At 47.9% G+C, this 556,979-nt stretch overlaps 5 protein-coding genes and 1 long non-coding RNA gene across 10 annotated transcripts; 2 read left to right on the top strand and 4 right to left on the bottom strand.

The window, feature by feature from the left end:
- Positions 1–2,945: 2,945 nt before the first annotated feature.
- Positions 2,946–3,997, bottom strand: LOC144168737 (uncharacterized). The gene has a single exon (XM_077697687.1). The coding sequence runs from the start codon at positions 3,973–3,975 to the stop codon at positions 3,067–3,069; it is 909 nt and encodes a 302-aa protein (XP_077553813.1). The 5' UTR covers positions 3,976–3,997; the 3' UTR covers positions 2,946–3,066.
- A 9,975-nt stretch (positions 3,998–13,972) lies between these two features.
- On the bottom strand, positions 13,973–16,082 carry LOC144166980 (uncharacterized). 2 transcript variants are annotated; one of them, XR_013321804.1, is made up of 5 exons: positions 15,911–16,082; positions 14,840–14,966; positions 14,682–14,761; positions 14,546–14,626; positions 13,973–14,476 (listed from the first exon to the last, which is right to left on the bottom strand). It is a non-coding gene; the product is annotated as an uncharacterized LOC144166980 (long non-coding RNA). The 2 variants fall into 2 exon arrangements; XR_013321803.1 differs by having other exon boundaries at positions 13,975–14,476; positions 14,546–14,761.
- Positions 16,083–53,365: 37,283 nt separating this feature from the next.
- LOC144168738 (putative elongation factor 1-beta) lies at positions 53,366–58,637 on the bottom strand. Its single transcript, XM_077697688.1, has 2 exons — positions 58,185–58,637; positions 53,366–53,693 (listed from the first exon to the last, which is right to left on the bottom strand). Exons 1-2 carry the CDS (start codon positions 58,521–58,523, stop codon positions 53,388–53,390), a joined length of 645 nt encoding a protein of 214 aa, XP_077553814.1. The 5' UTR covers positions 58,524–58,637; the 3' UTR covers positions 53,366–53,387.
- Positions 58,638–58,880: 243 nt separating this feature from the next.
- Positions 58,881–76,176, top strand: LOC144168739 (SRA stem-loop-interacting RNA-binding protein, mitochondrial-like). Its single transcript, XM_077697689.1, has 4 exons — positions 58,881–59,049; positions 60,736–60,794; positions 62,185–62,292; positions 75,552–76,176. Exons 1-4 carry the CDS (start codon positions 58,989–58,991, stop codon positions 75,579–75,581), a joined length of 258 nt encoding a protein of 85 aa, XP_077553815.1. The 5' UTR covers positions 58,881–58,988; the 3' UTR covers positions 75,582–76,176.
- A 22,865-nt stretch (positions 76,177–99,041) lies between these two features.
- Positions 99,042–507,362, bottom strand: LOC144168734 (dual oxidase maturation factor 1-like). The gene is made up of 9 exons (XM_077697681.1): positions 506,857–507,362; positions 217,857–217,914; positions 167,812–167,946; positions 162,556–162,618; positions 156,537–156,690; positions 150,787–150,998; positions 123,249–123,418; positions 110,264–110,463; positions 99,042–101,705 (listed from the first exon to the last, which is right to left on the bottom strand). The coding sequence occupies exons 1-9, from the start codon at positions 507,022–507,024 to the stop codon at positions 101,636–101,638; spliced, it is 1,230 nt and encodes a 409-aa protein (XP_077553807.1). The 5' UTR covers positions 507,025–507,362; the 3' UTR covers positions 99,042–101,635.
- LOC144168735 (uncharacterized) lies at positions 393,531–402,324 on the top strand. Of its 4 annotated transcripts, none has more exons than XM_077697685.1 (4): positions 393,531–394,009; positions 394,114–394,187; positions 395,003–395,262; positions 402,194–402,324. In XM_077697685.1, the coding sequence occupies exons 1-4, from the start codon at positions 393,917–393,919 to the stop codon at positions 402,298–402,300; spliced, it is 534 nt and encodes a 177-aa protein (XP_077553811.1). In that variant the 5' UTR covers positions 393,531–393,916; the 3' UTR covers positions 402,301–402,324. The 4 variants fall into 4 exon arrangements, 2 of the variants coding, with proteins under 2 accessions (XP_077553811.1, XP_077553808.1); XM_077697682.1 differs by having other exon boundaries at positions 394,988–395,262; XR_013322216.1 differs by lacking the exon at positions 394,114–394,187.
- Positions 507,363–556,979: the final 49,617 nt, after the last annotated feature.

Genomic DNA, 556,979 nt, shown 5'->3' with positions numbered 1-556,979 from the left:
GTACCACAGTAGTATTGTGTCAAGGTCACTTTGTAATTGTACACTGTCATTTAAAGTACTGATTTCTTGGTAAAGTCAACACTCATCGCCATACAATCTAAAAAGGCTTAATACTTTGCCTATATCATTGATAAATATTAAGAAACAAAATGGCCCGAGAACAGATCCTTGCAGAACACCTGTGGAGACTGTTTTATGTGATGAGGTTGTTTTCATTCAGTAAGTAAACAACATAAAAGAGCAGTCCAACATAACATAAAAGAGCAGTAGGAATATTAAGTGCAGACAGTTTTACCAGTACAGTAAAACCTCATTACAAGAGACACTTGGTTACAAGAGACATTTGAATGAAGCCGGTTTGGTTGGCTTTTCTATGTTCGCCTTTTTCGCGAACATTGCATAGGTGAGACTTTGGCTACAAGAGACACATTTTCCGGGTCCCTTGAGTGACTCTTGTGATGAAGTTTTACGGTATAATAGATTGTGCTCTACAGAGTCTTGGTAAAGTCTTTGGAAGTCTAAAAAGATGCAGTGAACCTGTTTGCCACTATCATTAATCGACAGAGGGAAAACTCAACCAATTGAGTGTCGCATGAAAGTCCTCTCCTAAAGCCATGGTGTGCTGTGGTGAAAAAATTGTTTTCTTGGAGATGAGCCATTAGGTTAGAGCAAGTGATATGCTTTAGTGCCTTGCATGAAACACTAGTGAGTGAAATAGATCTGTAATTTGAAGTCTGGTTGTTATTGCCACTTTTGAATAGAGGAACTACATTTGCATTTTTCCAGTCGCTTGGTAAAGCACTGGAATCAAATGACTTTTGAAAGAGAATCGCTAGGATAGGGGCAAGCGATGTAGCACACTTCTTTAGTACATAAATTTGAAATGTGATCCGGGCCTGGGGCTGACTTCACATTCACTTTTTGTAGTAGCGTTATTATTCCCTGTTTTCAAAAGGATATATCGCTCATTTGGGGAAAATTCAAAACAGTTTTAAAGTTTTCATGCCACTGGCCTGGGCAATCGACTGTACAAATATAGATTCGAAATAGCTGTTGAACTGTTCAGCCTCTGCTTTGAGGTCACCGGCATAATTATTCTCATCTACAAATTTTTCACCCAGTGCACTTCCTGCCTTGCACATTTCGTTTGCTCTATTTTTGCCGAATTCCTTCATCTTGCTGAAGAGATCAGGATTCGGCGATATGCAGTACCAGTGATACAGGCGGTGTCGTCTATTTAACAATGCGCGAAGATTTCTGCTCATCCATGGTTTATCTGCTTGACGCTTAGGTGTGATTACTCGAACGGAACGAATGACCTCGTGAGCGATAAAAGTTTGGTTTTCAACAGATTCCATGCAGATTCTATGTCAAGAGCAGAAATGCGTTTGTTTGAAATCGGGCAGGAATTCGTCAAGTTCCTGTGATAGTGAGGCATAATCGGCTCTATCATATTGGAACACCTGTCTCGAAGGAGGAACATGGCAACGCGCTAAAACGCAAGGTAGGTGTGCAACAGCAATTTTATGGTCACTTATATTAGGTCACTTATAATCAACAGGACTAATGAGAGTGCGATCAGAACAAAACAACAAATCTAGCACATTTGCGCTACTCGAGGCTATTCTTGTGGGAGTGTACACAAATTGGAACCGGGAATGTGCATTAATCATTTCACAAAATGCAAAGTAAATATGTGACGACAATGTGGTGACTTTCGCTGATGATGACAGAGCCAGTTAATGTTGGGTAAGTTGAAATCTCCTCCGAGAGCAGTATACGTTGCATCTAAGGGGAGTAGTATATTATTTAACTCGAATATAAATTCAGGAGTATTGTAACCGGGGCGTCTGTAAAATGACCCAAATGCTATGGAAGCGCCATTAGCTAGGATGACCCTGCATCAGACTGTTTCACATGATGCCCTTTCAGCCTCAGTACATCTACTATTCAGACTACTGTGAACCATGATGAAAACACCACTGCCGCGTAAGTTACGGTCCTTGCGGTACACTGTGTAGGTAATTTGATGGGAGTATCTCATTGTTACTTGTAGTGCTGTCCAACCAAGATTCAGTACTAATCACTTCTTTAAGGGTGATCAAGTCTAAGATCAAATTGTTCTTTTTTTTGTTTTTAACACTCCAACAATTGATCACAATAACCTTCAAGTCAATAACTTAATGCAATCGCTTTTCGGGAGCATTTTGTAATGGCTGTTGGCCCGCCCGGATTACTTACTGTCATAGATAAACACTTCATGTCCCATAGTTAGCTTATTGAAGTTCAATTGAAGAGGGCCACCGCGGTCACGGGCAAAATTAGCCAAATTCTTGCGAGCAATCCTGACAATTTTTGAATAATCTTGGCTAATGAAAAAATCCATCTCGCTCAGCTTTGAAGCAGCTGCAAGCACTCGTTGTTTGTCTTTGAATGACAAGAATGTGACAATCAGTGGCTGTGTTGATTCCGCTTGGTACTTCACCAATCAGTGCGCTCTTTCAATGGACGTTGGGCTGACTGAGATGCCTGGTTTATCAGAAAAAAAAAAACATCTCTTTCTTCGGATTCTGCCCAAGATTCGTTTACTGTGTCCAGAAGGCCATAGATTATCATGTTGTTGCGACGTGATTGGTTATCTAAATCATCTTGGCTATCGTGCAGTGTCGCTAGTGATGAAATGGTTGTTTCAACACATGAGGAAATCTTTTCATCTGCCGCTTTTAAGGGCGACACAGACGAGGCACAAGTTTCTGCACGTCCCACCGTGGCGGCCAGTTCAGTTACTTTTGATTCAATTGCCTGCTGGTCGGACCGAAGTGAGCGAATTTTGTTAAGAATGTGCCTGTATTTGAACCAATGACGGTATCTGCATGATAGCCTCAAACAATTTCTGTTCCTGCTAAGCAGAGAGGTCCAGGGTTTTCCTCGATATCAGCACATCAAAGTAAACATGCTTTGATATTGACAACAATGCATTCACAATAATACCAGATACAACTTATTAGGTCAAGAGCAAACATACGCATACGTAGAGTGGGATCTGACACTAGTTTTTTTAATGCTTTACGGTACCCCATACAGTATACTGAATAACCAACCTGTATAAATACAGCATGTAAGCTTCTGGCATCCAATTGTGGCGCCAGATCCCGAATTGGCTGGCAGGAGGAGCAGCTTAACTAGTTTTCCGTCTTCCGATGGGCGTGGTTGCCAACAAGCAAAGTCTTCGACAGCTGGAAGTGCTGGTAAGTCCAGGAGCGCTTGGGGAAACCTGGCATCGATGGAGGCTGGGCACGTGCCATCTCCATGGCTGACGTCATTGACAAGAAAACACGTTGCGTTGTAGGTCCGATGAAAGGCAGTCACCACCTGCAGACGCTGTAGAAATACAGCGCGTAAGCTTCTGGCGCACATTGTGGCGCCAGATCCCAAATTGGCTGGCAGGAGGAGCAGCTTAACTAGTTTTCCGTCTTCCGATGGGCGTGGTTGCCAACAAGCAAAGTCTTCGACAGCTGGAAGTGCTGGTAAGTCCAGGAGCGCTTGGGGAAACCTGGCATCGATGGAGGCTGGGCACGTGCCATCTCCATGGCTGACGTCATTGACAAGAAAACACGTTGCGTTGTAGGTCCGGTGAAAGGCAGTCACCACCTGCAGACGCTGTAGAAATACAGCGCGTAAGCTTCTGGCGCACATTGTGGCGCCAGATCCCGAATTGGCTGGCAGGAGGAGCAGCTTAACTAGTTTTCCGTCTTCCGATGGGCGTGGTTGCCAACAAGCAAAGTCTTCGACAGCTGGAAGTGCTGGTAAGTCCAGGAGCGCTTGGGGAAACCTGGCATCGATGGAGGCTGGGCACGTGCCATCTCCATGGCTGACGTCATTGACAAGAAAACACGTTGCGTTGTAGGTCCGATGAAAGGCAGTCACCACCTGCAGACGCTGTAGAAATACAGCGCGTAAGCTTCTGGCGCACATTGTGGCGCCAGATCCCAAATTGGCTGGCAGGAGGAGCAGCTTAACTAGTTTTCCGTCTTCCGATTGGCGTGGTTGCGAACAAGCAAAGTCGTCGACAGCTGGCAGTGCTGGTAAGTCCAGGGGCGCTTGTCGAAATCTACGCCCCATCGTGTGGTGTGAAATGGGGTAACAAAAGTCACTATAACGGGCACACCATGCGACAGCCGCTACCTCACTTAGAGTTGTGTGCCTGTAGATGAATGAAACTACTAAAACTGCAGCGAGAACATTTTTAACACTTTTTGTACTGTAACTGTTCACGTAATTCACGGACAGCGGTAACTCTTCATGTACTTAACGCTGTCCCGATACGCTTTGAGTAACTCTCGTCAACTTTGTGCATCATAGGATATTTAGGCGTTTCTATGAGTAGAATTTATGTTTTCCCTCTTTCTAAGTTACCTACCCGCTTCATAGCTCGCGCTCCTTTCAACAACTAATTCAAACGCAAATATTGCATTATAAATAAAACGAGATATAAATTTTTTGGCTGGCAAACATAAACTTACTGTGACATGGTGTAAATATTAGGAAGCGATTATTTAAATATTAAAAGAGTCACCACGCAAAGATAAATTAGGGGTCAGGGGAAGAAAATGACTTACCCTCTTTTCTGTGTTGCATGGCACTTCGAGTGTGAGCTTCCCAAAGCCAGGGCGCTTCGGCCCTTGCACCGTTCTGTCATGTCGGCGTTGTTGTGGCTCCAGCCCCTGAATATACACTGCTCTGGGCAGCTGCCGCCCAGGCAAAAAGCGGCCGTGGACGCAATGGAGGGGCTTTAGTTGTGACCGAGGTCGAAGATGGCCATCGGGTATTTGTTACTGTCGCGAGCACCGTCTGCCTATGGCAGGGCTGGTGACCGTCCAGCCTTCACGTGTAGGATAAAGTCTGGAACTCGCTCGGCAAGCCGCTCGGCAAGCCGCTTCAACTCCCTATTCCCCAGTTTCGTTGGTTAGCAAAAAATTCCGCCGAGGGAATCTGCCTAATCGCGGAGGAGAAAATTACTGTCTGCAACATCGCTTTTTGAAGGCGACACGCAGTGCGTGCAAGTTGAGCCCATTCAATTATCCCACGCCAACACCCTTTGGGCTCCACAGAAATGCAAAAAAGAATGAAAGGGTGACGCGCAGAAGAGGAGCATACTTTGCTATGCGCCTCATCCACAAAGGCCCTCTGCCCAACCACGACATTCATCCAGCTAAAGTACACGTTTCACCCAATACGCAGGCCCATCGCTTTCTTCAGTTAACTTGAAGGACTGTCTGCCACCGCCGCTTGCACGTGGTTCTGTTTACACATACAAAGATCGCCTTTCGGCCCTTTATCGTACCAGTCTTCACCCATCAATGGCGGGCGGTCTCTCTTTTTAGATGCGACGCTGAGAGGAGCATCTCTTGCCGGCGGCCCTGTCCTGCGTGCGTCCGTCGTCTGCGTCCGCACAGCTGAGTCTCTCCTCCACTCGCCTCCTCTCCTCTCTCCGATAGCGAACGCTCTCTCCCAACATCTGCGGTCGCGCCGCTGCGCACTGTGCGCATGTGCAGTACTCTCTCTCTCCGCGGTCTCCTCTCCTTCGGGCGCGCTGCATGTAGAAGCGGAGTGCCGCGCTCCGGCCGGTCTCTCAGTCGACGGTCGTCTGCGCTTGCGCTTGCTCTCTTGCCGTACCCGACGATTGCTTGATGCGACGCCAATGGAACCCCCTTCAGCGTCGCATCACACCAGGGTTCCCGCGAGGGGAGGCGGGCGTAATTTTTTCCGCTGCGAGTCAGTGCGGACCACTCCTGGCTTCCCCAGTTACAGGCACCAGTCACTGCTCGGAGGGCGCGGCGATGATGATGATGATGCTGGCTTCCCCTTTGTAACGGGGTGGCGTTGCACAGCGGCCTTGGTCGCAACGCTACTGTACACTCACCTCGCCAAAAAATAAAAACAAAATAAATAAAAAATAATGTCAAAATAAAAAGCAAATACTCTCACGAAATTTTTGTGCTAGTCTGACTTCTTTGTTCACATGTCTTCCCAGATTGTTCTCTGCTCTTTTCCCACCAACATTCTAAACTTCTTTTACTAACCTCTACTGCTGTCCAGTTCCCTTTTCCGCTAACCTTAAAGCCAAGGGCTTCCGGAAGCTGGATGGCTCCATCACTGAGGACTCGAAGGATACTTTTGCACTCCGTTACAATATGTCTCATGGTTTCCGGCTCATTTCCGCAGCCTGCGCATAGTTCTTCCTGTACCGGCTCGCAGATAAGCGTTTTTGTCCGCAAGCAACCCGCTCGGGCTTCAAAAAGCAATGCACTCCCTTTGGTATTATCGAATAATTTTTCCCTTGTGATCTCCTGCTTCCCGATCCTGTAGATACGTATCTAAGGACTTCTCCGCATCCATCCTCTTTTTTCAGGTCGTGGTTTCTTTTTCTTTCACTTCATTTGTTATTGCCTTGGTCGTTTCCCCTGCACTTCCAGGTTTCATATAATTTGTCTTGAGCCTTCTGGTTCTTTTCCTCCATTGTGTGTCCACGCTTTTCATGTAAAGATACCGTAACACTTTGGCCACCCATCTCTGATCATCCATATTTCAAAACATATTTTGCTCCGTGCTTCTCTCACTTCGAAGGATGCCCATCCCATGTTTCCCTGCACTGCCTCATTTGTTGTTTTACTGTGTGCTCCTAATGCCAATCGGCCTACGGCCCTCTGATTTACTTCTAGCCCTGATTGAATCTCTGATTTGACACAAACTACTGCGTTTGTCCCAAGGTTATTGATCATTACTTCAGTTTTCTGCATATTAATTTTCAGGCCCACGGTTCTACTCTGTTCGCCCAGTGCGGAAAGCATGCTTTGCAATTCGTCCCCCGAGTTACTTAGCAAGGCAACGTCATCAGCAAATCTGAGGTTACTGAGGTATTCTCCATTAACCCTTACTCCCACCTGTTCCCAATCCAACGTTCTGAATACTTCTTGTAAGCATGCTGTGAATAACATTGGAGAGATTGTGTCTCCTTGTCTGACACCCTTCCTTATAGGTATTTTACTGCTCTCCCTATGGAGGATAATGGTAGCTGTAGACCCATTGTAGATATCATCTAGTATTCTTACATAATGCTCATCTACCCCCTGGTTCCGTAATGCCTGAATGACTGCTAGGGTTTCGACCGAGTCAAATGCTTTCTCATAATGTATGAAGGCTATATATAGGGGTTCATTATACTCGGCGCACTTATCTATCACCTGATTGATCGTGTGAATATGGTCCATTGTTGAATAACCTTTACGGAACCCTGCTTGTTCTTTAGGTTGACTGAAATCTAGGGTTGCAGAGATTCGGTTAACCTCGGGACAGCACAGCAGTTTGAGATAGGTGGCGAGGCAGTAGAAGTGGTAAGCGAATATATCTACTTAGACCAAGTTGTGACCCCAGATCCCAACCATGAGGCAGAGATAATTAGAAGGATCAGAATGGGGTGGGGTGCATATGGCAGACATTCTCAGATAATGAATAGCAGCCTACCATTGTCGCTGAAGAAAAAAGTGTATGACAGCTGCATCTTACCGGTACTCACCTACGAAGCAGAAACTTGGAGGCTCACTAAGAGGGTTCAACTTAAATTGAGAACGACTCAGCGGGCAATGGAGCGGAAAATGATAGGTGTAACATTAAGGGACAAGAAGAGAGCGGAGTGGGTCAGGGAGCAAACTGGTGTTAAAGACATATTAGTAGAAATTAAGAAGAAGAAATGGACGTGGGCAGGGCATGTAATGTGAAGGCAAGATAACCGCTGGTCATTAAGGGTAACAGAGTGGATCCCTAGAGAAGGCAAGCGTTGCAGGGGGGCGGCAGAAAGTTAGATGGGCAGATGAGATCAAGAAGTTTGCAGGGATAAATTGGTCACAGTTGGCACAGGACCGAGGTAATTGGAGAATAATGGGAGAGGCCTTTGCCCTGCAGTGGGCGTAGATAGGCTGGTGGTGATGATGATGACTGCGTTTGAAAAGGTGAGTGCTGGTACCATTACTCCCTTCCAGATTCCTCTCACTACTTCATATCTGTTATATCCCCACAGTGCTCTGTGCTTCATGATAGAGGTGTTTCTTCTGCCTTTCATTCTTAAATGCTCTTCATGAGTTTTTAGATACGCCTGACCTAATTCGTTTAACCCAGATATTTGTATTCCATTACCCACTGTATTGCTGCTTTTGGAACGAATACTGATTCGTTGCGGGCGTTGTCTTTGAAAACTAGAACTCCCGACTTTGCTGTGCTAAACTCTAAGCCCAGTTCAGTGGCTTCTTCTCCGCAGATATCTGTGAGCTGTTGCAGACACTGTTTGCTATCTGCTAGTAGTGCTATGTCATCTGCATATATCAGTCCCGGGATATGTTGTTCCACTTCCTGTCCTTTGCGGCTATAACATAGATTGAAACCTATTTTACTGCCTTCAAGCTTTCTAGACTAGCCATGTACAGCATGAACAGCAATGGTGATGATGATTAGTGGCTTTCCCTTCGAATCGGGGCGTCGGTTGTCAGCAACCGACTTGCCAGTTTTATTACGCCTACTCGCCCTACTCCTAGCTAGCCTAATAGATTTACATCCTCCCTCCCATCTCCCTCTCTTCCCTGTTTAAAAGCCCATCCCCCCCGCCCCCGTTTTTTTGTCCCCTCGCTCGTCCGTATTCTCGTCCGTATGATTACTCCGCCTGCGTACTCATCCCTTCCCTACTTTTCCTCCACCACCACTCCAGTCGCCTCTTCGTCACCTCTATCCATGGCCTTGAAGTTGAGGTTCACCCTCGCCCCAAATCCCGAAGCGTCCACCAGCGTCGTTTCCCCCTCACCCCGCGGTGGTCGTATCTCTGTGCAGTTCCTGACAATATGGTCTATAGTTTCCCGATCACTGCCGCAGCACGCACATGTTTCGCTGCCTGTGTCCGGGTTCTCGGGCACCCTGCCCGTGCCTCGAAGAGCAAAGTACTGCCTCTCGTATTGTCATAGAATCCCTCCTTCTTAATTTCCCGTTTCTCTGCCCTATAAGTCTCCATGGTTTTTTTCGCTTCCATGTTCTGTGCCCACTTCGTCGTCTCTGCTGCCTTTACCTGCTTAATACTTTATAAGCGACCCTGAATTCCGGCGATCGCCGTCCGTCCACATAGCAACAGCTGCGGGTGCGCGCGCTCCTCGTCTTCCTTGGCAACGGGGGGAGATGGGCGCGCGCTGCCTGGCCGCTGACATGGCACATACCCACGTGGGGGATTGGCCTGGAATCGGGCGTGAGAAGGGCTAATGCACCCGCTTAAAGGAGTACTGACACGAAATTTCAAAGCTGAGATCGGCTCTAGCAATCAAGTACAACGACAACACTAATAGGTGTCTGTGAATAAATGCATCTTTCTTTCTTTGTAGTTGTGTGTGTGTGTGTGATCTCTCTTTCGCGAACATTACCGAACCGCGCAAATTCAACTCGTGCATTCGCACTTTCACATTCTTCCCCTCGGGGAAATGCGGGGAAATTTTTTAACTGTTGTGTAACCACCACTTTCCGCTACCGAATTTCCGTACCGCTTGGTCAGCTGTCTGGTCCTCCATCTCCACCGCGTGTCCACGCTCCTCATATAAAGGTACTTAAACACCCTCGCGGCCCATTTTTCGTCCTCCATGACACGAAGTCGCTCCTCAAACTTTATCTTGCTCTGCGCCTCCCTCGCTTCGAAAGACGACCAGCCCATATCCCCCTGTACCGCTTCATTTGTAGTTTTGCTGTGGGCCCCTAGGGCCAATCTGCCTACCGCCCTCTGAATAAGTACGCCCAGCGCCGCCCCGCGGAAGCGCGAGCAAGCTTTGGGTCGGTGAGAGGCAGACGGCGGCCGCGCGTTCGCATGTTCGACACTTTTTGGTAGTTGTTTTTGCGATTCTGCGATTGTTTTGGAAGGTGTCCCGTGCTCGAAAACTGTTCTGGCAAATGGTTTCCCCCTGTATCAAGTGCTTCTGTGCGATTACCGGACAATTACGGGGTTTACTGTCGGCCTTGCGTGTGCGAGAAGGGTCAGAGATTGTACGTTGCCGGGCGCATGTACGCCGCGAAAGAAATTGACGGGACAGACATCGCTGCGAAGTCCCATTCTCAGCAATGGAAAAGCTTATCTACAGGGCTTCTCTTCAGGTCAAAAACATTTTTTTCGAGTATCACAGCCCAATAAAGTGACTCTAGCGTATAAAGACGCTCCATGGCAGGAGGGGCGTGTTGGTGTTCTTTTCTCTGTTTGCGCAACAGTTACTATTTCGGTTGCCCTTCTTCGGATCTGTTGGTGTTGCCACTAATTTTCAACTCATTCCAAATGTTATTAGCTGATGACAAAGTAAACCCAGTTCCACCCAGTGGGAAATCTGTTGATACAGCGGAGCTGCGGGTTGTACGAAGATTGTTTAGTTCCGGCTTCTTTCTTGTGAGTAATGTTGAGTCGTCTTAGCGGCTAATTGTACTTATACGAAGATTCTGTTTAGTTTTGGCTTCTTTCTTGTGAGTAATGTTAGAGTCGTCTTAGCGGCTAATTGTGATACAATTTGTTCTGGCAGTTCAGAATTCCCCACAAAAGTATTTCCTCCTCCTTCACCCCCTCTGCTTAAAAAATAATGTCACCTTTCTGAGTGCGCAAAACGCATCGAAGGAGTCAACGCGATTGAATGCCACCTTTCCTTTGATACCTTGCCACGCTCTCGCTTGGAATGCGTGGCCGAACTCTGTACACTTCGGGGAACAATGTAGGGCAGGAGGCGGGATGCGTCTCCACCGTCTTAACATTGGTTTTGGCACCACCGGCGAAGTGCTGTACGAACATGTTCTTGTGCCGCCTTTTGACGTCCATTCGCTGCCGTGAATGTCGCTAAAAAAAGGTACTGCTGATAAAAACAAGGCAGCGGCTAATCTCACGGCAACCGTGAGAATCACTTTCACAAATTTCTCACGGCAGTCGCCTTCCATTGGCTGTCCAGACCACGTGATAACCTGCCGGTAAATTGCTTTTGAGCCCATTCTCACGGCAACCGTGAGAACCACTTTCACAAATTGCTCACGGCAGTCGCCTCCCATTGGCTGCTTGTGGTCTGAAACCACGCGATAACCTGCCGGTAATTTGATTTTTAGCCCCGTCTCACGGCAGCCATGAGAATCGCCTTAAAAAATTCTCACGGCAGTCATGTTTCATTTTAGCAGTCTCAAGCTGTGTTAACCAGCCGTAACTTGCTTTTGAGTCAGGGAGGAAACTAAAGACGTGACAACCTGTCGATAAAATGCTTTTGAGCCCAGTCACACGAGCCGTGAGAATCGGAATGAAGAAGTACTGCTGAGAATTTCTCACGTCAGTCACCAAATGGCTAACTCGTTAAAAGGCTGCCCAGCCTATTTTCCTGGCGGCTGCAGAAATTGCTCTTCAAAATTCAGCTAGGCTTTTCCCTCACTGCAGGCACCCACGAGTGTCACCTTAACTTTGTATCGCTGGAATTACTTCATTTTAATCATTTTTTTTCGTGGAATGGTGGCATCTTTGTTTTTATCTTCATGCTCCAGCTTTATAGACACTGGGGCTCTTTGATTTGCAGTCTCAAACTCGCTGCGGATAGTCCGCATTCCCCGAAGCCATAGGGATATATGGGAAAATCGAATGCCCTACTGCTTCTCGAGGAGTCCGTGGCAATTCCGGGACTGTAAATTGCAGAGCCCCAGTGTCTTTTTTATCTTTTAGCCATTCAGTACCACATTCATGGCAGAGTTCTAAAATTAAATAATTTAATCAGCAATGACAACAAAAAAAATGCCCATTCTTAATAAACAGACAGCTACATATTGCATGCCTTAAACTGCACATGATTTTTAACATCGTTTGTTTCCAACGTATTACTATATATTGATGGGTCCCCAGACACAATAATTTTTTTTTTCACTGTTACGCTGCATCCCTCAAAATGTTTCTGCAATTTCTGCTCTTTCAGCATGATTCGAACAGATTATATCCTGCATGGTGTCACTCATGCAAAATGGAAAAAACAAAACCTGAAACAAACACGTTCATCTGACATTTTCAGCCTTATTATAGGCGATTTGCACTGCGGTGCTTAAATAAGTTGCACCAGCGTTGACTCAACCCTCCCCAGTTTTATTCCTCAGATAGGCCATAATTTTATTGTGCTAAGCTCCAAAGATCAATCTGTTGGTCCATTAACATTATTATGTCCCTTAAAGGGGTTCTCAAAGCTGGAGGAACAATTCATTTCTAGTGTGGCATGCATATATATATATATATATATATATATATATATATATATATATATATATATATATATATATATATATACAAAGATAGGTCAGCAGTCTACAACGCCAAAGGAGGCATAGGGGTGTGGTTAAACACGCGCCCAGAGTGGGGACCGAACCCACGCCTTTCGAAAGGCGTGGGTTCGGTCCCCACTCTGGGCGCGTGTTTTTCTTTCTTTCTTCTGTATATTTAAAAAAAATGTTTACTTAATAAACCGTAGTGAAAAAGAAAACAGCCTAACCACACCCCTATGCCTCCTTTGGCGTTGTAGACTGCTGACCTATCTTTGTGTATTTCCTCAACGAGCCCCTCATTTCCTTACTATATATATATATATATATATATATATATATATATATATATATATATATATATATATATATATATATATTCTAAGGGGATGTATTGCTCAACGCAAGGTAGCCGATGGAAGGTCTTTAATGGCCGATACCGAAGATGGAGCGGGTTCACAGACGCGCGCCTGTCGTCTTCGTCGTCGGTGGTTTTCGTTAGTTGTCACTGTCAATGCTGCTTTCGCGGTTGCGGAGTCTGGCGCAGTGTCGTTTTTCGTTCACTAGTGCCTGTACCAGTCATCTCCTTTGGTGGCATCTTTGTTTTTATCTTCATGCTCCAGCTTTATAGACACTGGGGCTCTTTGATTTGCAGTCTCAAACTCGCTGCGGATAGTCCGCATTCCCCGAAGCCATAGGGATATATGGGAAAATCGAATGCCCTACTGCTTCTCGGGGAGTCCGTGGCAATTCCGGGACTGTGAATTGCAGAGCCCCAGTGTCTCTATATATATACTTTTGCCATGTTCACAGCAGTGCCACACCATCCAGGCTCCATTGGCACGCCACAAGTGGTTTTACACACAATTCACAACTCAGTACTATAGAGTTCGCAAAACATTTGACAGCCATCACAATAAAACCAACCCTAGTAGCACAGAATGTTGCCCGAACATTTCCACAACGTTTCCCCTTAACGTTGCCAAAACGTGGCTAATGTCCGCTTTTTTTAACGTTAGTGCAATGTTTCCCAGAAACATTGCGTCAACATGATATTAGCATTGCTCCAACATGGGGGCAACGTTTTAAGGGTGTTGTTTTAATGTTTGGATAACGTTGTTTCTGACGTTCGTCAACGTTGCTACACTCTTGGAGCAACCTTCCAGCCACGTGCGGGACACATTTGAACAACGTTATGAGACGTTTTCTGATGACATTGCAGCAACTTTTCAGCTACATTTTCGCAACGTGCATACCACATTTAAGCATATCCCTGTACCATTCGGACGTTGTGATAACATTGCTACAATCTTGCAGCAACTTTAGATCCAGTGTCACTTTTAACATGAAGTTAGCATACAAAGAACGTTGCTGCAACGTTCAAGCAATGTTTTTATGAAGTTGCAATAACATTCCTACAATTTTGCGGTAACTTTCCAGCTATATTTTTCCAACGTGCGGGTAACATTTAGAAAACGTCGCTATCATGTTCAAGCGATGCTTCCTACAACGTTACCGCGACTTTACAGATACGTTTTTTCCCCACGTGGGCCACATCCGCTCACTGTTGATATGACGTTCAAGCAATGTATCTCTTACGAAGCGATGATACTGCAGCAATGTACAGGTAACTTACAGTTACATGTATCTAATATACATGCAACAATAACTAGATGAAAATATTATAAGTTAACTTTTTCCTAGACAGACGATTGTTGACTGCATGATAAGCGAGCACTTCAAACCTCGTCCTCATAAACTCCTGAAAGGTATAAACTGGCATTTTAGACTGCATGTTCATACATTTGATCCCTACACTGACCAACACACACAATTAAGGCAGTCCGGCAAAATAACAAACTAAGAAATGGCGGAATTTTAAAGCAAAGAACATGCCAGCTAGCGTAAATAACAACACTGACACTCTTTAAGATGAAAGAACATGTGCGTTTTATTTTACCATTAACAATCGATCCGAATACGTATTGTGTTAGAGCAATTGAATTTCGCAAGTACGCTGTTTCAGCCGTTGTCTTCGTTTTTCTCCTCCTGGGCTTGCTTGTTCTTCTGCCTTGACAAGTCAGTTTGATGACATACTTGACGGCCATGAACCCAGTAACATGGGGCTGTTACTGCCACGCTTCTGCGAAATGAAAAAAAGCTGTAGTTTAGGAGAAGTTGCAAAGTTGTTACAGCATAGACAATGTCTCACCTCTCAGAACACCAGGACTTTTGGCATACAATATGGCCTCATCAATTTTCTTGTACTTCAAATGAGGTTTGACTGCCATTCCTGGAAAACAAACAAAATGGCATTGCTCTAACACACAGGGTGCTCAGAAGCTCACCTGCAGTTTGGATGACGCTTGCTGCCAGATGAGCTTATTCGTGTGTCAATGTTGTGGTGCTGGTAAATCATAAGGTATTTCTGAAACAAAACAGAGTGTATAGAAGTGGTTCAGAAAACTGAAGTGAAGAAAATTTTAGCTAATAGAGAAAACCTTACCTTTAGGAAGGAATATTATAGCAAAACAGGCCTCTTCACTTTTCACTTTGTCTTGCTTGTTTAACTTTTTCTAATGCCCGTGCCAACTTTATGACGCCCATCGCTTGAGTTGGTTTCTCAAGCATCCCTGGAAAACAGAAAAGGACAAAATACTGAATTATATAAAATACCTTACAGCTTTGCCATTGAGTAATTAAGTGAAAAGTCTTCGATCAGACAGCTTGCCAGAGAATTTTCAATTAACAAGATTGCCGACGTGGTACGTCGGCAATCATTGAAAGAGGACGATAATTACCTCAATGGCCATAAACATAAAAACGCAACGAACAAAAATTAGTAAACAGGCAAATGTAAAGAAGGGAAACATTACATGCACAACTAGATGAAATTACAACCGTGTATTTTCTTGGTTACCTAATTTTACCTTTTGCTCTCGAAAAATGCGCTAAAAACTGGCTTGCGCTAAAAACTGGCTTGAGCTGTTTTATTTTCTTATTTTTATTTATTTTTGATCATTTTATTTATTTATTTTTATTTGTCATTTATTTTCTTTATAGTTATAAGCATCCGACGTAGACCAGCCTTTCACATGGAAAATATGTGAATACTACAAAGACGTCAGGCGTTGTTTTACATCGTAAGATGGTTCGCATAAGCAGCTGATAACATATGGCTTAACTGCGACGCTAAATTGTGTTCCGTTACAGCATGCCGCCGAAACTCACGTGAAATTAAACATAACAAAGTTATATTTATTAGTTGTATTTTTCGCGTTCGTGAGCAGCTGCGGCGAGAAGTAAATTAAAAGCCAATCGTACATATCAAGGTTCTTGCAGAACATATATACACTCGATTTCAGCATCATAACAAAAAATCTACTACTGAGCGCCCACCTGATTTCTCATTATACTCTTTCCATAAAATTTAAGTGAATACGTGTTCCCCGTACGCATTCACAAAAGCAAGGATATGCTTAGAAGCTAGAAACGGGAGGGCAATCTTGTTCCCGCTCTTTTACGAAGTAAACTGCATTCGAAAGAACGAGGCGAGCTGAGAAAATCGAGCGCTTACCTTCACTGGTCGGTTGCTATGAACTTGCCGGCCCACAAATATTCGCCGTAACATGCGGCCACACAACAATATTTCGTATGACATGGTTCCTTCTCCATTCCGTTTGATTGTCACTATGGCTGCTCCTTTCTGAAAAAAGCGCGCGCATTTCGTCTACTCTTCCCAACCCACCGCCGGCTGCCAGTAGTGGCAAAGGAGCATGAGGGGAGGACCCCTCTGCGAGGGGCGCGCACGTGTGCGCGTATGAGAGGAGGGTAGGACGCTGGCCAAGGACGAAAGCCTTTTCTTTCGGTCTTTTTTTTTTTTTTTTCGGCCATCCCCCACTTCGCGCTCGGCTGCTGAAACTTCCTTCGCGACACACAGAAGGGACGGGACGGGACGGAGCGTCGACGAAAACAAAAAATAAGGCATGCAGGAAGAAAGGAATGCGCGAAACAGCGTGCCTGATTCCCAGCTGAAGTCTCGGAAAAAGGCGGGGTTCCGAGAACGCCTGGCGCCCTGCTGTATTTCGTTTCGCGCCAAGCAGAACGCGACAAGTGTTCGATGCATTGCAACCTCTTACGAATAAAAATTACACCAGGAAAAATCTGAAGATAGTGTGTTTAATGCTATTGGAAGGGAACAAGAGCAAAAAGTTTCAGGTTACTTGGAAGGTTCGTTTGTATAATGAGAAAAGATCCTTGAAATAGGCCAATGAGCTTTCGTACGGGCAGTATCTCCTGGAAAATGGGTGTCACACCAGGGTTAGGTCTTTGTTTTGTTTTATTGTTTCATATATGTTACAATATCATGGTACTCTGACTTTGGCGCTCGAGGTAGGTGAAATGTCTATGGGGAAGTTGAAATATAAAACAGCCCACTTCATTGTCTATTTCAAACAAAGGTGCAAGGTGTGGACTAGTTGGAACGTTCGCTGATCAGAGGGGCTATAACAGTGACTAAATGTCACAAGAAGGGGGCACTTTAAAGTACATGAACTTTGGGCTTTAATCTATTTCATAAATCAACCGTAATTACTGCGGCAGTGTATATATGAAGGGAAAACACACGATTGTAATTAGCTGGCGACATGTATACGGCTCGCACACCCATATGATGCACAGAAATTTATATAGCTTGCATATAAAATTTCTCCAGTAAATTAATTTTTTCGAGCAATTATGAGGATCCAGCAACAAGGCAATGTTTGAGCCTTCTATCTAGATTATTTTTGTTTAAGGATATACAGGCGGCAACATAAAACAACCCGGCCATGCATGCTTTAAAGGGGCCATAAATAGGCTTCCGAAGGTCGCCATTGTAATCGCGCAATCGCTAGAATACCCATTCACGGCAACATTTACCAAATATTACACCTATTACACCTAACGAATAAAAACATGAAGCAAAAATTTGGTGTCAGTACTCCTTTAAGAGAGAAAGTTAACAGTGCGAGTCGCTTGTGAAAACTTAGCAAAATGGAACTGGAAATTTTCCTAGTCGATGCACGATTACCTTTTTATAATGCAACCGTTTACTACCAAAGGAAGGCGCGCAATGTTTTAACAATAGGAAAGGAAAGTTGGGAAGTCATTTCTGGATGCTGTTTTCAGGCAGTTATAAAAGAAATGTGCGCGAACTTCTTAAAGATACGGCCAACACGTCGAATGAAAAACACGGCGTATACCCGATCACTTTGTCTTTCCATATGGTGCACGCTTCCCAAAAGAACACATCTCCATTGTAAAGAGGCCGCGTTAAATTTCGGTATGATGTCATGGTGAAGTGAGCGGCTATGGAACGTAAAGGAAGCCAAGTCGGAGTAGATACCATTTGACGATGGCATAAAAAGCTATTTTCTTGTTGAAATTCCAGTTTGTTTATTTATTCAGCAAATAATGATTGCAAAATAACACACGGCAATGAAACCCAAGTTCTCATTCGTGCCTCACGACGTCGAAATGCTGCGCCGTCCGTTTCACGCGCGCGTTGGGTTAATTAGCAGGCGCTGTGCATTTGGTCAGTTTCCTGGATATATGCGGCATGCACATGGACAAAAACGCACCCGAGTGGCATTTGTAAAAGACTCACGAAAACAGCCCGATAGTTGGCCATACGTGACAACGCACAGTTGAGGGTGAAAGCTGCGCGGCTTTATCGGTGCTCAGCAGCTGTGTTTTGCTCTTTAAGTTTAATGATGTGTTAAAATCGCCCTAAAATATCTGATTTGACTGATTATGAGGTTTCATGCGCCGACGCTACACAGGCGATGAGGCGCACCGTAGTAGAGGCTACGGATTAATTTTGACTACCTGGGGATCTAATTAACGTGCACCGAAATCCCGAACACACGGGCATTTCCGCTTCTCGCCTCCACACACACACACACACAAAAAGCGGCTGCCGCGGCCTGCAATCGAGCCCGCGTCCTCGGGCTCAATCCTTGGACTCAGCGCTAAGCACAACAGCCACCGTGGTGGGTTTCTAGAATAACTAAATCACACTATAAGATGAGACAATCGGTATACTAATTGCATGAGCGACACGGCCTGCAGGGGCTGGTGCGAACCGTTGAGCGCACGGATGTTCCAATAAGAGCGCATTCGCAAAATGGAAAAGTTGGTTTCGTACATCAGTGAAATTCTGCTTAAAACACGTCATTATTTGGGTGTCATTTACACGGATCTGAGTTGATTTACACTGCAGGTATTGATTTTTCAGAGCGTGACTGTCGTGCCCATATAATTTGATTGGCTTTTTACTAGGTGTGGCACAGCGACGCTTCATTGCACACGTTCACAAATTTCGCGGGGACTGGACTTCACGGAAACGCGTCCATAGCCAACAAAAGCGGCCGCTTACAGTTATTGTAAGTCCAATCTGTCCTCAAGACACTCATGTGTCAGATGCACGCCGCCAAGAAATTTTTGCGTGTATACGTTGTATGCGTATATACCTTTAGGAAAAGTGAATGAAAAAAAAAAACGGGTATAGAAATAAGGTGCTTCGTTGTTGAGTCATATCTTCAAATTATTGTGGGCACCTCACCGTAAAAAAGTAAAAATTTGTTCATCAACTCCATAAGAAAAGTGCGACTAGCACGACGAGTATAGAAAAGTCATGATTGCTTTTGAAAGTGACTGTTTTTGAGCAATATTACGAAGGCTGAAGTTCAAATGGGACATATAAATGGAGCAGGGATAAGCAACAAGTAGGGGGCGAGGGGGAACACAAACTTCTTGTTATTGCATGTTTACTGGTGAAAACAAATAACGCGCTGCAAAGATTGGCTTAAACTGAGCTTGCTATTCCGTAAAACTAAGAGGAAACATGTAGAATACAGATACAGTAATCCCTCGTTATAGCGAAGTCAGCAAGACGGCGAAAAATTTCGTTATAAGCGGTATATTGATATAAGCAACCACTCGAGAAAAGCTAAACCAGTTTAGCTTTTCTTTACTTTTCTTTAGCTTTAGTATACGCCACAGCTGCGAGGAATCAAACCATAATGTATTCACTGAAGCAAAACCTTATTCAGAGTAAGCTGTGGTGGCTGTTTCATGTTCTTGCCGGGCGAGAGCAACCCCTGCTACAATTTGACCATTTGACCAAGCAATGCAGGAGGCTATGGTCGCCGCCCACAAAAATTGGCAGCGGCAGTGCCCCTTTTATAGGGGGGCGTGCGGGCGTCACGAAACGCTATACGAGAGTTTTGCGCTGAAAAGCGCCGCAGATGCCGTGGCTCGAGACGGAGGTTGTTTGTTGAGCTCAAAAAATAAATAAATAGTAATAATAAAAAGATTAACCGCTCATTGGGCGTACAAAGCACAATCATGAAAACTGATCGGTTTCGCATTAGGGGCATTGCATGATCACTGGGAATTGTTTTCCCGAGTTGTGCAGCCGTGAAGTTTGCAACACAAGAGTTCTTCGGCGCCTCGTTGTCGGCGACACTGCCAATTCTACGGTTCGATTGCCAGTGTTCGCGCAATGTCGTGTCCACGCCCTTGACCAATGTGTTGCGACGAAGTTCAATGACCCTACCACGCATTTGGACCGTTTGCCCAAAATGGGGATCACCCGAATCGAGCATGACCGGCTCGAGAAAACCGCCGGCGAAGTACCAGCTTGTGTTGACCTGCCATGTTGACAGCCTGACTCGCCACTGGGTCACCGCAGCACGGCGACGCCTCCGCTCGCCACTTAATTCGCTCTAAGCGGGTCAAGCTCTTCTGGCGCTTCGAGTAATGCGGCCTAAAATGCATCCGTTTGGGTTGGGACCAGAATAAATTTCGAATGAAGCGATATTTCGAATAAAGCGATTTCGTTATAACGAGTGACTACTGTATTTATATTTATTGGACGTAGTTTTTCGATGATTATAATAATTACGCCTGCGTGACTAATAATAGAAGTTCGATTTATTACACGTGGAGGAAATCGCCGCGGGCCCATGTGCAACACAAAGAAATGCCACTGCCAACACGATCATTGCGGGGGAATTTGCGGATGACGCGAGCTCACGCACGTACGACACTGATAACTTAGTGAGGCTAGAAAGTATTGGCTATGATCGGGAATCTGCCTGCCTGACCTGTTAAAATTCTGTTGTCCAACGTAAACGAAGCCTGTTAGTGTATTTTTTAGCTTTACAAAATGATACAGCAATAAATGAGTGTTTTTGTAAGTTTTTCCTGAACAAAAAAATATTTTGTTCGCGCTCAACCTTCAATCGAAGGTGCCATATTTGTGGTATATTTTCATTAACACCAAGAACGGCGATGAGATTTACCCGCTTACTAAAAAAAAATGAAATAAAAACGAATTTCATTCATGGAACAGCCGGCGGCCATCTTGAAAAAAATGACCGTCTTAGAACGGTGCAGCACCTGGCTTGTAACGCACGATGCGCGGAATGGCGGTATTATTTTATTCGAGGCTGCATCCACTCTAAGATAATATTGTGTGATCATCCAACAAATGAGGGACTAAAATAAACGGATCTGCCGCCGAGTTTGGCTACGCCATCCGTCGGACCGGCACCACGCGTTTCTTTCGTTTTGAGAAACGTTCAAACGTTCACGGTTCCTTTAAGATTTCATGGGGGAATCTATACGCTCAGCGTGACACTTCTCCACATGCATTTCTGCAGTTTTTCGAGAGCTGTGTTTCTAAATGATCACACATCGATGTAGGGTTTTTGCGGTCTGCCTCTGAACCCAGCAAACCACGAAAGTCCATAGGATATCCACAAATGGTCACAATATCCAATGTCATTTCAGGACATTCATGTGATGTCCATACAATATGTTTCACCCAAGATCATCTGCTTGTGGACATCCATGCGATATCACTGCAAGTGTGTTATAACATCATTACGCGATATCACTAGGACGTCCACAAATTTACATTTTTCCTTACACTGAGAATTCGCATTCATAGCGTGGTGTACATATAGGGGCCCCAGCCACACAAAGTGTGTCTTAGTTCAAATCTCCCCTCATCCCCGTCTTTCCAGCTCCAAAATATTTTCTGGCCTGTTTGTAACTCATATTTTAAATGAAGAGCGGGTAGTTATTTGATTTGGAATTTGAGCGAAATCTGGTTTGCCTTATGTTTGATTTGCGAATTGGATTCTATATTTTAGGCTGCTTGATTTATGTGGATGAAGAACAAGTGGGACTGTTGATTTTCTCATTCAGTTGTAGGTGAGCACTGGTACGGAGGCTGCAGTACGGAGCCAGTTACGGAGCCTGCTGAGTAGGCAGGATTCTTGTCACCCAAATTTGATGCTTGGGATGCGAGCGGGTGCATTGCATGATGCAACCCACGCGTATGGGTATTGCTTGTTTGGTTCTTGCGCGATGGAGTGGCGGGCCTCGTCCAGTCTTGTAACGTCGGGGGAGATGAGGGTGACGGCCGAGTAAGCGGTCGAAGGCTTTGCGAATGTTCAAAAGGACGACAAAGGCCACGGTTTTTGGTAGCCTTCGCGTTTTCTAGTGCAGAGACAAGGTCGGCAATTGAATCCAATGGCACCGCGCTGGCGAGGAAAACCCGTCTGCGGCCCAGGGTTCAAGTTGCAGATTCGTGCATACTTGTAATTCGAGGCGTGCGAGCGCCATGGATTCGAGAATTTTGGAGGCAACGCTCGTGAGTGAAATAGGACGAAAAGAGGAGAAAAGTTTGGGAGATTTGTTCTTTTTTAGGATGGGAGGGACAAGTTGGAGGCCAAATTGAGCAGGGAGGGTGCCGGAAGACAAGTGGAAGTTGCAAAGTCAAGAAGGCGCGAGTGCTGCCTCTCGGCTACGGGCGCACTTTTCCTTTTTGCATTTTGAATGACCCGCACGAGCTCGTCCGCCATGAAAGGAGCTTCAAAAGCCGTGCTCAGGGCGAAGGAGGGAGCCGGCACGGGGGCGTCAGATTCTTCGTTTTGGGCTGCGGCAGGGTTTGCGCGAGAAGAGAAAGCTCGGCCACGTTTTTTCCCCTTGCGATGGAGCGGGCGAGGAGGGAGGGGGGGGGGAGGTTGTATGTCGGGGCAGGTCGGGGTCGCGGAGATGGCGCGAAGCAAGTGCCGTGCAAGGAGGAAAGAATACTTTTCTTTCCTGCATGGGTGAGGCCCTCGTCCTGCAGTAGACAGGCTGACGATGGGGATTTCATTTATGTGCGTGCGTGTGCGTGTAAGTGCCGTATTATATGCAGCTAAAGTACAGTAATTAAAGTACACGATGCGATGGTACAGTGAACCAACATTTTCTAAACCAACCTAATCTAAAAACGTTGCAGTGAACTGTGGCTAAGACGTCCATTGGGCATAACCATTTGAACTTTTATAGGCGACGTAATTTCTCCAAAACATGGGTTAGTGTGGTGTTTCACATAATAAATAAATGGAAAGCTGCTATACATTCAACATTCCTCAATATTGCGGCAACCTAGATAAACATGTACACAGACAATGTTAATTTGAAGGTTTTTCGTGAGCATTGCTAAATATGTAGAAACTGTACGTACGCGTTGATCACTTTTAACCACACTCCCGAAATTAACGTATCCTGTAACTATATCGCAAACATTCAAGTGTGCTGTATGGGATCATTTGAATTGTTAGGCAGCTTATGTAACTCCACGTGAAATCGTTTATCATCATAAATATGACATTTGCCAACATTCGGCAACATTGCTGCAACGCGAAAAAAGCGTGTAAATGGCAGTTTCTCATGCGTTGTTTTTAAACGTTACATGAATGTATCCAACGTTGGCCCATATTTGGCAACATTGCTGCAACGCAAGAAAATGTGCATGTGGGCAACATTGCTGTCGGGCGCTTCGACGCACCAACTGGAGCGGGCCGGGGGACGGAAATGGAAAGCACGTGTTGCGCGGCGCTTTCCGTCTGCTCGCACCGGATGTCCTAACCGCCACCACATGGGACGGCCACCGACGAAGAGCAATGGAAATGAAGACGGGGAGACGCGGTCCGAGCGCAGGAGAGCTCGGTCCGTCGTCTTCGAGCTCCGCGCGAGTCCTGTTTTTTGATCGCCCGCCGGGCTGTAAATAAATGTACAGTTTTGTATCGGAGGCTGAGTTTGTCGGTTGAAGATACCCGGGGTGAGATCCTCAGCGCTGCTGCGGCATGGAGGAGAAGCCCCGGGGAAAAGAACATCACGAAGATAACTATTGCCTATGCGTTAAACGTTGCGTGAATGTTGTTGGATGCGTCCAACAGTGATTTTACGTTGGCCCACATTTGGCAACATTGCTGGAACGTGAAAAAACGTGCATACGGGCAACGTTGCCCATCCGTTGTTTGTAAACGTTGCATGAATGTTTTTGAATGGGTCCAACGTTGGCCCACATTTGGCAACATTGCTGAAACGTGAAAAAATGTGCATACGGGCAACGTTGCGCATCCGTTGTTTGTAAACGTTGCGTGCATGTTGTTGAATGTCTCCAAAGTTGGCCCACATTTGGCAACATTGCTGTAACGTGAAAAAACGTGCATACGGGCAACATTGCCTATACGTTGTTTGTAAACGTTGCGTGCATGTTGTTGAATGTCTCCAACGTTGGCCCACATTTGGCAACATTGCTGCAACGTGAAAAATGTGCATACGGGCAACGTTGCCTATACGTTGTTTGTAAACGTTGCGGGAATGTTGCTGAATGTGTCCAATGTTGGCCCACATTCGGCAACATTGTCACCACGTTGTGTAACGTTGCCTAACGTTACACAACATTGGCAACACGGCAGAAACGTTGCGGCAACAATTTGTGCTACTAGGGAAGTAATACATTCGTTGCAGCTGAACTCATGGCCAATCTATTATTTGCAAATAGTGAACAGTGCAAACAAAGGTAGATATGGTTGCCTTTTATTAATGCTCCGTTGATTACAAAATAGTTTCACTTGCAAAATTCCCTTCTTTGCTTAGGGGTAGCATAGCAGCACTCTACTATTTATGAAAACTTCACGCTAGTAAATCAAATTTTATTAAACAGTATTGAAGATCATGACACAACTTATGCAAGTCTATCAAAACTTGAAAAATTAAAATATACACAAAGCTTGTTCACATACAAGGACAAACTGCTTTGCACACTCAATAACCAGCAAGCAAGGAAGCATTTGTTCACACTTCACAGGCAATAAGTTATGTATATGCTACTCTTACTTGGACATTTCAGAGTCACATGTCTGGCAAAGCAGTATAAAATCAAGACAAAACATTTTAACCAACACACGAACCACTGTTTCGCACACTTAAAAGGAGATCACTGTGAACCAGCAACCAAGAAAACATTTTCTTTGAAGCGTCACATTTACACAGTCAAGACAATGTGTATGTGCCTCATTTACATGAGCATTTCAGTCACAAGTCTGGCAAAAAAAGAAACAAATAAAACATTGCACATACAAGGATGTAATTGTTTCAGACACTTAAGAGGAGATCAGAGTGAACTAGCCAGAAAAAATCCACGCTAGGTATTCGCACTTTAACAGGCCAAGTCACTGGCACATTCACTACATTTCCACAGTTTTGCCTTGGGCTGTTGCTTCAGGCCAACGCACTGGAGATGGTTCCATGACAAGCACCAGTCGCACAGCACAGAATCAGAATCGTCCAACTTTGATTTGCACAGGTTGCACTGCCACTCTTGCACTTTCTTTACGTCAACAACCATGCACACAGCTTGCCATGCCTCATTGGTGAAAAAACGCCGCACAAGTTTGACATCTACAATTTCATCCCGAATGCCATCAGGAATTTTCTCTTCCTCATTGAGTAGCTTTCCTCTTATACGCCTCGAGCTTCGCGATCGCTGCGCCGCCTGCCGCCACTTCTCCGCGGCGTTGACGGGATTTGCGCTGCGTGACTGATAGGGGCTCGTGTAGTGTTTTGGTTCTATTTCGCTTCTTTTCGCCTTTCCGCGCCTAAAAAAACTTGTTATGGTGACAACTATAGGCAAAGAGAACGTTTAGGTCACTTAAAAAACAGCTGTGTCTTCGTAGAGTACGCGATCGCCTGCAAGAGCTACCCGGGGACGCGGTTCTGCGCGCTTCGTCGCCGCTCTTTCGGGCGTCGGCGACGGCAGCAGCATATCACCCATGTCACCTCCAAAACATCAGGCACAAATGAATTTTACTGACGCCTCGTTTAGACCTGATACTGGCAGAATGAGAGGTTGGCTTCATTTTGCAGCGTGGACAACGAATGCGGCTTCGTTTCGCATATATACGCCACAGAAAAATATGTTTCGGGGATGTGATTACCAAATCCCCGACAATAACTTATGCCTTTTATAAGAATATAAACCATGCGAAAATCTAAAGTATATTCCAAGCCTATGCGTCGCTAAATATGTGCCCACACACCCGATATAGCAAGAACCAAGGAAATGAAACCACAGAAAAATAAATGCTGTGCCAATGCGGAATTTAGAAACACAATAGCTCTAACGGAAATAAAAAAAACAGTGCTGCTTCTGGCATGCTAAAGACGTTCGTCTAAACTTAAGCCAGGTAGGTTTCACTAGACCAACTATACGCGAAATGCACTGCTATTTCGCGAGAAATCGGTGGGGGGGGGGGGGGGGGGGGGGGGGGGCAGGGAGGGGGACGCCGTGTACAAATGCGGAGCGGAATCAAGCAATGAACGTTTTATAAACCACACATAAATCTCGCGTTCACTTTCCTTTTGTTTTTCTACTTCAACGAAGCGCTGATCGTACGGCGGACGCATTTTTGGAAGTATACAGGGTAGGCTGTTCAACAAGCGATGAAATGTGTAGTTGGAAGAGTGTGGTACAGTCGAACCCGTTTATAGCGTACTGCAATATGCACCGCGATTTGTTCGATATATCCAATAGTTCGATATAGCCGAACCCGCCTATAACGAGCTTATTGTTACGAGTTCGCCCCCCCCCCCCCCACCTGCTCAACTCCACCATCCCCGCATAGAGAAACGAACACAGTAAAGTAGCCATTAACCATACCCAAAATAATCCATTTATTGCAATTAATAAAGCTTCTTTCCGCCCTAACTGCCTACTTTGCAAAAAAAAAAGCGGTGATTTTTGTTTTCACTTTGGCTTTGGCGGCTACAACTAGCATAGCCTTCTCTACACGAAACATTATTTGCAGCAGTACGAGTCTGCGTTCTCCAAAATCGAAGAAGCATTGGCGGAGCACATCGACTACCGCAAGCGCTTTGCTCTAAGCATCGGACGGCTTTCACTCGCGACAGCATCGGCAACGTTGGCGAACTCTTCCCACAGTTCACCGATGCTGCTGTCTTAGTCTGGACTCGCTGACTGGGCGGGTTCCGTCGTAAGTCCCACGCGTCGGAAATAGTTACGGAAAGTGTCGGCTGTCACGTCGGTCCGGGCAAGGCGCAACGTCCCAGTCCCGGCTCTTGCTCCGTGGTCGCGGCCAATCCACATCTCAATCGCCGCTCCGAGACCATGCATTTCGGCGGCCATTCTAGGCGCGCGGAGTTCGATATATCGGATGTGAACTTCGTTATAAGGAATCAGTTTCCCATGTATATCCGTAACTGAATTATTTTTGTTCGATATATAGCATAATTCGCTCTATCCGGGTTCGTTATAGCCGGGTTTGACTGTATGCGATAAGGCCCTCTGCTTTCAGTTTCTGGTTTATTCTGCGGGCTCCCTGTGCCATATGACGATATTTCGAAGAAGCATTTAGTCGCGGACGCGGATTATATATTGTAAGCCCGTCTCCGCGCTGCTCGCAGAGGATATATGTAGCAGATGAAAGTCTGCGGGCGCGCACCTCACGACAAGACGACTCTGTCGTGTGCTGATCCCCGAGTATAATTATGTATTGTCCATCGTACTTTTGTTGAATATTCCCGAAATTAACACAGACTGGCTTGTAAATGGTGGTGAACAATAATATTGGCAAACGTAACTGGCGTGCTGTCAGGTATCAGTGCTCCGCTGATTATGTAAGCGCACAAAACCGATTTAAAACGTAGTGTATAGCCGTAGCATGAACATCTGAGTAACCGGTGGGTACGGAGACACGGCTAGTAAATTCAGGTCAGTGTAACTACAATCGGCTCCATCATACGCCGGTTCCGCGACGCTGGCCTGTGACACACACCTGGCGCTTATACAGACCGAATATACCACACTAAGATCGCGTCAGAAACATTTACACTCTCGTAAACACACTCCATTTGCGAACAGAGTGACTGCTCCACATGAACATGGATTTCAAACGCCCGCAAACGGTAAATCTCAGTCGTGAACGTGCCGCAGAAGCAGCGGCGGCACTGGGGAGCGGGGCGCGGACTCCCGCGGCTGCTTTCGAAACGGGCCGCTAGGGGGATTTCAGTGGCGCCCCTACAGGCCGCGCTCGAGGCGTATAGCTTCAGCTGCTTTCTCTGCCCCAACCAGCCATGTGAGCAGCACAAGATTTTTCTCTTTTACTGTGACCTCTGCATAGGGCCGCTGACTTGTCGTTCTTTTGCGCTTTTTAGGCAGCCCAACAACAGTAAGCATGTGCCCCTTTGGGCGACCACATTTCTTCATGGCTACCGGGACTTTTATCCTCTCAAGAAGGTCAGATGCACTGGCAGTGCAATCTTGATTGAAAGAATTTTCTGCGCTGCTGTCTTGACTTTGCTCTTTAAATGTGTTGCAGTCTTTGCCAGTGGAACTCGCACTGGGGCTGCCTTGCGTGTTTCTGCTGCTTGCACTTCCTGGGCATGCACTGTCACTGTTGTCTGGCAGCCCACGGCCACAAAAAAGACGTTCAGAGCCTGGATGAGGTGCAGGCAAAACGGCAACCCCAGTCTGAGGCGCTTCAGTAAGCGGCTGCACATCCCCAGCTGGACAACGGGTGCTCGCTACTTTTTCTACATCACAAGGGCTATGTAACTGCTGTGAAGGCCTTACTACAGTTACATTGACTTCACAGCCGTTTTTTCAGTGCTTAACGATGGTTTCAAGGACTTCCAGTTTTTTTCGAAATGTAGGCATTGAGCATTCTGCTGCAACTTCTGCCAGCTTTGATGCTACTGTGGCTCCTTTTCTGAATTTTTGGTGTGACGAGAGGACTCTCATCCTTGCGCATGCTCACTTCAACTTCCTCGTAGCCATCGCATGCATCATTCTGCGTCAGTTGACAGCTTCCCGTGTAAGCCTCTAACGACCAACGCTGCGCACACAGGTCCTTGTCAAATTTTGGCATGTTTGATGCCTCCCGCAGAAAAAAAAATGTGGCGGCAAGGCAGCAGCATTGCTTGCTTGAAAGCACAGGAGCAGTCTTCAGTTGTTGCAAAAATTTTGCCACTATCGAACTGCAGCTACCACTGATGCATTCAACTCCACTTGGACACGATTGAAGGCATACGGTGTCAGCAGCCTGGCATACAGCTTGCTTGCCATATCACCACCTACAATCACAGTACGCTTCTGCTGCAGCACTGCTGCCCTGTGCGTTTTCTCCTTACGTTGAGTGGTAACTAGAGCAAAAAACCGCTCAACAAACATTTCAAGAGAGCTGAAGCGTTCTACCAATTGCTTAAGCTTGGAGTTCATGCTCTCACAACGGTTGTTTGTCGAATTGAAAAAATTTCCGCACGACCATTTTGACCCCATGATCCATTCAGTGTAGATGGAGTGCCAATTTGTAGTGAAGTAATCAACTACTTACTGCCTTTACTGCTGATTTCTGCAGCAACGCGTACAACTCTTTGTACTCATCCTCATCTTTTGCGTACACCATGCGTTGCATTATGTCTAGGGCTGTTTCCTGCTCTCCTTTGGTGATTTTTAATTTTTGCACACTGACTTCTCTTCGGAACGCCTGTAGCACATGAAATGCACACACATGCAGTGCAGCGGATGGCAATAGCTCCTTTACGACTGACCTTTCTTTCATGTCTTTGTCGGCCATGACAACTCTCACATCTTGCCATGCTGGGTTTAGTGTTTTGAAGATTTCAAAAAACCAACGGTGCGTGTCTGCATCTTCTGCAGCGAAAAGCCCGACTGCCACAATTTCACTCTCATCGTTCGAGTTTTCTACAATTGCTATACTCGGATACAAGTCAAGAAAAAAGGGGCGTCGCCTAATCCCCCACTTCCACCACCCCCTTCCAGCCAATAGTGTCCCTCTATCAAGGTGACGTCGTGGCCGACCGCATTTCACCTGCAGGCAGCGCTCGGAGCCACGCTTTTCTTAATGCGTCCGTGCCGAAAAGTAGTTCGTAAGGGCGCCTTCACTTTGAGCGGAGATAAAAACCTTAGCTAAAATTCTTTATGTGCCCGTTTTAATGCAATGCGTGAAAGAATTTATCGTCAGCTGCAGTAGCGAGTTTCAATTATATTCCTGATGGTGAATTTCTGCTCTTCCGGGTTTTCCCTCAGCCGCTTGCTTCTGGCAGCTTCTGGTTTTAAGCATTGCCGGCCCCATTTCCCGCCATGGATCCCGAAGAAGTCGCATCTGAATGTGCTTCATCGTTCTCGACTGAGAATTGTGGTGCGTTGCCATCTACGCCACGCCGATGGTACAAGAAAAACAAAAGCGGCCGTGTCATCTGCAGCTGCGTACGGGAGATGATCCGGAACGCGCACGTTCGTTTGCGGCATCTTCACCCAGAGCGCAGCGTTGAAGAAACGGCCGCGACCGTGAGCGATCTTGGAGTCAGCGTGAGCTTGGTGATGGACGTGAAGAAGGAGATGAAAAATAACGACGGAAATGTTGCGACGCCCTCCCGAAAGCGCCCGCGAAGCGCCGGAAAGAGACGACGCACAGAAGTGTTTGCGGTCGTCCGTGCATCGTTTTTTTCGCAGCAATGAGATTCCGACAGTGAAGGCAATTGCTGCGGATTTCAACGCTAGCGGCGATGTTACTCCTCTCAAGCCATGGACTGTGCGCCGCCTGCTGAATGACATCGGGTTCAGGTATGAGAAGAGGGGCCGGAACTCGCTGCTGATCGAGCGGGACGACATTGTCGCGTGGCAGCAGAAGTACCTCTACGACGTCGCCAGGTACAGGATGGAAGGTCGAAAAATCTTCTACCTTGATGAAACCTGGGTGAATGCGGGACACACGCTATCGACTGTTTGGACGGACACGACGGTTGCTTCCCACCACGACGCCTTCATGCGTGGTCTGACGACAGGTTTGAAGCAGCCGTCAGGGAACGGACAGCGCCTGATTGTAACGCACATCGGCAGCGAGGACGGCTTCGTCAGTGGTTGCCTGCATATCTTTCGGGGTACGAAGACCGGCGACTACCACGAGGAGATGGACGGCACCCGCTTTGAAAGGTGGTTTGGCGCCGTTTTGCCGCAACTGCCACAAGGTAGTGTAATTGTCATGGACAATGCCTCGTACCACTCGCGGCTGGAAGAAGCAGTGCCTACGACGTCTTCGCGCAAACAGGTCGTTCAGGACTGGCTGACGTCCAAAGGACTTGCTTGGGATGAAAAAATGCTTAAAAAGGAGCTCCTCAGCCTTGTGGCCTCTGTAAAGACACGGTACATCAAATATCGTATTGACGGTGCAGCTGAAAGGGCAGGATGTATTGTGCTTAGGCTCCCACCCTACCATTGTGAGCTCAATCCCATTGAGCTCATATGGGCGCAGATGAAACGAGGTGTCGCAGCCAGAAATGCCACATTTAAGCTGGCAGATGTAGAGGTGCTCCTGAGGGAAGAAGCTGCCAAGGTAACAGCTCAACAGTGGGCAAACGCAGTTCAGCATGTGATCAGCATTGAAACAAAGTTCAGGGGAGACGGTGGAGCAAGTGCGCATGTTCAACCTATTATAATCCATCTGGATGAAGATGACACGGACTCCGACAGTGACCTATTTGGTATCGAGTCCTTTGAAGATGTGTAAGGCGGCCAGCTATTCGCCAGTGCCGCCTTTGCCCCTTTCAGTTAGTGTGGAGTGCGCAATTTAGCTTAAGTAGGTGTGTTTCCATAGCTGCAGGAGCAAGAAACTCCATCAGACAGCAGAGAAGACCAGACATGCTGTTTGTGTGCGTTATAAAGACTTATTTCTGGAGTTTACTGAGCAGCCTGTGTGTGCAGCCTAACTTGTTCATGGTTGATTGCTTTGATATGTAGCTATGAGAATCAGAAGATGCAATTGCAGTGTTTGGTTTTTATTTCATTTGCCATTACTGAATGTTGTATGTTGTGTTGTACAGTCGACAGGGATTTTCCAGTATGACAGTGAGGGTGACAAGTTATTTCAACAATCGATGCATGATATCATTTGCTGTAGTGAACCGAGCGGTGTATTGTGTGGTGCTGGCTCAGGACTGGTTGCCTTGATATGTAGCTATGAGAATCAGAAAAGGCTGTTGCAGTGCTTGGTTTCTGATTTCATTTGTTGCAAGTGTGGTGCAGGAATTAGGCCGAATGAATGCAGTCCTGACAAGACACTGCGTGGCAGACGTATCCATAAAAGAAAATTGTACATCTCGAACTAGAGGAAACCCACACTGTTCCAAAGTATTTTCTGGAAGCAGGGCCACGCTTGCACTATGCGATAGTTTTCGCTGCACAGGGAGGATGGCTATTCGCATGTGTAGCATGAGGTGTGTGCAAGCAGAGTCAAGCGAGTTCGCAAACTCCAAGCAGAATCATCTGCAGTGTGTGGCTCTACGGCTCCTTGTGCGACACTATATAAATGGCTATAAAGGCAAGTTTCACCTACAGGAAAAGACGCTAGCTCGAGTTTTAACCCCACGTTTTTTACATTGTTTGGACACTTATGCGTGTATTGGATGCAGAAACCAAGTTGCAAATTAAATGCCTACGTGAAAGCATGTAACTAAACATTGTGTGTCCGTGTGGCTGGCTGAGCCAAGTTGTCTTCTTGTAGAACATTGAGAACAAATAAATCTGTTTAAGTGTCTCATTGCTCGTTTCATTTGCTATGCATAATTCAGCAGTGCGTCTGTTTAGCTGTCTGAGCCAAATCTGACAGGATACAACAGTGAGGACAAGAAAAGTTGCTTCGGTGTTTTATTTCTAATTTGATTCTATTTAGCTATCTGCTGTCTTACGCAGGACTTAGGATAAATAGGTTTTATCTGTTGCCTACTCCACTGGATAAAATGCAGAATCACAATGTTAAAAACAATCCCCAAAGCTTTGGGAAGGGGAAACAAGATTGGTTTCAATCGATCCTCCCATGTATGGGAATCATTTCATGTAGTGCATATTTGGCGAGATTATAAATTTCCTCCTGAACATATGATCCGATTTTGCCTTTGCGTAGCAAGAAAAGTATGATATGCATTGACCAGTTTCAGTGCAGCGATGTGTACCATATGTGTGGTTCCATGCATCAACTCAACCGACATGTCATCAATCAGTGCAGATCACTACGTAACCCTTCAAACAGACTTCATTGCCTGTGTTATGAAGTGGGCATCAATTCATGTTCTGTCATTGTGATTTACACTCCTAATATATGTGTAGACATTGCACGAGTTGAGTTGCGAACAGTGCTGTGGCAAGCAGCAGCTTGCTATTTGACTTGGAGCAGCGAGCTTCTCGCTCCAGCGGCCACTTGTGACGCAACAGTGAGAATGGATGAAATGCTGAGCTGTTTTCCACCCTGAATGCTCTATTTTGAATTTAGAGCACGTGCATGCAGATGACCATTGCAGCAGCAGCTTCTTACTTAAGAGACAAACACAAGGCGGGCAGTGTCTATATAGCTTCAACAATGCACATCTCATGCAAGAATTTGATTTGGTGAACAATATGCATGCGCATGTGTAGAAAAAGCTGAAAGGTGGTTTATTTGATTTCAGTGCTGCGTTTCATGTCTTCACATGCATTGTTGCAGCTGGTCATACCGGTGAAATCTAGCCAATGCAATGTCACTATCGCGAACCACAGCTCATTCACAAAGCATAAACGGGACAATGAAATTGAACTTACAGTGGTAACACTCCTGTGGAATCTTAATTATCATAGACAATGCAAACTCAAAGCAGATGCCTATTCGTGTTTAATTCACAAAGGTTTTTGTCCGAAACAACAACTTAAGGCACTCCAACAAAAAACAGGCGACAAAAACATACTTGTTGCAATTAACACATTTAATACCTGTGACACACGGCAACGCTAGATCTCCTTTAAACTAAACCCCTTTTGCCACGCCAAAAGACATTTTGTGGAAAGGAGTGGCGCTCCTGACACACAGCAACCCCCGAGCTCCTTCACGTAGTTGCTGTAACTGACACACCAATAAAGTGGCGCTAGCAGTTCTGTGGAAAAAGCATGCACGATAACAAAAATAAAGTGCGGCTAATAGACCTTCTTTATTATTTTAGATAGGAACTGTGCGTTTTATTGTTGTTTAGAAAGAATAAATGGGTAATTTCACATATTTGTATTAAACAGCAGCGATGGAGTGCTTTTTTTAGCCTTTTTAGCCTATGTTCCGTGCATAATCTGGCAACAGTGGGCAGATGTTTACAGAAATACATTACGATTGGGCTTGTTTGGTGCAGTTTATTTCATTACAGCTTTAACAATTTATGAAAGTATTATAAAATCGCATTTGGTCTCACTAATTTCTGGGAAGCTTATGATTTGCAAGCGCCTGCTTACGAGGCTGCGCCGCTATACTCGGATACAACTCAAGAAAAGTGCGGCTTTTCCTCATCAAAGGACCCCCTTCCAGCCAATGGTGTCGCCGTATCAACGTGACGTCGAGGTAGACCGCCTCCACGCCGCGCTCACGGAAGAAATCACAAAACATGTTCTTCCGCGCTTCCGGACTTCTACCAAAATGGCCGCCTCCGCTGTTCGCGTCAAACCGTCGGCGTCGTCGGGCTCTCTGAGGACGATTTTTAGTGCCGTTCAGTCGTATTCCTTGTTTGCGTGTTGTGTGCAGTGTTCTTAACATGCTCGGTAATGACAATCGCTACGGTGTTTTTCCTTCTGCTTTGTGAGCGCTCGCGTTGCCGGTAAGCAGCCGCCGCTGCAGTTACTGCAGTACGCTGTATGATACGAAGCTGTCGTCGTCATCCTGTGCGGGCGTTTGGCCTTGAGCGTGAAGTACCGTTCTACCGTTTAGTCCCTCCTGTGTTTGTGCTACCCACGTTATCGCACCAGTGTCTGCGACAGGGGGCGATAACTCCTTGTTTATTTCTCGTAGATTACGCCAGCAAGTTATTAACGCCATGGACAGTATGCACGGGGCGAAACGCAAGCCACGCGACGGCGCGCGCTGCATTTCGTTAAAGCATATATGTCGAGCCGTGTGTCCCAAGTCCATGTCGGGCGCAAGCGTATTCGCCCAAATTGTGATCAAGTTGCCAAATACAAGAAGCAGAATTTTCGCACTTTTTGACCGTGAATGCGTACGAGCTGTAGCTTAGCTACGTGATGGGATTTAATATGCCACCTTTTCTATTTTGTTTCTCGGTTACGCTGAGATACCATTGTTATACCCCTGACACACGGGCGCCTAAAAGGCCTTTGCAGAGAAGGACTGCTACCGAAACGGCGTTCGCCTCGGTGACACACGACAAAGGAGAATCTCCTTCACCGAAACGGGCATTTCCCGTAAGGGGTGTTCGCCTATCTCCTTTCCCGCACGAAAAGGAGCAGCTAGCGGCGCAGCCTCGTAAGCAGGCGCTTGCAAATCATAAGCTTCCCAGAAATTAGTGAGACCAAATGCGATTTTATAATACTTTCATAAATTGTTAAAGCTGTAATGAAATAAACTGCACCAAACAAGCCCAATCGTAATGTATTTCTGTAAACATCTGCCCACTGTTGCCAGATTATGCACGGAACATAGGCTAAAAAGGCTAAAAAAAGCACTCCATCGCTGCTGTTTAATACAAATATGTGAAATTACCCATTTATTCTTTCTAAACAACAATAAAACGCACAGTTCCTATCTAAAATAATAAAGAAGGTCTATTAGCCGCACTTTATTTTTGTTATCGTGCATGCTTTTTCCACAGAACTGCTAGCGCCACTTTATTGGTGTGTCAGTTACAGCAACTACGTGAAGGAGCTCGGGGGTTGCTGTGTGTCAGGAGCGCCACTCCTTTCCACAAAATGTCTTTTGGCGTGGCAAAAGGGGTTTAGTTTAAAGGAGATCTAGCGTTGCCGTGTGTCACAGGTATTAAATGTGTTAATTGCAACAAGTATGTTTTTGTCGCCTGTTTTTTGTTGGAGTGCCTTAAGTTGTTGTTTCGGACAAAAACCTTTGTGAATTAAACACGAATAGGCATCTGCTTTGAGTTTGCATTGTCTATGATAATTAAGATTCCACAGGAGTGTTACCACTGTAAGTTCAATTTCATTGTCCCGTTTATGCTTTGTGAATGAGCTGTGGTTCGCGATAGTGACATTGCATTGGCTAGATTTCACCGGTATGACCAGCTGCAACAATGCATGTGAAGACATGAAACGCAGCACTGAAATCAAATAAACCACCTTTCAGCTTTTTCTACACATGCGCATGCATATTGTTCACCAAATCAAATTCTTGCATGAGATGTGCATTGTTGAAGCTATATAGACACTGCCCGCCTTGTGTTTGTCTCTTAAGTAAGAAGCTGCTGCTGCAATGGTCATCTGCATGCACGTGCTCTAAATTCAAAATAGAGCATTCAGGGTGGAAAACAGCTCAGCATTTCATCCATTCTCACTGTTGCGTCACAAGTGGCCGCTGGAGCGAGAAGCTCGCTGCTCCAAGTCAAATAGCAAGCTGCTGCTTGCCACAGCACTGTTCGCAACTCAACTCGTGCAATGTCTACACATATATTAGGAGTGTAAATCACAATGACAGAACATGAATTGATGCCCACTTCATAACACAGGCAATGAAGTCTGTTTGAAGGGTTACGTAGTGATCTGCACTGATTGATGACATGTCGGTTGAGTTGATGCATGGAACCACACATATGGTACACATCGCTGCACTGAAACTGGTCAATGCATATCATACTTTTCTTGCTACGCAAAGGCAAAATCGGATCATATGTTCAGGAGGAAATTTATAATCTCGCCAAATATGCACTACATGAAATGATTCCCATACATGGGAGGATCGATTGAAACCAATCTTGTTTCCCCTTCCCAAAGCTTTGGGGATTGTTTTTAACATTGTGATTCTGCATTTTATCCAGTGGAGTAGGCAACAGATAAAACCTATTTATCCTAAGTCCTGCGTAAGACAGCAGATAGCTAAATAGAATCAAATTAGAAATAAAACACCGAAGCAACTTTTCTTGTCCTCACTGTTGTATCCTGTCAGATTTGGCTCAGACAGCTGAACAGACGCACTGCTGAATTATGCATAGCAAATGAAACGAGCAATGAGACACTTAAACAGATTTATTTGTTCTCAATGTTCTACAAGAAGACAACTTGGCTCAGCCAGCCACACGGACACACAATGTTTAGTTACATGCTTTCACGTAGGCATTTAATTTGCAACTTGGTTTCTGCATCCAATACACGCATAAGTGTCCAAACAATGTAAAAAACGTGGGGTTAAAACTCGAGCTAGCGTCTTTTCCTGTAGGTGAAACTTGCCTTTATAGCCATTTATATAGTGTCGCACAAGGAGCCGTAGAGCCACACACTGCAGATGATTCTGCTTGGAGTTTGCGAACTCGCTTGACTCTGCTTGCACACACCTCATGCTACACATGCGAATAGCCATCCTCCCTGTGCAGCGAAAACTATCGCATAGTGCAAGCGTGGCCCTGCTTCCAGAAAATACTTTGGAACAGTGTGGGTTTCCTCTAGTTCGAGATGTACAATTTTCTTTTATGGATACGTCTGCCACGCAGTGTCTTGTCAGGACTGCATTCATTCGGCCTAATTCCTGCACCACACTTGCAACAAATGAAATCAGAAACCAAGCACTGCAACAGCCTTTTCTGATTCTCATAGCTACATATCAAGGCAACCAGTCCTGAGCCAGCACCACACAATACACCGCTCGGTTCACTACAGCAAATGATATCATGCATCGATTGTTGAAATAACTTGTCACCCTCACTGTCATACTGGAAAATCCCTGTCGACTGTACAACACAACATACAACATTCAGTAATGGCAAATGAAATAAAAACCAAACACTGCAATTGCATCTTCTGATTCTCATAGCTACATATCAAAGCAATCAACCATGAACAAGTTAGGCTGCACACACAGGCTGCTCAGTAAACTCCAGAAATAAGTCTTTATAACGCACACAAACAGCATGTCTGGTCTTCTCTGCTGTCTGATGGAGTTTCTTGCTCCTGCAGCTATGGAAACACACCTACTTAAGCTAAATTGCGCACTCCACACTAACTGAAAGGGGCAAAGGCGGCACTGGCGAATAGCTGGCCGCCTTACACATCTTCAAAGGACTCGATACCAAATAGGTCACTGTCGGAGTCCGTGTCATCTTCATCCAGATGGATTATAATAGGTTGAACATGCGCACTTGCTCCACCGTCTCCCCTGAACTTTGTTTCAATGCTGATCACATGCTGAACTGCGTTTGCCCACTGTTGAGCTGTTACCTTGGCAGCTTCTTCCCTCAGGAGCACCTCTACATCTGCCAGCTTAAATGTGGCATTTCTGGCTGCGACACCTCGTTTCATCTGCGCCCATATGAGCTCAATGGGATTGAGCTCACAATGGTAGGGTGGGAGCCTAAGCACAATACATCCTGCCCTTTCAGCTGCACCGTCAATACGATATTTGATGTACCGTGTCTTTACAGAGGCCACAAGGCTGAGGAGCTCCTTTTTAAGCATTTTTTCATCCCAAGCAAGTCCTTTGGACGTCAGCCAGTCCTGAACGACCTGTTTGCGCGAAGACGTCGTAGGCACTGCTTCTTCCAGCCGCGAGTGGTACGAGGCATTGTCCATGACAATTACACTACCTTGTGGCAGTTGCGGCAAAACGGCGCCAAACCACCTTTCAAAGCGGGTGCCGTCCATCTCCTCGTGGTAGTCGCCGGTCTTCGTACCCCGAAAGATATGCAGGCAACCACTGACGAAGCCGTCCTCGCTGCCGATGTGCGTTACAATCAGGCGCTGTCCGTTCCCTGACGGCTGCTTCAAACCTGTCGTCAGACCACGCATGAAGGCGTCGTGGTGGGAAGCAACCGTCGTGTCCGTCCAAACAGTCGATAGCGTGTGTCCCGCATTCACCCAGGTTTCATCAAGGTAGAAGATTTTTCGACCTTCCATCCTGTACCTGGCGACGTCGTAGAGGTACTTCTGCTGCCACGCGACAATGTCGTCCCGCTCGATCAGCAGCGAGTTCCGGCCCCTCTTCTCATACCTGAACCCGATGTCATTCAGCAGGCGGCGCACAGTCCATGGCTTGAGAGGAGTAACATCGCCGCTAGCGTTGAAATCCGCAGCAATTGCCTTCACTGTCGGAATCTCATTGCTGCGAAAAAAACGATGCACGGACGACCGCAAACACTTCTGTGCGTCGTCTCTTTCCGGCGCTTCGCGGGCGCTTTCGGGAGGGCGTCGCAACATTTCCGTCGTTATTTTTCATCTCCTTCTTCACGTCCATCACCAAGCTCACGCTGACTCCAAGATCGCTCACGGTCGCGGCCGTTTCTTCAACGCTGCGCTCTGGGTGAAGATGCCGCAAACGAACGTGCGCGTTCCGGATCATCTCCCGTACGCAGCTGCAGATGACACGGCCGCTTTTGTTTTTCTTGTACCATCGGCGTGGCGTAGATGGCAACGCACCACAATTCTCAGTCGAGAACGATGAAGCACATTCAGATGCGACTTCTTCGGGATCCATGGCGGGAAATGGGGCCGGCAATGCTTAAAACCAGAAGCTGCCAGAAGCAAGCGGCTGAGGGAAAACCCGGAAGAGCAGAAATTCACCATCAGGAATATAATTGAAACTCGCTACTGCAGCTGACGATAAATTCTTTCACGCATTGCATTAAAACGGGCACATAAAGAATTTTAGCTAAGGTTTTTATCTCCGCTCAAAGTGAAGGCGCCCTTACGAACTACTTTTCGGCACGGACGCATTAAGAAAAGCGTGGCTCCGAGCGCTGCCTGCAGGTGAAATGCGGTCGGCCACGACGTCACCTTGATAGAGGGACACTATTGGCTGGAAGGGGGTGGTGGAAGTGGGGGATTAGGCGACGCCCCTTTTTTCTTGACTTGTATCCGAGTATAGCTGCTCCTTTTCGTGCGGGAAAGGAGATAGGCGAACACCCCTTACGGGAAATGCCCGTTTCGGTGAAGGAGATTCTCCTTTGTCGTGTGTCACCGAGGCGAACGCCGTTTCGGTAGCAGTCCTTCTCTGCAAAGGCCTTTTAGGCGCCCGTGTGTCAGGGGTATAACAATGGTATCTCAGCGTAACCGAGAAACAAAATAGAAAAGGTGGCATATTAAATCCCATCACGTAGCTAAGCTACAGCTCGTACGCATTCACGGTCAAAAAGTGCGAAAATTCTGCTTCTTGTATTTGGCAACTTGATCACAATTTGGGCGAATACGCTTGCGCCCGACATGGACTTGGGACACACGGCTCGACATATATGCTTTAACGAAATGCAGCGCGCGCCGTCGCGTGGCTTGCGTTTCGCCCCGTGCATACTGTCCATGGCGTTAATAACTTGCTGGCGTAATCTACGAGAAATAAACAAGGAGTTATCGCCCCCTGTCGCAGACACTGGTGCGATAACGTGGGTAGCACAAACACAGGAGGGACTAAACGGTAGAACGGTACTTCACGCTCAAGGCCAAACGCCCGCACAGGATGACGACGACAGCTTCGTATCATACAGCGTACTGCAGTAACTGCAGCGGCGGCTGCTTACCGGCAACGCGAGCGCTCACAAAGCAGAAGGAAAAACACCGTAGCGATTGTCATTACCGAGCATGTTAAGAACACTGCACACAACACGCAAACAAGGAATACGACTGAACGGCACTAAAAATCGTCCTCAGAGAGCCCGACGACGCCGACGGTTTGACGCGAACAGCGGAGGCGGCCATTTTGGTAGAAGTCCGGAAGCGCGGAAGAACATGTTTTGTGATTTCTTCCGTGAGCGCGGCGTGGAGGCGGTCTACCTCGACGTCACGTTGATACGGCGACACCATTGGCTGGAAGGGGGTCCTTTGATGAGGAAAAGCCGCACTTTTCTTGAGTTGTATCCGAGTATAGAAAACACGCCATCCTTGTTTCGAGCAATTTGTATGTTGCGTCAATGAACAGTATCTCAGGACAATCTTGAAATGACTTTTTCATTCCTGCATCTTGAAAATAGATTGCCTGTAGATCCTCGTTCTCGTCTGTCAGCAGACGCACCATTGCTTTGTGCTTTTCTTGGAGCACGCGCACAACCTCAGGCAAGTTGTTTCTCGTTTTGAGGGCTTTTTCCTTCGCCGCAATGTTCGACAGGTCCTTCATGAGAACAGCATTTCCACTGTCCCTTTCCAATTCCTCCCTCACTAGCACTTTCTGGGCTCGCAGCTCCAGCAAACCACGGGCCTTGGCTTGCAAATGTGGGTCTAGCCTCCTCTGTTGCGGCAAGTGCTTAAACAGCTCGGGTTGGATGGGATGGTTGTGCTCCACATTGATTGAACGCACTTCCAGGTACTGGCCGTCCTTGGCTGCTGCAAGGTACACGCTAAAGCCGCAGTCCTGCTTGAATGTCCTAAAATACAAGCAAAAAAATTCAGGGTTATATTCTGTATTGATGGGAAAGATAGGAATAGACAATGCAATCGCAGATGCATTCATAAACATGCAAACACCCTGCACATGCCCTCATTTATCACAATCGCAGTCTGACGACCACTGCACTGTACTTTACAATCAATTTATGGTTAAGACCAATACTCTTGCCATGCTACTATTATTCAAAATATTCTGATATTTTCAATGCTACTATTGAAAATGCTACTACTTTCAATATATTCAAGTTCGTTGTATTTCGCTTTTTAAAATTTCGCCACTTTGCTTTAAAAAAGTTTGTTTTTACAACTGTGCGACCACTCTTCTGCCAGCCATTTTATTTTGTACGGGATATTAAAAGGCACCACATGGTTTCTTTTTTTTTTTTCATAAGCGCAGCAGTACACATAGTTGTGCCATGCTCTATGCACAAAACATTTTTAAATGCGAATGCATTTCTTAGTCGGGGGTTGTCGTGCATTGGCCGGCGTGCGCCTAGCAACAGCTGTGGCGCGCCTAGCAACCGGAGCATGTCGTAGCTCGGGCGGGAGTAGCGGAGGGCAAGGGGAGAGGAGGAGCGCGCTCGGCGTGTGAGGGCGCTCGCATCGCGGAGCTCGGGCGGAGTAGCGGAGAGTGAGTGGAGAGGAGGAGCGCGCTCGGGCGTGTGAGGGCGCTCGCATCGCGGAGCTCGGCGGAGAGAGCTCGCGCGCGGGGCGGGCGTGTTGCGCGGGTCTCTCTCTCCTCTCCGAGTACCCTCTCTCCGCTCGCTGCGCTCGGAAAAATATATATAAATGCAGTGGAGCGCGCGCCTCTCTCCGTGACTGCTTGCCGCAACGCACTCATCGGTGCACCCAATGCATTCGCATTTCCGCACGATCCCCTTCGGGGAGGTGGGGGGAGTTTTTTTGATGGAGCCAGGCATTAATCGCATTCTAGCTGTGATCATAGTGAGCTCGGTGAGCCAAACAACAAAGTTCACAATGAATCTATCAAGACTCGAGCTTAAGAGATTAAGCATTATACGGATAAAAGAAAAAAAAAAGCAGGTAAAGCTCTACGACGAAAAAGATTTGAAGAAGGGACTTACGATGATTTACGTGCGCCTTTGTTGCAGCTCACGAACTTCATGCCTCCGTGGATGCAGCAATACCGTATCTGGTAATACTTTAGGGCCTCTGGCATCTGGCTGGCGATCTTTCCAACGCGCTTTTTCGCCCCCGCAATAGTTCTGGCATCTCTCTTCCACAGTTGCACGTGGTTTGCAGCGCTGTATGCAGACATTTTTGCCTCCACCTCATCAAATGTAGCAAACCGTAAACCGACGGAAAGTTCCTCCCGGCGGGGTTTGTAGTTCATTTTTTGCGGCGTTGGGATGGAGCAAGTTCCCTGGTAGCACAGAATGTTGCCCGAACATTTCCCCAACGTTTCCCCTTAACATTGCCAAAACGTGGCTAATGTCCGCTTTTGTGACGTTAGTGCAATGTTTCCCAGAAACATTGCGTCAACATGATATTAACATTGTTCCAACATGGGGGCAACGTTTGAAGGGTGTTGTTCTAATGTTTGGATAACGTTGTTTCTGACGTTCGCCAACGTTGCTCCACTCTTGAAGCAACCTTCCAGCCACGTGCGGGACACATTTGAACAACGTTTATATGTACGTTTTCTTATGACGTTTTAGCAACTTTCAACCTACATTTTCGCAACGTTCATACCACATTTAAGCATGTCCCTGCACCATTCAGATGTTGTGATAACATTGCTACAATCTTGCAGCAACTTTAGACATACACTTTTAACATGCAGTTAGCATACAAAGAACGTCGCTTCAACGTTGAAGCAATTTTTTTATGAAGTTTCAATAACATTGCTACAATTTTGTGGTACCTTTCCAGCTATATTTTTACAACGTGTGGGTAACATTTAGAAAACGTCGTTTTAATGTTCAAGCGATGCTTCCGACAACGTTACCACGGCTTTACAGATACGTTTTTTCACCACGAGGGCCGCATCCACGCACTGTTGATATGACGTTCAAGCAATTTTTCTCTTACAAAGCAACAATATTTCAGCAATGTACAGGTAACTTACAGTTACATGTATCTAATATACATGCAACAATAACTAGATGAAAATAATAAAAGTTAACTTTTTCCTAGAGAGACGATTGTTGACTGCATGATACGCGAGCAGTTCAAACCTCGTCCGCATAAACTCCCGAAAAGTATAATCCGGCATTTTATAGACCTGTATATTCATACATTTGATCCCTACACTGACCAACACACACAATTAAGGCAGTCCGGCAAAATAACAAACTAAGAAATGGCAGAATTTTAAAGCAAGGAACATGCAGCTAGCGTAAATAACAACACTGAGACTCTTTAAAATGAAAGGACATCTGCTTTTTATTTTACCATTAACAATCGAGGCGAATACGCATTCTGTTAAAGCCTTGAATTTCGCAAGTACGCTGTTTCAGACGATGTCTTCGTTTTCCTCCTCCGGGGCTCGCTTGTTCTTCTGCGCCTTGACGAGTCAATTTGATGACATACTTGACAGCCATGAACCCAGTAGCACGTAGGGTTGTTACTGCGACGCTTAATTCTGTGAAATGAACAAAAGCTGTAGTTTAGGAGAAGTTGCAAAGTTGTTACAGCATAGACAACGTCTCACCTCTCAGAACACCAGGACTTTTGGAATACAATATGGCCTCATTGATTTTTTTGTACTGATGTCTTATTTGATTGATTATGAGGTTTCACACGCCGGCGCTACACAGGCGATGAGGCGCGCCGTAGTAGAGGGCTCCGGATTCATTCGTAGTAGAGGGCTCCGGATTAATTCTGACCACCGGGGGGATCTATTTAACGCGCGCCGAAATTTCGAACACACAGGCATTTTCGCTTCTCGCCTCCACACACACACAAAAAAGCGACTGCCGCGGCCTGCCGCGGTCTGGAATCGAACCCGCGTCCTTGGGCTCAGAAGCACAACAGCCACCGTGGTGGGTTCCTAAAATAACTAAATCACACCATAAGATGAGACAATCGGTATACCAATTGTATGAGCGACACGGCCTGCACGGGCTGGTAGGAACCGTTGACAGATTTTTAAAAGCGCATTCGCAAAATGGTGAAGCTGGTTTCGTACATCAGTGAAATTGTGCTTAAAACACGCTATTATTCGGGTGACATTTACACGGATCTAGCGGATGTCACTTGCACGGATCTGATTTACACCGGATGTAGCGATTTGTCAGAGCGTGACTGTCGCGCCTATGGCACAGCGACGCTTCATCGCACACGTTCATAAATTTCACGGGCGCACACGTTCATAAATTTCACGGGGACTGGGTTGCACGGAAACGCGTAGATATCCAACAAAAGCGACCGCTTACAGTTATTTAAGTCCAGTCTGTCCTCAAGAAATTCATATGTGTCAGATGCACACCGCCAAGAAATTTTTGCGTGTACACGTCGACGCGTTACCAAATTTAGGAAAAGTGAATGAAAAAAAGAAAAAAGCGGAAGAGTATAGAAATAAGGTGCCTCGATCGGTGTTGAGTCATATCTTGAAATCATTGTGGGCAGCTCACGGTAAAAAAGTACACGTTGGTTCAGCAACTCCATAAGAAAAGTGCGACTAGCACGACGAGTAGATAATTCATGATTGCTTTTGAAAGTGACTGTTTTTGAGCGACATTACTAAGCCTGAAGTGCAAATGGGACATATAAATGGAGCAGGGGTAAGTAACAAGTAGGGCGCGAAGGGGAATTCAAACTTCTCATCATTGTTTATTGCTAAAAACAAATAAAATGCAAGGATTGGCTTAAACTGAGCAATTGCTATTCCGTAAAAATAAGAGGAAACAGGTAGAATACGGACATTTATATTTAAAGGACGTAATTTATACGATGATTATAATAATTACGCCTGCGTGACTAACAGAGGTTCGATTTCTTCCACGTGGACGAAATCTCCGCGGGCCCGACACAAAGAAATGCCGCGCCAACACGGTCATTGCGGATGACGCGAGCTCATGCACGACACCGATTACGAGGCTATAGAAAGAGTATTGGCTATGATCGGGAATCGGCCTGCCTGACCTGTTAAAATTCTGTTCGTCAACATAAACGAAACCTGTTTGTGTATCTTTTTAGTTATACAGAATGATACAGCAATAAATGAGCGTTTTTGCAAGTTTTTCCTGAAAAAAAAACAATCTTTTGTTCGCGCTCAATCTTCAATCGAAGGTCCCGTATTTGTGGTATATTTTGATTAACACCAAGAACGGCGATGAGATTTACACTCTTATTAAAAACATGAAATAGAAACGAATTTCTATTATGGGACAGCCGGCGGCCGTCTTGAAAAAATGACCGTCTTAGAACGGCGCAGCATCTGGCTTTAACGAAACGCACGATGCGCGAAATGGCGGTATTATTTTATTCTAGGCTTTCTCCACTCTAAAGTAATATTGTGCGATCATCCAACAAATGAGGGACTAAAATAAAAGGATCTGCCGCCGAGTTTGCCTGCGCCATCCACGCGTTTCTTTCGTTTGAGAAACGTTCAAACGTTCGCGGTTTCTTTTAGATTTCATGGGGGAATCTACACGCTCAGTGTGACACTCCTCCACATGCATTTCTGCAGTTTTTCGAGAGAGAGAGAGAGAGAGAGAGAGAGAGAGAGAGAGAGTCCACTTTATTTGGAACTGTGGTTTTAGGGTGGTGGGGGGGGGGGGGCATAGGGCCACCGCGATGTTGAGGGTCCGTTCGGTGACCAGTTTTTCGAGAGCTCTGTCTCTGAATAACTTCAAATCTGGTACATATTCTCCGTTATATTCTCCGGTGTGGGGTGCTGCCTTGTCCTGTGGTATATCATCAGCGGATATCAGAGAGGCTACGCCAAATAGGCGATGCCTAGAAGATGGCATCCGTTCATGAGAACAAGATATTGGCCCCTTTGGTGTAGCATGCGGCGAAAACCTCCCGTATCGGGAGAGACCCTCGTCCTGCAGTGGACAGGCTGACGATGGGGATTTCATTTATGTGCGTTCGTCGTGCGTGCGTCATGCGTGTATATGCATGTAAGCGCCGTATGATACGCAGCTACAGTACAGGAGGCGATGGTACAGTGAACTGTGGCTAAGGCGTCCGTTGTGCATAACCTTTTGAACTTTTGTAGGTGACGTAATCCCTCCGAAACATAGGTTAGTGTGGTGTTTCACATAATAAATAAATGAAAGCTGCTATACATTCAACATTCCTCAATATTGCGCCAACCTAGATAAACATGTACACAGTCTTTGTTATGTGGTGTTTTTCGTGAACATTGCTAAATATGTAAAACCACCCTCCCGAAATTAACGTATCCTGACGTACATGTACTACATCGCCAACAAATTTAGGTTTGCTGTATGGGATCATTTGAATTTTTAGGCAGCTTATGTAACTCCCCATACGATCGTTTAACATATGACATTTGCCAACATTTGGCAACATTGTTGCAACGCGAAAAAAGCGTCCAAAGGGCAACGTTGCCCATGCATTGTTTTTAAACATTGCATGAATGTATCCTACGTTGGCCCACATTTGGCAACATTGGTGCAACGCAAGAAAACGTGCATGTGGGCAACATTGCCTATGCGTTGTTTGTAAACGTTGCGTGAATGTTGTTGAATGTGTCCAACGTTGGCCCACATTTGGCAACATTGCTGCAACGTGAAAAAACGTGCATACAGGCAACGTTGCCTATACATTGCTTGTAAACGTTGAGTCAATGTTGCTGAATGTGAATGACCCACATTCTGCAACATTGTCACCACGTTGTGTAACGTTGCCTAACGTTACGTAACATTGGCAACACGGCAGAAACGTTGCGGCAACAATTTGTGCTACTAGGGTTGGTGCTGATACCGTTCCTTGCGCTTGCGGCCTCAGCAGAGCAAGTTGGTTGTAGCGTCGGTTCTTGCGGCGTTGCGACGGAGCAAGTTGCCGTTCCTTGCGGCGATACGGTAGAGCAAGTTGGCTGTGGCATCGGTTCTTCCGGCGTTGCGGCGGAGCAAGTTGGTGCTGATATCGTTCCTTGCGCTTGCGGCCTCACGGCAGAGCAAGTTGGTTGTGGCGTCGGTTCTTGCGGCGTTGCGGCGGAGCAAGTTGCCGTTCCTTGCAGCGATACGGTAGAGCAAGTTGGCTGTGGCATCGGTTCTTCCGGCGTTGCGACGGAGCAAGTTGGTGCTGATAACGTTCCTTGCGGCCTCACGGCAGAGCAAGTTGGCGGTGACATCGCTTCTTGAGGGGGTGGGACATGGCTGGCTGGTTCCGCCATTCCAGCTGCCTGCTGCAAAACACTTGCGTGCACCACGGCACAACGATCGTACTCAACTATAGTCACGGTAAAGTTGGTTTTATAATTCTGAGCGCGCGCTGCAATAACTTCGGAAGCTACTTGCCCTTATAACTATGTTTCTTAAAAAAACGTCCGCCACACAACGTCGAGCCACACGCAGCGCGCGTTTTCACGTGCGCTGAATGGCCGGTCGCGACTATAGTCGCGACATCCGCCGACCCAAAGTTGCTAAGAGGCTGTGAGAGGCGGCGCAGCAGTCGCGGGCAAACTAAGGTCCCTAAAATTACTAAGGTAGCGCCATCTTTAGATCTCGCCGCCTTTCGCCCTCGCCCGCGCTCCTCTCTTACTTCGTTTTTTGCCATTTTCTTTTTCGCCGGCGAACGCCGCGCGCCATTGGCCAAGGGAAAAGTCACGTGGTTTTGTTTTTTTTTATCCGCCGCCGGGTCGCCTGCCGATGCCTCGCCGGCTGGGACATTGCGCAACGCCGTCGCTGCGACGCCATTGCTGGCTTCCGAGCCACCGTCGCCACCGTGCTTCAGTACCGGCTTTATCGTAGGCGCCAGCTAATAGCAAAGTAAGAATTAGCTGCTCGTTTCGAAAAAAATGTCGCACCGGTGTCGTTTTAGGTTGCTTCTCGGTGTCGATGTGTTGTGCCTTAGGCAGCGCGAATATCGTCAGGCAGGGCACAAGACTTCGTTATTCCGTCCCGGAAACGCGACGCAGAAAGGAGAAAAGTTTGGTTGCATAGATTTGAACGGGCATACTTCAGGCCGACGCTACCATCACTCTTTTGCGAGGTAAGTTTCTGAATGCTTGTTCTTGCTCTGTTAAATTCTGCGCGAGCTTGAGCGGTCACTTACGAAGAAATGCGTATTCCCTTCGCGACCGTCGTCCACGCTTTGTTCTGAGTAGGCATTGCGCGCAGCGCCGAGTTCGTCCCGTCGTAAGCTTTGGTTTGTATAAGAGGCCGTGTATTTGTCATGTGCGCGCTTAACTTCCAGCATCAATATCAGCGGCGTAGCATGTTCAGTCAGTTGTCGTAAGGTTTTCGTGACGCGAGAATTGTTCACCTGAATTCATGCTTGTTTTGGCCGACGGCAGCTTGCGTCTGACCATGTATCGTGTGCGTTCCGAGTGCGTGTACGCTCTTTTTGGCGTGAAGTCATGTTTTGTGTGTTAGCTACCCGGGTGGTATTATAATCCCGTTGTTATGACATCGGAGTGATGTGCTGCGTAATATGGGCTTGGTCGGTGCGGCGCAAATTGAGGCTGTTGCGAGAAAAAAAAATTGCGGCTAGGTAAAACAATTTAAGGTCAGCTAATATAGTGACCGCGCCGTTGACGTACGTCTGATGCGCAATTTCTGTTATCGCTTTATTAAATTCGCGCACGTTTGAATAAGCACTTCAAATGCATATTCGCACCGTAACGGCTGTACGCCCTTCCGTGTATGCACAGAGGAACGTTAATTACGACTTACGTTTGCATTACACGCGATGCCGTACATTTGCAGTGTGCGCGCTTACTTCATCTTAGTAGTCAATGGCGCAGCGTATCCAGTCATTGCGATTTGAACCAAAACACACTGGGCGACTATATTATTTTCAGCAGACGTATTTTTGTCCAACAAAGCGCTTGCTAAACGGGTTTAGTGTAGCGAGTTGAGCGGACGCGGCACTGAGCAGATGCGCGAACACGAATTTGACCATGCTACGGTAGAACAGTCACTAACTCCCTTCTGCAATGCATTATTGCCTATATTTGCGGAGTGTTTGTGGCGCATCTCAAACTCGGCGGCGACATTTTTTTTCCCTTCTCAATAGGATTATTTCACGGATCAATTTGAGCAACGGATATTGGAGAAGCTTGGCGTTAAAAAAACTAAACCCAAATGCCACTCCCAACATTTTTTCTCACGGGAAGCCACGTCAGCAGCACAAGCCACCTGCACGACGTCATTACGGACGTTTGTTCCAATAAAATATCTATTTGCTGGCACCAATTCATTTTTGTGATTTATTGTTTTCTCTTGATAATCATCGTGACATTGGTCCTCTTTCGAATTTCTTTCGGGTGTATCCCTGTGTTAGTGCAATGTACAAATCTGCCAGAATATATCCCAGCACAAAACAATTCTGTCCAGGCGCCTCCATTAATAACGGCTGTAAACGACCGCGCCCGGTGAAAAAAAGTATTGCATGATTAATTAACTCTAGACGGGGCTCTAGAAATCATATCCTCTAGAAATCCTATCCTCTAGAAATCCTCTAGAAATTGACGGGGCTCTAGAAATCCTATAAATGCTACCAAAGAGCGATTTCGGCGCGAAAACAAGAGCAAACTGCAGCGAGCGCCCTGAAGCGTAGCGAGGGCGTCTGCTCTCAAGTGGCCAACAAATATGGCGGCCCCGCCGCGGAGTTAAAGGGACGGCGGCGCCGCGGGTGAGGGGAGAGAAAAAAGAGGAGGGCAGCGGAGAAGGAGGGAGCAGTTGGCGCTACCTTAGTTCTTTCAGGGACCTTAGGGCAAACTTCAGTGCCCGGTGCGAGTCAATCTCCTCTGCTGAGAACGACTCAGCCGGCCAATTATTCTGTATGGCCACATTGCACACACAAAGGGACACAACGCATGCCTTTGGCATCCTGTGCACTGAGCGTACCAGAGGGCTGCCATCGCTTTTGGAGCTGCAGCCCTTCAACCCAATTATATATCCTGACCCGGGCGCCTCGTTTTGTGTAAGCACCAATGAGGACAGGCATTGGGTCGTGAATGTTTTTAATAGTGGCGCATCCGAAGGATATGCGCCTTTGTTCACAGGCGACGTACCGGGCATAGCAGCTCGGCACCAGCAGGAAAAAATTCGGGGAGGGGGGGGAGCTGAAGCCCGGTCAGCCACCCCCCCGGCTGAACTTGCGACGGACGGATAGAGGAACCCGCGTGAGGGAGGCAAACTAGACGAACCGGGAGATCACAACAGCTACTAGAAGCCAAACCTTGATCGAGATCTTACTGAAAGTCGCAAAAAAATCACCATCATTCATAATTTTCTCTTGCTACTACGAGCCTAGGAAGTTCGCCAATTTCGTGAAAAGGAGGCACTATGCGTGGCGCTGTGGGCAGAATATGTTCCTGAAAAACTACGGAGTGAGGAGGGGGGTCCTTGATCCCCATCAGGAAACAGCGCCAACTACACAGTTAGACGCCTTAATCCGTGAAAACGCCCAGTTGAAAGCGCAAATAGTTGACAATGAACGTCAAATAACCTTACTTCAAGAACAAATATCAGAGTTGCGAACACTACAAGGAGCCATGAAGAGAAAATACAACTTCGTTTAATTTGAAAGAACTAGGATTCAGTATCTCACTCAGTTCCATTAGAGCCACAAAAAATGTTTTTTAATTAAAAAAAAGCAAGAAGTATTTAAAAACTTTCAAATTTTGCGCCACAGTGACGTGTTATGAGCAAGGATGACGTCATACGGGCCAACAACAAAACATAATTTTCAGTGCGTTAACTCCACGTTAGCATTCAAGTGATGCGGTCAAATGGAACTAGAGGCCCCATTACAGACGTCCAGTCATGTGTCGTCGCGACAGGTCAGTTAGGCGGCTGCCAATCGCACAAACAAGGTTCCGTGACGTCATAGAAAAGTTGCGGGAAATTGGCTAAGGGGTCGCGACTGCCTCAGACGTTTTGTTTAATATCTCCGTTATTTCTTCGAAGATTGCGATGATATTGGTATCATTGTTATCGGGACTGAGCAGTCTTTCTAATAAACCCAACTTGTATTTTGTCTTCATGGCTCCTTTAACACAAGTACCCAGCATACACAGCAGTCCCCCCCACCAGCCGACCCCCTTCCCTCTACCTCACCTTTGGCAGCCCTTACTTCTTCCATTGCCGACCTTAAACTACTGTTCCAGTCAGAATTCACTGCTCTTGTAGTCAGAATTCAGGCCTTGAAAGATAAAGCAACTGACACCACCAAACGGAAGAAGCAACGCAAACCGGGCCCTGCTCTCACCCCTGCCTCGTTCGCCGACGCCATTATGGACGACGCGCCTACCCAACCCCTCACAATATGGCACTGGAACTGTCGATCATTCCGTAAAAAGAAAGCCTCCCTCCAACCATATACATCGCAACACCTCCCAGCTGTCATCACCCTTCAAGAAGCTGACGCACAGCACCCGACCCTTCGAGACTACAATACCTTCTAAAACGACTCATCCATACGCACAGCTACACTCGTCCACAACAGATATACTGCCCAGCACCATGACTTCACATTCACCATCGATTGTATCCTCGTGGAGATACTACCAACTCGAAAGGGTGACCGCAGTATTTTTGTGCTAAACGTCTATAGTCCCCCTCAGCTCACTCTGGCCGACTTCCCCTCCCTTTTAAAACAAGTACTTTCCCTCGCTGAACACCAACAGCTTCTGATCACTGGAGATTTTAATGCTCCACATATGGCCTGGGGCTACCCCCGTAATGCCCGCAAAGGCACCATCGTATGGGACACTATGAATCAACACCGGCTTACGCTCTGCAACCTCCCGAACACTTCCACCAGGATAGGCAACAGTGTATCAAGAGATACCACGCCAGACCTCACTTTTGTTCGCAACGTGACGGTATACACATGGCAATGCCTCCCTGACATTTTTGGTAGCAACCACCACATCATATCCATAACTATCCAAGGTATTGCCCCTTCTCGCATAGGCACAGCCCGACTCATGGACTGGAAAGCCCTTCGCGAACATTTACCCGCGGAAGAAATTAATGACCTCAATAGATGGACAGCCGCTCTTTCGGATGTACTGAAAGCCCACTCAAAAGAATTCCCTCTCGCCACCGACTATCCAGCCGTCGACCAACACCTCAACAACTTGTGGACTGCGAGAAACAGCCTCATCAAGCGTTGGAAGCGCAACAAAACAAATCGGAAGTTGAAATTACACATTGCGCACCTGACACGGCAAGCTGAAGAATATGCACAATCCTTGAGCCAACACAACTGGATGCAATTCTGCGATCTCTTGCAGGGCACTTTGGGCACCCGTAAAATATGGCACCTAATACGCTCCCTAACGGGAACGAAAGAGACAAAATCAGCCACTGAACAGCGCATACACCGCCTTATACACAACCACCCAGGCACCGAGCAAGAATTGACACCTTACAAAAGAAATTCGCACGTGACCTGTCAAAACCTTCTCAATATCCGGTGTACTCGGGCTGCCACAATGCCGCACTTGACACACCCTTCACCATGCAAGAACTCGAAGCCGAACTGAATAAACTCATCCGCAACACCACGCCGGGACACGACCATATCCCCAATAAGCTCCTCCGCAATCTGGACGACTTGGCTCTTGAGAATCTCCTCCAATACATCAATGACCACTGGGCCCGCGGCACGCTCCCACCACAGTGGCGCCATGCCGACATCACCCTTTATTCCAAAACCTCAGAAATCCGTCTCCCTTTCAAACCTATGTCCTATTTCTCTTACCTCGTGCATCTGTAAGCTCATGGAACAATCCTCACGAGAAAACTTCACATTCCACAGTCACCATTACACCGAGGGGTGCACAATTCTTTTTCTACGGACTATTTACTGAAGCACGCTTGACAATTTGCAATTTTATTTTTCTTACTGTAAATCAGAAAACGTTGAATTTGAAAATATTCGCCAGTACTGGCAAATCATTATTCGCAATCATCACACACCCCTAGCATTCTGGCATTCCTCTAGATTACCATCAGCATGACTGATACTAGCACGAAGCAGTGTACTTTGCCTTGATTGTCCCTTTAAACAAAGGACATCATTTTAGCTTGAGAAAGACTGGAGACTCCATGCCTTTGCAGCAGGAGCCTCGCACGGGCTGCAGGGCAGCCAACACTGGGAGAAGTGGTGCGGGGGGGCTTTATTAGATCTTCTGGAAGGCAGCGATGTCGACGGACTGGACGTGGTCCTTGAAGTTCTCGATCTCCTCGATGAGCCAGTCGATGGAGACCTTGTCGTCCTCGACGACGCACACGATCTGCAGCTTGTGGATGCCGTAGGCCAGGGGCACCAGCTTCGAGGCGCCCCACGTGTGGCCCTCGCAGCTGACCGTGCGCACCAGCCGCTCCAGCTCCTTCATGTCCGTCTCGTCGTCCCACGGCTTCACGTCCAGCACCACGCTCGACTTGGCCACCACGCCGGGCTTCTTGGACTTCTTTTCCGCATACGCCTGCACGGAGATGAGCAAGGGCCGCTCCCAACAGTTCCACCCATTTTCTCCACACTTTTCCCGAAGGACAACAAAGCCACCGAGCGCATCATTGCAGTTTCTAAATGATTATTTACTTAGAGAAGTAACAGTGCACTGCGTAAGTGAAAGCCTACATTTCGGAGCAACCAAAGGGACACTCATGATTTAGAAAAGGCTACTCGTGGGCCACATTCATGCCATCAAACTCTCCACACTGGTTTATACGACAAAACTTTGGGATTTCTGAGGACTTTAACGGGTGCCCCCTGCAGGAACTTTTAAGGACAGTACCGTGGGAAATCCAAACAAGACTTTAAGGGGTCACTGCAAGCTTATTTTTCAGGAAACCATGTCAGTGAGGTGCAAACATTCTTGTTGAGCTCACAGAGTACTATGTACAGGTATCTGATAAAAGCTGCACTCTCATTGACTTCCCACAGACTAAAAATGAAACCAACCTCATATTGCTGCACGTCTCAAGAAGCTGCTGGAGGTTAATGAGCAACAAGTGCATCAAGTGAGAGAAGTGCTTTCTGAAGTGCCTGTTCGGCTACGCAGTGCATCCAGAACCAATCAAACAACAAACCTGCCAGGCTGAGCCATGAGAAGTGCTCGCACCCACATCTGCCGCTGCAGTCTCATTTCCCGAAAGGGTACAATTACTAGAGGGAAACTTGACGCTGTCCACAATAATGAAGCGGCATTGAATGGGGAAGCCGGTCTTACTGGGCAGGCAATGAATGCCACTTGCGCCAAGGCTAACCAAGCCAAAAAGAAAACGAGGTGGGACAAGAGTGGGACCTCAACACGGAGTGGAGGCCAAACGTGGGCCTCGTAGCGACACAGGAACACACCGGCAACTAGGCGCCAAGATGGGACAGCAAAAACTCAACTGACTGCACAGGAAAAATCTTGGGGGCCTATCCGCAGTCCACAGTGACTGACTACAATGTCCAGAGAGTGTGTCGGCACTGAAAGACCACAGCATTTGGCACGCGAGAACTTCGAGTTGGGCCACAGCCACGCTTGGTGCCCGTTGACGCTGCAGTTCCCTGTCGCGTGTGCCGGTGAACTCGTGAACATTCCCAAACTTTTTCAGGTGCTCAAGACAAAATTGAAATTGACAAAGAGGAGACCTTCACTGTTTTCGATGGCTATAATGCACCAAACAGAAGGTTTTGTGGATACTGGGTCATTGTTTTACACAAACCTTGTGCAGGAGTCATTTTTTTTTTTTGATAAAGCTAAAAATGGAGGAGATTTGAACAACCCTCTCTTAGGAAAAGGCTGGGGTGAAGTGGAATGAGTGTTGTACAACAGCCTAAAATGTTTTTCCCTGGACCTCGAATTTCGCACAAGGTTTACTGTAAGCTCTTGGTCACATTCTTCACATTTAGGTTTATCTTGCTTCATAAGAAGAACGTTATGACAGATGTTCATGTGCAATGCGGAGGAGACATAAAATAACTTCTATTTGGCGTTATCGTGCCTGCTTGATTCCCACTCTACTATAGTGAGTTTAACCATGTGAAGTTTGTTGTTGGTTTCCTTAACCCATGAGGACTGCTTTTTTTGTGCCAGTTTACTCCGTGTAAATTTCACACAGTCACTGTGAGGAATCTGCACTTGTTTTATTCATCTCTTGTTTTATATTCTTGTATTTGTTTTATACATGCATCCGTTCTCTCATTTTCCATTAATTCTGCTAGGAATTAATGGCTAGGAACCCAGCACAACTTAATGCCCTGTCCTTGTGTTTAGGCTGATGGAATTGTGTATTATGTCCCCTAATAAAAATTGAGCTGCATTTTTATAGTGCACTGCTGTGATTACACTGATAGTCTACTCTGACTTTCTGGCATTTTTCTTCAAAGCAAAGGAGCAATGGTCTGTGGTTTGTTATTAAACAGTGTCCTAGACAGGCATTTTGTAATTATGGAATGACACATTTTGGCAGCGACCGGATCTTAATGATGCATGAGCATGTCAGCATCGTTCTATCAGTGAGTGGCAAGTCATTTGTTTTGACGTAATGGCGGATGATGTCCTATACGTCCTGGCAAGAGACAAACCAAAATCGTGCACTGGGTCCAATCGTTTCAAGATGCCTGGCTGAGCCATACAGAATGCAGCCATAGTGCAAGCAGGAGCGTACAACAGAGCGATAAATTTGTGAAAGGCAAGCCTGAACTCCAGTGTTTGCGTGACAGGACTTCATGCATGTTTAGAGCTCGGGATGCCTTCTTTTCCAGCATGCTGATGCGAGGTAGGAAAGTCAGTTTTTTGTCAAACATTACACCAAGAAATTTGGGTTCATTTTATATGGGTAAGTCGATATGCTTGAGGTGTAGGGTGGGATTGGTCTGTAAGCCTCATTTGAGTGAGAAAAGAATAGCCACTGTTTTGTGTGGTGAAAACTGGAAACCATTTTTGTCTGTCTATGTCTGCCATACTTGTGTCTCGTATGTTGCTACGTTGAAGGATGTGCAAGCTATTTGAAGATCAACACAGGCAAAATACATAAATTTCGGAATTATTTTGGATATGGAGTTAATTTTTACGACAAACAGTGTTGTGCTTAGAATACACTCCCGAGGGACCCTGTTCTCCTGTACAAAGTTTCTTCATAGGGTTGAGCTCAGGCGCACTTCAAAGGGCATTCAGGCACTTCAGCATTCTTCCACAGATAAGTTTGCTTTTTTAGCAGTTCTAGAAGTAGAGGGCCTAGAACCTGCCTCAGTTGCATCCATTGTCCCTTCAGGCAGGTTCTAGGGCCTCTACTGACTGCATGAGGCGGGAGAAGCCGCTCTGTCGTCTGCCACAGCGCTTCGCCCGGCCACCCACATCCTTCCAGTGCGAAATCCCTCAGCAAGCTGAGCGGCGCAGCGGAGCACCGTAGCAGACGACAGAGCAGCTTCTCCCGCCTCATGCAGTCAGTGCGCATGTGCCGGCTGTCTCTGATTCTCGCCACTTCTCAGCGCTGGTGCTCCGCGGAGCGCAGTGGCCACACGCTCGCCGTTTCCCTTCAACAGTGGATCCCACTGTACACCACGACTACAACCAAATTGGCTGAATTCAGGGTCATTCGCTACACAAGGTTAACCCTGGCCGCCAGAAAAAAGGGAAACTGAGAAGGAATGAGACGACAGGAAAGTTGTTAGAAAAAATACAGGAAAGAGAAAGATGAAGGCAGGGGGGACAGGAAAAGGCGACTGCCAATGGCCCCCGGATGGGTAAGACCGGAGGTGCTATCTACGAGAAGCAGAGGCCAAACTGGTGTTGCTTTCGCCAAAAGGCCTTAAAGGTACAAGCACCCAGCATCGGCTCAACCACCAGGATCCTCGTTTCCCTGGACACGGCACTGCGTCCGTGGTGTCGCACAGGACACTGCTCTAACAGATGCCCCCTGCGGGGGGAAGCAGTGGGCCAAATCAAATTCTCGCACGCCAAACGATTGGCTTTCAATACCAAAGTAGAACACAAGCGAATTCTCGCAAGCTATTCCTACAGTGCATACGCGGCCAGTCGCCAGCATGCGGAGCGAAGTATTTTGTTGCTCGTACACGAATAGATCTTGACAGTAATAACAGTGCCAACACCCCTTTAAATAAAAATACACATTGAATCGGTTTTTGTGAAAGGAAATGAAAGAACCACGCGGTAAAAACAAAAAACAGTGTCGAAGAGAGGGAATTTCTCCTGGTCGTGACTGGCTAAGCATGCTTGGCATCCTTGGGACATCCGCGAAAACCAATATTGGTTGCTGCTCCCGTGGCAGCGTGTTATTCGGCCCATTCCGAAATGGGAATCTCGAGCAGGGCAATAGGCTACTTCTGGCCCTCACTTTTGTCACAGCTTGAGATGGGGCGTGAGAATAACAAAACGCTTATTGCCAAGGGATATTATAAGCCAATAAAAGACGAGTGCGGGCACAATTTTTGGTAGTTATTGCTCCCGGCAAAAGAGAGACGGTCAAAAACAATACGCACGCTGTCACATCGGATGAGGCGACCAGTACAAACGCGGGAAAATTGAATAAACTTCCATTAAACCACTAACCATCGAATAAACAGCGCAAGGGGTTGGGAGGGGAAGACAGGAGCGCCAATCACGTGGCAGGGTCCGAAAGACTTGTAGCGACACTTGCAGCGAAGGAAGCCCCGACATGCGGCCAAGCATTTTTAACTTAATTTTAGCCTCTGAGGCCGCCCTAGCCCTCATCGGCCCGCGGTTCCCACTCCTAGTAGCGCCCGTGGCTCTTGGCAGTAATCTAGCGAGGAGCATGCAGGACACCGGCTTGGATTAGATAACTGAAACTATTGCCCGAAAGTACCGAAGGCTCGCTAAATCGACTGTTTGTGCAGCCGACAACCTTTCGAGCCTCGAGTGGACCGGAGCTGAGCGTGCGGGTTAAGGTGGCAAGGCGCCACACAGCAGCGAAGCAACATCCAGAGCTGCGGACGCACGCACCTGGAGCCTCTCCTGGCGAGCCTTCTCGGCCTCCTCGTCAACCTCGTCGTCTGACCCGAAAAGGTCCACGTCGTCGTCGTCGTCAGCCGCCTTGGGGGCTGCCGCGGCGGCGCCCTTCTGCCCGGGGAAGGCGGATCGCTCGGACGGCGAGAAGGAGCCAATGTGCCGGTACCAGCGGGCCGCGTGCGGGAACTTGTCCGACGAGGGGGCCCCGCTCAGCGCGCCGTACGAGGCGACGTCCGCCTGCGACGGCTGGTAGCCCTCGATGTAGCTCCGCTGCGCCAGGTGCTCGTTCAGCTTGCTCACGCCGCCCTCGCTCTTAAGGTCGCCGAACGCCATGCTTAGTCAATCTGCTGACTACCGGATCACTGTAACTGTATGCACACAACACCGCTCACTCCGGCCGCGCCTGAGGAAAGAGAGCACTTCGCTCGAAAAGACCACGTGTAAGGCGCGGACAATCGGCGAACAAAGAATGAAAGTTGAGTTGTTGCAGTGGCGCTGCCTTCCTTACACAAGGACCATTTAATTGACTTTAAACATGCTATTGCACCCAACCGCGAAGTGGAAATTTTTGTTTAAGAAATTTTTATTTTATTTAGCCGCTAAAAACCACGTGTGGTGCCCTGGTGTGTCGTCTTGTTCATTTGTGCCGTGCACTGGCCATTGTAATCCTAGCCGAACACAGCCAACTTGCCAAGCCAAGCCGCCATGCCATGTCCTTCCGGGCGCAGCGCGCAGCTGTGAGCCGTGCGTGGTCTTGTGCCGGTTTGCGGTCCGTACTGTGAAAGTCCGTGTGCAACGATGACTTCACGTAGCGCACTGCGCGTATTTGTGGCCAACTTACCGTGGACAGTTGGCAAACGTGAGTACCTGAAGAATACATGCTATGTGCAAAAGGCTGGCCGTTGTCGCTCGCGGCGGCACGTCGCGTGCAAGCACTGATCCAACCACGTGAAACTTCTACGTAGTGCAGCAGCAAAACTAGGCCACAAATGTTCAAAACTCCGATTGTTGCAAATGCAAGTGCGGCAAAATAGACGCAGCGTCCATTTCTATACCATGGGGCTATTAAAAGCGCTAATGCGCTGAATTAAGACCCGGCACTGAAAATTCCCGCCGGCCTAAATTTTTGAATAGAAGGTCGCATTTCAAGGTTCGTTTCCAGCTTTTGTTAAAACCAGTTGCAAGGTGAACTGGCCTCGCCGTTTTGTTTTTGTACTAGCTCCATAATCTTTCTACTACAGAGTTCGTTGGGCCAGGAAAGTATAATTTTATTCAATAAATGCTCATTACTGTGGAGAATTTCGCTTTAGGCGTTATGTTGCCTGGCCTATTTTTTTCGTTTAATTGCTCCTTGGTTTCATTTGTTTGCAACTGCTGCTGTTTCGATAGGGGAGATAGTGGGTGGATCAAACGAAAAAATGCATTTAAAGTAAACACAAAACATAATTGGCCAATTATTTCTCGAACTGTTCATTTGGTTTTTGCAGCAGCGAACCACCTAAACTGTTCCAAATATCAAGAATGGTGGGGCAAAAAAAAAAAAAGAATCGACACAATTTAAAAATGGCTGAAAGGAAGCAGTAGTAAACAGATCGGTGCATGGCATGCATGGAGTCGTTGAAGGAAATTGGTGTTCGACTGCCTGTGTACAATCTTGTGTAGTAAATTATATGCTTAACCATGCATCGATGGGCACTGAAGGCTGAATAACTTTTTGTTTGAACAGAAAGTCATGCATTTTGTAGCGCTGTCAGGTTTTGTTTGAAGATCAAGTATGCTTTCTGGGTACGTGGTACTAGCACTCTAGGGTGGCCCACAGAAAGAAAACACGTAACGAAGGGTAGACTTCAACTCACTTTTTACTAGATACACATGGGGGACGAACGGTACGAAGTGTTAGTTTTTGTGGTGTGTGCAGCGTGACCACAATGCGGAGGGCGCAGATTGCGGCAGCGTCACGAGGAGCCGAAAGAAACGACGAGTGGCCGTCAAGCTGCCATCTTCTTTATTGAAACGTAATACGCGTGAGCGCATGGCGTGCGGGAGTAAGACAATACGCCTGTACAAACGAAAAACAAAAGCCCCAAAAGTGCAGGGCGGTGCATGCTCTGCGGTGAGTCACGGAGTCTCTTGTGCAGGCATACGCACTGCAGTGCACTTGGCATACCATGTCGGGACACGCGCCAAGAGGAAGAGAACCACAACAACAAAAGCAAAGAAAACCTCATTCATTTTTCTTGTTAATCGGTGATTCAGGAGCTGCAGGGTGGTTCCTGAATTGCAGATCTGGTTTGCAGGCCAGACACATGTGCACCTTAATATGCTAGGCTAGGGTGTGTAGGAGCAGGAAAGAGGGAGGCAGGAGACGGAGGAGGCTAGGGAGTTGCCACATGAAAAACTGCAGAGTGTGGTTTGCATATTGGAGATGTCTTGGTTTGTTCATTTAAACCTTGTGGCTTCATTAGTGCGTTGTTTCGGGCTGAGCTTGTTGGTGTTTGTAGGCAGGGGGGGCTCATGGCGTGCTCTCCCTCTTGGTGTCTTGCAGGGGAGCTGCGGGAGCACTTCTCGCAGTTCGGCTACGTCACTGCGTCCAACGTTGTCTTTGTGAGTACCCTCTTCTTGGTGGCTGGTGGGCAGGCAGTCGTGGGACGAGCATCGTAGGCATTGGTTTGACCTTGGCATGGCTGAGTGGGACGAGAGTAAGCCACAGGAGCCGTTCTGTCTGGCTTGTGGAACTTGGCACGAGGTGGCAGGGTTGCTTGACTAGAGGGAAGGCCACCCGATGAGCACGCATAACGGGCACTGAAAGCCGACCAGCCTCGGTAAGCAAGTTGTTGGTCATGCTGCGAATGGGCTGGTGGGTGCTGCACATGTATCTGTTTTTTTTTCCGGGGGCGAGGCTGGACTGCTCCTCCCGGACTCCTCCATTTGGTGCTGTAACGTACATACACAGCTTTCGTTGTTTTTTGTTCTAGTGTAGAGATCCTAAATAAAGCGACAAAAAAGATACCTGCAGGGATTTAGTATTTACAGGCCGGCCTATTTCGCACTGTGATTGCTGACATAATGTGGAAGTTTGTGGGACTAATTATTTTTCTCAACATTATGGGGCATTTCTGCATCGAAATTTATTGGCCTTAAATACCTTTTTCTGCAGTGATCCTGTGCACTAGAATTAGAGAGGTTGAGGAATGACTCTGCTTACTGGGTCTGTGCGTATGGGAAGCGAGAGAATGTGTCCTGAAGTCTGGCTTTGTTGACTGTTGTCCTACAGGCTTGGGAGTGCCCAGTCTGGAAACCGTACTCTTGCAGTGTCCCCGTGTGGCTGTTTTTTGAACGGCTGCAAACATGGGTGTTGGAATCTCGTTGGGCACCGTTCTGTGTGTGAAGGCTACTGGAGTGTACGTGCTAGAGTGGCCACGAAAACAAAGGAGGGCTCCTGCAGCTGGCCCTTGTCTGCAAGGGGACTGAGGCACTTCGCAAGCACTTCAGCCACCTGGAGATTGCTTGTGGGGCAGGAAAGTCATTGGCTCCTTTGGATGAACTTCCATTGCCCTGTTCTGTGGGCATTCTCAGCTAAATGAGTTGGAGTGTAGAAGACATGTGGGCTGCATTGTGGGTTTTTCGCATCAGGGGAACATGTGTCTGCCTGTGGTTGCTGAACTTGGCTGCAACAGAATGTTGGAGAGGCGAGGCAAGGGGCAGTCTGGCCTGATCACAGCCATTGATTGATTGATTGTAGGGTTTAACATGCCGACACAACGCAGGCGATGAGGCGCGCCGTAGTGGAGGGCTCCGGATTAATTTTGACCACCTGGGGATCTTTAACGTGTGCCAAAAACTCGTGCACACGGGCGTTTTTGCTTTTCGCCTCCATCAGAAAAGCGGCCACCACGGCCGGGAATCGAACCTGCGACCTCTGATCACAGCCATGTGTGTGTGTGGGACCCGCAACATTGTGGGGGCCTACGGTGGCCCCTGGTTCTTTTTGCAGGACAAGAAAACAGGCATGTCCAAGGGCTTTGGCTTTGTGACCTTTGGCAACCGGGACGGCTTTGTCAGCGCCACCAAGCAGCAGCAGCACATCCTGGAGGGGTCCACGGTGAGCCCGCCTGAACTGGCACGGTGGACGTGTCCTGCCAAGCACTTGTACTGAGTGTGTGCACGGGGCTGAAGGCAGCACAGCCATGCAGAGACCTGGCAATTGTGGCTATGCATGGGAAAACCCTGTGGAGCGTTTGCCTCCATATAAAGGCCACGCGCTCTGTTGGCCCTTCCTTCGATGGTGAAATGCGAGCCTCGACTGGAATTAGATGGCTCGAGGGCACCTGAATTCTTCTTTTCCTTGGAGGAAGAGATGGGCAGCTGGAGTGCTCCCTGATTTCCACTGTTGTTGGCCCATTTAATGATTAGTGCAAGGGCCACATCCTCAGTGCTTCGTTGCGGGTTCTCGTATAATTAACTCTGCACTTCGATTATACTTGGTGGTTAACTCTTTCGCTACCGCGCCTATCAAAATCGATCAATTTGATCGATACTTTTGGGAGTGCCTTTTCATAGCGTTCCAGGCGTTTCTCGAACAAGTAAAGCTGTTCGGAGTTAGATCAGAAAATGGCCTTTCAAAATCAGTTTTGTTTTCATTTTTGCAACGGAAACGTGATTTTTGACACGCTTTTGAATCACCTGGGTGTGGAAAAGGGGCGTGGTCATCGCGCGTCAAGGCTACCAACGAAGAATGCGTGCAACTCGTAATTACTCTGCACCAGCGCTTGTTCTTTGCTATCAGGGCGTGAATGGGGAACTAGCTAACGATTTTCAATCGTCAGGTTCACACTCTGACAGTAATAATCCCAGAAATCGGCTGAAAATGTCAAGCAGTGCCTGGTTGCAAAGCTACTTTATGATTTTAGGCAGTTTTATTGCCTTTGCGCAAGTTGTTCTAAGTACTGTGGTAGTTCTACTTACCCCAGGACCATTCGCAAACAGTTTACAACAGTTTCGGTTTCGTTTCTGCATCGCGAAATTCATATTTAGCGCTACTACGCAGTTACCGAACTTCAAGGCTAACTGCCATGGCGCCTGAAGCGTCCGCGACTGATCCTCGAACAAAGCACGCCGCTCCTCATTTCCCCCCACCCTAACCCGATTTCTGCGATAAGAACTTCAGATGCAAGTCAAAAGGTCACACCCAGTCGCCAGATATCTGTTCCGCCGAGGCCAGCGCTTCAAACCGGCCTTACACTGCCAGCTGTTCGCCTTCCAGTTTCGTTTTCATGCGAGGGTATATCCGGGTGTCGAATGTTGCTGCTTAGTTGAACTGTCTATTCGGACGGATTCTCTGATAAGTTTTTGTACTGTTTCATTCGAAAAATGTTAGGTGGCGCTGCAACAGAGGAGGCTCGTTGTGCTGATCTTTTTCAGCGCGCGACTGCTACTCGGCCAAAGATCGCAGGGGACGATTCTAGCTCATCGTACCTCATTTTTGCGAGCAAGGCTACAATTGCGAGTAAGAAGATGATAATAAAGCTCAGCTTTGTGTTTTGAGAGATAACTGACCGTGAACGACAACAAACATCAGCCACGGCGTTCCGTTTTCAACTTCATGCATGTTTTTTTCCGCATCGCATGCTTGTCCCAAATATTGTGCTCGTTGTAAATGCAAAGTCAGCCATTGACAAGATGTTTTTACGTTATGTGGGGGCAAATTGGTGCCTCTGATAACGTCAAACCGCCAGATTTATTCCAGGGAACCACCCGAAATTGCACATTTTGAATTAGAGGTTGGGCTTCACCGCATGACACGAGCACCGTGCGTGCTAACATTTTTTTTTTATATCTGAAAAACTGTTCCGCGCAAGTCGACATTTTTTTAGGGTGTGTTTTTGAAATGTTTCCCTACAAAATGTATATTCTAATTTTTTTCTACTACCGGTGGTTTGATATACACAACTCCTTTTTTATCATTTTTTTCGACAACTTGACAAAAATTTTGATTTTGATTTTTTTTTTCACAACTATGATATATGAAAACCTTTAGAAAACTGGTGTTATTGGAAAGGCCGTTAAATAATCTGCATTTTGTGCTCCTGCAATTTGTGCCTAAATAATTTTTTAGCGGGAAAAAAAATGTTTTCTTGGACCCCCCAAAATTGGTCAATTTTCTGCGGTAGCGAAAGAGTTAACTGGGTCTATGAAATCTTAGGTAGGGACAGCGAGTACAAGCGGCTACATGGCTGAAGGATAGGAGAGAAAGTGAAGTGGTGGCCAGGGCACGGACGAAATCCGATGCGTCTGCTGAAATTTCACCGCGGCCCGCCAAGGGAGATGGAGCGGAAACTCGTGGGGCTGTTCCTGCCAGTAGCCTGGTTGGGGCTCTGGCACTGCGGGTTGGGGCCTGCTGTCTTCCCACTTGGCTTGGCTATGTGGCACTATGTGCTAGTTCCTCATGTGACATCTTTCCTTCATTGGAAACCTGTCCACATTACCCGATGACGAAGTCGTTAAACCTGTTTGGGATCATCGTGGTTCTTTGTGGTGGTGCATGCAGGCAGGCGTACCCAAGCCGAGCTCTGTCGCCTCCGACATGCGTGTGGTAGCGTGGTTTGAAGCGAGCGGCCAGCCAATGTTGCTGCCTTGAAGAAGCCGAAGGCAAAACATAACTTGTTTACTTCATGGCGAGAGATGAGCTGAAGCCAAAGAACAATGCCCCGACAGGTGACGTTACAGTACAGTACTCGAGCAGAGTGACAGCGTTGATTCACTGCTCAAACAGGGGCGCTTAGGGGGGTCTTATTTATTATACCCAAAGCGCCAACGGTCAAAACAAGCGTTCCCTCTAGTTTCTGCACACGACACGAGCGGCACAGACACACACAACGCTCTTTCCAGAGTTCGTGAGCAGTCGGTTGTAGCGGCGCACGCTGAGTCTGAGAGAGGGGAGAGAGGAGGTCTCCACAGCGGCTTCCGCGTCCTTTGGCAAGTTGAAGCCTGCCTCTTCTCCAACGCCGGTTTGAATTGCGCCGATAGCGAGGCGCCTGTGATCCAGACCAGACGTGTAGCGACGCGTTTGAATTGTAGGCTGCAAGCGTGAGTCACCAACAGAGGGGGCCTGCTTGAAAGGCGCACGTAGTGGAGGCTTCGCCGCACAGCCGAGGAGTATTGAACGAAGCCCAGCGGTGGGCTGATTCGTAACAGTGGTCAGACCAGAGTGCCACCCTCGTCAGATGGTCGTTCCTTTGAGCTATCGGATCCGCTGACATGTGCAGATGACACTGGCTGTCCGTTCTGGTCAGTCCTGTCTTCCTTGTGTCCCATTGAATCCCTCGTGGTTTGCTCAAGTTGTAGAGCGCAAGTACTGGGCCTCTGTCACTGCATCCTTGGCACTTCGAGGAACTCATTCTTGTGGTTTTCCCCAGGTTCATCTTTGATCGTGAGCCTTCACAGTGGTTCCATCAGTCATTAGATTCTTGGCAGAAATCTGGCAAAGTAGTAGACCATTCCCAGTAATCGCTGTACTCCTTGTATGTGTGTTGGTCGGGGCAAATTGCTTAGACCTTTTAAGGGTCAACTTTCAGGCCTTCTTTCACTAAGGGTGTCCCAGGAACACCATTGCTGATGTTTTCAGCCGTGTTTTCTTTTCGTTGAGGCGTGTTCGCTGCTGAAGATAATGATAATAAAAGAAGTGACTCGCAAGGCACGGGCATAGCTCGTGCCTCGTGCTTAAGGCTGTTGCTCGTGATCAGCCCAGCAAACGGGTGACCGACTGTGCGGCTATGTTTTTACGTCGCTTTCTGCGATAGTCTCTTGACTCTGAACTTGAAATCGATTGCATGCTTCTGGATTTTGCTAATGCCTTCGACACGGTTAACCACCAACTTCTAATGTTTCACCCAGTTGGTGAAACATCGATTCTCAAAATTTGCAATGGATTGCGTAAACCCTGGATAAATCAGGACTGATGAAAAAACTCAATAAACTTTATAAAAAATTTTTGAAAACTAGGAATGCTGACATCTTTAAAGCTTTTAAAACTCTCCGCAATTACGTCACTACAGAGCTTTGCGTTACGAAAAAGCACTACCATTTTAATCTTTTTAGTTCGTGTAACGGACACCCTCAAGACATTTGGAAAAAATTAAAATACGATGCTTGGAAATCCCACGGAGTCCCTAAAAAAACTTATAAAGAATGGTGCAATGCTTTCAATGATTTTTTTTTCCATTCCAACCGTTTGAATGAATACTGAAAGTTTAAGATACCTAAATTGCTCTATGGACGACACTATTTTTCTTGATCCTATTGCTGACAATGAAGTCATCGCTGCATTTATGTCTCTAAGCAACAGTAATTCCTCCCACGTGAACGGTTTCCAGATAAAGCCCGTAAAGTTTGTCATTGATTTATTAACGGAATGTCTAACACACTTTTTTAACGTATGCTTCTCAACTGGAGTTTTTCTGTGCAGTATCCAGTTCGCTAAAGTTGTAGTATTATTTAAAAAGGGCGATCATAATAATTTCTCAAACTACCGGCCTATTTCCATTTTACCTGTTTTTTCTAAAGACATAGAAAAAATTCTTCTGAAGCGCTTATCGTCATTTTGTGATTGCTATAAATCATTTCCCCCCTCAATATGGATTTAGAAAAAAATAAATCGAGTTGGCGCTGCTCGATCAAAAAGAGTTTATTCTGGACAATTTTGAAAACGACAATGTTGTTCAAGGTATTTTCCTTGACTTCACAAAAGCATTTGATTATGTCAGTCACGAGTTCTTCTTCATAAGCTACATCTATGCGGATTTCGCGGGAAAGCTCATTTTATAATATCATCTTATCTGTGCCATCGATCGCAGCTCATTGAATTTGAAGAATACATTTCAACAACAAAACCAGTTAAGTATGGCGTGCCGCAGAGTAGCGTTTTAGGTCCGTTCCTTTTCATTTTGTACACCGAGATTGTGAATATCGATGAAACAGTTCAATACATAATATACAGGGGTGAGACAGCCGCGCATATTGCGCAGTTTTGATAAAAATCTGTTTTCCTGCGCCAGGCTGCTCCAAAAGCTTGAAAATTGCAAAAATTGCGCCAAACTGCTCCAGTCTGGGAGCTAAGTATTTTAATGCTCTGTCAGTTTCAGTAGGGAAAAATGCCTACTGACAGCATAATTTACTAGCATACCAAAGGTGATGCTGTTTGTAAAGGTTTAATTGATTGATCATTGAATAAAAAACCCACATTAAATTGTCCCCGAGGTAGTTTTTTCGAGAGTCACACTATCGGGTGGTACATGTTAATTCTGTGAGTTTTTAAAGTTTTCCCATAGAAAACCATTCCAAAGTCCTGTAGAAAAAATACTTGTGTACTGAGGAGACCAACTACTTGTGCAAGTTGATGAAAAAAACGGCAATTTTCGAAGCGCCGTGTCTCCGGAACGACATCACTGGGTACCGCCATCTTGGTGTAGTGAAGATGGGAAAACATGGCCGCCGGGCAAAGCAGTTACTCGTGGTTGAGGCAGAGTGCACTTCGCCCATTTCTACAGAGGTTTGGGTTATGAGGGGGGCTGGGTTTACCTTTAGTCATTTGTTTCGTTTGTTCTGTTGCGGGAAGTTGCACGACTCGAAAGATCGGGGTTCATCAAAACGAACTTGGTGCCCACGAATTCGCCATGTTTCAGCCTTGAGTGTGAGGTGCAGTGCGTGCTTGTAGTGAAATTTCGAACCCATTTGTGGTGTTATAAATAAAACGCTGAGTATTCCTGCCTTTGGCAGTGAGCTTGCGAGCGTCGGGAATGGGACGATCGACACTGCAGGCTACATCACCGCAAAATGTTCAAGCAGTGTTCGATAGCTGGACGGGTTAATATTGCACGCTAGTAATAATGGTTCATCTATCCGAAAGGAAATTTAATGCCACGGGGACGGTGTCTAAACATACCAACGTTACTCGAATTACGATCGTAGTGAACGCGCACTTTGGGGATTGAAATGGAAGGGCTGGTGGGGTGCGATGAGCTGTCACTTGCTTTGCGCAACTTTTGCCGGGGCTCTACACTTGTGCGTAAAACCCAGTCTGGGATTACAACAATAATAATTTCGGCGTTCATATGATAGTAAAAATGCTTTACAATTGCCTAGTTTTTCAATTCGTTATTCTCAACGGCGCTGCACGTTATCTATGCATATAGCCTAACAATTTACAAATGGTTCGTAAAAAAGGTAGTGCAGTTCGTACCTGGTAATACTGTGGTAAAAAAAAACTTTATTGAAAGGCTGTTTCAGTGTTGTGTAAGTTCAAAACCGATTAAAAATTGCACTGTTCCACCTGAGAGGTGCCAAAAATGTGATAGTTTAGGCTCCTAAGGTGGCATGGTAGATGTTGTTCTGCTCCAAATCAGGGTTCTTCTGCTCTAAAATCGAGATTTCGCTGCTCCAAAAACTGCTCCCAAATCTGATTCGCCTGTCTCACCCGTGAATGAATGTTGACGACACAAGTTTATTTTAAGTGCGAATGCACTTCTTAAGCGAGCCTGAATCATCCGCCGCCGTAGTCCGCATAGCAACAGCTGCGGGTGCGCGCGCTCCTCGTCTTCCCTAGCAACGGGGGGAGATGGGCGCGCGCTGTCTGGCCAGGAGTGGGGGATTGGCCAGGAATCGGTCGTGAGAAGGGCTAATGCACCCGCTTAAAGGAGTACTGACACGAAATTTCAAAGCTGAGATCCGCTCTAGCAATCAAGTACAACGACAACACAAATAGGTGTCTGTGAATAAATGCATCTTTCTTTCTTTGTAGTTGTGTGTGTGTGTGTGATCTCTCTTTCGCGAACATTACCGAGCCGCGCAAATTCAACTCGTGCATTCGCACTTTCACATTCTTACCCTCGGGGAAATGCGGGGAATTTTTTCTCCGGTAGCTGAGGTATTGATTTCGTAAATGGCGCAAATAAGATTCGCAGCTGGGCATTCAACAATATTTTAAAACTGAATGCTAGCAAAACCAAAGCAGCAGTACTTTTTCATCCACGTCATAGAAATCAGCGCAGTTGCACCTGTTGTAGGCAATCAGACTCCAGTCGAATTTGTTAAATGTTTCAAAACACTAGGTGTATATTTTGAAGAAACTATGTCATCGAATAAACACACTGACTATTTAATCCAGAAATTATCCCAGGCCACAGATCTTATGTGCCGTTGATGTGCCGTTGTTCTTTTCCAATATCAATTAACTTTCTACTTTACAACTCCATTTTGCATACCTGCCAGGTTTCCCGAATTGTCCGGGAGACTCCCGAATTTTGATGGTTTTGTACGATTGTACAGCCGAAACGAAAATCTCCCGAATACACACCCGTGTCAGGCCAAACCTTTCTCCCAGTTTGGACACATTGTGCCGGAGCTACCCGACAGTCTAATACAATCCTACAGCGATTGACATCGTGATAAGTGAGGAGGTTAAAAAGCGTAGTCGGCCATGCGTGCAAGTTAAGCTGCTTAGTATAACACAGAAACGCAAAATGTGAGAGGCAGTTCAGTATGGTAAAGAAAAATTGCACCCAGTTTCGAGCACCATCCTACCGGCGAGCGGCCGTAACACGTTCCACTCTGCGCAATGAACGTTTTTTCATCATCATCATGTCTAACACAACCCTCAGCCACGTTCTTTTGGCGAGGAGTCACAGGTACGAACATTGTTACGCTCTGCAGTATTACCAGGACTTCCTGAAAAAGGTGGCGTCAGCCCCGCCAAAGATTTACCTAGCATCTGAGCAGTGGTGCATACCTCCTTAGTTGTTTGGACGAAGCAGTGTAAATAACTGCACTCTGCTGCTACTAATTTTTCGATCCCTTAGCCTCCCCCCCCTTCCCCTGTCAGAGCTCCCTAATGCCATCTCGGAGAACCTGGCAGGTATGATATTGACAGCGGACTAGTCTGGGCTACCACAAAGGGGGAAATATAGGAAAAACAAGTTTTACAAAAATGAGCTATTCGCCTAGTAAGCAAGGTTCCGTATCTTTCTCCTACACGAGAACTATTTAAAAAGTAAAAGGTACGATGTTATTTGCATGGATTCTATTTATAGTTATAAACTTTGCCGGTGTTACAAACAAGCAGTAGTAAATAACGGCTCACTAATTAATCTAGCTGGTCTAGAAAAGCTCTCTTCGATATATTCTGCTCGCAATCCTGAAACCTGGAAGTTAAAAAAATGAAGAACAAATTATGGAGAACAAATGTTGTGATACAGATTGCTGTGTTTACTAAATAATTTTCAAGAAATTTCTACCATTCCTTTTAACCATATACGCAGCATCTTATACCTAACTTATGATGTTGTTAAAAGGATAAATATTTTCATTTCTTGGTACTGTATTTGCAAGTTTCTATTTTTCCAAACCCTGTTTAGTATGAATTTTGAGTACTGTTTATAGTCACTGCATATATTGTATATATGCTGTGTTTTTGTTTGTGTTGATTTTTGTTAATGCTGCCCAATGCCGCTTGCCGCCTGTCGCACCGGGGGGGACTGGGGCTAGTCAAGGTGTTTTGCGGCTTTTTTCCGGCCTCCCTTTGCGCGAACGTGTTTGTGGTTTTTCGCGCAAGAATTCAATTTGAAACAAAGACAACAAAAACAATCTTTATTCACAAACTGATTTGCTAAGTGCATAATGGGCGCAGTTGGCGGACATCTCTATGCAAACAATAATGAACGGAGTTTGCTGAAGTTAAACATGAGAATGGCCTGTTGCTGTTTTTGTTTAGTACCATGCTACACTCCCAGCCCACCAAGGAAGCGGGTTACAGCTGAAGGCGAAATAGCCAAGCGCACCATGTCCTGACACGGGGTGGCTTAGCTTCCTTTGGCAGTGAGGGAATCGTACAGTGAATGCAAAGAACATGATGAGGCTGCCCAAGTGCCCTTCATTGCTATCATTGCCCAGCCTGTTGTCTCATTGTCCTCTCGGCATTCTTCTTTTTCCGCCTCCTTTTTTTTTCTCTTTCACCGCATCACTAGGACACCTGCGTTCACGTCACCATGCAGAGAGGACGTTCAGTGGAAGCGTACTTTGCCGCTCGTTTCATTCCCTCTTCTGCGTTAGCATGCCCAGAAATCAGGTTCCCAGGCTGAAGGCCACCGTGCTGCAGGCACCGGCGTTGCCCGTGCAAAGCTAACGTCAGCAAGCTGTGGTGGTTCTGGGGAAGCGTTCCCACCTCGCATTCTGTTCCCGCCCCTACAAAAACTTCCCCAGTTTTCTGCTCAGCTCACTTCGCTTTGCCTGCAAGGGCTTCCCTGAGAAATGTGGAGTCAATCTTGGCATCTGTTTTTTATTCTCTGAGCACATTGGATGGTGTGGCTGGGCCCATGAAAATGCCTCGCAACGTCGGCCCTTGCCTAGACAATCGTCACAGGACCCCTGGATGTGCAAATCCGTCCGGTTGCTTCTCTCAGCTAAAGGGCCCGTGGATTGAAGCGTAGGCGACGTTTCTAATTTGGCTTCTGTTCACGCCCACCTCTGGACGGCCAAATTCAATGCAGTGACCTTGGAGAAACATCCTTCAACTGAACGGCGCTTGATGAAATGGTGTTTAATGAAACGGCTTTTGTGAAATGACTATGTAACGGCATTTGATGAACTGTATCCAACCCATTAGAGCCACATAAGCTTGGTGAAGTGAGAGTCCTATTTGATTCAGGGAGATTCAATGTCGTCATTGTTCATTACCCGAAAAAAAAAATGTTCTGCTCTGTGGTTTCCGCTAACACTGGTGCGATTCATGGATGGTTATACACCGAAATGAGTTATCTCTGCTGCCTCGACATCAGAAACATTCCAAAAAACCAAGAAGCAGGCATTGGCTTTTCTTGGTTATACTTTGTTTAGAATGCAAAACATGGCTGGGTCTCAGTTGCTGAGTATTTTTGGGCGTTTGTATCTTTGTTAGCTTGTCAGTAATGTTGCCGCTTCTGAAATAGTGATAGTAGAGCGTCTGCTATTTTCAGCTTTTTGTAAGCCCCTTGACCTAGCTATGTCCACTGAGCAAAGAGCTTGTTGTCTCGAATAGGTGGAATCAAGTTCTCTCAGCGTCAGTGTTGTCATTTGCTCCCTGTGGGGTGCAGGTGGTGGCGGCCGCCTACACTGCAAGACAGCACACTTATTCTAAAGAGTGTGCTGTCTTGCAGTGCAGGTGGCCGCCACCACCTGCACCCCACAGGGAGCAAATGGCAACACTGACGCTGAGAGAACAGGCGAATTTGTTGATAGAACAGGAACAGCGGCATGGTGCATTGAGGAGTAGGGGGCAGAACACTTGGAGCAGGGCCACTTCACTTGCCAGTGGAATACGGTACGCACCCAGAGAGCAGGTGGGAGAGGGGAAAACAACGAGCGAGGAGGCCTTTCAGCGATCTCACCACGCTCGGAAGCTGAACAACCTGGTCTGAATAGGTTGACACCGTCCTTCTAACATATGCCTCCACCTTCAGCCTTTGTTTCGGCATCGAAAACAGGCGGTGAAATGCTTCTGTGTACACTTCGTCGTCATCCTCGCTGCTGCTGCTTGTACCTGACTCTGTCATTGAGCTCCAGCAGCTATCGCTGCAGTCGTCCTCTAGTTCGTCAAGCACTTAAGGCGACGACACCTTGCTGCCTCCCTCCCCAGTGCCTGTAACGATCAACAGGCAAGGTTAGCGGGGACTGCTAAAACCTACCACAACGATGTCAAAATCGTTGGAGCCTGAGCACCAAACACGCTTGGCTGCCTCCATTGCCTCTGTACCACAGCGCTTGCTGGGCTGCGACAACTGGCGGGAGCAAAAAAACACATGAAAAGGGGAGGATATGACCTTAAAAGTCATGTGACTTCCTTCGCTTTTCAAACGGGAACAATTCGGACTGCTCCCGGCTGCTCACGGCGCAGCGAAAGTGATCTTGCTCTACCACAGGTCCACTGGATGACAGTGCTCCTGCTCCTGTTCGACCACTGAAACATGCTGGCTCAGAAGAGGGCACTTTCGGAGTGCTTTTTAGTGCTCTCCCAACGGAATTCGCAGTTAGTAACACATACACTGACAGCAAGAACGTCCGCACCCTTCTGACACAAGGCTTCATTCCGAAATGGGCTTTAAAGAACTTGAACTCCTTAAAGGCATGATGAGGGTACACTGGATACCAGGAGACATGTTTGGCAGGAAACAAAAAAAACAAACCTGCTCGCCCGCGAAGTGCTTCTTTGAGCACCTGGCAACAGTGGAGAAACCTAGAAGGCCGTGATCCCGTCAAAAATCAACTTGAGGAGTATGCAGGGAGCAGACGCAGATTCACTCCTCTGCTTTTAAAATTTCCGGGGCAAAAACAAACCACCATAAGGCTGGCGCAAACACAACCCATACTCACACCTGACAAAGTAAACCTGTTCAAGGGGTATATAAATATTCCTCCACCAATGTGTTAGGTAAGTCAAATATGTATCAATCAAAAGCACAAGTAATGGCTATGCCCCAAAGTAGACGGAAGCAATATCGGCAGGGAGTGGTTGACTGAACCTTGAAAAAACAAACTGCGTGCAAATTAACGCGGACAAGAACCCATGAAGACGGCACTGCGCTTGTGCCGTCTTCATGTGTTCTTGTCCCCGTTAATTTGCGCGCAGTTTGTTTTTTCGAGATGCATCATTACCAACTCGCCCAACTCTCAGCCCTTTTACAGTGACCGAACCTGCCACGCTACGGCAGTAGCTATCGATGGCAGGCTTTGCCCAGAAAGCGATAGGCACCCAACCAGCCTGGCAAGACGCACCAGTGAGGAAATCCCTGGAATGAGGAGCCTGAGCCAAAAGGGCAGATAAATTTTCTCTCTCTCACTCCCAAAGGCAATCTAAGAGCTGAGCATGGAGAGAGCCTGTGGGTGAGAAAAGATGTCTGGCCTGACTGCCATTGTTGCCCCTGAGAGTTTCAGTGGAGGGACACCTGCAAGCTTGGCCCACTTGGGCCCCCAGGGCGATTTATACCCCCGAGGGTGGTGCTTTGCCGCCTGAAAGTACATAACATTGCTGTGTCGGTTTTACATGGGCAGCTGACGTGCACAGTCTATTGACGAGTGTGAGGGGCACTATTGTGCACGGCATTTTGGTGTTGGGGCAGTAGGGACAGGGCAGAGCCATCGCCCGCATCGACCCAGTTGTGTGTAACTGGAACAGACAAACAAGACAGACACACGGAATTAGTCTTAGCTAGGCTGCAGATAGGCCACACGTATGTGACGCACTCACACCTGCTCACTGGGTCGTCAAGACCCCTTTGTAGCAGGTGGGGAGAGGGCCTGTCCGTAGATCACATATTAATTACATGCAGTGCACTCAACACAACACGACACAGGCACTTCCCAGAAATCCCAAAAATCCATCATTCTTTTTATCGGACGAGCCTGTGTTCTTGGTCAAATGGGTTTTAAAGTATCTGTCAGGGCCAAAGTTTCTACAGCTGGTCCTCAATCGTCCATATTCTTAGCCTGGCCCTATACATCAGCCATGTTACTTTCCTTTATTCCACTTCACCTTTCGATTTCTCTTTTACAGCTGATTTTAATGACTCTGATTAATCCCGCTACTCTTCATAATAGCATTGTTTTGGCACTCTTTGCCCGTTGCTTGCGCCAATAAACAAACAACTAACTAAAACGATTCTGATGGCGACCATGCAGTTTCGTCTTCCTCACGAAAGGAGCTCAGAACTTGGACTGTTGAGGCAGCCTACATGACTGGATGAAATGTTCTGAGTGCGGGATGGACATTGACTAAAGCTCAATGTGCGTTCTTGTTCTGGAAAACACCTTGCGGCTGAGGAAACTTTATCGCAAATGTTAAGCAGAAAACTGCTGTAACTTTATGCGTCTTCCTGGGAACTGATTGTCATCGATGCTCAAGAAAAATAATATTTTCTGATACCTTTCACCTCTGCACGCTAAAAGCTTTGTTGGTCATCCACCTTCTCAGAGTGGAATGGCTAATGATTTTTTTTTTTCTTTTTTGCGTGTGACTGTATTTCCAGGTAACGTGACAGTGGGGGAGGTCACGTACATTGTCAGATATGGCAGTGAAAAGTCATTCATAAGTTATTAAAAAACATTAAGCTCCGCTTCTGTTACCCAACAGGCAAAGTGCTAACGGGAATTTTGTAAATGCTAGAATCTGAAAGCTGGCATGATGGTTAGCGCATGGGCGTGGGCATAGTCATGAGCTACTCTACATTTGACAAGTGTCCAGACTAGTCTTCATTTGTCACTGCTTTGCCTTTTCTGCATTGCCTTTTGTTTTTTGTGCACACTCATTGTCATGTGTTTCCTTTGTTGTTCCGCTTTCAGCTGACAGTGAACCCGGCCACGAATTCCTAGTGGCTGCAGCGTTGTCCAAGGGCCTTCCTGGTAGATCGCCATGTCCTGCTGCTGTCCTTCCTTTCACCGCCAACATTATGCACATGCCACCAGTTGCAGAAGGGAACTGCGGCCAGGGTGAATTGTAGCTGCTTACTACGAGTGTGTGATGGTGATCTGTTTCGACGCTTGTCCACGTTGCTGTGGCCCTGACCCTTTTTTTTTTTTTTTGTAGGAGCTGTCAGTGGCCTTAAGAAGGGGTGCGGCTTATATAGAGTACGCTGTGCACAATTGTGTATGTAGAGAACGACTTAGTTTTAAACAGCTTGCCAAGTTAATTTGCCCAATTTCATCATTGTAGGTGACAAATTGTACAGCTAGTTCACATTTTTCTGGCTGCTTCAAAAATGAATGGGAAGCTAGAGTTTGTAACAGCTCTCTGGCTGGTGCAGCACAGGTTTTAGTTCCTGGACGGGTAATTTGTGCACTGTGGGAGCGGTGTACTGCTGATGCAGCCATTGCTATGTTTGCTGTCGCTGCGCTGTGTTCATGATCAAGAGCTGGCAAAGCTAATCTCGAGGTGCATTTTTGGCAATAAAAGTGCAGTGATGACAAATGCAGTCCAGTTCAATTCTTTTTGTCCCACAAGTTTCGCTGAGAGCTTGCTGGGCTAAATGCTGTTGTGCACAACTCGATGGGGCCCAGGAGGCCACTGCAAGACAGCAGTGGCACAGCAGGACGAAGAACAAAAGGTGGAAGACCAGAGAGAAATGCCAAGTTTACGCAGCTTCTCAGCTTGACAGAATTAACTTCGCTACAGGATTAGATTCACACCCGTGGTAAGGGAAACTTAGTGAAAAGCGCATAATATCACCAACAGTAATCAATGCTAGCGGTTAAGAACTCCGGGCAGGGCAAATTTAAGACTTTTTTTCTTTGCAATTAGGAAGGTCCATTTCCTTATGCATATTTTTCATAATCACACTTTTCTCAGAAAGTTGTGTTTCTGGCTCAAAAACAGTTTTTCCGTAGGCGAGTCGCAAGTGGCCATGTCCCCTTTTAGAATGTGCTCCTTCTTTGTTCTATTTTTTTCCATCAAGAAACTTCCAATTCCAGATCAAAACTAAAAAACTGCTTGGCAACCATTCCGTAGCTGATTTGTCAGTCAAGGCAATCCAAAGATGCTGTTCACGTTTTGTCCACATTGGTGATTTGGAGCCGCACATGAAAAAATGTCTGTTCGGCTTCACACTCGAGATTGCAACATTAGATGCTGTTTTTTTTTATTCAATGATGGTAGCATTCAGATTGAACCGTGGCCGCAACACCACCATCAAGTGCCTGAAAGATGTTGACCACAAGTGAAGTTATATTGCAAACAGAGCTGCATGACAGTGCACAAAACAGGCAAGGCAGGACAGACGACCGGCTGAAAAGCAAAAGAAAATGACTTCAACGATGTTTACGAAGCTGGTGCTTACTAAATAAATGACTCAAGGGGTGTTTTTGGCAAAAAATATTTATTACTTTAAACTCAATTATCTCCAAACAATCTGTTTTATTACATAGGCACCATTAATTCCTATATCTTCCTGGATAACCACCCGATTTTTTCTCCTGTCACCTACATAAGTTGTCACCTCTACTCTGCCAGAATTGAGGATATGCACGCAGCGTTTTTCATTTTGTTACACAATTTTCAATATGCAAAGCAAGCCGAAATTTTGGTACTGGCAGAAAAAAAAAATAAAAGAACTGAATTTTAGTCTGATTTTAATGATTTCGGTACAGTCAAGTGAGCCTAAAATTTGAAAGAAAATGATGCATGCATTGTGGATACCATTAGTAGATGCCAAGAAAAAGGCATGTCAAAATGGCCAAAAATGCATGGGAAGTGTGGGGCTTACCCTGTGCCCTTAATAAAGACAAAAAAACATCACAACCAACACGTATCAATTACATGAAAACACATTATGCAAGCAACATCAGTTTATATGTGCTTGTGAACTACTCTAGCATTTCATTAATTGAATATTGAGAGAGAGAGAAATCACTTTATTTTGGAGTGTGTGGTGGCTGCCAGCCGAAGGCTGACAGCGACGGTGGCAGCTCGGTCAACCAGAAGTAGCTCCACCACCGGTTTAGAGCTGCCCAGCGCGTCCTCCCACTGCTTGATGCTAGAGAGGGGGGGGGGGGGGGAATGGACAGGCCCACATGGTGTGGGTTGTGGGTTAGTGTCCAGGGAGTCACAGAGGGGACAGTGAAGTGAAGGGAACTCAGCGGGATAGATCTTGTGGAGGAGGGAACGACTGGCGAGGGAGTTTGTCTGAAGGAGTCGCCATAGGCGCTCCTTATCATTGGTGAGGGATGTGTGGGCTAGGGGATAGCGGCGGCGGAAGAGGCGGTAATGCTCCGTGACTTCTTGGTACGAGAGCAGTCGATTGCGGGCCGACCGAGCACCGTGGTAGGGAGCAGGAGCGAGCCCAGCACGGCTGGTGAGTTCTTGTGCTGCTTTGCGGGCCACCTCGTTGCCTCCCACCCGAGTGTGGGCCGGGGTCCAGACAATGTCGACTGATTGAGTAGGGGGATTTTGGAGGATAATTTTGAGTGCCGTCGCCAAAATGGTACCACGAATGAAGTTTTGAACGGACGTCTTCTAATCAGTGATTATAATGAGTGGTTGCGGCCTAGTGATGAGGGCCAGGGCTATTGCCGCCTCTTCCGCCGTTGCGGGGTAAGATGTCCGTACGGTGAGGCAAGTGACTGGGGGAGAGTTGGGGTGAGTGACCACTGCGAGAGCAAATCCTTCCGCGTGTCGGTACTCCGCGGCGTCTTCACACATGGTGGTGGTGGTGGTGGGGAAGGGCACGGATGCGCTGGCACCTGGCACTTGCACGGGAGTGGATGTATGCGGAGGCAGTCTCGGATGTCTCGAGGCAACGAAGCTTCGTTCTCTACCGTTGCCGGGATGCCAATTCGTAAACGGTGAAGAATGTGCCGCCCTGCCTGTGTAAGTGGTACAGAGGCGGCGTAACTTATTAATACGGTGGGCCTCTAGTAGCTCGTGGGCAGTATTGTATACTCCCAATGAGGTGAGTCTGGCAGTGGACGAGTGGAGGGGGATTTGTAATGCTGCGTTGTATGCCTTTCGGGTCAGACAGTCAATTTTGTCTGTCGGAGGTGGTAAGCTTAAGGTAGTGGAGAGAGCACGTGATCCGACTGATGATAAAAGCCTGAACTAGACGGGTTCGTTCTCTCTCCTTGAGCCCGTGGTGACGGCTAGCAATTCGTCGAAGAAGGCCAATTTTTTTATTGACTTGAGAGTTAAGTAGAGAGAGGAATTTAGCGTTACCTCGATTGCGCTATATAATTAGGCCTAGCACCTTAAGGGTTTGCACCTCTGGGATGATTCGGTTGCCGGGTGAAACCTGTATGTTCGGCGAATCACGACAAGACCGGGCAGGGAGAATGAGCAGGGCAGATTTTTCTGGAGAACAGGATAACCCAGCGAGTTGCACCTCTGTCTCCATGATATGGGCACCATGTTAAAGGGTGGTTTCTATCTGAGCATCGCTACCTCCAGGTACCCACATCGTAATGTCGTCAACATATAGGTTGTATTGGAGGCCAGGTACCAAATCTAATTTTTTGGGGATGTTCAGGATTGCCAAATCGAACAAAAGAGGGGGCAGTACTGAACCCTGGGGTACACCTATGGAAGGAAGTCGGATGCGTTCAGAACGGAGCTCGCCTACCTGGAGTGCGGCGGTGCGTGCCGTGAGAAAATCGTGTACGTAATTGTAAGTGCGCTGTCCTGGGTGGATAGACTCTAGGCCTCTGAGGATTGCACTATGGGAGACTGTCGAATCGAGCACAAGGATCGCCGCTGCGTCGCGTTAAGGTGGTTGGGAAATTATCTCTTGGTGTAGCTGCACCCTGGGTGGACAGTTTAGGTCTAAACTTTAGAACTGTGGGGGGAAAGGCCTCCGTGCTTGTGATGTGAGCGGTTAGTCTGTTAAAGGGACACTGAAGTGGATTTGTCAAGCTCCCGCTTTTGCTTGCACTGCGTAGACTGGCTCAAATTAGCACACTTTTCATCGTTTATCCAGTTGGCAATTCGGTAATTATTTTAAAAAGCGCGAAAGAACAAAAACTACCATGCGCGGTTTGCGGCGGCCGCACCAACTGAAGGCTGTGACGACGGGGCGTGTTTCCGTCTCCAAAACACTAGTTAAAAAACTTCCGTTGACGTCACACAAAAATAAAAAAAACAAAGAATAAATACACAGAAGCCGTTTATGCATTAAGTAGTAATAAGGATGATCATAAAAAGTAAAAATATTTCTCCGGGTGTAGGCATTTGCATCGAAGCGTTTCACGCATTAACGAAAGTGGGGCGTATGCGCCACAAGCGCCTTCTAGTGGTAGCAGCAGTTATCAAAAATAAATAAATAAACAGCGGGCGATCGCGATCGTACAGGAGGCGATGGCGCGATGGCGTGCTGCTTGTGTTTACATTCTCGAGTGACAATGGTTGTGATCGCATTGTTTTTCAGCAGTATGCCAAGCTTTTCACATGGACCATTTCAGTGCGCATGCTTGTCCCGAGGCACGTCGCTGAAGCTGTAATTATCGATGTAATTATTAATGGTATTTACTAATTAACAGTGAGCGGTAGCGGTTGGGTAAAAATGCACAGACTGCCCTAACTGGGAGTTGTGAGCCGGGCACTCTGTTTGGCGTTCCGTCTGGACGGAACGCTAAGCAAGGGCTTTCTTGAAATCCCTGTCACCTTTTCTACGCGTGATAAATAGTGCATCCTGCACCTGTAGTTACTATTTTTAGTCAATCCACATTTAGTTTTTAGTCACGTTTACGAACAAAAACACAGCCTCCGAAAAAAATGTAGTTCTGGGTATTGTATTTCTGAAATGTAAAGGCGGAAAGTACATTGCACGATTTATTTCTCAGCCAGCTGCCAAACAGTGATATAATCGCAGGAATAATATTGGAATAATACTGCAGCATCTGATGTTGGGACCATTTTTGCAGGGGCCGTGCTCGCATTTCTCGAAGTTTTTATTTCCCCAGAACGCGTATGTATCAAAATTGGAAGGTGAGCAGCAAAAGTAGATAAAGAGAGCGTTAAACTTAAACTGCACCTGTTGAATGTCATTTGCGAACGGTTTTGTTTATTGTCCGTACCAGTTAACAGTGGTTCAGAGACCAGAGTCACGTCACTTTGTTGGTACAGTGTAGGGTATGGGGCATCTCATAGCACCATTCACTAGTAGGCTGCATTGCAGGTGCTAAAAATATAAATTATAGCCTACATCTGAGAATGTAAGTCCCAAAACCTGTCACCGAAATCATGCAGATGCCATTGACAAAACTTTTTTCACTTATTCTCTACAACTGCAATGCCGCTATCTACCACCAGCTCAGCTCCAATTTCTAAAATTTCAGTAATTGCATGTGACAGTGCCAGTGTTTCAGTAAAGTATTGCCGCTTTCCAGTTTTCGCTACAATTTGCGTAGACTTTTTGTCCCATTAATTGCAATTTTTGAAGTAAAGATGTGTGCTAGCAGTCCCCTTTTCTTATATTGATTTGATCAATCGTGTGGGGGCACAAACCAAAAAAAATTGCACTTTGCAGCCACCTTATTCCACAGAGGATTTCCTGTACAAGCTGGGTGAACTTTTCAAGCGTTGTAGTCACACGCCAGGAGCATCTTCTAGTGGTAATAAGGGCCGAGCTGGTTTGTACCTATTTTCTCAATAGGTGCCCGGCACCACCAAGGCACACGAATGCACATGGTGACTTCCACAGCAACGCTGCACACTCTACTCAGTAACCGCCTGTGGTAGGACATGCCGCCAGACTCTTCCTCCCTTCGGCAATGCGGTGTTGTAGAAGGCCGGGGCCCCACCAGATTGACAAAGGTCGGAAGCCCCTCGCAAGGGTAAAGGCAGCTTTCCAGGCGTGAGTTATCCTTTCAAAGGTCTGCACTCGACCAGGCCCTGACACCTGCGGAATTCCCACCTGAACGTCTTCCAGGCCCACCAGAACCACATTTTCGGTAACCCTGACATGGGCCGCTTTAAATAAAGTTTGATCTCTCTCTCGACCAGGGACACCTGTACCCATTAAAAGAAACCAGTGGGTGTCCGGCGGTGCGCGGATTCGAACCCAGTACTTCGCCCATATTAGGCGAGTGCAGTACCTCTGAGCCATCGCTGATGAGGCATATCCACATCACGTTTCTGCAGTGCGCTGCTGAAAAGTTGTGTCCGTGTAATCCAGGAACATACTGACGGCCAGGCTCATAGGTTAACTGCAGAGGGTTTTCTGACACCAGTGCTTAAGGCGGTTGCAGACTGCCTCCGTATCAAGTTTAAAAGGCAAAACCGAAGTGCAGAGGCCTGATGAAAACAAGGTTAAAGTGATGCTGAATCTTCATAAGCCGTCGCACAACATAAAGAAAATTGTTTCATGACACGGTGTTCAAGTAGTGTTTTCCGCGCCATGGAAGCTGTCCAGGCTGTGCACGCACATCGAAAGTGCCAATACTGGGAGAGCTGGCAAAGGTGATGGTGGAGGTGTGGGTCGTATACAAAAATTACGCTGGTGTGTACATGAGAAGCACCAACTTCACAGTCTCAAGGCCTGGCATGAATACATTGTACTACATTACATAAGCATCTTCAACTCTCACTGCGGCTTCATGGCTGTAAACAAGAGGTGTGCTTGAGAAGCAGCGGCTTTACAGCCTGAGGGCCTCACATGAATCCATTCCAGCATACTACATAAGTCTGCAATTGTTGCCGTAGCCTTCTAGTCAGAAGCAACAGCCCACCTCAGCAAAGAGCACCTCGAAGGACTGACATCAAACCATTGCAACCTGCTGGGCAACTGGTTCCTATTCTTACTGCAGCTGTAGAGCCAGAATATTCTTGAAAATATTCTTGAAAAGGTCCTGAGCCATTCTGATATGCCGCATCATTTTCTATTCTTACTGCAGCTGCATAATCAGATGAAACTGTGCATGCTTGAAAATCAGTGACACAGCACTCTGAAGCCCCTCCAACTCGTCATAGTTGCTAGAACAATAATAACTTCCAAGTGTGTGGAAGAGGTGTTGAATCTAAACAAACTAAAGATTTATGGGAAGCCTCTGAAACAATTGTCCCACTTGGTAGAATAACGGCTCTATCATTGCAAGCGGACGCTGGACACCTGACTGTTTGTAAACTCCTTTGGAAAAATTTATACTCTACTGTTAAACTGCGCAAGCACCAAAATGTAATCGTGAAACTTCAGCCATCACTATGAAGCACAATTTCAAAAGCACATTTTTATTGCTCACGAAGGCCATTCTACAAAATCTGAAGAAAAATAAAGGAAAGATAAATTGCTGGGTTCATTCCTCAGAAATGCACTGCACAATTCCAAAATAACTTTAATAGCTGACAACACTTCAGACAGAATCCAACACTGCCAACAAAATAACGGCAATTTGAGATCAGTACAACCTTAATTGAAGTTGATGTTGTTGAAGTTTAAAAGTTTATTGCGACAACATGTACAGGAATGACCATCCAGTTGTCGAGGGGGACGGTCAAAAAGGCTACAGAAAAAAAAAGCCTGACAAGGTGACGTCCTCCTCCCCTCCTCCCGTTTTGGCAGAGTCGGCCCCTCTGAGGCCACCTTCATTAGCAATGGGAACAACGAACCAGCAGCATAGCAGGCATAATAAAACACTGCCCTTACGTGGATTTTTAAAATCAATTTATCAAAAACACTGAAGTAATGCCGCGGGGCCACATACTTTCAGCTCTCTGCAATGACAGGGTCCAAATCAAGCAATGTCTTTGGTACCTTTCTCATAACTTGTAAAGAATACTACTGTATAGTGTCCCATGTAGTGGCGCTATGTAGCAGCTCTGTGTAGAATTCCTATATATAGCTATATACAGGAACTCTAGCTCTATGGCGCCAGCTCCCATCTGACTACACTGGAACATTCCCGCCCGATGACGACGACCTCAGGACTGCCCAACGGACTGCGTAGTGCAGCACTGGTGTAGTCTGTGGTGAATAGCTATGAACATTGGGGCCCACGCTGGGCCCGCAGGCCTATTGGTATGGGCACACTGCCTTCTGCGGCCCTTTCAGGCTTGGGCCTCCCAGAATATATGTATGCTAATAAAGTATTAAATTACCGCTGCCGTCCCGTACTCCGGAAACACAGCCGCGTGTGGAAATTGCGGCGCACAAAACTGCCAACTGTCTGCCCGTGTAGCCCGCCGTTGAACCTGCTTCACGTGTGGCCGCCTCGAGGTCACTTTCAACAGTACTGCCTAAGTTTGCGTCGCGGTCGTTGAAGACGCCTGGGCCAAGTCGCCGGAATTGTTCCAGAGGAAGACGCTGAGAGTGTCATGAACATTCTTCTGTTCACACTGACAATTAAGCGTACGGGTGTCTACTTTGATGTCGGGGTTCAACCTGTTTCTCTGGCATCACCCCCGCGCATCATAGCATTTTTAGTGGACATTGGCTCGGCTGTATCGATAATGGGAGAACAAAGCTTTTAAAACTCGTTCAGAGACCAAGTTGGGCTGACAAAATCACAACTAACAGTGCTGGATTTTTCACGTCGAAAAATTCCTGTGTGTGGACAGTTCCCTGCCCTCACTGTGCACAAGTCGGAAACAGCTGTAGTGACCTTCCACATTGCCCAAGGTGGAATATCACTTCGGGGTATTGATGCTGTACAAGCTTTTGGTCCCCAGATTGTGGGCACAGAATTATGCTGCCTTACTATGGCCAAACATTGACACAACGCCCCAAAATGCTACGCCCTGAAATGCATCCACAGCACTCAAACAAGTTGCCACCGCCCACCACGAAACCACCCGAGTGGGAAGAAATAGTGTCTCTCGTGATGTCTGTACATTAAGATGAACCGAGATGGGTGACAGTGGAGGATAACACTCTCCGAGATGTTTCCCGTTGCGTGCAGACATCGTAACTGCCCCGCAAGAATAGGGCACCTAAGCTGACTCCATACTATGAAGTCCGAAAGGAATTGACAGTTGTTGATGGTATGCTCTTCTGTACTAAGCACATCGTAGTTCCTGATACGCGCACAGCGACTTTTGTCCAGCTGGCTCACAAATCCCACCCTCGTATCGTGAAAACCTTATATTAACCTGTAAAAAAAAAAAGAATGTACACGCGGGGATTCGAACTCGTGACTAACAAAACACCTCTACTGACATCCCGACGCTCCAGACCACTCGGCCATGGGCTTTTTTTTTTCTCTTTATTGCCCATTTCGGACAGCAACACCAGGTACCAGGTACAATGACAAAGAAAAAAATCACAGTAATGCAGCCATGCCCCCCAGGGCCGGTGTTGTCATTTAAAATTCCCTAAGCGTAGTCAGGGGTTCAATTTTAGACAACCACTCTGGTGGAGAGTTCTTCGCTCTCTGAACTTCAACAAACTGTGACACACTTACCCTAAAATACTGTCTCGTTGGTTGCGCGTGGACATCGCAATGCAGCCAAGCCATGCGAGAACGCCAAATGCTGTGCAGACCTAACAACATGACACTGTCAAATGGTACGCCGTCCTCTTTATCAATGCACAAAAAAGGAATACCGTGTGGGTCAAGTGGAAAATCTTTCTGGAGTGACCGTTGGAGGACATCCCCAAAGGAACACTGCGGCCCAACAATGAAGAAAAACATATTCCACAGTTTCGGGTTGTTTGCAAATGGGGCCGTCGGTTCCCCATGGAACCGAGAGCCCCCTATCATTCATCCAAGTAGCGACTGAAATAAACCCGTGTGCAATTTAAAAAAGAAAGTCTTTGCCCCAGGTGACACTTCCATTCGCTTGACTCTTTTTAACACATCTTGTCCTGGACCATTGCTGTACAGAGCTATATACAGTGGCACTGGGAAAACTACGTCACATACATCCTCATATAATTTTGTCCTATTTATATTGGCCAGATATTGCATCGAAAAACGCGTTGATAAAAATCGGAATGACAAAACAATTTCTTTAAAATATCCATGGACACCACCTGGCATGCAACTTGAAGAAACCACAAATTCTGGCAAAGCACGCATTAACCGAACTTGCATAAAGTGCGTAGAAAAGGGTCCTGTACATCGCGTAGAAACAAAAATCGATTTACGAGTTGCCGTACAAATAAATGAGTCAGTCCTAATCTGCCGTCACGGATTCGCCGAAACAAATTCGTCCTACTGCTCCTTTCCCACGTGGACCCCCACACAAAAACAGCAAATACGCGATGAAGCTTCTGGACATTCAAACGCGAACAATGCCGCACTTGCATAGCGAACCAAAGCTTTGCCACGAAGAAAAGATTACAAGTCGTGGCTCTCGCGAACACTGACAGCCCAGTTGCTTTCATTTTTTCCGCTTTCTCTTTCAGTGATTGCACCTGCCCCGCCAGGGCTCACTGTCGCGATAGTATTCCAGAGGGGTTCCCAAGTACTTTACTGGGGTGGTTACCCAAGCTACATTAGCAAAGATCGCTGGCGTTGACATCCATTCACCGTGCGAAAACCCCAGGCATTTTCCCCAATTTACCAGACTCCCCGTGACCTCCCCAAAATGCTTCACTGTTTCCACGGCGAACGTCACGCTTTCTTTGTTCGAGCAAACAACGGCAATGTCGTTAGCATAGGCGAGAAGTTTGACCTCTGTCTCCTGTAATTTAAATCCGCTTATTTTACCATTATGAATGATGCTCAGGCACAGCGCTTCTATGCATACACAAAACAATAAAGGACTTAGGGGGCAACCCTGGCACACCGAACGCTGCACCTCGATGACCGCTCCCAATTCCTTATTCACTATCAACCGTGTAGTGCAGTTCCGGTATGCCATCGCCACTCCCCGTACAATGACAGAACCAAGATTGATGTGCTCCAAAACATAAAACAGGATCTTGTGGGAGACGCAGTCAAAGGCTTTCTCCAGGTCGAGCTGGAGAATCGCCACGCCCGAGCCCATTGCATCACAACATTCCAGTACGCACGTCGCCTTGTGGATATTCGTAAATATGTTACGACCCCTGATGCCACACGTCTGATGTGGACCTACAATTTTCTGGATTACCATTTGTAACCTTTTCCCCAGAACCTGCATAAAAAATTTGTAATCAACGTTTGTCAGCGAGATTGGTCGGTATGCTTTAACATCCCGTAATTTTTGCCTGTCGTCTGTTTTCGGAATTAGTATTGTATGGGAGGTAGAAAAAGATGGAGGAAGCGCTTCAATTTCGTAGCCTTGATTGTACATGTCGGCAAGAACAGGAGATATCAAAGATTTTAGATGTTTATAGAACGCCGCACTAAGCCCGTCAGGACCCGGTGACTTGCCCGGATTCAGGTTTTCGATGGCACACTTAACTTCCTCGGCCGAGAAGGGTTGTTCGAGCCATTCCTTTGTTTCGTCATCCAAGCGTGGCAACGCACCGATAAAATCTCGCTTGTATTTTTCTAAGTCGGTTTCTCTGAAAGCGGTGCCTTATAGTAATCGAAAAATGCGCGCTCCACTTCCTCTTTTTCTGAAGTTACATAACCGTTGGTTTCTATTTCTTTAATCATATTCCACCGGGCTTGCGTCTTTTCTATTCCTGACGCCCGTTTTGTGGGTGCCTCCCCGAACGTCCAATGTTCCGCCCTCGCGCGTACTAGCGCTCCGCGATCGCGGTATTGGTCAATGACTTCGAGTTTGTGCTTAATCTGCCCTATGTCGCCTTTGAACATTCCTGGATTTTTGTTCTCCTACGCAATCAACTTTTGTAGGTTCGCTCGCAAAAGGTTTTCTTTTCTTTTTTCCTCATATTCTATACAGCTAGACCTTTCTATGGCTTTTATTTTAACGTCTTGCTTATACATCTCCCACTTCTCCCCGATTTTACCGTTGTGGCCTTCAGCTATTTCCGTAATTTTTTATACTACAAAACCCATGAACATTTCGTCGTGTAACAGCTTTTCATTCAGTTTCCACAGATCCCACGAGAAACGGGTGTTCTGTTTTTTCCTACCCAGTCTGCATTTAACCAAACAGTGGTCCGAGAAAGAAATCGGCTGTACATCATAGCCATGGCATTGTTGGATTAAATTTAGCGAAAAATAAAACCTATCTAGCCGTGCGTGGCTGCGCCCCTGAAAATGTGTGAATCTCTCGTCTCTCGTACCCTCAAGGCATTCCCCGACATCAATCAAACCGAATTCATCTACTATCTCAGCTAGCAGACTAGTGCTAGCGTCTTTGTAGGTGGTTTCGCTTGCTTTATCACGGCTCGACAGTACACAGTTAAAATCCCCCAATAACATAAGCCGCCTTTCGGTGTTTAAGTGTTGCTTGAGGCTATCAAAAAAATCCAACCTGGCTACCAATGCATTTGGCGCGTACACACAAATAATTCTGTACTCGACAGAGTTGCACTGGCAATCGCACACAACAAGGCGGCCAGAAAGACATGCTGTGACCGCTTGCATTTCCAGGCCCGGCAACTTCTTTACGAGCAACACACAACCCGCCGGCGTCCCCACAGCGTGACTTACAGAAGCGTAGTAACTCGACGTGAAACGGCGCACCATGCCCTCGGTCTCTTCCTCTCCGTCCACCTTCGTCTCCTGAACTGCTAGCACGTCGATGTCCTGATCTATTAAAAGGCGATATACCTGGTTTTAAATGCAGAGCATTTCAGTATCTCACGATGTCACCCGCGTTGTCCCGTCGTAGTCCGCACCGTCGTTGTCCGCACCCCTCCCCCTACACTATATAAAAGAAAATACTATCCGGCGCCAGGTTTCGATCCCTCGACCCTGCGGGCGGAACGCAATGTACATGGTGCTCTACCCACTGCGCCACAGAGCCGACACAGAATGGGACGCTGTGAACGCGCCTTACATCGTGGACTCATTCAAATTACTGCTGACGAGCGCTCTCTCGTCAGCAGTTGCCACAAGTGCAACAACATTAACGTAACGCAAACTACTTAACGTCGTGCGCCCCCGGAAATGCTCTGCATTTGATCGTGCCCCTCGCGAGGGAGATGTTTGACGCTACCTCTTGCAAGGCCGAGTGCAACCGCCGAGAACAAGGTCCCACGAGCGGCGCGCGCGCCGTGGACTGGTGGCGCCATCTGTCAGCTGCGACCAGGGGCGGATCCAGGATTTTTCTAAGGGGGGAGTCAGCTTTTACCAGTGATGATGATGATGATGATAAAAAGGAGGATGAGGATAGTAGTCTTTTTTTTTATTCACTGAAATATTTCACCCCCAAATACAAGAAATAGAAAAAAATATTCAACTAGACTTTTTCTACGACCTGAGGGGTCATCTCCTAGGGGGTACAAATTTCCAAATTGAGGGGGGGTCAGGACATCCGGACCCCCCCTCTGGATCCGCCAATGGCTGCGACGCGAACTACCAGCAAGGCAGTCAGAAAACCGAACGCGCGAAATACAAACTGGGCTTTAACAAAAGAACGCTGTTTGATTTTATGACTGCAAAATTTCCTTCTTTCTTTCTTCCTTCCTTCGTTCCTTCCTTCCTTCATTCCTTCCTTCATTTACTTCTTTCTCTCTTTCTTTCTTTCTTTCTTTCTTTTTTTCTTTCTTTCTTTCTTTCTTTCCTTTCTTCCTTCCTTTTTCTCTTTCTTTACTTCTTTCTCTCTTTCTTTCTCTCTCTCTCTTTTTTTCCTGCTGTCTACTCGCCCGCGGTTAGTGGCAACCAGGCAACGTTTCGCGAGCATGTAGTTACTGCATTCGAGAGAACTTTCCAAGCGGCCTATGGAGTTGATAATAAAAATATCAAAGGCTGAACAATGCATATGATGGCAGATTACACAGCGAAGCTGTCTCGGTTTCCCTGGAATGCACACATGGCCGAAATAAAAAAAATGACCCCGTATCAGCTCCTCTCGTTGCAAATGTCGACGACAGGTGATCGCCGATTGGCGCCCCTACGAAGTAAATGCCTTTTCTCTTTCCCGCTCACCTCTCATGCTGTTACTCTCCCGTATTGCTTCAAGATAAACATGCTAGAGGTTTTAACATGCTATATCCAATTTAAATTTACCGCGTTCCACTGCTCAGAGGCCCGGTGCCTCGATGCCAGCACTGCCGTACGGCGGAGACACGCGTGAATAGAGGGACCGTATTCCAACGTTTATAAACCACGTTGCACTACTCCACGTGCGTTCCAAGCAGAACGTGTAACCTATCTAGTGGAATATTTCGTTACTGTTGCCGTTTGATTTCTTTAAAGTGCCGTCAGGAGCTATATCAGCGCGGGCAACAGCAGGCGACGGAGTTAATTTTTTTTTGTAGTCTTTCATTTGCTATCGCAAAAACCAAGCATCCATGAATTTTTTAATAAAAGAACACTGCAAATATCACTTATTTATTGATTTCATCTCTTATGTTTGCGTAATGTCTCGTACTTGTTCAACAATGTTGACAAGTATGAACATTTCCACAGGACTTAGACAAACGTCTAAGTCCTGTGGAAATGTTTTCTATATTGTTTTCTCTTTGAAGCCAGACCCGGACGTTTAATGTTGCTACATTCAGGGACCCTTCAATTTCACCTCCCTTTAAATATTAGAGACCGCCAGCATGCTGCTCGCCCTTTCGCGTCCGCGTTTCGCTAGACACTGCCCTCCTCCGCCCTGGAGACTGGGGGTGGCTGCTGCGTCGACGGCGTTGCTGGTGCCGGTTGCTGCGTTGCCGGCGTTCCTGGGCGTCCACGTCTCTTCACGACGCTGGGACGCGGTTTCACAGAGGAAGAGCGTCGCCCCGGGTTAGTTTTCAGCGGCGGCTCTTCGCTGGTGGCCATGGCTCCATCTTCCTCTCCCTCTCCCTCGTCCGTCTTGTCAAGGCCGCGCTTGCCGTTGTTCCCAGCGCTTGCTTGCCCGCCCGCCTCCATCGTCTCATCCTCACTTAATTCGGGCTAGACTTCAGTGGGCTGTCGGTTTTCTAAACCGTCCACTGGAATCGCAGTAACACACGCTGCCGCCTCCTCCTGGTTCTTTGGCTCCGTGTCTTGGGACGGACTTGCAGGGGTCACCTACACCTTTTCCAGGTTTCCCGTGCCTTGTGCTGCTGCTTCCGCCTCGGCCACGTCCATCAAGTGCTCTGAAAACTCTTCTCTACCCGCAGGCCCCGTCACGTTGGCGTAAGTGCGGACGCAATCCGCGTCTGCATGGCCGAACCGACGGCATTTCGAGCAGCGATCGATCGAGCACCTTGCAGTCACGGCGAACGTGACCAGTCCCTTGGCGGCGCAAACATTGCATGGGCCTGCCTGGCACCACCAAGAGGGCCAACTCGCCTGCGACCCTGATTTGATGCGGCAAATCTTCCACCGTCAACCCGGCCTTGAGCTTCAGAGTTACCGCCCGCGTCGTGGACCCCTTGTCCTGCACTCCATGCACGCGCCATCTTTCCTTGGTGACTTCAACGACCTTGCCATAAGAAGCAAGGGCGGTACGCACGTCCTCGTCTTCAACGCCGTGCAGCAGCCAGTGAAGCTTAAGCCTCACTGCTGGTCCTGCGGATCCACGACGAGGCACCGGCGTCCCTTCACTTCCTGCTCGCCGGCCGCCAGCATCTTCTTCGTCGCCTCGGCACTTTTGAAGGTCACCGCCCACACGTGGTTGATCTGGTACGCCCCCAACGCTATCACGTCGGAGAGCATACCAACACGTGCGAGCATGTCTCTGAAGTCCTCGACTCGGAACGGTCTGGCTTTCACGCCCCCGTAAAGAAACACCGTATTCAACAAGATACGTCCTGTCGGCAGTTGAGGCAAAATAACTTGGTACTCGTCATCGCCGTTCACTTCAATCCTGTTACCGCGGCCAGACTGAGCCGCAAACGCCGCTCCAAGGGAGCTCATGATTCCGCGTCCGCACGCTTCGGCGGCTGGAAGAGGAATGACTCGGCCATGGGCGAACGCTGCTGACATTGGAAATATAACGTATATAATGTACAACTAGTTCACACTTTTATTTAGTTTTAGCATTTCAAGCAGCTTAGGTGACTATTTGTCGTATTGCATGCGCTCGTGCAGTAAGCGTCCCCCAAGTTTCCACTATATTTCACGTCTAGCAATTCCATTTCTTAGACGGAAAAGCGTTCGCAGATGCGTAGTTGTGCTGCTGACCGCTGTGCTTGTTCGCCCAGCGCAAGAAAGTGCTTCCCGCAAGCTAGCTTTGCGCTGTACGGTAAAAGTATTTGTTGATTTTATTTCCTTAGTACCTATATTGACTTCGCTGACTCTTCTCCCGCCTGCAAGATGCCTTATATTTTCCTACTGGCGTACCAGTCAGCGAAGCGCCGCATGTGCGCTTGTGCAGCGCTTGTGTGAAGCTACCTTGACTTGGAGATACAGTGTACAAACTAACGAAGTAAATAAAGGCACATTCTTCCATTCACAAACGTGTCCTGGCTTCGTTTCAACTGAGCGAACGAATTGCGACGACCCGTCGGCGGCCGGCGGACGAAACGCTGGGCCGACTGACTCTGTCTGAAGGCCGGGGAGCCGTGCAGTCGGTGAAGTAGCGCAGCCAAATTGCCAGCTCATCTCCTCCCGACGTCACACGAAAGCGCCACAGAAAATGGGCGAGGGTGCAGAGAGGAGGACAGTATTTTCGAATTGATTTTTCTACTAAATAAATTCGCGTAAACGCGCTCAGAGTGGTCGAAACAGGGCCTAGGGACTCCGGACTACAATTCGCGCTCGTAATCACGTAATGTTTACAAATCACTTCAGTGTCCCTCTAAGGATTACATGTTCTAGTACCTTGCCCATTAACGAAGTGAGAGATATGAGGCGAAGGTGTTCGATGGTAAGAGGTTTGCCTGGCTTAGGAATTAAGGTTGAAGGCATGTTTCCATGCTGGGGAAGGGGGCCTTGAGTCCAGTAATAATTAAAGTAAGCAGTTAGAGCTGTAATAGAAGGGTCGTCTAGGTTGCGAAGAAGTTTGTTGGTCACGCAATCTGCACCGGGTGCGGATCCTGGCCGAATCAGTAGGAGGGCGCTTCTCACTTCTGCTTCCGCAGGTGCGTCCAGTGTTTCGTTAGGCGAGCCCGCGGTATGGTTATAGTGCCTATAGTGCCTGGCGCGAGTGGAATCGACGGACCGGTGGGCATGTAATGCGTGCTGAATGTGCGCAGGAGTTGTTCGCTATCCCCCGAGAATTTCTGTAATACAAGTGTGAGGCGGTTCCGTTGTTCCGTCTTAGAGCCCATCGGATCTAGAAGGTGCCTTAAGAGGGAGCAGGTGCGTTTCATGCTTAGGGTGCCTTTAATGCTGTCACAGATCTCAAACCATCGGTTACGGGTAACCTCAGCCGAGTATCTGAGCTTCGAGACGAGCTACCCTAGCCCAAGTTTCCTATTATGTTTTTGCTTCCGCCATCGGCGCTGTATGCCGCAGTACACTGCCCAAAGATAAATTCTATTTCAAATAAATGAAAGATTGTGGTGGGCGCTGGAGCATCCAGAATTGCTCATTTATTTTACTCATTTCATAATACCCCTAAAAGCCCTCAAGGACTCTGAAGGACACAACTGACAGCAGTACTAGAAAACCAATAAAAAAAACACTTCATATGCAATAAAATATGCTGCAAATGGAAAGCGTTTCTATAAAAATAAACTAACACAAAATGACGTGCATGTGTCGAATAGCACTTACCAAAAGCAGGAAAATAATTGGTCTTAAAACAAGGTAAGCACCATTCCTCTGTGCTTCGCATGTCTTCACATTCGCTATTGTGTGTCAGAGGCAGCTGAAGCCAGAAAACATTTCTGTGTGGCAAATGATTATATATTTTGCGAGGTAACTTTTTGATGTTTTTGTTAGCAGTAGTCATCCAAACTCAGCTGCAGTAAACAAGATGCAAAGTACACAAGGCAAAATAAACAATTTTCGTGTGTACTGGAAGTAAAGATTGGCAATGTGTAAGAGCACCGGCAGCTGCAGATAGCCTAGAATAAAGTTGATCAATGGGACTAAATAAGAGAGAAAATTTAACACCAGCAATTTTGTGTTCATTTACAACTACTTCTTTTGACCAGCATGTTTAAAATTTTTATGCAGTTGAACACCCTTCTTCATTGAGTGGAAAATTATACTTCTAGTTTTTGAAGGATTTATTCAAACAGTTTGATTGCAACAGCAGGTGTAGTTCGTTAAGGACAGTGTTTCAGCCTTTGATTTACGTCATCAGTGTTCCTTCCACAAAACGGCAACATACTATTATCAGCATATGTAATGTACTTTACTATTATCAGCATATGTAATGTACTTTGCTGACATGGCAATATTAGCAATGTCACCAACATATTGAAAGTTCAATAAAATTGGCCCTGGTACATTTCCATGAGGTGTGCCACATTGTAGCGGTAGAAATGATGAACACTGGCTGGATGATAGCAAGGCCAGAGGCAAGCCACGAAGTCCATAATGAGTAAGCCTATACGTTGGCATACAATGTAGGCACTTAAAGGCTTTGCTATAGTCGATAAATTGGTATTGGCATTGACTCATGCTGCTTTTCTTCAAAACTGCACAAAACCTGTTCTTCTAGTGTTAGCATTGCCAACTCCGTAGACAGTCCAGCACGAAATTCAAATTGTGCATCACTTGGAATCTGGTTTTTTTAAAAGAATTTTAACAGCCAGGACCGAGTAATTTTTTTGTTTTCAATTCTTTTCGAAAAAATAGAAATCGCCGAGATTTGTCGGTAGCTTGACTAAATTCTTGTCACTACCTTCAAAAAATGTAGACAGAGGATTTTTCAAACATCAAATTTTGAAGGTGAGTATTGAAGCAATCGAATAATGTATAATATTCTTTATTGGCTTTATCTGTAAATTGTCAACATCAGGTGTCTTGCGGTCATTTAGGCCTTAAAAAGTTGAGATAGTTCTGAATTTATCGGTGGGGTGAAAAACAGACTGTCGTCATGCCCAGCAAATGACAATTCTACTTCAGATAAACTACTGTCAACCGTTGCAGCGTTGACAGAACGCAAATTCAGATGATGTGCCAGCAACCTTCCAGTCAGTACGTACGTTGTTAAATGTTATATTTTCAGGGCTGATATTTTCGCCTCTGCGCCTGTGGTGACGAAGCAGCAAGGTTTATTTACAATAGTGACCACGACACACCAGGAGAAGCAACGGCCGCTCAGCGTTCACTCCTCCAGCGTTCACTCCTCCTTCCAGACGATCCCTATCCTGCTGAATCTAACTGATCATCGGCATTCAGGCAAGTGTGTACGTGGGTGTAACAATATATATATAAAGGGTATTTACAACTTTCTAGGCTTCTTGTGGGCAGGGAAGAGTTTAGCAATGTTGGAAAGCAGTTCGGGCATTCAACTTATTCTGCAGAATCTTAAATTCCTTTAATGTTTCAGGCAAACGTGCACATGTCTTAAGTGAACGTGTAATCCATGGCCTCTTGGCCTGTTTGCATGGCTCGAGTCAAATCAGGTCCAATTGAGTCCGGCTATCAAGTTTCTGCTCTTTCATTCGTTAGAATATGGTTCTTTGAGTGAACAATATATGGTTTCTTGGATTTTCTGGAATAAATAAGGTGGCTGCACTCGGCCACCACGTAGGGACACAGCTTCTGACTCCACCTTGGTCTCAGTCTCTCGAGGCGAGATGTGCGGTTATTCTGAGGCCTGTCAATATTTTGAGGCGAGGTCAGAAGTATCTGGCCTTCCAGTGAAAAACCACGCCTTTGGGGCTTATGTGTAACTCATCATCATCCTACTCAGGTCTACTGCAGGACGAAGGCCTCTCCCATTGACCTCTTGACCTCTAACCGCTCCTGCCCTGCGCTGCTCGAGGCCACAGTTTACCTATGAATTTCTTTGTTTCGCCCTTCCATCGGGTTAATGGCCTTCCACTTCTAGACCCATTTCTTGGTATCCCCTCTGTTACCCTAATCGCCTACTGCCTCCATCAACTATCGTCGTCGTGTCTTCAGTGCCGCAACCATCAGGCACCAACGCAGACCATCGGAAGTCTTCTACGCGCCACAACATCGGCTTATCGAAGCAAGAAACAACGAACCAAACCTTTAATGGGGATATTTAACGTGCGCCGAAATCTCGTACACATGGGTGTTTTAGATGCGAAGCATATCATGGTCGGGGTTATGTCCCTCCCTTGTCGTTGCCGTTGTTGCGCCGTCCACACCCTCACTGCGCATGCTCGGCTTGCTGAACGCCCGGTGGTGTCTTACCCTTCTATGGCTCCTGGAGCGATAGTGTTGCAGGTGTCTTCCTGGGCCGGCACGAGACGAACACGTTTACCCTTTAAGGGATCCTGGAGCGACAGTGTTGCCGGTGTCTTCCTGGGCCGGCACGAGACGAGCACGCTTCACGCGCCTTCGACGTTTCATCGTCGTCGGCAGCGGCGTGCGTCGGCGAGTCTCAGCGGGCCGTGATTACAAGCAGCCCACAACCATCCGGGGAACGCGCATCGACCCCATTTTCAGCAACTCTAGGGTTCATCCACTACAACAGCCCTTGACTTTACATTTCCCAGACCATAAGGCTATCATAATCAAAGCGGAACGCCAAATACAGCTCGATGATAATGCTTAAATAAAGACAAACTCATACCACGTACAACGTCTCTCTCTCCCTCTCTTTCATGCCTCTCCACTCTAACACACCCCACCCCCCTCCAATGAAATTACACCATCTTCCCATAGGGGAACCCTGAGTAGTATGCGAAACAGCCACGGGGTCAACGCAATTTCCCATTTCGTAGTTCCGGTAACTGAAAAGTGGGGTAGTTACCATTGAAACCAAACGGTAAATATAACCGTAGCTACGTACCTCAACCTCACGGAAACGACGAACTGAAAACTAATGGGCACTTGAATCGACCACATGCTTGCTTCGCGTACTACTCAGGGTTCCCCTACGGGAAGACGGTGTAATTTTTCTTGCTTTTCGCCTCCATTAGAGAAGCAGACGCCGCGGCCGGGAATTTTCGCTTTTCGCCTTCTTCAGAAAGTCGCCCGCCACGGCCTGGAATCGAACCCGCGTCCTTCGGCTCAGGAGCATGAAACATGGAAAACTCACTGCTCAATGCGGCCTGTCAGCTGTTCTCTGTGGTCGATCGTTTTTGGTTTGTGTCGGTGTCTTACAGTGTCAGTAAGATGCCAACCACGTCATTGAAGGAAACGAACAAGTTTGACTTTTAGAATAAAGCTCGAATTCTTCCAGGTTTTTAAGTCGCTATGGGACGGACGCGGGTTATTTGCTGAAAGGAAGAAGAACGGAAATTGAAGGAGCGTCGCACCGCACAGAAGCGCGAATAGTCGCGACAACAAAAAGCCGCTGCCGCCGCCGTTGCCGTCGCAAATTCCACCTCGTCAAGTAGCTGCAAATCCTTCCAGGATGGACAAAAAACTTGTCCGCTTGAATCTGCGACGTGAGCCAATATTTATTGTTTAGCTTGAATAGCTTTATGAGCGACACTTTGGTCAGTATCCTTCACTTTAGGCGTGCGCACATCATCGGTTCCCGTGGTGCGTCCACTGATGGAAAGTGAAAAGGGGATGTGTGTGCATGCGCAGCTATAGGCGTTAGGTCCACTGATGACATCACTATTGTTCTGACGGGAGGTTTAAACTTGAACTTCAAGCGACCCATATGGCCTCCTTGGTCGAGCGGCGTGGTTTGGTGTATTCCACAGACAGTAAGATTCCTAGGATGCGAGTTGGAAACAGAAGCCCTACGTTTGCGCGCTGGAGTAAAGCTCTAGTCCTTCCAAGTTTCAGCTAGTTTGCTACAAAGTACTCTCAATGGCAAATTACAAAGAAACATGTTTTGTTTCGTGCACTCCATGGACTGCGTCCTGCTTCACAGGTATTCCTTCTTCACAGAGTGGAAGGGCACTAATTTTTTGCGGGCGCTAATTTGTCAGCTCACGTGAAGATCACGGCACCTGTGGATGCATAGCTCCCACACAATACACTCTAAGAGCTGAGTAACACGTAGACATGCTGCAGAGCAATTTTAAATGATTAACGTCGTATTATCGAAAAAGAGAAAAAAAGAAACAGTGTAGGACGAGTTTAGAGGATGGGTTAAATTCGCTCTCGCTGCCGCTTGATTCCTCAAAACTCTTTTTAAGCACTGGCCAACGCGGTTGGAATTTTGTGGAAAACAATGAGAAACAAGTGTGTAAAATAATTGAATCTGTGCAATTTTATGAGCAGCAACAGGGATACAAATATGGGTATTTTCGCCAATAAATCTTGTGTGCTTGTTTAGGGCAGTGGCCTTAATAAATCTTGTTTCAGGCAGTGGCCTCAGAACGTAGAAATTTCTGCGTTATCTCATTTAGTAGAATACGCAAACAAAGCGTCCCGAGAGAACATGCAGCTACAAGAGGTCATATTTCGTACTGGTTAATTTTTGTTTTTTTTTTACTTCGACTCTGTCCAACGCAGTTGTGAGGGAAAGTGACTATCCAACTTTTTCCAAGGAAGGCACTTTGCCCTCGGCTGGTGCATAAAAGACATCCACAAATTCCTTGTCGAAATATGAAATGCTCACTGGATGTGCTTGTCAAATGATCAAACCACCCAGCCAGCTGTCATTCCACCGAAAAATTTGTCTAAAAACATCTCCAGGTGTTAGCCAGTATTCAGGGCCGTGGGGCATATATGGCGCCATATTTATGTTCACAGACTATTACTCTGTCCTTATGGCGTGAAGAAAACAAAAGGCGTATGGAAACAGAGGAATAAAATAAAGCCTCCTAAATACGTGTTCTTTGGACTGAGAACAAGGGATACATGAGCAATTTAAAGTATCTTCACTTGGTTCCGCTGAGAAGGTCACGGCGGCACTTTAAGAAACAAATGTCTGCTGCATTGGAAAACATCGTAAATACAAAAATTTTGAATTTGCTTTGCCTACATTTTTTTATTAGCAACATGGTGTTTATGAGCACCTGCGAGAAGGAACGAGGTGCCGTGGGCTCTGATATGGTTGCGCTTCTTGTGTGTAACAAGAAACAAGCGACATTTCTATTTTAACAGTGCCACGGGCCACTCCAACCCACAAGTGAAACGAGCGCACCTCCTCTAACCATCGCCGCAATCGCTCTGAGCACTTGGCTCGGGAAGTTTCTACGTACATAGCTAAAAGATGGCGTATTCCCGGTGAAACGTTTGTTTAAAAAAGACCTTTCAGCTTCCATGCGTAAGCCCTGTTCAGGAGATTTCGTATGGAAGCCAAAACGCCTTTTTAATAAGGCTTTGGTTGGCGATCCAACGTTTTTAAATTATGAATCTTCTGCACGACCGGAGGAGACTTCGTCAAACCTTACATTCAGTGTTACACGTACCGCAGCGACTGGCTTTCTTAAAGGCTACGGGGCATACCGTTGAAAGAATTCACCCCAAAAGCTGCTTCAGTTTCCTTTGACAATTCTTCTCTGTCATGTGCACGCAGCGCTTTTGATGTGGTCAGGGAGCCTGCTTTCACGAGTGGTCATGGACGTGGGCGTCCACCCTTGGTGTGGAAGACTCACGGGCATTCACGGGCTCGAATGGCCTGGCCCTCAGGAGTGGGTTGGACACAACACTTGAGGTGTTGCTTATGGGATGCCTGGAGAATGTAGCTAGCCAAAAATGACACATTAATCTACTTATACACAGTCTGATTCAAAAGTCTCAACTTCAGCAAGAAGTTTGGCTTTTATTACACGTTTATCACAAAACCTTTCGAGACATGCAAATGAGAGGCATAGCCGAAAGCACATCGCTTGCAGTAGTCTCCACAGAACACAATGCTTGTGTGACGTTGCTTGTGCGTGACACAGTTGTGCAAAAGCAAAAGTGTCTTCCCTACATCTGATGGACCAGCCTCAGAGATTAGCGGCGGCGAATGCACTGTCGGAGAGCAGGCCAGCTCTCCTGCACACACACACATACACTCCCGGAGTTGCCGGGACCCGGCCCGACTAGAGTATCACATCTTGAGTCACATTTACTAGTTCAAGGCATCAGCGGCGGCAGTAGAGCATTGGGTCATAACACTGTCGCTTCGTCAGAGGACGCTGGAATTGGCTTTCAGGAATCAGGTTGTTGGAAGCCCCAGCACAACTGAAAATATGTGCCAGGCGTCACCTGAGAATCGCTGAAAAGGCCAATGAAAATACCACAATCATCACAAACTTTCAAAGAGTGGTAGCAGAGAAAACCCGTGCCGATGCACCTTGAGCTATGTATTTTGCCAGAGTTACGGGCCACTCGTTCTTTCTATAGTAGGTGGAGAAATACGTGTGTAACGAGCAAGAACTGACAGGAAGTATCCGTCTTCTGAACAACAGCGCGAAAAAGACGGGGACGAAGGAAGCAGACAAGACGAGGGCTGGCTTTAGCCGCTAGTAGTGTGCGATGCTAGACGACAGTTCTGAGTGATTGGTAGGATAAACAGTATTCTATCGCTTGTATTATGTTCACTCGAAATGGTATGACAGTCCGCAGAAGAAAAATCTCTTCTCAAGCGAACTGCCGTCGACGAACCACAGGCAATTTCTGCATGGCACGGGAAAGATTTTGCCGCGGTTGCAGTAGTGGCGTCTCTCCACATCATCAGTGCTAACGTCTGTCGTTAGTAGCTAGAAGCATTCGGGAAATGGGACTGCAGGACGTAGGGGCAACAAGCCTCGACGAAGCGTATGGAGACGCGAGAAAGAGTTTTTCTACCTCAGCCCAAACCAAAATGGCAGTGCTAGCGCGGACCACGCCCCGCCAATTGAAGTGATAGCCCATCGTTTTGTATTCCGATATAGAATAGCGAGGCTTACTTGAATAAGCAACCCTCAACGGCACAGTAATTGTTTTGGGATCACGTTTGCAATCATCGCGTATTGGCGACAAATTTGAGATTTTTTAGCGGTTGTTCTGAAGAAGCCAGGTGCTTCGCCTCAACACTATATCAATCTGTTCTGTGCAAAACTTGCTTTTTGTACCCAAATGAGTGCTAAGTTTTTGAACATACAATTTTCAAGTCTTCCGTCCCGGATGCCACGCGTTTTAAAAGTATGATGTCTGTGGTCCAGGCGCTTGAAAGTTGCATTCTTGCGGACAACTTGCAAGAGCTCTGAATGTAACAGAAAACTCAAGTGTGGTTACGTCGAGCTTTAAGCGCCGGAACTGAAACAATGGCAGAAGCCCCTGCGAGTAACAGAAAACGCGTTTGCACGATGACTGAGCCTGCGCTGGTTAGCTAAGTTCCCAACAATGCCTTTCGCGGACCACAACACCGTGCAGGCTTGTTGACTATCAACATTAGCGCCCACTGCCTAAACAGATGCTACCAAACAATAGGTTCTCTCGTTTCGCGTGACTAGTGTGCCATTAAGTGGTATACCCGAAGAGACCGGCAGATTTGTAGTTGCAGTTGCGATTAGTTTAGGTAGCGTGCCTAATTCAAACATTCGCAGTATTGCGCTTTCCAGCCAGTGAGGCATTTTAACTACACGTTTTTCGAACGTCTTATTGGCACAGAATGGCAAACACTTAAAAAGGAACACCTGGCAACCTTACAAACCAAATTCTAAGGAGCTGGAGACTTGAACAAATTTCTTCTCTTTTACAGTGCGTCTCCTCAGTCATCATTACCACGAGTGAATTGCGCACACACAGAGGGCCGGCACACACACACACGCACACACAGAGGGCCGGCAATCATACATCAAGATTTGAAACATCTTTGAAGTGAGAGAAGTCTTTTTGTGCTGTGACACTCCTCGCTGTAGAAAAACGATGCTGAAGCTTCCACAAGAAGTTTCAATGTCTGTGTTGGCGTCAGAAGGGGCGAAAGCAGTTCGGATTCGAGCACGTCCACTTCTATCAGCACTCGATTTGAGCATAAAAAGCACACTGGTGGCACGTGGAGGGCGCCCTAGAAGCGAGCTGTTTGGCTGACAGGCGTATGAGCCCGTCAGGTCGCCTGGTCACCACATGGCCGCTGACTGCAGGTCAATGTTCACGTCCTTCGACGTTGCCATTGTAAAGCTGGACCGTCTGAAGATAGAAGACAAGCAACAATTATTTTCTCGCACGTGGGAATGAACCGAAACGTATCGAGTATTCCTGAAACGCGAAGAGCTGAGGCTACACCTGTTCGAGAGATAGAAGAAACAAGCACCAACATCAGTTCCTAATAATTGGGACAAACGCAGTTAAACGTAGGAAAATAAACGAAGCAGATTTCTTTCTATAGCTCGTAGCACACAGAAGCGCTTTTAAGGAGCAATGACGCCTTTAAAGGAGCAAAATTAGGATATGGGACGCTGGATGAAGTACACGGTGTGCAGTGCTAATAATCATTAGGTCAGTTTAAACAAACTAAAAATGTATGAAAAAATTAAAAAAGCGATAACAGTGGCCAAGGCTAATGGACATTGGATTCGCCCACAAATTATTGAGTGGTAAAGTCCCTATTGCTGATTCCCTTCTTACTTGAGCGCAAGTTTGTCTTGTGGCGCCGTCCGAGCGGCGATGGCGCTGGGGCTGAGTGGCAACCAATGAGTACAGGCCACGCGGCGCCGGTGTGCAAGCAGCCAAGAACGCCACGAGCGTGTAATAAAATGGGGCCCCAGTTTTTTGGGTGCGCGTCATAGCGTTCGTGCGTGTCTGGTGTCTCGGCTCATCTCTCTGTCGCGTTCACGGCATTGGTGACCCGGAAGCTCCAGCGGAGTCAAGGAGCCAGAATGGACTGTCCTCGCGACATCGGTGGCAATTCTGCGTTCTCCGCTGCCTCTTAAGATGGCATCTCCGCCGTCGCCTGCCGTTTGCCCCCCTTCAGCGCTCAGCACCCCAACGTGTGGTTCCTTCAAGCCGAGGCAAGTTTCCGAGTGAGCCAATCACGTCGCAAAAAACCGGCTTCAACCATCTCCAACAGTCACTACCCTTTGAGATCATGGTCGATGTTCGCGACATCCTCGCAAACCCACCTACCACGTACCCTTACGATACATTAGAGGCTGCGATCTTGAGCCGCCTGAGGCCTTCGGGAGGGCAGCGTTTGCAGCGGTTGCTTTCTGGGGAGGAGTTGGATGATCGTCGACCTTCGCAGCTTCTTTGCGAGCTGAAAATCCCCCTCGGCGACACAACCTCTGCCACAAACTCCCGCTTGCTGAAGGAACTTTTCCTGCAAGGGCTTCCCCCCTCTGTGCAGATGATCCTCGCGACGGCTTCTGACCTTCCCTTGCCACAATTGGCCGCGTACGCCTACAAGATAATGGAAGTCGCAACATTACATTCGTCTCCAACCACGGCGGCATCCGCTCGATCTTGCGAACATACCACCGTGGGGGCTCCTACCGCCTTGCCCTCACCGGTATCCAACGACGTCACCGCTCTACAAGAGCGCATGCAAAAGCTGGAGGAGCTTGTCATGTGTCCTGGCTACCGCTCGTCGCACTCGTCGGTTTCGTCGTTCTGCCCGTCCCTCGTCGCCGCAAGTTTACCGTCAGGAATACACAACGCACCAGCAGCCTCGCCACACTGATTCCTTGTGCTGGTACTATCGCCGCTTCGGTGCAGCGGCGCAACGTTGCACCCGTCCTTGTGGCTGGTCGGAATACGCGGCAAGGGATCGTTAGTGGCGACGACCGATTCCCCAGCCAGCGACAGTCGCCTTGTTCATGGATGAAACAAGTGGACAACGTTTTCTAGTTGACAGTGGTGCTGAAGTGAGTATGCTCCCCGCTAATTCCTATGACCACACTCAACCACCACTGTGCCATCTTCAAGCTCCATCTCCATCTCCACGCCTTTCTAGGAGCCGATTTCCTTTCGCAATTCGGCCTCCTTGTTCACATGGCCAAAAAAAAAAAATCCTGGATGCGCATCCGGCCTTTCTGTCACAGGCCGATCGTCTACCGTCTACCCGTTCGCCTTTACGCTTCTTTGCGACCTACCTTCTCTGTAACGGGAGTTGCTGAATGAGTTTCCTTCCTTGACTGCACCTCCTGACTGGACAAAGCCAGTGAAGCGTGACATAGTTCATCAGATCATTACAACCGGTCCCCCTACGCATGCCGTGGCGCGTCGCCTGGCTCCGGAGAAACATAAAATTATGGAGCAGCAATTTCATCACATGGTCAAGTTAGGCATTGTTCGCCGGTCCTCGAGCAACTGTTCCTCGTCATTACACATGGTCCAGAAGAAATCAGATGACTGGAGACCCTGCGGTGATTATCGCTCCTTGAACGTCGCCACTGTACCCGACAGGTACCGCCTACCTAATATACAGGACTTCACCAAAAACCTCAGCGGGTGTACCATATTTTCAAAGCTTGACCTCCAAAAAGCCTACCACCAAATCCCTGTAGCCCCGGATGACATAAAAAAAAACTGCCATCATTACACCTTTTGGCCTTTTAGAATTCATCCGGTTGCCTTTCGGGTAGCTTAACGTAGCCCTGACTTGTCAACGCTTCATAGATGTCGTCCTCCGTGCTTACCTTTTGTTTTCGCCTACATAGATGACGTTGTCGCCAGTTCATCGTCATCTGAGCTTCTGCACCATCTACGGATAGTTTTAGAACGCCTAGCAGAGCATGGCCTCATCCTTAACGGTGAAAAGTGCGCATTCGCGTTGCCGTCACTGGATTTTCTCAGTCACCTAATTGACCGCAATGGAATGCGCCCTCTACCGGAAAAAGTGAGGGCCATAATCGACTTCCCTCGGCCTGAGCCCTTACGCCAACTGCGCAGTTTCTAGGACTGGTAAATTATTACCCGCGATTCATCCCAAACTGCGCGGCCATTGTGCAGCCTCTCGAAATTTCCCTTCAAGCTTCCAATTCTCCCGAGTGCGGGCTTGAATGGCCTGAAACTGCCCTCCGCGCATTCACTACCATCAAGGAGCACCTGGCTTCTGCTACTCTCCTTGTACACCTGCGCCACAACGCTCCCACGAGCCTGATGGCAGACGCTTCCCACTGTGCGGTTGGAGGGGTACTTCAGCAGCACATCCGCGGCACCTGGTGCCCGCTCGGTTTCTTTTCGAAGAAGCTTTCTCCAACTGAGCAACGCTACAGCACTTTCGGGCGGGAGCTCCTGGGGGCATACTTCGCTGTTACCCATTTCCGTTTTTTCCTTGACGGCCGCAGCTTCGTGATCTTCACCGATCACAAGCCTCTTCAAGTCATCCAAGACTATATATTCTCCCCGAGAGACGCAACACGTGGCGTATCTTGCAGAGTTCACGACGGACTTTCAGCATGTCAAGGGAGCTAACAACATCCCAGCTGACGCCCTTAGCCGTGTTTCTGTCATACAACGCTCCGGTCATACAACACTCAGGAGTTGGCACAAGCCCAACGATATGACCAGGAGTTCCGCACTCTGCGTTCTTCAAACTGTTCCTCTCTGCAATTCCAGGTGCATCCATTCCATCTGCCCTGATTCGGGAATCAGCATCATTTGCGACGTTGACCCGGTTTCAGGCCGCAGACGACCGTACCTTCCTGCTTCTCTCAGGCGCATTGCTTTCAACTCTATTCACCGTCTCTCTCATCCTGGAGTTCGCGCCTCAGGGCGTTTGGTTGACGAGAAATACGTCTGGCATGGCATGAATACTGACGTACGCGCATGGGCCCGTTCCTGCCTCGCCTGCCAGCATTGCAAGGTCTCCCGGCATACCACATCACCTCTGGCCCTTTTCTCTTGCCGGACTCCAGGTTCGCCACAATTCACGTCGACCTCGTTGGCCCGCTACCACCATCTAAGGGCTACCGTTATGTCTTGACAGTGATCGACCGTTTTACTCGCTGGCCGGAGGCGGTTCCAGTAGACGATATTACGGCTGAGGCTATTGCTTCCACACTTATGTCCACGTGGATCACCCGTTTTGGGGTGCCTTCGCAGATTATCACAGACCGTGGTCGCCAATTTGAGTCCACGCTCTTTCACTGTTTGACATGCCTACTTGGTGTAACTCACCTGAAAACGACGGCCAACCATTCTCAAGCCAACGGCATGGTCGAGAGGTTTCATCGGCAGCTAAAGGCCTCACTGATGGCTCACGAGTCACCTGAACCGTGGACAGTTCACCTTCCTCTTGTGCTGCTAAGATTACGCACTGTCATCAAAGACGATCTTGGTTGTGTCGCCTCTCAAATGTTCTATGGCAAATCTTTGCGCTTACCGGCAGACTTCTGGGTCCCTCGGGAGCCGCAAGACAACTTTTCCTCTCCTGGCCTGTCCTAAGTAAACGATTTACCCCGGTTTTTCAGCTATATCTGTCCCCAGCAACCACAGTAGTGTTCCACTAAGCACACTTTTATTCATCCAAGCCTTGCTGACAGCCAATACTTTTTCATCCGTGTCGACAGTACCCGCCGGCCACTTCAACCGGCATACACCGGCCCTCATCTCGTCAGTTCCCGCTCTGATAAGACGTTTACATTTCATGTCAGCGGCCGCGACACCGTCGTTTCCATCGATTGCCTCAAGCCCGCTTTCACCGAAGCTGCCTTGCCTGCGATCCACTCCACCATCCACCATTCCACCATGAGCACCACCACTCTTCCTTCCGTTCGCACCACCTCCCGTGAACCTCTCAATGCAAAGACTGCTCTGCCGCTTTCTACAAGGACTCCTCCTCCAGACTCTGTCTCCAAGGTGGCGGAGCGCCAGCGGCGCCACCTATGTGGCGGCGCCCCAGCGGCGATGGCGCTGGGGCTGAGTGACAACCAATGAGTACAGGCCATGCGGCGCCGGTGCGCGAGCAGCTATGAACGCCACGAGCATAGAATAAAACGGGCCCTCAGTTCTTTTGGTGCGTCTGCTCAACGTTAGGCAAAGTGCGCAAACTGTCGAAGCTTTGGAGAATCTACAGAGGCGTGGCAGGAAAGGGCAAACAACGTCTTCCCCTCTTCTCGACGCTCACGCTCAACAACACCCCGGAGATAGTCGAGCGGGAGATTATAGCACCGCTTTCTCCTTCAACAAGTATGCAACCCTACACGTACCTACCTAATATAGAATTAGACTCGGACAATTCAGCTTTAGACACCCCTTTTACGATGGCAGAACTTCACACAGCCATCCGACAAAGCAAGTTGAAATCGTCCCCAGGACATGAAGGAGTCCCGTGGCAACACATCCGTAACCTCGACCACCCTCAGCTAGAACTTCTTGACCTGATAAATCATTCCTGGAACACAGCGAAAATTCCTGACACCCTGAAGCTTTCCCTGGTTAAACTCATTCCAAAGCCTGGAAAAGAGCTGTCTGTCATCTCCAACCTTAGACCCATTTCTCTTACGCCCATGTTATGTAAACTGATCGAACGCCTGATTAACAACCAGCTACAGTACCATTTGGAATATGTGAACCCATGGTTTCACCCGTCCCAAACTGGCTTTCGTCCGTACCTAGGAACACAGGATTGCCTCTGGCTCTGACGGCGGGTAATCAACAGATCCCCGTACGACCGCGGACTTCCGACTACGTCTTTGCTGTAGACCTCCGGAAAGCATTCGACAGAGTAGATCAAACGATGATTTTGAGTGAACTGGCGCAAGCCTTCCTTAAAAAAAAAGCACAAGTTTGGGTTCGTAACTTTCTCCACAACCAACCCATTCAACTCAGCAGCACGCTCCATAGATGGACGCCCAATACCTACTACAACGACAAAGGTGTTCCACAGGGATCTATACTCGGACCAGTACTCTTCAACATCGTCATGGAAAGGTTAGCCAAAACTCTAGAACAAGGAACTCAGCCCCTTTCTCAATCTATGCTGACGATATTACCATATGGGCGGAAGGTAGAGACTACTCGTCAACATCTTACATGCTGGTTGAGCTGCAGGCGGCGGGGAACAGCCTCGAAGCATGCATACCGAAACTTGGCCTAGAACTCGCCCCAGAAAAGACAGAACTTCTAATGGTATCAAGTGATACCAAAACGCAGCCTGTGGACCCTGCTCTGCTGTACATTGGAGACACAACTATCCAAGCGACACGTGGCCACGAATGCCTCCTCGGTCTCCCGCTTGGCAGTAACAATAGTGCTAAAATATGGTTAAATCAACGACGACAGAAATGGAAAACCATGCTCAAATTAATATCGAGACTGTCTAACAAATATGGTGGCGCAAGTCAAAAGGCATGCCTCTCCATGGCCCGGACAGTTGCAATCGGCACTCTCGCATTTGGAGCTCCAGTATACAACCTCAACAAAACGAACACAGAACACCTTCGGATGCTCCATAGAGCCACATTGCGTACCATCACAGGCCTCCCAAAACATAGAAAAAGGGAAGCTCTTGAGCGAGCAGTTGCGCTTCTCCCTAAAACATAACCATGAAAGAAACTCGTGAACAGGCAGACACCAAACGCGGGCTTACCCGACAAGGGCTCCTTCTGACAGCATGGGACGAGCCGAAGCCTACCCCGTTCTTCGACCTTCCCATCCCTTTAACACCCCGGACAATCTCAGAAAACATCACCAGCAATCTCACCAAACCTATCCCCCGCTCTAGAATGGCAACAAGATCTAAACATAGACTTCACTTCAAGAAGTCCAAACTTCCCAATGAGATCGACATCTATACCGACGCCAGTGTGGCTTCTTCGCATATTGACGTAGCATCGACCTGCCCTGAAAACCTATCCCTGGGAGGTCAACTCTCCCTCAGGCACGATGGTGCAACCGCACTGGAAGCCGAACTGCATGCCATAAATGGTGCCCTCATATTTACTACGCCCTCAATACCCGACCACCAGCCAAAATACGGGTTCTAACGGACTCCTTCGAAGCAATTCAAGAACTTCGCAAGCAACTCTCCCTGAACCAGCGCGGCAACTCCATAATCTTACACAAAGAACTCCTCAAAAGCCACAACGTGCACATCAGAATTGACTGGATACCAGGCCACGAGGAGACCGGCCCAGGGAACCAGCCCGCCCACGAGGCGGCACAGGAGTGTTTGAACTTTTCACCTCCACTGGTTCCTCTTTCCGCCTCCACACCCACTCCTCCAGCCCTCCTAGTTCTCCGACTAGAGAAACGTAAAACACAACGTTACCAATAGGTTACACCCCCTGGATATCTAGCCAACATTGTCTCCTGCAGCAGATCCGAGGAAGTATTCATCAACAAGCTATGCGCAGATGCCGCCTACACTCCTCACATTACCCAGAAATGGACAAGATGCCCCAACACACCCCGACAATGCCCCTACTGTAACATTGACGTCAAATCAGATCTCCACCACCTAGTGTGGACGTTCCCACATTTTGCCAAACATCGCGCAGAGAGTTTAACAAACATTAATCCCGACACCCTACAACATGAAGCACATGCTGGATTAGACGCACCTTTATTACCAACAATTGCCGCTTTCGCAGTTAAGAGTGGTCTGGCGCAAGTACTCTAACTGGGGCCGACCCCGGTGAAGTCTTTCAAGCCCCCATAACACGAATCCCCTCTTTGAATAGACGCCTTGATTAGTAATTTTCTTCCTTCCATCCCTCTCCCCACTGTGCGGCAAACGCCCTCCTTGCTCCAATAAAAGACTCAATCAATCAATCAATCAATCAATCAATCAATCAATCAATCAAATGGGTGCACGTCACAGCGTTCGGACGTGTCTCAGCTCATCTCTCTGTCGCGTTCGCGACAGTCTAAGCAAACAAGGGCTTCGCATACGGTCTCGTGAAGGCACTTTTCTGCAGGTCTAGGCTAAAAGGAACAAGATAATTTCCTCTGAAAACACAAAATGACACCGAAAATGCGATACGATATTTTCCCTGCGCCATTTCGAGTATTTTATATCTCACAGCGGGAACTGCCGGCTGCATACGGGAATGAGTGCACCGAAAGCCGTCCTCGCCGGTAACTATCTCTGGCACACCTCTGGCACCAATACTCAATATAAGAATTTATACTTCAACATTCTCGGAGTTCTACAGGGAACGAATCACGATAATTCAACACAAGCGACAAGAAACACGACCGGTCGCACTTGGCAGATAGAAAGCAGTTAAAATAAACTAACGATCAATTGAACTAGCGAATCAACACCCGGTCACAAACCTTCCAATAATTTCAATTCCATTCCGTTTGTTTATTGCCTCTCCAAAGAGCAGCGGCCATCGAAAATAAACGCTCTGGATAGCTTGATAAGGTGTCCCAGCCCTAGAGAAATTTGAGATCATATTTTATGATCGCAAATTGGTGGTCATGAAATATGACCACCAATTTGCACTAATCTTTCTAATCGCCCGCAGAATTACTTTTCACATGGGAAAGGTGAGTTTCAACAGGGATTTATTGTTACGCTGCTTTCTATTTCCAAAGCATCGTGTTTTTTATTGAACACAGACGGAGCTTTTGTTTGAAGAATTGAAGGCAGCTTTATTCCTACAGTGACTACCGCGAAAAAGTGAGTGAGCAAATGGTATACTTGATCCCCTCTAGAACTGTTAGATTTAGGAACTGGCTCCTTCGGTGACGCCAGACGGGCGGTCGTATACTCCATAACCAGGAGGACGAAGCCAGTAACTGCGTAATGCGTTTGATGAGAAACTTGAACCATTGAAGGGCAATTGTATACCCACTTGCTTGACGGCTGGAAGCTGCGTCGCCTTTCCCCTTTGGATGCATATTTGCCGAAATCCTGCAGGGTCACCGCCCGCTTTCCGTCGATGATGACGCTCCCGTCATCGCTGTCCTCGTAGGCAGCATTGACGATCCCTGGTGCTGAAGGTGCGTCTGGTTCTTCCGCCGTAGACTCCTGGTCTGGCCCGATGACGTTCATCTGCAAAGTTTTAGAGAAAGCGTCTCCTCTTTATGCCTCTGTGTGGCATTTACAGAAGCTGTGAAGTGCCTGACCTCTTGTAGTGTTTCATGCTGAAATTGGTGGTACATATCGAAAAAAATTAAACGGAAAATTGGTGGTACAAGGCCTGCTAACCAGGAACAGGAAAAGTGCGTTTGTAAGAACCTTTCCAGATTCAGAGTCGGAAAGGCCCCGCCAACACCCATCGGAACACCCCGAAAGAGACAAAGCCACAAAAATGCAGGTACTTTCTCGTTAATTTCACTGTTATGCCTTTCAAATCAAAGCGACTTCTTCTTAGTCAACTTTGCAGCAACAAAAACAAAACAACTGCTTTACAACAAAATCTATTTTCTCCCGAACGTTTTCACCTACCATTGCAACAGTGCAGAAATATTTTGCAAAACATTCCGAACATTTACAGGCGCTATTGCGAATATACCGTACGGCCGGTAAACGCTTCTTTATTTGGGACCTCACTGCCCGCGTTCCCCGGCACCCAGGCGCAGTACGGAGTGACGCCTGAGTGGCGGTGTAAAAATGTGCCAGTCCCTTTGTTTTACCCGCGAAGCAGATGTCGACCATATCCCCATGGTTTATAGCACTGTGCGTTGTTAAGCTTACATTGCGAAATTACAGTTGCTTCGCAGTGTATTATACATTCCTTGAAAGAAATTCGGCCGCATTTGGCACCGAAACAGCTCTATAACAAGTCCAACCTTCACAAGTTCCCTATTATGTCACGATGTGAGATTGCTTGGGCTGTGAAGGCATACACACTGCTGACCAAAGTGCATGAGCTCGCATTGTCGTCTTAGCTCGCTATCGGTCGAGCTAGGGCAACAAGAGTCGGCGAGCAACAGGCGGCGCAGCGAGATAACGGACCAAACTAGAGCCTTCTGTAGGGCGTCAGGGACTCACACTGACGCTTCCAAAAACGACGCGGTTTAAATAGTCATAACCGTTCGAACCTCGTGAACCGCTGGCGCTTCTCTTGCATCTCCCTGTTGTTTAGCGCAAAGAAAACTTCAGGTATAATTCAGGCAAAATCTCTGTATATAACCGGCAGCCCCCGGGTTCATTTAGTAAGGAACGCTTGTTGAGTTGGTTTTAACGATAGTAGCAAAAAAAAGCGGCCGCGAAAGAAAAAAAATGACGCGTTCGGATTAACGCAGAAAAGCTCCAGCCCTGCAAGAAAAAAAATTAAGCGTTCGAATTCTCGCAAAACAGCTCCAGCATACGAAATGAAAGCAAGCACAAAACGAACAAACTCCCGCTTGCGCAGTTTCAGGCAGGGGGTGTGAGCACTGTGAAGGCGGGAATTATGAACCGCATTGGAAGGCAGCAGTGAGCTGATAACGGTGCTGCAGCCCGGTATGGCGAATCAGTGCTCTGCACTTGTGACAGCTTTCATATTGAGTGGAACGGCTTAATTTTTTTATGTATCAATGTATTGATATTTGTAGTGTATCCTGCCCTCCTGATTGAACCCAACAATTATGCGCAACATGTCATGAGTAAATAAATAAACAAAACTAACATGATAGTCTTACTTGAGATACTTAAACGTGAAAATTGTGGTTGTCTCTCTGTATGTCTCTCCTTCCATGGAAATATTCTTAAAGGGGTGCATTTTGTGGGCGTCAATCGGAGCAATATTGCAGCGCCCGCTCCAAAGACGCATGAAAGTGCAGTGGTGCGAATCGTCTTCCACTTCATCTGCTTCCCATGGCCACTCCATCACCACGCCATACCTCATCGCTTTCTCCTGACCATCCACATGGTCATTCCCAGTGCTAGAGTTCTGCGCTGCCGCTTGGAATAAGCGCCGCTGAAAAATTGCCATCGCCCTAGCAGCCCCTACAAAGAGCAAATACGTCACAGTCATCACGTACTTCCTAGTCGCATGCCGCAAGTAACAGCTCGATTGCATATCACCCTTCGCCCTCAATATCCTTAACACAATCCCGACATCGTGTCCGTCGAGGGACGGCCCACACCACTGCCCCTTTACACATCCTCCGGGCCATCTTCGAAGAGAGTCAAGACGAGGAGGAGAAGACCCCTGGCCTTCTTGGATGGACGATACTGATTATGTCTGCATGACGAGGTGGCTTCGCAAACTTTCGTGGTCACATGAGCGTGATAATCTTCCCTATTTATATGTTTTCGTGTTGTTAATAAAATTCAGTTGTAAGTTAGCGCTCGTCCATGTCCCCTGCGTCCGTTGTCTTGCCTACTGCGCTCTACGGTGTTTAGATGAACAGATGTAGTCCCGGTCCTGACCAAATATCATCTAAATTGCTAAAATTGACGGTAACCCAATCGTACTCTTTTCTTTGTAACTTATTTTAGCAATCCATCGACGAAAACCTACTACCTGGCGATTGGAAGCTCGCTTTCATTGTTCCCAGTTTTAAAGCAGGGGACTTTTTCTAATTTAGGCCCATATCTCTGACCTGTATACCTTGCAAAATCTTGGAACACATCTTGTACACGGAAAATATGCAACACCTATCTTCTAATAATCTACTTTTCCCGAATCAGCACGGTTTTCAACGCGGGAAATCCTGCGAATCTCAATTGTTTGAATTTATACCGACCTACACACCAGTATACACTCAGGTGAACGAACCCATGCAGTATTCGTTGATTTTTCCAAGGCTTTTGATTTAGTTCCTCACCAGCGCCTAGTATCATAACTACGCCGGTTTTACCGTAACGACAACACGATCATGTGGATACAAAATTTCTTATCGAATAGATCACAGTGCGTCGCAATTCATGATATCGTCTCTTCACCTGTTCCCGTCACGTCTGGAGTGCCGCAGCGTTCCGTTTTGGGTCCGCTTTTGTTTCTGATGTACGTAAATGATATTCCCAATTTCATTTCATCCAACATCCGTTTCTCTTCTGATGACTGTGTATTAACGACGGCAAGGATTCCCTACTACTTCAAAACGACCTAAACTCTGTATGCTCATGGTGCTCCAAGTGGCTTATGCGTGTAAACACTGAAAAAAAAAAACTAAGGTGATGACGTTTACCAGTGTTCGCTCTCCTCTCTCCTGCGATTATTACATTTTTGATTCCCACATTGGACGAAGAAACCACTACAAATACCTAGGGGTAATTCTCACATCAAATCTATCATGGAACACCTATATTGATCACAACACAAACAAAGCAAGTAAGACTTTGGGACTTCTACGTAAATCACTTTTCATGGCAATGGGGCAGACAAAACTCATGGCTTACAATACATTTGTGCCTCCATAGCTTGAATACACGGCTATCATCTGGAACCCTCACCAGATGTGCCTTAGAAAATTTCTCGAAGCAGTAAAAAATCGCGCTATCCGCTTCACTATACGTAATTACACACGTCACAGCATTACGCTACTCCGAAACAACTTAAAATTACCCACTTTAGAACAGCGTCACGAAAAATTTCTGCTGTAGCGTTTTTTCAAGTTATACCATGGCGCATGAACATTTCGTTATTTGCTTATCAAACCGGTAACCCACATCTCCCCCCGTACCGTTCCGCACGTACCAACATGTATTCACCACTTGCATTGGCAATAAAGTTGTGGAATGGCCTGCCTTGTAACACTGCTGTAATAAGTGACAACGACGTGTTTTGCAAAGCCTTACCAGAGCTGTAAACATCCTTCTCTCAGTGCTGTCAGTAATCAGTAGTATTGTTTTTATGCTGTCTGTTCCTTTTTCCTTTTGTATTACCTGACCCCTTCAGTCTTATTTCAATTTGTGAACTTCACCTCCATGTGCAAATATTCTTACCGTTTTGCACTACGTATTCTCCATGTTTGCTTTGTTGGTCGAGATCTGTATCTCCCCTTATGTAATACACCTGTTCGGGGCCTTTAAGGGCACTCTCAATAAAAAAAAAACATCAGAAAATCTTCTTCTACCTTAGAATAGAAAATATATCTTGCCAGCTTACACGAATACACTGAAATGCCCAGGCGCTCCAAAAAGAAATACTTCCACAATGACCTCTTAGATATCCTACGCACAAAAGCGAAGAAGTTTTAGAGATTAGCGCGAAAAGCACTCACTCCAGCAGCGAACCCTTCGTTGACTCGGACGGCTCGCCAACCCCACTGTATCAGTGTCCTAATGTCCTTAATTCCTATTTCTCATCTGCATTCATTTGTGAACCTAGCCACCATGCTTCTACTTTACGGCGCTTGGTCTATAGCGAGATGCTCCCAATTGAAGTAACTACAGAGAGTATCATAAAACCCATCAACAACCTGCAGTTCTCTAGTGCCCCCGGTCCAGACAATATTCCAACAAAGATATTAAAGGCTACCAACAGAGTATCGAGCCGCTTTCCCCAAATTATTTTCACCCAGTCTGTTTCTGAACGTACCATTCCGAATTATTAGAAACTCATCAAAGTTGCACCAGTCTTCAAATCTGGCCATAAATCTCACCCATGCAAATATCGCCCCATCGCACTAACCTGAATCGTGAGCAAGCTACTAGAGCACATAATTTATTCGCGTACCGATGCACACCTGGATAATAACAATTTCGTCTTTCACAACCAGCACGGGTTCCGCCAGGGTTTTATATGCAAATCCCAGTTTTTCCAACCCACTACAGACCTTAACCTTAATCTAGATTTTTCAAACGCATGGAATCTTATTGACTTTTCCCAAGAATTCGACCGAGTCCATCACAAAAGACTCATTAGTAAACTGCACCCGCTGATGTTATCGTGGATTAGACGCTTTTAACAGATCGCTCCCAGTTCGCCACCGTCACCGGACTTCAGTCACGCACAATCCCGGTAACGTCCGATGTACCGCAAGGCTCAGTTCTCGGACCTCTTTTGTTTTTAATCTATATTAATGATTTGACGCCAGGCATCGAGAAAGAAGTCGGTTCGGCTTGCTGGTTGCTCTAGCTGCTCTGCAATTTCTTCACTTTTCGTGCTTCTCCGTGTTCAGCACCTGTTCTCCACCACGCTGCCCCCTCCTCATCGCTCGGCGACGCCCCGGCGGCGAAAACCCCGGGTGAAACGCCTTGCTGAGACCAGCGAGCGCATCCTGCTGCTCGGCAGGGTGCCGCGGTTGCCTGCGCTCTATGCCGCCGTGATGGACTCTCTAGGGCAGATCATGGTCGCTCCCTCCGGACCGAACGAGCCACCTTCAGCCGTGTCGTGCGACGCACCTGCTTCAGCAACAACCCCACAGAGCCCACCAGCCTCCAAAAAGCGTGCGATCGACCCCACTCCAGATGATGCTGATGCTCCTGATGCCAACGTGGAGGAAATGGATCAGGCGTTCACTCTTGTATCGTATAAGAAGAAGCGACCCACTGGAATTCCGGTCGTGTTCCAACCGGCAGAAGCAGGATGGAGTCTCTGGAGAGCCAACCCTAACGTCGTCGCAGCGGAGGTTGTGGCCGCGGCACAGGAAAAAGTTCTGACTCATCGGTTGAACAAGGATGGCAGCCTTGTTGTCAACGTGCCTTCTCTCTCTGCGGCCAATCGTCTCCTCCAGGTGTCAACCCTTGCTGGAATTGCGGTTGACGCTCGGGTTCCCCAATCCTACATGGCTACCTACGAAAGGATTCGAGCGGTCCCGCTAGAATACACGGATGAGGAACTTGGGAACTACCTACGTGACCAATGTGTCCTTTCTGCTCGCAGGCAAGTCTCTTACTCGCGTAACGAGGACAGTGTCGTTGCTGGAACCCGCCGGCGATCCGTCATCCTAGAATTCAAGGCGGGCACCCCACTTCCTGCACGAGTATTTCTTGGCTTCTGTAGCTTTCCCGTTGCAGAATACATAGGTGAAGCCACGCAGTACTTCAAATGCCAGAGGCATGGCCATATCGGTAAAAATTGCAGAGGGCGAATACGATGTAAAGTTTGCTCTGAGTCTCACTCCTACAAAGACTGCACCTCACGGGCCCAACCACGATGCGCCAACTGTGGCGGCCCACATCCTGCGTCATTTGGAGCTTGCCCAAAGAAAAAGGCCGCAACTCTTGCTCGCAATGTGGAGCAAAGTCAGGGCAAAGTTACTAGTCGACGCGAGCCATCGCCAAACCCAGACCTTGTCTTTACAACTGTGTTGCAATCGTCGCATGATCCACCAGCTCAGAGTAGCGCGCCTCCGAACAAGTCTTATGCAGGAGTCGTCCGAGAACAGTAATCGACCAAAAATTCAAAAGTCCCTTCTGATGCTCGTTCTAAGGACGCATCCTCCCCCTCAAAACGGCGCTCTCATAAGGACCAACAAATCAGACCGGCCAGACAGACATTGTGAATATGCTTATTCGGATGCTATTTGCTGCTATCAAGGCACTGCTACGTGCCAACTCCTCCTCTCAGCGCTTCCTCGAAGTGGAGGCTGTTCTAGCTTTAGAGCCCCTCATAGCATCTACCTTCACTGCGCAACGACATGCCGGCCGATCACAACAATGCCGACTCAACCACTATTGAGTTCTCCGAAAGTGTATCTAAACGCCCATCTAAGAGACTGTACCATTTTTCAATGGAACGCCCGTGGCTTGCGTTCGAAACTTGCAAACTTCCGTGAGCTTGTACATTTATATCAGTTCGCATTCATAGTGATATCTGAATCACGTGTTGGGGATCTCTTTGGTTTAAAAAACTATCACATATATCATTTGGAACGTTTAAACGGCGTACGCCGGCTGTTTATAGGTTTCCGCAACGACGTCTCGGCTGCAATAGTGGCCGTGCCACCTCATCACACTCAAGAATACATCTGCGCTAAGATTCTTATTAGAACACAACCATTTACACTCATTGGTGCTTATCTGGAGCCAGGGACTGCTTTTGATGCTTCCAGACTCGAAAGTATCATCGTCAGCACGCCAGCGCCTCACATAATCTGCGGCGATTTTAACGCGCATAACGAACTTTGGGGGAGTGCTTCTACGAATTCTCGCGGGGCAAGACTCGCCGAGCTGATGGTGAAACATTCTATTGAACCGCTTAATGACGGCAGTGTGACGTTTCTAAAAAACCCCAAAATCACCGCTGCATTGATGTTTCGTTCGTGGCAACCCATATCATCCGAAAGTTTGCTTGGTGCACAGACTTCGAAACAAGAGGGAGTGATCACTACCCCATTCTTATATTCTCTCCCAGTGCAGGTATGTTTCGGCGTGAAATGAGGGTCAAATGTACAAACTGGGAAGGCTACAGGGCGTCTGCAGACATACGAAACACAGCAGCCACTCCGGACGAAGACCTTATACCAACTTTAACCAACTGCCTTCAGGAATCCTCCCGAACCAAGACCACACGCCTCAATGTGAAGACCGACCAAGACTACGAAAGATTAACAGCCATTCGCCGACGGGCTGAACGAAAGGCACGACGCACTAAGGCATTAGAAGACGTACGAGAGGCGCGAAGACCACAGAGGCAGGTGAGACGTCACTTGGAAAAGTTGAGGAGGCAGCGGTGGCGGAATTTCTGCTCAAACCTAGACATCCGCAAACCTCTGTCGCGCATTTGGCGCGTTGTTAAGGGAATGCGCAACAATGTTCAGCAACTATACCCATTCAGAGCGCTATCATTTCACGCCGGAATTTCCCTCAAAGAGGCACCTGAAGAGTACTGTAGGCTCCTGTCCACAAGGTCAGTCCCTCCAGCATGCCCTACAAGTGGCTCCTCCGAAGTACCACCAGCTGCTTGCACCGCCATGGACCTCCCCTTTTCCGTGCAAGAACTCAACGCAGCCATTTCCCGCGCCAACAAACGTCTGCTAGAATACTACAATTCAGTTTGGCTAACTGCAACCGTACCTTCTGAATGAAAACTAGCAAAGCTCGTGGCCATCCTGAAGCCTGGAAAATCACTCACGAGGTATGATTCATTTCGACCGATAGCTTTGCTAAGCTGTGTCGGTAAAATTATGAAAAAAAAAATGATAATCAGGAGAATGACCTGGGGCGGTATGCTGGTAACTGTCCCTTTTGAAATCGTCCCTTTTGAGTCCCTTTCATCGTGACGTACTTCCGGTTAAGCAGTGGGCGTTGGCAGTAGGTTTGTCACGCTTGCGTTCGTCACTTCCGGTTGTTTGCTTTTAGCCAATCAGGGCTCGCCAAAGGGACACTTTTCAAAGGGATGCAAAAGGGACAAAACTCGAGAATACCGCCCCTGGTACCTTGAAAACAAGAAACTTTATTCACCACAGATGAACGGTTTTCGCGAGAATAGAGCAGCCATCGACAACGTAATTTTGCTGGTTTCATCTCTAGAAGACGAATTGCATAACGGAAACATCCCTACTGCAATATTCTTGGATATCAAATCGGCATTCGATTCAGTTTTCCATGATGCAATCCTAGCATCCCTTGCTGCTGTTGGTGTCGGGGGAAATTTTTACGCGTGGATATCAAGCTACCTACAGGGGCGAGAACTGTTCATGTGCACTCCGGAAGGCCCAACGTCCTACTACGCTATACAAAAAGGGGTGCCTCAGGGGGCTGTCTTGAGCCCACTCCTGTTCAACCTGACACTCATCCACGTAAAGCGAGTCCTCCCGCATGGCGTACATTTCACACCCTATGCGGACGACATCTGCATTTGGAGTGCAGCGAGGTCACGTCGCACCACACAACAGACTGCAGAAAGCCATCGCGAACATATCAGCCTACCTTTCACCCATAGGACTGCATCTATCCCCTGAGAAATGTGTTTCGATGGCTTTTACTCGCAAGAACATGAAACACTATCCATTAGTCCTCGGAGGCCGTACCCTACGGTATGTACGTACTCAGAGATACCTCGGAATCTTAATAGACCGAAATCTTTCTTGGGGTCCGGAGGTTAAAAGGCTCTGTACGCGAGTGTCGGGGATGTCAAAGATCCTGGGGTATCTTGCCGGTAGTCGCTGGGGCAGTGACTGTCGCTCCATGATACTGCTCAGTAAAGCCTATATCGACGGCGTACTGCGCTACAGTCTCCCTGTCCTCCAAAATCTTTCACTCACAAGCAGAAAACAGCTAGATGCAGCAAGAAACAATTGTCTTCGCATCTGTCTCGGACTTCCCAGAGAGTCGTCGTGCTTGGGTACTGTCGCGGAAGCTAGCTGTCTGCCCTTGGACGTGATTAGGCGCCAAGAAACCGTACGGATACATCTGCGACATCGGATGCATGCCAAAACCGATACAACAGCGCGCATGACAAAAAATGGCAACTCAAGCTTTGGTCGAACATTGAAGACATTGCATCACTCCATTCCCTCCCAGGCACCAAATGCAATGCCGTCTTATTTCCCTGGACCCTTTCGCCATTACAAATTAGATGCACCATCCAAGAAATTGGTTCTAAAAAGAATATGCTTCAAAGCGGCTTGTTGCAGTTGACAATCGGCCACATTAGCCGGCCTTACTCAGGCACAAACCAAATTTTTACAGACGGCTCATGTACGCTTGATCGCAGTTCCTCTGGGATCTTTATCTCGTCCACTGGACAGATGTTCTCTCGTAGTCTTGAGCGGGCAACGTCATCAACGTCAGCCGAGCTTCACGCCATCAAGGAAGCCAGCCGGTACATTCTCCGCCAACCGCCGGGGCAATGGACCATCTTCACCGATTCCAAGGCAGCCCTCTAAAGTCTACTGCGCAACGACTGCTTCAGCATTCACGAACACACCTCTCGTAAAATAACCTATTCGCACCACCTAGCCATAGACATTGGGCACCAAGTGACATTTCAGTGGATTCCAGGCCTCTGTGGGGTTCCAGGGAACGAGAAGGCAGATGAAGCAGCTCGCAGGGGCCTTGAAATGCATAACAAGAGGAAGGCCTTCTTCACCAAGCATGATGCCTCAGCTGTGACGAAGACACTTGTCTTAATGGAGCGGGACCGTCTCTGGTCTCTTCGAGAGCACCATTATGCCTTCTTGCACTACGTAGACCCCGAACTCAGGATAAAGCTGCCAGAGCGACTTCCGCGCCGTCAAGAAACTTTATACAACCGATTACGCCTCAATGCAGCGCTCACGAAAACATACAGGTGTTTCGACTCGGTGCAATCTCGAATCCGTACTGTGATAACTGCGGATCGCCGGAAACTGTAGAGCACCTACTGTTAGAATGCCCCGCTTACATAGTCGCAAGGTGCCGTTTGGAGCAGGAAATCGAGCACCTACGCCCAGAACCGATCAGCTTAAAAGTACTCCTCGGTCCATGCCCCCCCCCCCCCCCCCTTTCGGCTCAACTCAAAGCACTAGTGGCGTTATTTGAATACCTAGACGAGATCGGTGTCACTGAACTGATTTGGCATACTACGCAGATTGTGACGTTCATCAAACTGTTCCCACAAACTCCACGATGTGTGCTTTTTTCTTACTTCTTTTCTCCTCGTTCTTCCGCCCTGTTATCTATAGGGCATTTTATACCATCCCCTACCCATTCTCCCGCCGAGTAGCATGTCAGTGTAGCGATTCTGGCAAACCTCTCGACTTTCTTCTTTAATAAAGAGCTTTCTCTCTCTCTCTCTCTTTCCTCCTCCATTCGGCTTTTCGCAGACGGCTGTGTTCTCTACAGAAAAATTTATAGTGAAAATGATCAGCTCCTTCTCCAAAATGACCTTACTTACTGAGAAAATTGGTGCTCGCTATGGATGATGAAGCTAAACGTTTCGAAATGTAAATTTATGTACGTCACCCGGAAACACTCTCCCGTTAACTTTACATACTTGGTTACCTCAACCGACTTATCACGGGTGGAGACCTAGCGGTACCTCGGTGTCCTTATAAACAGCAAACCAACCTGGCCTAACCACATCCAAAAACTTGCAACCGATGCGTCTGGAATCCTACGGTACATCGGAATATCACTATCATGCTCACTTGCGAGAGTCCGCAAATTGGCATACACAACCTTTGTACGGGCTAAGCTTGACTACGCGTAAGCAATTTGGAGGCCCCATAAAACTTATTTGATAAATTCTTTTGAGTCTACCCAAATTAGCGCGACAAATTTCTGCGACATACGGCTTTCCTACGAGCATCTCAGCTATAGAGCGCGGTCCCTCGATCTCCCCACACTTGTTTCTAGGAGAGAAATTGCGAGGCTATGTCTTTTCCATCAACTATATTATTAATTTGCCGACATACACACATCCTTATTGCTACCTCCATTGCGCACCTGACGCCGACTACATAACTCAATGAGCGAGCAGCGCCTGCATGGCCCGGCAGATGCAGTCAACAAATTTTTTCTTCCAATTGCCATAGATAAGTGTAATGACCAGCCTGAATCTATAGCATCTGAACGCGACCCTAACAAATTCAACATGTCACTAACCGTACACGCGTACAACTAGACCCCATGACCTAACAGGCTGTAGTACAACCAAACCCAGATGTTATTATAGTTTCCACGTATCTTACCTCTTGTTTTCCTTGCTCTTTTTATTCGGTGTTACCCCAGGCCCTAACCTGATTCTTATTTACACGTCCTCCTACTATTGGCGCTCCATGTGATGTTAAGTCCAGATTTTCTCTCGTTATTACACGTGCTCAAACTGTTGCAGGGACCACTACAACCCTGTTGTGCGACAACATTGCTTGTGTACCCTCCATATTGCTGGCTCACCTTTTTATCATCACCAGCCTATCTACGCCCACTGCAGGGCAAAGGGCTCTTCCATTATTCTCCAATTACCCCGGTCCTGTGCTAACTGAGACCAATTTATCCCCGCAAACTTCTTGATCTCATCTGCCCATCTAACTTTCTGCCGCTACCTGCAGCGCTTGCCTTCTCTAGGGATCCACTCTGTTGCCCTGAATGACAAACGGTTATCTTGCCTTTTTATGGATGATGTTAAATATGTTGTTGTATTTTCTCCTTCCGTTTTTTAAGCCCTTGTTACCCCATGCAGTCAAACGGGTGCTGGGATGAGTCGTTTCTTGTTGCTCCCCAAAAAACATCTATACCTGCTTTACATGTTGGCTGAATTTTTTCTCTTTGGTGTTCCTTTTGCTTTTCTTCTTGTCTTGTTTTTATTTTGCTTCTATGAACATGTATACGGTGTCATACGTTTCGCTTTCCCCCATTTTTGCAATATTGGAATTGTTGCCCTTATCATAGCAACAGCGCTAACAGATTGCTGGCGCAGTAAGTCTCACCCTGTTAATCTTTGTTTAGTTTCCAAACTGCTCTTAGGATTATCGAAAGGAATTATGTTTCGTGTTGATTGTACATCTTGCCCCGTAAGTAGATTAACGTGTAAAGAAATGTCAAGTCAGTATGATACGACGCTCACACCCTCTCAAATGTTCACGTGTTTAGTGTTTCCTTCTTTTTCCTTTTTGTTGTTTTTGCCCATGTGTGTATAAAAACCACTGGCATAAGCAATGAAACTCCGTTGTTAACAGCGGTGTGTTTTTGTCCTCTTCTCTTTGCCTCGTGTTGTTAGCGCTGTTACTATGAATATGTACCAACTTGCCCAATTTTCCATTTTTGCCCTTATGAGTATGTTTGTTGCGGTACTTACATTAGTAAGAGAAGTGAAGAACCTGATTTGAGCGAAAATTGAGTGATAAATTTCGAGCCGTGCATATTTTGGTTGGTGTGTCTCTGTTTCAATCCTTTTCATTTTGTTGCTATCACGCTAATATTTTCCTTTCCTCTTGAATTCTGTCCTATTTTGCACTCTTGCCCTGCTTAGGGCATTTTTATTCTTATTGATTCTAATTTCCTTTCGCGGTTTCCTTGCGCTCTATCTTTCTTACCTTGGCACTGATCGGGGCACTGACTGTGCTTGGTTTGCGATCTACGACGTCCTGGCCGACGAAGTATCTGTAGGGCGTGTCGTAGTCGACTTCGAAGATCGTGGAAAACCTGTTCGGGTAGAAGACGTCGATCGCGACAACCGAAAGTCCGCACAAAACGGCCACCGACCCTGCACAAAAGAGAAACAATATAAAAACAACGATGATTTCACTCAATATCACTGCAGCATTTTGAGGCGTAATCAATTTCCCGTTTCTCAGCACAGGGCATAGAAGCCATAGAAGTAGTGTAGGGTGGTAGCGAAAGGTCATTGACAGGACTCTTTTTATTGCCAGTCTCGTACGGACATTCTTGGCTCAACAGACGTAATAGTAAGTTGAAAATGACAATTGGCACGTTAGCTAAACATGCAAATGTAAGTGCGCCGATGAAGCTTATAAAAATGCAAAACTTCGGTTTCTTGCAGTTTTCCCGAGCTGTAGCAGGATGCTTACTGCTGCAGCCGACGCCGTTTATGAAATCCGTGTCGCCGGATAACTATGGCATCCTAAAGCTTACTTGTCATTTTGTCACTATCATTTTCTCCTACGTAGTAGCCTCAACGCCATTGCGCCTTTACGAAAAGTTTGCTAATTCCGACTCTCTTATTGAATTGGAAAGGTACCTTAAAAGCTACATGACGAGGAGAAAACAGTACTGCCGGTTTCAACCCACAAAATAAAAATGGGGAGTTATGAAGTATGAAGGACGATAAATTTCCATTCTTGGTCATTAGTTCTTTCTCACTCATATTAACTATGTCGCGCGCAACCCTTTCACTCCAGATATCCTTTATGCTGATCACAATGTCATCTTTCTGGACCCAATCTCCAATTCCTACAACGAAATGCGAATTACTGGCTTTGCGAATTGAACGATTGCCACATCCAAATAAAATTAACCGAATTATCAAAATGTCAAAAACTAGGATTACCCTCCCCCCTTTAGAATAAGACTAGCATTCAAGACCTCAAGTTGAAAATCAAAAGTTGCAGGTGACGTTTACGTCAAGGCGCGATAGCGTTACTTTGACACCCAGGGAGCGTTTTAGGACGCAGTTGTTTTGTTTATGATATATGCTTCACGAGAAGTGAAGGTCAGCGAAGAGAGAAAGACTAGCAGCGACGGTTTTTAATCGCCATGGTCCAGGAGAGACAAAGGCATTCTCGGGTTCTGTGGCTTAGATGTGAGCGTTAATAATGGTTGCGGATGCGGGTCAGTTTGAGCGAGGCGCCAGTGTCTCAAGGTGTTTATTCAATGATGTCTGAGCCCGACTGAACATTTTTGTTTAAAAATAAAATTGCGCTTAAAGTACAGCACGAACAGAAGGAGACACACAACACAGCGCAGACTAACAGACCTAGTTGATTTCCACGTTCATATATATACTATTTTGAAGTAGACACATGGAAACACGAAAAGATTAAAATAGAAAACTAAAAAACAAAAAAAAAACAGCCACATTCACTATGACACACAGGCCGTCTCCGGCCGATTAGGCCCCATCCAGAAACAGAATTTCTTTGCCAAGCAACGATAGTCAAGCGACACTAAGGCATACATCACCAGCGCACACAATTTCACAAGCCTCTATTATCTCCCGCGTGAGCGAGTAAAACTATAGAACACTTACAATCACGGCGACGAATCCTAAGAAGCCCGTTTATCGAGTTACTATTATTATTCTTGTAGTCACGAAGTCTATCGTTTATACATCTCCGGTTTAACGGATGCATACTTTTTGCAGGGCAACGGAATCATGTAAAAAGAAGTCTTTAGAAGCAACATGTTTATATGCGGGCGCCATGTAATCTTGTCATGATATTTAATTTTTGGAACCTGAGGGAGAGGTTGTTGTCCGTTCTATAGGCATAATGATACGCGAATAGTAACAGGAAATACTATAACGGCACATTTTCTAATATTAAGTGATAAATGAAGTCTGCTTATGACTTCATTTTATGACTCCAGGCATCCGGTACGAATCTAAATTCCACGCCACGCGCCATATTCCCCGTAGAGTATAGGAACGCTCACACGTCCCTCCTACATCGAGGAACATGCATCCCGAAGGCAACGAATAGTGAAGACGAGAAGGGCGATCAGGTAGCTTTGTAATTGCTTACACATATCATAAATCTTTCTGCCCGATGAGGAGAAAACACTATCATCAGCGAAAACATGTTCACGACGATTACTACCTTCGTAGTCATCGTCGTCATCGTCTTCGCGCGGAGAACCCTTGGCGCGCCTGTCACTATACGACGGCGACTACGAAAGAGAGAAACAACATTTGTTTCTCCAACATGGTCTCGAAGTACAGGAGGGGGAGCCTCTTCACCCCCCCTCATGCGGCAGACAAAAGCCCTGGGATTCCGGCGGCGTCTTCAGCTACTTGGACAGTCCGGACGTCCGTGGTGGAGCTGTGCCATCCGGTCTTCCCTTGTGCCTAACGAAGCACCTAACAAAGTCTTCTTCTAATGAAATTTCCCAAATAATATGGCGTACGTCTGCCCGGTTAGTACATAGCTTACATTCGCTCGTGCAGGGCCCGGGGCAACGGTGACTGCACATGACCGGATGGGGGAATGTATTTGTCCGTAAGAGGCGCCATGCTACCGACAGCCACTTGTTGAGAGTACAGTCAGCGGGAAGATATTTAACCCGCTCCAACATGCAATGATTAATTATGTCCCTGTACGAGACCATGCTGTCCCTCACGATCCCAGCGTATCAGAAGTGCTCAGATGTCTCCTCGACGTGATTGGTTCGGTTGGCCAGACCTTGAGCCACGTCGTAAGCATTCTCGTCACGGGGAAGAGAAGAGTTCGGACCTTTCTCCGGTCTTTGAAAGCAACCAAAATTCTCAGTGCTTTGGACGAGAACCTTCCCTTTGCAAAATTCCGAATTGCAGTTTTTGAGTCATTGACAATAAATTTAGCTTTCGTAGAAGCCGCTTCTTCTGATGCTTCCAGCGTCAACATGAGTACCGTGCACGCCAGTTACGTAATCAGCGTTCGTTCAATAGCTACCACGGTCATGGCATCGTGGGCCGCGTATTCGGCAGCGTCCACGTAGACCACGTTTTCCGGTGTTCTGGCATTTCTATTTTAAGGTTTTAGCTTTTTCTCGTCTTCACTATTTGTTGTCTTCGGGATGCATGTTCCTCGGTGTAGGAGGGACGTGTGAGCGTTCCTATACTCTACGGGGAATATGGCGCGTGACGTGGAATTTAGATTCGTACCGGGTGCCTAGAGTCATAAAATATGGCCGCCAGTCAAGCTGTTTCTGAGCCTCTGAAGCTGGGCCACTCCTTGCGACTCTATCAGTTCCTCCATGGTATTATGAATTCGTAACGCCTCGAAACATTCGTTGGATGTGGTAACTGGTATCGCGAGAGCTTGTTTATATGTTTTCCTGATCACGGAATGAATTTTGGCCCTTTCGCCCGCCCTTAGTCTCAAGAAAGGTGCTACGTACGCTATGCGACTCGGGACGAACGCTTGTACTAGCATGACAAAATCGTTCTCCTTCATTCCGTGATCTCGTTGCTACCATGGAAATCAGTCTGGCACTTTTATGGACGCTTGTTTCTAAATCTTTAACGGTTTCAGTATTTTGTCCATTGGCCTCAATTCTCAATCCGAAAATTCTGATACTCGTCACATCTGGAATGAGATTACCATAAGCGAAAAGTTCCATTTTAGGGACATCCAAGCTGCGGTTGCACCCTCTCATTGTGGATTGGTAAATTAGCAATCTCACCCCAGCTAAAAGAATAGATATAACGGAGCTTTCGAAGTTAATCAATAGGCGCAAGACAGCTGACATACGGAAGTATAATACGGGGACGGTTGAGCATGCTGCAGAAACGGAGGCAGCCTGAAAGCAGTGAAGAGGCGTCTAGGCGTGGGGAAAAGTCAGATGTATGAACTTAAAGACAATAAAGGCAATGCCATCAAAAATAGGGATAAAACAGTTATATAGTAGCCGAGGAGTTCTCTAGAGATCTGTACAGTAGCGGCGACATCCAGGATAATACAGACCGAGGAAGCAGTTCATAGGAGATCAGTACCGAACAGAAGAAGTAAGGAAGGCTTCGCAAGAAATGCAAGGGGCAAAGCACCTCGTGAGGTAGCATTTCGGCTGGCGTACCCGCAAATTTTGCCGCCATTTTTTCGGGGGGCTACCATGATTGCCAGACCAGGACTGCCCTCTGTTGATTAGCTCGGATCATCCGTAAAGGCCTCGAAGGATGGCGGGCAAATTGTACCAGTAAAGCTGGCAAAACTGTACACGCAATGCCTAATGAACGCGAGTGCACCGGAATCTTGAAAGAACGCGAACATCATCCTAATCCCCAGAAAGGTGACATGAAGGTCATTAAAAATTACACTGTCAGTCGTATAAAGGATGCTTACAAAGGTTATCGCTAACAAAATTTCTGCCACTTTATATTTCAGTATAACCTAATGAAAAAGTAGGGTATCGCAAAGGCTATTCAACAATGACCCACATTCACGTGATCAATGAGATGATAGAGAAATTCTCGGAGTATACAAAAAAAAAACGTATATATAGCCATCATAGAAAAGGAGAATGCAGTCACTCGGGCATTGAGGAATCAGGATGTAGACGAGCGTTACGTAAGAATACTAGAGGATATCTAAGACTGGTCCACAGCTACCATCGTACTCCATAAGGAGAGCAGTAAAATACCAATAAGGAAGGGCGTCAGACAAGGAAACACAATATCTCTAATGTTGTTTAGAGCATTTTTAAAACAACTATTCAGAACTGTGGATTTGGGACAGGTGGGTGTAAGGCTTAATGGAGAATACCTAAGTAACCCCAGATTTGCTTGGACGTTGCCTTGTAAGGTAACTGCGGGGACGAATTGCAAATGATGCTTGCCGCACTGGACAAGCAGAGTAGAACCATGGGCCTGAAAAATAATACGTGGAACACTACAGTAATGCGCATGAACCTCGGGAGAGGGCAGTGGTTTGAGGTAGGTGGCAATGCAGTGGAAGCGGTTAGCGAACTTATCTACCTAGGCCAAGTTTTGACCCGGGATTGCAACCATGAGGCAGAGATAATTACAAGGCTAAGAATTGGGTGGAATATATTCGGCAGGCATTCTCAGATAATGAATGGAAGACTACCGTTGTTCCTGAACAAAAAAGTGTATGACAGCGGCATCTTACCGCTACTCACCTACGGGGCAAAAACTTGGAAGCTCACTAAAAGAGTTCAACTTAAACTGAGGACGGCTCAGCGAGGAATATAACAGAAGGTGATGGGTGTAACATTAGGCGACAGGAAGAGAGTGGACTGGGTCATGGAATAAATGCGTGCAAGGACATATTAGTAGAAGTAAAGAAAAAGAAATGGGCGTTGGCAGGGCATGTAATACGAAGGCAAGTTGACCGTTGGTCATTAAGGGTAATAGAGTGCATACCTACAGATGGAAAGCGTGGCAGGGGCGGCAGAAAGTTAGGTGGGCAGATGAGATGAAGTTTGCGGGGATAAGTTGGTCACGGTTAGCACTGGACCGGGAGAATTGGAGATCTGTGGGAGAGGCCTTTGCTCTGCAGTGGGCGTAGATAGGCTGCTGCTGCTGCTGATGGTGGTGATGATGGTGTAATTGAGTCCGCTGATATACGATGGCGTCGATCGCTGTCAGGAGAATGTCTTGAATTCGACCATCACTGCCTCTGCTGACCCAGAGGGCGGTGTCATCGACGTAGAGCACACGCGCAAGACTACACGATTCCTGGCGGTCGCCGCGAGGCACCCGCTCACGTGAGCTTGGTTTTTTGGTAAAATCACTGCGCGAGCTCCGGGGACGCCACGCGGTATCCACGAGGCACGCGCTCTCGTGCGCTCGAGGTTTTCTGTGGCTGCCGGACGGATTTGTGTCGGCCTAAACAGCTCTTCTGTTAAAGCAAGAACGCATGGATATAATCTTAAACACTTAAATGCTGTAGGTTCTTGGCTAGTGCACCTACCCTACTGCTACTGAGGCAATTGACAAAGGACTAGCCGAAACTGCCGCGGTGGCTCAGTGGCTGAGGCGTGGGGCTGCTGAGCACGACGTCGCGGGTTCCATTCCCGGCTTCGGCGGACGCTTTTCTGATGGAGGCGAAAAGCAAAACGCCCGTGTGTACGAGATTTCGGCGCACGTTTAAAATCCCCAGGTGGTCAAAATTAATCCGGAGCCCTCTACTACGGCGCGCTTCATCGCCTGCGTTGCGTCGGTGCGTTAAACCCTACAATCAATCAAAGGAGTAGCCCAGCAATTTGTTACTCAAATCGAAAGATTCGTTGAAAGATTCGTACACGAAAGATTTGTTGAATTCCGATCGAACCGCATACTGCGTAGAATCTGCTTTCCGTCGTGTCATTTCTTCTTTGTGAACACGGCCTTTGCATTAATAACGGCAGAGGGTCAGTCCTATGAAAATGTCAGCAAGATGTCTGGGAAACACAGGGCCTTCCAGCTCACATAAAGGGTAAGAACCCTTTGGCTGTTTATGTACCCAGCTGTGCTCGCTCCCTAAACTGATTTGGAACATGGTACGCGGATTACTGAAGTAAAGCAGTGAAGTTCTTCAGCCTAATGCAGAAGTTACATATTTTCTGTTCTGCATCGCCAAAGCGCTGGAGCTTCTTCCTAAATAGCCTCGGACGAGAGCGACAGCCTCTGCTCTGAAAAGCCTGTCGAACTCTACGTGGTCCAGGCATGCAGATTGTTCCAAACAAGTTGTAGCCAATTTCCGATTTATTGAGACTCGTCTGCGTGCACTCGCGCAGGGGCTTGCGACTTGCACGGGCAGGGGCACGGACTTGAGACAGTCGCATTTAAAGGGGTCCTGAAATACCTTCCGCCGATGCATGGATGTACATGTAACCAAATAAAGCAATGTATTAGCAATATCCTCCCGCAAGAATTTTGTTAAAGTGATGAGTATTTGCTGAGACATCGTAAATCGAAAACCGCGCATTATTATCGCGCCGCGTTTCCTCCTTTCAACTTATTCTTCGCTCTTGACGGCGCGAGAGCCTTCCCTCCCATGATGCTGCGCTCCTCAGCGATGACGTACTTCCGCTATTGCGCTCCTTAGACTGCCGTCTGCTACGGGAAGCTTTGTTGACACCATGAATCCTGCACTCCGCTCAAGGCTGGAAAAGCGAACGAAAAATCTGGCCGCAAGTGTGCGGTGGCCTGGCCTTGCCCTTTCGCGGTGTACGTTGCTGCAGTTGCTATCGGCGGGACGTGACTTTTTATCGGCGGCGAACTCACAGCCACACCGGGAGGGTCGTGCACTCGTTCCCTTTGATGCACCGCTCACTGTTTATCGAAAACGCGCCTTATCAGATTTGGCCCCGCTGCTGCCGGGTCTTATTTTGCGGCGGTGGTAATTCCTGCCGGCGGCATGTAAAAAAGACATTTTAGACCGATACAGAACCCGTGCACAAAACGCTTCAATCATGTGACCAGTTCAGCTTGGGGCGACGCGTGGTGGAGAGCGGCGACGTTGGCAAAACATGCTCCGCCGCGGCTCTGATCTTTGTAGCGCTGGAGCGAGCGCCATTTCTTTGACAATCTCAATAACCGGTTGCCTTGGCAACAAGGTACAAACCGCTCCAGAAATCAGTTACGGTTGCGTGATCCCGGTTCAGCTCGGGGCCCCACCTCGCGACATGTGGGCACTGCAGGCATACCACTCACTCCCATTGGGAAGTGCGAGATGCGTTTGGCATTATACGAGGCGATGGTGTGTGTGTGTTGTGGACGCCTTTGTTTCGCAATGAAATGCGACGTTGTGCTTCTGCGGGTGGATAGTGCTTCCCATGGTCTGGATTATCTTTCTCGAGCGACGTACGAATCAACCTCGCAAGGGGTATGTGTAGTGTGCGTGGCTAAAAGCCATCTCGGCTTGTGCGCCAGAGTTAAGTGACTTGCTATTCATCCCCACAAACCGTGCGCGATGTGAGTGCCGAATTTACGACGGGCAGGAGGAGGCAACCCATCGTCTGTCAATCGCGGTTCAGACTCGCAACGCATGTTGTGACGTTGTGCTCGTTCGAAACGCATCTCTGGATTGTTTTGAAGTTGAATAAAATGTATGCGTCAAACCCGGGCATTCGGCTCAGGGCGTTCTCTGCGATTGCACGAAAGAAGTGCCACGGGGCTTCAACGCTTTTTTATAGAGCGTACTCAGGTAAGAGAATATCCATGTCGTGTTATGGCCGTGTTCCATTCAATACAAACGGTTAAGCGTTTGTTTACAGTTGTTTTGTTTTAGGAGCGCCGACAAGTGGGCAAGTTGGTATGAAGACATACTAAATAAAAGCGCAGAAAAACGCGGGACAAAGAGAAGAACTACACAAAACGAGCGCTTACTAACAACTGAGATTAATGAAACCAAAAACGACAAATCTCGACACAGCGCACCCTTGTGGCGCATCATACATACAAACTGACGTAATTCAACAGCAGTCGGGAAGATATAGCAAATCCATACGCCGCAACAAAATGCCCGATGATCCGCGCGAAAGTTAACAGATCGATAACATCAGCACCGAACATTGCGAATCCAAGAAATTTACTGCCTTTTCACTGGACGCTATCTTCAGGATAGGCGATTTCCTCATTAAGGAGGGCGACGGACGGTGCGCTTACACAAGTTCCATTCTTATTGCACAGAAAGATAAAGTAAGCCTCTGCCACCTCGCGTGTACGTTGCTCGGGGTGCCTAAACAGGACTTCTGTTTTTTCCAACAGAGGCACACACCCATGCCTCCTACAATGGTCAGATAGATGGGAACATGGGGTCCCCTTCAAGGAAGACGAGTGTTCTCGAAGACGAATGTTCAGGCACCTGCCCGTCTGGCGTACGTAGGATCCAGCGCAATCAAACGGGATTCGGTAAACAACGCCTTCCGCGCATTTTATGAATTGTTTTCCATGCCTGACCCCGCACCCGTCTGCTCGAGTTTTTTTCTTTTGGTTGACTGTTCTTGCAATAGCCCCACACAAAGAGGACAATTTGTTTGGTGGAGAGAACACTACCTTGACGTCAAACTTCCCCGCGACCTTCTTTAATCGGTGAGCCACGCGATGGGTGTAAGGTACAGCCACCTTCTTATCCCGACGGGCCACTTCACCCTCATCCTCAATGAGTACACGCGGGCTCTTGATGTCTTTTACAACGCGTTGCGCTGCCGAAACCAACACTTCTTCAAGAAACCCTGTCTGCTTCAGGCGAGCCACCTCACATGAAAAGCTGGACTGCAGTCAGTGCTGGCACAACGTTTTCAAGGAAGACCTGAGGCAGTTCACGGCTAAACCGTTCTTGACTGTCTTCGAGTGACAAGAGGAAAAATTCAAAAGGGGTTTTGCACTCCTCGGACTGAACTCCCAGCAGTAAGCGCTCGTCCTGTGTTAGTAAGCGCTCGTCCTGTGTAGTTCTTCTCTTTGTCCCGCGTTTTTCTGCGCTTTTATTTAGTATGCCTTGTTTTGTTTGTCGGAAAATGTCCAAGCACTCCGGCACTCCGCTGGCAGATCAGCCGGCGAGCCGACGCTGAGCAGACGACTCATCTCTTTGCCGGAAGTGCGTGAAAAAGCCGCCCAATAGCAGGATGTCTAGCTCATGACGAACATCTGGGAATCGATGATGTAGACATGTGAAAATGGCGGCGTCCAAAAACACGAAGGTAAAGGTAAGAAAAAAGCGACAAACTTTGCAACAAAAGTGTGAGCTTTCCGCTTCTCATAAAAGAGTAATACTTGACACAGATGACGTGGACGACCCAATCTAACGATTGCGCTAGTTCATTTAGTGTGCTCAAAACGCCTTTCAGGGCCCCTTTAAAACAGTCCCTTCTAGAGAAGCTGTTCAAGTTGGAAGTAGCGTTCATGGAAACATTGTGGCTTCAAATGTTGGAGCGGTTCGACCTGGCAAATGTTGCACTTCAGAAACCTGGTCTAAACCTGTCAGCAGCTGCAAACTTGATGAACTCTGTAGGCCAGTTAGTGAGGTCTCTGTGATCCCAATTTCAAGTTTTTGAAGAAAGGGCAAAAGCACTGAGCGTAGATAAGATTTATCAGTGTGAACGAACTGGATCCATTTCAGTGGGAGGCAATGGGTTACGTGGCAGCAGAAAGGTCGAAATAGAGGTTTCCAATGTAATTATTCACTACCGAAGCACAGCGTCCCGGCCTCAAAAATATGTGTACACCATCCGCTGCGATAGATTCTAGTGTTTAGTGTTTCTCAATCAAGCTCATAGCGATTACGACCTAATCTACCACACAAGAGGATTACTGGAAGATTAATTTGCAGGGTCATGTAGACTGGACTTTTCGCTGACGTAGTACGATTCTTTTCCGACCTGGAAAGTTAGTTTTATTGACAGAGCGCGATTGTTCTGCTTAAAATGTTAGACGAAAAAGATATTGTATGCGTTTTTCCGAATGTCTACATTGTTTATAGGTTATACCCAACCATTCCTGAAACCAACTGCAAGGCTGAGCGCTCCTCTTAAATAGAAACTGCTTCCGTTCCACCCTCGGCGAGTGGAAACTGAATTCCTTAGTGATCACGTCCATAGAGGGGGGCCTTATTTGTTTTGATAAAGGCAATAATGAATTTTGAGTTTGAAAATCCCAATGATGTCGTTTTAACGTTGTGTTTGTTCATGCTTTACATTATGTATATTTTTCTCACTTGCTTTATTTAAGATGCCGTTTTTAATGTTATATTTGCGCATGCTTTACATTTTTTCTAGTTTCTCGTACTTGGGTATCCTTGATCAATGTGCAGCGGGAAGGATGTCGTTCTGTTCCCATTTTTTACGAGTGATGAAGTGAAGACGAAGAAGGTGACTGTACATCCACAAGTCATTCCTTGTCCGGAGCTCGCAGGACAGTGGACATAGCCATCTCTGCGCCTTCAGTCAGTGTTCTCTAAACTTCGGAACTGTAGTCTACCAGACTCCTTTCTCATGAAGTGGTGATAGCATTGGGTACGGAAAAAGTTTGGGGTTCAATTTGCGCTGCCAGAGAGTATGCTGAATGCTCGGTTAGTCCCTGCATTTCGGACACCTGGGGGTTCCCTGTAATCGCTGGAATCAGTGCGTGAAGTGCTCGGTGGCTAGGGGGTTTGCTTGAATTTCCCTAGTACAGGGGCTTCTGGGTGAGGGTATTTTGAACGGGTTCAGCGTCTAAAGGTCTAACGATACGAAAGATCCAACGAGACGAAAGGTCCAACGGTGGATATTCCGTCTCTTTGGATCCTTCTTCTCGTTGGACATTCAGAGTCGGTGGATCTTTCGTCTCCTTTGACATTCAGGCGCAATTGGACCTTTCGTATTGTTGGATCTTCCGTCTCGTTGGACATTCAGGCTCGATAGGACCTTCCGCTTCGGTGGATCTTTCGTCTCGTTGGACATTCGGGCTCTCACTATTAAATTAATGTCCGGAGCACTCTAACTTTACCTTGAATTACCTCTACCGCAATATGGTTGTGGGGCCTTCTGCATTTTCGCATGCAATAACTTTTACACGATAATTTGAAGTGAAGTGTACGCCTGGCACACCTGATTTCTGTCATAAAATTTGAGTCTGCTTGCAACGCTATTGACGAAAGCAAGCATGGCCGCGAGTACGTTGCTGAGAGTGCCCAAACGGGTCTTCAGTTTTTTTCATTCGGTCCTATTTTGTCATTCGTGCGAACTGTAATGTGTTTTTCTTGTTTTCTTTGGTGTGAGAGAATTTCACCGATAAAATAAAGTTCCCAAGCTTCATGCGATGGTAGGCACGTGAGCGCTCAGCAAACAAGCAAACAGTCACGTGCCGTTCCATTCAAAAGAGGACGGTGCTACGACAGTCGCCTGAGCCCTCATTCGCACAGCGGTCCCCTTCACCATCAGGGCACCGTCAGGTCAAAAAACCGCGATAGAGACGTAAACGGAGTAGCGTTCGTACTGGAGCTCACCGTCAGAGTACAGCGTCGTCTGCCTAGCGATCAGTTTAGCCTTGAATTGAGCGGGCTTAATCTGAAAAGTAAAGAAAATGGCTTAGATTTTTACGTGTGCTCCCTTCTTGCGAAATTTAGTCGTAAAATTTTTTTTTGATTGGCTGGTTTACCACAGGCGTGGCACCGTCGTGTTGACGAACGGAAACTTAGAGCTCGGCTTCTCGTCACAGTCGCACCATTTTCGGCGAAAAATCTCCAGAGAAAGCGTGGCCCATGACGGAAGACGGTGACGTGACGGGGTGAAAAACGGCTATGTAATGAGGGCTGACACGCACCGCGTACGCGCGCGAGTGTCCGTCAACTGCTCGCCGGCCGTAAGAAGCGGTCGATGCGGGTGAGGATTCTATATTCTCAGTTCGGTCTCATCAAGGCGCCAACTTTATGTGTCATTTGTCATCCACGATTTCACATATCAATCAGGTATTGAGATAAAGCATCCAACTTTAATGTCTTCCATTCTGGAAATTCGTTTAATTTCTCGTCCACTTATACAAACGATGTTATTGTGCTTCACGCTGTCACAAGAGCAAGCCAAATACCAACTTCAAGCCTTGGAATGATCATAGTATTCATTTTCAAATCTGGAAACTTTTCAAAAGCCGTCTTCTTTTCATCGATTTCTTTTGCTCATCCGTCCGCAACACTATAAATTTGGCTAGTCCTCTGTCCGATGCCCTCAGCACCATAGACTCAGCACCAGGACATACAGTGTTGTAGTATCCGGGATTTTCGCATCTCGGCGTTTCGGTGGCTCTACCACCGCCGCGAGTATATGTGACGTCTACGCCGCGGGTATATATGTGACGTCTCTCTGAATGAATGATCTCTTTGGCTTGACTCTTCGACTCGAGCGTTTGTCTCCTGCTTCGCCCTTCGGGGCCGTCGCCGACGCGACACCACAATGGCGCAGCCGACTCAAGAACCGTCCGAAATGTAAGCGCTCGACATTCCTTTAATAGTGCGTAAGCCGCGGAACAGGCCCTAAGTTTTATTTTCAAGTAGTGAGGGCCGAAAGAGTCAGCCGGGAGCGATAGAGAGTTAGGCCTACGCGGACGACCGCACCGGCGAGGAAAGGGCGGCTAGCAACATAGTGCCGAAATCGACGTCCATCGAGCGACACGCAGCAAATACGTCCAGCGACATGTAACCTTCAGGTAATACTGCCAGGCATCGTCAACTGGCACGAGGTATTTCTTGCACCAGGATATTATAAACTTCAGAAAGCAAAGTAACACGGCACCACTTCGTTCATTATCCTGGGAAGATGGCTGACATTGCCGCGAAGCCACCTCCATTTTTGGCGGGCCCGGGGAGGCCGGCCATTTCATGGCGCAAGTGGCACCGCTCGTTCGAAACGTACCTAATCGCAGCAGGCTGTGAAAAATGCGCTCCGCGACGCAAAGCGGCCCTCTTGAAGACCTTTTTGGGAGTGGCAAATTGCGCACATGATCGAGGCAGCCAGACCGGCGGGCGCAAGCACCGGCACCGACTATGAATTTCTCGCTCAGGGGCTCACTTCGACGTCACGACATCACAGCGGGCGAACCGCATACAGTTCCGAAGTTTATGTCAAGCAGAAGCGGAATAGGCGATCGAATTTGTGCGCCGTGTGCAATACGTGGGTCGACAGTGCAACTACGGCTCCGACGAAGCCGCGTCACTCGTGGAACAACTCATCGTGGGACTTGCCCCCGCCCGCCCCACGGAACGTCTGCTCACAGAAGGTCCGGCACTGACGTTTGACAAAGCCATCCAAGTCATCCAAAACGAAACTGAAGTCCAGGATCTGCTGCAACGATATCGAGCAGCCAGAGATGAAATAGTTCAAGCGATCGACGGGACTCAACGAACTCGACCGCTTCAATTTACACGTCGTCGGTTCCGGTCCACTGCGTTCGGGGCCGGCAGCCGGGGTTCGCCGCCGACGGCTTGTGGCCGTTATGATAGGACATGGCATCCACTTCAACAGCGACCCACCCGTTTTCCACGTCGGAAGTTCCGCCCTACAATCTCAAGAAGAAACCGAAGTGCATCACCGTCACATCCGGGGCTTAGGTTAGCCCGGACCAGTGCTCGGCGTTCTCCTCGAGTGTGCGGCCGCTGTGGTATGATGTGGCACCCTTTTCAACAGTGTCCCTGTAATGATGCCAGCGCCGATGCACCTCGTCAGGGCGGTGACCCTCCTCCCTTCTTGTGGCTTAGTTGCGTCCCCCCCATCCGGTGGCGGAATGGCGGGGCGGCCTCCGCCGACGCCAGCGAGTTGCAACCCTTTGTTGGGTCTCTCCGGCGGCTTTTTACGCAGCGTCGGTGGGGGCTTTCCTATCCTCCTGACCTTCGGGGACGGACAGGCGGGGAGCGGAGGACAAAACCCCAATTGGAATGTGCGCTGCTGTGAGGAGGCGGCTTTGCGTGCGCCCTGCTCGCGCATGCTTCAACGAGTTTGTTCGGAGCTGCGGCCCAGAGTGGTCGCACCAAGACTTGCTCCCGTGGCGGTTTCTGGGCGCCAGAGCCCCACGAGTTTCTCGCCAACCGTGCGGCGGTTTGGCACCTTTTTGGCCTCCGGGCCCCCTCCAGGGATCGCGCCGCGATACCCCCTTTTGCGCGCTGCGGCGCCTTTTTTTTGATCCAGTTTTCCTTGTCTTGTGTTATGCTTCATCGTCTGCTCTGTAAATAAGTGTAAATAGACTTCTTCATCATCTACCTCCTGCGTCAGCGTCACCGGCTACTTTCACCCATCCACGGCGACACCAATCACCTTGAGCAACGAACCAAACTTTACTGTCCCGCTCTAGGGAAAACGTGTTTCCGGTGTGGTAAAATCGGCCACTTCAGGAATGCCCGCTGTACGCCGCGTTCTGCAACCACGCATCCGTCGTCACCTCGTGTGAAACGATACACCCGGCCACCATTGCGAAACATCGAGACCCCACCCGAGGACGATAAAGCCATAGTCGTCAACCAGCTGGGCCAACACGCAAATTCATCACGACAGAGATTCTACGCCGATGTCAAGGTGAATGGCACTTTACTCTCCCTTCTGGTAGACACAGGATGAACTATCTCAAGTCTATCCGAAGAAATTTTTCAACGTCACTGTGCTACGCAAATAGCAGTTGAAGCTCCACTCTGAATTCTTAAAGATTACTCGGGAGGTGTCAGGATGTCTCACAGCGACTGCTCAGTTCAAAAATATTCAGGAACCTCTCTCATTTTATGTGGTGCCAAAAGGCAGACCTCTTTTGGAAAATGCTATTTCTGCTCTCCAATTAACTCTCACAGAAGACCACTTCCGATGCTGGGAAACAACTACAGAGAGCCAGTCTGGGCGAAGTGGTTGAACAACTCCGCCTTGAACTGCAGGGTCATGTATCACAGCTAGCACAAAGCAGAAGGAGAGAAGCGAAATTGGCGGAAGAAATGTGCTTGCTGAAGCCTCAACTAGCAGACCTTCGAGAACAATTTCGAGCGAACTCGTCTGAGCTTGAGGAGGGCACCAGTGAGGCTCAAGGGGGTCAAGAGAAAGAAGCAGACAAGCCCGAGGGAGAGGCCGAGAAGGCCAACGAAGAGGATAAGCCCATGATCGAGGACGTCGAGTATGACGACGAGTCCGCCTATAAGGACAAGAAAAAGAAGAAAAACAAAATGGGGAGACGAAGGTGACAGGGGGTTCGCCAGAAACGCCAGGTTCGTCAGTTTATGGCCTTCCATCCCGTAATATTCAGGAATTCTTGTAGTTTCTTACCGCTTCCTTTGAATATGCAGTACAATTCAATCTTCAGATTATTCTTGTCGGTGACATTAACAATGGCATGCCTGCCTATACCTTGCAGGGCCAAAATTTTCAAGATATCACAGAATCATTTTTTGGCCGTAATTTATTTGTTTCACCAACGAGAATCACTTTGGAAAGTAGGAAGGTTATTGATTTGTGCGTCACCAGTTTTTACCCAAGTACTGTTCATGCAGGTATATTGTCGGTCAACATAAGCGACCATTTACCAATTTTTTGTTTCTTTTAAAAAATAAGAAAATTGTACGGGATAACCCTGTATTCACTCGTATATTCACTGAGTCAGCCTTGCTTGCTTTTCATGTCATGCTGGAAAACACACACTGGAATGATGTGTATAATGCGAGCAATCCTGATCTGTCTTACGACCTTTTTATTAGCAAAGTAAACAATCCTATGATAATGCATTCCCACTGCAACCGATTAAAATATACTGGAAGTCCAGAAAACCATGGGTATCGCGTGAATTTTGCAAAAGAATTAAAGCAAGAGATGAGCTCTTCGATAAGTTCATTCGCGAAAAAGGTGCCCAAATATTTTACCAATACAAGCGTTTAAGGAACAGGCTCAATTCTGACCTTCGAAAAGGAATAAATTAAATTTCTCGTCTATCGCAACAGAACCCGAAAAACTTTGGAAACTAGCGAGGACTATCATCGGCAACCCTTCTACTTCAATCCCATCTACGCTCACGTTTAATGACAGAGAATATAGTAGCGAATTTCTTGCTGAAAAATTTAATCAACATTTTGTTACGTCATGTGTATCCGAAGCAGTATATGACTCAAACGCCGATATTGATCACACAAATTTGTCTGTTTCCAATAACACTATTTTTCTCTCCCCATGCACGGAAGTCGAAATATATTCTTTTCTGCAATCTTTATCTAATTACACGCCGGCCGGATACGACGACATTAAGGCAGAGATGCCTTAGCCGCGGTCGAGCAAAACCTTACGAAAACTGATGTTGACTTGCTTGCAAGGGAAAAGGTAGCTGCTCTCTGTTGACCACGCCTGTTAAAGCTGTCGCGAATTTTTTGTGCATGCCTTTGCTTCATATTTGTAATCAAGCGTTCACTACTGCCATCTTTCCGAATGCAATGAAAATTGCCCGAGTAGCCGTATTGCATAAAGGTGGTCCAATGGACAATATCAACAACTATAGACCCATTTCAGTCCTTCCAATTTTCTCGAAGTTACTAGAATACTTAATAAAGAAAAGGTTAACCATATTTCTCGATTCGACTGGTGCGATTGTGGATCAACAATTTGGCTTTCGTAAACACCGTTCTTCCGAAATGGCATTGGTAAATATTAAGGAAAGGATCCTAAATCTATTTGAAAATAAAGAATATACCATTGGACTTTTTCTAGCTTTCAGAAAGGCATTTGACGCCATTAAGCACGACATATTGTTTGATAAGCTTCCCTTTTATGGGATCAGAGGTGTCGCCTTGAATTGTCTCCGTAGTTACTTATCCGAACGCTTACAGTTTACTAGCTTCAATGGCTCCCGATCGTCGTCAAAAGTTATTTCCTGTGGAGTCCCTCAAGGTTCCATTTTGGGCCCACTGCTGTTTATTTTATACATGAATGACATTGTACATATTCCTTCCACTCCTGTTATTACGCTCTATGCCGATGATACTAGTGTTTTTTTCTGGTATGTATTTGCGTGACCTAGAAACATCTATTAATAACTGGCTCATTGAACTATCAAAGTGGTTGACTCTAAAGAAATTGAATTAAGGGAAAAACAAAATATGTTATTTTTAAACCCAGAAACAAGCTCGATGAGTATGACCCTTTGGTAGAATTTCGGAACACTTCTATCGAACGGGTGCCCGTTTTTAAATTTCTAGGAATTCTTTTTGATGAAAACCTCTGTTCGACTCTTCATATTAGTAAGGTACACACCGTTGTGTCACGGTCTGTTGGTTTGCTTTATAAAATTAGATGTCTGGTCCCGACCTGGCTCATGCGCCAAATGTACTTCACGCTAGTGCAGTCTCATCTTCATTACTGTCTTTTAGTGTGGGGAAGCACGACGGCAACTAATTTAAACAGACTTCTAGTACAACAAAAAAGAGCTCTTCACTGCATTATGAATGTACCTAGTACGCACCACTCTCCCTCGTTATTTTTGCAGCACGGTATTCTTACAATACATCAGTTGTTTGACCTTAAGCTTAGTCTTTACATTCGTAGAGAAATATCAAAGAACCTATTATCTTTAGAACAATAAATACCGGTGAATGTGCATTACGATCTTCGGCCCAGGTTTTTAGGACGCCAATGATCCGAACAAACTATGGTTGCAAAAATTAGATCACCGAATTCCCACCTATCTAAATAAGCACCCAGCTGTTGTAGAATTACTGCAACACACTACGTCTTGCCTCGCACTAAAGAAAAAAATTAAACATTACTTTATGTCGGGAATTCTCTAGCGCTACACCGTGTAGTTTGTATGGCGCTACTCTGTGTGGTTTGTGATAATTTTTCCTGTGCGCCTGTTGTGCTTGCTGCTATATGACTTTTGATAAATGTACAATTTTGGCTTTTCCTGTATTTTATTGGCATTAAGGGTGGAATTGTGTAGCGTTACGCTGTGTAGTTTGTACTTATTTGTGTTGTGCGCTTATTGTAATTTCTACTATATTATTTCAAAAAATGTATAAACTTGTTTTTTCTACATAACCTTTGTATAGCTAGTTGTCACGTTTTGTTTCTACCGTTGCTGTGCAAAGTTGCAATGTTACATATCCGGGGTTGAAGGCCGCCGTCAGGCAGAGTTAATCTGCCTTTGCCTCTTCTCCCGAGACATGGTTTGTTTAAATAAATGAAATGAAATAAAAAATGAAACAAACAGTGGTGTGTGTGTGCCATGAAAGTGCAGTGAAGTTGTGTGCATAGAGTGCAAATGAAATATGAAAAAACAAGTGTTTCCTAGGGACTTACCAGCTTTGCAACGGGTAGCCAATCGTGCCCGAAGAAAAAGTAGACAGAGCGGAGACGACATTTTGAGTAGTTGAGCTTGTTTCGCTATTTTGGGTTATTTCGTTTCCTGTATGTAGCATTTCATTCCAAGGGGGAGTTTGTTTTAAGGGGGGAAGTATGTAGTATCCGGGGTTTTCGCATCTCGGCGTTTCGGTGGCTCTACCACCAGGGGGCTACGCCGCGGGTATATATGCGACGCCAGTCTGAATAAATGATCTTTTTGGCTTGACTCTTTGACTTGAGCGTTAGGCTGCGTTCCAATTCGCAGACAGCTTCGTAGACAGCCTACGAAGCAGTCTAACTAGACGTCTAAAGAAATAAAATTGGAACGGCGCCGCGGTCGCAAGCGCAACGCCAGCGCAGACGACAGCGTCGTAGCAGACATGTTGAGTTGCGCAAACCGCAAGTTTCGTAACTAATGTTACTGTGGTTATTACAAACGTTAAGTAATTTCAAAATTAAACAAGGTCATCAGCATCACTAGTAACTTATACCACATATTTAAATACAGGAACAAGTGCTTTTATTTCAACATTAATACGCAAGAAGGTGGCGCTGGCGTCACTTATTAGTTTAGACAGGAAGGTAGCCTGCATCGTTGCTGACTTCGATGCTGTCTCCTCAAAGCAGTCTTCGTTGACTGCTTCGTTCGAATTGGAACGGGGCTTAACATGGCGTACTGTCCGCGAAGACGGCAACGAAGCTGTCTAAACGGTAAATTGGAACGCACCCTTAGTCTCCTGCTTCGCCCTTCGGGGCCGTCGCCGACGAGACACCACAAGGGTGTTACATCGATAAATGAAACACTTTTAAAAAAATTTCCGGAGCGTGTCGCTGCTCCGTTCCTGCTCAAACTTTGCACGAAGGTCGCATTTTGTGGTCTATTTTGTCTGGCACTGGGAACAACGACACCTTATATCACCTTGCATCCAATGAGCTACGTGTGCTGGAGTCTGACAAGGAGTCTCAGGAGTCTGGAAGATTCCTGGCTCAAGATCCTGGAGCTGGAGTCTCACTTCGTAGTCATGCGGCAGAGATGCCTTAGCCGCGGTCGAGCAAAACCTTACGAAAACTGATGTTGACTTGCTTGCAAGGGAAAAGGTAGCTGCTCTCTGTTGATTGATATGAATTTGAACAAATTGGCTCAGGCAGTCAAGAGGGCTAACAAGCTTCAGCTTGACTGCTAAAACGCACGAGCCTAGCATTCCTTTTCGTGTCATTATTACAGAGCGAGAAAGGTGGAACTATTGTGTTTGTGGTTTTCTTCAGAAGTGTGTATCCGCTTTGCACGTGGAGAATCCTTTTCTTTTCCCCAATTCACTCGCGGTAGCGGAATATCTCAATACGCATACCCTTTCAGATACCACTGCCATTAGCATTGATGTATACGATTTGTTTTACTCGCTTTCTTTCGCCCGCTGCTAAAGAGTGTATTACTGAAGTTGTAGTACTGCATGGGAGCCTGATCCGTCCTATGGCATGGTGACTCCGAGTAGGCCCAAAGCCAACTGGACTGAAAATTTCAACCTCCTGAAAAAGTTATTTCCAAATAGTCGGCCTAAAAAGACTGCATGCATGGTTAGGCAAAAGGACTAAAATTTCGTCTTCAGGGGGACTACTCGACTTTGCCCCAATCATTACACAGGGACTAAATGTGAGTGGACGAACGGTTAGTACGCCATCCGGTTGGTGAGTTCCGATACTCCCCAAAGGACGAAATGGTAAAAGGAAGCCGGAAAGTCAAAAATAAAGAAATGAACCTAGCACCAGCAGGGATCGGAACTCCGACTGCAGTAGCCAAGGAGCAGAATACGCTACCACGCCGTGACAGAATTGTCAGCAGCAAATGTGTATTGAAGTCTACGTCGTGCAGTACTGCGCACAACGGCACAGATTTATTGCAAGCTGGTCTAGTTTAAAGAGCAAGGTTCAAGTTCTCCTCATTAAAATCCTTTTTTCAGTTCTGGTGAACAGCAGTTGCGTAGTGGCAATATGTTATATTGAACGGTTACTGCTGAAGCTTGGTGGGACACATCTCCATATACAAAGGAAGCCTTTCACATAGTTATCTCAGCTGTGAAATTTCGTGTCAGTTCGCAAGTTTTGCACGTAACACAAATAAGCCTGACTTGCAGTTCTTTTCTGGTTATTATAAAAAGAATATCACGTACAAAAATGTAATAATGTCTCAAGACTCTTCTCACCAGAGTATTTCTCAACTGGAATTCTAAACTTCTGGCTACGCGGATGCGCAATATATTGGATGTGTTGCGCGCCGCCGCGGAAGCGACAGGGGTTCCGGCCTAGGGACTCCTACTAGAGTTTGTACAGGGTCGGCCCTTAAGGCCGCCCCTACCTCTCACTTGTACAGAGACCTAATAAATGTTTTTCACCACCACCACCACGACTAGTCTCCTAAGTCGGGTAAAGACCACAGGTGCAGTCTTGTTACCGAACGGCATGAATCTGAACTGATAAACACCAGAAGAAGCTTGAAACTCAGTTAAAGGTTTCGATGCGTCTTGCATGGACACCTGCCAGTACCCTTTCGTAAAGTCAAGCTTGGAGAATTAGCGGCTTTGGTTCGGCTTGGCAAACATCATATGATGCCCACTCGAGGTATCGGTTCGTTGTCCGTGACTACGACTCGAATTAGCTGCCTGAAGTCAATACTGAGCCGAATGTTCCCGTCTTTGTTCTTCCCCACGACGATTGGTGCTTGGTACGGTGAATCCGAAGGTTCAGTTATTCCTTGCGCTAACATGTCCTGAACATCCTCCTCTACAGTTTTTTCGATCGCAAATAGTATGGGGTGCGGACGTACCTTTACCGGCGTTTCAGTGGTTAGGCACAACTTGCACTCCACAATGTTTGTTTTACCTGGTACATCCGAAAACACGTCGGAAAACTCTTCCAGCAGTTTATTAATGTCGTCTTTCTGCTGGTTGCTCAAGGTCGTTGCTACTGGTACATTTCGATTGGTTTCCAGTTGATGTAGAGCAGCAAAGGGTATGTTTTGTTCATCAGCAATGTCCGTCTGAACCCTAACGGTGGCGTTTTGGGGTACTGCAGACTCGGACTCTCTTTCCTCGTACTTATTTAGAAGGTTATAAATAGGCTCCTCCGGGCTCCAAGGTCTATCAGGTAGTCATATTCGCTGTGTTTGTCAACTATCATGAAGGGTCTATTCCATAAGCTTGTTGTTATCTGCTGGTAGAAGAAGCAGCATTACCTTGTCCCCTGGTGCTAGCTGTGGAACTCTTGTTCTTCTGCCGTAATACTTATTTTGCGTCATTTTCGCCTTCTGGAGTACTTACTGCACCACCTTGCAGGCGTTCTGCAGTGGCTCCTTAAGCTATACGACATATCAGTATGGTGCCTTCGTATCGCAATCAATGTTGGCCCCTGCCCACAGTTCCTTAAGAATTGACTTTAGGCCCCGTACGAAGCAACCACAGAGGAGATCGAATGGAAAAACATCCCAGACTTCCTTGTGGAACTTCATGGTATGAGAAGAGCAATGGAGCTAAGTATCTAACCCATTGTTTCCGCCTTTCCGGTCACATGCGGCGAACAATTTGCTTTAGAGTTCCATTAAACGTTTACATCTGTCCGTTGGCCGTGGGGTGATGGGGAAGCGTGGGTAGTTGCCGAAACGAAAGCAGTCGCCCGAGTTCCTGAATAAGGTTCGAGCTAAACGCTTTCCACGGTCTCTCACTAGTTCTCGCGGAACTCCGACACGGGAAAACATTTCTACAAGCGCTTCCGCTACCCACTCAATCTCAGTACTTGGTAGTGCTACCGCGCCCGGGTAACGCGTAGCCAAGTCTACCATCGTTAATATTTATGGGTTTCCCTTAGATGAAGTTGGGGACCGGGGGCCGATAATGTCAATTGCGACCCGTTGAAATGCGGTGTCGATGATGGGCATACTTCGCAAAGGAACTCTAGCGACGAGGTGTTATAGTACTGTCCTTTGACAGTTCTCGCATGACTTTACAGAACCTATAACATCGGCCTGTACACCGGCCGATAAAATTCTTCAAGGGCCTGGTCTGCAGTCCTTCGTTGCGCCTGGTGACCAGACAGATCTTCATGAGCTATCTTCATCACGCTGTTCCGGAAATTCTTGGGGACTACAAGGTGCTGCAAATCTCGCCGTTCTGCCGTGTGGTGGTGTTGAAAAAGAACGTCACGTATCAGGGCAACCTCAGTGAGTGCCGAATTTGTGAACGTGATTTTCCTTCCCACAGCCGTGAAACAAGTTTCCAGCGACGGGTCAGCGCGCTGCAATTTCTGTAACTCTTCCGGGGGTTGATTCTAAGGGGTTGGTTGATCTGTGGCACAAGCAATTCCCTTGGCTTTTTTCCTTCTTTCCCTGCAGCTGCTGACACGTCCTCTTGCCGTTGTCTATTCAAAGCTGTTGTGTCTTTAGGTTCCTCTTTACGGACAACATGCTCGTGGTCAGTCTGAGAGAGACTCGGTCATTGTCCCGGCTTTGCGATATGGTGTGGGTCTGCGCCTACACCCGGAACGTTTTTCAGAACTACATACAACGGGTTCTCTATACAAACAGCAATCACCTGTCCCTTAAAGAGCAACAAATTGCACGTACACCCTATCCTCTGGTAGGGTCTTTGCAGACCGGTCTAGTAAGAGGACGGTACAGGTGCTACCAGTCAGTTTGCAGTCTGGAACCAGGGGCCGTTTCACTACTACTGTATTACATCCAGTATCCCGTAATACAGTAACAAGTTTTCCTTCCAGATAGCCCTGTAATGTCGGTAACGGCTCCTAACCTCCATTGCAAGTTGCATTGTTTTCGATACCATCGCACATGTCCTGACTATGATTGACCTGTTGCTTGTCATCCCCAGGTTCCATCGTTTTTTCATGCTGAGCTTTCTGGGGTCCTAAGACAGAGCATGATTCTTCCCCACATTTTCGAGAATTTGCTGGACGATTCTCTGCTCTGCGCCCTGTCCTCTTACACTTCCAGACCGGTGGCGACATCTGTGCTCTTGATTTTGTCCGGCAATCCGAACCTCGGTGAGCCATGCTTCTTGCACAGAAAGCAAAGCGGCTTTCCTTTGCTTTCGTTTGCGGTGCCACGTTTGGCCGCAACCATCGGTTTCCCCGTTTCTTTCTTCCCTCGAGCGAGATTCACAATTCCTTGGGCTTCAAAGTACTGATCTGCCGTTGTCGCTAACATGTCCAAGTAAATACTCCCTCGGTCCTTCAGGAAGATCGCCAACCTAAGGTCGCACCACCTAAGAAATTGCTTGGAGATCATCTTGTCTCGTAGTGCGTCCTAAGTCTTCGCAGTTTTCGCCAGCTCTTGCCAATGGGAGAAGTACCCAGAGAGACGTCCTGCGAACTGTCGACGAGTTACAGCAATCTTGGGCCACGCATCCCTAATCTTCAAGCGGTAACCATCGTCCGTGTATCGGAACCATTGGAGCAGCGTTTGCTTGAGCTTTGTGTAGTCCGTGCTGTCTTCAGCAGACATCCGCCCGACCACGGTCAAGGTTTCTCTCGTCAGGCATAAGCTCACTTGTCGGTTGGCCACCCTTGGCTCTTGGCAACCCTTTAAAATATCCGAATTTGCGCATCCAGTTCTTTTGGACTAATAGGTGGTGTGCACGTAACTCGTGAAAACAACATAAAAAATAGATTGAAAGTGAAAGCACTTCTTTGACCTCTCTTAGGATCAGCCCTGTGAAAGATAATCATAAAAGTTGATCGAGTAGAAAATTTCTTTGCAAGAAAAATGGGCACATACTGGACATACTGTTTGTGTGAATGTGCGAGTGTTCTGTGGAGTACCAAAACGCTTCGTAAAGGCATTCGCGCCGGTTCTATATACAACAAAACTGGTCAAGCGGCTGTTTTAAAAATAGTTTGTGCAATTTAACCCGCTAAAGTATGCGCCTTCGCCCTTCCCCCACCCCCCATCCTTCCTTGTTTATTACAGGTAATCCGCCCCACAGAAGATATCAGGACCTGGACAACACATCTATTCCAGCTGTGCAAAGAATTTAATATTTTCTGTATTCGACAGTAAAAGAGGCACCGCAATTAAAGGAACGACCATTTGTGAGCACTGTTTAATAAATTAATTTTGGTGTCAACTGACGCTGATAATTAAGCAAGGCTTCGCTGAACGCTGGACGGCTGGTGGTTGCGCGCGGGCTCACTTTGATGTGGGTGCAGTGGACCCAAAATGCTGAATTTGTGCTGCTGCACAGCGTGACTGAGTCATCTGCTGGCTCTCTCCATGCAGTGGTCGTCCACCGGCCTCAGTACATTTACATACTGTGGCTGAACTACAATGCCCGTACCACGGCCAAATTTCCGGCAGCTTTAGTCTGGCTGGAGTCTGACGACCACACCTCGGCTGTCCTCCGGTGGCCGTACTTCGGCCGCACACGGGTGGGATGGCCGGAGCCCTACGGCTAGAATCTGGCCGTATGAACGTAAGCCGGTCGACTGGCCGATGGTCACTGGCCGTTGGACAGCGATAGGAGTACGGCCGTATACGGCCAAAAGGCCCACATTTGGACACGGGCTGAACATGGTTGCCGGAAAAAGGCCGAACAGAAAATCACCGGCCTAAGTACACCGGCTTGCGTTAGGCCGAACAGTCCTGTGCTGCCTGGGAATCTCTCACTCTCACACAACCCATGCCGGCGGTTGGCAGTCCTTTTTATGAGACCAATTGTTTGGACAACATGCTTAGTTAACTGGGTGATATATTGTGTATTGGTTCCATTCCCGAGAACTTTTATTGTGTGACCTTCCGGGACTGAATGACCACTAATAGAGATGGAGATATCTGACGTTGTGCGGGCTGTTCTTTTAAGGGGTAAAACGAGCAGCTCGGACCTGCTAGGTCAACGTGTAAGACCGGCTAACTCTGTTTGTTTAACTACGATATTTGCACCATTTTGCAGGGTCTCTTCAATGTACGCATCACTGCACCTGTCACCCAGAGAGTGATGTCATCGGCGTACACACTGAAGCGCAGACGGGGAACTTTCTGTAATTCTTTGGTGCCGCTCTACTGGTCGTTCATCCTGTACTACGCAACATGCACCATGTGTATCATGCGGGTCACAGAATGCAACGGGCGCAGGCTCTTCAGCGACGCCTGCCTGTAAGACCGGATATGTTATACATAGACGCGGCAGAATACCGTTACCACGATGGTTATGCTCCGGCCATCGTGAATAGGCCGGACGACCCCCCGTTATGCTCCCTTACTGTTCGCACCCCTTGCCATGCCCCGGCGGAGGAGGCGGCAATTGCGCTCGCTCTGTCACAAAGGCCGATCCCAACGAGGGTAATCTCTGATTAAAGACGGTCATCTCAAATTTTGCCCGTGGTCTAATTTCGCCACTGGCACTCAACATTATCGCTCAAAATTCTCCAACTCCAAATCCTCCAACGGGGGGAACGAGGCCGCCCATGACGCGGCTCGAGGAGTCACAATCCGAGCGGAAGGCAGCGTACTTCCTTACCACGGGGCGCGATCAGCCAGAGACCGCCTAATTTTGTATCATGACGCATTACCGCCTCGGTTGTCGAAAATACCCCACGGCGCATCCACAGCTCAGCCATGAGCAAGCGCGTACCTGGCGACTTCTGCAGGCTCATTCCTTTCCCTGCAGACCCGTGCTCCATCACATCCACCCTTCCCTCTACGCCTCACCTCATTGCCCCGCATGTGGCCAGTGCGCCACAATTCCCCACTCTATGTGGGCCTGTCCATCCAATCCCGTCCCTTTAATCACCCATGACGAGCAATGGGAGGGTGCGCTGGGTAGCTCCGACCCGGCGTTGAGATCACCTTGGTGGAACGAGCTGCCATCGTCGCCGCCGACCTCCAACCGTGGCCACCACGCTTCCCTAAAACCAGTGGCTCAATAAAAGTTTTCTCTCGCGCACCTGCAAACGAGAATGTGGCTCAGCTTTTTACACAGGCATGTTTGGAATTCGTGCGCTACCATAAATTTAAACCATCAGCAGCAGTCGTCGCCTAAACACACTTTTTAGCGGCACGCCTCACACGATGGGGAACTTTTGTATACCGGAAATTAGTCCTCAGTCACGTCCTTAGATGTGTTGGCAGAAACGGTCTAGGACGTCAAAACGACACCTCTTGGCCCAACAAAAGAAGACCCTCACAAGTATTTCGGTGGGCTCCGTAAGCGGAAAAAATTGGGCCCATCTCCCCGCGAGGGGGACTCGAGTAAATGCGTCGCATAGGGGGTGGGTGTATTGCGTTAACGTTCAGTGTTTGGGGAGTTGGGGGTAGTGAATGCGTTGTATCAGCAGCTTCTTGACGTAGTTTGAATGAGTCAAGGATATAAGGCGCGTTCGTAGCCCCCCATTCTGTGTCGGCTTTGTGGCGCAGTGGGTAGAGCACCATGTACATTGCGTTCCGCCCGCAGGGTCGAGGGATCGAAACCAGGCGCCGGATAGTATTTTTTTTTTTTTTTAGTGTAGGGGGAGGGGTGCGGACCACGACTACGGACGTCAACGCGGGTGACATCGTGAGTTACTGAAATGCTCTGCATTTAAAAACCAAACAGACGCTTCAAACTGAACTGCAACAGCTAAGAAGCAGCAGCAGCAGCCGCCGGACGACTGACTCACCGGCTCCGAGCACCGCCCAGAAGCACCAGCCGAAGGAGAAGCGCAGCAGGCCGCCCTCGAAGGGAATGACCAGCGGCCTGGCCGGCATGAGCGCCGCGTAGAGCGCGTCGCTCAGCAGCATCGCCGTGCCCGTCAGCTGCATGGCGTATGCGCCGTACCGAGGAACGGCGCACAGAAGCACGTTCATCAGCAGCCACAGCGCCATCGACGTCCTGCGAGCAGAGGACACGAAACCCTGCTGAAGCGCAATGCGCAAGGACAACTGAGGCTGAGCTCGATCCAACGCACGTTATTAGCAGAGCTCTGCGCATATTTGTTCCTATTTCAATAACCGACGTTGGTTTGGTTTCTAAATTTGAATCTCTCTTATTCTTCTGTTGCTTTTTTCGAAATTTAAATTTAATTTAGACATTTAATGTTGCTGAACTTTTTCTTTTTTCTTTCCCGTTATTGTAATTTGTTTTTGTCTCTTTTTATTCCTAACATATTTAGAGTTTTCTTTTGCGGGTACGCTAACGAGCATGTGCCCGCATAACCGCCTGCTCTTCGGCCGAACGAATCACTCGTGGCCTATACATGTACCTCCGAACGTGTATTCAGGTCATCATCATCACCGGAGCTGTTTAAGGTGAGCTATACTGTATGGAATTTAGCACACGCACATCGCACGGCCAAGTCAGTCCTATCAAACTTCGCTTCAAAATTGCCCACCTCTCTGCTTGCTTGGTTGCAAGTGTCGTCAGGAGCCGATAGTTGTCCTTCACGTCTGCTACGGAACTTCGTTTCCTATCTTTCGCCGTTACCCCTCACTCTCCTCTTCTCACTTCTCGCATGACGAATACAATGAAGGTTTGAGCCACTCAGCTGGCGCCGTCAGCAGCGACCTGGCATTTCTGTCGTTTTCGGAACGGCTCGTGACACCTTTGTTTTGGCTTGCTTTGATCTCGCCTTTCGCCGCTACCGTTTCTGAAGTTTTGTTTTTTGCTTTGCTACCATAAAACAGCTCCAACTTGTATTCATAGGTGGGAAATGCTCGTGCGCCCGGTTATGGGCCTAAATTGTGCTTAATTACGACTGAGGTCTCCTCCCGCTGAGAACTGTGCACACGCAAGAGCCCTGAGAGCAATACTAGTACTATGTAACGGCCGTCACTATATATTTTCGCGTTCACGCGTTATTTCAACTTTTCAAGGTGAAAGTCTTATATCTTTATGTTCCAAGCACGTGCATTGTGAGATTCCGAAAATAGGGGTCAAAAACAAACTGCGCGAGCCGGATAGTGCAAGCTCATGAGTTTGCGCCAGGAAAGAAAAACAACATTGCAGGGGAGGGTGTAGAAGGGCTCTCAAAAAGGGAAAGGGGAACAGCCTCGTCAGAAAGGAGAGGCCGGCAGAATGCCACAGGAGATGGCTAATCGGGTGGAACGAAACTCCGAGGGTGCAGTCTAGGTCAAGCGGCGACGGCGCGGAGGTAAAATTGTACAGGACCTACCACAGCAGATGAGCCCGGGCTGGTCGTGATGGCGAGAGAGTGGAAACCAAAACTGGGTCGCTTGCGCTCCACTAAAACCACCGTAATAAGGGGTACGTTGAAGCCAAGTGCGAGGCACAAAAAATTCAACGGCCTTCCACGCTGTGAAGAAACGACCAGCGTGTGCACGAGAGAAAAACGGTTGTTTGGGATTTGCGATTTAGCAGACTTCCCGTCCAATTTGCTGAATAAAACTTGGAAGGACTCGAGCTTTATTCTAGCAGACAAACATGGGGCTGTCCGCTTCCATCCTGCGTCGTACGCGCGGAGCAAGACGAACAGGAGCGCCGACCTGCCTACTTTGGGCGGCCCCCCAACGTCCATAATTCGTGGAGCACAGTGCAGATCGCACTACCAATTGGCATAGTGGGAGGGGATAACATAAAATAGGCCTGTATACACCTACAATGGTTGGAAAAAAGGATGTCCTTTCTCCCCACTGTTGTTCATGATCTACATGAGGGGTTTAGAAAGGGAGCTACACTGCAGTAGTCTGGGATTCGATTTATCATACATTAGGAACGGACAGGACGTCGAACAGCAAATACCAAGATTAATGTATGTAGACGACATATTGTTCATGGTGGATGACCGGAAAGGTATGCAGGGCCTGTTGGATATATTCGGAGAGGCAGCACCTCACCTTGGGCTCTCCTTCAGCAGAGAGAAATCAGGGATCATAGTCTTCAACGACGACACGGAGCCCAAATCGGTATCAGTTCAACACGTAGAAATACCGCGGTAAGAAGTATAAATACTTAGGAGTATGGCTTAATGAAGGCACAGATTACACGCATCCGCCTGAGGCCCACCTCAAAGCAAAAGGAAGCGGAACACGGCTATAATGAAACATGGAGCAGTGTGGGGCTGCAACAAATACGAGGTGGGAAGGGGAGTCTCAGAAGAGGTCAAGGTACCAGGATTGACTTTCGGAAATGCGGTTACATGCTTGAAGTCACAGACCCAAGAGGGCTTGGAGGTAAATCCGAGGGCGGTAGGCAGGCTGGCCCATAGCAAAACTACGAATGAAGAGGTACAGGGGGATATGGGCTGGTCTTCCTTAGAGGCAAGGGAGATGCAGAGCAAGATAAAATTTGAGGAAAGGCTACAGGACATGTAGGAGGAAGAATGGGCCGTGAGAGTGTTTAGGTACCTTTGTATGAGGAGGATGGACACGCGGTGGATACGGAGGAACAGACAGCCAACCAATCAGTACGTAAATTCGGTAGGGGAATGTGGGGTATACACAACAGTTAGAAAGCAGGTAAAAGAAGCAGAGACTACAAACTGGGTACAGAGAATGGAAGGGGAAAAACCCTGGAGACTTATAGAACAGCGAAACCAGAAATCAGGAAGGAAGGTTTCGCTGTTCAGGAAGGAAGGAAGGAAGGAAGGCGAGGCAGTGCATTGCTCTTTGAAGCACGGGCGGGGTGTCTGAGAACATGGGAATACACGTCTAACTACAGGCAACACGACGAAACTTGCGTATGCGGCGGCAGGGATCGTGAGACCGTACAGCATTGACTGCACAGCATTGACGTACAGCATTGACTACGGCATTAACTGCAGAGATACGACCGCGGCGGAACGGTGGGTAAACTACGTTGACCGAGGCTTTGGGATTTGGTGTGACGGGCAGCCTCAACTTTAGGGCCATAGAGGTGACGAAGAGGCGTCTGGAGTGGTGGTGGAAGCAACGTAGGGAAGAGAGTGGGACGTAGGAAGAGTAATATACCAAATTAGAATTATAACAGAAAAGGCGGGGGGGGGGGGGGGGGGTAAACAGGTGTGCAAGGGCAGGAAGGGGGTAAGCGATGGGAGTTTAAAACCGGGGGAGGAAGGCTAACCCGTTAGGTTAGATAGGGTAGGGCCAATAAGAGGAATAACACAGGTAAGTCAGTTGTACCAACCGGCAACGTCTCGATACCAAGGGAGGGCCTCTAATCATCATCATCATAGTCGTCGTCATCGTCTCATCATCATCATCATCATCACCTTAGTACAACATGGTGCCTCGATGTCAGCGGCGGGCGTGAATTGAGGCACCCTATGCACTATCGCCCAGCGTTTCCCACGCACCGGCGTTTTTTCTCACGGCTGGCAGGGCGGAGAGGCTCATTCGGGGTAAATTAGTCGTTTGCTTTACGCGGTTGATTTAGGCACGTTTTGGCGCAGCTTCGCGTCCGTTGCGGGCTTGCTACACATGGCTTTGTGTGCTTGTTCGACAGCTCCTACTGGGTAACCGTCACCTGACGAAATAAAATTGTCATGCGGCAAAGATACCTCAAGGATTGGGTTTCAGGGCGGTAACACAAAATGTAGAGACCTCATACAGACCTGTGGCCGCTGGAGAAACGCTTTTTGGGCGCTGCATGCCACCAATGCACTACGTTCCGTACACTTGTGCATACGAATTGGGTTGTGTTTTACAGGTATTACAAAAGCCCACACAAGCCAACTAGTTTTACAAAATGCTGCGATGCAAAACGTTTCCGCTATTTTCTCGCCATTTGTAAAGAATTCTTACTGGCTCAAAATCTGTATGAATGCTAACCAGTCAGCTGACATGCCGTTTTTTTCAGTATTTGTGCTCGTGTCGCACTGAAGTGTAGCCCCGAGCTGCTTTTCTTCTCTTTTGAAACTGCATACGACATTCCCCATTGCATTACGAGTACGGCATATGACATACCGCAGTGCGCCGTAGAGCACTGAGGTCCACAGAACTACACTCAAACAGTCGAAAGCAGCTTAATTGCTCCTTGCTGTAGAACGCAGAGGGCTAATTGGAAAATGATTATTGAGCCTATGTTCTCTTGAAGGCAACACTAAGTTTCGAATCGCCTTCACTATTTCAGTTGCATGAACAGCCGCTGCTGTCATCAATTCACACCAGTTGTGAGTATGCCGAAACAACAACGGCAGGGGCACGAGTGGTGACGCTTCGGGAAATCTTTCCGTAACACGGCTCCACATGGTACCTATATGTTCCACGCTTTTTCCACAAATCACTTGCCCCATCCCCTTCCCTCTCCGACTTCTGAATACTTGCGACGCCTCAACTGGTTGTCCAGCTGTTAATTACGCCACACAGATGCGACGTGGAGGGGCAGATTTCCGTCAATGCCACCATTAATAAGATAGCGACAGGTGCGTATTGCAGCACCAAGTTTAGATTCAATTTCATTGAACTTTATTCAAAATGAATAAAAAAAAAATAAAACTTAAAACAAAATAATTTTTAAAAATAGTTAAAGCGCCGTTCACTGTGCGAGAACGGTCTACCTGCTAAGCTAAACGCTTTCCATGGAGTGCACGGAAGAAAACACGTTTGTTTGTAATTATGACTGATCATATTTGTTAGCCAATTACCTGAATGAAATTTACAAAGGCTCGAGCTTTATCCCAGAGGGTAAACGTAGGGCTGTGTCCTTCGCTACTGCGTCGTAGGCATCTTACTGTTTGTGTAAAGCGCCAATTACATGCACTCTACCACTGAGGACACCAGACGCGTCTCATTGGGCTGTTTGACGGCTGAGTTTAAACGTTACGCCAACGCAACGGGCATGTCATCAGTAAAGGCATAACACCTTTAGCGGCAGTTTCTCGCCCCAACCTTCCTCCACTACCAACCCGTGCACGCATAAACCGGGAGGCTGTAGCGTGCACCAGTTTTCATGCTGGCGTAGTTCTTTAAGAAATGAAAGAGAAGAAATCGAATGGCGTAATCTATTGGCCCCAGACCCGCCGCGGTGGCTCAGCGGCTATGGCGTTGTGCTGATGAGCCGAAGGATGCTGATTCCATTCCCGGCCGCGGCGACCGCTTTTCTGACGGATGCGAAAAGCAGAAACGTCCGTGTGCACGAGATTTCGGGGCACGTCAAAGATCCCTAATTGGTCAAAACTGATCCTGGGCCCTCCACTACAGCTTGCTTCATCGCCTCCGTTGCGTCGGCGCGTTAAACCCTGCAATCGATCAATATTTTAGCAGCATAGAAAATTAAACATCGTAGGCAACATTGGCAACATTAAATAATTGGACAGCGTGAAAGTGTACACTTCAAGCCTGGCATTTGCACGTGAACTAGCGTGCTCAAGATTACTTGGCGTACAGTCATAGCTTAGAACGGTGCCTTATTTTGTTGCTTCATTTTGCAGCTCCAGCAGGAGGCGGCCCCGCGGGATGCTCTCCCGCACAAGCGGGGCAGTGTTTCCCCACGCACCACAGAAGGACGAAGGAGTAGTATCCTGCTTGGCGGTAGCGGCGTCCCCAGCAGAAGCCCCCGAGGTCTTGGCTCAGGTACTCGGCGATGGTCAAGATCGGGAAAGGGAGGCCCTTGACCAGAGCTTCCCTGTAGTCCTCCTTGATCTGCGTCGCTGGAGGGAAGGAGTACATGATAAACAACGGCATGATTTGGTGACAATTTTTACTAATGCGTATACGTTTGTGGAAATATAGGAGCGCTGACTTGTGCCAACGTCGCACTACTGCTGGTTAATTGCGAGCGCCTTTCTTGTCTTGAAAAAAAAAAAAACAAAAAAAACAAGCTACTTACATTACAATCAATAAAGGCACAAAACACACACGTCGAAAAAACAAAGTTGAAGAACCTGCGTGTAAGAGTTGCACGTTTTCGACAGGTTTTGTACATTATGTTTTGAACAAACTACCCCGATATACTTTAGAAAACGTAGTTTACAAGGCAGTTGACTATAGGCATGTTTTATGGCTTTTTCAAACGACGGAACCAAAAGCATTTTGTACGTACAGTGCAAGGAAAGAACTGAGAAAACGCGCAATAGGTGCCCTTCGCAAAACTTTCCCGCCGCAGCAGTATTCTCATGAGGCCCCTGCGATTAACATGCCAGTTGACATCCGGGCAAAAATTGCAGAGTATGTCAGCTGCTTACGGGAACTACTTCTTGGCCTTCCATCATTTGTTGCGTCTAAAACATTAGTAAATTTTTTTGTTTGTAGTTCTAGACCAGTTTCAAATTTCGGCTGTACAGTGAGTAGCGAAAGAACAGCTGGCTTTGGAGCAACAGCAATTTGAAACCTATAAATATGACGTCTTTTGAAATTCTATACGTTCCTGACTTGCGAGTATTCCAGCAAAACATGCCACTGCTTGTCTCGAACAAAGACGAAAAACGGTCGCTGAATGACCCTTCCAAACGAAGCTGGCGAAACTTTGAGGCCAAACGTTATCTGTTTGAAAGCGATCTCTCGGGGCCATCCCAAACACTATGCCTGGCTTGCTAGTGTCGTTCAGAAATTGGCACGCGGTGGGCATTTGCGACAAGTTGCAGGAATTTACGCTCAGGTTCATTATAGTTTAGCTATTCACAATTGCATAATATCTCTTCGATTGAGTTACTTGGCTTTCTCGATTGGCTTTCTAGGACGGAGCTTTTCTTGGAAGCCCCCCGGAATTACGCCCGACGAGGCGTTGGCACGCTTGTTCTAAAAAAGTACCATGAACTTCAGGTATAACCAATGTTTCTTGATATTATCGACGGTGTCGTGTTATGGTCGACCCTTGCAGCACAAAAAACGATTTACTTCGCTACAATGCCGCATTGAGACAATCGAAATATTTCGTACAGTAGGAGTTATGCAAGGATGATCATGTAAATTATTGGTCAATTCACTTTTAACGACAGTATCAGGCGTCATAATAGAACTAATAGTAGTTTTATTATGACGCTTAACACTGTCGGTGTGTTCAGGGCTGTGCGAATACTAGATATTTATTAATTCCTACGCGAATAACACGGTATTCAATTCGTCGTGGAAACGAGTAGAGAAATTCGAGTGAATGTCTCAGGCGCTTCCAAAACACAAACAAGCAGCTGTTTCAATAAACTCGGGTATATAAAACTGCGCCTCGCCGGAAAATGAACATGCCTAGATAAAACAATGCACCTCGCAACGTATGGATACCCGTTGGGCCACGGGTGTGGCGCCCTCAGGCAGCTGATGTAGGTATTGCGCTGAGTCCGGCGTCGCGCTTCCTTTTACTCGTGCCGGTAACGTGGTCGCGGACAAGCTACCCTTTTTAGGTAAGAAAGCCCCGCTGTGTACTGACATCGGCCGCCCTTACGTGGCTGCGAGAGACGCAGCGAACCCAGTTTCTGTCGCGTCGAAGCCGCGCACGCTGCGTCTTCAGCGCGCCAGTAGGGCTGGATCGAGCTGCGGCTTCGCCTTCGGAGCACCGCGCAAAGGGCGCGAGTTCCTGTGCAACGGCAGGCTTTCCACAGGTGTCACCAGTGGCCGCTGATGACGGGGGCGGAGGCGGTTCCGGGTGGCTGGCGTTCGGCGGCCGCCGCAAAATCTCTCAGTCATCGGACGGCCAATCACCGACATTGCGAAACGACTGCTTGGTGGGCATGGAGCTGAAAAAGCGAAGCGCGTGTGCATGTCCATGGAACTAACCACCGTGGTCGAACGAGCCACCAATTTCGCTTATCCTGCGGCGATGGTACAGGACGGGCGATACGGTCGGGAAAAAAAAAAAAAAAAAAGCTGGCGCACCTCGAAGCAGCGTTGCGTCGAGTAACTTCCCGCTGCGACGGATAGATCGCCACTGTCGTGGAGGCTTACATCCGCTTCGATTGGCCATGAAGACAAAATACAACTTTTTTTCAGTTAAGAAACAGCCTTTGCCAAATCCCTCACTCCATTCCAGCTGCAAAGGCCGTCAGTAGAACGGGAAGTTCAGCTAGTTGGACGTGATTCATAGTTAAGGGGCAAAAGCGCAAATTTCGCGCCACAATGGCGTAATACGGGCAGGAGAGACGTATTATTGGCCAACGCTAACACATTTTTGTTAGTGTTTTAACAGCCCTTTCGCACTCAAGTGATACGACGGAAAGGAACTAGAGGCTCCACTACAATCGTCTGGTCAACTTTCTTTGCGGTGGCTTGAGTCGGCGGCCGATACCCAGTGATGTCATAGAAAAAGCCGGAGAGTTGGTGAACGATTATGCTTCGATGTTTACAATAAAATCGGCGGGATTGTTTTCGGGACAAAGAAGTCTTGTTAACGATTTTGTCTTAAAGCGAAATGCGTCCCCATGACCGCTGCGCTCTGTCGAATCGCTGTGGTTATGTCGCAGCCGTACAAGAGAGGCCATAGGCCGCGTTTACAAGGCTGGGACACAAGCGCATCACAGTGAGCTCAGCGGCGCGATAACCCGTCAAGTCTGCTAACGCTGCGACTTCTGCACGCATGACTCCGAAGTGACTGAAACTGAGTTCGCTGCTCTCGCCGCCATGTGGACGCTTCCGAAGTCTCCGGTTTTCCGGTTTTGGAATCAAACAATGCCCAAAGCCCACATTTTTTTACCTGCAATGTTCCTATTGTTTGCACTATTAAGGCAAAGGCAAAGAAGTAATCTTGTCTAGTTCTGGTTTCCCACGAGGGTAAAGCTTTTTAACAGCGACACTGTTGGGCCAATCGTTTGTGTATGGTGTCTGCAGTTTTGTTGTTGTTGTTGTTGTTGATCCTTTTCTAGGGGCACATACCCACGTGGGGGATTGGCCAAGAAACGGAGTGGCTTTTTGGGGCTAAAACGCCCACCTCATGGCCTTATATAATCAGCCTGTAGGAATTGGGGAGACGGTTACCGAATTATATAATAAGTCTGAGGAATGAATCAGTGAATGATGTACTTTTGGAAGAAAAGGCTAAAATATTTTGACCGAGTTAGCAGGACATGCGTCTGGTCTCTGATATGTACGCGTGAATGGCCGCAATAATCCCTCTATGACAAAACCCCAGGGATGTGGCCCCGAACGAAAGAAGCACCGGCATCGACAGAGGAAGGCCAATACGTTGAATTGTAACCGAGCGCTCGTGCACGCGTGCCTCGAGCGCATGTTCGTCAAGCCCAAGCATACCCACTAAGGAAGATTGGCCAACATTGACCACACAAAAACTCCAGCGTTCGCCGCATCGCGGCAACAATGTCTCGGAACGAGAAAGACAGGTCATACCATACGCCTCTCATTCGTTCGTCCTCGTGTCGTCGTGCGCATGCGCTCTGTACCGTAAACAGCCGCGACTTGAATGTCGACGCTGCTGTATACGGGATCATTGCCTCCAAATGGCCCGGCCGCGAATAGTTCGCGCAGTCGAGGAAAAGTCCGCGCTTCGAGAGGCTCGTACAAAGCATCCGCTAGAGACGACAGGTCACGCTTGCAGAGTGGCGTACGAAAACCGCGACCAAAACGACGAGCTCACTCTGGCCTTGCTCAACACAAGGTCATTGAAATGCCATGCCGCCGACGTCAACCACGACAACGCAGCGATACTAAAACTCAGCCAATGATCACAACAGCTTCGCCATGCGAGTCTTGCGCGTGAGTACAAGCTTCCCTCAATTTCATTAAAGGCGTTTACACTGAGCTAAGTTTTTGACCGCGCACATTTATTATATTCTCAAATTTCCTTGAATTTTCGTTTCAACTACTGTCATACATTTTTACCAGGCCTGAAATACCCTTCGCGAAACCCATACCAGAGTCCTTCAATGCCTTTCTGGTCATGAAACTTCGCAATCACGCTATAGGAGAGCTTCGTACACTGCCGCGCCGCGGTGCTGCTGTTGGTCGGAGGGCAGCCGGGGGCGTGGTCAGAGCGCGTTTGGCAGGGAGCGGACCACGGAGTAAGATAAAAGAGACGCTCGCCGTCTTATCAGCAGTGCGCTTTCGCTTCACCTGTCGTGGGCCGCTCAAATGGACTTATCCTTTTGTCAGTGGCGAAAAAATTTGGTGCGAACGGGCATGCTGCTACTGCATTCCTGCCTGCCGGTCTGTCTACAGAGCAGCGGCGGCCGCCCGATGCCCTCCGATCTGCGGTTGCGCCCCTCGCGGCAGTCTTTGTCCCAGTACGAAATTTGGCCGGGAGTTTCATGACTAAAGAAGCATTGAATGACTCTGCCCATAATTTAGATTCTAGTGCGTGCTACGCAACCGGGTTTTTAGAAACGATATTGATGCTTCAGACAGCAACGCGCGCAGAGGATGGTAAACCGCGAATGATACTGTCACGCCAGGAGGGTACGCCTGAGAGGTTTTAGAAATCAGGCTGATTTTTAATTCTTTACGTTACCCCATACGCCAGTTTTTTTTTTTACGAGAGCAGGTATGAAAGTTACAGAATCGCTATTTACATTTCTTTTTCTCATCAGGAAGTTTTGTTATTCATATTGCTCTTCAGAATATAAAGGCATGCCCTCATTACATGAATACACAGAAGCACATGTGGTTGAGGTCACCATATATCATAGTCGCTTCATGTGAAATTTGATACCACCGAAAAGCTAAAAGCAACAGGATGGCTCCTTTGTGTTTGTTTTCGACATCGTATTTTTCGCACATCAGTTTATTAAATGGGTCTTTCATTTTCTTTTTGGCTAGTTACTAAAGTAAGCTTGAGTAACTTTAGTTTTGCTAATTATAAATTGCTATATATCCGCTTCGACTTTAACATACTGGCATCGATTCGCAGCTATTTGAACAAAAACATTAAACTTCGCACCCGCTTCGAAAGCAGAATTCCCTATTCGCACTCCCCTACCATAGTGCCACTTGTGAATTTGTCTCGGTGCTTGGTTATATCGTTTGTTTGCCTTGTTCTGCTTTATACGCATATTATCAGGGTACCGGTAAACTTGAACAAACTGCTGAGTTAGCGGCTACCTAATGCTCCGCACCAAGTCCTGCAGCGGGCGCAGTTAAGTGTAAGTGCTTTCGTGCATACTAAGTGCTAAACTAGTTTTTGAAAAAGAGGCATTTGTCAGAATGTGAGTGTATTCAAAAATTGAACCGACAAATCGTCGGAGGACTGCAGCCTTTACTCAAACCGCTAAGCTTTTTTACAAGACTCGTTCTGTATGCGTAGCAAAATAAAAAGGGAGTGGTTGCTCGGTAAACGTTGAAACAGTGTGTCTACCGACAACGGCGACGGAACTGCAGCAGGCAGTAAATATGGTCATTTCACTAATCCCGGTATACAGTCGTTCTCACTCCCATGTTACCGAGTTAATTTGTTTGCTGCGCGACAACAGGCCACTGTCAGTAATGTTCGGGTCGAGCACCCACAAGAAATGCCATCCTCTGTACGTGACACCTATAGAACCGCTTGCCAGCCGCCTTATTGCCTTGCCCTCGTTTTCAAGCGAAAAAAACTTGTCATCTACAGGAAGGGAAAGTCGACTCTGCGCTTGCTGACTTACGTCCAAACCACGTGAACCTTTCGTTGAAGTTGATCTCTTCACTCTTGCTGTACCGCGGCATCGCTGAAAAAGAGAACACAACAAAATGGGTAAATGCATAAGCACGGAAGAGTAGCCTAAATAAATAAATAAACACAATAAAAAGAAAGACGGAACCGCCCTGCCCGGTCTTTTAAATCTCAGAACTTGAAGCGTTACATTGGATTTAGAGCGCATATTTTTCGCCTTGAACGATACATCACCGAGCAGCCAGAGAATTGTCACCACCAAAGGGAGAGAAAAAAGGGGTTTAAACTCGCTTTAGATTCCATGATAAAAGAACAATATTGGGTAGCACTAAGCTGTGAAAAGTACATATACCGAAGTAACAATGCAGCCAAAACTAAAATCACAAATCACCTTTAGTTGCATATCTGCGGATTAGTGATCGTGGCAAAACATGAACAGGGTATGTACACAAGCCTATTATTCAATCAACAAACCCTCGCCAGCCCACTCCCCTAAGACGGAAGATTTTTTTTCTTTCTGTCTTAGGAAAACGAAACCACAGAGACCTATGTTTGCGCCTGAGACTGTGGTATGCCTTATTCTGATAATACGGTTTTACAGAAAAGTACCCAAACAGTTCTAGCCCCTGAATCATGTCAGGTAGTCAGAAAGCACGCACTCGTACTGAAAAACTGGCCGCGTATCCGCTTACTTCGCTGGCAATGTCGACAGAAGACGATGGCCTTTGCCGCACATGTCACGTGAATGCCTCTGTTTTCTCGCACGCCCACCTGTGACGTTTTTCCATCCCGTCTAGCTCCTCCGACGATACACACGGTGCAGCTCAATGAAATTCGAGTCAATTTACTTTCACCGCGTTCCACTGCTCGTGCGCCGTGAACTGGAACCTTTCGTTACTGTGGCACTTCCCGGAATGCCGCCAAGACGGCTAGTGTCGCGCGCGAGCGGTTTTTGTATGTTGGGGTGGAAACATTTTTATTAAAGGCGTTTTGGTTTATTTGCTGTCGCCAAACTCAAGCTGCCACGCATTCTTATTTACAAGAACGATGTAAATATTACTTATCTAGTAATGTTTGCCTTAAAAATGCCTTAAAAACGCCTAAAATGCCAATGTTTTCTTGTTGCTTAACAATGTCGACAAGTATGAACATTGCCACCAGATTCAGTCATTTGAAAGTTTTTTTTCCTATGCAACATGTTCTATATGCAGCCGGCAAGGGAGAAAATACTCGAAAACCAGGTATCTCAACGGCCAGCGCGCCTTCCGCTTCCGGCGGACCAGCGTTGCCTGTGCGCGGTGGGCTGTTAACATCGCTCGGCGCGGTGTGCTACGCTGCGTTGTACAAGCGTCTTTGTCAGCGTGTGCTTAGTTTTTGCAGAGCTTTCAACTGTTTTAGTCTACGCTGCGATGTCGTTCAAGGCGCTGGTCAGCACCGGGTGGTGGGTTAGGGAACAACCAGAGAAAGCGAGAAAAGGCCGCCGACAGCAGATGTGCACGACACGGCGTGGGTAAAATGGAGTGCGGTTGCGACGTGTCTTTGCTGCATCGCTTCCCAGTGGGCACCGAGTTGAAACATCGATGTACGCCGTTCACAAACCGAAAAGACTTTGTATCCACGACCGACTCTCATGTCTCCTCGGTGCACATCTTGGATGGCAAGTAGACGGATCAAAATGGGACAGCTTTGGAAGTTAGAAAGAACATTATCCTTTACAATATAGCATACATACTTCTGGTTCCTTGTAATCAATCTAAATTAACGAACCCAGTTCAGTCATTACCAATCTAAATTTAAAATTCAGGGCGTTTTGTTTCCTTCCTTTTCCATGCGAACGCATTACGAAAAGATACCTTTCTTCATCGTTCACTGCTGATCGATAGTAGGATAAGTAGGCAGCACAATGAGGTAGTGCAGCTCAAGATATGCGAACGTTTTAGTTGCAAAATGCCTCAACCCTATTAAAACGCGGTTAAAAGGAAACTTTCTCATCTATTGCGTTGTCACAGATCTAAAGTGCCACAATTACGATGCAGTCATTGATGATTCGTAAAGCATTTGTAGTGAAGCAGATGGTGGAAGCAGTGGAAGCAGATGGAAGCAGAAGACTATGATAATAAGGACAAGGTGACGGATAGATGCCATTCCTCCCTCAAAGAAGACTACACGGCGCGACTTACGACAGAAAGGGCAAACACGGGCCATACTTGAAACACAGGATAAGAAACCCGAGCGTGAGCCCGTGCTGGTAACAAGACTTAAAGATTTGCATAAGTTCAGATAATTGTGTTGTAAATGCGCTGCATTCTTAGGGTGCTTGTCCTCCTCAGGATATTTTAACCCCGATATGGCTGATAGGCCCCATACGGTCGGTTATCCTATTATTAAATAATTAATGAATTAATTTTTATTTATTTATTTATTTATTATTTGTTTATTTATTTATTTGTTTATTTATTTATTTACAAATACTGCTGGCCAGAGGCCAAAGCAGGAGGGGCAAGATAATACAGTTATCATACCGTCATGTCATACCAACAGGCCCAAAGCAGCGCCCTCGTGAATTAGTCAAGCTAAGCCTACCCAGTTACGGTGATTGGGCAATATTGGCCACAAAAACACTCCACCGTTTGCCGTATCGTGGCAAAACCTGCTGAAAACGAGGAAGACGCGTCATAGCGTACGCCTTTCGTTCGTTCGTCCTCGTGTCGTCGTGCGCATGCGCACTGTAACGCAGAAGAGCCCCGACTTGAATATCGAAGCTGCTGCAGGTGATGCTTGACTCCACATGGCCCGGCCGCGGATAGTTCACACGGCCGAACAAGCGGCTGCTCTTCGAGAAGCTCGGCGTGCAAAGCATCCGCTAGATACGATAAATCGGGCGTGCAGAGTGGCGCATGAACACGTCTACCGAAACGGACGAGCTCACTCTGGCCTTGCTCAACACAAGGTCATTAACAATGGCATGCCGCCGACGTCATTCACCACCCCACAACGATACTAAGATTCAACTTTGTGTCCGTCAGTGATCACTTACAACAGCTTCGCCATTCAAGTCTTTCGCGTCAGTGTAAGCTTGCCTAAATTTTTTTTTGTTTGGAAATGCAGGGTGTTACACTGTAGGCACGTGTTGAGGATATTTTCTTTGTGTTTCCTGCTCCCTTTTGAAAGATTTTATATTTGTTTCGGGAGGCGGGGTATGAAATGCGTATTTTTGTCTGCTTAGTTCCCGTTTAGATTAAGTGTGTTTTTAACTGTTCTTCTAGAACTTTTCAAGCAATTATCTCCACTTACGCTAGTATAACGATTAAATATAATGTCCTCGGTTATGGGGAACGGCCATTCAGCTTATTTTTGACTTTCTTAGTTTCCTTCCGGAACCCCACCCTTTACTAGCCAAGGAAGAAGCATTCATATTGCATCGTTTTCAAACACGTCATACCCCACACCCATCAGCTACTCTATCTCACCTGCCCAATACCCTCTCAACTACCACTCTGGCCATCTCTTAATTTTATTTTATATTCAAGCACCCTGAAGATCCTTCCAGGCATTACATAGGGGGGAGTTAGAAAATAGTTCAAACATTTCAACACAGTTGCTCAAAATGAACGGCAAGCGTAACTTTGAACATGGACTAAGGGTTAGCAAACACTAACGGAAAGAACACGAGACGAAAGAACACGACACAAAGCATATTGTGCATCTTGTCAAAAGCATAACAATCCTACTTTCCTAAACAAGCACGTTTAAACTGCACTTCAGATGGTTCGCAAACGATTCGTGATCTTTAGTAGATGCAATTTGTGGTGGCATCTTATTCCACTAATACGTACCATATAGACTCAGCTTGCACACACACCCAATCTCTCACCCTTAGCCACCACCCTTGCCCCTAGAAGTGGGAGGGCCTTCTAACTAGCTCTCACCACGCTGACCGCATCTCCGCGGTCACCCGGGCCAGGGTTGCAGCCAAGGCCCAAGGGTACCTGGATTGATGCTGATCGACCGCACGGAGTGATGGCTCCGCCACCGCCATTTCCAAGAGTAAACGGTTATTCCCTGCATCTCTCCCTCCCTCCCTCCCTCCCTCCCTCCCTCCCTCCCTCCCTCCCTCCCTCCCTCCTCCCCCCCCTCTCTCTCGCTCTCTTGCTGAATTTTTTACAATTATTCTAATTTTTATATTTTGTGTATTTCGTATGATTTTCACTACGTTAAACCAATGAGCCCCATTTTTGTATATTACCGGTTTGTATAATTTGTATGTTAACACCAATTATGCATATTTTTAAAATGCGAGGCGTTAATGGTTGATCCGTTTTGGCGATATTTCTTGTGTGTTTCCGTGGTCTTTTTTTAACCTTTTTATTTTATATCAACATAAGCATTACATATATTCATCTTTGCTGTGTTGGGGGCCGTGTATCACATGCATATTTTATTCCTTTAGTTGGGGTTTAGGTTCCTATCATTTTTTTTCTTTTCAAAACTCTGTTTCAAAAATCATCTCAATTTTTCGCTATAAATAATTCATGTTAGATTTAACAATTATTAATTTTTGCGCTGATGTGAGACCTCAGAGGCTTGGTTGGGATTTTTTGTATTCGTGCTTCCGTCACTTAGTCCCAAGTATTTTTTTTAATGCGTAGCGTTCTTTGCCTGGTACAAGAAAGCGTAATTGGCGGAAATAACACGTTTATTTGTTATAGCAGCGCGAATTGAGATAATTGCTCGAAATAAATTTGGAAAAATCCAGGAAACAAAAGTGGAGGAGCAAATATCCAGGGGGCCTGCGCGTAATCCAGGGCTCGCTGCAACAGGGCTTCTTGAACTTCCCGCGCCGAGCTGGTTAGCGCAGACTCCCACTTACGTTCTTATGCGAGTTTTCCCTGCGAAAGCAGCAGCTACCGCAACGACACATTCAAAGTTGTCTGATTGGGGCCCTGATCGCTAGCTATAAAGACACAAACGCTTTCAGAAGAGTTCCTAACAATATGTGTTACCAAGAGTCAAATTCTTCAAAGCGCCGACCGTCATGTAGAAATCACCCGCTTTTTCGAGATAACGGTCGTCGTCTAGCAGAATTTGGCCCGAAGTTTCTCTTTACTTTTCGGCCCCTTTGCCGTGATCTCAAGGGGGCACCGAAGCGCAAATACTTCCCAGCCTTGTTGTCGGCCTTTCGATCCCTCCCTTCGTTCCCCGAGAAGCGCGCAACCGGCGGCTCGAGAGGCCAGCCATTCGGGCTCACCGCGCAGCGTTATGTTGACGCTGTTGAGGCCGATGTGGACGCCCAGCCTGGCGGAGATGCGGTCGCTGGAGAAGGCGCGGTATGGACTAGAGACCACGGCGCTGGCAACGTGCCAGTCGCTCCCGTAAATGCAGACTGGAAAAGAACATCGAGAAAGAAGCACGAATCAATACGGGAAGGACCACTTACCGTGAAATATAGCTTCCCCAGGGAAACTGAGGTTGTGCGAAGAGCGCGCACATATTCCTGCCTCCAAATTCAAGCATGCAATGCGAAACAACTTTTGCGGCATTCAGCTAGGCAGGCTCAAGCAAATTAAGTGATCCCCGGGCACTATTAACTACTTCCGAAATTCCCTGTTAAATCCCTCTTTCAAAACGATGATGCCTAAAGATAGGCAACGTATGAACCATAGTGGTTTGAGAAAATGGCTTTTACTTCGACTTTCACAAAGAACCCTGGGAATGTTATGTTGCCCACATAAAATATATTAAAGGATATATACAAAAAAAAGTAATTCAGTATAACGAAGCTTTATTACCCCAATAGCTACGTGATAGACGTGTCGGTCAACCAGGGGGCTAACCACGCGGGACCTTTCATAACAATAACAATATGAAATGTGTGAGCCTCTCACCACACATTACTTATTTGAAAAAAGCAAAATACGCGAGAATCTCTGAGCAATCTGTAACAAAAACAACCAGAACACAAAACGTTTTTATTACCTTCAGGTTCACTAAAGCCTAGCAATAAATCAGCACGAGATGAAAATCTGTTTTTGTTTTGCCAAGCAAAGTTAGGGTTAGAATTGCATTATACCCCGAAATATAAAGGGATGTTTGAGTGGCTGACCCTTAGACAACGCTACCTTAGTTCAATCGCGAACCTATGAGGCCGGTAAAAACATGTAAAAGAAGTTGTTTGTGAGCACCAAAAAAATGTGCGTGAGAACCTTCAGGATAGCCATTGTTTTTAAGCATTTATGTTTTATTTGTGTTATGTGTGGGATGAATGTGAGCTTTTCGTCAAAGATTATACCTAAAAACTTGTGTTCCTTTTTGAAACGAATCGAGACACCATTGAGTTGAATACCTGCATCCGGCCGGATGCCACGCCTTTTGGAAAACAAAACACAATTGCACTTTCCTGGATTAAATTTAAAACCGTTTCTATCTGCTATCAGTCTCTATTGCAGCTTCAAGAGACTGGTTTTGTTTCGCTTTCAGCCAATTTTGTTTACGGAGCGCTGAAATCTGAATGTGGAATACAGTGCACGCGGTGTCTTAGGAGGCTACGTTACCTACCGAATAATAAAAATCAGTCGTAGGTCAGCGTTTGTCGTTATCAGTTTCACCGTCGTGTGTATCATCCGTTTTTAGCCGTTCCTCACTTTTCTAATAATGCAACAACTCACCCCAACCTCAATAACAGCAACCTTCAATATATGTTTATTTTGAAGTATTGTAGTTCGAGATTGGAATACATCACGGTTGACTTTCCTTGTTCGCACCCCTTTGTGTCTGCTGCACATATCTTCTACCTAAGTGTTATGCGCTTTGAAACTACGCGAAACAATACTGATGTATTGTTGAGTTGTATGCTGTATTTTAACTCATGTATTTCGTTATGTTCACTGCAAGCCCACGAAAGGCCTACAGCATCAGTACAAAAACGCCAATTAGATAAAAAAAGACAGAAGCAGCTGAAAAAATCTGCAAGTGACTCGTTGAAAAAGTTCAAAAAACGAAGCCCAAATGCGCTTATAGTAAACGGAACTGGCAACACTGCAATAAGCCCACAGGGGCGATTGGAGGAGCTGCGCACATCATGCATCATGGTGACGATTGCGTTACCGCGCCAGACCTGAACAAGAACGGGGATCAATGCACCACTGCGTGTGTTCTCCACTTGTTCTTGTGTGTGCTTGTCTGCGCGTAGTTGTGATCCGGTTGAACGAGTTAGCTAAAACTTCAACAGCTACCGATAAGCCTCGGCCGCGTAGTAATTGCAACTTGTATCATAGCAAGCGAGTTGTGATAAGACTTCAGTGGCGGGCGCAAATTCTTATAGTTTCCCCGTGACATCGTTTCTTCCTGATAATTTCTGTCCTTGCACTCTAAACATTCTTTTTCTTTAGAGAAAAGAGGCTCCAGATTGGCAGTTAATGTTGGTGTGTATACCCTGTTTTCTTGTTTGGTGTGGCTTGAATTAGTGTTTTAAAATATGATTTTTCGCTTCAGTGAAAGTATCAGCGCACGGCCATGGAAGACAGTTCGAGGTTCGCCTGTTTGTTTTGCGTGTTGTGCCTTAGCAATACATGCATCCCGACGAAATACCCGATCGTCCACTTTGCTTCCGCATTTCCAACGTGTGACGCACGTTTCAGTGCTGCCTGCGAACGAGGCACTACCCGTGTGACGCAAGGCACCCGGCAGTGGCGCCCCATTTCGCAACGAATAGAAACGCGCGGCAGACACGTCTTGGTTGAAGCCCAAAGGAAGAAAGCAGCCTTCCAACAATGTCAAGGTCCATCGAGGCCCGGAGGCGGCAATTAGCGGTGCCCCAAGGACAGGCAGGCGTCGGATAACGGGCCGCGCCCAGCGGACCCCACGCTCTGTGTCATCTTCCCGTCGGGGACGAGACGAGTGCCGACAGGCGAGCCAAAAAAGACGCCCCTAAGGACACCCATCGATGAAGCCGCTTAATCGAAGAGGCGGACGGCCCTGTACGCGCACGTTGCGGACGATTGCGAATGCTCATAGAGCGAGACGAACGCCTCAGTGCGTTGAGGCCGACTCTAGGCTCTGCAACAGGCATTGGTCGTTCACTCCACGTTGGCTGTGACACTGTGTTGTCTTTTAAATGCAGAGCATTTCAGTAACTCACGATGTCACCCGCGTTGGCGTCCGTAGTCCGCACGCTCACTGCGCATGCGCGTCGAGTCGAGGCGATAGCGAACACTCACGCGAGGGGCATTGGATTGGATTCGAACACTCTCTCGCAAGGGGCATTGGATTGGATTCGATTGGATTGGCATGGATTGGATTGGCTTGGCTTGGCTTGGCTTGACTTGGATTGGATTGGATTCGGATTGGATTGGATTGGATTGGATTAAAGTGGATTGTGTTGGATTGTTTTGCGTCATAGCCGCGGCACGTTGCGTCATAGCCGCGGCAGACGCGCTGGGGCTGGCGCATGTGCAGTACTCTCTCTTCCGCGGTTTCCTCTCCTTCGGGCGCGCTGCGCATATAACCGGTGTGCCGTTCTCCGGCGAAGCAACATCCGCTCTTGGCTCAAACACCTAGAGTCCACGCCGCTTTACAAGTACGCCGACGTCGTCGACTGGGACCGGCTTACGCAGTCCCCTCAACGTATATAAGCGGCGGAGCACGCGTTCGGAATTCAGTCAAGGGCGTCTTTGCTTGGCTTTCGCTTGACGTGACGCTTTGCTTGACTCGAGTAGATGCGACGCATTTACTCGAGTTCCCCCTGTGGGAAGATGCGGGCGGCTTTTAGATTCTATTGCGGGAACCAAGTTTTAAAAAGCGCATCATATCTTTTTTTTCGAGATAACGCAGTCCGAAACATACAAGAACGTCCCCGCCCCACCACCACCAATTTCATTGGGCTTCGGAAGAGCGGCGGAGGAATTTGAAAGATACCCATTTCAGTTTCCTCGGTAAAGGAACGCAGGCATACTTGAAAATACGCACAGCCTCCTGCGAATTGCAAACGCTTTTTTCGCGTTGTTTACAGTTTTATTGAAGAGCATTTATATTATTTTATTGTAATAGGAATATTTATTATTATTATTACTAGAAAGAGATTGATAAACCATTTCACCGTTCTTTCGAAGGACAATTCACCTTCACACTAGCTACTGGGAGTGTATACATAATTCAAATGGCTATAACTCTAAAGCAATGAGGCCACAACAAATCAATTTAAGTGCTTTTCGGTAGCAAAGGGACGTTCCCAGCCTAGTCAGCAAGACACTAGAGTTAGAACCCCTTCTTTTTCAATACAGCCCGTAGTAACCTAGACGTGGCTACAATCGGAGATAAGGAATTCCGTGATAATATCCCCAACGTACTCCCTCATTCGCAAGGATAAGAACACCCAGGGCGAGGGCGTCGCCATTATCACTAGAAGGGTATTGATATGGTGAAACTTAAGAGCAGCTCCGAAACCTGGAACATATGATGTAAGGCAATATTGGGTGGCGCATCGTATATTCTCGGAGCTGTTCACGAACCACCAAGCGATCCCATAGAGTTCCTGGAACTGGATGTGATGCGACACTTCAATTCAATTTCAATTCAATTCATTTATTCATCATTCTTAACATTTTCTTAAGAAATTTCGGGGCCCAGAAATTTAAGAAATTTAATCATTCTTAAGAAATTTCGGGGCCCGGGGCTATCCGCGTCCTTGGGGACCTAATGACGACAAAGATGATGAGGACATCCAGTTGAGAACGCTTTATTTCTATAGGCCTACATACTACGCCAGCTGCCCAGTAATAAAATATACATAATTTGTAATGCCTCGGGAAATAAATTAATTTCCTTCTTTTTAACATTTAACAATTTTGCAGTTATTATCGGGCGTCGAGGTTGTTTTTTTATTGGTTCAGTTCATCACAAATTCCAAGTGCTGCATCGGCACGCTGGTCAGGCTGAGGAACGGGTGACCATTTTCTTCAAGCAAGAAAAATTTAATGAAGCAGTCTAGCGTCAAGTGACAAACAGAACAATTATAAAGACGTGTGCACATTCGCCACCTTTGAGCACCTAGCTAACCATAGAAATCATATACAAAAATTTCACGCTTAAATCCATGTTTTTTTTCAAACCAGCAATGACGTCGGTGGAAAAGGATAAAAGTGTAGCAGACCAACCGCGGCTGCCGAGGAACCTGGCGCCACAGGAGCAGTGCACCGCATTACTCAAGTTGCAGCCTCATCCCGCAAGCCACGAGGTACGAGTGACGCGGTGATACTTGGGTTGCACAGCCGAGCTAGCGAGACCACTCTCGCACTCTGCCACGCAGTAACCACCAGCAGTGCCATGGGTCGCACTTCTCCGCCCCAGTTCGCCTTGTGTTCATCGCTCGGCTCTCCTCAATAAATGAAGGTGGCACGTCTTCTCCCATTTTCTTCAAACGACTTTGTAGGGCAGTCAGCCCTGGGCCGAGTCCTTGTTCAAGGACACCTTGAGACTATCCGGCTTCTGAGGGTCCGAACTGGACAGTGCTCTATCGGGTTGAAACAGTGTGAATGTTGACAAAATAGGAAGAAAAACCAACTGCCCCTCCCCTGTGCATTAATCGAAAACAAGCTGATGAGAGAAACTACCTAAACGTAAACCACGAACAACTTTACATGTAAAATGGCGTCTTGCGGCTGTTCATACTCGCAAATTCACACATTGCTTCGTCAAAGTAAATATATCAGCAGGTTTGTTTTTACCTGCTGACAATTCTTCCGCGCTGTCGGAAAAAATACCGGCTGAGGTATTTTTACGACAGTGGACCACAAACACATTTTAACTAAAGACACTTCTCGAAAGGAGGGAAGCCTATCTTGCCCCTAACAGCAGCCAACTTGAGACCAACTGCAGCCAAGATGGGACCAGTAGCAGCCCAACTGGGACCAGCAGAAGCCCGCAGAGACCAGCTAAAACCAGTTCGAAAATTTTCTCCCGCATTTCATTCCAAAAATAGGTACGCACGAATACAATAGATACATTCGGAAAAACGCATACAATGCCTTTCTGGCTGTTGCTCTAACATTTTGAGCAGACCGCTCGGGCTTTTATCTTGGAAACGGCAACTCTTCGCGTTACGAATGAACCAAAAGACGTGAGCGCAAAACGTCCAGTCGAGATCATTCTCATGCATTCTCACCAATACAGCTTGATCGAATAGGTGGTCACTGCAATTAACTTGCTTGAGAAGCGCTATACACTTAAATTGCGGCCAGAGACTGGGGTGCGCAGATTGATGAGATCCTAACGCTGTTCTTGAGTTGTCAACGACTGCTACATCGAACGTCCCTGAATCGGACTACCTGCTGCCACATGTCATCTTGTCTCACTGTCCTGCTAGGAGCAGCAAATGCGTTCACATTCAGCTGTAGCTCTGTGAATTGGACCTCGCTCAAAAAACGTGGACGCGGGGTAGCAGGAATCTGGTGAGCTCTGAAAGACAGCAAGTATGGAGCCCTTGAGTGCTCTACACCAGGTGTCTGGAGTGCAACAATCGCCTTATCGAACCGCTCCAAAAAGGTCAGGACACATCGCTGCCACGAATGATGTTAGCAGCTTGGGCATCTTCTTTCGAATAGGCATTGTTTCCAGGAGAGTGTCGCAAGTGTCTGCTTCTTTGGGCTCCAATGAACGGCGACAAGTCTCGATGTCTCAGAAGTTGGCAACAATTGTTTTGCAAGAATCTGCACGCAGAGAACACTAGTTCGACAGGGTTTTCAGAACACAAATATTTTTTTCAATTGGTAGACGCAGTTGAAGAAGCCTTTAGCATTTTGGTGGTGTGCAAAAAAAAAAACATACAATTACGGTGTTAGGATGAAAAACTTTACTGCCTCAACAACACAATCCACACTTTATGCTCCAAGTTAAGGCAGTGGAGAACAAGACATGGGTTGACAAAGGTATCTTATCCAATATGGGAGCTTGAAGGCCCTTTGTATTTACCTGACAAGCTACTTGCAGTGTAATAGGACTGAAATTGAAATATCGTTACCCTGAGAAAGATATACGGTGTAAACCTGATATTGTGGTATTCAATAGGAGCAATTCCAACGAACCTCTCATGCACATCTTCCTGGAAACAGTAGCGAAACACAATAAAAATACCCTGTGGAGAAAAGGCTGGAGCTGAATTCAGGGCTTCCGTCGCAATCAATGCAGTCAACCATAACGGTCAAGGATGCCCAACCGTCCCCTGCAATGACAGGTTTGCTCCTGTATACAGAAGTTGAGGCTGAGGCCACATCCGTCGGTTTTTGATGCAATCGTAGGCAGCAAGCACGTTCCCCAAATTTTTATCGGGTAGTTGATCGGGGCTCCTGAAAGGGGGGCCCAGGGCTGTAGCCCCCAAAGCCCCCTCCTTAATCCGGCCCAGCACCTTGATACAAAGGTTCCCCATGTTCCATAATAAAAGAGACAGCAGACAAAAACATACAATATTTCATATCTTGAATATCGTTTGCAACAATCAAAATATATAGCCGAAACACCCCTATCATAGATCAAGATATGTGAGCACAATATTATTCAAAAGAGTGTTTCTATTCTCAACGTCATCATTTTCATAGCTCTGAGAAATATTTACGGACTTCTTTGTATGTGAATTTGGCTATATTATGATGCTTATTCCAAACAGGTGGAAGATTATGGGCCAGCATTTGTAATTTATAATTGGTACGAAAATAACGTATATTCCAGACCTCATGCCTACGTGTTTGTATATTTGCACTGTGATATTGTAGATCGGCAAGGGAGGTTAAGAAATGTCTGATGCTAGCTGAAGAAAAACAATACAAATTCGTCTTTATTTTCCAGAAAAAAAGATTGTCTGGATGGTCGCCAGGGCTAAAAGCTGAAAACGAACAGCTTGACTGGGCCCAGGAGACCGTTTCGAGGCCGCGGCACAACAGAAACAAAACATGATAATACACAAAGTGAGTGCTGCATCAAAAATAGCATAATTACAAAAAATATCTGTATAACACTATTATACAGTAATACAGAAAGCTACTTACGCACGCTTTACAATGCAACTTACAAAAATTGCAGGGATCAAAACAACAGATACAACGAGAGATTACCCTACAACAACTTACAACAGATCTAAAGAGTTTCGTTTTTAGATTAAAACAAAGATGGCTGCGTAACAAAAGCAGACAAATACAATTGACCATAGGTATTAACACCAGTTTCCGTCATACACACCTGCAAAGGCAAATCGACACAAATGCTAGTATAAAGTAATACCAGGTAACCGCACATCAATTGTATCTGTACTAACACATATATTTAACTTGGCTCTGGAATCTGGTACTTTCCCTAGTGCAATGAAACGGTCCAGGGTGTCCGTGATTTACAAAGGGGGAAACCGAAATCTGCCTACAAACTACCGCCCAATATCGATTTTGCCAGTCTTCTCGAAAGGACTCGAAAAAGTAATTTTCACTCGTATTACAAAATTCTTTGACAAACAAGGAATCATAACTGACTCTCAATTTGGATTTAGGAAAGGTAGATCAACTGAAACTGCTCTGCTTACCTTAAAAGAATATCTATTACAGAACATTGAGAAAAATCTTTTCTCTGTTGCGATTTTTGCCGATCTTAGCAAAGCTTTCGACTCCATTAATCACAGTATTTTAATTGATAAGCTAAACTGCTACGGGATTCGCGGAAAAGGTTTAGACCTCATTAGGTCGTATTTAAAAAACAGGACGCAATATGTTCACATCCAGAACTTTAAATCGGCCTTTCTGCCTATTAGACATGGTGTACCACAAGGGAGTATATTGGGGCCTCTTTTATTTAACTCGTACATTAATGATATTGTTGATATCGATTCAGATGTTAAATACATTATCTATGTTGACGATAGCACGCTGCTTATTTCGGGCCATGACATTAGTGATACAATAGAGAGATGTAATGACGTTTTATCAAAGCTATCCACGTGGGCGAAAATGAATAGGCTTAAAATTAATCCTTCAAAAACTAAAGCGGTTATCTTTACAGCTAGAAATAAAAATATCATGTTAACTAGAACCCTCCGCCTAGATTCAAACGAAGTTGAGGTTGTTTCCGAATTCAAAATTCTTGGTGTATATTTTTCCTCACACTTAAGTTGGGACGCTCATATAAATTACCTGTCTAAGAAACTATCCTCAATTACGGGTGTTTTATCCCGCTGTCGTTTCTGTTTTTCGCAGAAATTAAAAATTAACATATAGCGCCCTATTTAGCTCACATTTAAACTACTGTTCATTGGTCTGGTCGACAACTACACATACAAACCTCAATAAGCTTTTAGTTTTGCAAAAAAGGATTATTCGACATATAGGAAATATGGAACCTCAGGCCAGTACTTCAAGTTTATTTCAACTATACCGCATTATTAATGTTAATAATATGTATCAATATCGCCTATTGAAGCTGCTATTTTTTTCCTCTGATTTGGTGATCAACCGGATAACAGGCTTGGCTTCACTACAACATAGAAATATTCTCGTCAATACCAGAAGTAATGACACTTGGGCCATCCCGCAGTTTCGCACGTTTTACAAATATCAAGCGCTAGTGTATAACATTCCTTACTACCTCAACAAATTCCCTCAGCTTTTAGGCTTAAACCGCAAGGAATTGGAGTCGTATTTCATACAGCTTTAAAATTAGTCTACCTCTGTATGTCTGGTTTCTGCCGATATCGCTGCGCGATAAATGAAACAGGCGACTTGGGCGACGGGTAGTTCTATGTAAAAGAAAGGTAAAATTGTGTTGTGACTCGTTCGCCTTTAAGATTATCTTATTAACGTGTTGTTTCTTTGTTGTCGTTTTTTTTTTTGGAAAAGAAACGCATCATCTAGACTCCAACGTATTTTATGATATGGTCACTGTTTTTTATCTGCACGCTGTAAATGGAATCTTATTGTGCGGTTGACCCGATATACATGACCTGTATACGTCTGTATAAGGTGAAATTCATAAATGTGTTCTATTTTTATTATGTTACGTATTTTAAATGCATCCTGTGTTGTATGGAGACGTTCAATAAATCAATCAGTTGAAGCATTTTCTTCTGGAGGCTATGTTATGTTAGTCTTTGTTCTCGTGGTGTATACTAAGCCGCAGTAATTTAGTTTGGAATAAAGTAACACATAATAGATCTGAAGTTTAACCTTCAATGAAAGTAACAAACGGGATCTAGAAAAAGCACCACAAACAGCCGAGAGTTTTCTACAGAGATAGTCGACATGGTTTTCCCAGCTCAGATAGGAAGTAAAATAAACACCAAGAATTTTGTGTGCTTTAACAATTTCTACAGGTTGGTCGTCGATGTATACGGTTTGATGAGAGTTAACGTTTTTATTCTTAGCACAGAAAATTACAGCTTTGGTTTTGACAGGGTTAATTATATTTTTATTTAACTTCGACCAAGTTGTTAATTCCGTTAATGCTAAATTGCAACTATGGATTAGGTCATGTATATCGGGTCCAGTAAAGAGCAAAGTACTGTAGTCCGCATATATCACATATTTTACCCCTTCACCAATATTAACCGTGTCGTTTATATACGTGATAAATAGCAATGGACCCAAAACACTTCCCTGGGGTACGCCGGAATTTATCGGTAAAAAAGTTGATTTGTGGTTATTTATACAAACAGATTGGCTTCGGTTGCTTAAATATGATTCGAGTATTGATAATGGTATACCACAAATTCCATACGAGGAGAGCTTGTTTAGCAAAAGTTTGTGATTTAGGCAGTCAAAAGCTTTACTGAAATCAATAAAAACATCCTATCCACCGATCCTATCCAACAGCGTCCTAGCTAACACGCGTTTACTTATTGCGATTTTATTCTTTCCAATATACAATGGCATGACCGCAAAACAGGCCATGTTTTGCGGTCATTGCGGTCACCAGACATTGCGATGTATTAGAAGATATTTAGAGGGGCACCGTAGTGGAGGGCTCCGGTTTAATTTTGACAACCTGGTGATCTTTATCGCCCGCTGAAATCTCGTGCACACGGGCGCTTTTGCTTTTCTCTTCATCAGCAAAGCGGCCGCCGCGGCCGGGAATCGAACCCGCGACCTCGTGCTCCCAACTAGATGCTAAATGCCCTGTTATTTCACAAGACGTGGGGGGCACTTAACTACATTGTTGTGTAAAAATGCGGAGCCAAATCAAGCAACGAGCGTCTTAGTAAAAACACACAGAAGCTGCGCTTTACTTTCCTTGTGTTTTTCGACTTTTAGATACAGCAAACAGCTGATCCCTCGGCGGACTCATTTTCTGAAGTATGCAGTAAGTGTTCACAAGCGATGAAAGGAGTCGTTGGAAGAGTTGTGGTATCTGATAAGGCCCTCTGATTTCTGTTTGTGCTAGATTCTGGAGACTCCCTGTGTCGTATGAAGATGTATCTGATAAGCAATTAGTCGCGGAGGAGTATTACCATACAAGCCCATCTCCGCGCTGCTGGCGAAAGATACATCTAGCAAATGATCAATTGCGACCGCTCACCTCACGACAAGGCGACCCAGCATTAATTTTTTTTGTCGTGCGCTGACGCCCGCGTAGAATTTTGCACTACCCATCACACTTATTTTGCAGAATGTTCGTAAAATTTATGCCCCACTGACTTGTCAAGGGTAGCGATCACTGCCCGAGGTTTGAACCGTAACTGGCGTCATCAGGTATGAGTGCTCTGCTAGATTATGTCAGCACACAAAACCGAGTTACATCGAAGTGTATAGCCATATCATGACCATCTGAAGAAACACTGCTTACGGAGATACTGTTAGTAAATTTCCGGGCAGTGGAATTACAATCAGTTTCATTCATATGCCGGTTTCGGGACGCCGACCTGTGACACACGCCTGGCGCTTATACGCACCGAATGTACCGCACTAAGATTGCATCAGAAACATCTACACACTCTTGAATACACCACATTTTCGAACAGAGTGACTGCGCCAAAAAATATGTATCTACAACGCATAATAACGGTAAATCTCAGTCGTGAACGTGTAGCAAAAGCAGTGGCAACAGTGGTGAGCACGCTGGAGACTCCCGCGGCTACTTTTGTAACGGGCCGCTAGGGTGATTTCAGTGGCGCCCCTACAGGCAGCGCTAAAGGGGTATAGCGTAGCTCTACCATTCACTCCTAACAGTTCCGATTATCTCCGTGTTGTACTAATTGCAAAAAGCACGGTGGAACATACGTCGAAAAAATTTAGGGCAACTTGCACTCACGCGCAAGACTCGAATGGCGCACAAAAGCTGCCACAACAGGCACAGATCGCCCCCTAGCTTTCAGCAATTAAATCCTACCTGGAGCTCTAATCGGCGGCATGCATGTATGGTTAGCGCAGTTAAGTCATTAAGCCCGGTATAAATGAAACTTGCTTTAGCAAATCTGACACAAATTACTACACAGAGATATAATAAAAAATATTAACTAAAACGCGACCAAAATTGTCATCATCATTATCATTTATTTACCCTTAAGGGCTCCTGGCGGGGAGAACATGAGAAGGGGGTTCAAACGAATCTACAACAGGTCACTTGCCGACCAAGAACACAAAGCAAAATAGAATGGGAAAAGTGTGGTTACAGTGAGACAATGATAGTATAACTGGTTACACAACTACTAATAGCTGAAAACTGATTGCACAAGATTGATTGATTGTAGGGTTTAACGCGCCAACGCAACGCAGGCGATGAGGTGCGCCGTAGTGGAGGGCTCCGGATTAATTTTGACCACGTGGGGATCTTTAACGTGCGCCGAAATCTCGTACACACGGGCGTTTTTGCTTTTCGCCTCCATCAGAAAAGCGGCCGCCGCGGCCGGGAATCGAGCCCGTGACCTCGTGCTCAGCAGCGCAACACCTTACCCACTGAGCCACCGTGGCGGGTTGATTGCACAACTAATACAGATACATTACGACGGTACGGTTTTGAAGTCTTTAGAGTAAGCCCTACACTTTAGGGGATGATGTTCATTGACTATCAGATTTGGAAGCCGATTGCAATAATCAATCGTCAATGGAAGGAATAATTTGTTAAAAAGCGTTTACCGAACCTCTTAAATTCTGAGCACTCAAGGAATTGAAAAGACGGCGTGAAGTTCGAATTGGTGGAGGAAGCTGGGAGCCATGTAAAGAAGACAAATTTAAATACAGTTTGTGAAACAGGCAGAGGCGCACTATCTTTCGTCAATAATCCAAGGAGTTAAGACACAGCTAAAACTTTAATACTAATACTTGTGCGTAAATCCTACTGGAAAGTTATGAAGCGAACCGCACGATTCTGAATGGCTTCAATGGCGTCGATTAGGCAGGATTGGTGCGGGTTCCAAAATGAAGCGGCGTACTCGAGCTTACTACGTACGTAAGTGCCGTAGACAAGTTTACGGACTGAGGACGTGGAGCAGAAAAGGGGCCTTCTGATAAGACCTAGTGTTTTGGAAACATCGGCCGTAAGCTGCGTGATATGATCAGTTCATTGCAACTTTCTATTGATGAGGACACCCAGGTAAAAGTAGGATTCTACTAATGTGAGATTGTTAGTTTGTAGGGAATAAGCATAATACATGTTGAGATGCTTACGGAAAACCTGGAAAAAAATTTACACATAGAAATATTCAGTTGCATCATCCATGTAGAACACCAATTTTCGATTAAGTTTAAATCATTTTGTAGGGTCAATTTCCAGGAAGAAACCTAAAACTTTTTTGGCAGCAAACGACACAATCGTCTGCGAAGAGACCTATGGAATTATGTAATACCTGAGAGAGCGGCGTTTAATGAAAATAAAAATAAGAGAGGGCCAAAAAGAGAACCTTGAGGCACGCCAGAAATGACGCTAGTATCGAAGAATGGTGACCTCCGAAGCTTGTGTATTGGGCTCGGTTATTCAGAAAACAATGTATCTATGAAAGTATGAGTGGGTCGAGATTAAAACCGGAGAGTTTAAAGAGAAGTCGTTGATGAGAACCGCGATCAAAAGCCTTCAAAAAATCGAGAAACATTACATCGGTTTAAAGTCGAGGTTTAAAGGCAGGTCCGCAGTGATCTCGAAGAGTTGTGGTCCACAGGAGCGACCGGGGTGAAAGCCATGTTGTTTTCTTTAAAAGAATTAGTTTTTTTTCAATATAGGTTGGCACGATCGAATAGATTGTGTGCTCAAGGAGCTTACAAGTAATACAAGTTAAAGAAATTGGGCGATAATTGGAAGGGTCAGGCAGATTACCCGCTTTAAATATTGGTGATATGCTGCTTAGCAGTCAGGCGGAAATGTACTGTCTGTTATTGTATGCGTAAATATTATCTCAAATATTTTGCTGGAAAGAGTAAGCGTACCTTTAAGTATTTTAGCTGTGATTTTATCTGGTCCCGGAGCACATGAGCACAAGTCCCGGAGCACGTCCCCTACGTCCCCAAATAAATTTTTAAACTCGTAATACAAAAGACACAAATAAATTTTCACGTCTGTACTCGGTTACGACTTAAGAACGGCACCGGAAGTTGCCCTTGCGCCTCATCACCCCAACCAGCTGTTCCTCCGCTCGGCGCAAAGAGTGCGTTACTGCGAATATTTTTGGAAGCAGAAAATCACAAAAGCACAAAAGCACGAATATTTTTGGAAGCACACAAGAATACCCCAAAACAAAACAAGTAAACTTAATGCTCTTGCGATTTTAAAATTTCAATGTGAGATACATTACCACAACTAACGCGTATCAAAATATCGTAAATATGATATGCGTAAAATATCATTAAAAAATTGTCCTTCCCAGTTAAAACCCGGCGCAAAAATGACAAAACAGAACCTTATTAAGAAAAAATAACGAAGTTCAGTTTACTTTTTATGGCTTACGTGTTGTATTTTACCCACGTATGCTTTTTCACTAGGTTTGAAATTACAAAGTATTAGCGTATAGTGACCTTTTTGCTTCGCGCATTGTATTTTTGTCCCCACATTTTCCACCAACTCATTCTCCAACATGGACGTCTCGTACGAGGTCGATTTTCTGGCGGAGCATGACTACGCAGTGCCACCTGCAGCCGCATTTGTTACTGTTTCTTCGACTCCAGATTCTTCGTCGCGTTTGCGGTCTGGGGCGAGTTCACCTCCCCCGAAGAGCCCATCAACGCCGAAGCATCTGTACAGGAAGAACTGCAGCGGCATTGTTCTTTGTCGCCACGTTCAGCCTACAGTTTTAAACGTCTACATGCAGCTGCGAGAGGAGCACCCGCACGTTGGCGTGAAAGACACTTGCCGCACGACAAGTGAGTACACCGGTGTCAGTTACCGGAAGATTTTGGACATCAAATCAAAAGCGAAGGCGACGGGCGGGAAGCTGACAACACCTTCGCGGAAAAGGCCCGGAAGTGAGAACCGCAGACGTCGCAGTGCGATGTATGACGGCTTCACTTTGTGCGCGCTGAGAAACATTGTGCACGATCTCTTCCTTCCGGCGCAACGAGCTTCCTACTGCACAGAGGATTGCGGAACAACATCGGAGGAGTGAACATCTCCCCAGACTTCGAACGTGGACCATTCACCGCCTCCCGAGTGACATCGGCTTCGTCTTCGAGAAACGCGAACGAAACTCGATGATGATCGACGTGCTGATTTGGCGGCAGAGGTGCCTGCGTCAGATCGTCGAGTACATGCAGCAGCACCGCAAGGTGTTCTACACAGAAGAAACTTGGGTAAACGCTGGCCACACCATAACGAGGGCTTGGAGGGACGAGACAGTGAAAATGCCTCAGGACGTTTTCCAGCGTGGTTTGACAACTGGACTCAAACAGCCATCCGGAAAAGGAACGCGGCTGATAAGGGCAGCCGATAAGGGCAGCCATGGCCCCGGTCTAGATTGGGTCGTTCTTCCGTAATATTTTCTGGTGCCGTTAAACCTGGGGGGATGACCGCACGCGACGACGAAGGAGACCACCTGCGTCCCCTCCGGCTCGAGGTTCCTGGAACCCCGCGATTTCGACTGTTGTTCCACTGATCAGCCCCGCCCTCAGCCGGAGGTCAGCATGGCTGGCCCTGATTTCGTACTCCCGATCGACCGTATGCGTGCGATGGATAAGTTGTGCCGAAAGCGAAGTATCCTTCGCTACGCAATTACCAGACTGCTCAAGGCAGCAAACGATCTTCTTGAAGCCGTCTCAGCGACTCTTCACGACCTTCAAGAGGCCATTGACCTTCTCCAAAGTAAGGACAGCGCACTTTATGAGGTGGAGCAGGGAATCGTGCGCCTCTTAATCACCATCATCGTGTAAACCGTGTCAGTAAAGTTATCGTCCCCGCATTAAGTTTACCGGAAAGGGAACTTCACCCTGTCCACACGACTCCTCCCACGTCAGCTCGCACACGTCGACTTCGCCAGTTGTCCTGCCGATGCTTCAGATTTCGACTTCCCACGGTGAGCCACGTAGCTGCAATGGGTTTCGGTACAGTGTCGAGGCAACGGATCACAGCCACCCGAACTTTCCCGATATTGACAAAGTGGGAGCCAGCTGCGAGGTTGCGTCGCGCGTCTCAGCGAAAGACAAGCGTGAAGAGCACGCGGCTACGTCTGCCACAGAGAAGGACGACTCAGCGGTTCCTGTCTAAGTAGACGACGCAACACGTCAAATGAATGACGTGAAAGAAAGCACAGAGCCACCACCGTACATGTTCGAGTATATCTTCGTTCCAGACTTCATGAATGAGGAAGCCTTACCGGAGCTTCCTAAACTCCGGCTATCACCATCACCAATCATCAAGTTGGAGCGGGACGCTGCACCCAGGTTCGAGTCTGATTCGTTCTGCGTTCCTGAGGTGAGGAAGTCTGAACCGCTATTGCTGACCGTTTCGGGTCAATGTGACGAAACACCGAAGCCTTGTAAAGAAACATCAACAACGCATATTGAGCTGACACCTCGCACAAAGGCAAGTTCGCCAGAATCGAAAACCGCCAAATGAAAACCCGAGGCAGGGACAAGACGAATCTTAATATACCGGCCAATTCGCTGCATGAGAACTGCAGGTACCATGAACCATTGAGACTTTCCCGACATCCGCTTCACCAAAATAAGTTCAAAACCGAAGGAGAGGAAACGCGAGCTTGGAACATAGTTTGGTTGTCGACACCTTCACCTTGGCGGCGCTTGGCTGGTGGGAAAGCTGCGAGACGCCGGATGCACCGCTGGAAGCGAAAGAGGCGACAGCAATTCAGCGTAGCTTTCCAAGGAATGACCTTCTCGAAAGAAAAACAGTACACTATGATTCCGGACGAATTGTGAAATCCCACAACAATTTCTCGCGGGTGGGAGTGGGGAATAAGACGAGCCGCTTCGACCGGACGAAATTCAGCGTTCCGTGGAGCAACAGAGCCATAGCCACGCGTTCGTACGCACCGACAGAAGAAGCATTCGTTGTTCCCAGCTGCTGAGACGCCACAGAAGAAGGCGTCGCCAAACACAATGAGGGTCAGGGCAAGCTCCGAGATAAGCTGAAGGGCAGACAGTCACCTACCTCACCACCGTTTGGTTTCGGTTGACATACGAGGCAGCAGAAGCGTAGCGCGGCAGTGCAAGCCCTGCAGTTTGTTAACGCACCAAAGAAGAAAAGCTATCCTTACTTGGCGGCGGCGTGTGTCGAATACGCACGTTTAACTTGTGCCGCAGCTCAGAGGTGTACCAGACATGGCAAAGCGGCCCCTCCGTGCATACTGCTACGAGCAGCCCGCGTGCTGTTCAAGATTTTGGATGGACTGCGGGACTCATTGCGCGAGAATCGTCCCGAGGCGAACGCACTGAAGCAGCGCTACAAGAAACTGCATCGCAGGAACGTGTTCGAGACACAGCGCCAGCTGCTGAAGCTGTTGAACAGCTAGAAGGTTCGGTGTGTGGGACCGCGTTTGTTTAAGGCCAGATACGAACGTTGTGCGCGCGGGAGGATGCTGAATCTCCCGATGCGTATGCGCCTCTTAATCACCATCATCGCGTGGACCGTGTCAGTAAAGTTGTCGTCCCCGCTAAAGGCAGCCATTGCCCCGGTCTCGATTGTGTCGTTCTTCCGTTAACAGCTATCACAAGAAATTCCTTTGGGCAGGGATGGGATGGGGGGAGGGGTAAGCAGAACATCTAATAGGCGTGTCGGAATAAATTACGGAATATTCATTTCCGGGTGTATTTTTTCTATCCACGCCAACGGGTTCGGCAGGAGAGCTCCGTTAGGAAGGAATAGTAGCGCTTTTATTACAGTGAACACCTTTGCAACAAAAGTCAAGGGAGAAAAATTTAGTTCCCTGAGTACACTACTCACTGGTCCAGAGTGACCGCAGTCACAATGGATGGGATAAATAAAGTTTGTCCTCCTGCGGCTCTTCCCCGAACGCGAAAATTGTTTCCTGTGTACATATTGTGGGCATCTCCTATCGTATTAGTATGGAGGAATATAATAGAACATAATAGAATAACGCGCCGTCGTTATTCTCACTGCTCTCGCGCAGCACCGAACTGCCCTGCCGAGAGCCTCTGCCCACAACGGGTTCGAGAGCGAGCCACGGCTCTCGCCGCGAGTGTACGTTGTCAGTCACTTCACGTGGAAGCGATACATTTCATAGTACAGGGGTTTATTACGCGGACAACCCCGATACAAACACTACACTGCACTACGCACCTAGCCCCTGAGGCATACACCCGCCAGCGTGTGCCCAGCACGCAGTCGGGCAGCAGTTAGCGTCCGCCGGCGTTGGCCGGCCGCAACGCTCGCTGACGTAGGGGAAGGGGGCTCTCTGTGGCCGCTACACATTTCAAGCCACGCCACTGGACACGACTGGGCGGCATCAGCGCTCGTCCGCTGACCTTAGACGGCGCAAGCCGTCACATCGCGGACGCGGGGGCAACCCACCAAGGAATATGCCCGCGGAGACTCGCCGGGCATCCTACGCACTGACGCAAATCGAGGCATGCGCTAATCGACACGGTGGGTGCCGTGACCCACGGAAGTGGGAAACAACGGCCAATGCAAGAAGCGGCCAGAAGTGGCCGAGGGCATTTACGTACCGTGCGATGGCTGCGCGTCCCAAGGGCGGTCTCTCCCGGGAGTCTCCTGCGCGCATCCCCCGTCGCCTCGTAGGGAGAGGAGGGAAGCGCGCGAGGATCGCCCTCGCCCCACCAAGGAGGAGGACGTCGCCAGCGCCTCCTCGCCCCGATTTGAGGGGCTTGGCCCCCACAATATTGTTCCAACTTTTATTGCGGCACGTCTTAGCTCTATTTTTCTTTCCTTTTTAGTGGCTTAGACAACAATTTTATTGTTTCTTTTTCAAGAAGAAGCCGTGATTTTATGCCTTCTAAAAGCTCGCGAAACATTTGGGAACGTTAACGCCTACAAGTGTTCGCGCCCCATATGTGGTTATATGTATTTATTACAGTGGTATAAGCACGTGGAATATTATATGAAGCAGTGTAGAACCGCTGGGTGATAAAACTACAATGCTATAACTGTGCTTGGAGGCCCTCTTTGTTACCAAATTTAAAGCGTACTTATGTGTATTGACCGCCTGCTAACCAGCCTACTAACAAGCTGATCGTACACCACGACAGTATGTAATCCGCTCGCTTAATGTGGGCCTTCCAAGATTCGGTAACCATGCTTGGTATCTGAGAAAAAAAAACACAGAGAAGACGAATCTTAAGTGGATTTTTGAGTAGAACCACTGAGCTCTTTGGACCGGAAAAACTACACGCAAGAATCAAAGCTAACAGGGCAGGCGCCTGGTTTCGGAAACGTATGCATGAATGGCTGCAGCAATCCCTCGGTGACAATATCCCAGTGATGCGGCCCTAAACGAAAGTAGTACGGGCATGGAAATAGGCAGGCAATGGCGTGGCAATGGCGTGGCAAGTGACGTTGCCTCATCATTGAAAAACCGCGGCAATGCAATAGGAAGTGCTCTAAAGTCTCCTGATCACCGCAGACAGCACATGGGGAGGAGGAGGCTGGACCAGGCCGGTGCATATAAAAGTTGAGTTGGGGGACTCGACATCTGAAGGTAGTTAATGTGACCTCGCATTGTCGAGATTCACAAAAACGGATATTCCAATTATGTTTTAAATGGACATTAAAATTAGTGATGATCCCTTCCTGCACTCTCGCTAGGCGTTGGTATGTGCGAAACGTTGCTCCTGCGACAATGAAGGGAATAGGGCATAGGTCAACTGGAGGGCCGTCTAACGACGATCGCGCCAAGGAATAAGCCTGTTCATTAAGCTGTAACTCTTTGTGACCTGGAACCCAAATGAGGCAGATGTCCCGCAAATGGGAAGGCACAAGAAAGTTGAGTGTACGAATAAGAGCGGAATTTTCGGATGAAGACAGAGCAGAACAAACCGATGAGGAATCAGTAATTATTGCCACGTTAAAGCGCTGCGGAGGTACGTCTTTTAAGGCCAGAACTATCGCTAAGAATTCGGCTTGAAATATCGGTGTTAAATGAGGTAAACGCAGCGAGAATGACCAGTTAAGGTGTGCACTAAAAATTCCCACACCTGCTCGCTCCTCACGCTGGGATGCATAGCGTCGTCCAGGCTAGCGCATGGGCTTACACTTTCGTCATTGTAATGGTGTTGCGACCTGCGCGCCGCGGGTCCGCCGCACCAGAAACAGTGACGACGAATCTGTCAAGCCATCTCTTCACATTTGACTCGCGGAAAGGGCCACCAGACCAGCTGACGAAGTGGAGGTCTACTGAAGCAAGGGTGGGCTACGAGAGCAGTAGCCCTACGCAGATGTGTCTTCGAAAGACGCCGCCGAAAGGGATGGCGACGATTGCTACTGAATAAAACACTGCACATACTTCAGTGGTATTTGCTTCGCAGTGCCGCCTGAAACTGCTTCGCCCTGCTGGAGTCCGGCTGCTCCCTATCTGCTGGAATCCGTTGTCAGTGTGGGGAGAAGCTAGGCCGACCCCCCACCCGCCGCCAACCCCCTCCGCTCTGCTGTTCCTCCAGCCGTACACCACTAGCGCAAGCTGCGCCAGTTTTTTTTAATGCAGATAACGTTTATTACTCGTCCACGTCGACCCTACCACGCAGATGTAAAGGCACGACACCACGTACCTGGGAGAAGGCATTTTATTTGAAGCACGCAACTGTGGCAGCAAAAAATTTCTTGTGCTTCGTAAGGTTCCTTATTCCGTTCCTGCTGGTATTCAAACTAGAATGGAGGGCATTGGAAGCGACTGCTGTTTCAAGTGCTGTGGGCTTCATCATTTCAGACGAAATGGACGGTTGGTTTATTAGTTGCTGCTTTATGAATTCCGCCACGGAGTCTTGAATATCGGCGTCACGCACCAACGTACCAAACCGTCCTTAGCTAACCATTAACATCTCTGCGACGTCCCAAAAAGATCCGAACGTCTATATCCCAGCAGTATCTCTATTAGACATCCGTACAACGTGCAATGCTTTTATGAAAATTTTTGGATGTTGAGATAACGTTGCTGATATCTTAATGTCAGACGTTCTTTCAACTTTGCTAAAGACGTACTCTCTATGTTGCTGCTGCTTCATTTGTGGACAGTATTTAGACGTATTTTGCTGACGTTGTTCAGATGTTGCTGGTATGTCCGTTTTTTACTTCATACATGTCTATCACAGTTACATTAATTTTAGCTATATCTGCTATACTTTATTTTCAATCTTTCCGTTGGCGTACTGTTTTCAAGTTCCCAAGGGGTTTTATATGTGTTTTTTATGGGTTTTGTACCGAGGGGTTTTGGGCAAGCTTTGTAATCCATCAATATTGCTTTTACGGAAATATAAATGTGGAGGACATAATAAATAAATTAGACTCAACATATGCCTGAACAAAATTTGATGCTCATAGCAGTTTTTATTCAGTAAAACTACGTGCGCCATTTTACTTGGCCATTCTACCTTCGTAATGAAAATACAAACGCTGACCTGACAAATCGCTGGCGACACTGTTCAGCCACATATGTTAACAAATAAATTTCCCAGCTTGTACCAATGGTGAAAGGCTGGAGGAACAGGCGAGCTCGCAGGCTCTCCCCCGGTCACTTTGCTCACCGTACGGACATCTTACCCCGCAATGGCGGAAGAGGCGGTAATAGCCCTGGCCCGCATCACCAGGCTGCCACCACACATTATAATCACTTATTCGAAGACGGCCATTCAAATCTTCATTCGTTGTAGCGTTTCGGCTATATTCCGAAATCCCGGCCCATACTCAACCATTCGACATCGTCTCGACCCCGGCCCCCACGGGGTGGGAGGCAACAAGGCGGCCCACAAAGCATCACGAGAACTAAACAGCCGTGCTGGGCTCGCTCCTGCTGTCTAACATAGTGCTCGGTCGGCACGCGAACGTCTGCTCTCGTATCAAGAAGCCACTAAGCATTATCGCCTCTCCCGCCGCCGTTTTCCCACTGCCCACACATCCCTCACCAACGCTCAGAAGCGCCTATGTCGTCTCCTTCGGACCAACTCTCCCGCCCGTCGATCCCTCCTCCTCAAGACCTACTCCTCTGAGTTCCCTGCGCCCAACTGCCCCATCTGTGACTCCCTGGACGCACTAAGCCACTGCACGTGGGCCTGTCCTCTTAGCCCATTCCATCCCATCTTCAGCGTCGAGCAGTGGGAGGACGCGCCGGCTGCACGCAACCGGGGGCGCAGCTACAGAGGCTGCCAACGAATATTGTCGAGTGATTCATTTTGCTCGTATTTGACAAATTTCGGCATTGATAACGCTTGTTTCTTCCGCACCGGTCTTGGAGGCGAGGCCAATTTTGCTAATACTGCAAGTGATGTAACCAAAGCTCCCTTATTTAAGCCAAGAAAAGCTATCGTGCTTCAGGCTTCAGCGTTCCCCCCATGCAAGCTACGGTAGCCGCGAATGAAATTGAATGCGCCGCTAGATTTCTGGCGTTGATAAACTGTGTTCGTTACGCACCGATCTTGCAGACAAGCCCGTCATGCTAACACTACAAGAGATGTAGGCAGACCTCCCGTATTTACCCCACAAAAGGCTATCCCAAACCCCCGATCTCCCCGATGAACGCCAAGCTAGCCACAAAGGAATGCGCTCTTTCGAACAGAAATAGCTTGTAATTTTCCTCAAGGCACCCGATTACCGCACGTTAAAAAGAAATTGGTGATTGTTTTCTGCGAAAGCAATGACCCCAAACCAGGAGATCGAAATGGAATCCGGACGATGTCGCCTGTTTTCGGATGCTTTCTGGCGCTGCGTCGACGCTGATATCTGGCGAGCATAGACATCGGCGTAGCCCCCGCGTCAGCTCACGTCGCCGTGCGTTTTGCCGACGCCGTCAACGCGAGGCGATGTCGGCGCGCGAAAGCGCGGAAAATACGCTGCAAGTGGTTGCGGCCTCAGAACAAACCGTAAAATTACGTCGCTCGCAGCCCCACGCCAGCTGTATTTCCACCGTAGACCCTGAAATTGCCTTAAATGGCGTTATATAGATTGTCGGCAGAAATACTTTTTCTTTAAAAAAACTACGCTCAAGCTTTTCTTATATATAACTAGGAATCGGTATTTACCAATAACTTGGGCAACTACTTCGCGACGCGTTTTTATCAAGGTGGGTGTCTTTCAGGAACTATTTTTTCCCTAGAACGAACATGAGACAGGAACGCCGCTGCGCGACCGACCGTCCGACAGTTGTATTAACTGCACTCCGTATCGATGCGCGTACTACTGGCCGGGGATGACACGGGTGCGCACGCCTTCAACTTTCGTTATTTCGGTGATTTGTCTACCATAGATTTATCTACCGGACGAAGAAATGCTGCCAAGTAGTGAAGGTAAGTGAGTACTAGTGAGCCTTGTTTTCTTGTCATATGTATTTAACGTAGCAGAGTTGCTCTCGAACTTCGGTCCGCGTAAGCGGTTAGCCCTAACGTTTTGAGTGACTCGCTTTGTGCGCTGCGCAGATTTGTCAGTAGACCTTTGTACTTGGCTGCTGCGTGTGTAAACAGAACCAATTCTCGCGCAATGTCTAGCCCTGTGTTTGGTGAAGTGTTTGTGTCCTGACCTGTTTTGCTAGCCGAATGTTCTGATATGAAATGAAAAAAGGGAAGCTGGAGAGTGCGAATATAAGTGCGTGTGCGAATATAAGTGCGTGTATGCGTTACACGCACATCGTGTAGTTTTAGCGTGATATTATCCACTCTTGGTTTTTGTTTTGTTTCTGCAGATGCCGTTTTTTTTGTAATAATAGTTTTCGGTTATAAACGGGCACGAGAAATTAAATGATGGCCGTGCGTGTAGCATTAGAATAAAATAATAAATCGAGTGATTTCCGAGCGCACAGCATTAGATTAAAATGCCATCTGGATGCTTTTTTCGCGTTTCGATTGAGCGTTCTTTCGAACGGTCACTTTGGTCGTGAAATGTTGGAATGAACAACCTGTATGCAACCCGAATTTATTTGTAACGTCAGAACTACACGCATGTCGTAACTGGTACAGTAGTATGAGCAACGCTTGTTGCGCTTCGTACTCTTACTGCAGCATCGCAAACGTAAATTAGCCATTCAGAACGTAGTAAATATATTAAAAAATGGCTGTGAAATTTCTGTCACCTATGGAATTTCCAGCTTAATGAATTTAGTGTGTGACACACCTTGGTGGTCAGAGTAACACAGCATTTGGGATTTCGCAGGTTTAAGGCAGAGTATGACTCTGGTGTCTGGCCTGTCGTTTGCTAATAACTTACATGTTGCAGGCTGCTAGCTGGTGCAGCTTCTGAACTGTTTGAATGTGATTGAGCAGTAAAAATTTCTTGCACTACTTCCATGCTTCCTGCTGTACAACGTATACACGTTAACTAAAAATGTAGGCGTTACAGGACAAGCGAACAGGACAACAGGACGAGTTTTTCAGTGATGTGCTTTTTGAAGGTTTAGTTATGCATATATACCAACTAGCCCACCTCGCTATCCTGCTGCAGGAAGTATATGTCCACGGCAGTGACGCTGTCCGGGTTTGTGCATGTTTCCTTTTGCCACATTTTGTGGACATGGCTTCATCCGTGTATATATTGTCACTTCAATCCACCAAGCGGTTAGGATAGACACAGAAAAATATTTTGCAAGTTCAGATGGGACCCGTAGCTGGGCTAAAATGTCCTCAGAGTCCCCATTCACGAAATATAGTTCTTATAAATAGTGGTACCTCACATTAGCAGTCATAGTTAATTTTAAGGTTGCCTTAGTAATGCAAATGCTGACATTAAATTATATCCACTCCGCTCTCTTCCTGTCCCTTAAAGTTACACCAATCATCTAGCGTTCTGTTGCCTGCTAAGTCGTCCTTAATTTAAGTTAGACCCTTTTAGTGAGCCTGGAAGTTTCTGACCAGTAGGTGACTACCGGTAGGATGCACCTGCCATACTGTATTTTTCAGGGACAATGGTAGGCGGCCATTCTGTATAATACCAGTCTTAAAAAGCTGCATCAACAACGCAAATTTTCCTGCACCCATGAAGATTGAAGAACTGGCTTGCAAGGGAGGTGCTACTGGAACAGTCTCCACAAGGCGCCTGCTCAAGCTACTGTTGACGGTCAACTTGGCGCAGGAGGTCTCCTGGTTTGGGAAAAGAGAAGCACGCTTTTTTCCACCTGCGAGTGGCATCCTGCATTGTGTGTAACTAGGTATCTTCGTGTTGTTACAGGCATCCAATTCTTTCACCAGACAATGTATAGGGCCCAGATTTTTTTTCTGAATCACATCCTGCGCAAATACCAGCTTTGCCGACAACCTGCGGCTTCTTAGTTTTTATTGCTAGAATAGGTATTAAATTTCTTTCAGCCTTTGGATCATGAAATTTTTACTCACTTTCCAACCAATCCGGTCTGCAACTATGTGGGCAGTTTCTGGCACCACAACGAAGAATGCAAACTGTTCAAGAATCCCTACCATAACTGATGATGGAGGCATGCATCATTGAACCACCATTCAATCATTTCCGTGCTTCCATGCGTTTTTATTTTGTGTTATTGTTTTTTGAGCGTATCACTTGGTGTCAATCACGTAGTCATGTAAATCCGTCTTGTAACTAATATTCTATCATTTCCGTGTTCCCCGTTTTTTCGTTTGTTCCCAAATCATATCACTTTGTATGAAATATTGAAATAGTGTAACTTTGTATTGTTTTCCTAACCAGTATTCAATAAGGTGTTTCTAAAGTTTTTTTTGTTGTTTTATTGTTGTCCTGCCATTTAACTGAGTGTGAATAATTTCATCACGTAAATTCCTACTGCTCTTGTAACTGCGGTACAGTCATTTCTGTATACACACTTTTTCTATAGCTCATAACCATTTCCCTAGATGTTGGTTTGTTTGCAGTAGCTTAAATTTGTATGGCATTTACAACCACCACTCAACACCACTTCTGTGTTTCCGAGGTGCTCTTGTTTTATTGTTCCCCAAACTTTTCACTAAATGTGAACTGTTTAGTTTCGTAAATTTGCTTTGTTTTTGTAACCGCCTTTCAATCATTTTTTTGTTTTCACACTTTTCTTGCGTTGTTTTTCACCCATTTCACTTAATGTGAGATATTTCAAGTTGCATAACTATCTTGTACCCTGGGTTTACATGTTTGCTTTTTTTCCCCATTTTTTGTAAACCTTTCTGCTGTGTGTGACTTATTTATAATCATGAATATTTGTACTATTCTTGTAATTACACAATGCGTACCCTGTGGGCCAGGGCAGATATGAATCAAAATTAAAGTGGTTGTGTTGCGAAAGCATATTGCATAATTTGGAAGTCAATATAACCTGTTTCACCTGAACTCTTTTGTGTTTTATGTGTACTTTGAAAGCTTTCTTACTACCCAGCTGTACTTAAAGCTACATTGACGAGACTGTCATTTTAATTAGTTTAATTTTTGAATTGTTTCTGTGATAGTTTATTTGAAGAAGGCCTGTACAGCCGTGCTGTGTGGTACAATTCGATGACGCTCCTGTGGTTGCCTAGTGTCAAGGGCACTTGCGCTGATCAGGACTGGTTTGCTGTTACTTACTGCCACTTGTTATCGATGGGACATTTCTTGTTTAGAGCTGTGGTTCGTGTGCTTCTGCGAGAGTTTGAGACTTCATGCAGTATGCAGCACTTCAAAAATGGAAACACGTTAATCTAAAAACCAGGTGCCGAGTACCAGAAAACTGCTGAATAGCTAGCAAGACATGTATTTGAGGTACAAATGCCCGCAACACGTAGGCAACCTTGGAAAGGGGGCTGGCCAAACTCCAAATTAATCTATAAAGAATGTAAATTTCAAGCATAAAGGTTCATCTCAACAATATCATACTAACGTACACTAGTCACGAATATAACAAACTAATGCTTGTGCCAAATACAGAAAAACAATGTACAACATTGTTGCATTGTTGCATATACGTTTTGCATTCGTACCACTACAATATCCATAAGATGTACCACAAAGGTAACGTCCCGTAAACAGCATATAAAAGTACCATGAGAGGTCTATTCTACGTTATCCTTCGTGTGATTTGGGTGGGTTTTTTGCGGTTGTAGCAACGTTGAATATATGTAATTTCGACCCCAATGGTACGTCTCCTGGACATCTGCAATGTCGATTGCTGACGCCTCCAGGATGTCTGCATGATGTAACGTAGTTTGCTGGGTCCGTTACAGCTTGAAGTTCTCAAAAACATCCATTCTCAGTAACAGTGAACCCTTGTGGGAAAAAAATTAGCCCCATCTTCCCGAAGGGAACGCTGAGTAGATGCGGAGCATCTCGGGGTTCCATTGTATTTCCGTTGTGTTCGTAGAACTTCATCGAAAGAACGGAGTGAAGTGAAGTCAACCGCAGCAAGCGCTGAACTGAACGCGCGCAGCGCGCTACCCGATTTACATTCAAGGTTTAAGTAGATGAGACGAGAGGAGGAGAGATGCGCAAGCGCCGATCATTCGCGCCGACGAAGCTCAGGGTCCGCCGCTCGCTTCAAGCGTTTGCGCTCAGCGTCGCGTGCCCTCCGCTGCGCAGCTTTGTCTTCAGTGGACGTAGCGTTGCTGTTAGTTTGTGGGGTTGTGCTGACGCTTGCTTGCGCCAACCCACTAACTGACGGGACTGTTGCTTCCATCACACTTCATCGGAAGAACGGAGTGAAGTGGAGTCAACCGCAGCAAGCGCTGAACTGAACGCGCGCAGCGCGCTACCCGATTTACATTCAAGGTTGAAGGAGAGGAGACGAGAGGAGGAGAGATGCGCAAGCGCCGAGCATGCGCCGCGAAAGCAGAAGCGAGAACGCGGGAGGAGCGAAAGCGAAGTGCACGCAGCTGGTGGGGGTGGCGGGAGTATCGCGCAGCTGTGGGAGAGAGGGAAGGAGGAGAGTTGCGCATGCGCAGTGTGAGTGCGGACGCCGACGCGTGACATGCCCAGACTATAAGATGCTCCGCATCTAAAATACCATTCCGGTTACTTACTCTACAATGTGAAATTCTGCGCAGCGCGAACTGCAGTCTTCGCGATCACGGCGCATAGCTGTTGCGTCTCAATGTGAACGCGTGATCAGCGAACACACGGCAGCGCGCGCTACTCTGCCGTTATCTCGCAGCGCTCCGCTGCTGCCGAGCATGTTGTTTGATATCGTGTTTGAACCTCCCAAGCAAATGTCACGTGGATCGGATGACCCACAAAGCGAGGAGGAGCGCCTAACGCAATAGTGAGAGGGAGGGCGCTCATGGGCAGCGACGCATGACGAAAATGTGGGGGGGGGGGTGGCAGTGAGAGATACTGAGCCGTGACCACGCGCTGGGAGATGACGCCTGAGCTGCACGTGCCGCCCTCCCCCTTTTTCAGCCTCGTGTGCCTCATTCGCTCGCTCGGTTGTGCGGACACCGCCGTCTTCGCCCCTCTGCCGGGCGCTGCTCCCTCGAATGGAAAAATATGGGCGTGCTTTTGACGCCATATGGACGCCAGATTGGACTCCAGAATTGGACGCCATTTGGACGCCAGCTGCTTTGGACGAATGGGAAAATATGGACAGCAATCGCGCTCTCACGCCACCAGGACGGCCAGCATGCCGGACATTGCTAGGCCACGTACGCCCGCTGTACGCAAGCACAATCACCTTGCGCTTAAAGGACGCTTTGCGGTGCTACTTGTTCAGAGTCATAACAACTGAAACGAGGTGCTAACTGCCGAAGCTGCAATATGTGCAAGAGCTACCTGTGGCGTTCGTTTATCAAGCAATGGCTGGTCCAAAATTGATGGATTGTTTTGGATTGAATTGAGTTGGATTTCTTCAAGACTTGATGTCAACGGCGATGCTGCTAGCCGCTTTCAAGCTGATTTCGGTTTTTAGCCTGACGGTAACGCACATACAGATTTGAAGGCTAGTTTTAGCGAAAAAAGGCGCCATCTTTGTTCAAAATTAGGCACGTTTATAAGATGACGCACGCGTCGAGTGGGACGGCCGGGCCAACCGCGTGGCGTGCGGGCAGCCGGTCGCGCAAGTCATGATGTGTGCTGCGGTTGACACCATACGCGTCTATTTTTGTCGCAAAGAATTTCGTGGCGTCATTGAGGCGAAATTAATGTGGATAAATCTTGTCAAATGTCGGTACTATTTGTTTCCACAATGCGTGCGACAGTGCATTGAATAACACAACCGTGAGAAGTCGGTATTTTACTCCGCCCGAAAAGTCTTGTTTTGAAGCATATTACTGTACGTGCCGGTGTCTGCGAAAATGCGCGAGAAGCAAAAGTCACTTTCCTTTCTCCTTGTGGACTTTTACATGTATATAGGTCAATGGTTTTGTATACCTGAGGTAGAATTATTTAGAAACACTACCACCAGCAGTTTAAAGAGGAATGACTAAAAATGTCTTCCTCGCAATCGCCGTCTCACTCCTTCCTTACAATACTCATCCCGTGAAGGTTTGGGCAGCAGATGCAGTGGCGGTTCCCCAACCACTTTCTAGTAGCGTTTCTATGATGTTCCACGATATTGTTTGTGCAATTCATGGCCGCCGACCAAAGACCTTACAGGAACATGACTGGGCGATGGTAGTGCGGCCTTTATAGCAGAGTTTTTCGAATCACCCGAATTCAGTCAACACAGTAATGACCGTATTTTTGTGCTGGCCTGCTTTGCGTGACTCCGGCCGATGTTGCGTCCTCGCCAAATCTGGAAGTTCTTCCATACGTCCTCGTTCTTACCCGTCTTTCGGAGATGCAGAGGATCTGAGTGAGTTACCGAAGGCTAGTACTTTCAAATTAAACGAAGGTGCGTGTTCTATTCATGGCTTCTTTAAATTAAAAACACTACTACTCGCCAGTTTGTGGTCAGGTAGAAAACTTGGAAAACATGTTGTCTTGAAGTGAAACATGAAAGGGCAATAACTGGTTACACGCTTCAATATTCACCAATTGTCGCATTCGGGCTCTACCGATGTGGCGTCGTTCGCGATAGTTCGGATTTCAAAAACATAAAAGGCCCTTTTTATCTGGCCAGAAAGCTGGTTGAAATTCGAATGCTCTCTCCCATGCAGGCTGAGTGAGAGCCCCAGAATCCAAACTGCGCCGACCGTGTCGGAATGGCGCATTCGGGTGACGTCGGCTTCATGGCGCGAGGGAGCCTGGTTCGACTCCAACAGCGCTAAACACTTTGTTCTTTTGAGGCGCTTCATGTGCTTTTGTAAAAACCCATTATCATCATCATCGTTTTCTCAAATCAAGCGTGTAAAGAAGGTTTTTCCACAGTGCGTTTCGGTGACGGCACGGTCCATCAGTGCGGCATAGAAAGCTTCGCTTTAAACGCACCACCAGCGGGGAGCCCGTACGGAGACCCCGCCGCCACCCTTATGAAGGGCAGATATTTTTGGACTAGATTGATGTTTATGAAACCTGGTGAGTTTAAGTTACAAGCAACCAAGTCTGCACCGTTTCATCGATTACACGACGGCTTGCATGCAAATATAATTATTCACTCTCCCCGGAAAATCCATGTCGCTCCCCGGAAACCCAATGTCGCAACTGCTTCAGAACTGAGCGATAAGCAGTCCGCCTTGATTTTTATTGAACCTCCCGAACCTCTACCACGCATTCATTTACCTAAGCCACATTTATGTATTATTACAATTACCATACGATTCCGTGCTTTGGGTCTCGCGCAGACGAAGTGCATGCAGGTTACATTCATAATAATGGGAAATTACTAGTAAATCTGTCAATCAGTGGGCGGTCGCCGTTGAATACTATGCACAAAATTCAAGACAGGGTGTTCTTACAGTGAGTTGTGAAGTTGTAGTGGGAGATTTTCCCATGCTTACGAAGCCCGAGCTGGTTACTTTATGGTGAATGCATTCAGCTAAAACCACAGCTCCCCACATTTTTGCACAAGTTTTGACACATCGCAAAAAAGCGCACCGTAGCAATGATGTGACACGGCGCCAAATGCCCAGACGTCCATTTTCTGTGCTTCTCAGGTCGGCCCAGCTGGGCCCCTATTGAGACAGCGAAGAGACCGACACCCGCGTTACCAGACCGAACACCTCCTGGTTCACCTCTTTCTTTTTTGCGTGCTCACGCGCATACCCCGCTGCGCGCCCTCTTCATCCTCTTCTCTAGTTTTGGCTGCGAGGCGCATGGCGCTTCCCGCAACTGCTTCCCTTCGAGAAATTCAATATCCTCCCAGGCCCGCGGAGTGGTCGTCCGCCTCCAAGGGGTATAACCGCTAAGCAGCCCACCGTACTTGTTGGCCATACGGGAAAGTGACTGTAAAGTATCTGTCGATGCCGTCCCCACCAGTAAACGCCTCAACCACTCTTCCAAGCTTCCTTTGCAGCGGCGGCACGTTGTCGTCCCTGACAATGACCAAGTCGCCAACACGGAGTCGGGATGATGACGAAGGCGGGCAGTGATGAGCGGAGCGTAGAAGAAGCAAATATTCTTCCTTCCAACGCTTCCATAGTCAGCGCAGAAGCTCATCTCTGTACTTCACCCTTCGTCGCAAGTCATGCGCAGTGGAGCTAGGCAAACAGTCGGCAGTTCGTGGTGGTAGTCCCACAGTGCGCTTGCCGGTTAAAAAGTGCGATGGCGTCAGCGCAACTGCATCATCGCAATCCTCGCAGAGTTGTGTTAGAGGGCGGCAGTTGACAATCGCTTCTACCTCGGCCAGTACAGTGATCAGCTCTTCGTAACTCAGGCTGCTTCGTCCAAGGCAGCGCTTCAACGCATCCTTGACTGTCCGGATGATGCGCTCCCAGAAGCCACCCCACCACGGAGCTCGTTCAGTGATGAATTTCCAGTTGATGCGGTGAGCACTTGCATGGGCCTGGACGGTGTCCGAGAGCAGCGAGCGCAACTGTTCCGAACAGCTGCGGAATGCCTTGGCGTTATCAGAATATACTGTAGAGGGGATGCCTCGTCTGGACGTAAAACGAGGAAAGGCGAGGATGAATGCTTGTGCCGTCGTGTCTGAAGTTATTTATAAATGAAGTTCTCGCGTCACTGCACGGCAATATACAATATACAGCAATATACAGCTTCACAGACTGTTGCGTAGAGCGGCAGTAAAGGGGTCCGCGGTGACGTCTCTGCTATGCGGTCTTTCGGTAATGGTGCCACCGGGACAGACGCGGGAAGTAAACGTCGACGGCGACACGGCAAGCACGACAGAAGAACCTTACTGAAGGTTCGCCTTCCCTTTAAGATCAAAAACCGTGATCAAAGGTCCAGAAGCATAACTTGAACTCCGGCGTGCAGAAGACGGACATGTGTCGCGGCTACCAAGAGTTGCGCAAACACGTGGAGACTTGGCAAAAGGATTGGATGCTTAAAGGAGCCATGAAGAGAAAATGCAAGTTGGTTTTATTCGAAAGATTTCGTGTTTTATAGTGCCCCCAGCGCTTGTCCGGATACAAACGGTGCTTTATTCACTGAGAAATTAAACAATTTAGGTTAAAATTTTGATTTTCCCGCTCAATCGTGCGTTTTCGTGGTCCCAAGTGACATCACGGGAACCGACCGCTCTGCCATAGAGTTTCTCATTAAACTCTATGCGCTCTGCAGCCTAGAGTGCCTTCATTCACGCATCCGCCGTATAGGGTAGAGACACGTAACGCTGGCGCCGCCATGTTCGGTTGCTCGCTCGCCGCCGAAGCAAGTCATTGTGTCAAAACCGCGCTAAAATTATCGCCGCAACGCGGTTTACTGAAGAAGTTTGAATCATATTGTCTGTTTCGCGTTGCTAGGTCTCGTGGGAAACGAAAAGAATAACGCGTTGAGCCCGTTGGCCCAATTGCGGCGGCACGGGACCGTTCAAAGGTTGTCTCCACCCTGTAGCGGTGTTGGTTTGTTCCCGCGTTTCTTTACGTTCCGTAACCTAGATGGCGCCACCATACCGTGGCAAGCGTTTGGTTTGTTTTTGCCCGCATTTAAACCTGGCTTGTTTTTGTTCTGGGAGAAAATATTCGTTCCCTGAAACAGTGCTCGCTCGACAAATGGGGTCACGTAAGACACCGTTGCTTGCGTCAATCGGCCAGTGTCGTCTGAGACAACCCCAAGCCCCATAGTGCTGTGCAGCTAAACCAAAGCATGCTGTGCGCAGTACGAACAGCATAACGCATCAGTACTTCTATGTTTACATGTGCTTTCGTAACTTCCACTGTTTGTCCCATCATTCCTATTGCTTTGTAAAGAATGTGCCCTAAATTTAAGCGCAAATCGCTCGTTCGTCTAGTTTGTAAGCTCTACCTAATTTGCGTCTGCTTCTGCCAGCCTCCGCCAATCGCAGAGCTTAGCCCATGTGACATCACAGGTTCTGTTGCGGGAAATGAGCTAGTGGGTCGCATGACCATTCCCGTTTTTCCTAATTATGTAGCTTATTTGAGCGAAGTTTACGTTAAAAGTGGTGTCAGTATGATTCTAACGAGACAATAGGCAGTTTTAGCATATCGTTACCGTGTTTCCGTTACCGTTTACCGTGTTACCGGAAGCGCTGGCGACGGTGAAGCCTGTGCCGGTAAGTTACCGTTCGCGGTAACTCTCGCGCTGCGAAGCCTACTCCCGCAAATACGGTAAACGGTAACGTAAACACGGTAACGATATGCTAAAACTGCCTAATCTTTTGAATGAACCAAACTTGTGTTTTCTCTTCATGGCTCCTTTAACTTCCTCTGACCCATCAAGTTCCTGTAAGCGGCCTCCAACTCTAAGTAAGCCATCCAGGCCAACATCTGGCCATAGGATGAGAACGCTGGAGCATGATGGCAAAGGCTGGCCAGCTTTACGTGCGGCGATCCCGGATGGGAAGGCGGTTTTCTGAACCAGCTGGAGCCAATGCCGCTCCGCCTGATCTAGTTCAAGTGACGTCAGTGGCCCAGAAAAGGTTGGTTGCCTTCGGGAGCATTGCAAACAAACCTCAAAATCCAGGCGGTTACTCTCAGGAGTCTGGAGAGTGAGCCGTAGTTCTTGATGTCCAGCAGTGGAGTGGGTGGACGTGCAGATTGCTGCGAGATTGCGGTTGGGCACACGGACGCAAGTTCGGTGGTCAGCTCACTCACTGATATCGCAGAGCAATAGGTCGAAGGCCAGTTGCGTTCTGGTTCCGCCAACCACAGAGGTCCAGTCCACCACGTCGGTTTTCGTGTTAGAACTACTGCTGGTACTCCGCGCGTCAAAAGGTCCTCCGGGTTGTCCGCACTTGAACAGTGCCGCCAGGTGATACCTTGGGTCAACTGCTGAATTTCACGAACACGGTTCCTCACAAACGTCTTCCAGCGGTTTTCGTCCCCAGCAATCCAACGCAATGCAATGGTTGAGTCAGTCCAAAAAAAGGCGACACAGGATGAGAACTCTGGCATTTTACGAATGTAGTTCCATAACCTCGCCGCTAGAAGGCATGCGAGAAGTTCTAAACGCGGTAGAGAAATCGTCTTCAGTGGTGCAATGCGAGTCTTGCTCATAAGTAGCCGAACGGTAAAGCTGCCATCGGCGACTGGCTGACGTACGAACACTGCGATGCCGTATGCATGAGGGCTGGCATCAGCGAACAAATGTATCGTCGCAGTATCATGACCTTGCGATGCCAGTAACAAACAACGTGGAATGCACAGGGCGGATAGGACCGGGAGTTCTGATACCCATTCCGTCCACACGTCCTCGATGTCTGGTGGGAGAGACTCGTCCCAAGCGATTCCCTGTCGCCAGAGCCGTTGGAACAGCAGTCTAGCTCTCACGTGAAACGGAGCGATGAAGCCCAACGGATCGAAGAGCCTGGCGAATGCTTGCAAAACGGTTCGCTTCATCGATGGTTGGGTGGAAAGGTACCACAGAACGCCTTGCGTGGTGATGACGATCTCATCTGATGAGTGGTCCCATAGTAAACCAAGTACCTTGGATTTGGAGCTCGTCTCAGTAACGTTCTCAAGTGAGAGCCCGTCGTTCAAGAATTGGGTGCAGAGCAAGGGTGAATTCGAGCACCATTTTCTAAGCTCCATTCCTGCATTGGTAATAATGGCATTTGCTTCCCGGTAAATCTCCAATGCCTCCTCTTCGGTAGACGCGCCTATGACTAAGTCGTCTACGTAGAATGACCGTTGTAGGGGAGCTGCAATGTCCGGGTGTGTTGTCTTCCACGTTTCCAGGTGGTGCTGCAGAGTGGCTGACAGCAAGAACGGGCTAGACGACGCTCCGAAAGAAACCCTGGTCATGCGCCATTCGACGTTTGTCAGAATGGTATGGTCACAGGTCGGTAATCGGTCAATCCACAGGAAACGGAGAGCGTCTCTGTCTTCCGGTTGAATGCTTATCTGGAGAAAGGACTTTCGGATATCCGCGGTAAGAACGATGGGGCTGCACCTAAACTGTAGAAGAAGCTGTAGGAGATCAGGACCAAGCTTGATGCCCTTATCAAGCATTTCGTTTAAGAAGGTTTTCCGTATTCATGCGAATAGGCATCAAACACGACGCGGACTTCGGTAGCCACGGCTTCGCGTCGGACTACCGCATCATGAGGTAGGTGGTAGACAGTCTGTCCGGTGGATTCAGACGGTACTACTCTCTCAGCATGGCCTTTCTTGAAGTACTCGCTGATGGTGGCGTCGTACTCCTGCAGCAGTTCTGGCTGATGTTCAAACCGCTGAAGCTGCCTTTTCAGCCTGCATTCGGCTACAATTAGGTTCGTGGATGACGTGAGCCCAGGTGTCTTAATCATGAGAGGTACTACGTAGTGACCTTTGCTCTTGTGTACTGCGCTTCTAAACTGTAGGAGCTCCGGGTGTTTGTTGACGTCGTGCTCCTCACCTGCATCGTTTATACCGATGGCGTCCAACCGCCACATCTCTGACGGGTCTCCCGGTCGGAACTCCATGCGCCAATCGTCAGTACAAGCCAGGAATAATGCAGTTGCACTGGTGGTACGTGGTGTCAGACGATGGCAGACGTCAGTGTAGGTTCCTTGAACGACCCAACCGAATATTGTCACCACGGCGCACAGGGTGTCGGTGAGGCGCTCGACACGTCCGGTTAGAATCCTCCAGTAAATGTCAGAGCGGATCAACACGCTTATCACGGAGTCCTGAGGTTTATCGTCTTGGGGATCGTCGGCTAAGGGTAAATTCCGGTCACGCAGTATTGCAATAACGGTGCTCTCTACGGCCGGGCCCCTCACTGTCCAGACCTCTGGCACTTCGAGAGCTTGGAGGGTCAGCTCATTTGATTCAAAGCGGCCACAAAGAGTAATGTTCACCCTCCGGCATTTGTACTGGCGTGGGCGGTTGCACTTGTCGAATGTGAACACTGTCAAATCCCCAATTCCAGTGCTGGGTAGAGACATTTTCTGCGACACGTCTTGACGGACGAAGGACCGTTGGCTTCCGGTATCAAGCAGTATCCGTACCGGCACGTGGTTGCGGGTTCCGGACGGCACACCGTGGGGGTTTGGAGCAATGCGGGTGACGAGGACGTGCTGCTTGCAGGAGCTGTTGTCACCTGCCTTCCTGGTTGTGGTTCCACCTCTCAGTTTTCAGTTCCGATAGGAGTAGGTGGTCGTGGAGTGCCCGTTGCTGCTCGTCCCCAAATGTCGCACAGTGTAGAAGTATGGCGCCCTGAGCAGTGGTCGCAGCTGAGCCCTGCTGCGGCTCGGCAATTACGGGCAGTGTGGCCCCTTTTCCCACGCTTGAAACAGCAATGCTTCCTGGACAGCCGTCGGCGCGTTTCCTCCGCCGACAGTGTGGCCTGGCACCTACGTGTCGCGTGTCCTGGAACGTCGCAGAGGGAGCACTTAGTCTGCGAAGCCATGGACGGATCGGCACCTGGCGATGCGGTCCGTGCTGCCAGTGCTAGGCCGGATGGTATTCGAGGCGGTGTCACGTTGCGGTTAGCTGGCAACCTCCTTGAAGTGCGTTTCTCGCGTGACACTCGACTCTCCTCTCTGCTTTCAACCTCCACTTGCAGGAACTTCAGGATGGCCTTCACTTGCTGGTCTCGTGATTCCGCTGCAGCGTCCACTCCGGCCGTGTCGGTCTTCGTGCGCTTGCGGTACAGGATCGCCAGATCCTCTGGCAATGAGCGCATCAGCACCCGGTGCAGAACAACCGCGTACTCTGCAGACGGCATGCCAAGGCTATCCAAACAGCCGGTCCGGAATTGTATCTGCTCATAGAGGTCTCGCAGACGTGAAACTTGAGACGATGACTCGATTGGCTCGATGGAAAGCAGGCTGTCTATGTGGTCATCGATGAGGACATCCTTTCGGCCATAGCGTTCAGTGAGCACCTTGACGGCAATCATATAATTTGCGTCAGTCACGCCTATACCTTCGATTGCCCGCTTTTCAAGGCCGGCCAGGTAAGTCTTCAAATACTTGAACTTTTCAATGTCGGTGAGATCGGGGTGAGCGTGTATGGTGGCCTCATAGTGCTTCCAAAAGCCCTGCCATTCACGGGTCTCACCGGCAAAGACGGGTATTTGAAGCTTTGGCAAATTTACGCGCAGACCCGGTGCTCGTTGCCTACCGTGAGCGGCGGCATTTTTGCTGATGAGCTCTGTGTGAGCAGCTCCGATGGCGTTGCTGGACTTGTAGTCGTTGCTAGTCCCCGCAAGCCTCTGTAGCTGGCCTTCACTGACAGGATCACCAGCCGTAGCGCGCGCGTTCATGGCGAACCGAAGCCTGCTCATCGCGTTGACGATCTTCTCACGGTAATTTATGGCACCCGGGACTTCATCAAACGCCTCACCGTCAAGGGAGCCGGCGATCTGGCTGTCCATCTCAGCGAGCGCGGACTGTTTAGAGCGAAGCCCGTCGATAATTTCCTGGAGGTTGAGTGTACTCCCGCAGGATATCGCTGGCCACGGTCGGAAGTCGGGTGGTATAACCACGAAAGATGCCTCGCTGCCTGCGCAGCTTCTCCGTGCTCGGTAACGTATCGGTGCGATGGATGCCGGCCGTCTCCCGGCTTTTACGGCACCAGAAATATTGAGACAGCGAAGATACCGACACCCGCGTTACCAGATCTAACACCTCCTGGTTCACCTCTTTCATTTTTGCGTGCTCACGCGCTTACCCCGCTGCCCGCCCTCTTCGTCCTCTTCTCTAGTTTTGGCTGCGAGGCGCATAGCGCTTCCTGCAACTGCTTTCCTGCGGGAAATTCAACACCCCTGGAGTGGCGAAGATAGCCGAACGAGTTGGTGAGGGGGCATGGTGAAACGAAGCGCGAAAAACAATGACAACCGGGAGAACAAATACAACGGTACGGAGCGCTCCGTCCCGTTGTATTTGTTCCTCCTGGTTTTCGTTGCTTTTTCGCGCTTTGTTTCACCATGGTTCCCTGGCTTGCGCACGCTAACAGTCGCATCTGCGGTCGTTCCCTAGCTTTGCTGAAATGCTCTTATAGCGTACACGTCAGCGCCTATAGTGAAGACGCTCTTGCTACGTACCCTCGGTGGGAAAGGCAGCGCAAACCGAGACAGCATGCCGACAAAACAAAATTGGGCACTTTCGTTTCATGGAGGCAAGAGGCTGCATTCCCCGATTTTGAAATGGCGATCGCTTTCTGTTGCCGCTCTTTTTCCCACACAGCGGTTGCAGCTTGTTTGCATTGGCAAATGAGTTCACTGTAATTTCGTTAATACCAGCTGGTGACATCGAGGAAAACCAGTGGCCACTCACTGCTGAAATGGTGCTTAAATTCCAGAAGAGTCAATGTACAAGCTTGAAAAAACGAATGACACCGAAAAAAGAAACCAAGGTTAGAAAGCACAAGTAATAACTTAGGTACCAGAATCCTGCCCTTAGTATCTGGACTGGACGGATTCGGGAAGACTGAGTTAACCGAAGCAGGGACCCGAAAGCAGACGAGAACGCGAGTTAAACATTTGGTAACAGTGGCTAATAGGTGGACGATGTAGAGTAAAGGAGCCGAATACTGGATCATGTCTTTTAGGGCCTAAAGGATAATGACCCACAGCAAAGCTGGAATCTTGCGAAGAGGCAGTGAAATCCTTTGGCCAGAAATAATTACAGGCGAGTGTTGGGGCCATACAAAGAGCGCACCGAATAGGAAAACATGACCCAGACCTAAACCGTCCTGCATTGGGTGCTGTGGATCCTTTGAGGACGCTGAAAAAATAATGAGCAGCTGCAATAAACTGAAGAGCACTGATTTTGGTCTTTAAAGAGACTATCTCACCGCATAAGGGAAATTCGGCAAAAACTGCGGGATATTGGCAAAGCCCGCTAATCAAACAGAGAGAACAAAGCTTTTCTTCTGCACGACAAGCTCACAATAAACAGCCAGGCGTACGTATGGAACAGGGATACAGAAACCATGGTTAAGCTAAAGAAGAAACGACGCCCACCAGTGGTAAAAAATTCAGCTAGGACTTCTGTTCGCCTGCCAAAGCAATAATAACTAAACGGACTCCTTCAACGGGATCCCCCTGTCAATAATACTGATATCGCTTTCGCAAAATCTGGTTAGATAGTTCAGTGAAAAGCGAGTTTTTTTTTTCTCTCCTCGTTCCCATGTTCTAAGGAAACAGAAAGTCTCGTGGAGGAGGTTTGGTCGTACTAGTGAGCGAATCCTTACAATGTTCAGAAATCTGGATTGACACCAGTGGCATGGCAACCGTTCGGTGAAACATGGTTACGTAGCGCGCTAAATACGGGACAAAAGTAGAGACCACACAGGACTAGCGCTAGACATCAACCTAAATTTTTACTACACAGATATGCAGGAATGGTGCATGCGTGAACATGCTGAAAGCACAAAGAAAAATGACAAGGTCAAGTGGTGCATTTTGTTACGCACGTGGCAAGTTAGCATCCAGGTAATCTATTTCTTTATTTGACAAACTAATAGATGCCGTGCTTACACACTTTTCATTGGCTTTCATGATGCGCCACGCTTCAAACAATTCACGACTGGCTTGGTCCTTATAACAGCGCAATATTAGCGTCTTCTCGTAAAGTGGAACACAGTGTGGAACGCACCGGCAGCGGCGGGAATCGTCAGCTAAATGTCCCCCCGCAGCGAGCGCTTGAAAATCTGTACGGTGCTCCTGGAGCCTGTCATTAATGCACCTACCAGTCTTCCCAATATAGCGTTTACCACAAGATAGAGCCACTTCATATACAATACCTTGTTTGAAGCCAACGAACTGCGTGGCATGCCCCTTAGCACAGCGGTTGCCCTTTTTCTCGCCATTCACAGCCGAGCACATTCGTGTTAGTTTTTCTTGGGCGGAGAACACAACGTCGGCACCACATTTTCCACCACCTTTTTAAGGCGGTGGGAGAAATTGTGCACGTTGGGGACGACGCCAGGCCTCCTTTCTTTGCGAGGTTCATCTCACCTTTGACGTCGTGCCCCTGACGTGACGTCATGCAATGGGCTTTCAACCACTGGTGCTACTACTTCCCGATGGAACCCGGCATCTTTTAAACGTGCAACTTGGTGCTGAACACTATCGGCGACTTGGTGCTGACGAGACTTCTCGAGGGCACCGAGAAGACAGCTAACGCCAATACCCCTTTTCACTATCTTCGAATGCGCTGAACGATAATCCAAAATTGCTTTTTTTGACCGCGGCCTATACGCCCAACACACGTGTGTTCCACTGAAATTAAAACACACATCAAGGAACTGCAAGGACCCATCATTTGGTAGTTCATGAGTGAATTTCAAGCCGTCCGAACACTCCATAAATGTTTTCTTAACCGTCTCAACTAAAAGGTTCACAATAGGAAGATATGTTGACATTTTTTCACTCTCCTGAAAAAATGTCAAAATATCTTCCGAGTTACGGACACAATATACAGTTGTTCACTTTAAGACTACTGAGATGTTTCTGCAAAAACCTAGAAAAGACTCCTTGGCACGAACCTTTTTTCAGTCACAATCGCTCAAAGGGAATGGCTTCCTTGTGGGTCTTAGCTGAGAAGAAGATAGACAGGCTATCTTTCTTTGCAGCGGAAACATTCTTTCGAACGCCATTAATATTACGCCGCTCACACTGGTTCCGGTCAGAGAGGCAATTGAAGAGTTTGGGCCTTCCAGAACCAGGCGGGGATAACTGTAGGGAACGTTTTAGAATTGCTGTCATGTTATCTTTCTGCAACATTTGTCACGTTTAATAATAAATCTTTTATCCAGAAACAAAGCGTCTGCATCGGGTCGTGTATTGCACCAGTTTTAAGTAATTTGTTTTTAGCAAAGTGTGAAAGGAGCATTGAGACGCATATTGACACGGCTAAGAGAGCAAAGATATTTAGATATGTCGCTGATTACATGGTTATTACTAGGTCGGTGAAGCCAGAAGAAGTAAACCTTTTAGTCGAGATGGTTAAGAAAACATTTATGGAGTGTTCGGACGGCTTGAAATTCACTCGTGAATTACCAAATGATGGGCCCTTGCAGTTCCTTGATGTGTGTTTTAATTTCAGTGGAACACACGTGTGTTGGGCGTATAGGCGGCGGTCAAAAAAGCAATTTTGGATTATCGTTCAGCGCATTGGAAGATAGTGAAAAGGGGTATTGGCGTTAGCTGTCTTCTCGGTGCCCTCGAGAAGTCTTGTCAGCACCAAGTCGCCGATAGTGTTCAGCACCAAGTTGCACGTTTGAAAGATGCCAGGTTCCCTCGGGAAGTATTAGTATGAGTGGTTGAAAGCCTATTGCGTGACTTCCAGTCAGGGGCACGACGTCAAGGGCGAGATGAACCTCGCAGAGAAAGGAGGCCTGTGGTCGTTCCTACGTGCACAATTTCTCCCACCGCCTTAAAAAGGTGGCGGGTAAATGTGGTGCCGACGTTGTGTTCTCCGCCCCAGAAAAACTAGCACGAATGTGCTCTGCTGTGAAGAAGGGCGAGAAAAAGGGCAACCGCTGTGCTAAGAGGCATGCCACGCAGTTTGTTGGCTGCAAACAAGGTGTTGTATACGAAGTGCCTCTATCTTGTGGAAAATGCTATATTGGGCAGACTGGTAGGTGCACTAATACAGTCTCTGGGAGCACCGTACAGCTGTTCAAGCGCTCGCTGCGGTTCCACTTAGCTGACCATTGCCGCCGCTGTCGCTGCCGGTGCGTTCCACATTGTGTTCCAATTTACGAGAAGACACTAATATTGGGCTGTTTTAAGGACGAGGCCAGCCGTGAATTGCTCGAAGCGTGGCGCATCATGAAAACCGGTGAAAAGTGTGTAAGCACGGCATCTATTAGTTTGTCAAATAAAGAAATAGATTACCTGGATGCTAACTTACCACGTGCGTAACAAAATGCATCACTTGACCTTGTCATTTTTCTTTGTGCTTTCAGCATGTTCACGCATGCGCCCTTCCTGTATATGTTTTGATGTGTGTAGTAAAAATTTCAGTTGATGTCTAGCGCTAGACCTGTGTGGTCTCTACTTTTGTCCTGTCTTTACCGCGCTACGTAACCATGTTTCACAGTTCGACCAACTTGTCCACATTTACGCGTTTGGAACCATTTGGTGTAGATAGCAAACTCCTGCCAGGGGAACTCTTCAAATATAGCCCTCACCATAGCATCAGCAACATCAAAGGATCCCTTGGAATCCCCGCACTGATACTCCGCCGCAAGATCGCTCGACTTTGCCTCTTCCATTCGCTTTTCCTTATTTTCCCAGACCCCCCAACCCCCACCCCCCCCATCCCGTTCGTCACGGCGCCTTTTTAACTGCCACAGCCTTCAGCGCTTACATGGCACCACTAATTCATGTAACAAATCTTTCTTACCATAAAGGGTTAACAGCGCAATTCTTACCAGCTGCAATTGAGGCTTGGAATGGCCTACCCGATGCAATTGTAAATTAGCGCGATTCACAGAACTCCCGGCAGCAATTAACCAATTTTTCCGCACTTAACCAGACTTATTCTCTTTTCTTCTTTGTGCAATCGCCTAAAGAAACAACAATATGTACCTAATTCACTGCAATGCTTATCGTCAAACTTTCTTTGCATAGCAATTACCGCTTAACAAGTGGAAATATGCCCTTTGTAGGTTTATGTGTCAGTACTGCCTAAAATGTAAAAATGTGCTTTTTGTCCTTCTATGTGTCAATCATCTGTGTTTTATAACCATGTTTTATGAACTTCCTTGCTGGTGTTGCCCCCTCCCCCCTTATGTAATACCCCGAAAGGTACTTTAAGGGAAAAATAAATGATGGTGGTGATGATGATAATGATAGGTTCATTTTATCGCCCCGTGGAGCCAGCACGGAAAATATCAGAGTTTTAGGTTCTGTCTAGTCTTCCCTCCCTGATGACGGCATCATCCCTGCTAGTAGAACCTAAAATGGGTCGAAAACGGAGCCAAAAAAGCTGAGAACACATTTGGCGGCATAAGAGGCAGATATGGCCTTCAGCAGTATGTTTCCACGGCTGGACGAGGTGATAATGTACTAGATTTGATATTTTGGAATGACCCAGCTAGTGTTCTCGAAGTATGCACTTTACCACAGTGACCACAAGGTATTTCTGGCTAACTTTTCACTGACAAGGGTAGCTCCACCTAATCCGATGCAAATAAAGTACGCCCGTACAACCATGCTTTAAAATTTTAGTGAAATAATAAACCAACTGGAGCTCCAGTATGACACTTACTGTGACAATCAGCTAATGCTGAATCCCTTTGGGAAAGCTTCAAAAAGGGCGCTCACTGAACTAAAAATTCCCATCCAGCATGTAGTGGATAAAATGGAACCTGGAAAGCCCCGGGTGTCACCCCATGTCAAGAAATTAATCAAATAAAAAGGCCTCTTTTATATTGAAAATACAAAAAAGCCCCACTGAAAGCACCGAGGATCAACTGCGCAGCATGAATTCATTACACCATGTCGAAGTAACCAAAGCCAAATAAAACAATTTTTCCAGGCCGACCAACGCTATACCCTCCAACCCAAAAGCTTTCCGGAGCTACCTCTGAAAACCCGAAAGGAAACAATCGGTATCCCGAACGTCGTAAGTAACTGTACGGATATAACAAAACACTCCTCCAAAGAAAACCACTTCAACAACTGTTTCAAAAACAATCTCTGTGAAGCAACGCCGGCACTACGTGCTCCCCGTATACCTGGATAGCTTAGAAAGTACAATGCTTCCCATTAGAATATCCGTGAAAAAGAACACGAAAAAAGCTTAAAGCCTAAACGAATCTAAGGCCACTGGTACGTATTTACTATTCCCGAAAGTGCTAAAAACCTGCTCATCCTTTGCGTCATCTTTATATCGTATTCCGCAAGTACCTTGAATCCGGACGGCTCCCGCAGGACTGGAAAATTACATATGTCGTGCCAGTTCCTAAAATGGACCAAAATAAAATGTGGAGAACAACATGCCGATCTTGCTCTACTGTATCTGTTGCGAAATATTTGAAGACATCCTTTTCAGCAACTGTAAGGTTTCCAGGTGCTAGCGACACTGAACTTGTCGGGCGCGCGGAGAGTGCGGTCCCGCAACTGGGCGTTAATGACTTTATTGCAGTCAGCTTGTAAGTGCTGGTGCGAGTGTGAGAAAACGTCAGTCCGGCGGCTGGCGCGGCTCTTCGGGAACGCGGTGGCAGTTGCCTCCGCGGCCACCTGCGTGGGTGTTTAGCGGAATGGGCGGTTGTAAACCATTCGGTGCGCCGCGCTGCCGGAGACGAGGAAGCTTGGAGGGTTCAACTGTGGATGGACAGTGGCCGCTTTATGGCGATAGTTATCCCTATCTTGTCCTGCCATCGCGCGGAGTGAGGGCGTGCGAGGGTGTTTGTTTCGCGGCCCGGGCTGGATGCGGATGATACGCCGGCGGGGGCCGCCGTATCCTGTGTTCCCTACGCGTTGCTTCTGGCGCATGGTCCAATTAATGGGGCATCGCCTGTCAGCGGCGGACTATCTTCGATGCCCGCCGCCTCTCGTTAAGATGGACGGCTATGGGTCCCAGCTGGCTTGAAGGGGCTGTCCGGTATTGGACGAGAAGCGTGGGAACAGGCGACGCGGGCCGCGTTGGTAGAAGCTTGTCCATGGCGCTTGCACGTGTTCCCTCGTTGGCCTGTGTATCAGGAGTGGAGGCTAATGGACCCATTAAAACCACGAGACATGAGGTCTTGAGGTCGCATCCTCGAGGTTTATTGTGCTACGCACGGCCGGCGTATTGCCGGGCTAGCCAGGTTCGGCTAGGGAGGGTCTCATTACCTGGGTAGTCTTAGGCCAGGGTTCGTCGCTGATTGGGGTGTCGCGGCAACAAAGTTGTAGCTCAGACTCTCACTTTATTTTTTACTTCATAACTCTATCTTTCAGTCTGCAAATATTCTGTATATGTCTTCTGCTTAAATATACAGTTGTAAAAACCCTCACCAACGGTCGTCGTCGTGTCAACAGTGCCGCACCATCAAGCACCAGCAGATCAACGTGGAAGCATCAGAAACATCGAGCCAAACCTTTACTGCAACATTACAAAGAACCTAAAAAGTTGATTTTATATCCTAATCTATATTAATTTCGCCAGGGGCTCTTCTGTGGAACCGACATAATGGAATTATTACGCATCATTTTTACTGCAGCTATCTTTATTCATTCCCCTAAGGAATTTGACAGCTGTTCACACACAATACTGACGCAAAAATTTAGAGCCTTAGATATTGATAATAATGTTTGAATTTGAGTTGAGTAGACTCGGAATAGAAAACAATGTGTTGTCGTAGGAGGCGAAATATGGGGAACTGAAGACGTGACGTCCGGAGTACCGCAAGCATCGGTTCTGAGGCCACTATCATTCTTGGTTGATATTAATCACATTTCAACTACATTTGCCTCCTGCATCAGGCTTTTCGCAGGAAGTTGCGTCATCTACCGCACAGTGAGCGAGTAAAATGATGTGTCCACCCTGCAAGGGGATTTTAACATCATGAACTCTTGGTGCCACACCTGGCAACTGGGATGGAAAACAACGAAGTGTTACTGCGTCTTCTTTAGTAGAATATAAAAAATTGTCGATTTTTCCTACCATCCTGGACGTAAAGCTCTAAAAGAAGTATCTGATTTGAAATATCTATCGTGGCGTCACACTCAATGTGCACCTGATTTTCAACTAGCACATTGACAATACCGCAAATAAAGCAGTAAACGTATTTAATTTATTCAATTGGACCCTACATACTGCTCCTTCACCTGGGATAAAAGGCCGCGTATTTTTACCGGTTAGACCCATTCTAGAATATGTTTAGCATGTGTAGCATGGTGCTCTAATCAGGAATATTTAACAGACAAAATTAAAGCAATACCGAATCATGATTGATGATTGATGTTCAAGGATTATACTGGGGGGTAAACATCGCACAAATAAAAGCATCAATGGGCGTGCAACCTTTTAGAGAACTGTTTAGGAAGCATAGATGGCAACTTCTACATTGTATACCTAAAAACTTTACAGGAATTACAAAAGACAAAATATTTGCGCCCACCCTATTACGTATCGTAAAGACGGACTCATAGTAACCAAATACGAAAGATAAAGTACAGGGCCAACTGCACAAAGTTTTCTTTTTTCCCATTTACCACACCTCGGTGGAACTGCAGGGACATAACACCTCGCCCATCACAGTAGCCCCGACACCTTGAAATCCGTGCAGTAGCGGCTTTCCTAGAAGCGGCTGCCAGACTGAGGCATGGCAATGGCCGACAAGAAAAGTAGAGAACTTCACTCTGATCAAGCTTGTTTCGCGCAGGTCGTTGAAATTTTTATTATCGTGTAGCTCCCCAGCGAATTTGTTTCTTAGAACAGGGAGCAAGTGGGCCGGTTGGCGCATGTTAAAAATTTGTCTTCTACTCTACGTCCTGTCTTTTGCGCGCTGTTTGTCGCATTTTTAAGAATTTGTGACCAGCAACGGGTCACTGGCGTATCAGCGAGCAAGGACGCTCTTTGTTCGGTAGGAACGAGGTACCGACAGAGGGAGTACAAACAAGCACTTTGCGTTCCTTTCGTTTATTTATTGGCGGTGGTTTCAATATTGACATGAATGCGAAGTCGCCGCGAAGTTCTCGGTTGTGAATGTCGTACAGATACCTACCCGCATAACCCCTACTAGCGCAACAATTCTGGATTTACTGATAACCAATAGTTCAGCTCATTCCCTGTCTGGTGGCGTTATAAGCAGTGTGCTCAGTGACCACCTACCTGTGTTTTTAAGGTGCACCCCCAATCATGAATATAAACATTTCAACAAAGAGAAGACGTTTAAGAATCGATGTATCACTTCACAGACTAGATCTATTCCGAACCAAGGTTACGAACTTCAACTGGAAGTCAATTTATTCACTTACTACATGTCAATTTATTCACTATAAGTCAATTTATTCACTTACTTCACTTACTTACTACTACAGGCATTTGATACTTTTATGAATATCTTTGTGTGCCTTTCCAAAGATTCTTTTCCGTATCAAAAAGTAAAGCGGCCTAAGCAAGCACGGAAGCCATGGGTTACCTCCCGCATACTTAAAATGACCTCAATGAAAAACAGGCATTATCAAACATTCTTACGGGATCGGGACCCTACAACCTTCTCTGTTTTCAAATCTTTTCGAAAAAGTTGAACTCTTGTTTAATGAAGGCGAAAAAGAACCACTATTTTAATATATTTGAAGGTACAACTGACTCAAGCAAAGTCTGGCGTCAACTAAATGAACTCTTACACCGTCAAAATCCAATAGTCTGGACACCCTACTGATTGACGGAAATACATATTCCGGAAATGATCTTGCAGATAAATTTAATAATTATTTTTCAACGCTTATTGATAGTACCCATGATTCTAGTGCGTTGCAATATTTGAATGAACATTTAAGTAACAGTATATTTTTATCACCCTCTGATTAGGCCGAAGTACTGTCAGTATATAGAGATTTAAAAAAATAGCAACAGTGATGACGCTTTCAACCTTAAGATCAAACCCATTAAGTATGTATTAGATATAATATGTCCCATCTTAACTCATATTTAAAAATTATCCTTGGCTTCTGGTGTCTTTTCGAGGGAAATAGAAAAGGCGAAAGTCATTGTTCTTCGCAAAGGCGGTGCTAATGATGTTATAAATAATTATAGGCCTCTGTCTATTCTTCCGTTGTTTTCTAAAGGTCTCGAAAAATTATTATTCCGGTGCCTTTCCAATTTCTTTGATAAATACAATGTAATAGCGTCTAAGCAATTTGGTTTCAGGCCTAGAGCCTCCACAGAGTTGGCATTAATTCTTCAAAAGGAAATAATTATCAGTAATAAACAACGTAAAAATATTACGTTTGGCATATTTGTTGACTTCTCGAAAGCTTTTGAAAGGATTAATAATTCCACTCTCCTTCAGAAACTGTCTGTATATGGTATTAGGAATGAACCCCTTGAAATGTTTAGCAGCTATTTAAATAATCGCCTCCAGTATCATCGATCAGGTTATTCTACTATAAAACACGGGGTTCCTCAGGGAACCCCGTGTGTTGCTTTTTATATATATATATATATATATATATATATATATATATATATATATATATATATATATATATATATATATATATATATATATATATATATATATAAATGATTTAGTTCAAATAGATAACGAAGTTCAGTATGTCATATGACACCAGCTCATTTCTTTCGGGTACTGATGCTAACCTTTTAGTAAATTACACGGCAATATTTTTTTAGAGCTAAACACGTAAAGTACAACATGGTTGATCACGTCAAACTTGGGAACCATGTAATTGAAATAGCTAACGTTGTTAAAAGCTTAGGGGTACGGTTCAACAAATTTATGCTCTGGGACAGCCATTTTGCGCAAATCCAGAGACGACTTCCGCGTGTAGTAGGTATTCTTCGTAAGGTGCAATGAATGCTGCCAACAGAAGCTAAACTTTTTATTTACCATGCACTATTTCAGTCCCATCTCAACTACTGTGATTTAGTTTGTGGGAACACAACTGCCAGAAATATGCACAAACTTTTAGTATTACAAAAGCGGGAAATTCCTCATGTTCCGCCTTTATCATCTTCCAGTCCCTTGTTTTCTAAATACCACGTTATTAACGTCAATAATCTTTACGACTTTCGCCTTCTCCAACTATACAAAACTCAGATGCAAAGCAATGTTACTTTACTGTCTGACAGCGCTAGCTTTCACGAGAACTTAATTTCCCATTACGCACGACACCATGAACACTGGCACATAAAACCTGCGCGCACTAATTACGGTCTCCAGACTCTACCGTACACTTTGCCTTTAGCGCTAAACAAATATGATTTTGACGATTTATCCATTCGCTCTACGTCTTACGGTACCCTCCGGAAAATGTTTGTATGTTTTTACAATACAGCATGAATACCCCCACTTGACGTAATTGGTTTAAACAAATATTTTATTGCGCTTGCATTTTCTTTTCTTTTTTGTTGTAGTTTGCTTGCTTCTTGTTTGCTTGCATTTTGTATTTTGTATTTTTTCCCCGCCTCTTCTCTGCTGATTGTGTCGTGGGGGGTGGGCGCTTCGTCAAGCCGCGAGTACAGCGGCTTTTTTCCCCGCCTTCTCAGCCATTGTACTTGACTGGAATAAAGAACGTCCACTTCAACTTCAACTTCTATCTCGCCCTCGTTCCTTGTACACTTCCTAACTATGCAACATGTACCAACTGGCCCAGCTTTCGCTGTAGCTTCGCTGTTTGTTCGTCCTGAGCCTACCGCTATTAGGTTTATAAAGAATAGCAGGTTTGTGTACTCACTTAGTATGACTGCCCCAACGAGAAGGCTTATAGTGACGCTGATGAACGTTGATAGCCGCTGCAAGAGAAGAAAACACGATAATGAGACCAAAATACCGTTCAGCAGAAACAAGACAGCAAAGCGTTTGCGGAATAAAAGAAACAATTTGTTTCTACCATTTTGCCGACCTCATGTTTGACACAGTTATCTGTGAGGCATAATCGAATTATTTGACCGTTTAACGGTTTCTCTTGAAAAAAAAAAAAAAAAAACTTAAAACTATCGCAGAAATTTAAACACTCCATATGACTGGGAAGCCTTCAGCGCCATTTTGCTGAACTTGTCTGCTCAATATGATCTCCCCTTTCGCTTTGCTTCTTTGTGTGCTTGTTCCCGCTAATAGCCGCGTTCGCATCCCCAAGCAAAGGAGTTGTTTATTCGAAACGTGCCTTATACTACCCTGACTGCTACTTCTCCCACTATTATGTTCCAGTTACTCGTGCATGCCTACGTGTTTATTATTAGTTTATTAGTTTCTCTCGTCCACCCAGCTAGACACCGAGTGGTTGTGGTGTCTTGGTCCTACGCTTGTCCGCCACTCGGAAGCCGAAGGTGCAATCGCCAGAACGAAATGCACTGAATTTTATTCGTACCGGAATAACTTTAATTGGCTAATGGGTGGTGTCCAGAAATATCCCGCTTCACTGCAAGCATTCTTGAATTTGTTTTTCGCTCTTTAAACCGTCTTCCATAATGTGTGAGACATTTTGTGGGCGATCTCTTGGCCACGAGAGCGCATTTTTGTCCGTACGAGTAAAACATTCTTCCGCATCAATAATCACTGTGGGAAGAGCGACAGATGTACTACGCATGGTTGCTCGGATGACGGAGTTGTGCCTCGCCCCGAACACTTTGACATTTTCTGCAACCTTCTGCGAATGAAGATTGTTCCTCCAAGAAATGTGTCAAACTGCGCGCACGCGAATCTCTAGCGCTACGGAACGACTCGTTCTTCGAAGAGAAACCAATGCACACACACACCGGGGCCTCACGCTTTTGCATCAAATTCTGGAGGCGAGCTCCCTCGCTTCCCTCGTGTAGTGGTAACGTGGTGAACGAGCGGCGAGCAGGAGTGCTACATGACATGTGTTCCGGACGACAAAGAGCCGAGAGCACAATTTAACTGTTTAATACTTGGTGATACGAGAGTAGTGGTAGTACATGAGTAGCAACGCGCAGGCGAGCTCACAAGACTTGGGCTCAGCAACGCTCGTCACGGGAGCCCGAATGGTTCTTTTCTGCGTTGCTGAAATGGCAAAATTTATAGCCGCAGTCACAACCACCAAAATCCCTTTGCGCATGGCGCTACCAAAGTATTCGCTCCTAAGAACACCTTCACAGATGTTGTGATAGCCGGTGAGGGAGACAACGGGTCTTCCAAGCGTCGTCCCCAGGGTCTTCCCTGGGGCTCTCCGAAGGCACGAACACAAAACATCCTCTCATCTCCACCCCATCCTCTCCTTATTTTATTCCTATTTTTATTAATTTATCCAAATTCCGAGTCTTCTCGAGTCCCAAGAATGGGTAGATGCAAAACGCAAAAAAAAAAAAAACGCGCTCACCGAGAAACCATGTTCCCCCTGAGCATATAGAACACCTCAAACAAACATGAATAAAAAATATAATGACAACCCTGTCGATGTCGGCAGTAATTCGTTTCCACTTGATAATAATACCTAACCAATTAATCTCAACAGGCGAAAAACAATGGCCGCTTATCTGGTCACTTTGCTACAAATGTCGAGGAAAGACGATAGTGCTGTTGCTGCCCCAGTCACATTACTGCCTCTCTTCACTTACCCGCCCACCTCACGAGCTCTTCCCCTCCAGTTTCACTCCAGCCATGATAAATTCAGTACAGGTTTGCTCACCTCAGTTCGATTTTTCTGCGTCCTACTGCTGGCGCCATCTACTGGAAGCATTTGTCACTGTGGAACTTGGAACGCTGCCACAAGGGGCGCGGTGAGCGCTTTTTCTAATTTGAGGTCAAGACATTTATTTAAAGGCGTATGTTTTATTTGCTATCGCAGAAATGAAGCATCCATGCATTTTAAATCAAAGGAGTAATGCTAATGTCAGTTATGTATGGATGTCTTGTCTCAAGTATGCTTAATGTTTTCTTTTTGCTCAGCAATGTCCGAAAGTACGATAGCTGGTACCAAATTTAGCCGTTTGAAAGTGTTTCGCCTATATAAACATCTCGTTCCAGAATCATTTCAAGTTTTTGTCGTGCGCATGAATTATGACACAGACAGTCTGACGGACAGACATACAGACAGACCAAAATATTTGCCTTGAAGTAGGTAAAGAAAGGCTATCGTCTTTAACATCGTCCCAGCCCAACATAATTCCAAGCTTTCTTCCAAGAGAACGCGGCAGTGGCATGCGCAGGCGAGGGTGTACGGGGGCGCCGTGGGTTTGCGGGAACGTTGGGGACGAGGGGAACAGACGAGGCCCCGAATACTTGTCGTCGTCGTGACTTCGCTGGTGCGAATGTCCTCGTCGAATTGTGGACTGATGCGACCCGTTCGAAATGAAGAAATTCCACTGCGTGCACTTGTAATCGGAGTATACCGCAATAGTAGTGCGTCCAGGAGGTGGGCTGTATTACCAGGAAATTAGTGAGCTGTCTTGCTCGTGCTGCGCCCAGACTCCGCCTTATTGATTCTATGGTTTAACACGCCGACGCGACGCGCCGTAGTGGAGGGCCCCGAATTAACTTTGACCACATGGGGATCTTCAACGTGCCCCGAAATCTCCAACACACGGGTGTTTTTGCTTTTTCGCCTTCATCAGAAAAGCGGCCGCCGCGGCCTGGAATCGAACTCACGTCCTTGTGCTCGCAGCACAACGTCATAACCACCGATCCACCGAGGCGGGTCAGACTCAGCCTTAGAGCTATTAATATTTATCAGGTAGCCCAGGAGTCGCCGCATTTTGGACCCGTTAAATGTGGGAGAAATGGAGAGTCACTTATTTCTAGAAAGGCCGGTCGCAACGGCGGCTGCCACAGCCGTGAAGCGTGCGATGCCAAACAAGAACTGCCGATAAATATTTTACTGCCGATAGCGCGATGTACGGAGCTTAGTCTATTTTGACATCTGCTAGAAGTTATTGTTTTAATAGGGTTATATGTGAATTTTTAAAGTTCTTTTTTCCTTCATGTACTGCCTCTCCTTTTCCGCGAGGGACGAGGTGCCCTCTTGTTTGCAACGAAATGAGATGTGGCGTACGTCACTACAGTGTGAGCGGCCATCGTATTTACGCGTGTTGGTGATAGAACTCCATAGTTTGACGGGAATTGTTACTGGAAGCTTGCTCACCAAATTATCACGAATACAAGTTCGGTGGGGGCGTTCTTGGAAAAATTCGATACTCTTCCGCTTTGTGAAGAAGGATGCCCAGAGAAGCGGGACGCAGCCAACAGAACACGTTAGTCTTTAATTGGCGTTTGAGCGTACTTTCTAGCCCATTATCTGAATGAGACTTAGAAGCGCTAAAGTTGTATTCTGGCGTACATGGGATCCGCTTCCATCCCGTAGAAGAACACATGTTGACAGAAGGCAGAAATTCAACATGATTCACAACTTCACTGTGATCGACCTAAATGTAAAATTCAAATTAAACTCACCGTTATGCTAGAGTCGTCTTACCGGATCATTGTCATATTATTTGTTTCGCCATAGCGTCGATAAAACAAGATTTAGAGCCATTTTCTGTAACCATCCTTCCTCCGTAGACGTCTATGTATGGACAGTACATGGTAATTCTGACACGTTTACAGCTTCGCTGTCAACTAACTGATAAATCAAACCAGGAATCGTCATGGAGTCGTGCTAGCGGTCAATTTGAGTACTTTTTTAAAGAGACACCTGCACTAAACTGAGGTACAGAGCATTCAGCAGAAAACTAGGTTTTTCCGCATGATACCAAACTCTCTGCTGACGCAAGCCTGTCAGAGGACGCAAAAATGTTTAAAAAACTAGCCACAGATTGCTTTGCTGCATAAAAGTGTTATATTTTTATATACAGAAAAATAAGTGTTAATTCCAGTTAAAACGACATGGGACGAACAAGGAATATTATTAAAGGCTACAGTTCTATTTATGCCACGTGTATATTACAGAGCAAAGGCCCTATTCTCGACTTCATAAATTCGCAGTGAATTCGACATGTTTTTTTGCGCAAACGAAATGTAAGCAATCGGTATCGTGTGCACGTATAGCTATGATGACATGCAGTGCAATTTTACTCATAGTTTATAAAGCTCAAAACGAAGCTACAAAATATTGGCCATAAGAAATATAAAACCACTTGGCATGTCTTATAAAAATTCAGATGACAGCTGAGGATGGCAAAAACCATTTTAAGGTTAAAATTCGCAGGAACACCACAAAGAGTTCGAGCAACGTTCATCCGAAAGCGAACGACAGGCGCGTGTCAAGCTAAATAACACCACGTAATCACTTTTGCCGTGTCTGTTTATGTCAATCGCTTCAGCAACATAGAGTAGTTGAGCTCCGCGCTTCAATGCAAGTTTTGTAGCGTTATCACCTTCCCGGCCGTCACCATCGCCCGGCTACCGTTTGCTGCTTTGCTTAAAAAAAAGGGTCCATCTCCCCGCGAGGGGGACTCGAGTAAATGCGTCGCATAGGGGGTGGGTGAATTGCGTTAACGTTTAGTGTTTGGGGAGTTGGTGGTAGTGAATGCGTTGTATCAGCAGCTTCTTGACGTAGTTTGAATGAGTCAAGGATATAAGGTCGTTCGTAGCCTTCCATTCTGTGTCGGCTTTGTGGCGCAGTGGGTAGAGCACCATGTACCTTGCGTTCCGCCCGCAGGGTCGTGGGATCGAAACCAGGCGCCGGTAAGTATATTATTTTTTTATATAGTGTAGGGGTAGGGGTGCGGACCTGTTGTTGAGAGCGAGGAGGGTAGCGTGATGCGGGAGAGGAGGAGTGGGAGAGAGGGCGCACCTGGAACGGCTGTTGCGGACGCCGAGGCACGCCGACAACGCCGGGTGACATCGTGAGTTAAAGAAATGCTCTGCATTTAAAAGACGGCCGTGACCATCGGTTGTATGACACGGTAAGGACAGCGAAACGTTAGGGCTGATAACGGAAGAGCGTACTGATGCCGCCGATTTTATCATTCGTCGAGCTCGAACTCAATCAACGCAATAGCGAATAAAACAGTCAATCGTCTTTGTTATTTTTCTCCTGAATTCGACCATGTGACCCACCAGTTTACTAGGGGGACTTTGGGCAAATGCTATGCCTTGGGTTCTTTGTAATAGAGAAGCAAGTACTTCCCTCTTAAGTTGCTGCTTGTGCTACGCCAAACAAGTAATCGTTTTTTTATTGCCACACATAAAAAGAATACACGGGACGTTATTTTTATGCTCCCTTATCGCTAACTTGAAAAAAGTAAAACGATTGTTTCTTTCGCCAAAAAACAAATTTAAACTGCGCGTCGCGCGACACTGTGCCTGCTGCAAATTCACGGGTTTGCACAGCGCAGAAGGTCGGTGAAAGTTTTTGCCGCATTCCACGGTGACAGCAGCCGCAATTTGCAAGCTGTTACGTAATATCACGTCACTTTACGCAAGGTGAAGTTGCCAATGTGTGACGTAAACGCTCCCGCCAACTGTTTATATTACGTCACGCCGTCTCAACCAATCACAGAGAGGGCGTGACTTACAAGTTATATTGTTTTTGAATAGCAATGACAGGCCTTCATTGTCATGTCTGCTGCATTTCGTCTAGTTTTTTTATTGACAGCTATGACTTATGACTTCATTAGAGAAGCTACAACTGGAGCCAGTAAACGTCATGAAACGTCAAAATGACTATAGCGCACACAGCAACTTCGTCAGCCGGAAGCACGTCATCAAAACTGAAGGCCACACATTTCAAAGTTCACGGTGAACGTAGGATGTCGACAATGGGTCCCTAATTAATAAAACCGTGAAAGACGAAGACAAAGTCAAGAGAATGACATGAAGAACGAAACTGCGAATTTTATTTTACTTCTGCCTCTGTTGGACTGCAGTTTACTCCTGAGATTCCTCAAAGCAACCGTCTACAGTACTTCATTCAAATCTCAGCGTCACAGATAGTCACAACTGCTAGAAATAAGAGGCAAGAATGAAACAACGACTTTTGCAATACGACAAGGCACATTGCTTGGTAAAAAGGCGCATCGTTACGAATCGCTCTGTACAGTTTAGGTCGGCGTAAACAGGCCGAAAGCAGGTTACCCTTCGTTCTTTATCAGTAGTTATGCGAATCACTTCTGCAGAAACCCAAGCGAGCATCTGACAAAAAGGAGCGGTACTGAAGGTAAAATTAGGATTCCGCTCGTCATGCGGCACATACACAGGGTCTCGCACAACATTACAAACGTAAAAATCTAAAAAGCCGGTGCAACGTTAGGGTGTTTTTCGCAGTGCCGTGTAAGATATCAACAGGATACTCATTCGAGAGTTTTATCTGACCGTTTTTGAGGGTCCGCTCCGCTCCGAAAGCAAGCGCAAGCACCACTGCGCAGGCGTGGCGTGCTTGGCCGCGAATGACATTGACTCTGGTATCGCCGAGCGGGCTCCCGATACCATAACGAACAGTCGAAAACGGTCAGCTAAACCTCTCTATTAACGTCTGGACGAAAAAAGAATGCGTGTAAAAAAACGACACCAAAAACCGTACACGAAGCGCGCTTCAGGCGTGGTTTACAAGATTCCTTCGAGCTGTGGAAAGGTGTATGCACATTGACAAAACCGGCATATGATTCAGCGGACCGGGCTAGCATACACTTTCTGTCAAAAACAAATTCGGAGGGCATCTGGCTATGTATTGCGAAACCGGCGTCTGTGTTCGGAAACTTGCAGATTCTTGGCGCGTTCTAAAGATCAATCAGAGGGAGAAATAATCGAAGCCTACAAGTTTAAAGACAATACGATTGCGTCAGCCCGCTTTCCATCAGCCTGCTACCCACATAAATAACATTTTATAGAGTCATATATTAAAAGGGCGTCGTAAGAATTTCCTTCTTCATCGGCGTGTATAGCTTTTAATTGTTGAAGTTTTGTAAACCTACACTCCGTTTTGTTCAGCGTGCTAATTTTTTCACCCTTGCTATGGCTGTAGTAGTTTATCTGATGTCCTGCTGACTCTGTTAGTCTTAGAAATGACGCGTGTTGATTTTAAGTGCTTTGTTTAGTCTCTAGGCTGAATGTGAAATCTGGTGCTTTCCGTTTTGTTAGCCGCGCTTTATCGATTTGATTCCTGTATTTGTTTGACATGTAATTTTGGTTCCGCTGAAACGGGGGGGTGCGGCTATTGACAGGCTTGCGAGTGGAACCGGTGGGAAGTATAAATCTTTTTTGTTGTCGTTTCATGCAAAGGTAATGTTGAAGCTGCGCTCTTCCTTTCCCCCTCTCGTCTTCAGCCTCTTTTTTTCGTGCGGTTTTATTCCTTACACTGTCATGGACCAACTAGCCAGCAGACAAGTCCTATGAAATCTATATAATAAGCGAGTGTGCTTACACGTATTTAAAATTCCGACCTTCCACACGTATATGCTGAAGCACGCGTACTTGCACTCTCACCCCCTCTTCACACCTGAATCTTGCTTTTACTGTCCTCAGCTGGGATGTTCGAGCGGACTTCTAACACAATCCCACTTCTGGTGGCAGCTTTTAGAAAACAAAAATATAAAGCTTGAAAAGCGGCGTAAAGCCCCGGAGAAATATTCGCTCTAAAACGCGAACATTACAGGTGAAGAATTTTTTCTCACTTTTCACTTCGTATTAAAAGGGTTACCAGCTCACGCAGACGAGGGCACAAATGCAAGAAACGATAGGACAAAGCACTTACTTTTACTTCAACTGCGCTTCAATTGCGGCGATTACATTTAGGCTTATCTGAATGCCGGGACAAATACGTAGTTACGGATTAATATCCGTGAGGGCACATTTTCGCTTTTTTGCACATCGGAAAAGTAACTGCAGCAAGATTTGTTGACGGGCTAGTTTGTCTGATACTTGGAACGCCATGATCATAGGATTGCGCGAAACGACGACACAAAGAGGAGACAACAGGATGAGCACAAATAAGTTGCTAGTTGCGCTCGTCCTGTTGTCTCCTCTTTGTGTCGTCGTTCCGCGCAATCCTCACGGCATTTTAAGAAAAGTAAGTGCCCTGATTTTTGACCTCTATCCAACCTCACTTCCCGCCCCGGCCTCACTCAGCTCATCGGCTGGGGTTCATGTGAAAAGCATCGACATCATTCACTCAGCTCGTTAACTTCACCTCAATCTGCCTTCGCGTGGTGGGGACCTCACGAAATGCAAACCTCTCGACTGTTAACCACTTCTGCACGCGACGGATGTGCGTTCGCAGCAGATGACCTGCGAGAAGAAGCCGTGGCATAGCAGACAAACCGACTGCACCATCCTGGTTGCAGGGCCCCTTGAGGCATCGTTTGCAAGTGTGGGAAAATTCATGGCTGGTGCCCTCTACGCCACGCTGCGTGCCTCGTTGTAACCGTCACTGGTTGCCCGGGTGGGCGGATAAGCAAGCAGGATAGGAGCTAGCGCGATGTCTGTCCACAGCCTGGCCCCAAAAGCCAAACAAGCGCCTCCGGTGCGATGCGGACGCTTTTGTGAAGAACCACCGGGAGACTGAAGGGCGAGGCGCCGGACGCACTGGAGTTAAAGACCACAGGCCTTTCTCGCTGCTGTGCATGGGATGAGAAAGGGCGGAAAGGGAGTCCTCGACCTGGCACGTGGCCGCGAATAGATCTGGCCGGAACAGGTTAGGCGAAATCACTGCTCGCTCTCGCGCGCTTGTCGTGTGAGAGACGGGGCGGCACCTCGTTTACTTCGCTTCTCTTCTTTCTTCGCTTCCGGGCATTCCACGGACTCCTCCGCCTCATACAGTAGGGAAATGTTCGCAGGAAATCTGCATCTCAGCGGTGCTGCGTGGCACAATGGTAGCAAGCTTGATTAGAGTCCTCTCCACGGGGCATGTGCTGAAGCAGCCTTCGCGGATCCTGTGAAAAGGCGCCGTTGGACCCTTCACGTGCAAGGTCAATGCGCTTGTAACTTTTTTGAAAGATTTTGTCTCGCTGTGTCGTAAAAATACCTCTAACAAACTGACGTGTGTTTAAAAACTATCTACAGACACATTCATGCACTCACAAATGAACTTTGCGGACCCCACGGTACGACTACATGGTCATTAATGTCAGGAGTTAAAGTTGGCATACGAGTCATGTAAAGCTGGGTTGAGACGAAATGAAATGTGGCATTTCTGCTTCACTCGCAGCTTGTGAGAATAATAGAACTCATGCTCGCCGTGTTTCTTTGTCGCTTCTTGGCCCCAGCATTCTCAGCATACATTCGCGGCCTGCGCCAAGTTCCGCTGTTAGCGAACACGTTCCTGTTCTTCGTGACACTTGTTTGGAGCCTCGATGTCCTGTTCAGCTGCTCGTGGGGCGGGGAAGGAGCGACGTTCTCCGACACCAGCGCGCCCTCCGCTGTCCGGTAAGGAAGCCAACTGCTCCTCTCTGATAGCGTCCTCGATAAACACGCACAGGTGTTGCCCCCAAAACCGGTGCGATGTACAGTGCCCTACGACGGTGCGTACCGGCACAGGGCGTTGATCGAGGACAAACGGGGCGGTTCTACCCAAGCGCCAACTCTTAATCTAGGAAATCAACTCATAAAAACCCGAAAAAAATACCGGTTCTGGTTCAGGCTCAATCATTTCATTCCGGTTCAGTTCCGGTTCGACAAAATCACATACCCAACCAGTTCGCAAACCGCTTCGGGAGCTTGAGCCGGTTCGCGAACCGGTTCGATGAGTTGAATTATCAATGAAATTAGAAAAAAACATTTAGTAGTTTAAAACGACAGTCAAATCAAAATACAAAAAAAATCAAAATTCTGCTGTTCCCCAAGGGCAGTGGCGCAATTGCAAAGCAAACTTTAAACAATTACGAGATATTAGAAAAACAGATGAAGTGGCGACGATTTACCACTTACTTTCTCGCCCAGACTTTATGTTGTCCTACCGGCTATTCATAATGCCACCGCAACGACGGTGGGATGTATTTTCTGCCCTTTCCGTTTTTGTTGAAATCGCAATCGTCGCTATGGAATCACCTATCACGATAAACCTGAAGGCTTAAATTTAGTCCTGCGTACTGGCGCGTTCAAATACCAGCGCCTAATACCAATGGCGCAGTATTTTATATTTGTAACAAAACAGAAAAATCGTTCAACGGGCACATAAATACTACCAATGAATTAGATTATTTGGTCACCCTGAATAATTTGTTAGCTGTCACCTTATAGAATGTGTTTGCCACGCTTTTGTTAAAAAGTAGGCTTTAGTTAACGCTCAGTCACTGGATTATAGCTCCGACCCCTGCAATTCCTTTTGCGATAGCTATACCGGATGTGTGCATTACAATCAGTACGTCATCGTACCGCCTGACCCCCAGCCATCGTTCTGTGTGCTACATTGCGGAATCTTCGAATAGATTATGCTGTTACAAAATGAAAGTGAAATTTGACGCGCGGAGCATGCGATGGGACTTTTTGGGGTCGACGCTCTTAAATTCGTCCACAGCAGTAGTCCCCTCGGGAAGGAATAGCAGTAGAAGTAATGTAGTGAGTTGGGAAGTCAGTCAGTACAAGTGCACCTTCAAAAAAAAGTGAAAAACTGCAGAAGAAGAAACGATGATTGCTTGGCGAATGGGAGAGTGCGAGGTACCGGCTTGCCTCTCTGCACGTGTCATCTGCTTTATTACTGTTTCTGCTTCCAAGACAAGGTCGAGGGCTGCAGTTTTTTTGCCAAGGGATTACGTGCGCCCCTTAACAGTTTTCCCTGATATATCTGTTGTCATAAAGGGTTAACAGAGCACAAACACGACGACACACAAGAAAGAGAAGACAGGACGAGCGCTGATTCCTTTAAGTTAACCCTTTATGATGCTACACTAACTAGCCCACCAAGCCATCCTCGTGAATATCTGTTGTTATTTGTATCTGTACAAAACGGAACTAGTCTACTGTACTGTCCTCCAAAACTGACAACTCTACTGTCCTCAAAAAATGACAACTGTACTGTCCTCAAAAACTTACCACTGAACTTCCTTCGTATTGATGGCACGTTTGGTTGTGAAAAGCAAGCAAAGAAAAGTATGGCAATATCCACGTTTTGGAGCCATTTTTACTTATACGGGTTTTCTTGCTTTTTGCGTAGGATTTTAAAACAACGTAATTAGCTTTTCCTTTTTTTGTTGTTTTCCGTCTAAACAAAGATTTAAAAAAAAAAACCTGGCGCATTTGATGCCGCGTGGCTGAGTTCCGGCTGAGTTCCGGGGCGCAGCTTATGTGTCAGGCCGGCAGACTTATTTTAACCAGCTGGTGATCAAACGTGGATCAAAATGTCGATACACGGACGTTCCCGATTTCCCTCTACTTCAGAAAAATGGCCGTGGGGAAGGGAGATCGAGGCCACTTGTGGTCAGCAGCAAACGGCTTAGCCACTGAGCAGCTCCTGCGGTCACAGTTGTCAAGTATTAACAGTTTGCAGGTGTCGGACCTTTTAAACAAATTATGAAACGCAAAAAGTTTGCACACATTGGGTGTGGGCTTTTGCTGTGGCACAGTGGAGCACTCCTGTAGCCTGATTGCTTCAATAAAGTCGCAGCTAGGGAAGTGCATAGTCGTTTTATATCCCCTGCAATTCCGAGAATGACATTTTGTTTGGTCAGCTTGTACTACCCTCCCGCTTCAAGCAGGAACAGAGCATTAATAGATTGGTGCTCATTCATCTCCCCTGTTGTTACATAGATCATGATAGCGTTCAATTGTCTGGAGGTGAAAGTGCGCGAGTGGGTACGAAGTTGATGGTACGTGAACGAAAAAAAGGACTGAATTGCATTGACTGTGCAATATCAACAACAGAGGGTCGAGCCGTTTCGGCATGAACCGGTAACCGTTATTTGCTTCTTCTGTTCAGTTCCGGTTTGGGTTCAGCGTGCTCAAAAAATAACGGTTTGGGTTAGGGTTCAGTTCCGGCAAAAATACCGGTTGAGTTCCGGTTTCCTGTTCGGTTCGGTTTCGGTTCGACACCCTGATAAAAACGTTCAGAAGTGGCAATACAGCACTGTAAAGACACGCCGTGCTATTAGAAACTGATATTTATTGAAGGCCAATGATTATATGTACGCACAACTTAAATCCGTCAAGCATGCGGAACAACGTACCGCCAACGCTTCCACTGAACAGCTACTTACAAGCTGCTTCTCATCTTCGTTTGAGCCGTAATGCGAGTGCCTGTTTTGGTCTGCCCTTCCGTTACAGCAAAACAAGCAGGTCTTCATATAGTCTAGACACTCCAGTGACAGTTCATGATAATTCTATCGAACGAAACGAATTCCAATCCCCAACTGGCTGACGAAGTTCGCGTCCTTATTTATAATCTCTGGCCGTTGTTACCGCCCGTACGGAGCATGTCGCATCGTTGCCCGATGAATTCGCAAGTAAGTCATCCTTTCCAGCAACAATATACAGCTCCTTCCGCCTCGACACGCGTGCGTCGATGCGCCGTCGCTGCAGCAGACGGCGGAGGAAGCCGCTTCGCTGCCGTCGTCCGCGATGCATCTCGGGATTCAACCCCGGCGCACCATCGACTCTCTCGGTGCACGGCGGTGCAACCAATAATTGCCCCGCGACGGTGCGCCCCCGTTTATCGAGGACGGACGGTGCACACCGGTGCGGTTTATCGAGGATGAAAAGGCGCACCGGTGTGCCCCAGTGTGCACCGGTGCGGTTTATCGAGGATGCTATGAGACTGATGTTTGCGCTTTGAGGGGAAGAATGAGGCTCTCCCAGCGCAGGGGAAAGGTGCAGTGGAGATTGGAAGGATAGAGCAAATGGATAAGGAAACAGAATGTACGGGCTACAGCCGCTGAGTGAGGCCGGTCGTCTGCAAGTGGAACTGCAGCACGCCCCAGGTTGAGTGGCTCCTTCGGAAACAAAGGATGCCTGCGCAGGGAAGGCCTCGACGCTGGGGCTCTGCTCTTGGCGCCGCGTGGTGGGGGAAGATGCTCCAGCGTATCTGGCGGCAAACAGTGCGCACATGCAGCGGAGTTCCTGCGCCCGTGACGGTGCACCGCCGCGTTGCAACAGTCGAGCCGCACGCGGAGCAGCGGGCGTCCCTGCTGATGCGTGCAGGCAGCGGTCGCAGCGGCAGGCCACTCAAAACCAGGGGGTCTCGGTGCATCGTCTGCACCATGCGGGCGAGGACGTTGCATGCCCCATTGAAGACGGTGGCGTCCTCGTTGCCCCGGGTGCCGCAGTAGCGGCGGGTGGGCAGGAGCCGGCGGGCACGAGTGGCGCATTCGGTCATGGGAAAACCAGCTGCAGCATCCACGCAAAATGAATGAATGAATGAATGAATGAATGAATGAATGAATGAATTTATTGCGTTCCTCGCAGGCCGTGCAGCCTACGGAGAGGTGCTGGACACCCCGGTGAGGCCACCACTTCCGCTCCACGCACCGCGAGGAGCTTCCTGACCAACCGGGTCCGGATCGCTCACCGCCGCCGCCTACTGGGAGGGTGTGGGGGCATACCGACACTGAAGTACAGATCAATACAAAGATGCGTCCGTAGCCATCCTCATTGCACTCTACGGCTACCAAAGTAGACGAGTACATATTCGAGCCCAGGTCGGTCAGTGCCGACACAAAGTTCGTTGTATCCAAACCGCCGGTATTGGAGGCTTGCTGTCCGGCCGCGGATGATGTCGGTATGTAGTAGATGCCGGTACGTAGTATGCAGACGTCGGTCTGTAGTATGACATGCAACTCGAAGGAAAGCAGAACAGGCGGCACAGAAATTGCGAGCCGAGCTTATTACTGCGAGCCCGCTTGTTGGAGCGACTGCCAGACCGAAATCGTCGGTCGCGTGCAGGTCGCTTCCTCGCTTGCATTTGGCGTGCAAAATCTGCGACACATGCGCCGGAACTTCGAATGTAAGCGAAGAACAAGACGTGGCCAAGCGCATTCGTAAAGTTGCGGATAAAACCAATGTTGACCGACGGCAAAAGTGCGAGCGTTGCCGGACATCCCGCTCCGAAAGCCGCTTTTATGAGCACGTAAATCAATCGGTGCTTCCGACAAGAGGGAACGTTGTTTATGGCCGGTACATTTTGCGGAATAAATTTACTCTTTTCGACAGTGGCCCATGCGTCACATGAAAGCACGTAACCAGTTCCCGTGGACCACCGCCGGGCCACGCTGGTTCGCGGCCCACGTCCGAGTCGGGCGGGCGGGGACGGGTCACTAGGCAGTTTTAGTTTCACGTGCGTGGTCCACGTCGTAGAGTTTCTCAATATTACCTAAAGTGGAAACTGTCGCTGCAATCGCACGCAGCCGTGGCATTTTTGGGAACCCGGAAAATCGGATTGGCAGCAAGTGGCTAGTGTTAAGGGCTAGGGATTAGACTTGTCGGCTCTGAAGTCCTTGTTTTAGTTCTGTGTTCGGCATGGTTTTTCATTTCCGGAACGCCAGTTTCTGGCATTCAATAGCTATCACAGATTTGCTGAAATAACGATGGGATCAGAACTTGGCGCATGTTGATGCGTTAGCCCGATGTTTCTCAGGATGAAAAGGTGACCACATGCAGCGACCGCAACAAGCAACGCGGAAAACGTAACTCAATAGGTACAACAAACAGCTAGGAGTGTGGGCGACAGCGACAAGCAAAAAAGGGTGTCGAACCCGAACCGAACCGAACAGAAAACCGGAACTCAACCGGTATTTTTGCGGGAACTGGACCCTAACCCAAACAGTTATTTTTTGAGCAGGCTGAACCCGAACCGGAACTGACCCGAAGAAACAAATAACGGTTACCGGTTCATGCCGAAACCGTTCGACCCTGTGTTGTTGATATTGCACAGTCAATGCAATTCAGGCCTTTTTTTCGTTCACGTACCATCAACTTCGTACCCACTCGCGCACTTTCACCTCCAGACAATTGAACAATATCATGGTCTATGTAACAACAGGGGAGATGAATGAGCACCAATGTAGTAATGCTCTGTTCCTGCTTGAAGCGGGAGGGTAGTACAAGCTGACCAAACAAAATGTCATTCTCGGAATTGCAGGGGATATAAAACGACTATGCACTTCCCTAGCTGCGACTTTATTGGAGCAATCAAGATACAGGAGTGCTCCACTGTGCCACAGCGAAAGCCCACGCCCAATGTGTGCAAAATGTTTGCGTTTCATAATTTGTTTAAAAGGTCCGACACCTGCAAACTGTTAATACTTGACAACTGTGACCGCAGGAGCTGCTCAGTGGCTAAGCGGTTTGCTGCTGACTACAAGTGGCCTCGATCTCCCTTCCCCACGGCCATTTTTCTAATGTAGAGGGAAATCGGGAACGTCCTTGTATCGACATTTTGATCCACGTTTGATCACCAGCTGGTTAAAATAAGTTTGCCGGCCTGACACATAAGTTGCGCCCCGGAACTCAGCCGGAACTCAGCCACGCGGCATCAAATGCGCCAGTTTTTTTTTAAATCTTTGTTTAGACGGAAAACAACAAAAAAAGGAAAAGCTAATTACGTTGTTTTACAATCCTACGCAAAAAGCAAGAAAACCCGTATAAGTAAAAATGGCTCCAAAACGTGGATATTGCCATACTTTTCTTTGCCCTGCTTTTCACAACCAAACGTGCCATCAATACGAAGGAAGTTCAGTGGTAAGTTTTTGAGGACAGTAGAGTTGTCAGTTTTGGAGGACAGTACAGTAGACTAGTTCCGTTTTGTACAGATACAAATAACAACAGATATTCACGAGGATGGCTTGGTGGGCTAGTTAGTGTAGCATCATAAAGGGTTAACTTAAAGGAATCAGCGCTCGTCCTGTCTTCTCTTTCTTGTGTGTCGTCGTGTTTGTGCTCTGTTAACCCTTTATGACAACAGATATATCAGGGAAAACTGTTAAGGGGCGCACGTAATCCCTTGGCAAAAAAACTGCAGCCCTCGACCTTGTCTTGGAAGCAGAAACAGTAATAAAGCAGATGACACGTGCAGAGAGGCAAGCCGGTACCTCGCACTCTCCCATTCGCCAAGCAATCATCGTTTCTTCTTCTGCAGTTTTTCACTTTTTTTTGAAGGTGCACTTGTACTGACTGACTTCCCAACTCACTACATTACTTCTACTGCTATTCCTTCCCGAGGGGACTACTGCTGTGGACGAATTTAAGAGCGTCGACCCCAAAAAAGGGGCTTTGATTTTTTTCCAGTTCCCATCGATATATATATATCGATGGGAACTGGAAACTTCTAAACTTCACCGGAACTACAAACAGTAGCGAAACATCCCCCTCGCGAGGGGCACGATCAAATGCACAGCATTTCCGAGGGGGTGCGCCGGCAAGTCGTATGGATTACGTATTGGTTGTTGGTTTTCTTGTTACACGCTGCACGTCATCAAATTTGCGGTGGGCTACAGCGGGGCGTCCCGGCAGCACGAGACGCGACCAGCGCTGCTGGTCTCTCGATCATAGTCTCGATCGCGGGACCTGTGTCGCCATCTTGCGGAGGCGCGTGACAACTTATGGCGGGTCTCTCGATCATAGTCTCGATCGCGGAACCTGTGTCGCCATCTTGCGGAGGCGCGTGACAACTTATGGCGCTTTCGAAACAAACCATAAATGAGTGAAGGATATAAGGCGCTATCGGTGCATCGAAATCCGTGTTGGTTGCGTGGCTCAATCGGTAGTGCGCCCGGCACTTGCCGTTCCGCCCGCGGCGTCATGGGTTCGAATCCGGGCGCCGGAAACTGTTGTTTCTTTTATAGTGTAGTGGCCTGGCTGCGGACTAGGCCGAACGCCGCGTGACATTGTGAGTTACTAAAATGCTATGCATTTAAAAATTAATATACTGCAGCCAATGTCCTCCGTCGTCGTCGCTGGTCGTTACAGTTCACTGTATCGTCACTTTCGCCCGCTTGTGGGCTGCTTCTGGCCGTCAAAAAGCGAGCGAGGGTCCCGGGGGCCTGTGTATGCGGATTGCCGTTGTCGCCCACACTATCCGTTCGCTGTACCCATTGCGTTACGACTTTTGCGTTGCTCGTCGCCCTCGCTGCGTGTGGTTACCCCTTGAAGCATGCATTGACAGGTGCAATGAGGCAACATGCATGACGACTCCGCAAGCCGGTATTTATTTGCCATTTGAACCATTATGCAATTTCATATTGCGTTGCGCTCGTGCTTGACGACTTACTTCGTGTTATACGCTTTGCCTAGAGTTTTATTTATATATGCTTGGACAAAACAAATGAACACAACGCGGCTAAATCACTTTTACATCTCTAGCTATTGCGTCTGCTTCGCCTGCCAGGAGCGAAACAGACGATCATAATACGTATTGAGAGGACGCATGACCACAGTTTAAGGCAATCTAAATAACTAATTTATACCTAATATTAAAAGAAGCCAAGAATACAGGATGTAGTTTGAAGGTTGTAATAATTTATAAATATGTACGGGGTGACCTGTTGTATCTGGTGGCATGAGCGAAATGCAGGACTCCTGCTTTTTTTAATACGTGGCATTTTTTTACCGAGTACCCCCACAGCGCGGAGCGTGTAACGCCCGGCAATCCCACAAAAATGCAGTTTTCGCAAAAGTTACAAATGTGATCGTTGGAATAAAGTAAATTGAGATAGTTGGGGGAACTAAATTTGGAAAAACAAAAAATAACAAATATACAAATATATTAGGGAACATGTCAAACGCATACCGCATGGAATTTCCACAATAATGGTGATGATGATGGTTTGATTTTATTGGCGCAAGGCCGACACGGGCAAAGAGCTCCAAACACAAAGTTATTTGATGAGAAGAGAACACGAAATAAAATCAGTTAAAAAAAAACTATGAGTACGGCTGGTGTAAAGGGCCAGGGTGAAGGACAAGAGTGGTTTAAGAATAAATAAGGTGGCTGGTGTGAGTAAAACTATGGGTGGTATGAGATGAGTTGTAAAAAGTGAACTTCTGATAGGAACTCAAAGGTGCGCTGAACAGAAAACACGGCACCGTCTCCTAAGAAGTATGACGGGTGTGGTGGAATATGTCTTGTGTGTAGTTGTGGGAAGTGTTTTCGTCGTGTAATGTCGAGTGCCTTACATTGTATGAGGATGTGGATCACGGATGGCGCCCCTCCGCACCTGCTGCACAGAGGTCTTGGAGATCCAGTGAGCAGGTGCGAGTGCGTTGCGTGCGTGTGCCCTATCCGTAATCTAGCCAAGGCGACTTCTATGTATCTGTTGCGTGTATCGGAGGTGTACGGTCCTAAGTGTGGTTTCATTACGTGTAACTTGTTGTCTGTTTGTTCACTCCAATGTGTTTGCCATGTTATGCGAAGTTGTTGTTTGATGTGTGGCTTCACGTCGGTGTAATGTGGGTAATGTGGTTAAGTCTACTGCATTCGAGGGTGTAGCAGCAGCGGCCATTCGATCCGCGGCTTCGTTCCCGGCTATACCACAGTGGCCAGGGACCCAGCAAAGGACGAGTTCAAATTTGTGGACATACACATGATTTACAACATGATTTACAACATTTAAAACATGATTACAACATGATTTACAAGATTTACAACATGATTTTTTGAATACTTTGTTGATGACGATGCCCGCAAAACACTGAGGGAATCTGTATAGATAATGGATTGTGGGGTGTGGCTTGGGAGTATATGATTAACAACAAGAAGTACACCATAAGCCTCTGCCGTAAAGCTACTAGTATGATTACTCAGAGTTCTGGTGAAATTAAGGCCGGGCCCATGCGCCGCGCAGGACACAGAGGTGGAAGTCTTAGAGGCATCCGTATAAAATTCAGAATAATGATACTTCTCCTGAAAATACAAGAAGTGCTGCTGAATTGCACATGTGGGAGCTCGGCTTTTATCTACGTGTGTGAAAGATGTGTCGCATGACACAGGGCGGAGATGCCATGGTGCTATGAAATCTGTTACAGAACTTTGGATGGTGTCTAAAAAGGAGACAGCAAGCTCTGACACTTCCTCTCTAACTCTGTAAAAGAAGGGCGCAGAGAACGGTGGTCGATTTAAAAGGAGTTCACTCATGGAGGTATCATGAAAAACTGATTTAAAAGGATGGTGAGGCATGGATGTAATTTTAAAAGCATAAAGGAGGTCTGTGTATGCTCGCTGACGTTGTAGGTTCCATTTGTTGCACTCTACATACAGGCTTTCAATTGGACGAGTTCGGAAGGCACCACACGACAAGCGGAGCCCTAGATGAAGCACAGGGTCCAGCAATCTGAGGGATGTTTTAGTGGCTGACCAATAGACAACGCTACCATAGTCCAGTCGTGAACCTATTAGGCTGGTAAAAACACGTAAAAGAAGTTGTTTGTCAGCACCAAAAGAGATGTGCGACAGAACCTTCAGGATATTTATTGTTTTTAAGCATTTATGTTTTAGTTGTTTTATGTGTGGGATGAATGTGAGCTTTTCGTCAAAGATTATACCTAAAAACTTGTGTTCCTTTTTGACAGGAATAGACACACCGTGGGGTGGAATGTCTGGATCCGGCCGAATGCCACGCCTCTTGGAAAACAGAACACAAGTGCACTTTCCTGGATTAAATTTAAAACCGTTGCTATCTGCCCAGCCGGCTAGCTTGTTCACACCAAGCTGCACTTGGCGCTCGCAGATAGACAAGTTACACGATTTGAAGGAGAGTTGGACATCGTCTACATAGATTGAACAGGAGATCGATGGTGGCAGTGCCTTCTGAAGAGAATTCATTTTTACAATAAACAAAGTGCAACTCAAAACACCACCTTGCGGCACGCCGTTTTCCTGCACACGAACCCTAGAGAGTGCAGCTCCAACTCGCACGCGAAACGTTCTTTCAGAAAGGTAACTAACAAGCGTATTCATCATGTTACCCGACATGCCAAAGGACTTCAAATCACTGAGGATGCCGTACCGCCAAGCAGTGTCGTACGCCTTTTCAAGATCAAAGAATACTGTCATACAGTACTGCTTATTGAGGAAAGCATCTTTAATATATGACTCTAACGCAACGAGTTGATTGTTCGTAGTTCGTAGATCGCCCCGCCCTAAAGCCCGCCTGGCAGCTCTCGAGGAGACCGTTGTACTCTAAGAAGTACACGAGTCTCCTGTTTATCATCTTTTCGAACAGCTTACACAGGCCTTTGAGCTTGCGTATTCGTGTCCAGACTTTGTGTGTGTCTGTGTATGAATTAATGGATGTCAAGAAGGTGTGTCAACTCTCTCGTTTTGCCTCACGGCGCACACGTTTTCTAAATGCCTTGGCCCGTTTGAACAAAATAAGGTTACCCGACGTGGGGTACCGACGAAGGATACCCCACGCCTTGTTCTGGGCCTCTCGCGCCCGCCTACAGTCCTCATTCCGCGACGGCCTCCTCTGGTTGCACGGGGCAACAGAGGCGTGGGGAATGGACTTTTCGGCGGCCTCGAGGATGTGCGCCGTGAGCAGTTTGGTAGCTTTTTCAACGTGTAGGTGTCCTATGGATGTGTGGTGTAGTTTGGATGTCTCTGTAAATGTATTCCAGTTAGCTCTTGCTTCATTAAACCTTTTATGGGAAGATGGACTGCTCGGGCCTGTACCTATATACGTTAATGAAGTGGGGAAATGGTCACTACCATATGGGTCCGTGCCCACACCCCACTCAAGACATGGAAAGAGAATTGCAGAACCAATAGCTAGGTCAAGATGTGAGTATGTGTTGTGACCTATGTTATGGTATGTAGGCTGCTTATTGTTGAAAAGGCATGCTCCAGAAGATGTAAGGAATTTCTCTATAAGGCGACCTCGAGCATTCGTTTTGGAAGAGCCCCAAAGAGAGTTGTGAGCATTAAGGTCGCCTGTAAGGATGTATGGTTCGGGCAGCTGGTCAACCAGCGCCTCGAAGTCGGAGCTCGTAAGTGCAACATCAGGAGGAATGTATATGGAGCATACCGTTATCAACCTATTAAATATTATTGTGTGAACGGCTTCAGCCTCAAGGACGGTGTTCAAGGTGACAGGTTGGCATGCTAAGGATTTGCGGGCGATTATGGCCACACCTCCAGAAGAGTGTGTGCAGCCATCCCTGTCTTTCCTGTATACCAGGTAACTATTCAAGAAATTTGTATGTTTGGAATTCAGATGTGTTTCCTGGACACACATTAAACTTGGCTGATTGGCATGCAGAATCTCATACACGTCGTCAAGATTATTCAGATGGCCCCTGCAGTTCCATTGAATAATATTTTCTCTTTCCATTATTATGTGGTCAGAGCTACTGGAGTGTGACTATTTATGTAGGGTCTTTCGGGGCTTGCACTCTTGGAAGGGGTTTTCTGGCCTTCTCTACTGACCTGGACGTCGCAGCCCGTTCCTTCCGTTGCGATGAAAGCCGGAAGGGCTCGACGTCCATGTCGTCATCTGAAGGCAAGGGGGTGCCCACCGGACTGGGCCCCCTTGACGTGGTACCCTTTCGGGTGTTCTTTGCCTGCGGTGCCAGTGCCGAAGGCGTGGGGAGCACCACAGATGGCAAAGGCAGTGAGGCGGGGAAGGGGGTCGCTGCGACTGCCTCCGTCTCCATCTCGTCTGGGCCCTCGCGTGTGCTTCGGGCCGGTGGAGAAGAGGAAACAGTTGGTGCAGCATCTTCCCCACCAGACGTGGTTGCCACCACAGCCGCTGCCGACTCAGCGAGCGGTGCGAAGGCGGGTTGGGCTGCCAGAGGCAACCCAGGGGGGGGGGGAGGGCGGGTCCAAGTCCGACTCGCGGTACTGGGTCCCCGCCGAAACCAGACGCCGCTCCGCCCCCCCGGTGAGCTGCGTCGGCGTACCTCCCCAGAGGGAAAGAGGCGAACCTCTTCCGCGCCTCTGGGAAAGTGATCTTTTCAGTTACCTTGATGTTAATGATTTTCTTTTCTAATTGAAACTTTTCGCATTTTCTGGAGTAGGCCGCATGTGGACCCTGGCAGTTTACACAAAGAATTAAGTTGTTGCACATTGCAGTTTTCGGCCGGGTGATCGTGCTGGGCGCATTTTGCGATGGTAAGTCGGCCGCAACAGGTGTTTGTGCCGTGCCCGAACCGTTGGCACTTGAAACAGCGCCGTGGGTTCGGGATGTAAGGCCGGACTGAACAACGGATGTAACCTGCGTTGATGAATTCTGGAAGGGTCGCCTTGTCGAAGGTTAGGATGAGGTGCTTTGTCGGTATTTGTTTATCGTCTCTGCGGATGGTCATGCGCCTGACCGCTGTTACGTCCTGACTACGAAGGCCCTCCAGCAGGTCAGCTCCAGATTCATTGATTAGGTCATATTCGGAAATCACGCCCTGGGAGCTGTTCAGGCTGGTGGGGCGTGACTCGGATGGCCAGATCGGCGATGCGGGTTTGTGCAAGTAGTTTACCAGCCTGATCCTGGCTACTGACTTCAACAAGGATTTCACCGGTTCTTTGTTTTTTGGCTTTATATGATTCGCCGATGACACCTTCAAGAAATTTGGAGATGAGAAATACTGACTTTGAAGCAAGAGGGTTCAACTGGTCAACTGATTCTATCACTAATTAGCGAGAGTAGTTGGTTCGGTTTCGGAATACTCAAGTTGGGAAGTGGTGGAAAGGAAACTTCGGTGCGGCCCCTCTTCGGGGTCCGATCACGTTTGGGGGGGGGGGGGGTGGTTTGGAAAGTGCCATACGATACATTGGAAAGCAGGGAGACGGGGGTACTTTCTCCTTTGACCTTACCCTGGTAGTCAAAGAGGTCCCGGAGCTCCCTGCCTGGTAGAAAGGCAGGGAGCCCATCGGCCGGAGCTTGACCAAGGCTCCGACGGCCACCGTTCACGGCCTCTAACCCTTCAGCTTTCAACTTCTAGCCACGGTAGGTAACAACTTAAGTATGGGGGGCTCGGGGTACGCGGTGTCGCCACTCACCGTCACCAAGATTACTCAAGGTGCCCCGTGCGGGGTCCACAGTAATGTAGATTTCACGAAAGTTTCACCTGTAATCCTTATAATTGCGTAAATGAAGATAATTGGTCGAACGAAATTTTGAAAAGCTGAAAAAACTAAAAATAGTATAAAATATTTACTGAAAATGGCGGACCGTGCTACGCCCTGTATTTCTAGAATAAGGCAGGTTTTGGGAAAGTTCCACCTGCAGTCGTTATAATAGCGTAATTGGAGATAATTGGAAGGAGAAAATTTTCAGAAATAACACATAACTAAAATATTTAAAAATAAAAAAATGGCAGATCGTATAACTACCTGCATTTCCACATTAATTAAGGTTTTGCGGAAGTTCCCCCTAAAATAGTTATATTATCGTAAATGAGACAATTGGTAGAAAGAAATATTGGAAGACTAAAAAATATAGAAAAACATAAAAATATTAAAGAAAATGGCGAACGTCTAACGCCCTGAAATTCCACAATAATGCAGATTCCGAGAAAGTTTCACTTCTAATAGTTATGATAGAAAAAATGGAGACAATTGGTGGGCCAGGATTTAAAAAAACCCTAACATTTGCTGGAAAAAACTCATACTCAAGACAAGCGTCGTAAGACGCTACGCATTAGTAGATAATTCTCTCAATTTCTGTTTTTAATACGTTCGTTGTCTATTTTCACATCAGCATTTTTGTCTCTATTTCCCAAAATTTTTACACTCCTTTCGCCCAAATATTGTGACTGAGTTTCGCCGTATTTCACATGTCCATTTTCAAGCATTGCATGTTAATCCGCCACGGCCGAACCTAGGCTGGGTACGCGCCATTGATATCCGTGGGCCAAGCATGCAATCCCCCGACGTAGCCGTTAAGAAGTCCTTTGTAAGCACGCCAGGCTTTCGTCTACAAATCACGGAAGCACACTTAAGTGCCCGGCGAGTGCTTCATTCATTCATTCGTTATATTCATTTACGGGCTTAAAAATGCGTGCAGGTGAAATAAAAAATGCGTCACGTGTTACAGAACGCGTACGAGCCCTTCCGCCGACTGAGATATTCTACAGGCCATGCAGCCGTTTGTACGCATTGTTGTGGAGACACACTTGTCGCCTGGACATTTTAATCACCGGGAATGCCGTAATTGTAGAAACTGCATGCACATTCCTACAAGTCACGCAAAAAAAAAATTATCGCATGCTTATTAATTTCACCATTCTACATTACGTATAAAATGCTGCAGACTCACCAACATGACTTGTATTAACCATTCGAGGGAAGAAACGTCCTCCGTAACAAAGTACACGCCGGTGCCATCTGCTTTTACAAAACTTGAGGCGCAGTGGCTGACTCAATACGGGTGCAGCTCAGTAGCCTTCTAGTGAAGACGGTGACGGTGGTGCAAGTTGCCAGGATCTCTGAGGTAATGGTTATTCTTTCTATGCCATGCTCTCCGCGATATACCAAGTGTTTTTGGCAAACTTTGGTTCCTCGTTCATTTACAGCGAAGTTGTTAACCTCTCCTTGATGGGCGCTTTCCGCGGTGTCCGTGAGCAGAAAGGCGGTGTAAGCAAAAAACCCTCGCGTGCACTGAATGGAAAGTAAACCCCCCCAGAAAACGTCAAAAAGACTTAAATGCGCACACGTTAAAGAGGATGACTCCCCATTGTCCTACCGAGAAATCTTCAAGGGGATATCTGAGCGCGAGAGCTTTGGTACCACACAACGAACGCGCACACAGCCAGCCGCCGATCGCACTGCCCAAGCCAAGTGCAAATCAAGTGCACACTGCCGGCCGGAGTAGGGCAGCAGAGACGCTAACGGTGTCGCATGCCGCCCAAAATGCCGCTGCTCTTCGCGCGCGTAGCGAAATTGTAGCAGTCCTACCGCCAAATAAACTACCGCCCTCCCCACCCGTCCCTCACTACCGCAGGGGCCCGAATATGGGGAGAAGATTACAGAGCGGCACCTATTAAATTTCATTTCATATAGTTGTTCCTTAAGGGCCCAAAGGGCCCTTAAGGAACATGCGGGGAAAACAGTAGACGAGTACACAACTGCGTATCAAGAGAACAGTAGTCAGTAATACAGCTGTCACGCGGCAAAATCTAAAGACCCTTCTCATTTGCTCTAAATACCATCACTTGGGCACCACCAGAGAATACCAGTTACGTTGGAGGCCAATGGCGTTTCGCGGCTAAATGAGGCTGGGGAGCTCATTGGGCGGTCAAATGAGTAGCATCGACAGCAGTGGCGCGTCACTGGACAACAAAGCTTAGTAATAAACCAACGAATACTGTTTCTAAAAACTGTCAGTAAACAAATATTTTCCCCTTCATATTGTTTTTCAAATAAAGACAAACAAGTACAAGCGAAGCTCGGTTATTGCATTTGCTTTACCAGTTTCTTAAACATTGATTTATATTTTTGTGTGTACAATCCTTAAACATTTGTCGCGTGCTCTTGGCGTCTTTTTTTGCTCCTATGTAAGCACCTCCCCTCTACAATGCTTGTATGCCCTGAGGGTAAAATGAATAAATAGATAAATAAATTATCTCTGCCTATTTCACTGCTACCCTTATACGGATTCCTTGCAGACTTGTCTCGGCTTGGGGTGTCTACTTATGTCACAAACGGTGATTTTTATTTCTATCTAATTAAACAAATAATTATTTGTTCTGTTTAAAAAATACTATTATGTATGCAAACATTTTCGATTCACGTGAACAAGCAACAGTCAATAAAACTAAATGATAAATAAAAGAGAAGTAATAGCGAATACACAGGTTCAGTGACATGAGTAACAAAGACAGAAGGAAAAAAAAAGCAAAAGGAAAGCAAGAGCGATTCCACAGGTTCAAACTAGTAAAGCGCATGAATCAGAGTTGATGTCAGCAGTTGTGAAAATGGTCGCCCAGCTTTTTTCTAAAACATGTGCGGTCAGTGTATGATACTATATTGCGGTGTAGTGAATTCCGAAGGGTTACTGCTCTGGGGCAAAATCAACTTGAGAATGCTCACGCTAGGCCGGGTACATGCGCTGTTGGGTGGGTGGCATTTGCGTGCGCTGATGCCCGGTGGTATGGTTTTAATAATTCGTGTCTTGGTCTCGGATGATGGCACGAACCGCAAAGAAAGCACAGACGAGCTATATGACGGCGCGATTCAAGGGAGGGGATGTAAATAGAGACAGTTTCAAAGCTGTTGCACTAGCTTGTACGAAGTATCGGGAGGCTATAAAGGGATCTGCACTGTGGTGTATGGTCAATGTAATTGCGATGGATGCCACACTGATAAAATGTATTCAAGTTTTGGTGGGACTAATGCTAGATACGCAAGTTTTTTTATTACTTTGGCCGCAAATATCAGACTCCGTCGAGGAATCTGACGCGATGCTTCGTCCTTGGTGCCTCTTGGTGCTTCGGAACAGGTAATGGGCCCGGTCGATTTACTAGGCCTGGATGGTCCCCGGGCAGTCCTAGGACTGCCTTGGGACCGGAAGTCCAGAAGCCCTATAGGAATATCTGAGTAAAGCGAGCGCCGGATCGCGTCTTGGGTAGTCCGCGGACAATCCCGGACTTACAATCCCAGGAGGCCGAGTGAGTACCCATGATAATGATGTTGTCATGTGAACGCCTAAGTATTTATACAATTGACAGGGCTTATGGAAGCAGCAGTAATATTGTATGTGTAGTGGGTGATGGTGGCCTTTGCGCGAAAACGAGATTAGTTTGCAGTTTTTTTTATAACAGAGTCTGGGACACAATCGTCAGCAAAGCCTTCGTGTACTTTTTATATTCGCGGGCAGGTCGTTCATGTTGATTAGAGATAAAACTAGTAAAATAATGGCGCCCTGGGGTACCCGGATGTCACAAGCTATGAGCGGTGATGGATTGGAATTGGCGAATGTGAATCGCATGCCGCCTGTGAGAAAGTCCTGTATCCAATTATGTCGGAAGGTAATTCGAGGCAAGTTAATTTGGGAGTAGGTGGTTATGTGGCGCGGAGATGAAACGCCCTTGCAAGGTCTGAGAAAAAGGCGTCTGTTTTAAGATTGCTATTCATGGGATGTCTAGTATGTCGTGCGTAAACTCAGTTAGCCATTTTTCGCAAGAGTAAACTTTTCGAAATGCATGTCGGTAGGCGAAAAAGAAAGGCATACTTTCCAGATCCTTCACGATATGAGACGGTGTTGTGTTTTCGAGAAGCCTGGGCGAGATGCAGGTGATAGAAATAGGGAGGTAATTAGCTGGGGAAGAGGGATTTCCTGATGTGAAGACTGGATTGTATTTGCTTTTTTTTCCATTCGTCTGCAACCTGACCTGTGCGTACGGATTGATCAAATATTAGACATACAATTTCACTCGAAACAAGGATAGTACTTTCAAGTGAGTTACTGTTAATCGCGTCGCAATCCGCCGATGAATATGCTCTTGGGACTAAATTGACTGTGCGACTGAGCAAGGGATGCCCTGAATGCTTGAGCTGGGATTAACGCATTATTAATGGGACTGAATACGGATGTAAAGCAGTCGTCGAGAAATGTAGCTTATTTGTCACTGGGACATCTTGAAGGTAGCGCACTTAAACACGGACACTAGCGAAAGAAACGAAAAACCACAGCGCTGTGGTTTGTCGTTTCTTTCGTTGTGTCCGTGTTTAAATACGCTACTTTCAAGATGTGCCATATTCATTACCAACTAGCCCAGTTGTCACTTCTTCTACAGCCTATTTGCCACTATAGGCTGTCGGTCCGGGTTTATGAGTTCAAGTTGATTGGTTTTCGACTTGGGGGACAGGAAGCCCCAGAACGTGTTGGAGCTTTCAGTATGTATAGTTGGTCGGTGGAAAGAAATTTTGCCTTGGCATTGGCTATTTTTTTACGTATTTGGTTGCACAGAGATGGTAACGCTCCCACGCTTGTGGTTTATTCCTTTTATTTGGCTGATCTGTAAAGGCCTTTTCTCTTTCTATTCTGAAGGCGATTTAGACATTCAGTAAATCCTGCATTATGAGAATCATCATTACCGAGTAGGTTATGAATAAATCTTGTTTAAAGCTCGTTCTTGTACAATTCCCAGTTAGCATTAACTGTGCGCGTTTCTTCGAGCCCGCTGTTGATACTCGTTGCGCGGCGGAGACACGACATTCATCGCCATCCTGACAGAGCGAACCAGATCCACCTCCATGAACCACGGTCGTCCCACCCTTCTCCCTCCCCAGTTCCTTTCTTCCGCACGGCGTAACCCGAGAACAAAGAAGAAATCAAAGAAACACAGTCCATCACAGCACACTCGCCGTCTCCTCCGCCGACATCTGCGCAATGACCGATAGTAATGGATGCATTTTTCTGACATACTCTTGATAAACCTCATATTCGCTGTGAGATCGTGGACTTAATAACAATTTTTTTTTGAATTCCAGCGGCCCTTGCTTTAGCGCTTTGCACAAATTCCTGCGTCATTGAATGAGGCGCACTGTTAATGGTCTGTGGGCTCTGCATTTCTAGTGAACTGCAGGATGACGCTCCGAGTCGTGGTTCTGGTACACGGCGCTACTCGCGAGGTGGAGCTGGTCAGCCATGGTTAGGGAGGCTGGGCCACTAATTTTCTGCGCCCTGTCGCCGTCAGAAAGCCCCAGGAAGCGCGCAATGAAAGCCGGATGAAAAACAGAAGAATTGGCGCGACTGCAGCAAGACAAGTGGGGAATAAAATTAGCGGCCGGAAGCCAGGCGACTCCAGTGTTTGCGCCGGCCGAGAATTGCGTACGATAACCGCCGCATCCAGCCGCTCGGGGAAGTCTCGTCGTGCGCCGCACCCGAGTGTACACGCGCGTCGAAAGTGCGCGACGCTCTGTACACAAAGCAACGCCCGCTAGAGAAAATGCTGTGTGTGCCGCACATCCCCTCCCTGGCAACTCACTGAGGCCGCAATCGACCGCGTTACCCTGCCGGGTGATTAGTCAACGACGCCTGACACTTTCATAGGCTCAAATAGCATATTGTCCAGAGAGGTGTGCGCACGGCAGGCTGCCGAGGACGTCTGCCCTGTCGGCGTGCCGTCAGGGACGCGTGGGGCGTGTTCCGTCATCGCCGTAGCTGGTAACGCGCCTACCTCAACAAGCAGGTGAACGGCCGCCGAATCCTGCTGGGTTGATGATGATGGTTGGATGTTTATGGCGCAAGGTCAACAAGAGCAAAGAGCGACAAAACAATGGTTAGGTATGAAGCATGTAAACTTAACCTCTAAAATCGTTCAACAAAAACAAAAGTAAAATCAGTAAAAGACAATGAGGATGGCTGGTGTAAAAGGCCAGGTTGTGATGGTGCGTGGCATGAAATAAGGTTTAAAAACTACGCTTGATAGGAAATGAGGTGTAAAAACTTGATGTCGCTAAGGAACGTAAAGGTGCGTTGTAGAGGAATCATGGGATCATCCGCTAAAAACAATGCTGGGTGCAGTGGAATGTGTTTTTGTAGAGGTTGGCGAAGTGTTTGTGTCGTTTTGTGTGGAGTGCTTTGCATTGAAGTAGCACATGAATCACAGATAGGCCGTCTGCACACCTGCTACACAGGGGTCTTGGAGATCCCGTAAACAGGTAGGAGTGTGTTGCATGCGTGTGGCCTATCCGTAATCGATCCAGGGTAACTTCATTGTGTCTGTTGTGTGTGTCAGTGATGTACGCTCCCAAGAGTAGTAGCTTTATAAGGTGTAGTTTGTTGCCTGTCTGTCCATTCCAGTGTGCTTGCCGCGTTTTACAAAGGTGTTGTCGGATGTGTGACTTAAGGTCAGTGTAAGGTATTGTTGTTATGCTAACTGTAGTTGTAAGTGCAGCAGCAGCGGCCATTTGATCTGCTGTCTCGTTTCCGGCGATCCCCGAGTGACCTGGCAAGACTTCAAGACTTCACGCATATGCTGACATAGTGGCTTTATAAACTAAATGAATAACGTGATTTTTACAAAACTGCTTAGATGTCAATGCATGTACTACGCTCAAGGAATCTGAAGATGATGGACTTCGGAATTTTATGATGGACTATGTGCTTTAAAACAAGAAGAATGTCATTAGCTTCAGCCGTAAAAATGCTGATTTTCAAGTTTAGGGTATTAGATACTCTAAAATTATGTCCGTGCGCACGACACGGTAAGGTCAGTTTTTGACGCATCGCTAAAAAATTCTGCACACTTGTATTTCTCTTTGAGAAACAAGAAGTGCTGCAGAATTACAGTTGCAGGCACTCGTTTTTTATGAACTGCTACAAAACAGAAGCCGCACAAAACGGGGCGAAGCTGCCATGGTGTTAAAAAGTCTGTATGTAGGTGTCTGAAAAGGTGACAGCTTACGCTTCGTGCCTCACTCTATGTGAGAATGGAGCAGAGAAAGATGGACGATTTAGAAGAAGCTGGGACATGGCTGTATCACAAATAAAAGATTTGAAAGGATGGTGGGCTATTGACAAAATTTTCAAAGCGTGAAGCAGATCCGTGTATGTTCGCTGGTGAAAAAGGAACCATTTATCGCACTCAACGTATAGGCTTTGTGCGGGGCTAGTACGGAGAGCGCCCGACGCGGGAAGCCCCACGTGGAGCACTGGCTCTAGCATTTTCAGCGGTGTTTTTGATGCCGACCCATAAAGCACACTCCCATAGCCCAAGTGGGACCCCACCAGGCTTGAAGACACGTAAGAGGAGTTGCTTATCCGCACCATAGGAGTGGTTTGAAAGCACCTTAATAATGTTTATTGCTTTGTGGCATTTATGTTTTAGTTCTTTTATGTGAGGAATGAATGTGAGTTTTTCGTCTAATACGAAGCCTAAAAATTTGTGTTCCTTTTTTACAGGAATCAAGTCACCATTCAATTTAATTTCAGGGTCGGGCTGGATGCCGCGCCTCTTTGAGAAGACGCCGCAGGTACGTTTTCCTGGATTAAGCCTAAAACCGTTTTGATATCCCCAGCGAGCAAGCTTGTTTAACCCAAGCTGAACCTGTCGTTCACATATGGATATATTACACGATTTAAATATTTGTACGTCGTCCGCATATATCGAACAAGAGATTGTTGGTAGCAATGCCTTCCGAACCAAATTCATTTTGACTATAAACAAGGTGCAGCTCAAAACGCCACCTTGAGGCACGCCATTCTCCTACAGGCAACTGGAAAGAGTGTTCAGCACGTTACCTGATATACCAAAGAATTTGAGGTCTGTAAGGACGCCATAGCGCCATGCATTATAATATAGCTTTTCAAGATCGAAGAATACCGTCATGCAATATTGCTTATGTGGGTAGGCATCTTTAATGTAGCATTCTGATTGACTGATTGTAGGGTTTAAGGCGCCGATGCAACGCAGGCGATGAGGCGCGCCGTAGTGGAGGGCTCCGGATTAATTTTGACTACCTGGGGATCTTTAACGTGCGCCGAAATCTCGTACACACGGGCGTTTTTGCTTTTCGCCTCCATCAGAAAAGCGGCCGCCGCGGCCGGGAATCCAACCCGCGCCCTTAATGTAGCATTCTAGCGCTACTAGTCGGTCATTTGTAGATCGCCCCGCCCTGAAGCATGCCTTGCAGCTTTCGAGAAGACCGTTGTACTCAAGAAAGTACACGTCTCCTCTTTATCACCTTCTCGAGGAGCTTGCACAGGCAGCCTGTAAGGGCTATGGGCCGATAACTGCCAGGAGAGGTTGGGTCCTTCCCCTCCTTAGGGAAAGCCACTACACATGGCACAGGTGGTGAGAAGGAAGAGGGGGTCGCTGCGGCTACCTCCGTCCCCATCTCCTCCGTGCCCTTGCGTGTCCTTTGGGCTGGTAGAGAGGAAACCGTGGATGCTGCGGCATCCCAAACCGACGTGGTTGCCGCCATAGCCGCTGCTGGCTCAACGAGCGGTGTGGAGGCGGGTTGGGTTGCCTAAAGCAACCCGGTGGGGGGCGGCGGCGGGACCACGTCCGACTCGCGGTACTGGGTCCCCGCCGAAGCCAGACGCCGCTCCGCCCCCGGGCGAGCTGCGTCGGCATACTTCCCCAGCGGGAAAGAGGCGAACCTCTTCCGCGCACCTGGGAAGGTAATCTTTAGGGTGTCTTAACATTGATTATCTGCTTCTGCATTGATTATCTGCAGTTGGCGGCGCATCTGGGACCAGCTCTCAACGTTTTTTATTCTGTCGCTGCAGATCACCGATAGCAAGAAACTTGGAAGTACGAGCGCTGCCACGTGTTGCTTCTGCTACCACCGGTTATCTCCGTCAGTGAAGATGCCCGTATTTTCGACAACTACATGATCGAAAGTGACGTCGTAGGGCGTTGCAGTCTGTTCGCCCGTTGCAGTCTGGGATCGCCCCTCTGACAGTTTATAAGGACGGTGCTCTCCTTCGGCCATCGCAGTTGGCGGCGCATCTGGGACCAGCTCTCAACGTTTTTTATTCTGTCGCTGCAGGTGAGCTCGGTTCCTAGCTCAAAGATTTTTTTTTTTTGCCGCCAACTGCAAACTTGAGTGTGTCTGTGTTTCTTTTTTTTGTTTTTTTTTGTCCAGTGCAATGACTTCCAAACAACGCGCTCACTGTTGTGATTCGGTATCCGACGATAGCCGATATATGGAATGCTGCGTCTGCGCGTCACTGTATCATCTTGGGCCAGAGTGCTCGGGTATTGCAGAGGCAACCTTTGGTTCTATGGGGCCCAACAGACGTGAAAAATGGAGGTGCAGAGCATGCCGATCGGGAAATTCATCCCAGACAGATACGGAATTGGCATCTTCTCAACCTGAAGCCATTAATGAAAAACTAGCTAAACTACATACTTTCATAGTGAAGGTGGACTCTTTGTCTCAAATCATGCTTGGCTTGAAGCCCGAGATTGGTGCAGTGAAGGCAATTGTGCTGGAAGTCCAGAGTTCAGTGAATACACTGTCACAGAAATATGACTGTCTAGCTGCTGATTGTGATGCTCGGGAGGCAGTTGTAACCGACTTATCGTCCAAAGTGTGCGCGCTTGAGGTTCAGGTCTCTGAGCAATCATTGGCTATCCAGGAACTGCAGTGTGAGCTAAATGACGCGCAACAGTATAGCAGATCTGCCAATCTAGAGATACATGGTGTGCCTTGTACCCCTAATGAGGACCTTACAAACACTGTCTCAGACCTTGCAGCTAAGCTTGAAATCGTCTCTTTCAACGCAACTCAAGTAGTTGCTGCTCACCGCTTGCCTGTGCGTAGTGACAGACTCGCGCCAGTACTTGTTAGGTTCGCTTCAATTGCTGTGCGAGACGAATGGTTGGCTGCGCGCGGTAAGCTACGACACTTGATACAAACGGACAAGCTTCCGCAAATATACTTTTCCGAGAACCTCACGAAAGCCAACAGGGAGCTCTTCTGGATGACACGACACAGAGCTAAGGAAGCCAGCTACAATTTTGTCTGGGTGAAGAACGGCAGGATTTACATCAGGAAAAAAGAGGGCGACCGGTGTGTTCGCATAGTAACCGCTTCTGATTTGTCTCTCATTAATTAGTAATCTGCTCTGCGTCGTTTTTTGTTTTTTTTTCTTTTCTCTTAAACAGTTTCAACATTCAGTTTAGGGACTTTCTTTCCTTGCGCAACGATTTTGTTAGAACTGCGAGTTGCTTTACTATTTTTCATGTTAATGTGAGGAGCATTCGTCGACACTGGGATGAATTTTGTGCACAAGTGACTGTAATTCGTGACTTAGCTGATGTTTTCGTGTTGACTGAAATTAACATTCCTGAAGAGCTTACTAGTAAATTTTCTCTTCATGACTACCATGAACATTTCTTCACTCGCAAGGATAAAGTGGGTGGTGGTATTGCGGTTTTCATTAAAAATGACTGGATTTCGTCTGTGGTAGATATCGGTTTCACAAATGCCGAGTCGTTGGCAATTCGCATTTGCAACCAGTCTTTTGCGGTCACCCTGCTTGCTATTTACAGGCCTCCGCACCTAAACGCTAAACATTTTGTGGAAGAACTGCGCATGCTTCCTTTTCCGCGGGGACATGTATGCATGATAGGCGACATCAACATTGACCTAATAAAAAACCAAAAGCCCGTTGTAGTGGAATACTTAAATACACTTGCGGACGCTGGCATCGAGGCAATGATAAGTTGTCCGACGCGTGTAGAGTATCTAGGAGCATCTTTGGTGTCGTCGTGCTTGGATCACGTAAACGTTCGAGCTGAAAACGATGACGTAATTCCTTTTGTTGTAGAGCACAAGTTGTCCGATCATTTCTTCGTAGGGTGTCGTTTTATTTCGCGTTCACTGCAATCAGTACACCACAGCAGGGCAGGATCAGAAATTGAAATTGTTGACAATCGGAAGCTGGACTTGTTGCTCAAAGAATATGACTGGGAAACGTTCCTTTCAGAGGTTCCTGAATGCTCTGCCTATGATTCTTTTGTAACTATCTATGGGGAAATGGTAAACTCGTGCAAAAAAACGGTACTGTTAAAACAGAGGAAGCCTGATTGCCCTTGGATGAATCGCAGCATTCTCTCAGCTATTGCAGAGAAAGAGCTGGCTTGGGTATTGTGTCGACGCTCCCCTAAAAACGACAAATTGCGTGTCGCTTATAAAATTGCCCGCAATAGAGTTACTGCTTTAATTAGATTGGAAAAACGTCAACACTTCCATCGGAGATTTTCAGAATCCCGGTCTAACCCGGGCAAAACCTGGTCCGTTATAAATCAGCTTAGAGGTCGTCAGTCAAAAAACACGCACGAAACCATTGCTAGAAATTTTGGTGCCCCTTCCATAACGTTAGCAGACCAATTCAACACTCAGTTTGCTTCGGCTGCAAGCAATTCCTCCCCTGTTGGCTTTTTTCCATCTAAAGTGAGTCCAGTAGTTAACTCTGCCTTTCTGCCCGAGTGTACAGAAGAAGGCATTCGCTATATTTTATTTAGTATGAAGCGACGGAAATGCGCTGGTATGGATGGTATTACGGTTGATGTCCTCTGCAGGAACTTCAATACCTTGAAATGCGTTTCACTGGTCATTGTTAACAACGTCATTTCAACACAGTCCTTTCCGCAAAAACTAAAACAAGCTCTCGTATTCCCGCTCTACAAGAATGGGGAACGCAACTCTGTATCAAACTACCGCGCTATTTCTATACTTTCGTGTATTGCCTTGTTAATTGAAAAACATGTCTACTTTATCATGCTGAGCTTCCTTGAGCAACATAATGTGGTTTCAACAACACAGTACGGTTTCATCACAGGGCGCGGCACTCAGTTGGCTTTGGAAGATCTGTCCGATCACCTGAACAATACAATTGATAACAACGAGTTTGCCTGCGGTTTATTTTTAGACGTTTCGAAAGCGTTTGATTCTATCAGTCATGAAGTGCTCCTCTGTAAACTGTGTGACTATGGATTTCGCGGCCCTTTCTTGTCCTTTTTTAGAAACTATTTGTGTGACCGAACCCAGGTTGTTGCGATAGGCAGCATTAAAAGCAAGAACATTAAACTAATGAGTGGTGTACCGCAGGGTTCTATTTTGGCCCCCCTTTTGTTTAACCTTTACGTTAATGACCTTTCTGATGCCGCTCAACACAGCCGTGTCTTTCAGTATGCAGACGATACGTTATTAGTTTCGCGTAACGGTGATTACGATCAGGCGGTAGATGCGTTGAGGACTGATGCTGATAATGTAATGAAGTGGTTTTGCAGCAACTTGATTTCGGTCAACACTGCTAAAACAAAACTAGTATGCTTCCACAATCCTTTAAGACGTATTCCTGTTTTTCGTCCATTTCACCTCCATTCTCCTCGATGTTGTAGTAATTGTTCCTGCCTTCCGATAGAGTACCAGACAAATGTTAAATATTTAGGTATTTTTTTTTGACTCGAATATGTCCTGGAACAGTCATATGGCCTACATTTGTGGGCACCTCCGTAAAATTTCTTGCTTGCTTTATTCACTTAAGTTGCTATGTCCGATCACTGTTAGAAGGTTAATTGCGCATGCCCTAGCTTACAGTGTACTCCGTTACGGCATTTGTTGTTTTTATTTTTGTTCTGCTTTCTGGCGTAAGAAAATTAATGCTATGTTGGAAGGAATTCTTCGCTCAGTTATGTATGGTATGTCAAGGGATGAAAACCTGAGCGTCTTTGCCTGTTTGAGAATGCACTCCTTTGACTCATTGTTTAAGGAGACTGTTGTTTTGAAATATCTGTACACAAAAGAATTCTGTCACACATACACTCCTGCTCGTGACTTGCGCCCACGTGATCGTTTTGTTATTCCACGTGTTCGCACTTATTTCGGGGAACATGCTCGTTCCTTCTTTGTCCCGCGCACTATGAACGAGTTGCCTGATGTCTTTTTTTCTGACATTACCCGCAAACAAATCAAGTCGCAGCTTCTACAAATGCTCAACTAAATTTTTTTTGTTGTATGTTAATACTATTCCTAGATGCTCCCCAGCTGCCGGGCGCTGCCCTACAAGCCCATGTTGTGGCTTAGGCAGGCCTGTATTGTACATTGTTTATGAATAATAAAGTTTATTATTATTATTATTATTCTCTTGCTTAAACTTTTTACATTTTCGCGAGTACGCTGCATGGGGCCCCTTCCCGTTGGCACAGGTGAAGGTTTAGGATTCGCAGTTTTCTGAAAGAGGCTCATGCTTGCCGCACTTAGCGCAGGTAGGTCGGCCACGGCAAGAGATTGTGCCATGCCCGAACCGTTCGAACTTGAAGCAGCGCCGTGGGTTCGGGATGTACGGTCGGACAGAAGAATGTATATAACCGGCATTTGTGGATTCTGGAAGAGTGGATCGATCGAAGATCAGAATAATGGGTTTAGTTTCTGTGAGTTTGTCATCGTGGCGTATGGATAGGCTCTTTACAGGCGTGACGCCCTTATCCCTCAATCCTTCCAAAAGCTCGGCATCGGTTTTGTAAATCAGATCTGCCTTAGAGATCACACCCCGAGAGCTGTTGAGGCTGCGGTAGGCCCTGATCTCCAGATCTGCCATATGGGTTTGTTTCAGGAGGACTGTGGTTTCCTGCTGAGTTTTTATTTCAAGTAACACTTCTACAGTTCTGAGCTTTTTACCGTCGTATATTTTGCGAGATGATACCTTCAAAAAATTTCGAAACAGGTAATACGGATTGAGAGGTGACCGGCTTCGATTTGTCCACAGATTGAAGGATCAGAAAATGAGGGTACTTATCTGGCTTTGGGAGCGACATCGAAGGCAAAGGAGGAAAAGAACCTTTGGTGCGGCCCCTTTTCAGGAACTGACCACGTTTCGGGGTTGGGGGGTTAGAAAATAACATATAGCATTGTATAAAAGCAAGGTTCGGGGGCACTCTCTTCTCTCGGTATAAGGGTAACCCGAGCGAAGAAAGTGCCCCCGAACCCTGCTTTTTACAATGCTATATGTTATTTTCGAACCCCCCCCCCCCCCCCCCTGTCGTCGTCGTCTCATGTAGTCACGGTACTAAAACACCGGGAAATTCGTTTACGCCTTGCGCTAGAACGTAACGCATACTAGAAAAACTACCTGGACGCTCGTTTACGCGTCGCGCTGGAGTGCTTCGTAAAGCGTACTAAAAAAAACAATGGGACACTCGTTTACGCCTCGCGCTAGAGAGCTTCCTGCTTCAAAGACAAGAGACTTTTACAGCAAAGCTGTATACTTCTGCCCCGCAACGGTTTCATCTCCGTTGGCAAAAACGCTAAGGCGCTAGGAATAGACTTTCGCACAGCATGCTTCGCCCCTCCATAGGTTTCAAGTTAGTGGAGATGACCCTGGATTTTCGGTAACAAACTTCCCCATCAAAGCTACGGATGCTCACACGCTCATAGTTGGTGAGCCAGTCGTTGACGACAACATCGTCATTCCACAGACTCTGGCAGTAAGACAGCGGTGCCACGGCCGGCGCGGGAAGCTGTCCGGAGTCTGCGGCCATTATGTGCGGCTGCTGCGGAGCTCCTTCGCCGCTCTCAATTGACGCTTCAACCCACGCACGATGAAACGACTTAAGCTGGCTTAGAATAGCCGTGTCAAACCATGTACAAAGACACGAAAGAAACACCGCAACACAGGTGAAATTGGCAGCAGATATAAAGTTTGCGCTCCGGGTCAACACCGATTTTTCTTCAGGCCAAGTGGCCAAATCCACCTCACGGCCCCGGTGCTTCGTAGCTGGCTCTCCGTAACACCCTAATAAGAAACCTATTAGTTCCGTATGGTAAAGCTTTACCTTGTCAGTCTTAGAGGTATGCGTCTTCGCGCCACATTCCGGCAACACTGGAACGCCCGTGGCACTGAGTGGCACGCTTTCGAAAAGACGCAGAAAAGGACGAGCCAGTGCGTTCTTTGTGGTCGTACGAGAGGGATACCGCCGACACTCTGCGCACAATTCTACCGAGGCAGCAGTAATCGTCGCTGGGCGAGAAAAAAGCGTTAATGGTGGACGAGCTTCACGCCCCATATTGTGTACGCGTGCGGTCGCTGTCCAAACGTACTCGCCGAAGGGGCTCACCAAGTGCACACGGCACCGCACGTCCTCTGAGACACTGGCGGCTCCACAACACGCCCTCGGCGATACGGCACGCACCCATCTCGTGCTTTGTTCGCACCGCCCGCGGCCAATATTAAGCGGACTGCGGCTTTTGTGCGCTCACCGCAAAGAAAGTTTCTTCGCACGTGCCATCATAGGCGCATACGAAGCGCTCCGTTCTTCAGCGTTTTTTTAAGCTTGCCTCTCCCTCGCTGCTGGGAGAAGGCTGTTTCCCTTTTCTTTTCTAGTGTTTTAAAGCAAAGATTTTTACCTCTACCCCCTCAAGGGTTCTTTCGCGACCGTTGTTGTCAACAGAAAACTCCGCGAACAAATAAAAGAATTTACTGGCGCCGCCAGGAATCGAACCTGGAACTAATATAGTAACAAAGCCAGAGCCCGTTGTCTTATCGATTTAGGTACGAGCCCACGCTAACACGGGGAAGGCAAGTGGTGCTCTCACCAAGCACATCTACGGGTTAAACCTCTGCATTCTCACTGAATGCCACGCGAGAGCGATTAAAGGAAGCTCACACCAATCCATGGCATCTAACTTCTCGTACGCCAATGTGCTGAAGCCGGTGGCTTCCAGTATTCACGTAAACAATTCCAGCTCCTTGTCGTCCGCCCTCAAGCCAAACGACACCCCAAGGAACATATTCAAATATTCCTTGATGGCCAGGTCTTCACTTTAAGCACCAGAAGCATAATCCTGGGCCTACATCTTCAGGCAAACACCAACACTGACGTATCTTTGCAGCGCCTTAAAGAAAGCATCAATAAAATCATACATATGATAAGGCCAGTTGCCACCAAGAAGCGAGGCCTCAAGGAATCCGATACCTTTCGGTTAGTTCGATCGGTTCGATCTTTTGTCCTCTCGAAATTACTTACGTCAACCCCCTGACTCCTAGGCAAAGAGGACATAAAGATGCTTTATATGATGATAAGAAAGGCGTTTGAGCAAGCCATTGGTCTTCCCATGAGTGCGTCCACAGAGAGGCTGCCTAGCACGCGGCTCTACAACACGGTGAAAGAGCTGATAGAGGGCCATCATTCTGTCCAGAAGCTCCGAATGAGCGTAACTGCGGTGGGTCGCCGCATCCTTCACCAGATTGGCTGGACAGCACAGAATGTCAGTACGCTTGATGTACTCATAGACTATTGGCGACAAGAACTCAAGATGCTCCCTCTGCTTAGAAATATGAACCCCTCACACGACGAGAGTCGCAACAAGCACAGACTCAAGCGCTTAACTCCATCCTCTGTGGGGATCATGCAGTTATCTACATAGACGCCTCCCAACACCAAGGGCAGCAGTACGCCATCATCGTGGCTACCTCCAGAACCAACCTCCTCGCTTGTGCCTCACTCAAGCCCGAAGACATGACGGCAGCAGAAGTGGCAGCCATCGTCTTGGCTCTCACTCAACCATGGATTCGCAAGGTAGTCACCGATTCCCAACAAGCCTACAGGAATTACCAGTCGGGTTCGGTGTCCGGACCTGCACGGCGTGTGCTAAAAACTGCTCCCCAGATGGTTCCATTCAGGTCATCTGGACACCCGCTCACGCTTCCATAGAGGGCAACGAATACGCCCACCATGCCTGCACTTTTACCCCCCGTGCTATGGAGCTGTACAATGACAGTCACCCACTTGTCTCGTTCAGGGAAATTGCCCAGCATTATCGCCTTCTTACCTTCGCCTTAGCCTGACCTTTCCATAGAACAACAAACTACCCTACGGTCAAACAATCCGGCTCCTTCCCACACCCGACGCGTCTTCACATAATGCACCTGATTCGCTTCGACGCTGAATGTAAATTTTGCTCAGAAGTAGGAACACTCTGCCACATAATCGGGGTGTGCGACTTTAGCACTGAGCACCCTCCTCTCTTTCCGTCAACTACCCAACAACAGCAATTGGATATGCTGCTGTCCAGCCCCTCTCTGCCTACCCAGCTTCAGCTGGTGGACAGAGCACAGGCGGCGCGGGCTGAATATGGGCTACAGTTAAGAAGAAACCACTCCCGTGGGCTGCACTCTGGGCCGTTCAGAAATCCGAATAGAAGTATTACCTTCTCCTTGTCCGCCGTCTCTGCATCCGATCTCGTAGCCTCCATCCATGACGGCAGAGACGCAGAAGTGAGATCGGCTAACACCGGGTTTGAGCTTTAATATTATTAAAAAAGAGTTTTCACTGATGTGCTACACGAACAGAAGTCAACCAACCACCGTTTATGCATCATGCAATAATTTGAGCTTACCAGGAATACCTCTTCGAAGTAATAGAGGGTGTGGTTAAGTGCATTTCACATCTCTCTGGTCTGACTATTTGTAGAGCGATGCGCGTGCAGTTAAGTGACGTCGAATGGGCAATCGTTTTGGGTGCCGTTTAAGCTTTGCTTTCCAACTACATTCACAGGGTAAATTGGCGCTAATTTTTTTTTCATCCCCTCTAGAAGCGTCACGAAGAAAAGCCTCACTCTTAAGCAAAAACATCGTAAAAGGAGAGTAACCGGCTGCATAAATAACTGCTTACGAAGTTTACAACCCAGCAGAACGGTACGTAGGTAATGCCACTATGAACCCTAATTCCTATCGTTACTAGTTTAGACGGTGCACTTAGTAATTGCTGCTTGTTTGATACTAACATTCACTGAGACTAACAAATTCATGACCCTTTGAACTTTGAACTTTAGCAATTCGCCCACGCCACCTCACGATTAAAAAGTTTTTGCAAATCAACTTGCTGACTTGTATATCCTCACATTAAAGGGACACTGAAGTGATTTGTAAACATTGCGGGATTACGAGCGCAAATTGTAGTGTGGGGTTTATAGGCCATGTTTTGACCGCTCTCGCTGCGTTTACGCAACTTTATTCACCAAAAAAATCAATTCGAAAATGCTTTCCTCCTCTCTTCATCCTCGCCCATTTTCTGTGGCGTTTTGTACGACGTCAGAAAAAAATGGCTTGGCTTGACTGCGCTAATGCGCGGCTCACCGAACTTCCGACAGAGTGAGTCGGCCCAGCGTTTAGTCCGCCGGCCGACGGGTCGTCGCAATTCATTCGCTCAGTGGAAACTAAGCCACGACACGCTTGTGAGTGGAATAATTATTTATTATTTATTATTTAAAAAAAAACCCTATTACGTAGGTTGAAGGGGGTTACACTGGTGTCATAAAGAACTACAAAAAGAACAAAATAAACACAAGAACTAAAAAGGCAAATATAGTTTACATCGCTAGAGTGGAAAAATTAGGAGAAATTCGGTAGAAACGATAAGAATGGCTATTGGTACAGTAACTGAAACGAACTACCCAGAGTACACGGAATATTATCACAGGGCTTTATAGCCTCCTCCCTTAAATAAAGTCATTCATTCATTCGTCATTTGACAGCACAAGAACTGAGTGAAAGGAAGCAGTGAAATGATACACATTATACATTGGTATTTTCGCTGAAAGCATTAGTAAATTTCATGGTATTCGGTTCAGGAACAATGTTTTATGGTAGATTATTCTAGTCAATTGTGGTACGAGGAACAAATGATTCGTAAAACGCAAGGGTACGACATGTGATGCGTTTCATTTGCATATGAATGATCTCGACGCGGAAAAATAGCTGCGGGTTCACAGATAAAGCCGTTACGAAGGGAAACATGGTAGTATAGTTTATGAAATAATGTTAAGCGAGATATGTTGCGACGATGCGATAAGGCTTCGAGTTCCGCACGATTTTTTAATGCTGTTACGCTAGTATAGGGTGAGTAATCAGAAAAGATTAAGCGGACAGCACGGTTTTGCAAGGGTTCTATATCATTTATTAGATATGCCTGATGAGGGTCCCAAGTGGCTGATGCGTACTCTAGTTTAGGGCGTATTAATGTAATATATGCTAACTTACGTAAACGCGCGGGAGCATGTCTGAGATTACGTTTGAGGAGACCAAGTGAACGATTAGCAGACGCGAGGATGTGGTTTATGTGAGTATTCCATGTCAAATTACTGGTTAGATTCACGCCAAGGTACTTATAGGTAGAAGTTCTCTCCAGGAGGCCGTCATTTAATATATAAGATGCTGAATTTTGAGAGGCTTGAATAGTAAAGGACACTACTTTTATTTTAGCAAGGTTTAGAGGCATTAGCCAGGTTATGCACCATGTGTTAATAGCGTTTAGGTCAGATTGAAGAAGGTCATGGTCATGGTTAGATTGAATTTTACGGAATATATAATACGCAGTCATCCGCAAAAAGTCTGATGTTAGATTTAACGCAGTCTGGTAGATCATTAATATAAACTAGAAAAACCAAGGCCCCGAGTGCGTTTCCCTGAGGGACACCAGATGTTACAGGGACTAGAGATGAGTTGTGATTGTTAGCTGATGTATGTTGCACCCTGTTAGAAAGAAAGTCTTCTCCACGTGACAACAGTAGGGCCGATGTTCACTAGCTTAAGCGTGTGAATGATCCGATGGTGAGGGACACGATCAAATGCTTTTGAGAAGTCTAGGAAAGCTCCGTCGACTTTAATTCCAGCGTCTATTCAAGAGAAAAACGTGATCAGAGCCACTTGTCTTCTCATTGCCGCGGATGCATTCTTGATTGTATCCCTGTGTTTGAGCGCACAGCCATCCTTTCCCGACATGAGAACCAGCAAACGCGAGAAATTGTAGAAGCCAGCCAAATCATAAAAGCTGGTTCCGATTGCATCAGTCATCCGTCTATCGCCCTGCCTAATCGAGAAAAGTAACATATTTGGGTGCACAGTGACCGCTAATTCAGTGTTTCTTCTGGGCATGAGTGTTTAGGGTGGGAGGGGGGTCTCAACCAATGTATGATGCGGTTATCTTTGCTGTTTTTTCGCCATTCGTGCGCCTCAAAGTTTGTTTTGTGGTTTTGTTACGGTTTTTTTTGTATGTTCGGCTCAGTGCGCCGACAACTGTGACGCATGGGGGGCGTGACGATTGGGCTATCGGGCATTTAGGGCTTTGATGTGGGCAATAATAAACTGGTTGCAAGTCTGCGCTTGTGCTGTCTTCATGTGTTCCTGTCCCCGTTAATTTGCGCGCAGTTTTTTTTTCTTGAGATGCATCATTACCAACTCGCCCAGCTTTCAACCCTTTTACAGATAAGGTAAAACATTTTAAAAGGAATCGATGATGACGCGTTCAAAATGTTGTTTGCCAAGGACCCGAACATCGTGACGGAGGTCGTTAGCCTCTGCCAAAGCTTTGGTGAGCTGTGCAGGCAACGAGTCCTGGTTCGGAAATCCCTGGGGACAAATAAAGAACTCTCCAGTTTCACTTCCACTCCCGAGGACTCCCCACTTGGGACAAAGATAAAGGACTTCATCCGCGAGGAAGTGGACCGTCAGCTATCGATTTTACCGTTCGTTCAACAGCCACGCCAGCGGATGGAGGCACCCCCTTCATGTCTTCCTAGATCTCTTCAGTGAAGCATTCGGCAACAGGTCACCGAGGCCCTTCCAACTACTCGCCACGCAGTTGCAGCTCCTGCTCCCCTTACTGTTCCCCAGGTAGCTACTGTTGTTCTTCCCCTGACTTCCCCGGTTGCAGTAACCGGTCCCCTGACGCATACTGAATGTGTGACACAGCCCGCCCGACCGTTTACCCATTTGTTTGAACCAACCGCACCAGCGGCTGTGCCGTTCAGCTATCAGCCAGTCCCCCAGTTTCAACGTCCAGTGCAAGTGGTCGCGCAGCAATCCAATCCGTGGCGCACGGCGGACAATCGCCCCATATGCTATTCTTGTGGATACGCCGGACATGTTGAACATCACTGCCGCTCGTAGTGCTGCATCCTGAGGTTTTCAACACTCCAGGATACACGCCTAGGCATGTTAAGCATCGCGTATCCTCGAGGCCTTCCCCAACGTCATTTTCGCCCGACCACCCCACGTTTTCCAGTCACCGATCGCCCTCTCGCCGTCGCCTCTCCATGTCGCCTATGTGCCGGCAGCATGCTCCTCCAGAAGTGGGAAACTAATTCCCGCACTTCCAGAGGCACAAACTGCGTATTCAGCGAAAACTCAAAGTCCTCGTGCCTATCCACAAAATGTTATAGATGTAGTTGTTGAAGGGGTCCCTGCCTTCAGTCTTGTCGACACTGGTGCAGCCATATCTGTTTAAGTGCTAAACTGTGACACTTGCTAAAAAAATTAATGACGCCACTTTGTGGACTTTTGCTTCGGACTGCTAGGGCAGCACACGTGTCCCCGATAGCAGCCTGTACTGCTCGAGCGAGTATTCAAGGCATTTGCTACCCCATTGAATTTGTCATCTTATCTTCGTGCCCACCTCATGTCATCCTTGGCTGGGATTTCCTGATGATCATGGTTGGATGTTAATGGCGCAAGACCAACTGGGCCAAAGAGCGCAAAAAAAATGGTTATATACGAGAGTTGAAACCGTAAGCATTAAAATAAGTCATCAAAAACAAAAGTAAAATCAGAAAACGACAATGAGCATGGCTGGTGTACGAGGCCAGGAAGTAATCATGCGTGGTATGAAATTAGGTCTAAAATTTTAACTTCTAAACATTTAAAAACGTACTTGATAGAAAACATGGGATCGTCAGACAGGAAAAACGCTGGGTGTAGTGGGGCGTGTAGTCTGTATAGTTGTGGGAAGTGTTTGCGTCGTGTTGTGTGTAGTGCTGTGCATTGAATGAGTATGTGAACTATGGATAGGGCCTCTCGACACCTCCTACACAAAGGTCTTGAAGACCCCGTGAGCAGATACGAGTGTATGACGTCTGTGTGCTCTATCCGTGACCCAGCAAGGGCAACTTCTGTGTATCTGTTGCCTGTGTCAGTGTTGTATGGTCCCAGGCGTGGTTTTATAACGTGTAACGTGTTATCTGTCTGTTCAGTCCAGTGTGTTTGCAATCTCTTGCGAAGTTGGTGTCTGATATGTGGCTTTATGTCTGTGTGCTGCACTGATCCTATGTCCACTGTATTCAATAGTGTAGCAGCAGTGGCCATTTGATCTGCGGTTTCGTTCCCGTATATTCCACAGTGGCCAGGAACCCAACATATTGTTATCTCGAGACTTGAGGCGTATGCCGACATAAGGGCCTTAAAAACAAGATTGATTACGAATTTTTTTGAACGTTTTCTGGAGAAGAGGGCACCTACAACGCTAAGAGAATCCGTATACACTATGGACTTTAAAACTTCACGTTTGCCAATGTGATGTAAAACAAGTAAGATGCCGCGTGCTTCAGCTGTGAAATTACTGTTGTGTGAGTTCATTCTTTTTCCCACGTTAAAGTTGGGTCCGTGTGCGGCACAAGACACAGCATCAGCTGTTTTTGATGCATCGCAGTAAAACTCTGCACACTGGTGCTTCCCCTTCAGGGAGAGGAAATGCTGCAAATTAGTGCAATAAAATGCTGGCAACAATGTTTTTACGAGGCCGCTTCACGCTGGAATACTTGTCAAGCGTGACGCGCAAAAGACTGTACCATGACCTTGAGGATATTGTTTTGCTTGTGTCGATGTACAGATCCATGTACCATCCAGGGCCTGGAAAAGGCGTAGTTTAACGATTAAAGAGAATGGCAGTGTCGCCATGGGTTCTTTTTTAAACTTCACGTGGGCGTCCTTCTAGTAAAAACCTGGCATAAACAGAAAGGTCTATGAAATTCATGGGGTTGAGTGTTACCCGTGCAAAAAGCCCGCGACAGTTGAACATGTTTTCTTGGAGTCTTCTTTTATGGTGTGTCTTCTTTTATGATGTGTTTGAGCTCACATTGAAGAAGGACTTCTGCCTGGATGCCTACGGGATCCGGTTTCTATATCCATTCAAATCGAGGACGGGGTACCATATGACATCGTCATGGTTCTGGCCTTGAACGAAATTTGGAAATCGGGCATGGCCATACGCCATCGCGAAATCGATGCCGCATGGTCCAAAGAGTACTTTATTCTGAATTTATTCGTCTGATTATTGAAGTGTGGAGGGCTCAACCCGAGCCTCCGGAATGGTTGCCGGTGTTTGATACACTAACAAACATAAAACAATTTCAGCCGTTACTCTATTCCTGAAGTGCTGGGTAGCATTTCTAGCAGTGTAGTGCTTTGTGGTGTTGTGTCAAAGTATGGAAATGAAGATAAAAAAAGATCTATCATTGCATTCCGGGCGCATAGCATTTCCTTTGGATTCCTGGTGCGGCAGTTGGCTTTGGACTTGGCCGTGGGTTCTAGCGCGAGCTAACGTGGAACACTCTGGAAGAGATGTGAAATCCTACCGACGAAAGTATCCAAGCCTGCCAATCATGGAGAATTTTCAGCGGAAAATTCGGAAATCTATATGAGGTGCGACTAAGAGGGGCCGCCAGTTCTGCTGCTTCTCTGCAGCTGTGCCCGACCAGTTCAAGCTGCGCCATCTTTTTTTTAAGGCTAGCTTGAGAGCAGCACCTGTCTCGGCTGTCAGCGTCCTCCTGTTTGGGCTAAGTCTACCTTTAGCTTGGGCATATTGGTCGAACAGGGCAAGGCCGAGGATGGAGAAAATCAGAGAACACGGGCGCTGACTTCCAATCGGAATAGAATAACAGCAGCAACTGTCGGGTATACATCGCCCTAGACGTAACATATATATCCTTGAGATTTTAGGACGTCCAAAGCAGCAGCCGGCGCAGCCGGGATCGAAACCGAGTCCTAGGTCTCAGCAGCACAACGCCTGAGCCGCTGCGTCCCCGCCGCGGGATGCCGTTCCCTTTGACACTCCGCTGTGTGGGTGATGATGGCACGCCGGCCCGATTATGGTTAGAGGATGCATTGGCCGTTACACCTCATGCTCATGACATTCAGTTGACGCCTGTGTACCTACGAATTGCCACGGTGACCGAATGAAGAGAGTGATGGTGGTCCAGAATCATGTCCTCCAATGACAACGACGAGGAAATTGGAGTCCCATTCGTCAGTTAGCCTACATAGCATCGCAGGGAGAAAAATATTCGCGACGCACTTTGACGCCCCATCAGCCCGGGAAGCTTCAAGATCAAGCGGTTCACCACTGGGCACGCCGTTTCCACACACCAGGAACGAGGGTGTATAAAGGCGGAGGAACGAGCGGAGAGCACGGCAACAGTCGAGGAATGTGCCGCCAACGGCCAAAGACGGAGCGCCTCGGGGAGAGTGCCCGGAGGCTGCGTCAGCACCGTTCGCTCCAGCCGGGTCCTAACGCGGCTGCTGGTTGTGGACGCCGTGCGCACATAGCAGGAAATCTTAATCGCACCCAAAACAGAGGAAGCACTCAATTACACTCTAAGGCTTTCCCATTGAATGCATCACTGGAAGTGTGCAACTGTCCTGGTAATTTGTGTCCGGCAGTACTTTCCCCCGTTGGTGCGCGTGACTGCGTCTCGAAAGGCTTACGTGTAGTGGCGGACAGGCCAGCACAGGCGCAAGACTGGCGATTTTCACCTCTAAAAAGAGATGTGACATGGTTATCTACCGCGAGGTGGAAGAGGGTTCTGGAGGAACTGAATACCAGGCCCAGAGAGCCGACAACGCAGTGTGTCTGTGCGGGAAGTGCCCTGATAATGATTTGACGGTGCTCTAACCAAGACGTGAAATTTGAAATCATTGTTGTCTGTGTGATTTTCGAGACATCGGGCTTGTTTCATTGACGGGCGCACACACTATAGAATTACAAATGGTAGTTCAATAGAATTACATTTGCGAAGCACCCTTTTCTGACCAGTCTAATATCGGACACCCTATTGGCGATGTCGGTATTTGTGCAACAGACTGCGTTTCGACAACTCTGCTTAGATTCCGCACAGCACACGCACCCATTGCAGTCTGATCTCGTGTTTGCGAACAGGACGGCACTCGAGAAGGGCAAAGTGCTTCTGCCTTCGGACCAGAACACTAAGATGCCTGCACAGCTGCGTGGGCGCATAAAAACACCAGCGAGGGATGCTATACACGCGTTTCTACTGTTGGGCGTGGCACAAAGTTCACTTGCTATTTCACCCACGTGGCCAACCTTGTGAATATCGCCTCCGTTCAAAAAGCCAACTATTGCTCACCTACAGAGGTATAACAACTTATTACAGGAAAGACAGGCGGATCACTATTAGCACTATGCGCAGAACGCACGAAGAAATAGCCAGCTGTATACCTGCAAATCAAGACAGAGTCCTTTCGGTAACTCCGACTACTCAACCGCATGTTGCCAAACCAATTTGAAGACGCCTTCGCGGTCTGTAACAATCAGGCGCTCTCACCAGCACATGATTGGCGAGTCCGACACCCGCCACCATTACGTGTGCCTCAACCCCGCCACCCTTTAACTTTAACGAGCGATGGAGGATCTTGTTCTTCAGTCCTGCCCTGAAAGATCAGCTACGGCTGGTGACTAGGGGTTACTCGGAAAGTTGCCCGTAACATACACAATTGCTTGCTGCAAGGCCTTAAAGCGCGAATAAAATACTAGCAGGCTTGAAGTTGTGTGTGTTTATTCTGGTTAAAGCAATTACTTGAATGTCTGTATTTTCTGACGGACGCGAAAAGGAGCAACTAAGATGAATAAATATATGCAGGGAAAAAGAAAACTTTTGCCGGTAGCGAAACGGCCTCGCAAGATAGGAAAAACAGGGGGTGTGTTGCCGTGAGGAGAACATCGGAGCAGACTACGCTCACACAACAGATAATTCTATGCATGTGCGCGTACCTTCGCCTACTTTGCCGGTGAACACCGTGATAAGGCGCTGACATGCCGCTCGGTCGTCGCTCCCGCTATAATATTAAAAATTTAGGAGACTGTACGTCTTCGCTTGAATGCGAAAAAAAAAAACGGAGCAGCGTCACCTGTTTGCGCACTGCTACTCCCTGTGCCCGTATGCACGCAGTGGTGAGACCATGGCCAGAGGTTTTAACAGCACTGTTTTTGATGCAGAGCATCTCTTTGTCGACACTCCTTCGTCCGGCGTCCCCACCTCTCCTCGTCGTACCCCTCTCCACGCCAGCTGTGATAACGCCGCTCTCCTCCTCGCCGCTCGGCTCGTCTCGTGCCGGCTCAGGAAGACACCTGCAACACTGTCCCTTCCTTGTTGTTGCGCCGTCCACACCCCCACTGCGCATGCGCGTCGCTTCTCCAGCTGTATAAAAGCAGGTGCGCACCCTGCGCGGCGTTCAGTCTGCTCCGAGACACCGCCTGCGCCGGTTATGCTCCGGTGCGGAACCTACACGGAACCCCCATGCTTTGCATAACCACACAGTTTCCTTCAGGGAGATGATGTAATTTTTTCATTTTAAAAATGCTCAGGAAACCTATTCAGGCCAGAGAAATATAACAACAAATGTAAAAAAAAGCTACGAAAACAACAATTCATTTGTTAAGTTGTTTCAGTCCAAATATGGTCAGTGAAATTACACAGGCCACTGCAGTCGACCGGTGGCTTCCATTTAAACAAGCAGCGGTCATTCCCTACGTTCATGGTGTTAGCCATGTCTTAAAGAAGATTATCAGTAAGGCGGGTGTGCGGCTCGTATTCTTCGCACGTAACAAACTGAGCCGTTTGTGCAAGCGTGTCAACGCTGAAGTTCGGTAGGTGAGCGCATGCCTAAAAAAAAGACATCCCCCTCGCGAGGGGCACCATCAAATGCACAGCATTTCCGAGGGGGTGCGCCGGCAAGTCGTATCTCTCGATCGCGGGACCCGTGTCGCCATCTTTTGGAGGCGCGGGACAACTTGTGGCGCTTTCGAAACAAACGAGAAATGAGTGAAGGATATAAGGCGCGTTCGGCGCATCGAAATCTGTGTCGGTTTCGTGGCTCGGTCGGTAGTGCGCCGGGCACCTTACGTTCCGCCCGCGGCGTCATGGGTTCGAAACCGGGCGCCGGAAACTGTTATTTCTTTCATAGTGTAGTGGCCTGGCTGCGGACTACGACAAGGCGCGCATGCGGACTACGACAAGTCACGCCAACGCCGCGTGACATTGTGAGTTACTGAAATGCTATGCATTTAAAAAAAATCACACCATCTCCCCGAAGGGAACAAGTATGTGGTGATGCAAAGCATCTCGGAGTTCCCAACCCCCCCGTGCGCGCGCGGCCGCTTTCGCGGCGCGGTCGCGTTGACGAGCGGCATCCGGATCCGCTTGGCGACGCTGGCGTTTCGAAGCGGCTTCTCGTTGGCGAACCGGATCCGCTTCGCGACGTTGGCGTGCCGAAGCGGCTTCGCTTTCTCGCAGTGTGGGATCCGCTGCTCGACGCTGGCGTTTCGTAACGGCTTCACTTTCGCCAGTTCTCTTACAGAATTGTTGGCGTCCATTCAGTTCATCGGACAAGCAGCAACTGAGGGAGCTGCGCGCGGACAGGAGGAGTGGAGGAGGAGCGCGCGCACTATTGCACAGCTGGCGTGGTGAGAGGGAGAGGAGGAGAGCGGCGCTATGGCACAGCTGGTGGGGAGATGGGGAGAGGTGCGGACAGACGCCAACGGACGGACACAGCCCCAAGCAAGAGGTGCTTTACATCGAAAAGAATCCTGCTATGAACTCGGTCCGCAGACCAGCCAAATTCTAGCGACCATAGCTTCGCGTCCGCTTCAGTCGTGACATCCCTTGGACTGCTGGACGTTCGACATGCGCAGCAAGCCTGTTTTTTTGTGCACCTCGTCGGTGTCTGCCTTGCGCTAATACGGGTTCGAAACGAACACGAAGAGGGGAAAACTGCTCGCCAGCAGCAGTTTTCTCTTGGGCAGCTGCCAGGGCCGATGAAATTGCCCGGATGCGGGTGGTAACAACCCAACCCAACAGCACGAGTCCCGTTATCTCGTCTCGAGGCACCCTCGCCAGCGCTCACTTCTTCTGCTTCGAGGCCACACCGTCGGCGACAACGAGTCAAAGGAGGGCCGAAAAAGGCGTCGCCTTCCTTCAGTTTTACGTTCTCGGCTTACGGGGCGTGTGCACGCTTGTCGCCGGTGCATCACCGGCTACGGCGCAGGAACGTCAGCGGCTCTTACGAGCGAGCTATGCGCAGTTGCGAAAGAGGGTCGGCGGTGGCCAGGGGGAGCGCCGTAACGGCGCCGAATAAAGTGGATTCGCCAGAATGAAAACTGGGTGGAGGGGGGGATTAGACATATACTGCTTACCAATAAAAATGGTTGCTAAGCGCGCCGATGGGAGGTTTGATTTTTCTTCTCGTGAGAAAATTTCGAGGCAGTGCAGACAGCTTAATAGCAAACCCCTCGAGTCCCGTTGGTAGGAATAAGCACACAAAAATGGTATGCAGCATCCCTTTATCATGCTGCATAGAATATATCGCAACAACAGAGGGATGTGTCAGTGGTAGGCTAAGGGGCACTATTACAACGCGGAAAAGTACAAAAGCAGCCATCTAGGCATGCACTATACAGACTGTGAGTGCGAGCGGGACTGTCTTCAAGAGCACCGCAACATTGAGTAAAAACAAGAAAAAACACACCCAGGAAATCATCGACGCCAAGGTGAGAGAAACACGTGTAGGACTCCATTCCGTCCCAAAATCGGCAAAAGAAAGAGTTTTGTTGCTTTCTTTTAGTGTGTAATTTTCCTATATCCGTGCTGCCTTGATATCTGCTTTATTTATATACTAGAACTCACAGCATTCAACATCAGTTGTAAGTCAGCGTGTGTATATCTCCATCCTGTCCTTGTTTGTATGTTTGCTCTGTGAGTTCGAAAATACGGCCACTTTTCGCGTTTGATGAGACATTTGAGGCTTTCGCCGTAAGTAAGACAGGCACAATTATTTTGGAAACATGGAGTATCTACGCACCAAACAGTAAGCAGATAATGCAAATAAAGCATCTTGCTGGATTCCACTGGAGCAGACCTGAATCAGTAGTAGTGCCACTTTATGTCACATTCGGCTCACGGTAGCGGGGTGGCGGGGGCGCAAACGACCCCAGGGCTCTGGCCATGACGGTTTCTTGGGTTGCCATGTCAGTGCTTTCCAAATTTTGCACCCAGTGAGAGGGGGAGGAGAAGGGGGGAAGGGTTCGAGCGGACACTCAGAGAGGGGGTGGAAAAGTGCGTCCAGCGCACCACATGAGGGGAGGCGAATTGGTGTCCGTGGGTGTGCCCAAGGACGGTGCGGTGTGGTAAAATGTGCGCTTGTAAAAGCCGCCAAATGTGCGCTGCCGGCGGAGTAAGTGAAGGGTGCGGGGGAGGTAGGTTCCCGCGGAGGGAGTGGTAAGGTTGAGTTACGACCCTGCACGTGAGAAAGCAACGTTTAATCTGGAAGGAACCTGGAAACGTTTAGCACGACAACGTTATCCTACGAGGCGAGTCTAGAGGTTGTGTTCGAGGAATTAGAGGGCCTTAAATGAGATGTAATAGGGCTTAGCGAGGTTTAGAGGACATGTGAAGCTTTTATAGTGCTCAAAAATGGACACGTCCTATGTTACCGTGGTATAGTGTACAGAAGAGAACTGTAAGAGGGAAGTCTAGTCAATAAAAGCATAGCTGGCAACATAAAAGAATACTGTAGCATTACCGAAATGGTAGCCGGTCTTGAAATTGGGCTTCATAAGAGGTACAAACTCAAGGTGGTACAGGGCTACGCACCTACATGCAGTCACGACGACCAGCTAGTTGAACGCTTCTATGAAGACGTGGAATTGGCAATGGCCAAACTAAAAACGCAATATAGAGTAGTTATAGGAGACTCCAACGCTAAACTAGGCAAGAAGCAGGCTGGGGAGAAGGCAGTTGGGAACTACGGTCTAGGTTGTAGAAATAACACAGATGACTTATTAGTCGAGTTCGCAGAACGAAATAACCTACGCATCATGACTACCTTCTTCTGCAAACGGGAGGGCCTGAAGTGGACGTGGAGGAACCCGAATGGGGAGAGCATAAAAACTAAATAGACCTCATCTAACGCAATAACTCTGGGGTCGTGCAGGATGTGGAAGTGCTCGGAAGAGTGCGGTGTAGTGATCACCGTAAGGTAAGATCTCGAATTAGGCTAGATTTGAGGAGAGACCGTGACAAGCTAGTACGAACTAAGCCGATTAATGAGGTAGCAGTAAGATGGAAAGTTGAAGAACTCAGGATGGCGCTGAGAAATCGATATGCAGCTCAACCCGAATCAGTGGAGTTTACGACACCGGAAGCCAGAGACAAGCTTATACGCATTATCACGGAGTGTGCAGTAGAAGTCGGGGGCACGATGGCTAGACAGGATACTCGTTAACTTTCCGAGGAGACGAAATATTTAATTACGAAACGCAAAGCATGACAATATGCACCCTAGCTGAGAGAACTGAACTAGCGGAGCTTTCGAAGTTAATCCACAAGCTTAAGACACCTGGCATACGAAAGTATAATATGGAGAGGATAAAATATGCTGCGAAGACCGGAGGCAGCCTGAAAGCAGTGAAGAGGCGCCTAGGCGTGGGAAAAAATCAGATGTGTTCAATTAAAGACAAGCAAGGCAATGTCATCACAAATAGTGAAAAATAGTTATACAGTGGTACCCAGATAATACGACTTCGAAGGGACCGCGAGGAAGCGTCGCATGACCGTGGTGTCGTACCACTGGGGTGCGGGTAAATGCCGGCCTAGTAGACGGTCTCATGCGCCAGGTGGGCAACGAACCTGTTTAAACTATATATACTATATTAAGCGCGACCCAGGTTGTACGCGAGAAATATTCGCGCTCAACCATCTTTCTCCCAGGAAAACAGCTTTGACTGGTAGTTCTTATCATCATAGGAAACAAAACAACGTGATTTGTCATTTTAAAAAAATTGGTGCACTTTTCGTTTATGTATTTGAGTCTTTGCTTAAATCTGCCCAAGCTTACATGCGCGCCAACAGAATAACGGGGAGAACACGTCATCCCAAGCCCGCAAGGACGTAAGAGTAAATGTTCCCCAGCGAGCGGGAATGGGCATGTGTGCGTTGCAATTCGGAAGACACGATTGTGTACCAACAGAACACCCGTTAAACGTGCGTGCTATTTGTCTGCTTCCTGCGACGAACGACCCCTGCTTTGCATTCGGTTGAGCAGCCAGGCAAACAACAGGCAGGTTTAATGGGCGCACTGTGGATACACGGTCGAGTCGACAGACCCTCGAAGCAATGACTCCATCGTTCAGGCGTAGCAAATGTTAACACTGAGTTTGCGGACGTAGGCGATGCGCAGTGATGCCAGGTGTGCCAGCGGCGCGAGCGGTACGTTTGGTGCACACGGCAGCCCACCTCAGCGGAAATCAAAATGATTACACTGCCGCAAACCACGCCTCGCCAATCATCTGTTCATGCTTTCTGGGCAGCGCGTGACCCTGCCCGCCCGGCTGCTTCGTTTTGTGCTTCCAACAAAGCGGCCCTTGGTTCCTTCCACCGTCTCATTCGATGCGGAAAGGGTGCAACCCAGTCATCACTAGGATATACTGTTCCTGTCTCGTCTGCGGTGTTTTCCGTCTAAATGAATGTTTCTGCCCTCCGAGCACGTCCATGCGAGATGAATGAACGCCGACGCAAATCCGCGCCAATTGTTCGCTGACACTCGAGAGCTCATGTCCTTCTGTCTGACTGTTGTACTTTCGTTGTGTGCCACCGCAACCAAGCTCTGGCTCCAGCAGGTTCAAATTCTGGGCTTCCGCTTCGCCTTCAGACCCTGATTGTGGTGTCGGCATCTAATATCGTCGTCGTAACCGTCGTCTTTGTAGCCACGGTGTTCAAACATCGGGACACTCGTTCGCGCCTCGCGTTGGAACGCTTCGTAACGGGTAACACCGGAACACTCGTTTACGCCTCGCGCTAGAACGCTTCGTACTCGAGAGCGCACGTCCTATTGTCTGACAGTGCTCTTTCGACGTTTGTTTCTATCTTGTAGTTAGTGCGGAGTGCAAGTTTGCTCCGTTGAACCTTAATTGCTACAAGAACCTTGCCTCGTCCTTGACTGCGTGAAAACGGGTACAGGTGGAGGGTACGTGTAGACATACGACCCCGGAAAGTGACCAACCAAGCCAAAGTCCGCCGACAGTGACGCCTTCCACCACAGTGCAGACCCCCGCCCGATGCACTGTAGATATCGTGTCTAACGCCGTCAATAACGCAGCCATTAGCACGAACACTTCAAGGACTTTTCGCAAATACGGGAAGAAGCGTCATCTTACGGGTTACATTAATAGCATCTTGAAGAGTGGCTCCACGTACTCGAGCGTTTCAGGTATGAGGCTTCGTCGATGTGCTAAACGGGCAAGCGTTAAGGCCAGAATACATGGGGCCCTATTCTCGACTGCACAAATTGCCGGCAATTTGCTGGAAGTCTTTTCTGGTTGGCTTTCAATTTTGGTCACGTGCTTCCTGTTGACAAAGCGGTTGTGTGTGCTGTCGTCATTTTGACGTTTTATGACGTTTACGGGCACCAGTTCTAAAGTTTACCTTATTTCTCTTTACTGAAAGTGCGTAATTCTTGGCCGGCAATAAAAAACCAGACTAAAAGCATAATACATGACAACGTAGGCCTGTCTTTGCTATTCAACAACAATAGCGCCTGTAATACACGCCCTCTCTGTGATTGGCTGAGAAGGCATGACGTAATTTAAACAGTTGGCGGGAACGATTACGTCATGCATTGGCAACTTCAGCCTGCGTAACAGTGACGTAATGCTACGTAACAGCTTGAAAATGGCGGCTGTTTTTGTCGCAAAATACAAACAAAATAAAGCAAAAAATTTCCCCGGCTTTCGGCGCCGCGAAATGTCCGCCAATTTGCAACAGGCGCAGTTTCGGATGCACGCTGTTTAAAGCATGTTTCCTACCAAAACAAATTATTTTCAACTGCTTCCAAGTCAGCGAACATGGAGCATAGAAATAACGTGCGGTATTTTGCTTTTATGTTTGGCAATAAAATAAAAATGATTTGTTCGGCGTAACCGCAACATAAGAGGGCAGTACAAGCCTGTCCATGACAAAGAGAACCCAATGCATGGCATTTGTCCACACTCGTCCTAGTGAGCGGTTGGGTCACATGATCGAACTCAAGAGAAAAATAAAGAAAAGTGACTCATTGGTTCATTACAGCGCTGATTCAAGTCGAGATTGACGAATGAGTGAATCTGCGTCATCGGTGCACTCTGCGGTTATCAGGCGTAGCGCTTTGCTGCTCTTGTGTGTCATAGAAGCGATGGTCGTGGCCGTCTTTTTCTGTGATCACGCCATAAACTTGTAACATTACAGCCGACGATGGCGTGGCGGTGGTGGTGGCAGGGAAGGTGATAACGCAACAAAGCTTGCATTGAAGCCGAGAGCCCAGCTATGTTACTAAAAGCGATTTAAAGAAATGCATACACACGGTAAAAAAACTGTGATGTTCTTTGGCTCGACATCCGCCTTTCGCTCGCTTTTGGGTCAAAGTTACTCGATCGCTTTGTGATGTTGACGCCAAATTTGACCTCCTTAAATGTGTTTTTCTTGTCAGCCTCAGCTACCGTCTTAATTTTTATAGTACGTACCACGTGTTTTTATATCTTTCTTGTACAATATTTGATACCTTGGTAGCGATCTTTATGCGTGACTCGTCAAATTACACTGCATGTCGTCATGCCTATAGGTGCAGCACGTCACTGATTGCTAACGTCATGCTTCCGCAAAAAAACATGGCGAATTGCCGGCAATTTGCGCAGTGGAGAATAGGGCCCAGGGAGCGAAGTTTCACAACGAAGTCCGCACGGCGGAAAGTCTGCCGTGGCAGGACGCCGTATGTTCGTCGGCATAAACTGCATGGAGAAAAAAAAGACACGCCGACCGCCGCCGCTGGGTTGCTCTCAGTGTGGCTAACTGAACCTCCGCCCAAAATCAACGACCGCGTTCTGTAAACAGACCCAGTGAAGGGGCGTTCCGCTTTGGTTGTACTTCGTTTGACGATTTTGCGTGAGTCGGGGGCGTTTATTCTGCTGGAATATTCGCTCTGAGTTCACAAAAGCCCTAAAGGCACAAGAAAAGAAAAACAATAAACGAACGTCCCCCGGGGAGATTCGAACCAGTGACTCCAAGAACAGGAATCGGCATTTTACTTCTCCTGCAACTCAACTTTTTTTTTTCGTTATTGCCCGCCTTCGACGGTAACACATCCCAAATGGTGCCCCGTGCAAAATATAGCACGTGAAACTATGCTCTCTATACACACGGCTGGTTGCTTGTACGCTTTAAAGCGAAGCTTTTTTACCTCTACCCCCAAAGGGTTCCGTCGCGATTGTTGGTGTCAACAGAAAACTCCCGCGAACAAATAAAAGAAGTTTCTGGCACCGGCAGGAATCCAACCTGGAATGAATAGAGAAACGGAGCGAGAGCCCGTTGTCTTACCGAATGAGATACGAGCCCACGCGCAGATGGGGGAGACAGACGATGCACCCGCCACGAACCTTTGCAGGTTCGCACTGTCATGTGATAGCTTCACGCGACCTCTCGCGCCGCTGCACCCTCCGCCTACTGCACGTGTAGCGGCCATGTGCGCGCCTTGCGCGCACGCTTGGAATTTTAAAAAGGAAGCTGACATCAACGCTCACTACCTCACATCTCATCTCCCCTCCGTCCGCCTCTGCCACCGATCTCTTCGCCTCTGTCCGCGGCGGAAGAGATGGAGGAGTGAGATCGTCTAACACGGGGTTTGAGCTTCATTTAAGGTTACAAGAAAAAAAGAGTTTCCACTCAAGTGGTTCACCAATACAACTCAACGAACCAACCACCATTCGTGGATCATGCAATGATTTAACCTTAGCAAGGAATGCCTATTTGAAGTAATAGAGGGTGTGCTTCAGGTTCTTTCACTTGTCTCTGGTTTCACTCTTTGTAGAGCCAGGTGTGTGAATTCAAGTGACGTCGCATGGATAATTGCTGTGGGTGTCGTTTACAGCCTTTTTTGTTGTATTTCAGAGGCCCTCGCCGTGATGCCGCCTGTTCCTCACTCAGCGATCTTGCACAGGGGCACCACGTTGCTATTAATCAAGTTAGGCGGCCGTGTCGGCTTTCTTTAACCTAGTAAAACCTATCGCACATGCCTACCTCGGCGACCCCTGCTACGACAGTTGGGTCGGCACCGTGTTTCGCTTGCGGCTTAAGCTATCAGAATCGCGCGGACTTCACTTCTTGCAACACCATTTCCCTCTAACGACATCAGATTTACAATTCGTTTTTTTAGCTAGAGTAGGCGCGAGCCAAGCGTTCTTCGATCAAATTCTTCCAGAGCGGCCTTCCGCAGCGGTCTGTACACGCCATGGAGGCGAAATCGGATGCCCTGATTGGTTCCTTGGGTTCAGCGCTTCGTCGGCGCTTAGCCGCCGCGTTTCGGAAGGGCGCCGTCGGGCGTTGTTCGCCATCTTTTCGTCGGATATTCGCTCAATTTATTCATGCCTCTTGGCGTTGCTTCGATCCAGGCCTCGGCGGGCTGTTTCACAGCGAAGCTGTTAGCCCCTCATTTGTCGGGAAATTTTATGTTGTAAGCCATAAACCCAGGCATTACCCGCCCAAGACAGCGCGTCAGGCTAATCCGGCGTGAAGCATAGAGCTCAGTATTGGTGTAAAGACAAAAAAACACAAAACAAGCATCGAAACCACATGGTGGATGATAAGGCGCCGGTGAACAGTGGAACCCCCTTCCCCCATGTGTTCTGGTAAAGAATAGGTTTGCAGTTGCTCTCGTAAGGTGAGCGGGTTGACATCATTGGAGTGCTTGCTAGCTCATGCCTCAGGCTAAGCAGGGCCCAGCACTTCTCCCTCAAGACGCCGAGCGCATGCATCCGGACCCAGCATTTGCCACCAGAGAAGCCGAGCGCAAGCGACAAGCCTGCGGAGACAACGAGGAGCATTTTATACCCTTTCCCATCAGCATCTGCACTGGTTTACAAAAGCTGCCCTGGACATCCACTTTGACAGGGCGGTTTGACGTCCATTTTTTTCCGATGGAGGCGGAAAACCATAACGCCCGGGTGTCGAGGTTTCAGGGCACGTTGAAGATCCCCGGGTTGTGGAAATTAACCGGGGACCAAGGTGTAGCTCTGGCGTAATCTCTGTAATTTTTTTCTGCGAGGTTCGAGCCGTGAAGCGACCGCAGGATGCAGCCGAACCTCGAAAGTCCGACGTACGTCTATGACGACGTTAAGGTAACGAACATAACGCAGTAGCGGTGACAGACACGGAAGCCGACTACTCAACAGGTGAGTGTATCATTCAAGTCGAGGCAGAAAAGTAGCGATGGCTCGTACATCAGGCGAGCAGGACGTCATCTGCTCACGCCACGAGTAGCCTGCACAGCGCTCGTCCCACCAACAGCCCCATGCGCCCAGCTTCTGGGTTATTTAGAGTCCCGAACTGCTCTTGCGACGCAATTCTACGCCTGGTCCTTCTCGCAAACAGCGTTCCGAAAAGTTATCTGTCGGTTGAGTGAATAACCTTTTCTGCCGATCACGCCATGACGTCGAAAAAACTCCCCGAACAACGTACTCCTGTAAAGATGGCCAGTGACCACGTCACCCTTCGTACACGTGCAGGCCTGGTGATCACCGCCAACTGTCCACATCCTGTCCAGGAGAACGACCAGAGTTTGCTTCTCTACCGCGATGTTTCCATCGGTAGAAGTGTCTGCTACAGGCGGAGAAAATTGTATGCTTTGGAAAATGTGTTGGCCACTAGAAATTTTACAATGTGCGAGTAGATAACATGTTCTATAATTTTCGAACAAACAAAGGTTAAGGAAACGCGATTTGGTTTCTCTTCGAATTCGAGGTACCTTTTTTCGTTACTGGGATAACCCTGAAAACCTTCCAGTCCAGTGGCACCACTCCACATACCACAGATCGCTGAAAAATGGGCGCCAGATTGATGCATGAGAAATGTTTTGTGTTTTTGAGTATTTCTTAGTTTATTCCGTCAATGCCAGAGGAAGACGGTAGTGATGATTGTACAACTTTCAAAATTCCATTAGGTTCGAGCGCTAATGATGGCATGATGTCGTAGTGGAAGAATGGGGTGCCGGGTAAATCACTCACGGGTTCTCTAGTAAGGACGGAGCAGAAGGTTTCGTTTGGAATTTGGGTGACATGATGCGCTTGTGCAGGGTTGTCAAGTTCATCGGTTAACGACAGAGGTTTGGGGTGGTCGTGGTAAATGGTCTTCTAGAATCGTTTTCGGTTATTGCGCAACATTTCTGGCAATAAGGTAGAAAAAAATTGACTTGACGGCCGGTGCTTGGTCAAAAATTGCGGGGGATTCCTAGAACATTCTAAGAGTGGTGCGGGGGAGTTGAACCTTCTGCTGACCTTATACGGAAGTTTCTGGTCTGGGCCGCGCCCATCACCTCTTAACCCTGGCCAGCGCACTCCCAAGCGCGTTCCCAACAGTGCCCCCTCATGCAGCGCGTGCGGTCAACCCTTCCCCGGCGCGGCTGTTTCCCTTTCCCGGTGCGTGATCTCCGGCACGCGCCTTGCACTACGGTCTTCTGTATTAAGTTCAGAGCACTTTAGGGGCTCGCCTTATCGTCGTAGCTCGCTCTAACGGTCGATGTCAAACTACTGCCGGAATCAGGCGGTGCCGCGAGATAACGGACCCAAGTAGAGCTCGGCGTTCCGTCGTAGAGCGTCCCGCAGAGGCTTCGAAAACCAACCGGTTTAAATTATCATAACCGTTCCAAACTCGTGAAACGTTGGTGCTTGTCATACACCTTCCCTTTTACCGTAAAAAAATGCAAGTACATCTGACGCAAAATATACGTAATTAACCGGCAGCACCAGCGTTCATTTAGTTTGGAACGCTCCTTGGGTTGGTTTTTGCAAAAGTAAGCGAAAAAAAGTGGCAGTGTAACGCCGGCATGTGCAGGAGGAAAAGCAAGCACGAAAAGAACAGAACTCCGGCTGCCGCTGTTTCAGTCAGGCGGCGCGCGATCACTACGGAGGCGGGAAATCTGAACTGCATTGGGTGGTAGCACTGAGCGGATAACGGTGCCACAACCCATTATGGCGAATCACCTTCTCTGCACTTCCGTCAGCTTTCATGTTGAATGGGAAGGCTTAATTCTTTTTCTGTGTACCACACAGCAATTTTTCACACCTGATGAGTTTCATATTGTTACGTGGCGGCAGGACACAGATGAGACGAACGATGGGATGGGGTGAAGCGATCTATTTACAAAATGGGCATAGCGGCCATGAACCAGACCTCGCGCACGATACGCGCCAGGAACGTCGTCGTCGTAATTGTTCTTCGGTCAAGGGGCTGTGAGGCAGTGCCCACCTTAGTGTTGTAACAATATATTTAGGGTGAGCGCCTTAAACAGCATTGAATATCAAACACTTACATGCAACGTTTGAAGGGAAATGATGGGGTGGCTTCTGTACACAACTGCAGTGACAAATTCACGTGCAAACAGATTCCCTGTTCTGTGCTTGGGGAAAGGAATAACGGAGGTAAGACTGACCAACCGTGTTTCTTTTGCAGTTCACTGCACAAGTTTGGGAATGACCCGTAGAGCCCACAATTGCCTTGCACAAGCGTTTCTTTCTCTTTTTGTCACTACCCCCAACTGCATAATCGGCCTACTAGAAGCAGCTTCATGGTTGGCCTCTACATTAGCGCTGATGGAGTTACAGTGCAGCTCGGGCTGATTATACCGTCCGGCCGAGTTGTGATAACCTAAGCGCGCTCTCGGCCCGCTCTGTCCGTGGATGACTCCGTTGCTGCTCCAGCCGCACCGTGGCCTACGTGACTGTTTACCGCGTTTCCCTTGACTTCATTAGATAACCGGGCAGCTGACGCCGTCTCGCTCGTAATGGCGCCCGCTGCTTTTCTCCACAGGGAATTTGTTGGTGCGTGTAAAGCAGCGCTGCGTAGCGAGAAGAGCTTTGCGTAACAAATCTGCCTCGTTAGGCCCGCGCTGTGGAAGTGTATGCATCAAGGACGGGGAAGGGCGAGCTATTTCGGAAGCACAATTTCACCGTTTGCATTGACTATCGCCTCTTTTCTCCTAAGGGGAGATAAAAGAGTTGCCGCGTTACTAGGTGCTATAACTGGCGTGAGACGGCAGAAGTTTGCCATACACTGCAGTGTAACGTGCTTAATGTTCGTACCATTTGACACATAAGTATTTGAGAGAGAAAGAGGGCACCGACCAAGTAACGAAAAAGAAAAACTTAAAAGACGTTTCGGCTCCCGCACGGGAGCCTTGTTCACTATGAAATTTATTGCAGAGAACCTCTTACTCTCTCAAATGTACCCTCCCGACCAGACGGTTGTCCGTCAAACCCTTGACTTCACACATAAGTATTGAAAGCTGAAAAACCTTGCGGAAATATCTTCATCATCCAGGGAAACAAATCCGGGCTAGAAATCGTCGGCTTCTGCATTGGTGCGGACTTGAAAGACCTAACGTTTGGCGGTTTTGTTCATGATCGGCGGGATTGGTAGGGCCTTTACTACCACAAGACGGTTTTCGCGAGGAGCAGCGGACATCACCTACCACGTGATGCGTCCCTGGAGCAGAAGCGAGCTGCGTTTCGACGGAAATCCGGGCCGGTCATGTTCACGTGCTTTCATGCACTCGCTGAGAGTGCCTTCGAGCGCGTAGTGTACGAAAGTGGACCCTTCCAAGAGCTAGCAAGGCAGCGCTCAAGAAAGCAAGTGGTTCGCAGATGCCACCCGCGTGCCACTGCCATCTCTGGCGTGTGCCAAGGGAGCACGGGCAGGAAAAAATCACGAACCCTTTTTGAAGGACTCCTGCGCCAGGTTACCCTATGCACGATGACAAGAGGTTGGAGAATTCAATTCAATTTCAATTCAATTCAATTTATTGTTCTTTGTGGCGCTACAAAACATACGCAAAAACTGTTTGGACCCATAGCCGACGGCTGGTACACAAAAAAATGTTAGCCTGAATGGGAGTTTTTTCGCTGGAATACGTCTTTTAAACTCCTCACGGCAGGTGGCCTGCTCCCACGTGTGGTAGTATGATGGTGGGAAAACTGCCAGTTAACACCGGGGGCCACAAGCCGTCGTAAATAGGCGCATTTACCACGATTGTACCTCTTCAAAAAACGCAGTATCTAGCTGTGAATACTGCGTTTGTCCTAATGGGAGTATTAAAAACTCCCACGCCTGCTCCATCTCGTTCTCCTCGTCCTTCGCCCCTTCCTCCTCAACTCCTCCTTAAAAAATGGCTGCCAGTTGGTGTGGTGTCTCGTATGAGCTCCAGCGTCCCCGAAAATTTATTGTCGATGTAATCTTTCGGCCGCACGAACGGATGTGAAGTGCTTCCCGACAATCGAAGCTCGTTGCGAACATTGTGGAACCAGCCTACACTGACGTGCGACACACTGTAACGTCGCTTCCGTGTCACCGACCTTCTAGCCGACGGAATACGCCAGCGAGCCGACGCGAGGCCTAAATGCAGTGATCGTTGACAGTGGCTCGTTAAAAACAACGCGGTTGTGCCTCTGCGAGGTGGTTGAAGGTAAGATTTCCACGTTTTTTATTACACCCAACATTTTGGGAGACTTGTGCCCATTCTACTGTCAAATAAACTCGGCGTGTTTCCCGTGTCACTGCACGGGCGATTCTCCGCCACTGGAGGTGAGCGCTGCGCGTGAAATACGGCACCATGCACGGAACGTCATTGGGGAGGCCGAATGGTGTGAAAGCAATGCGTATTTGCACGGGTCTCGAGCAGAACACTCACTCATTCACACTCGCCAGCAGAATGAAAACTGTCCGAACTCTGAACGACTGTTAGCTGCTTTTGTTAGGCTGTCTCTGCCCTCATGAAAATACACGTTGAGTTTTAATAGACCCCCTATTGTGTTTCTATATAGTAAATAAAAAGTCATTTAAAACTCATAGCTTATACGCTGTGCTCGTAAGAAAGTCAACAAACTTTATTGCCCAAACTCATCCAACATTTTATTGCCTCCAAGACATCGAGTTTTAATACACTTCATATTGCGTTTCTGTAGAGTGAACCAAATACCCCCTCTAAAACACTGCGGCCAATATAAACTCAATAAACTTTATATTGCAAAAATGCAACATGCATGTTATTGCCTTCACTATATTGAGTTTGAACAGACTCTGTATATCCTTTCTCTGGGTCGATCGAACTCCTTATGTGTGGACTCTGATCATTAGACAGGCAATAAACATCCTATTACGAACACGCAGCAAGCATCTTATTGCATTCATCATGTTGAGTTTCAATAGACACTGTATTGCGTTTCTATAGCCCACCCACGGAGGTCTGGTAGTTATCAATGCATGTATGTGGCATGCTATTGCACCGCCTGCCCCTCCGCATAAACAGAGATCGCGCGATGGACGTCCCATCACTTCGTCTTGAGAGCACTTGGAAGCAGTGGCGCACTGTAGGAGGGTTTGTAACTGGGCTAGTTGGTTCATTGCATGAAGTTGAACAGCGCAGGGACGGGACTAAGCGCTGAGGCGACAAACACGGGCGCTGACTAACAACTGTTTATTTTTGGAAAGAAATAACATTTGTACGGGTACAAAAATTAGCATGGTTATCAGAGAACGGATTGCAGAACGCGGGAAGGCATGGCAAACAGGCAGGGAAACTCTTATCGAGCATGCGTGCGAAGATATGGGCGAAACGTGGGCTCCTCTTATCCGGCAAGATATGCGAGTTCCTCATCCAGCAAAGCCACCAACGGTGTGCTGACGCATGACGATCCTCCGCTGTGAATGAGGAATGCCTCGCATGATTCACGTGTGCGCTGGCCTCTATACCTTTTCAGGACACGGCAGGCTTCAAAATCTGGCACGCACGACTTGCAGGTTTTCACATGCTGGACAAGCATGCTCCCTGTCCTGTCCCGGTTTCCAGCGAGTTGGCATGTTCGCGCAGCCTGTCATTGAGACATCGTCCCGTCTGGCCTATGTACGACTTTTTGCAAGACAGGGGTATTTCATAGCCGACCCCTTCTTCGCATTGGACGAAAGTCGTGGCGTGACTCTTAATGCAGTGCTGTGCAGTCACGAAACCCGTATATTTTTAATTTATTTAGCAAGATGCCATGGCTAACCGTGTCGAAGGCCTTTTTATAAATCTATAAAGATAACAGAAACTAGTTTGTTGGTTAATAGACGGGGTGAGTGTAATGACAGCTGAGCTAGTGGAATGCTTCGGACGAAATCCATGTTGCTGTGGGCAAATAATTTTATATTTATTGTGGTGATGTTTCTTGACACCTGCAAACGGTCACGTCGTCAAGTCAGGCAGAGTACGAGCGGACGTAGGAAACCGGGGCTGAGGTTCGAGCTGTGCGAGGACACACTTCGTCTCCTTCCGAAAGCGCTGCATGGCACATAACCTTCTAGGGAGATTGTCCACCAACTGCTATGTTATGACAGGACATAGCCACTGGAAAAATGTCGATCTTCTAATGTTCAGGTTCTTCGCTACATTAAATTGTAAATTGTAAATTGTAAATTGTGAATGCGCTTAGAGACATTTTCTTCAAATATGTTATTAATGACGCTTAGAACAGATATAGGTCTGTAGCTCGAAGGGTCAGAAGTATCCCCATCCTTGAATACCCGCGTAACTCGGGCTAGCTTTAAGGACGGCGGTTATGTGTATTCAAGCAAGGAATTGTTGAACAGGCAGCACAAAATTGGTCCTATGATATCACTGTTTTCCTTGACTAGTTTTGCAGAAATGTTGTCCAAGCCTACTGCTTTCTTTGTTGACAACTGCGTAACAACTGACGATACTTCGTTGACTTCGATTTCGCGAAGGGCGAAAGAATTAACAACTGGCGGTAGAGGAAAACTGTCCAAACCTGTGACGGGAAGCTTCGAAGCTAGTTCAGGACCGACATGGGTGAAAAAAGTATTAAATTTTAAATTACATTTTTGTAAAATAATTAAAAATAAATTAAATTTAACGGTGTCTTTTGTAACAATAGGTAGAAGGGTGGAGCATTTTTTTTTTAATTTCTCGTGACCTCGTTAACCCCTTCCCATATTTTTTTCAGATTCCCTGAGGCATCTTGAATTCAGCGAATAAAATATTCTTTTGCTCTTGCTCTCCTTAAAGACAATGATTCGTTACGCCCGCATTTAAACTGGTACAGGTAAAATTCGTTTCCCATATGATGTAGCCACTTATGACACCAACAGTCCTTTTTTCTTAGTATGTTCTCAATTTCTTCGGTCATCCAGGAAAAAATTGGTTTATAGCGTTGCGACGATGCTGCATTTCACTACCGCAGTCTATAAGCGCGTTTAAGGCAGTAATCAGGTTCGAGAACTTTGTATTTACGTCTTCATGATCGATATGATCCGGTCTCATTAACAACAGCTTGCTACGGAATAATTCATAAGTTATATTGGTTTTGTGTGTCGGCATAAGCGTTTTCAGCATAAGAAGTGTGTTAACCTGTACGAAGATTGGCAAGTGGTCCAAAATTGGTGCTTGGTAGACGCCTCCGTTTATACGTGTATGAATGTTTGTCAGCGCATGGTCGATTGATGTTGCCGAAGACATGGTTATACGTGGCGGGGCGGTCATCAGGTTGCGAAAGTTGTAGGATTGAAGAAGTTGTGTGGAATCCATGAAATTCTTTGAAGCTGTATCAATGTTCATATGACACGAGTTTTGCTGTTCTTGGTTAAAGAAGACATCATTACTTCCATTTCATCGATAAACCCGGGAAGGCTTGAATTCAGAGGTGGATGGACGACGCCCACTACGAGCCCACATTCAGTTTTCAAAAATAACAATTCAAGTGCAGGTGAACAACAAGACACTAATGATAACATTGTGTACTACACTTTGATTAAAAAAAGGAGAAAAAAAAAGAAAAAAATAACAGTGTGTATTCTGGACTATTTTAACGGACAATGCCACACCACCACCACGGAACTGAGAGTCCCGTGCCTGCGATATTATCATGTACCCAGGAAGTGTTATATTTTCGAGTTTTCTGTCGCTATGATTTCGAAAGACTCGTCTTGATTAGGAATAAAAGAAAGTAGGGAGTTCAGGTATTTATTTGTGCTGCGAACGTTAGTGTAAAGAACAGATATGTTTTTTGTGGCAGCAATCATGGGTTAGAGTTAGTGTGGCTTGCTTTGTTTTGCGGCTGAATGCAAGAATTGCCAGTTATTTTCTGTAGATTTGCTTCACAGGTAACGTTTTTATTTTTCAGCTTTCCTCACCAGTATTTTCCCGTCCGAGACCCAAGCAAACATTTAGCCCTTAGCGCGCTTGGTTGCGATTGCTTTCCCCAGAATACTCTTGTTTTCCTGGCATACATGTTCATTGACAAAGATGAGATCTGCTCCTTGAAATCCAAGCATCGATGTGTTCAGTCGCGTTTTCTTTGCTGTCCACAAAAAGCTGTCTCGGGTAGTTCTGGAGGCAAACTGAACAACAATGTTTGGTGCTCCTCGAGCCTCTGTAGGCACTCAATGTGCAATCTCAATGTCGTGACTGTGGACAGTCGACCCAGAACTGAAAGTAAACATCCAAGGAGCTGACAGGATTTTTAGAACTAAGGCAACGTTAGCGGAAGCCACACGTCGCAAGCGTCAACAACAACGAAAGGTTTTCGCCTAGGTTTTGCCCCATTCCTAATTTGCAAGGCTGGTAACTCTTACAATCTCATCAGATTACGACCTGTTGTACATTTGCAAAGATATACAACATGCGTCATGTGCCACGACCTCAGCCAAAATGTGAGGTGAGCCAAAATATCATTTTTCAAGAACTTGCAGCCACGCTGCCCAGCCAGGGAGCTCACAACTGAATAAGTAATTTCAAGGACCACCGGCCACTCGGATTCAACAGTAAGAGCTTCCAGTGGACACTGTAGCACAAGAACCACGCAAGTCATACCGGGGCCATGGCTGCCCTAAGCGGGATTGACGACTTTAGTGAAAAGCAAATTTCCGTGATGATGATCAGGATGACTGATGCATACCCAGCGCGAGATTTACCATCCTACTGCGACAGCAACGCTCAAGGTAGCTGTACGGGGTACAAGCAGGTTCCTTCAATGTTGTGGTACAAGCATTGTAGAACAAACCGAACTTGCTGGCTGTTACACGGCTTCAGCTGGCGGCGCGTCACAATCCCGCTACTAAATACTCTAATAGGGATCCCCTGGGGTCGTCTGACAGCTTGAGCCGGACTCCTCGTAGCGGTACGCACTGGTGAGCCACTCCCGCTGCTTTTCGGGCTTCCCGCTAAGTCTCAGCTCAGCCTCTGTCTGTCTGTCTGTCTGTCTGTCTGTCTGTCTGTCTGTCTGTCTGTTGGGTCGTGCCCACGTTGTCTGCAAGCGCGGTTGGTCTTCCTGGACGGCCTCAGCTAGCAGGTCTTGCGTTCCGAGCCAGACAGGGGCCAAACGCGACCTGTTGCCTTTTCCTCGAAGTAGTTCCCCATGCCCTTCGCTGTTCCCGTCCTCGTATTGGTACAGCGACATCTGGGTGATCGTTTACTCCCCCACGGGCCTGTCGGGTAGTGCCAGTTTGCGCTCGACAAGTCCCTCTTTTCTTCCTTTGAGCTGCTCTACTCCCAGCATGTCCCGCAACAGGTCCTTGTCCGCGCTGGTCAACTCGAGAAATCATGCACTCCTCCGTAAAAGGACGACCATGGTTGAACGCGAAGCTTTCTCGTGGTGGATTCTGTGCTTGGACACTCGCACACTTCGAGTATGTGCTACTCTGGAGGTACGGCCCACTTTTCTATAATACCCACAGCAACTCTCGAGTGTGCACTCCGCAGGCCTAACAATTGTGTTTGGGGTGTACGGTTCGACCTGAGAGGACTCAGTGAAACATAGGACTAGACAGACATCCTTAGTACCCGGCGTGCTGTGCACCGTCACGAGAAGCATTCGTCGCTTCAGCTGCGAGCCACCACACTTGGAAATCCTTTTTACTGCGGAGCTGTAGTATCCTCAGTGATGACGCCTGTAATGCTAATAGACCCGCCAGAAAATCCAACTTTCACTGGCTATGATGATGATTGTGGGTGAGGTGTAGCAGAATTAAAACGATTGCCTGCGAAGCTTGGCGACAGCTCCGTCACGCTCCCTCCGCTAGAGGTTGATGTGCAGCAGAGCAGGAGGTGACGCAGGGGTGCGACAGCGCGGCGAAAGTAGGCGTGAGGTCATGTTGTGGGGTGAACATCGACAACCGTTACCCACAAACCAAAGTAGGATGAGATGGAGTTTCTCTGCGCGACGTAAGGCTGTTAGCCGCAAGGCGTTAGGTGTAACCTCCCATTTTTTGAGGTTTACGACGTCAGGTCTAACACTGCGACCCGGTCTGATAGGGAGTGATCCGTGGCAACGACTGCGTAAAGCAAACAAGGACAAGCCAATATCAAGCCTGGACGGCTGATGCCCGGACCAAAAGAGGAGCACCCGCAAAAGGAAAAAGCCCAAGGGGTTGTCTACAAACTTGCCTCCGCACAATACCCCGCGGGTTAGGTTGGCGAGACCAGCAACTTCCAAGAACGACTCCGACAACACAAAAACGACGTTCACAATTCGGAAATTCATCGCAGTGCATTGGCTGAACACTGCTCAAAAGCTGACCACAAGATTGGCTTGGACGGCGCGCAGGTGATTGGCACCTAAACCGATTACTCGGAAAGAATACTCTACGAGTCCTGGCGCATACAAGGGAACCGGGAAGGCCGGAATAGATCCCTCGGAGCCCTTCCCACGGTGTACGACCACGGGTTCCGATGTGGAAGGGCAGGATGCGAGTAAAAATAAAAAGAAAAAGAAGACGCCTTATATAACTGCTGCTTCGTGTCTTACCCAGTCATTCCTGATGAAAGAGGCGAGTAGGCTCCGAAATGTTGCTGCCGCTTTCAATAAACCCCCCTGGTTGGTGTATTTGCCTCTTCCTCAAGTTTAACCCAAGGCCGTGTCTAGAGTGGCGTCCGACGGTATTATAAGCACTCGACAATATCGACGTCCACCGGCGTTTTGTAACAAAATTGCGGCGTCTGGCACTACATCACTCTAGATAACGTAAAGCTAGACAACCTAACCTAAACATAACATAACATGACCTAACGCACACAAAGAAATCATTTAAAACCAACCTAAGCCATAAAATTTATATTTCTATTTCGACATTAAAAAACAACAACCGAGGCAATAGCAGGTCTCGAACAACCGTACTTGAGATCAAGAAGTTAAGACGGGTCCTCTACACTATGACAGACGCTTTAGACGGTGATAACCTAGTCTCAAATATTCGAATGTCGTCGGGCGGCACTCTAGCCTTGCCTGCGGCGATCAGCTAGAGTGCTGTCGGACGGCACTGTAGACACTGTAGACCCAACCCACTGTGGTCTGTAGACCAAACCCACTGTAGACACTGTAGACCCGACCCACTGTGCACGGCACTGTAGACACTGTGACGGCACTGTAGACCCAACCACACAGAGTTCTGTCGAAGGTGTTTACATTCAACACCTCCAGAGTAGCACATACTCGCAGTGTGTGATTGGCTAACCAAAGAATCCACCACGAGAAAGCTTCGCATTCAACCATCGTCGTCGTTTGACGGAAGAAATTCCTCCCCCCACAAGTTTTGGCCCTCTTCGGTGGCTTCCAGCCATCCGTAGGGCACGGCACCAGGATTTGCAGGATCTTGCGGACCGAATGGCTAAGACAAGCCCGTCTATATAGAGACTGTCGGTTCGTCCGTGTGAGCCAGTGTGAGAAGGCTGCAACAGCCAAGGTCAAGTGGCGTGAATATTGCCGGCTGATCAACTGGACGACCGAGTCGCAGTGGCCAACCACCCGGGGCTTCCTCCGGTCAGCACAGCCAGACAAGACCCCGCGGTCTGCGAACCAAGTTCATGTCATCAGCGACGCTGCACTCCCCGACCACGCCCGCCGGGTGCTACAGCTCGGTCCAAAGTATGCCATGGAACCGAAGAAAAGCGCCGCGGAGCTGCTGGGAATGGTGAGGGACGTTTCGAGGTTGGCTTCTGAGGACGAAGGCGATGTGTGTGTATCACAAGGAGTGGATGTCCTGGCAGACTCCGAGGGCTCCAAGGACGGTGTGTCGTTGGGGAAAGTGTCAACTTCGCTTGTGCAGCTGGGCCTGTGTGTTTTGCCTGCGGACAAGGAAGGGGGTTTTGCCGTATTGCCCAACGATGTTTTTAAGCGAAAGGCTTCCGAGGCCGTAGATGCGTTGTTCGCTCGTAACGACAAGGTTTCGTTGGGAATGGTTAAACGTAGGGCTAAGAAACTGTGCGAGCAATTGAATTTAACAAGCCTTACTCATAGCATAAGCAACTTAAAAAAATGCAGCCTGGATTTGCTTTTTGCAGCCAAAACACACAAAGTGGGAACGCCCCTCCGAGTAATAGTATCAGAGACGGGTGCTTGGCAAAAGTCAGTAGCGCTGTTTTTACAGGAGAGGCTCAACAAACTAAGTTGCTAAGATCCGTACATGATTAGAAATTCTGAAGAAGTGAGTGATACTTTAAAATGTAATGAGAAGAAAAGTTTATCGGCTTTTTCAGTCGATATTAAGGACCTATTTTACTCGTCGCCTCATGCTGGCATTCTTCGTTGTGTTGAAGATGCCATTGACAGGTATGGCGATGTTGCCTTCCAAAATGCCTCTGGGATCAGTGTAGCTTGTTTTTTAGAACTGTTAGAGTCTATCTTAATAGCACCTACGCGGAATGGGACAATGGCACCTACCTGCAAAGAAAAGGCAGGTAGGTGCCATTGTCCCATAGGTATAGGCAGGTATAGGTATAGGTAGGTATAGGTTCTTGCATTGCCCATGTCATTCTCGATCTGTTCCTTGGATTCTGTGAGAACACTATGTCCAAAGACTTGGGTGATCCTCGAATTGTTAATGTTTTTAGATATGTCGATGACTTTTTAGTACTGATTGACGCAGCCGACGGGCAAGTTGAAAGATTTTTTAATACCATTTTATCAGTGTTTAGTCAGTATCTTAGCCCTCTTACTTTAACGCACGAGTTTCCCGAAGAAAACAGTATAAAATTTCTAGATCTTAGGATCCGTTTTTACCAAGAGCGTGTTTGCTGACTGTACGAACCGCGTGCCAAGAACAACCTTTTACCATTTAACTCTGCGCATTCGAAGCTTGTTAAGAGAGGTATTGTGCGGCTGTGCTTCAGCAACGCTCTAGAAAACTCATGCGCTCACACGATAAAAGAAAGTTTTACTAAGCAAGGGGGACGTCTTTCTGCCTCGGGGTATCCAAAACCTTTACTTATTTCAGTGGGTGAAGGGTTGGCCGCAAAACTTAAACATGGCGCTAAAAGCCAAGGGCACGCACAAAACGCTGACGAACCACGTAATAAGAGAGTGGCAATACCATTTTGCACAGGATATCCCATAACATTAAAAAGATTGGGAAGCGCGCTAAGGTCGACGTTTTGTTTACCGCGCCAAATAAGCTATCGCTGCTCGGCAAACAGACGAATCCATTTGGCCAAAAACCGAAAGGGTGCCCGATAAAGCACGAAAACCAGTTCGTACCATGCGCAGAAGGCGTGGTGTACTCCTTTCCGACTCGGTGTGGCAAGCAATACATAGGCCAAACCGGTCGATGCATAAACTGCAGGTTGATGGAGCACAACTATAACGTGCGGCAGAGGCAGCGCCACATTGGGCAGCACTGTCGCGATTGTGGATGCGCGCCTTTGTTTTCAGAGTGCAAGATTTTCTTCAAAAGCAAGAACCAAACGACCAGGGAAATAGTGGAAGCGCTAGAAATCCACAACGCCAGAGACGGATGCATTAGTCGAGCATCAATTGCTTTATCGGTAAAAGAGATTGCTTATTTGGAAGCCCGTGGCTCAGGAAGGGGGCGATAAGTTTGTGTAGTGGGGTATCAAAAAAAATTTTTCTTGTTTCTGATATGTGTCACGTAGGTTTTCTGTTATCATGTACGCCGTTGTTATAAATGTGTGCTTCTTTCAATAAACCAGTAGTTGCAAGTTAGCGCTTCGTCCTCGTGCATTCTTTGTCCTGCTTCTTTTTTGCGCTATACATCTGTTAATAATGATCGACCAACTAGCCCAACAACGTACTTTACTAGACGGAGGGGTGCACGATTTTTCACGACGCGGACAAGCAACTGGCAAGTGCTCGCATAGAGCATTAAAAGCGCCCCTGACCAGCATTGATGATAACCACGCGATTTCCCCTCTGCAGGCGATAGGACGAGAATTAATACATAGAAGATAGATAAAGGTCAGCTTGACATGCCTGCGAACCGTCGCTATCTGCGGCTCAACTACTCATAGGTGGCGCTGGAGTGCAGCTTTGCCGCTCGCTTGCCTTGCTTAACTTTCGGATTTCCTGCACCTTAAACTGTGCAAAACATATCAAGTGGTGCAGGAACACACGGTTATAGCAGATTGCGGAGTCCTATATTTGAAATCTGATAGGGAAGTCTACGTATCGTTTACCGCCCTCCAGCTCCTAACATCAGCGCCTTTCTGGATTTCATTGAACATATACTAGAATATTCTCTTCATCAGTACCGCATGTTATTAGGAGGCGGTTTTAACATTACTGGGCTGGACGACGTCTCTTCTTCTAGTGAAATCATAAAGTTCAGTGCCCTCCCACTCTTAAAGAAGGAAGATCTGCGAAGCTGAACGCAGTCCACTGAGCATGCACGAAACAATACACGTTCGTTTCTAATTTTCGATTGGGCGTAGTTACTGCATGGTATATTAGCTCAATGAAACTTGGAATGGCTCGAGCTTAATTCTAGCGGACAGAAATGGGGCTGTCTGTTTTCCTACCGCGTCGTAGGCATACTGCTGTCTTTGCAGCACACCCTTGTAGCACACATTCTGGAGTGATCCACGCAGACGAAAGCAACCGCGCCTGTCCTAAAACACCTCGTCTGGTTTTGGAGGCCTCATCTATTCCCCGTTTAGCGTTCAGCTTGGCTCGCCCTGCCACAGCCGTGCTCAAGATGGAATATTAGCTACGCTGGACGGAATCAAGTGCTGTGATCTTCATGGATGCGGCTGGCTTGAACAAATCCTGATGATCTGCGAAGCTTCTCGGTGCTTATAAGAACTGCTGGACCGACATCTCGCCACATTTTCGGGCGATCCACGCTTGCGAAAGTACCGCACTTGTCCTAAAAAACTTTGTCTGGTTTTGAAGGTGCGTGTGCGCTGCTTCTTGTGTTACATAAATACGTTTGTGCCGCTGGATCGCTCAACAGTTGTTGCTGCCGTGCCTGTGAGACGATGTCTGATGATGAAAATCCTCTTACGGCTCTCGGGCAATCCTTGAAGGATAAGCCCCCAGGAACCGTAAGGAGCTGGTGAGGGCTTTCGATGATGTGACGTTGTGTTTGCAGAAAATTACCTCGACCATCCGAGCTGACATTATATCGGTGGCCGGTAATAGAAAGGCGTCCGAAACAGAGGTGCAGGAACTAAAAATTTCTGTGACAAACATGAATGTGAACACAGAGCAATTCCGGGCATAGATTCAGAACACGGTTTTTGACATAGTGAAACTGAAGTAAACGCGGGTTGGTGCTAATAACGGAGTTCGAGAACTTCGACAGCAGGTGTTTGAGATCCAGCCAGAAATAATTGACTTGAAGCAGCACAGCCGCAGAAACGAGCTAGAGATAAAGGGCGTTCCGCTACCTGTGACAAATCCCTGCCTGTCGCTATCTTACTGTCTGAGCACGAGGTCGCGGGTTCGATTCCCGGCCGCGGCGGCCGCTTTTCTGATGGAGGCGAAAAGCAAAAACGCCCGTGTGTACGAGCTTTCGGCGCACGTTAAAGATCCCCAGGTGGTCAAAATTAATCTGGAGCCCTCCACTACGGCGCGCCTCATCGCCTGCGTTGCGTCGGCGCGTTAAACCCCGCAATCAATCAATCATCAATCTATCTTACTGTTTCCAACTGCCTAAAATCAAGCCTTCGGGTTGACGACATTGACGTTATTCACTGGGTTCCCATCAAAGATAGGAACCGCCCCAACATTGTTGTAAAGTTTCTTAAAAAAAACCCGGTACGAGCTTCTAGTGAAAGCCAAAAGCAGAAGGGGACAGGATGTATGCTTCGTTTTGACGCAAACGAGCTCATATACATCAATGAGAACTTGTTCTCCGAGTATAAAGTTCTGTTTGGCCATTGAAACAAAATGCGATAAGAACTGGTAGTTTGGCTAGGTGTCACAAGGAAAGACACTGATGCGCAAAGCAGAAAACACGTGTGTCGTTCACATCGCATGTGATGCGGACCTTGAGAAGATTGTTTAAGCATGCATCCGCTTCCTTGCTTCCTTTCTCGTTCCTCGTTTGTTTTTGTACGCGAAGCTGCTGAAATATCTTTCCCATTGAGCAAGTTAACAGAAAAAAAGCTGAAGATTTGTTGTAGTCAATTACTCATTGTAATATTTGTAGCATTCGAATTAATTAAGACTGTTAAATCTCCCGCTGGCTATGCGCCAGTCACGATCATCATCGTGGATTTACCGTGTGAGTAAAGTGGTCATCCCCGCTAAGGGCAGCCATGGCCCAGGTCTCGCTTCTCTCGTTCTTCCGTTAATATTTCTGGTGCCGTTAAGCCCGGGAGAATGAACACGTGCGGCGAAGGAGACCATGCGACGTCCCCTCCGGCTTGAGGTTCGTAGAACCCCATGATTTGACTACTGTTGACCGCCGTTGCCCCGCCCTCAGCCGGAGGTCGCCATGGCTGGCCCTGTCCGCCCACCTACGACCGACCGGAACCTCCAACGGGACGCAGATACGCACCGTCACGTACAGGGTACCACGCTTGGGAGCAACTGTACGTCCCCCGAGTACCAAGCTGGTGATGACCTGGACGCCCTGCGTTCGTTGAGGAGGGTTCTGCGCGCTGCTGTTACAAGGCTGCTAAAGGCAGTGACTGAGCTCCGACAAGTTCCCTCACCGTCTGCGTTGGACTTGCAGTTAGCTATAAACGAGCTGGAACAGAAGGACACTGAACTTAACAAGCTGAACGAGGCGATAGGTGAGCTTCTCGAAGGAGACGATTTTGAACATGATTTTTACGACGTAATGCAATATCAGGAAAGGATATGCGGGGCCCTCAGTCGGTTGCGGTCGACCTTGAGCGACCTGCGGGCACCCGGCATTAAATGTACCGGCAAGGGCACCTCACCCTATCCAGACGACCCTTCCCACGTCGGCTCGCGTACGTCGACCTCGCGAGTAGTTCTGCCGCAGTTGATCGCGACGGTCCACAGCCACCTTGACGTTCCCGATACTGAAAACGTGCAGGAGCCAGATACGTCGATGTTCACGTCTACTACGCTGTCTGCAATGTCGACTTCTGGTAGCATGAGACCAGGAAGTTCGTTGGACTACAACTGCTATAGGGCCGAGATGCAAGCAGATACAGTTCCGTCCAATGCGACGTGCGACGCGGAGAAGAGCTTCTTGCTCCATACAGAACGAGAGAGGACATTGGCTCCACCGTGTGAGTTCGAACATGTCTTCTGTTCAGACATAACGAAAGGCGAATGCTTAGCAGAAGTTATTGAAAGCCGAACAGCTCTAAGCGACGAAGTAGTGCGGTCGGTTGTACCCAAGTGCCAAACTGAGTCGTTGCATTTCACTAATGTTGGAAAAGCTGAGCAACCCTTGTTCACCGCTTCTGCGCTATGCCAGGAGACAGCGAGACCGGGTCGAGAACAACCAGAACTGTACAGTGACCTGAGAGCGAGCACGAAAAGAAACTCGTCGAGACCAGTAACTGAAAGGCCGATCCGAGGTCGGTGGAAGACTGTCGAAAGGACGCGGCTGGACTCGCTACACACGAGCTACCATCCCACCGAGACATTTACTGTTGCCCGACAACAGCTTTCCGGCAATGGCTGCAATGCTGCAAGACATCACACCTTTCAGAACGCTAGGCGCAGAGTTTGGTTGACATCCGCTTCGCCTTTTCGAGGCCAGGCTGCAATACTCAAGGTGGCAAGACGGCGCAAGCACCGCTGGAGACGAAAAGGGAGAGCGTTTGCCGGCAGCTGTACAAGGAATGACCTTCTGGACCGATAATTAGGTTTGAGGACCTGTTGTTTACTCACGATGAACTATCTCGCAGGCCTGGGAGGATGGTAAAATCTCCCAGCCGGGTGTTGGCCGTGCCGCAGTGCAAAGTTTCAGAGTTGTGTTGCTCCAAAGAACCAGATTCGCTTGTTCAAGCTGCGTCGGAGGACTGAGATATTCAAGAAGTGTCAAAGTGAGCGCGTAGGGACCAGAGCGCAGATGTTCAAGAAGTGTCAAGGCGAGACATCAGCGCGTAGTGACCAGAGCCCACATGACACTCAAGCTTTCCGATTATCTGTGAGACTCTCTGCGCGTATATCATCCGGAAAGACATGTACTAGAGGGCTAGGAATTGTAATTTGGCCGATACGCGGTCGTGGTTCCAGCTGGAGAAGCTGTCGACTGGCGAGCAAGTACCGTAGCGCGCTTCTATAGAGGCAGACACGAACGTTGCGCGCGCGGGAGGATGTTAAATCTCCCGCTGGCTATGCGCCATTCACGATCATCATCGTGGATTTACCGTGTGAGTAAAGTGGTCATCCCCGCTAAGGGCAGCCATGGCCCACGTCTCGATTGCGTCGTTCTTCCGTTAATAAAGACCTTCTGTTAGCGTTTTTATCGCAACATAAATTTACGCCGTCATAGCACGGTCCGAAACTTGGCTGAAAGCACATGAAACGGTCGCGGACGATGTTGTTTGCTCTTGTCCAAGGGATGCAGAAGGGAAAGGATGTCACGCGACTGTTTAGACGACAACCATGTAGCTTTTAGATATGTGGATGATTTTTAGCGCTGCTTCATTTATCATCTCACACTAGTCTAGAATCTGTGGCCACAGATATTGTTGAGTGTTTAGTGCTTGTTCTGCATCCCTTCGTTTCACTTATGAATTACCCCAGAGCGCAACAATTAGGTTTTTAGACTTGGAATTGTCGTTCCGTGTCGACATGCATGGGTGCTGGACCTACGCACCGCGCAGTAAGAAGCAAGTCTTTCCGTACAGCTCATGTCCCTCGAAGCTAACAAATAGGGGCATAGCAATGCTTTGTTTTAAGAACGCGTTGCGAAAGAGCTGCTTTCACATGATTCAGGCGAGTGTAAATCAACAAGCCAGTAGACTGCAATCGGCAGGGTTTCCAGACCACGTGACGCGAGCGGTAGCCGAGAAGTTGCTGAAAGAGCAAAAAAGATCGCGCAGGGAAGAAGCAGCTACTGACCTTGCCACATCGGGGGACAAGGCTAGCTTTGTTGTTATGCCTTAGGAGCATAAACGTTCGCACAATGTCAAGAGGGTGGCGAATAAACACGGCATACGCTTGGTGTTCTCAGCCCCGCGAAAGCTGGGAGGTCTGTGTAGTCACATCAATCGGCATACGGGAAAAAGGGCTACGTGTGGCACTAATCATGTTTCGAAATGTGTGCCTTGCGCTACACGTGGGATTTATCACATCCCCTTAGCCCCGCGTGGCAAAGCTTACATCGGTCAAACAGGTCGCTGTATTAATGATCTCCTCAGAGAGATCAAGGCTTCCCTTTCCACGAGTGACGGTGCTCATCTGCCGAGGCACTGTAGACAATGAAGGCGCACTCCTGTCTTTGGCAACGCTACCATATTAGGCCAGGGAAGTACAAAAACCCAAAGAGAAATTTTAGAAGCTTTGTATATAATGAAAGGGGGAAACAATTGGGTCAGTGATGCGTCATTGCTCCTGTCTAGCAAAGAATGAACTTTCTAAACGCTGTGGTGGCTTGACAACATTTCGTTTATGTAACGCATGGCTATTCACACATGCGCAATGCTGGTGACGGAAGGTATTTCTAGGCGTTCAAGCGCCTGTTTCATTCAGTTGTTAGTGCCAGCTTGTCCGGTGGTTTTCTTCTGTGTCCTGTGTTTACCGCTGGTTTTTATTCCATTCAAACATGTGCCAACTAGCCCAGTCCAACGCCTTGGTCATATACCGACCTCCGAATCCCAGTATACCACGGTTTATTGACGCTTTCGAAGCCATCTAGAGTGTTACCAGTCGCAAACACAAAGTTCCGGCTACATTAGGCGGGGATTTTAATATAGATACCACTGGTCCACAAAAAATCACTATCTTCTTTTGCAAGAGTCGTTCAATTTGAAGAATTTTATCACGGAACCCACCAGAGTTACAGCCACTTACTTCTTCCACTCGAATTGATCATGTCTTAAGTAATAGTGACAACGTTTTTTCAGGTGTCTATGTCTATAATATTGCTGATCATTCCCAATATTTGCCTTTCTCTGTGGTGAACCCGCTAGTTCTAACAAGCCACCATCAACCAAGAAACCGCATGTAGATTACAACAGGCTGCAGATGAAATTGGCCAATCTTGCCTCGTATACGACACTGACGTTCACAAGGAACACGCCGATTTTATAAAGCATTTAACAAACACCATAAGGGAGTGCACAACTCATGTTCATACTAAATATACTTACCCCTTATGTCCCTGGATCAATAATTCATAGCTGGAAACGGATAAAGCAAAATTTGTACTATTTACAGCAGTTCCGTTCACACCGGAATCGTGTCGTTGCGAGGATAAGAAAAAGAAAAAACGAATACAACTGCTCACTTACAGAATGCGCCCAAGGGAATACTAAGCATTGATTTGATTGATTGATTGTAGGGGTTAACGCGCCGACGCAACGCAGGCGATGAGGCGCGCCGTAGTGGAGGGCTCCGGATTAATTTTGACCACATGGGGATCTTTAACGTGCGCCGAAATCTCGTACACACGGGCGTTTTTGCTTTTCGCCTCCATCAGAAAAGCGGCCGCCGCGGCCGGGAATCGAATCCGCGACCTCGTGCTCAGCAGCGCAACGCCTTAGCCACTGAGCCACCGCGGCGGGTCAGGAATGCTAAGCAAATGTGGTGTATAATAAATAAAGTGATCGGTAACTCTCCTAAAAAACAGGTTCAGCCTGACAGAATTACTCCAGATGTAGGTGATAATTTCAATACCCTTTTACAAGTATAGGACCCCCATTAGCTTCCAGCATCTCTGCCACTTCCTATCAGGAGAATATTTCTCACAGCTAGCATATTTTCTTTCAGATATATGACTCATGAAGCGCTCATTACTATCGTGGCTGGCATGGCAAATAACAAGGCAACTGGATATGACGGGATAACAGTCAAAATGCAGAAAGACAGTATTGCTGCACTCGCACTGATTCTGCTTAAAATTTTAAACCATTCTCTGCAAGACGGCATTGACCCCGAAGTTTTAAATTTTGACAAAATGAACCCAGTAAACAAGCATGGGTATGTTAGTGAACCAAGTAGTTACCGCCCCATATCTGTACTCAGTGTTACTAACACAATTTTTCAAAACTAATTTTGTTGCAACTGCGGGTTTACATAGATTCTAATAACATTGTAAATGATTTTCAGCATGGTTTTAGGCAAAATAGGTGCACATCAACAGCTGTGATGGTAACGGCACAAGTAATATGCACATCTTTGCACTCTAATCAAATAGAAATTGGATGTTTCGTAGACCTGCAGAAAGCTTTCGATACGGTAGGGCATTTAAATTTTGTTTCAGAAATGACAAAAGTATGGCTTTCGTGGACCGGCTTACACTCTTTTTCACAAGTTACTTAGATAACAGACAACAGTTTGTCGCTTTGGACAATATTTGCTCTTCACACTTGACTGTAGAAACCGGAGTACCACAAGGTTCGGCGCGCAGAACCAGTGCGGTTTACTCTTTACATATATAATGACTTTCCTAACACGCTAACGTGTTCTATGGCAGTATCGTATGCTGGTGGTACTGTCATAATTTTTATAGGAAAAGCCCTCTCCGAGGTTTAAGGTGTTATTAATCCGGAATTACCAAAAATCTCATCTTGGTTCAATGCAAATAAACGGACCATCAATGATGCCAAGAGAAAATATATTATTTTCATTTCATGAAGTCAAAACTTAGGCGCAGAAACAACTTCGAAGCTCTTTATAGATAACTTTGAGTTAACACAAGCTAATACGATCAAGTTCTCGGGTGTTAAGCTTGATTGTCATTGAGACTGGAAGGCCCACACGAATAACGTGTGCTGAAAATTAGCATCTGTGCGTTATGTATTGCTAAGAACTAGAACGTAATTTGATCTGTCCACGTTGAAAATTATTTATTTTTCTCTTTTTCACTCCCACCTGACATATTGCTGCGAGTCTTGGGCTTTTACATTCAAACCGTACCTCGATCCTATGTTTAAACTGCAGAAAAGAGCCTTGCGTAATATCACCTTTTCTCAGTTCCACACTCCCACTGAAACATTGGTTCGTGACCTTCAAATCTTGACTTTAAAGCTTCTTTCAAACATGAAAATTGCAATTACTGTAAATAAGATCTTGCATAATATTCAGCCGTTGTCACTAAATGTATTCATTATTCCAACCAGCAATACTAGGCATGCCAATAATGTAAACTTTAACGTGCCGATCACTCGTATTACCTATTGTGGACGGTAATACAAAACTTTGCTGCCAAAATCTGACATAGTGTACCCCTTGAATTAAAGATGTCTAACACTTTTAATTTTTCTATAAAAATGTTCAATCGTTCAAAGGTAGGCTGAAAGAAAAAACAACAAATACGGCATCGTGGACAGGCACCGGGTTGGTGAAATATATTTTTCGAAGAGCTTTATGTTAATTAACTTTCAGTTGTACGGTTCTGATCTGTTAAGCGGCTATTCCTGCCTGAATGCATCGAAGTTTGTGCTTATGTGTACTTGGTTGTTGTGGCTTTTAAGTCTGTACATACAGGTGTGTATCTGTGTTCATAGACGTTGCATGGATTTATTTGAAGAAAAGAGGGCTGTAAAGCTACTTTTTTATTATACACTCAATCTCGAGTGTAGGACTGAAATGTGTAAAGTGCATATTTTGTTTTCACTAGTATTGATTGCAGACTCTAAATATTGTACTTGTTTCGCTGACTTGTTAAATAAGTTCATGGTTTCCGTGCTGTCTATTCTTATTTGGGCCTCAACTAGCTTCGGCTATTGGCCCAACATCATGTCGCATATTTGTACTGCGCAAAAGTTTCTAATAAATGTGAAATAAAAAAAAAATTAAATGAAATGAACCCAATCCGCTCGACTACGGAGGACACCGGACAGGTCACATTAGGCCATTTGAGCGTCCGCGTTTAAGCCCCCGCCTGCACAACGGACATCTATCTGCACAGTAAGGCCATAAAACCTATAGCTGCGCGTAGACCTGCTCCTTCCGTTCCCAACCAGTGCACTCATAAACCGGTTATGTGCGCGTACGTTGACGGGAAAGACACAGACGAAAAAATTCAGGGAGGTTTGGACTGCCGCGCAAGACTTGAATGAAGAAGCTATGGTAGGTAAGAATCGCGGCTCATACTAAACCAACGCATTGAAACCCACCTCTCCGTCGGCTGTTCCAGATACAGAGAAGTGACATCGGGTTTGAGCTTCCTTTAATTTCATTAAAAAAGTTTCCACTCATGTGCTTCACCAATACTACTCAACCAACCGCAATTCGTGGGTCACGCATTGATTTAAACTTAGCAAAGAATATCTTGTAAGGATGCCCGTCGCCAGCGCAATTCACGAAGGAGCAACGCGAGTATAGGAAGCACTGTCCACTCGCCATGAGAGGGTACGTGCCGAAACAGAGCATCATCATCGCAGTCAAGTAACAACAATAGACGGCAGCCGCATCGCGAACGCTTGGAAGGAAGAAGAAGCTGCCTCTCGCTTTTGCTCTCGGCCAACACTGCAGAGCGGACTTCGTGCTCCTGACTCCTAGAGCTGACTTTGAGCTGACCAGTCCTTTGGCCTTGGAATAAATCCTCCTTACAATTTTGGTGGAGTGTGCGGGTTCCTCCCCGCCCTGGCCCCAGCTTCCCACCTCAACGGCCTTCGCACAATCGTTGAGAGGGCGTGACCCGCGTCGGCAGTCGTTTTCTTACCCTGGAGCTCCGCAATCGGACACTTCAAACTCCTACAATGCCTCGCGACGATAACCCGGCGCCTACGCCAACACCCATCGTCTGCTCTGGTGCGATCCGTGAGCGGGACCCTCCCAAGTACAACGGCACCGATGAGCAGGACGTCGACGACTGGCTTGCCGCGTTTGAACGGGTGAGCACTCGTAACAATTGGGACAACCGCCTCAAGCTCAATAACGTGGAATATTCTTTGACTGGGCTCGCGGAGAAATGGTTCCTGAACAATGCAGCCCGTCTTGAAACGTGGCCAGAATTTAAAGCCGACTTCCAAGCAGTATTTGGACGCCCCGCTGTACGAAAATTACGGTCGGAGCAGCGTTTGCGCGAGCGTGCACAGAAAAGTGGTGAAAACTTCATTTCGTACATCGAGGACGTCGTAGATCTGTGCAGGAGGATCGACAGCGCCATGCCCGAAACGGACAAGATCAAGCACATCCTGAAAGGAATCGAAGACGATGCCTTCCAAATGCTCCTCGCGAAAAACCCCCAAACTGTGGCAGAGGTCGTTACCATTTGCCAGAGTTTCGACGAGCTGCGTAGGCAGCGGGCTCTCACTCGGCGACCCGTCGTACAAGATCAGTTTATGTCCAGCTTGGCTGCTAACGACAGTGATGGTACATTATTTCAGCGAATCCAGCAGTTTGTGCGCGAGGAAGTGGCTCGTCAATTGTCCCTAATGCCAAACGTTCCGGAGCGTAAATCTTCCCTCAGCCCTGACCTCCAGACCATTGTCCAACAACAAGTTGCTCAGTCCCTTCCAACTGCACTGCAGTCAACTCCTGTTGTTGTCGCCCCCGTGCCCTATTCCGACGCTACGCCGACAGCCCCAGTCACCACAACGCTGGCTTATGCCGATTCTATACCCTCCATGCCGATGGCCGCTCCACCGACCTTTCTTGACTCTGTCCCACGGCGACCTTATGCTGAAGTCGCAGCCAGGTACATACATCAAAGCCCCGTCTTTCTGCAGCCCCGCGTACCTGTACGCCCCCCGGTATGCTCTGGTCCGCAACTCACTAACCCTTGGAGGACGCTGGACAATCGTCCAATTTGCTTTGCATGCAGGGCTCCTGGCCATGTGGCCCGCTATTGCCGCCGCAGTATGACAACTGGACGCAACCCTGCCACGGCTTATTCCTACGCCCCATCGCAACTCATTCAGGAGGGCGCCGGGTATTCGCCGGTGACATCTATGCCCTCCGAAAGCCGTGACTTCGCCGGCCGCCGATCTTCGTCTCCGCGACGACGCTCGCTGTCGCCCATGCGTCGTCGTCCTACCCCAACGCAAGCGGAAAACTAGGCGCCGCAGTTCCGGAGGCAAGAACTGCGTCGTCGTCGATCTGCCCAAGACCTCCTCCCTCTCCCGCAAACATCATTAGTATTGTCATAGATGGCGCCGAAATCTTAGCCCTTGTCGACACTGGAGCCGCCGTTTCTGTCATGGACGCCAAACTCTGCCGCCGCTTAAAGAAGGTCACGACGCCGCACCTCGGGTTCTTATTGCGGACTGCTACGGCTCATCCCATAGATCCACTCGGCGTGTGCACTGCCCGTGCCGTTATTCGAGACGTCCTATACATTATCGAGTTCGTTGTCCTGCCTTCGTGCTCCCACGATGTAATACTGGGGTGGGACTTCCTTTCCCAACATGGAGCTGTAATCGACTGTGGCCGTGCCGAAGTAGAGCTCTTCGCGTCCATAGATCCTACCGCTGATGACCCGCCCGCTTGTTCTGCCGTAAAACTGCTCCTCGCGGAAGACGTTAGCATTCCTCCTCATTCCGCAGTCCTTGCTTCTTTATCGTGCCCCTCTCTGTCCAATGCGACAGTACTCTTTACGCCTTCTACCCTGTTCTACCAGCGCCGAAATCTTCCGCTTCCTTTCTCCCTGCTTCCAATCCGCAACAGCGAAGCTACACTTCTCCTTTCTAACTACGGCTCATGTCCCTGCACCTTGCAACGCGGAGAGTGCGTCGGCCACGTCGAGACCGTAGCTTCTGTTGTGGCTGTGGATTTTCCAGATGATTTAACAACCCTTGACGTCAGTGGACTCTGCGCCCCTGCAGCAGCGACACCCCAACCGTCTGCACATATCTTTCTTCGCGCCGTTGATGACAAGCTTTCGTCGTCCGAACGAGACCAACTTCTTGCATTGCTGCACCGATTTCGGACGTCTTTTGATTCTGTCCAGACTGGCCTGGGGCGTACCACCACTGTTGAACACACCATCGACACTGGGAGTCACGCTCCCTTACGACAACGTCCCTACCGTGTTTCTCCTTCTGAACGCCGCGTAATTGACGAACAAGTCGAGGACATGCTCCAACGTGGTGTGATTCGACCATCCACGAGTCCATGGGCGTCACCGGTAGTGCTTGTCAAGAAGAAGGACGGTTCTATTCGGTTTTGCGTCGATTACCGACGGCTTAACAAGATAACCCGCAAAGACGTATATCCTTTGCCAAGAATCGATGACGCCCTCGATTGTCTTCAAGGCGCAGAGTTTTTTTCTTCAATTGACTTACGCTCAGGATATTGGCAGGTCCCCATGGCGGAGGCTGATCGTGCAAAAACGGCCTTTGTTACTCCAGATGGCCTCTATGAGTTTAACGTCATGCCGTTTGGCCTCTGCAATGCGCCTGCAACCTTCGAGCGAATGATGGACAACATTCTCCGTGGACTCAAATGGCAGACATGCCTTTGTTACCTGGATGATATTGTGGTCTTTTCTCCAGATTTTTCAACACATCTCATCCGACTTGAGAAAATTTTGACGTGCTTAACAACCGCAGGACTGCAGCTAAACCTCAAGAAGTGCCGTTTTGCTGCCCGACAGCTGACCATCCTCGGCCACGTTGTCTCTAAAGCGGGGGTGCTGCCGGATCCTGCCAAGTTGCGTGTTGTGGCAGAGTTCCCGAAGCCGACATCAGTGAAGGCCCTTCGCAGCTTCATTGGGCTGTGTTCGTATTTTCGCCGCTTCGTACGGAACTTTGCATCCCTCATCGCGCCACTGACACAGCTCCTCAGCAAGGAAGGCAGTATCTCTGAGTGGTCAACGGCTTGCGACGACGCTTTTGCTAAACTGCGTCATCTCCTCACATCTCCGCCAATCCTGCGCCATTTCGATCCCGACGCCCCTACCGAGATTCACACCGATGCGAGCGGAGTCGGTTTGGGGGCAGTTCTCGCACAACGGAAGGCAGGTTATGACGAGTATGTGGTCTCCTACGCAAGTCGTACGCTAACAAAAGCCGAGACCAACTATTCTGTGACAGAGCGAGAATGCTTAGCTGTTGTTCGGGCGCTTGCAAAGTTCCGCCCGTATCTCTACGGCCGCCCTGTCGAGGTTGTTACGGACCACCACTCGCTTTGCTGGCTGTCCTCACTAAAAGATCCGTCCGGTCGCCTAGCACGCTGGGCTTTGCGACTCCAGGAATATGATATTCGCGTTACCTATAGGTCAGGCCGGAAGCACCATGACGCTGATGCCCTTTCTCGCTCCCCATTGCCGCATGAAAGTGAGCGACTCTCGACTACCGATTGTTACCTCTCACCACTGGAGAGGTCCATGTCATCCGAGCAAAAGAAAGACGCCTGGATTTCCTCCATCTTCAAACTCCTGTCAGGCTCATCGGCGAAAGGTGCATCTCGAAATCTACGCCGGCAAGCGTCGCACTTTGCCATTCGTGACGGTCTGCTGTTTCGACGCAACTACCAACCCGAAGGTCGCAAGTGGCTCCTAGTAATTCCACGCCACCTACGTGCACAAATATGCGCATATTTTCACGACGAGCCGCACTGCGCCCATGCTGGTGTACCCAAAACCTACCAACGTTTGCGCCTGCGGGACTACTGGCGCGGCATGTACCGTTTCATTCGTCAGTTCGTTCGTTCCTGTGTTCACTGCCAACGCCGCAAATCTCCACCTCGCCAAGGAATTGGACCTCGACAACCTTTACCATGTCCAGAACGACCCTTCGACCGCGTCGGCATCGACATCTATGGGCCTCTCCCTTGCACGGCAGCTGGAAACAGGTGGGTTGTTGTGGCTGTTGACCACCTGACCCGATATGCAGAGACGGCAGCACTGCCGGCTGCAACTGCGCCTGAAGTTGCCTCTTTCCTCCTTCGGCACTTCATTCTACGACATGGAGCGCCTAGAGAACTACTCAGTGCCAGAGGAAGGGTTTTTCTGTCTGAAGTTATAGAAGCCCTCCTCACAGCCTGCCGAACCATCCATCGCACCACAACAGCGTACCACCCACAGACCAATGGTCTCACCGAACGTTTCAACCGGACGCTAGGGGATATGCTCGCAATGTACGTGGCATCTGATCATTCTAATTGGGACACCATCCTCCCATTTGTTACATATGCGTATAACACCGCCAAGCAAGCCACGACTGGCTTCTCTCCGTTTTTCCTTCTCTCCGTTTTTCCTTGTACGCTGGACACAATACTTCCTTATAGCCCTGATGACTCAGAGTGCACGCCCATCTCATACGTTGCGAAACACGCCGAAGAATGCCGCCAACTGGCACGTTCACTAACCAAGGAAGACCAACAACGACAGAAGACACAGCATGACGAAAAGACCTCTGCACCAAGCTTCTTACCCGGATCACTTGTTTGGCTGTGGGTGCCAACGACTGCTCCTGGATTGAGCAGTAAGCTCATTGCGCGATACGATGGTCCCTACCGTGTCATCAAACGCACCTTCCCTGTCAATTACATTGTCGAGCCTGTTGCCCCATCACCCGACCACCGACGCCGCGGCCGTGATATAGTACATGTCCAGCGCCTCAAGCCTTACGTTGAGCCCCTCACCATTTCGACTCCCTGATCGCCAGGATGGCGATCAGGGGCAATTGTAAGGATGCCCGTCGCCAGCGCAATTCACGAAGGAGCAACGCGAGTATAGGAAGCACTGTCCACTCGCCATGAGAGGGTACGTGCCGAAACAGAGCATCATCATCGCAGTCAAGTAACAACAATAGACGGCAGCCGCATCGCGAACGCTTGGAAGGAAGAAGAAGCTGCCTCTCGCTTTTGCTCTCGGCCAACACTGCAGAGCGGACTTCGTGCTCCTGACTCCTAGAGCTGACTTTGAGCTGACCAGTCCTTTGGCCTTGGAATAAATCCTCCTTACAATCTCTTTGAAGTAATAAATGGTGCTTTTAAGTACATTTTACTTGTCGCTGGTTTCACTCTTTATAAAGTCACATGTGTGAATTCAAGTGACGTCGCATGGGTAAACGCTTTGGGCGTCGTTTATAGATTCGCTTTCCAACCACGTTCACAGGCTGGATTGGCGCGAATTTTTTTTTAACATCGTAGCTGTTGCCTTCGGCCGTAATGTTTTCGGCGTCATCAAACAACTGGGTTATAGTTACTTCCTCAGTTCAGCTCAAAAGTGCGCACGCGTTTTACGAGGAGCGCCCGGCGTCGTCCAAGCTTGCGCGTGGCGCTCGCGAAAAATACCAATAAAAATCACGCCATATCCACGGAATGAATGATGATAAGTGGGGCGAAGCTCGAGAGGGGGAGATCATCGGTAACCGTAACTCTCCCGTGAAAGTTCGCCCATTACATCATTAAGAAAGACGTAAGACTGTGTGCGTACATTGTACAAATCAACTTTTATTTTCGGAGTCAATGCTCCCAGGCCCAGACCTGGTGAAAGACCCCGCGCCATCGAGGACTACCCCGCACCTCCACCACAATTTGTCACGTAGGATGGGACACAACGGTAAAGAAAGAACTTTTATTTAGGGCGAACTTGTGCCCGAACAAAACGAGAGGAAACGAGCAAAGGTCCTTGCGTCTCGTTCGATCTCCGAGAACGACTGCCTGCGTTCGTGGCGTGATCTCTTGCGTGATCTCCCCCTCGCAGTGCACGTGCGCTCGCGCCTCCGTTGGCGAACACAGACAAGCTCGCGCACCCGGTGCCGAGTTTGCGCTGCCGGTTGCAGCCGGTTCTTGCGCGTGCAACGCGGCCCTCTTTGCGACATCTCCGAAAGCATGCGGCGGTCACGTACCACGAGACACAAGGGATGGGCACACCCATGGCTTAAGGAGCTTCGCCCCTAAAACAGTTCACGTGCGTCCGCGCCTCAAGGGGGGGAGCACAAGAGAGCTTGAGCTATAGACTCCCCGTTCGCGAAGGCGGTTGCCGCTGGTTCTAGCAGGTGTGGACGTGTTCCACTTTAAAAGATATGTGAGAGCCTGTGGACAAAATAAACTGGACCCGCCACTCATGCATGAAGAAGACGATGATATAGATGGATATTGCGATAACTACCACTACCACAGTGAAAAGCGACAATGGAACATGTAAATAAACAATTGGAGACTTAACGCAACGTGTTGTGTGTCCTTCACTGCCTACCTAGAAAGAAATCCTCCAGCTTCTCTATGGTTCAAGTCTTGCGCGACTTAGTGCAACCTTCGCCAATTTTATCGTTTATACCAGTGTAGCAAAAACGGCATCCCCGCAAAGCATTCACTAATAAAGATGCGTTTCGAGCGATTTCATAGAATCATTTCCCACAGCTACTGTAAATTCCGACTGGTCACCTAACTACACCAACGACACTTATGAAGAATTCCTAAAAATATTTCGCTCTCACTACAAAGCTGAGTTTCCCTTTAAACCCCTGAAGACTAAAAAAGGTAAAAGAAGTAACTGTCGGTGTTCTGTTTAAATCCGGCGACAGAAACGAATTTTCAAATTATCGGCCTACCACTATACTCTCTGTAATATCTATGGGACTAGAAAATGTTATATGCAGAAGAATAACGTCTTTTTGCGAAAAATTATCCATCATATCGCCACAACAATTTGGTTTCCGCAGCGGAATGTCAACAGAACTAGCATTACTAACGCAAAAAGAATTGGTACTGAACGGATTTGAAAAAAAAAAAAATCAGACGTTAAGTATTTTCATGGATTTGTCAAAAGCGTTCGACCGTATGAATCACTAAACTTTATTTTGTAAGCTGGAGCATTAAGGTTTGCGAGGCATCCCACTAGATCTCATTAAATCGTATTTAACATGCGTATTGCGAAAACAATGCGAAAACAATGCGAAAACAATGCGAAAACATGCGAAAACAATGCGTATTGCTAACCAAGGAACGATCGTCTCTACTAAATGTGAGAGCAGGGGTGCCACCTGGTTGTATATTGGGGCCCGTTATGTTTAATATTTACATAAATGACATTACAAGAATCGATGAACACCTCAATATATAGTATACGCAGACGACACTAGCCTTTCTTTTCAGTCAGACAGTTTTACCAAACTTGCGAATTCAGCCAACATAGCTTTACGAAGCTTCTTTAGTGGAGCATGCAAATCTCGCTCAAAATGAACACTAAGAAAACCAAGGCAATATTGTTTTCAGCTGTACAAAAGGTAATCTATCGTAACGTGGAATAAAAATTTGGATCTGAGAAAATTGAACTTGCAAATGAAGTCAAGACATTAAGGGTAACTTTTAATCAAAACTTAATTTGGGACGCACACTTGGGACGTGTTGCTGGAAACCTGGCTAGGGCTTGTGGCGTACTTTCCAGGTTCAGGCAGGTAATGCGACCGACAGTAAATCTTTGCATTTACAGCGCAATTTCTTCTTCCCATTTAGGTTATTGCAACCTACCTTGTTTGGGGGATTCACCTCAAACACATATTCACAGATTGTTTTTATTACAGAAAAGAGCAATTCAACATATTGCGAACGTTCCATATAGGGACCAAACGAAAGAGCTTTTTGCCGCCTTTAACGTTATTTCTGTCACGCAAATGTATACATACAATTTAATTACAACATCTAACAAATACCTAAATCGTAACAACAATTGCTTCTTCAAATGATGCAATCTCCGGACACCCGCACGTCCGTTATGATATAAGACAAAAATAGAATTGGCTTGTACCCTTTAGCAGAACAAACCACGGCATGCACAGAATAGAATAGGCTATGCCTAGTTTTTTAAATGGCGTAGAAAACACGAACGTTCATACAAGTACTCGTCCTAAGCGTAAGTAGAAACAATACTTTATCAACTTCTCATTGACTGTGTCCTGAATTGCCGACACTCGTACATTTATAATCTTCCGATGTGTATGTAACTGTTCATTTGCTCATTTTTGTCGCACACGTGTTTGTATGTATCCACCGTTTTCTTTTCGATTGTATTCTTGTTCTTGCCTCATACGTGTATAAATACCCGCATATCAAGCTTGTGTTTAGGATAAACCAAAAATGTATCATGTTTTAAGTCTGTGTTAACTGTATGTTATAAAAGTGTATGATGAGTATTTCTCTCGTCGTTTCAGATGGCAATTGTGGGGCAGAAACCCCGTCAAGCTAATTTTGTGGATTTTGTTTCTGTCCTGGCATTTTTTATGAATGTAAAAAGAATTCTGAATAAACTGAATTGAATCAAAGACAAGTTCCCAACAAATGAAAATGATAGCACAAAAAAAAACGACTTTTAAAAAGTTTTTGAGGACGAGGAATCCCAGCGTGCTTCAAATTTAAGAAATACTGAAACACGCTTAATGCGGAGTTAAGAAAAGCCGACTCATTTTATAAAACGTTTACACGTTTTCTGATATCTTGAAGCAGCAACCTGGCCGGGATCGGAAGTTATCGATTAGGCATTACGTCGCGCATACGCAAAACCCATCCTGCTTAAAATGAGCGTAGAAAAATATTGGCGCAAACCAGGCCTCATTCTTTGCTTACTTTTGTGTTTTGTCGCCAGCTGCCGTCTTATCTGTTTTCGAAGCGAAGCGCGTGTTCGCTACTTTTAAGTGCAGAGCAATTTATGGGCCCGGCTTGTCGTCGCAGCCCGTCCCGCTATTGTTGCGAAGTTGCCATCCCACCGCTGGCCACCCGTTACTGCCTTTGGGCTGGCGTTCCTGAGCCGAGCCCCATCGCCTCTGTCATGCGAATGGTAGCGGGGTGGTCGAGCGCGGCCAGCAAATGTTGCTGCCTTGAAGATGACGACAAGAAGCCGAAGGCAAACCTAACAGGCTTACTGCATGGCGAGAGATGAGCCGAAGCAAGACAAGAACAGTACCCTGACGGGCGACGTTACAGAACTCGAGCAGAATCACAGCATTGATTCAGTGCTCCAACAGGAATGAACCTCAGCGCGTGGTGCTCTTATTTATACCGAAAGCGCTAACGGTCCAACAAGCGAATTCCCCCTGCTTTTAAATACGGCGCGACATGGTACAGACACACACAGCGCTCTTTCCAGAGTTCGTGAGGGGACGGTAGTAACGGCACACGCTGAATCCGAGTGCGGCGCTGCGGCGTCCGCGTCCGAAGTGTAGTTACACGTCGCGTTCGCCGCCGCCGAAGTTTGAATCTCGCTACGAGGCCACAGCGATCCGGCCTTTCCCATTCATTGCGGCTTGTTGGGATCTGTCGCTGCAAGCTTGAGGCACCGACACAGAGGCGCCCACTCGAACGGCGCACGTAGTGGAGGCTCTCCGCCAAAGCACAAAAGCGCTGCACGAAGCTTGCAGCACAGCGGCGCGCTGATTAGTAACACTACCTAGCAACCGCAGTCACGCGGCGTCAAGGACCGATGCAGTCCCGATGCGTCACGCACCGAAGCAGAGGCTTCAAAAAAATACCCGCCTGTCCCTCGATTCTGCCTTCCGGCCAAACGTTTAACGATACTGAAACAAGAAGTTTATATAGACGGTATTCACTGAAAAGTATAGCGGGCGATTTCTTCGCTTGGCAACAGTGAAAACCACCATGACCGTGACCGCTGCGCCTGGGCATGCGCTTTTCGCCCACATCTCGCAGAAAAAGAACACCAGCGGACATCGTCGGCCGCGTTTCAATCCATGATTGCGTCAACAGATTTATTATTACTCGCACTCACATTATGTGGTAGCGCTGTACTTGCCCTCGAGCACTTCACATCCGCTGGGAATGAAGCTGCGGCTGCGAACGGAAGCGGCACGGCGCGCAAGAAGCGGATGCCGCAGTTGCCTGCGACACGGATGTCGCCACAAGTACCATCTAATGCGTGCTTGAGTACCGAAACCAAAGAATGGTTTTGAAGAAATGTTTCACGCATATGCCGACTTACACAAGATGGTAGCGTAGCAGCTAGTGCACGCGAGGCCGTCTCCCGAGGCGTGCCATGCTCGCACTGACTGCAGCCGCGGCACAAGAGCTGGTGAATAGCAAGCGATCTTTCAACAAATCGCTTAAGTTTGCCTTCCACGCGGCCAAAATGTTTGGCAACAATATTTCTGTCGTTGTCCTTGAAGGTGACAGACCCTGAAGGGGCTATCTTTTTCACTTGCATGCGCACGCGACTCGAACCATCACGACGCTGCCACGCATTTTCGCGCATACGTATATGCTCCGAAGTTTTTACCGTCCTACCTAGTCGTGCGAAAATTTTCAACCGTGTCTGGCGATAAGTATGTCGTGTGGTACTGCACGCAGCAGTATTTGGCGTCCAGGTGTTACTTCCACTTCGGTTGGGCATAGTTTGGAACATCGAACAGCTCGCTGTAGTCATGCGCTGTGCTCTTTCGGGCGCCAGCACTGAGAAGTACGGCCATCTCGTGGTGCCCGACGTAACCAGTGCGGCGTCACCTTACAGGGACGAAAGTAGAAAGAACATAGACGACACGGCGCTACTTTCTACGCTACGTTCTTTCTACTTTCGTCCCTGTTTTGTGAGCGCTTCCACCTTCAAGATGAACAGCTACCAACTAGCCCAATTGTCCGTTCTACTGCAGTACAATTCGGTCGCCTTAGCAATACAGATGCTTGAGCATGAAAAGACCATTGTATTTGATCCGCATATCAGGGCGCCGCGACTTCTGGCAACAGTGCTTCCCTAAAAACAAAAAAAAAATTATCCAATCAGTTTCTAGATAACGTGGTCATTCAACATACTGCACAACAAATGTATGGGGTGGGCAACGAGCTACTACGAAATCATTTCACAGAAAGGTCACAGGTATTCTAAGAACTAGCTCAGAAATCAGCTGAAACTATACGGAACTATACAGATGCTGAGAATGCAGCTTCTTACAACTATAAAGCGGAGGAACCAGCGCAAAAGGGTCGTTCGCCTACAGCTGCCAACGCGTGCTGGTCCAAGCGACTCGTCAGTATCGACCGGACACGCCACAGCAGTTAACATCACCCGTTGCGGCCGGCCTCCAAGACGGGCGGCAGCACGATTCCTCCACAATACAAAAGTAACAGCACACATCAGAAAGTGCACCAGCACATCATGTGAGCGTGTGTTCATTTGATGTGTGAGTGCGAACAGCCTGCTTAATTCAGTACAAAACGTTTCCGCTACTGGACACTGAAACAAGGCATGCTCTAATGTTTCAGTGTGACCGCAGTGCGGACGCCGCGAGGAACGTTCAACACCGAATCTCGCCAAACCGTCAGACGTCGGGAGAACTTCCCAGCCATGCAATAATCCAAAATCCCGAAAATCAGGCAGAAGCGCCGTTGAAGTCAGCTGATGCGAACGGACACCGCGTTATCTTGTCTGTTGATTGTCTGGTTCGGTTAATGCCAAGTTTTCGCACATGCCACTTGCCGTACTTTCCTGGAAACTTAGGCTTGGCAAGGAAGACTGGAGATTTCGCAATGTTTTAACAGCGTATCTGTTTAGCAAATCGCAATTTCTCGTGTCCGCAGTTAAAAATACCTAGAAATTGCCGAGCGCGCGCACGGGCCTCGCGGCGACCGCGGGGCAGTTAACAAAACCAAGAAAATGCCTAGCGCTCAAGTGTGCATGCCTCGCGACGACCGCCTTGAGTCCCCTGCGCACGTGTTCCAAGCCAAGCATACCCACTTGGGGAGATTTGCTAAAATTGCAGCGACCGCCCTGCAGTTAAAAAAACCAAGAAAATGCGAACGCGAACGCGAAATTGCGAACTACAGCGTTGGCGAAGACTTTTCGCCTGCCGTCCGACATGCCCGAAGTCATCTTGTGACTCTTGCCAAATCAAAATCTGCAGCATTTAGGTTAAGCTTCAAAACTTTGTTCATCGGTTCTAAACGGTGCGTCTTTGATTAATCCTCACAGACAGTGAAGGGACTAACCTAGTAATCATTGCGTCGTTCGTTATCATCAAGCAATCCCCAACCAACGCCGCAAACTGGCGTCTCTTTTCGTAATCTTCACTAACATTCGCCTCTTCATTTCAAAACGCGAAATATTCTCCAATCCTGTTTCATCATCCAGTAGCAACTTGCTTTTATTAAAGGAACATAGCTTAATAGTGACGTGAATGATCAGGAAGTTCAGGCTGACGTGCCAAATTTTCAGATCTTCCGTAAGGACCGGAACGGCAGGATGGCAGGAGGGGTGCTCATTGCTGTTAGCCAGGACCTACAGCAACTTGGTGAATCTTTCGTCCGACTTGGAGATAACATGGATAAAATATGAAGCTGTGCCACAATCAGTTTTAATTGGCGTGTGCTACAGGCCCCTACATAGGAATCCTGCTTCTCCGGCAAGCTTAATTCTGTGCTGAATGAACTTTCAACAAAGTACCCTAATGCCCATATTAGCTTGTTTGGGGACTTTATTTTCCCGAATATTGACTGGCCTAATCTAACTGTTAATGGAGCCCTACACAGTGACGCGAGTGAATTTGGTTATATTTGTGTAAATTTCAACGTGGCTCAAATTGCCACCAAGCCAACCCGCGCAACCCAATACTGCGCAACCCGCGCAACCCAAATAAGTGATGATAAAGTAATTCAAGCCGACATTTTATTCACTCCTCCAAAACAACGAACCGCCAAAAAGACCATACGGCTGTACGATAAAGGGAACAACACTGCTATAAACAACGAATTAAACCATTTTCTTCCAATATTCAAAGCCAATTTTCCTTATCGCCCGGTGCATGATAACTGCAAGTTATTTAAGAATAGATGTGATATACTGGTCGAAAAATTTATCCCTAACCTCAGTTTCCGTGCCATTTTCCAAAAACCATGGTTTACCAAAACGCTCAAAATATTAGAAAATAAGCAAAAACGCCTTCTTCGCTCCGCCAAGCAGAAGAATATTGAAAACGCATGGTTAAAATATTTTGCTGCTGAAAAAGCTTACCTAACGGCAATACGAAACGCTAAACATTCCTTTTTTCACACCGACTTACCGAAATTCCTCACTGGTAACGCTAGGAAATTTTGGCAGGTCATAAATCCCAACCACTCGTGCACTGTTACTCTTACTAATGAAGCAGGTGACTGGGCACTAACTCTGAGTGTGCCGATTTGTTTAATAAGGCATTTACATCTGTTTTTAGCAAAGAAACTGACGTTTCACCACCGCCACAGCCTACTGTAGTCACTACTGCCATGCCACCAATCCTTTTGGTTGAACCCGAAATTTTCGCAATCATTGATAAACTTAAATTATCGTCATCCTCGGGTATCGACAACATAAATTCTAAATTTGTAAAGACCGCTCAACACATCTGTGCAACATTTTTGTGCCTAATTTACTCGCAGTCTCTTTCCACGGGGCAGCTTTCTGCTGATTGTAAACACAGAAATATCACCCCACTGTTCAAGTCAGGTATTAAAGAGTCACACCTCAATTATCACCCATTTCATTAAACAGCATCCCATGCAAAATCATCGAACATGTCATCTACACCGGGATCATGGACTTCCTAGATTCAAATAACTTTTTCAATTCCGCGCAGCATGAGTTTTGCAAAGGTTTCTCGTGCGAGACTCAACTGGCCATGTTTTCGCACGACTTGCATATTCTAACGTGCAGACTGACGCCATCTTTCTGGACTTCGCGAAAGCGTTCGATAAAGTACACCATAAGCGCCTTCTGTTCAAACTTGCCCGGTTAAACCTACACCCCGACGTCCTAAAGTGGATCCGTGAATTTTTAAGTAACCGCATCAAGCTGTCTTTGTTAACAATGCTACCTCTACCTCCCTTCCGGTAAAATCCGGTGTCCCGCAGGGGTCAGTTCTGGGGCAGCTTTTATTCCTCATATTTATTAACAATCTCCCAACTCACGTATCTTGTAAAATAAGAATGTTTGCCGGTGATTGTGTTATTTACCACACTGTTTGTAACGGTTCTGATCAATTTGTGATCTTAATGTAAAACAATGGTGTGAAGATTGGCTAATGGAACTAAACCCTGACAAATTCAAACCCTTATCCTTCACCTGCCACCACTCTCCACTTGCTTTAAAGCGAAGCTGTTAGCCTCTCGTTGGTCGGAAAATTCCGTGTCGTCAACAAACAACCCAGACACTATCTAGCAGCCTATGGCGCCGTGCGCATGCATCAGGCTAGGCAGGAGCCAACATTTGCCGCCAGAGAAGCCCAGCGCAATCTCTCTTTGCAATCAGGCATACAGCATGGGGTTCCGTATTTGTTAAAGAAAACACAAAACAAGCATCGAAACCACACGGTAGATGATAAGGCGCTTGAGAACAATGGGACCCCCTAGGGTTCCTGGTAAAGACTAGGTTTACAGCTGCTCGCGGAAAAAAAAAAGGGGGGGGGGGGGGGGGTTGACGTCATTCGAGGGCGAGCGCATGCGTCAGGCTCTGCCGCCAGAGAAGCCCAGCGCAACTGACAAGCTCGCCGGGACGACGAGGGGCATTTCATACCCTCCCACATCAGCATGTGTAGTCGTTTAGGAAAGCTTCGCTAGACATCCACTTTCGCCGGGCTGAATGGCGGCCATTTTTTTTCTTATGCTTTCAGTAACGTTCCTGTTGAAACGGTTAATTCATTTAAATATCTGGAAGTCACATTCTGCAACGATCGTTCATGGGGTTTGCATATCACACAAGTCCTATCATCGGCAAATAAAACGTTGGGATTCTTGCGATGTCATCCACTTAAGGCACCTAGAAGTGTAAAATTATTTGCTTACAAAAGCCCTGTAAGAACTAAACTGGAATATGCTACCCCAATCTGGAGCCCGCGACAAGCCTATCATCAAGACGTCCTTGAGTTTCTCCAAAACCATGCCGCTTGGTTCATCCCCAGTTCCTACTGCCATGACGTCAGCGTATCTTCACTAAAAGCAGAAATTGAACTATCCCTCCTTTCCTTCCGCCGCCGTATCGCCAGTCTTTCTTTATTTCGTAAGTTTTTTTTTTTCACAGGTCGATGTGCATGCCACCGTATTTTGTTACCCCGGCGCACATCTCTCAACGCACTGGTCATCCCCTTCAAGTCGCAGCCCCACGTGCACGCACCGTTACTTTTTCTACATCATTTTTACCTCGCACAGCAGTTGCCTGGAATGACCTTTCAGGCGACATTCCTGCCATTACTTGTAGTTCCATCTTCACAAGCCGTATCACTAATCACCTTTCACTGTAGGACAAGCGATTGTTTTCCGCTCAGTTTTTTATGTACCCACCCCTTATGTAATAACCCGCAAGGGGTCTTCAAGAAAATAAAATGAAATGAAATGAAATATCTCAATTATTTAACGCAAAGAAAACTTCAAGTACATTTCAGGCCAAGTATATGTAATTTGTTTTTAGTCCGTTTAGTTAGGAATGACCATTGGATTTGTTTTCACGATATGTTGCGAAAACATGTGGCCGCAGCGGAAAAAAACAACGCGTTGAGAATGACGCAGAAAGGCTCCGAGATGAAAGCAAGCACAAAATAACAGAACTACCGCTCGTGCGGCTTTGTGCAGAATAAGAAAGAAAAGTGGGGGTGGTGGTGGTAAACTTTATTCACAACAAAGGTAGAAGAGGAGGGGGTGGAGTCAAGGGTGGAATCCTATTTCCTGGACTCCAGTGGCGAAAGCCCCTAGCTTGGCTCTTTCCAGCAGTTCTCGCTGACTGGAGAGGTCCGAGCTGGACAGTGCCGCTTCCCAGGACTCTATTGAAGTATTGTAGTTGTTCTGTTGCCATTTGGTCGGGCAGTTCCATATAGTGTGGAGAGGTGTGCCTTCTGATGGCATTTATGGCATTCTACGTTATAGTTATCCGGAAACATGAGTGCTAATCTAGACTTATGTGGGTAGGTATTCGTCTGAATTTTCCTATGATTTCTGGCCTCCTCTGCGTCTTGTAGAAGATGAGGTGTCGGCATTGTTTTTCTGGTTAGTCGGCATAACCGGAGTCGGTCGGTAGCCGGACTGTATGGAGGAAGGGCGTATGAATGCTCAGACTCCCCGCGGTCCATGATTTGCCTCGCGAGGGAGTCCACTTTTTCGTTTCCTTCCAGTCCCTGATGGGCCGGGGTCCATATTATTTTGTGTTTGCCTTTCGGTGTCAGAGGCATTATATTATTTGCTTTTTTAGGAATTATTCCGCAAATTAGGTTTCTAATTGCTCTCGTGGAGTCAGTAATTATGGTGAGATTTTTCTTTTTGTGCTCGCCCCACCTTATGGCTATTAGGATGGCGGTGGTTTCGGCTTCTTGTATGTTCTGTTTGTTGCTCATTAGGAAGTCTAGAGCTTTCCCGTCGCAGTTGACTACCACGGCTGTGGCGTTGCCACGGCTGTTAGTTGCCGCGTCTGTGTAGACTGCGTCCGGGTCTTTGCCGTATGTCTTCCTTATGTATCTTGTTCGTGCTAGTCTTCTTCTTTGTTGTATGTGGGATTCATTTTTCGGGTATCGGTGCAATTTTGAGCCTTGCTCTTTGTTGAGGAGAAAGTTCTGTCGTTCTCTGGATGTACTCTGAGTGGACTGAGTACCCGGCTCTTCTCAGTATTTCTCTTCCAGTCTTGGTATTCAGTAGTCGTTCTTTCTGGGCTTCTAGGAGAGTCTCTGTGACCTCCCGAAAGGTGTTGCACACTCCCAACTTGTAGAATTTCTCATTTGAGGTGTATATGGGAAGACCGAGAGCTGCCTTGTAGGCAGTTCTGATGAGTGCGTCGACCCTCTCATGTTGATTTTCGTCGATGCGGTGGTACGGTAAGCTGTAAGTAATTCTACTCATGATAAAGGCTTGCACCAGCTTGAGAGTGTCTTCTTCTCTCATGCCTTTTCTTGTTCTTGTGATTCTTCGGATGGCTCTAGCCAGTTGTTGAGTTGTTTTGTTTAGCTTGTCCAAGGTGGTGGTGGCCTTGTTGTCGTTTTGTATGTAGAAATGGCCTAAAATGTGCCCCGGAAAAAACTGAACTCATTAGAATAAGAGCCTCCGAAGAGGAAATTCCCTCTGGAAGCATAGTAATTGGCAACCAAAACATTCTCTTCAAACCGACGATAAGAATATTAAAAAAGAAAAGATATATAAAGGGATGCGAGCTGTCCCAGAAGAAGGCGCGGGATCCCTGCGACGGCGGGAAAATTGAATTGAACCGAACAAGGAGAGGAGTGAGACACAGAGGATAAGATCGTGAGGAATGGTAGCAAAGAGCGGAGAAGGGCGCCTAGGCCCCCGTGGAGACCCGCCGCTAGGCACTTCAGAAGACAGCTTTCGTGTTCGTGAAACTGCTTTGGTTTTTTGTTTTGTATGCCTTTTGATAGGGACAGTGCTTCGCCCTGTCTTCACTAGATTAGAATAATGTTAGGTGTTCTCGATCCAGTTCAACTGCTCCATAAATGGTTTCTAGGAAAGATAAATGCTTGCCGAGCGAACTCCGCTGTATTCGTTTTACGAACACTCACCTGTGTACGTCCCGTTGTGTGAATGACCGGCTGCGGAACATGCAGGCAGTTTCAACAAAGGAACAGGCAGCAATCTCACCGTACATTGCGCCAAGTGCAATTGCACGCCCAAATTCGACCAGACACGTGCGCTTCGATAATACCAAGATCAGTGCGCAAGAAAGATCTTCGAGGCACACGGAGTCCACAGGCGAAAGGATTCCTCCGAAACAACTGACTTGCTGCAAAAGAATTCCGAATATCTTGATCGATGACAACATTCTTCGCGCGTGTCTGTGTGTAGATATAAGTTCTTTAAAATCTCTTTAGCTTTATCTGTTTCTTATTTTCTCCAATTTTTTCTTCGTTGGTATAGATTCCCACAGGGTGAAATAAACCTTGTTGTTGCTAGTCAGAGCTCTGTCTTGTCGATCTCTTGTCCCGTTTAGGCACTGTTGTTCAATTGTCAGGTATGTAGCAACAAGCACGCCCTATCATGCTTTTTTATTTCACCTAAAGTCGTGAGCGAAAAATATTCGCTGGTGATCCACTTTCGCAGGGACGGAACGTCGAGTTATTTTTTTATTTGCTATTCTATAATAACCAATCCACATTCACAATTAAAGCGGCACTGGTGCTCCCGGCTACGAGTGGCCACGTATGAGCTATGGCAGCAGTTCATTTGCAGCCGATCACGTTGATATGTCCCGATTTTTCGGCTTGGCGGAAAGTACTTCAGTCGACGGTCATGCCAAAGGACAGAATCTTGGCGTTTACGTTGCGGAAAGCCAATGCGACAGGCTGCGTTAGCTCGCCTACAAAGAATTGGCCGCCCCTCTGCTCGCTTCGCTGCAAATGTGGTCGACCCGCCGCGGTGGCTCAGTGGCTAAGGCGTTGCGCTGCTGAACACGAGGTCGCGGGTTCGATTCCTGGCCGCGGCGGGCGCTTTTCTGATGGAGGCGAAAAGCAAAAACGCCCGTGTGTACGAGATTTCGGCGCACGTTAAAGATCCCCAGGTGGTCAAAACTAATCCGGAGCCATCCACTGCGTTGCGTTGGCGCGTTAAACCCTACAATCAATCAATCAATCAAATCAATGCAAATGTGGTCGAAGTCTCCCGCCGCCCAAATGCCCTCTCCTATTTCCGGCCCATCTGTCACGCCCTTGCCCTCCCGTTTTGCTCCTACAACGATAAACACAGTGGAGCTTTGCTCAAGTCAATTCAATTTTGCCGCACTCCGCTGCTCGCGCCATCGACTGGAATCTCTTGTTGCTTTGGAAAACTGCCATGACACGACGCAGTGAGCGCTTTGTGGATTTTGAGGCCAAAATATTGTTTCAAGGGGTATGTATGTTTTATTTGCTGTAGCAAAAACCCAGCGGCGATGTATCTTGCTTTAAACGAACAATTTAATTATCGCTTATGTCTTGCCTCCAGTACGCCTAAAGTTTTCTTTTAGTAGTTTAGAAATCCTTCGCCCACACAAACGCTTCGTTGACGAATTCTTTTGATTTTGGCCGGGCGGCTCCATCGAGGGACGGACAGACAGACGTGGGGACGCAGATTTCCGCGAACTCCAAGAAAGATCTTTCAAATGCGGTCATCGACGCAGGTCGCCACCGATGTGCATGAAGGGCTGGCCGCAACGAAGAGCGCCACAGAGCAGCCTCCAGTGTGCACCACTTTCGCGCTCTGGCGCGCAGGAGCATTTTTGGGCTGCGCGCCGTCGTCTGCTTCACGGCAAGGCCGCCACGCGGAGTCAAGGTCTCCAAGGCGCTCGCGCCGGACTTCGAACCAGCATGTGCTCCCAGGCGGCAAGGCGCGCCATTTGCATCCATAGTAACGCCACTCCCGTGGAGCGGAGCTTTTATTGTGGAAAGCTGGAATGAGAAACACGGAATGAATATTCAGCGGGAACGGAGAGGCCGCTCCGTTCTCAAGGCGCTACCTCGAAGTGATTTTATTGTCTGTTTTCTAAACAAAAAACAAAAAACAAAAAACAAAACGATGAAGCCGGCGTTACAAATTGACTTGAATGCACGGCGTTCCTGTTGCTATGAAACCACAGTGGGTTGTTCCCGAGCGTAAGCGATTGGCGGCTGTATGCTGATTTCTCCTGAGTGCCCGTGAGGCTTACGTCCAACCTTGGCCCCGTTCGAAGAAAAAAACGATACTTGACTGAAAAAGAACTTATCCCGTACGTTAGTATTGCGTGGTGTAACGCATGTGGGTATCTTGGGGGTTTCCCGATGAAATATTGCTCCCAAGTACGCACTTCGTCCGGTGCAATATACCGAGTAGTGCTCGTGTTGTTGCAGCCGCTTTCTGGTCCGTAAAGGCGCGGTCACACTACTCCGACAAGAACGGCGACGCGGATGAGTCATCGACCAACTGCCGAGCTGGCAGACCGCTTTGTTACACTACGCCGGAGGTGACACAGACACGTCTTTCGATGGAAAGTAAAGTCCGTGTAGGGTGGCTGGCTCGCCGACCGTTGAAGCCGATAAAACCGCTCGGCCGACCGGTCGGCCCACGTTTCATCGGGAGTCGATCGAGAAGCGAAAACTGCACCCCGACAACATTCATGCCGTAATGAGTGCGGCTCTATTTTGTGAGTTTCCAAAGTGTAATAAACTTTGTAAGGTCCATGGAGCCCACACAACTTAACACCAGGGCTAATGCGATCCATATATACATTTACGACGCTTCGGCCGTGCGGTTCGGCAACGTCGCCACCTGAAAATTACATATGCGCGTGCGACCTGCACACCTGTAGAAATTGCGAGGTCTGTGACGTGCAGAAGAGCTACGGGAGGCAAGTTGGGTAATAAGAAATCAACATCTCCCAAAATGGTTAGCGTAAAGCCTAAACCCAAAGCACGGAAACCACTGCGTGATCGCAGTCGATGCCGGGGACACATTTGCGATCTCTTTTTCTTCCCCGAAGCAGCGTAGTTGATGGCGATCAACCTCTGTGGAGGCTTCAGGGAACCTTGCTGCGATCTCAGTTTGGCAGCCAGGAATTTCGTAAACCAGCTGGTAAACACCCACCCATAAGACACACAAAGAGTGGGCCTCCGTCAGGGTTATTCGGGCTAGACCTGCCATTGCTGCGATGGCGCAGAGGTCTCGAGCATAGCGCGAACTTGATCAACGTTTATGGTGACCAGACGTCCCGTTTTTGCCGCGACAATGGCGTTTTTAAGGGCCACTTCTGCCGTCCTATCTTTTTGTCCCAATAAAAAAAATCATGTCCCGTTTTCGCAGAAATTCATAGTTTCAAAATTGGCACCAAGCAGGTGGATCAAACGAAAAGTGACCAGACTTACTACTTTTTTTTTCCCAGTATGACATAAATTACTTTAATATTACAAGGACAGTAATGTTTAGATCTATTCTTATCGAACAATGCTTTGATGTTTCTTGCCTAAGACGATGTGAAGAGGCATTGTTTCCCTACAGGAGGATGGCAGGTTGGGTATTGTTGGTTCATAGTTACCATATCGTCGCTCATCCTTCTTGTGTACCGTCTCTTTTACGCTGCCTGTTCGATATGGTCACTATTTGTCCCGTGCACCATTGCCAAGCAAAGCATTGAACAGAAACTGGAAGATTGCAGCAGTTCAGGTATTTCGGTCTCTACGGAGTCTTTACGGAGTTGGCTTGGGGGTTTTTCCGGGGCTGAGATTTCTCGCGTCGCAGAACTGGCCCTGTGTTTTCCTAGAACCACGGCTTTTGTTGAGCCCGTTTCTTTTTTTTTTTTTAATATTGGGAACTCGACGTGAACGTAAATTTGCTGTCAACATTACGTGCAGTGTTACTTGTGCGGCTTAACTTTCTGTACAAGTGCGAAGAATTTTGCAACCGAGTCTGGCAAGACAAACTTCTGCTTAAGAAAATAATCGTCGCCAAAATATACCAACGAAGGACCCGAAGCGGGACCTTCGAAATGAGTTCAAGTAATTGAATTGTGAGTATGATTGTCTCATCGGCCTGAGTGAGGGCTTAGTGAAAAATTTAACGCTTTGAGGAAAATTTAAATGATTCTAAAAACATGTAAAAAGATAAAGAAAATAACGATGTTCTTCAAACCTCAATCTTTTGTCTTTATCCCTGCACTGAAAAAAAAATGGCCAATTTTACGGAGAAAGCTGCTGGTAAAATCTTGCCGGACACATTTCCGTAATTTAGACAACGAAAGGAATTTTAATAACGGACATTTCGTAGTACGGAAAGGCCGTAACAAAACAAACACTCCGTTTCAAAAAGCACGTCTTTCCGTAATTGATAGTACCTTCAGAAAATAAAAAAAATACTTCGACGAGGAATCGAGCCCGCGACGTAGATGGAATGGGCACGACGCTCGAAACCATTGCACCACCGCACTTTTTTTTTCTTTATAACAATATTTCAGTACAAAACAAGCACCATCAAACAAAACACTGCAACGATAAAACTGCTAGTCATCACCTTGCCGGCAGAAAAACGCTTGAAATTGTTTGAGGTTGGTCAGTGTTTCCATCACAGGCAACCACTCTGGAGGCTGCACGCTGAGCCCTCCACACTTCAATAATCGTACGCATCACCGAATCACCGAAATATTCTCTTGACCATTTAGCGTCAACGTCCCTATGGCGTATGGCCATGCGGGATTTCCAAATTGCATGTAGGGCCAGGAACATCACGAGGTCGTAAGGTACTTCGTCACTCTAAATAGGTAAAAACCTAATGCCGTGAGCGTCCAGGGGGAACTCTTTTTGAGGGTCCGCTGAAGCACGTCCCAAAAGAAGACCCCGTCCAAGCAGTCCAAAAGCACGTGTTCTACGGTCTCAGGTTTTCTGCACGGGTAGCAGTCAACCCCACCCGGCAAAAACATTCCCTTTTCCTTCTGCCACGTTTTCGCATCAAGCACGCCCGAGTGAAGTTTAAAAAAAACGTCTTAACCCATGGGCCAATCGCCATACGTTTCACACACTTAAGCACATCGTGTCCTGGCCCTACACGGTACAGCGATCTATACAAAGGAACGGGAATTACGGAATCAACGAGGTCATTATACAACCTTTTACGCGTCACACTAGATAAGTACTCTAGCGTGAAGCGTGCACGCAAAAAACTTGGTGGCTTGTACCACCTCACAGAAGTAGCCTTTCAGTGCGCCAAAAGAAAAAGAAGCTGACGTTACAACAAAATCAGGAAGCGCTCTGGCCAACTTCACCTGACACACAGTGCGCAAAAAGGAGTCCTTCACATCCCGAAGAAACAAACAAAGAACGATTTGCCACTTGACGCAAAAACAGATGCGATACTGACAGACAACCAAGACGCACGCGCCCAAAACAGGTTTGTGCGGCTGGTTCTCTCTCATGACGACTCCAAAATCAACACAGAGAAAACTCGGTGCAAGACCTGTACATGTGCCCGCGAACAATGCAACACCTGTAGAACGTACCACAGTTTGCTAATTAAAACACATTACCCACTGAGGCCCTCGCAAATATTGAAAGTCCGCTACCCTTTCATTTCTCGGCCTTTTCACGCAGTTCGACTGTTTGACTGCGCCAATAAGGGTCGCTGTCTACATAGTTATCGAGGGGCACTCTTAAGTACTTCACCGGCGTCGTCTGTCAGCTGATACACTCAAAAACACTAGGCGTACTGCCCTAGTGGCCATGCCAGAAGCCTAGACATTTCTGCCAATTAACACCACTGGCACTGTACTTACAGAAAAACTTCAAGGTGTTTACAGCAATGCTTATGCTTCTCCTATCAACAAAAAAGAGCAATGTCGTAAGCGTAAGCTAACACCCACACTTCACACGACTGAAGTTTAAACCCTTTGACGTCGTCGCTCCTGATTACGCTTAAACAAAAGGTTTCAATGTGCAAACAAAAAGCAACGGAGACAATGCGCAACGCTGACGAACGGCACGTTGAACAGGAACGGGTGTGCCGATTGTTTTGTTAATAACAAGCCTAGTAGAACACCCAGTGTACGCCATGCGCACACCATTGAGAATAACAGAACCACCATTCACGTGTTCCAACATATTTAACAAACGTTCGTGCGACACCTGATCGAAGGCTTTAGCCATGTCTACCTGGAGCATTGCCATAGTCCCTTCCATGGCGTCACAACACTCGAGGACACTTCGGGCAGTATGAATATTTGTAACTATCGACCGCCCTTCGATCCCGCACGTTTTATGCGGGCTTAGCACGTCCTTTATGACAGTCTGTAAGCGGCTAGCCAATATTTTCAGTAAAACCTTATAATCGACATTTGTCAGACTAATAGGACGATACCCAGGGATCTGCCTGAGTTTCGCAACCTCCTCCGATTTCGGTATAAACACAGTGTGCGACACGAGAAAAGAAGGTGGCAGCACACCTTTGTGGTACGCCTCAGAGTAAACTTTACATAAAACCGGGCTGATGTCACCCTCAAACGCCTTTTAGAAAGCGGCGCTCAGGCCACGAGGGCCCGGCGTCTTCCCTGGGCTCAACTCGTCAATAGCTTTGCGTATCTCTTCTACCGTGATATATATTTCGAGATCCGCCATAACTTCTACGTCTAAGCACGGTAACAAACACGTAAACTCTTCTCTAAACTTGACAGCATCGACAGGATGACGAGAAAACAAATTTTTATAGAAGTCACAAAACAACGCTCGATATTAGCCTGGTCCATGTAAACCACGCCTTCGGCTTCAATTTCCACTATTGCATTTCTGCGAGCATACTTTTTTCCGCGCTGAGCGCTCTTTTAGTCGGCGCTTCCCCATGCAAGAATCGTTCAGATCTTGCACGCACAAGTGCACCTTGATACTTCTCTGTATCTATTACATCGAGCTGCGCTTTTAACCCTCGAATGTTATCCAACACCCCGGGCGATTCACACTCTTTCTTAACGTAAACGTCCAGGGCACTTCGTAACCTGGCTTCTCTTTGCTTCAAGTCGTATTTGATTGCGGATGATCTTTCAAGGGCCTTTAACTTCTTTTTTTAAGAGCTCCCAATTTAGGCTAAAGTTAACGTTCTCTTCTACACCGAAAAACGTCCGTGGGCATGCGTTAACGGCCTCAGTGAATAGTTCAACCTGCAGCAGCTTGTTATTAAGCTTCCAAAGCCCCCAACTGAACGCATTGCCTGGTTTTGCAATCTACCAACGGTTACGGTCACAAGGCAGTGATCGCTGAAGGAAATGGGGGAGACTCGGTAGCTATCACACTCCGGCAGAATCTCTGCCGAAACACACAGTGTGTCGAGGCGCGCATGACTGCTGCCCTGGAAGTGTGTATAGGGAATGGTACCGCTACTGCCAAGGCTATCGCCCACATCTTCCAGCGCAAAGTCAGCGACGATATTAGTTAAAACTCTCGTACTTGCATCCCGGAAACTTGACGGGCTACTTTTGTCATGCGCGGAACACACGCAATTAAAGTTGCAAGTAAAATGACGAGCCTCTCCGTATCGCAAAACCCGCGAACATCCCCAAAAAAACCCTTCCTTTCCGCTGCCTTTGTGGGTGCGTACACACAAACCAAGCGCCATTCGCTTGACGAAAAAACAAAATCACACACAACAAAACGCCCACACTCGGACGCGGTGACGGTTTCTAGGGTTGCCCCTAAACTCCGTCGTACCAGCAGGGCAACGCCCGCAGACATCCCGACCGCGTGAGCGACGCACACGTCGTACCACGACGCAAACGGGCGCACTATGCGATCTGTCTGCTCCTCTCTCTCAACCTTCGTTTCTTGTACCGCCACTATAGCAAGGTCTTGTTCGGTCACTAAACGATACAACTGATCTGCCGTCTCCTGTCGGCAAGCCCCCTGACGTTAAGCGTGGCAATAGGAATTGGCGTGTTGAAATACACCAGGAAGAGAGAGAAAACAGACCCCAAAACAGTTACGCTGGTACTTTTGAAAAATAAAAAAACACAATATCGTAAAACTACAAAAAACAACCCCCCACCCCCCCTTGCAAAAAAAAACGAGCCAACTTGAGCCCGTCGAGAGAGCTTCACGTGACGCTCGTACATACAAAACACCCCAAAGGTGGTTACGAAGAAAAAACCCGAAGAAAAAACCCTGGCACGAAGAAAAACCCTTCGACACCCAACACACCCCAAAAACCGCACCATGACCGTAAAAAAAAACCCTGCGACACCCGACACAGAACGAAAAACCCACGAAATACAACTAATGAGCTTAAGCCCATCGCTAGAACACGCCCTACACTTTCCTTGCTCTTCTACGGCACACAAAGACAATTTAAAAATACTTTTCGCAGTCCGAAAGCGAAGGCAAGGATGACGATCTTACGAATTCTTTGATGCCGTAGGTCCTTTGTCGTAGGGCGTGTTAAGCTTCGGCTTGAAGCTCGAGCGCCGCAACGTAGGTCCCACACTCACCGACCCCCCGGTGCGGAGCCGTTTCCCCCTCCGCGTTGCCCGACACTATCTTGAAGCGGCCGCTTGGCCACAGACTGGTCCTGGTCGCCAGTTTCCAAGTCGAAGCCCTGTTGGGGGCCGGGGGTTTCCAACACCGGAAACTGACCCGCCACGCTCACCGGATTCTCACCGTCGCTGTCGTACGTCAGCTGGTCTCCTTCGTTGGCACTTTGCGCAGGTTGCACTACAACGGCGTCCGGCTCCTTCACATCAGCGCTCTTTTCAGGCGGCGCGTCTTCCGTCACCGGTCTCCGCTGCCCCCTGCTGCAGCCGCCTCAGCCTCCTCCTCGTCCATGATGATCGAGCTCCGCTCGGTCGACACCCCCCCACCCCCGGTTCGGCCACCTTCGCGTACGTCCGCACGCATTCGTTCGCTTCGTGAACGAAGCGGCGGCAGAGAGTGCAGCGCGGGGCACCTTGCAGTCGCGCCTCATGTGCCCCGTGCCAGAGCAGCGAAGGCACTGCAGGGCCTGCTCGCCTGCGACACGGAGCTGGTGGGGCAGGTCCTCAGCCCCCACGCCCGCGTTGAGCTTGAGGGTCACGGACCGCGTCGTCGAGCCCTTGTCCGTCACTCCCTGCACTCGCCAACGTTCCCTGGAGACGTCGGTGACCCTCCCGAAAGGGCCCGGAGCGACGTGCACATCCTCTTCAGTCACATTGTACAGCAGCCAGTGTAGCTTCAGGCACACGTCTTGGTTGGCCGGATCAATGACGAGGCGACAGCGGCTTTTCACTTTGACATCCTTCGCTTCTAAAATTTTCTTCACGCCTTGCTCCGAATTCAATGTCACCGCCCATACATGACTCATCTGGAACGCCCCCAAGGCGATCACTTCGGGGAGCAATCCCAAACCAGCCAAAGTATCGCGGAAATCCACGACGCGATATGGGCGGGCACGCATATCGCAGTGAAAAAAAAACAGTATTAAAACCGAATTGACCTGTAGGCAGTGTTGGCAGTGATACTTGGTATTCCTTGTCGTCTTCAGCAAAAATCCTGTTTCCGCGGCCAGCATTGGCCGCATTAACCGCCCCAGAGGAGCCCTGCATTCTGCATCCGTTCACGGTACTGGCCGGGAGCAGCATCCACCACTTCACCACCGCACGAACGCTGCAGTTGTGCCGAATAACCTGTATACTACATGAATGCCCACCCTGCGTGTGCCATACGTCACTGTTTACTAGCTGGCTTACAGATTGCCTGGCTGATAAAGCGCGGTTTCTTAAATAGCGCTAGCGCAGTATGGTTCCGCGAAGCCCCCACAATAGTTGATCACCATCAACTCCGCTGTTTCGAGAAAGCGCTCGCAAAATGTGTGTGACTGGCTGCGACGGCGATTTCGCACTGCATGAATAGCGCTGCTGGGCTTTGGTTTTAAGCTTTAGGCTAAATACTTCGGCCGATATTGATTCCTTAAGAACTAAATTAGCTTCCGCAACTCTGCTTCTGCACGCAAATGACCTTATATGTTCTCCAAGGGTGCCGGTCACCCACGCATGTGCGGTTTGAAGGTCCGGGGCAGCGACGTCGCCGGAGCGTCGTAAAGACAAGTTACAGCGCTCGTGTTGAGCGGTATGTGCCTCATGGTCCTCACTAAGTTTACTACATTTTAGACACTAACAAAACAGAGCCGCATTTATTACGCCACGAATGTTGTCGGGGCGCAGTTTTCGCTTCTCGATCGATTCCCTACGATCGACCCGACAATATATTTCTTGCAGTTACTACAGTTACTAATAAACTGATCTGTTTCTGTTCTGCACCATACAGAGGAAACGCCCCTATTTTGCGAAGGAGAAAAAGATTCCGTTTGACCTGTAACGTAGAGAGCATCCGTATACTGAGGGACGGAGCGCACTTCCGTTAAATTACGGGTGTTTTCTTTGTCCTGCATCAAAGGGAACACGGCTCTGTTTTATTAAGGCCATCTGGTCTGTAATTTTTCCGTAAAAGTACGGATTGTTTTTACAGTGTGGTAGGGGTGGCGGAATGAATGAATGAATAAAGCTTTATTGTGCAACTACCAGCCGGGTTAGGTACCCTCAATTCAGGGCACCTCTAACAAATTTCTTTACGAAATCTGCAAGGCGGCGTTGGTCGTTTAGGGCTGATGATTGGAGTGCTGCTCTCCCTCCGGGGTACGGGCTGCATCCTTCGAAGATGTGGTCCTGGTTGAGGGCCTTGGAGCACTTTGGGCAGGTGGGGGTTGGCGTTCCGTTGTAGAGGGGTGGCGGAAGACTACCGTCTTTCGACTACATTTCAGCGCGGGAATTTTTTTTAGTTATTCGCGTAAGGGCACTCTAATAAATAACATTTTAATTTAGTCAGTCCAGTTCCATTTTTTTTTTCATCTGTATCGCTTCAGCCCACTGGATAGATACACCTTTGTGATGTCGCCAGTTCATTTCGAGTTTTGCAATTTGTATCATATGATCATTTCTTTATTAGATGCGACGCTGAGAGCATCTCTTGTCGGTAACCCTGTCCTTCCTGCGTGCGTCCGTTGTTGTTGTCCGCAAGGCTGCGTCTATCCTCCACTCTCTTCCTCTCCTTTCCGATAGCGAACACTCTCTAGCGAGGGGCATTGGATTGGATTCGATTGGATTGACTTGGCTTGGCTTGGATTGGATTGGATTTGGATTAGATTGGATTAAAGTGGATTGTGTTGGATTGTGTTGCGTCACAGCCGCGGCAGTAGCACTGGCCCCGGCGCGTGCCCAGGTGAGAGCGAACACTCTCGCTCAACATCTGCGGGTGTGCGGCCCAGTGCGCTCTCACTCCGCCGGTGGGCGGCGCTGCGACGGTGCTGCGCATGTGCAGTACTCTCTCTTACCGCGGTCTCCTCTCCTTCGGGCGCGCTGCGCATATAACCGGTGTGCCGCTCTCCTGCGGCCGTTCGGTCGACGGTTGCTCTCCGCTTGCGCTTGAACTCCCCTCAGCGTCGCATCACACCAGGGTTCCCGCGAGGGGAGGTGGGCGTAATTTTTTATCTTTTGTTTTTGGTTGGCTGCCCCTGTGAAGACGCAGCATAAGGCAGACCTTCGCGATTTCATTACATTATTTGCTTTCTTGCTTGAGTTTGGTTTGGGACGCACGGATGCCGCCAGATTTGGCTATCAACAGGCGAACTGCCAGGCATGGAAGCAGCCAATTTGACCACTTTTCGATTCCTTCGGTCATGTTGTTTCCTTTACTTTAATATAATTTATTTACTTTCCCAATGAATTATTTTATGTAGTATTCGAGTTTGTGTAGTCGGCAGGAAATGCTTCAGCATAAAACGCACGTTCCTATACTGGAGCTGACGGTTGGGCCGCCATTGCGTCGTTCCCGATCGCTGCGCGTGCGTGACCGGCCGCCGCGGGAGCAGGCGAGAGATGGCGGGGCGCGGCCACCAGACGAACTCCTTGCGCAACGCGAACAACCGTCACGCCAGGGCGGACATTGCAGGGCCCGCCATATCCGCCCTGTAGCCGGTTGTACGAGCATTGTTCAGTGTTGCCGCGGCCACGCAATCCATTAACTGTCCCCGCCTCTGAACGAGTTGTTTCTCGCGGACGCGCACGGATCGCGACCGCTGGCTATCTTGAATCCCGGACACCGCGTCGCTGTCATGATATGCACAGCAGGCGAGGAAAGTTTGTGAAACGGAGCTGTAATTGGACGGCCCTGCCTCACGCCGCGCGCGAATTCCAGGCACAGGTCGATTCAAGGCGAGCCGTGACCGAGAGCGTGGAGTTTGCCTCCCTTTGCCCCTGCATTACAAACAACCCACCCCGCTGTTTTCATCCATACTTCTTGCGGCTGCACATGATGAAAGACCGCAGAGGAATAATAGAAGAGGCGAAATTGCCCTTTTACGCCGATCCAGTGGAGCCTGAGGAAAGGGTGAATCGGCGGCATCTGTAGGGTTTTAGATTGCTTCACAGAGCTGAGAGTCACGGCCTTCGTTTTTTTGGAACCACGGAACAAAATAGTAAATAAACTCGGGATAAAAGAATCATGTGGTGTTCCTCAGTCCAACACACACCTTTCGCTCGCATTTAGATCAACGCTACTACATCGCCGTTCGCTATTACGGATAATTTAAACTAAACAAATATGTCAATTTCACAAACGCCAACTTACGCCTTCATTTTTGTAATACTTTTAGTGTTTCTATATATTTCATGCGCAATATCAATAGCTCGGTGGCAATTTTTCTAAGATAAGCGTTTTTCAGAGCTATTTGTGCACACGTTACTGATCGCTTACGTTTCACCTACGCAGAAAACGTGGCGATTTTGCGGAGATTTCTCCACAGTGCTCTGTAAAAAGCCGAGGACATGAGCCGGCACTATTCACACATACGTATATTAATAGCGCTCCTGTTGAACGCACTGAATGCCGTGAGGCCCTGGGAATTTTACTGCACTGGTAAGTTATTGAAAGTCATCGGACCTTGCTTTTATTTCAGTTTTCCGCCGCTGATCACGTCACGACACCGCGCTCTACGAAGCAATGCGACCATTCCCAGAAGCAATCAGAAGGCTTCCATTTAATTGATGTCAACATAAATTGCAAGCTCGAAGTTGTAAACAATGGACACTGAAATATCGGCACTTTGGCTAGCAGCCCGTAAAACACGTACGCCACGACAATATTGTTGACACGTGTGCCACATTTTGAATGCGACTGAAATTAAATTTCGTCCTTTTTTATGTCCCAATCGTAGTTTATTTTGGGACAATTAAAAAGTACATAAATACACAAAATATACACATAATTACGAAATCACGTTTCGAGACAGAACGAAAATTCCTCTGCAATTTTACCATTGCCAACCATGAACAAAGATTATGTTTACTTATTCCCTCTACATCCACGATATGCATAGAGCAGACACAAAACCCATGAGAAGCCGACAGCTCCCTTTGCTGCCAATTTTCAACTTTTATGCTTCCAAAAGTTGCCTCAGCCGCAAGTACGTACGTTCTTTATCGCGCACTTTTGAAAGATTTCTAAATTGGAAGTTATTTCCTCATTTCCAGTGTCACGCCCCTACACATCTTTTGTTTTATTCGCGAGAGGTTGATCCGATGTTCCTAACCCGTAATTTGCACTGATAACTGACCGTTTATTTGCTACTGCGTTAAAGAAATTTATTTAGCACAGAAAAACATGGGAAACAAACTATTTTGTACCTGACTCGCTGTGCTGATCTATTAAGGTGGCCGGGCAAAGCAGCTGCTGTAAGCCGGTGGCGCGAACACCTTACCTGCAATGAAAAGAAACGCGTTTTGTCAAATGCAGCTCACATAGATCACGAGCAAATCAAATAAACCGTTTGGCATAAGCTGAAGTTGTAGGCGTCAGAACCACTTGTAAAGTGCAAAGCGATCAAACCACTCAAACCTCGAACCAATAATGCAATAATGACTGTAACCGTCTACGTCTCCATGGAAACTCCCGCAACGATTGCAATTACGGACTGCCAAGCAGTCTGTCGTAACTTTTTATCAGGTAACATGGCTTCTACTACGTGGAAGCTCCTCACTCCTCCTCCTCCTCCTCGCTCCTCACTAAAAGGCAATAATTTTGCCCATAGACAAGCCTGCAGGCGTTCCTCCCAGGCCTCTGAGGAAAGACGAGCATCGTTCCCCTGGTTACATTTCAAGACACCACCCAACGTTACCGCACCTCAAGACATTTTCCACCTCCTCACTCGCAGCTTACTAAAAGAGAAGACGTAATACGAGGTGGTTTCAGACGAACACCTTTCCTCACCCAACTTGCCTACACCGGATGTACCCCTGCCAGATGTAAATTCTGCCCTTACCCATGTAACCTCATTCATGATCGTGTGGTGCGCACATGACTCCGCCATCCCGCCTTTACCAACTTCCCTTCATCTCCCTGAGTTGTGGGAGAACGTGACGACCAGCACCAGCGTGAATTCCCAGCAACTCCTGGTGTCCAGGGCAGAGACTAGCAGCAGGTATCCTGGACAGAAGGACCACTCCCCCATCACCAGGCTCACAATTATCCTCCTTCTCCTCTTTGGAGGACGCCTCCTGAAGCCGCTGGCCGTTTTAAATAAAATGTTTATGCGCGCTCACTTTAGCGCCTCGCAATTTGTAACCAATTACTTTGGTATCACTGCGGGAAACCTAGTATGCCCACCCTACTAGCCTAGGCATCCTTGAACGGCTTACTCACTCAAAAATTTTCTGGCATAGAAGCCGGTGACAAGAAGAACGCAAAAAAACGTGCAAAAAGGGTGTCTTGTCAGAAGAGGCAGGCAAGGGACTGCGCTTCGTTCCACTTCACCTGAAACTGGTGCCAGTTTTCCTTACTTCACCTCAGCCCGACTGAGGCTGAGGACTAGACAGGCGAACTGGCCTCAGTTAAGCATCAGGAACGTTACCTCAACCTCACCTTACGTTTATAATCACCGCTATTTCGACTCAACGTCAGGTTTAATAATGTAGTCTCTTTTCTTATTTACAGACCTACCTCAAGACGCCACACAACACAAGGTAAGTACGGACATTCGCACAGCCTACAGCGCCGGAGCAGCTGGGATCACACGTGTCGCCTGCGTTGCATAGCGTGCATCATCGTGTCACGAGTGCGAAATACTTCAGCTGCCCGGCTTGTCGTCGTGGCCAGTCCGCTGTCACGGTGTCACGCGGCGTCACGCGCACCAACAGAGGCTTCCAAAGGATGTTCGCTTGTCCCCCGATTCAACCTCTCGGCCAAAAGTCAAGAGGATACTTGACCACTAAAGGCAGAACCGTCGGAAACTCCTGCACCGCCTGCACTGGCCGTTCATGTCCTCATTATTTAGCGCAAAGAAAACTGCAGGTACAGCCTTTGTCAAAATTTTCTAGGCCATGGCGAAAGCACTTGGGCCTCAAAAATTTTAACATACAGGCTGACCTCTCGAGCGCGGCTGAATTGTTTTATATCGGAAAGCTGGCGAAAACAGATTTATTTCTTACTGTCAGAAATTATGTTGGTCACAGTTAAGCTTGAGCAGTGGCGGATCCAGAGGGGCGGGCATAGGGCCAGTAACCCCTCCATCCCCTAGGACACCTGTTCTCCCCCCTGTTCACCCCCCCCCCCTTTCAGCCATCCCTTTCATCCGCTAACAACGTAATTCGGTCTTCGGTCTTCGGTCTCAAACAGGAGCATGTCGATTTCGCACCGGCTCACACTCCCCCTCTCCCCCGCCCCATCCCGTCGGCTCGTTCAATGATTCCCGTTCCCGCTGATTCAGCTGCCAAGCGCTGCCCCAAAGCAGACTACGAGCAAGGAAGCACGGCTCGGATGACGACACAGACTGAGCAAGAAAAAAAAAAGCGCCTGAAATCTGTGCAACACCTTCGGTCTCTTATTTGCCTGTCCAGATCAGTTTTGAGCACTTTGCAAACAGTCTAGAACTGCACCTCATAAGGCCAATGAATTATGTTCAAATGGGCAAATGAAATACAGAAGCGATTTGGAGCAGTTTTGAGCAGTCCAAAATGTCAAATAAAAGAGACCTCCTGTTTCGCGGGCGGACGCGGCTGCGCGGCATTCTCCGCATCAGGATTTTGCTACAGGAGCACTGGAACCCGCCAAAAGCCTATACGTTTTTTTTTTTCTTTTCACAAAAAAGATGGAAGAGATGTACGACGCCATGCCAAACGCGATGATTTTGAGAAGTTTGAGTGGTTGGTTCTCTCGAATATTCAGAGGGTTTTACTACCAGTACTGCGTCCTTTTTGTGCCGGGAAACGCTCGCGGCAAGCACAAAACGGGGCCTCTTCAGCAGCTGATTTTGACGCCACTAACCTAGTTCAAGAAATCGCTGGGCCAGGGCTGCAGCCCGAGTGCTCAAGCAAAAAAAAATGCCATCACTTGGCTGCTGTGGGTTCTAGGAAAGAGTTTTCCAGCGCATTAGCGCGCCTCTCCAACGTGGAATTCCTTGCTCATCACTTGCCACTGACATTCCCGCTTCGCGGGATCCCCAGATGCACGGCCCAATTCTGATGGAAGAACAGGAGGCAGCATTGGCTCTCTGCAAGCGATCGTCATCCTCTGGGCCCGATGGAATCACTTATACTGCTCTCTGTCGCCTTGGCAACCACAGCCGGCACGCCCGCTTGAAATATTTCGAAAAACTATACATGGCGTCATGGCATCGCTCCTGAAAAGTGGATGACTAGCCGCCTTGTTCCGCTCCTGAAACCTGGAAGATCTCTGCTGGACACGGCGGCATACCGACGCATAGCAGGTGCCAGTTGGGTTGAAAAGTTTGGTTCGTCAAGCACTACAACGTCACCCCTGCAGCCATGGCTGGACTCCGTCGTGGCCATTCATCTATACATAGCGTTATCGACATGGTAACTATTGTGCAGCAGCAGATACACGTCAAGCGCATATGTACTACGCTGTTCCTGGACGTTAAAGGAGTACATGGCAACGTGGAGCACGCTGCCATTCTTAAAGCACTACATGCTGTGGGGCTTGGCGGCTGTGTCTACCGGTGGGTGCGGAGTTAGCTCTTGGGAAAGTCATTCTTTGTGATGACTCAAGATGGCCCTACGTCAATACGTTATACCGAATGCGGTGACCCCAAGAAGTCCCATGTCTTCAGTCCCACGTTGTTTAAAGGGGTCCTGAAATACCTTCCACCGATGCATGGATGTACATGTAACCAAATAAAGCAATGTATTAGCAATCTCCTCCCGCAAGAATTTTGTTAAAGCGATGAGTATTAGCTGAGAAATCGTAAATCAAAAACCGCGCATTATCGTCGCGCCGCGTTTCCTCCTCCTTTCTACTCATTCTTCTCTGTTGACGGCGCCAACACCGACTAGACGGCGCGCGAGCACTCCCTCCCATGATGCTGCGCTCCTCAGCGGTGACGTACTTCCGCTATTACGCTCCTCCGACTGCCGTCTGCTACGAGCAAGCTTTGTTGGCACCATGAATCCCGCACTCCGCTCAAAGTTGGAAAAGCAAAAGAAAAATCTGGTCGCACGTGTGCGGCGGCCTGGCCTTGCCCTTACGCGGTGTACGTTGGTGCAGTTGCTATCGGCGGCACGTGACTTTTTATCGGCGGCGAACTCGCAGCCGTACGGGGAAGATCGTGCGCTCGTTCCCTTTGATGCACCGACACTGTTTATCCAAAAAGTGTCGTATCAGATGTGACCCCGCTGGTGCCGGGTCTTATTTTGCGACGGTCGTAATTCCTGCCGGCGGCATGTGAAAAAGACATTTTAAACCGATACAGAACCCGTGCACAAAACGCTTCAATCATGTGACCAGTTCAGCATGGGGCGACGCGTGGTGGAGAGCGGCAACGTTGGCAAAACGTGCTTCACCGCGGCCCTGAGCTTTCTAGCGCTGGAGCGAGCGCCACTCCTTTGCGAATCTCAAACATCGGTTGCCTTGGCAACAAGGCACAAACCACTGTAGAACTCAGTTACGGTTGCGTGCTCCCGGTTCAGCTCGGGGCCCCACCTCGCGACATGTGGGCACTGCAGGCGTACCACCCACTCCCATTGTGAAGTGCGAGATGCGTTTGACATTACACGAGGCGATGGTGTGTGTGTGTGTGTTGTGGACGCCTTTGTTTCGCGATGCAATGCGACGTTGTGCTTCTGCCAACGTTTTTAGACCTAATCTAAAAACGTTGGCTTCTGCGGGTGGATAGTGCTTCCCATGGTCTCGATTATCTTTCTCGAGCGACGTACGACTCAACTTCGCATGGGGTATGTGCAGTGTGCGTGGCTAAAAGACATCTCGGCTTGTGCGCCAGATTTAAGTGACTTGCTGTTCGTCCCCGCAAACCGCGCGCGAGGTGAGTGCCGAATTTACGACGGGCAGGAGGAGGCAACCCATCGTCTTTCAATCGCGGCTCAGACTTGCAACGGATGTTGTGACGTTGTGTTCGTTCGAAACCCATCTCTGGATTGTTTTGAAGTAGAATAAAATGTATGCGTCAAACCCGGGCATTCGGCTCAGGGCGTTCTCTGCGATTGCACGAAAGAAGTGCCACGGTGCTTCAACGCTTTATTTATGGAACGTACTCAGGTAAGAGAATATCCATGTCGTGTTATGGCCGTGCTGCATTTAATACAAACGGTTACACGTTTGTTTACACTTGTTTCGTTTGTCGTAAAATGTCCAAGGACTCCGACACTCCGCCGGCAGATCAGCCGGCGAGCTGACGCTGAGCAGACGACTCATCTCTTTGGCGGAAGTGCGTGAAAAAGCCGCCCAATAGCAGGATGTCTAGCTCATGACGAACATCTGGGAATCGATGATGTAGACATGTGAAGATGGCGGCGTCCAAAAACACGAAGGAAAGGGTGAGAAAAAAGCGACAAACTTTGCAACAAAAGTGTGAGCTTTCCGCTGCGCGTAAAAGAGTAATACTTGGCACAGATGACGTTGACGACCCAATCTAACGATTGCGCTAGTTCATTTAGTGTGCTCAAAACGCCTTTCAGGGCCCCTTTAATCTAACACTCATCGGCGTGGCAACTTCCCGTCCAAGAATGGTTCATCTCCCCATTTACTCGGGTGATCTTTGTTGTTGTAAAATGTATTTATTAATCCTCATTACACTCCGTGCCTTGTTTGGCAGATGGAGTGACTCGACGGCACGTGCGCACGCGCCTGCAAAAGGCTGCAGACTTAACCAATTCCTATTTGCACAAAAAGGAGTTGGAAGTGTCTACCAGCAAATGTGCAGGGTTTGCGTTTTCACGAAAGCCTATGCATGCATTCCATTTGCCAATTTGCCAAAGGGTCGCTTATGTAAAACGTCACAAGTTTCTTGGCGTCGTTTTCGCTAATGACATTTCTTGGAGCCTCCACGTACGTTTCATGAAGAAAAGGCTGTCGGCAGTAGCCCATATTCTCCACGTCATTGGCGACAAGACATAAGGAACACAAATGAAATCAATATTGCAGCTATATAATTCGCTATTCTTCGGCTCTCTATGGTACAGCCTGCCTGCATTTTCAAGTACACGACGCACAGATATCCAAGACCTGCACGGAATACAATTGCAGGCCCTCCAAACTTGCCTTATTGTATATGATTATTGTATGACCGGGCTGCCAAGCGGGTCTTGACATGTACATGCAGTTGCTTCCCAGTCCCTGCGGCATTGTTGGCAATGAAAGTGCGGATGCTGCCGCCCGCTTGGCACAGCAAAGAACGGAGACCATATCAGTTCTGTTATCTAGTGCGGACGCCGCTAAAACGCTCCGCAAACTTGCCCGGCAGACCACGATAGCCAAATGGACCATCCAAGAGCTCACGAGCTCTGGTATTCATGCCCTGGACCCACATCTTCAGCGTACTCTTCTCTTAGGCCTTCCACGGACTGATGTAACTGTTCTTTACCGCCTCTGACTGGGAGTCGCCTTTACAAATGCTTGCTCCTATTTGATCAGTAAGGCAGAGAGTGAGGCACGTGAAGTCTGGGACACACAAAAGAACATACGTTTCCGGCCGATATTTTCTATGCTGAGTTCACCACTTTTGGGCCGTAACGTTCACTGCTCCACGAACGAGTTCACAGAACGCGCGCAGACTGACACTGACGCGCTGGCGAGTTCTCGTTGGCGTACTGTTGCCATAAGCACCGACTCCTTTGCGGGCAGTGGGAAAGCCCAGAATCAGCAGATCCTTGGCCTGGTGCGAACACGCTTTTTATAATACAGGTATGAGTGAGAAGCTCCAAATATAGGAGGAAAGCGCATGGTATTTGAGCGTTTGCGGTGACTCGGAGGGCGTTCATCCACCGCGTAGGCATCGGCTTGTGATTGATACGATTCCAAGGCGTCCTGGGAGGCTCATCTTAGGCATTTTACAGCCGACAACATGGCAGAAGCGCGGTTTGACGATTATTTGGATATGGAGAATGCCCATCCAGCGATAACGTCGGATGTCAAGCATGTTGTTTTACAGAAGCGAAACCGAAACTTGTTTGAATGCTAAGTTTGAACATCGTGCAATCAGGGTGCACCTCCTCCCGACGTCACAGCCTTTTAGTTGGTGCGGCCGCCGCAGACCACGCCTGGTAGTTTTTCTTCTTTCGGGCTTTGTAAAATAATTACCGACTTAGGAACTCGATAAACGATGAAAAGTGTGTTAATTTGCGCCAGTCTACGCTGTGCAAGCAAAAACGGGAGCTTGAAAAATTCACTTCAGCGTCCCTTTAAAGGGGTAGGCCCGCAGAACGTGTTCAAGGTCAGCCTTTGTTGGGCATTATTTGCAACTGTTCTATTCACAGAGCCCGGGGTAACAGTGACTATATTACTCGGTTCGGGAAGGGGTATGGCTGCAGTAGATGGCCAGTTACTGACTCCCGTTTGCGATGAGCTGCAAGGTACCTGGGTAGACGGTAACGATCAGCTATGTCCCAATAGGTCACCATGCGTTCCGTAACCCCCAGGCGGAACAATAGCTCGGATGTGTCTGGGCAGTATCGGAAGCCAAGACCTCGAGATGCCTTGTGAGCGTTTTTGTCCCCCGCCAAGGCAGAGTGCACTGGCGCCCATATAATTTGGACCCATCGGTGTTGGGACTCTGAATCATCTGCGAATTTGCTGGGGCTCTGGTGAAATTGTTCCTCTAGTGAAGTTCCTCATCGCAGATTTCGAATCAAACGGACATTAGTGAACACAATCAAGGAGTACTGACACCAAATTTTTATGTTCCACTCTTTAATGGTTTTATCGATGCTTAATAACCTCGCAATGCAAAGACCACTTTAAATACTTCATCCAGCGCTAATTAATTGCACAGAACACCCTGAAAATCGTCTGTTTGGGTGCGCATCCCGGAGGGCGCGTTCTCCAGGACCACGCCATGATCTCGCAGTTTAGCGCGGACGTCAAACAAGATAAAAGGCCGGCGGAGGCGTTGGTTTCTGCTGAATCTGCACCCCAATGCTAACTGGCATGTTTAGTCGTTACATTTGTTCAGCGCCGTGTGAACGTTAAAAAGCAACGATAGCGAGAAGCGGACTGAATTTACTGAATTGCTTCCCACTTGGCGAGCATAGCCTGATGGTGTATAGGGCATTTTTAAATTTGTCTATAACTGCTGAATCAAGGCACTTGAAATTATTTGCCTCCTGACAACTGAGTAAGCACTCCGAGGTCAGCATTATTGGCAAGAAGCCGCCCTTCATTGACGATCGTCCATGAAGGGAGATTGGCGTGCTTGGCGGGGTTGTTTTGTTTGTGTATTTTTAAAATAATGGTAAAATTCGCCACCCTTTAAAATTGCGGCAGCTTCTCAATAGTGGCGCGGCTCCACCTAGCTGATTATTGGTTAGGCTAAGTTTATGCGTGGTTATGCTTGGAGACTCGGCCAAGTTTTCTGCGTGGTGTCGTGGTTAGCCCCCAATGAGCAATAAAAATTCGGTCATTAAAGTATGTACAGTGTACAAAAACCCACCAGCTTTGCAATGAAGCTCCAAGACTAGCGGAGCGCGCGGCGGCACGAGCGTTTGCTCAAAATCTTTAAACTTGTTCGGTGGCCACCATTTGGCTTGTGTGGTCTGGAGTGTCGGACATTAAAAAGGAAGTTGATTACGTTACCGCTTCTCGGACTTTCGCCTTCTTTAATTTTGGAATGATTTCTTCTCTTAGCACGCTCACAACTGCCCTATTCGTCGCAACAAGCGATCGAGCTAGCCACCTTGCGACGCGTTTTAAAAGTCCTATTTGTGCCAGTTGTATCGTGCTTCCGACGGGTGGCGACACGAGTCCCACCCGAGCACGGCGAGGCAAAGGTACGGCAAAGCTGCGGTGCCGGCGCGCGTGATGATGTCTCCGCTCGGCGAGGTTTTCCTGCCCACGTTCATCGGCCCAAGCACCAGCTTAAACAGCATCGCTGATAAAAGTTCACTTCTTCGCCCCCGAGGTGCTTCCGATGTTTTTCTGTGCTCTGTTCCGAGTACACTGGCGTTCTTGCTAACTTTGTCTTATGTGGCCCCATGGACAGTCTAACACGCTGACCCTGTACCATGCATGTAGCTCGCCGCCACTAGCTCCGAGCAGCGCCTGCCAGGTGTTGTGCAGCCATTTTAACTCGTGAATGAATGCAAGTGTTATATATTCGCATACCCAGCTGGCTATGCAATCAATTCTTTTTGGCATAACACCGGTACTGGAATCATCCTGCACCGATCTTGGGCGCATTACCAGCCGACCAAATTTGCTCGCTGTGGCGATAGACGGCGCCATCTTTTTGGTGCGATAGATGTCCTTACCTACGTTAGTAAAATTCCGTCAGTTTGGGCGCCTGCGAACTGCACCACAGGCAGCATCGATGGTTGTACGGGCGCACCGGCCGCGGCAGGAAATGGAAGACAGCTATTACCGTCATCGCAGCGAAATAACTTCCACAGTATACATTTTTTCCAAGAAACCAACCATTGGTTTTGTGGCGACCACTGGTGTTATGATAGTACGTGTTAGTGGAAGCCAAGGAGGGTGGTTTCACTGCGTGCTGTTACTATTCAGCGCGCTGCTACCCCGTTCGCGTGTTCTGGAAGCTTTGTGTAGTGCACCTGTGCCTTGCGGGAAGTACTGCAGTAGAATGGACAGTTGCGCTAGTTGGTCGCTGTTCATCTTGACGGTGCACGGGCTCACACAACAAGGACTAAAGTAGAAAAACTTTCGTTCCTGTAGCACCGTGTCGTTTCTGTTTTTTCTACTTTCGTCCGTGTGGTGTTAGCGCTTGCACCGCCAAGATGAACCTTGCGGAAAGCCGTGCCTTCCTCGATAAACGTGTTGACTCAGGCCCCGCAAGCGATAACTAGAGCCGCGGCAGTTGCAAAACACCAAACACTTCGTGTTGACACGTGCCCCGGCGAAGCGGGCGTCCGCGGGCTCTTACGCGGGCTCTTACGAACTCGGGAAAGGGTGCTGTGCATGTCTGCACTATTTTCTGGACGTGTGCACACAGGCACTGGGAAAGCTCCGCAGCCGTTATGGCGTCTGTGTAACACCCTCTAGGCGGATAGTTCAGTTCGTTCTGCAGCAGCGAATACATGCTGCGGCATGGATTCGCTGCAAGTCACGCTGCAACTTCGACCGGGTAGGGTATTGTTCCTGTATTGTTTCGGTTCGCCTCTCACCGCCATGCAGTAAACCAGCTAAGTTTGCCTTCGGCTTCTTCTGGTCATCTTCAAGGCAACAACTACTGCTGGCCGCTCGACCACCATGCTACCACACATGTCGGAAGCGATGGAGCCCGGTTTCGGGACGCCTTCCCGAATGTGAGGACGCAATGCGCGGGATGACAGCTTGCAGCGCAATTGCCAATCGAAGCCGCGCAGCCAATCCAAGGACTTTTCAGGGAAAGTGCTGCCACCCTAGCTGTATCTGTACAGTGCAGGACGCACTGCAGGAGACAAATGCAAGAGATCTCTGGAAATACTTTAGGAGCCCCCATGTTGTCAAAAAAACAACAACAATGACTTTCACGTTTTTTAAGCAGTAACCTTCTTTTCTCGAGGGCCTCGCATTTGGTGATAAAGCCTACAGCTTTCAACGGTGGGTAACAGTGCCCTAGTGTTTGTCGCCATTTTCGATGGGCACGGTGTTAATCGGCACGACCAGCGGTTCGTAGTGGTTGCTCCTTGGCGCGCACGGGAAACGCGCAGTCAGTGTTCAGCGGGGCCCCCTCCGAGAATCCGCCTTTTTCATTGCGCTGTGGCGGCCTCTGGTGGCACCACCGAGAAGCGATATGGCAGGGGTGCAAGTGGGCCGCCACGGCAGCGGAAGGGGAATCAGGGCTGCGTTGTTGGTTGTTCATTTGTTGTACTTGAATTGTATAGCCAGGCTAAAGCTGCAAGACGTACGTTTTGCACGTGGGAAACATCTGAACAAGCGTGCGACGCTCGTTTCTTTTTGCAGCAATTTCGCAAGTGTGAGTACCAAAGGGTGGCTATCTGAGGCTTGTGGAAGCGATGTTCTCACACCATTTCTTTTTTCCTTTTCTAGCTCTTAAAATCGACGGGAGGGGGACACAGACATCTGTCAGGCAGCGGCATAAACGCACGCACTTAATCTGACCTTTATAAAAATCATCGCTTGGTGCCGGTATGTGGATTTCAGCGATGTGGCTGCGGATTTGTTCGACTTCGCTGTTCATTTTCTTTCTCTGTTTCTCATCATAACGAGCATAAATGCATGTGCAGATCACTTTTGTGAGCGTTTTGACCGAAGCAAGCGAAGTCCAATGCAGCCGAAGTACCAACGTATCTCAGGAAATTGCTTTTTGTTGTGCATTTTTATTTCTAACCAGTGTTGTTCGTCCCAGTCGCACGATTACACTTTATTCTTTAGAAGAACTGTCAGTTTTTATTGTTTCATTCCTTTTAAGCAGTGGTAATATCGCGGGCGAAAGAAAAGTGGTGCACAGAAACTACATTTCTACAAAAAACGCAAGCCCCCCTTCATTTGGATCCATACATTTCCCAGCAGTGGAGGGCTGTATGCAGATTAGAACGAAAGAAAAAAAAAGCGTCACTTTCCGCAAGCATGCCAGGACAAAAAAAAAAAAAAAGGAGGGGTGCGGTGTTTCTGACGCTCTAGACCACTCGGCCACGGCGCACCAGCAGAATCCACTCGAATGCCGCGGACACAATGCTGAGGCTTAGCTTATGCTTTGAACCTCGCTGAAAAAGTTTTGTTTGTGGTATTACTGGCACAAAAATGGATCATTCTTTGAATAGCGCTTGTCCACTAAACGTCTCTTGACCTGATACCCATAGACTGAGTTACTCCAACTATTAAAGGGACACTGAAGTGAATTTGTCAAGCTCCCGTTTTTGCTTGCACTGTGTAGACTGGCTCAAATTAACACACTATTCATCGTTTACAAGGTTGACAAATCGGTAATTATTTTACAAAGCGCGAAAGAAGAAAAACTACCATGCGCGGTTTGCGGCGGCCGCACCAAATAAAGGCTGTGACGTCAGGAGGGGGGGGGGGGGGGCACCGTGATTGGACGATGCCCAAGGTTAGCAATCAAAAGTTTCGGTTTCGGTTTCGGTTCTGTAAAACAACATGCTTGACATCTGATGGCGTTGTTGGATGGGCATTCTCGATTTCTCAATTATCGCCGTACCGCGCTTCTGCCATGTTGTCGGCTGTCAAATGTCTAAGATAAACCTCCCAGGGCGGCTTGGAATCGTAGAAATCACTAGACGAGGCCTACGCAGTGGATGAACGCCATCCGCGTCACCGCAGACTCTCAAATGACATGCGCTTTTCCCGCATATTCGGAGCTTGCCTCACTCATGTCTGTTCGTAAAAAGCTAGTTCGCACCAGGCCAAGGGTGTGCTGATTCAGGCCTGGGCCCACTGCCCGCAAGCAGTCGGTGCTTGTGGCAACAGCAGGCCAAGGAGAACTCGCTAGCGCGTCATTGTCAGTATGCGCGCGTTTTGCGATCTCGCTCGTGGAGCAGTGAACGTTACGGCCCAAAAATGGTGAACTCAGTTCAGAAAACATCGGCCGCATACGAAAAAATCAACTTACAAAAAAAAATACAGGCACCCTCGGGGATTCGAACTTGCGACTTTCAAAACAAATTCCAGCGCCTCAGACCGCTAGGCCACGAGCCGGAGCTGGCCGATTGGGATATATTAGGTTTATAATGTATGACCAGTTTACACTTTTATTTATTTTAAGCATTTTAAGTATTTTATGTGACTATTTGTTGTATATCACTCCTGCAGTAAGTGTCCCCCAAACTTCCACAATATCTCACGTCTAGCAATTGCATTTCTTTGACGGAAAAGCGTTCGCAGATGTGCGGTCGTGCTGCTGACCGCTGTGCTTGTTTACCCAGCGCAAAAAGTGCTTCCTGCTCCCTAGTTTTGCGCTGTACGGTAAAAGTTTCAGGTGATTTTATTTTCTTAGTACCTATATTGACTTCGCTGACTCTTCTCCCGCCTTCAATTGGCCTTAGATTTTCCTACTAGCGTAAAGTCAGCGAAGCGTCGCATGTGCACTTGTGCAGCGCTTGTGTGGAGCGACCCGGACTCTGAGTTTGACACAGTGTACAAACTAACAAAGTAAGGAAAGGCACATTCTTTCATTCACAAAGGTGTTGTGGCTTAGTTTCAATTGAGCGAGCGAATAGCGACGACCCGTCGGCGGCCGGCGGACGAAACGCTGGGCCGACTGACTCGATCGGTAGGTCGGCTGGTCGGCGAACCGTACAGTAGCGCAGCCATTTTCCAGCTCATCTCCTGCTGACGTCACACGAAAACGCCACAGAAAATGGGCGAGCGTAAAGAGAGGAGGACAGCATTTTTGAATTCATTTTTCTACTAAATAAATTCGCGTAAACGCGGCCAGAGTGGTCGAAACAATGCCTACGGACTCCGAACTACAATTTGCGCTAGTAATCCCGCAATGTTTACAAATTACTTCAGTGTCCCTTTAAGCCAGGAAATACGATCGCAACTTTTGGCTCGCAAGCTGCTCGTACACACGTCGAAAAATGTGCGCCCTTCGTACTCTTGTGTCGCGCTTTACGACACAAACATTGGTTGATTTTGATTCTTCGTTAGCTAGATTAAGTCGAGTAACTCTTGTTCTGGACTTAACCAGCCTTACATTTGCTACAAGCGTGATCACAGCAGTACGCATATGGAGCTTCGGTTAAGCGAAGTCAGCGAAGCGTCGCTAGCCACGAAATACGGATCGCATTTCGCAAGGATCGCAAGGTACGGTCGCTTCGTTGACCTTACGAATTTTATTACGCTCTACGAACTAATAAATAGAGGCACATTCATCGCGACCCGAATCTTGTCGGGGCCGCCTAGCCGCCTTGGTCAACGAGCCTGCCATACTACGGAAACTCTCGGTCGGCCGGTGTGTTCGTATCGTCGTCGGAGTAATATGACAAGGCGATCTCTGGAGTCGGCGTGGCAGCTCGTTGTCGTCACCGATGGTGTGAATGCCTGGTGTGACTGCGACGGGACGCAGAATGGGCGTTTGTGCATGGTGCCGTGGCGGACGGCTCCCTATTTGTTCACTCCCGTTTCGAGGTTGGCTTGTGTCGATAAAAACAAAAATTTCACCCTTCATGTTTTTGTTTGCCCGACAGTTGCGTTTTGCATCTTGTTTTTTTCTGTGGGGCCGAACCCGGTCGCATGCTTTCACTACACGGGCTCAGTTACAGCGGCAGACAGCAGTGGGGTCGCCGCGGAGCAGACGGGCCGACCCCTGCCACACTGTTTCTGGCCTTCTCCGCCAGGGCTATGCGCATGCGCAGTAGCGTTGTGAAAGAGGCGGATTGTTGCTGCTCTGCGCCACGCACGGGTTCGTTCTGGCGCCCGGCCTTGGTGGCAAAGGCTTCCTTCTTCTCTGGACCCATTTGTCCAGTCGAGTGGCCGCCACGCCCGCCAATGCCGGTGCCACCCGCAGGCTGAAAGCGCGCTCTTTGTGGCCTTCTCTACGCCGCGCCGGTATTCCACTGATAAGCCGGGCTGCAACCGGAAACTGAAAGTGCCCCCGCACCCTTGGAACGTACGATCTTTTCCGTTGTTTTAATCGTAAACTGACCGTCTATGTCCGCGCACACGAAAGGGGCCCCGCAGACAAAATGCAATTTTGTTTTATTCGAAAGATTTCGTGTTTTATAGTTCCCCCAGCGCTTGCCTGGAAGCAAACGACGCGTATTCACTGAGAAATGAATCAGTTTAAGTTAGAATTTTGGTTCTCCCGACAAATCGTTCGCTTTCGTAACGTCTGCAATGGCGTCACTAAAACAGGTCTTCAAGCGAAACCTAGTGCGCCATTAGGCCCGGCGGCCGACTGCGGAGCCTTGTTTACCTCACTCCTCCTAGATGGCGGGCCGTTTTCTGCATTTGCTTTATTTTCAACCGCATTTCCTACTTACTTTATTTTGTTAACGTAGAAAAAATTAAAGCAGTTCCACTCAACGTGAAAGCTGACGGAATTGCAGAGCAGCAATTCGCCGCAATGGGCTGCAGCGCAGTTATTCGCTCACCGCTGCCACCCGATTCATGCATTTCAGATTTCCCGCCTTCGCAGTGCTCGCGCGCCCCCTGCCTGAAACTGCGCCAGCGGGAGTTATGTTCTTTTTGCGCTTGCTTTTTTTCGTATGCTTGAGCTGTTTTGCGTCATACATGTAATTTTTTATATCGCGGCTGGAACCTGTCTGCGTTATTTCGAACGCACCATTTTTTTTAATATGCGGCTGGAGCCTTTCTGCGTGATTTCGAACGCACCATATTTTCTTGCGCGACCGCTTCTTTCGCTTCCTACCGTAAAAAGCAACCCAACGAGCGTTCCTAACGCGGGGGCGGCCAGTTATATACACAGATTTTGCCTGAAATGTACCGCCAGTTTTCTTCGCGCTAAACAACAGGGAGATGTATGACAAGCGGCAGTGGGTCACGAGGTTTGAACGGTTATGACTATTTAAACCATGTCGTTTTCGAAGCCTGAGCGTGCCCACCTGACGACAACACAGAAGACTCTACTTGGGTGTGTTATCTCGCTGTACCGCCTGATTCCGGCAGTCGCATGGATCGTTAGCCAGCTACGACGACAACGTGAGCCCATAAAGTGCTCTGCGCTTAATAATCGTTTCGTTAAACTTGGCGTTCGCTGGACAAATATGGCGACGTAAGACGCCATCGCTTACGTCAACCGGCCACTGTCGTCTGAGACAACCCCAAAGCGCCGCACTGCCGTGCAGCTAGAACGAGCATAGTGCGCGCAGCACCGACAGCAGTACACATTGGTACTTGTATACTTCCACTGTTCACCCCACCATTCTTACTGTTGCAAAAAGAATGTGCCCTAAATTTAGGCACAAATAGTTCGTTCGGCGAGCTTATAAGCCCTGTCTAATTTGCGTTTGGTTTTGCCAGCCCCAGCCAAATGCAGACCTGGGCGTATGACATCATAGGTTCTGTTGCGGGAAATGGGCCAGTGGGTCACATGGCCATTCCCTTTTTTGCTAATTATAACCGCTTAATTGAGCGAAGTTTAGGGTAGAAGTGGTGTCAGTATGATTCTAGCGAGGCAATATCTCGAATGATTCAAACATGTGTTTTCTCTGCATGGCCCCTTTAAAGGGCGACTGCACTCACATTTTTGACAATGTAAATACGCAATATTTAAATAGAACACATAAAAACAGGTTGTAACTGTATAACACTGCGTTCGAAATAGAAACGCGCACTTCGCAAACGGCTAGGAAACATGAAGACGACTCGGAAACATGGAGAAACAACATCCTCTACAAGCGAAACTTCGCCCCGAATAGAAGATACTTTCTTCTCGTTATTCCCGCGAGCCTTAGACAAGAAATACTACAGGCCTGCCATGACGACCCAACCGCTGGTCCCTTAGGTTATGCACGCACGATGTCTCGAATGAAACAGAGCTACTACTGCCCAAACTTCCTTGGACAGTGAAGCAATACATCCGTACCTGCCGTGACTGTCAGCGACGTAAAACACCGCCGGGACGCCCAGCCGGTTTACTTCAAACTGTCCAAATACCGAAAACACCGTTCCAACAAATCCGCATGGACTTCTTGGGCCCCGTTCCTACGTCTCATGCCGGCAACAAGTGGATACTTGTCGCCACCGACTATCTTGCACGATACGCCGAAACAAAAGCCCTCCAGCGTTGCACAGCTCTCAACGTGGCCCACTTTTTCATCGAAAACATTGCTTTGCGCCATGGAGGTCCGGCAATTGTGATTACAGACACGGGTACCGCATTCAACGCAGATTAGGTGGGCGCCGTCATGAACCTAACCGGTACTTCCCACCGAAAATCGACACCTTATCATCCGCAGACAAACGGGCTGACCGAAAGGTTAAGAAAAACACTTGCAGGCATGCTGGGCATGTACGTCGAACCCGCCGCGGTGGCTCAGTGGCTAAGGCGTCGCGCTGCTGAGCACAAGGTCGCGGGTTCGATTCCCGGCCGCGGCGGGAATCGAACATTTCAAGTTCATGTAATGTTGGTTCTTGGAAATATAGACTGGTATCGTCAGCATATACAATTATTTTACAGCCTTTGTCAATGTTTACGATATCATTTATGCATAAATTAAATAGCAGTGGCCCGAGGATGCTCCCTTGTGGTACACCACCTAGCAAAGTCTTAAAAGTTGATCTATAGCTGTTTACCCGCCGCGGTGGCTCAGTGGCTAAGGCGTTGCGCTGCACGAGGTCGCGGGTTCGATTCCCGGCCGCGGCGGCCGCTTTTCTGATGGAGGCGAAAAGCAAAAACGCCCGTGTGTACGAGATTTCGGCGCACGTTAAAGATCCCCAGGTGGTCAAAATTAATCCGGAGCCCTCCACTACGGCGCGCCTCATCGCCTGCGTTGCGTCGGCGCGTTAAACCCTACAGTCAAATCAAATCATGTACGTCGACGAGCAACACAAGAGTTGGGACCAAGTTCTACCACACGTGACCTTTGCCTACAATACAGCCAGGCAAGAAACCACGCGCATGACGCCATTCGCTCCTGTGTACGGTCGCGAGGCAACCACAATGTTAGATGCAATGCTCCCTAACGACGGTGGGGGTGACGACACGAGTGCGCAGGAGTTCGCCGAGCGCGCGGAAGAGGCGCGTCAGCTAGCAAGACATCAGGCAACAGGCAACAACAGCTGCATGGTGCTACTGCTTACAATGCTCGCCACGGGCACGCCGCTTTCCAGCCTGGGGACAACGTGTGGTTATGGAGCCCGATCAGACGAAGAGGGCTATGCGAGAAGTTCATGAAGCGCTATTTCGGGCCCTACAGAGTACTACAGCAACCTAGCTACGTCACGTATGCAGTTACTCCGGCGGACAGCGTTTCCTCAATGCGCCGTCGTCGTCGGCCCGAGATCGTCCACGTAGTCCGCATGAAACCATTCTTCGCGAGGACGTGACGGGTCGCAAATGAAGTGCCCCTCCTTTCCGCCTTAGCATCGGGACGATGCTTTTCTTGGAGGGGAGGTAAACTGTCACGTGCCCACAAGCATGTGAACGAACTTTTAATTTGTGACATCCCAGCCAAGGCGACGACGACGACGAACGAGTGCTACCCGGAAGGCATCATCGTCAGTGTATTGCTCTGGCAGCTCGAGTTTTTCTTGGTCAAGAGCGTTCTTCTCCGCCCCTTCTTCTATTAGCTTCCTCTAAAGCTCACCAACACCCACAAACGCGCATTTACTGTACGCGACAATATTCATCGGGTAATTAGTAAGAAGTTTAGGGCAAGAGGTAGGGAAGCCTGCTCCGTTAACATCTCCGCCACAGAAGACTGAGGAAAGGGCACTGAGACTGAGAAGACTGAGGAACGTTTGAGCAACCTTGATTGAAAAAAATCAGAGCAAAAGGTTCCTCCCAAACAGCAGTTGGCCCGGACGGAATACCAATGCTTGCACCTAAAAGTAAGGCATCGTTAAAAAGGGCAATAGTTAAGGTGGTACAAATGAAACAAATACCGGAGGACTGGCTAGAAAGTCGGATGAATTTAATATATAAAGGCAGAGTCAACAAAGCCAGTATTGATCCATACAGACTACTCACAGTAACATCAGTGGTGTATAGATTCGTATTGCAGGCGATAAAATCAGAAATTTAAGCATGGATGGAAGAAAATGAAATCTTTTGGGAGCTGGAGAATAGATTTAGACAAGACAGCCGATTGGATGATAATTTGTTTGTGATAACATAACAAATTGAATTTTGCGAAAGTGCAGAATCGACCATAATGAATTTCAGTGTTGGACATTGAAGTGGCATATGATAATGTAAGCGGAGAACTGCTGTGGGGAATGCTGAAACACCAGGGATTAGATGACGAGGCAATGCAGTTCCTAATAACAATATGCAAAGATAATAGACTGCAGCCAACATGAGAAGGGCAGAAATTCGCATAGCAATTCAACACCCATGGAGAACTGAAGCAAGAATGCCCTTTAAATCTATTACTGCTAATGCTTTACATGGCCGGGTTAAAAAACAAACTTGAAGAAAGTCAATTAGGGTTCAACCAAAGCAGATGTTGCAAGTCGGAGTGGTACAAAAGCATATTCCGGGAATGTTATATTGAGACGGCATTATTCGTTTAGCTGATAACCAGACCGGTATGCAACTACATAAAAATATTAGCGGTCAGGAAGCCACCGACCTAAATTTTAACGCAGAAAAATCGGGAATAATGGTTTTCATAACACTAGCACTGACGCAGTGTCTATCCAACATGGCGAATTACCGAGAGTGAAGGGATATAAATACTTCGGAGTGTGGACAAACGAAGGGGATAACTACTTAAGAACTCACGTGGAGCAACTGAAGGGTAATGGAAACCGAAACGCAGCTATAATGAAGCATAAAGCTCTGTGGGGGTGTAACATTACTGGGGGGGGGGGGGGGGGGTGCAACATTTTTTTTATGTTACTGTATATTTTTGTGTGTACAGTGGTTAAACACTTGTCACGTGCTTTTCACATTTTTTTCCCTTTTATTTGAGCCCCTCCCCTCTGCAATGTTTCTATGCCCAGAGGGTAAAATAATATTAAATAAATAAATAAATAAATAGATTTCACGTTCGCGTTAAGTGCTTGACCTTGGGTGCGCGATGAAATCTGCGAGGCATATTGTATTGATCAAGAAGGCGACGAGTTTATCAGCACCCCATCTGTGGCATTGTCCACTAAAGAAGTAGGGTTCCTGGAGCAAATGTTAACCCGCGCCCCTGTTGATGAATAAGCGTCCCTTTTCTCTCCCCCCCCCCCTTTTTTTTTGGCGCGTGCGCCGTTGGCATAGTGTGTATGTGTATTTTGTATTAAATTCAGTAGATGTCTATGGTTCATCCTGTGATTTCCTTACTCTGGTGGTCTGGTGGTCCGTCGTTTGCGCTGGTAAAAAGTACCCAGTATCCTCTAACCTCGAACGGGTTCCGGTGCCGACGTGCGAACCGCACACCACTTACGGCAGAGTACGGTGGCAGCGGCGTTCGGCGCCGGTTTTGAGTCATGGCCAGATGGACACAACAGCGATATCAACGAGGTCGCGGGTTCGATTCCCGGCCGCGGCGGCCGCTTTTCTGATGGAGGCGAAAAGCAAAAACGCCCGTGTGTACGAGATTTCGGCGCACGTTAAAGATCCCCAGGTGGTCAAAATTAATCCGGAGCCCTCCACTACGGCGCGCCTCATCGCCTGCGTTGCGTCGGCGCGTTAAACCCTACAATCAATCAACAGCGATATCAAGGAAACGTGTTCAGCTACCAGCATCTGCGAAGTTTTCAACGAGTTCCTGTGGTGGACGACGAATCAACAGTTCTTGCAGAGCACGACTGCGCGGTGTACGGAGACTGTTTGCAGCAGCACTAGGATAGGTGTCAAAGCTTGTCCCGCTGCTGTCATCGGCACGTGCCTGCGGCTGCATCTCGGTGCGTCATGGGTGCCTCATGTGACTGACGAGGGCGTCAACCACCACCAGGGGTGCTCGTCATACGACGAAAGTTTTATTAAGCTTCTGCTCCGACTGGGCCCTTCGGGTTCCGGTGCCGACATGCGAACCACACACTTACTCACGGCTGCTCTTTTTGCAGGTTCGTGAATTTTGTCGTTATAAGAGTGGTGAGAGAGAGAGAGAGAGAGAGAGAGAAAGACTTTATTTATGGCCAGCAGGGAGTGGGAGGTCGGGATGCGCAGAGCCTCCACATCCCACCCACGTTCACGACGTCTTCGGGACTAGGCCCCGCCGGCGTCGGCGTGAGCGGTGCGCGAAAGGTACTCTGCCACTGTTGAAAAGAGATACTCGAGGCACAAGACAAGCTTATGACAAGCTTATCTAACAGAGATATTCGAGGCACAAGACAAGCCTATGAAACAACTTAGAAATTGGAGACCGGGAAGAAAGAACCGAAGGAAAAACTTCAAACCCTCGAATTCAAAATCGAAAGGTTGGCAGGAGATTTGCCGAGTGCATCAGCAAGCGAGGAAAAAACAGAGCTATCCACTCAACACAGCCAGCTTGTTGACAGCACGAGAAACGTTTTATTAAATCACGATATTTTATATCGTGATTCGCGTAGAAACCATTCGCATACAAACAATCTTTTGTTCTTTGTTGTCTGATGGAGGTAAAGAAACGTGGGACTGATTGATTTGTGATTGATTTGTGTTCAGAAAAATTAGGTGTAGCAGTGTCCACCTCCGCAATCGAGCGTGCCTACCGAATCGGCGAGGTCGGGGGCGAGAAACCTCGGCCAGTCATTTTGATTATTTGCGTATTTCAAATAGAAGCTTCAAAACTAAAGGGAACGGATTTTCCTATTGGTGAAGATTACACCAAAATCGCTCGCCAGGAAAGGCAAAATTTACTGAAATACGGGAAGCAAACTGACGCGAAGGTTACAATCAAATACAACAGGGGCAGAATGGAGGTCAAAATCGGAAGTAAATTGTTAATGTACGACAGCACAAGTGACTCGGTGAAACAATTCGCTCAATAGAGGTTGGCGGGTGCTATAGCGCCGCGCAAAACGAAGCTTCCCGAGACCCTACCAGTTATTGTTGTCAATTGCCGAAGTTTAAAGAATAAGGATTACGAGTTTGATACCTAGTTCAAATTTCGCAACCCGACGTTGTTTTTGGAACTGAATCTTGGCTAGATGAACAAATTTCAAATAATGAAGCTTTTCCAACAGGTTACACGGCCTACCGCAAAGACCGTAATACGCACGGTGGGGGTTCGTTTATTCTTGTTCGAGACGGCATACCAACCGTACCAATACAGAGCGCAGATAACTCCGAATCGGTTTGGTGTAGCGTAGCATAACGTTTTCTCAAGTGAACGGTTTAGTTTTGGGGTCTTTTTATCGGCCTCCTGGCAACTCTATTGCGTTACCTTTGCTTAGTTGGTCCAAAACTCTTTCGGTTCTTTCCTTTCCTCAGAACTTATTGTGCTGGCAGGTGATGTTAACATGCCTAATGTTGAATGGTGCAGTCTTGGCCACGCTGAAAATAGTCAGTCAAAACTTCATTCTGCTTTTTTCGAGCTCACCAGAGTTTATGACCTTTTTCAGTTTGTTAACTTTCCAACACGATTGAGTTCGACAAGTAATGGTGTTGTGGACCTGCTTTTTATGAATCATAATAATTTAATGAAGTCGGTTGTTTTAACTCCAGGCGTTGCATCTACCATAGAGTGGAATACGACAGAAATGAGTTGGCCTCGTTCACGAATGAAACGGGGGGTGTTTAAAGAAAAACTGTTGTCTTTGGTAAACATTTATGTCGCAGCGGAAATTGTAACTGCCAATCGTCGTGGTGATAAACCTTCGATTACTAAAGATACACGTGCGTCAATTAAACAGAAGGCCAGGGTGTACAAAGATTATTGTCGCACGCGAAGTGCTCATTTATTTAGAAAGGTTAAAGCAGAGTAAGATGGCGAAGCGTGATTATTTATCGTCCCTTACAGCAAAATCAAAACAAATCCAAAGGAAGTATGGCGTTACATTAAAAGTAACAAAAAGGACATCGGTTGAATTCCGTTTATCATGCACAATGACGAACTTCTTAAAGATGATATGAGTAGAGCAGACTGCTTCAATGCGTATTTTCAATCCGATTTTTCTCGGCCAAGTCCGATATATCCAGTTACGCCACTGAGGTCGCTACCAGCATTGCATTACATCATAATAACTGGATCAGGTATAAGAAAGCTTTTGAATAAGCTGAATCCACAGTCTGCGCATGGTCCCGACGGTATTTCAAACCACATTCTAAAACGCTGTGCTGATGATATCGCTCCATTTCTAGCCGCATTGTATGATGTTTCGATAAGGTGTGGAAAACTGCCGCGAGAGTGGAAGCTTGCCAATATCACGCCTTTGCACAAATCCGGTGACTGAGAATGGATGAAGGATTATCTAAGCGGCCGAAACAATGTATTATGATAAATGGGTGTCTTCATCACCAGCTGATGTACTGTCCAGAGTGCCACAAGGGTCGGTTCTGGGGCCACTGTTCTTTTTTCATTTTTATCAATGATTTAATGATTTTCCGCTGGGTTTGAAAACTACAGTGAGACTTTATGCGGGTGATTGTGTTTTGTATTGCCCAGTCAAGTGTGTTGATGACACCACAGTACTGCAGTCTGACCTCGATAAGATTGTGTCTTGGTGTGCCCAGTGGTAAATGAGTTGAAACATAACGAAATGTTTTCATGTAAAATTTACTAACAAAAAAAGGTACTATTCAAATCCTATTACTTAAATTCTTGCGCAGTACAAAAGGTAGATCAACTTAAGTATCTTGGAGTTACATTCACGGAAACAATAAATTGGAACAGTCACATAGATTTAATCACAGCCAAGGCTTTGCGCTTAATTCCGTTTCCCCAAAGAAATTTCAACGACGCGCCACAAACAGTCAAGGAACCTCTGTATACGACAAATGTGCGCCCAATTCTAGAGTATGGTTGTGCTTCTTGGTACCCTTTCACTAATGTACTGAAAGAAATGTTGGAGAGGATGCAAAAAGGGCTGCCAGGTTTGTAACAGGTACTTATGATTTTAGAAGAAGGAGTTCTGAAATTCTTCAGGCCTTGCGGTGGAAACCCCCTTGTGGACGACGGAAAGTTGTAAGACATATTTTTTTTATAATATATATCATAATAAGACTGGAATAAATAAAGAACGGTATTTAAAGTAGCCTAGTTATATGTCCGAATGGAAAGATCATGTATATAAAATTAGAGATTAGACCTGTCGATTGAATGTGTTTAAATGCTCTTTCTCTGCAATATCTATTAGTGACTTGAACTCGCTAAAAATACCAATATCCTCTGATTCTAATTTCCTATCAGCCATTGAAGCAGCGTTTTCAGTTGATGAAAAAACCTGTATATTTAACGCTTGCATTGTACTTCAATTGGTTGTTTATTTTGGGTATGTATAATTACTGCTTTCGCTGTGCTCCTGCGTTTTTACTTTTGTTACAATGTTGCTCTGTAAGTGATTAGAGCTTTCTTGTATAATGTTATGTGTTATTCTATTTTGGTTATAATTTGCTGTTTGTATTCTATTTACTACTGTAACACCCTACAAAAATGCCCAATGGGCGATGTAGGTATTTGTAATAAATAAATAAGCTAGCCCAACTACCCGTTCCTAAACCTCAAGCGCTCCGTCCTGTCTTCTTTCTTGTCCAAGTATTGTTCGCGCATTTCCCAGCATGACTCTGAAAGAAGCCATGAAGACAAAACACAAGTTTGGTGCATTCAAAAGATTGCCTCGTTAGAATCATACTGACACCACTTTTAACGTAAACGTCGCTCATATAAGCTCTATAATTAGGAAAAAAGAGAAAGGCCGTGCGACCCTCTTGCTCATTTCCCGCAACACTATCTATGATATCATACGCCCAGGTCTGCGATTGGCGGAGGCCGGCAAAAGCAAACACAAATTAGGCAGAGCTTATAAGCTTGCAGAACGAGCTATTTGCGCTTAACTTTAGGCCACATTCTTTTTAAAGCGGTAAGAATGGTGGGACAAACAGTGGAAGCTACGAAAGCACACGTAAACGTAGAAGTACCCATGCGTACTGCTGTTGGTACTGCGCGAACTATGCTTCGTTTATCTTCAAAGGACTGCGGGGCTTTGGGGTACTTTTTGACGACACTGGCGGATTGACGCAGGCAACGGTGTCTTACGTGCCCATATTCGTCGAGCGAGCGCTCCGTTTCACGAAACGGTTTTTTGCTCCCCGAATAAAAACAAGCCAGGTTCAAATACGGTCAAAAATAAGCCAGAAGCAGAAAACGGCTTGCCATGGTATGGTGGCGCCATCTAGGTAAACAAAGACTTTCCAATCGATTGCAGAGTGGTCGGTTCCTGTAATATCATTGGAGACCACGAAAACACACGATTTAGCGGGAAAATCACAATTTTAACGTAAATTGATTAATTTTTTAGAGAATAAAACTAGTGTTCGCATCCGGACAAGCGCTGGGGACAGTATAAAAAACGAATTCTTTCGAATAAAACAAACTTTTAGTTTGTATTCATGGCTCCTTTAGAGTGTTGAAAGGGAAAAAAAAAATCGCGCCAATCCACCCCGTGAATGTGGTTGGAAAGCAAAGCTGTAAACAGCAGCCATAACGATTACCCATGCGACGTCACTTAAATTCACTCACATCGCTCTACAAAGAGCAAAACCTGAAAGAAGTGAAATGCACTTAACCACACCATTTATTACTTTAAAGAGATATTCTTGGTAACGTTAAATCAATGCATCATGCATGAACGGTGTTTGGTTGAGTTGTATTGGTGTAGCACAAGAGCGGAAACTTTTTTTATAAAATTAAAGTAAGCTCCAACCCGGTGTTAGACAATCTGACTTCTCCGTCTCTGCGCCTCGGACGGAGGCGACGAGATTCGCAGCAGAGAAGGAGCAGGAGGAGGAAGAAATACTTCTGTTCAGATTTCTGAATGGCCCAGAGTGCAGCCCTGGGGAGTGATTCCTTCTTCTGTAGGGCCCATATACAGTCCCCGCTGAAGCTGGGTAGGTAGAGAAGGCCTGGACAGCAGCATCTCCCATTGCTCTTGTTGAGTAGTTGACGGAAAGAGAGGAGGGTGCTCAGGGCTAAAGTCGCACGCCCCGATTATGGGGCGGAGTGTCCCTGCTTCTGAGCAAAATTTACATTCAGCGTCGTAGCGATTCGTATACATTAAGTGAAGACGCGTAGGCTGTGGGAAGGAGCCCGGATTTTATGAGCCGTAAGGTAGTTTGTTGTTCTCTGGAAAGGTCAGGGTAAGGCGAAGGTACGCTCTGTCTCAGAAGGCGATAATGCTGGGTTATCTCCCTGAACGGGACAAGCGGGTGACTGTCCTCGTGTAGCTCCATAGCACGGGAGGTAAAAGCGCAGGCTTGTTGAGTGGGCGTATTTGCTGCCCTCCATTGAAGCGTGAGGGGGTGTCCAAATGAGCTGAATGGAACCGTTTGGGGAGTGGATTTTTGGCACGCGCAGTGCAGGTCAGGACACCCAACCCGACTGGTAATTCCAGTAGGCTTGCTGGTAATCGGTGACTAGCCTCCGAACCCCTGGTTGAGTGAGAGCCAAGGTGATGGCTGCCTCTTCTGCTGCCGTCATTTCTTGGGTCCTAAGCGAGGTACACGCAAGAAGGTTGGTTCTGGAGGTAGCCACGATGATTGCGTATTGCTGCCCTCGATGTTTCGAGGCGTCTGTGTAGATAACTGCATGATCCCCATCGAGGGTGGTGTTTAGCGCTTGAGCCCGTGCTTTTCGGTGACCCTCGGCATGTGAGGGGTTCATATTTCTAAGCAAAGGGAGCATCTTTAGTTTTAGTCGCCAAGAGTCTGGGAGTACGTCAAGCGGAGTGACATTCTGGGCTGCCCAGCCAATCTGATGAAGCATGCGGTTACCCACCGCAGTTTGAGTCGGCCCTTCTGGTTAGAAATATGGCCTTCTATCAGCTCTTACACCGTGTTGTTGAGCCCCGTGCTAAGCAGCCTCTGTGTGGACGCATTCATGAGAAGACCAATAGCCTGCTCGACCGCCTTTCTAATCATTATATAAAGCATCTCTATGTCTTCCTTGTCGAGAAGAAGACAGGGGGTTGACGTAAGTGACTCTCGAGAGGACAAAAGTTTCAATTAATCGAAAGGTACCGGATTCCTTTAGGCCTCGCTTCTTGGTGGCAACTCGCCTGATCATGTGTATGATTTGAATAATGCTGTTTTTGAGGCGCTGCAATGAGACGTCACTCTTGGTGTTAGCCTCGAGATGTAGGCCCAGGATCTTGATGCTGGGGCTTGGAGTGATGGACTGGCCATCAAGGAGTATTTGAATGTATTCTTTGGTTTGGCGTGAGGGCGGACGACAAGAGCTGTGATTTGTTTACGTGAACACTGCAGGCCACAGGCTTTAGCACATTGGCGTACTAGAAGTGAGATGCCATGCATTGGTGTGAGCTTCCTTTAATTTTTGTTACTCTTAGCACATGAGCAAGGTGCGCACAGGGTCGCTAGACGGGCATGAGGGGTCGCGTGATGTTTTCACGTTTCATTCAGCGAGAACCCAGGGGGTAAACCCGCAGGTGGGCTTGGTGAGTACACCACCTGTCTTCCCCGTCTTCGCGTGCGCTCGTAGCTAAATCGGTAAGACAACGGGCTCTCGCTTTGTTAGCCTGTTAGTTCCAGGTTCGATTCCCGGTGGTGCCAGTTAATTCTTTTATTTGTTCGCTGGAGTTTTCTGGTGACACCAACGGTCGCGAAAGAACCCTTGGGGGGTAGAGGTAAAAAGCTTTGCTTTAAAAATCAGCGGGAACGTTAAAGGGGTACTGACACCAAGTTTTGGTGTTAATATTATCACACAGTTCACTTACTTTATTCAACAGAATACCGTGTCTGAAATATAGGGGGCCTACGAAGCATGGAAAATACTTCAATTTGATCTGATTTAACGCGGCGACGGAGCAGCACGTGGAGCGGTGCACAGCAAACAGACTTCAGCGTGACAAAACTGGGTGAGAGAGAAAAAAGTGACGCAGCCGTGTGCCTCCAAGGCTCACCAGAAACTCGTCACGTCAGATCACGCGCGGGGCCCTTCTAGCGGCTATTGGCGGTGAGCAAGACCACAGGCGGCGCTACGAAGCGCGTCTCCGTGACGTCAACTGAGGAATTCTTGCATTTGTCGTCTGCTTCAGCCAAGCTCGCTCTCCCTGCTCTTTCTTTGCGCTCGGTTGACTTTTGATGCTTGTGCGCTCCACATTTTGTGTATGCTTAACTTTTTATCATAATAAAAGAGTTACAATCGTGTAATATAGATCAAGGCGTGATTCCGCCTGTACAGTTTTTGTTACCGCTCCGGAAGAAACATTGCTGGTGTCGCCCCATTCATTGCGAAGCCGGTCCTGTGCGGATCATGAAGAGTCGGAGCTAGGCGTCAGCTTCTGTATTTAGAAATCTTTCTAACAAAGAGAACAGCCAGAGGATAATAACCTACAACAGCGAAAATGCAAGACCAACACTCATTTGAGGCCTTCGGGGCTGTCGTATTTGGCAGAAGGCATTACGATTCCCGGTAGTCGTACGTAAGAAGATGGTAAAAAAGTTTTCACAACCTTGCCGGTCGCTCGCAAGTGTTGTATAACATCACTTCACTTGTCATGACTTGAAAGCATGCTGACGTGCTGTGTAGGGCGCGACAAAATGTAAGTTGAGTTCCAAATAACCTACTGTGTGTATAGGCGCATGTTGGGTTTATACCAGGCTTCTAACCAGTATGGAGGGTTATTGAGCAAAACGAGTCACGTGTGCGGTAAAAATACAGTAGCACAATGTTTCTTCATACCTGGAAGGATATTTCTATACATTTCCCTGAGCGATATTATCCAATATTCTGACCTGCGCTATATAGGCGGCACAGAGGAGCAGGAGGAGAAAAGTTTATTCAACAGTGAAATAGATCTGGTTACCTCTCCAGTCCAAGACAAGGCAGTTTGAGTAGTTTTCTTCGATACATAGAACGCCATCCTGAGTGGCCCAGGATTTGTTGTTTACGCCTGAAGGGGTTGGAAAGCAATAAAGAGCTGCTTGGACACTTTCAGCGGTTTGTATTCTTGTTAAACAGGCACGTGCATTATTTACTGCGTCCGTTAGCAAGTATATCAAGCCTTCAACAACGTAATGATGTCATAACTGTGGCTTGCAAGGGTTGAACTCCTGACCACGCTCACAGAATTTTAACCACTTAATGGGACGGTGAAGACGTTGTACAATTAAAAGAAAAATTACCAGCAGCAAGTACACATTGAATAGTTCCCGTCTACGAAATATTTCCGCAATACTTCAAATAGAAGCGGCGCAGTACGCAAACAAAAGTGGCCCGATGCCCCGCCCCCATCATGGCGCGCGATTCAAGAAGACCTAAGAGCGGAGGCAAAAACCGGCCGGAAAACGTCACACCTGGACTTCGGGGCGGATCGGCCGCCTTTGCCAGGCTCTTTTCGCCGTGTTTCCTGTAGAGGCTCGCCAAAGGAAAAATGATACTGGTTGTTGTTGTGGTTGATAGCACTCATTTGTAGAATTTTCGTGCTAAAAAATATGCACGAACGCTAAATGAGGCATACGTTACCATGCCGTATTCCTAAGCAGTATAAGACCACGCCGGGATGTTTGATAACATACGGAAGCGACAGCCGAGGTGGCTGTGCTTGACGATAGAGAATATACTACACTACGTTAGGTACTTTGCAAAACGCTCCAGTGCGTTTTTCCTTTGTTTTCTTTTTTGATGCGGGGGCATGAATGTTCACATTAGATGCTAGATTTAGGAAGGATGGTGAATACCGCTGTACTTTCGCACGGGATGTTTCGTTCAGTTCCAAAAAGAAAGTCCCATTTGTTCAGGAAATACCTGTTTCGTTAAACGCGTCGGCTTTCTTTTCCTGATGGGTTAGAACAGTGTTTAAAAAACCCAATTTTTGGCAAAACTTAAACAAGGTGCCAATCCTGATAGAAGTTCTCGCCTGACTAATAGGTAAACAGTATTCCTACAAAGTAAAAGAACCAAGACCACCACAATACTTATTTGGCAAGTATACATGGCACGAGGAGGAAAAAATTGTTTGGAATGCAAAAAACACCGCTCCGAACCACCAGCGTACCATAATTTGTGAGTGACTGCTGGGGCCTAATTCTTTACCCAACATTCCCTGTGCCTGCATATTATAACCTGGCAAGCAGTTGTTGCTGCTGAACCTCATGTGTGCTCAAGCTATAGTCGTTGATATATATAACGATGAGACTAAAAATAGTAGGAGCGAACGGCCTTTGTTCGACTAGCGCGGTAAATGCTTCAATCTAGAAATGCTGAAACAGGCCTACGATTCATTATCACAAACTTTTGGCGATTGTTACCTAAAGTAACGTAACTACAACGTAACTGCCTTGTCCGACTGGTCTGTTAATTTTAACGAGGTGGCCGTAATATTGTAGCAGAATGCGCAACGCATACGCGAAAATCAAGCACTACTAGAGCCTATAATTCTGCGGAGGCCCCAGTATGCTACAGTGTTTTCAGAATAAATGCATGTCAAGCAGTAAGACGCCACTCATTAAAGTGCAGCTAGCGATCGGGGAGGCGCCTTAGCGCCGCTACCCAAATGGCGCGCGCGCGCGCGTGTGGGTCGGTGTATGGGGATGAGTAACGGGCTGGGGTGGGCGGCAACGAACAAATGAAATTCGGAAGCAGAGTCCGCTTGTTGGTTTATGCGTGTACCGGCAACATATGTCTCGCATATACGTTTACAGCGCATGAACGCTATTTTTTCGTGCAGTGCACGTGCGTGCCTTTCGCTGGTAGATTGTTTATAAAGCGGCGGTTAATCTTCGGCATAAATGGTTTCGTATATAGTAACAAAACGTTCAGGCAGTACCTAATATTAACATAAGGAATAGAAACCCCCGATGCTGGTTGCCTAATTCAGAAATATTTTGACGGAACCCTCTAGCCGACGCCGCAGTCACTGCTTTGGGGTTCTCGGTCGTTTAAAGCAAATTTAAGCTCCAACATAATTGAACCAACAGCACGGGAAGTTGGAAAATAAATTTTCAGTCATGTGCGAACAATAAACTGCAAGCTAAATTGCCGAAAAGGCAAGCGCCCCTCCCGTGCGATCGTTTCCAATGCTTCTGACAACCCGCGTGGCCGAACGGCATGCCCTGCTTTGACGTCATCACGGACCCAACCAGTCAAAGGCGTCAAAGACGAAGAACGCACGTTTTTCAAGATGAATACCGGTTGGACTTATGTAGGAAAAAATTCAATGTGATATTTGGAGTCAGCTCGCAAGAAACTATATAAACGTGCTTCTAACTCATTTTTTTGGAAATTGTTTCAGCTTCCCTTCAAAGCCAGGCCAACCACTGGGTTGTGGGAAATCAGGAAGTTTCATCTGTAAACATTGGTTGTGTTGGGGACAAATTACGATGCCGCATGAGTAAATGATGTTTGGTTGTGTGATGTTGAGTGCTATGTCATACACAGGTAATGAAAACAAACAAAAAAGGTAATATAGTGTTTGATTTTTGCAGTGACGTGCATTTTCTTGAGCGGACTACAACAACCACAACGACACTCTTCCGCACAATGGGACACTTAAGGCTTTCGCCTTAACAATCAATGCCTAATCTATTCTGTGTGCGCGAAGGACAATCTTTGCTAGCTCCCGGGTTCTAATCCTGGGCCAGGAAGAATATTTCTTCAACTGCGAAGTTTACGAGAAAGCTGTATAGCTTTCACGGCTGCATTCCTGGTGGATGTTTAATTCTCTTCCACAGAGAGTTACTCCACCAGTGGGATTCCCTAGATATCTTGTTTTTTTTTTTCAAGTAATTCACTATGGGTAAGTGGATGACCAGCGAAGCTGGATACCGTACTAAACGTGACCTCTCTATTACAAGAACAGATTGATGGAGTACATTTCTATTGAAACGGGCAAGGTGCAGTTGTTAAGAAGAGTAAAATTGTATATGATGAAGGGCAACTTTCCTTGACGCGGGATCGACAGCCAAAGGATCCGGTGCTTCTTGGGCTGTCTAGGCACGCTAGCTGTCTCCGACAAAGAGTACGCACTACGAAGATAGGCATAGCCAACGCGTGTCGCACAGTGCCAATTCCTTCAGAAACCTTTATTTTCTTACTGAGACTATCATGGTTTTGAAAATGTGGTCAATAGACAACTAATCTTACCAAAATGCATATCCAAGTATAAGGATTTACATAAAACCAAACGACTTTGCATCAAACTCGCGACCTGTTTTTTCCGCACAGGCAGAACAAGGCTGCATGGAAATTGTGCTGTGAACAGCAACTCTGCTGTAAACTGATGCACGTCGGCGAAAAGAAGAGGCAAATGCATGAACCGCCCTCGCCCTGCAGAGTGTTGCCGTGCAAGCACCTTGCGAGTGCTCCAGAGGCCATAAATATTTACTGCCAACTTCATGAGGACCAACAGCGGCAAAACGTGCGCCGGTACGTGATTGCGATGCAGCTCGCAAGCGCATTCCAGCACCACAGGAAGTGCCGGCGTGTAAAGAAGCAGGGATATTCCTGCGCCGGAATGGAGCCCTGCCATCTCATAAACACATCGTAGCTACAAACCCAGCCATGCTGCGCCTAGGCCTTGCCTTCGTCTTGGGACACGTGACAAAGCAGGGTCCAGTGCACCGCCTACGAACGCGCAGCTTCCAGACGCTTCGGGAGACACGGAGACCGGGTTGGCCCCAAATACGGCTGCGGCAGCAGTGCAAGTGAGGAGCAGCACGTCAGCAAGCTGTTGGCAAGCCAAGGTGTTAGAAGCACGTATACAAGTCATATTAAAATGGGCCTCTATGTGGGCAGCTACGTATGGTTACGAGGCTTGCCGGGAGGAAGGGCTACTGGGCAATTTCCACCACCTTGGACATTTAACGTGTGCCTAAAATCTGGACGCTTTCACTTTTCGACTCCACCAAAAAAACGGCCGCCGGCACAGAGCTGCGGTCCGCCCTTGGGTCCCGCTGCGGGTGATTTATACAAACGACGGAGGCACGATGTAACAGCGCTGACAGGCCCGTTCGGACGGAAGCCGCCGGGTGCATGTCACCGTTGAAAAAGAAAAGACGGGAGTCACAGTTACCTCCCACATTTTCGTGGGGAAAGCCGGAAACAACGGGGGTGAAACTCTGCCTTCCTCGACGGTTGTTGCCTATAGCCACGTGCGGCCAAGTTCTTCCTGTGCTCAGCTTGACTGTCCCGTTGGAGCTCTGCCGTGGTCGGTGGCTGCGCCGCACGCCGGTACGCACCATCGATTTCACCTTGATCCATTTCGGCCTCCTTACTCTCTGCCGGCCGGCCGCGAAGAAATCAGGTTACGTTAGTCAGACCAAGTGACCGTCCATGCGGCCGCCGGAATTCCGCCCGCCTACCCGGAGCGGATTGCTGCTGCCGTTATCGTCAGCCCTGACGCTACTGCAGCCACCGACGCTGGGGCTTCTTTGTAAACTTCAGGAACTCCGGTGACACTCTTTCCTGACTTGATTTTTTTGCATGCTTTGAAGGCGGGCAGAAGATTTTGGAACGCACTTTTCTTCCTTCTGCCGCTGGCACATGCTGCAATTGTGAAACGTCACATGTGAACACAACAGCAAACACGATATGGAACGGAAAGCTTTCGTCATCATCCCTTTTTCTTGCATACGAAGGACAGCACTGTTTTTACAAGTAACGTTTTTGTTATTGAATTACTAATCGCAGCTATTTATTACATCGCCGGCGATAACTGTGGTGATGCGGCGGCATGTGGAACCTTAAAGAAAGAAAGAATAAAGAAGTGAAAACCTCCGGCACTTTTGCTACAGCGGGATCCGGCCGTATTTCCCTAACCAAAGTAACGTAGCCCTTTTGGGCGCACGCAGCTTTGCTAATCCCACATGGCAAAGTTCCAGCATCTGTTTCCATGCGTGCATTTTTCGTGTGTCACGATACAATGTGACACTCGCATTGAACGACCAACGACGGGAGGCCTCCTTACTCCGGGATGCTTGGGCTATGCTGGCCATCCGTGCCCTCTCCAACAATCGTCGCTGGTGTGGAAGGTCGGAGCTGGTCAGCAGCTCCACCCACTGCTCATAGTTAGGGTTGGGGTTAGGGGTGAGGGAAGGGGATTGCTGGCACTCCAATATAATGTGGTACAGGGTGGCTGGTTGGGGGCAGGATTTGCATGTGGCAGGGTATAGGGTGGGATACATGGCATGTAGTAGGGTGTTATGTGGGTAGGAGTTAGTCTGTAGTCGAGAGAGGTTCGGGTGGGGGAATGGGTATTTGCGGCGCTCGTTCCTGTGGTGGGCGAGTATTTCGCCATATGTTTGCAGCGGGGTGGGCTTAACTGTTGATTCTGATGGTGATTCGTGGCCCTCGTGGGAAACGGCCGGTGTGAATGAGCGCGGGCAGCGGCGTGTGCCACTTCGTTACCCCCTAGGGATTCGTGACCTGGAGTCCAAATTATTTGCAGTTCTGGGTTGTGATATGCGTCCTTTTAGGTAGTTCCTGCAAGCGGCTTGGCAGTCAGTAAGGATGGTTAAAAAGTCTTGACTTGTGGTGGCGCAAGGTCAATGGCAACCTCTTCAGCTGTTTCGGTGGAGTTGGCGAAAACAGTCACCGCAGTGAGCTCAGTTCCTCTGGCATTGACTACGCTGGCGGCTTGTGCAGATTTGTGGGGGTATGGCGATGCATCCGTATATCGGGTGCATGGGAGGTGGTGGTATTGGTTATGAATACTGCGGGATCTTGCTGCTCGATGTGCTTTGTTGTAGGTGGGGTGCATATTTCGTGGGATCGGAGCAACGCGAATAGCCAGGGAGATGCGAATTTTCTGGTCGTTGTAGGGCGGTATAGAGTATTGAATTTTCAAGAGCATTGCCCTACCCGTTGTATTTGAGAGGTGTGGTGTGCCTCTTCAATTTCTTCCCATGTGTTGTGGACGCCGAGCTGCAGGAGTTTCGTAGTTGTGGTCTTGGGAGGGAGACCCAGGGCTGTCTTGTATGCTTGCTGGATCGCTGAGTTAAGTTTAAGGATATCGGCTGGTTTGAGGGTTAGGTCTTCATCATCATCATCACCAGCCTATCTACGCCCACTGCAGGGCAAAGGCCTCTCCCATTATTCTCCAATTATATCGGTCCTGTGCCAACTGTGACCAATTTATCCCCGCAAACTTCTTGATCTCATCTGCCCATCTAACTTTCTGCCGCCCCCTGCAACGCTTGCCTTCTCTAGGGATCCACTCTGTTATCCTTAATGACCAGCGGTTATCTTGCCTTCGCATTACATGCCCTGCCCACGTCCATTTCTTCTTCTTAATTTCTACTAACATGTCTTTAACACCAGTTTGCTCCCTGACCCACTCCGCTCTTTTCTTGTCCCTTAATGTTACACCTATCATTTTCCGCTCCATTGCCCGCTGAGTCGTTCTCAATTTAAGTTGAACCATCTTAGTGAGCCTCCAAGTTTCTGCCCCGTAGGTGAGTACCGGTAAGATGCAGCTGTCATACACTTTCTTCTTCAGCGACAATGGTAGGCTGCTATTCATTATCTGAGAATGTCCGGCATATGCACCCCACCCCATTCTGATCCTTCTAATTATCTCTGCCTCATGGTTGGGATCTGGGGTCACAACTTGGCCTAAGTAGATATATTCGCTTACCACTTCCACTGCCTCGCCACCTATTTCAAACTGCTGTGCTGTCCCGAGGTTATTGATCATTACTTTAGTTCTCTGCATATTAATTTTTCAGGCCCACGGTTCTACTCTGTTCGCCCAGTGCGGAAAGCATGCTTTGCAATTCGTCCCCCGAGTTACTTAGCAAGGCAACGTCATCAGCAAATCTGAGGTTACTGAGGTATTCTCCATTAACCCTTACTCCCACCTGTTCCCAACCCAACGTTCTGAATACTTCTTGTAAGCATACTGAGAATAACATTGGAGAGATTGTGTCTCCTTGTCTGACACCCTTCGTTATAGGTATTTTACTGCTCTCCCTATGGAGGATGATGGTAGCTGTAGACCCAGTGTAGATTTCCTCTAGTATTCTTACATAATGCTCATCTACCCCCTGGTTCCGTAATGCCTGAATGACTGCTAGGGTTTCGGCCGAGTCAAATGCTTTCTCATAATCTATGAAGGCTATATATAGGGGTTCAGTATACTCAGCGCACTTCTCTTGATCGTGTGAATATGGTCCATTGTTGAATAACCTTTACGGAACCCTGCTTGTTCTTTAGGTTGACTGAAATCTAAGGTTGCAGAGATTCGGTTAGCGATTACCTTGGTAAATACCTTGTAGACGACTGACAGTAAGCTGATCGACCTGTAATTTTTCAAGTCCTTCATGTCGCCTTTCTTATGGATTAGGATTATGTTCGCGTTCTTCCAAGGTTCCGGTACCATTGTGGTCAATAGGCATTGCGTATACAGGTTTGCCAGTTTTTCAAGTACAATTTCTCCGCCATCCTTCAAGAGGTCTGCTGTTATCTGATCCTCACCAGGTGCTTTGCCCCCTTTCATTTCTTTCAAAGCCTTCCTTACTTCTTCGGTCGTTACTGGTGGGATGTCTATCTCCTCTGAACTACTGTCTCGTTCGGCATTATCCTGTATGTCCCGTCTACTGTACAGATCCCTATAGAACTCCTCGGCCACTGTGACTATTTTATCCCTATTTGTGATGACATTGCCTTGCTTATCCTTAAAGGGGTCCTGAAATACCTTCCGCCGATGCGTGGATGTACATGTAACCAAATAAAGCAATGTATTAGCAATCTCCTCCCGCAAGAATTTTGTTGAAGCGATGAGTATTAGCTGAGAAATCGTAAATCAAAAACCGCGCATTATCGTCGCGCCGCGTTTCCTCCTCCTTTCAACTTACTCTCCGCTGTTGACGGCGAGCAAGCCTTCCCTCCCATGATGCTGCGCTCGTCGGCAGTGACGTACTTCCGCTATTGCGCTGCTCACACAGCCGTCTGCTACGGGCAAGCTTTGTTGACACCATGAATCCCGCAATCCGCTCAAGGCTGGAAAAGCGAACGAAAAATCTCGCCCCATGTGTGCGGCCGCCTGGCCTTGCCTTTTCGCGGTGTACTTTGCTGCAGAACTTTGCTATCGGCGGCACGCGACTTTTTAAAGGCGGGGAACTCGCAGCCGCACGGGGAGGATCCTGCCCTCGCTCCCTTGAATGCACAGCGCACTGTTTATCCAAAAAGCACCTGATCAGATGTGGCCCCGGTGGTGCCGGGTCTTATTTTGTGGCGGTGGTAATTCCTGCCGGCGGCATGTGAAAAAGACATTTTAAACCAATACAGAACCCGTGCACGAAACGCCAGTTCAGCTTGGGGCGACGCGTGGTGGAGAGCGGCAACGTTGGCAAAACATGCTCCGCCACGGCTCTGAGCTTTCTAGCGCTGGAGCGAGCGCCATTTCTTTGACAATCTCAAGCATCGGTTGCCTTGGCAACAAGACACAAACCGCTCTAGAAGTCAGTTACGGTTCCGTGATCCCGGTTCAGCTCGGGGCCCCACCTCGCGACATGTGGGCACTGCAGGCGTACCACTCACTCCCATTGGGAAGTGCGAGATGCCTTTGGCATTACAGGAGGTGATGGTGTGTGTGTTGTGGACGCCTTTGTTTCGCGATGAAATGCGACGTTGTGCTTCTGCGGGTGGATAGTGCTTCCCATGGTCTGGATTATCTTTCTCAAGCGGCGTACGACTCAACCTCGCATGGGGTATGTGCAGTGTGCGTGGCTAAAAGCCATCTCGGCTTGTGCGCCAGAGTTAAGTGACTTGCTGTTCGTCCCCGCAAACCGCGCGCGAGGTGAGTGCCGAATTTACGAGGGGCAGGAGGAGGCAACCCATCGTCTGCCAATCGCGGTTCGGACTTGCAACACATGTTGTGACGTTGTGTTCGTTCGAAACCCATCTCTGGATTGTTTGGAAGTTGAATAAAACGTATGTGTCAAACCCGGGCATTCGGCTCAGGGCGTTCTCTGCGATTGCAAGAAAGAAGTGCCACGGGACTTCAGCGCTTTCTTTATGGAACGTATTCAAGTAAGAGAATATTCATGTCATGTTATGGCCGTGTTGCATTCAATACAAACGGTTAAGCGTTTGTTTACACTTGTTTCGTTTGTCGTAAAATGTCCAAGCACTCCGGCACTCCGCTGGCAGATCAGCCGGCGAGCCGACGCTGAGCAGACGACTCATCTCTTTGCCGGAAGTGCGTAAAAAGCCGCCCAATAGCAGGATGTCTAGCTCATGACGAACATCTGGGAATCGATGATGTAGACATGTGAAGATGGCGGCGTCCAAAAACACGAAGGAAAGGGTGACAAAAAAGCGACAAACTTTGCAAGAAAAGTGTGAGCTTTCCGCTGCGCGTAAAAGAGTAATACTTGGCACAGATGATGTTGACGACCCAATCTAACGATTGCGCTAATCAATTTAGTGTGCTCAAAACGCCTTTCAGGGCCCCTTTAAGTGCATACATCTGATTTTTCCCCACGCCAAGACGTCTCTTCACTGCTTTCAGGCTACCTCCGTTCTTTAGAGCGTATTCGATCATCTCCATATTATACTTCCGTATGTCAGCTGTCTTACGCTTATTGATTAACTTCGAGAGCTCGGCTAGTTCTATTCTGTCAGCTGCGGTAGAGATTCTCATGGTTTGCCGTTTCCTGATTAGATCTTTCGTCTCCTGTGAAAGTTTACCAGTATCCTGTCTAGCCATAGTGCCCCCGACTTCTACTGCACACTCCGTGATAATGCGCGTAAGGTTGTCGCTGGCTTCCTGTGTCGCAAGCTCGGCTTCCTCGTTAAGGGCGGAATATCGGTTCTGCAGCGCGATTCGGAATTCTTCCACTTTACGTCTTACTGTTAGCTCATTTATCGGCTTCTTTCGTACTAGCTTGTTGCGGTCCCTCCTCAAATCTAGCCTAATTCGAGATCTTACCGTACGGTGGTCACTGCACCTTACCCTTCCGAGCACTTCCACATCCTGCACGACGCCAGGGTTATCGCATAATATGAAGTCTATTTCATTTTTGTGCTCCCCAGTCGGGCTCCTCCAGGTCCACTTCCGACTCTCCCGTTTACAGAAGAAGGTATTCATTATGCGTAGGTTATTCCGTTCTGCAAACTCAACTAGTAGGTCCCCCCTGCAATTTCTATAGCCCAGACCATAGTTCCCAACTGCCTTGTCTCCAGCCTGATTCTTGCCTACTTTAGCATTGAAGTCCCCCATAACTACGGTATACTGTGTTTTTACTTTAGCCATTGCCGATTCCACATCTTCATAGAAGTGTTCCACTACTTGGTCGTCGTGGCTGGATGTGGGCGCGTAGCCCTGCACCACCATGAGCTTGTACCTCTTATTGAGCCTAATTACAAGACCTGCTGCCCTTTCGTTAATGCTATAGTATTCGTCTATGTTGACAGCTATGCTTTTATTGACTAGAAATCCCACTCCCAGTTCTCTTCTGTCCTCTAGACCACGGTAACATAGGACGTGTCCATTTTTAAGCACCGTAAAGGCTTCGCCTGCCCTCCTAACCTCGCTAAGCCCTATTACATCCCATTTAATGCCCCCTAATTCCTCGAACAAAACCTCGAGACTTGCTTCGCTAGATAAGGTTCGCGCGTTAGACGTTGCCAGGTTCAGATTCCATTGGCGGCCTGTCCGGATCCAGGGATTCTTAGCACCCTCTGCTGCGTCACAGGTTTGACCGCCGCCGTGTTCAGTTGCTTCGCAGCCTCTGGGGACTGAGGACCGAGGGTTAATTGGCGTATTCATGGGGGGTTAGGTATGGAGCACCATATGCTATCCGGCTGATGGGGATGGCTTGTATGAGGCGAAGCGTGTCGGTCTCTTTGAGGCCGAAGCGACGGTGGGAGACGCGATGTATGAGGTGCATGAGCTGTGCGATGGTCCGCTGTAGGGGGAGGATCGTTTGGGAACCTGAGCCATCCTTAGGAATGGTTAGTCGCAATATGCGGAGGTAGGGGACGTTGGGGACTGGCTGGTTGTTGATCTTGAGTTCCGGGTCGGGTATATCTTGCGCGTTTTTCCTTGTTGTTCTTTTGCTGAGTGTTAAAAGGGCCGATTTTGCTGGAGCACATTCAAGACCGCGGGCTTGGAGGTATTTTTGTGTCACATCTATTGCAGTTTGGAGGGAATCTTCTTGGGCACCGATGGATCCTGTAGGGGCCCATAGTGTCAAATCATCGGCATGCATACATCCCATGTCGGAGGTTGGGGATCGCTTCCAGGATGGGAGGCCCTTCATCGCGATATTGAAGAGTAGTGGCGAAATAACGGAACCTTGCGATGTCCCCCGCGGTATGGGTGTGAAGGTGTCCGACCGGGGGTGCCCAATGCCCCCTGTGGTGGTGCGGTTAGTGAAGAATGCGGTGACATAGTTGTAAAGACGTTGTCCACAACTGATTGAGCTGAGTCCTCGCAGGATGGCCTGATCTGTTACGTTATCAAAAGCACCTTTGATGTCTAATGCAAGAATGGAATATGTGTGCTGATTTGACAACTTGCTCAGTGTATCTTCTTTCAGCTGGAGTAAAATATCCTGAGCGGATAGGTGCGGCCTAAAACTGAACATTGTGTAAGGAAAGTAATTGCTGTCTTCGATGTGGGGGGGAGAGGTGATTGTGGACCATATGTTCGGAGAGTTTTCCTACGCAAGATGTGAGGGAAATAGGTCAGAGGTTCTCGGGGTTAAGTGGCTTTCCGGGTTTGGCGATCAGTGTTATGTCTGCGTGCTTCCATTGTGAAGGCAAGGTTCCTGCGATCCAGTGTTCGTTGATGTAGTTTAGTAGATTGTCGAGGGTTACGGGATCCAGATTAAGGAGGAGTTTATTGGTAATTTTGTCCTTTCCGCGGGTAGTGTTCCTGGTGAGGTTGTGCACTGCAGCTTCCATTTCAGTTATGGTGAAGGGCGGGCGCATCAAGTTCTGCATTGGAGTGGCCGGTATATGGTGGAAGTATCATGGGAGGTTGTGACGGCGGCGCTTCATGAGGCCGTTTTAGTTCTTTTAGCGCGTCTTGTTCAGTCCCTGGGTGGTTGTGAATGAGCCGTCGTAGTTGGTGTGCTGTAGACGCTTTCGGTTCTTTCGTACCCATAAGAGACCGAAGTAAATTCCAGGTGTGGCGGGTTCCGAGAGTTCCTTGAAGTCTGTCGCAAAACTGCGTCCAGTTTTGCCGGCTTAGTTGGGGAGCGTATGCTTCTGCATCTAGCCTGATCTGGGCTATGCGGATTCGGAGTTTTCGATTCATTTTCCGTTTTTTTTCCAGCGTTTGAGCAGTCCCCTACGGGCATGCCACAGGTGGCGAAGGTGGTTGTCTACGACAGGGTTTTCCGGTGTGAGTGGGAATTCCTTGGTGTGCTTGCCCGTTTCTGTAAGTAGTGTGGCCGTCCAATCTTCAAGATTGTGGATTGGATCCGTGGGACAGTGGTCTCTAAATTGCTTCGAATCGGTGAGGCGGGCGGTTCCAATGCGTTGATGAGTATTTTTATGGAAAGGAATTTGTAGCTCTATTATGTAGTGATCACTCCCCAGCGTTTCTTCCAGAAATTTTCTGCTATTGTTATTACTGAAACCTGGCTTTCCGATGACATCTCGTCCTCCAGCTATTTGCCTTCTAACTATGAAATCTTTAGAACAGACAGCAAGTTAACTGGACCTAAACAAAAAGGTGGCGGTGTTCTCATTGCCCTTGATCGCCCAGTGCAGTGCAGGTGGTGTGCTGACCTCGAGACCCTAGATGGATCAGTCTTGCTTGAGGTAGGCCTTACGACGGGCAAGAAGCTACTCATCGGTGCATTCTATATATCCCTGCATGTATTACCTTCTGAATTTATTCGAACACTCACATATATACAAAATGTCTCAAATGCACACTCCAACCATAAGCTCATTATACTTGAGCACTTCAACATCCCAGGTATTCGCTGGAACAGCCTTTTCTTTGAGCACAAAAACCATTATGCAGCGCAGAAATGCAGCGTGTTATTAGATATTCAGTCGTTCACCTCCATGCAGACGTTTTGCCGCATAGAAAACTCTTGCGGTAATGTTCTAGATGTGTGCTACTCAAACTTAAAAAACGTACAAGTGCGTGCCTCTGATATTTCTCTTGTACACCCTGACAAGTTTTACCCCACTCTTATTGTCACTGTCTCGGTCGCTGCCCAGCATCGCGATAGCGGTGTTGACAATTGTGAACTCCCTCGATATGCATTCAAACGTGAAGATTATGCTGCGCTGTATCACTTTTATTCATCCGCTGAATGGTCAAGTGTTTTTGATGTCAGTGATGTTGAAGTTGAAGTTGAAGTTGGAGTTGAAGTTGAAGTTTATTCATAAAAAGTAAACGGTTACAAAGGAAGTTTACAGACGAGGGTCCCGAAGAAAGTTTCAAAGTTTTCAGATTCAAAGTTTTCAGATACAGGTTCAAAGTTTTACCGAAATTGTCAGGAGTGTCATGGAAAAGTACATTTATCTTTATATGCCTGTTCATTCGAAATTTCCCCGCTGGTTCTCTAAAGAACTTCGAAGTTCGCTTAAACCTAACGACGGTGCCCACAAAAAGGCAAAGCGTTCTGAGCTCGACAAGTGGAAAGCTGAGTTTAGTCGGTATCGCTCACTCTGTAAAAGCCTCTACCGGCCTGACCACCAGCTCTATATAGAGTCCCTGGAGGCTGCTGCGCCTAAGAAACCTGCTGACTTCTAGAGGTATGTACGCGGCCGTTCTAAAGCATATAAAGAACACATTAGCCTGCTTAATTCCGATGGTGAACACGCCTATGATGTTGCCACCAGCTTTGCTCAGTACTTTCACTCTGTCTTTCAACTGCCTGATGCTAACGACGAACGCCTATCATTCAATATAATGTCTAATTGTAATGCACCCATGTTCGATGAAAAACTTGTCAATGATAGCCTTACACGGATGAAACCATCATTTTCCTGTGCTGCAGATGGAATTCCTGCAGCCCTCATGAAGGCTTACGGCAACATTTTTGTGCCTGTTTTAACTTCCATTTATAATACCTGCTTACTTTACGGCAAATTTCCTCATGCATGGAAGATCGCTGGAATTTTTCCTATATTCAACTCTGGTGATAAGTCAGCCGTTACTAACTATCGCCCCATCTCACTCCTTTGTGTTGCCTCAAAACTCTTTGAGTCAGATCTGCACAAAGGTCTTGCGGCATGCGTCAAGAACGTTCTGTTACCTAATCAGCACGATTTTTTCTCGGTTCGATCGACGGTTACAAATCTTGCCAGCTTTATGACACAGGCTTCGACTGAAGTTTGTGAAAACGGCCAGTTGGACGTCATTTAGTATGACCTCAGTAAGGCGTTTGATGTGGTTAACCATCAACTATTAATTAACAAGCTCACTGCGTCCAGTGTACACGCAGGCCTTGTTGCCTTGTTGTCCAACTATCTCGTTAACCGGTCATTTTACGTAGATGTAAATAACAAAAAGCCTGGTATTTACACTGCAACAAGTGGTGTTCCGTGCTGGGTCCACTGTTGTTTTCGATATTTATCAACGATGTGTCAACAGTCTTAACAAAATCTTCATTTCTTCTCTATGCTGATGATGTCAAACTATTTAGGCACATTAGTGGTGTTCAGCACTGCCGTGCACTGCAGAGTGATGTGTCAAAATTATCGAGCTGGTATAGCAAAAACTGTCTGATTTTGAACCCTGCAACAACAAAGGTTATCACGTACTGCCGGAAAACCCATCGCCTGCTGTTTTCCTACAGCTTTGAGGGAGCTCCTCTGCAAAGGGATGGGGAGATTAGGGACCTTGGGGTGCTTTTCGACAGTACCCTCTCTTTTTCATCTCATATCAGGCTAATCAGCCGGCGAGCGCTACTCAGTCTTGGAAATGTTTGTCGGATTTCAAAGGAATTCTCTTCTCCCGATCCATTTCTAATCCTATATAATACAATATGTATCCCCCAGTTAGAACATGCTTCTGTTGCCTTGAACGGCATCTCTAAATCTAGTAGTGATTTAATAGAGCGTGTGCAGAAGTTTTTATCCATACTTAAGCACCGCCATCACATCCACAATCCGGGTCCTGATTCTGACTTACCCACAGTTCCTTCCATCCCTTCTTTGAACTGCAGACGCATGCGTGCAGATCTTACATTCCTTCACAAAATTGTTCATGGAGACCTTTCTTGCGCAGACCTGCTTAACTGTTTAGAGTTTAGTGTTTCGCAAAGGCCCACCATGTCGCATCGCCCGTTCTTGACCGCTACGCGCAACTCCAATCATTTTCCTGTGCCCAGAATACAGAATTCCTACAACCGCATCTTTCAACGCCTTGGCATCTTTCAAAGTTCTTTTAAAATTTACCGTACTGCGCTGTTGAATACAGTATGTTGAACATCTATGATGTCTCTGTCGTTAGTTTTTTTTTCCTTTTACATTTTCTATTGCTGGAATTTGGTTTCTCCGCGGTTTTGTTTAACCAACGAATAGTTGCCTATTTTTGACAGTGTTTACTGTGATTTGTTCGCCTTATCATTTATTTGTATATTCTTGTCATTGTTTTTGTCGCTTTCTATCAAGCTTTGTTGCTCTGCTTTTTGTGGGGTCTTTACAACAGCAGAGCCACAAAGGCATCTTCTTCTTTCTTTTTTACCTGAACCCAGGCTCCGCCTGTGTCCTATTCATGTCATTTTCACTCCTTTTTTGTGTGCGTCTTGTTCCTTGTTTATTTCTTGCAATATGTTTCTTGTATTTTGTTATTATGTAACTACCCGTGCGCCATCCCTCAGGCCTTTGGCTGTTCCTGGGCACGTAAATAAACATGATTGATTGATTGATTGATTGATTGATTGATTGATTGATTGATTGATTGATTGATTTATTGATTGCCAATTATTACCAAGTAAATCAGTTTACAAAACTTATCTTGAGCAGTATGAGCAACTATATTCCACAATGTACTCCTAAACTCTCTAAATTCCCCCCCCCCCCCCGCGTTCTCGTCTGAACTGATAAGTGCTCTAAAGCATAAAGATCGCGCACACAGAGTTTAAAACCGCTCCCTCTCTTGGCGCAAGGAAGATTTAAGATGTTTTCGAACTCTCTGTAAACGCCTATATAAACGGGATCACAGTTCATATATCGCACACCTAGAAAAAAGCGCTTCTGACAGGCCGGTTAAATTTTGGAAGTATGTACGCAAAAGGTCTGACTGTTTTGCCACGCAGTTCTCATCCGTTTATAAAGCCTCAGACTCTAGCACTACTATCGAACAACCTTTGGTACTCAACACACCCAATTCTCTGTCGCTAGATGAAAACCTCATCAGCGAATGCATTAAGCGCTTGATACCATCCTTATCATGTGGTCCAGATAGGTATCCCCTCAACCATACTAAAAGCTAATGGCAGTATATTGGTCCCAGTACTGACTAGCATATTTAAAAACTGTCTTAATACTTCCACATTTCCTAGCATGTGGAAAATTGTTCGTGTTTTTCCATCATTTAACTGTGGCTCTAAATCTCGTGTATCGAATTATCGCCCTAATTCTCTTCTGTATGCCATGTCAAACAATTTGAGCTGGCCCTGCACCCCATACTGTCTTTTAATTTGAAAAACTCGTTCATTCATAGTAAACATGTGTTCGTCCCTGGCCGCTCAACCGTCACTAATCTGTCCAGTTTCATGACCTGTATTTCAGAGAGGGCAGGTATACACCATTTACTGTGACTTCAGCAAATCTTTTGATGTAGTCAGCCACTCAATGCTTATGGTTAAACTTGCTCACTTTGATGTTGACACCGCTGTTGTGAATCTATTGCACACACATATCTTCGTGACAAATCATGTTATGTTGCCGTCAATGGCCAAACGTCCTCCTTTTATAAAGCGACCAATGGTGTCCCTCAGGATTTGTTATTATGCCCACTCCTTTTTTTTAATGTATGTTAATGACGTTTATTCTGCCATTCGCAATTCTTCTTTCCTTTTGTATGCGGATGATTTGTGTTCTTTTTCTGAATGGTGCAAAAACATTAATCTTTCTCTCAATATATCAAAGACCAAAGTCATGAGTTTCACTCGCAAATCATCTAGCGTGTCTTTCTCATACTCTGTCAGTTCTGTTTCTTTATGTAGGATTTGTGAGGTCAAAAATTTCGGCGTTCTTTTTGATAGCACCTTGCATTTTTCAGCTCGTACTAAGCGCGTTGCTATGCGGGGTCTTCGTTCTCTCGGCTGTGTTTGTATAATATCGAGAGAATTCAATTCTGCTATACCACTCCGCAATATGTGCACCGCAGTATGTCTTCCTCAACTGGAGTATGCGTCAGTGATCTGGAATGGCATCTCTAATTCCTTAAGTAGCGTCATTGAGCGAGTCCAGAAAAAAATTCTGGATTCGCCCCCCCAAGAAGTTGCAAACCCCCCATTTTGCAACTTCGTATACTATAAGTCATAATGCAATAGAAGTAACAAACACATACAAACATCTTGGTCTTCATTTCAGAAATGATTTAACATGCCACCATATTAATTTTGCCTCAGAGAGCCGCTCGTTAGGACTACTCGCGTAATCTAAAACAAGCCCCATCAAATGTAAAAAGGCTTGCATACGTGACCTTTATTCGTACAAAAATAGAATATGCCTCTGCAATCTGGGATCCTCCTCAATCATATCTCACAAATAACCTCGAGTCACTACAGAACCATGCTGTTCGCTTCATCTTTTCTGATTATTCTACATTTTCAAGCGTCACAGCATTAAAACAGCGTGCTGAACTGGATAAGTTATGCGTTCGTCGTGCATATGCTGGCCTGTTCCTTTTCCATAAAATCCACTTCCACCCAACACTTCACAGCGATTTCTTTCAGCCTCCACCTGCCATTTTTCAACGCAGGGATCATCCCAACAAAGTTAAGCGCCCACTATGTCACTCGTCCTCGTATGCACACTGATTCCTGCCCCACACCATAACTGACTGGAACAATGTACCCTCACATATAGCAACCCAAAGTGACATAATTAAATTTCAAGAGTTGCTTTGCCATTGTGATGATTTGAATTGCATTGCTTCTTCAAATGTATTGTTGTGGAACCCCCGCTATTCTTTTTTTCCCTTTTTCGCTTTTGTGTATTTACTGTATTTAACTAATTCCCTTGTAATGTGTGCCTTCTTGCGCAAGCGCAATCCGTTTATTTGTTAATTATTTTTCCTAAAGCACATTGCAGTCCTGCCATAATTTGTAGTACTTAAATGTTCTTTCTTCGTTCTTTTCTATCTTTCTTCTTTTTTTTATTTCACCAAAGTTTTCTTGTTTCGTTTTTCACTGTCTTTTATTCCTTTTTTTTCTATTTTTAAAATATTGCTTTCAACATGTGTATTTTCAATGACCCCCCCCCCCCCACAAGTAATACCCTCCGTTGAAGGCTTTTAGGGGTACTGTGAAATAAAATAAACATTAAAATATACAACCATCGCTTCGCTAAAAATGACTCTGGATCTTGTTCTAACATCGTTGAACTATTGTCACTGCCGTCACTTCGCTGCCGGCGAAATATCTTGCTGATCTCGTATTTCTTTTCAAGCTCGTTCACGGTAGTATATCCTGTCCTATAGTGCTCAATAGTAATAATTTTCGGATTGTGCGTAAGCTACGTAGACAGCAGGCCGTTTCTTGTAACTACCTCCCTCTGTCCACACTCAACTCCCCACAGGATACAAAGTTTTTATAATTCTTATTTTCGTGACCTCTATGTTTTAGGGGCGAAGCTCCTAAAGCCATGGGTCTGTCCATCCCTTGTGTCTCGTGGTACGTGACCGCCGCATGCTTTCGGAGATGTCGCAAAGTGGGCCGCGTTGCACGCGCAAGAACCGGCTGCAACCGGCAGCGCAAACTCGGCACCGGGAGCGCGAGCTTGTCTGTGTTCGCCAACGGAGGCGCGAGCGCACGTGCACTGCGAGGGGGAGATCACGCAAGAGATCACGCCACGAACGCAGGCAGTCGTTCTCGGAGATCGAACGAGACGCAAGGACCTTTGCTCGTTTCCTCTCGTCTTGTTCGGGCAGAAGTTCGCCCTAAATAAAAGTTCTTTCTTTACCGTTGTGTCCCATCCTACGTGACAAATTGTGGTGGAGGTGCGGGGTAGTCCTCGATGGCGCGGGGTCTTTCACCAGGTCTGGGCCTGGGAGCATTGACTCCGAAAATAAAAGTTGATTTGTACAATGTACGCACACAGTCTTACTTCTTTCTTAATGATGTAATGGGCGAACTTTCACGGGAGAGTTACGGTTACCGATGATCTCCCCCTCTCGAGCTTCGCCCCACTTATCATCATTCATTCCGTGGATATGGCGTGATTTTTTTGAAGAGTCACAGTTATCGTTTTCATCCGAGCTTTCTACCGTTATAATTATAACATACATCACATATTGTACAATTTGTCACGTCCCTTTCGTTTAGTTTGTCTGGCTCATTGTAAGACCGAAATGAGCTTTGCCAGTCAAGAAAACCCGCCGGTAATGTAGTGGTCATCGCACCAGACGCGTATTCTGGAGGTCGTGGGTTCGGATCCCACCCGGCGGACATTTTTCCTCTACTTTCTGACTTTCCAAATTCTTCATCTGTTTCTATGACCTACCACATTCCCCCCTTTGCTTTCCGAGGTTTTCTTGACTGCCAACCCTTATTTTCTGTCTTAATTCAACGATCCCCTCATTTCATATTCTGATTCGTTACATACATAGCGAGGGCCTCTGTTCTGGCAGTCTTGGAGCCATGGGGAGCTTAAGAGGGTTCAACGCTGGACGACCACTCTCGACATGTCATAGACACTCGAGTCGCGGCCCGGGGGTTAAAAAAGAAGGTCCCCTTCACCCCGAGTAGTCCGAGTGGCGCTGGCTACCACACCCAAGTGCAGGAAGCAAAAATACCTTCACACAAATACCCCAGAAAGTGGCGGGGAAAATACCCCCGCCGGTATAGTAGTGGTCATCGGACCAGACGAGTATTCTGGAGGTCGTGGGTTCGGATCCCACCCGGCGGGCATTTTTTTCACCACTTTCTTTCTGACTCAAAAAATTCACCTGTTTCTATGACCATCCGCATTCCGCCTTTTCTTGCCAACTCCTATTTTGTCTTAATTCACCGAGCCGCTAATTTCCCATTTCTGATTCGCTATATATGTTTTTCTGCGACGCAGCCCTGTTGGAGTACCCTTGGTACTCTGAATAAAGGGAATCCTCTCCCTGAAACGTCAGTAAACTTTTATTGTTATTTTTAATGTCCTTCGCGTGTGTCTCCGTCTCTACTCACCTTATTTTTTCGCGTTCTGTGTGAGTTTTTGTTTCCAGACTATATATATATATATATATATATATATATATATATATATATATATATATATATATATATATATATATATATATAGCTTACGCAGAATCCAATTATATATATATATATATAATTTAACTTTTCGCCATTGTTCTTAGCTATTTCTCATACATTGTTAATGTAGTTTTATTCTGAATTCTGTCATGTTATTCTATTGTGTTATTCTTACTTGAATTTTTTTGTTTCTTTTTTGTGTGTGCAAGCATCAAGAGCTCTCGGTTGTTCCTGGGCACGTTAAATAATTGATCGATTGATTGATTGATTGATTGATTGATTGATTGATTGATTGAGTGATTGATTGATTGATTGATTGATTGATTGATTGATTGATTGATTGATTGATTGATTGATTGATTGATTGATTATTGCTTGGCGCAACTTGATCTTTATCCTTGTGCTGTAATCTATAAGCGTTGGTTGAGCATGGAATGCTAACAAATCACCCCTCTTACCCAACACGTTTATTCGCTATATGCTTCTTTTAAATGCGAATGCCTTTATTAGCCGGGGGTTGTATTGCTCCGTTGGACGGCGTGCGCCTGCATTCCTCCAGCGCGAGCGCACGTGAGCGCGCGCCTCGTAGTTCTGCCTTCGTCGTCGTCGTCGTCGTAAATGCGAATGCATTTCTTAGTCGGGGGTTGTCGTGCTCCGTCGGCGTGCGCCCGCAGGTGTTATCTCTCCGCCGAGCCGGTAGTGTGGACGTGTTCGTCAACCGCTACTTGCCCTTCAGCGAAGAACTGCGACAACAACGACAGGCGTCACTCCTCGTCCTCGATCGCAGTGTCTGCCCGAGTGCTACTGCTGTGGCTGATGGCGCCGTCAACGAGTACTACTTTGCTCGAAGCGGCAAGGACGGCGAGTACTGCGGTGTTAGTCTCGTGTCTAACGTGTATGGGAACTTGATATCGCACGCCGCTGCCACGTCTCCCGTTCGAGACACGTCTCCGTACAAGGACTTGTACACCCTTGCCTACACCGGAGACGGAGTCTTTGTGGTGACCGTGTACCTCGCGCCCAACCTCGCTCGAGACGCCGTCGCCGCGCAGCTGGACTCGGCTATGGAAAGTGTGCGCGTGCGCTCCAAACCCTCTGACCCCATAGTCTTGGTTTGCGACTTCAACGTTGACGTGCGCAAGAAGAGTGGCGAGTGTCTGGTCGAGCACATGCAGACCAGGCACTCTATGCATTGCCTCTCTGCCGGCTTCGACACGTGCCCCACTACCATTCACGGGAGTTGCATTGATGTGGTCTTTACGCGAAACTGTGACGCGCGTATGCTTCTCAAAGACCCTTTGACCGTGCACTTTAGCGATCACAAGGCAGTGATTGTGGCCGTCAGGTACAACGATAACACAAACAGGTGCTGATGAATAAATGATTACGTTCACACTCTCGTCATTAATTACGCCATTACTCGCAACACACTCATCGGTGCACCCAATGCATTCGCATTTCTGCACGATTCCCTTCGGGGACGTGCGGGGGAATTTTTTTTTTGTCATGTGTAACCTATCTGATGTCACTTCGTTTCCATGGAGCTATACATTGTTATCATACACTTGTATGCTCTTAACGAATATGTGAGTGCGACGCTTACTCGTGCCACATACCTCGCTGCTAGGCAATATATTTGTGTTCATATGTGTGCGTGTGCTCGTATATTTGTGTGTGCAACAAAGTGGGTAAACTTTCTTGTGGGGTGCTAATGCTCCTTCATTTCATCGGTTTGTGGGGTGGGTGCATCGTGGCTCGCTTATTTTTACAGTCAAACTGTGTATGCCGCGTCCCGCGAGTTCTCGCGCCCGTGTGGGCCAAAAACTCGGGAACATTTCTTAAGCTCTTGGGAAAATACATACAAAATAAAAGGTCTTAGGTCCTCCATATATAGATGGCTATATGCCCCTCAAAAATGTCTTACGAGCAATGCATTTGCCCCAAGAGCTGAAGCCGCATTTAGAAAATCGCTGGAAGAGCGGTCTCTCTGAGCTGGATTTCCCGTATTGCGTGTTGGGCAGTGAAGCATGGCCGTTTACGGAGGAAGAATGGGTACAGCCCCTCTTTATACTCCTCTCCACTGCCGCCGCCCCCTTCCCGAGCCGTGTGTACTGCTCGCCACGCGCGGTGTCAATGTCGCCCCTGGCGTGATTACGTGTGCATCCACGCCTCGCTGCCCCATGCGACCTACTGCTGTTCTCTGTGGTCGTGAGGTTTGGGTCGAAATTTTGTCACGCTGTCATGCACGGCGGTCAAGGGAACTACCTGCGCCGGAAACCGCCCGACGGTTTTTGTCTAAAACACCATGAATCCTGTCCGAACAGCGCGCGTACTCTCCCTTGGTGGCCAGTTTACAGCTTTCATCCGCGGGGGTGTTCTGCGAACGAGCGCTGCGCGACGCGATGGAGAATCGCTGCTAATAATAAAGTATGGCACATTCGCGGGCGAAACCGCAGGCCTGGCTGCTTGAGTGCCTCCATACAACCCAAGCCGCTGGCTGCAAGCAATGCGCTTGTCCCCCCCTACCCCCACCGCCCCCCCAGCCTTCAGCATTTGACAACTTTGCCGGAAAATTCTCCGCTGCGGCGTTGTTCGTGCGGCAAAACGATCTATTGCCACAGCGACAAAAATAGGTTGTTTTGGCGCACGAGCGGCGTCGCACTAGTGAATTCGCCAGTAAATTCGCAGCATGTAGAACGGAATTTCTGCATAAGTGTACACTTTGTTGCCATTGAAACTTTTGTTGCCCCGATCAAAGTATAACCTTCTCGCTTTTTTCGACACAACTGCGTATTCTAACGTATTTTTAGTGCGACTTATTTAGTGTCAATGATCCGCAGTACGCGACGGTTGACAGGCTGCTTTTACGCAATATATTGGCATAAAAGACGGCGGCGTTAACATTTGTCCCTAACCATCGCATGTGTGCAAAAATGAAAAAAAAAGATGTTTTTGGATGACATAGCGACAACAAAATAAAACGTCCACATAGAAGTACGTTCTTTCATGCTTTTCACGTTTACAATGTCCGCTGTGTGCTTTGTTAGTTCTTAAAAAAATAGCTCTTCAATGCTTTTTTCTTTCCATATTTATTAAGCATATAGTACGTTCATGTTTGTTCTACGTTTCCATATTTCTTTAAGTGCTAGTTCTTCTTATGAAGACAAAACAGAAAATTAGAAGCAGTGATAGCAATTCGGCCATAATTCTTTGAACATGCGAATAATTTTTATGAATTTGTTATTTTCCTTCTGCTTGACAGCAATAGTTATGTATTTTCAGATAGTAGTTATAAATTTTAATTATAGTTATGTATATTATCATTTAATAGCTATGAATTTATAATCATCATCATCACCGTCTTTGTCAGCCTGCCTGCGTCACAGGGCAAAGGCATCTCCATATATCTGGAATTATCTTGGTTCTGTGCTAAGTGCCACCGATTTATCCCTGCAAACTTCTTTATCTCAACTGCCCATCAAACTTTCTCCCGCCCCTGCCACGCCTAGGATTCCCCTGTTACCTTTGCCTTCGCATTTCATGCCCTGCCCACACCCATACTAATGTGTCCTTAACACACGTTAGTTCCCTCACCCACTCCTCTCTCTTCTTGTCTCGTAATGTTGCACCCATCATCTTACGTTCCATTACTCGCTGAGTCGTCCTTAATTTAAGTTAAACCGTTTTAGTGAGCATCCAAGTTACCGGTACTCCCCATAGATGAGTACCGGCAAGATGCAGCTGTCATACACTTCCCTCTTTAGGGACAACGGTAGGCTGCCATTCATTATCTGAGAATGCCTGCCGTATGCAGTCCCCCCCCCCCACACTCTTATTCTCCTAATTATCTCTGCCTCATGGTTCGGATCCAGGGTCACTACTTGGCCTAAGTGAATATATTCGCTTACCACTTCCACTGCCTCGCCACCTACCTAAAACCGCTGTGCTCTCCCGAGGCTTTTGAGCATTACTTTAGTTTTCTGCATAAAAATTTTCAGGTCCACGATTCTACTCTGCTTGTCGAGTGCAGTAATCATGCTTTGCAAATCGACCCCCGTGTAGCTTAGCAAGGCAACCGCATCAGCAAATCTGAGATTACTAAGGTAATCTCCATTAACCCTTATTCCAACCTGTTCCCAATCCAACGTTCTGAATACTTCTTGTAAACATGCTGTGAATAACGTTGGAGAGACCGTGTCTCCTTGCTTGACGCCATTCCTCTAGGTATTTTACTGTTCTCCTTATGGAGCAGAATGGTAGCTGTGGACTCATTGTAGATACCCTCCAGTATTCATACGTAATGTTCCTGTACACCGTAATTCCACAAGGCCTGAATGACTGCTGAGGTGTCGACCGAGTCAAATTCTTTCTCATTATCTGTGAAGGCTATATATAAAGGTTGAGTATACTCCGCCAATTTCTCTATCACCTGATCGATCGAGTGTTGAATAGCCTTCATGGAACCCTGCTTGTTCTTAGGTTGACTAAAATCTAAGGTGGCAGAAATTCTGTTAGCGATTACCTTGATAAGTACCTCGTAGACGACTGGCAGTAGGCTGATCGGCCTGTAATTTTTCAAGTTCTTCATGTCACCTTTCTTATGGATTAGGATGATTTTCGCGTTTTTCCAAGATTGCGATACCCTCGCGGTCATTAGGCATTGCGTATACAGGTTTTCCTGTTTTTCAGGTACAATTTCCCCGCCATCCTTCAAGAGGTCTGCTGTTATCTGATCAAGAGGTCTGCTGTTACCAGGTGCTTTGCCCCCTTTCATTTCTTTCACAGCCTTCCTTACTTCTTCTGTCGTTACTGGTGGGATGTCTACCTCTGAAATACTTCGTGGTTCGGTATTATCGTGTTATTATATGTATTACGTTCGGTATAGTGTGTATTTATATTACGTATTGTTTATTTTTTGAAAAATCATGTGGAAGAGGTCGAGGTGCACTTCAGCCCCACCCTTCACCACGAAGCGATATTTCTGGCTAGGGTTGGTGTGTTACACAGACCATAGGATGCCTACGCCGCTGCGGGGAAATGTGAAGTTGCATGCTTCTCCTATAGAATAAAACTAGCCCTTCCAAGTTTCCTTCAGGAAGTGTGCTCAATCGAAAATGACAAATAACCGCGTTTTGTCTTGTGCACTCTTGCACTGCCCACAGCTTCGCTGGTCATCCTTCTTCACGAAGGGGACAGGTACTGCTTATTTTCGGTGACGCTAATAACGATTGATGTGTTGAATAATTGATTGGTTTATTGGTGCGTGACAGATGAAACTGTCATATCGGCGCTAGACAGCTGTATTGCAAAGGTTTTTCGTATGCAGCACGGAATAGCGCACATGTCTTAAAGGTTCGCTAACTCCTAGTACCTCCGATACCGGTACCCACGATCCATTCCCTTCTGAGAAAATCACGCTTGGGCATCCTACAAAGAACGACAGCCACAGCGGCGCTCAGCCATCGCCCTCCACCATATGCGCAGAAAAAGTGTCGGCGTACGGCAAGGAGACGCATGCTGCGCGAGTAGCCTCGAAGACTGTCAGCTGCCTCTCCTCACGAAGAGTGGCCGTTAGCATTGTGCAATATATCTGGAGCCAACAGCTGAGCGATAACGCTTTGAAGCACCACATTATTCGGGCTAAAGACGGAGAGGACAGAGAAATGCGGTACGGTGGCAGACATGGAATACCAACTAGCTCGCACCCACACGTTGTTCAGCTGAGGGAGTTGGTTCTGTTTGTGTTTCTGTGCCGCAGTAGTCGCGGATGCACAAGCACCAGGTGTAGGAATTGCCGCTAAAGTGTGTCCACCTCATTCTCCAAGCGTCTCTTCACTGCGCGCTCTCCCGCGGAGTGACGCCTGCTAAAAAAAGCGCCAAGCAGGCGAGCGGGTCACGGCGGTCTTCCGGCGGCGGCGGCCGAGTGACGCCTGCATGGGACGCGCCTCTTTGGAGCAGCCGGAAGCGACTGAAGTTTATCTCGTCCCCTGCGGTGCCTTTGTTGAATGTCTTTTCGGTTTTTGTTGACTGCAATTGCTGCTGTCAAACGTCGTCAAAGCGCTAAATGTTCGCATTACACCAGCCGCAATAGGACGCGCAGTAAAGTGCAACAAATCAGGTTGCGTAGACTCGGGTGCGCGCTTGTGCGGCGCACGCAGGAGTACGACCAAGCTATGGCGAGCGCTCCTCTGGGATCCTTTTACCCTCATCCTGCATCTCGTTGATTGATTTTAGGGTTTAACTCGCCGACGGAACGCAGGCGATGAGGCGCGCCGTAGTGGAGGGCTCCCGATTAATTTTGACCACCAGGGAATCTTTAACGTGCGCCGAAACCTCGTACACACGGACGTTTTTGCTTTTCGCATCCATCAGAAAAGTGGCCGCCGCGGCCGGGAATCGAACCCGCGACCTCGTGCTCACCCTATCGAAAAAACCCTTATGATTTTTATATAGGCCCCATAAAATTCATATGGGCCCGTAAGAATTCATATAGGGACCCATATGAATTTTTATGGGCCCATATGATACGGACCCATAAGAAGTCTAACCACATATGAATTCTTATGAGCCCATATTAGATTCCCATATGGCATCTTACGGGCACATATGATACGGACCCATAAGAAGTCTAACCCCATATGAATTCTTATGGGCCCATATGAAATCTCCATATGGATTCTTACGGGCATATATTATACGGTCCCATAAGGGATCGATCTCTATACGAATTATACGGGCTTGTTTCAACCACCATTCAGGGTTATATGTGGTTCACGAAGTCATGTGGGGGCATACGGGGCACCATGCAGCTTTCTGTGGAACTTTCTGTGGGCGATATAAAGCTATACACAGACCCACGTTGTTACCACACTGTTGCAGATCGGGCCCGTAAGATTGTAAATGTTTTAACAAATTAAAATTCATGTGCTACATATCAGCGCAACGCCTTAGTTACTGAGCCATCCTGCGTCTCATTCGCGCCTTTCAAGCGTTAGTATGCACAGAATGAAAACTTAGTTATGGTTAGTCCGCCCAAGCAAAATACTTGGGTGCGCAAGATAGAATTTGTCCCGCGACTCAACTTACTCTCGTGGTGTGCAGTGTGAGCGCCAATGCTCAGCGCTGTAGTCTGATTGGGGCCTACCTAGCCTTTCATTCGCCGAAGCTACAGGTTTGGCACAATACGTGCCACGGTTGATTGTTCCTTCACGCCTGCCCTACGAATGGCGTTCTTGTTCTTTGACTTAATGAGGAGTGCGCTACTGGAGATAGGTGGCAATGCGGGGCTCGGCAGATAAGTATTTTCTTCGGGCGGGATAAAAACGTTAGTTACGATAAGTAGGAATGCAGAGTGCGCATTGAGAACTTCCCTACTGAAAATATGGCAACGATATCCATACGACATGAATGATATCATAAACATTTCAACGACATGTCTTCGATATCGCAGAGATTTCAATACGATGTCGAAGAAGCTTTATGACATGTCATTGACATCGTAAGGATTTCAATGACTTATCGTTGTCCTCTGACATCGTAAAGGTCCGATGTCGCAATGACTTCAACGACATGTCTTTGACATCGGAAGGCCTTCTTCGATATGTCGATGTGCTACGATATCATAAAGGTCTGTTATCGCATAGAGCGGAACGACATGTCAAAAAAAGATCGACAACATCTTCATGATATGAAGATTTCAACGATGAGTCGTAGAATTTCTGCAGTATGTCTTCAAGGTAGTCTTACGACAACATATATTCTGCCTTGTCAGCACTGGAAAAAAGTACAAGGTACAGTACAAAATAAAGTACAATACAAACGCTGACACTTTGCACTCTCAAGTTTACTTACACGAAATTCAAATTCTTTAACCTGTTGTTCTGTAATGTTTCTACGGGTGCATAATTCAAACTCGGTCATTCAGTTAATTCATAAATTGCACTTGTCCACACTAGAAAATATCTGCTTCTTCATTACCACCTGCTAAAAATATGTGTCCAAATATCACTAAACAGTTGAAAATTTAATTTAAGAATGTCAAGACCTCAAAAAAGAATGTTTTGCTACTAAACCAACGTTCGAAATAAAGCAAAACGTTAGTGTAGAGCATTGTTGTTAGCCCTACTCAGTATTCAAAGACCGTATTAAGTTTGGTCATTTTCAAAACTGTCATTTTTGACGTGACCCACTTTGTTGAAAATGACCAATCTTGTTATATAGGCCCTGAAAGTTCTGGTCAGCACTAGAAGACGAATTAACTAGTTGTGGACTTTTCACCTCTGTTTTCAGTTTGTTTTGTGTAGTTTAGCCTTCAAAATGCTAGAAAATGTCATTAAAATCCATGTCCAAACATAACGTGCACTTTTGTCTTTGCCAGAGTGATATTTATGATGATTTCTGCCCATTCAACAAACTTCCAATGTCCTGTCAAGTTTGCAACAATGAGAATTGACTATCTGCAAAGTAGGGTCATTGAATACAGCATTTTTTTGCTATATTAACAAAAATTAAAGATACTGAGCGACCACACTTTTTCATCTTCATGGATAACCTTGTTGGCTCTTCGCAATGCGGGCTTTGTAGTAAATTGCAGTGCTTAAGTTCCTATTGCCCTCTTGTTTTTTGTTCTTGGCCATGTGTTCATCTGTGCTTGTCAGCAACTGGTACAGCCTGCTTGTAAATGGCACGGTACAACCTCCCCCCCCCCCCATTCTATTTTTTTCCTGTTTTAGTCATAGTCATTTTCATAGTTTTGTTCGCACAGAGCGTTTGTCAACCCGGTGGTGTGCATGGCTAGACAGAAAGGTGGATGTGTTTCTTAGTCACGTTCTCTTTTGCGGTATTGCTGTACCCGTTGACAACTGCATACAGATTTCTGGTGAATGGCGCCGTAGAGTCCCCACACCTCTTTTTTTCTGTCGTATCTCTTGAAAGTAATTTCTGTGTACAATGTCTTTTATTTATTTATTTATTTACTTATTCACAGAATACTGCAGGCCCATTTAAGGGCCTCAGCAGGAGGGGCAAGAATATAATACTGCACACAGCTGTAAATCAGCAAGAACAAAAAAAAAGATACATCAGATGCAAAAGATACAAAAAGATACATCATGGGTCACGGTTCAATACGATCAAGTGTTGGATCAATATGATCATGGATCAATACGATTTTGAGAGTGTTGCTGTGCTTGCTGCCCACCGTGTTAGCCTTAATGCTTCAAAATTTCGGTGCTTTTGACATCTTTTTGTTTCTTAGTTAATATTGTGTGTGTGTTAGGTTTTAATTCATGCCCTCTCCCTCTGCTTCTTCAATCTGTTACCTATATCCCCTCTACATACACACCAGCAGACATTTTTATGTCTGCCCAAGGGTTGAACTGGTACTCGGACTATTTGGTCGACTGTGTTCAGCCAACCATTCAATAACCCTAAATTGGACTGGGCGATCTAAACACACAGCTCTTCAACCCTGTTGCAAAGTGAACTGACAGCATTATTAGGTGACATTTAAATATGACACGTAAAAACACAGTGATTTCTACTAATAGCATCTTCGATAAACTGCACCAGTCACACCGGGGCGCACCATTGCGCCTCTTCATCCTTGATCAACTGCGCTGGTGTGCACCACCTGTCCTCCATAAACCGGGCCACACCGTCGCGCCACACAGTGAGGGAGTCGACGGGGCTCCGGGGTGCAATCACAAGATACATTGCGAACAACGCTGGAGAAGCGGCTTCCTCCACCGTCTGCTGCAGCGACGGTGGTGATGGCGCATCGGTGCACTTGTGTGAAGGTGGACAGAGCTGTATGTTGTTGCTGACAAGGATGACTTGCTTGCGAAATCATTAGGCAATGATGCGACGGGCTCCGCACGGAGGCAACAACGGCCAGAGATTGTAAATGAAGACATGAACTTCGTGTGCTGCAAAGAAGGCTGCATGAATTGCCAGCCAGTTGGAGATTTGCATCCGCTTCGTTCGATTGAATTTTTATGAACAGTCACTGCGGTGCCTAGACCATCAAGCGGAAGGGTGGACAGAAACAGGCACCCGTATCATGGCTTTAACGAAGATGAGAATCAGCTTGTATGTAGCTGTTTAGTTGAAGCGGTGAAAGTGCATTGTTGCGCATGTGTTACGGATATGGGTTTAATGTACACATAATCATTGCCCTTCAATAAATATCACTTTCTAGTAGCGCTGTGTCACGTTATGCTGCTGTATTGCCACTTGTGAACATTTTTATGCGTTGCTTTCTTAGCTTAAGAGATGGTGCTTGGGTAGAATTGCTCAGTTTGTCCTCGATCAACGCTCCATGCGGGTGCACATTGTCACCTGGCACTGTGCGTTGCACCGGTTTTGGGGGCAACCCCGGTGCGTGCTTATTGAGGACGTTATATGTTGACAACCGACCAAAACTAAAAAGCACCATTTATCATTTTCAGTGAAATTGACACCCCTTGTTCCTTCAGGGAATGTTTGTAAGGATCTTACTGGAAGATGCACAAGTTGAGCACAAACAAGGGTTCATCCAGAATTTTGCTTTTGGGGGGTTGTCCGAATTCTCCTCATGGGGTGTTGGGGGGATTTTGAGTGGGGAGGGGGCATTGAAGAAATCCCTGTTTAAACTTTACAATGCTCCAATAGGAATTAGAGTATTTGAAAACAGCTGCTGATGGGACATGCTTAATCCATAAAAGCACATAACAAGCTGGGGCTTCAGCATTTTTTTTTTGCAGTGAAACGTACCATGTACAGCCAAACTGTTCACTGTGAAGTATTTGTTTCTGTATAACAGCACGTTGCGCCGTATCCTCCAAAACAGTGCATGACAGACGCTAGACGTACACATTTGTGCCCTAGCTGCCTGTCCACACTGTATTTTTCCTTTTTTAATAACAGTCGGAAGCCCTACCAAACAACGATGTCAAGACATGCTTTGGCTCACACCAAGGCAAGCACAGTTTATTGCTGCAGCCTTGGTTGCTTTTCTTTAGCGACAAACTCAATCGGCTGTGCAGATGTATTTTAGGGCGTGTAGGCAGGGATTCTATCTTCTATTTTCACACGGGCCGCTGGGAGCGGCCTGTAATATTCTTTTCGCTCGTCGCTACCGCACACTGTACCTGTTTGCTGTACCCATCACGGTTTTCGCGTCGTTCGTCGCTTCGGTTGCTTTCTCATGTTGCGCCTTGAGCTATGCCCACGTACTCTAACTACATCAGAGGTTTTCGCTGCTGTCAGCAGTCGTTTTACACAACAGGTTTGCTGTCATTGATTGTCGTATTAGCGTGATGTGGCTTGTCTGCAAGATCGGTGCGTGACAAACAAGCGTTACCAAACTAGCGGCGTATTTCACTTCATTCGTGGCTACCGTCGCTTGCATGGAAGAGATCGGGGATGATCTGAGATAGCTTTGTTGGGTCAAATAAGGGAGCTTTGGCTATATGGCTTGTAACACTAGCGTAGTTGGCCTTGTCAGCAAGATCGGTGCGAGAGGAGCAAGCGCTATAACTGCCGAAATGTCTAAACTACGGTCAAAACAAGACACAAGCAACAATATCTATTGACACTTTGGTAATTATACTACATTTTTAGCCCACCCAAGCCTCTTGCTAGGATAGTGCAGTGGTAGAATGCTCGTCTATCGTTTTGATAGTCGGAAGGTCAAATCTCGGGAAAGATTTTTTTTTTTTTTTTGTCCGTGAGGAATTTAATAGCTTTTTTTTTTTACAAGGGTAAGCGCTTGTTTCCTGCTTCCAATCACGTCAACGTTGGCGATTTGTTCCGTCTATTTCTCTAAAAAAGGAAAAGAAACCGCTGCTATCGAAACTACTTTAACATCAATGTAAATGTGTCAGAGTTTTTCATTACTATGTACTTCTGCGTATGAAAACCTCAATTTGAAGATATAAACTTGTTATAGCTTTCAGAAACGAAAAGATTATTGCCAATATTCTCGTACTAACACGACTTTCGTCAAAGAGGTGCTGCTATTGCAGCCTGGCAACTATGTCTCACATTGTGTGTGCGTTTGGGAGGATCCCGCGTTTGTGCTGTGCTGTTTGCATCAGTTTTATCTGCAGATTTCCAGCTGAAATCAAACTTATAGAAGTTTTATTGCGCGATGTCAGTCCTTCCAACCTACGCATGTGTTGAAAACATGGGCACTGGAAGAACGATCATCGCCGCCCGCCTCAAAAGACTGCGCGTCAAAAGTGGATGGCATTGCTTCCGAACAAAGTGTATTGGTGTTCGCAAAGTGAGGACGACAGTGAAGAAGGACTTTACGTAGGAAACATCGTTCCTGCTAGGGTAAGTAGGCATGTTTTATAAATCTGTACTTGTTTGGAACGGGTTCTGGTGTTTATGGGTCAGCGGTTCACTAAACCCCCATCTCATTTTCTCTTAAATCCTAGGGGACTTGCGTACTTTCTGGGCGACCTGGATTTACCTGTCCACGGTTTCCGCGGCAGTCAGCATCAAATTACGCGTAAGCTAGACCTTAACTACGACGCTCGCGCTGTAGTAGAGGGCTGCTAATTATTTGACATGATCACATCACGCGAGGTTCTTTAAAACCTATGCGTTTTTGCGTTATGTGTCTACCAAAATCTGCCTTCGCGACTGCAGATCCCGTCGAAATTTCGCGTGAGCGGCACAACGCTGTGATCAGTACACATTCGTGAATGCCTGCGGTATACGATGAAGTAATGTGGACAGGAGATGCCCTGGAAGTAGTGTACATGCGAAAAAGCGGGCACTTGATTCCGTAGGAGCAGCTCGCGGGAACTGTGGGGCTCGATATCAGAGGCATCTGCATTGTTGTAAATTAGTGATGAAAGTTAAACAAGGTGTCAACATCCTAATATCCCGAAATTGAAGACCATACAGAGACTAACAAGGAAACTGTAGGCCCGCACTCTCAACTCGATTTATATTGGAGAATCGAACTTGCAAAGACAAGCTAGGCAATGCAATAGAGGATCCTCAACAAGCACACACTAGTCCCTATTGAAAGCTATGGACCCAGATAAGCTGCTAGCATGCGTTCAATGCAAATTAGCGTAGCGGTAAGCTTTGGATATATCATGAATACCCCAATCGCATTACTGGCGTGTCTAATAAACACATCCTTAATGTGACCTAAATTTCACTTTGGATGTTGCTGGAATGTTCTTATTATTGCCTTGATGGTGAATGTCCTTAAGCGATTACAAATCCACTTGATGTAAGCATTTGATCTTTGCGTGGCCTTCTCTTGTATTTCAACTACTGTCTGTGCACTCACAGATCGTGTACCTTCAGGTGCTGCTGCTGGCTGTCCTGGGTCGGCTGCCTGTCAGTCCAGTTCCCAAGGCTTTGCCAGGGCCTCCCCTGGCCACCTGCTGGACCTAAGCTGCGGCCGGCCTTCCCTTGGTGCTCTGTATGCTTCGCCACCAGGAAAAGCCATTCCTTTGTCTGTCACCTGGCACCAAGTCACTCGGCACACCCCTTCAAACGCACGTCATTTCCTCGGCCCCAGGCACTGCTGCCATTCAGCGCACCCATCGATTATGTACTTGCAGGTTAGTTATTGCACGTTGTGCAAACTTCCATTGTCATGATGTATACCTGTTAGCAGTGTTCTAGCCTCTGGTTATTGGAAACATTTTCGTGAAGCAGTGCTGTGCATTTTAAGCATGTTATTGGTTAGTGGGGATATTCAAGAGAATCTGGAGGCGCAGGAAGAGAAACCGAACTTTGTTTTAAAGGGTTCATTCGCATGGAATCAAGCCAGGCAATCCTTTTAAAATGTTTCTATACATATGCAGCGGGTGTGGAGAGGGCCTATCCGTAATCCACATACTCATTCAATGCAAGGCACTTGACATAACACAATTCAAACACTTCTAACAACTATACAGACGACATATTCCACAACACCCGTCATACTTCGTAGGAGACAAGCCCATGTTTTCACTCAAACGTGTTTTCGAGTGTCTTACCGACGTAAAATTTTTACATCTCATTTCTTATCATGCATCTTGACAACCTGGCCCTTTACACCAGTCATCTTAATTATGTTGTGTCTTACTTTGTTTATTTTTACTGAAATGTTTTACTTTTACTTTCATGTCGCTCTCATAACACGACTTTTGTTTGGCGCTCTTTGCCCTTAGTTGGCCTTGCGCCATTAAAACCTAAACACCATCATCATCATAAAATATTTCTATAAGGCTTGAAGAACTAACCATACAAACTGACGTGGAACTACTTTCTATTTTAGGTAAGCTTAAAATTCCACCTACTTCAGATCCTACTGGTATTATTTACAGTGTACTGAAAAGTACAATCCACACTGTAGAATTCTGATGGCGCTATTTTCAGTCTCTCGACAGGCGCTATTCTCTGTGATGGGTGGATAGCCGAGGTAGTACAAACCTTTCCATCTGGGTACCGTGCTTCACCATTAAACTACAGGCCAATTTCCCTAACAAGCACCATATGCAAGGTTGTGGAACATTTCATTCTCTCTCAAGTCACTAAGTACTTATAAAATTACATCATCATATTTGAATATCAGCATGGGGTTAAGAGTAACTCACAAGGGTTACTCTCGTAAAACGCAACTTTCTGGGATACTTCAGGGTCTACATTCATCCATTGACGCAGGTTTACACACTCCTGCAGTTTATCTCAATTTTTCTAACGCAATTGATCGCATTACACACCGCAGACTACTTCTCAGACTTCACCCTAATGTCCTCATTTGGATCACGGATTTTCTTCCTTGTTGAATTAAAGGGGCCCTAAACAGGGTTCCAAATGTAGCGATTTTACGTGTTGTTCGCTGAAGGAACAGCATCCCGCAAAAAATGGTTTAAAAGTGTTAAGTATTAGCTTAGTTATTGTTCAATAAAAAGGGTTGGCAATAAGGCCTGGAGCTTTCACCCTGTCCTCGCACCTCTTAATCGGTGTGAATGCTATGACATCACTGACATGCACAAGATCACCTAGAGACCTTACAGTTTCGAGGTACACACAGCCATTGACTCTGCTTGTCACGCTTTTCTTTTTTAGCAGCCGACGTTTATGCTCCGCCCACTGCTGGCTGCGCTGAGCTGAGTGGGGCAGTAAGCAGGCGGGCCGCTCGCACTGCCGTGGTTGCGTCGGTACGTCAGTTGTAGAATGGGGGAAATGAGTGTTTGACGGCCAGATAGGGGGGTCCCAAACACAACATGTTCGCTGGTGACTGTAATTGAAGATTTCCACCTACGATTGGCGGTTCGCTAGCATTTCTTGCAGGTGGTGCTGTTGCAGCGAGCAGGTCCCTCTAACTTGCGCAGAAAAGGCTTAGCATCGCCGCAGTTATTCAGTCACCACTTTACGAAGCTGAGCTGATGACGATTACCAGCGCAATCTTTCACTGCACTATTTCCCCCTTTCAGGAATTTGTAAACTGATTTCCAGCAATAGTCCCCCTCTGGCGGGCAGTGACAAGTTTTAACTGCTGCGGTTCATGCCATATCACGTATACACTGATACACTGCATAGCGGGGTCCTTGTCGACCGTGCAGGCAGATGCTTGCCGCGGTCACGCTTGTAGCGGCGATTCCACCTGCAGAGACTCTCCGTGTTTTTCAGTGTTATTCATACTTTGCAAACAATGCACTATATCCACAAACTCAGCTAAGCTCGTGTAACGGATGGCGACGATCGACATTTGTTTTTCAAAGATAGCTGTGCTGTAGTGCCGTTCGGCGGAACCGCCGAACCATGCACCCGCATTTCCACCGCAGCTGGGAACGCTGATTAACTGCAGATTTTAGGAAACCCGCCAAAAGCAACGCTGTAGTGTTCAGCACCAGCTTTGCCATGAAGGTTGTGTCAGAGTCGCAAAGTTACGTCAGAGTGTGTGAGAATGGCGACAAGGATTGACAGGTAAACAAGGAAAGAAGCGAAGACCTTTCTTGCACTTTTGTGCAGCATTCGCTTTACGCAGAGGTATTATATTTGGTATACGTTGTCGTGAACATGTTGTCTAGCAATTTTGTATTTGAAACCACTACCTTCGGAAGCCTATTTAATGCCCCTTCAAGTTAACGTCTGCTAATACCTCTACTTATTTTGCCCCCATTAATTTGGTGTCGTCCAAGGCAGTGTGCTTGGTCCTCTACGTTTTAAATCTATTTTTATCATCTACCATGTTGCATATCTTCCCGTGCACATCTCGTCGCAGACGATGTTGCAGTTTATCACACAATCTTTTTCGACAACCACCATCAATGCTTTCAAACTGATTAAAGCACTTCTCTGGGCTAGTTGTTCATATCACGCTTGGGTTAGATTAATGCGCTGCTTAGGCTTACGATACAAGGATGGAGACAAAGAAACACACAACGCAAATGGGTAAGTGCAAACAAGCAACTATTTCTTCTTTGGAACGCCTCCAACAGCTTCACAGAAAAGGGAAGAAACAAACACTAAAAAAAGGGTGGGGGGGGGGGAGGGGGAGATTTAAGGCGAGAAATGAAACAACAAAATACAGAAATTTTGACTCTGAACTATTCAAGTTGAATGCGCAGAAGCCTAATCATCAGAATTTTCTGCGCACACCCGGATTTACAGGGGCCAGGGTGCATCTTTTAAAAGGACAGTTTTGCAACAACCTTAAGACTATGACGCGTGCTCACGTATTCTCCGAATGTGCCTGATCCCATGAAACAAGACTTCACAATTTTCCTTTTCTGCAGCTTGGGTGATCTGAACAAAACCTCGGTCTGCCCAAATAAAGCCTTCTATCCACACACTTTGCAGTGTGTGGCCAAGTTTCCAGGCCCGCTCGTCCGCTCACCTGTGTGGCGGGTGCTCCCTGAGCCTGGTGTTTACGCACCTGCCTGGGTGTTCCATCCAGCTTCTTTTGCAGTTCAAGGGGATGCGGTAGACAGCGCCGACCGAGCATTCAACAAATTTTGTTTTCTGCTTTGTGTCAAACTGATATTTTCACGCCGTGTTTCCATCCTGATTAACCCTCTTACAAAGCCCTTTAATTTGATGGGGGCTGAGAAAACGACTCCAGCTTCTCGCTTCGCTTTTAGCTTCTTTATCTTGTGTATGTACAGGCTAACTTTCTTTCTCTGCTGTTCTATGGGCCCTTGCTTGGCTTTACCACCTTTAGCACTTCTAGGCAGTGGACACAAGAACTTGCGTGGGAAACCCACTAGACCTTAAGCGTGCCCACTGTTACAGTTACAGGACTTTTTTTAGGGCTTGGAGGAAACAGCCTGCAACAATGCTTCTCTTTACTAGCTTTTTGCCATACTTGAGCACTTTCACACTGCATTTGAGGGGTTACAGTTCAAACATGAGACACCTGACAGCGATAGGCTGCGGTATTTAGACATTCAAGTCCATTTTGGAGCATCCAACACGTGCGGGTCTTATCGAAGCGGGGGGGGGGAGGGAAGGGGGGTACCTACGCTTCCCTTTAACTCTGGACATCCGAAGCTAGTACAGAGAAGCATTGCTGCAGGCTGTTTCCTCCAAGCCCTAAAAAAAGTCCTGTAACTGTAACAGTGGGCACGCTTAAGGTCTAGTGGGTTTCCCACGCAAGTTCTTGTGTCCACTGCCTAGAAGTGCTAAAGGGGGTAAAGCCAAGCAAGGGCCCAAAGAACAGCAGAGAAAGAAAGTTAGCCTGTACATACACAAGATAAAGAAGCTAAAAGCGAAGCGAGAAGCTGGAGTCGTTTTCTCAGCCCCCATCAAATTAAAGGGCTTTGTAAGAGGGTTAATCAGGATGGAAACACGGCGTGAAAATATCAGTTTGACACAAAGCAGAAAACAAAATTTGTTGAATGCTCGGTCAGCGCTGTCTACCGCATCCCCTTGAACTGCAAAAGAAGCTGGATGGGACACCCAGGCAGGTGCGTAAACACCAGGCTCAGGGAGCACCCGCTACACAGGTGAGCGGACGAGCGGGCCTGGAAACTTGGCCACACACTGCAAAGTGTGTGGATAGAAGGCTTTATTTGGGCAGACCGAGGTTTTGTTCAGATCACCCAAGCTGCAGAAAAGGAAAATTGTGAAGTCTTGTTTCATGGGATCAGGCACATTCGGAGAATACGTGAGCACGCGTTATAGTCTTAAAGGACCACTGACACCAATTTTCGGCGTTAATATTATTGCACAGTTCGCTTCCTTCACTCAACATAATACCCTGGCTGAAATATGAGCGGCCTGCGACGCGAAGAACGTAGTTCAATTGGATCTCATTTATCGCGCCGACGGAGCAGCGCGCGGAGCGGCACTCAGCAAATGGACATCAGCGTGACGTCAATCCAAGAGCGGAAAAGAAGTGACGCGACAGCGCTCGTCAAAAACTCGTGACGTCCCTTCACGCGCGCGACCCCACGAGCGGCGAGCGGGCGCAACACCCTCTCAAGCGGGCGCCGGTGACGTCCGCACAAAGCGGTGACGTCTGTCCGGGAGTCTGTCATATGCGCCGTTCGGGATGAAAGCGCGGGAATTTGAAACAAACGATTTACAGGCCGTTCAATGTAATTAACTATCGCGCGATGAAGTATTTGAAGGGCTGTTTCGGGTTCGCCAGACCATTAAGCATCGATAAAAACAATAAAAGTAGAACATGAAATTTTCGTGTCAGTGCTCCTTTAAGGTTGTTGCAAAACTGTCCTTTTAAAAGATGCACCCTGGCCCCTGTAAATCCGGGTGTGCGCAGAAAATTCTGATGATTAGGCTTCTGCGCATTCAACTTGAATAGTTCAGAGTCAAAATTTCTGTATTTCGTTGTTTCATTTCTCGCCTTAAATCTCCCCCTCCCCCCCCCCCCACCCTTTTTTTAGTGTTTGTTTCTTCTCTTTTCTGTAAAGCTGTTGGAGGCGTTCCAAAGAATAAATAGTTGTTTGTTTGCACTTACCCATTTGCGTTGTGTGTTTCTTCGTGGTAAGAGCATTGCGTAATTGTTGCTCACAGAAGAGCTGCACATTTGAGGCTAGAGGTGATGAATGAAGCATAACCTCTAGCTCCTGATGAACAACTCTTTCCACAATTTGATAAGGAGCTCCTTTAGTTGCCTTCACCATTTTTGTAATTCTTCTATTTCCCGTCTCAAAGGGAAAGACGGAGAAAGCCGATAACGGTCCTAAATTTTCCACACAGTTTTCGAGATGCAACAACTGGCGCACGTTACAGGTCATAAAACATTCTCCATACAGTCCTTCGGCTCTTGCCACGAACACTTGAAGCAGGTGTCCTAGAACAACAATACATTTAGCTATCGATTGTAAGCTTTAACACGATCCAAATTTTCATGAGAAGGAGGGTCATATGCGATGCAATTAATTTATTTTTGAGAGCTGTGACGAATTCCCCGCAATAGATGCTTATTTTAAATGCAAAGTTATTTGATGTCTTCGAGACTGCAATGGTTAGTTTCAGCCACCATCTAGTGTCATCAAATACTCGTTCAACTTATTCCAGCGAGAAGTCGCTGCAGACATTAGGCTCATATATCGGGCCCTTGCCTCTGATTCATGTTGGTTTTGCCCCCCATTATTTCACTGTTGCTGTTTTCATGAATTGCGTTACGGCCAGAGGGGCAGAGCTGGCCCAATAAAACTAAGGAGAGTAAAGGTGGTTATCAAATGCTCCATCAGCGTTTCACTGTTTGTCACTCAAGCAGTGCAGGAAAGCCCAAGTGGAGAGACCTCGCTCGTAATTTTCAAATGGTTTTATTCGACCAAAATGGAAATTTGGGTGAGTTGGTACAAATTCATGATGAAATGTAATAGCGCAATAAACAACGAGGGACACAGAAGCGCCCGTCTTCTGAATTTTCTTCTGTGTCCCTCGCCGTTTATTGCGCTGTTACATTTCACCAGGTCTTATTCGGTTTGAGTTGAAATGAAATATTGCATTATTTGATTCAATTGTTATATTGTAGTTGCGAATTCTTGCACATTATTAAAGATCAGGGATAGGGGCAAAATAAACAATATTGCGAATGCACTGTTCTCACAACATAGCATCCACATAAACTCGTGAGGCAAGTGCCATGTCCAAGTGGTGGTCCGTGCTCAATATAAGATGTGCTGGTATAGGCTTGCGCCTCGGACCTTAGCGTCAGCCTGCAGCGATGCTGTGAGCTCAAGCTCATGAAGCTTAAGGGAAACATGGCTTTTCTTAGGTGCCCCTCCCCACACCTTTCTCCACTGCACTAGCACAATAATAAGGGACGCATCTCCACATGTGACGAATCTTGCATTTAAGTGTGGGCCAACGATGTTTGGTGGTCATAGTCATAGCATTGTGAGCAAGCACAGCTTCTGCAGTTGTGAAGAGTAGCCTCATTTGACCATGGAAAGTCTTCACAGGTGGTACAACTAACTGAGCATGTATGTAATATCGCTTGATTAATGGGTCAGACACACCCAAAAGGTTCACGTGCACCCTCTAAACACATGTTCTCTGCTCCCTCTCTTTTTCCATTTTGTGCAGGTGCCCATGGTTACTTCATGAAACACCGGAACAGTGAAGCTACCACGGAGAAGCGGCTGAAAGCATTTAACGGATATGTGGCCAACCTGCTGCGGGACATGAAATAAAAGGGAAAAGGCAGCAGCTTCCAAGTATTCTTTTGCGTATTCTACTGTGCAGGGATCTGAGCACATTCACAGCACAATATCAACGCCTGCGCATTTAACGCTTGTATTACACGCACACATCGAATACATATTGTCGCTCACCCCAGCAAAATCTGTACGATAAACTCGAACGACATCGCTTGCAACGATCCGACTTGTATGATCCAACGTATACGATGAGCTACTACGATGAGCTACTACGATGTGCTACTACGATATCTCAATGATGTCGTTGAAGCCTATGATATCATTCACCTTACGATCCCATAATCTCGTATACGAGTTATCGTTCATATATCGTTTGATTTTTTTCAGTAGGGTTTTCTTAGAGAATGGGGGTGTAAGAATCATTTCAAGACCCTGTTGTCAAAGTAGTTCCCTCTTCTTCCCGTCCCCACCCGGTTTTCAAGTGAGCGACCCAGGCAAGCCCAACCCAATGCAAGCACTCCGTCCCCGTCGTTGGATCCCCGATTATCCGACAGGGTTTCACCGCCTCTGTAAATAGCCGTGAACGGCTCGTTTCCCAGGGGCCACGCGTTAATGCCACCGAGAGCGAGCGCGTCGTCATCGTTGTTGCCGTGTCCAGGGCGCGTGCACAAGCTGTCGAGGCTGACAGCCTTTCGGCTAGTTTTTGCACAGTGAAACGTCTCGCCGGCTGGTACCGGGTAGGTTGAAACCTTAAGCCGCTGCCCCCGTTACAGCTCCTCTCTCCGGACGAAAAAAAAAAGCGCGGTCCACACGCGTGCGCCGTATGGTCCCCGAGCGACTGCAACCTTAGCGCAACTTACGCTATCCGCTCTACGTTACAACGGTCTAAATGCCCCATACGTGACGGCGCGCATCCAGTTTGTGCAGCTGTGGCTGACTTGAAGTGCAGCACGAGATGAGAACCATACCTAAATTACAAATGATGGATGCGGTAATGCGATAATAAAAAGGAAAGGCTGCCTAAACGTCGAGCTAATGCGCGGTTGACAGCCTTCCGTTTAAAGCAGCGGCTTAGTTTGAAGCACTTGGTAATGCGGCGAGGAGTTTCAAGAAGCTACGTATGCATCGCAAAAGCGCCGCAACTTAGAATTGCCACGTGGGAAAGAGCCCCGGGAGTGCTCCTCAAGACGCTCCCTTTGAGCATGAGGAATCGCCTCACTCTTCGAAGAGAATATGTGTACTGCGAGGCAGCGCATAAAATAATCCATACGCTCTGGCGTCATAGCACCGAGGAGCTTTCCTGCTCACTGGCTGGTGAAGTGACTTCCCCCCTGGTCCCACCGGTTGACACGACAGGACCACCCGTACAGGCCGTTCCTGTTTCCTCCGCATTGTATCTGAACAGGCGAAATTACTGGCTTTGCATTATGCGTGCAATTGTGCACGGTTTGGTACAACTTGCTAGTGCCCGTTAAACGGGAGGCATGCCATGGCGCTTCACCCTGCGAAAGCTATATCCCGTGTTTCACTAGTGTGGGTGGGCGCGCGGAGACGCCGTATAACGAGCGCAGCGTGACATATCATAGCCAACAGTGCAAACTTTTCTGCGACAAAAGGAGGATTCCTTAAGTAAAGCCAGGCTTCATACGGCTGGCGCATTTGTCATGTGCGTTAGAAAAAACCTCTCGGGGCAGAGCAAACTTTGTGGCAAACGTTCAACACAAAACGAATGCGACTCTCGTTTTGTGAAGCACCTCCTCAAAACAAGCACGTCACAACGGGCCCCTGAGAAGTCTCTAGTGGAGTTTCATTTACATGTCATGATTAGTTAGTTCACGGTGAAGTTGTAGAAGTAAGACAATTGCCGTTGGCTGTCAACACATGGGCACGTACGAACACTACGGTTCTAGAAAGTAGCTGCCACACTCGTTGCATAGGCCCTATATTGCGACAAAGTATGGAGCAATTAGCCCTTACGCTGAATGGGCGACTCCATTATCCCGACGACTTTCAATTGCTTCTCACAATTAGGTCGTTAACAGAAAACTTGGAAAAGTTGTGGAATTCCCGTCTACATCCGGAACGTTGGATTCAGATGGAGAGAAACGGCCAGCTCTATGTTTGTCAGCTAGACTGAAATACTATTCCATGAAATTAAGCAATAACAAAGCCTTCGCCTCAACCATCATCACACCACGATAAAAAATACGTGTACATTCTTTAACCACGTGTGCAATGTGTAGTTTATCGGGCTTCCGTAGTATTTACTCTCTCAGTGTGGAACGGTTTCTAGTTTTTCCTATAGCGGAGTACAAAGCTGAGTAACTCATAACTTGCGCTGCTAATAGTTCTTCATCGAGCGCTTGGCAACCCATTAAAGAAACCAAGTTGCTGGCGCGTTTTTTTTACGCTGCAGACGTAGAGCCCCGCCTTCTTTCGACTTGGCGTTCTTTGGGCGAAGCTTTAATGAAGCAACCCACACCGCGACCCCGCCATCGAATTGACTGAGTTGGAGCAAGCGGTCAGAATGATTAAGCACTATCACCTCCGCGTGGCAGGGTGTTACGTCACGCGACGGGTTCTTCTAGGCCTGCAGCAACTCTAGACAGCTTAGAAGAAATGCCCTCTACGCTCTCCGCCTCGTACACTCACACATCAGCTCACACATGCAAGCACAACACTACTGTGTTGCTTCCGTTTTCGCATGGGGGGATGATCGCCGAGCAGCCTTGTTTCTTCAGAACAACGAACTCGACACGCGTAAACTACACCCTTGTGCAAGCCGAGAGAGTGCACAACGCTAATCGCCAGCGCACCGTGTCAAGGTTACAGAACACTCCCGGCAGACAATGGATTTCCGCTTCACGGCGTGGCGCGCCCGAGCTGCTTCGTGGCTCGCGAACTGCAGGCGTCGTGCGCGTGTTGGCTCACACAGCCGCCACGGCCCGCACGGGCCCCTTTTGATACACTGCGAGCTAGCAGTGCAGCGTTCAGCAAGCCACAGAAAAGTACCTGACCATAAAATGCGCTTCGCTGATGCCATCCACTAAAATATTGTCACCTAGACAAAGACCCCGCAGTTCTCTTGAAGGAAAAACAAGTTTATTGGAGCGAACTTGCGCTCCCCTAACAACTTAAAGAATACACAGGCGGCGAAGCAGCTATGAATAAAGTGACGTGCGCAGACTGGGGTCGGCGAATCGAATGCCGCGGCGTCGGCTACGCGCGAATTTATCTTTATGCGCCAGTGTTTCTCGAACCGTCGAATTACATCCAGAACACAGTAGATCAAAGAAAATTATTCTAGGCTGGTGATGTTAGTTCGATACATTCTCCCTATAAGAAGAGATAACACGCGCGGCATAGAAAGAAATAATGAAACACGCGCTTACCTTGGCACACACATAAAACAAATAACCCAGACCGGCGTAGCCGAGCGGTGAAAGCAAAACAAAAAATTACACCATATTCCCATGGCGAACCATGAGTAGGATGCGAAGCATCATGGGGGTTCCGCGTAGGTTCCATTGTGTTGCCGTTATGTGGTTTCATTTATCGGAGCACGAATGGGAACGTAGTGTGAACCCCCCTGTAGAGACAGAGAAATGTAGAGAAATGTAGAGACAGCGAAGAGCCCGACACCCGCGTTACCTGATCGAACACCTCCTGGTTCTCGTCTTTCTTTTTTGCGTGCTGACGCTCTTACCCCGCTTCCCGCCCTCTTCGTCCTCTTCTCTGGTTGAGCTTCAAGGCGCGTGGCGCTTCTAACCACAGCTTTCCAACGGGAAATTCAACATCCTCCTCTAAAGTTTTCAGTTCGTCGTTTCCGTTGACGTTCAGCTTCGAGTGCCTTCGTTGTATCGGCAGCTTCTTGACGTAGTTTGAATGAGTGAAGGACATAAGGCGCGTTCGTAGCACATGCTCCCGTCTGGGTTTGTAGCGCCGTGGGAAGAGCGCCACGTACCTTCCGTTGCGGCCAGAGAGTCGTTGGATCGAAACCGGGCGCCGCCTAAATATTTCTTTTTAGAGTGGACTCCGCTGACGTCAGGCCAAACGCTGACAGGGCTGAAGAGACGCGCATGCGCAGCAGAGTTCGGACGGCGCACAACAACGACAAGGGAGGGAGAGACACAGCACCAAGCATGAGATTCTTCGCATCTAAAACATCCGCGCCATCTCGACGGGGTGAATGCTAATGAGTGGGGCGAAGCTCCAATGCTACTCGGTGAAACCGTGAAACATTCCCCCACACATCATAAAGACTCGACACGTTGTTATAGGGGTGATTGTATATACACTTATATACGCGATGTTCATTATTTACATATCGATGTAAATATATACACTTATATAAAATATGAACACAAGATGTAATCATTTACATATCGATGAAATTATATACAACGATTACATTACGGATTACAAAGCTGTGGGGCTCGTTTTCCATTGAAGATTACAATCGCGCGCGCCCGAGTATGCAGCGGAGCAGCGGAGACGCAGTACAGGTGTGCGCCTTGTGCGGCGGCGGGCCATCTAGCGGGCGACCTATTAACTATTGCACAGTTGCTCCTCTAGCAGCAGTATTAACTCTATGCCTCTAGCGGTCGCCTCGAGAACTAGTGGACACTGCGCGCCGAGGGACTTGCCCCGAGCAAGAGGAGCTTCGACCCTAAAATAAACGAACCCAATGCACGGTTCGCGGCTGTATTAAGGGCTACTCCTTTTCCTTCGGCGTGAGCTTCAGAAACTTGTACCATGCCACCCAGATTTCTTGGCACCGTAAGGGCCCCGTGCCAGCGAGATAGTGCGAAGTGCGTCCTGAGCGACGAACTCGTCCAATCTGGTGAGAGAAAGAATGCCCAGGCAGAAAAAAAAGAGGATGGCGCGAGAAACGTTCCTGTTCTCCCCTAACCGCTGCATGTTAGTAATCACCTGGGCATGATGGTATTTCGATAAATGTGCTGCGCAGAAATTTTGACCACATTAAAGCTGTTCTTCTTTCCATTTTAAACCATATCATTGAGAGTGGCATCATTCCCATACAGTTGAAGAAGGCAATAGTTTTTCCTTTGTTTAAGTCAGGTTCTCGAAATAAAATTGAAAACTATAGACCTATCTCTGTTCTCTCTTGTATAGTTCAGATATTAGAGAAACACATTTTAAATGTTATGACCAGTTTTTTATCGACTCATGATGTTTTTTCTCCATCTCAGTATGGGTTTATTGGAGGCCGAGGTACTCAAACTTTGCTCGAGGACTTTTCTGATTTATTAAACTATACTTTCGATCGTAACCAGATTGCATGTGCATTATTTCTTGATGTCAGTAAAGCTTTCGATAGCGTGTGTCATACCCTCCTGCTCACCAAACTACAAAGACTAGGTTTTCGGGACAACTTTCTGCGTCTACTTGAAAACTTCTTACTTGACAGAACTCAGGTTGTTCGGATTGGTAAATTTTCAAGTAATGCTTCTTTTATTAGGTCAGGTGTACCACAAGGGTCTATACTGAGTCCTCTGCTGTTTAACTTGTATGTTAACGACCTCGCCTATTCTGTATCGTCTTCAATATTTCAGTACGCCGATGACACGGTTCTTGTTTCTTATGCTTCTCGTCATTCTGACGCCATAAAGTCGCTTCAAGTTTCTGCAATGGAAACTATGAATTGGTTTACGGCCAATTCCATTGATGTTAATACCAAAAAAACACAGCTGATTTGCGTTCACAATCCATTGAAAAAAATTGACTTAACGCAATCTTTATTTTTACACTCAGCGGCCTGCTCTTCTTGTAGTTGTATTCCTGTAAAGTATGTGTCCACTGTGAGGTATTTAGGTTTGTATTTCGATAGCGACCTTTCTTGGAATTCCCACTTTGCTTATGTATGTAAAAAAATTCGTGCTGTATCATCTTTGTTGTACAAATTAAGAACATTTATTCCATTTTCGCTGCGAAAAGTCATTGTACATTCCCTTTGTTATAGTGTGCTTAGGTACGTTATTACAGTATATGGTCACTGTTCTTTACGTTGGATAGAACGAGTCAATTCCATTTTGCGTTTTTTGCTGCGTACCATTGCATATGACTTGTGTATGGAGAAAGATGACAATGTATTCAAAACCTTGATGTTGCCCGATTTTACCTCGCTCCTAAATGAAACCGTTATCTTAAAACATTTTTGGATTAATACATTCAAAACGTGTTACACTCCTGCTCGGTCCCTGAGACCGAAGCAACGTTACGCAATTCCTCGTTGTTCCACAAGGTACGGAAAAAGAACACGCCGTTATTATGTGCCAGCTATATTTAACACTTTGCCATCTGACTTTTTTGCGCATGCCTCGAAATATAAACTGAAAAAGGCTTTGAGGCGCATGCGCTAGTGCTTTGCAGAGATTTCGGGAATACCGAATGGTTATCTGTTCTTGGTTGGTACTGCGTACTGTAACATATATAATTTTTTTTTTTAACGCTTGTCGCCTGCCAGGCTCTGCCTGACAAGCCCGTTGCGGCTTAGGTAGGCCTGATTATGTACATGACTTCTGTTTGACTAATAAATATTATTATTATTATTATTATTATTATTATTATGTGTAGTGCACGCGTGTCCACTGGAGTCGCTGCATGCAAGGATGAAGCAGGACGACCAGTTGATCGCCCGACGAAAACGCGCGCCCACGAAAGCAGGACTGCAGCCACAGCGGCCGCGCCTAGTTAGACCGAGGAAAAAAACTTAACGGGAGACCTATTTACGGATCTCTTAGAGTGTGCGGTCACTTCGAGAACTTGAGGCTCGGGCTCAGGCGCACAGTTTGCTCCGGCCTCGGAAACCCACCACACGGCGTTTCTCGCCCGCCCCTCGCACTTCGCGCAATCCGCTCTTTTTGCTCTGCAACATTGCATTCGCTCGCTGTGTACATACCGTATTTACTCGCGCAACGATCGCACTAGCGTAACGATCGCACCCCTGAAGTTCGTTGTCAAAATACAGCTTTTTTTTTATCTCCCGCGTAATGATCACACCCTGAATTTGCGCAGCAATATGTCGTATGCGCGCCTAGTCAATCTATGATGGTTGTGCATATCTATGTTTCCCCCTGTTTCAAAGCGGCTACGTCACTGCCGCAGACTTTCCGATATTAGCGATGTCGGCTACCATGAGTTCATTATTGGTGCGGAAGAAACTCTCACTAAATGCACATAAGTTACAAGACCAAGAAAAAAATTCCCCCGCATTTCCCCGAGGGGGAGAATGTGAAAGTGCGAATGCACGGTTGTCGGCCCGCTTGCGGCGCTTGCGCTCGGCCCCCGCAGCCCACCGCCTCGCCGCCTTCTCTTCCATCTCTTCCATCGGGTTTGTAGTATCACGTGTACACCACGCAGTTATCAAGCCGCTATAACGCCGCTGAGTCGCCAACGCACGCCGCTGACGACGTAGTTTGAATGCGTTAAAGATATAAGGCGCGTTACTCACGCTGATATCAGCGTGGCTTCCGTGGCTTAATACAGCCTACGAAAGTTAGGAGTCATCCAAGAAGGTGCACATCACTGCAGCTAAAATAAGCCGTCCGTTAAAACTCTGGCAAGCAGACGCACGCGTCCAACAGATGCAGCCATTCTGGTGGGTCACTTTGCGCCGCATAAATGCTCCGCACCAACGCAGTTTGCTCCCGAAAAATGGACTTCGTTGGGCGAGGGGGTTCCGCGTGCCTGTCCGTCATGCGGCACTTCCACAAGCTATACAATCCGATCACAACAAACATATCATAGGGCACTCCAGTAACATCTCTAAAAGGCAAGAACCGAATTGTATAAGGGGTAATGTCCATGTCCTTTTTAAGAGTTCGTTGCAACACATCCCAGAAAAACACCGCATCCCGGCACAAAACAAAACAATGATCAAAGGTTTCAGGTTGATTGCATAAACGGCAATTGTCAGACCAAGGAATAGACATTCCTTTCTCGCGCAACCATGTTTTCACTGGGAGTGTTGATGTATGCAGCTTAAAGAAAAACGTTTTTGCATTTGGAGGAAGACACATACGTGTGACCCGCTTCAAAACACTGTCCTTATGGTGGCCAATGTAAGGCTGGCGATAAACCGGCACTGGGAACAGACTCTCTAATAAAGTGTTCGTCAAAGCCTTCCTGGAAAGGGTAAACAGATATTGCAGGGAAAACCTCGCAGTAAGGAAATTGAAGGTGTCAACCACCTCCTTTAAAAACCCCCATGGCGGTTTCGTACTGACTTCACCAGTGGAGACAAGCAAAAACGGTAAATGAAAACTTATGCGCTGTTGAATAACGTTGAGCAGAAGTGGATGATGCGTCACCTTATAGAAGAAGAACCGAGATACAAGCTGGTGTACAAACAAATGTATCAGCCCAGCACCCCCAGACACTAATGGAAGAAACAAATTGTCCCTACGCATAGGTTCCCAGTGGGACCCCCACACAAATGTTGCAAAAACTCTATGTAGAGCTTGCACTTTAGAACGCGCACAGTGGAGTACTTGCAGCACATAAACAAGCTTTGCGACAAGGAAGACATTACAAACGTGCGCACGCGCAAACACAGAAAGTTCTCGCCCCATCCATGCCTGAGACGCTCGCTTGACTTTTTGGAGTGCCAATGACCAATGAGGCCCGGTGTTTCGTATTTGGTGCAAAGGTACACCTAGGTATTGAAGTGCGTCCTTATCCCAAGTAATGCCACCAAATAAGGACGGTTTCGCACCCCATTCACCAAACCAAAATTAAGGGAAGTTTTCCATGCAGTAAAGAAAAAAAAAAAAAGTGGCTTCCGTGGCTTAGTCGGTTTCCATGCAGTAAAGAAAAAAAAAAAAAAAAGTGGCTTCCGTGGCTTAGTCGGTAGCGCGTCGCGCTGCGGCCGCAAAGTCCTCGGATCGAAACCTGGCGCCGGATGCTGTTTCTTTTTTAAATATAGAGGAGCACTGCGGACGCCGCCGACGCCGCCGCCGCCGCCGCCGCCGGCGGTGGATGGTTTGGGGTCGCTTATAAAGTGCATTCGCACTTAAAAACGCGCTCAGTTTTCTGCGTCGGCAGCCGTGTCTGCTTCGATGTCCCGCAACTGTGACGGCAGCAGCCACTTATTGGTCGACCTGTTCTCACCTCGCAGCAAACTCGTTCCGGCGTGTTCCGTAATTTATGAAAACACAGCATTTTGCATTACTTTGCAACGCGGCTGGCGGTGGTCCGTGGAGTGTTTATTATGTTATTATTTATTATGTTCATGAGAACTATCGTAATCATTCTGACCTGCAACTTGCTTGCGTTTTCTGCGCGGAAACTTTTTCTGCGAAAAACTTACCTCGCGTAATGAACGCACCCCTAAATTCGCATCATAATTTTGGAAACAAAAGTGCGATCATTACGCGAGTAAATACTAGTAGCGACATTCGCTGACCCCTTCCTCCCGTGTTCACCAGCATCGTCGGCGTCACCGCCATTCGCTCCTGTGCTCCGCTTACTAATGGGCGCTGCACTCGCTTCGCTCTTCATTAAGCAAATCTGTCGGGTGCATTACAATTCAAAAAAATAGAGCGCGACTTGGACAACGACGGTAAAGAAGGACTGTCCAAGTCGCGCTCTATTTTTTGAATCGCTCTTCATTTCACGCTGCGAATGCCGAGCGGCAGCCGCGCGAACGCAGCGTCGCTCGAGAGTACGCGGATCGAAGACGCACATTGTCACCCACGTTGGCCGCGCAGTGCGGACCGAGGGTTACCCCTTCCGCATGGCTGATATTTACGTGAAACAACGCTGAAATTTCTTTAGAGCCTTGTGCATCGTTGAGGAGAAATTTGCGGCGCCCTCCCTCGTTCTTTTCTGGGATAGTGGCGTGTGTCGTTACAATACCGAAAATAAAACAAAACGAGCCCCTGGTGGTTCCCCCCTCTCCCCCCCCTTGCACCCCCCCCCCCCCCCCGCCGTTGTGTTTGCCGCAGCTGTCGGCGTGACTCGCGGCGTGTCTCCGTCGTTGTGCCACTACCAGCATCGGCTCAACGCCACGCGCAGGCACGATACAGCGAGGATGTGTTGCAAAAATAAAAAATAATTAAATGAATAAAAAATAAAAATTAAATAAACACCAAGGGCGTCGTTGTCTCCCCGTACGCAAACCAGACTACAGAGTATACAAGCCTTTCACGAGTATCGGAAGCAAAAGTCAATGTTTACGCATTCGAGTCAAGTACACAGACTTTAGGCTCTCTGAGGAATGTCTCTCACGTAGACGGGCGTAAGAATACTCGCGCCTTAGTCGCGGATTCTCCGAATTTCTGGAGCTGTTTTCCGAACAAACGGTGCAATCCTAAATTGTGAAAATCAACAGCTCAAGCCAGCAAGCGAGCAAGTAAGCAAGCTCGTGGGCTAGTGAACCTGTATTCATTCCTGGCCTATTCCTCACCAAAAGAAGCAAATATGTCTTCTTAACACTCAAAAATTAGAGAATTTTAATAGAGAGTTTTCAGCCCTGCGCAAACTGTCACCGTACACCATGTCCTTGCGTCAGTGGCACTGCGCATACGCAGTACTCAGAGTAGGTTTTGCGTTTAGCGTCTGTAAAGCGAACGCACGCTATTTCATCAAAGTAGCAGTACGTACGCTACGGCCCTTGCGTGTCCCTGTGTTTACAGCATGGTGCCCGCTAGAACGGAGCACCTCAATTTCTTTATGCCTGTGTGAGCAGTAATTTGCATCTTATAGAAGACATTTTGTGCTCCTGTCTTCCAAATAGGTCCCGTGGTTTGCAAGTTCCTCTCTCCATGAGCGAAACTAACGTGGCATCGCTGACTGCCCGAACAAAGCTCCTGGTCGGCGTCCAGGTCTGTCTGTCTGTCTGTCTGTCTGTCTGCCTGCCTGTGCGTGCGTGTGTGTGTGTGCGTGCGTGCGTGCTGGTGACGCGTTTGCATCCGGGAAGGCCGACCCGAGCCTCGCTCTGTCGCCTCCGACATACGTTTGGTAGCGTGGTGAAGCGAGCGGCCAGCCAATGTTGCTGCCTCGAAGAAGACCGGAAGCCGAAGTCTAACGTAACTTCTTTACTTCATAGCGAGAGATGAGCCGAAGCTAAAGAACAATGCCCCGACGGGCGAGGTTACAGTACAGGACTCGAGCAGAGTGACACCATTGATTCACTGCTCTAACAGGAATGAACTATAGCGCTTGGGGGAGTCTTATTTATACCAAAAGCGCTAACGGTCGAACCAAGCGTTCCCTCTAGATTCTGCACACGACACAAACGGCACAGACACCCACAACACCCTTTCTAGAGTTCGTGAGCAGTCGGTAGTAGCGGCGCACGCTGAGTCCGAGAGAGGGGGGAGAGGAGGTCTCCGCAACAGCTTCTGCGTCCTTCGTACAGGCTGAAGTTTGCCTCGTCTGCCAACGCCGGTTTGAATAACACCGATAGGTAGCGAGACGCGTGAGATCCAGGACTGTCGCAGCTTGTTTTCCGTCGGCTGCAAGTGTGAGTCACCAACAAGGGGGAGCCTGGTTGAAAGGCGCGCGCAGTGGAGGCTTCGCCGCACAGCCGAGCAGTATTGAACGAAGCACAGCGGCGGGCTGATTCGTAACAGCTTCTCCGCCGGGGGTCCGAGATCCCTATGGATAAGGGTCTTCAATCGTTGTCCGGAGGGATGCTTTCGGAGAGAAGTGCTCGCCAGATGCGTGACTCCAGGCCTGGGCTGTACGATACCGTGCTGCAGTTTCTCTGGGCCGGTCACTGGACTCCCCAAGAACGTCTCTAGCTTGGCCAGGCAAGCATCCGAACAACACAGGAAGACACAACCGCATCGCCGGCAAGTGCGACGACAAATCCACACTGAAGCTCTACCAGGCTTTTAACTGCAGTGGTTATGTTTTAGCCCAGCAGTACTTTAGACAAGCACAAAAACCTGAAAGGTGACATTTCACGTGATTAGAAATGTCCCACACAAAAAGAAATGTAATCGTAAAGGGCGAAACCTGGTTCAGGAAAAATAATGCAAACGAGAAAATCAGGCGTCTACAGGTAACTTCTTGTCTTAAGGACTCTGGCTTAAGCCATCGATATTGCCAATCAGTTTCCCCTTTTTGTACCGCACTTCAAACGCATATTGCTGCAGAGCCAGACTCCACCGTAGGAGGCCACCGTTCTTTGAGGACATCGTGTGCAGTTACGTGAGAGGGCAGTGGTCGGTCTCTACTATAAACTTCGAGCCGGCGAGGTAACAGGCCAGTTTTCGCACCGCCCAAACGTGACACGCACGCTCCTTTTCGGAGGCGCTGTACGCTTCTTCAGAGACCGTCAGCTCCCGACTTGCGTACAATACTGGGTGCTCCTCGTTGTCGTTAGCTTTCTGACACAAAACTGCGCCCATCCCACGGTCACTGGCATCACACTGGACCACGAAGGGCTTTGAGTAGTCTGGCGAGTTCAGTACAGGGTGGCTAGTTAGAGCATTTTTCAGGGCAGCGAACGCCGGCTCTTTTGTTTCGCCCCACGCGACTGGTAGCGGTTCCGAAGCGCATCGGTTAAAGGGTTAGCAAGCTCAGAGTACCTCGGAATGTACCTCTGATAGTAACCTGCGATTCCCAAGAACGACCTAATGTCTGTCTTGGTTCGGGGCTGCGGGAAGTCTCGGATTGCCGCTACCTTAACTTCAGAAGGTCGGCGATGACCCCTACCAATAACGTGACCAAGGTAAGTAACTTCAGCGCGTGCCATTTGGCATTTAGGTGCCTTGATTGTTAAGCCAGCGTCACGCAAACGTGAAAGCACGGAGCGCAGGTGTTCCAGATGCTTCGGCCACGAGGCAGAACAGATAGCCACGTCGTCTAAATAGGGCAACGCAAACTCGTCGAACCCTCGTAGCACTTTGTCCATGAGACTTAAAAAACATAATGGCGCGTTTTTCAGCCCGAAACTCAAAACCTTGGGTCGGAAGGTTCCCATGGGTAAAATAAACGCCGCATATCGGCTAGCTTCCTTCGTCAGAGGAACCTGCCAGTTTCCCCGCACTAAGTCAAAAGTGGAAATGAAGTATGCGCTGCTTACTTTCTAGATACGTTCCTCTATGCTCGGTATCAGGTAGGTTTGGTCTCTTGTGATAAGGTTTAACTTATAGTCTATACATGGTCGCGGATACTTGCCGGAACTTGAACCAGTATCAGGGGCGAAGTATAGTCGCTTCCGCAAGCCTCTATCACATCGAGAGCCAACACTTTCTGGATTTCAGTTTCCAAAATTTCGCGCTGCTGCGGCGACACTTGATACCCCTTCGAACGCACAGGCTGGGAAGACGTGAGCTCGATGTCATGCGTTAAGAGGGAAGTTCTGCCCGGTTTATCGGAAAATCGGTCCGAGAACTCTTCTAACAGTGCCTGCAACTCGCGTTTTTGATCAGGCTCCAGCTCCGCCTTCGCTACTAGGTCGTTGACAAGTCTCTTCGTGCCGTCATGGGTAAGCGGCCCCAATACCGGAATCTCGGGGGGAATCTCCTCGGGTATGTTAACTAGCATTTGCACCACCGCTTCCCGCTGCCTGTAGGGCTTTAGTACGTTGCTGTAGTATACTTGCGCGATCTTGCACTTTCCAGGAACGCTCACCACGTAGTTGGTATCAGAAAATTTTTGAAGGATTTTTGCCGGGCCTTCCCACTGAACTTCTAGTTTGTGGCGTTGAGACGGCCGCAAAATCATTACCTGGTTGCCAACCTCAAACTGGCGTTCCCTGGCTCCTTTGTCGTAGTAGGGTTTTGACTTTCTCTGGTTCTGCTTATTGCGGTGCCCGCTAGCTTCTGTGCCCTATGCAAGCGGTCCATCAGCGAGAGTACGTATTCTACAACCATCGGGTCTTCGCCCCTACCTTCCCACGATTCCCGGAGGATGCGGAGGGGGGAACGCAACGAGCGTCCGTAAACAAGTTCCGCTGGCGTGAACCGCGTCGTCTCGTGAGGAGCCGTCCTCAAAGCAAACATCGCGGCCGGCAAACACAGCTCCCAGTCAGCATTTCGTTCGTAGCACATGGCTCTGAGAACGCGCTTCATTCCTTCTCGACAGAGTTCGACTGAGGGTACTACACAGAACTATGAACGAGCTCTACTCCTCACTTCTCGAGAAACGTCGTCGTTAGTGCACTCGTAAAAAGTGTACCCTGGTCTGATTGTATTTCCGCCGGGAAGCCAACCTTCGCGAACACTGACAGTAGGGCGTTCACAATTTCCACTGAGCTGAATTCCTTCAAAGGTACGGCCTCAAGAAACTTAGCAGCAGGAGGGAGCACCGTCAAGATGTGACGGTAGCCAGACTTCGTTGTGGGCCGTGGGCAAACCGTGTCGATAACGAGGCGGCGAAAAGGCTCAGTGATAACCGGCACTAGTTTAATGGGCGCTTTGGTTTTGTCTCCCGGCTTGCCCAATCTCTGGCACACTTCACAAGTGTGCACTAAGTTTTCGACGTCGCGAAAGCACCCTGGCCAGTAGTACTCCTGCAATAGGCGGTCGTTTGTTTTTCGTATGCCTAGGTGCCCTGACCACGAGTTGCCGTGTCCGAGACGCAATAAATCCTGACGATAGACCTGCGGGACAACTGATTGGTCATACTCTACCCCTCTCCGGTCTCGATACTTGCGATAAAGTGTCTCCTCCCTCGTCTGGAACCTTACATTCTTTTTCGCAAGCCCTTCAGTTGCATTGTCCAGTAACTTTTCCAGCGTGTGACCTTTTCTTTGCTGCGCGCTCAGTGCCGTACTACCGACGTGCAGCAACCGCTCTAAACTTTCCGATGTCGGTGTTACAAAAAGCTCTGCCAGAGAATCATCTGTTTCGGCGTGCTGCTGCTGCTGCTACTCGACACCTGCGACCTGAACCTGCAAGGAGGCGGACTGGCCGCGTTAGGAACCAACGTCGGCACTAGTCTCAGCAAGCTTCCCCACCTCCTCACTTCGCGAATCGTCCCTGCTTTCAACCGCCGCCTTCGCTCCGAGTTCGCGAGCCTTCGAACGCGTCAGCGCGAACACTATCCCCTCCCCGAAAACGAGTCCCCTTTCGCGCACTAGATGATGGGACCTGTTCGAGAAAAGATACGGATACTGCGCCGGAAGGCTGGGAGAGACAGCGGCGTCTGTTTCGAGCTTTCGGAAGGGACTATCGATGGTTATCCTGGCGATCGGAATACACACGCTTTGCGCTTCTACGGCCTGCTTTGTCCACGCGCAATTGCCTGTGAACTCGTGTGGTTCGACGTAGGACGGGTGGAGCACGTCCATCGTTGCTGCGGAATCCCGAAGAACTCGGCACGGTTTGCCGTTAACTGCAAGCTCGCGTACGTATGGCTCCAAAAGTCTGCTATCCTCATCCTGGCTACTAAGTGAAAGACAAGCTTGCTCTTTTTGCAACTCGCGGCGAAATGCCCTGTCTCCCCACATTGTAGCACGCGGAGCATTGCGCGTTTCAAAAGCCTTTCTTCGGCGCTGTGCCTTTGCGTTTGCACTCTTTTCATTTTCCGAGCCCGTTTCATTTTTCGTGGATTCGGCCGCTTTCGCTCCGCTCTTTTCGTAGGAAGTTCTGCCTTTCGGCTCTGACGGATCAGGCCTCGGCCTGGACTCTTTTTGGCCGTCTTTCGGCCCCTGCTCACCTCGTCGTCCCACGAACTCGTCGGCTAGCTGAGCTGCATGATCCACAGTATTTACCCCTGGCCTAACTTGCACCCAGAGTCTCAGGTTCTCCGGTAGTCGGCGGTAAAACTGCTCGAGACTGAAGCACTCAACCATCTCGTCGTGCTCTCCGAAAGGATTTGCCTCTTCGAGACACTCTTCCATATTAGCCCTCAGCTTATAGGCGAACTCCGAGTACGACTCGCCCTTAGCTTTCTCGGCTTCACGGAATTTCTGGTTAAACGCCTCTGCCGACAGCCTGTACTTACGCAGGAGGCTCGACCTGACTTTCTCGTAGTCCTGCTCCTCCCCCTTTGGCAAGAGGGTCATCCCGTCGGATGCCTCACCTGGCAAAAGCGTAAGCAGCATTTGCGGACACGAGTCTCGGCTAAACTGGGCCCTCTCGCACATATGCTCGAAGTTGACAAAAGAAAAAGACCGATGTCTCCTCCTACCTTGTAGGGTCGCATTAGGTCACTCATTCGTAACATAGGTCGCTCAGTCACCACAGACTGCACGCTTCGCGCGCTGCCGTCACTCTCACGCCTAGATCGAGGTGCCTCGATCTCTAGACGCTTCATTTCCAGCTCACACTGTCACTCGAGTTGACATTCCAGTTTCTGTCTCTCGAGGTACTGTTCTCCCTTTCTTTCCTCGCGTTCCTGTTTCTGCCTCTCGAGCTCCTGTGCTCGCTTTTTTTCCTCGCGTTCCTCACGCTGGCGCTCAGCCTCTGCCTCTGCAGCCTGACGTTTCGCCGTCTCCCTGCCATTGATCCGCTCAAGGCATTCCGACAGCTCGTCGTCGTCAGCCCCAACAGCGAGTATGGCCTGTATCAGCTCTGCCTTTCTCAGCGCGTCCGTAACATCCAAGGGCAACTCTTTTGCAAGCTCCAACAACTGCGGTTTTTTCAACGCCTTCAAATTCATGGCCGGTCTCGAGTACTGCTTTACCACTGCCCCAAAAATGTTTTGCGCGAATCACCCACGCGGCAAAAACACACGCCCTACCAGCTATCCTCAGAAGCCTGGTAAAACTCAGTGAAGAAAAGTCCCGCACACGCACTTGACCGCCGTGAAATCTGCGAAGCCCGAAGCTGCCTCGACGTCCGTGGTGTTGGATCTCGCACCGCTGGCTCCAGGTGTTACGAAGTTGCCATCCGACCGCTGCCAAGCAGTTGTTGCGTACGGGTACGCGTACCCGAGCCGAGCTCCGTCGCCTCGGACATACGTGTGGTAGCTTGTTTTGAAGCGAGCGGCCAGCCAATGTTGCAGCCCTGAAGAAGTCCAGAAGCCGTAGGCAAAACGGAACTTGTTTACTTCATAGCGATTGATGAGCCGAAGCCAAAGAACAATGCCCCGACAGGCGAGGTTACCGTACAGGACTCGAGCAGAGTGACACCATTGATTCACTGCTGAAACAGGTATAAACTACAGCGCTTGGGGGGGGGGGGGTCTTATTTATACCCAAAGCGCCAATGGTCAAAACAAACGTTCCCTCTAGATTCTGCACACGACACGAACGGCACAGACACACACAACACTGTTTCCAGAATTCGTGAGCAGTCGGTAGTAGCGGCGCACGCTGAGTCCGAGACAGGGGAGAGAGGAGGTCTGTGCAACAGCTTCTGCGTCCTTCGGACAGGTTGAAGCGTGCCTCGTCTGCCAAAGCCGGTTTGAATCACGCCGATAGATAGCGAGACGCCTGCGATCCAGACTTGTCACAGCTTGTTTTCCGTCGGCTGCAAGTGTGAGTCGCCGACAAGGGGGGCTTGCTTGAAAGGTGCACGCAATGGAAGCTTCGCCGCACAGCCGAGGAGTATTGAACGAAGCATAGCGGCGGGCTGATTCGTAACACCCTGCAAATCAGGTAAAGTGAGTGCGATGTTTACGACGGACTGGAGGCAAAAAATCGCGTTTACGACGGACTGGAGGCAAAAAATCGCATTTTGTTCTTGTGCTTCCGCCTCGAAGTGCAATCAGCTAAGTCCCGACGTCGCGTTTGTTCGAAACTGCTTTCTTGATTGTTTTCAGGTCGATTAAAATGTGTACGCGGTTTCGAGCCTTGTGTGCGATCGCCAAAACAAGTAACCTCGGGGTTTCAGTGCTTCTGGTATAGAGTGCGCTTATGCAGAAGAATATTTCAATAGCATTGTGCACATTTTGTATATGAGTGTTGCTTCGCATTCCATTCAACCGATGGCGCCATAAGCGTTATCTCGCCACAAACCAAAACCGACGAAACGCTGTACTAGAACTCTTCGCGCGGTACCGACGTAGCGCGCCGCAAAAATTTAACGTTTAGCGTACGCAAAGGCAGAAAACGCTATACTAAAACTCTCCATTACTGCGCAACCGATCAGTTAATCCTCGGTTCCGCGTTTGGCGAGTGTGCCTCTGGCCCTGACATACCGTTTCTATTTTTTTATAGCAGCTCGACATCAATATTTCGTCCGCTTGTCTGTAGCCGTACCCGCTTTTTTTACGGTTGTTTAGTTCTGTTGAATCAAATTATGCGGACAAAAACGTTCCGTCCACAACTATGCGTCGGCATACTTAGTGATTACTATAGACACGAACGACGCGAAATGCAAATTAAGGCAGAGCTGAGAATGAAGCATAGAACGAAAATTAGGAGGGATTCTTAGAACTGACCCGCCGCGGTGGCTCAGTGGCTAAGGCGTTGCGCTGCTGAGCACGAGGTCGCGGGTTCAATTCCCGGCCGCGGCGGCCGCTTTTCTTATGGAGGCGAAAAGCAAAAACGCCCGTGTGTACGAGATTTCGGCGCACGTTAAAGATCCCCAGGTGGTCAAAATTATTCCGGAGCCCTCCACTACGGCGCGCCTCATCGCCTGCGTTGCGTCGGCGCGTTAAACCCTACAATCAATCGATTCTTAGAACTCTTAAAGAATTTGAAGCCTGGTTTGTCCTTGTGTTCATCTGTTGTTGAACTTTCTGTTAGCCTTCGTGTTGCTCTTCAAGGGCTTCATCCAGCCTGTAAGGGATGCAGGCGCCAGCGACGCGGAATGTGTCGAACGCAGAGGGAGCGGCGCGGTTCCGGGAAGTGGGAATGAAATACTTTATGGCAGCCAGCTTGTTAAGAGCAAGCGGCCTCTTGGTCACGCCGCTCGCGTGAGGACACATTGTCTGGGGCCGCAGCCGCGTCGTCGCGTTGTTTTGCCGGAGTGCATGGTGCAGCTGTGGGAAAACATTGGCGGTACGGCGGCTTGAAGGGCACTCAGGGAGCTTGGTAGTAGCTGGCTCCGGGTCCACCGCATTTTCGTTTAGCTGGTTGTAAAACCATTCGTCCGCTGCGCCTCCGGAGACACTCCAGCTGGAGTGGGACCGCCGTCCCACTCCAGCTGTCCACTGGAGTGGGACGGCGGTCGATTTAGGGGAAAGTGCTCTCTTTGTTGCCCGTGCGCGCGCGGAGGGAAGGCGTGCGAGGGTGTGCGCGTAGCGGCCCGGGATGGGTGCGGCAGAGGCGACGCCTGAGCCGGCCGCCGTGTCCTGTTGTCCCTGCGCGCTGTTTCCGGCCCATGGTCCAATTAACGGGGCATCGCCTGTCAACGGCGGAGAATTGGGGACGCGCCGGGTCGTTAAGACGGATGGTTATGGGTTTCAGCTGGTGTGGAGTGGCTGTCGTGTTTGGACGAGAATCGTGGGAACAGGCGATGCAGACCACGTTCGTAGAAGCTTGTCCCTGGCGCTCGCACGTGTGTCCGCGGGTTTCCGAATATTTGTTGTATCTGTTTCATTTGCTTTTGATATTTTCCTTTTTGGTTGGTGAGAGAGGGTGACCAATGTTTCAGACTTACGGGGGACGCTCCCACCGCAATTTAAACCCGAATGTGGTAACCCGACCAATCAGATCACCAGGGGATGCTGATTGGCCCGTGTATCGGGGGTGGAGACTAAATGACCCATTAAAACCACGAGACACGAGGTCTCTGGGTCGAATCCTCAGGGTATTAATGTGCTATGCACGGCCGGCGTATTGCCGGGCTAGCCAGGTCAGGTTAGGGAGGATCTCACCACTTGAGTAGTCTTAGGTCAGCGTCCGTCGCTGACGGGAGTGCCGCGGGCACAAAGTCTTAGCTGACCTAGAAACCCTCTTTATTTCTTACTCTGTCTACTTGAGTCTGTAAATATCCTGTATATGTCTCTCGCTTAAATATACAGTTTTAAAAACCGTCAACAACTCTCATCGTCGTGTCATCAGTGCCGCAACCATCAGGCACCAACGCAGACCATCGGTAGACTTCTACACGCCACAACATCGGCGCATCGAAGCAATAAACAAAGAACCAAACCTTTACTCAGCCTGTTCGTCCCGGCGGGCGGCATTTCGAGCTGCTCTTCTGGCCTGTCCCGCCGTGGGGTACCTTGTGGGTCTTTCCCGCGTGCGACTAGGGCCCGGTGCTTCGGCACCCATGGCGACGTAGAGTGAAGCTGCGAGCCGTGCACGAGGCGGGTCCAGAACGTTCTATTGTGCGCCGCCATTTCTCAGAACCGGCGCTGCTGCTACCCTGGCCCGATGCGGGCACCCATTTCAGGGGCGAAGCTCCTTAGGGCGTGGGTCTGTCCATCCTCGACGTATGTATGTAGCCACCTCTAGTTTAGTTCTTGGATTGTTTACTAGATGGCGTGGCTACCTCTAGTTTAGTTCTTGGATTGTTTACTAGATGGCGGTACTTGTATATGATGAAAAGATGCGCTTGGATTGTTTACTAGATGGCGTGGCTACCTCTAGTTTAGTTCTTGGATTGTTTACTAGATGGCGGTACTTGTATATGATGAAAAGATGCGCTTGGATTGTTTACTAGATGGCGTGGCTACCTCTAGTTTAGTTCTTGGATTGTTTACTAGATGGCGGGGAGCGTTGTAATAAAATCCGTTCGCTGTTGGCGCGCGCTCGGAGTCGCCCGATGGATAAGGCTGCAGATGTGCGAGCCCGCGAGGCAGAAGCGCTCCGTGAAGCTGCGCGACGCCGCCGCCAAGATCCTGCCGTACGAGAGCGGGAGGCCGAAGCGTGTCGTCTGGCTGCGCGACGCCGCCGCCAAGATCCCAGCGTTCGAGAACGAGAGGCCCAAGCGTCACGGCAACGGCGCGAGGACCCTGCCGTACGCGAAGCGGCACGGCTGCGGCGCGAAGAGGATCTCCAAAACGTCAGAGAACGGGAAGCGGCGAGAAAGCGCGCGTATCGGCAGGCAGACCCCGATGCAGTGAGAGCTCGTGAGGCGTCTGCAAAACGCATCAGGCGAGCTCAGCCCCAAGGTGCCGACGCGCGGTTTAAGCGAGACTTTCTAGACGTTACGTTCGGACACAGATGTAGTGGGCGAACTTTCACTGTAGAGTCACGGTTTTACCGATGATTTCCCCTCAGGAGCTTCGCCCACTCATCATCATTCACCCCGTGGATATGCTGTGAATTTTTCTGTACGCCACAACGCGACATAGAAAGACGGAAGTCTTTCGCCTTCGAGATTTGAGCAGTTTGGCTTGGGAGTGACTTGATGAGTGCTAGGAAAGGTATGAATTTTCTTTTTCGGAACAGTATGATAGAGTTTATTAGAAGCGATAGTTCTAATCCTGCCGTTACAAAGTTGAAGTGTCAATATAAATACTGGAGGTGCCATTCTTCCCTATCCACCAGGCCAAGCAAGAGCTGGTGTAAAAAGGGCCCATCTCCCCGCGATGGGGACTCGAGTAAATGCGTCGCATAGGGGGTGGGTGTATTGCGTTAACGTTTAGTGTTTGGGGAGTTGGTGGTAGTGAATGCGTTGTATCAGCAGCTTCTGACGTAGTTTGAATGAGTCAACGATATAAGGCGCGTTCGTAGCCTTCCATTCTGTGTTGGCTTTGTGGCGCAGTGGGTAGAGCACCATGTACCTTGCGTTCCGCCCGCAGGGTCGTGGGATCGAAACCAGGCGCCGGTAAGTATTATTTTTTTATATAGTGTAGGGGGAGGGGTGCGGACCTGTTGTTGAGAGCGAGGAGGGTAGCGTGATGCGGGAGAGGAGGAGTGGGGGAGAGGGCGCACCTGGAACGGCTGTTGCGGACGCCGAGGCACGCCGACAACGCCGGGTGACATCGTGAGTTAAAGAAATGCTCTGCATTTAAAATTGAACCCTTATAATGTGATTCTGATTCTGATTCCCCCGTTAACATCGGCAGATTGGCGCTTAACCTAACCCCGAAGGTAGCGCTCTGAAAAGTCGTTGCACACCGAGCACGGCCGGGTTTCTATGACGAGCTCGAGGGTCTAGTTGGAGCATCTAGTTTTAAGTTGCATTCGGGGTTTACTCACCGAACACTCGGAGGTGTTTGTCTATCAGCCCGGATTTAGGCGGAGTGTGTCCAATGTTGTTCCCAATTTACTGACTGCATATCTTTTCAAACAAACCTTTACTAATCTCGTCGAGAGGTTTCGCCGTCGAGGCAAATTGGACCTTTATTTATTTATTTATTTATTTATTTATTTATTTGTTTGTTTGTTTATTTATTTATTTATTTATTTATTTATTTATTTATTACTACACTAATCATTCTGCGTATGCTGTCCTGCTGTCCCTTGTTAACGTTTTTTTTTTTACTGAGGTGCGATCCCGGTAAGGTCGTGGCGAGCATCCCCAAAACGGGGCGCGCGTCCGGACTGTCCGTTCGTGTACGCGTCGGGCGCTGCAGCCCAGCGATACACATTGCAAATGTAGAGTGGCGGTACACCTTGGAGATACCCACGTGGCGAAACCCGTTGACCAGGCAATGGCCCCGTGACGTCACACCTGGAACGCGGAGCATGGAGCGCAGAGGCGAGATCTTCCGGAAGAACAATGCCGCGTCTTGAATTACGAGAACATGGCCTCTTGCGGTTCGATGGTTGTGCGGTTGTCGCAGTTGATGTTCTTCTTTCGCCTCTTGCAGCGACCGAAGTTGCTGGAGAACGTTCCAAGGCCGGCGAAGAAAAAACATGGCCAGAGCCGATCATTCCATTCCCGGGATGCACACCAGAGATTCAGAAGCTGGGAAAGAGAGGGAGGAGCTTGCTACGGTAGTTGCGCTTTGCTAACCAGTGCCACCGCGGCGTCCTATAAACAATTCGCGAGTCCTCTTGCGCAATGCCCGTCCATAGCGTGTACTCCGCTCTTTTTCACGCTGAAAGCATGTGCGTTTTCTGCACTTCTAGTCGGGAACACCATTCTATGAACCCAAGGCCGCAGTCATAAATTTTTTTGGGAGGGAGTTATTGGTACTTTGAAGTGAGGAATCTTGCCGAAAGGAAGTCTCGCTTATGCGCTGCCTGGAAAAAAAATCGGAGGGCGTTGAAACTCCCTCTGGCTAGGTCTTTGTATAAAGCTAGATGCGGCGTCCGACGAAGTGGGCGTCTTATCCCGTGAACAGAACATGGCCCATGTCGACGTGGCGGGACCGGCCGGCGGGATACTGGCGCGCGCTTTGCTTTGAGTCAACGCGGTGCACATACGGTAGGGAGAACCGCGGGGTAACGAAGCCATGCCACGCTGACACGTCCGATAGCAAGGCCGCCGCTGAAAACAGGCGGCGTAACCAGGCTGCGATGTCCGCTCGTGCGCTGAAGGGAATCTCGGCCCGTTTCGGAAAATTTCCCCGCATTTCCCCGAGGGGAAGAATGTGAAAGTGCGAATGCACGAGTTGAATTTGCGCGGTTCGGTAATGTTCGCGAAAGAGAGATCACACACACACACACACACAACTACAAAGAAAGAAAGATGCATTTATTCACAGACACCTATTTGTGTTGTCGTTGTACTTGATTGCTAGAGCGGATCTCAGCTTTGAAATTTCGTGTCAGTACTCCTTTAAGCGGGTGCATTAGCCCTTCTCACGCCCGATTCCTGGCCAATCCCCCACGTGGGTCTGCGTCATGTCAGCGGCCAGGCAGCGCGCGCCCATCTCCCCCCGTTGCCAAGGAAGACGAGGAGATTCCTGGCCAATCCCCCACGTGGGTATGTGCCATGTCAGCGGCCAGGCAGCGCGCGCCCATCTCCCCCCGTTGCCAAGGAAGACGAGGAGCGCGCGCACCCGCAGCTGTTGCTATGTGGACGGACGGCGGTCGCTATTCGCACTTAAAACGCTAGAGAAGATCGCGAGGCAGCCCGCAGTGCGGCGTGCAGTGCAGGATCAAGTCACGCGTCGTCACGTAAATGTTCGGGTCGGTGAAAGGACGACATGCGAGAGCAGCGTTGTTTGACGCTGACTCGGCTCTCGGGCCTTGACGGCTCCGGCCCTTGTATCTGCCCCCGGCTGCAACACTGAGCGGCACCAGTTCGCCAGGAATTCCTTTGGGGCAGAGGCAGAGCTAGCTTACATGAGCCAACCTGGCGCCATTCTCAGCCCAAACGGGGCAGCGTCCTTCTCGGCTCCTCCGGGGCACAGTAAATGCCGGCCTCCTCTTGCCCACTGCAAATGCGAGCGGCACGACGGAGGAGGAGCTTCCGCAACGGCAGCGCTTTGTTCGCGTGGCGGCGGTTCCGCCGGTGGCGCTGTCCCTGACCCTTTTGGGCGGCTGCGTCTGGCTGGATGACAATCGGCGCTCCTTTGTGTGCCGGGCAACCCCTTGGCGCCGTCGCTGTTCGCTGCGGGCGCCGCTCTTGCTCCTCTCGCCTCACACTGCTGCGATGCGCGTGTGGAAAGCGAGAGCTGGCCGGCAGAGCGGACTGGCCTGCGGCACATGCGTACGCTACCCCAGGGGCTGCTGTCCAAATCAAGGGCGAATACGCCCGTGTCTACGAGATTTCAGCTCACGTTAACGATCCCCAGGTGGTCAAGATTTAACCGAAGCCCTCCACTGCGGTGGACCTCATCGCTTGTGTAGCGTCGGCGCGTTAAACCTCTCAATCAATCTCCAAATCAAGAGGAGCGTAGAGCTGACCAAGAAAGCAAGCCGATTGTTGGGCACGTTGGCTACCAGCCAGGGAGTTCCCAGCACTAGCGAATATTACGCCGAACGAAGCGAAAGCTTTGGTTCCTTCTTTCTGTTTCGTACGTCGCTTTAATCTTCGCTTATGGAATGATTTCCTCCGTTAACAAAGACAGCCTTCAAAGGTAGTGGGCTAATATAGGTTATTTTACAAAAAAAAAAAAACTCTGAAAGGTAGTGGTATAATACCGGATGGAGGCATATGAGACAGGGAGAGGTAGCGAAAAATGAAACAGAAAAATGAAAGTGCTGGACGCCGAACTAGGGGAATGCCCGAACGTCGATCATCCCCTGATCACCCAACAACTTCATTGTCAAATCACGAACGCCACTGTATTGGGACCTTACAGATAGCCAAGGCTCGCTTTGGTGGTTCACCATCAGAAAATCGTAGATTACAGGACTCGGATACAATTGGTGTATATTCCCTCAGCACACATGCATTGGCTGCCCCATGTTATCGTATACACTGCGGGAGCGATTCTAATAAATTCATTCGCCAGCTCCTACCACCCCAACAGGGTGAAACCGTGCACTCTACTGGAACCCTCCGCGAAGGACTGTGTTGGCTTACCATATACCACGACTTACCAAGCCCCTCTCAACACACTACACCGTGCTCGTGCAGGCGATGGCGGCGCCCTCGTCCCACCTCGAACACGAAGTTCCCGACGGAAGGGATGGCCTAGTGGACTCTTCACAAGGAAGGCAACTTCTCCTCCCGAACACTAATTATCGCCGCACAGGGATTATTGCTCTGTCTTTCTCTTGGGCTTATCGGGGGGAGAATTTTTCGAGTAATTTTCCGACTTTGCGAGCCATAAAATGAGACCATTGCCTATATTTCATCTTCGAATGCGACTGTTATGAGGTGCCTTTTTAGAAAGATGGTCAATCCGCCGAAAGAATGGCGGAAATCTTCCAGCGAGGCACCCCAGCCAAGGAAGGCAGAAGAAGAAGAGGACGGGGATGCTCGGAATTGAGTAGGACGGCCCAGAGGGCAAGTGATGGGTTTCGTAAGCCTGTTGTAGGACGGCCAGAACCCCGGTGTCCTGCGGCGGCCGTTGTAGAACGCCCAGGCACCCCGTCCCGACCATCTACCTGGTGAGCCTCTACAACGTGTAGAATTGCGGCCGCCCTCTCTTCGGCCTTCGCCTCTGCTGCAGATCTCCAAGGCCCTGCCCTCGTGTGCCTCGCCCCGAACCGCCATTTCTTCGCCTTCTAAGACAACACAAAGTTTCGTTTACAACGTTTGGTGTGACTGTGTAGTTGTCACCTTTCTTGCTACCATGGCATTTCACCATCGTGCCTGTCCGTTTTGTACTGTGCCTTTGATCGCCTACGTCTATACTTTCATGAATCCCTATAAATCGCCGTGTTTTCGTCTTCTCAGCCCCATGAGACCGGCGAAGTCGCGCGCCAGTCGCTGCGTCGGTGGGCGTTGCTGGACACGTACGCCATCCTGTTGAAGTCGTTTATGAGCAGTTAGTGTCGATTCTTGAACTGCAATTATCAAGACCCTAGCTTTAGCCAAAAAAAAATCGATTGCTAAGTACGTTGACGGGCAAATATTGAAATGATGCGAAATGTATCTCGAGTCACTACGGTCAAATCTGAACAAAATAAGATAGTATGATAAACGAAGACGCACTTCGCACAACTACTTTATTTGCTACTTGATTTAACCTTCATATGTGATCTACCGACTGCACGTTCATGAAGTCAAAGTATAAGCAAAACAAAATTTCAGCGCTGCCTTGATACTGAGGTTACCGTCGAACGTCATTTGTAGGTTAAAAGGCAAGGTATTCTGGCTCACTGTCTGTACCCCGTTAAAAACACTGATCAAACCCTCACCGCAAAAAAAAAAAAAAATCATCGAAGCCCCGGCAGGATTCGAACCACGGACTTTCAATACACATGTCCGGCACTCAACCGATCGACCACACGAGGAGCCGAGGCGGGCCTCAAAGAATTCGGTATACTAACCGAGGCTGCCCACGAGTAGTGTCGGGTGTGCTCTGTTTTGGTCGCATTTGACAGATTTGAGCAGTGGTAACGCTTGTTTCTTGTACAGCGATCTTGGAGCCGAGGACAATAATGCTAGTGCTACAAGCGATGTAACCACAGCTCGCTTATTTGAGTCAAGAAAAGCTATCGCGCATCCGCGGTCTCCCCTGCGCAAGCCACGGGAGCTACGCATGGAATGGAATGCGCCGCTGGAATTCTGGCGTTGATAACGCTTGCCCGTCATGCACCGATTTTGCAGAAAAGCCACAGTATGCTAATACTGGATGCCAGAGATCTCTTATTTAACTCACACAAAGCTATCGCAGATCCCCGATCTCCCCGATGAAACCCGAACAAGCCACGAATGGATGAGCGCTTGCGAACAGAAATAGCTTGCAATTTGTCTCAAGGCAACCGATTGATGATGATTATGGTTGGGTTTTTACGGCTCAAGGCCACCTAAGGGCAAAAAACGCCAGAGAAAAGGTTATTTAATGAAGTGAAGTGGTTACCACAAAAAGGTAGGTAAAAAAAACGTGTAAACCGAACATAGTAAAATCAGTTAAAGATAGTGGTGATAGCTGGTGTATGGGGCCAGTTTTGATTATGCGTGATAGGAAATGAGGTTTAAAAACGTAACGTCTGACAAATACTCAAACACACGTTTCACGGAAACCATGGCATCGCCACCCAGAAACAGCGATGGATGTAGATGTTGTCTGTAGAGTTCTGTGAAGTGTTTGTGTCGTGTTGTGTGAAGTGCCTTGCATGTGATTGGTATGTGCGTATACGGATAGGGCCTCTCCGCACCTGCTGCACTGGGGTCTAGAAGATCCCGTCAGCAGATACGAGTGCGGCGCATGGGTGTGCCCTATCCGCAGCCTACCCAAGGCGACCTCCGTGTGTCTGTTGTGTGAGTCAGCTGTGTACCGTCCCAAGTGTGGCTTTATTACATGTAGTTTGTTGTCTGTCTGTTCGTTCCAGTGGGTTTGCCATGGTCTTATGTGTGGCTTGAGGTCTGTATATGGTACGGTTGTAATGTCTACAGTGTTCCTGAGTGCAGCAGCAGCAGCGGCCCTCTCGTCTGCCAACTCGTTCCCAGCGATCCCAGCGTGTCCTGGGACCCAGCAGAGGAGCAGCTGATGCTTCTGCGCATACACAGATATGATGGTGTTGAATACAAGATTAACTATGTAGTCTTTGGGGGGTGTATGCGATGATAGTGCGCGAACAACACTCAAGAAATCATTGTAGAAGATAGACTGCGGAATTGTATTTTCAAGTATGTGTCGTACAATCAGTAAAACTCCACACGCTTCGGCTGAAAAAATTGTTGTGTGCACGCTCATGGTTCTGGCTGCATTGAAATTCGGACCATGAGCAGCGCAGGAGACCATAGTGGAGGTTTTTGAAGCGTCACTGTAAAATTCTGCAAGTGGGTATTTAAACTGCAGAGACAGAAAATGCTGCAGTACTGCAGCTCGCGGTATCCTATTTTTGTCACGTTTTATAAAAGAAAGGTCACAGGACACAGGGCGAACTTGCCAAGGCGGTAAAACGTTTGAAAAGGGTGACCTGTACACATCTAAAAACGAAGCGCTGAGATCCGAGGCTCACTCTCTCACTCGAAGTGAAAAAGGCAGAGGAATGGCACCGATTACCGCAAGTTCAAAAGAAATTGATTATTTTCTGCTGAAAGGAATGACCCCAAACCACGCGAAGACGGACGCTGCCGCCCGCTTTCCGATGCTCTTTGACGCTGCGTCGACGCCGATATCTGGCGAGCGTAGACATCGGCGTCGCTCGGGCGTCAGCTCGCGTCGCCATGCATTTTTGGCGACGGAGGCGAGAAAACGCCGAAAGTACGCTGCATGTGGTTGGCCCTTTTGGTGCCGGATGACCCGCCGCGTCGGAAACCGGATTGATGGGACGGATCCACGCTTCATGCAGTCCAAAAGTGGCTACTTGGACATGTTGGCTTAACATGGTCAGGCGAAAACAGCGCCGCCGGCGCACGGACGAAAAGGTAGACGACTGGGCATGTGCGTTCAGTCGACTTCCTTTTCGTCCGCGTGCCAGCTGCGCTGTTTTGCTTACCTCATCGAGCGGGGGGCGGGCATAGGCAGCTGTATTCGCACCACAGGCCGGGTGAGTTTTCCGTTGACACGACACGGGATCTCGTTCTCTGAGCCGCAATCTTTGAGTGAGCACTTGTTCATTACTGCCTCTCCGTGTTCTTTTTTTCCGCCATTATTCAAGCATGCTGCGCGTCAGAGTGGGAGACGTGTTTTCGATCAGTAAAACGCATCTTGCGTTCGATTTCACGCCGCTTTTAGATTCACCCTGGGATTCAAATGAAGACTCGAAACGGGCGCTATTTTTTTAGTCCACATTTTTATATACCACACGCGCTAAAATATGCATGAATGCTGATTTACCTCCATGCCGCACCTCAAAACGTCCTACAAGTACCTAGGTGAGACGTGGCGTTCGTTCCAGCTTGAAAACGATGCTCATAAGGTAATTCTTGGGCAGCCTAAATTTGCGCATCCAATTCTGATGTCAATACATTAAGGCAAATTGCATTACAACTGGCTGCCGAAATGAAGCTCTGGCTATGATAAATCCGAAGAAAATCGCCCTGGTAAACTTTAGGTTTTCTTGCTTCGCGCGGTCCTGTAGTCGTGTCACAGTGGCAGCGCCACGTGATGAATGGCGATATTCGAAACGATCGCTCTGGAGGAATATTAGTGCGTAGTTTAACCAGCCGCCTTCGAGCACAGTTCCCTGCGTACCTGTTACGACACGCATGGCGGTCCCGGCTGCTCACGTGAGCATGGGCAGCTTGACGCGCCCCCAAGGTCGCGCCCTCAAAAGTCGCCGCACTCCGAGATGCCCGCGTGCAAAGGCGGCGACGGGTGTTTCACGGGGCGCTGGTCGCGCGGCACCGATGCGAGCCGACCTCGCGGAAGGAAGCCATCGAGAATGGCGCGCCAAGGAGAGGAAAAAGCAGCCGTTCGCGGCCGATTCCGCTCTCGCTGAACGCCAAACCGGGCCAAGGTGGCGGGCACGCAACCGAAAAGGCGCCCCCCGATAAACAATCCCTTCCTTCCTCGTCCTCCACACCGCCTGGCAGCTGCAACCTGATAGGCGGGGCTCGTCTCGGGCCCCGGGGTTCCGCTGTTACAAAGGCGTCACGTCCAAGCCACTGGCCCTGTGTCACGCGGAATCCACTAGACAAACTGCGCACCCACAACCTGCAGCGCATTGATGAACCAAGCTGTGGGCAGTGCTGTTCAGCAGCGGAGCTGTTGTAGCTGCCCGTGACGTGTGGCGCGTAACGCGTTAAGTGTGAACCGCATGGAGCGTTTTTTCACGCGATTTGCGCGCGTCGGCGTTGCGCGTGCGTTTTTTCGACGCCCACGTCGACGATTCCGCGCCCGCGGCAGCATCTGCCGTGGCTATATTTTGACGCGCGTCGCGCGCAGCAGTGGGAGGAGCATGGAGACTTGCGCCAATGGGGAGGCGCGCGCCTCATGGCTGCGGTTTCAAAGCACTCGAGACAGCCGGCTGGCTCCGCCGGGGATCTTTAGACTTACCACCCCGGCAGATATTGCGCGGGCGCATTCAGTAGCGGCGCGGATGATGTTTTGTAGTACCGTTTTCACCCACATTATAAGCTCCTTTACCGCTCAAGCAACTTCGTGCGTGTCTTGAGCGGCATTTTAGAGAGCGCTCAGAAGCGGTCGCTCGAGCTCCTGACGCCACTTCGCGGCCGAAGCCGCCGCCATATTTCCGCCGCCTGCCGCGCCGTGCGCAGCGTGCGGGTGGCTCCGCGGCAGCGGCAGCGCGCCTGTGGCGTGCGCGGCGCGTTTTCGCGAGCAGAAAACGCTCCATGCGGTTCACGCTTTAAATGCCGAACGCTTGTGAGCGCGTGCCTCACGGCGACCGCCAAGCGTCCCAGGCAGGCGCAGTGAATTTATTAAGAAAAAAACTCCCACGTCCCCTCGCGGGAACCCCTGTCTAGATGCGACGCATATGGGGTTCACGTTGCAGCGTTGGACAGCGGAGGAACGGCGCTGGAACGATGTAGCGGAGCGGCGCAGGCACCGCGTTTTATAGCGCGCATAACGGTAAGGGGACGCGCCGGCGCCAGTGCGTCTGCCACGGCTATGACGCAACACAATCCAACACAATCCACTTTAATCCAATCCAACCCAAATCCAAGCCAAGCCAAGCCAAGCCAAGCCAAGCCAATCCAAGCCAATCCAAGCCAATGCCCCTTGCGAGAGAGTTCGCTATCGGAGAGGAGACGGGGTGAGCGGCGGAGAGCGCAGCTGGCGCAGCGAGGAGAATGGGGGAGGGGCGCACGCCGACGACACCGCCGACAACGCCGGATGCAGGGACAAGGCGGGTGAATAAGATGCGGTCGCATCTAAAAATATTGGCTGCCGATTACGATACCCCCTAGTGCGATATTTGGGCGCAGCAGCAGCAGTGCGCTGAGGCAGCACTCACTCGTGGGTGCTCTCGGTGGCAGCGATGATGAGCCTCTGCGTCGGCGGCGCGAAGTGCGTCTCAGGAAGGGACCGCGAACTGCGTCCCTGCCTGAGCACATCATAGTCACCCGCACGCCGCCCCCCACCCCTCACGTTTTCGCCTCAGCGTCGCGCCATCGAGCGCCTCAATGCGGGCACAGCATACTGCTCCTCTCCTCCCCCACTGCATACTTTCGGAGTGCGCCAGCTCGGAGCGTCACGAAAAAAGGCCGCTACGGGGCCAGAGCATGTGCATGGATTCCACAACGGTCCCCAGTACTTTTGGCCAAAAAACTGTATTATCAATATCCACGACATCGTGGGCTGCACCCGGCAAACCAGCAAGGCTTCCGGTTCATCTGGGTACCAGCTACAAGGCCGTCGAGCACCCAGCTGCCAAATAACAACGGCTGAAGACTTCGTCACGTCCGACCAGTAGCTAGCTAGGCCTAACCAGGCCTGGCGCGCCACTGACGCATTCGCCATCGCACGCCGGCGGGCCAGCTGCGGATCGCCACAGCTGCTGCGCAAGTACTATGGAAAACATCGTCGACGGCGAAGACATCGACCCGGCGCACCTAACCCAGCCTGGCTGGATAGCAGTGCGTCGGAAACAACAAGCCCACCAGACTGCTGAGCGGAGTGCCATGCAGGCAAGTGCACAGCAAGCCCCATCGCACTCTCTGCGAAACGACAAGAAACGCCAGGCTCGCCGCCAGCCTCCGGCGGAACCTCTTCCTGCAACTGACATAAAACCTGCGCCCGCGTGGCGGCCTGGCACTTACATCGGTCGCTCTAGCTACGCTAGCGGACGGAATTCAAACACAGGAAGGACTGGGCCCTAACGATGAAGACCAAGTCCGCATACAGCAAGTATTCAACTTTATCATCATGAGCACTCCAACCGAAGAACGTGCTATGAAATACGCAAGCATAGCTTCTCTCGCGCTGAAGGGGAAGCAGTACGAGAGCTCTCCGCACGTCTTCGCACCAGCGAACACGGTGATGGGAGTAATATTCAATATACCGGATGACGACACCCCGGAGCAGGTCCTCCACAGCGTCTGCCAGTACAACCCCGGCCTGGAGATATTGGACGCTCGGCGACTCAATAACTCCAACATCGCTCAGATACTATTCGACGGCACCAAAGTCCCCTACTGGGTTCGCTACCGTGCAGCGACCTAGCGCTGCAAGCCATTCCGCAGAAATACCAAGGCATGCGCAGCGTGCTAGCCGCCAGGACACCGTCGTGATGTGTGCCCCAACGCACAAGGGTGTCCACGCTGCCCTGTATATGGGACTGTAAACGCGACTGAAAATCATCCGTGTGTGCCAAAGTGCATCGTGTGCGCCGGACCACACCCAACGGGGGCTGTGGACTGCCCTAAGTGATATCCAGTTACTTACGCACAAGCTGCGTCCCAAGCTCAAGATCCCAACAAGGACCCCTTCCCAGCCCTTCCAAACGCCGCACACCGCGATCCCAAGGGGCCTTCCGCAGGCAAACGAAACCATTCGAACGAGACCCAGCAGCGAGGGCCTCCTCAGCCAGACGACAGCCGGAAAACACAGGTAAGCTGCCCACGCGCGCACCTCCGAGCAGCTCGCTACAATGGTCTTCCCTTTCCTCCCCATTCGCAACCCCTCAAACTGACACCATAAACGAGTTGCAATCGATTCGCGCCGAGATCAACTTATTGCGGCAAGAAAATGCTGCACTTAAACGTGAGAACCTTCTACTAAAGCAACAGGCGACTGTGTCGTCAAGCGCTACCGCGCATGTAACGCTTGGCAAGAGGAACATGACGATATCGACGCATATGACGATGACTACTACTCGCACAGTGCAATGCGACGACGAAACACGTAAATAAACTATTTCAAATTTGCACAAATTCGTGATGATGTGTCCTTCAGTGCTCCCGTATAAAGAAATCCTGCAGCTTCGCTATGGTTCACGCCTTGCGCGACTTAGAGCAAACTTTGCCAGTTCTTATTCTGACACAATCTTTGGAGCCACTGCGTCCCCTAACGCGCCGGCAGGAAGGAAAGAGGAAGGCAGGAATGTTATGGACAAGTCCGCTATCTTGCGCGTTGGGATATATGGGAATGTCTGCCGTGATTAAAGAATGAACCGTTTTTCTGAAGTTTCCAATTTTTTTTCGACACTTTCGTTGATTTGATTTGATTGCAGGGTTTAACGCGCCGACGCAACGCAAGCGATGAAGCACGCCGTGTGGAAGGCTCCGGATAAATTTTGACCCCCTGGGGATCTTTAACGCGCGCCGAAATCCGTATACACGGGCGTTTTTTTTTTTTTTTTTTGCTTTGCGCCTCCATCAGAAAAGCGGCCGCCGCGGGCCGGAATTGAACCCGCGACCACCGACACTTTCGTTACTACATAAAATTAAAAAAATAGTTCACTTTTCTATTTGTAGCATATAAAAAGTCTCACTCAGTAATACTATGTTGTCGGCAAACTTCAAATGGCTCGTGTGTTCTCATCATCATCATCATCATCACCAGCCTACCTACGCCCACTGCAGGGCAAAGGCCTCTCCCATTAATCTCTCATTATACCGGTCCTGTGCTACCTGCGACCAATTTATCCCCGCAAACTTCTTGATCTCACCTGCCCATCTAACGTTCTGCCGCCCCATGCAACGCCTGCCTTCTCTAGGGATCCACCCTGTTACCCTCAAGGACCAACGGCTATCTTGCCTTCGCATTACCTGCCCTGTCCACGTCCATTTCTTCTTCGTAATTTCTACTAATATGTCCTTAACACGCGTTTGTTCCCTGACCCGCTCCGCTCTCTTCTAGTCCCTTAATGTTGCACCTATCATATTCCGTTCCATTGCGCGCTGAGTCGTCCTCAAATGAGCCTCCAAGTGTGTTCTCTGTTTATCCTTAATCCTATGTTTTCCCACTCAAGTTTTCTCAATACCCTCTCCAGACATGCTGTGAACAGTTTTGGCGAGATGGTGCCTCTGTGTCTTCGTCCCTTTCGGATCGGGAATTTATTGCTTTGCTTGTGGAGGGTTATCCTGCCCGCGCATTCCTTTTCGAGATGTGTTCCGCAGGTCTCCTCTATTCCCTGATCGTGAATTCTCTGCAAGGAACAATGCTGCGACGCCGGCCTCCAACGTTCCACCGAGGCAAGGTTGCACAAACCTAGCGGGTGGTAACCCCGGATGGTAATCACCGGTGCGTGAACGGACGTAACAGCCCCCCAGAGAGAAGGCAAAACGCGCGTTAACCACGCACGCGGCCAAGGCGATCCTATGAGTGTCCAAGCTTTGTTCTTCCCTGGGACTGCACGGCTATGGCGGACGCATACCGACCGACCGGCTGCTGCAGTGACGGTGCCCATGGATATGCAAGCTTCATTTGTACAATACGACGCCGAAAGGTAGTGCCTCGACGACGCCCCTGCAAGCCCGTCCGGCGTTGGGTAAATGAAAGTGTTCCCCTTGGGCGGCCAAGGGCGAGCGGCCGCCGAGTCCTTGGCCCGCTTGCCGCGTCGGCTACCAGCGGCCAACGCCTGCCCTTCGAGATGCCGGGATGATGAGTCACGTCCTGGGCGAATTTCGCAGTACATGTTCGATACATGTTACACACACTCCAGCACAAGGCGTCAAATGCGGTTCTGGGTGAAGCAAACAGCGGTCACTAACAGTAAAATCAATCCGTAAGTGTAAAATGAATCATGCACCCTACGGTTACGAAGTCCACTGAATACGGCCACATAAAACACGATACAATTTGTTGGGGTGATCTCGAAGCATGCAGACAAAACCCCATGCCGACAAAACGCTACGAGCAACTCTGAAGTTGCTAAACTAATCCCAAGCCAGTTAAACTCTCCCCAAAACTGTCAAGTTGTTCCTCACAGCGGCTTCGTTGCTGCTTGAGAGGACCCGGGAAATAATGACGCTAGCTTGGCAGCATTCCTCGGATGCGTTGTTGTGTACTCGCCATGATTGATATCTTGAAAAATAGAAATGTACTACGTTATGTACATTCGCCCTCTTTCGCCTCAACAACCGGAAGGAAATATTTTGGTCTATCGAAGTTAGTGATTGCTTTTGTAAAGACGACATCGAAATACTAACTGCGAAATTGGCCAGGCAAACGTTTTTGGTTATTTACCGGCCCCCTCACGGGAACTTAGCCAGTTTTTTCGATACTTTTGAGCGTGAGTTATTCTTTTTCACTTCCCAAAACGTTTCTTCTTGTATAGCGGGAGATTTCAATATCGACACGAGTGCAACCTGTTCAGCACAACAGCAGCTGTCCTTATTGCTTCAGTCCACAGGTTTTCAAAATATTATTGATAGCCCCACACGTATTACAGCTACCTGCTCTTCTGTGCTAGATCTGATTGTTACGAACAGGGAAAATGCTTTTTGCTCGGGCCGTATTGCAGTAGACATCAGTGATCACTTGCCTGTTTTTTTGTGTCTAGAAAAAATAACTCATTCGAAAAAAAAGAACAGGGCTGGACGGCAATTAATTTTTCAAGATAGGCTTGACCTGTTCAAAAATCGCATCGCTTTGGAAAACTGGAATTCCGTCTACAAAGAAACTACAGCCGATGAGGCTTACCGCAAGTTCATGGAAATTTTCGTTTCGGTATACGAAAACTGTTTTCCTATTGTAGACGTAACGACATGTAAAAACGCACGTAAACCTTGGATGACACGTCGCCTTACGAGACTTGTGAAAAAGAAACACAAGATGTCCGCAAAATTCATTAAAACCAAAGACGCAGACGTACTATTACAGTACAAGTCACTGCGCAACAGTCTGAATAAAGAAATTAAGTCAGCTAGGACATCCTATATATTACAACAATTTATTCGATAGCCAACTTTCAAGCAATCCCAGGGGAAAATGGAGACGCCTAAACTTGCTTTTAAATAGAAAAACCCAGAGCAGAGATATAACAACTTTAATCATTTATGGTAAAGAAATATAAGGTTCATGTCTGGCGAACAATTTCAATAAATTCTTCACCAAAGTAGGTCAAAGCCAAATAAATGTTGACACGTTTGACTTTCTGGAAGATAAATTAGCTGAATCAGTCTTTTTGGGCCAACAAATGAAAAGGAAGTTTTCGCGATATGCAGGAATTTAAGAGATACATGTAGTCTCGATGCACAAAATATTCAAAGTCGGCCAGTGAAGTATGTCCTTGAGATAATTACGACATGCCTAATGTATATATACAACACCGCACTTATGACAGCGCAATTTCCGTCCGATATGCAGCTAGCCACAGTAGCTGTGATATATAAAAAGAGAGATAAGAACAGTTTAGGAAATTACAGACCAATATCCGTACTTCCGTACTTTTCTAAAAGCTTAGAGCAATTATTTAGCATTCGCCTTCAAAACTTCCTTATTAAACATTCCATAATAACTGACTGTCAGTATGGCTTCACCCAAAACAGTTCTACGGAACAAGCATTGCTCATCCAAATAGAATACATATTAAAAAACTTCGAAACTCAGCTTTTAACCCTTGGATTTTTGTTGATTTTAGCAAAGCCTTCGATAGCCTCAGTCACAACGTTCTTTTCGCGAAATTAAAACACTATGGTATTCGCGGACACTTCCTTAGCCTAATTAAATCGTACCTGATGGCACGATCCCAACATGTGGTGATTAACCAATGCCCTTCACAAACTCTCAACCTTTTGAATGGCGTCCCTCAAGGTAGTATTTTAGGACCACTCCTTTTTAATATATACACTAATGATATTCCAAAAATCAGTTGCTGTGCGAAATACATAATCTACGCAGATGACACCCGCCTATTTTTCTCTTCCAATGACATACAACACTTGACTGACACAGCAAACCACGTGCTTTCATTACTTGCCGCATGTTCATTATCGAACTCATTAAAAATCAGCACGGAAAAAACTAAAGCAGTACTTTTTCTACCCAAAAGAAAACATGTATTTAACCCTCCCTCTCTATACGTAAGCGGCAGTGTTATCGACTACGTAGAGTCCTTCAGATCACTGGGTGTCACATTCAGTAATACTATTCTTCAACGCTGGCTAGGATTGTCGGAATTACTTCACGTAATCGGCACATTCTACCTACAAAAACTAAGGTTGCATTGTATCACGCTTTATTTTTCTCCCATTTAAGCTATTGTTTTCTCGTCTGTGGGGCAGCACCACAGTGATCAATGTTTCGAAGTTACTAACTTTACAGAAGAAAATGCTGCGCGCCATTGTCAATGAATCCTGTGATTCTCAAACTAGGCATGTGTATTTGCAATGCAATATTGTACATCTCAACACTCTATTTGACTACAGTTTTGCTTGTTTGTATAAAAAATTAACCGCAAGGAAGGACCATTTTCTTTCTTCAGTTGTATCGCCTACCTGCCGCCAGTCGTCATATGATGTTACAATTTTGTGCTACCGAAGTGCTGAACTAATTACGGCTTTTCATTGTAAATTATATTGTTCCGAAGTTTTTAAATACTACACTCCATGATTAACTAATTACTCTGTCTATATCTGCCATCCGCAAGATTTTTGTTCAGGATTCTACCCACCCATAAAGCGTAGTACGGTCATGTTCACCAGTGCTGCACACGTATCTGTACGCATCTTCTTTCTTAGCGCTTTTACCCTGTACCCGCGCTGACTTGTAAGGGTGGAGAGCCACCGTCAAGCAGTGCACAGTCACTGCTTTTTTCTCTTCACCCCCAGTTTGTAAGTTCAAACTGAAATAAGTGTTGATGATGATGATGATAATACCACTTAGGGTACGTCGATCGGTATCAATGAACAAAAATGATGAAACCAAAAGCATATAAATGTCGGGGAAAAATCCCTAGGTTAAATACACTGTTCTGACATCATGAAAACTTCACGCCAACAACGTGTGCCAACCTACACGTGTCCATCTAAGAACTCGAGTTCTTTGAGTGATAATGCGACCGACGGTGTACTGATGCACTTGTTTCCCGCCTTGTGAATGAAGTACGCCTCCACGATCTCTCTGTCTTGCCTATCTCTGACCCATTTTAGAAACGTGGCCCGTTTGAAGAGCGAAGTGCAGTTCGTACCCTGCAGAGTGCACGTTTTGCAGTGCTCAGCCAAGTGGACCCCAGCATTGTTCTTTACTGCCCAACAGTGCTCACGCGCTCTGTCGTTGAAACATCTGCCTGTTTGGCCCATATAACACTGGTTGCAACTCATGGGAATCTCGTAGACAACTCCCATGGTGCATTATGTGTAGAATTCACCGTGCTTCTTGGAGCAGGATTGCCGCTTCCTTTGCGTCATCATAGAGTAAACCTTCGCAAATTGGCAAGGCGCACTAAACACCACATTGACATCATACCTTTGCGCGACTTTTTTGAGGTTATGCGAGATCCTGTGCCAATATGGGAAAACGCGAACTTTCTTTCTTTCTATTTTATTTTGCATGCCACCTTCCTTTTGGCGCTGGGTAGGATTCCAACCACGGTTACGCGGAATGCGAGGCGCTCTCACAACTGCCTGATGACTTAGCTGCCAAGAACTGAACCCTACGGCGAAATTCTAGAATTTGCGACTGGGAAGGGTTCTTGAGACACACGCACTGAATACGAAAGGAAGCATTTGCGCATACTAATCACACAAGTGGCAATTAGGTGAGTAGCGAAGTATGTGTACAAGGGCCGCACCCTTGGAGTCATCGTAACTGAATAAAAAGGAAGAAAACGACGCAAAGGGGAAAGGGTAAGAGGACCTATGCGCACTACGAAACACTGCAGGTGCCGTACCATTGCCGCACGTAGTCCTGTGTCTGCAAGCGCCATCGGTGCTGTGTGATATTCACTGAAGGTTATATTCACTCAAGGGTTTATCTAGCGACTTCTTCACCTGGCAACACTGAAAACTGCCATGACCTTGGCCACTGTGCCTGCGCATGCGCTTTGTGCATACACGCAAAAAAACACCAGCGTGCATCGTCTGCCGCGTTCCAAACCGATTCTCGGCGGTGGCGCCAACAGATGTGTTATTAATTGCAAGCGCATTATGCACTGGCGCTCTACTTGCCCTCAGGCACATCGCATCCGTCGTCTCTGCCTGGGCGTCTACAGATATGAATAATAGCAGCGACATTTTTGAGTGATGCCAGGATAGAATAGAGAAAAGTAAAGATGTAAAAGGCGAGAGAAGAGTAGTTCAAACCCGACGCACACAACGCTCCTCGAACACTGCTGGCTGGCGTGATGCTGCGAGCGGGGGACGAGAAGCGGGAACGGTGCAGCGTAAGCGAGCTTGCTGCGACGAGGAGCGAAGTGTGCGGTGGTTCCAACCACTTCGGAGTTCGCTGGAATGGAGTGTGGTCGAGAGACGGGTAGTGGGGAGCGGGAGCTGGCGCACACCAGCAGGGCGAAAGCCGGGCGACATCCAAATCCAGAGCGGAGGCCCGCGTAGACAACGCGCCGCCGAAACGAACTTCTCTCCGAGAGCGCCCGCTGGCGAAAACAACCCTACGCGATATCCGCTGGCTCCGTAGTAGAACACAGGCGGCGGAAACACGTGAGAGCTGACAGCGCATTCCGCCGTGGAGCGGAACACTTGTGGTCCGTTGCTGAGAGTGAAAGGAATAAACCCATGTTTCTCTTGGTAGGACCATAGAGTTTCCCAATAGCTCACCTAGAGTGGAATCTGGCGCTAGCGTCCACGTGATTCGGCGAAAGCGCTCTACGCCTCCATGAGTGCCGCCATACCGCGTAGTTGGCCGGAAGTTCGGCGCGGCATGGCAGGCAACGATTTTGTGGCTATGGAAACTGAGGTTTTGTTGAAAAAATTGCTGCCAAAAGTGCCGCCGTTAGCAAATTTTACTTTGCATAAGATACTGTGTTAGAGGGCTTATGTTGCAAAACAAATTTGGGGGTTACTAAGAAAGGAAAAAGGAGAAGTCCTGCCTTTGGCTCACGCCGCCAGACATAGCGGGCCGTCCCGGATATAATTTTAAATTATTACACACTCCAAACTGTGTGAGGTTTTATTTGATTTTCTGTTATATTTAGCTGAAAAAAAATTAGTTATATCCTCTTAATCTGCGTTGTTGCTTCCTATCAATACAGTATTGCCGCGAACCATACATTGGGTTTGTTTATTTGTGTTTTGCTTTTACCGCCCGGCTGCGCCGGTCTGTATTATCTCTGCGCCAAGGGAAGCGCGTGTTCCATTCTTTCTTTCTGTGCCGCATGTGTTATCTGTTGTGATAGGGAGAGCATTCTGATCTAACGTGAACAGCCCAGAATAATCTTCTTGGATCTACTATGTTCTCGATGCGAATCGACGTTTCGAGAACCACGCGCGCCGAAAGATAAAAAGCCTGCAGTGCGGACGCCGGGGCATTCGATTCTGCGACGCTCGCTGACGCAAGTCACTTTGTTGACCGCTGCTTCGCCGCCTCTGTATTCTTTTGAGTTGTTAGGGGAGCACAAGTTCGCTCCAATAAACTTGTTTCTCCTGCAAGACAACTGCGTCGTCCTTGGCTTCGTGACATCTGGTGGAGGTGCTGGGTACGCACCCTTCATGCCCACTACAACCTCGGGAAGCCGCCAAGCCAGTCCAACAAGAGCCAGCCTCCGCCTGCAAGATTTACCACCCGAGTTCGGTTTGATGCCAGAAGGGCCGAAGAGAAGGAACGCTGCAACCAACACCATGGTACAAGAAACAACGTCGCCAATCATGCTGCAGCAGCCCCGGGAACCGCCATCGTTCCGGGGAGCCCCCGCTGAAGACCCAGAGGAATGGTTGGAGAAGCTGGAGCGCGTGCGGATCTTCAACAGGTGGGACGATGAAGAAACCTTCCGGCATGTTTTCTTTTACTTGGAGGATGCAGCTCGAACTTGGTTTGAAAACCACGAGAGCGCCTTGACCGACTGGACGCAATTCAAAAGCGAGTTCCTTAAGACCTTCACGACCGTGGTGAGAAAAGAACGAGCTGCGATTTTACTGGAAACTCGAACGCAACACCCGAACGAAGGGGTCGTAATCTTCGTCGAGGAAATGAAGCGACTTTTCCGCCGCGCGGACCCCGAAATGACGGAAGAAAAGAAGTTGCGCTTCTTAATGCGCGGAGTGAAGGAGGAACTGTTTGCTGGACTTTTCCGAAATCCGCCCAAAACCGTCGTCGAATTCGTGACCGAAGCCAGCACCATCGAGAAAGCCCTTGAAATACGTGCTAAGCAGTATGACCGCAACTTTGTTGGTGCGGCCAATGCGAACGACTTTGGCAGCACGCGGATCCCGGGCGACAGCCTACGCGAGACTATCCGCGAAATAGTGAGAGAGGAGCTGCGGAAACTTCTCCCAACGTCGCCGCAGCCCCAAGTCACTTCCCTCACCGACGTGATTAGAGAAGAAGTGCAACAAGTGTTGGGAACTTCTACGCTATCCGAGGTACCCCGAGAGCCACAAGCTATGACATACTCCGCTGCTGTTCGTCGACCCCACCCTGCTCCAACACGCCGTCAAGGGGCCCCGCGTACCGCCGCCCACTGTCACCCGCCCGACCCCCGGTAGCCCGAAACCAGACGCCGAGGAAGACGGACGTATGGCGAACTCCCGATAACCGTCCTCTGTGCTACCACTGCGGAGAGGCCGACCACATCTACCGTCGCTGCCCATACAAGAGACTCGGACTGCGTGGTTTCTCCGTCGACGCCCCACGCCCCCGACCCGGCCAGCGCCCTACCGAAATCGACGAATACCTGTCCAACACCAACCGAGGACCAGCCCGCTCACACCGATCGCCGTCGCCCTACATATACCAGTCGCCTAACCGCCGTAGCAATGCTGATTTCGCACGTGGAAGGTCCCCCAGCCCACGCGGGGGAAACTAAAAGCAGCAACTTCTGGAGGTGAAGTTGCTCTACGGCGAAAACCTGGAAACCCTCCAACGACGCAAGGACGCGCTGAAGACAGTGATTCACGACATGCCCTCATCCCGACGACCCGACCTAACCCTGACGAGACCCCCGAACACGACGACAGCTACACGGCGCGACGCGTACCCGACCTGACCGAGACGACGACAACGACGATGCACAGTGCCCGACCGTCAACACGTACAAGCAGAGATACGACGCCCCGACGAACCCGGAACTCGAGGAAGACTGCATCTGACGTCAAGGTGTCCATCGACGGCTTTGACGTAGTCGCCCTCGTAGACACTGGAGCTGACTATTCGGTAATGAGCGGACCATTTGCGTCTAAACTGAAGAAAGTTATGACCAGATGGGACGGTCCGCACATACGCACAGCAGGAGGCCACCTCGTGACGCCAAGTGGAACGTGCACATCGCGCGTCACCATAGACGGCACAACGTACCCTGCGGCGTTCGTCGTTCTGCCTAACTGCTCCCGCGACGTAATTCTTGGAATGGACTTTTTGATGGACAACGGTGCAATAATCGATCTGCAGGCTAAGTCAATAACTTTTTCCCCCCATCATTCCATGACGCCGGAACCGAACCCCGAACGACGTGCTGCTGTAAGGATTGCCGATGATCATGTCACCCTGCCACCCCGCGCAAGCTTGATGGTCGCAGTCTACGGTGAAGATGCTGCTCCTGACGTCGACGCTATCGTAGACACTGATCAAAGGGTGCTTCTCGACCGTGGTGTGTCTGTCGCAAGAGGCATTGCGCGCTTCAAGGAACACCAATCCCACATTTTCGTTACTAATTTCACCGAGGAGTACCAGCATTTAAACAAGGGCGCGGCAATTGCATTCCTCGAAGAAACGCAAGGGGCAAGTGACGTGATCGCGGTCGCTGACTTTGAACGCACACCCGTAGAAACCTTCAAGCTCCCGCAGCCCTTCGACGTGAATCCGGCGCTACCGCAAGAACAACGGAACAAATTATTGGCTTTGCTGCGTCGCTATAGCGAATGTTTTTCGTCGAGCGCAAAACTACGTCAGACCCCTCTAGCGAAGCACCGAATAATAACCGAAGATGGAGCCCGACCTACCCGACAGTCACCGTACCGCGTCTCTTCACACGAACGGCAAGCCATCCGGACCCAAGTCGACAACATGCTCAGCGACGACATTATACAGCCATCGAAAGGCCCCTGGGCTGCGCCCGTCGTACTCGTAAAGAAAAAAGACGGCACATTAAGGTTTTGCGTTGACTACCGGCGACTGAACAAAATCACGAAAAAGGACGTGTACCCCCTCCCCCGAATCGACGACGCCCTCGACCACCTCTGCCACGCTAAGTACTTCTCATCGATGGACCTGAAGACCGGCTACTGGCAAATTGAAGTGGACGAGAGAGACCGAGAGAAGACTGCATTTATAACCCCAGACGGCCTATACGAGTTCAAGGTGATGCCGTTTGGGCTGTGCACAGCACCAGCGACGTTTCAAAGAGTCATGGACACTGTGCTAGCTGGCCTTAAGTGGCACACCTGCCTCGTATACCTCGACGACGTAGTGGTATTCGCCCGGACGTTCGACGAACACCTTGCAAGGTTGGAGTCTGTACTCGAGGCCATTCGTACGTCGGGGTTGACGCTAAAGCCTGAAAAGTGCCGTTTCGCATACGGGGAACTCAAGTTCTTGGGCCACGTCGTCAACGCCGCGGGAGTCCTACCTGACCCGCAAAAACTTCAGCCATTGCGAACTTCCCAAGGCCGAAAGATAAGAAGGGCGTGCGAAGATTTATCGGGCTGTGCGCATACTACCGGCGCTTCGTCGCAAACTTCGCACACATTGCAGAGCCACTCACGCGCTTGACGAAAGATAGCACCCCTTTCAGCTGGGAAAACGACCAAGAAAAAGCATTCTGCGAGCTGCAAAAACGCCTGCAAAGCCCGCCCGTGCTCGCTCATTTCGACGAAAATGCCGAAACGGAAATGCACACGGACGCCAGTGATATAGGCTTGGGTGCCGTCCTTGTCCAAAAGCAAAGCGGCTGCGAAAGGGTAATCGCCTATGCCAGTCGTGGTCGGTCGAAGGAGGAGAAAAACTATTCTGCCTCTGAGAAAGAGTGCCTGGCTATTATATGGGCTATTTCAAAATTTCGCCCATACGTGTATGGAAGGCCATTCAAGGTTGTAACAGACCACCATGCGCTGTGTTGGCTCGCCAACTTGAAGGACCCCTCTGGCCGTCTTGGGCGGTGGAGCTTGCGCCTGCAGGAGTTCGACGTTACAGTCGTTTATAAATCCGGCAGGAAACACTCCGACGCCGACTGCCTGTCCCGTGCCCCCGTCGACCCACCACCACAAGACTCTGATAAAGACAGCGCGTTCTTCGGGATCGTGACGGAGAGCGACCTAGCCGCCCAGCAGCGTGCCGACCCCGACTTACGCGTCATAATCGAGTACCTCGAGGGATGCAACGTTGCCGTTCCTAGGACCTTCAAACGCAGCTTACCAGCATTCAGCCTGAGAAACTCCGTCCTCATGAAGAATTTCAGCCCCGGAACAAGAGCGAATTACCTTCTCGTCATCCCCGCGGACCTTCGTGACGAAATTCTGGAAGCGTGCCACGACGACCCGGCTTCCGGACATCTGGGCACAGCCCGCACTATTGGAAAAATCAAGGCGAGGTACTACTGGCCCGGCCTTACCTCTGACGTCACCCACTACGTCCGGAGCTGCCGTTACTGCCAGCGACGAAAAACGCCGCCGACAAGACCCGCCGAACTTCTACAACCGATCGCCGTCCCATCGAGACCATTTCAACAGATTGGAATGGACCTTTTAGGCCCGTTCCCTACGTCACGATCACAGAACAAGTGGATTGTCGTAGCGACAGACTACATGACGCGCTACGCAGAGACCGCCGCTCTTCCGAGGGGGACTGCACAAGAAGTGGCGAAGTTCTTTATAAGCCAAGTTGTGCTGCGACATGGAGCCCCGGAAGTCCTAATCACAGACCGCGGAACGGCATTCACTGCGGAGCTGATGCAAGGAGTATTACGCTACAGCAACACGGATCACCGAAGAACGACGGCGTACCACCCCCAAACGAACGGACTAACAGAACGTCTGAATAATACAATCGCAGATATGCTGTCAATGTACGTTGACGTTGAATATAAGACTTGGGACGAAGTACTCCCATACGTCACGTTCGCGTACAACACGGCTATCCAGGAGACGACGCAGCTGACGCCATTCGAGCTTGTCTACGGTAGAAGGCCGACTACGATGCTCGACGCAATGCTTCCGCACGTAGAAGACGACGACCTCAACGCCGACGTCCACGGATATCTTCAACGTGCGGAGGAGGCCCGCCAGCTCGCTCGAGTTCGTATAACGGACCAGCAGCTGGTGGATGCGGGCCGCTACAACCTCCAACGCCGAGACGCCGAGTACCAACCAGGGGATCGTGTGTGGGTTTGGACTCCCATCCGACGACGCGGACTCAGTGAGAAGCTCCTGCGACGGTATTTCGGACCCTACCAGATTCTACGACGTGTTGGCCAACTTACCTACGAAGTGATCCCCGATGGTGACTCCGGCACATCACGACAACGCACGCGTCCTGAAGTCGTCCACGTGGTTCGCTTAAAACCTTTCTACGGACGATGACGAACTTTTATTTTCATTTGTTCGGACTGTCGCTTATGTTAGCATCGGGTCGATGCACTCTTAGAGGGGGGGGGGAGGTAATGCCGCGAACCATACATTGGGTTTGTTTATTTGTGTTTTGCTTTTACCGCCCGGCTGCGCCGGTCTGTGTTATGTCTGCGCCAAGGGAAGCGCGTGTTCCATTCTTTCTGTCTGTGCCGCATGTGTTATCTGTTGTGATAGGGAGAGCATTCTGATCTAACGTGAACAGCCCAGAATAATCTTCTTGGATCTACTATGTTCTCGATGCGAATCGACGTTTCGAGAACCACGCGCGCCGAAAGATAAAAAGCCTGCAGTGCGGACGCCGGGACGTTCGATTCTGCGACGCTCGCTGACGCAAGTCACTTTGTTGACCGCTGCTTCGCCGCCTCTGTATTCTTTTGAGTTGTTAGGGGAGCACAAGTTCGCTCCAATAAACTTGTTTCTCCTGCAAGACAACTGCATCGTCCTTGGCTTCGTGACAGTATTATTATCGTATGCAGCGTGTCTGGCTGGCGAAGCAGATGCAACATAGAGATGCCAGAACTATGTAATCGCGTTTTATTTATTTGTTTTGTCCAAGCAGATATAAATAAACCTAGAGGCGAGGCCTATTACCGCAAGTAACTTTACAAGAACGCGCGCTAAGCATCATATACTTGCATGAATGCTTTAAATGGCAAATAAATACTGGCTTGTCGAGTCGCTATGTATGTTGCCTCATTGCGCCTGTCCAAGGCAGTGCATGTTTCAAGGGGCATGCTTCAAGGGGCTGTGCATGCTTCAAGTACACGTAGGGACGGCGACGAACGAAGCTAAAATCGTAACTGAATGGGTACAGAAACCGGATTTGTGGGCTAGCGCAGCTTATTCCGGGGTTATAGTGTGAGCGACAGCGGCAAGTCGTATAAACTTGAATACAGGCCGTGGAGGCCCTCGCTCGTTTTTTGCCGGCCAGAAGCAGCCCACAAGCGAGCGGCAGCGACAATTCAGCGAACTGTAGCCACGAGCGACGACGACAGTGAAGATTAGCGGCAGTGTATTTCTTTCGCTTGTGGCTGTCGCGCAGGCCGTTGTACCTTTTGAGTTACGTTTTCCGCGTCGCTTGTCGCCGTCGCTGCATGTGGTCACCCCTTCCTCTCAAGAAACTCCCCGCTAACGCGAGCACATGCTTTAAGTGCTAATCACGCTGTTATGTAGACATATCTGTGATAGCCATTGAATGCACATTATGCCAGAAAGTGGCATGCCGGAAACGGGAAAGCATACCGAAAACAGAACTACGAACACTTCAGAGCTGAGAAGCCTAATCCATAGCCCTTTGCACAAGCCACTTGCTACCAATTCGATTCCCGCAGTACCCACAATTCCCATGGCGGCGTGCGATCGCAGCGACACTTTCCACTCTACTTGACATTGAGAAACTCTGTGGGTGGGACGGCGTGGGGTGCCGCCACGATGGCGGCCCCGTTGCCCATGCGACACGCATGGTGGCCGCCATGCGCGCCACGCCAGTGAATGTGACCTGCACGGAGCTGGACCCTGAACCATGCAGCTGTGAAACATGGCGCCGCAATTCGAGACTAACGCTTTCGCCTTCACTACATCATAGGTGGGGAGTCCTGGAATGTGTCTCAGAATTGGGTTCAAGATGCAAAAGCAAATAAGAGGGACAGATTCACCGCACATGCCTGTTGAGGAACCAGTGCGTCTTCCATTTCCCCTTGGTGCTTCATAAGAACTTCCTGACGGTCCGTCCGGGCAAACAAACTAACCACCGGTTTCCGGCGATAGCCTTTTTATTTTTACATGAGCGCGCACATTTCTTCCCGCTACCAGACATCCTGTCTCGCTGTTACGGGCTGTATCTTTCTTTGTTCCGGAATCTGCGGCCTAGCTGCCCGGGCCCCCCTCTCGGTTGCCGGCGCTTGGCGGCCCATTACCGGCAGCAGCAGCGGGGCGCCAATAGCCGCTGAGCGGTCAGAGGAACGGCGCCAGTGCTGATAGCGGGTCGCCGCCAAGGACGCGCCTCCGGCGTTTGTTTGGGTCGCACGAGGCGCACCCTTGCCGTGCCGCCGCTGCGTTCGGCTGGGTTTCCTCTCGCTTTCTCCGCGCTGGCCGCCGCTGCGCCTGGAGCGCCGTTACGTTGCCGCTGCTCCGGAAGAAACACACCTTTCGCCAAGCCTAGGCGACTACCATAGAGTTTCTTAGTAAGTATACTAGAGAGGAAGCTGCGCCTCGTAAGCCATATCGTCGTGGGGGTTCATGGGAAGACCCCCCTTTTTGGCTTGGGCTTGGCATGACAATTGGATTCTTAAGCGATTTTTGGGATTTGCTTTCTTCACTATGCATTAACACGTTTACGGGCTACAAGGAAGCCGAAATCCTCCCTGTTCTGTGGGAGCCGTGTTCGGTGAAACCTCAGGCAGTGCGTGATCGCACCTGACGTTGCTCGTGCCGCAGTCGAAGGACGCATGACTGAGCGGATAATATGCCGCCGCGAAATTTGTAGCCGACGAAAAGAAGAAACAAAACGTACTTCGACGAAGACAAGATACGACCACGGGGATGCGACAGATACGGGTGCTTGTATGCGTCCTATCTTGTCATCCTGCACGACTGTTTAACGCCACGTTTTCTTTTTTCTTGTTAAACTAGTTGGCGGTCGGTCCACCGGTTCACCACGAAGGCAACGTTTTCATTGGCACGCTCAAAAAACTTTCCAAACTCATCAAACAACTTTTTATTTGAAATAATGGCCAAAACTAATAAAATCAGAGTCTGTACTGAGTTCCCCCTCAAATATTAACATTGTTCGTAACAACAACCTTGCTTTTGTGATGGAGGCGAAAAGCAAAAACGCCCGTGTGTACGAGATTTCGGCGCACGTTAAAGATCCCCAGGTGGTCAAAATTAATCCGGAGCTCTCCACTACGGCGCGCCTCATCACCTGCGTTGCGTCGGCGCGTTAAAACCCTACAATCAATCAACTACAACCTTGGCCTGCGGAATAGCAGGCACAACCGTTCTGGCAAAAATACGCTTTACTTCCTTTTTCCTTAGTTTTAAAAAACCCTGTTTTTATTTTCCGCTTACATAATTGCACACTATTCTTCGCGATTTTGTGGCACTTTGTTTAAATTTGCGGTCACTAAAACGTTGCAATCCAAGCCAATGATGAAACTAAGGCGAGCGCGATGTGTAATGGCGGTCCATGATGACACAGACGGCGTTGATGTGAGCCGCATATACGCTAGCGCCAGATTCCTCTCTAGTGCATATTGTAAGAAACTCTATGGCGACTACTACTCTCGAGAAGAAACCGCCGCCGCCGCCTTCGTTGCTGCTTCCTTGCATTGGCAGCGCCCCATGCACTGTCTTCGAGCTTCGCAAAACAGTGAATGCACCAGCAAAAGAGGAGACAGAAAAGGTTCCGCAAGGTACTGCCTTGCGATGGACCGTAGGCACGGGAACACAGTGCTAAACATAGAGTGAACTGTTGACGCGGCATCCAGATGAAAGCGTCGAGCCGCTCAAAACCGGGCGGCTTGAGATAATAATCTCAGCTATTTGTTATTGGGGATAGACACAAGCCGCCAAAGAACGTAGGCTCCCTGCGTTACCGTGGCAGGAAGTGGACAAAAATGAACTACGTCCGTGGAAGTCTGCTCTCCTTCTGAGTGTAGACCCATGGTCAGGGCGATACGCACTGTACGGATGACTTTAGAAGGACCAATTTGCGTCAAGGGGGGATGACAGAATATCTCTTGAGCAAAATGCAAAGGTAGCTTTTCAAGGCCAAATCAGACATTTGGAAGCAGCGCTGCACATTGCAACGGTTACCATACGATGATAAGCGCTCGTGATAAGACAACCGAGCAGATTCTTTCTGGCTTCAATTAGATGTCACCAGGGTCCGAGATAGATACTGCTTGTTCTAGTTTTGGTCGAATAAAGCTGCAATTCTGAGGTGATGGTATGCTATGGAATTTAATTTCGAGCAGCAGTTGGTGTGGTTAGCCTCACCGCGTTTACAGAGCTGGTAAGCTACCGCGCGTTGGTAGGTAGCCCCTCACAGCTGCGCGTCCCTCAGCCGACATACGCTAACAGTCACAGCACTCAATCCACGCAACAACTGTTTCAAATACTCATACCTCACAAGAAGCATTGTCGATTGGAACAACCTCTCTAACAATGCGGTAACCGAAAAAACACTATCTGCGTTCGAGTCGCACCTGCTCACATGATGCATCTTCTTCTGTTTTCTGTATATTTTGGTCTATGTTTGTGTGTGTGTTTTGCCGCGAAAGTTACTCATGTAAATTAAGTTTCTCCAACCCTGCTAAGATCTTGAACAAAGATCGCAGTATTAATAAATAAATAAATAAATAAATAAATAAATAAATTTTGTTCCATGGGCATTTTCCTCGAATGTATCGTCGAAAAATACACCCGCACCCTCTGAGGCACGCTGATTCCTATCGCCTTTCGGGGAACCGGCTGTTGGCTCCACGCGGGGGACCACTTATGCGAGCCAACGGGACGCGGATTCTGCACACGAGGATGAATCCGTGAGGGGCCATCGGAACGAGTTGACCACGCAAATCTTTGAGGCCTAGCCCCCCTCTGTTATGCCCTCGGACCTTGAGGGTAACACGAATAAATAAATAAAACAATAAATAAATAGATAAATAAATAAATAAATAAATAAATAAATAAATAAATAAATAAATAAATAAATAAATACAGTGTCAGTCACCATGAGTGCCCGCAAGCCTTCACATGCTCGCCTAAAAAAATGGTTATTCCCTTGTTTTTTTACATTGGATCATTTTCACTTTCTTCCTTTTGTAGTTGACAGAGCGAGCATATAGTGCCCCGTCACGATGAAAAAAAAATACTTGGGTCATCGCAGTTGCGGTTGCACTTAGTCTTTTTCGTCTCATCCATTGTCGGCTGCGCTGTTTCAAAGTTGACCGGTATGGAGCAGCTACTCGCCGAAGCTCTCACTCTAGGACCACTAGATGACCAGTACTTGGAGTTAATCGAACGCGTTGACTACCTCTCGCGCATGTCTATGAACCACACAGCGAGTCCAGTTCTCCCAGCGGTCACTGCACTGCAGCGTCTTGTAATTCATCCACAACTCCTAGACTGCGCTATGGCCTCCCCATCACTACCATCTCCATAATTAACACCAATAAATTTTACGGTTAACTTTTGAACGTAATTCGTACCTCGGACTCGAACCTCGTTGTCTTCGATAACGAATTTGTTGTCTTAAGTGAGGAATCTTCAATAGTTGTTCGGGCCTTCCTTGCATTCATTGGTACGTTGTGCTGTAGTTTCGTGTCGCTCCGGAATGTTTTTTTTTTTTGTGTTCTGCTTTGTATTTGGCGATGTTCAATCCACTTATCCTGCATTTAGTGCAAGTCACAGTAACGCTTACCTAGGCTTCACTTTTTCTGCATCATTGCTCTCCCATCTCTTCAGTTTGTTTTACCTCTAGCCACCTTGATCAATGCGGGGATGTGCGCCACCAGCAGCCGTTTACCAGGCGTCACATCGTTTTACGGTTCGCACAAAAACACAAGCCTCTCTCCTGTCCTTTGTGAGCAGTGTAAGACCCTGTGACCAGCGGAGAAGCCGCTCCTCCTGGCGTCCGATCGATTCGTGGGTCCGTCTTCTATAAGGGGCACAGGACAGCCCCACAAGTGTTCCCACCCCACCACAACAGTGTTGCATGCACAATGCACACAGAGGAGAGCATACCCACAGTGGCGTACTGCCAGCCACCGCCGTGTGGCCTGCTTGGAGACACGGGATAATGCCGACCTAAAATCGTTTCATTTTTTGCTGGCCCCAGAAAGCGTCGCATTAATCGTTCACTGCGCACTAGCTTGTTGGTCAGTAAACCATCGACTTCATGAGGCATCCCGAAAACATTTTTAGCAGCAACTTTTACCATGCAGTGGAAGTACAGTAAGGCGCAAACGAGATATAGGCATAGCTATAGGATAAAACACGCACATTGTATGAACGTTTCCAAACGCAGATTCTATGAACGTGTCGAAGATCGTTCGGGTATAATTGGGCGGTTAGCGACAAAATTGGGTTGCAGGCCGACTAGGTGGCGATTAGTGAAGTTCGAGATGTCGCGAAGAGTGAACGTGCAATGGACGGGTTGCTGCCCAAATTTTCTCAAAAGCCTAGCGTGGCAAGTTCAAAACGTGCCGCACGTGCACACATTCCTTATGGTGCAGTGCTGCGCCCCCGGCACGGTATCCACCGGTGCTATACAGCTCCACAGGTCGTCCGATTGGGGGGGCATGACCTTGGAAAGTTTTTATTGCTGCCAGAAGGATGCCGTGGGCACTGTTAATGCTTTCGCTTTTCAAGCCTGTTTATCTCACGAAATCAAATACCCGCCATAAATTAAAGCCCGTTAAACAGGGCAACGCTTAAGCGAAGTATAGAAACTTTACGTGTCATAATCGTTGATGCACCGACATCACCATCATCGGTGCAGATCATCACGTGAGCGGCTATCTCGAGCTGCTTCATCCTTCTAGAAAAGTCGCCATTAAAAGTCGTTGAGATCTGCAAGGTCGCTCTTCATTTCGTGGAGTTCTTCGTCCCTTGGGCTTAGATTCTCACACGAAGAAAGGGCTTTCGATTGCCAGGACAACTCTGTGCGTGAGAGAGGCACCTGTTTTGCATGGACACATGGCAAAGGCAGGGGAATGCGCTCTTTCTGCCTTGCTGCGACAGCACGAATGGCCGCAGGGCAGTGCACCGGCCGCCTCAGCAGAAATGCAACGGAGACGTCTGGTTGGTGCGGGTTACGCGCGGCCAAGTTAGGTTCAAGGTTAGTCGGACGTTGACTCTCGTCGGGGCAGACTCGGAAAGATGGGTCTGGGAAAACACGCTGGAATGCGATATGAGCCGGGTCACACCAAAGGTGGATCCAGCCCCGTCGTCCGACCGCCGCTCGCTCTAGGTGAATTTATTTACGGCCCACGCTGACGAGTTATTTACGGCCTGTCCGGCCGGCAGCCAAGTGACTGGGCGAGCTACAGTTGTGGGTCATCCCAAGGCGATGCGGGTGTCCGGTATTTTGTTAGGCGTGAAACTCGCATTGGGCCTACTTAAAATCTCCACGCAAGCTTGGCTGGCATAAAAAGCGACTACTTCATTTGTCCAGCTAAAAAGTGTACCCGAATTTGTAGGGCAAGCAGCGGGTTCTGGACACCCCCTTCATTTCGCTGCTATGGACCGATCGCCTTGAAGATGTATCCTTTTCGCTACCAAAAAGTAGAGATCTGCATCAATTGTCCTTGATTTGATTCATTGTATTCCGTACCATTCAGTTTCACAGAAGCAGTGGTCCCTCCGGCAGGGGTCCGTGTCCGTTCGTCTACGCGTCGAGTTAACACGCAAAAGTTATTCTCCTTTGTTTGTGAAGAAAGTTCTCTACAGCTCCCAATCTATGTCGCGATTATCATGGAAGCGGCCAAACTGATATGGGTCGCTAAGACGACTCCATGAAATCGAGAGTTCGACGGAAGTCACTCTGGCTGGGAGAACACACGACGGCGATTAGAAAACGACTCCGACCATGGAGGTTTATAAACGACTCAGCCCGGAGGCGGCATTCTCAGTTTTGTGAATTTCGTGTCCGTTTCAAAGTGCCCGTGTCGAGTGAGCGCTGATTGGCTCAAAGCGGACGGTCAGGTGCGACGCAGCACAAGCAAAGCGAGAAGTCAGGTTTTGCGACTTACACGTTTCGCTGAGTATTATTTACTCGTCAGAATTACTTAGTCCACTGTGAAGTTGTAATCGTTGCAGCATTCCTGGCCACCATAAACACATGGCCATCTACGGATGGAGCACGGTTACAGGAAACAGCTGTAACTCTTTGTGTAACTAACTACAAGTATCCGAAACAAACTAGTATGTAATTAGCGGCTAAGATGGCTCCAATGTTACGCCGTGTTTCATTTGCTTGTCACACACACGCACACGCGCACACCCACCCACACGCACACGCGCACGCTCACCCACACACACGGGCGCGCACGCACACACACACATACGCGCAAGCACACGCACAGACATACGCACACACACACACATACACGCACACTAACGCGCACAGACACACACTCACGCACGTACACACCTCTTCACACGCATGCACACACACCCACACACAGACGCCCACGCACGTACCTACAAACACACGCAAGCACGCACAAAACACACAACTGCATTCGGCTGGTTTCCACCAGCCAACACCGCCAGGTCGCTTAAAAAGAAAGCGCGATCAAAATTACTGCGCTGCGTACTTCGCTCACAATTTTCCAATAAGGAAGTTCGAGCCAATTTCTTTTTATTTTCAATTGTGTCGGACAATACTACCATGTACTCCAGCAACTAGCCTAGCAAGCCTGAACTTGCCACTGGGAGACTCATGTAAAGCAACTTCCGTAAGTGAAAATTGGTGCATAATTGGTTCGGGGTACGTTTTCTTTGTGCAGTCACCAAAAGCCATAAGCTGTCGGGCCAGAAAACAATATTACATTGTTGTCGGTATGCCCAAGTGCAAGGCCGGAATTTATGAGCAGGGCGTGGTAACGTTAAAGTGGGCCCCCTTCAAAGCCCAAGGTCGGCGTGATCGATTTCTTGAAATTGAGAAGACGGAGCGCTAGCGGAAGTTCTGCCTGACATCGGTCGAAATTGGGGAGAAAGAGGGTTAATTTAATGGCAATGGCGATCGCGGCTGAGCCGGTGCGCTGGTTTGCTACGCGAGATGATGAGAAAAAAAAACGAAAAGAATTTAGAAAAAGAAACATGTCGGAGCTGCACAATCACGTGCAGGATAAGGTTTTTCACGACACACAAGCCAGCCCTGGGCTCTGCAGAAATGCCAAGAGAGGTTTGGGTGCTCGTGCAGCATGAATGGGAGCCGTCTAAGGGCGCAGAGAAGTATTCGGCTCAAGTCCCACTTCAAGCGGCCTGTACATAACTAATACTACATACGAGTGTGATTAGAAGTGAAGGCTGAAGAGTTACACACGCAAATGGGCTCGTAGAACTAGAAATATAACTTAACGTGAGGGTTCGAGCTAGTTGGTACTCCATAGTGAAAATTTAAAGCGCAACAAATTCAGACAAAAGACGAATGACACAAGGATAAGCGCTTGTCCTTGTGTACATACAAGTGTCTGCTGACGAAGCAGTCGAAATTATGTACCTGACGCAACCAAGGTTTGTGTTTTTTCCTTGTCCTAATCATAAGGGTGAGCATCTCAGTCCTGAAAAAAGCCTTCACTGGCCCCGCACGTATACCCAGTTGAATAACAGCCGCTTGACGGCGAGGATCATCATCAGCCTACTCAGAGGACGAAGGCCTCTCCCATCGACCTCCAAGCTCTCCTGTGCTGCGCTGGTCGAGACCCCAGTTTGCCTCCTTATTTCATCCATGGATCAGGTTATTGGCCTTCTCCTCCTGCTAGACCCATCTTTTGGTATCCACTCTGTTGTCCCCCGGTAGTCGGTCCGTCTCACTACATGGCTAGCCTGTGTCGATTTCTTATTTCTTCTTTGAACTATGATACCTTTTACTGTACTTTTTTCTCTGATCCAGGTAGGTCGTTTCCTGTCCCTTAGGGTTACTACTTCTATTATTCGTTCCATGGCCCCTTGGGCCGACCTTGCTTTCCTTTCCAGTTTACTAAGGCGCCAATTTTCAGCTCCGTATTTCATTACCGGCAGTATGCACTAGTCATAGATTTTTCTTTTGAGTGAGAGAGGTAGCTCATTTTCATTATGCGGGAGTGCTTGCCGAGTGCCCCCCAGGCCGTACATATTGTGCGTCGGAGTTCTCTCTCGTGGTTGAGGCCAGCACTAACCGTCTGTCCACAGTAGTTATATTCTCTTACTTCTTCTAGCGTTTCTTTAACTAAGCTAAAGAGGACGTTTTTGGCATGTTTATTACACATTACTTTAGATTTATTCCTATTTGTTTTTAGCCCCGCGGCCGTGCTTTCTGATTGTAGTTCCTCAAGCCCTGTTTGCACGTGTTCCGCAGTCTCACTCAGTAATAGTATGTCGTCCGGCTCAGGTATTCTCCGTTTATCCTTATGCCTATGTCTTCTACGCAAGATTTCTTAATACCCCTTTAGACATGCTGTGAACAGTTCTGGCGAGATTGCGCCTCCGTGTCTTACTCCGTTTCGGATCAGGAATTTATAGCTTTGCTTGCGGAGGGTACATTCCTATATATTCCGTGCATTCGTATATATGACTTCCAGAATTCTTATGTAGGTTTCCTCCATTCCCTGGTCTTTGAGTGCTTCTAAAACGGCTGCGGTGAGTACGAAGTAAAACCGTTCTCGTAGTCTATAAATGCCATGTGAAGGGGTTTAATGAACTCTGCGGATTTTTCTGTCACTTGATTGTCAACACGGATGTGATCCATGTGATCCATCCTTTCCTACACCAAGCCTGCTCTCTGGGTTGCTGGGAATCCAGCCTGTCACCTATGCGGCCAACTATAACTTTTGTAAACAGCTTGTAAACAACTGAGTATAGGCTGATGTGTCTGTAATTCTTGAGGTCTTCGGGATCGCCCCTTTTATGAATAAGAATAATGTTGACGTTTTTTGAGGCTATGGGCACTTTTTGAGTCTTTAAGCAAGCTTTTCCAGTGCAATATAATGCTTTAAAATTTATAATACTTGGGAACGCAAATATCGACACCTGTTCTGACAACACTTAAGCGTGTGAGTTTCGCAAACTTCTAGATCAGTATGCCTGTAACAATTTAATATTACTACCAACTGGACTGACCAGCACCAGTGCGACATTTCTTGATGTTTATATTCCGAATCTAGGCGATAGTTCTGTTCCGGCTGGGGTTATTTCATGTGATCTGAGTGACTACCCACCGGTATTGTGTTTGGCACCAATTACCAATGGTATTGTACTGAACAATATAGGGTTTTTCGCAACATCGACAATGAAAGCCTCGTTGCTTTCTCTTTCTCCTTGAGAATGGAAGTTGGCGTGAGATTTTCCAAGAACACAGCCCTGTACGTCGATGAAGAATTCCTGGACAAGTGCCTATTTCGTTACAACGAAGCATTTCCTCCGCGGCCGTACAAAACCAAAATTTAAAAAAGTGAGAAAGCCATGGATAATTCCGTGAAGCTGTACAAAACGATAAGGGGAAGCAATCGCTTGTATCACACTTTATAATTACAATTATAAACAAGACGGCAACAAATTGAACTCCGACCTGAAAAATGCTAAGATATGTAATTACAAAAATAAACTTCAAGAAATTAAAAATGACACCGGAAGGTTTGGGGCACAGTTATGGGAAGAAAGCGAAGTCAGCATACTAGAAAAGAAATCTTAATAAGTCATGCTATAATTGACGGAGAAGAATTTGCAGTTGAAGCTAACAGATATTTTGTAAATGTTGGTGTATATGCAGGGACCAATTCCAATACGCCCGGTATAACAGGAGTTGCAAGCCTATTCGAATCCATAATGTTTTTTCCAACAACCTGGCATGAAAGTGAACAAATAATCAAAGCTTAGGTAACCATGCAGCCGCTGGTTACGATGAAATTAAGGTTTTGCCTGTTAAACGTGCAGCAGACACAATTAGTCCCATTTTATCCGATATAATAAACAGGGTATTAGACCGTTTATAAAGGAGGTTGGGAAACCGATATCACTAACTATAGAACTATTTCTGTACTTCCAGTATTTTCGACAATAGTTAAGCAGGTTGTAAAAGAGAGAATTACGAGGTTCTTTTAAAAACATGGAGTAACAACACCGTCGCAATACGGCTTCCAAAAAATAAATCCGCGGAACTGGCCTTAATTCACACATAGGATAGAATTATTCACAACACTGAGAACAAATTATACACCATCGGATTATTCGTGGTTTTTAAAAAAAGCGTTCGATACTGTATAGCTCAAGAAGCTTGAATCTTACACTATACGAGGAGTAGCTCTAAATCTGATTAAAACGTATCGCACAAACCGATACCAATATGTTGTAATAAAGAACACATTAATTTCCAAAAAGCCTATACTTCAACCTGGGGTTCCCTAGGGGTCCATTCTGGGTCCATTACGGTTCCTTGCGTGCATAAATCGCATTACCGAAATACCAGGCTCCCCATAATTTGTCATCCAGGCCGACGACAATAATATTTTTTTACGGCGAAAACAAAGAAAAGCCCGTAAGAATATGTGAATTCTTACCTGCTATAACTGTCTCAATGGTTGAACCAAAATCGGTTAAACTTGAATGCAAATAAAACTAATTATGTAATATTCAAACCAATAACTAAACGAGATACAACTAACACACTAAACTTTTTTACAGCCTTTTTGCCAAAAAGGGTGCAGCATAAGTGGAAAAAGGGTGTTGGGAGGCCTTTACACCCTTTTTCTTGAATCTCAACACCCTTTTCCTATCGCTGCACCCTTTTTGTGTAAAAAGGGTGTTGATCAACTTCAACACCCTTGGTTTTTCTTACGCTGTTGAAAGGGTATCGGAAAGGTGTCCAGCTCTTCATTGCATACGGCCATGTTTGGATGCATAATAGCACTGCAAAGAAGACATCCCCTGATATATTACTCTAATCGCAAGAAATTTTCAAACGCAAAAGAAAAATAATTGCTCGTATGCAATGATGGCTAGCTTACATATGCGGCGCATCTCATGCCCAAGTTTAGCTTTGGCACAATAAACACCAATTTGAACCTAAGAAATTGTAATAAAGACTATAGTCGTGTGGCGAAAAGGGTGTTTACCGACTGCAACACGCTTGGCTTTCTGTAGGTTTTTGAAACGGTATGAAACAGGTGTTCAGTTACAAAAAGAGAACCGCGGAGCTGGGGGTCGACCTAGTTTCTTCCGGTGTTGCTAAGTGTTGTTATGCTTGCTAAACTTTGCAATGTTCTTGCCAAGCTAGGATGACCGCTGAGGGGTGAGGCCAAGTTTTATCGGACTTTACAAGGCTGTTCCAGTGTGCCCCGCCCCCTGCCAGGGAATCCAAGGGGGAAACAAACTAGGTCGGCCCCCAGCTATGCTGTTTCTCCAGCCTTGCACCACTATTGCAATCTACTCCAATTTTTTGGCCTTTTAGAATCCACAAAAGACTAGTACGTTTGAAATGGTACAGTAAGAGGCGCGCATACGCATACGCCCCTTGTGTTCGCACTCTAACAAGCTCGAAAGCCGACTTCCCTGCTATAATATCCTATCTGCGGTGGTGCATCCTTTACAGGTGCCACACCTCTATTTCTTTGTATTTTTGCTAACGCCACCGAAACGAGCTCAAGCTTAAAGAGCTGCACTGGTAATAAATTATGCCAATTCATATTGCTTTAAACATCGTGAGGTACAAAACAGCCCCCGCTTGTAGAAAATGTTCAGTCCACCCGTGTAAACAGGTACAAAGTGCCTCAAAAGTTGAAGGTCTCTTCACCTTTTTTAGTCTTTTCTTACACCTTTTTTCTTACACCCTTTTTCTTTACACTCTTTTTTTTTGTTTCGAACACCCTAATTTGTAGCGTTACGCCCTTCTGGGAAAAAAAGGTGTTGAAATAATGAACACCCTTTTTGAAGCGTGGTAAGGTGGTGGGGAAGATTTGTTTCGTATTTAATAAAATTGTATAAGTTATCGAACACAAAAACTACCAACTACTTCAAACGTTCTTGCAAATCCGCGTGTTGATTTGTATATTTTTATACTAAAATTCATAGTTTAAAAATTAGCGCTAAAATATCTGTGTTCCGCGACAAGCCCACAGACTCAATTGGGGGCTTTCCTCGGCTGGACATAAAAGCAAGAACAGCACATGTGTTACTAAGTAAGTATGCACTCCCTGTACCGCTTGCATCCCGCTAGGTGTACTGGCTCAATTCATTTGTGTTCCAACTGTAACTTGTGCGTATTGACTGTTTATATTGAATGCTGCGTGCTCCGCCGATTCACATTGCCACTGCGCATGCCATCACCTTAAAAAAAGTGTCAGGCTCAACACCCTTTTTTAGGGTGTTGAGCTCAACAGCCTTATTTCATGCGTACACCCTTTTTTTGGAAAAATACATTTTAAGAGTGTTAGCCATGGGACAAGATTTTTACTCTTTTTCGGCCAAGAAGGGTGTAAAAAAGTTTTGTGTGAATGTTAAAATCGTATTTATGGTAACATACTAGAAGAACAACATACCGAACGTACAGAGCAAAAATATTTAGGAGTATGGGTTACCGATAACCTATCGTGGAATACACACGTCAATAAACCCAAAAACGACATAACTAAAGCCACTGGCTGCATGTATAAAATACAGTGTTTTGCCAACCTGGTTAAGCAAAGCCTGTGTTATTCGCTGTTTTACTCCGAGGTGAACTATGGAATTTTAGTATGGGGTACCACAACAGGTTCCAACAATGACAGTCTAATGATTTCGCACAAAACAATATTGCGCATGCCCGAGAACTATCGGGGGGATAAGCGCGAACTCCGAACGCGGACCCTTTTCCATAAATATAATATGCTGAAGGCGGACCAAATATACTAGTTTAAACTTTTGCATATGAAATTTATAACAAACTACCGCACGGCGGCTCTATGGCGTACAATATCAGATATCCTAAGCACAGGCTGCTGCAACAAGAACAAGTTACGGTAGGCAGATGTTACACTTTCAGACCCATATGTTGAACAGGGGTGACATATGCATTGATTTTAATCAGTTTTTTCAACGTTTCAAAAGTGCATGCAGAAGGTTTATGGTTGGAAATGGTGTTCTTTCCCGGCATAGAACTGTGAAAATTAGTTTTCTCGAAATGTTTCTTGTGTATCTACACAAATATGTGCATTGTGTGACATGTGTCAATGTTAAATGCATGCATCGGGTTGTTTAATTTTATTTTAAATGCTATGTAACGCGTGCCTTTGTTGCGTACTTGGAATTCAAGCTTTGTATTTGGGCCTGACATGGCATCGATTGGGTTTTTCAAAAATTATCTTTTGAGTTCTATTCAAGTTTATGTTAAATGTTTGAATGTTCTATTTGAATGTTGACTGCCGAAGTTAGGTTGCCGTTTAGCCTGTCTACACTTACCTGGTTGTGCTTGTTCAGAAGGGCGAATTTGTTTTGAAGATGTATTTTAAACTCCTGCAACCTGTCACTGACTGGCTCCGTGCGGGGTTTCTTGCTTTTCGCGAGTTCGCTTCTTTCTTTTTAGAGATTCAACCTTATCTTCCATCTAAAGATCCTATGATGGCTGCTCTGAACCTTACGTAGCACCTCTCTGTCTTGTACGATACCTGAGTTGTCACTTGAAATGAAGTGAATATCGTTTTTTCTTGTACCATCGGCCATTTTGCATGTCCATTTCGTTTTCTTTCGTTTGTAAAAGACGGTGTTCACCAACATCAGGTTATTTCTCTCTGCTTCACTAGCCAATCTCATCAACTGTTGCGATGGTCTATTCCGAGGTTTCCCATCGACCTTTCTCCCATTTGCTTTTCAAAGACCTTTGCGTTAAAGTCTCCCATTACAATCGCGAACTGTGTTGTTGCCTTCTTCATCGCTATTTCCGCGTAGTTGTAGAAGCTGTATGCGGATTCATCATCATAGCGGTTGTGGGCGCATAGGCCTGGACTATCTTTAACCGGTATCGCTTGTTTAGCTTGATCACAACAGCCGTGACTCTCTCCCTAATGCTGAAAAACGCCTTCACGGTTTCTGCTCTGTGGTTTAAAAGTCCCACGCCACGTTCTTTCTTCTTTTGGGGTCCACTGTAGCACAGAATACGCCCGCTAGTGAGCTCCGTGAAGTCGTCTCCTGTCCTAACTTCCCTAACCACGTAAAATCCCACCTAATGTCCCAGAGCTCCTCTAGTAGTACAGCTAAGCTTCCCTCACTAGGCAAGGTTCGTGCGTTCAATGATTGATTGATTGATTGATTGATTGATTGATTGATTGATTGATTGTAGGGTTTAACGCGCGACGCAACGTGGGCGATGAGGAGCGCTGTTGTGAAGGACTCCGGATAAATTCTAACCACCTGGCGATCTTTAACGTGCGGCGAAATCTCGTACACACGGGCGTTTTTGCTTTTCGCCTCCATCAGAAAAGCGGCCGCCGCGGCCTGGAATCGAATCCGCGTCCTCGTGCTCAGCAGCACAACGCTTAGCCACTGCGCCACCGCGGCGGGTGTGCGTTGAACGTTGCCAGGGTCAAATTCCAAGGTGCGTAATTATCCAGGGCGAGGTCGGTGTTCTTCCATTCTCGCACTGCGCTTCACGGCAAACATGCAAACAACCAGGAGAGCGGAAGCGCACTCATGCTTGAAGGTCAGACTGCCCGCGCACTGGTAGGACATTTTGCCACGCCAGAGCCGCAACATTTAGCTTCCTCACTGTTCCTGCTTCATGCTATTTTTTTTAACTATTTTTTTTCTTTCTTTTACAGAGGAATGCGCAGCTTGTAAAATTTTCTGGGTACCTTTGCGCTCTTTCGGGTTTTCATTTCATTTGTTTCATTTATTTTACTGTCAGGGCCTTTCACGCGTTAGAGAAGAGGGGGGTAAGTAAAAACATGAGCACACCAAACATTGAAGGGATCAATAAAGATGATTCGCGAGTGCAGACTTGAATTTCTCCAGTTCACGTGTAAAAACGATGGCGGCAGGGAGGCTGTTCCAGTCCACTCTCGTTTTCGGGACGAAAGAATAAAAAACGAAGTTTGGTGTTGCTACTTGGCCCACCCACTTTGAAATGGTGGTCAAAGCGTGAAGAAATGTATGGTGGGGGGCTGAAAGGAGACTCTCTTAGAATTTCATTGTTGTAAAAAATTTTGTTAAAAAGGCACAATCGTGAAATGCGGCGTCGAATAGTTAGAAATGGAAGACCTTAAGTTTTTTTCATCAGCGATGCGCTACCTGTTCGGGCTTAATTGGATAAAATGAAAAGTAGAAAAAACAAAGGACACTTGAAGGTGGAAGAAGAGTCAGCGAAGTCAATATAGGTACTAAGGAAATAAAATCAACTGAAACTTTTACCGTACAGCGCAAAACTAGGGAGCAGGAATCACTTTTTTGCGCGGGGTGAACAAGCACAGCGGTCAGCAGCCCGACCACACATCTGCGAACGCTTTTCCGTCTAACATATGCCATTGCTAGACGTGAGTTTTTGTGGAAGTTTGAGGGACGCTTACTGCACGAGCGCTATACAACAAACAGTCACCTGAGGTACTTGAAATGCTAAAACTAAATAACAGTGTAAACTGGTTGTACATTACATAACTATATATCGAATCTCGGCAGCGGTGGCTCGTGGCCGAGTGGTCTGAAGCGCTAGGATTGTCATTTTGCAAGTTGCAAGTTCGAATCCGCAAGGCTACATGCTTTTTTTGGAAGTTGATTTTTTCGTTTGCGGCCGATGTTTTCTAAACTGAGTTAACCATTTTCCAGCTGCAACGTTCACTGATCCACGAACCAGTTCCCAGAACGCGCACAGACTGACACTGACGCGCTAGCGACTTCTCGTTGGCGTGCTGTTGCCACAAGCTGCGACTACCTGCTGGCAGTGCGCACAGGCCAGAATCAATAGACTCTTGGCCTGGAGCGAACACGCTTTTTACGATACAGGCATGAGTGAGGCAAGCCCCGAATATGCGGGGAAAGCGCATGGCATTTGAGCGTCTGCGGAGACGCGGAGGGCGTTCATGCACTGCGTAGGCCTCGGCTAGTGATTGATACGATTCCAAGCCGTCCTGGGAGGCTTATCCTAGGCATTTTACAGCCGACAACATGGCAGAAGCCCGGTACGACGATTACTGAGATATCGAGAATGCCCATCCAACGATGCCGTCGGATGTCAAGCATGTTGCTTTACAGATACGAAACCGAAACTTGGTTGAATGCTAACCTTGGACATCGTCCAATCAAGGTGCATCTCCTCCTGTCGTCACATCCTTTAGTTGGTGCGGCCGCCACAGACCGCGCATGGTATTTTTTCTTCTTTCCCGCTTTATAACATAATTACCGACTTGTAAACCGGATAAACGATGAAAAGTGTAGTAATTTAAGCCGGTCTACGCAGTGCAAGCAAAACCGGGAGCTTGATAAATTCACTTCACTGCCCCTTTAAAGGGACACTGAAGTGAATTTGTCAAGCTCTCGTTTTTGCTTGCACTGCGTAGACTGGCTCAAATATGCACACTTTTCATCGTTTATCCGGTTGACAAGTCGGTAATTATTTTACAAAGCGCGAAACAAGAAAAACTACCATGCATGATTAGCGGCGGCCGCACCAACTAAAGGCTGTGACGACGGAAGGAGACGCACCGTGATTGGACGATATCCGAGGTTAGCATTCAAACAAGTTTCGGTTTCGGTTCTGTAAAACAACTTGCTTGACATCCGACGGCATCCTTGGATGGGCATTCTTGATATCTCAATAATCGTTGTACCGCACTTCTGCCATGTTGTCGGCTGTAAAATGCATAAGATAAGCCTCCCAGGACCTCTTCGCATCGTAGCAATCACTAGCCGAGGCCTACGCAGTGGATGAACGCCCTCCGCGTCCCCGCACACGCTCAAATTCCGCGCGCTTTTCCTCATATTTGGAGCTCAATTGCCTCATTCGTGCCTGTATCGTAAAAAGCGTGTTCGCACCAGGTCAACAGTCTGTTGATTCTGCCCTGTGCCCATTGCCCGCAAGCCGTCGGTGCTTATGGCAACAGCACCCCAACGAGAACTCGCTAGCGTGTCAGTGTCAGCCTGCGCACGTCCTGTGAACTAGTTCGTGGAACAGTGAACGTTACGGCCCAAGAAAAGGTGAACTCAGTATAGAAAACATTGGCCAAAAACGGAAAATTCATCTTATAAAAAAAAAACTAATGTGCCCTCTGGGATTCGAACTCCTGGCTTGCAAAACACTTGCAATAACATTCGCAGCGCTCCAGACCACTCGGCCGCGGGCAAGCGTTGCTAACGTAGGATATATAAGGTATATAATGTAGAACCAGTGTACACTTTTATTTAGTTTTAGCATTTCAAGTAGCTTAGGTGACTATTTGTTGTATTGAGCTCATGCAGAAAGCGTCGCCCTAGTTTCTGCAATATCTCACTTCTAGCAATTGCATTTCTTAGATGGAAAAGCGTTCGCAGATGCGTGGTCGTGCTGCTGATCGCTATGCTTGCTCGCCCAGCGCAAAAAAAAAAAAAAAGCGCTTCCTGCACCCTAGTTTTACGCTGTACGGAAAATGTTTCACTTGATTTTATTTCCTTAGTACCTGTATTGACTTCGCTGACTCTTCTCCCGCCTTCAAGTGGCCTTAGATTTTCCTACTGGTGTAGCAGTCAGCGAAGCGTCGCATGTGCGCTTGTGCAGCGCATGAGTGAAGCGACCTTGACTTGGAGCTAGATACAGTGTACGAACTAACCAAGTAAAGAAAGGCACATTCTTGCATTCCCAAACGTGTTGTGGCTTAGTTTCAATTGAGCGAAGGAATTGCGACGACCCGTCGGCGGCTGCCGGACTAAACGCTGGGCTGACAGACTCTGTGGGAAGGTCGGCGAGCCGTGCAGTAGCGTAGCCAATTGCCAGCTCATCTCCTCTTGACGTCACACTAAAACGCCATAGAAAATGGGCGAGGGGGCGGAGAGGGGGACAGCATTTTCGAATTGATTTTTCTACTAAATTAATTCGCGTGTAAACACGGTGAGAGTGGTCGGAACAGGGCCTAGGGACTCCGGACTACAATTTGCGCTCGTAATTCCGCAATGTTTAGAAATCACTTGTGTCCCTTTAGGGCCCATCCCGCGAACGGGAGGAGGAATAAATGTTTATTTTACGAGCGCTGGTGCTGCTGTTAGGGCCCACTGGGGGGCGTGCCTAGGCCGGGATGCCCTGGCCTTCGAGTATGGGCCCTCTTCACGAGTATGCGCTGGGTCCCAGGGTCCGGACTCTTCAGGCATGAAAAAAAAAGTGGCTGGGTATGTGGTCGCTTCGCCGCAAATGTCGTCGACAGACGGTGCCGCCCCTCCTCGACCAGCTCTTATTTTCCCGTCTAGCTCTTCCCCCGATACACACAGGCGGATGTTTACTCCGGCGCGTTCCACTGCTCGCGCGCTATCTACTGGAAGCATTCGTTACTGTGGCCCTTCCTGAAATGCCGCCCCGAGGCAGGAGCCACGGGCAAAACCAATTTTTGTGTTTTCGATCGAAGCATTGTTTTTAACGCGTAGTGTTATGTTGTACCTTAAAACTTGAGCACACTATCAAAAGAACAGTGCAAATATCAGTATGTATCGATGTTTGCCTGAAATATGCCTAATGCTTTCGCTTTGCTTAAGGAGCCATGAAGAGAAAATACAACTTTGTTTAATTTTAAAGAACAAGGATTCGGTATCTCACTCAGCTCCATTACGGCCACAAAATATGTTTTTAACGAAAAAAAAGCAAGAAGTATTTAAAAACTTTCAAATTTTGCGCCACGTTGACGTGTTATGAGCAAGAATCACTCCATACCGGCCAACAATAAAACATAATTTTCAGTGCGGTACCCGCACGTTAGCATTCAAGTGATGCGGTCAAATGGGACTAGAGGCCCCATTACAGACGTCCAGTCATGTGTCGTCGCGACAGGTCAGTTAGGCGGCCGTCAATCGCACAAACAAGGGTCCATGACGTCATAGAAAAATTGCGGGAAATTGGCTAGGGGGTCGCGACTGCTTCACACATTTTCTTTAATATCTCCGTTATTTGTTCAAAGATTCCGATGATATCGGTATCATTGCTATCGGGACTAAGCAGTCTTTCTAATAAACTCAACTTGTATTTTGTCTTCATGGCTTCTTTAAAGGAGCCATGAAGAGAAAATACAACTTGGTTTAATTTTAAAGAACTAGGATTCAGTATCTCACTCAGCTCCATTACAGCCACAAAAGATGTTTTTTAACGAAAAAAAAGCAAGAAGTATTTAAGAACTTTCAAATTTTGCGCCACAGTGACGTGTTATGAGCAAGAATGCCGTCATACGGGCCAACAATAAAACATAATTTTCAATGCGTTAACTGCATGTTAGCATTCAAGTGATGCGGTCAAATGGAACTAGAGGTCCCATTACAGACGTCCAGTCATGTGTCGTCGCGGCAGGTCAGTTAGGCGGCCGCCAATCGCACAAACAAGGTTCCGTGACGTCATAGAAAAGTTGCGGGAAATTGGCTAGGGGGTCGCGACTGCTTCACACGTTTTCTTTAATATCTCCGTTATTTGTTCGAAGATTTCGATGATATTGGTATCATGGTTATCGGGACTAAGTAGTCTTTCTAATAAACCCAACTTGTATTTTGTCTTCATGGCTCCTTTAAGTGTGTTTCCAGGTTTAGTGGCTATAGGTACAGTTTTGCCTATCTGGACCTCTCGTTCAAGCATTCATTTACTTTTGGCCGGAAGGCTGGATAGAGGGATGGCAACAGACAGGCAGACAGACAGACAGACAGACAGACAGACAGACAGACAGACAGACAGACAGGCCGACAGGCAGACAGACAGACAGACAGACAGAAAGACAGACAGACAGACAGACAGACAGACAGACGGACCAAAATTTACGGGTTAGTAAATTTAGTTAGTAAGAAAGGCTAGTGTATTCAAAACTTCATATGGGACGAAGGCGAATTTACACATGCGCGCTGCTCCATACATCTCGCGCTCAGTTCAGCACTGCCGATTACAAGGCGGCCATCGGCGCCGTCTTGTTATCGTGCTTGAACTACGAGCAGTGCTGGACAGGAACCATGATCCATCGCGCACTGCTCAGCGGATAGTAACGAACCAATTCGCGTCTTGCTTCACCCGCATACGTACGCGACAAAAGGCAGCCGACTTTTCTCCTACCCGCGATTCTGTAGCAGCCCCGCCTCGGACAAGCGCGCTCTGAAGCAGCACCAGCAAGACGCGCTCCAATGCCCCGACGAACCGGTCGCTGCAGCCGTACGAAGGGCTGCGGTGACGAATGGCCGCGCTGCCGCCGGAGATTGATACGGCTGCTTTCCCAGGGGCCGCGTTTCTGGCCCGCCGTCGATGATCACGCGAGCATGCCGGTGGCGCGTTTCACCTTGACACCGTTGGTGATCGTCGCCGCGCCCGAGACGCCGGAGAGAAGACGCGGCGGCGGCAGCCGGAGGATAAAAGGTGTTGCGTCAGCTGCACCTAATGGAGCTGCCGCTGATATGCACGCGCTTTGCCCGCTCTGCGCGGATTTCTCCGCAGTGCGCTACTGCCGCGCCGTACGCATTACCTTCCTCGCGGGGCTGCAGTCTAAACAGGTTCAATAAGCGAGCGCCCACTTTTTCTTCTTTATCGGGGGTTTGTACTCTGAAACTGTGTTTACTACCACGGCGCGACGGGGCTGCCAGATCTCGCTGCGCGGCTCACTCGTAGAGCGACCATGAAGGCAACACTTGAGAGAGCTAGTCTTTGAACACTCGCTCCCCTGCACTCCGGCAGCCGTAGTACTTTGTTTTCGCCAAAATCGCTTACAGCGACTTACTTTCAGATTGCCTACTCCACAATCTCTCGACATCTTTGTAAGGTGGGGAAATGGAAGCGGAGGCGCAACAATGTAGACGACCGCCAATCGCGCAAGCAAGCCCCTGTTGCGCCACAGGGGAAATACTTTGCAGTGACTAGTGAGCCAAAACTCTTCAATATGTTCTCCAGGAAATTCCCTCACGGGCTGTCTCGTGCGGCCAGTGTGGGCCAGCCTCTGTCCTTGTCCACTATAAACCTCCATTCAGCAGCTGGTTTACACACAAATGCGGCGGTTATAATTTGTCGCCGTAGCAAACAAGTAGACGAGTATTTGAATTAAAAGAACACTGCTAACCTTAATTATGCACTTGGGTCGTGCCTTGAAAAGGCCAAGGTTTCTGTTACAGCAAAACAATGCCTACACCAGTGCTACCATTACTGCAGAAGACGGGAAAGTCGTTTCGTACTGTTACATTGACAAAGGCGTCCCCAAAAAGGGCTTCGCCGCCTCCGTCATGTAGTGGTAGCATGGCGGTCGAGCGGCGAGCAGAAGCAGCTGCCTTGGTGTTGACGTCCAACAGCAGAAGTCAAAGCTCAGCTTGTTTACTACATGGCAAGACATAAACAACGACGGTACGCGCAAAGCACCTTTCCGGGTGAACTTACAGCATGACTCAAACAGAGAAACAACATGATCCGATGCTGTCATTCGAATTAAATACGCATGAAGGGAGCACGAACACTCTTTCCTGTGCTATTGATAGCCGGAGGTAGCGGCGCACGGTGAATCAAAGAGAGGGCCCCTCTCTCCCTCCTCCTCCTCCTCTCACCCCTCGATTTCCTCTCCCCCCTCTCAGAGGGGGGAGAGGAAATCGCCTGGAGCGCCGTCCGCTCACAGATGCATGTCTCGACACGCTTCCGCTAGAACAGTTTCTTTTGTGTTTTGCAACTTTGAGCCCAGACGTGTTCCGCTAACAAAACAAATTTGAGACAACCGCATTCGCGTTTATATAGAAAAACAGATTGTAGTTTCTCTGTATCCCCTCTCTATCCGCGCGTCAGTAAGCATATCTGAGGTCTGTAGATGGGGCGGATTATCTTCTGATTGCCGCCGAAGGCTACACTTGGAAAGTTATGAGTGGCGTTCTTTATCGACGTCCGAGATCCCTTGCAGCCTCCCGGTTCTGCCACACAAAGAACCAGCCACGCCTGAACCGATATACCACCCAGCAAACATACAAATAGCGGTTATGTAAGAGGGAAGCCATCATTACAGTAAACGTCCCCCCACTGCCTCAATGGCTCCGTCCGCGTGTCGTCCTCTAACCGGACGTGCTGGAATGGTGGCGAAAGTACCAACCACGACGATGGGGACGACCAGCCCGTCCTACCCTCTGTTCTCCTCCTGAGCGCCAACCCGAGACCCGCCGACCTGGGCCCACCCACCGAACAACTTAAATGTTCCGCCTGCGGCCTGGCTACACGCCCGAGCGTGGCTCATCTGTTCTGGGACGGTCGGGATCATTCTCCGCTCCGACAGCGTCAGACATCTGCGCACGCTTCAGGTGTCGTCCTCCGAGACCTGCATCCGGCCCGCATCAGGCTCACCGCACTCAGACAGAGCCGCGTTTGAGTCGTTCCTGGCTTTCGCCAAGGAGACGGGCTTCCTAGAGAGGCCCTTCCCACTACCACTCTTGAGCCTTTTAAATGAAACATTTCACAACGACAGTTGAGGCAATAGGTTTAGGTGTTTTATCAGTGATACCGTAGCCGTCGTCGTCATCGGTGTCAACACCAATGGCACCAAAATGACATCCGTTGTAAAGAGCGTGGGGTTTGCTTTGGCGTGCTTTGGTGAAAAAGCGCGGGCTTTGGGCAAAAAAATACAAGGAATACAGGAAGGATGGAACGTTCGCAAACTCTCAGCTAACTTTTACTCGACAGACCGCACATATAACTACAATCGTTATTAGGTCGCTCACGCGCACTTATTACACAGCATTTCACAGGCACAGAAAGCAGCGCGCAATCACATTTACAAAGATACAAGTCAAGGTACAACCTCTATTATTTGTGAAGGCACACCGATGCGTCACTCACACGTCCTCCCTTTTTTCTAATGTGATAGGCCTCAAGAATTTCACGTGCCAGTGTCGCTGCACCAGCGCAGAAACTTCACTTCTTTGGACACCTCTTCTTCCTCTATGTGTATGTCTTTACTGCGCTAAGCCCGTGTTTGTTCACCAAAGATGCAGCAACTCGCCCAGCAACAAGTTATTCTAAGTGGTCATGCTTGCTTCTTGCACGTGTCGCTGCATTTTCCTGATTTTTCCACGTGCACCCATGTGTATTTATAGTGCCTGTTACTAAAATACTGATGATACTGTGGGCTCGTGTCGTCCATTTCCTCTGTCAAGGTGTTTGAGTCTGCGCAGTTTTTCATGATGAACTCATACCAACTCGCTGACTTTGCTGTTTTTCTTTGATTTGTGAATATCCGCCCGGTAATGTTAACGTTACTGAACACTGCAGATCAAATCGCAAAATTGGCTTGAAACAGTACGTCAGCTACAAACCTGGATGATGCTCTCAAGAGGCGACAAAGTCATGGGAGGAAGGAAAGTTTAGGACGGAACGTCACGTGACAATCATGAAGCCTAGTCATAAAAAATAAAAAGGGAAATCATTTGGGAGCTCTACCCTCACGTGACAGGCAAACGGTAGCTTTGCGCCTCATGTGGCCGCCCGCCCGCACTGCGAGCGCGCGTCTGACCGTTTGATTGGCGGGTCGACCGGGTATTCGGGTTTCGGCGACGAGTCGCCGTCCGGGCGAACTGGACGAACGGGAGAGACAGAAAACATCTTTATTTATTGAGATTTCGGATCCGTCGAAGTTCACGCCGCAGTCGAAACGTTGTGTGCCGCCGCCGATCAGAAGTGGAGATGACAGAGCGCGACATCCGTGCCTTATATTTTATTTCACAAAACACATCGCACTTTCTTCGTTGTAATCGTTTCATCTTTTCAACTCCCAAACGTAATCTAGCATTTGTTTTTCCCATACACCCATCGCACGGATTGAGCAGTCCTCAGACAACCAGCCCGCGAACTGCCTGCGGCGTGAGGCCGAAAATGATCCGTTCTTCCCGCGCCCGCACCCAACATTAGTGCTTCTGCACCTTTTGTTTTCTAATGCACTGAAGGAGACGGCAACGCAGCACAAACGTCATCACGACAATTGTGGCAAATATTCGGTTTCCCTCCGTTTCTGCGACAAATGCAATAGGAATGATAAATGCAATGGCGCTATTTTTATCAGTAAAAATGTTATCTATAACTAAAACGCTTCGCTAACCTCGGAAGCATCGCAAGCGCGCGTCGAGTCGGGAGGCTTCGAATCTCTTTTATTGCATTACGAGTTGCAAATATTTCTACACATGAAGTCAGTTCTGAAGCATGCGACGCCGATGGCGTCGCACTGTGGCGATGTTGGAGGGGAATTCCGGGCGAACACTTTTGAGCGACAGGCCGGGCCGGTCGCTGAGAAGCGCGAGCAACCACACCCCACAGGCCGCTGGGGAACTTGCTTTGGCGCGCCCGCTGCATCGCTGTCTGCCGTAGTTAGGACGACGGCCGTGAATGGGATGCGCGGGTACGAGGCCCGGGATTGTGGCATTGCTTCTTTCCAGCGGACGAAGTTTCTGGCGATTCTCTTCCGGGAGACACACCTGGGGTCGTTGTGGCCCCCTTTCTCGGCCCCTGGATGGGTTCGGTATGTTGCGGGAGAAGAAGAGAGGCATGGTCCATGCTTATGTTGGAGCGCCATTAAATTCGTACAGGTACCTGCAGCACCGGCATAATTGTAGGGAAGAAGGGTTGCAAAACTAGTAAGTAAATGGCAGGAATACGGATGCAGCGCGTTGTAGATTGGCCGTGGTAGGTGTGGGAAAACCGGACGTTATAGCAAAAACAGAAACATAGTGACAAAGCGCAAAAACCCAAAAGGGGCAGTTAGAGCAGCAGAAACTGCTGCTCTTTGCTCCGGCGGCGTACCAGTGCATCTGCGGGTATGCTCAGCCGGAAGCATGCTCCACTGCCTTCAGCGGTACTCTCCCTAGTGAAGGTTTCTGTTAGCATAACACGAGTGAAGCACATTCCAGTACCTTTGGAATGAGGCTGTAAAGTAGTGTTTCCTTGCGCACGAGACAGAGAGAGAGAGAGAGAGAGAGAGAGAGAGAGAGAGAGAGAGAGAGACGAGCACGTATTATACTGCTGAGCAGGAGGATGTTCTTAGGGCCTCCACCCAGTGAGAGGCATCCTGAGTCTAAGATGCCTTGGTGCTGGCTGGCCGTCCGGGTCAGTGAAGAAGACAGGACAAGCCCCAGACACCAGCTCCCTGAAATGCGCATCGCAAGCGCTGCACACAGGGTTGAGGAGGGCATGAAAAAATGCGGCCACCTTCGCAACCGAGTTGCAAAGACTAAGGACACAGCGCAGCTGCTGGTATTGACTAGCTTTAATTTGGCTGTTCTTAAGTCTGCCTCTTTGTTAAGAAAGAGGTGGCTAAAAAACGAAGCTTTCTGCATGCAGACTGAGTTAAATAAGCCAGCAATCTACACTCATAGTGTCCAAAATCCAAACTGCCAGAGTCAACCCCAACTCAGCCAACGTCCAGAGCCCAGCTCGGTCGACGGATTGCCGCCACCTCTGTTCACCACCAGGAACCACTGTTTCGTCGATTGCAGGGATGCCGTCTTTTACAGGGACGTTTTGCAGCGAGCACTCCGAAATAATATTGAAACCAAGCCTTTCTCAATCCGATTTTTGTCATTCGGCTATCCTGGTGAGCCAGTATAGGACATGTTTGTTTTATTGGTCTGTACAGTCTGCGGCGATCTCGCTTATGTGATAGGCATGATGAGGCACCTAGATCAACAAAGCCATGTTTCCCAAAAACTGTGGAGGCTGTGCGTTGTGTGCACAATTGTTTAGTGTGCACATAGTCTGCATAATACGAATGACGTGATACGTACACATTTGATCATGCGCGGGTGTTGTCAAAAACTGTATATATGTGTTGCGTGTTTAAGAAAATTTCAGTTGTTAGTCTGCGCTGGTCTTCGTGTCTTTCGTTCAGTCCTTGTTTTTCGTGCGCTCATGTTACAGTCATAATTCTTCAGACCAAGCAACTTTGCGGTCCCCTCTCTTGAATGGTTGTCTGTGTTTGCCAAAATTTCGATGTATTTGTGCTAGTCCTAACTGTAGCTCTAACTGTATCTTGTTTTCTTGACTGTGCAGTGTCATGATTGGGCGTATTCTCCATGGAATAAAGAAAGCAAGGAAAGCAAAGTCGCATAGAAGCCGGTTTCATAATGCGAGGGACCCAGTGCCGATTCCTACCACGGGATGCGTTTTGTCCTCTTTTGTTTCATGTGGCGGCGGCCTTTCAATGGTTTTCTCCTAAACTTAATTTGAGGAGTTAGATTACCTTACCGGCGCCTTTTTCGTTCTTTTATTTCTCTCCAGCCTCCGAAACCCATGGGTGCACTTATTTGCCTCGCCGTCTCGTAACGAGGCGGCCTGGGAAGGCGAGATGGAATAGCCTTTGCGCGCTAAGAGGGCCTAAATTACGTTCACTTATTCATTCTGCTTCAAAATTAACCCATTTGCAAATTTCGATCGCGCCTTTGTTCCGTGCAGGTGTTGCGCACTGCGTGCCCACACATGCTGTTTTTTTTCTTCTTTTCCCGCCGCTGCTGACCCCGAACCCCTCAGTCCTTTGGGGGTGGTCCGTGGTTATGTCGCAGGTTTCACGGCATAAAGGTCCTGGGTTCGATACCCGGGACCACATTTACTTGTTCAGGCGGCCCCTCCCAACAGCTGCTCGTGGGACCCCTCGCCACGCCTTTTGGTAGCATTCCCCCTCTCCTCTTCATCGACGATAAGAGGTTTCTGTTTATGATACGCAGGAATCCTTATTTCCTCCGTTGCCTTCCTTTGTTTTCTTTCGTTCTGTTAACGACCGTGAGCAGAAAGCTTAAACAGCTACGCTGTTAAAAATCGCGAAGCAGAAAGAAAGCAGTAAATGGAGAGTTACAGTGCCTAACCTATTTTCAAATCACACTAGCCACGTGTTTCCGTGCCAACTGCTTTCCGTTAAGCCATTTCTTGGCTTAACAAGGGTAAACGCAGGTTTACGATCTCGCTACCCTCACTGAAAATGCTTCGCCACATGTAAAAAATGAGAGCATTCAGGCTAATAGCTTTATTCCTGTTGCAGACTCGTGCAATGACCTTTCAGTATGCATCTTAGTTTAAGTGGCTTTTTCCTAGGTGAAATACACATATCCCCGTCTCTTTAGGACAGTGAATATTTCTAGCCCTGCCTATGGCATATTAACCGTCTTCCGCAGTGAATATCGCAAGTGCCATTTTTGTACCTGAGCTCGTTAGCAGGCCCTCTGCATGATAGTTGCGTCGCACACTAAGAAAACGTTTCTCGCTAAACCATAAAACAAGATTCATGTATGTGTTCATCATGATAGGGATAGCAAAGTAAGACTATGTTTGCTTGTTCTTCCACATTTCGGTGTTGAAAGTGCGTTGCCCTGATGTTTGTGGCATTAACTCGCAGCTAACATCAATCATAGCCGAGGTAATGAGCTTCTTTATTTCGCGTTACAAGCGCCGAGTGAACAAGCGGCGCTTGCTGTGGCGTCCTTAAAAAGCCGTTCCGAAGCAGGGCGCGTCTCAGTGCCCGCACGAGTGTCTGCGACCGGCCCTGAAAAGACAACGGCATTGCCGAGCCATGCGCGCGTATTTCGACCAAAGCGGGAACGCCACCGAAGGGGACCACGCCCGGTTTCAGGTGTGCTGTAGGGCGACCACTGCACTCGCGTCACGTCCAGGCCCAGACAAGGGCGCCGCCACGCAGCGCCGCCTGCTGTGCGAACTACCTTGGCCAGCCAAGACGGCTGGCCAATGGATCGGCGGAGCCCTGTTCAGACCATAAGTCTCTGCTTTCAAGTACATGCGAGTAAAAAGGCAAGTTTAACCTTGCTCGCGTAGTAACAATTTATAGCGAAGGTGTCAAATGGTCTACTGAGAGAGAAAAGCGGCGACCGGGGAAGGAAAACGGCTCCAAAGCCTCCTCCCATCGGCCACAACGTGAGCGTACAGGCGCAGGTATCGGCCCCTGGGCTTTTTGTCGGTGGTAGTGTTGCTGACTCAGTGTTACAAGCCCGCTTACTTCCACCCGCACCGCAGGATTGGCCACCACCGCGTTTCTCTCCCTTCCGCGTGAGAACGCCGACACCCTCACATACCTGCAGACTAGCGCATACTCGTCAAGAATTAATGGCCCACTCCCGGCATGTGTACCAGTGGAAGAACTGCTGCACCTCTCATTTGTTGTGATGAGTGAGCGCGCGCTGATTGGAGACGTCTGCACATGCGCAGAGTGACATGCAAGGCGGAAGTAGGTTCGCTTGGCAGCCAAGCGTCAGCAAGAGGCCGCCAGGGCCTCACCCCCCCGTGCAACAGTCACTGGCGACCCAGGCCGCTCGGCACGGCTGAAAACGTGTAGCTCACACCGCCGAGAAACCTGACGAACCTACGTCGTCGGCAGCCGCAAGCTCGCAGCAGCGCAAGGTAATCCGAAGGTAAAACCTGTAATATGCAGATACTCCACAGCAAAGCTCAGAAACATTGCTCGGAACCCAAAACTCGCAAAAGCCCTCAGCGGCGTCCACTAGTACAGTAATGTTTTTGCATTTACGGCTGATAAGGAATGTTTCGGTGTACTCCGACCTTTTTTGCATACGCGAAAACGAATGATGGAATCCCTAATGACCGATTACGCGTTGGCTTATTCGACTGCATATCATTTTCTTGTAACCATATGGGAATGGTGTTTCTTCCGGTCTTATAGCGTGTTTACGTATGGCATCCGCAACGAACGTGACGAAACTTGAGTGCGATCACCAAGAGAGTCATGGTACCAGCCCCGATATCGTTGTCCTGTCTGCCTATTTGACGTGCGCCGCCTCTGTACGCCTCCGCACAGACGCTGTTCTTTCCGAAGTGCAAAAAAACTTGGAACTACAACGCCTGGGCTAAGGGGCGCTCCGTAGTGGAGGGTTCCGGATTAGTTTTGACCGCTGGAGGTCTTTTGCGTGCGCCGGAATTTCGACACACCGGTGTTTTCGCATTTCGCCTGCATCTGAAAAGCAGCCACCCAACATCGCCCCGCTTCAACTGCCCGCCGAACCGGGCAGCATTTCCCACGTTGCGTCGACGACCACACCTTGTGGGTAAGCAGAGTTTCGTCACGGGAACGGCGTACAAGAAGCCACATGGTGTACCTCCAGCCGAGAGTCGTAACAAGCGACCCATAAAATCTCAACATGTGGCGATCCCGGCGCAGAGACCGAACACTCAGTATGAATGGATAAGACATCCCTTCTGTCAAAGCATTAACATTGCTGGCTCGGCCCCAGCAATCCGTCTGCACAGCCGGCTATCCAGCAGCTGAAAACAACAGTGCTGCAACTTTCTGATTCAATTCGACGCATTGCAAATCGACCTAGGAGACCAAAAGAGCAGGCTACTACTCAAACGGTGCAAGCCAGGCGCATCGGCCTAATGGCTTACACCAAACCTTATGCCCTCCTGGCACCGTGAGAAAATGACAAGAACAATGTAATTGCCAGAAATACCACAACACAGCGCACGGTGTTCCCGTCTATACATAACACGCTTGAAAGTCTATAGAGGCCCAGGAAGTGAGCCAAAGAGAAGGGGTGCTGCTTACGGCAACGGTACGACTACTCCTTTAAAGGCTTGGGTAACCCATTCTTTGTCCTCATCAGGCACCAACCGCCATTAAGCGAAACGTGCGCGTCGCTCCAATTCCGCGACAGGCGCACCCGGAATTCAACAAGCACAGCGGCATGCTGCTCGCGGAAGCTCTGCCACGCCGGTACCGCAAGGAGACCGACACCCTCTTCGTAGACCCGGCGCAGCGTCCTACTCTTCCCGCAGACGCGCTAGTAGTCGACCACTGAGAAGGGCACACCATCGATGCCATGACCATAAAAAATACCTCCGCAGATGTTTCTGAAGGGACCACAATGGCCTTAGCGTGCTCGAACTTTGATGACTACGATACAATAGTCTCCGATTCACAATCGGCATGCCGTCACTATCGACTTGGCAGAGTATCGTTCGGGGCAACTCCCCTCTTATGACTCTATGTTCGCAGGATTTTAATAACAAACTCGTTCGGACACCTGGTCACCAGTCCATCCCGCGGAATCAAGCGGCTTACCCCGCCGCCCGCGAAGCCCCCCCACTCCCGGGCTCCCCAACGGACCCTGACCCACCTCCAGACGAAAGCTCCCCGGCACGCAAACGCTGTGCAGACATACTGATACACTACCGCCTTGCACGCCGCTTCTATACGGCCCCCGCTCCTGAACTAAGCAAGACAGAAGACGCATAGCTGGGGTGTGAAGCGCTTACACTTGGGACAGTAACAACATGGAACCAAGAAGACAATTAGCAACGCCTTGTAGCAGATCTGCATGCACGCCGTAATTCACGAGAACGCCCGTTCACCGGAAATCAAGAGATGAAAGACAGCGCGACATATGGGAAGCCTAAAGCATGATGTCCAGAAAACAGACTACGTAATCGCACCATCGTAAACTTGTCGAAAAGAGAGGTAGACTTCTTGTCACAGTAATAACTGAGCTCGTGCCCCATGTAACCAACGCGTCGTGCTTATGCCACATGTTTCAAGTGATTTTTCTTTTGTTGTTATTTCTTGTTTTTTTTTGTTTTTTTTTCGACAAGAAGCGTATATATATATATATATATATATATGTGTGTGTGTGTGTTCGGTGCGTCTAAATACAACACTTACTTGCGCTTCGCCCTGTTTCGTTGTCGTCCTGGTCCGTCTTGGTAATGTCCCAAGTGTAAGCGCTTCACAGCTATGCAGCAACGTCTAGCCTCTACTGACTCTACTGATGCCCTCTTAAGAAGACGCAACTTGGATTTGCCTACGAACCCATTCTTTTCCCTATGGCACTGGACTTCATACACTCTTTTCCACCCCACACCACCAGGACAGTCATATCTGTCCTACCCCTGTACCCTACCCCGTATGGTCTGGGAATGCCGCTGCACACCAGCCATCCCGTCCTCCTCACTTACAACCCTACAGAATTCCTGCTGACCAGCCTGCATGATCCTTAAACTGTCCGTCAAGAGCTCACTCATCATAAATGCGCCAGAAGAACGTCAGCAATTCGCTTCGGCATTCACCGACGCACTCCGGCACCCAACGAAGCCGACCGCAACTGTATTGGAGCTTACGCTGCGCAATGGCGATTTACGTCACCCTCTCGGGGATGGCAGCCGCGACACCACAGCTCTTTAAATCGTCCATGCAAACAAACCGCTGTTTCCGACATCTTTAGACCGAGTTTGCTGTCAATGGCGCGTACGACAGGTTGGCAGGTGATTTCCGGCAATCGCTTTCATGTGCCCGCGGTGCGGATACGGAGACCGCTTAACGGATGCAGAATGTTGCTGGCCAGGGGGCAGCGACATTGCGCTTGACGGCGGCGGGAGAAGAGAAAGCCGGGCGGTTATCAAATGCGACCTGGCGGCCGTGCACGCGACCGAGCCGTGGTGGAGGCCGAAGCAAAGCGCTCAGTCGGCGCTAAACTCCGAGCCGATCGGCGGCGAGCACGGCTTATCCCTCGGGAGATCGCGATAGCTCGAAACGGAAAGGCCTCCGCGGCGCTTTCTGGGCCGGCCCGATCGCGTATGCATCCAGGTTGTGCGCCGGCGCCATTTCAGGGACGTCGACCCTCTCCCACTCAGCTCCTCGCTGCAGCAACGTCTCGCATCGGCGCCCCCCGCGACACTGCAGCAGCCTGCCTGCGGCCACCGCCGCTGCTGCGAGGGCGCCGAAGGCCAGCGATCCCCGACGTGCCGTGGCCGCAGCCGCGCAGTGTTTTTCGCGTGCAGCCACGCTAGGGCTCTTTCGCGTCCGTCAGCGAGCGCAGCAGCTGACCTCAGGAATCTGATTCAGAAGTTTGCGTGTGCCTTTGTTAGTTAGCGCGCTTGTCTTTATTCTGTTACGCTCTCTCTCTCTCTCTCTCTCGCTCTCTCTCTCTCTCTCTCTGAATCGTCAAGCTCCTGTTATACTTTTAAAGGGGTCCCGAAAGGCGTTTTGAACACACTAAATGAACAAACGTAATCTTTAGGATGGGTGGGCAACGACATCAGTGCCAAGTATAACTGGTTTACGTGCAGCAGAAAGCTCACACTTTTGTTGCAACGTTTGTTGCTGCGTTCCCACCCTTTCCTCCGTGTTCTAGGGCTCGGCCAGTCCGACCCATGTGCGTCATGAATTCTCCCATGTGCGTCACGAAGCAGAAATCCTGCTATTGGACGGGTTTCTCTCCAAACGTGGTAGGCACGAACAAACTGTGTGGATGAATGCACGTTTTATCCTTACAATAGAGACCGATTTAAAAATTCAGCGTCACTTTCATGTAGATGAATCGAAGGCACACTAATGCGCCAGACTTACTTTTTTCTTGCATGCCTCCATGATCTCGCGCGTGAACTTGTCCCTGTGTACAGATAGTATCGCTGTTTCCTGGAAAGCGGGCTCACATCTGCACTCTGAACAGTGCCGAGCCACGTGCGAGTAAGTGTTTCCTCCTAAAGAACGTTTATGTTCAAACAAACTAACATTAATACACCTACTTGTCTGTACAATATGCACATGACCACGTGGAATGGTATAAGGTGGGCAACACACGCTTTCACAGTAACAAAGGAGACACATGCTTCACCCCCCAACCCTTCCCGTCCTTTGAGTTTTGTATCCACGGAACCAATGTTAGGCTGTTTGAACATAAACGTTCTTTAGGAGGAAACGCGTACTCGCACGTGGCTCGGCACTGTTCAGAGTGCAGATGTGAGCCTGCGTTCCAGTAAACACTATCTGTGCACAGGGACAAGTTGACACGCGAGATTATTGAGATATAATATAAGAAAAATAGGAGTGTGGTGCATTAGTGTGCCTTCGATTCATGTACATGAAAGTAACGCTGAATCTTTAAGTCGGTATTTATCGTAAAGATAAAACGCGCATTCATCCACACAGTTTGTTCGTGCCTGTCACGTTTGGAAATAACAGGATGGATTGTGACGTATGTGTGGCCACATGGGTTTTAGGTTGAAGTATTTACATGTGCGTCTGTTCTAATAAAAAATCGTTTGCGAGTCAGCGCTGTGGGTTGCCGTCTCCTTTCTTAGCGTACGTGTGTAAGTGCGCACCCATCAAGATGCTCCAAATGTACTACAAACTACCTCAGTTGTCACTTCTTCTAGAAGACCGACCTCGCAGAGAAAAAGTGATATTTTATGGTCTGGCTGACGCTTCGGCAGAGTGACGGGCACACTCTGAAGCAGTGTTGTACGGAACGGCGTTACAAAGAACAGCGTTCCTGGAACTAGTTCCTTTTGAGAGGAACGGCAGAACGCCACCGTTCCATTAAGGGTCGGTGGAACTGCAACGGTAACTCGTTAGGTTTTTGAAGGAATGCAGGAACGGCGTTCCTGCCGTTACACGCTAGGATTTGGCTGTTTTTGATGCCAAAGCTCGAGTTCAAAAATCCAAGTCAATACGGCGTTTCTCTTCCTCTAAGCTGGTCAATTTGCCCGCCCTTCAGCCGTACCTGCTTCCTCAAAGGTCAAAGGCAGAAGAATAACCACGCAGCAGGCCGCAGCGTTTGCTTGCTTTAATGACGTTCGAGCTTACGCAGCGTTAGACGGATGAATAGCGTAGCCGCAAGAATGCTTTTCACCTTTCATCGTTTGTCTGGGGAGGCCAGCATGCGCGTCTGGCCGATGAAATTGTTCCTTGGCGGGGAAAGATTGTAAGACAGAATCCGGACATTTCAGTGTTGGACATTTGGGTGCAAGACGTTCTGGTGCGGACATTTCTGTGCAGGGACATTTCGGTGCACGACGTGTTGGAGCAGACATTTTGAGTCACGGGATATCCTAGGCATTCTTTGAACATTTTAGCTTCAATATTTTAATTTCGTGACTTGATATAATTTTACGTTCGAGACTTGTGCTTGCGCCGCCGTGCGTGGAAACGAACGCTAAACCCTGGCGGTTCATTGCCACGTAAAACCCAGTTTCTGTAGTAGATGGTAAAAATTAACGTTGTTAATTTGCATCCGCACAACCTTTTTCTTTATTTTAGCATTCATGTGAACAACCCTAATACTTTAAGTGTTACCAAAGCACTTTGCTTTCACTTCACCCAACGATACAAGACGCTGCTGCTTTTAGTCCATTCCTCCTCTTACCCCCCCCCCCCCCCCCCCCACCAAAACTTCCGAAAAAAAAAAAAAAAAAACGGAAAAACGAGGTCGATTAAGCGCGTGTGGATTCCATTTTAATTATTTTCTCAATCAATCTCGTCTTCGTTGCATTCGGTGTCGGCTCTACTTAAAACTGACCAACCAACGATCGCATTTACGGTGGCGTTACTTTGGGGAGGGGAGGCTGAGCCCAGCCGGCTACCAGCCAATTGGTAGAGAGAGAGGTGTGTTACTTGTGCTTCACCATTGCGTCGACTGGACTTCGAAAACTGGAAGACGACTGTTGCCGCTCTCGTCACACTAGCCTATTGAATTTTTTGCTCCTTTTAATGGGAGAAAGCGATGTATGCCTGGGGTGTCCATGATATGTGCGACTTGAAGAGTTATTTTTCTATGGGGACACTGAAGATGAAGAAAGAGCAATTCCTGGAGGTGGGGAGTTGTCGGTATGACCACGCCGCGCGGAAGGGCGTAGGCAGCAAACTATAGTAGCCATTGTGTTCTTAGCGGCTTTTTGGATGGCTTTTTGTTGCACATTATGTAGGTTTCGTGAGCTCATGGTGAATGTAAAGATTTTTCCTGTATCACTGCGGTGATCGGAGACCGTGAACTCCGCCACGCCTGTAGAATTTTCAGGGGAAACCGAAAATAATATGTCTGAAAAAGAAATGCGGTCGAGATTCAAGCGTACAGGCGGGGAGGTGGAAGTTGGGGGGGGGGGGGGGGGGAACGGGGGGTGCGCTAAGACGAAGAATTAAAATGTGGTGAATGTAGGCATGTAAACATAAAACGAAGGTTGGTTTTTCTTAACAGGATGGGTGGAATTTGTCTGCACAACCCGTACGCGCTTAATCAGCATTTAGGACATATAGAAGCTGCGGCTGTTTTCAAAAAGGCCCGTTCTTCCCCAACGGCAATATCCTAGACCAGTGTTCGCAAATTCATTTTAACAAGGCAGCCCAGCCTACGTAATACTCTGCACAAGGTTTTCTGCATTCTTGGGGGCTCGTAATGTTTGTTATGTTTTGGATATTGAGAGGGTGCATGTATTTCATGTAATTTGATGCAGTGTAATTTTTAAAAAATACAAAAAAGGCGTTAGACCATCGTAAATACCGGTTTATTGTCTTAGCTAAAAAACAGCGAATACAAATTAACAACCTGTCGTAAACGAAAAAAAAAACGCGTTCTGAACAATTCAATCGGCTGCATCACAGGTTTCACCAGGAAGAGGTATTAAACAAAAATATACTATGTAGAATTTCTAAAAGTACCTGGCAAAGATCAAACATGGCATCAATCAAAAAATAAATTGACTGCTCCAGATTGTTGTTCATAACCCCCAGTTATGCGGAAATAAAAATATAACGGCTGTCGCAAACAGGCAAGCACCGGATAATTTGGTCGCCGAAAAGTGTGCGCACCGAAATGCCCGTACACCGAAATGTCCGTGCACCGAAACGCCCGTACACCGATATCTCCGTACACCGAAATGTCCGTACACCGAAATTTCCGCACCGAAACATCTTGCACCGAAAGGTCCTAGACCCGTCTGGAGTTTGTCCGGAGCTCTCTGAAAAAATTCGCCAAGGAGCGTTTTTTTTATTATTTTTATCTACAGATAATCTGCTGCCGGTAGTGTTAATATTCGTGTAATATACGTAGTTCGATGTGAGTTTTGAAATACTAACTTAATTTCGCCCCAGGGTTATCCGACACTATATTTTAATTTAAAAAACTTAATTGTAAGTTAATGTAACGACAAGTTCCGATTTTCGAAGTCGAACTGGAACGCGTTCCTTTCCCAATAAAATAACTTGTAACGGGAACTCGTTTTAAAATTAGGAAGGAACGAGGAACGAGCTTTCGTTCCTATTTTAGAGGAACGTGTACAACACTGCTCTGAAGAAAGACGTTCTTGTTGTTCAAATACCTCCTCACAGCATTGCAAGGGCGCCTAGTCTAGTCTAACATAGAAACGAAGCGCCGACCCATAATTGTCAGAATCTCGTCTTCAAAATTTATAAGAAGCAAAGTTTTCACAACTAACTGGTACTAAGACCTGGACGAGTTACGTCTACTTCTTTCAACGGGGTTCACCTAGTCCTCAGCCTTGAACCATTTCACCTGTGATCAAATTAAGCGACTATTTTACCATACATGTAACATCAAATTTCCTCGAAAAGAGGAAAGATAATAAGAGATTACGCCGGGGGTGATTTTGTGCCATCAATGCTGAACTTGAACCTTCTGCAGATTATTTCGCCCGCAGTTTGGAAAATCGCACAGTCGAGCATAACCGGAATGCATTTAAAACCAAAGCATTGTTGCTGTTGGACAAATTCATACGCGCCCGTACCATAAGCTGTAATTCCAGGTCGGCGTGGTTCACGTCAAATCTAAAGAGGCCCCGCAACAAGAACGCGCTGTCTTGACAGATAAGACAGACAGATGGTCCGCTTATAATATCGCTGTTCTTGAGTATAAACATGCACTTCAAAGGGCTAATCGAAGTGTTTCGCAACCGCTTTACGTTCTTTGCTTAAAATAACCCTTGTAAATTCTGGGATTTATTCAATGGCCCTAAACGAAAGCTTCCCAAGCTTTGCGATGAACAAGGCAGTGCTATTCCTTCTAACCGGTGTTGCGAAGTGTTACAGGATGCATTTACTCTCACATTCAGCAATAAACCTTGTAAGCCCTTGATACAATGTGCATTTGCTGCCAATGGACTTCATTGTTACTGGTTGGACGGGAATGGCATCTTTGATTATTAACATGAAAATTCATCATGGGGTGGAAGTGCCGCTCAATTTTTAAAGCGCGCTGTAACATGTTCATCTATAATCTTGTGTTATATCTTCACACCGCCTTTGAAATGCCCTACCCTCAACCAGTGACTGGAAGGCGGGAAAGGTGGTGCCAGTGCCCAAGCAAGGTAACACTTCTGATCCCTTCAACTACAGACCCATTACATTAATTAGTATCGTCTGCAGAACTCCAGAACACATAATTTATTCGCATGTGAGCACATTCCTTGAAGTGAACAACTATTTTGCTATACACCAGCTTGAGTTCCGAAAGCACTGTTCTTACGAAACGCCGCAACTAGCTTGAACAATCTGCACTCTAGCATCCGTCAGGGTGCAGTCACTCACTGTATCTTTCTCGACTTTCAAAAAGCATTCGATGCCTGGACACACTACTTTTTCCTTCTTCATAACTAAGGAAGCCCAACTTAGAATACAGCCAAATCAAATGAATAGAAGCTTTTTTTACAGATAGAACGCAGTCTGTCACCGCCAATAACTGCAATTGACGTACGCGCCCGGTAACATCTGGTGTTCTCTTGGGACACTTGCTTTTTTTTTATTTTTATTAATGGCCTTGTGACCACGTTTCCTCTTCAATTCGACTTTCATGGAGGACTGCGTAATCTGTCGTAAAGCAACCAACCCCATAGACTCCTCTTTACTACAGACTGACCTCACTAAGATATCCTCCTGGTGTGACAATTGGCTCAAGAACCTCAAACCAAATAAGTGCAAATGTATGAGCGTTTCTAACACTACTAATCGCCATAACCTGCCTGAATACATTCTTCACTCAACAGCATTAGATTCCGTTCTCTCCCACAAATACATCTGTGTTCATATTAGTGAGGATCTATCATGGCAGAAGTATACTGATTATATCACTAACTACGCCAACCGCATGTTTCGCCTCCTCCGTAGAAAATTTTCACTAGCTCCAGTCTCCTCAAAACTTCTCTATAAAACTCGTGCTAGAAGTGAGCTTGAGTACGCTTCAGCGATTTTGGACACTCACCAGTTATCTCTTTCTGTCTTAGTGGAATCGATCCAGCTCGTCTTTATTTTTTCAAACTCCTCCCGCACCGCGAGAGTATCCACTATTGGGCTTGCAAACTTATCCATGAATAAAAAAGTACCTCGCCTTTCCCCTAACTCTACTTAACCAATTCTGATATTAAACACGACCTTCTCTCGCCGCCTGCTTACACTTCCGAACGTATCAACCAGAGATTTAAAGTTAGCGTGCTGAGCTTTCGAAGAAACGTGCACTTCAATTCGTTTCCACCAAAGACATTGCCTGCCTTGTCTGCCACTGACCCATCATCGTTCAAGATGGCGGCGTTAACCCATATTTGAACATAACCCACTCCTCTCTGTAACGCCCTTCGAGGAGGGGGGAGATTTGTAATGAATGAATAAATAAGTAAACAACCTTCTTGCGAAGATAACAAGATTGTGGTGTTTGTGCCTTTCTCAGCTAAAATCCTGCTCAAATATTAGGGATCCTCAGGGCTATGCCAGTTTACGAAGAAAACTGCATTAAACATTCGGTATAAAGAAATCACTTATCCGTGTTTTATGGGGCCTTTCATGGTCCCATACACCACGGGGAAAGAAAATAATCTCCGCATTTAACAAAGCATCACTGTCAACGAAGTCAGTTTCCTGTCCCGAGCTCTTAGTATGCTACTTGGTGGAAAAAGTCCGGAATAGCCATCTACGCTCAACCGGTTGGAAGAAGCGCTGTCAGCGTTTTCGGCCCAAAGAAAAAATGTGAGCGCACGTCTGTCGGTCGGATGTGGCGCAGCTTAAGCGTATTTACCACTGGACACACGGCCGGCCAAACAGTGCCGGTTAACAAAGGAGCCCCGGGGTGAGGGGGCCTGCCGCCAGTCACCACAATGGCCGGCGAAAGGCCGGAAGGCAGGACAGCTTTCACTTTCTTGCGCGCCAAGCGGAGAGCGGACCGGCCGCCGTACAAGCGAAGGTCCCCGGGCGAAGCCGCGCTCCCATTTGCATACGGCGGAAAGGAGGCTGTCAGAAACGAACCCCGCGGCCTCGAAGGAAAGCGACCTTGAGGTTGGGGAAGCGGCCGGCTTTCGTCGGGCCCGCAGGCACAGCGGCCCGATTCTGCGGCGGTCGCCAGCGAAGGACAGCCGTGTGGTGCCGTTACGTGCCAAGTGTGCCCGCTGAAAAAGGGCGCGCCCATCCGCTGCCAACTTCAGCTGCGCTTCTATGTTGACGGCCGTTGTGGGCGACGAACTTGGTAGACGCGGACGGGGACGTAAGACTGTTTAGCCACGGCATCGATGGGTCGTCATCGTGTTTTGGAACCCATTTTTCGAGAGGGCACTACAAAGCAAAATTAGCGCGCCCGCACGCACGCACGCAAACGCAATGTCCTTTCACTATGTGAGGAAGTACGACCAGCGAAGCTAGGCTGTCCAAGAAATGCACGAAGCAAAACACGTTTCTCCGTCATTTTCAATTGAGCCCAGACGGGGGCCCATTTCGCAATAGTCTGACAAAAAGCTGACTTTACCCTCTTAATTACTTGTTTCTCAATCTCAGACGTTCAAAATTCTGCCGCTAGGGCAGCGTGGCGCGCGTAACACAGAGCCATTTTCTTTTTCCTGCACTGGGACGAGCAGTTGAGTTAGAGTGTAGTTGTGTGGCAAGAATAGGAAAGTGTGATGACCGTGCCCTCTCCCGCGTGACGCTGTTGGAGGAAATTCCAGGTGGCGCTGTTACACGCTTGCACGTTCGCTGCGACGGCGGCAGAATACGGGGTACGAAAGTATTCGCGCGCAGCACCACATCCAGAAACCCTTTGGATAGCTATTCTACGTGCTCGCGCAAATTGAGATACACCGAATGTAGTATTTTTTTTAAGAACTACTACAATCAAAATTTCAACCGACTGGGCGCGCTTTGACAGCCGCATATAGCCGGCTGGCTCTGACACTTATAAAACGCAAATCAGAGAATTGGGGACTGGTAACTGGCAAACGCATTTTATTTTTCACGTGCTCGTTACAAACAAACAAAAAATGCTCACTTGTGGTGAATTTCTCATGATTCGTTCCAAATTACAAAGGCTCGAAGCCATCACCTTCCTTTGCTCAATGGGCCTTGCCTTTCGCTGCTAGTTCCTTTTCCTGTGTGAACAAATCCAAGAATTTTTTCTGCAATTGTCTTCAGAAAAGCGTTTTAGACCTTCGATTCTGCTGTTACGTGAGGCAATTGATCTTTAAGTGCTTCTTCCTTTCACGATCGAAGAGGCATGCCTTCCTTTTTCAAAGAATTCATGTAAAATTGCAGCTAGAGGACCAAAACAAATTTGATGGTCATGGACAGGGAGAGTGGCAGACTTCTTCAGTATGTCAGATGCCTCGTAAATGCTTTCAATGTCCGGAAGGGTACGTGTAGGGGCTTTGGTTTTTTCCTGCACAGTGCGACACGCGCTGTAAGCCACTGTGAAGGGCGAAACACTCAGTGTGTGGTTTCCTTAAAAAAAAAAAAAGCGTCCGCAAAAGTTGCTCACACTCACCTACTGATGAAAGTAGGTCGGCTCAACTTACATAAAAAGATATTGATTCGGTTTGAAGTTTTTTAACCAAGCGCTACCAGTTTGTTTCCGTAAGTGATCAGTATTCCGCCTCAGCACAAGTTAAATCTGGTGTTCCTCAGGGTTCTGTACTCGAACCAATTTTGTTGTCGCTTTAATTGGACCCTCAGTCAAACTGCAGGGTAAGGATGTGCAACAATGTCGTAGCCAGCCCCTGTGGCCAAGACTGACAAGGAAAGGAGCACGAGCTCAGGCTGATAAACGTAAATGCACCTAGCATTGTGAACAAGGCTGAAGAACTTGAATACCTATCGCTACAACATGGCCCACATATAATAGCGATCACTAAATCTTGGCCCAGGCGCATACAACGTGCTCCGTACAGATAGGGTGTCGAGGGGCGGCGGTGTCGCACTGCGAGTTAAACCTGCCCCGCTCCGACCAAAAAATACCACAGCTGTTCTGACTCACATCTACCTTGCTTAACGCAAAATAGAAATAGCTTAGTGCACGAATGTGCTAGTACTGTACTTTTCGAGTAACCTCACGTGGGATTATCATTTTAATAAAATACATAGAAACTGTGGGAAGCAATCGGCTTCATCAATACAAATAGACCTGCTGCCTGAGTGCATAAAGCTCTCGTTGCACAATTCCTTAATATAACCTCAGATTAGTTGTGCGCAGTTGATTTGGGGAAAAACACCAAAGAACAGTGACAAGTTGTTACTTTTACAGAAAAGGGCAATGAGAGTTGTGCTAATTGTTTCCTTTTATTTTCACACCAAGAAAATTTTTAATCAGTAGCGAGTAATAAGGGTAAACCACCTTTACAACAAGCGTCTGATGTGTTTTACTGTGTGGCAAATAGATTTAAATTACGACCGATCCATGCTACAGAAAAAAATCTCACTAGCATATACACGTTTTCCAGAGACGTGGTTTTCCCACCCCGCGAAATAACTAGTCTTTTCAGTCGCTAACCTATACGCTGCCCAATGAATTAAACACGTTTATAAAGACTATGTACATAAGTCGCTTGCCAGAGAACAGTTCAGAAAATAGTTTTCTGTCGTCAGATGGTGCCATTTGTGATTGCTTGTGATCATGTTTTTCGGTTGTTATTGTTTGCATTGGTGCACACTTTTAATATGACTCTGGCTGAGAAATATGTTTTCACGTTACGCCATAGTGTAAAACAAAGAAAACGCATGCAACTGTCGGACTATTGATGTGCACAACAATGCTTTTTTTTTCCAGCATCCGCGAAGAAGCTTTCATATATATTAGGTATTAGCGTTTCTTGGTGGTGGAATTCCCTGGTAAATATGCGACTATCTCTGTGTCCGTGAAGATAGTATGCACAGTGAAACCTGGATGTAACGAACCTCTACGTAACGGATTCCTGGATTTAACGAAGTTTTTCATTTCCCCGTTTCCACCTCCATTGAAGCCCATATGTTATCGACCTCTATGTAACGAAGGATTTGCGACGGTTAACCTTCATGCAACGAATTCTCTACGGTAATGAGCAACTGTTTCTTGCACTCCTTCTTAAAAAAAAAATCGGCTTCAGAAATGCACGACTTTAGCAAATTTTGCCCGCACCGCAATCTCTCGTGCGTTTCCACCTGTGAGTGCAGTATCGGTTAGGTGATTGGTCTGAGTGTCGGCGTGTAGTCGCGCGTCTCCACTGATATCTGTGGTATCGGTTCTTCGGTGATGAGTTTTGCTACCAAAAAAAAAAAGTTTTGTCTTTTCAAGCCGAGCTCGATATTCTAGAGGCCATCTCCGCCGGGGACAAAGAACAACGCCGCCGCACGGTACAGTGCCCCAGCTAACATCCCCTCAACAATTGTGAGTGCAGAAAAGAGCACCAATTTCGTGAAAAGGCGCCCTTTCAGGATACGATTGGTTCTGGAAACGCGTTAAGGCACTGAAAAGTATCGAAAGCAGAACTGATGCTTAAGTTACGTTCGTGAATACTGGAGCCGGGTAGCAGCATCAGGCGCAAACCGCGCAGTTTTTAAGTCTGAAATACATCCATGAACAAGGGTGAGTGCAGCATCACTGATGTCTATCATATTGGTTCCGTTTCGGTTGCATTCACGCGATCTTTAACTCGAAACTTGCATGTAACGAAAACCTGGATGTAACGAAAAAATGCTAATTTTTGTTATATCCAGGTATGACTGCATTCCTTGGTCTATTTTCTACTGCTGTCAATTCAGATGTGGTCGCCTCGTCAAGCTACTTCTTACAGTAGCTTCTTGCGGCTGCTCAATCGTTTTTGTTCAGAAGAAAAATAAAGATTTGATTTGACTTTAAATATACTTCTAATAAAACCTATGGGATATATTTTTGGTAGCTTCAAAGTCCACGATTCGCCTCCTTCTTTACTGCAGCTATGGAAACACTGGCGGCCCGCCGAAAAATTAGCCGCCTCGGGTGTCTCTGCGATTGCCTCAGAAACAGAGCTAAATCTATACTTCCAGAATGCCTGAAACGTGTCCCAGATAACAAGGACATGTACACAAAGCAATGAGCGTCCTTGATCGCAAAGGTCAGGTGTAAACCCAGAAAACGCTTCGTTCCGCCAAGACGGGGTCATTGAAGGAAATACCGCAAAGAACAGGATAACGCAAACGGACAAGGACGAACATGGACGAGTGTTTCCTTTGTGGCTCCTTGCCGATTCGCCAAGCTGTGTACGCTTGTCTGGGGTCATTGTGTGTATGCAGCCCCGCAGTCCTTAAAAGCACCAGTCTGACCTGCGAGCTCGGCCAAGTGGAAGCGTTCGTTGCCAGGGTGCGCAGAGGGGGCCACAGGGTAAGGGAGTGCGCCATCGGAGAACGATACAAGGCGGCGTCGCGGCATTCAGGTTCACGACTCGTCTGCGCCTAGCCACGTTGTGATACCATGAGCGCTTTCACTGCGCGCACTCGGCGCGAACACTGAGCTAGCGCTCGACGAACTAGGTTTAACCGCGTTCTACACCGGCAATCTTTTTTCCGCGATGACTGCTTGAATCCCTCTTTAACCCCAACTTTTTAAAATCCGCTCATGTAGTGCACATAAATTGTTAAGCAACGCAGTGGTGTTTCTGTTATTCTCCTGAGTGTTTTGTTGTTGCTGTTTTTTGCAGATTGCACGAGTCATATTGGGCTCTTCCCGCTAAAGCGAAGTTACTGGCCTGCAGCTTAGGAAACAAACAAAAATAGTCCTGCCGCGCTTGGGAAAGCAGACATGTAGAATGGTTAGTTCCACTTGCATAATGCCGAGTTAAACAAAAGGAACTGATTACGTCACTCATAGCTGCCGGTCGTAGAGTGCCTGCACCTCAAAAAGCCTGCCTGAAGAGTAGTCAAGCCATGTATCGGTTTGAAACAGTTGCGCCTCTCGTGAAGACTTTACCCTTCCCTTTTAGGAAGATAAAAAAAACAAAGATTGCCGCAAATGCGGGTGCGACACCCCATAAAAAGTCCTACCCTGATAGTTTAAAAATCGCCAAAGTATTACCCGTATTTAAAGAGGGTGATCGCTCTGACCCTTCGTGTTACCGCCCGATATCAGTTCTCAGTATAATCAACAGCACCCTTGAACAGCAACTTTCTTCTAGAATCAACAAATTTCTGCAAAATATCAAATACTATATGTCCGCAACAGCGTCGTCTCCGCCTGGGATTTTATACTTTCACTGCAGTTGACATTGACACTAAATGTCGACTCAGCTTTAAATAGCAATAGACTAGTTTCCATTGTACTTCTTGAGCACCAAAAGGCATTCGCCACTATCGACCACAGCATCTTTCAGAACAAATTAAATAACTACGGCTTTAGGAATGAGAGCTCTGAATTATTCTCCAGCTACTAGCTCATCGTAGTCAGGTTGTTACTCCAGGCGGCATCACTTCTTCGTCTAACCGATACGCACTCGGGTCCCGCAGGCCCTTTACATGAAAATAACCTACCACTGGTTATCAATTCTGCAGAGCTATATTGTACGCGTATGATGCAGTTTTAGTTGTTTCGGCGGAAAATATGGAAGAAATCGACAGAAAAACAAATACCGAAGTATGAAATATATCAAATTGGTTCAAGGCAAATAAACTCACCGTAAATGATAATTCATTTACGACATAAGCCCATACTTTTAGACAGCATTCAAATAGAGCTACATAATTATGCATTCGAAAGCACCAACCCATTTAAATACATGGCTGTAGTTATTGACAACCATTTCGACTGGCAAGCCAATATAAACTCAGTGTGATCAAGCTTATCTCCCGGCTGTCATGCATTGTTGCAAGCGAAAAATTATTTTCAATATTACGGATTTCATACTTTTCACTCGTCCACTGCCTTTAATCCTGCTGGATAGATTCATGGGGTTGGACTTACTCTACATACCACGAAACTTTACGAAAAGTAGAGAAGCGCTCATTATAACGCACTCACGTCATGATCATCCCAGCGCCCCCCTGTTTAGAAACTACAAATTTTACCAATGGACAGTTTACGTCAACAGAAAACAGCCATTGCTATTAATCATATCATAAGGTATAACCGTTCTGTTCATCTGTCCATTATGTGCTCCCCATCCCGTTTTACCAGGAATTATTCCACTAGTAATTTCAACCTACCTCCCACCAATAACGCTTATGAAGAACGACGACTACAGTTCCGGTACCAAAATTTGGAAGAGTTTGCCCTACGATACAAAATCGGCGTTTACCTTTCCTTTTAAAATTAATAAACATTTACTTACCCACCTTAATGAGTCTCCGTGACTTGCAGTCGCTCCCCAAATAGTGACAAAATCGTTAAACTATTGACTACAAATATCACTACGTCCAGCGAAAGTTTACTGCGTAGTTGTTATTATTCATTGCCTTTCTTTTGTTTGTGCATAAAAATTGCATGTTTCTGTTATCCTACCCGAGTTTGAGCGTGTGAATGTACATGTTCGCACAATGCCCCAATCTTCTCTTCCATATTCGCAATGTTTTAGCATTATGTATTCTGTATTCTGTTACAATGCCTTGTATGCAAAAAGCTCTTCTGACCGCCGCCACATTGGACCCTATACTAATGCGTCCAAGCAGTTTTTGTGAACTATCATGTAGCAATTGAAAATAAAGGTAGCTGAAATGAAATGAAATGAAAGGCAATGTAATTCCACGATTGCTGCCGGCGAAGAGCGGAGCCGAAGTAGCTGCTGATAAGCGAGCAGAAAATATGCGGGAAGCTGGAACTTTGGTTTGGCCACCATGATGCACTTTCCCCGGCTAAGCCTTGCACAGCCTGCTGGAACGATGCTCGCCGCCTTTTGTGTTTCAGGACATCAAACAGGCACGACTGCGGGCGTCCCTGCTTAGCCGAGACCGCGGTGGAAGCGCTAATAAACACCTTGTTTACCTTAGCTTAAAGGTGCAGAGGCTTCACTCATACAATAATTTACACGCAGGGAATACGCATTCCCACATGAGAAAGCCAGAAAAATCAAACCTCACTCACCACCTTACCTCGGCAGCGAGAAGTAACGCCAAGATAGTTTCGATAATGACGACGTAAACCTAAGAACGATGGAATGTGGCGTGCCACAAGGTTTTATTTAGGGACCGCTGCTGTTTACTTTATGATTCAATGACACTGTAGTAACAGTACCAGGAACCCGACACAGGGCATTACGTTGACGTTACCGATATATTCTTTTATGGAGCTGCTGTCCCTAAAGTAGTAAATCATGTTTCTAGGTGCATGAAATAACTTTCCTTTTGGTTGTAGTCAAATTAACTTACCTGGAACTAGACAAAACAAGCGACATCCTATTCAGAGAAAAGAAAATGGGTCAGGCTTTACCGATCCCATCGAAGTTATCACGACGACCGAAAGGTCTGTTTGACTTCGTTTTGCAAAGACTATGCATACAGTGCTCCACGAAATTTGAACTTTATTTCAGATCTGACAGACTTTCTCTGTGTTTCTTGAATGCTGAAGAAGATGCCTCATGGTCCTTTTGCTACGGCAGTTCAGCACCGCAGCAAAGGGACCCTAAGGCTGTACTGCCTTCGCTTGACATTTCCAAGTCTGCCGTCTAGCTATATCTACCGGATCAGTCGATTCAGCCGGTCTTGCGCTTCTGAGCACGAGATCGCGGGTTCGATTCCCGGCCGCGACGACGGCCGCTTTTTTGATGGAGGCGAAAAGCAAAAACGCCCGTGTGTACGACATTTGGGCGCACGATAAAGATCCCCAGGTGGTCAAAATTAATCCGGAGCCCTCCACTGCGGCGCGCCTCATCGCCTGCGTTGCGTGGGCGCGTTAAACACTCCAATCAATCAATTCAGCCGGTCGCTTGCGCTGCAGTGAATGCACAGGCGGCCTAGCCGTCGCGCCTTCCATGGTGAGACTGAAGGACGAGGCACTGGTGAAGCAGGCGTTAACGCCTCGCCTTGTCACGTGGTAACGCAGCGGCGGGGCTCCCAGCGAGAGCAGCTGCAACGCCTCTTCGGAGCGGATCACGTGGCGTGACGTTACACGAGCCACACTTCTGCCGTGACCGCTCAAGGTCATTGCGACGCGATGAATGACCTTGCGAGACACAGGGTTGTATAGCTTTCGTTCTAAAGCAATTTTTACAGTGATGGGAAATTACTATGTGCGGAGGAAAAATAAATTAAGTGACATCACCGAAATTTCGGGGCATTTATTTTTTCGAATATTTACACTTGTCCAGACGCTATGATTACTTGCATACAAAAATTTCGTAAACCACTGGAATTCTCAGCAGATTTTGGTCTACTTTGTCCCTATGGTTACAACAATTGCTGTATTATGGAAAGGTGTATTCATACTTGCATTACTGTATTTATGTGCAGGGAACAACAGCAAGAAAAAAGTCCAGAATGCTTTCAGGTTTTACAAACGACGCATTTTGTACAGATCAGGAACCTCTTGCCAGGTGAACACGGTCTGGCATTTTTTAAACATAAAATCCCAATGAATGAATATTCATATCTTCACCGACTAGCGCTACAAACTTATGATCGCACCGCACCGCACAGTGCATCCCACTGGCCTCCGCAGTTCCTCTGAAGCGCTTCGGGCCTGCTCTGTCGCCTATCCTCATGAAACGGTGGGTTCATGTTCTTCGGAAGGGGAGGGAGGATTCGGATATTACACGCAATAGTCTATCTTGGGCTACTTAAACCCAGAAATTTTGGTCTGTCTGTATGTCTCTCTGTCTGTAACTCGATTCAGCCACCCAGTCGAAGTAAAATGCTTGCTGCGCAATAGTCTTATATACTAGCAGCCAAATGTAAACGTTTAAGCCCGATTTATATGTTCATACTTGTCAACTTTGTTGAACAAGAACGAGACATTACGGAAATATAGGACAGGAAACTAGTACACAGGGGATATTTACAGTGTTCCTTTATTAAAAAATTCCTGGATGCTTGGTATTTCGATATAAATTGATATTCTACATCTACTGCAGCAAAGCGCCACCTCCTGGCGGCATATAAGAAATCACGCGGCAACAGCAAAGAAAGGTTCCAGCAGCTAGGTTTCACGTTCTGCTTGAAACGCACGTGGAGCATGGCAACGCGGTTCTATAAACCTTGAAGTCGGCCGCATCGATTCCCGCGCGTCTCCGCCGTACTGCAGCACTGGCATCGAGGAACCCCGCCTGTAGCAGTGGAACGCAGTAAATTCAAATCGCCTTGAGCAAACCTTTAGTGTGTTTACCTTGGGATGAGCGCGACGGAACAGGAACAGCATGAGAGGGGAGCGGGAAAGCAGAGGGGGGCATTTCCTTGGCAAATGTCTACAAAGACTATCGTCTTTTGACGACATTTGCAACGAAAGGAGCAGATAAGCAGCCAATTTTTGTTTCTGATGCCCGAGGGAATATCCTCTTGCAAGTCAGCTGTGACTTCATAGGGGATAGAGAGCTTGCTCAGGATAAGTCTGCCTGTCTTGGTTGACATTGGTGCTCTGCAATTCTTGCCGCCTCGATCACCTCCTCTGTGGTTTTGGAGACTCCAAGCTACATGAGCTTCTCCGTGGACGCACATATGCGAAGTCGTAAAGGAAGTTTGGTGCTTTTTTGAGGAGCGCGTCTGGCTTGTCCTTCTCGTCCTTGGTTAGCTTTAAATATGGTACTGCGCACGTGATTCTGCTGATCACAAACGCTGGAACAAGTCGGAGGACGTTGACTTCTTTCATGCCTGAGTTCTTGTTTGCAATTCTGCGAATGAGCGTACTAGTTTGTTGTGCACTGCAGTGTAGACGAAATAAACCGAAGAAAGAGGCACTAACATGATGCAGCAGTGAGAAAGTAGATGATAAACATCTCCAGGCGACGCTATAATGCTTTCGCCTTGGCAGCACGTAAGCAGGCTTTAGTGCCAGAAGAATTTTTTAGGGCGCAGCCCTTTGGCGGCCGTCTGTGGTCTGAGCCCCGTCGCCGTCGTAAACGAGTGAACGATGACAAGAGCGACGAGTGAAAGAAAAATCGAACGATCAAAGAAAGCAAAGGAGGAGAGTGCCACGAAATTGGTAAGGGAGGGCAGTTCGCCGTGTCGGCGCGAGCCAGCGCTCTCCGAAAGTGTGCGGTGGAGGGGGCGGAATGTTGTGCCCGCGCGAGGCGCTCGACGGCGCGAAGCTTGGCGAAAACGTGCGGGGGGCGTGCGCGTGACTATGATGTGCGTTCGCTGAAGACGCAGTTCGCGGTCTTTTCCTGAGACGCACTTCGCAATTCCGACGTAGAGGCTCATCATCGCTGCCGTCGAGAAAACCCACGAGTGAGTGCTGCCTCAACGCGCTGCTGTTGCGCCCAAATATCGCACTAGGGAGTATCGTAATCTAGAGCGAATTTTTTTCCCTGCTGCGCCTCTGCTGTTCAACTTATCGGTAAAAGGATTCGTAGACTGCCAGGGATATCGGACGGCGGGGAATTCAAAAACCTCGGGCTCTCAGAAGCGGGTGCGTTGCAAGCGAGAAATGTGCTCACGGCGGGGGAAGGCGCTGACGGCGAACGCGCACGTGACGGCGCGCAGCAAGGCCTTCTTGAGCCACTGCCGCACAAGCGAGCGCCGGCGGGTTGTTAGGCTAAAGAGGCGGGATAAAACAAGATGACGCTACTATCATCGCCGCCGTGTGGACGAATGTGTGTCAAGGAAGTCACGGTTTCACTCAAGAACGCCGGGCTGCGTCGGCCCGACACGCTTTCAACCCGGTGGGAACCTCCGCCGCCGCCGCCGCCGGGAGAGCTGTTGCGCGGTCACTCGCCGCCGCCGCCGCCGCCGAGCCATTGTAACACAACGACGTGATGCTGAACGCAGCAGTTCGCTTGCTCCAAACGGCTAGCTATCGCGGGCGTAACTACGCAGCGTAATGCTCGATGTTTGCCATAATCCACTGTGGGCTGCCCCCGAGGTGCAGCTGGGGCACACAGGCTCGTCGTGCTTCACACACACGCAAAAGAAACAAAACACACACAAGCCTTGCGACACAATTTGTTGTCGTGAAGACCTTGTCGTCTGCGCGCGGCTGAGCACGGGAACAACGGGGATTCGATACCAGCAAAGGCAGCCCTTTCGAAAAATTGTAGTCTTTCGTGGGCTACTTAAAAGTTTCGTGCCTGTTCCTTGATGCAGCCAACCGGTCATAAGTTTATAGCATCTATGAACGAGATGTTTACGTGTGCAAACCCTTTCCCAAACGCTAAGTCTGGCAACGGGCTTCAAACTTGTCCACATTGTTCCCCAAAAAGAAACAAATTACACCATCTTCCCACGTGGGAACCCTGAAAGGATGCAAAGCCGTGCAATCTGGATCAGCTGGCGTTTCAGAGCGGCTTCTCTTTCTCGAAGCGAGGATTCCTCTGCTCGACGCTGCCGTTTACGTGCGGCGTCGCGAGCTCTCCTCTCTGCAGCCTTGTCTTCGGAGGTGCTCGCGGTTCTGACAGTGTGCTGGCCGGCGCTAGTTGAAGGTGTGCCAGCCAGTTCGCTGAGGGAATCGTTGGCGTCCATTTCCAGTCATCGGACGGCGCAGTACTCAAGATTGATTGATTGATTGTGGGGTTTAACGCGCCGACGCAACGCAGGCGATGAGGCGCGCCGTAGTGGAGGGCTCCGGATTAATTTTGACCACCTGGGGATCTTTATCGTGCGCCGAAATCTCGTACACACGGGCATTTTTGCTTTTCGCCTCCATCAGAAAAGCGGCCGCCGCGGCCGGGAATCGAACCCGCGACCTCGTGCTCAGCAGCGCAACGCCTTAGCCACTGAGCCACCGCGGCGGGTCGCAGTACTCAAGAAGCAACTGAGCGGAGCGCGGACCAGGTTTATCTGCAGAGCAGAGGGAGTGAAGAGCAGGAGCAGCGCGCATGCGCGTGATTGGACAGCTGGAATGGAGAGGGGGAAGGAGGAGCAGCGCGCGTAGCGCACAGGTGGTGTGGAGAGGAGGGGAGAGAGTGGTGTTATCACAGCTGGTGTGGAGAGGAGAAGAGGTGCGGACGCCGGACGCCGGACGACGGAGGGTTGACTAAGAGGTGCTTTGCATCTAAAAAATGACACCTATTTGAGGCAAAACAATGCGCAGCTGGAATGCGCGAGTTAGCTTAATTGAAACAAATGTGTGCTTGATATTTGCAATAGTAGATAAAATATATGCGTTGAAAACAATATTTTAGACAAAAATGCAAGAGCTCGCGCGAGCCTGGGTCTCGTGGCCGTGTTCCAAGTGAAACCGTAACAAAAGGTTCCGGTAGATGGCGTGAGCAGTTGGAGGCGAGAAAATTGAATTGACTTCAGCAAACATTCCCCGTGTTTAAAGCGGGAGGATTGAAAGGGATGGCAATAGCATAAGAGCGGGGCGGGTAAGAGGACAGGTATTCACGTGGCAAAGGCGGCTAATGTCGCCTTTCGACGACATTTGTGCCGAATTGGGCTGATACCGGGCCATTTTTATTGTCAAGGCGAACAGAGAAAACGGAGCTGTGCCGAGAGGTATCTTCGATTTTCCGCTCTGCAGTTCTCGTGACACCGTATACCGTAGTTTTTTTTTCTCGCACATGCATTGATGGCGTCTGGGCAGTGGTGGTGCCGCCTGCAGACACTGCTCGTGCATCGAGGAAACGAGGGACCATTCTTGATATCGGAAAAACGAGTCGGCAGACAACTACTAGGGCATGCCTTGCCGTCTCCGGGTGTGCCTTCTTAAACACAGTTTTCAAATTGAGAAATGCACGATGTTTCTTTTAGAGGCGCATCTCAGTCCATGCCTCGGAATAGTGCAGTCGGCCTGATTTTGCGCTTTCCACCCCAACCGACGCGAAAATCTCAGCTGGATATTTTCACTCAGCCTGCGGTCGTGGCATGTCATCAAGAGAGTGAGAACGGTCAAGAGTTGTGGTTGCCTTCGGGGAACAACATGGGACACCGCATCTTCCGTCGTATACATGTTATTGAGCGATTTCGGAAACATGATATACATTCAAGGGTCTCGCACTATTAAGAAGAGAGCTCGGAAATCATTCATGCCCGCCACGTTTTTCACAGAGAGAAAACATGCCCAAAGTATTGGTGTGAAACCCATTCTACGTGGTGCGATTTCGCCTGAAAATTCGCGGCTGCGGCACAGCTCGCGCGGAAAAATATTGTAACCTTGTTGCTGTGGCCCATTTCCAAATGTTCAGAACGGCCGAACTCCTGTGAACGCTGCTTGGCGTTTGGTGATTTGTCGCAGTCCTGAAAATAGGAAAATAAAGTTTTGCCGCACGTGTGCGTCGCAGCACCGAATTCGCAGGCGAAATTCGCCCCATGTAGAACGGCTTGATGCATGGTTGAACTTCCACTCGGATGTGACAGAAAAGAAAAAAAAATCTAAACCATCTGGTCCAACACTGCAAGCCTGATGTCACAACAGCTGTGCTCGTCTCAGTAATGTAAACTCGACAAGCGCCATATAAGTCACTGAGATTCGTGTAACCTGTGCATTTAACGGCGTTCGTCATCAGAAGACCAAATCTCTTTGATCTTTGATTTCAGCAAGTTTCCCATGACTCGGTAGCCGGGGTAGTTTGGTCGGCGACGCTGTTTGCTCAAACGCTCACTGGTGAGCCTCGGGTCGTCGTCGCCGATTGCATTCTCGGGTGGCAGCGCAGCGCGCTTCCTTAGAGGCCGTTTCTTCTTTGGGCCCCCGGATCTTCTATGGTAGCCCCATCCCCTATGCGTGGCACAGAGTCGTAGAGTTGTGCAGCCGCCGCCGTGGTGGCTCTGAGTTTGGCACAAGTTAAAGCCGGCGGCAACTGGTTTAGCGAACTCCGCGTCTACTGGGTAAGCCGCTGTGTGCTGCCCACTTTAGGCGCGAACTCAAGTGAACTGGCGAAGAGAAGAGCACGCGATAGATTACGCCACGAGCGAGCGCTGGGCAGAGTGTTCTTAAAGGTCGATTTGGATGACGCCGGGCGCTCTTACGAGAGGCATGATCACGTGCGCCCGGCATTTTCTTGCTATTTGTTCTGCTTATGAGCGGCGCAACCAAGAGCTTACACAGTTCTTCGGTTAAAAGAAACTACCAGCGCGAGCATACTGTGCAGGTCGGTTCTTTGGTCCTATTTGTCACAACTCACAGGAGCAGTTAATTCCGCCGCTTTGACAAAATACTTCGCCGCTCCGTAGTTGCTACAGCCACCGCTGTTCTTACGCTCTTTTGCACTCAACCACGCACCAATGGCGGGCGACGCGTGCTGGTCAGCCAGGAGAAGGATATCTCGGCACACGCCGGTTGGAAAATTGAACAGCATAAAAACCAAAACAGCACAAAAACCAAAACCCATAGCATCTACACGAAGTGCATAGTATTAAGAAATAGCAAAAAGGAAAGAAACAAAATTTTTTGTTTCATCGTGCAATAACGGAAAGCAGTGTCTTTGCCCTAAAGCGTATCGCTGGTGCACTAGCGCGAATGGGATGTCTGGTAATACCGCCACCTAAACGTTTTTCAATACCGATTTTTCAATACACAAAAACGCACCTCTTTTACTGTAATGAAGAGCCTGGATACATACTTTCACTAATAAGGAAATTCAGATTACAGGTGATCACAGGTGATGACGATGAAGTAAAATACTATATACAATGTAACTGGATATCTATAAAAAGCAGGTCCCATACCGGAAGAACCCTTCCGCATAGGAAACCAATGCTCTTAAAAGTCTTGCGACACCACGTGAAATCGTTAATTAGCAGGCCGATAAGGGAGGCGCAATAGTGGTTATGTTAATGAAGCCCTCTGACAATTGACCGACAGCTCTTTTTATAAGCGTGTCGATGATGATCCCACAGAGCGGTTTAAAACTCTAATTAAGGAAACCCTTCAAACCTTGGCAGAAGGAAACAAAATAGCAGGTCATGCAGTAAAATCACATGTCCCTCTTAGTCCTGTCGCCGGTAGGTTTTATTTATTGCCAAAAACCCATAAGAAGAATAATCCAGGTCGTCCTATCGTATCCGGCATCGGCACGGTCACGGAAAAACTCTTTTTATGTGGACTCGCCCATCAACAAAATACCAACTAAGTTAGCTTCGTTTGTAAAAAACACAGGAAATTTCTTGAGTGATATTATTGAACTTGGCGTCCCGCCCGGATCACTACTCGTCACTTTGGAAGTCGCTTCTGTGTACACCAATATCCCTCACTGCGATGGCGTCCGATACGTACGACGCCTTTCACGAATCTAGTCCCATCGACAGTGAAACACTGGCGACGTTCTTCAAACCAATTCTAGATCTTAATAACTTCGAATTTGATTATATGCGCTACATTCAGATCAAAGGAACGTCAATAGGCACCAGGGTGGGACCAAGCTACGCTAACATTTTTATGTGCTCTCTGGAAAGCGCATTTCCGGACAAACGTGCTCTTAAGCCTTTCTATTACAAACGCTTCATCGACGATAGTTTTCTGATTTGGCGACAGGGCGAACAAGAACTTCTTTCATTCATCACAGATTTCAACTGCCACCCACTCATTTCTTTCTTCCACATGTATTCGGCTGAAACAATCAAGTTTCTTGATGTATTCGTGTCATTGCATGACGGAAAGTTAACTACAAAGCTTTACAGAAAGCCCACAGATTGCCATCAGTGTTTACACTTTGAAAGCAGCCACGTAAAGCATAACAAGTTCAGCATACCTTAAAGTGAGGCAGTTGCTTTAAAAGATTATGCTCGCAAGAGGCCGACTTCAACAAAAACTGTGCAGTACTCCGTGACTCCCTTACAAAGCAGAAGTACACGGCAAAGCTTATTGATGACGCCGTAAAACGCACTAGCAAACTTGATCGGAAAGACCTATTACTCCCAACCAGGCCGCCCCTTGCCCAAACAACTACTAATCTGGTTCTACGTTATTCGGCGTCAGCTCCAAAAGTTACTTCGATTATTAAAATGAACCATAATATTATCATGCAAAGCCAGAAACTTCAACGCGTTTTTCCACATCCGCCCCTCGTAGTCTATCGGCGTACCACGAACAGATTTCACTTCATCTAAAGCCAATCGCCCATCTAACATCGCCTGTCAGCCCTGCCAAAAAGCACGATGCCAAATTTGCCCCCACATGACGACGACCACCACAGCCACTAGTACAGCTTCCACTTTTAAGCTTAATATCAAAGGACATTTCACTTGTGACACAGAAAATGCTATTTATCTGCTACAGTGCACGCAATACCGACTTCAGTATATTGGCCAGACCGCCCACGCTCTCAGACTACGCTTCAACAAACATAGGTCACACATTACTACCCTTCCCAATCTGGCTTTATCCAAACATATAAACGTAGCTGGCCCTTCATTTGATAAAATTAAATTGACAATCCTTGAATCAGGTTTACGTTCACACCATGATAGAGAAGTCAGAAATTCTTGCCTTATTCACAAATTAAAATCCATGACATCAGGCTTAAACGAAAACATCGGCGCACTCACCTTTTTGGCACACTCATAGTCGTGTGTGTGAACCTTCATATCTTGATTATACATCTTCGTGTATGGGCATTCGTGTAGGAGAATGCGCGCGTACCCGCAGTTTCACTTGTACATTTTTAATGTTTAAACTCCACTATCAGTTTCTCGGGCCCCATCTTACATTGTTTAATAGTGACACATTGGTCGTATGTTGTAGTTGCTCTCTATTTACTCTGCACTGTAATTGCATGCTGGTTTTGTTGTACTGCACCCTGTCTTCACAATCCTTTTTTTAGCTTGCTACAGCCATGAGTGACATGTCACTATGAAAACCTGTTTTATTTTTATATTGCATCGCACATCATTCTTAAAGATTTATCAGCTGTTGTTACGTACGACGCAGCACATGTTATCCTCTTATCCTTTTTGCAGTCATTGGCCCTTGGCGCCTGATAAGCTTGTGCTGGTGCGCTTGGGTTTTATTCTGAGGAAGGCTTGTCCAAAGCCGAAACGTCAGGAAGGTTGTTTGGTACCCATTCGTCTATTCGCACATACACACATTATATATATATATATATATATATATATATATATATATATATATATATATATATATGTTTCGGACGGGGACCGTTCGAAACATCGAATTGAACCCTCCGCTGTTGCTGTTACCGAGGTCTCTTACTTTGTGTTCACCACGCCTTCGGCCCCATCGCCAGCATGCTTATTATATATATATATATATATATATATATATATATATATATATATATATATATATATATATATATATATATATATATATATATATATATATCTGTTTATGCATGTACGTGAGTGTGTGTTCGTATGTGAGTATGATGCATCAACTGGTTTGGTCTGTAAGAATAAAAACCTTCACGTTGGTCACAACGAATTCAAGCATATTTCTATAAAAGTGAGGTTGGAATAATAACTTTCCCGAAATACTTATCTGATTGTTATTGCGATGCGGTATCATTGTCAGACTGAACAACATTATAACTTACTGCTTCCATAGCGTTGCTGTACATTTTCCATGGCCTTCTTCCTTCCCTGGGCTGTTCGTGACACAGGCAAGCTAGCCCATTAACGGAATGTTGCACAATACGTAAAGAAGTATCCCATCAGGACAAAGTGTTGCTTTGAACGTTAGGAACGGTACAAGGGCCATTTCGATAATCTGATCCTTTGGGCATAACAAGAGCATCTAAACGTAGTCTCGCTACCTGGCAGTGCGCTGGGTACCTTGCGTAGGGTTAATTTTCTTGCGTCTTTACGAGCGACACCCATATTTCGCACTCGCTCCCAATAGTTACTGGAACGGCGTGAGGAAAGCCCCAGATTTGCTCTCGGACGGCTTGCGAGGCGAATGACGAGCGCTATGGAAGAAATGTGCGCCACCTGCGGCGGACACTGACCTCTTTGCGTATTCCTGGGAAGACGATGACGAAGGCAATGAAGAGCGTGGAGAAGCAGACGTAGATGAGGATATTCCGCACATCCTCGGTGACCGCGGTCCTGTTGGCGTGCGCGTAGAGCGTTGGCCCGCCCTCGGAGCGGAAGGCGTCGAACCATCCCTTGAGCATGGCGCCGGACCAGTGGACGGGCACAGCGCGCACCGGCACACACTTGCGACCGCGCGAACTGCCCAGCTGACGGGCGAAGAAAAGGGACGCGAGACCTCAGACCGGGGTTCCGGCCGGCCCGATGGGGAGCCGCATGTTCCTTCCGGAGGGGGGAGCACAGGCGCGCGCGCACACAACACACGCTCAGGAGCGCTCACCGAGACCGACAACACGGCGGCGGGCGAAATCGAAAGTGGCCGGAACCGGCTCCGGCGACTGACTGAGCGCCACGGACGGGGCTTCCGGCGGCTGTGTCGGCGACGGCACGCTCCCTGTCGCGCGTGGCCTACTCCCGCCGGCAAGGCCCCGCCCCGCCGCAGTACCCGACCCCGCGAGCTGCTGCCAGCGCCCTGACGGGTGCCCTCGCTGTTCACCGGGCAGCCGACCCAACTGCTGCCGGTGTCGAGTGGCCTGCCCGCTGCGACAGAGCGTTTGGCCTACAATGCCCAACGCCGAAACATGTTGACTGCTTAGAGGCTGACTCACCGGTCGGCAAACTGCGCTTTCGAAGGACTCCACATCACTCGCTGCTGCATTGTGTGGACATCTCACGAGTCAAAAAACATTCAAGAATGTGTTAGACTTGCGGTCAACGGTTTTATGCAGACCGAGGTATCTGAAAGCTGCAGGGATTGGGTGAGGGAACGACACCTAAAAAGTTTCTTTCGGCCGTAGGCCCGACCTTGCGGTCACGTTTTGCCCGAAGGATGTCGTAATCGCTTAGATTTGGCTTATTAAAAAGGATAACTTTGTTTCTCATGGGGCAGTGATTATTGAGAAGGGGGAAGCAGTAAAACACTTGTGTTGGCGGCAGTTCATGTGGTGGTGGCAGCTCATCATATCGCAGTTCAAGGCAAAGGGTATCAGGTATCGCATGCATATGTGGCTCTGGAGGTTTCACGGTATCAGTCGAACCACCAGTTTGGCCTTCCCGAGCTCTAATGGGGTTTTCCGCAGAAGGTTTAAAGCAAGAGCATTTGGAACAAAGTTGGGGATAAAGCTCGATTCTTTCATGCAGCCAGCAACACAACCATTTGTACATCTATTGAAGGCTGGCTACCGCTAAAATAGCAACCGAAACAGCCGGCATTACAGCCAGCGGACGCGATTTGAGCACAAAAACCTGGCGTAATATAGGGACGAGCACTTTTCAGAGATATCTCCACGCCGGTCGTCAGAGTGGCCACGCGATTTTACCGGGCGTAATTAATTTTAACGCTCTTTATTCATCCTAAATCATTCTAATCTACGTTACCCTACGCAATAGTTGACCCGAATCTACATGACCTCATATTAATTCACCTCAATATTTCATAATCCACCGAGGTCCAGCATACCTTATTCAACCTTCATCCAACTTATCTATCAATTGCAATCCACATCAACCAATCTCTATTCCCACCTTAACCACCTTAATTCCTGGTTCCGCCCTATTCACCTTAATCTCTCTCAATCTACCTTAGTTTACCATCAGCCATCATAACCGACCTTAATCAATTGTAATCCACTTTATGCACCAAAATCAGATCCTAGTCCAGTTTTATTCCCCTGAATCCACTTGAATACACTATACTGCACCCTAATAATCATTGCTATTGTATTGCTATTGTAGGAGGCCGACGACGTAGAGTGGTTGAGCGCACATTTATGTAAGTGTCGAGGGCTGTGGACCAGTGGCAAAAGCGCGCTGTTGGAGCCCCAGTACCCAAGACATCCGAGCGGGAGCTGGTTGAGGATGGTGATGATCGCGCTGATGAAGACGATGATGACGGCGACGCTACACTAATAATACCGAACATCTGACACCAAGCATCAATCAGCGTAGGTCGATCAGCAACAGCGCGAGAGCACCACAGCGCCCTTTGATTACCGCGGCCTATTGGCTCCTATTGGGGCTAATAGGCCATATGCGAAATTGCTTAGTGTTCTGGCAACACTGTGCTCTTCGGCTCCACGGCCATTTTATCTTCTTAGGCGAGCGGTCGAGGACTTTTTCGCTGATACGGCCGTACGATTCGTTCAAACGAGCTTTAGTGTGCTGAGATATTGTGATGGCGACAGAGAGGCGCTTTCCAGTGGTTGAACATGTGATGTGGACGAACTGTTTAGAAAACTTCCCGCATATATCCAGCGACATGATAGCGGACCTCATAACCAGGCGCTGACGTCGTCCAAGCAGCAATCCAAGTCCCCCACCTCCAAAAAAAAAAAAAAAAAAAACAGGGTATACGCCTCCACGCCTTCGCTGTATAGGCGTATACCCTGTCGTCGTCGGTTTTTACTAACTCCTGTGACACAAGGTATGTAAGCAATCAATCTTTATTTTATTTGACATTCATGGGTACAAATGCCAGGAGCACAGAGAGAAAGCCATTCAGACAGGCTGGGTAAGGTCTGTGGCCCCTAATTTGAGAGTACATCATCCAGAAAACATTTTTCTAAGCTACAAAAATAAAAATAAAAAAATGTACAAAGCGTTTAGCAGCAACATCCGACATGATCTGGTTTTCGTCCGTAACAATGAATGACAGTCGCAGTCACACAATCACAGTCACGCAAGAAAAAGACACTTTGTATTCCAAACTAAATAAATGAGGCACTCAAAACAATCCTGAAATATGCATTTAAAACAGTTTTGTAGAATAAATAGACGCTGACAATAAATGAAGGTCACAGTCACACAATCACAGTCATACAAGGAAAATACTCTTTGTGTAACACACAAAATAAATAAATGAGGCACTCAAAACAATCGCAGAATATACATTTAAAACAGTTTTGTAGAAATAAACACTGACAACAAAGAAGTTCAGTCACACGATAGCCTGTTTAGTAATGATGGCAATGAGTACTGAGGCGATTGTTTTCCGTAGTTTGTTCGGGGAAAAGGAATGTGCCAGTTTTCAGAATGGCGTGTTGGCTAGCTGGGGCAATTCAGAGTAAACTTAGATAGCGAAGCAATGAAATTGTTATTTTGTTTCATTCCCATATGATATCGTTTAAGCAAAGTGTCGTTGTACCGATGATGAATTTCGCGGACGCCCAGAGATTTAAAAAGAGGTGCGGTATGTGCGTCATGCGCAACATTTGAAATCGCACGCACCGCTTTCTTCTGTATTCGTTCAAGCCTTGTAATGTTAGCAATAGTGGTGTTCCCCCATATTACGAAGCAGTAGCTAAGGTGTGAAAGAAATGAAGACTTGTAAATGAGTAGTTTAATGGTGGTGGGCAAGACGAATCGCAACCTGACAAGAATTCCGGCAACGCGTGCAACCCTGCTTGAAAGTAAGTCAGTATGTTTTGTCCAATTAAGGTGCTCTTCAAATATAATTCCCAGGCTTTTTACAGAAGCAACAACCTGTACTTTCGATGCACCAATAAGCAGGTGCCCATCCATACTGTAGTTCTGATTTTTGGCCCTAAACATAACTGCTTTTGTCTTTGTGCTGTTGATAGTCAAGGAATTAAGCATGCTCCACTCGTTAAGGGTCGCAAGAACACTGTTGGCTTTAGTTAGTAGTTCTGTAGCATTACGAGAAATAAAAAACAAAGTAGTGTCGTCGGCGTAGATAACAAACTTTGTAGAGCTGTCAACATTTACTACGTCATTCATATAGATACTAAATAATAACGGCCCAAGAATGCTGCCTTGCGGTACACCCGACATGATTTGTTTGATTTCGGAAACTGCATTATCGATAACGACCTTCTGGCGCCGAAACGAAAGGTAACTTTTTAATATGTTTAAGCATACGCCTCTAAATCCATAGTGTTCCAGCTTATTTCACAGTGTTAAGTGGTTTATGCGGTCGAACGCCTTCGAAAAATCAATAAAAATGCCCAATGTTAAGAATTTTCCTTCTATGGAACGCAAAATTATTTCCTTTTGGGTGAGCAGTGCCGATTCAACCTTTGCAAAAACCCAACTGTGGAGGTGTTATTATGCTGTGCTTTTCACAGAACGAGGTCATTCTTCCTTTATTACTACCTCTAATCCTTTTGAAGAAATTGGTAGAACTGATATTGGTCTATAATTGGATGAGTTGTTTTTCCTCCCCCCTTGAACAGAACAGCCACCTTTGCTAGTTGCATGCGCGCGGGAAAGATACCATGTGAAAAGTCAAGGTTATAAACGTGCTCTAGGGCGGCGCTTTACCGGGCCAATCTGTATGTCGTCAGCGTCCCGTGCTTCACTATTTTTAAAAGAAAGATAGGTATGGGTGATTTCGGCACAGTGTGTTGGTAATAAAAATGCGCTGTTACTCTTTGGGGATGGCATATATTTCCCGTATTGCAAATTGTATGTGCTGTTATCAAGGGAAACAAAAAAGTTATTTAATGCCTTTGCCAGTGCTGTCCCAGACGTTGGCGTTCCATTTAGTGCAAGTTCTTTGATTTGAATTTGCTCCCGTTCTCGCCCGAGAAGGCTGTTAATTCTTTTCAACAAAATATCGCTCCGTTGCATATTTTCCGCACTACATAAATTACTGATATACCTGCGTTTAGCTTGTCTCAAAGCTGTAACATTGTTGCGAAATTTTTTAAATTCCCGCAGGTCGCTTGAGTCTCTAGTTTGTAGGAATCGTCGCTGTAGATTGTCTGTTTGTTTAATCAATTTTAATGAGTTTTTTTTTAAATTTTAATCCATGCTTTTCGTCTTTTCTTGGGGCACAATGTTTTGATCTCGATATTTTTTTTGTATATTCTAAGGAAAATTGACATGAAGGCGTCATAGGCAGCGTCGGTGCGGAAAAGTTCTAATGAGATTGGGTTTATATCTTGACAACTAATTCCGGGGGGGGGAAGGGGGGGGAGTTGGAGTTGTTTTTAATGAGCCATCCAACATTAAAAAAATGTGTAAGTGATCACTCACTTCAGCTCCTATAACGCCGGACTGAAGCATTTCGGCGTCCATATTGGTAATGAACACATCAATTAAGGTTGCCGATGTTTCAGTTATACGAGTTGGGGAAGTAACAGCGTTAATGCAGGAATTTGAATGCAGTAAAGTCGTAAGCTCGCAATGTGGTGAAGTTTTGTTTAGCATTTTAATGTTTACGTCACCACCCAACACAAGTGTGAAGGAATTATCATTTGCCCATCCCAGGAAGTTATTCAAGAAACCTAGGAATTTAGGAATACTGCCGCAAGGTGGACGATATAAAGCAGAGAAGACGTATTGTGTGCATATAACTTCGAAGTCATCATTATTTTCAGGTGCAGCTTTCCCACTCATGGCAGTCCTTTCAACAGTGATTACTCTGCAATTTTTTAGCGAAATGAAAACTTCTTTTGCACAGCTAATATTTGGGGTGAATACTTGCTTTGTGCACAGTTTCAAGTCGCGCACGTTGCGCGACTGGCTTCCTGAGCCATGGGAACTATCCCATAGAAATGCATGTGGAGTTGGATTTGACAGCGATTACACAAAAAACATATTCAGAAACTTGAAATCTTCCTTTAGCGTTTTAATCTTCACGGTGACTTCTAGCTTTGTGTCAAATATCATTTTCCTAAAGTGGTTTTTCTAGGTTCCCGAGAGGTTGTAATTTTGAGCGAGAAAGCTGGGTATGGGGAGAATTGCTCAACTAAGTAACATTTTGCATCGTATCTAGTCATTAGCAGAATCCCGCCTCCTTTTTTAGCGGGGCGGTTGAGGTAATGCGTTGTGTAACCAGGTTGTTTTCAAACTTCATCGTCGTTTTGATACAATGTTTCGGTGAGCATTATTAGGTCAAAGGAAAATCAAAATCGGGAAATAAAATTACCGAGGTTTTCTTCCTTCTTACGAGCAGACTGTGCGTTTATACGTTGGAAAGAGGTTGATGGTTTATTCATTTCATAAAGTTTGGACACATCATCACTGCAAAATTTTTTGTCTGCCATTTTAGGTGACCCCAGTTTGCGAACTGGAGGGAAGCATTCAGTCAACTGGGGCGGGTAAATCACCATACCCGCCCATCGCCCCCCCCCCCCCCCCTTACTAACAACACGTACCCATCTTCCAGCCTCTCCCCCACACGAACCACTAACAACTCCACAATTCTGTAAATATTTTGAAATGACTCCAAACCAAGCTGCCTCGTCGAGAAACGAGCACGACCAAGCCCTACGAATACCTATGTACGCTCCAAACAAAAAATACGACGCGTTGGGTGCGCGCAACACTTTTGAAGAACTAATCAAGGCGCAAGCAGTGCGCACCTAAAGCCCCTCACCGAGATGGCCGCCGGTAAACAGCTATTAGACAGCCTGCGCATTTTATATGAGAAGACCGTCGGCGACAAGATCTCCACCCCTGCGGAGAGAGCTGTCAGTCCAGGAACTTGGGAAATCAGCACGTTGTTTGCATTGACACAGCCACGTGGAGCTATGGTTTCAGCCGCCACCTACTTCTCGAGCAAAGTTCTTTATCCTTGCTCCGCTCAAACCAAACACCCGAAGGAGGACGAAGAACTGGCCTTTGCCCTAGCCCCATACAGCAGCTACCCAAGTGCGGAAAATAATTAGCGATTCCCATCAAGCGATCAGCAAAAGGAAGAATTTCCAGCGCAAGGCGCAGGGTATTTACCCGCCAGGAGACTAACCAAAACACCAGAATCACCTTGATGTGGACCCCCACACATGTGGTGTGGACCCCCCCACAAGGCAACGAACGGGCCAACGAGGCTGCCCGAGATCTCACCCACCGAGAGCCCTAGCGCACATTCCACAGTCGACTCCAAAGATCGCGTCTGTACTTGCCGAGACGTGCTTGTTCAATACAAAGGGGAAATACGAAGTCACCCGGCTGCTGACCCCTCGCTCACCAAGAAGCAAGATGTGGCGTTTAGACGTCTCCAGATGATCACTTATCCTAACCCAACCCTCTACTGGCTCTTCCATTTGGAAATGCACAACGCTGGATGTAAACACTGCTTTAAGCATGCGATCTTGGCTCGCATGCTATGGGAACGCCCGAGTATACAGAGACATGGGTTCGAAAATTCGAAAGGAACATTTGTTACCACTAGTAAGGAGCAATGGGACACCGAACCGCACAGCGAAAAGTCTGAAATCCAACAGTGGGCCAACCAAAGGGCCAAAGACATCGCCAGGAGCCAAGCCATCTAGGCTGTTGTCTAGAACTCCACAGGCCTGAATAGGCCTCCCCTTTCGACCAAATAAAGTTGTTTTCTCCTCCTCCAGACCTATATGAGTTCTAAATTTTCTATACTAGCCATAAAATTTACTAGAAGTGAATTTAGTGCTGCAAAATATCATGAGCTAATATCTAATTGGGCATATTTCAGAAAACTTCAGTGGCAGAGAAGGATAATAGAACACTCGAAATAAATTCAGCAAGAGATAATCTACAAATCCCAAATTTAATGTCCACACGTGCCCAAATGCCCAGCTGTCAGTTGTACCACTGATGACGGCTTTTAAAGACTGGAATTCTACAAATGCACCCACAAATGTTTGCGAAACAGGGACAACAAGTTTATAGACAACAAACAACAAAGGGAAAGACACGTGAGCGTGGGGGTGCAAAAAAAGACATTTCTTGGTGCGGCAACATCCGCCCACCAGTCACGTATTTAGGATTTCATTTCGAGGGAGGATCGGGGCCAAAAAAGGTAATTGATTAAGAGCATGAAGTGATGAAAGTGTAAAAAAATAAGACAGAGCAAGGAATTCATTACAAAGAAAGACATTTTTGTTATCTACCTCAACAACCTGCACAAGTAGTCTTTGAATTGCCTGCACAGTGGACGAGCAGATCACCCTCTTACCAAAGATCCACAAACCTCTAAGGACTACGCCTGTACCTCTTTTGTTGCAAAATATTTGAACACTTGTGTAATGAATGTTGGGCCGGACCGCGTAGAAAGTCACGAGCCTGGACTATGTTCTCGCAACCTCACACACACAAATATATGAACGTAAGATGTACACAGCGGAATGGACACAAGCGCACGCACGGAGTCGACGCGGAAACACACTCAGGGGAGAACGAGAGTGAACACAGTTAGAAAGCACTATTCATACACTTGCGACATTCGTAGAGGCGAGACCGTCGTGCAGTGATAAATCGGAGAGCGACTTTTCGGTAGTGGAGGATGAGTACGGTCGGACGACGGAGCAGGTTGCTGCCGGCATCGAACTGGTGCCTCGCTGGCAAGGAACGGTGGCCGATGGCTAGCGGCGGGCGTGAGGAGCTGAGGCCTGGTCCGCAGCGAGGCCTTGCTGCCCGCGCACGCCACCGGAACCACGATCACTCCAACGGCCGCAACCACTTCTGGTCGTCTCGTCGGGAGCCCTGGCAGTGGCTCAGACGAGAGAGCCGGCGACGGTCCTCGGGGCTACACCACGAGGGTGGCCGTCTTCTTGCCGCCGAGAACAAACAGCTTCGCCTTCTTCCTCTTCCTCGTACCTTGCGTCTTTTTTGTCAACTACACCTGTGGAGTGGAAATCGGTGGATTGGCCTCCCCAGCGACACCTCATTACAACTTGGTACATACACAAATCACCATTCACATTGAACAAGCGGATAATATCCCCATGCCATTTTCGGCTTTTGTACCGGATGTTCACTCAACACGAGCTGTTAAAGCCAAAAAAGGCGAAGAAAATGTTCTGGAGGCTCCGTTATATCACCTCTCCACTGCAATGGTAATTACTCCACTCACCTATAAGACTTCGCGAAGTCTCAGACCTTCATTAGTCAGAGTCAGAGTCAGTGTTTATTACAACATTGGATATGCTGATATACTAAGGGCACAGGCAAAAAGCCAACTTGGGCTTGACGGGGCCTGTGTCCCTTATACAGTTCAAACAGCGGTTGCAATGGACATTCATGTACAGTAGACATACAATTTGGCAGAGTAATGCAAAGAAGATAAAAGGGAACTTTTTTTACAACAGCAGTTTTATGGTACAATTACCCATAATTGTACTCAACGGAAACAAGCGCAAGTACGTTCGGAGAAAAAACAATTTTCTGGCACACTTAGTCATATTACATACATTGAACTAAAAACATAATGAGTTCGCGATAAAAAACAATTAAAAGCAATTTAAAAGCAATTTACTGGCATGCTTAGACCTATAAAATCTATTAAATCAAACCAAAAAGGCATAGGTACATTCCAATAAAACAGCCAGTGACAGGGTAACGCAAAGTCGAACAAAATTTCTCAATGTCTCTAGCAATAACAGTAATCATCATCACAATAGACATGACTATACAATAAATAGGAGGTTTTTCAAGCCCGAAAGGAATTCAATGTGCTCGGTAGGGTATATTTAAGCATTTGTCGACCGTAGTTGGTGCGTGTGTAGGGAATACTCCATGTGTGCGTGCAGCGAGTATCGTAGACACGCGGACGGTTTGTTAATCCAGCGAGCTGCGTTAAGTATAGGTCGTTGTTTTTGATATATAGTTTGTATCGCCTGAGCAATACTAAATTGTACAAGTCATGTATATGAATCATGTTTAGTTTCTGGAAAATGGGGCCTGTGTGCTCATCATATGCTACATTTTCAATTGCCCTAGTTGCCTTTTTCTTGAAGTCTATGGATCTTATCCAGATTTGTAACGGTTGTGGTGGCCCATACAAGAAAACAATACCGTAATGTTGAGCACAAAAGAGAATTATATAGCAGTATTTTTATATTTTAGGGTATCAAGAAACGTAAGCGGCACAACACGCCAACACTACGAGAGAGTTTTGAATACATGGCGTCAACATGAGCATTCCAGAACATGTGTTCGTGAAAGACAACCCCAAGATTTTTTACCGTTTTAACCAGCTCCACATTACATGCCCCAATTGTTGCACGAAGCTCCAAGTCAATTGTTTTGTTTCTGGGTCGAAATAACACTGCTTTCGTTTTAGAAGCGTTTATGCTTAAGGAATTAGTTATACTCCAGGTATTTAAATGCCTTAGAGTGGTGTTCGCCTTTATTTCAAGTTCATGTAATGTTGGTTCTTGGAAATATAGACTGGTATCGTCAGCATATACAATTATTTTACAGCCTTTGTCAATGTTTACGATATCATTTATGTATAAATTAAATAGCAGTGGCCCGAGGATGCTCCCTTGTGGTAAACCACCTAGCAAAGTCTTAAAAGTTGATCTATACCTGTTTACCCGCCGCGGTGGCTCAGTGGCTAAGGCGTTGCGCTGCTGAGCACGAGGTCGCGGGTTCGATTCCCGGCCGCGGCGGCCGCTTTTCTGATGGAGGCGAAAAGCAAAAACGCCCGTGTGTACGAGATTTCGGCGCACGTTAACGATCCCCAGGTGGTCAAAATTAATCCGGAGCCCTCCACTACGGCGCGCCTCATCGCCTGCGTTGCGTCGGCGCGTTAAACCCCACAATCAATCAATCATCTATAGCTGTTTATGATTACTTGCTGTTTCCGTTCACACAAATAACTCTTTATAAGGGAAAGAAACGTACCTCGAAAACCATAATTGTCAAGTTTTAAGAAAAGAGTTTTGTGATTCATTCGATCGAATGCTTTGGAGTAATCAATGAATACTACCAAAGTATAAGTTCCTTTCTCGAAAGATTCTAGTATTATCTCCTTCTGTAATAATAATGCTGTTTCAGTAGATAGATTTTTCATAAACCCGAATTGGAAAGGGGTAATGATCGTATGTTTTTTTTATAAAAGCTGACATTCTTTTATGAATCAACTTTTCGATTAATTTAGAAAATATTGGCAATACTGATATAGGTCTATAGTAAGACATGTCATGGATATCACCACTCTTATAAATTACGGAAACTTTCGCTAACTGCACCCTTTTTGGGAATTTCCCGCCTGAGAAAGATAAATTACGTGTTACGTGGTTGAATGTTCAATGGTGGAAGCTGTTGAATGTATTTTCTGGTGGTTGTTTTATTCCCAGACTCTTTTTTTCTTTTTGTACCTGCTTTTTACTTTTTTTCTTCTTTATTTTCTGTTCCTTTTTTAAGACGACAATATTTGTATTGCGGTGTCCGTAATGGGCAGCAACTGCCTGACACGGCCCCACAAGCCTTTTTTGGCTTGGGCTGACCCGAATATGTATTCAGTACTTTGAAATAAAGATTATTATTATTATGCCAACAACATCATACTGTGGACAATTCAAGGTCAGTTGGAGCCAAAACGACACACTACAGCAAGCTATAGATGCTATCAACACATATGTCATACCAAAAGGGCTACGCTGCCAATCCAACAAGTCTACACTACTGATGTTTTGCTTACGCACGCGAGATAGGCCTGCCGAAACCCCATCGAATTCCACTCAGGTGATTCAAGACACTCATATCCCCCAAGTTTCTGCTCTGTGTAATCTTGGTGCTCCTTTGCATTATGATGGCCCGAGTTCTGCCCTTAGCCTCCAACACACTAAAGCTTATTTGTGTCACTCAATGTCTAAGACGCAGTTCTCAGACAGGATTAATCTTGCAACCTCAAACAAGCCCTGCTGCTTAGTCGCATCACCTGCGGGACGACTTATACTCCAGTCAAATAGCCTGAATTAGGAAAATTTGATATGTTAAGGGGTGTTGCGATGATGTTATGCAACCCGTCTTCTGCGCTCAGGTGAACCCCCAAAAACCTTCCGTCGGTCGTCCCTAATCAATGTTTGACGAACCGGCGTGTCCACAATGGCGAACAATGCCGCTGCTGGACAATAACCCTTTCAACGACCTCGGGGCCCTCAAGCGCCAACCGGTCAGTCGCGGGGCTGATGCGGAGCATTGCTTGGCATTGCTTGGCGCACCGCAATGCAAGCTTCGGCAGCGTGCCTGCGCATCATTGTCATGCCCTTTTTGTGGCGTGTTTGATGACGTTGGAGACGTCTTCAACGAGCCACTCGACGAGGTTACGACAGCCGAATGCAAGACGTCTTCGCGGTGGTGCAACACCACCAGGACAAAGGGGGGCTCCGACCACAGACGGATTGCCATTGCAGGGGCAACCTAACGCTAACCTGCGCAAGAGAGGAGCTTGTCTCTCTCGTGTGTGTGTGTGTGTGTGTGTGTGTGTGTGTGTGTGTGTGTGTGCGTGGGGGCGCTACTATCAGCATCATGAATTTTGTGATTGGTGCGTCCTGACGTCAGCCGAGGACGAGGGTGAAGGGGAACAAACCCAACGCGCCTATTTATTCTCTCGTGCGCAGGAGAGCACCGCCTGTTCTCTGATGTCGAAATGTAAATACTTGTACATAAAGTTTTCTTCTCCTTCAACTTCGGCATCATGACTGCCCCGGCACGACACCAACCATGGTCCACTTCGACAACAGTATCCTAGTTCGAAAGAGTGGATGGCAGCTCGGCGTGATCAGCCAGCGTCAGTACCTTGGTGGGCTAGGTGCCTGAAGTTCTAACTCTCGTATTGCCAGACCTTGCTAGCGCAGTGCCGTGCGTTCTGGGTTTTGACTTTTGTCACTGGTTTCTACTTCGTTGTAGTGAGTAGGTGAGGGTAAACGATTCGGGGTGCAGCATCACGATGAACAAGTTCAGAGTGCGGGACCTCCTCGAAATTCGTGAGGAGTCGGGTCTTTCGGTTGGCCCCGCAAAGCGAAAAAAAAAACAGATTCTCGAGCTCACGGAGTCCGATGAGGTGACTCTAGAGGAAGCCCAGGAAGCTTACGAGGCATTCAGCAGCAGGCTCGACATGACAGCCAAGCGCGGCGAAAAGAGCAGGCTGAACTGGGCAGCAAAGCGCGAAAAGAGCAGACAGAAATTAAGGCCAGCGAAAAAGCTGCCGAGAGAGCGCATGAGCTCAAGATGAATGAGTTGGAGTTTCGGATGTCCGCCGAAGACTCTGCTCCATCCGTGCGGGAGTCCGCGAGCCTGGAAATCCAAGACCTTCTGCTGCCGTACCAGGTTGGCGAGGACATCGCTGGTTTTCTTGTGGATTTTGGAGTGCACTTTCGAGAAGACACCGTTCTCTTCCGACGTTTGGCCCCAAAAACTTTTGGAACTGCTGCAGTGTGGGGTCGCCAATGTGATCGCGTGGCTGAGTAAACAGGATGCAGAGGTGTATGACAAGGTCAAAACAGCTCTCCTGCGGCGTAGGTACCACCTGTCGGCAGATCGCGAAGGACGAGCTAAATCCGTAGCCGCGCAAACAAGTAGCGAGTCGACTGCGTCGGCAGATCGCGAAGCACGAGCTAACTCCGCACATAAGTAGCGAGTCGACTGCGTCGGCAGATCGCGAAGCGCGACCTAAGTCGATAGGCGCGCAGAGAAGTAGCGAGTAGACTGCATCGGCGGATCGCAGAGCGTGAGCCGAACAAGTAGCCACGCAGGAAGCGAGCCGCTTGTGTCGGTAGATTGCAATGAGCGAAACAAAGGCAGGAAACCGGTAAATAGGCACATGAAGTGTACGGACCGCGACGAAAGCCTAGTTTTGGTCCCCTCATCAGAAACTTCTCAGCAGTTTGCAAACGCTGAGAAGGTGACGCTTGTCGTCAAACAGAACACGTGTTTGACCCGAAGCTCTGTCCACGAGAACATGGAAGGCTCAGCGACTTCAGACAGGGGTGGGCCGAATACGAAGGCCAGTGAATCCGTAGATCTTGGGGCGCTGACGACGCAACCTAGGTCACAGCCCATTGGTACGGGCAACGGCCAGACTCTAGAGATAGGAGACGCTAGGAATGACTTATGTCAACGAGCGGGGCTATTGCCAAGCCCGTTGTTTTCCGCAGAGAGACGCGGGAAAGATGCGGATCCTCATGATCCGTACGAAGGAGAGTGTTCGGCGCGAACAGCGGCCCAGCACATGGCACTTGGCTATGCCAGCTTAGAAGCGTTTGTAGGCCCAGGTAGCCAGAGTAGCAGTGGCAAAACACAGGCATCTGAGGGAAACAAATAGGCCGCTCCATAGCCTTGACAAAGGCCGAGGGGCGATATGCGAGAAAGGGCAGAAGCTGACTAGGTTCCACAGGAATTCTCGGAGAGCTAGAGGGAAGGCGTTTCGGGGAGAGTGTGTTCACCGTCGACCCGTTCGTCATGGTCGGGCGTCCCATTCTTCTATAGCTTCCCGTCACTTCAGTACTCTCCGCACGCGTTGTGCGTGTTTTCCCCCTTCAGTTTCAAAGAGCTCCCCCGTACACTGTGTGGTGCAAAAGATGAGCACAGCCGGTCGGCCTAAGTGGCAGCAACGTTTCCGCAGGCTGCACCGGGAAATGTTTGTTTTGACGAGGGCTTAGGATATTTCTTAGGGTTCAGACGAATCCGCGAGCGCTTGCATAAACTGCGTACTTTACTCATTCTGTATTGTCAGTCAAGTGCTTATCGAGTTTTCGTAATACGGAGGAAGTTAAGTGTCTGTTTCTTTTGGTTTGCAGTGTGTCGATCGTCGTGCTTTAACACCGCGTAGTTACACTTTTGCTTGGCGTTGTAGAGGTTGTTATTAGAGAGTTTTTGCAGTCCGTCCGTTCCGTCGCATATGTAGCAAGCTTGTTTACTGGGACCCGTCTGGGCACTTGAGCATTCGTCACGGTAGGGGGATTAGTTCCACGGGCCTGCCTCCGCCATGTCCGCGCCTGCTCGCCCTTCCTCCTCTCCCTTCCGCGCACGCAGGCGCAGACCGGTCGCGGTAAACCCGGTAACAACGTAACGAACGGAACAGACGGACTGCTAAAACTCTCTGTATTGTTTGTGCTCGAACTCACCGGGAAGTAAGCGTAATCATGGGAACAGGTTAAGCGCCAGGCACAACGGGAGGAAGTAAAACAGACAGGAAAGGGGCGCCCCTTTCCTGTCTGTTTTACTTCCTTCCGTTGTGCCTGGCGCTTAACCTGTTCCCATGATGAAGTACCAACTAGCTCGCATCGACACAGTAAGCGTAAATTTTTGTGTTTTTCGATTGAAGAAATGGTTCATGTACGTGACCTAACACCGCCTAGTTAGACCTTTTCTTCGGCGTTAGAAAAGTAGTTATTGTTCGAGATCGAACACAGCGTGAGGTAAGCGCAAATTTTGTGTCGTTCGTTGGAGAATAGTTATCGTTCGTAAATGAACACAGTGTAAGGTGGGCGTAATATGCGTGTCAGTGTTCAGTTCGTCTCACCCTGATGTAGTATATCATCCTGATGTAGTAGTATATGTAGTATATACCCCAACGCGATTTTATGGTTCAGTGTAAAGAAGGGAAGCTACAGATTACAGTTGATTGGCTTAGCCGAGCTCTGTGAGCTAGCTATCTCTAGGTTATCTTTCAGATAAGTGTTCGTATATATGTGGGTCTCCATGTTATCATAGGTTTCATTTTTGTAAGTGTACAAGTGTACGTGCGAACTCAATCAATCAATCAATCAATCAATCAATCAATCAATCAATCAATCAATCAATCAATCAATCAATCAATCAATCAATCAATCAATCAATCAATCAATCAACCTTTATTAAAGTGTTCAGGAACAGCCGAAGCCTTCGTGCTGGCGCACTGAGAGGGCGGGAAAAAGGCCGAATTGAAATACATTCGCGGCTGTCACATCAAAAGCTAGTAAAAAGATGGGTGAGTGAAGAACAATAAAAAATTCGAAATACTACATAGAATAAAATGTTATAATATTAATATTCAATCAATAAATAAATCATGTTCATTTACGTGCCCAGGAACAGCCAGAGGCCTGAGTGCTGGCACACAGATAGGTACATAAAAACAAAATAAAGAAATATATCGCAAGAAACAAACAAGCGACAAAACACACAAACTGAAGTAGTGAAAATGACAGAAATAAAGTGGAAGGATGAACAAATCACAGTAAACAGTTTCAAAAATAGGCAACTATGAGCTTGGAAAATACAATCGCAGAGAAACCAAATTCCAGCAATGAAAAAAACACGAACGACAGAGATTGATTGATTGTAGGGTTTAACGCGCCGACGCAGCGCAGGCGATGAGGCGCGCCGTAATGGAGGGCTCCAGATTTATTTTGACCACCTGGGGATCTTTAACGTGCGCCGAAATCTCGTACACACGGGCGTTCTTGCTTTTCGCCTCCATGAGAAAAGCAGCCGCCGCGGCCGGGAATCGAACCCGCGACCTCGTGCTCAGCAGCGCAACGCCTTAGCCACTGAGCCACCGCGGCGGGTACGACAGAGATATCATTGATGTTTAACATACTGTATTTTACAGCGCAGTACGGTTAATTGTAAATGAACTTTGAAAGATGTCAAGGCGTTCAAAGAAGCGGTTGTAACAATTCTGTATTCTGCGCACAGGAGAATGATTGGAGTTGCACGCAGTGGTCAAGAACGGGCGATGCGACCTGGTGGGCCTTTGTGGGACACTAAACTCTGAACAGTTAAGCAGGTCTGCGCAAGCAAGGTCACCATGAGCAATTTTGTGAAGAAATATAAGATCTGCACGCATACGTCTGCAGTTCAACGAATGGATGGAAGGAAGTATGGGTAAGTCAGAATCAGGATGAGAACTGTGATTGTGACGGCGGTGCTTAAATATGGATAAAAACTTCTTCTGCACACATTCTATTTCTTCACCCCTAAATTTAGAGATGCTGTTCCAGGCAACAGAAGTATATTCTAACTGAGGGATACATATTGCATTGTATACCATTAGGCATGGATCTGGAGACGAGAATTCCTTTTTGATCCGACACACATTTCCAAGACTTCGGAGCGCTCGCCGGGGGATGATCCTAATATGAGGCGAAAAAGAGAGGGTACTGCAGAAAAGAACCCCGAGGTCCCTAATCTCCTCAACCCTCTTCGGAGGAGCTACCTCAATACTGTAGGAAAACAGTAGACGGTGGGTTTTCCGGCTGTAGGTGGCAACCTTTGTTTTAGCGGGGTTTAAAATTAGACAGCTTTGGCTGCACCAGACCGATAATTCCGATACAACCCTCTGCAAGGCACAGCAGTCCTGAACACCGGTAATGTGCCTAAATAGTTTCACATCATCAGCATAGAGAAGAAATGAAGATTTTGTTAACACTGTTTACACATCATTGATGAAGATAGAAAACAAGAGGGGACCCAGCACGGAACCCGGAGGTACACCACTTGTTGCAGTGTAAACACGAGACCTTTTGAAGTTTACATCTACGTAAAAGGACCGGTCAAGGAGATAGTTGGTAAAAAACAGGCAATAAGGCACGGCTTGCGTCTACACCGGACGTAGTGCGCTTGTTAATTAATAATTGATGTTTCACCACATCAAAAGCCTTAATGACGTCAAAATAAATAGCGTCCAATTGACCGTTTTCACAAACTGCCGCCGAACCCTGTGTCATAAAGCTTGCAAGATTTGTAACCGTCGATAGACCCGAGAAAAAGCCGTGCTGATTTGGTATAAGGACGTTCCTGACGTAGGCAGCAAGAGCTTTGTGCAGAGCTGAGTCAAAGAGTTTTGAGGCGACACAAAGGAGTGACATCGGGCGATAGTTAGGAAAGGCTGACTTATCACCAGACGTAAATATTGGAAAAATTTGTGCGATCTTCTATGCACGTGGAACTTTGCCGAAAAGTAAACAGTTATTATAAATGGAAGAATTAAGACAGGCACAAAAATGTTGCCGTAAGCCTTCATGAGGGCTGCTGGAATTCCAGCTGCACCACAAGAAAATAATGGTTTCATCGATTTAAGGCTACCACTGACAAGTTTTTTATCGAACATAAGTGTATGAAAATTAGATAGGCGTTCGTCGTTACCATCTGGCAATTGAAAGACAGAATGAAAGTACTGAGCAAAGCTGGTGGCAACATCCTAGGCCTGTTCACCATCGGAATTAAGCAGGCTAATGTGCTCTTTAGATGCCTTAGAACGGCCGCGTACATACCTTCAGAAGTCAGCCGGTTTCTGAGACGCAGCAGCCTCTAACGACTCTATATAGGGCTGGTGGTCAGGCCGGTAGAGGCTTTTACAAAGTGAGCGATACCGACTAAACTCCGCTTTCCACTTGTCAAGCCCAGAACACTTGGCCTTTTTGTGGGCGCTGTTTTTAAGTTTAAGCGAACTTCGAAGTTCTTTAGAGATCCAGTGGGGAAATTTGGAATGAACAGGCATATAACAAGGGACGTACGTTTCCATGCCACTCCTGACAATTTCGGTAAAACGTCGAACCTGTTCGTCAACATCATTGACATCAAAAACACTAGACCATTCAGCAGATGAATAAAAGTGATAGAGCCCAACATAATCTCCACGCTTGAAAGCATATCGCGGGACTGCACAATCGTCAACACCACCATAGCAATGCTGGGCAGCGACAGAGACAGAGACAATAAGAGGGGGGTGAAACTTGTCGGGGTGTACAAGAGATACTTCGGAGGCACACACTTCTACGTTTTTCAAGTTCGAGAAGCACACATCTAGGACATTACCACAGAAGTTTTCTATGTGGCAGAACTGCTGCAAGGAGGTGAATGATTGAAAATCTAATAACATGGTGCATTTATGCGCTGCACAATGGTTTTTGTGCTGAAATGAAAGACTGTTCCAGTGAATACCTGGGGTGTTGAAGTCCCCAAGTATAATTAGCTTAGGTTGGAGTGTGCACTTGAAACATTTTCGATATATGTGAGCATTCGATTATATTCAGCAGGTAAAATATCCGGGGATATCTAGAATGCACCGATGAGCAGCTTCTCGCCCCTCTTGATGCCTACCTCAAGCCAGAGTGATTCCTGTAGGGTCTCGAGGTCTGCCGGCCGCACGCATTGCACTGGGCGATGGATGGCAATGAGAACACCGCCACCCTTTTGCTTAGGCCCAGTTAACTTTCAGTCGGTTCTACAAATTTCACAGCTCGGAGGAAAATAGTCGGAAGACGAGATATCATTGCTAAGCCAAGTTTCAGTAATAACAATAGTAGAAAATTTGGAGCACACAACATTTCTAACAAATTCGGAGGACTTAGTACGTAGACCCCGAGCGTTTTGATAATAGATGTCGAGAGTGTCATTCTTGTTGGTCATGCTCAGTAGTTTCACAGCTGCGCAGCATGCCAGGGTGGAACTTGCCTTGGAACGGCTTGAAGAGGCAGCCCTTTGGCCACATAGACGGGTCGCCCAGGCCCCTAAAACACTCTGCGTCAACAGTTACGCGAAAAGAGGAATACGAGTCATACTTGGTCTTAAGGCGTTTGCACGGCAATGGCGTGACTTACACACTCGACAAGTAGGCCAACTATTGCCCAGATGTCGTGCTAGCCGACAACTTCGAAACAAAGATGGCCCTGGAGCTCGGTGGTCGGCGCACCACAACCAACTAAGAAGCTTCCGATGCACCAACGCGAGGAGGGATTCTTTCTTTATTAAGTTCCTCGGCGGGCCATTTAGTCGCAGTGTCGGACCGTAGAGGCGGAAGCAAAGGGGAGTCCGAAGGGGAACCCAAATCACTCAACGGCGCAGCTGGTTGGCTGCTGAAGCGTTCTACGAATGCCAAAGCGTTCGTCGAGGACAGGAGGGGGGCTGCCTTTGCTATCTGCAGCGGCGGCGGCGGCTGCGGCGAACGGTACGCTCTGTCCGGCCAACAACAGATCGAGATCGTGACGTCAGAGCAAAAAGTCACGTGATAAAGACATTTTCGTCACTTCCCAGACTGTGGGCTTTTTTTTTGTTTTTACTTTTATCGCGAGGCACTGCGCATAGCATCAAGAAGCTATGCACTGCGGTAAGGTGTTTTTTTTATCACTATTGCGCAAGTACATACGCCCTTCCGCAGCGGTAGGTTCGCTTTGGCGTTTGTTTGATGCCCGAACTTGTGTCAACGTAGCCGCGGGTCAACGTCGTGGACGGTTGCTTACATGATTGTCAAGTGTAGCGTCGAGCTGTGGATGAACGCGCCGCATATCTGCTGCAAGCGTGTTGCTCATGTTGCCTGTTCGGCAGTCACTGACTCCACCATAACTCCGCTGCAGTACCAGTACCAGGCCCATAAAAAGTTTGAATGACCGATCGACCACCGCTAACTGGCGCCGTTCTCACCGCTAGCGCCGACAGGCTTTGCCGCAATGCACTGGTGACGTGCGGCTAAAGGACAGGAGGAAGGAGTTGAAAAAATATGAGCGCTACAAGAACAACGGACGAGAAAGGCAAGCAGCTGGCGTATTTGTCGTCCGTTCATTTCATACGCCGTTATAGTAGCGCTAAGAATTTTTTATTTTATTTTGTCAATATCATAGACCAACCCAACCAAAACACGTTTAGAAAAGAAATGTGCTTTAGGAGATCACTTTATTTTAAAAATATGTGTTCTATTACAAAGCTATTCCAATAAAACAGGTTTAAAAGCAGAATTTTCTTATTCTCGCAGTTCTGGTCTCTACAGAAACTCCTATAAGATATACAACTAGGAGGGTTGCGGGCTTTTGGTTCCGACATTTTGTTCCTACTTAAGACCGCGTTTGTTTAGTGGTAGCAAATATTATTTCATTTCGTACCGAGTGCCTGTAGCATGGCAGAAAAAAAGGAAGCAGCAGCAGTAACTCGGACAAGCTGGTTTGATACCACAGTTCAAGTGGGTTCAAGTGGCAGGCTTTATCCATCTTTCACAAGGACGGAAACGATGGCTGTTTAATAAGTGGATGGCCTCCCCTCGTTTATTTGGCTTCCTTTGCATTCTGGCTCCGGGCTTGTGAAATTTACCCGTGGGTATTCTAATTCCTGTGTGGTGGTAGTGTTGTTCCTCATACAACATTGTAGTAATGATGTACACTGTCTGACCTTTTGAATAAAGCCAAAATGTAGGTTGCATACGTAGTAGGGCTGGGCGTCGGTTAAAAGTTTTAATCCCATTAACTGGCTAGCTTTAATCAATTAATCGGTAGTGTTGGTTTGGAAAGAAAAATGACCAAAAATAATACTTTAATGGTATCCATACCACAACAACAACAAAATAATAATAAAATGCTTACGGCCTAATTATTAGCTGAAGCCATACAGACTTTTAGTGGGTGATGTACTAGATCTCTGATGTAGCTGACCAGTGTGAACTTTTGGGCGACTTCACACGTGTAAAGTGCAAAATTTGGATTAGACAAAGAAGGATGACATGACTAAGTGCTACTTCTACTAGGATTTATTGGTAAGCTACAGTCGCATATGTACAGGCAAACTATTGACAAGAGACAAAGGATGACAGGAACAAGTGCAAATATAGGTATTACTGGTAAAGTATAATTGTGCATATACAGAAACCATGCGAACATCAGCAAAAAAACCAAGTTCCAGCACACGAAACAGTTATGCACAGGCACATGGTAATATTTGTAACGCAGCTCATGCGCCGATGTACAAAGTATAACTAGAGATCGGAACTTTTGGCAAAATTCCCATTTTTTTGCTGCAGTCCCTGTAAACTTTATTCAACATAGAAGCACGAACTACAGGAATTAAAATTTATTCAACTGTTGATCATGCCTATAGGGGCCTACTTTTAGATTCGCGTCTATATTGGCTTTTTGTTGCCCTAAAATGCCTTTTTAGGCTTGCTGAGTCCGTTTTACGTACCGTGTTGCCCCAACACATACCATCAGAGTCCACTCTTCAGAACCTCTACCTGCTATCAATGTGCAAGGATATTATCAAAATTCACAACTTAGTGACTCATGCATACGGATTTCAGTGGGCAGGACATTACATGTGTCGAGATTGAAAAAGTGTGAGGCCGCCACTCCAACTAGAAGGCTTTGGAGAGAAACGTCCTCCTCTCGGAAACAGTGGAAGGAAGGGAGCAGTTGCATTGGCAACTTTGAGGGCAGAGATTTTTTAGTCTTAATGGTGAGGGGAAAGTGTGGTCGACAAAGTGATTAGAGGCATTGAGGCTGTGTCTTTGCAATCACCGGATAGAAATACAGTCGAACACGGATATATCGAACACGGGTATATCGAATTATTGCCTATATCGAACTCATAAATTATCCCCTTGAAAATCGTGTGTAAAAGTATAGGAATTCGTACGTTTATATCGAACCGTATTTTTCCCGACATTGGGTATATCGAACGCCGCGCGAGCTGGAAGGTGCTCTTCGGCGGTCGCTGCACCCCCGATTGAGGTTGAGGAGGATGTCGAGGAATGCGCGGGCATGGCGAAGACTGGCTCGCGTAACTAATCCTCCCTACCGGAACGAATTTGCGCTTGCCCAGTCTGGCCCCGCTACCGGCCGCCGCAGCGTGAGCGGACGGAGCCCGGTATGCTAAATCTCTCTAGGCACACAAGCCCGAACGCTCGGAAAATGTTAGTGTGAGGCAGGGATGCCCCGACTGCGCACGTCTTTTTTTTTTTTCGGCTGCGTACGTTACTCGGCTTGCCGAAAAAGAGATTTTTTTTCCCTCTCTCTCTGGGTCTGTCTTCCCCCGATGCCGTCTCGGGAAAGGGAAGAGGGAACGAAGGCGCTGGCGGAATCCTCCTTCTTTTGCATTTTGCTGCTGTTGCTGGTGTTCGGCGAGTTGTCCCGCACCTTTCGGAGATCACTATTTCTCTCGGAGATGACCATCGCGAGCGCTTTGTTGGAGTCCGTTCAGAGAGCCTTGGAATTGTTACCTTCAAAGTTATTGTGGTACGTGCGCGTTGTTCTTTTTTTGCGTGCGTGTTGTGCATGGTGTGTGAAGGCGCAGCGTACTGCTGGAATTTTCTAGTTGTGCAGCCTCGAGAAGATCGAGACCAGCGTCTTTAATTTCATTTCCTGGGCGAAGGAGCAGGTTTTTGTGATTTTTTGATCAGTGATTTTTTTTTTTCACAGACATAAAGCGTCCTGTTGCGTCGTGAGTGCCGAATTAGTTGTCATTCTTGAATGCGACGATCGGTAAATGCTCGTCCGCCATAGGTGAGGTCTCAGAGCCCATATTTTTATATCGAATTTTTCATATATCGAACTAATTCGCGATCCCTTTGGAGTTCGATATATCCGTGTTCGACTGTATTGAATAGTGACCATGAATATGCTGGAAGACTCAAAGCATCTTCCTGTCCCAGTGCTTTACTGTGCTGATTGAGCTAGTGTGCATGTGTGTTCCTGTGTTGACCATTTGCAGTTTGGGCAGCACATTGCACAGCTGAGACTTCCAAAGGCAATTGGAGTTACAATAGCATGAGTACAGGTGACCATTGGCATCTTGATGGGGAAGGCTTGCATAGGTGACTCTTCCTTCTCTCAGCAGAATGGCTGCTTCTATTGGCAACCCACAGTTGGTCTCGGAAACAGTAGCCATAGGTGTAAAACGCCATGGGAAAGGGTGTTTTGGTCAGGGAAGGCTTGCCATAAAAATAAGAATACAGCGCTATGACCACTTACAGCTGGATGAACTTCGCTTTGCTATGATTTATTAAAGGGACACTGAAGTGAATTTGTCAAGCTCCCGTTTTTGCTTGCACTGCGTAGACTGGCTCAAATTAGCACACTTTTCATCGTTTATCCGGTTGACAAATCGGTAATTATTTTATAAAGCGCGAAAGAAGAAAAACTACCATGCGCGGTTTGCGGCGGCCGCAACAACTAAGGCTGTGACGTTGAGAGGAGGGGCGCCGTGATTGGACGATGCCCAAGGTTAGCAATCACACAAGTTTCGGTTTCGGTTCTGTAAAACATAATCAATGGCTTTGTTGGATGGGTATTCTCAATATCTCAGTAATCATCGTACCGCGCTTCTGCCATGCTGTCGGCTGTAAAATGCACAAGATAAGCCTCCCAGGACGGCCTGTAGTCGTAGCATTCACTACCCGAGACCTACGCAGTGCATGAACGCCCTCCGCGTACCCGCAGACGCCCAAATGTCATGCGCTTTTCCCCCATATTTGGAGCTTGCCTCCCTCATGCCTGTATCGTAAAAAGCGTGTTCGCACCAGGCCAAGGGTCTGTTCATTCTGGCCTGTGCCCGCTGCCTGCAAGCAGTCGGTGCTTATGGCAACAGCACGCCAACGAGAACTCGCTAGCGCGCCAGCGCCAGCCTGCGCGCGTTTCGTGAACTAGTTCGTGTAGCCATGAACGTTGCGGCCCCAAAAAAGGTGAACTCAATATAGAAAACATCGGCGGAAAACAAAAAAGTTAACTTACAAAAAAAAAAAAAAGCACGTACCCGCGGGGATTCGAACTCGTGACTGGCAAAACACTTGCGGTGAATTCCTAGCGCCCCAGACTGCTAGGCCAGGGAGCGGGACGCGAATGCCTTGCTAATATAGGGTATATATTGCACAACCGGTTTACACTTTTATTTAGTTTTGGCATTTCAAGCCGCTTAGGTGACTATTTGTTGTACTGCGATCGTGCAGTAAGCGTCGCCCGAGTTTCCACAGTAGCTCACGTCTAGCAATTGCATTTCGTAGACGGAAAAGCGTTCGCAGATGCGTAGTCGTGCTGCTGACCGCTGTGCTTGTTCGCCCAGCGCAAAAAAGTGCTTCCCGCGCCCTAGTTTTACGCTCTACGGTAAAAATATCAGTTGATTTTATTTGCTTAGTACCTATATTGACTTCGCTGACTCTTCTCCCGCCTTCAAGAGGCCTTATATTTTCCTACTGGCGTACCAGTCAGCGAAGCGTCGCATGTGCAGCGCTTGTGCGAAGCGACCTCGACTTGGAGCTAGATACAGTGTACAAACAAACCAAGTAAAGAAAGGCACATTCTTCCATTCACAAACGTGTCCTGGCTTCGCTTCAACTAAGCGAACGAATTGCGACCAAGCAATTTTTTTTTAACCTCCTTGATTGCGACGACCCGCCGCCGGCCGGCGGACGAAACGCTGGGCCGACTGACTCTGTCGGCCGGGGAGCCGTGCAGTAGCGCAGCCGTGGCGCAGCCAATTGCCAGCTCATCCCCTCCTGACGTCACACGAAAACGCCACAGAAAACGGGCGAGCGTAAAGAGAGGAGGACAGCGTTTTCGAATTAGTTTTTTTTATAATAAAATCGCGTAAACGCGCCTAGAGTGGTCGAAACATGGCCTGGGGACTCCGGACTACAATTTGCGCTAGTAATCCCGCAATGTTTACATATCACTTCAGTGTCCCTTTAAGTTTGTGATGACGCTGAGCTGGGTGTGTTCCTGCACTAAGAAAACAGAGGGACAATAAAATACCACGACACTGCACCATCACTGGGTGCAATTAGGCCAGGTAGGGCAGTTACAGCTGCAGGAGATGCATATAAAACAGGCTCACCACTTGCTGAAGCTATAAGGTCTGTGACGTGCAGTTATCAAACTTTACATTCCTTGAGCTTCCCGCTGATTTACGATTTAAAGTTTGCTCTTTTCACCAGTTAGGCAATGTAAAATAGTATGTATGTAATATGTAATAGTATCTATGTAAGGCACTTGTATTCGGAGGCCCGCATCATACAGCTGCCCTCAAAAAATTGCTGCCCGTGCAAGCATCGCACTCAGCCATGACGAGCGCAAACATCAAGGGTGATAGCAAGCTCAGTGCAATGGCTTGGCTAATGTACCTTTACCATAAAACAAATTCTCAGTTAGTGGCACTGACCTCTTCAGCTTTCGTTAAAGGCTTTCTCTCTCTCTTTCTCTCTGTCACCGTGGAATTCGTAGATATAACGGAACACAGTGAGCTTGACCACGTCTTGTTTGCGCATTTACCTGTCACCGCAATAACAAGCCGAATGTGGTACGTCCAGCGTAGCACCATAATGCACACAATCATTTCCACATCACTGAATGTGCTGCATCACAGCACGACATATCCCCGCTTGGTGAACTGCATGTTGTGGCTGACGGCAACGTGACTTGTTCTCTTGTAGGATATGGGGGGCGCAAAACTAGTGGTGTCAGACTTCGTCCACGATTCTTAGGGAAAAGGTCGGTGTCGTCGTGTTGTCGCCGTTTCACCAGCGAGGGCTCAAGGTGACGGCTTCATTCGTGAGCTGGCTCAGAGAAACAGACAACGCGACGCCGAGGGACACTTCGACGATACACTTACTTGATTTAAGTAACCGGCCACGACAACGTATCACGCGGGTATCATCTACGTGGAAAGAAACCAACTGTGGCGCAGAACAAATTCCCAGGGGCAAAATGACGCAATATCAAAAAAAAAAAAAAAAAAAACGGCGAAGCGACCGTAGCGCTCACTCACAATGCTTTTGGCAATCGCCTCGACATGCTTTGGCTGAAACCTTGAACCGCAGTGCATGGCTTCTTGATGCTATGCGCAATGCTTTCGTGAAAAAAGTAAAAACAAAAAAAGCCCACGGCCCAGGAAGTGACGAAAATGTCTTGCCACGTGACTTTTGGCTCTGACGTCACGACCTCGATCTGTTGTTGGCCGGACAGAGCGTCCCGCGGCGAACGGCGACCTTAAGGGGAGGCTGGAGTGCGGTGACGTCACCGGTAGCGTGGAAAGGTTAGCAGGCTTCGGGGAAACAAGCGGGGAAGGTGGCGGACCAACACCGCAGGCAGCGAACCTCCTCACGCAGGGAAGTGACGATTTCAGCCTGCTGGGCAAGCCCAGCCACATTGTCCCGTCGCAGAAGCCGGTTCTCCTCGCGCAGCTCGGTGACAACATCCCCGAGGAAACAGAGGCTGGCGCAGGCTTCGGACAGGAGATTCTTCACTCCGCATGCGGCCAAAAGGAGGAAAATATCCCACGTTTTGATTGGCTCCTGAAAACACCGCCAGTTGGGGACAAAAGTTGGGGACATTTAGGGAAGTTGTTGTTGAAGCGAGCAGGCTTGTGCGTCGCCTCCTAGGGAATTCCCTGTAAGAAGCTGATTGCCGGCGTCTAGCAGCCGACTACGCAAGAAACGGCTGGAACTGAGGCTTCCTTTTGTAATTATTTCAGGTTTGACGCATCTTGTTTGACATTCTTTTTACGAATATGGAGCGTCCCTGCCTGACCGTGTCCATAGTATTGTCCCTAGTTAGTCCTGCACTGGTTCTTTTATTATAAGTTGCAACATTTTTTTGCCTCTGTGTGGCCCTGATATTGCTGCTGCCGCAGAAACAAATCATCAGACTTGGAGGACGTTTTCTTCATTATTTCTCCAGCACGGATTTATATTTTATATCCGCGTTTAAGTACCTTGCTTCTTCCAAGAACAATGAGAATATCAAAGAAAAATTCCGTACAGAGCTGCGAGATTTTCTAGATGTGCACGCGTGTACCGGGGAGAACAGTAATCGCAATAGCAGTTTTACTTGTACAGTGTGCCACTCTTAAACTAAACAATAAAAGTAGGACGTGATAGTGCCTCTTCAAGACAGTTTCCAGATCTCGTCATTCCAAAACGAACATTTATTGATGATGGATGATCTAACCAAGTTTGTGTTATTGCAGGATACTTGATTGCTATGACACTAGCCCTTTGTAGTAACCGGTATAGAGCAACCATTAGATTGCTTGCAACTTACAGGCTTCAAGAGGAGATGGGAAGGCTAGTATTAAAATATGCAAAATTTTTAGAAAATGGTGTTGTAAAAGAACCTGCAGTGTTGCATCCCAATCTTTATCATGTCCTCTTGAGATGACTTTTGAATGGTCCTCAGACAAATGAATTAAAACTTTTCAGCTTGAGAGGTGCAAATTGAAATCGTTGGTAATGTTGACTACCTGTCAGTTGTTTAAACTGCAGCACAAATACCAGATAAGTGACCAGGGGATGATGATGAGCGAGTGCTCGTATATTTTCCTCCATATTATTTATAAATTCCTGCAGTATTTTGTCTTAAAAATGTAAAAGGAATATGCGAAAGGAAGGAGACAGTTTTTATTTTTTTATTTATTCCCAGTTTCACAGCCAAAGAAGATGACAGGTATCAGAGGTGCCCAGCACAAATGTTGCAGTGCATCCAGATGCTTGTTGAGACCTCTGTCACTGAAAAGTAAAAAAGAAATACCATTTTGACAACTGGTCAAGCATTACACTTATTTTCTTAGGAGCCTCTAATTCAAAATTCAAATGACCAAATAGCTTAAACAAAGTATACTATTATGGTGTTTCTTGCGTGTACGTTTTTTAGTATGCGTATGGACACTGACGTTTCTGCTGTACCGTTTTCTTTTATTTTTTTGTCAGAATTCTGTTATGTTATTATGGTTCGTTTAATGTACTCAGGTACCACACCCGTCATTAATGCCCGAGGGGCCCTAAAGGTGTATTGAATAAATAAATGTAGAACACCAAATATATAGAAAAACGGCATCTACAAATTAATGTTCCGGTAGCAGATAAAAAATTTATGACATAAATAATCAAATTGGACATTTTTACTAAAATCCCCCAAACAAATACAAACACGACCAACTCCAGCTTTGCTCAAAATTTTCTATACCAGTAGTCTCTTTAACCAGGCAATAAAACTAAACCTGCATACAATTTTGCTTGCACGTAGATTGCAGGCAACCCAACTTGGGTATCGCAGAAGCTGTCGTGCAACGATGACTTCCTTGCCCATCTCTTTCTCTGATTTTGCCTTTCTGCGAACAAGTCACATCCTACCGTCGCCATGAGGGTGGTCGACCTGTTAACACGTTACAAAAACGAAAGTTATTATATAGTGCTCATTTCTGACACTATTTTAAAGTTCTTACTCTCTTACTCCTTTGACACCCAAGTCTGTTTCAGCTGGAGAGCACCCCTATATGGGCAGCAAGTATGGTACCATTCCAGCACAGTCGAAGCAATTTGGATTTGCATGAGCGTGGAAAATTACACAGAATATGCGCACTTCCATCTAACGACAATGGTTGTATGCTACAGAAGGTCAAGGATTACCTGCATCGGTAAAGGTCTAGAAAGCACAACTGCAGTGCAGCAGACCACCCTGATAAGAAACAGGTGCTCAGTACTGGGCTGGTTAATTTGGTGTTAGAGTTGATTTTGTAAAGCTTCACATCCCGCCATTTTGCCGTTTCAACAGATAAGCAGCTGATTTTTTATTAATTCTTCCCGTCAGTAACTCGGTCACAGCTACATATTTGGTTGTCGTACTACGAGGGGGGTCTGCAAGCAGACACAGTCTGCTACTAATTTCGAGTTTACCACAAAAAGAGCCACTTCTGGAGGCATTCACCTGCCTTCAATGGGTACCCAGAAAGAATGTAGACCAAGGCTTGCCCGCCAGGCCCTGCACCAGCATCGTAGGGGACAGGTCCAAGCACTTCTTTTTCCACTGAAAGCCCTCCTATGCAGATTCCACAGGAACAGGAATAAATGATGTGTCAGCACAACTGAAAGTTGGGTAAGCTAATAATACATCGTTGAAAAACAAAATGCGTAAAAGATGGCGACGTGGAATAAGACCGCGCAAGACAACCCACTACAAGAAAAAGAACACACAGCGCATCATCCTGTGTGTTGTTTGTGTATTCGGCAAAAGCAAAGTGGGTAATCTCTGCCGTATTGTTAATAACAAGGATCGTCCGAAAAGGGAAGAACAAATGCGGTGTTAACCAAGCGCAGCCTTTATTTCGTTGTACGATTGGCATGCTTTACAGAATTCTGTTGTCATGTAAGTCCGTGTATGTGGGCTGTGTAATCGTCCATCTCAGAGAGCATTTATTTACGACAACGAATTCAACGGGCGCAAAACTTGCTCTGCATTATAAAAAATGTGGGTGCCACCCTTTGTTTGATGAGTCTGTGGTGTTGTACAGGCATAAAGATCAGATTGTTAGGGAACTGGTTGAGGCATTCTTTATCAATGAACATAGTAACGAGTGTGTGGGGAGGGTCTGACTCGGAAGATCCTGCTCAAGCGGCTGCCGTGTAGACGGCGCCGGCATGAGAGGCAGGCAAGACACAAAGGCCACCGACGCCAACCTCCAAGGGGGTTTATTCCCAAAGCCCTCCCCTAGCTGGCCCCGTCTTCTCGGTCATCGACGGCTCCCGCGTTGCTTGAGCGGCCGGAGTCATTCGACTCCGTCGCTACCGGTGGACGATGGTCGGTCCAGGCTCGAAGGGGAAGGCGCGGGGTCGCTCCGCCGCCGCACGCTCTCTTGTCCTCGCTCGGAGCGGCCACCCGCCGCCACCGAGCGCCACAGCCGAAGTCTCTCGATCTCCGCAGCCCCCTTCTCGCCGAAGCGACTCCCAGCTCCCCGCTCCTAAGCGCGCCGGTGGCGCATATCTCGCGACGCGCAGGCGAAACCCTCTATTCTTGCCCTCTTGTTGCGCAATCCCGCGCAAGCTGAGGGGCCCCCCGAGCGCTGCCGCGTACCGAGTCGGGATCGCGGGCAGCCACAATTCTCACACTCCTCCTCCCTAAATACTCTACGCCACTCGCATTGAAATGGCGCCGCGAAGCACCGGAGTCAATCTCAAACCTCAAGTTACGAAATACGCCAAATACGCCCTATGCCAGTTCACCCCCAATGTTCGCCATATATGATGCCGTATCCGCGAAGCTCGGCGTGCTGAGCGTGCCACGCGTTGCACTGGTCCGAGTCTCTCACGGTTGTGAAGCACAGTAGTGTGGCAGTCCCAGAAGAAGCCGGCAGCCGCAGCGGAAGAATGCGGAGGTCGCCTGCTGACGCGACCTGTGCTCCCAGTGCAAGGCGTTCTCCCCAATGGCAGGTCCCTCGGCCTCCTGGGTTCCGTGGCTGCTTCGGGGGCTGGTACTCTCGAACGGCTGGTCCTCCCGTACGGTCCGCCCGCAGGGCGCTGGCCCGGGGGGGGGGGCGGAGTTGCAACTGGCGACAGCTTAACAGGCTGCGCCCGGTGCTACCTTCACTGGCCGGCCCCGCCGGGTGGTTCAGCTCGTCCGTCCTCGCTGTCCATGGCGGTGGCGACTGGTAACTGGCGTGACTCCCATTGCCGTCCGTGTGCGGAGGGCTCCACCCTCACCCTTCAATGCGAATGACTCCGATTCTTGAGGAAGGGAGCAGCGGATTTCCGCCAACTCCTGTCCCTGGCGAGAAAGCCTACTTGGATGCAGCTCATCTGACATAACACGGGTGGTGGCTTCGAAATACCTGTTCAAGTTTTCTTTGCCCGGGTGCATTACTTGGCAAAGCTGCGTTAGCGTCAAGCAGGCAGGGCTCCTACAAATCACTTGCAGCAATATCAGCTGCCGGCGTCAACCGCCATATTGCGGATGTTGCGACCGGGTGGGCCGACCCGAGCCGAGCTCCGCCGCCTCCGGCATACGAGTGGTAGCGTGGTGTGGAGCGAGCGGCCAGCCGCTGTTGCAACCGTCAAGAAGTCCAGAAGCCGTACGCTAACGTAACTGTTTACTTCATAGCGAGAGGTGAGCCGAAGCCAAAGAACAATGCCACGACGGGCGAGGTAACAGTACAGGACTCGAGCAGAGTGACAGCATGGATCCACTGCTCAAACAGGAATCGGTTATAGCGCTTGCGGGGCACTATTTATACCCAAAAGCGGTAACGGTCAAAACGCCAACAAGCGGCAACACTCGACGAACGTCACGGACACACACAACGTTCTTTCCAGAGTTCGTGAGCAGTCGATAGCATCGGCGCACGTTGAGTCCGCGAGAAGGGAGAGAGGAGGACTCCGCTGCGATCGCGGGACCCCTGTGTCCTTGAAGAGCGTTGAGACGAGCCTCACCGGCAGCCGCCGAAGTTTTGAAACGGAGACCCAGGCTTGTCCCGGAATGAAAATATGAGTCCCCGACACGGTGGGTCTTGTTTTGGAAGGCGCACGTAGTGGCTTCACCGCACAGCCAAGGAGTGATGCGGGAAAGTACGGCGGCGAGCCGATTCGTAACACGGCTTACAGGTGCGTACTCACACACGCATTCTCGAACACCCAATGCTCGGGGACAACTTTCTGTGGCAATGGAGAGAAAGCTACGCGAGGGGGAGGGGTGAAGTGGCCGGCCGAACCACATTTCGCTGCGCACTTGGAAGTAGTTCTACAAACATTATTCAATGCGCATAACCCATGCAATTCAAAAACATATAGTTCTTTTTTTCTAGCCTGCATTGACAATGCCAATAAATCGCCAGAATATAATCGCCGCTAAGCGTTACTTTTTTTCAATTTTCGCTTTTGTTTGGTTGCGGAAATTACCACTGGTTGCACGACGGTTCTCTTCAGAAAAAAATGGTGTCTTCATCGACAGCAGCTACTTTTCCGTCCGATAGCCCGCCAGTTAATTCGCCTCAAAAGGATTTTCAAAAAGCCTCGCAACCAAAAGCTGTCATACCAGACCAAGCAAGTTGTCTGCAACGTGTACGCCCAAGTGAGACTAGCGCAACCAGGACTCTCCGTCGTTTCCGCTTTTCGTTCAGTTAGCCAGCTTACCGGCGTAAGTGAGCGTACGGTCGTACGGCTGAAGAATGAGGTTTTTCGTTGGACCCCGAAGTCCACAAAGTGCAAAAGGCTTCGTTTGTTGACTGGGAAACCGCCTGCAGTTACAGGAACGGTACTGCAGTTACAGGAGCGGTACGACAGCTTCACCCTTGCTGCTGTCCCACGGAAAGTGCATCAGTACTTCATTCGCAACGAGGCGCCAAATGCAGAAAAGATGGTCAGCGATGTGACCAGCGACCCCGACATGGGGCTGCCGAAGCTGAGTGTCAGAACGATGCGTCGGCTTCTGAATGACATTTAATTTGCTTTTCGGAAGCAAAAACGTAACTCTGCGCTTGTGGAAAGGGATGACATCATCGTGTCGCGGCGGAAATATCCGCAGACCCTTCGAGAAATGCGAAAGCAGAAACGGTACCTGGTTACTGTTTCGATTTGGTGGACAGATAGAAAAATGTTGCTGGTCCGGCGATTAAAATAACAATTTCGTATGTAACATTATTTGAGAGTTGAAATGTAACGAGAAAAAATAACGATGGAAGTTCTCGTAGAGCCAAATATTTTCTTGCTGAGAGTTACTTATCAACACCGCCCCGCATGCATACTGGTGTTCACTTTATTTTTTTCGTGGCGTTTTTCTGTATCCCTGCCTCTTGTTCGTATTTTTCATGCTATTCTGGTTCAGCAAGTGAAGGTACAAGTATGCATCTACATGTTATAATATTGTATGGATAGCTCTCACTGACTGAATTTCATTAGCCATGTGGGTGGTGTACGTTCTGCGAACTTTTTTTATTTTGGTGTTTTGCGGTGCCACCAAAAACTAAACATACCTGCCTGCGTAGTAGAAAGGGGGTAGGTGCAAGCAATAAATGCCTTCTCTATCTTTACTAACCCTTCTCCCCAAAGAAAAACTGACACGTATTTCTTTAATTTTCGCAGGACTGTATACTACTTCGACGAGACTTGGGTCAATGCTGGGCACACAAAGGGTACGGTGTGGGAGGACACCACTGTGTCATCCCGTGAAGACGCCTTTCGCAAGGGTCTAAGAACTGGGCTTCGTGCACCAAGTGGCAAAGGTGGTCGGCTCATCGTCCGTCATGCTGGAAGTGAGAATGGGTTTGTGGACGGGACATGTCTCATTTTCCGTGCGTCAAAGAGTGCTTCCTCCGACTACCACAGTGAAATGGATGGCCCACGCTTTGAGAAGTGGTTCGCAGAACAACTTCTACCCAACATTGAGCCACGCAGTGTTATTGTCATGGAAAATGCTCCGTACCACAGTGTTCAGACCGAAAAGCTGCCCTGGACGTCATGGCGCGCGGCCGACATTCAGTCTTGGGTGACTGCAAAAACCATCCCGTGGTGTGATGACCAGTTGAAGCCTGAGCTACTTCGGCTGGTTAATGAGAACAAACACAAGTTTTTTTGGATACCGGATTGAAGCCCTGGCCATAATTGCTGGTCATGACTTTGTTCGGCTTCCTCCTTACCATTGTGAATTCAACCCTATTGAAATGGTGTGGAGCCACGTTAAGGGCTATATTGCTGCTAACAACACTTCATTCACTCTCGCTGAAGTTGAACGACTACTCAAGGAAGCCATCGCCCTCGCGACTTGCGAAAACTGGGTCCGGGACTGCGGTCATGTGGAGCGTCTTGAGAAAGAGGCCTGGAAGCGGGATGGTGCAATCGACACCAAAATCGACAACGTCGTGATTCCGCTAGGTTCCGACTCCCGCAGCTCTAGTGACTGCAGTGACAATGAACTGAGCGGCGTAGAGGAACTGTGATGAAACCGGTGTGCGCTGACTTGTGTGGTGCTGGTCATGTGTGGCGAGTGACAAGGTGCTTTGTTTACGGTTCTGGTGACCGGAAGCTTGGAAGTACGCTTGGTTGTTGTTGCTTTTGTGTGGCAACTTACAGAGCCCCCTGTTTAACTTTCCGATACCCAGCGGCTTGAAAGTACGCTATGGTGGTTATGTGGTGCTGCTTGTGTGCAACAACTTACAGGAAACCTTGTTTACCTTTCTGATGCCCCGCAACTTAGGAGGTAGCTGCTCATACAGTGCTGGATTTGTGCAGCACCAGGCAATCATTAGGAGTGCTTCTTGTCAGTATGCGAATGAGTCTTCAGGTGGTCGGTTGTGGATGGCAGCTAAGATGCACTTGCTGCTGCACCTTTGTCATGCATAAAATGAAACCTGACGACGAACGCTGGTAGCAAGCAGTGAGGAGTGGCACGTCACGTATCCTGTTTCACCCAGAAGAAATGCAAAGGGAAAATTTGATTACAACCCATGAGGTTGTAAACAGCCTGTGCAAATAGCAGTTACCTATGCATGAAATGACAAGACTGGAAGCATTATTTTACAAGAACTGCGAGATGGTAGTGATGTCCAGAAATGCATTGTTGAGTTGTCTATCACTTGTAATTGTTTCAGTCATCTGAAAAAAAAATACTACCATGCCATATTAGGTGAGGTAATCTTTTGTACTCACTTGCTCACTTTTTTTTGTTGGTCTTTTCGACTACAGGGGGTAGATTGCTGAAGTAAAAGACCATTTCTGGCTCAAATAGTTTCTTTTAAATGTGTATTTGAAGGGTGAAATGGCGAGGAGTAATACGAATCGTCAATGTCTCACTCTCAAATGTCAAAACGCTGTGGGTTTCCATGCTACCAGCCTTAGCTTTTGTAAAAATACTAGCTTCCCGAGGCCCTTGGATATGAGGTCGAACACCAGAAAGGAAACGGCACGCTCTCATGAAACAGAATTCACAGAAATGTTCACTGCAATGCGGATGGGCAGTGTCACTTTGTCATGTTTGTGTTGCAATGTCTGGTACAGCTATGTTGTTTTCACATTTATCATGAAGGCATTACTGTACACCGTACCCAGTGACTGCGAATAACTGCTAACAGAGCCAGAAATGTTTGTTTTAAAATACCTGCCTGCGTGACTTTGAGTGCCCAAGTGGCCTTGAAAGATGGGGCCACGGTTTTAAAGGTTTACTCCTGTGACTGGCGTTCGTGTGCATGTTTGTGGTTGTGTGACTACTTGGAGTGGCTTCCAGATTTTGTCCAGCTGATTATGCAGGGAATCAATAAATGAAACAAAACACATTCCTTATTCTGCTTCAATTTTTCACGTAGCACATATTAATCCTGCTGACTAATGCTCACGGTGTAGCGATGTCAAACGGTTTGCAATTGGCGGTGGCAGCCCTAAATGTCGGAGTTTTTCGGCTGGTTCTTTAATTGTGTGTGCAAATCCTGGCCATAGCCACAAAATCGTACAGTTTTGCGAAATTTTGGAGCACTTTAGCGATGGTGGGGTGTCATGTCGCCGCCAAATGAAAATTGGTGAATTGGACGGCCAGGACCATCACTGGTGAACCCACGTGTTGGGCTTGGGAACTAGTAATAGCAAGGTGAGGCCAATATCAAATTTACAGCCATTAATACCAGTCAGCTATTTTTAATGTAGAGCCAGCCATGCTGCCACAACGTTGATCTAAATGATAAAGAAAGGAGGCTGTTGCAGCCAATTGGAATGTTGATGAAGAGTTAGCGGCTTCCTGCCGTGCTTCGTGCAGTTTTGTTAAAGTAATGTTAAAGTTGATGAAGAGTTAGCGGCTAGACGCAGCCAACGCGAATTCTGTGGCCTGGTTTGGAAGCCAATTGAAATTTTGCTGACAGGCCCAGTTGCGGTGTTCTGGATACGCTGCTTTTTTGGCAAGTGAGCCAAGAAGTGTACGAGTTGAAAAATGGAAAGGGGTGGCTTAACCACCAATCTGAGAACGACTCGATATTGTCACAAAGCCAAGGACGACGCAGTTGTCCCGAAGAAGAAACAAGTTTATTTGGAGCGAACTTGTGCTCCCCTAACAACTCAAAAGTTACAGAGCGGCGAAGCAGCGGTCAACAAAGTGACTTGCGTCGGCGAGCGTCGCAGAATCGAATGCCCCGGCGTCTGCTCTGCAGGCTTTTTATCTTTCGGCGCGCGTGGTTCTCGAACCGTCGATTCGCATCGAGAACATTGTAGATCCAAGAAGATTATTCCAGGCTGTTCACGTTAGATCGGAATGCTCTCCCTATCAGAACAGATAACACATGCGGCAAAGAAAGAAAGAATGGAACACGCGCTTCCCTTGGCACAGAGATAACACAGACCGGCGCAGCCGGGTGGTAAAAGCAAAACACAAATAAACAAACCCAATGCATGGTTCGCGGCATTACCCTCCCTCTAAGAGTGCATCGACCGATGCTAACATAGGCGACAGTCCGAAGAAATAAAAATTAAATTTCGTCATCGTCCACCGAAAGATTTTAAGCGAACCACGTGGACGACTTCGGGCCGCGTGTGTCGTCGTGATGTGCCGGAGTCACCATCGGGGATCACTTCGTAGGTGAGCTGGCCAACACGTCGTAGAATCTTGTAGGGTCCGAAATACCGTCGCAGAAGTATCTCACTCAGTCCGCGTCGTCGGATGGGAGTCCAAACTCACACACGATCCCCTGGGTGGTACTCGGCGGCTCGGTGTCGGAGGTTGTAGCGGCCGGCATCCACCAGCTGCTGGTCCCTTATACGAACTCGAGCGAGCTGGCGGGCCTCCTCCGCACGCTGAAGGCTTCCTTGGACGTCGGCGTTCAGGTCGTCGTCTTCTACGGGCGGCAGCATGGCGTCAAGCATTGTAGTCGGCCGTCTTCCGTAGACGAGCTCGAACGGTGTCATCTGCGTGGTTTCTTGGATAGCCGTGTTGTACGCAAACGTGACATACGGGAGCACTTCGTCCCAAGTCTTATGTTCAACGTCGACGTACATGGACAGCATATCCGCAATCGTCTTGTTCAAACGTTCCGTTAGTCCGCTCGTTTGTGGGTGGTACGCCGTCGTTCTTCGGTAATCCGTGTTGCTGTAGCGTAAGATTCCATGCATGAGCTCCGCAGTAAAGGCCGTTCCGCGGTCCGTGATGAGGACTTCAGGGGCTCCATGTCGCAGCACAACTTGTCTTATGAAAAACTTGGCGACTTCTGATAGGGAGAGCATAAAGGGTGAGTACCCAGCACCATCACCAGATGTAACAAAGCCAAGGACGACGCAGTTGTCCTGAAGAAGAAAATTCCCCCGCATTTCCCCGAGGGGGAGAATGTGAAAGTGCGAATGCACGGTTGTCGGCCCGCTTGCGGCGCTTGCGCTCGGCCCCCGCAGCCCACCGCCTCGCCGCCTTCTCTTCCATCTCTTCCATCGGGTTTGTAGTATCACGTGTACACCACGCAGTTATCAAGCCGCTATAACGCCGCTGAGTCGCCAACGCACGCCGCTGACGACGCAGTTTGAATGCGTTAAAGATATAAGGCGCGTCACTAACACTGATATCAGCGTCGTGTCCGTGGCTTGGTCGGTTGAGCGTCGCGCTGCGGCCGCAAAGTCCTCGGATCGAAACCTGGCGCCGGATGCTGTTTCTTTTTTTAAATATAGAGGAGCACTGCGGACGCCGACGCCGCCGACGCCGCCGCCGCCGCCGCCGGCGGTGGATGGTTAGGGGTCGCTTATGAAGTGCATTCGCACTTAAAACAAGTTTATTTGGAGCGAACTTGTGCTCCGCTAACAACTCAAAAGTTACAGAGGCGGCGAAGCAGCGGTCAACAAAGTGACTTGCGTCGGCGAGCGTCGCAGAATCGAATGCCCCGGCGTCTGCTCTGCAGGCTTTTTATCTTTCGGCGCACGTGGTTCTCGAACCGTCGATTCGCATCGAGAACATTGTAGATCCAAGAAGATTATTCCAGGCTGTTCACGTTAGATCGGAATGCTCTCCCTATCAGAACAGATAACACATGCGGCAAAGAAAGAAAGAATGGAACACGCGCTTCCCTTGGCACAGAGATAACACAGACCGGCGCAGCCGGGCGGTAAAAGCAAAACACAAATAAACAAACCCAATGCATGGTTCGCGGCAATATATTGGCGTGTGGCAAAGTAAGCTAATGCAATGTACTTTACGATGTCAGTGACCACATTACTAGCAAAATGTTCAGTGACCAATTGTTTTTAAACTTTACGACCAGCACTCACTGTGCAGGTGTTCAGACAGCGTTACGTTTTTCATCCGTCCAAGTGCTGACACGCCTTTATGCTGTAAATGGGCAACTTAGCCAGTGCAGTACGACTGCCATCCTAAGGTACGAAACCTGCACCACGTAGTATAGCGAGACACGCCGGAAAGCCTGCATGATGTACATCAAAAATATTGGAATAGGAAGGCGTGGGGATTGAGCGCAAGATTCATGGGTTCTGCAGCGGGAGCTTCCCCTATACACTTTCCGAGTTACGGGTCACCGAAACTTCTTGGGGCCTGCCTAACTCAGCGCGATCCAAATAGGATTTCACTTCACGCCGTAGTGTGCGCGTGCTGCCCTAACGGTATAGCCAGCCTGCGCTATGTAAGCACGCTACACGTGCCCGTTGTGCTGCCCAATTTTCGGCTAAAGAAGAGTTTAAATATCAGTGCCTGCCCTCGAAACTGCAGCGCTGACAAAATTGACGGCGTTTCTGGCTGGTTCAGAGTTCGACGGCACCGTCCACGCTATAATATATTAAGTCGGTCCGAGTTCTCCAGTGAAAGCGTTGGATTTTGCTTAGAATAAAATGAAACGTAGAGAAGGAGCCGTTAATATTGTTACGTACGGGGAACGACGGTTTATTGCCAAGACAACAAGGGGGTAGCTCAGTATGTCCGACTGCAGCCGCGAACGCTAGCCACCTCGTCTTTCTCTACCTTGCCAGCACATTCCCTTAAATTCGTTGGTCAATTCCTTGGGACACTTGACCTTGTGGACCGTGAGTAGACAGCGTAACATTTCCCCCGGTGGAGACGTTGCCCTCCGGGCCACTCAAGACATGCCGCGTGAGTAGTAGGGTTTGAGTCGGGCCACGTGAACTGTTTGAGACTTGCTGCTTCGTCTGCCATTTCTAAGGAGCCGTGAGATGACGTAATTCACATCGCTGGTACGATTGAGAACTACAAATGGCCCTGTGTAGTGTTCCAGAAGCTTTTCACACAGACCGCGTTGGCGGAGGGGGGTCCAAAGCCACACAGAATCTCCTCTTCTGAACGACATGTCTCGGTGGCAGCTGTCGTAGCGCAATTTCGACCGGTCTTGCGAGGCCAGAGTACGTAACCTAGCGATTCGACGGGCTTCTTCAGCGAGGCACAGAGTCTTAGCTACGCTGCGGTCATCGTTCACAGAAAACGGAAAAATCGTGTCCAAAGTGCTCGACGGGGGACGCGCATAAAGGAGGTAGAAAGGGCTGTATCCTGTGGTCTCGTGGCGGGCGGTATTATATGCGTACGTAATGAATGGCAATATGGCGTCCCAGTTTTTGTGTTTGGAATCAATGTACATAGCTATCATGTTCGTAAGTGTCCGATTGGTGCGCTCAGTGAGGCCGTTCGTCTGCGGATGGTAAGGGGTTGAGGGACGAAGCTGCGAGAAAGAATGCCGGAGCAGTTCTTCGACAACATCGGCGGTGAATTGGGGCCCACGGTCGCTGATGATGACACGAGGCGGGCCGTGGCGGAGCAAATACGGTGCAAAAGAAAGTTTGAGACCTCGGTGGAAGTAGCTGATGGGAGCGCAGCGGTCTCTGTGTAACGGGAGAGGTAGTCCACGCAGACAATTATCCAACGGTTACCGTGCGCTGACCGTGGGAATGGGCCGAGCAGGTCGATACCAACTTTCTCGAATGGAGAGTGCGGTGGGTTTACCGGGTGCAGTTGGCCAAGTGGCCTTGACGCAGGAGTCTTGTGCTGTTGACATTCGGGGCAACTCGCGACGTATCGTTCTGTCACCTGACGCATTTTGGGCCAGTAAAAGCGCTGGCGCGTGCGGTGAAGCGTCCGAGCAAGTCCCATGTGGCCCGCAGTGGCATCGTCATGCATAGCTTGGAGAACCGAAGTAAGCAAGCTTTGGGGAACCACAAGAAGCAATCGGGAACCGGTTGATGAGTAATTCTTTTTGTAGAGTAACCCGTCGTGCACACAGAAGGAGCTGCGCGTTGGACTTTGACGTGCTGAATCGAACAGTGATGCTAGGTGCGGATCTTGCAGTTGTGCTTTCCTGAATGTACTGAGGTCGGGAAACTCCGTGGTCACAGCTGCAAGATAGTCGTCGAGGTTATCAGAATCGCCGTCTGTTGTTTCCATTGGGAGGCGGGAAAGACAGTCGGCGTCGGAATGCTTGCGGCCGCTCTTGTAGGTGACCGTAAAGTTGAATTCCTGAAGACGCAAAGCCCACCGTGCAAGACGGCCTGAAGGGTCGCGGAGGTTCACAAGCCAACACAGTGAGTGATGGTCCGTAACTACGGTAAAGCTGTGGCCGTACAGGTAAGAACGAAAGCGTTGAGTCGCGAATATGACTGCCAGGCACTCTTGCTCCGTGACCGTGTAATTACGCTCGGCTTTGCTCAGCGAACGACTGGCATAAGCAATAACGTGTTCACGGCCGTCATGACGTTGAACTAGCACGGCACCAATTCCCACTGCGCTAGCGTCTGTGTGAACGTCTATAGGGGCCAGGCGGTCGAAATGGCGCAGGATTGGACCCGATGTAAGCACAAACTTCAACTGGCGAAAAGCTTCTTCACATTCTGGAGTCCAGATGAAAGGGACGTCTTTTTGAAGCAGGCGCGTTAGGGGCGACGCAATGTCAGCAAATCTGGGCACGAAACGTCGAAAATACGAGCAGAGGCCAAGAAAACTTCTTAAATCCTTTACAGAATGTGGCTCTTTGAAGGACGCAACAGCCTTAGTCTTGTTCGGGTCTGGCCGCACACCATCCTTGTCAACCAAAAGGCCTAAAACAAGGGCTTGGCGCTCGCCGAAGCGACATTTTTTTGAGTTCAATACGAGGCCTGCGTTCTGTATGCAGTCAAGCACAACAGCTAGGCGGGAATTATGCTCTTCGAAAGTGCGACCGAAAATGACGACATCATCCAGATAGCACATGCATATGTTCCACTTCAGACCACGCAAAACAGTGTCCATGAAGCGTTCAAAGGTGGCAGGCGCATTACACAAGCCAAAGGGCATAACATTAAATTCGTATAGTCCATCTGGGGTGACGAAAGCCGTCTTTTCTTTGTCGCTTGGATGCATAGGAATCTGCCAGTATCCGGATCTTAAGTCGACGGAAGAAAAGTAAGAAGCTGAGTGGAGACAGTCAACAGCGTCGTCAACCCTTGGTAGAGCATCTACATCCTTTTTTGTGACAGCATTCAGGCGGCGGTAGTCAACGCAAAACCGCCAGGAGCCGTCTTTCTTCTTCACCAAAATAACGGGCGCTCCCCAAGGACTCGAGGACTCCTGAATCACGCCTTGCTTCAACATTTCGCCGACTTGGTCGTTAATAACTTTGCGTTCGGATGGTGATACTCGATAAGGTTTCTGCCTAATTGGTGGTGCTGATCCGGTATTTATGACGTGGTGCGCCCGGGATTTCGGAAACGACAGCGTGGAGCGGGTCTGGGAAAAATCAAATACGGCAGAGTACCGGGAAAGAATCCTCAACAGAGACCGGCGTTCGTCAGAGCGGAGAGATTTATCAATCATTCCAATGAACTTTGCTTCCTGGGGAGAAGGATACAGAGAATAAACTGGGGCATCGGTCAGTGCAGAAATTGTGGTTGGGGCATATTCGTCGTACGAAGCAATTTTCATGCCCTGGGGAAGCACGGTGGTTTCGTTCGAGCAGTTCACCACCCACAATCTGGCACAGCCATCAGCAACTGAGACGACACAGCGCGGAACAAGTAGGTTCTTTTTGGCACATCGTTCATGTACTGGCTCCACCAAGGCTTCGAACGTGCCTGAACGGATTGTGGGCGAAGTAACAACAATAAATCTTGCCGAAAGTGCTGGTACGGCACAGTCTTCCAATACAGAAAGAGCGGCGATATCAGTGCAAGCGTCCATGATGGGTGAAGGAACATCATCTGGCAGGTGAATTTCTCCATTCGCGCAATCAACAGTAGCGCCACACTCTTTCAGGAAGTCAATACCCAATATGACATCGTGTGTTGAATGGGGGAGTACAGTGAATTCTGTCTTGAACACCTTTCCACCGAGATGCACTCCTGCTAAACAAGTCCCAAGCGGACACAACACTTCGCCTCCAACTCCACGAAATGTAACAGGTTGATCCCAATGAAACATCACCTTTCGTCGTAAACTCTGTTTAAATCTCAAACTCATAACCGAAACCGTAGACCCAGTGTCCACCAAAGCGCTTACGGGAATTCCGTCAATTATAACGTCCACTTTGTTCTTTAACATTAAGACAGGCAGAGGTATTTCCGAAAAAGACTGTCCCGCGACCTCACCCCCATCGGCCGCGCCGGCTAGTTTCCCGGCGGGGGCGAGCGACGTCGTGGAGAGGGGGACCGCCGTTGGCGCTGAGTCGGGGGTGTGACACTCCTGTCAGAGGCCGGAGAGTTGTTGCGACGAGATTGCTGGAATGCCTCCTGTCTAGGAGAAAGTGCTGACTGCGGATGTCTGTAGCCCCCAAAATCGCGAGGGTAGGTAGTGCGCGACAACACGGGCCGTTGTTCGAATCTTGGTGTTTGGTGACGGCGGCGGCAATAACGCGCAATGTGGCCAACCCATCCGCAAAAATAGCAGACAGGAGGTTCTCTCCGATACTCGGTCTGACCGTCTCTGTACTCGAGGTTAGGGCGTCCGACATAGCTTGGGTACTGGGATAGGTATGGAGGGTTGAGGTGCTCATTACGGCTCCTCCTATTCCGGTCGACGTGAGGTGCCAGCTCCCGGGGATCCGCGAGCGTCATTGAGTTGAAACGGGTGTTCCTGGTTGGGAAAGCGTTCAAGGGCTCTTCTTGCATTGCACAGCCATCGCGAACGTCATCAGGCCGCTGAGTCAACTCTGCGTGCCGTACGAGTTCTTCTCGCACGATACGCCGCACAATCTCAGCGAGGTCGCCTGACGCGGCAACATCAACTGCAGCGACCGTGGTGACATTGGCAAGACGTCCAAACTTGGTCGTAACGCGCCGCATCTTCAAAACTTCAAACGTCCTGCAGTGCTGGATAACATCGGCCGTAGTGTTCAGCTGATCTTTGCTTATCAGAAAGTTGTAAACATCTTCGGCGATGCCTTTAAGAAGGTGACCCACTTTGTCTTCCTCAGACATCGCCGAATTTACGATCCGGCAGAGCTGCAGCACGCCTTCAATGTATGCCGTGCATGTTTCTCCCGGGAGTTGAGCTTTTTGTAGCAAGGTCTGTTCGGCTTTTTTCTTTTTGGCGTCGGAGTCACCAAAACGCTTCCTGATTTCCGTTACAAAGCTATCCCAACTGGTGACGGTTGATTCATTATTTTCGAACCAAATCAACGCTGTGTGAGTCAGGGAAAACGGAACATTGTCGAGCTGCATGGTCGCGTCCCATCGGTTGTATCGGCTTACTCGTTCGTAGTGCCGTAACCAATCGTCGACATCCTCACCGGATTCGCCAGAGAAGTCGCGGGGCTCTCGTGGATGTTGCAAGGTGGTCAGTGGAGCCACGCGCTGAGCTGGTTCGTTGGGCATCTCCGGCAGCGATGGTGGTAGACCAGCGACTCGTCAGCTCCGGCGAAGAACCTGGGTGTGCTGAGGATCCGTCGTGGCGTACCCAGCACCCTCCACCACAATTGTTACGTACGGGGAACGACGGTTTATTGCCAAGACAACAAGGGGGTAGCTCAGTATGTCCGACTGCAGCCGCGAACGCTAGCCACCTCGTCTTTCTCTACCTTGCCAGCACATTCCCTTAAATTCGTTGGTCAATTCCTTGGGACACTTGACCTTGTGGACCGTGAGTAGACAGCGTAACAATATGCCTGCATGATTGGTTATTGCGGTTTAGCGCACTCAAACAAAGAGCTCATGCGAAAAAACGAACTGTAGCAGATGCGTCTGCGTCACGCCGAAACCGAAACCGAAACTAGTTTACTGGGAAGCACTTTGGCGCAGTAACACAAAGCAGTTCGCCCCCCCCCCCCCAACGTAGCTTTGTCTCCATTGCCACAGAAAGTTGTCCCCGAGTATAGGTCGCAACATTACCAGCTGCACTAGACCGAGCGGCCGCCGCAATCTGAGCGGCTTACGGGCGGCCGCGCGCGCGCGCACGCACGAAAGCACGCGCGCGCGCACGCACGCACGCACGCGCGCACACACGCACGCACGCACGCACGCACGCACGCACGCACGCACGCACACACACACACACACACACACACACACACACACACATCGCAGCATACCGGCTGCCGTAAGGCCAGCGCCCACCGCGTTACAGGCGGCTTACGGGCGCGGCTCTCCGGTGATAGTCGCCTGAGGTCCGTCTCTTACAAACACTGACGATCGCCTCCCGAAAAAAAAACGAGCCCCCTGCCGAGCCACGCGAAGCTCTTACTGCCTGAATGCAATCTGGGGCGGTACCTTCTCCACCTTTCCAACAACGAGACGTTAGCACCCACTAGCGTGGAGACGGTTGCGTCGCCCTTCGCACCACCGGTAGCAAGAGAAGACTGAGCTTCAATGTCCTACACGCTATTTGTCAACGTCGCATCGGACAAGTCGAAGCGCTGTAGTCACGGGTTTATGGTGCTCATTTGCGTACTCCCAACCGCTGCATCCTTGTAGGCAGAGTCCGCCGCACCATTCGGTGCTTGGGGGGTCAATTCATCGCTGCCGCCGGCGCGTGTGCGCGGGCACGGCGCGGCGGCGGAGCCGACCCGCCGCCATACTGACAGTAGGCCTATGTGCCTCCAGCCTCCTCTCATCGCTCCGCTCGTTGTCGTTGCTTGCCATCTTGCGTGTATGCGCCTCAACTGCGTTTGCAGTCGAGGCCCCACTTTGGGGCCCCAAAATGTGGTAAGGGTCTCACTCTGACGATCCTCCTCACGCGGCTGCCGTGTAGACGGCGCCGGCGTGAGAGGCAGGCAAGAGACAAAGGCAACCGACGCCAACCTCCAGAGGGGTTTATTCCCTAGCTGGCCCCGTCTTCTCGGCCATCGACGGGTCCCGCGTTGCTCCAGCGGCCGGAGTCGTCCGACTCCGCCGCTACCGGTGGACGATGGTCGGTCCAGGCTCGAAGGGGAAGGCGCCGGGTCGCTCCCGCCGCCGCACGCCGTATAGTCTTCTCTCGGAGCGGCCGGCGGCCGCCCGCCGTGCGCCGCAGCCGAAGTCTCTTGCTCTCCGCAGCCGCCTCGCCGCCGAAGCGACTCCCAGCTCCCCGCTCCCAAGCGCGCCGGTGGCGCCATATCTCGCAAAGCGCGGGCGAACCCCTCTATTCTTGCCGTCTTGTTGCGCAATCCCGCGCAAGCAATGATTTCAGAACAAGCATGCAAAACATAATTCGGTATGCTATCTGGTCCACCAGCTGAATTACCTTTAACATTTTTAAGCAGATTGAGTGATATGGGCCCCATAGCTATGGGCCCCATAACTATAAGTGATAGTTATGGGGCCCATAGGTTGGCCTATCTTTTCAGAGACAAGCGGGAAGTTTCCTAAATAGGGGGGCGCAGAGACTGATTTGAAATAATGATCAAAACAAGTAGCTTTTTAGGTGTGGTCCGTAAGTATTTCCCTATCAACTCTGAAGCTGGGTACCCCTGTGGGTTCCCCGCCCTGGGATTATCAAATTTCCACATTTCCTTGTGATTTTCTTTATGCTTCGTTCCTAGAGAAGAAAAGTACTTCTGATGGAAACACTGAAGTTCTTCCGGCAAAGCTGCGTAATCACCTCGGTTATAGAAAAATACCTTCCTCAGATTGGTGTGCACTCTTTTGCAGTTAGGCGGGGACAAATAGGCACGAACGCAGTTATGGTCGCTGATGCCTGTGATTGTATTAACATCTTTAATAAGTGATTGGTCGCAAATAGTATATCTCAAATAAAAGCTTGCTCTTTCTCTTTTCTAGTGGGTTTGTTTACAAACTGGAAAATGTCTTTGGCCAGAACCAGTTCATGAAAGCTTAACGAAAGTGCAGACGAATCAGTTGTGCAATTAAAGGGGTCCTGAAATGCCTTCCGCCGATGCATGGATGCACATGTAACCAAATAAAGCAATGTATTAGCAATCTCCTCCTGCAAGAATTTTGTTAAAGCGATGAGTATTAGCTGAGAAATCGTACATCGAAAACCGCGCATTATCGTCGCGCCGTATTTCCTCCTCCTTTCAACTGTTTCTTCTCTGTTGGCCTCCCCTCCCATGATGCTTCGCTCCTCAGCGGTGACGTACTTCCGCTATTGCGCTTCCACAGACTGCCGTCTGCTACGGGCCAGCTCTTTCGGCTTTTTCATCTTTGTTGACACCATGGACACTCCTCTAAAGGCTGGAAAAGCGAACGAAAGACCTGGCCGCATGTGTGCGGCCTGGCCTTGCCCTTTCGCGGCGAACTCGCAGCAGCGCAGGGAGAATCGTGCGCTCGTTCCCTTTGGTGCACCGCGCACTGTTTATCCAAAAAGCGCGGTCTCAGATGTGGGCCCGCTGGTGCCGGGTCTTATTTTGCGGCGGTTGTAATTCCTACTACCGGCGGCATGTGAAAAAAAGACATTTTAAACCGACACAGAACCCGTGCACAAAACGCGCCGGATCGGATTGCTTTATCAGTGGCGATGAACGGGAAGGCGCAGAGCAAACCAACGCCGCACTCGAGCGCATCCGTGTTCTGATAGTCGTAAAATGTTCAGGCACTCCGGCACTCCGCTAGCAGAACAGCCGCCGAGTCATTTCGGAAAATATTTAACAGATGGCGCCGTATGCATTAGCATGTCGCAACGCAAAACTGATGAGACGTTCTACTAAAACTCCCCTCGCGATGTTTACGTAGCGGGACGCAAAAATTTAGCGTTTAGCGTATGCAAAGGCACAAACGCTGTACTAAAACTCTATATTAGCAGCAAAATAGCGTGCGTACGTGAGGCTGCTTGCGTTTACAAAGCTGCACGCCGAGCGCTTACGTTTCAAACCTAGTGACATCGTTTAAATACACTCGCAAGCACAGTGTAACGTAGTCACATATCAACCGTATGCTCAGGCGACAAGCAAGAGCTTATTTTATGTGGGACGGAGATTGCGCATGAAGGCCCGTTCGCACTTGCGACGAAAGCGAGCGAAAGCGATGGGAATTTCGTCGCTTTGTCGCGCGACGATCGTGTTTGTCGAACTGTCGGGAGAAATTTTCTTCGCGCGACAGAATTCCCGTCGCTTTCGCTCGCTTTCGTCGCAAGCGGGATTGGAAAGTTCTGCCCCTGCCGTCTGCTACGCAGCGCGGAGGCAAGCGCGCGATCTGCTCGGGCCGGACGAACGCGCACACTCCCGCACGGCAGCGCCCCGCACGGCAGCCGGCCGCGTACATCGCTCCCGGCGCCCACCTGGGGCCCGACCTCGGCACACTAGCAACATTAGCCAGTATATTTCACGAACAATAATGGAGGAAAGATCTTTTGCTTCTGATGAACCAAGTTCTTTGCCCCTGTGTTTTTAAATACGTGAAGTGGTTAGCACGTCGCCCTCACGCAGCTCTGTATGGTAGAATCATCGCTGACTGTCCGAACGAAGCTTGCAGCTAAGCCAATGCAGCGACCGAAGCTGTGTGTGTGTGTGCATCGCCTCCTATGTGTAGCGTTCGTTTCGCAATGAAATGCGACGTTGTACTTCTGCGGGTGGATAGTGCTTCCCATGGTCTGGATTATCTTTCTCGAACGACGAACGACTCAACCTCGCATGGGGTATGTGTAGTGTGCCTGGCTAAAAGCCTTCTCGCTTGCGTGCCAGAGTTCAGTGACTTGCTGTTCGTCACCGCAAACAAGGCGCGAGGTGAGTGCCGAATTTACGACGGGCAGGAGGAAGCAACCGATCGTATGTCAATCGCGGTTCAGACTTGCAACGCATGTTGTGACGTTGTGTTCGTTCGAAACGCATCTCTGGTTTGTTTTGAAGTTGAATAAAATGTATCCGTCAAACCCGGGCATTCGGCTCAGGGCGTTCTCTGCGATTGCACGAAAGAAGTGCCACGGGGCTTCAACGCTTTCTTTAGGGAAGGTACTCAGGTAAGAGAATATCCATGTCGTGTTATGGCCGTGTTGCATTAAATACGAACGGTTAAGCGTTTGTTTACACTTGTTTCGTTTGTCGTAAAATGTCCAAGCACTCCACTCCGCTGGCAGATCAGCCGGCGAGCCGACGCTGAGCAGACGACTCATCTTTTTGCCGGAAGTGCGTGAAAAAGCCGCCCAATAGCAGGATGTCTAGCTCATGACGAACATATGGGAATCGATGACGTAGACATGTGAAGATGGCGGCGTCCAAAAACACGAAGGAAAGGGTGAGAAAAAAGCGACAAACTTTGCAACAAAAGTGTGAGCTTTCCGCTGCGCGTAAAAGAGTAATACTTGGCACAGCTGACGTTGACGACCCAATCTAACGATTGCGCTAGTTCATTTAGTGTGCTCAAATTGCCTTTCAGGGCCCCTTTAATTGTGCCATTCCCAATGCTGCGCCATTTTTTCAGTTGCCTTGTACAAATGGGAGGTGGAGCTAGTCAAGCTGCTATAGCGCAGCTTTTTTACTACTTTTCATGCCACAATTATTTCTATTTTGTGCAAACCATGGTGTATCGTTGTGGTGAAATAAACTTCAACTTCAACTTTAACTTCTTCATGGCTGAAACTGAAAGAGAGGCTTGATGAAAATTATATGAAAGCTCCACGCGAGGTCCAGCTGGGCTTTTACCTTCACGTCTGGACAAGTTCTGAGCATTCCTGAAATTTTGTGTTTCCCATAGTAGCTTTGCGTATGAAGGAAATCCATTACTGATGTGTTCTGTGTATTTCTGTTCACTTGTTTCAAGAGTTTTTTTTTTGTCTTGCGGCTGAAGGTAACTAGAAATGTCCTCTGTGGAAGAGTTTGGAAATGGCGCAAATACTCAAACGTGTTTGTCGCTCGAAACGGAACTGAAACCTTTGAGTGGCAAAAAGCTTTCCCTGAAGGGTACTTCCAAAAGCAACTGGGTGCAAAGCAGTGCAGCCTTGTACTGAAAGCATATGTCGAAAAGTACACGGAAAGTCCCCCACTGCGCAGACACCTTCTTGTCTGTTGCCTCGCTCTTTTTCACGTTGACTTCCTGTTCTTTTCTGGTTTTGTGTGGTGAGTTGCTGCAGCACGTGGTTGTATGATATATGCAAACAAAACGTTGGTTTAGAGGGGGGGGGGGGACAGATTTCAGCTTCGATGAATAGAGGATGAAAAGGAAACCTAGGGAAACTTTTCAGGCAAAACATAACTGGTTGACACAGGTGGTAATTTTCTCTTAATTTTCAACCGCAAAAGGAACGGCATGCCGACAGCGTATGCCGTCTAGCTGTTCAAAACTGCCCCGCGCATCATGTCACTTAATTTGGTGGTGGTACAGCTTGCTTCCGCAAAAATTCAGCAAGAATTAAACATTGTTTTACGAAATGTTTTCACTCACCAATCGAAAACGTATTTTTGTAGTGATAGCTGATGTTACCTCGGCATGTTGTTGAGGGTATATAAAAAAGTGCCACTGTTCGTTGCGGGTGAGGTTGATTTGAAATTGGGCTAATTGAGTACGCTTTTTGGTTATGTGGCTCTGGTCTTCTGTGGCAAGTGACGAGGTACTTTGTTTTCCTTTCTG

This window comes from Haemaphysalis longicornis, unplaced genomic scaffold, assembly GCF_048455015.1.
Source record: "Haemaphysalis longicornis isolate Haplotype H1 unplaced genomic scaffold, Haemaphysalis longicornis Haplotype H1 scaffold_2, whole genome shotgun sequence".
Classification (NCBI taxonomy): Eukaryota; Metazoa; Arthropoda; class Arachnida; order Ixodida; family Ixodidae; genus Haemaphysalis; species Haemaphysalis longicornis.
Note: the sequence above shows the minus strand (reverse complement) of the source record. Positions and strands in the feature narration are given on the sequence as shown.

Bases quoted from the DNA above. Each gene is read 5' to 3' on its own strand.
- LOC144168737 (XM_077697687.1), bottom strand. From the start codon at position 3,975: ATGTGCGCCAGAAGCTTACGCGCTGTATTTCTACAGCGTCTGCAGGTG.
- LOC144168738 (XM_077697688.1), bottom strand. From the start codon at position 58,523: ATGGCGTTCGGCGACCTTAAGAGCGAGGGCGGCGTGAGCAAGCTGAAC. The intron at 53,694-58,184 runs GTGCGTGCGTCC...ATCTCCGTGCAG, and splicing joins CTCGCCAGGAGAGGCTCCAG to GCGTATGCGGAAAAGAAGTC.
- LOC144168739 (XM_077697689.1), top strand. From the start codon at position 58,989: ATGACTTCACGTAGCGCACTGCGCGTATTTGTGGCCAACTTACCGTGG. The intron at 59,050-60,735 runs GTGAGTACCTGA...GGTGTCTTGCAG, and splicing joins ACCGTGGACAGTTGGCAAAC to GGGAGCTGCGGGAGCACTTC. The intron at 62,293-75,551 runs GTGAGCCCGCCT...TTCCGCTTTCAG, and splicing joins ACATCCTGGAGGGGTCCACG to CTGACAGTGAACCCGGCCAC.
- LOC144168735 (XM_077697682.1), top strand. From the start codon at position 393,917: ATGGCATTGCTTCCGAACAAAGTGTATTGGTGTTCGCAAAGTGAGGAC. The intron at 394,010-394,113 runs GTAAGTAGGCAT...CTTAAATCCTAG, and splicing joins GAAACATCGTTCCTGCTAGG to GGGACTTGCGTACTTTCTGG. The intron at 395,263-402,193 runs GTTAGTTATTGC...CATTTTGTGCAG, and splicing joins CATCGATTATGTACTTGCAG to GTGCCCATGGTTACTTCATG.
- LOC144168734 (XM_077697681.1), bottom strand. From the start codon at position 507,024: ATGCTCAAGGGATGGTTCGACGCCTTCCGCTCCGAGGGCGGGCCAACG. The intron at 217,915-506,856 runs GTCAGTGTCCGC...CTTCTCTTGCAG, and splicing joins TCCCAGGAATACGCAAAGAG to CGGCTATCAACGTTCATCAG. The intron at 167,947-217,856 runs GTGAGTACACAA...GTTCTTTTCCAG, and splicing joins CGTTGGGGCAGTCATACTAA to TCTGCATTTACGGGAGCGAC.